Source organism: Balaenoptera borealis, assembly GCF_965194805.1.
Source record: "Balaenoptera borealis genome assembly, chromosome: 4".
Taxonomy (NCBI): Eukaryota; Metazoa; Chordata; class Mammalia; order Artiodactyla; family Balaenopteridae; genus Balaenoptera; species Balaenoptera borealis.
This window is the reverse complement of record NC_138861.1, coordinates 32,659,374-33,236,089: the sequence shown is the minus strand read 5'-3', so window position 1 is coordinate 33,236,089 and position 576,716 is coordinate 32,659,374. Positions and strand designations below refer to the sequence as shown.

The 576,716-nt window shown below is 39.4% G+C and overlaps 2 protein-coding genes, 1 long non-coding RNA gene and 2 pseudogenes across 8 annotated transcripts; 3 read left to right on the top strand and 2 right to left on the bottom strand.

Moving 5' to 3' along the window:
• The first annotated feature begins 40,241 nt into the window (after positions 1-40,241).
• LOC309628518 (3-oxo-5-alpha-steroid 4-dehydrogenase 1 pseudogene) lies at positions 40,242-44,499 on the top strand (annotated as a pseudogene). The gene is made up of 2 exons: positions 40,242-40,469; positions 43,212-44,499. The product of its transcript is annotated as a 3-oxo-5-alpha-steroid 4-dehydrogenase 1 pseudogene (transcript).
• Positions 44,500-216,704: 172,205 nt separating this feature from the next.
• On the top strand, positions 216,705-225,635 carry LOC309627761. Its single transcript, XR_014243944.1, has 2 exons — positions 216,705-219,715; positions 220,030-225,635. It is a non-coding gene; the product is annotated as an uncharacterized lncRNA (long non-coding RNA).
• A 6,134-nt stretch (positions 225,636-231,769) lies between these two features.
• Positions 231,770-247,959, bottom strand: ZNF330 (zinc finger protein 330). Of its 4 annotated transcripts, XM_082389938.1 has the most exons (11): positions 247,760-247,894; positions 246,270-246,357; positions 245,739-245,870; positions 244,243-244,262; positions 244,071-244,141; positions 241,922-242,001; positions 239,367-239,493; positions 238,806-238,910; positions 235,064-235,110; positions 233,892-234,009; positions 231,770-232,730 (listed from the first exon to the last, which is right to left on the bottom strand). In XM_082389938.1, exons 3-11 carry the CDS (start codon positions 245,856-245,858, stop codon positions 232,456-232,458), a joined length of 963 nt encoding a protein of 320 aa, XP_082246064.1. In that variant the 5' UTR covers positions 245,859-245,870; positions 246,270-246,357; positions 247,760-247,894; the 3' UTR covers positions 231,770-232,455. The 4 variants fall into 4 exon arrangements, with proteins under 4 accessions (XP_082246064.1, XP_082246065.1, XP_082246066.1 ...); XM_082389939.1 differs by lacking the exons at positions 246,270-246,357; positions 247,760-247,894 and adding an exon at positions 247,899-247,959; XM_082389940.1 differs by lacking the exon at positions 246,270-246,357 and having other exon boundaries at positions 247,751-247,947.
• A 62,792-nt stretch (positions 247,960-310,751) lies between these two features.
• RNF150 (ring finger protein 150) lies at positions 310,752-568,484 on the top strand. The gene is made up of 7 exons (XM_082390888.1): positions 310,752-314,927; positions 472,129-472,379; positions 487,287-487,358; positions 488,777-488,859; positions 511,380-511,476; positions 517,116-517,326; positions 559,775-568,484. Exons 1-7 carry the CDS (start codon positions 314,432-314,434, stop codon positions 559,891-559,893), a joined length of 1,329 nt encoding a protein of 442 aa, XP_082247014.1. The 5' UTR covers positions 310,752-314,431; the 3' UTR covers positions 559,894-568,484.
• On the bottom strand, positions 452,839-467,125 carry LOC309628180 (ATP-dependent RNA helicase DDX50-like; annotated as a pseudogene). Its single transcript has 2 exons — positions 462,707-467,125; positions 452,839-462,613 (listed from the first exon to the last, which is right to left on the bottom strand). The product of its transcript is annotated as an ATP-dependent RNA helicase DDX50-like (transcript).
• Positions 568,485-576,716: the final 8,232 nt, after the last annotated feature.

The following is a 576,716-nucleotide window of genomic DNA, read 5'->3' as shown; positions in this document are numbered from 1 at the left end:
AAAAAAATGGGGTGGAGGCAATATTTGAAGGACTAATGGAGTGGATGAAGAAAGACTGACTGGTATCCATAGGTCATCCTTTCCACATGATTATGAAAATCCTTTTCTGCTGAGCTCATGCTTTGGTGAACAATCACATGGGACATAAATATTCTCAAGTGTTTCAGCCATTCTGAGAGGTCTATCCACACATCTTTCCCCCAAATCTCTTCGTCCCCAACTTTTCAACCATTTTACTTCCAACTTCCTGACTATCCAGCCAAACCATTGGCCACAGCCCATGAATTAGTATATACTCACACTTCTGACTATTTCACCTTCCAAGCAAAATGACCAACCAGATGCATTGTTTGAAGTTCTTCTCGCCTGGGAAGATTTTCCATCAGTATCCTTCACAGATATCCTAAGAAAGGGCTATAGTACTGCAGCTATCTACTTCTGAGTGGTGCCAGAATATCACACAGAACCATTTGTAAACCAGGCTCGAGTTTTCTCTTCCTTAGTCAACTGATTGTAGGAAGCTTTCCATGAGGCTGTAGATGCAGACTGGATAAGAGAAGGTAGTGTAGCAGAAGTAAGGACCATAGGCATTTGGACCACTTCCTTAGGTAACTTACCTTGGTGCCTTTAGGGCCTGCTCGAGCATGGTCTCATAGATACCACTTCCACTTGATGAAGGAGTGCTGGTGCGCATGCCCAGCTTTATGGCTTGTTGGGTCAGACATCTCTCAGTTCATCCTGGCCAGCTCAGGTCACATGGTAACTTGGTGGACAATGGTTCAACATTCAGCTGCTAAACCCAGGACAAAACCAAAAGATTTTTCTCAAAAGAAGAGCAGTTACCTAAAGAGGATGGCAGGGCTTTGTTCCAAAATTGTACTATGGTCCACCTATAGGATCCTGCCAAAGGCTCCAAACAGCATCTCTGTCTTTCAATAACGCTTTAAGTACCATTAGATCTGCTGTATCAAGTAGCCCAAGAGACAGAGCAGCTTGCACAGCAGCCCCTTGTTCTTCTCTTCATTTGGTCAATGGGTAGAGTGCTACACCCAAATGAGGAATATATTGCATCCAAAATCCAAAGAGGCCCCTAAGCATTCTCTCTCTCTCTCACACACACACACACACACACACACACACACACACACAACTTAACCTTCATTTTCTCTTTACCAAGAAGGGTTATCTTGATACGGCCCATACTACTGGATGCATAGACATTTTACTAAGGCAGAAGGTCTCCGAATTTTGTGAAATTGTATCTCATGCTCTAATATGTAAATAAGTCAGTTACTATTTCTTGCTCACTAGGTCCAATCTGCATAACGTCATCAATATAATGGACCAATGTGACTTCTTCCTTGCAGACTTAATCATGACCTAGGGCTCTAGAGCTGATATATCCTTAAGCTACAACAGTGAAGGTATATTGCTGGCCTTGCCAAATAAAAGCATATCTCTTCTGGTTGTCTTAAAAGGAGTGGAGGAAAAAGTATTTGCTAAATCAATAGCTACACACCAGGTAGCAGTGGATGTATTAATTTGCTCAAGTGATATAATCACACCTGAAACAGCAGCTGCAATTCAAGTCACTCCCTGATTAAGTTTACAATAGTCCACTGTCATTCTCCAAAATCCATCTGTTTTGTGCAAAACCAACTGAGTTAAATGGTGACATAGTGGGAATCACGAGCCTTGTATTCTTCACATCCTAATTACCTGCAATCCCTCCAGGAATGCACTAATGCTTTATTATTTTACTCCATGGAGGTAGTTCTAGTGGCTTCTACTTGGGGTTTCCTACCATAATAGCTCTCACTCCCCACATCAGGGAACCAACGTGAAGATTTTGCCAGTTGCTGAGTATGTCTATTCCAATTATGCATTCTGGAATTGGGAAAATAACCACTTTAGCAGGATGGGCTTGGGATACATCTTATGGTGAGATGACCCTGAGCTAAAACTCCATTGATCACCTGAAATTCTTAAGTCCTACTCTGGTGGACACAGTGACATTTTGAGTCTCCCAAAATTAGTACCACTTTATAGTCAATGTCTTTATAGTCAATGTCCAGTAAATCCCCAAAAGTCTGATTATTTCCTTTGCCCCAGTGTACATTTACCCTGGCAAAAGGCCATAAATCCCTTGAGTAAGGCTGGGAGAGAGACTAACAGTATAAATTTGGGGCAGTATAGTGGGATTCTTGTTTAAAGAGATCCAGCTTCCCTTCATTCAAGGGGTTCTAAGTCCATAAACTGGCTCAAATATGGAAATTGATTGAGGGGATAGGAATCTTTGCTTTGATGATTCACATTGGACATCTGTTCAGTTGACCTGGAACTCTTCTGCTCTTACAGATCAAGTAAGAATTTAGTGGACTTGCATTTATTCCACTTGCAGGGACACCATATTCATTAACCAACACCATAGGTCTCTTTGAATCGGACTACTATTCTAATTACTGCTTTGACCCTGTTGTTCATTACAGTAACCATGCCCACCTTGTCTTTGGTGATTAAATGCCACCACTTGGCCCCTGACACTCCAGGACCCAATTATTCTCACTGCATTTAAGAATCCCAGTTCGCTGTATTAATAATTAATTAATTAATTATTTTTTAAAAAAAGAAGAATTCCAGTTCAGTGTCAGCACCTCCCATTGTAATTCCTGGCCTACAGACAAGAGTGACCACAGAGTTCTTCGAGGGTGTAGGACTCTCCTCAAAATTTATTTTGTACATTCTTGAAAGCTGTGTCCTCCTGTGGTGGATGAGCAGGTCTTACATGATAAATCTGCTCTAACATTCCAATTTCCCTAAGCTTTTGGATACCATACTGTACAGTATGCCAAGGCAGTTCTGGCATTTCAACTTATTTAGTGCATGTCACCTTTTTTCCATGTTTCAGCCAACCAACCAAACCAATTCTTAAAGCCATTTTCAACCCCTCAAGCTACAATACAGCATGTCTGCTTAGTGGACCCATATCAATAAATTTCACCTGATCTAACTCAATACTCCTTCTTCAATGAACCCATACCCTTAAGATCCATTCCCACACATATTCCCCAGATTTACACATATAAAAATGGAAAAAATCAAGTAGTTCTTTTGAAGTATAGTGCATCTGTTAGTGAGTCACATTGTGTGCCTCTTCTTTTGGGACCTGCTGGGACATGAGTTTACTTATAGGTCTAGAAGCAAAGACAGGTGTTGGGAGATGGGTCATGAGGTGAATCAATAGTATCTTACAGGGTAACTACTTCAGGAGAGGTTCCTCAGGCAAAGCATAGTCAACCTTCTCAGATGGGGATAAAGTGGCTACTTCCACTGGCAAAGAAGATCCATCAGAATTTAACAGTTCAATGTCCCCAGTTGCATCAGGATCTGCCCATATGTTCCTTTTTTTTTTTTTAATTTTTATTTATTTATTTATGGCTGTGTTGGGTCTTCGTTTCTGTGCGAGGGCTTTCTCTAGTTGCGGCAAGTGGGGGCCACTCTTCATCGCGGTGCGCGGGCCTCTCACTATCGCGGCCTCTCTTGTTGTGGAGCATAGGCTCCAGATGCGCAGGCTCAGTAGCTGTGGCTCACGGGCCCAGTTACTCCGCGGCATGTGGGATCTTCCCAGATCAGGGGTCGAACCCGTGTGCCCTGCATTGGCAGGCAGATTCTCAACCACTGCGCCACCAGGGAAGCCCCTGCCCATATGTTCTTATTCCAGTTTTTAGGATCCCATTCTTCCATTTATTCATAATCAATACCCTCACGTAACAGCAAACATCTTGTAACCTTAGGAATTCAATATATCTTGTAGTTCAGCTACTCACAGGATGAGACCGTAGGTTTCTTTTAGAACAGACTTTGACACTTTTAGGTCACTTATGAAGCACTTGAACTGGGAATTTAGGAGTCCTTGAGCTCATCTTTTTTCTTTTCCCACTTTGTTGAGTACAGTTAGGAGCAACCAGCTAATCCCACAATGATATTTTGTGCTTCTCTATTGCCACAGCATGCATAAACTATCAGTGACCTCTATACTAATGACAGTTGAGTCATTAGTGCCTTTAAATCTAATCATATTAGAGAACCAATGTCAGAAACTCCAGGGCCAGTTCAGAAAACTCACCCCTAAGATTTTGTTCCTCTAGAACTGCTGTGGGTACCCAAATCTGTATCAGTCATGGTTCTCTAGGTAAACAGAACCAATAGAAATATGTATATAGAAGAATACTTACTTTAAGAACTTGGCTCTTGTGATTGTGGGGTCTGGTAAATCTGAAATCTGTATGGCAGGCTGGAAGGCTGGAAGCTCAAGGTAAGTTGATACTGCAGTTTTGAGTCTGAAATCCATAGTCTTGAGTCTGAAATCCATAGAATAGGCTGGAAACTAAGGGAAGATTTTTATGTTACAAGCTTGAGGCAGAATTCCTTTTTCTCTGGGAAACCTCAGTTTTTTCTCTAAAGACCTTCAACTGATTGAATGAGACCTATCCACGTTATTGAGGGTAATACCCTTTACTTAAAGACAACTGACTGTAAAGGTTAATCACATCTGAAAAATACCTTCATAGCAGTATCTAGACTAGTGTTACCAAATAGCTGGGCATCAGAGCCTAGACAAGTAGACTCATAAAATTAATTATTAACAACACCATATACAAATATGAATTTGTGACGTATTAGAATTCTCAACAAAAAATTAAAATGCATGGAGAATGGTATGGGCAATAATATAGGATAATCTATATATGCACACAAGAAGCATAACCATAGAAGATATGATTGATACATTTAATTACATTAAAATTGAAGACTTACGTTCGTTAAGAATACCAATTAAGAGAATGAAAATGAAAGGCTCCAAGTAGCAAAACATTATTTATATATATATATATGTATATATATATATATATATATGTATATATATACATATATATATATATAATATATACATACATACATGCCTATATCCAGGATACAGAAAGAACTTCTACAAATCAATAAGAAAAAGTCAAATATCCAATAGAAACTTGGGCACGAGAGACCTGAACCTAAAATCCTCAAAAGAGAATATCCAAATGCTCAATAAAGATTTTAAAAGCTGCTCAATCTCATTTATATTGAGGAAAATGCAAATTAAGATCACCAGTAAAAATTCCATTACAGACCCACTAGGTTGGCAAAAGTTTTAAAGTATGAAAATAACAAATGTGAGAGTGGAAGAGGGAGGCATCACAGCGGAATGGTTAAGAATCTAATCTCTTGGGCACTTTTCTGGCCGTCCAGTGGTTAAGACTTTGCCTTCCAATGCAGGGGATGCGGGTTTGATCCCTGGTCAGGGAGCTAAGATCCCACATGCCTTGCAGCCAAAGAACCAAAACATAAAACAGATGCAATATTGTAACAAATTCAATAAAGACTTTAAAAATGGTCCACATCAAAAAATTCTTAAAAAAAAAAAAGAGAATCTAATCTCTTGGCTGAACTCTGCCACTTTCAAATGTGTGAATTGGGGCCAGTCACTTCACCTCTCTATGCCTTAGTGTCATTATCTGAAAAAGGGGAAGAGCAATACTACTTAACCTTAATCGTATTACGAAGTTTAAATCAATCTGCTTAGAATACTGCCTGGCACGTAGTTACCAAGTGTTCATTCTTTAATACAATAAAATGTGGTAAAACAGAAAACCTAATATTCTGCTGATAGGAGTGAAGATTGAAACAACCACTTTGGAAAACATTTGGTATAATCTAGTATCATTAAAGATGCATAGACCCTGTAATACATCAATTCCACTTCTAGATATATAACGTAGAGTATATACAGTAGAATACATTTATAAAAATGTTTATAGCAATATTGCTTATTATTACAGAAATAGAAACAGTTGCCTACAAAAGAATAGGTAAATAAATTGTAGAAGACACATACAATATAATACTATACAGAATGAAAAGGAATAACCTACAGCAGTAAACTTCAGATACACCCAAGAATATTGATAAATCTCACAAACATTATGTTGAGTAAAAGCAGCAGACACAAAAGAATACAAATTAGATTCTATTTTCCTAAAATTAAAAACACCAGGAAAGACTAAAGTATGTTAGTAAAATCTAGAAAACAGTAACAAGATTATTATCATGTAAGCAAGGATAGTGGATATTTATAGGGCAAGAAATGAGTTTTGCCAGGTAGGATTATAAGGGAGTATAATGGGCTTACCCATTCTGAAGATGGTTATCTCACTTCTCTAAGATTGAATAATGTTGCTATAAACTTTCTTGTACATTTGTCCTAGTTTATGTACTCTAGGTTACATATCTAGGACCAGAGTTACCGGTTCATAAGGGTATCAATATTGTTCTGTCTCTAAACCTGGGTAGAAGTTATGCGGGAACTCATTAAACTGTACATATATGATTTGTGCACTTCTTCTCTATTTATATTGTATTTCATAATAAAAAAATAGTAGATGGTATGTGAGTAAATGGGGAACCAAGCATAAAACCTCTTAATAAATCAGGAGTACAACAGTGACTAGAGGGAAATGAGAAGTAGGGAGGGGTTGGTTAGTTTGCTTTTTTACTTTTTTGTTCACCTTTATTGAGCTATAATGACATATAATGTGGTGTAAGTTTAAGGTTCATAAGATGACGATTTGATATATTTATATACTGTGCAATGTTTTTCACAATAACACATCAATTAACACATCTATCACCTCACAGGATTACCATTTTTGTTTTATTTTGTTTTGTTTTTCTGGTGAGAACATTTAAAATTTACTCTCTTACCAACTCTCAAGCATATGATACAGTATTGTTAACTATAATTACCATGCTGTAATTAGATCCCCAGAACTTACTAATTTTATAACTGGAAGTTTGTACCCTTTGACCAATATCTCCCTGTTTCCTCCATGCCCTAGTCTCTGGCAACCACCAATCTACTCTCAGTTTCTATGAGTTTGGCTTTTTCAGATTTCACATATAACTGAGATCATACAGTATATGTCTTTCTCTGCCTGATTTATTCACTTAGCATAATACCCTCAAAGTTCATTCACACTCCCACAAATGGCAGGATTTCCTTTCTTTTTGTGGCCGAATAATATTCATATATATATACATACATATATATATATACACACACACATATATGCACATATATAAATGTGATATAACACATTCATTGAATGAAAGATAAAAATCATATAATCATCTCAATAGATGTACAAAAACATTGACAAAATTCAACATTCTTTTATGATAAAAGCTCTCAACAAAATGGGTATAGAAGGAATGTATCTCAACATAATAAAGGTCATATATGACAAGTCCACAGCTGACATAATATGGTGAAAGGTTGAACATTTTCTTTCTAAGATCAGGAAAAAGATAGGAGTGCCCACTCTCACCACTTCTATTCAACATAGTACCAGAAGTCTTAGCCAGAGCAACTAAAAGAAATAAAAGGCATCCAAATCAGAAATGAAGAAGTAAAATTGCCTTTGTTTGAAGATGATATAATCTTATATATAGAACATCCTAAAGATTTCACAAAAAACTATTAGAACTAGTAAACAAATTCATTAAAGTTGCAGGATACAAAATCAATATACAAAAATCAGATTTGTGTCTATACACTAATAACAAATTATAAGAAAGAGAAATTAAGAAACCAATTTCATTTACAATTGCACATCTAAAAGAATAAAACACCTAGGTATAAATTTATCCAAGGAGGTGAAAGTCCTATACTCTGAAAACTGTAAGACATTGATGAAAGAAAATGAAGAAGACACAAATAAATAGAAAGATATTCTGTGCTCATGGATTGGAAGAATTACTATTGTTAAAATGCCTGAATTATCCAAAACAATCTACAGATTCATGGCATAATTTCAAAATTTCAATGGCATTTTTCATGGAAATAAGACAAATAATCCTAAGATTTGTATGGAGCCACAAAAACTCCTGAATAGCCAAAGCAATCTTGAGAAAGAAGAACAAAACTTCCTAAGGAGGCATCACACTTCCTAATTCCAAACTATATTACAAAGCTATATTAATCAAGATAGTATGGCACTGGCATAAAAACTGTTACATAGATCAGTGAATCAGAACCAAGAGCCCAGAAATAAACCCTTGCATATGTGGTCAACTAATATTTAACAAGGAGCCAAGAATACCCAGTAGGGAAAGGATAGTCTCTCCAATAAATGGTGCTGGGAAAATTGGATATTCACATTTCTATTTCCTTTTAAGGAAGGTAGATATTCAAGAATTTCTAAATGTTTATAGGAAATATCTAGTTAGGAGAAGAATTCAAATGTACAGGAGAGAAGAGGGACAACCAACTGAGTACAGTTTCCGAAAAGTATTGTGTGTTACTCTATGTGATACCAAAATGGCAGATACATGTCATTATACATTTGTCCAAACCCACAGAATGCATAACACCAAGAGTGAACCCTGATGTAAAATATGGACTTTGGGTGATTAAGAAATTGTCACTGTAGGTTTATCAGTTGTAATAAATGTACTACTCTAGTGGGGAATGTTGATAATGCAGAGGCTATTCATGTGTGGAAATAGGGCATATATAAGAAATCTCTGTACCTTCCTCTCAATTTTGCTGTGAACCAAAACCTGCTCTAAAAGAATAAAGTCTTAAAAGAAATTTAAAACATTGTTTTAAAGCAGGGAGTGCTGGGAGACGACTCTCCATGGACCTCTAGTTTACGTGCTCTTGGGGCAGGGGCACTGACTGCCTTTTATTCTGGACTAGCTTTTAAGAGATATTTGTATAGGAAACAGCCATGAAAGGTAGAGATAGTGTCACCCTGTCTAGCAAAGGGCAAGTTTGTTTACTGCCTAATGGAATAAAGGGAATATCTCCTTCCAGGGCAAATGTCAGGCAGGCTGACTACTCATTATAAAAGATTCTAATTCCCTAAAGTCAGTGTTCCTCTCTTGAATGTAGCCCACTGTGTGGTTCAAGAGTCTCCTGGCCCTTATAGCACCACTCTATGGAAATTGGGGCTCAGGAACTGGCACAAATGCTACTGAGGTTACTGCTGTGAGTAATTAACTATCCTCTGTCTCTGATTCAAGAGTCTTATGTCCTCTGCCAGCATCTACGAAAGGGCAACAGACTGATTTGTAAGCTTGGAAGTAGAGTAGACTCTCAGACTTCATTTTTTGACAGGGGAGGACATAGAATCCAAAGCATGGGCACTTGGATCATCTAATGCTAATTCGGTATGTTGCCATAACAATAGGTGTTGGCTTGGTGTCACTTGTAAGGCCCTGTAATTTTTTATACGGTTTATATAATTTATTCCTCACAAACTCCTTTAAAATTCCCATTTTACAGCTGAGCACCATGAAAACAACTCGACCAAGATCTGACATCAATGCATGCCTAAGACTAGATTCTGACTTGGGCCTCTTGGCTGATGACAGCTCTTGCATTTTCTGCCAGTGTTTCCCAAGTCATGTTAGTGCTGGAGGACTGTTTATAGAGTAAAATAAGACCAGTGTTCATGAAGAGAACTGAGACAACAAAAAAAGACAACAAAGTGATTTTTTTCATTCAGCTAAATATATCCAATTTTTAAAAATTAATTAATTTATTTATTTTTGGCTGTGTTGGGTCTTCGTTGCTGCGCGCGGGCTTTCTTTAGTTGCTGCGAGCAGGGGCTACTCTTCGTTGCGGTGCGCAGGCTTCTCAATGCGGTGGCTTCTCTTTGTTGCAGAGCACGGGCTCTAGGCACGTGGGCTTCAGTAGTTGCAGCACATGGGCTCAGTAGTTGTGGCTCACGGGCTTAGTTGCTCTGTGGCATGTGGGAACTTCCAGGACCAGAGATCGAACCTGTGTCCCCTACATTGGTAGGCGGATTCTTAACCACTGCACAACCAGGGAAGCCCCAGTATATCCAATTTAAATGGCTAGCTTTCTTCTGAAAACTAGTTCTTCCCTTTGGGTTTTTTTTGTTTTTGGGGGGGGGAGTCATATTCTTTTGTTAAAGAAACAAAAGTTATAGTAAATTGTATTTTTGTTTGGAGATATATTTAATATCTTTCCTTGACAACATAAATGGCTGGTAACCCTATATTAGTTCTTCCCCTTTTTCTTTCCTTCCTCATCTATGAAATCCTAAATTCTTAGAACAACTAGCTATAGTTTATCTTCTAGGCAAGTGCCATTGTGGAGTACTTATTGCTTCCTAAGAGGGCTCATCGTCTAGTTCTCATCTCTGGTGTGTAAGTGCATCAGTGTGTTGGTGTGTAAGTGTGCTTGTGTTTGTGGAGTGTGGGCTCATTTGCACTGAACTGTCCTTGAAGACTGAACATAGGACTTTCATTGTAATCACTCCTTGTTGGCCTTTATAATGTTTGAGATCTCAACAGCCAACTCAGGGCCTGAGTAACTATTTGTCAAGTGAATGAATAAGTGAATAAATATATGAATGGATGTACCATGAGGTTCTTGATGGTTTTGGAAATTCGGTAGTACATGTGTTTGGACAGCCTTTCATAGTCACAGGCTTGGTTGATCCAGGATACCATTTCACTCTTCAAAGGGGAAATAAGAAATAAGTGGCATTCATCACCTGACATGGAGCTTGATGACATTTGATTTTTTTAAACATGTGATAATCTGCTTAGAGTAACAAAGAACACGTCAATTTTCTGAAAGATTTCCAAACATTGAGAGATACCTGCACTGTGAACCAATGCTCTAGTGCCTGGATTATGCTTGCACCATTCAAGGAAGCAGTGGATGCATGTTAACCTCTAAGAAAGGACAGAGATTTTGGGGGGGTTTCGTGATTGTTGTTGTTGATGATTTACATTTTCTTCTTATATGGCTTATAACTTCTTTATGCTATCTTCCACTAAGCCACTTAAAAATAACACTGAATTTATTATCTCTCAAATTTTGCAAGTGAATTGAAAAGATGATGTTTAGTGAGATGAGAATCAACTGTTAAATTTACTGAATTTGAGCACTGACCTGTTTATTGCATCTAAAACCTTTGATAAGTTAAATGATCAGTATTTCCTTGTGTTTAAATTAGACATAGTCATTAGACTCCCTTTTACAGTATCCTTTCATTTTCCTTTAAACTATCTCAGCACTGGTGATTAACAGATTATTTTTGTGTCAACAGGAAATCCTTTGTTCTCTGTCCTTCTTCTTCCTACAGACTGATTTGGTTAGTGTTTGCAATATCTTAGTTCACTACCGTGGACTGATTAGAGGCTGATTAGAAAGGAAGACGGCTGCATCTGGATCTTAGTTTCTCAGCTTCCACTGCACCTTCCAGGGAATTCTTTCTGGAACAGATGTTGTTCACTCCTACACTGTAAAGATACTTGGGTAGCCCTTCCACTTTAGAATCACTTTCACGATTTCCTCTCTTTGTCACAGACAATTCCTCTTTCTCACATCCCATGACCTTGTTTAATTACTTTCTCTCAAGTAATTGTTTATGTAATTTATATTCAAAGCAACTATTGGGCATTCAGGAATAAAACTGGGAATACTTCATATTCTGCTGAGTCAATGAGGTAAATGGGAAAAGGGACAGATGAGAAGACAGACAACATGAATTTTAGTCTTGGCTCCACCACTTATGACTCTCAATTTCTTTATCTGTGAAAGGGGCCTAAAAATAACTGCTTTGCCTATCTTACAGGGATGCAGGAAGAACCAACTGAGATGATATATAAAAAAAGACAAACAAAACACAACAACCTTGGTAAACAAAATCTAATACAAAATGCTATAAATTAACCGTAATAGAGAACAAAAAATAATTAATCTATATTGTTCTACTTCACATAATTGGTCCTTTTTTTTTGGTACAAAGTTTCAGTTCGTGAAGACACAAAAGTTCAAAAGTTCTAGCGATGGATAATGGTGATGGTTGCAAAACCCTGTGCGTGTACTTAAGGCCACTGAACTGTACGCTTAAAAAATGGTTGAAATGGTAAATTTTATGTATGTTTTGCCACAGTAAATTATGAAAATTTATAAATACACATTTGCTATTTTCTCATTGTGGATGCATAGCCCTTGCATCAAGTTAGTTAAGTTTAATTTCTGCATTAGCTACTTCAAGTAAATTTCAGTGCCTGCACCAAGTATTGTGCTGATATGTGAAAGTAGGAGGAGAAAGGAAAGAAACATTAAAAGAAGAATCAGACCCTGCTCTTGAAGATCTTACAGTTTACTCAAAGGGACAGATACACTTTTGTATCATCCTTGTGATCTACCATAGCAACATATTTAAACTCTAGCCTGGAAGGGACAGGAAAGTGATTTTTCTTCTTTTTTTTTAATACAATTTTTAAAGGTTACACTCCCTTTACAGTTATTACAAAATATTGGCCATATTCCCTGTGTCGTACAATACATCCTTGTAGCCTGTCTTACACCCAATAGTTTGTGCCTCCCTCTCCCCCATTGGTCCTTGATGAGTTGTAATGAACTCTCCTTTAACCATATCACCATTAAGTGTATTGATAGACCTAGTATTTCAGAGATTGTATGACCTTGATGCTTTAAAACAGGAGCCACTCAAAGTCCTGGGGAAAAATGAGCTAAAATTAATTTGGCTTTGGCAGAAAGATGTACTGGATAAATGAATAGAGATTTTTGATGTCCAATTTCCAAGGCAGTGGAAACAATAGTAGCCCAGCACCCGGCTGTCATTTGCCCTGAGTGTCCTACTGAGCTCATTCACATCAGGAGTGAGCACACTGCGACCTCTTCTATGGGTTCCATATATGAACAAAAGACCAATTCTTTTTACTAGGAAACAAATGGTCAAAATGAAAAACTCCTGTAGGTTTGAAACTGCAGAAGCAATTTAATTTTAAAAGGATTCCAAAGACACATTTCTCTTCAGCGAGTGGACATAAAATGTGAGTAATTATTAAACTTACAAACGAGCAATAATTACAAAGATAGTTCCGTAGATTAGAGCTCTGTAGTCAGGCTCAGTCCTGATCTACTGTTCGAACCAGGAAGATGTGAGCCGGTCTACAAAGTGAGCATTGGCTGGCGTTGTCTTTCTCCCGGTCCCTTCTCCTCCCCTGCCCTCACCAACCCCTTTCTCTCCCTGCCCTCATTCTCTTTCTTGTCTCCCTTTTTTCCCTTCCTTATTCACGCCCCCTTTGTCTACTCCTTTTCTCTTCCTTGCCCTGCATCACCCAGATTAATCATCCAGACTCTTGCAGTCCCAGTGATGCAGACAAGCATGCTGTTTGATTTGTTCTAAATGATCAGTGTTTTCTTTTTAGCCTGACCTAAATTCATCAGGCAATTTTGCCACACCATTTCACTTTTACTTTTTAGATCTCGTTACAGGTTGAATTGCATCCCATAAAAAAATATATATACATATAGAAGGCTTAACCCCCAGTACCTCAGAATGTGACTGAATTTGGGAAACAGGGTCATTGCAGATGTAATTAGTTTTAAAAAAAAACATCACGTGGGACTTCCCAGGCGATCCAGTGGTTAAGACTTCCTGCTTCCACTGCACGGGGTGAGGGTTCAATCCCTGGTCGGGGAACTAAGGACCTGCATGCCCTGCGGCGTGGCCAAAAATAATGATAATAAAAAATAAAAAATAAAAATAAAAATTGCTTTTAAAAATAAAAGAATGCCACATGAAGAGGCATGGGCACACACAGAGGGAAGGCTACGTGGAGACACAGGGAGAGGCTGGAATTATGTTGCCACAAACCAAGGAAAGACAAAGATTGCCAGCAAATCACCAGAAGCTAGGGAAGAGGCATGAAAGAGATTCTCACAGCCCTCGAAGGAACCAACCTTATCAACACCTCGATCTTCTGACTTCTAGCCTCCAGAGCTATGAGACAATAAATTCCTGTTATTTTTGGTAACTTGTTACCCCAGTCCTAGCAAATACAGACCTGGACCAGAATTCTATTTTATGAAAAATGTATTCATATCATCACACTTCCTTTTTCAGGACATGAATATTTATAGTTCAATCCATCAGTGACTGGAACTTCCTCAGCCCATTCTGACTAAGCCACATTTCAGCAGCTTTATTATTCCAACATTTGAGCATCTAGCAACTCAAACAACTAGCTGAAAACCTAATTTTTCTTTAGAACAAGAACAACAAATTTACAGCTCACATACTCATAAGCCAAGGGTAATGAAAAGAAATTAATATTGCCATTTTAATTCTAATTCTACAATGACTTCTTAGTTCTGATTCTAGAGTATTTGAGATTGAATGATGAACTTGTATTTAGCAAAGGGAGCCACAAAAGGGAGTGATTTGGAAACTTAACTGGTAAAGAGAAATAGGCATTGGTTTGTGAATCACATGTTAATTCTTCTTAATCATTTTTTAAAATTTTATTTATTTTCTTTATCTTTGGCTGCACTGAGTTTTCGTTGCTGCACACAAGCTTTCTCTAGTTGTGGTGAGCGGGGCTACTCTTCATTGCGGTGCACGGGCTTCTCATTGCAGTGGCTTCTCTCGTTGTGGAGCGTGGGCTCTAGGCATGAGGGCTTCAGTAGTTGTGGCGTGTGGGCTTAGTAGTTGTGGCTTGCGGGCTCTAGAGCGCAGGCTCAGTAGTTGTGGCGCATGGGCTTAGTTGCTCTGCGGCATGTGGGATCTTCCCGGACTAGGGATCTATCCCGTGTCCCCTGCATCGGCAGGGGGATTCTTAATCACTGCTCCACCAGGGAAGTTCCCAATTCTTTTTAATCTTAGCCTTATACTTGGTGTAGGACTTCAGTCATATAATTTAATCCTCTGAAAGTTTTCTTTAGCAGAGTACCTGGCACACAGGTAGTGCTCCTTAAAGTTAGCCTATTATTTAATAATAAAGCTTTCCTTTTTCTGGATACTAGGGCACCTGCATCTAGCAAGGTTTTGCTGTATCCCATGTCCATCCTGCCAGCTATTTACAAGGATAAAATTTTGCTTTTAACTGATCTGAAAAATCTCTATTAATGACAAAAACTGCAACCATGGTACTTTAGAAAAACTTCTTAATTTATTTCATCTTGGTGATTCCAAGACTTTTACATAATTCACAGCCAAAGAGTGAATAACAGCACTCAGGACTTTTAACTAGACTGTGAGGAGCATGCTGTCACCTCAAGTAATTTAAACTTCGGTTCCAAACCTAAACTTAAGCTTCCCAACCTCTTGGAAATCACTGTGAGGTTGTATTTTAGAGCTTGGAATAAATAAATCCAACTCAACACAAATGGTAAAAGTATGATTTACATTGCTTGGTAAAGATCACATTCTTAAAGCTCTGGTGTTTAGAGAAACCAATAAACACAGCTAGACACTTATCTCATAAAAAATGAACCAGTGGGAAGTGAAAGAAGAGCAGAGGGGAAAATTGGCTTCTCAGTGTTATTCTACAAAAACCCTTAGAAAGAAGGGAAGTAGGGTTTCTGAATGTTCCAGGTATGGTAAGGTTCCAGGTAAGGTGATATATGCTTACTGTGTACCACCTCATTAGCTCAATCTCCAGAGTGCCCTATATAATATATCATTTATCCCCATTTCTTCATGGATGAAGAAATGAAGTAATTCTAGGTCACTTGTCAAAATCAGAAATCAAATCTGGGGTTGGCTGACCCAATAGCCCGTGAACCTTATGAACCAGAGCCAGAGGTTTGGCTCTGACTCTATGCCTGCCAAACTGGGTGACCTTGAATAATTTGCTGAATCTAGCTGGATCTTAGTATCCCTCTGTGTAAGCTGATGTTTTAGAGTAGATGATTTCACAGGCTGCTTCTAGCTAGAGAATTTCTATTTGGAAAAAAATAAAATCATAGCAAGTCAGAATAGTAAGGGCCAAATAGGAAATTGTTGACTCCACTATGATAGCCCATTATGATTCTATCATGATCATTTGAATTTGTCAGGGTATTCAGTAGAACCTGTCATACTGTTATGCCTTTAAACGTGTGTTTTAGCTACATAATTCAAAATATTATATGCATCATTTGAATTAATTTTTGTTGCTTAAACATGGTAAATGAACAAACCATATAACACACTGTGTAAAGAACATAGAAGTTCACTAGTAAAGACCACCAATTTTTTTTTTTAACTTTTTTTAACATTTTTTAACAATTTTTTTTTTAACATCTTTATTGGAGTATAATTGCTTTACAATGGTGTGTTAGTTTCTGCTTTATAACAAAGTGAATCAGTTATACATATACATATATCCCCATATCTCTTTCCTCTTGCATCTCCCTCCCTCCCACCCTCCCTATCACACCCCGCTAGGTGGTCACAAAGCACCGAGCTGATCTCCCTGTGCTATGCGGCTGCTTCCCACTAGCTATCTATTTTACATTTGGTAGTGTATATATGTCCATGCCACTCTCTCACTTAGTCCCAGCTTACCCTTCCCCTCCCCATATCCTCAAGTCCATTCTCCAGTAGGTCTGCATCTTTATTCTTGTCTTGCCCCTAGGTTCTTCATGACCTTTTTTTTTTTTTTCTTGAATTCCATATATATGTGTTAGCATACGTTATTTGTTTTTCTCTTTCTGACTTACTTCACTCTGTATGACAGATTCTAGGTCCATCCACCTCACTACAAATAACTCATATTCGCTTCTTTTATGGCTGAGTAATATTCCATTGTATATTCCAGTAATATTCCATTGTGCCACATCTTTTTTATCTATTCATCTGTTGATGGACACTTAGGTTGCTTCCATGTCCTGGCTATTGTAAAAAGAGCTGCAATGAACATTATGGTACATGACTGTTTTGAATTATGGTATTCTCAGGTTATATGCTCAGTAGGGGGATTGCTAGGTCGTATGATAGTTCTATTTTTAGTTTTTTAAGGAACCTCCATACTGTTCTCCATAGTGGCTGAATCAATTTACATTCCCACCAACAGGGCAAGAGGGTTCCCTTTTCTCCACACCCTCTCCAACGTTTATTGTTTGTAGATTTTTTGATGATGGCCATTCTGACCGGTGTGAGATGATATCGCATTGTAGTTTTGACTTCCATTTCTCTAATGATTAACGATGTTGAGCATTCTTTCATGCGTTTGTTGGCAATCTGGATATCTTCTTTGGAGAAATGTCTATTTAGGTCTTCTGCCCATTTTTGGACTGGGTTGTTTGTTTTTATGATACTGAGCTGCATGAGCTGCTTGTAAATTTTGGAGAGTAATCCTTTGTTAGTTGCTTCATTTGCACATCTTTCCTCCCATTCTGAGGGTTGTCTTTCATCTTGTTCATGGTCTCCTTGGCTGTGCAAAAGCTTTTAAGTTTCATTAGGCCCCATTTGTTTATTTTGATTCTTATTTTCATTTCTCTAGGAGGTGGGTCAAAAAGAATCTTGCTGTGATTAATCTCATGGAGTGTTCTGCCTATGTTTTCCTCTAAGAGTTTAATAATGTCTACGAATACATTTAGGTCTTTAATCCATTTTGAGTTTATTTTTGTGTATGGTTTTAGGGAGTGTTCTAATTTCATTTTTTTACATGTAGCTGTCCAGTTTTCCCAGCACCACTTATTGAAGAGGCTGTCTTTTCTTCACTGTATACTCTTGCCTCCTTTATCAAAGATAAGGTGACCATATGTGCGTGGGTTTATCTCTGGGCTTTCTATCCTGTTCCATTGATCTATATTTCTGTTTCTGTGCCAGTACCATACTGTCTTCATTACTGTACCTTTGTAATATAGTCTGAAGTCAGGGAGCCTGATTCCTCCAGCTCCGTTTTTCATTTTAAGATTGCTTTGGCTATTCGGGGTCTTTTGTGTTTCCATACAATTGTGAAATTTTTTGTTGTAGTTCTGTGAAAAATGCCAGTGGTAGTTTGATAGGGATTGCACTGAATCTGTAGATTGCTTTGGGTAGTATAATCATTTTCACAATGTGGATTCTTCCAGTTCAAGAACATGGTATATCTCTCCATCTATTTGTATCATCTTTAAATTCTTTCATCAGTGTCTTATAATTTTCTGCATACAGAAAATTATACAGAAATACAGAAATTGTCTCCCTAGGTAGGTTTATTCCTAGATATTTTATTCTTTTTGTTGCAATGGTAAATGGGAGTGTTTCCTTAATTTCTCTTTCAGATTTTTCATCATTAGTGTATAGGAATGCAAGAGATTTCTGTCCATTAATTTTGTATCCTGCTACTTTACCAAATTCATTGACTAGCTCTAGTAGTTTTCTGGTAGCATCTTTAGGATTCTCTCTATATAGTATCATGTCATCTGCAAACAGTGACAGCTTTAATTCTTCTCTTCTGATTTGGATTCCTTTTATTTCTTTTTCTTCTTTGATTCCTGAGGCTAAAACTTTCAAAACTATGTTGAATAATAGTGGTGAGAGTGGGCAACCTTGTCTTCTTCCTGATCTTAGTGGAAATGTTTCAGTTTTTCACCATTGAGGATGATGTTGGCTGTGGGTTTGTCATATATGGCCTTTATTATGTTGAGGTAAGTTCCCTCTATGCCTACTTTCTGGAGGGTTTTTATCACAAATGGGTGTTGAATTTTGTTGAAAGCTTTCTCTGCACCTATTGAGATGATCATATGGTTTTTCTCCTTCAATTTGTTAATATGGTGTATCACATTGTTTGATTTGCCTATATTGAAGAATCCTTGCATTCCTGGGATAAATCCCACTTGACCATGGTGTATGATCCTTTGAATGTGCTGTTGGATTCTGTTTGCCAGTATTTTGTTGAGGATTTTTGCATATATGTTCATCAGTGATATTGGCCTGTAGTTTTCTTTCTTTGTGACATCTTTCTCTGGTTTTGGTGTCAGAGTGATAGTGGCCTCGTAGAATGAGTTTGGGAGTGTTCCTCCCTCTGTTATATTTTGGAAGAGTTTGAGAAGGAAAGGTGTTAGCTCTTCTCTAAATGTTTGATAGAATTTGCCTGTGAAGCCATCTGGTCCTGGGCTTTTGTTTTTTGGAAGAATTTTTTTTTTTTTTTTAAAGATTTATTGATTGATTGATTGATTGCTATGTTGGGTCTTCGTTTCTGTGCTAGGGCTTTCTCTAGTTGCGGCAAGCGGGGGCCACTCTTCATCGCGGTGCGCGGGCCTCTCACTATCGTGGCCTCTCTTGTTGCGGAACACAGGCTCCAGACGCGCAGGCTCAGTAGTTGTGGCTCACGGGCCCAGTTGCTCCGCGGCATGTGGGATCTTCCCAGACCAGGGCGCGAACCCGTGTCCCCTGCATTAGCAGGCAGACTCTCAACCACTGCACCACCAGGGAAGCCCCTGGAAGATTTTTATTCACAGTTTCAATTTCAGTGCTGTGATTGGTCTGTTCATATTTTCTATTTCTTCCTGCTTCAGTCTTGGAAGGTTGTGCATTTCTAAGAATTTGTCCATTTCTTCCAGGTTGTCCATTTTATTGACATATAGTTGCTTGTAGTAATCTCTCATGATCCTTTGTATTTCTGCAGTGTCAGTTGTAACTTCTCCTTTTTCATTTCTAATTCTATTGATTTGAGTCTTCTCCCTTTTTTTCTTGATGAGTCTGGCTAATGGTTTATCAATTTTGTTTATCTTCTCAAAGAACCAGCTTTTGGTTTTATTGATCTTTTCTATAGTTTCCTTCATTTCTTTTTCATTTATTTGTGATCTGATCTTTATGATTTCTTTCCTTCTGTTAACTTTGGGGTTTTCTTGTTCTTCTTTCTCTAATTGCTTTAGGTGTAAGGCTAGGTTGTTTATTTGAGATGTTTCTTGTTTCGTAAGGTAGAATTGTATTGCTATAAACTTCCCTCTTAGAACTGTTTTTGCTGCGTCCCATAGGTTTTGGGCTGTCGTGTTTTCATTGTCATTTGTTTCTAGGTATTTTTTGATTTCCTCCTTGATTTCTGCAGTCATCTCTTGGTTATTAAGTAGTGTATTGTTTAGCCTCCATGTGTTTGTATTTTTTACAGATTTTTTCCTGTAATTGACATCTAGTCTCATAGCATTGTGGTCAGAAAAGATACTTGATACAATTTCAATTTTCTTAAATTTACCAAGGCTTGATTTGTGACCCAAGATATGATCTATCCTGGACAATGTTCCATGAGCACTTGAGAAGAAAGTGTATTCTGGTGTTTTTGGATGGAATGTCCTATAAATATCAATTAAGTCCTTCTTGTTTAATGTATCATTTAAAGCCTGTGTCTTCTTATTTATTTCTTTTTGGATGATTTGTCCATTGGTGAAAGTGGGGTGTTAAAGTCCCCTACTATGAATGTGTTACTGTTGATTTCCCCTTTTATGGCTGTTAGTATTTGCCTTATGTATTGAAGTGCTCCTATGGTGGGTGCATAAATATTTACAATTGTTATATCTTCCTTTTGGATTGATCCGTTGATCATTATGTAATGTCCATCTTTGACTCTTGTAATAGCCTTTGTTTTAAAGTCTATTTTGTCAGATATGAGAATTGCTACTCCCACTTTCTTTTGATTTCCATTTGCATGGAATATCTTTTTCCATCCCCTCACTTTCAGTTTGTATGTGTCCCTACATCTGAAGTGGGTCTCTTGTAGACAGCATATATACGGGTCTTGTTTTTGTATCCATTCAGCCAGTCTATGTCTTTTGGTTGGAGCATTTAATCCATTTACATTTAAGGTAATTGTCAATATATATGTTCCTATTATCATTTTCTTAATTGTTTTGGGTTTGTTATTGTAGGTCTTTTCCTTCTCTTGTGTTTCCTGCCTAGAGAAGTTCCTTTAGCATTTGTTGTAAAGCTGGTTTGGTGGTGCTGAATTCTCTTAGCTTTTGCTTCTCTCTAAAGGTTTTAATTTCTCCATCAAATCTGAATGAGATCCTTGCTGGGTAGAGTAATCTTGGTTGTAGATTTTTCCTCTTCATCACTTTAAATATGTCCTGCCACTCCCTTCTGGCATGCAGAATTTCTGCTGAAAGATCAGCCCTTAACCTTATGGGGATTCCCTTGTGTGTTTTTTGTTGTTTTTCCCTTGCTGCTTTTAGTATTTTTTCTTTGTATTTAATTTTTGATAGTTTGATTAATATGTCTCTTGGCATGTTTCTCCTTGGATTTATCCTGTATGGGACTCTCTGTGCTTCCTGGACTTGATTAAGTATTTCCTTTCCCATATTAGGGATGTTTTCAACTACAATCTCTTTAAATATTTTCTCAGTCCCTTTCTTTTTCTCTTCTTCTTCTGGCACCCCTATAATTCGAATGTTGGTGCATTTAATGTTGTCCCAGAGGTCTGTGAGACTGTCATCAATTCTTTTCATTTTTTTCCTTTATTCTGCTCTGCAGTAGTTATTTCCACTATTTTATCTTCCAGGTCACTTATCCATTCTTCTGACTCAGTTATTCTGCTATTGATCCATTCTAGAGAATTTTTAATTTCATTTATTGTGTTGTTCATCACTGTTTGCTCTTTAGTTCTTCTAGTTCCTTGTTAAATGTTTCTTGTATTTTCTCCATTCTATTTCCAAGATTTTGGATCATCTTTACTATCATTATTCTGAATTCTTTTTCAGGTAGAATGCATATTTCCTCTTCATTTGTTAGTTCTGGTGGGTTTTTACCTTGCTCCTTCATCTGCTGTGTGTTTCTCTGTCTTCTCATTTTGCTTAACTTAATGTGTTTGGGGTCTCCTTTTCTCAGGCTGTAGCTTCATAGTTCCCATTGTTTTTGGTGTTTGCCCCCAGTGGGTAAGGTTGGTTCAGTGGGTTGTGTAGGCTTCCTGGTGGAGGGGTCTAGTTCCTGTGTTCTGGTGGATGAAGCTGGATCTTGTCTTTCTGGTGGGCAGGTCTGGATTTGGTGTTGTGTTTTGGGGTGTCTGTGACCTTATTATGATTTTAGGCAGCCTCTCTGCTAATGGGTGGGGTTGTGTTCCTGTCTTGCTAGTTGTTTGGCATAGGGTGTCCACCACTGGAGCTTGCTGGTCATTGAGTGGAGCTGGGTCTTGGCATTGAGATGGAGATCTCTGGGAGATTTTTGCCATTTGATATTACATGGAGCTGGGAGGTCTCTTGTGGACCAATGTCCTGAACTTGGCTCTCCCACCTCAGAGGCACAGCCGTGATGCCTGGCTGGAGCACCAAGAGCGTGTCATCCACACAGCTCAGAATAAAAGGGAGAAAAAAGAAGAAAGAAAGAAAGAAGAAGATAAAGTAAAATAAAATAAAATAAAAGTTATTAAAATAAAAAATAATTATAAAAAAATTTTTTTAAAGTAATGAAAAAAAAGAGGAAAGAATGAAAGAAGAGAGCAACTAAACCAAAATAGAAATTCACCAGTGATAACAAGCACTAAAAACTATACTAGAAAACAAAAAACGGACAGAGAGAACCCTAGGACAAATGGTAAAAGCAGAGCTATACAGACAAAATCACACACAGAATCATACACATACACACTCACAAAAAAAGAAAAAGGGAAAAAATATATGTATATCATTGCTTCCAAAATCCACCTTCAATTTGGGATGATTCATTGTCTATTCAGGTACTCCACAGATGCAGGTACATCAAGTTGATTGTGGAGATTTAATCCGCTGCTTCTGAGGCTGCTGGGAGAAATTTCCCTTTCTCTTCCTTGTTTGCACAGCTCCCAGGGTTCAGCTTTGGATTTGGACCCGCCTCTGCGTGTAGGTCGCCTGAGGGCATCTGTTCTTCGCTCAGACAGGATGGGGTTAAAGGAGCAGCTGCTTCGGGGGCTCTGGCTCACTCAGGCCGGGGGGAGGGAGAGGTACGGAGGAGGTGGGGCGAGCCTGCGGCGGCAGAGGCCAGCGTGACGTTGCAGCAGCCCGAGGCGCGCCGTGCGTTCTCCCGGGGAAGTTGTCCCTGGATCACGGGAGCCTGGCCGTGGCAAGCTGCACAGGCTCCCGGGAGGGGAGGTGTGGAGAGTGACCTGTGCTCACACACAGGCTTCTTGGTGGCGGCAGCAGCAGCCTTAGCGTCTCATGCCCGTCTCTGGGGTCCGCGCTGATAGCTGCGGCTTGCGCCCGTCTCTGTAGCTCCTTTAAGCGACGCTCTGAATCCCCTCTCCTCGCGCACCAGGAAACAAAGAGGCAAGAAAAAGTCTCTTGCCTCTTCGGCAGCTGCAGACTTTTTCCCGGACTCCCTCCCGGCTAGCTGTGGTGCACTAGCCCCTTCAGGCTGTGTTCACGCCGCCAACCCCAGTCCTCTCCCTGCGATCCGACCGAAGCCCGAGCCTCAGCTCCCAGCCCCGCCCGCCCCGGCGGGGGAGCAGACAAGCCTCTCAGGCTGGTGAGTGCTGCTCGGTGCCGAGCCTCTGTGTGGGAATCTCTCCGCTTTCCCTCCGCACCCCTGTGTCTGCTCTCTCCTCCGTGGCTCCGAAGCTTCCCCCCTCCGCCACCCGCAGTCTCCACCCGCGAAGGGGCTCCTAGTGTGTGGAAACCTTTCCTCCTTCACGGCTCCCTCCCACTGGTGCAGGTCCCATCCCTATTCTTTTGTCTCTGTTTTTTCTTTTTTCTTTTGCCCTACTCAGGTACGTGGGGAGTTCCTTGCCTTTTGGAGGTCTGAGGTCTTCTGCCAGCGTTCAGTAGGTGTTCAGTAGGCATTGTTCCACATGTAGATGTATTTCTGATGTATTTGTGGGGAGGAAGGTGATCTCCATATCTTACTCCTCCACCATCTTGAATTCCTGAAGACCAACAATTTTTATTTTGCAATCATTTTTAAATCAGATATTATTTCTTCAGCAAATCCGGGAACAGTCTTTACAAACTAGACCCTAGAAGTCTATATGCTTTTATTCTAGAAAGATCTGAGACATAAGATCAGTAAATGACCTGTCCCAAAAGTCTTCTACGAACTGCATAAAATATCACTCTAAGACAATGTAGAAAGAAAACCTGTGTTGCTTTGGATATAGCAAAGCAAGCTATTGCCACAACACTTATCTGATGTAAGTATTAAAGGAAAACTTGCTCAATGACACATTCATAGAATACAATATGCCTAGGAAAACAATTTGGATGTATAGAGCATCCCTTTGGCAGACAATTATAGTGTTTATCTCTTTGGCTGCTGTTCATCTAACCAAGAAGCAAAAATACATTGCTAAGGCTACAGACAAGCAACTTGCTGTCCAGTATTGATTGATAGAAGAATTAACACAGTACTGTGAGGGTGAATCTTGATGAAATGGGCCCTACCAAGATGTACTGAAATAGTGCCATAATCACAGGCCAGGAAATCCTGGCCAGCATCTAAACACTCTGCAGATCCTGCCATCCCACTCAGTAAAAATGTTGCAAAAACCTGTCCAAGACAAACAAACATGTATGTGGCCCTTGCAGAGGATCCAAAGCAAATGTGGAAATTGAGATTCATTAATGAGAGCCAACTGTCATAAAAACTGGATGGGTTTCTCATAAACCAGTTGGACATGTTGTGGAACTGGATATCTACCATACTCTGCAATATACAAAACTGTACAGGGTGGCATGAAAATTTATTTGCATAAATTTATAATTGCTCTCTCCCTCACCCTGTGCCCTTACCATACAGCTTGACCCATGTCTATGATCTCTTAAGACATTTTGTTTCAGGTAAGAGGTAGCACCTCACAAAACCACTTCATGTTAGGTGCTCAATATTTGGGCTCTGCACTTGGTAAAGTTGTTTCTGCCTGTAGTTGTCTCAGTTTTGAACTGGCTACTGGCCCAGCCATGTTACTTATGATTCAATCTCTCATTTATAGGCCATCATTAATGCAAATAATAATGGTGATGATTAAAAATACATATGTGGTCAATATGCTAAACTGAACAAATCATTTTTTTAAACAATTGAACCAGAAGATACGAGCATTCTTCTCTGATCTCCCTTGGAAAGTTTTTGATTTATTCTGATTAGATTTGAACTTTCTTGCACTGTAATTTTGTAATCACAGTCAGAAAAAGTGCCATAAAAAACTACACACTGAGCTTGTTTGCTTAATTGACTGGAAGCTTCTCTTCCTTTTTTATAGTGTAACTGGATGCCAAAGAATGATAAATTGGTCTTAGAAAGGTATGGTACATACAACTGCATAATGGAAATAACTCATTTTAATTATCTTAATAATTTCTATGATAATTTCTGAAACATGTCATGTCTTCAGAGACTTAACTAAATGATGAGGGTATAAAATCACCCACATAAAAAGGACTGTGCTCTAAAAACACTGCTGTATCTTTGGCCTATATTAAGAAAGGAAAAATCTAGATACCTTGTGTAGGTATTCTAAATTAAACCAAGGTTGTGAAATTAGGACTAGCTCCCCTCCACCACCCTCTGCCAGGAAATGAGGATAATTTCTCTATCATGTGCATTGCCTTTCTTGGGAGATGGTGTTATGAAAACAATTCGAGGTATTTATCATCTAAGATATCTGGTAAAATACCACAGATCAGACAACCTCAAGGCCCAATGCAAGTTTTATTTGGTGAATTAACCAAAGATGAAGCTTTCAATTAAAAACATGAACCCTTCAGAAAGTAATCAAAACAAGAAGATATTTTCTTTTTCTCTGCATACTTCAGACTAACAAGTGAAAGGGCATTTGAGTTTTCCTAGTCTGAGTTCAGATTTTTGTGCTTATTTATTTGGTCATGAAGACTGACCAAAGTTTCTTTGAAATCCATGATTTATACAAGAGAATTGTACAAATCATAGGTGCAAAGCAAGGCCATCATCCTAGACATGACTGGATCTCTATCTCTGTCTGTATTTCTGTCTGTCTCTTTAGTTTTCCAAAGTAACAATATTTTTAATTGGCGCTAATAGAAATTACAGGATATAAAGGCCTTTTTACAAAAAAAAAAAAAAAAGGAATTTTTTCTTTGCTCCTGGTTTTCCTCCTTCCTAGAATCTAACAACAATTAGAAAAAACATGGGGGTATTCCCTGGTGGTCCAGTGGTTAGGACTCTGCACTTTCACTGCCGGGGCCCCGGTTCAATCCTTGGTCAGGGAACTAAGATCTATGACCCTGCAGGCCATGTGGCAAGGCCAAAAAAAAAAAAAAAAAAAAGGCCATAGCTTGCTCTTCATAGAAGATATTTAAGAATTAGGGAGAAATTTTAAAGAATAAAAATACTATATTTTTATGGAATCTAAAAAAAAAGACAGGAATAAAGACACAAACGTAGAGAATGGACTTGAGGACACAGAGAGGGGGAAGGGTAAGCTGGGACGAAGTGAGAGAGTGGCATGGACATATATACACTACCAAATGTAAAATAGATAGCTAGTGGGAAGCAGCCGCATAGCACAGGGAGATCAGCTCGGTGCTTTGTGACCACCTAGAGGGGTGGGATAGGGAGGGTGGAGGGAGATGCAGAGGGAGGAGATATGGGGATATATGTATACGTATAGCTGATTCACTTTGATATTCGGCAGAAACTAACACACCATTGTAAAGCAATTATACTCCAATAAAGTTGTTAAAAAAAATACTATATTTTTGTTTTGTAAAAAGCAAAATTGTCAAGGTTTTATTTCTCAAACTTCAGTCATGTTCTTGCCACCTTTAAAATATTGGGCACTTCCATGTATCATTTCTGTTTTATTTTTTTATGTTAAATTATTTTATTGACATTCTCAAGCACATGTGTTAAAGATGGAATTATATCATTACTATACATGAAAAACCACTGTCACTTGCCAGAAATTAAAGAACAGAATCATGAAAAGAAAAATATAATTCTTGAAAGTATCACACTTTGAGATGATGTTGCTATAGTTTGTATCTACACAATAGATGCAACTGGAAAGTTGAGTCTATTCCAAGAGAAAATCCACGTGGATAATGCATAGGTGTGCACAGACACACACACACTCGCACTCACACACACACCCCCCACTTCTGGACTGGAATTGCTGCCTACATCCAGAGACTGGGAAGCTGCAGGCCACATTTACCACCCCTCCTCCCTCCACAGCCCTCTTATCCAGCTTTACTCAATACATCAGTAGACATCAAATCTCTCCTACCAGAGAGCAAATCTACCTACCAGAGAGCAAATCTCTCTTCTAGGCATGAAAGCTTTCAAAGGCTTTACACTGCCTGACTTTTCTCCCCAGTGTCTTAAACACATGAGTCTCTTCCCACCTCTCAACAAATATGCATCATGTGTTTGCCATGGGCAAAGCACTGGGCTTTGTGTTGGGAATTCAGTGGAAACATGAAACATTCCCTCCTTTCAAGACGTTTGTGGCTGGTGAGAAATAAAGAAAAGTAAACAGAAAAGACAGATTAATAGGAGGTACAAAATACCTTACATTGCAGTATAGTAAGTTGTCTGATAAGAACACACCCGGGTCACTTGGTAGCACGTTGAAGGCATCCTCACTCTATGAGGGGGGAGGGAGGGAGCTTCCTAGATTTGGTGAAGTATAAATTGTATGTGGAGCCCAAGCTTCGGCCTTATACTTGCCGCTGTACAGAAGATAATCAAAAATCAAAAAGGGAAACTCAGACAGATATCCCAAGAGCCAGGCAAAATAGAACAAGCTAAGATGACTTTATGACAATACAGAGCTTAAAAGAAGAAGATCTGTGTGTAGGATCATTTCTGTTTATGACTAAATCCCACCTCTTTGTCTGTAGCATTACAAATAATTACAGTTTACTAATCAATTACTATGTATCAGATTCTTAGCTAAGTTCCACCTCACCACCATTTCATACTGTTCCTCAGATACACAGACAAGCATGTTTTCACCCCAGAGTTTTGTACTTTTTCTTTTCTTCCTGGCATGCTCTTTGCAGATATTTACATGGCTCCTTGCTGCACTGATTTCAGACCTCTGCTTCCCTATGAGGCTTTCACGTCACCCAATCTAAACCGGCATTTCATGACCCTCTTTATCCCCTGGCCCTGGTTCATTTTTCTGTTAGTACCTAATGCTACTCCAAATCTTTTGGTTCTGTATTTACTTATTTTTTTATTGCCTGTCTCCCTAGATAATGTCAAAGCTCCCTCAGGAGAGACATGGTTTTGTTGCTGTTGTTGTTTTAGCCCTTGTGTCCCAGGACCTGGTCACCATTTATCATGTCACATCCAAGGTTCTCAATAAATATTGTTGACTGAAAAATATATATATATCATTTAATTCTTAAAACAACTCAAAGAAGTTAAGAAAACAGGATTAGAAAGGATAAGCAATTGGTCACACGGTTCACCGATAGTAAATGGAAGAGTTGGAATTTCAACCCAAGCGAGTCTGTAGATTTAAACAGCTACACATATTTATTGCCTTTGGGATGAGTGTGGGTAATTCCAAGAGAAGTGTTCAGGTTGAAGAAAGCAAGAACATATAATGAATTTTTAAAAATCCATGTGCACATGGACTATGGCAAGAATGGGTTCACTTTCTTTGGGAGAAAATGAACAGGAAAAATAAAGGGTGACTGTGAGGTGAGTGGGTAGACACAAGTCTCTAAATGTGTCAACATTAGGGGAAAACAAAACAATGAACAACAACGACAAACACTAAAGCTATCAATCTTCTAACTTGTAAACACCAGAATTCTATGAGTATCTTCTTGTAAGCCTGGTGAATGATGGAGAGAAAGTCATTGAATCAGCTCACACATACCTTTCTGCAATGGTTACCTGCTCCCACTCGGGGTCACCACCATCCAGTCAGAACACAGACCTGCTCTGTCAATCTGAAGACAACCACTGCTCCTGGCCCCTACCCAGCCAGCATCACCCTCAACTGTCTCTGCCATGATCGCATTATGTCTTTCCTCTTCATCGTGATAAAATATACCCCTTTCTCCTGAGCTTTAAGCATATTTCAAGTTACTGGAAGCAAATTCACCAAGGATCTTTTCCAGTCAAGTTTTAAATTCCACAAATTCTCTGACTTTCATCCTTTTGTGGAAGAACTATTTCACAGTTTGGTAAGTCAACATGAGCGTCTTTTTCTCATGCTTGGAAAAAAGAGCATTTACAATCTACCTCAGAGACACAGTGAGTAAAAACCTCTTTCCTATTAAACACACAGAGCCATTCCTACAAGGCCACTGTCCCCTCACTCATGGGGGCAAGGAGTCCGCTTGCCTTTCCTCAACATCCTGACTACAGCCAGAAAAAGACTTAGGCACTGGGGAGAAATGAAGGCCATTAGGTGCCTCCAAGCACAGACCAGATACTTAATCTTGTTCAATGGAGGCCATTAAAAACAGGCAGTCAGAGAGGAATAGAGATTTTGCACTATCTTTCACAAGCACGCTACCAAGAACATGGCTATCCAAATAAATCACTGAGGTAACATTCTATTTAAAATTCTGTCTTGGCTCCCATTCCTTTTTTCAAAGCCTCATTGAATGCTGTTTTAATTTATATTTTCAAGAAGACATCACCTCACCATATAATACAAATGAGATATTATTGGTGACTGCATCTCAAGAAGTATTGGAAGCAGACTTCGAAAATGCAGGCAGGCATATTATAGAAGGATACACTATTTTTCCTGGAGGTGTTCACATATTCAATTTCTCACTCTCTCCAGGTAAAAAAAAAAGGTTTCATCCTAGACTCCTAAAGGTAGTGGTCCTAGACTTGAGTCCCAGGCCTAAGGGAGTGCTGTGAGAAGTGAGCTGCTGCCACAATGTGAAATGAAGATGGGGTTATCTGATGGGCGGGACTACAGAGCAATTTGTCCTTAATAGATTGCATTTAATTTCACTTGCACAAGTTTTTAAAAAATTTTTATCGGAGTATAGTTGCTTTACAATATTGTGTTAGTTTCTACTGTACAGCAAAGTGAATCAGCTGTTTGAGTCTGTGCCAGACACTGTGCCAGATAACTCCTCATACGTTATTTTTCAGCCCTAAAGTAGCACTGTGAAGGAGATATCATTTATTCCACTCTTATGGAAGGTCAAGGTTCAGAAATGTTAAATCATTTTCTCAAAGGGAAGAACTGAAATTTAAACTCACGACTTCTGATGTCATATATGAAAATTTCGCTGCTAGGTGGATTCCAATATCTTGTCACATGGGAAAAAAAAGACATAGACATTTTTCATGGAATTTTTGAGAGTTTCATAACTGACTCTTACTCCAAAGAAGGATTCCTTTAATTGGGAACTTGCCTTATATCCCAACACATATCTGCACCCCAAACTGGTCTTTCTCCTCTGCAATGAGTAGTTATTTCTACCTTAGCACATTTTTCTAGTCTTTAAGCATAGACACCTTGAAGCAGTCTTTGATTTAGTCTCTGTTCCATCTTTATGAATCTACTATCAAATTTTATTTTTTCTTTAAAATATTTTTCAGTTTTATCCCCTTTCTATCCATCTTACATTCCTCACCCTAGTCTAGTCTGTCCTGAATCACTGCAGTCGCCTTCTAACCTACCCTCCTTTCCATAGTTTTTCATGCTTTCCACTGACTGCGCCCTCTAGCGTCACTCCGGAGTGTGCAGAATCCTGGACAAATACTTTCTGCAGGATCCCTGTCTATATAAACCAATTGATTAAAAAATATATTATAGAATTCACAGCCCCATTTGAGGTATAATGGTTTATCAATGGTGATTTAGAGTAATGTGTAGAGAAGAGACACATACATATTTTTTTAAATTTTATGATCAATGCATGTGAAGATTCTTCAGTGTCCGGGCACCTTCTCTTCCTGTTCAAGTCCAGGAAATATCTCTTCAGGTTCTTTATTTTCCTGGCTAATTGTATATCTCCCACCATGAGAAAAAGGTAGTAACACTGTTACTGCTCATAATACCACTGTTCTTCAGGACTTGTTTATGTTGACCAATATAGACCTTCTTGCCCGTGACCTTCCCTAAAACCATTTATTTAATGCTGGTAGCAGACACTAACACACCATTGTGAAGCAATTATACTCCAATAAAGATGTTTAAAAAATAAAATAAAAAACTATGGAAACCAAAAAAAAAAAAATGCTGATTACACCATTACTCAAGATGCTTTATCATTCATTGTACCACCTACGAACACTGGCTTCCAATGACTCTCACGGGTCATTACTATGCATCATTGATGACGTTTACGAATGTAAGTCTTCTCCAGAGCATGCAGGAAAATAGAAATGCTAATTATTTCCTGGTGATGTTAATTTATCATTCAGCATTTTATAGCATTAACACAAAATAATACCTCTTCCTACCATGCGTTCTCTTGATTGGGGTGGGGGGCTATAATCACTGTATTGATAGAAGGTGATCGCTTTCAATTTTTTTCAGTTTTATTGAGGTACACTTAATATGGAAAAGACTGCATATATTTAATGTATACACTTTGATGACTTTGGACACATGCATACGGGTGCGATACCTTTACCACAATCAAGGAAATAAACATATCCATCACCTCCAAAAGATTTCTTATGTCTCCTTGCTCTGTTTGTGTGTGTATGTGTGTGTGTGTGTGTATGTTAAGAACCCTTGGCATGAGATCTACCCTGTTAAGTTTTTAAGTGCACAAGACATGTTGTTGACTATATTGTTAATTGTGGGCACCATGTGGTACAGCGGATCTCTGGAATTTATTCATCTTGTATAACTGTAACTTTATACGCACTGAACCACAGCACCTCATTTCCCACTTCCCTCATCCATTGGCAACCACCATTCTATGTTCTGCTGCTACGGGTTTGACTATTTTATACTTATACTTCCTATAAGTACCAGACTTGTGGCATCCTGTCTGGGCTCAGGGAAACCACATCGAAAGCACTGCCAACTCCAGCTGGGCCTGGTACCTGACAGGAAATAAGAAAATTTTGTGAAAGACACTCCCAAGTATGGAGATTCTCTGAAACAGAAGGCAGGGCGCCTCTTGCCTGAGTCTAAAAGTGGTAATACCTTCCTACCCAATATCATTTCCAGACAGCCTTCCTAAAACACTGCTTGTCCAAGAACTCATAATGTCTTGTTACTGCCAGCCATATCCATTATATCCTCTTATCTGCTCTTCCTGATGCAGCATAATCTAATCTCTACAGTCTCTGCAACCCAGTTTCTCTCTGTTCTCCAATTCACATCATTCCCAGTTAAAGGAGCTTTGACCATATCTTCCACGTTCATTTCAATTCAGGTGTCTTTGCTCACATTTTCCTCCCCTACTTTTCCCAGTCCAATCATATAAGTCCTATTCATTTTTAAAAGTTCAGCTCAAGTCCTAAGTCTTCTATGAATACATTAATTCACATTATTTTCTCCATTTTTGTTATTATGCTGTGTTTAAAAGTCACTACTAGTCACTTTAGGATAAAACTGGTTGCTTTTTCTTTTCTTTGTGCATGTGAGCATATTGGTTATCCCTCTTCAATTAAACTATAAATTTCTTGATAGCTGGGAGTATGTAATACCCTATCTGGGATCCCTACAGCACTTTGAACAATATACATTGATTGAGAAATTCAGTAAAGCAAAGTATCACCAACCCAAAGCTGAACTTGGTCACTTTGTTAGAATAAGGCATTTCTTGTTGTTTAGGAGTCTTGGTAAAAATAAGTGATTAGGAAAATGGCAAGGAGAAAGTGAAATTTAGAGAATGATAAAGAGAACAGGAAAAGTAAAGGAAAAGATGGGTTTTGTGCCTACCTCTTCAAAACATATTTCATCTAAGAAGTTTGCCTGGTCTTTATTTTTCTCTGGGGAGACCAGGTGATATGAGAAGTGAAGTCACTTAACCATGATTTCCTGAAGACATGTAATGCCGCAGAGAGCAATTTAAAGAAAATAAGGTCAGGTCCTTATTAAGTGTGTGAAAAAAAGAATAGTAGATCAGCAGGTTGTTGAAGGGAAAGCTGAAAGCAAACACAGAAATCCCCACAATTTCTCTGCTTATCTTTACTAATTGCATTTTAAGGCAAAGGCCAAATGATAAAATAGGACCTTTTATTTTAAAAATCATTATTAGATTTCTTCTGTATTTGTAACCTGTTGTTATGGAATATTTCAAACACATACAAAAAAAGAAAAAGGGTAATATAATAAGCCGCACGGACCCCTCACTCAGGTTGCAGTTAACTCCTGGACAGTCTTATGTCATCTCTACCTCCTAGCTGTCCACCCAGATCATTTCTAAGCCAATTCCTGACATCATATCATTTCAAATTACTATTTCAGTATATATCTCTAAAATGACAAATACTTCCTTCACAAAAAAATCATAATATTTTCATTAAACATACACACATACACAAACATGAAAACATTTCCTTAATACCATCAAATAGCCAATGTCACATTTTCCAAATTGTTTTGTGATTTTTAACATTTTGTGTATTTGAATTAAAATCAAAACAAAGCCCATATATTGGACTGGTTAATATGTCACTTGTATTAATGTTTCTTACCTCCATTTCATGTTGTTGTCATTGTTGCTTTCCTTGCAATTGTTTCCTTGCAATAACTTACATGTACCCTATGTTTTCCATAGTGTGTTTTACTGATTTCATTCCCTGTGGTATCATTTAACATGTTCTCATGGCTCTGGCTCTTCTGTTTCCTCTAACTTGACAGATTTAGGCACTTGAATGTTTCACATTTTTTGTTTGTTTGTTTGTTTTTTTGCCAAAACTTCTTCATAGGTGGTGTTGTTACTTCCTGAAGTATATGTATTTACTGACTTACTGTCTGATTCTTTTTTTGTAATCTTAGCAGCCATTGATGAACATTGTCTGGATCAATTTATTCCTTAAGGGTTGGAAAATGATGATTTGCCAATTTTATTGTTCTGTACTTGTTAGTGGGAATATTTTTAGAAATAGAAATTTCCCTTCATCAGCTACACCAAGGTAATAAGGTAATAGTTTTATTAGCAAAAGTTAGATAAATACTTGATTCCTTCCATTTATTTATCTATTTTCTAAATAAAAAATTATTTCCCTATCTCCAATGATGATCAAAGAGGTTCTTTATCATTATGAACGCATGAATTTAAATATATTTAATTTATTTCAATCTCTTCTACTTATCTCAATTTTGGTAAGTGGTAGCCTGTTCAAGTTGGCTTTTGCACCCTTTTGACAGAATTGTAGTGGTCTTTGATAGCATCCATGTTTGATATTATAAGGCATTCTAGACACATCTTGTATATTCCTACCTCAGACCTAGAAGCAGCCATTTCTCTGGGGGAGACATACATACATATATATATGTATACATATAAGACACATGTATAACAGAAAATATATATGTGTATTATATAACACATGTATATATTATTTATTATATTATAGTGAATAACATTATATATTAATAATATATGATATATGGTATTATAATTATACATATATACATTATTAATATATAATCTTACTAATTTATAGTATCATATAAGTATATACATACATCTTTTTCAAAGACAAAAATCATCATGAAATCATACAGCTATGTCTCATTCAAACTCCAGAATACACACTTTTGGCTTATCCTCATCAATTTTATATCTGTGTCTTTTTATTTCATGCCAAACACCCTGCTGAGTCTAAGTTTTACCAAGTTAGCCTTATCTTACATCACACACACGTATGAGATGTAGTAATGACAGATTGTAGTAATGTTAATGCTGCCACCAAAACTGTGATTACTGAAAACATAGTTGTGCCATCAAATTACTGTGACTTATAGTCATTTGGAATAGTTCCTATCTCTATGGCTGTTATATCACCTGGTTATACATCTATGTTTGTCTTATATTGCATTCCACTTTTTAAGACTTGTTTCCTAAATTTTAATTATAATTATTTTAAACATTATATGTTTACAAAGTCCAACCTATAAAACAAAGTATATCCAAAAAAGTATTACTTCTATACCTTATCCTTTCCAACCTAATTTCTCCCTCCTTTTACAGGAAACTTTTAATTAGTTTAATATTATGGTTTACTGTCCTATTTAATGGTAGCATACATAAAAGCATACCTTAATCCATCTTGCTCTTTTCACTTATACTAGCACCTACTCCAGAGTACTACATAGGATTGTGCTGTCCAAAACGGCAGCCATCACATATAATCATTTAAATTTAAATTAGTTAAATTTAAATAAAATTAAATTTTGTTTAATTTTCAGTTTCAGTCTTACTTGTCTCACCACATCTGATCTAACTACTGCTGCTACAGAATGTCCAACTTGCCAAAAAAGGTCTAATGCTGAAGCCTCCTGGTATGGTACCATCCCTTGAAGAAATCAAGCAATGAATCTCAGCCACTTGATGGCAAGTTGATTAGATTCAACCCCTTCCTTCCTAGAAATACAAAATTCATTCTGGCCAAGATTGACAAGGGCTCTGGGTATGGTTTTGCCTTTCTTTCCCATAGTTTCTCAGCCATTTGAAGACTTGAAGTGTTTGAGCTATCGACATGGGATCCTGCTAAATAATTCCTTGGACCAGAAGACGGCTTTCCATCCAAAGATGGGCAGCTGTGGACAATAATTATGGGTTTCACTATCGCCTGCCACGTACTGCACTGTCCAGAAGCTACTTGCCTGATAGACCAATGGAAAGGCTTTGTGAAGGCATGGCTGAGACACCAGCTTAGAGATAAATCCATGTGAGAATAGAGTACAGTCCTTCAAGATGAGTTTAAGCTTAAATTAATATCTATTTTATGCCACTATGTCTACTATAGTTAGAATAATTAAGTCCAGGAATCAAGGGGGTGGAAATAGGAATGACTGTGCTCACTATCACTCATGATGACATATTTGAGGATTTTGTGCTTCACATCCCCACAATTTTCTTGGTTCTGTGCATCTAGAGTTCCAACTGTGGATTCCTCGTGCCAGGGAACCAACTGTCAAAGTGTTTCCGTATTGGCAGGGTTAAGAGATGTGATCATCATGTGGATATTGGGTTATCACTGTATAAAAGGGTGGGGGAAGAGAGAGGAATGTGCTTGGCACTCAAGTGATATACTGGGCATCATTTTGTATATGCATGCTCAGTTTCAATTGGAAATGGATGAGTATAGTAACCGCAGGCTGATAAGGACATGATAATCAGAGGCTCAGGTGGGAGGGTCTGAGTTATCCTATCAGGCAAGCCCCCTATACCATCAGAAGTGCTAGATGAGGATGAGGAGAGTCTAGGGTAAGTGGTAGAGGAAAGAGATGATAAATGTCAACAATCTCCTTGGAAACAACGGCAGCAGTGTTGGCAGAGGTCACTGAGAGGACGTGACTTCCAGTGGACCCGTGCACTGGACCCAGGTACTTGGAGGCTCCTTACCACCTCCCCTGTCCTTGGAATGTGTGTTCCTCCCATTGTTCCAACACAGTAGCTGCTTCAAGGACACAGCCTTGCGTTGTTGACACCATATGAACTGGATACGTGACTGAGCCCCATTAAGGCTTCTGTGTAAACTCTTAAGATTCTGGCTGGCAGGTGCGGAGATCTACCCATCTTTCAGCTGCCCAAGACAAGCCTCCTATGTAAGTTTCCTTGCATATTAAAACTGCCACCTACCAACATGGAGCGGTCTGTCTCTTTGTTCAGCCTCTCCTTCTTGCCCTCTGTGAACAGGAGCCAGTTTCAAATTTCATTTGGGAAACTCCCAAGGTTTTGAACCAACAAGTGAACACTGCATTTGTCATACTAACTTTCCTCTTGTAAAGTTCCCCAGAAATTGGAGCTAACCAAAATCATAGGGAAGTTGTCAGTGAACAGAGAAAACTTACCTGGAAAAGTGAGTAGATCTGAGTGGTGTAAGGGGTGGACTCAATAGATACTGTTGGTATGCCACAGAGATAACATTTTCTAGGTACTGTAACCATCTCCCAGGTTCTGTGAGTGCTGTCTTTTAATGGCTCACACCTCCAGCTGTCTGCAGAGAGTTGCCTTAGGCTGATGGGCGCCACCTCGCCCAGAAATGCCTGGGAATTTATGCACCCACCTGCATTAGGGTTGGCCTATAGTCAATGACTATGGTATAATAGCTTAGCCTCCCTGCCCCCGTCTGGGTGAGAAAACCTCTGGGGTGCAACTCATGCTCCAAAGGATTCCATAGGCTCAGGCTAAGGCATGACTTCCCATGACACCATATCTTTGCCTGGTCTTCCCCTGCTGTTCTGTTTTCCTTATTCCTTTGCCTTTTTCCTGAATAAATCCTCAATCACTTGCAAAAAGGAAAAGTCTCCATCTCGGAAATCCAACCTAAAACTATATTCACAGTGGTCTTTGTGTTACTACTCTGAGTCAATTGTGTTTCTATGTGTCCATGTATGTGTGTGGTTGTGTAAGTAGAGGGTAAAGCCAGTGAATAATTTTGTGATATTCTGTAAAATTCTACCCTTCCCAGTATCATTGAAAATGAGATTCTTGAGGAAGGAAAAAGTAAAAACAGAGGTAAGGTACTAGATATTAAAATAAAAAATTTTGTATTTTAATTTTGATTGGAAACATCTTAATGAGATATTTTTTCTTAAAACATTTTTTTACAAAAACATATGTGCTAGCTCTGTCGATTGAAAAGACCTAGAAATTGTGACAGACTCAGTGGCAAAGTGCTCAGATTGTCTTGAAAATACTATTTCCCACTAAAAGTAACCAGCGTTCCTTAAAATTATGGCTGATTGTAAGTCTACAGTGGGAAATACGGCTGAGCCTGAAACATCCTGCAGTAACAGACAGTAAGGTGATTAATAAACACCACCAAAAGTCAACTTAAAGAGGTTTTCACTGGCCAAGAATGAGGTAATTTTGTAAGGATGACAGCTGTAATAAATTAAAATACACCAAATATGCTTAAATCCATGCATTAATAATAATACTAGAACAAAGAAGAACAACAAAGAAAACTTACTGTTCACTGGCAGACAATGCTAGAGAATTCAGTTCAATTAAAGATAGTAGAAATGGCTAAATCTCTTGAATAGATCATAGACTTTGCAAAGCTAGAAATGGCCTATCACAAATTACTGCCTCATCTACCTGTCTAAATTCTTAGCCAATTCTCAGGAATATTTTTTTTATTGTATAAGGTAGTACAATTCAATTAGGTATAAAAAAAACAATCAAAATCAAATTGCAAGCACATTGTTAATTTATAATTACAAAACATCTAATAAAAATGTATTTTATTTGGTATCCCCATTAACCATATTTCTAATATTGAAGGATACGAAGTATAATTTTTGAATAAAAGAATATCAGAGTAAACTTGGAGATCATAAACCAATAACCCATTTTACAGATCAAGTATCTGAGGCCTTTCTCCCTATTTCTAAGACATCATCCACACAGCTATGGTAGGAAGATGTATCCATCAGAGTCGAATGTTGGTTCTAAAGAACATTGCATGTGGGAACCCTTTTTCCAACATGGCAGAAGGTCTGTTTTTGTTATCACTGCTGCATACTGAGTTCTCATCCTAGCCTTGGGGTGTGTTGGAAAAACATTTTATTTTCCTTCTGCTCTATGAATTGACAGGCTTTTCTTTAGCAAATATTTTTATGGCTCATAATCCTTACAATGAGGAAGTTACCAAGGTGGGATGCAAATGTATAAACCCTTGCCCAAACCTGTTTGAGGCTGTATGGAGGAAGAAAAGGACTCTGCTAAACAAGAGAAAAGTAGTTGGGTTGGAGGTGTGGGGGGTGTGGGGAAGGGTGGGTACGAGGCTTGATTAGGAAAGAAGTCCTGCAGAGAGCTGTGGAGTATTCTGGAGACTATTGTGTCCAGGATAGGCTGGGGGTAAAGGGACTGATCGTGGGTTAAAAGTTCACAGATGATTCACCTGACACTATAAACACATGTGTTGGATGAATGAATACAGCAACATTCCAGGCAGGACAGAACAGAGATGGGAAAGTAAAACATTATAAAACTTCTCACCCTGCAAAGGCAGAAACTCTTATGGAATTAAGCTGATAAAAGGCTCTTAAGCTCATACGTGAAATTAAGTAAGCTACTGATGACAAACCCTTTATAATCTCAAATATGTTTGACAAGTCTTAAACTATTCATAATAAAAAAGAAATCAAGCCATTAGCTTTGCTTGCAAGAACACGGTGTTTTCTGTGAGAAGACACGGCCAGACCCCTTTTAGAATGAGGGGTACAATTCTTAATCTCAAGATAAATGTGGAAGCGTATTTACCAAAGAAAACAGAGTTGATTAAGTCAGATCCAACCACAGTGAGCTCCATAGGAGTGTTTAAATTCTTGGACTGCTCTGTAGCTTTCTGTTGCTCAGTTTCCTCGTATATAAAATGTATAGCATCATATAGATCTCCTAAGATTGCCATCAGAGTCAAAACAAATAATGCCCGCACGGCAGACTCCTCTGTTGTCCCAAAACACCTCCCTTTTACTAAAACAGCAGAGGTGAAGAGTTGCGACAGAGACCTATGACCCCAAAGCCTAAAATATTTACTATCTGGCCCCTTATAAAAAAAAGTTTGCTGACGCCAATCTAAAACAGTAAGAGTAGGTAAGTCCTTGAACTTTAAGGACTCACCAAGCGCCTAAAATTCTGAATTGCCTCCTATTTAATCTTACCAAGAATGTAGGGATAAATGCTGAATCAAGTTTACCTAATTAACCTAGAGCCTATATTCCCTTGGAAACCATAATTCGTATTTGAGGAGTAATCCCAAGGATGCACTAACCCTGAGACTGTCCAGGTTCCAGTACATAAGAAGTTAGAGATCAGAAAGCTACATCCCTTGATTACTTTGCTTTATTTCTTCATGGCAATCCCTTACAGAACTATAATTTGAAATGTTGACCTCAGTCCCACAAGGAATAATTTTGCATCTTAAATAGAACTCATGTTCAAGTACTTGGCCATTATATTCTGACATATTCTTTTGGGGATCGATGTTAAAAGGCCACTTTAATTGTCTCTCTACATATGACAATAAGACAATGTCAGAAATGTATGGATTGTATTTCTACTTGTAGTAAAGTTGTCTTGAATTCAATATTAGAGACAACTTAGTTCTTCCTGGTAAATTCTTATACTTTTTAGTGGGATGAGAGCTGTATAATTCTTCACACTTCCCTGTTTATTTCTGACCTATGGGAAGACAGAAGGATAAATGACTTTAAAGCAGTGAGCTAGCTGAACCTGAGGCTTCCCCTTCCCTTAGAAGCTCAAATTAAATTCCCAGAAGGTTGTCAGGTGCTAGTTACTGGCAAGCTGATTTTTCTCCACCTACAAAGCTGCTCTTATGTTCATCTCATAACAAGAGAGAACAGTAATGAGGCAGGTCCCTTGCCTGGAGCAAAAGCCCATAGGATGTCCAGCCAGACCCAGCCCAAGGCTACCACTGCACCATGATTCAGAGACCACAGGGGACCCGCTGACCCTTCTGCCCATGGGTTACAGCCAGCACCTAGTGACACTGCCTGCTCTCTTGAGCCCTTTTACTAGGAAACTCAGCACTAAATTCTGTGGCAAAATGCCCAAGGGCTTATGGGCTTATGATGTAAACATTTCAATAGGCATTATGGTTCTTATTTTTCCTTTTTTTAAATCATTACTTTAATGGTCCTATTATGTCTATTATGATAAGCTAGTTCAAATCCTTTTGGGAAGTAAATAGAGTATAAATAATAAATAAGTGAAACAAATAAATTCCTTTCCTTTGCCCAGCGTATACTGTATACTTTGGAAAACATGAAGAAACATCACTGCTCTCCAGGAGATTTCAATATCCATTGGGGGATGAGAAATACACTTGTTAAACCAACTAGAGAATATCTTAAGACTACTTATCATTTTTACTGCCAACTGTCTGATACAGACTACCTATTACAGAGATTCAGAAAAAGGTGGGTTCAGTATAGACAGAATTAGTCAAAGAAAGCTTCATATACGGGATGAGATACATTCCATGTAATGTCACATCTCTAGCTCCAAGCTCCCCACCAGCGTGCCAAATAGATACTGATCCCTTCTTGCCCCAGGGTAGCTGAGAAGGTGTGAAGCAGCAAGGGTAGCATCTGGCTGGGAGCAGCCTGTTCGGAGCTTGGAACAGCCCTCGATTTTACCCTAGTGGGTCACGTCAACATTATCATTTTCCTTGTGTGAAAAGCAGTCTCATGATAAGGTCTAGGGAAAATGGGACCATTTTACTGTATTAATTTCAGCTTCTCATATCTGATTACATTCAGTAAAAATTTCCTTTAAATGAAATTCAGCTAATCTGAATCTTTCTGGCTCAACTGGTTGGCTTTGCAAACAGTTTCCAAAAATTTACAGTCTCATAAAATCAGTCACTGTGCCTATTCGCTAGAAGCAATTTTGGCCAAATAAATAGTTCATTAGTTCATCCACTGTGGGTATTCAATAGTTGATTGTTGCTCCCATAAAAATAATCTGTTTGCTTCCCACTACTATGCAGGCAAGCTGACTTTCCACGATGGCTGACATGCACATATATGTACATATATATATATAAATTTTTTATATATATACAATCTGTATGTACATGTGTCTCCAAATAACACCTTATATCACTAAAAAAGAGGAAAATACACTTTGATTTATTATCATCAAGCTTCCACCTTCACATTGGCCAGTTCAGGCAAAAGTTCAAGTTCTTTCAGTGAATGGATTCTTAATCATTTTCCTTACACAAACAGTATGTTTACATCATAGAACTGAAAGTCAGTGAGAACCAAATAACAGAAAAATTCCAAATGTTCTTGGTTGGCCATGTTAAGAATCCACAAACACGAGAAAATAACTGACAATTTAGAAAAAGAAAATGGAGAAATAAGGGGAAAAAATGAAACAACTCTATGTTGCAACAATGTTCTGAGTACCAAAGACTTCAATGGCAAGGAAGGGACTCTAGAGGTAGCTTCCTAGAATATTATCCAGCCCTTCAGGCATGTGCCAAAGACCCTTCAAAGGAGAACTCAGTGACAGCTTTCAGCTGAAGCTGCCTGGTGAGGTGGCCTTAATGCAGCCCCCGTGAATGCTTCGAAGTTCACACCTTTCACAAATGCAGAAGTGCTTTTGTTTCCTTCCTTATTTTATATAAATTGCCCATATATTAAAAAAAAAAAAACACACATAATATTCTTCAGTTAACTCCAACTTCCTATAAGTGAATTTTCTACAGTCAATAGAAAACACCAACTCCCAAGTATTCAACTGTTACTGGGTTCTTTATGTCTACAATGAAGCCTAGATGAGGGGTTGGCAAACTTTTTCTGTAAAGGACCAGGTAGTAAATATTTAGGCTTTGTGGACAATACCCTCTGTGCTGCAACTATTCAACTTTTCTGTTACAGGGGGAAAGCAGCCGCAGACACTATATTAACAATGGCTGTGTTCCAATAAAACTTGATTTATGGACACTGATGTTTGAATTCCACATAATTTTTACATATCACAAAATACTACTCTTGATATTTTCAACCATTTTATTTGTTTATTTACTTATTTATTTATTTATTGGCTGCGTTGGGTCTTCGTTGCTACCCGCAGGCTTTCTCTAGTTGTGCCGAGCAGGGGCTACTCTTCGTTCAGTGCCTAAGCTTTTCATTACGGTGGCGTCTCTTGCTGTGGAGCACAGGCTCTAGGCGTGTGGGCTTCAGTGGTTGTGGCTCGTGGGCTCTAGAGCGCAGACACAGCAGTTGTGGTGCAGGGGCTTAGTTGCTCCGCGGCATGTGGGAGCTTCCCGGACCAGAGATCGAACCCATGTCCCCTGAATTGGCAGGCGGATTCTTAACCACTGTGCCACCAGGGAGGTCCTCAACCACTTTCAAATATAAAAATTTTCTTATCTGTGAGCTGCACAAAAACAAGCTGTTTGGAGCCTGATAGATATGGTTTGCTGACCCCTGGCTGGATCATTGGTTTTTAATGTGTGGCTCATAAACCATGTTGGTGAGTGAGAGAGGGGCGTTTGGAGCACAGAATCATTACAAGGAATCTTCAAACGAAGCAATGTCTCTAAAGAAATGACCTTCTTAGGTACATGCTATCTATTTTTCCAATGTATGTACATTCAACTGAAATTAGCAAAATAAAAATCGTAGTACCTTCAAGCAAGTTAACAAGGTAGTACAAGACAGTCAAACAGCTCCCGCCCAGTCCGCGGCGCGCCCCCTGGGCTGGTGAAACAGGCGGGGTTGGCGTATCCACTGCCTCCCGGCCGCCAGGGCGGCGTGGATCCCGGCCCCGGCGTTTGACAGCGGGCCGCGACCTCAGGTAGCCGCACCTCCCGCCGCCCCCGCCGCCGCCCCCTACATGTGGCGCGTCGCGGCTGCCTGGCCTTGGAGCACGCCTGCCGTCCCCCACAGTGGAGCTGGCCGGGCGGTTCCTGCTGGACGCGCTCGCGCCCCTGGAGGGCGCCCTGGGCTTCCTGTGCTACGTGCTGCTGAAGCTGGCGGGCTCGCCCTCCGGGCGCTACGCCGCGCCGCGCTCCGCATTTCGGCTGCGGGCACGGGCCGCCTGGGCGGGGCAGGAGCTGCCCTCGCTGGCGGTGCCGCTCCTCGCGTGCGCGGAGCGCCTCAGCCTCTGGCCCAACTGCATCCTCCTGACCATGTTCCTCATCCACTACGCGCAAAGGTTTTGTCTTGTGGTTGACAGGCATGCTGATAAACATCCATTCAGATCACGTCCTAAGGAACCTCAGGAAACCAGGGGAGACTGGATATAAAATACCAAGGGGGCGCTTGTTAATACATCACTGCAACCAACCACTTGGGAGAAGTCGAGTGGTGCGTCTACGCGCTCGCCAGCGGGTCCATCCAAGGCTGGGCTTTTGCTGTGTTCACCTTCTGTGTCCTGCTCACCAGGGCTCAGCAGCTTCACCAGTGGTACCACGAGAAATCTGAAGACTACGCAAAATTCAGAAAAATTATGACTCCGTTTTTGTTTTAAGTTCGTTGTCAATGGGGTTATCTTCAACTTGAAGCTTTTCGATCATGTTTCTCTCGGGATGATATAAATGAATTTACGTCTCGGTGATTTTTCTGCTACTTCACCTTTTGCAAGATTTGCTCTAGGAGTTTTTTCCACTAGCAAATGTGTAAGCTACCTAATAACAGTCTAATCAAACTGAAATCGCAGGTTGAAGTACGATGCTGCATACCAGGTCACGGGTCTGGAACTCTGTAATTGCAGCTTGACCCTCCTCTGATTTTGGGTTTGCCTCTGTGGACCCAAACATTCTCTACCCCTTGCACAACCCCCTACAGCAATGGGTTTAAGGTCAAAGGTGATGTTGTCCCCTCCCCCTATGGAGGCGTGTTCTGTCTTCATGTCCCTCTCATCCCCCTTAGGTCCGAGAGGCCTGGGTCCCCACAGAGTACCCACCATAGCCTCTCACTGTTGGGTGCTAGGCAGGCGGAGAAGTTGGGTGTAGGGAGAGGAGAGGCCCAGCGGAGGCCGGTGCAAACGGCCTCTGGCACCTGCTCCAGCCTGGTCCACCAGGTGACCTCACTGGCAGGACAGGGCACTGGAGGCATTCTTAAGGAGCAAGATGCTGGGTCCCCCATGAAAGGCCCTCAGCTGGGAGCACGAAGGTGCCACAGGGCAGCCCTCCCGTCTCTGGTCACTCGCCATGAGCCATTAGGAGTCTCTGGCTTGGGATGGTTTTTCTTCCTCCTTCTAGGTAGAATTAGAATTTTTTAAAGGCACTTTTTCCTTTTAAGTGCATCTCAATATTGCAAAACTATAATTTGAAGCAGAATTTCGTATTTTAGATGCACTCAAAACCTCCATGGAGATGAATGACAGTAATAAAATGTACTACTTATTGCCAGACATGTAAAAGAAATCTCCCCACTGGAAGGCTACCTACTGAGTCTCTTGCCCCCTCTGTGAAAATCCAATGAACACATGGTACAGACCCCTCCTCTCCTGGGACAGCACTACCTCTATTGCTTCCCGCATTTGCAGGGGTGGGAACCGAGCAAGGTGTAAGTGGAGAGAGTCCGTGTTCGCTTATGATGGCTAATGATGCTGGGTGGCAGAGGCCTCCAGGACACGCCTGACATTGTGTCCCGTATGTTCTCCGACCGACTGCCACCTTTGGGTAGGGAGCAGGCCCTCCTGCCCCCTGCACCCCGGGCCCCTGGGTACCCCATCGGCTCCCTCCCCCCTTCTCCTGGTTCATCTTCCCAACCAGGGGCTCGCTCCCCATGAGTTTTCATGTAGAAACTGTTCTTGGTGTTAGTGGCTTTTAGAGTCCCTGACGGTTTTAGAATTACCCGGAAAACTCTTCCTGATGTGGTTGTGCTTCATTTTTAACTAAAAATTGAATGCTTTTGTGGGGAAATTTTATGATCAAATAAACTTTGGCCCTTTTTCTGATTGAATTAATTACTTGAAACCATAAAGCAATAAATATTTAGGATCTCCTCCAGAAAACTCAAAAATGTGAGCAAGTCTTGACTGATTTGGGCCCCTGGGCTCTGGAAGGTGTACCTGGCCAGAAAGATGCTTGTCTGAGAACTAGAGATACTCATTGTGACTTTTACCTCTGTTGGTGCTTCTTTTTTATTTGAGTGACCAAAAGTTTGGGTTAAGTGGGGATTTGATGCCTGGTTACTACCTCACTAGCATGCACTGGGTAGATGATTGACATAGGAAGAGATCTTGCTCTATCTTGTCTGCCTGTCTTCCCTTTGCTAAAAACTGTAACTAGCAAATTATGACAATTTGTTATTGTGTTAGTTATAATAATTAAGGAGATTAATAAAATTACTGTTAAAAATTAAAAAAAAAAAAGATAGTCAAACAGATTTCAACCCACCTATTCCTAAGAGTGGCTGTTTTACTACTGTTCTACTACTACACTGAGAATATAGCAGTTCCAGTCTTTAAAACAAAATTAGGCACAAATGAAAGAATAAAGAAGAATGGAAGGAAAAAGGAAGAAAGGAAGGAATGAAGAGATGCGTGAGGGAGGGAATGATGGAGGGAGAAAAAAAGATCTGAACAAGGCAAGAGAAAGCAAGACATAAAGAGCGTGATCTCATTAGAAAAAGATACCGAACAATTACAAGAGAGGTAGAGAGAGACGGACATTCTGTAAAATAAAGCTCTCATATGTTTGGAGAGATGCTTCCTAATCTTTCCAGTACAGATAAAATCATAACATTAAAGAAACTAGACAATAGAGTCACAAGTACCATTAGTTTCATAAGTACACTTTTTAAACCTAAATTCCTTCAATCACATGCAAAATCTCAAAGGGTGTCAGGAACGCCAGCCTTTGTGTCAAATGCAAACTTTTATGTTTGGGAAGAAAAAAAGTAATAAACTGAAAGGGCTTGGGGTGCTAGAAAGATTATAATTATGTTAATAACATGATAATAAGTTAATAGCCGTGATAGGAGTAAGAACTAACATTGATAGAGGTCCACTTTCGGATCTCATTGAATAGATGCAGTTAATTTGGCAAGTTTAGAGAGAAAAAAGCATATCTGGATACTTGAAAAAATAAAAAACATGATATTTACAGAGAAACCTAATTACAGATGTGTTCGATTATGGCCACTGCAATTTATTATGTAATTAAATTACTAGCCAAAAGACCTGAAATCCAGCTGTGAACAAATATGCTAAAATTTAAGTATATATCAAAAACCAATAGCATAGGAATTTATAATGTCATATAATTTACTGCATGTTACCACATAATCAGATCCTAATAATTTAATCTTAATCTTTAAAATGGCTAACTATAATTTATACTAATTGTATGGTTTCTATATATTGAAAGAATACATATGTATGTGTGTGTGTATATGTCTTTATTGGTTTCCACTGTGCAAACAAAATCTAATATTATAGAAATGAAAAACCAACTTGTTAAGAACAAAAATATTGAGAGAATGAAAAAATTAGAATGAAAAAGAGAGAAAAGAGAAACAGAGAGGTGAAGAAGGCAAAAGAAAAAAAGAGTAGGACCAGCAGGAGAAGAAAGGAAAAAAGAAGACTGGATGTTTGGGGCCTGATGATGCGTGGAAGAAGTATTGCTATTTTACTCTGTCAAGCCAATACTTCTGGAGAGGAGGTGTGACAAGCATGATTATCTATGAAGAATTAAAGAGGGTTTGAACACAAATAGTGTTTTAAGACACTTCACTCCACAAACTTAGTTCTGAACCTTCTATTAAGATTCCTTTGAATACAAGCCTCTGGTACACTCCGTGGAGAGGAAGAAAAATTTATGATGGAAGCAATTTATCTTAAGACACGGTGGGGAGGTAGGAGGGATGCTGCCATACTATTTACAAATGACGCTTCCAGACCTCTGTTATCGTAACAAGGAAACGATATGGATTTCACCCTTCTCTTTAGAACGTACTGTTTTAAAATAGCATAGGTAACATGCATGTTTTCAATAAAGGTATTTATTCCTTTCCTTTCCCATCCTTGCCCCTTTTCTGTGCTATTTACTAACAGCAGCTGTCAGTAAACTGACTAGTTGTCCCCTTAATATACATTCTCCTTTCTTTTATAGCAAGAGAAGTTTCAGCAGCGGACTCTGTCACATAGCTGAAGACAGTATTTCCCAGTCTTCCTCACTGCCAGATGTGGTCATGTGACTAGGTTCTGGCCAATAGAGCATGAGTAGAAGTGACTGCAATTTCCAGGATCCACCTTTCAAAAGAATAATGTATTATCTCTCTCCTTTTTTACTCCTTCCAAGCTCTTCCCTTTTCTTGAAAGCCCTGTGATGGCAGAAGCTAGAGCAACCCTACTTCTTCCCCACGTCTATCCGCATTACTGTACTTTATATTTTTCCCATAGCATAAATTGCCTTCTATGCATGAAATTATATAACTAAAAATATATATTTGTTACTCATCAGATTCACTGTTGTCACTCTTCTATAGGAAAGAGCAGAGTTGTTTCTTTTTTCTGTTCTGTTTCCCTAGCACCTAAAACACCTTAAGATACATAGAATGTACTCAATAAATAACTGTTGAATAAATTAATATTCATACAAAGAGAATCAGGAGAGCTTGTAAAATTAGAAATCTACAGATACTCTTGAAATCTCTGGCAGCAACATGTAGTTGAGATTATTACCACTAAATAAATTGTTTTAGATCTTTGCCTAAATACTGTTTCTTGACATGCCTACTATGTAATTTCTGTTTCTGACTTTTTGCTTGCTTGTTGGTTATGTATCAATATTAAGACAGTATAAAGAAAAAAGGGAGAAAAGACATAAATTAGTTAAAGGATTTTTTTTTCTTTCAATCAAGGCCCACAGAAGAATGCAAACCGGGATTTCACACAAATAAAACACAAAGGATTTTTTTGGTGTTGTTTTTCTTTTCTTTGCTCTAGACATAAAAATATAAACTATTAGATTCTGGCTTTGGGAATTAAGTGCAGAAACTTTAAACTTTCTTTAGTAAATCTGATAAATAATATATTTGCTTCAGTGCATTGTGTCACTATTTTAGGGGTGTGAATTTGGACATAGAAGAAAAGGAAAGGAAAAATATGAAAAGAAATGAAGGAGGGACTTCCCAGGTGGCACAGTGGTTGAGAATCCGCCTGCCAATGCAGGGGACACCGGTTCAATCCCTGGTCCGGGAAGATCCCACATGCCATGGAGCAACTAAGCCCATGTGCCACAATTACTGTGCCTACACTCTAGAGCCTGCAAGCCACAACTACTGAACCCAAGTGCTGCAACTCCTGAAGCCCGCATGCCTAGAGCCTGTGCTCTGCAAAAAAGAGAAACCACCGTAATGAGAAGCCCGCACACCACAACGAAGAGTAGCTCTCCACTCACCACAGCTAGAGAAAGCCCATGCACAGCAACAAAGACCCAACGCAGCCAAAAAACAAAAAAAAAAAAACAGAAATGAAGGAAAATGAGAGTAAAGGAGAAATATATTTATATTAGGCAAGCAAACAGTGATATTAAAAGAAGACAAATTTATACATATTACTTACAGAAAACTATTTCTACTATTTCATTTATATATGTAGAAATATAAAATTAAAACATAGCAGAAAAGAAAAATATAAGTATTAGAAATATGAAAATAATATAAATATAAATGAATAATTAAAACAAATAAAATAAATGTTATATAAATAAATTTAAATAAATATATGCAAACATATACAATATATAAACAAAAATATACAAACAAAATAAATACATAATAAATATAAATAAATCTAAAATATGTAAGTAAAATAGAAAAATATTAAAATATAAAAAATAAAATAAAAAAGAAACATAAAGTAAATCCTCATTTATTTTAGACTGCCACATTGTGCTCTATAGCATAGTAATTCTATAATTTCTTCAGTCATTGCATGACAAACAATACTTTAGTGAAAATCCTTTTGCATTTCTCTGTTTTCTATAAAAGTTGTCAGGAATTGGAGATACTGAGTCATAGATTATATGCAATTTTTAAAACTTAGTAGATACTATCAAATTACCCTTTACTGTCATAACTCCTATTGGAACAATCATTTAAAAGCACTTAAAGACTAAGCATTGCATACCTCTAGAGGTTACTACCCTACTAAAAGACAGACTATACAACAGTTAGCTCCATTTCATTAGGAGAAGTTAAGTCAGGAAGAAATAACTGGTTTCATTCCACCTTCTAGGATTAGGAACAAGTAGGCTTCAACCGTTCATAGAAAAAATATTTAGGGCCTGTTTTTGACCAAGCACTGTTCTAATTATTGAGGACAATATAATGAATAAAACACAGTTCTTAAAAACAGGGTATTTACATTCTAGTTAGAAAGAGCAGTCAATAAATAAATGACTGAGTATAGACTATGAGACATGGTGACAGGCCTTATGGAGAAATATAACCCTGGGTAATGCTGCTGGAATGCAGGGCTTAGAATTGTCTACAGGGTGGTCAAGGCTTTTTTGGATAAGATGGCACATCCTGAAGGATGTGAGAGAATAAAGCATATGGGTATCTGTGGGAATGGGCCTGCAGAGAACAGAAACAGCAGCAAAGCCAGTGTGGCTGGAGGCAGGGATAGGGGGAACAGGTAGAAGACGAGGTCAGGGGTTGCAGGGGACCTTGATAAGGTCTTTGAGTTTTACTCTGAGTAACGGGGGATGTTTGGAGAAGAGGAGTGACATGACCTACCTTTAAAGGCAGCTGTATTGAGAGTAGAGTCTAAGAGAGAAGGATAGAAGGAGGGGTCCAGTATCCCAACTATTGCAATAAGCGTGACCAGGGATGGCAATGGCTGGAACTGGGACGGAGCAGTAGCATGGTGGAAGTGGTCGGGTTCTTAATTCCAATCAAATTCTCTTCCTTCTTTCTCTTCCTGAGCATCAGTTTTTATAATAAATGCACAGAATATTTTTATACACACAAGAGATGCAGATCAAAATAGGTACGATAAGCAATACTCAATGAAAACTGAACAAGTGAAACGAAGTTTCCCATACAGTATCCTTTTATTGTCTTGGAGTAGATAGATGCAAAACCGGGCAACAGGTAGACTTCAAAGATCAATCATCCCAGTTTCTTAAAATCAACTCTACGTTGTTTTCTGCCTGAAAAAGGCTAAGTAATATTCCTTTTATTTCCTTACCAGACTTACTAAAAGATGTGTTCCCTTCTCAGCATGCAGTCAAGAGCAATGTTTATGGATGGTAGCTGCTAAGGACAAAGTGAGTTTTTGGACAGTGATATATTAATTCTATAGTGCCAAAAGGCCCACAAATAATGACCATGGAACACAAATGAATGTTTAATTTTATTAGAAGGTTTGATCTGTGTAGACATCTCCCCTGAGAAGAATTTACATTTATAGTTGATGGTGGTGATGGTGTGTGTGTGTGTCTAAATAACCACCCCTAAGTATTAAAAATACTCCCCAAATGGCAGTTTCTTGTTGTGTTTTTTTTTTACTATCACAGTAAGCAGACATTACTTTGAAAAGTAATTTGTCTTCAGTTAATTATAGTACTTTCTTTTTTCAAATAAACCACTGAACTGGACATATTCTGAAGAACCAATAGGCCTAATATAGTGAGCCATCAACTATTTAGATTCCTTTGTTTTCAATCTATGCAGTGACTCTGGAGGGGAAAAAAATAAAACAGGACTATGCAATTCAACAGCTCTAGAGAAAGGCTTCTCCCTCTCTGTTAATTTCTCAGGGTATGACAAGGGCCTGTTTTTGTCCCAGACTACTTCCTCCGGATCTTAATGAAAATGGCTAATATTTATTGAGCATTTATTATATGCCTGGCATTGTCCTAAGACTTAACATAAATTAGCTCATTGGATTATCACAATAATTATGATTAATACCATGTTAGATTTGGAAATTGCAGCCAGAAAGGTTAGGCAACATTCCCCAGGTCTCCCAATGCAGTGGGCAGAGTGCAGCTCTCAGTGTGATTGCAGAGACCCTTCACCCATTATACCACACTCCCTCCCACCCACATTTAGAAAATTACTCGTCGACATTCTTGCAAACTATAGCACGTCATCATTTCTGGTTTCATATCTCCTGTTCAACTTTATCCTTCAGCTTTCAGACTCACTGACAGGGTCCTTCTACCTTGACTTTAACAGGATGTCATTCAATTTCTCTCATTTTTTTAACCATAATAATTCACTTGGTAGAGAACATATTAAAAATCAGCATGTTACTGACAAGGAGCTATAGACCTTGAAGGGGCTGTATCTTCCTGTTTGTGATTCCATCTAATCTGAACTGGCAACAAAATTGATAGAGCACAACTAATCTCATTTTTTTCTCAGTAGCCCATCCAATAAAGACAAAAATGTAAATCATTTGATATGTGTGGATATACACATAAATAGAATCTTTCAACTCCCCATTTCCACCTCAGCCACCCCTTTTACCATAATGACAGCTGCTAAGCTTTCCCCATCATGTGTGATGTTCATTTTCATCAGGTCTATTTCTCTCTGAACTTGTCTTTCATGGATGAGGACCTAATTACCCTTAGATCCTGTTATTCTCTTGTCTTGTGTATGTCAGTTGCTCTAATGACCCCATGGCAACAGGAAAAAGATAATTAAGATCACTGGAGAGAAGGGCAAATAAATAGGAAGAGATGAAAAAGCTACTGTGGCACATAGGAAGCTGAAAGTCAGATGTTTTAAGGGAATTCATTTTTGGTTATCAGGACCTGCTTTCTAGAGTACTCATAATTTTATTTCCTTGTGTGTTTCTTTTCAGTCCTCATCTACATTGTTTGGCCTGGTGAAAGGAATATGGCCTAGGGAAACAGAAAGACTTTTTTTAAGAGAGGATCTGTCACAACTTAGATGTGTGATCCCAAGCAACTTATTTAACTTACCTCAGCCCTAGTTTTTTCATCTATAAAATGGAGATAATCATACATACAAAAATGGTTGTTTTAAAGAGTAGATTAAGTTAGGTATACAAAGAATCTAGGACAGAGAATGGAACAGAGTGTGCATAAATGCAAACATATACATGCTTAGTAGACATAGATAACCACTCCCTTTCCATGTTTATGTTCGTTCACCTAATATTTAATATGGATTTATAATGATCATAACATATATATATATATATATATATATATATATATAAATTTGAACATGCTGTGTACAGAAAAGTAAATTTATTAGCAGTGAGTATATATCCATAGACAGAAAGAAATGATTTGAAGGATTAGTTAACTTCTTGCTTAATAAAGAGAGATTAAAAAAGAAAGCAAGCCTGAAAATGCCATACTTCAAAATGAGAAGTTCTAATATTATTTCAGAAGAATTTCATTAAGTTCTAATAATTAACAAATATAAATTAATACACGTGGATGTCAAGTCTAATTTTAGGCAAGTTGAAGAGATACTATAAGCTTTAATAAAGTTTTCACATCCTGAATTGATTTCCAATAAAACTAATTTTTAGCAAAATACACCTTTTATTTGGTTTCTCACTATTTATTCAGTGATATTTCCCCTTGGTAAGAAATATTTCCAGAAAGATTGCCAGTGAATGCTAAAATGAGATGAAAGTTCTTCTTTGCTTCAGTTAGAAGCCCTTTCATGCCAATACCTACTTTATTTGCTTATTAAACGTCCTATAGGAATGTGAATATTTAATAAGTGTGTCACACAACAGTGAAAGGTCTCCTTTTTGTTTCAACCAAAGCTACCACTCTCTTTCCTTTCAGAAATGAAATGCATTCTTTGCTAACGCTTCTAGGACTAACCATTAAATGGTGGGCAAGTTACTCAACGACGAACCAATTATGTTCCTCCTCTACAAAACAAGATTAGAGTTTTCTCTATGATCCTCCCAAATTTTTTTTCACACTTATTAAAGTATATTAGACAATTATTTACTCTGTACAGAGTACTGAACTAGGACTCAGAAGAGGGAGAGAGAGAAATAGATGAATATACACGGCCCTTCCCAAGAGGATTTATAACCTGTGAGGTCTATCATCAAGGAAGTTAGGCTCCATCTATGGGTCAGTCCTCTTCTTGTAAAAGAATGAAGTTGGGTCGCGGAGACTCAGGGCTCTCACTGACCACTTATGACCAGCTCATAAATTGACAGCCGGTGAGAATGTGGGTGTGACTTACTTTCTCTAATCACTATAACCAGGAAAGAAAAGCAGTGCTCTTATACCACTAATTGACATCTTTGGTTTCTTTACGAAATGGAGATTACAACACTTCTGACATATAATTATTGCTTCAGATGACTTTGATTACAGCTTGAATAACCACCTTTAGTGGTGCAGCAACCTTTAGGTTGCTCGATTCTCACATTGGACCATCTTCCCCGGATGATATCCCGCTTCTGTTTGGAACTCTCTATTTTCAGCAGTTTTGAGTAGAGGAACGTTGACTTCTGGGTGGTGATATGCCTTCTCAGTCCTATTATTCCTTTGCAGAGTTTGCCTGCAGTTTTCATTTCACCTTCCTTATTTCTGAAGTTTATGATAACCTTGCTTTTCTTTTTAATTCTCTAGGATTCATTTCTTCACACATTTTTAAATAATGAAAGGTGGAAGCTATCCTTTCATTTCCCAATCTTGAACTCCTCTAAACTTCAAACTGTGTTTTAAAATTAAAATGACTTATTTTTCTATCACATAAAGCAGAGTGAGTGCTTTTTATTCACAGCTTTACAGAAGTTACCATTATTTTACTTTTCTTACTTCTGTCTTTGAAATCTTTTAAATGTCCTTGCAATTTCATATGGAGACAAGAATAAAGTAAAAATTGAAACATAAGCAGTCTCTTTGCTGATCTTGAATATCTAGAGGGAATTTCCACTCTGTGGCACAAAAATCTTAATTCCTATCAAATTTCTATTTCTGGGAAAATACTAATTTCAATAAGAGAACACAGAAATATCATGTAAATATTTGAGAGGGGAGGCTATATCATGAACATTTCTCTAATACATTTCACTCTGTCAGTTGATTTATTTAAAACTGGAATTTATGCAATTATAACAAAAATATGGAGCTTCAAAAGCAGGAAAATCTTGATACCTATTAATTTCACAAAACCTGATTCTAACTCCTTATGTAACCAAAGAAAAAGAAATTGTTTTACAAATTTACAGGTGTCTAACATGTTCATTGCATTTCTATAATTTCCTCTTTTAAAAAGACTTTTATCATTTTCTTTGTTTCACGTATATATGTTCTTTTGACATTCACTGCCTGCTTTTCCTCATCAGTGCCTAACCAGGTCTTGGTCCTCCATATGACCCATCCAAGATCTTGGAGATAAGCTGAGCTCTAAAATGTCTTGTATCTTATAGAAAACGAACTTATGGTTACCAAAGGGGAAAGGGGAGAGGGATAAATTAGCAGTTTGGGATTAACAGATGCACACTACTATATATAAAATAGATAAACAACAAGGACCTACTGTATAGTACAGGGAACTACAGTAAGTCCCAAACATAAGAACGAGTTCTGTTCCAAGAGCGTGTTTGGTTAAGTCCAATTCGTTCGTAAGTCCAACAAAGTTAGCCTGGGTACCCAGCTAACACAATCAGCTATATAGTACTGTACTGTAATAGGTTTATAATACTTCTCACACAAATAATACATAAAAAACAAACACAAAAAATAAAGAAAACGTTTTTAATTTTACAATACAGTACCTTGAAAAATACAGTACAGTACCAGCTACATCACCACTGCTTTTACACTTGCTTCTGGACATCCTGGGCTTGAAATAAAGATCTGTACTACTGTACTCTATACGGTACTGTGCAGTAAAGTACACAAAAGCACAACGACATGTAGAGGATGCATGCATGTGACAGTGTACGCCAGACACATGAACTAACTTACATGATTGAACATGCAAACACACATTCGCATCTTTGAAAGTCCACAACTTGAAGGTTCGTATGTAGGGGACTTACTGTATATTCAATATCTTGTAATAAACTATAATGGAAAAGAATCTGAGAAAATACATATATATTTTTTGAACCACTTTGCTGTACACCTGAAACTAACACACTATTGTAAATCAACTATAGTTCAATTAAAACAAGATTTAGAAAACAAAGAAAAAGTAAAATGGCTTGTGTCTTGTCCAAGATAATCTCTTGGCAATATGCACGCATACTTGACATCAGCATTCAATGTCATATATTAACCAGTCTACAAAACATAATATTGACCTCTTTGTAAGAAAATGCATCACACAACTTTCATTATCCTAATTGTCCAACTGTCACCAAACATTCCAATACAGAGGACTTTAGGCCACAGATGACATACCCCATAAGCCAGACCTCACCACCCATGGGTGCTCTGGGTCGGAGCACAGCTGCCATTCTTCTGATCTCCACCCATTCCTGCTGGGGCCACGCCTACCCCAGGCTGCATCGTGAGGGAACTAACAGAGGTGCAGGCTGAAGAGATGGGGACTTCTCTAATGGTCAGCTTTCACTCTAGGTCTCCCCTTCAGCTTGGGCAACACTTTCTTAAAACACTGCCGCGGTCTGAGACTCTTCCCACCCAACTCTCCTTTCTTCCCCCTTCTCTTTCCAGGGTGTCAGACCCTCCATTTCAGTCTGGAGTTCCTCCCTGCCTGTGCCCTCCCCCCCTCCCCGCCCCCCACACCTTATTGGTCACAGGCATTTCTTCAATAAATCTCTTGGATGTCTAATCCTGTCTTGGGTGTTTGCTTCTCAGAGGAAAATCTGATAAAGGTGTTACTGGGAGTAGTCTGAGAAATGGGTGGAGTTTGAGGACTAGCCTGGCAAAGAAGACTCTCTCTTGAGTAATATTTTGGCTCAAGGTTTCTGATACGAAGTGGCAGCTCAATTGCTGGCTGTAACCTGGAAACATATGCCTTTAAGGGAAATGCCCTTGCAGGTATAATTTTTAATCGTTCGAAAGATATGGGCCAGCCACGTTTACAAGGGTTGTGGAGCTATTGCTGGTTATTGCTAGGTTGTACTGATGCCCTGCAGAGGGATAATGAGAAACAAGGGCTGTGCACAAACAGTTGAAGGTTAAGTGTGAGAGTCAGAGGACCTCTTTGGTAGTTTGTAGATACGTCTTTACCTCTTTTTTCTTTCTTACCATATATTTCTAATTGATTCCAATTTGTTAATTTGCTATATTTAATACCTTTTTAAAAGATACCTTAAATGATTTAAGGCAGGATATGGTAGTTAATTCATCTACTCACAGACCTAATAAAGCATCAGGATGACCTTTTTAATGAGATTTTCAGCATAAGCAGGAGCAATGCCTCCTTGACTAGAGTTCCTTGCTAGACACATAGTTTGAATTCATTGTAGACGTGTCTCAAGGAATCCTGTACAAAGAGACAACTCCCAGGGAACCCTTGATGCTTCCTTAGCCAACCATACAAAATACAAAGTAGGATCTTCCTTCCTTCCTGTCTTATTTCCTTCCAGTTTCCTTCCTTCTTTTCTTTATTTTTTTGTTTTTTATTTCTACTGACTTATTCCAAAAAGAATTAAGGAAACCTAACCTAGAACTAGTGAAGTCTGAGATGCTGTCTCTTGAAATCTCCAACTGTTCATTTTTCCAGGTTCTTAGAACTCTGATCCTAGGGTTAATTAAACCTTGAAGATAAGGCCCAGGGAGCTAGTGCTTCCTAATACTCCTGCCTTGCTAGGTATCTTAGGAAGGTTTCTAGGCAGCCACAAGGACACACCAGAGCTAAGTCTAGTTCTCTATCCCAGACTCAGGGCGAATATACTGTGCTAAGCACTATGACAAGAAATGTAAAACATACCTTCCACCTGAGTGGAAAAATCAAAACAAAAAATAACAACAAATGAATCCCAGTGTAAGATGAAATATAGTTACATCCCAAAATTGCTCAGAGAGGAAGTAAATCAAGATGGCACAGATTTGGGCAATCAACCCATGTGAAGGAAGCTGGGAGTTCTGAAATGAGTATCATAGTGTATGCAAAGGGATGGGGGGCACAAGCCTGGCTGGAGAAATAGTTTAACATTTGGGATTGTGAGAGATAAAATTGGACAGAACTGGTCAGATCAGATTTGAGTTTCTTTTGTAGGCAAAATGTAGTTACTGGGAGCTTGTCATATTGGGATTACACCTAATGGTAGGGTTTGCAGAAGGGATTGGTGAAACATGAATTTCTTGTTATGATCTCAGATTGAAGCAGTAAGCATCTGAGCTTGGATGAAAACAGTAATATTGGAGACAAAGAGACAGATGAAAGGAAAACTGCAAAATAAGAATTGGCATAATTTCTCTCTCAGTTTTGTTTTGTTTTATTTTTTGCGACTTATTTCTTCTTTATGATCTTTTACCCTATAATCCTCAGGTCATCTGTCTTCTCCTGTCAGTTTTTTTTCCTCCCTGCACAGGAATAGATAAATTAGTTTCACATTCTTTTTCTTTTAAATGCGCCTGTTGGGACTTCCCTGGTGGCACAGTGGTTAAGAATCTGCCTGCCAATGCAAAGGACATGGGTTCAAGGCCTGGTCTGGGAAGATTCCACATGCCACAGAGCAACTAAGCCCATGCGCCACAGCTACTGAGCCTGAGCTCTAGAGCCTGCAAGCCACAACTACTGAGCCCACGTGCCACAACTACTGAGCTCACGTCTCTAGAGCCCGTGCTCTGCAACAAGAGAGGCCATTACAATGAGAAGTCTGCACACCACCACAAACAGTAACCCCCATGGGCAGCAACTAGAGAAAAAGCCCGCACACAGGAACGATAACACAATGCAGCCAAAAACAAATTTAAAAATAAATAAATAAATAAATGCTCTTGTCTAAAATAAATTGAGGAGGAGCTTCAAGATGGAGGAAGAGTAAGACATTGAGATCACCTTCCTCCCCACAAATACATCAGAACTACATCTACATGTGGAACAGCTCCTACAGAACACCTACTGAACGCTGGCAGAAGACCTCAGACCTCCCAAAAGGCAAGAAACTCCCCACATACCTGGGTAGGGCAAAAGAAAAAAGAAATAACAGAGACAAAAGAATAGGGACGGGCCCTGCGCCAGTGGGAGGGAGCCATGAAGGAGGAAAGGTTTCCACACACTAGGAAGCCCCTTCGCGGGCAGAGACTGCGGGTGGCAGAAGGGGGAAGCTTCGGAGCCGCGGAGGAGAGCGCAGCCACAGGGGTGCGGAGGGCAAAGTGGAGAGACTCCCGCACGGAGGCTCGGCGCCGAGCAGCACTCACCAGCCCGAGAGGCTTGTCTGCTCACCCGCCGGGGCGGGCAGGGCTGGGAGCTGAGGCTCAGGCTTCGGTCGCAGGGAGAGGACTGGGGTTGGCGGCGTGAACACAGCCTGAAGGGGTTAGCGCACCACAGCTAGCCGGGAGGGAGTCCGGGAAAAGGTCTGCAGCTGCCGAAGAGGCAAGAGACTTTTTCTTACCTCTTTGTTTCCTGGTGCGCGAGGAGAGGGGATTCAGAGCACCGCCGAAACAAGCTCCAGAGACGGGTGCGAGCCGCGGCCATCAGCACGGACCCCAGAGACGGGCATGAAACGCTAAGGCTGCTGCTGCCGCCACCAAGAAGCCTGTGTGCGAGCACAGGTCACTCTCCACACCGCCCCTCCCGGGAGCCTGTGCAGCCCGCCACTGCCAGGGTCCCGTGATCCGGGCACAACTTCCCCAGGAGAACGCACGACGCGCCTCGGGCTGGTGCAACGTCACGACGCCTCTGACACCGCAGGCTCGCCCTGCCTCCTCCGTACCGCTCCCTCCCCCCGGCCTGAGTGAGCCAGAGCCCCCGAAGCAGCTGCTCCTTTAACCCCGTCCTGTCTGAGCGGAGAACACACGCCCTCAGGCGACCTACATGCAGAGGCAGGTCCAAATCCAAAGCTGAAACCCGGGAGCTGTGCGAACAAGGAAGAGAAAGGGAAATTTCTCCCAGCAGCCTCAGAAGCAGCGGATTAAATCTCCACAATCAACGTGATGTGCCTGCATTTGTGGAATACCTGAATAGACAACGAATCAGCCCAAATTGAGGAGTTAGATTATGGGAGCAACGATATATATTTTTTTCCCCATTTTTCTCTTTTTGTGAGTGTGTATGCGTATGCTTCTGTGTGTGACTTTGTCTGTATAGCTTTGCTTTCACCATTTGTCCTGGGTTCTGTCTGTCCATATTTTTTTTTTTAGTACACTTTAAGCACTTGTTATCATTGGTGGATTTGTTTTATGTTTTGGTTGCTCTCTTCTTTCTTTCTTTATTTTTATTTTTTCATTACTTAAAAAAAAATTTTTAATAATTATTTTTTATTTTAATAACTTTATTTTATTTTACTTTATTTTATTTTATCTTCATCTTTCTTTCTTTCCTTCTTTTCTCCCTTTTATTCTGAGCTGTGTGGATGACACACTCTTGGTGCTCTAGCCAGGCGTCAGGGCTGTGCCTCTGAGGTGGGAGAGTCAAGTTCAGGGCACTGGTCCACAAGAGACCTCCCAGCTCCATGTAATATCAAATGGTGAAAATCTCCCAGAGATCTCCATCTCAACGCCAAGATCCAGCTCCACTCAATGACCAGCAAGCTACAGTGCTGGACACCCTATGCAAAACAACTAGCAAGACAGGAACACAATCCCATCCATTAGAAGAGAGGCTACCTAAAATCATAATAAGGCCACAGACACCTCAAACCACACCACCAGACGTGAACCTGCCCACCAGAAAGACAAGATCCAGCCTCATCCACTAGAACACAGGCACAAGTCCCCTCCACCAGGAAGCCTTCACAAACCACTGAACCAACCTTAGCCACTGGGGACAGATACCAAAAACAACGGGAACTACAAACCTGCAGCCTATGAAAAGGAGACCCCAAATACAATAAGTTAACCAAAATGAGAAGACAGAGAAACACACAGAAGATGAAGGAGCAAGGCAAAAAACAACCAGACCTAACAAATGAAGAGAAAATAGGCAGTCTACCTGAAACAGAATTCAGAATAATGATAGTAAAGATGATTCAAAGTCTTGGAAATACAATGGAGAAAATACAAGAAACGTTTAACAAGGAGCTAGAAAAACTAAAGAGCAAACAAACAGTGATGAACAACACAATAAAGGAAATTAAAAATTCTCTACAAGGGATCAATAGCAGAATAACTGAGGCAGAAGAACGGATAAGTAACCTGGAAGATAAAATAGTGGAAATAACTACCGCAGAGCAGAATAAAGAAAAAAGAATGAAAAGAATTGAGGACAGCCTCAGACATCTCTGGGACAACATTAAACGCACCAACATTCAAATTATAGGGGTCCAGAAGAAGAAGAGAAAAAGAAAGGGACTGAGAAAATATTTGAAGAGATTATAGTTGAAAACTTCCCTAATATGGGAAAGGAAATAGTTAATCAAGTCCAGGAAGCACAGAGAGTCCCATACAGGATAAATCCAAGGAGAAACACGCCAAGACACATATTAATCAAACTATCAAAAATTAAATACAAAGAAAATATATTAAAAGCAGCAAGGGAAAACCAAAAAATAACACACAAGGGAATCCCCATAAAGTTAACAGCTGATCTTTCAGCAGAATTTTTGCAAGCCAGAAGGGAGTGGCAGGACATATTTAAAGTGATGAAGGAGAAAATGCTACAACCAAGATTACTCTACCCAGTGAGGATCTCATTCAGATTTGAGGGAGAAATTAAAACCTTTAGAGAGAAGCAAAAGCTAAGAGAATTCAGCACCACCAAACCAGCTTTACAACAAATGCTAAAGGAACTTCTCTAGGCAAAAACACAAGAGAAGGAAAAGAACTACAATAATAAACCCAAAACAATTAAGAAAATGGTAATAGGAACATACATATCAATAATTACCTTAAATGTAAATGGATTAAATGCTCCAACCAAAAGACATAGACTGGCTGAATGGATACAAAAACAAGACCCGTGTATATGCTGTCTACAAGAGACCCACTTCAGATCTAGGGACGCATATAGACTGAAAGTGAGGGGTTGGAAAAAGATATTCCATGCAAATGGAAATCAAAAGAAAGCTGGAGTAGCAATTCTCATATCAGACAAAATAGACTTTAAAACAAAGACTATTACAAGAGACAAAGAAGGACACTACATAATGATCAATGGGTCAATCCAAGAAGAAGATATAACAATTGTAAATATTTATTCACCCAACATAGGAGCACCTCAATACATAAGGCAAATACTAACAGCCATAAAAGGGGAAATCGACAGTAACACAATCATAGTAGGGGACTTTAACACCCCACTTCCACCAATGGACAGATCATCCAAAACGAAAATAAATAAGGAAACACAAGCTTTAAATGATACATTAAACAAGATGGACTTAATTGATATTTATAGGACATTCCATCAAAAAACAAGAGAATACACTTTCTTCTCAAGGGCTCATGGAACATTCTCCAGCATAGATCATATCTTTGGTCACAAATCAAGCCTTGGTAAATTAAAAAAAAAATTGAAATCGTATCAAGTATCTTTTCTGACCACAACACTATGAGACCAGATATCAATTACAGGAAAAAATCTGTAAAAAATACAAACACATGGAGGCTAAACAATACACTACTTAATAACCAAGAGATGACTGAAGAAATCAAAGAGGAAATCAAAAAATACCTAGAAACACATGACAATGAAAACACGATGATCCAAAACCTATGAGATGGAGCAAAAGCAATTCTAAGAGGGGAGTTTATAGCAATACAATCCTACCTTAAGAAACAAGAAACATCTCAAATAAACACCTAACCTTTCACCTAAAGCAATTAGAGAAAGAAGAACAAAGAAACCCCAAAGTTAGCAGAAGGAAAGAAATCATAAAGATCAGATCAAAAATAAATGAAAAAGAAATGAAGGAAACGATAGCAAAGATCAATAAAACTAAAAGCTGGTTCTTTGAGCAGATAAACAAAGTTTATAAACCATTAGCCAGACTTATCAAGAAAAAAAGGGAGAAGACTCAGATCAATAGAATTAGAAATGACAAAGGAGAAGTAACAACTGACACTGCAGAAATACAAAGGATCATGTGAGATTACTACAAGCAACTATATGCCAATAAAATGACAACCTGGAGGAAATGGACAAATACTTAGAAATGCACAACCTTCCAAGACTGAACCAGGAAGAAATAGAAAATATGAACAGAACAATCACAAGCACTGAAATTGAAACTGTGATGAAAAATCTTCCAACAAATGAAAGCCCAGGACCAGATGGCTTCAAGGGGAATTCTATCAAACATTTAGAGAAGAGCTAACACCTATCCTTCTCAAACTCTTCCAAAATATAGCAGAGGGAGGAACACTCCCAAACTCATTCTACGAGGCCATCATCACCCTGATACCAAAACCAGACAAAGATGTCACAAAGAAAGAAAACTACAGGCCAATATCACTGATGAACATAGATGCAAAAATCCTCAACAAAATACTAGCAAACAGAATCCAACAGCACACTAAAAGGATCATACAGCATTTTCAAGTGGGGTTTATCCCAGGAATGCAAGGATTCTTGAATATATGCAAATCAATCAATGTGACACACCATATTAACAAACTGAAGGAGAAAAACCATATGATCATCTCAATAGATGCAGAGAAAGCTTTCGACAAAATTCAACACCCATTTATGATAAAAACCCTCCAGAAAGTAGGCATAGAGGGAACTTTCCTCAACGTAATAAAGGCCATATATGACAAACCCACAGCCAACATCGTCCTCAATGGTGAAAAACTGAAACCATTTCCACTAAGATCAGGAAGAAGACAAGGTTGCCCACTCTCACCACTAATATTCAACATGTTTTGGAAGTTTTAGCCACAGCAATCAGAGAAGAAAAAGAAATAAAAGGAATCCAAACCGGAAAAGAAGTAAAGCTGTCACTGTTTGCAGATGACATGATACTATACATAGAGAATCCTAAAGACGCTACCAGATAACTACTAGAGCTAATCAATGAATTTGGTAAAGTAGCAGGATACAAAATTAATGCACAGAAATCTCTTGCATTCCTATACACTAATGATGAAAAATCTGAAAGAGAAATTAAGAAAACACCCCCATTTACCATTGCAAAAAAAAAAGAATAAAATATCTAGGAATAAACCTACCTAGGGAGAGAAAAGACCTGTATGCAGAAAATTATAAGACACTGATGAAAGAAATTAAAGATGATACAAATAGATGGAGAGATATACCATGTTCTTGGATTGGAACAATCAACATTGTGAAAATGAGTATACTACCCAAAGCGATCTACAGATTCAATGTAATCCATATCAAACTACCACTGGCATTTTCCACAGAACTAGAACAAAAAATTTCACAATTTGTATGGAAACACAGAAGACCCCGAATAGCCAAAACAATCTTGAGAACGAAAAATGGAGCTGGAGGAATCAGGCTCCCTGACTTCAGACTATACTACAAAGCTACAGTAATCAAGACAGTATGGTGCTGGTACAAAAACAGAAATATAGATAAACGGAATAGGATAGAAAGCCCAGAGATAAACCCACACACATATGGTCACCTTATCTTTGATAAAGGAGGCAAGAATATACAGTGGAGAAAAGACAGCCTCTTCAATAAGTGGTGCTGGGAAAACTGGACAGCTACATGTAAAAGAATGAAATTAGAACACTCCCTAAAACCATACACAAAAATAAACTCAGAATGGATTAGAGACCTAAATGTAAGGCCAGACACTATCAAACTCTTAGAGGAAAACATAGGCAGAACACTCTATGACATAAATCACAGCAAGATCCTTTTTGACCCACCTTCTAGAGAAATGGAAATAAAAACACAAATAAACAAATGGGACCTAATGAAACTTAAAGGCTTTTACACAGCAAAGGAAACCATAAACAAGATGAAAATACAACCCTCAGAATGGGAAAAAATATTTGCAAATGAAGCAACTGACAAAGGATTAATCTCCAAATTTTACAAGCAGCTCATGCAGCTCAATATCAAAAAAACAAACGACCCAATCCAAAAATGGGCAGAAGACCTAAATAGACATTTCTCCAAAGAAGGTATACAGATTGCCAACAAACACATGAAAGAATGCTCAACATCAGTAATCATTGGAGAAATGCAAATCTAAACTACAATGAGATATCATCTCACAGCAGTCAGAATGGCCATCATCGAAAAATCTACAAACAATAAATGCTGGAGAGGGTGTGGAGAAAAGGGAACCCTCCTGCACTGTTGGTGGGAATGTAAATTGATACAGCCACTATGGAGAACATTATGGAGGTTCCTTAAAAAACTAGAGATAGAACTACCATATGACCCAGCAATCCCACTACTGGGCATATACTCTGAGAAAACCATAATTCAAAAACAGTCATGTACCAAAATGTTCATTGCAGCTCTATTTACAATAGCCAGGACATGGAAGCAACCTAAGTGTCCATCGACAGATGAATGGATAAAGAAGATGTGGCACATATATACAATGGAATATTACTCAGCCATATAAAGAAACGAAATTGAGTTATTTGTAGTGAGGTGGATGGACCTAGAGTCTGTCATACAGAGTGAAGTAACTCAGAAAGAGAAAAACAAATACCGTATGCTAACACATATATATGGAATCTAAAAAAAAAAGATCATAAAGTACCTAGGGGCAAGACGGGAATAAAGACACAGACCTACTGGAGAATTGACTTGAGGATACGGGGAGGGGGAAGGGTAAGCTGGGACAAAGTGAGAGAGTGGCATGGACATATATACACTACCAAACGTAAAATAGATAGGTAGTGGGAAACAGCCTCAGAGCACAGAGAGACCACCTCAGTGCTTTGTGACCACCTAGAGGGTTGGGATAGGGAGGGTGGGAGGGAAGGAGACGCAAGAGGGAAGAGATATGGGGACATATGTATATGTATATCTGATTCACTTTGTTATAAAGCAGAAACTAACACACCTTTGTAAAGCAATTATACTCCAATAAAGATGTTAAAAAAAAAAAGGAATAAATAAATAAATAAATTGAAATCATTATTGGAGTTCAGATTTCTTTTAAATTATAGAACAAAAGCATTGTTTGAAATTTGATTATAAAATAACATTCCATAACACTCCAGATTTAAATTTTAACTAATTAATTAATTAATTAATTAATTAATTTTGCACTGTACAGTTGATTCTGTGCTCCACGATAATTAAATTTTGGAAGTAATGAAATAGAAAGAGGTAGGTTAAGTCAAAAAAAAAATAGTGGATCTTTTATTTTTATATGATTTAGAATGTCAAATTTCTGCCAAAACATTCTATAATGAGATTAATATTTCTGCATATATCACAAAGGGTTGAGTCATGTCTAGTAATGGTAATTAACTAAACTCTTGTACAGATTTTCATTATCAATCAACTTATGAAATACAGATGTGACACCTGTCAGAATCTCCCAGAGGCAAAGTTAAATTACACTCGAAACCATCAAAGTGCCAGAACACAGTGACTGGTGCACTTTGTCACTGATATGCCACAAAGGCAGATGGAACACATAATTCTCCTTCAAGCTTATCTAACATTATATGCCTTTCTTTGAGGCTTTAAACCTGGAGACCTCCCCTTACTCAGAAAGTTAATGCCTAGACTTAATTAATCAAAGAATGATTCTAAAGCACTTTACCTAAGCAAAGTATTAGGTCATGTAAAGTTAGTAAAAAACATATACATGAGATATACATTAGAGAACCTGTTTCCTTCTGAACATCAGTAAATCTTTATGAACAAAAACATTATTTAAATACACAATTTCTTTTGTCTTTTGTCAGTTGGAGAAAGAAAGCAAGAGCAGAGTAGGGGAACTTGAAGAAATACACAAGAGATTTTCTTTATTAAGTCTTAAAAAGAAATAGCTGGTTTTGTGAAAATTGGGGTAAAGGTATATAAGCAATAGAAGAGAGGGGTTTTTGATATCAACAATACTGGTTAGAAATTGAGAAACTAACAGAAAAATTTCAGATCTGAGCACACCACTAAAGATTCCAATTGAGATTCATCTATTAAAGCTTATTTAATGGAAAATAATTAAGTAAAGGATAAAACCAATTTTTAAAATAACGTGATCAATACGATGATCCTGCCTGTTTGGAGGGAATGCCTCTTCATCCTTTTCCACTTCGGATGTTTTCTTCCATGTGGAGAAAACCTCCATTAAATAACATCATTGACCTTTCTCTTTCTCATCACTCACTATTTCCAAGGGAGATGTAATGATTTTTCTGATTATTGATTTGGAAGCTGGAAATGGGAATATGTAGCTCCTTCCCTTTGTGCTTTTTTCCTCCTGGTTTTGAGCTGCCCATAGGGATCACATTTCTGCTCTGCTCCTCCGTGCTATAACTGTTACAGCATGTTTTTCATGGAAAAAAAAACCTGAGGTTGTCCACACTGACTCATTCCAGTGGGGAAGAATGAAGAAGTACCCCCTCCAAACAGGCAGGGTTTGTATATCTCCCAACCCTTCCCCAAAGCTACCACAATGCCTGGAATATAAATGTTTAATAATCTTAAGTGAATTAATAGATAAATGTCACACTGCATCTGTTTCTTTAAATGTTGCTCTAAATTGAAAATGATATATTTTAATGATTGTAATTACCCAGAATCATAATTATTTTATCTGGAAATTTTACAGGAAATAGCACAATTGATGCAATCTATCTCTTACAGCTAAACTATACACTCAGTTGAACAGAGCATACACTCAATGTCTCATTCATCTAGGGGCTGACTAGCCAGATTAAAAGCATAGAAGCCAAAAAGAAACATAAAGCCATTGTTTGGGGTGAAGGGATGTATCAGACTTATCTTAGAAGATTTTGAAAATAGAAACTCCAGTTCTAATAGATTGTCAAATTAAACAGGTAGAGTGATAACTAACATAAATTGCCATGCATGTAATAAGTGAGTCTTCATTCATTTATCACTGACTACCACCTTCATGCTGGGTACATTGCAAGGTTCCTGGGATACCAGTGTGAATAGGACAAAAGTGATCCTGCCCTGTGGCAGAAAGACTTTAAAGTGGCCTTCATGATCCCTGCCTCCTTGTATTTAGGGCTCTGTGTAATCCTTGTCTCTCACATGCAGGCAGGAAATGTCTTGATTCAAACCAACAGAAGATGGCAAACATTTAAGGAGTATCTCTCCAATGATTACGTTATGTTCTATGATTATGTTACATCACATAAAATTCCATCTTTCTAAACCACAGGGTCCTACTGTATAGCACAGGAAACTATATTCAATATCCTGTGATAAACCATCAAGGAAAAGAATATGAAAAAGAACATATATATGTATAACTGAGTCACTTTGCTATACAGCAGAAATTAAACACATTGTAAATCAACTGTACTTTAATAAATTTTTTTTTAATGCCATCTTTCTAGCTGACTCGTTCTCTTTCTCCCATGCTGGCTTTAGAGAAGCAAGATGCCATCTTTTGAGAGGCAGTGGGGAAAAGGTCACTTGGCAAAAAGAAGCTGCAGCTGACCTCCAGGAGTTGAAAGCAACCTCCACCTGACAGGCAGCAAAAAGTCAAGCACATTCATTTTACAGAAACAAGGAAACGAATCCTACCAGCACCCTGAATGAGTTTGGAAGCTAATCCATTGCCAGTTGACCTTCCAGATGAGAACCAAGTCTTGGCTAACACCTTGATTGCAGCCTTAGAGAGGACCCAGTTAAGTTGTGTTCAAACCCCTGATTCACAAGAATTGTGAAATAATCAATGTGATTGTTTAGCTGTTAAGTTTGTGATACATTTTTATGCAGTATAGAAAACGAAAACATGCCCTAATGGTGTGAATTTCTTAGAGGTAACTGTTTCTGTAATATAACTATCACTTTTTTTTCTTAAAGAAAAAGATGATGGCACTTTTACCATCATTATCAATGTACAGCAGAGGTCTTAGCAGAAGGCTTACTGTTAATTGACTTTCGAGTAGAATATTCCCAAGATTTATTGATCACATTTTTTATTATGTTTGTACATACAGCACAAGAGAATAAATAAATATCTTGTTCATAAACTTATGGGAGACATGTTTTCCTTTGCTAACAGTGTATAAATCACATTTAGCTTTAGTACATATTGTTGGGGGATGGTGAAAGTCTTTGTAAGTACTGCAGAAAATATAGTGTTCTATTAGAAATTTATCACAACAGAACAACATAAAAGTGTTGGAGTCCTTAAAATGTGATGTTTCAAAATAGCACTCTTTTTTTTTTTGATGAGACAATGCTGTTTATTACAAAAGGAATTGCATTCACAGAACCCTCAATTCACAGGAGTTGGCCTCTATTCAGTACCTACAAACATGTATTTCATCAAAATTTGGGGCATAATTACTGAGAGAACTCATAGAATTGATTATAATTGAAAGCTTAAATCTTCATGCATGCAAGCAAACTTGGAGATCATATAATTCAACTCTCTCACTTTGTATAGAGGGAGACAAACATTTTGAGTATTTAAGTAACTGGTTCAAGGTATCCTAGTTAGTAGGTGTAGTCAGCTGAAGTCTGGGTTTTCTTTGCTTTTTTTTTTTTTTTGGCTACTGTTGTTTTACAATGTTGTGTTAGTTTCGGCTGCACAGCAAAGTGAAGTTCCCTGTGCTATATAGCAGGTTCTCATTAGTTATCTATTTTATACATATTAGTTAGTGTATATATGTCAATCCCAATCTCCCAGTTCATCCTACACCCCCCTTTCCCACCTTGGTGTCCATACATTTGTTCTCTACATCTGTGTCTCTACGTCTGCCTTGCAAACAGGTTCATCTGTATCATTTTTTCTAGATTCCACATATATGCGTTAATATACGATATTTGTTTCTCTCTTCTGACTTACTTCACTCTGTATGACAGTCTCTAGGTCCATCCACATCTCTACAAATGACCCAATTTCATTCTTTTTTATGACTGAGTAATACTCCATTGTATACATGTACCACATCTTCTTTATCCATTCATCTGTCGATGGGCATTTAGGTTGCTTCCATGACCTGGCTATTGTAAATAGTGCTGCAATGAACACTGGGGTGCATGTGTCTTTTTGAGTTATGGTTTTCTCTGGGTATATGCTCAGTAGTGGGATTGCTGGGTCATATGGTAATTCTATTTTTAGTTTTTTAAGGAACCTCCAGACTTCTCCATAGTGGCTGTATCAATTTACATTCCCACCAACAGTGCAAGAGGGTTCCCTTTTCTCCACACCCTCTCAGCATTTATTATTTGTAGATTTTTTGATGATGGCCATTCTGACCAGTGTGAGGTGATACCTCGTTGTAGTTTTGATTTGCATTTCTTTAATAATAAGTGATGTTAAGCATCTTTTTATGTGCCTCTTGGCCATCTGTGTGTCTTCTTTGGAGAAATGTCTATTTAGGTCTTCTGCCCATTTTTTGATTGGGTTTTTTGTTTTTTGATATTGACCCACATGAGCTGTTTGTATATTTTGGAGATTAATCCTTTGTCCATTGATTCATTTGCAATTATTTTCTCCCATTCTGAGGGTTGTCTTTTTGTCTTGTTTATGGTTTCCTTTGCTGTGCAGAAGCTTTTAAGTTTCATTAGGTCCCATTTGTTTATTTTTGTTTTTATTTCATTTCTTCCTATGTTACTCTTTAAAGAACATATTTCTCTTTAGTGAAGTTTTTATAACAAGAAGCATCAGTGAGGCTTTAAGCTTCCCATTGAGCTCAGTATATCTGCTATCTGGCTCGATGGTTATTGTTCTTCACACAGTTAGAAGTGATATTGAGTTTTAAGTTTTTCAGAACTTGCCAGAATTTCAGTTCCAGGAAATCTTTCCCTATTTTAGAATCATAAGATTTAACAAATCATAAGATTTGTTACTTTGTATATTAAAGATGGAGGGGGTGGAATCTATAATCTCTCAGTGGATAAATTAATTCCAGGGGCCCCTGTGGGAGTCTTCTTCATCAAAGGGATATTCTACATGTGATACAATATAGTATATATTCAACTCTAATAGGATCACATCCTTGGAAAAAAGAACAATATTCTCATGATTGCACCAAGAATCAACCGGGCTAAAGAATTTTAGTCCAAACAGATGAATGCTAAAGTGACTCTTTTTCTATTACTTCTCTTCTCTATCACCGCTTATCTTTGTCTATTTTCCTTTTTGGAAGTCCTGGAATGGCCCTGAATCTTAGTAGTTTAAGCCACTATTTTTCAAACATTTGAACCATGGTCTGTGAGAAATACATTTTGCATCATGAACAATACACGTATTTACTTGTGAATGTAGCTATATATGTAGAATGAGATAAAAAAGAAATATAACTAAAATAACAGCTTCATAAAGCAATACTCTCACTATATGTTACAAAATATTTTCTGTCATATGCTATTCTATTTCATTCTTTTAAATGCTGTTTTTTTTTTTTAATGCACTGACAATTTCTATTCTGCAGTTTTAAAACCATTGGTTGAGACTAAGCCTATCCCAAGATGTGGAGAAGCAACGTGACTCAAAAGTCATGAGTATGGATAACTGTTTTCTACATTTACAGGTTAACCAATAGGTAAAATGTGTGAGCACCCATCAGTATAGTCTTCAGGTGGGTATAGGTAGCAAGGAAGATATAGTTTGCTAAGGACAAATGTATTGTTTCTCTTTGTTTCTCCAGTGACTAACAAATGATTCAACACAAAATTGGCATCAAGTAGATGTTTTTGAACAATAGACACAAAAGCAAGCAAGATAAGAAAGAGAGGGAAGGAAAGAAGAGGAAAAGAATGAAAGAGAGAAAGAGAAGACAGACAAAAGAGAAAGAGTGTAAGATTAAAAAAGAAAAGGCAAAAAGGAAGGAAGAAGGAAGAGAGGACTAGCATAAAGACAGGAGAAGTTGCCCTACAGTGAAAAACAGTAATAAAATTTCTCCCAGTTCAATAAGAAACTGTACTTAAAATTATTTATGACCAGAAGCCAATTTTTAAGTTTGAAATTACACTGGTCTTTCTATATTACATTGTTTTACCATTTAAGTGTTGCTACTATCAGTAATAAAGGCATTGTACAATGAGATTTAAATTTTGCTTACATAATGTGAATGCTCTGCAGACACTTGATTCAGAGATTGAGCAAAGTCTGAAAAGTTAAACAATTATAATGATGGTTATTAAATTTTCATTTCATTTTTGGCCTTACCTCGATTCTAAGTGGTAGCTTATTTTGACTTCATTAGAGAGAGAGGTAAAGAAGCAAAGACAGAGTGACTATTCTAAGTTCATGAATCTCACTATATATCCAGGGATAGGATACAGGTCTCTTAGACTGTAAATTCTCAGCTTTTTCTCGTATATAACACTGTTTATGTCCATATTATGTCTATATACAGTCTGTAAGAATACAATGTTTATGTCTATCTTATTCTTTCATCAGTAACTGAACTACATGAACTAAACGATGGAAGGTTAGATATTCTCACTTTAAAATTGACATACTTTTTAAAAATGTAGTGTTGATAAGTTGGATGTAGTGTTTTTACTTAAGGGATTAAAAGGAAGTCTTTTTGTATTGAAACAAGGTTGTTAATAAAAACAGAAGAAAAAGATTTACAAAATCAAGAATGAGAAAGGACATCATCACCAACTCTTCTCAAATTAAAAAAGATTATAAGGGAATATTATTTAAAATGTCATGTCAATAAATTAGACAAACTGGATGAAATTGGGAGGTACATTGAAAGGAAACAAATTATCAAAGCTGACTAAAGAAAAACTAGAAACTCTGAATAGACCTATAAGAAATAAAGAAACGGGATCTGTAACTTAAAAAGTCCCCACAAAAGGAAGCCCAGGCCTGAATGGATTAGTTTATAAATTCTGTCAAATTTGGAAGAAGAAATAAGACCAGTCCTCTACAGACCCTTTCACAAAATAGAGGACAAGGAACCACTTCTCAATTTGTTCTATGAATCCAATGTTACTTGATACCAAAGTTGGGCAATGACATTACAAAAAACACACACACACACACACACACACACACAAAACTACAGAGCACTATTACATATAATCAGAGATATAAACACTCTTCACAAAATATTAGCAAAACAAACTCAGAATTTACACTATGACTAAGCATTTACACTATGACTAAGTGGATTTTATTCTGTGTATGTAGGGTTGGCATCTGAAAATCCATTGATGTCATATACCATATTCATAGAATTAAAGGAAAAAAAAACACATGGTCGTCTCAATGGATGCAGAGAATGCTTGGTAAAGCTAATACTCATTCATAATAAAAATTCCAAATAATCTAGAAGTAGAAGGGGAACTTCCTCAAGCTGATAAAGGACATCTATGAAAAACTTAGAGGTAACATCATAATTATAGGTGAAAAACTGAATGTTTTCCCCTGTGATCAGGATTAAGACAAGCTTTATTCCTAACAGCCCCAAACTGGATACAACCCTAATACCCATGAAGACATGAATGGATAAACAAATAGCAGTGTATTTATACCACGTAATACTACACAACAATGTAAAGAGGCAAGCATACTGTTACGCTAAACACCATGAAAGAAACTCAAAAACTTTTAATTTCTATGTTAGCAATGGTGGAATGAGTCTACTACAATCTCTCTCTCCTAAAGAATACATTTAGAAAAATTTTAGAAAGAATACAAAAAGCAAATATGAAGGACTCTAAGAAGCAAAGAATAGCAGGTGGCTTGGAGATGGAAGTAAAATTTGAAGAAAGAAAAGTACGGTGATAAGTGTTCTGATCAGTTTCCTCTTTTACAGTGAATGGCTCGAGCCCTAAAACTGCACAATGGGCACAGACAACAAAAAACTCCTGAAGAACTCTGCTTTTGCTGGTCAGAAGATTGGGAAAGGGAACTCCTGTGGAGCCAGTGTGTAGGGAAAAGGAGATAATGCCTACTTTTCCTTTTTCTTTTCTTCTTCAAATCTGTTTTATTTCCTGGTACTTCCCTGAGGCCAACCCCAGTCATGGAGTTGCAAAGAGAAAAATCCTGTGTATTTGGCCAGAAGAATCAAGAAAAAGGAACCCTGTAGACTGGAGAATCTGGGGAGAAATCCTGGATTAGAGAGAATTCTGGTGCATGAGTCAACTCAATCCAGGGGTTACCGTCAATATGCACATGTGCAGAACAAATCCAAATGAGCATAGCAAAGACTTGGAGAACTGAGCTGTAATATAAGCCACCATCCAAGTCCTAGACTAACCCCTGAGAGATGCATGTGTAGAACAGACTGAGAACAGTGTAACAAGAACTTTGAGAACTAAACTACTCTATGAAACACTTCCCAAGTCCCAGACTAAGCTCCAAATAGCTCATGCATGGACAGACTCAAACACTATAACAAAAACTTTGAAAACTGAATGCACGTTGAGACCCTCATCCACAAAAGAAGAGATAGAACTTGAGGTCAGAACCTAAATGTTATGTTCGCCTCCTAATGCAAAAGATCGACAGTCTCCAGAGGATATTAGCCAACCAAAGTCTCATAACATAATATTCAAAATGCCCAGGGTACAATCCAAAATCACCTGCCATTCAAAGAACCATGAAAATATGACCAACTCTCAAAGAAAAAGAAAATTAACAGATGTCAACACCAAGATACCACAATATGTTGGAATTATCAGATAAGCGCTAAAACAGCTATTACAACCAAGTTCATTGTGGGAATGTTAAATACTATTGAAATGAATGGAAAAATAGAAGCTTTCTTCAGAGAAATACAAACAAAAATAGCAGATAGAAATCTGAGAACCAGAAAACACAATATATGAAATAAAATTTTACTGGATGGGCTAAATAGCCAAAGGAAGAAGAGAAAGAAAAAAGGATTGAAGATGAAAGAAATTGAAAGGACTAATGGCCAGAAGACCTGCTCTAAAAGAAATGCCAAAGAATGTTCTTCAGGCTGAAGGAAAATGATACCACAGGGAAATGCAGAACTTCAGGAATGAAAGAAAAGCAACAGAAATGGAAAATATCTGAGTAAATATAATAGGCTGTTTTTATCCTCATAAATATTTTAAATATGTATGTTAAAAACAAGATTTATAACACTGGTTGGGTTTTTAATGTTCAAATATTGTAATACATATGAATACTACATAAGTAGGAAGTGAAAAAGAATCTAAATGATTTTAAAAGTTCTACATTTTACTAGAGTTGGTAAAATGTTAATTCTTTGTAGACTGTGAAATGTTAGATATGATTAATATAAACCATAAAGCAACTCCAAAAAATGGATATTTAGCCAGAAATCCAAGAGATTAACAAAGATAGAATACATCAAATATTAAAATAATCCAAAAGAATGCAAGAGAGGGGGAACAGAGAAACATAAGACAATGCAGGAAAACAGAACACAAATAATAAAATGTTAAGCCTAAATTTTATTTTAGCAATACTTACACAACATGTAAGAGGTAGAAACATACCAGTTAAAAGACAGAGATTGTCAGATTAGATAAAAATATGAGACCCAATTATATGTTGGCTACAAAAAGCATAATAATTTTAATTATATATAGAGGCTAAAAAACAAAATAAAAGAAAAAAGAAAATAGATACCATACAAACACTAATTCATTGTATTAATATCAGACAACATTCACTTCAGAGCAAAGACATTTACCAGGAAGAAAGGAATAAAGAGAGATATTATAATGATAAAATTGTCAATTCATCTTGAAGACATGCAATTCTATACATGTATGCACCAAACAATGGAGCTTCCAAATGCATGAAGTAAAAGCTAATCAAAATGGTAAAAGAAAAAAGAAAAATCCACAATTATAGTTGGAATTGCTTTTCAGCCTTTTAGCTAAGATCAAGTGTAGTATAGTTGGAGACATCAATGCTCCTTTCTATATAATTGTTAGAACAAGTAGACAAAAGGTCAGCAAGGATATAGAAAACCTGAAAAACGCCATCAATCAACTTGACCTATTTGATATTTACAGAGCATTCTGTCCAATGACAACATAATTCACATTGGTTTCTATTGCAATTGGATATTCAACAGCTTTAACTACACACTGACACTATAAAAAAAGCAAAAAAAAACACAAAAAACAAAAAGTAAAACCTTAAATTTGTAAGAATTGAAATGATACAAAATGTTTTCTGAACAAAAAGAATTAAAGTAAATATCAAAAATAGATGTTTATAAAATGTCCCATATGTTTGGAAATTTAAAACACACTTCTAAATGACTAATGGATAAAAGCAAAAGCTTCAAAGGAATTAGAAAAATTCTTAAAGTGAATCAAAATGAAAATAAAATACATCAAAATTTGTGGGCTACAGCTAAAACAGTGCTTCGAGAAACATTTATAGTATTAAATGCTCACATGAGAAATAACAGCAGGTCTCAAAAAACAATCCTGGTTTATACCCAAACTAGAAAAATAAGAAAAAAATAAACACAATAAGCAGAATTAAGTAGTATTAGTCTCTCTGTTGCATCAAGATTCTTCCTGTATTATTACTATGTATATTAATAGTTTTTAACCTCATAGCTAGAACTTATTGGTACTATCCTGGGTTCACTATTGACACATAAACAGAAAACAGCATGAGTTCATTGTAAAGGATAACAGTTTACTTTGAAACAGTAAAACCCATTCTGCCAGGGTAAGTTTTCAAGATAATCAAGCATCCACAAAAGTGAGTGTCCCAGTGTCTTAAAATCTGAGTGACTTAATAAATCTTCAAGTATTTAGAGCAAAATTTTATAACTAATAAACTATTTTAGTTGTTTTAAAATTGGCTAAATTCAGTAATTCAAACTTAAAAAACAAATCTGAGTCATAAAACTTTATTTTATCCAGACCCAGGAAGATGGAAGAGAAATAGAGATTTCATTATGAAATGTTGCTTTTTTGGTTTTTATACTTTGAGGATTTTCCAAAACTCAGCCTCTCAGGATGACTTGCCTTGGGCCCCACGACACATATATAAGCCACTCAGAGGCATAAGAATCTATCAGATTTTAAAAAAATCTGCCTTCATTAAAAGAAACCCTGTTTAAAACAAATCCCAGTCTCCCTAAGGAATAATGATCCTGAGTTTTAATCCTCAGCTGAGAATTCTACTTCACTCTACAGCAAAAACATTCCATAACCCGGCTGTTTTTATGAAAGGATTAAAAATTGCAAAAATTGCAAAAATTGACATTATTATATGTCAGCTCAGTCTTCTATATTTCTTTTCATTATATGTTTTTCTAATTTATTTTTTATTGAAATATAGTTAATATACAATATTATGTTAGTCTCAGATGTGCTACATAGTGATTTGACATTTGCATACCTTATGAAATGATCACTGTGAAAAATCTAATAACCAACTGTCCCTATAAAAAGTTATTACAATATTATTGACAATGTTCCTTATGTTAAATATTACATCCTTGTAACTTATTTATTATATAACTAGAGGTTTGTACCTCTTAATCCCCTTCGCCTATTTCACCCACTCACCTTCCTTCTGGTTATCATCTGTTTGTTCTCTGTATCTACGAGTCTGTTTTTGTTTTGTTTTGTTTTGGTTTTTTAGATTCAACATGTAAGTGAGATCATGCCTATTTGTCTTTCTCTGTCTGACTTATTTCACTTAGCATAATATCCTCTAGATTCATGTTTTATTTTATTTATTTATCATTCATTCATGCAATGAATCTGTCTTTAAAAACTGTACACCAGGCTCTTTCTGATATTCATAATACAGTAAAGAAGATAACAGTTTAGTGAAGAAGATAGATACAGACATACAACAAGGTACCATGAGCGTTCTGCTATGTGTAGGCATGAGGGTACGTGGAAGCATGTGAAAATACCTTTTATCCAAAGTGGGTGGGTTAAGGAAGAATTCTCAATAGAGATATTTAAGTTGAGCATTTATATGGTGAAAAGGATTAGGCCAGGTAAAGAAGCTCACACAGGGCATTCTGAGATGATGGAGAAGTGTGTGCAAAAGGCACTGAGGTTTAAGAAAATTTTTGGGAGAACTACCTGGACATAGTTTAGCAAAGCTAGAACACAGTATGAATTAGGAAATAATAAGAAACTGGGCAGCACAGATTAGCAAAGACCAGATAAAGGGAGGAAATAGACTTGGATTTTATCCTGAAGGTTATGGAAGGCAATGGAAAACTATAAGTAGGTAGATGATCTAATCAGGTTTACATTATAAGGAAGATCACTCAAGTGGTAAGAGACAGAAAGGGTAAGCCTGGTAGGCTAGAGACTAATAAAAAGAATTTTGCAGTGTTTCAAGTGAGAAATGAGTAAAGCCTAAAGGAAGACAAGAGCAGGGAGAATGGAGATGAGGAGGTCATTACTAGAGTTATTTAAGTTGTGTAGCTAATAGGACTTAGAGGCCTGGTTGCATATGATTGGAAGATGAGAAAAAAGGTTGAGAAATGATTCAAGGATGATTCTAGGTTTCTGTCCTGAGTATCTGGCTGATGGTTGTCCTATTAACAGAATAAATACATTCTAGAGTGGGTTTGATGGAAAACGTAAGTTCAATTTTGTATGGATTGAGTTGTGTTGCCTGTGCAGCACCAAATGGAAATGTCTGAGAGGCATTTAGGTATTTGGATACTTGGAGGCATAAGAAAGAGATCCAGGGCTTCCCTGGTGGCGCAGTGGTTGAGAATCTGCCTGCCAATGCAGGGAACACGGGTTCGAGCCCTGGTCTGGGAAGATCCCACATGCCGCGGAGCAACTAGGCCCGTGAGCCACAACTACTGAGCCTGCGCGTCTGGAGCCTGTGCTCCGCAACAAGAGAGGCCACGACAGTGAGAGGCCCGCGCACTGCGATGAAGAGTGGCCCCCGCTCGCCGCAACTAGAGAAAGCCCTCGCACAGAAACGAAGACCCAACACAGCCAAAAATAAATAAATTAATTAATTTAAAAAAAAAAGATTTAAAAAAAAAAAAAAAAGAAAGAGATCCATATGCAATCAGCTAATTCATATTAGTTGTAGCATTTTGAGTTACTGTGATACGGTGATTTCTAATAAAAAATAACACATTTGGTCTTCATCCCCCTTTCTGGCACCTAAACCCTTGGAATTTCCTAAATGTTGAGTGATAAAGGTGTCTCTTGTTATGTTAATGAGGTGAATGCTTCTAAGGATGGGGGCTGGTTGCTAGGAGAATCAATCACATGATTAGAGGGTTGGAAAGACGGAGGAAAGGGGCTGGAGGTTGGATCAATCACCAATGAACAATGATTTAATCAATTATATCTACATATGAAGACTCCATAAAAAGCCAAAAGGAGAGGGTTCGGAGAGCTTCCAGGTTGGTGAGCACATGGAGATTCCGGGAGAATGACACACTCAGAGAGAGCCTGGAAGCTCTGAAAATGTGTCCGTTTAAGTTTAGTAACTTTGCAGTCATTCCCAAGAGCAGATTTAATGGAATATTGGAAAAAGGAGCCTTATAACAACAAATAAAGGAATGAAAGAAAGATCATGAGATAGAAATCCAGAGTTAAGAACACTCTTTTAAAAACTGGATTGTGAAAGTAAAGAAATAGATATAGTTGTAGTTAGAGTATGATGAAAAGTCAGGAGTCTATTTTTTTTTCAGAATTTTATAGCAGTTTTATTAATAATTGCCCAAAACTGGAAGCAACCAAGATGTCCCTCAAAAGATGAGTGGATAAACAAGCTGTGGTGAATCCATACAATGGATTTTTTTTTTTTAAAGTATAGTTGATTTACAATATTATATTGGTTTCAGGTTTACAACACAGTTATTCAATGTTTTTATAGAATATACTCTATTTAAAGTTATAAAATATTGACTATATTCTCTGTGCTGTATAATATATGCTTGCAGCTTATTCATTTTATACATAGTAGTTTGTACCTCTTAACTCCCACCCCTATCTTGCTCCTTTCCCCTTCCCTCTCCCCACTGGTAACCACTAGTTTGTTCTCTTTATCTCTGAGTCTGTTTCTGTTTTGTTATATTGAATCATTTGTTTCCTTTTTAGATCCCACATATAAGTGATAACATAGAGTATTTGTCTTTCTCTGTTTGACTTATTTCACTAAGCATAATACCCTCCAGGTCCATCCACCATGTTGTTGCAAATGGCATTAGTTCATTCTTTTTAATGGCTGAGTAGTATTCCATTGTATATATATATCACCTTTTCTTTATCCATTCATCTGTTGACGGACACTTAGGTTGCTTCCATATCTTGACTATTGTAAATAATGCTGCTGTGAACATTGGGGTGCTTGTATCTTTTCTATTTAGTGTTTTCATTTCCTTCTGATATATACCCAGGAGTGGAATTGTTGGATCATATAGTAGTTCTATTTTTAGTTTTTTGAGGAACCTCTACTATACTGCTTTCCATAGTGGCTGCACCAATTTACAAACCTGCCAATAGTGCACTAGGATTCCCTTTTCTCCACATCCTCACAGCATTTGTTATCTCTTGTCTTTTTGATGACAACCATTCTGACAGATGTGAGGTGATATCTCATTGTGGTTTTCATTTGTATTTCCCTGATGATTACTAATGTTGAGCACATTTTCATATGCCTGTTGGCCATCTGCATGTCTTCTGAAAAGTTGGGAATTTATTTTTATTATTATTATTTTTTTTTTATTTATTTTATTTATTTATTTATGACTGTGTTGAGTCTTCGTTTCTGTGCGAGGGCTTTCTCCAGTTGCGGCAAGTGGGGACCACTCCTCATCGCGGTGCGCGGGCCTCTCACCATCGCGGCCTCTCTTGTTGCGGAGCACAGGCTCACAGGTTCCAGACGCGCAGGCTCAGTAATTGTGGCTCACGGGCCCAGTTGCTCCGTGGCATGTGGGATCTTCCCAGACCAGGGCTCGAACCCGTGTCCCCTGCATTGGCAGGCAGACTCTCAACCACTGCGCCACCAGGGAAGCCCGGGAATTTATTTTTAAATAGGAGAGACTGAGTGTGTTTACAGGCTAAAGAGCATCAGTGACATAGAGAATGCTGAGAGAAGAGATAACTGGTGGAGTGAGACCTCTGGAAGGTTAGAGACAGGAGGTACAGGTAAGTACCAGAATAGAGGTATAGGAATGTTTTCCCATTGAGATGTAGGTTGGAGGTGGGAGAGGAGAGAAGGTCAAAACAGTAATGATGAGTTCCCTGATTACCTGTAATTTTTCTGTTACTGGGAGATGAGATGAGAATAGTTGAGGATAGAGGGTAGTCAGAGACCTTAGTCTGAATGAGAAGGAGTTGACAAAGATAACATGGCGAATGGGAATAGAAACACATGGAAAGATTGGCTGACAACTTTGAAAACCAAGCTGTGATCAGAGACAAGGAATTTGTAGCTGCATTAACTCACATGATTTCTTTTTGTTTGACTTTGCCCTAGTGGTGCTCAGAAGCCTAGAAGAAATCGCAGATAAGGTAAGGTACAAAAGCTTGGGGTGCAAACTTTTCTTCACAGGACAAGGTGACAATAATGATTAAACTATTAGTGAACTATCAGTATCAATACATTCTTTTTCCCCAAATTCCCCATAAGTAACATGTTTCTTGGAATATTAACACTGACATATTCCCTACACCCTTTCTCAGCATACCTGAAATGCCAGACAAGCTTTCTAAATACAGAACTACATTAGGAAATTTAATTGACACAAATATAAGATTTAACATGAACTCTGAGCTGGTACACACAGTGAACAAACCCCCTTCCTCACTTCCATATAAAAATGCATAGACAATTCATTCAGAGGGTTCGGGTGGTGTGTGAGTCTTGATGATAGCCATCTGTGGCCTTTGAGAGGGTTCCAAAAAAGAAGGAATTTCTTTTGGTGCCTTTGCAGAAACACTAGTCTAGGGGACTGGATTCTCAAGGCCACCCCTTATGACAGAAGAGCAGCACACTGATGGATTGGAAGTCCCAAGCCCATCTAAGGACACCAGCTCTGAGCTTAATGACCCCGGGCTCAGCTACATAAACAATAGGACTAATTGGTTCCAAAACCTCTACCCTCATTGACCACTTCTTCATGTATCCTCAATCAGAAGTGACAGATGATAACATCTGTTGACCTGAAACAAATAGATGGCCAGATATTCTTCTAGCAAAGATGAGTTTATTCAGGATCAGCAGAAAATTGCAATTCGGAGTCTGCATGAGAGAGTCTGCACAGAGAGCCACATGAAAGTTACTGCACAGCAAGTGTAGGAGCACTCTTTTATAGAGAGGAAAAGGAAGTTAGGAGGGTTATTGTAAGCAAGGAGTCCATGGCTTTTCATTGGCTGAGTCCTTGCCAGGAAAGAAGAGGAGTCTTTCTTCTTCCTGTTGGGCTCTGCTATTGTCACAGGGCATGAGAGCTCCCCCTCTGGTTTCCCAGACTCTATTTAATTGAGGTTTCTGTTTATGAATTGTTTACACATCCCACTCTAAAAAGGATCTAACCATTGAGGAACATAAATTGAATTATTTCTTTCACAACCTCTTACTCTGAACTACTTGTGACCCCAGTATTTGGTCTGTCCTTTATGGAGACATAGCAGCTTCATTGGGTCTATTCTGCCATTTCTTTTCTATCTCACAACTAGCAGTAACCTTCCTTAGGAACCTCTCACTGTTTGGATGATTAATGACTGCCATGAAGCTCCCTCTGCCATTCAATTAGAATGTTGAGCCCATCTTCCAAGCATCAGACACACCCAAGACAATGTGAGGTCTAAAGAAATCTGTATTGATGTATGTCTGTTGCCAACTGTGGGTGGGTGGAGGTTTTTTGCTATGAGATTTAGAATTCAGAGGACTTTGAGTGATACTCAAAATACAGTATCTTCTTTAATGAAAATAATAAGGGATGAATCACATTAATCTTAAGAGTCCTATGTTCATTCCACTCATTTTACTCGTTCTTACCCACTTTTTCTTTCTAAATCATTAGTTAGAACAGAAAAAAATCTACTGAGCTTGAATGAATTTTTACTCTCTCTCAAATGCTGGATGATCTGTTTTTGGCTTTGCCAACTCCTCTGTGCCAACAGACATGAATCCTAGGCTATAAAATTGCTAATCTAAATAAAATGCCACAGGATGGTACCAGTGGTGAGACCTAATGCCTCAGAAAACTCTTTTGTAGTTCAGCTTCACCTCAATGATCCAGATTGTGTAGAGGGGATGGGCAACCAGAGGTAGTGAGAGATCAGATTGTGAGAATCTTATTAAGAAATGCAATTGTTTGCTTTTGAGAGTATAGAATAATTTAGAACATATACCAAACGTTTTGAATTAGCACCCCATATTGTTTTTATGGATGTTAAAATGTTTGAAAATCACTGTTAGAAATCCTGAGATGAGACTCTATCTGTCCATATCTACACATTTAAGGTAAAGACCTTTGAAAGACCCCTTTGTCTCATTCTCTGGGAGGACTTAAGGTACAACAGTTAAGGTATATTAGCTAGCAAGTAATAGTTCTTCGATCTTTTATCACATATTAGATAAAGAAAAGAGGACAGAACAATGGCCCCAAAGCAAGGGAAGGGACTTTCATATGCAAGTAGAAAGAAGTTGAGTCAAGTTATTCCTCTTTCGTGGTTTTCCCGAGAGATGTGCTGACCCATAGCCCTCCAAAATGATGTTGGATAGGAATGGTGGTAGCACATAACCTTGACTTGCTCTTCACCTTAGGGAGAGAAAATTGTGGACGATGCCCTTTATCAGCTAGAGGTCATTTCTTCCTGTTCCTTGTTTAATGAGTTTTTTTGTTTTTGTTTTTGTTTTTTTGCCACACCGCATGCGTGTCTTGTGGGATCTTAGTTCCCCAACCAAGGGATTGAACCCGGGACCATGGCAGTGAAAGCACCGAGTCCTAACCACTGGACTGCCAGGGAATTCCCAATGAGGGTTTTTTAAGTGAATCAATGTTGAATTTTGTCAAATACTTATTTGGCATTTACTGAGATGATCATATGGGTTCTCTTCTTTAGTCTACATGGTGACTTTGTAATGTGTCAACTTGGCCAGGCTGAACTGTGTTTCCCGGAAGTACATTCTCTGTGTTTGTAGCTAGGATGAGACACAGAGAAAATATTTTTTGCATGACCTTAGGAAGGTGAAAGTAAAACAGCAGTCCTTTTGTTTCTTTGCTTGGAAGGTTAGGATGGGTGCTTGTCCTCAAGCACTTTGTTTGTCTATGGGCTCACTTCACTGGCGTGGGGAAACAGCCAGGCCTGCAACTGTGTGTATTTTCACCTGACCATCCCTGCAGCTTCCCTGACTCCTGGGTCAGGTGTGTGTTAAGCTCCATGATGAAAAATGCCAGCTGCTCCTGCAGGACACCCACATCATATGGCTGGAGACAACAAGAACTGAGATGGGTTGGGTTCCAGATCATCCACTTAATTTCCAGCTCCTGCTGTGGGTTCCAGCTTCTCCTGGCTCTTCCATGCTCTACAGACATCTCTCCTTACTGCCTCTTTCTATGGCCTGCCCTGAAGATTTCAAATTCCAGCACCCGACAAAAGAAAAATCTTATGTCTACGACTTAACTAGCTCCCACAATTGTGTAAAGTCAAATTTATATATAACATGCTTCTTTGATGTAACCCTAACTGATACAGAATTGGGTGCCAAGAGTGGTACCAGAGGAGCAGAATCTTAGGAGTGAATGATATAAATTTGCTCATTTTTCCTGGGCTTTCTGGAATTGGTTTCCTAAACTGATTCTACTTAAAAATATTAATGACCCTATTTCCAATGCTGAAGAGGACACTGGTAGTCTATGGCATGCAACAGCAAAACATTTACTCAAATTATCACCTGCTGATACCTGTATTTATGAACCTATAGAAGGCAAGACTCTGAATGACCAGTTATTTGCTGCCATACATTTTAGTAAAAATAAGGAGTTTAACGGGGATTGGTTGGTTGCCTCTGAATGAGCTAAAGAACTTAAGGAGAGAAAATGAGGAACTCAGGGCTTTAAATTCCTAGTTCACATAAGAGAACTTAAAACTTCTATGTTTGTCCTAAAAGAAACTCCTATATCCTAGCCCTAAAAGAGGTTCCTATATCCTAGAGCTTAACCCCTGTAAAAATCTTCATCTAGGGCCAAGTTTTCTAAAAATGAAACCCAATGTGTAATCTGTACATGACTAACTTACAACACAAACTGAATTGCTGATGTCATAGGGTCTCTTTTGTTAAAATTAGGGCATTCACGGGGAAGGAATGGGACGCTGAAAACTGCGATGGAAACTTATGGGCAGATTGCAGTGAAGTTGCATACCTTGAACCATGAAACCCTGAGTTTTGAGGAGCCTTCTTTGCCATTAGAAGTAGCCTTTACATTCCTGCCTAAGAGAGTCTCTCCTTGACTGAGGAAACTATGATGATCTCCTCTGCAGTAGATGTCTTGCACAGGAGTGCTTATCTTCCTCATAACCTACGCCCACTACTTCTCTTGGCTTCTAGACTCATATGTCAGGAAGTCCCAAAGAATGAGATTCCAAGTATGAGTCATGTAGAGATGCAACACATACCAAAAAATTGCATGATTTTTCCAATTTATATTGATAGAAGCTTGGGGAATATTTTTGATAATATATCTTAAGAGTGATCAGGGCAGAAGGAATGTAAAGACGAATGAGATTGGGTTGATTAATGTAAGCTCACTAAGCAAAGATTTCATATTCACTTAGTTGGCCTGTGCAGAAGACAGGTGGATCTTAGGCAATGACAGTGGATTATCATAAACATTATCAAGCAATTGCAGCTGCTGTTACTAATATGGTTTCCTTGCTGGAGCAAATCAGCACATTCCCTGGTACCTGCTATGCAGCTACTGATCTGGCAAATGTTATATATTTTTTGTATACCTGTTAGTGAAGACCATCCAAAGTAGTTTGTTTTCAGCTGGTATGGCCAGCAATATATTTTCACTCTTCTGTCTCAGGACTAAATGATCTCTTAGCACTGTCTTAATTTAGTCTGCAGGAACCTTGATTGCTTTTCCATTCCAGTGGAATCATGCTGGTCCATTACATTGATGAAATTGTGCTGGTTGGACCCACTTAGCAGGAGGTAGTGACCACTCTACACACATTAGTAAAACATTTCAGATTTGATGTTGCTTCAAGTGTTACTGTCAGATAAAGATGTTATATGGAGCCTTTGGCAGACTCTTTTAAGTAAATACGGCACAGAGCTTTAGTGATTAAAGCAAAGCCATGTCATTTTTTGCATATAACTATTCTCCTTTTGAGAGACGAATTTGGAGCTTGTGATTGGGCTTTAATAGAGACTGATCACATGACCATGGGCCGCCAAGTTACCACATGATCTGAACTTCCAATCGTGAACTGGGTGTTGTCTAAACGACCAAGACACAAAGTTGAGCATGCACTCCATCATGAAGTGGAAGTGGTACAGATGAAATTGGGCTAGAGCAGGTTCAGAAGGCATAAGTTGCATAGGGCCTATTCCTACTATTTGCCTTCTTTATCTTAACCCACACCTGTAGCTCAAATGAAGTTCCCTATGACCACCTAACTGAAGGAAAAAAACAGGCTTGGTTTATACGTAGATGATCCTGCACAATACACAGGCAATCACCTGGAAGAGGATAGCTGTGCTGCCCTACAGCCCCATTCTGGGACAGCTCTACCGGACAGTGGTTAACAGAAAACCACCCCCAGTGGGCAGAATTTTGAGTACTGACCTGGTCATTCATTTTTCCTAGAAGCAAGCCAACCATGGGCTATCTGGCTAATGGTTTGGTTGGAAGAAACACAATTGGAAAACTTGTATCAAGGAGGTCTGGGTAAGAGGGATGTGGGTAGAGCTCTATGAACGAGCACAGAATGTGAAGATAGCTGTGTCTCATATGATGCGCACCAAAGGATGACATCAACAGGGGAAGATTTCAATAATCAGGTGGCCTGGAAGACCGCTTTCAGCAGACATCAGTTAGTTTCCTTCCCCAGCCCCTCTGCTATTGTCCAAGGGGCAGGTGAACAAAGCAGCCATGGCAGCAGGAATGGAGGTTATGCATGCGCTCAGCAACATGGATTCCGCTAAATTCAAAAACTGGCCACACTGCAAATTTACCACTTAGAGAATATAATTTGGTAAATTAGCTTCTGGAAACTTGCTTTTGGCAAACTGATGTTTAGAAAATGGACCTGCAGCCAATAATATGTGATTCGCAAAAGCCACAAGAGACTGTCAAAGATTTTATTCATCATCACCCCAAGGTCAATAAACTACTAAATTTACTTAAGAGTTTTACACTTCAAAGCCAAGGTTTTCTAAAAGAACAATTCCCAAAGCTTAATCTAAACCTCTTTGCCTATTTTTTGCCACAGGAGGAAAACATGTACGTACTCAGTTGTTAAAACAGTTGGAAAAGCCAAGTTTGGAACTGTTATAATATATGTATTTAGAACTTTGTGGGGGCATATTTCTGATTTGGGGTCAAGAAAAGTTTTGGTCCACCGTCTGTAATCTCTTTTTATGGTTTCCCATAGACGTATACATAGAAACACATTCATACCTCAAAACTTCTATACATCCAGTAGGGAATTCTATTTTTATTTCATATCATAAAGTGTCTCCTATTAACAAGGATTAATTGCGAGGGAGTTCATTACCCGCAAGGGAATGATTTCTGCCCAAGAATAACAAAGCAGAGAGATGAGAGAGCTTCTGCTTCAAATTTTCTGTCTATTATATGAATGGATCCTCTCTTCTCTAGTCAAGATGAAATAGTTTAGTGCTTTCAAGAGGAAGAGAAACAGACACAATAGTAATCAAGAACACGATGGGGCTTCCCTGGTGGCGCAGTGGTTGAGAATCTGCCTCCCAATGCAGGAGACACGGGTTCGGGCCCTGGTCTGGGAGGATCCCACATGCCGCGGAGCAACTAAGCCCGTGAGCCACAACTACTGAGCCTGCGCGTCTGGAGCCTGTGCTCTGCAACAAGAGAGGCCACGACAGTGAAAGGCCCGTGCACCGCGATGAAGAGTGGCCCTGGCTCGCCCCAACTAGAGAAAGCCCTCGCACAGAAATGAAGACCCAACACAGCCAAAAATAAATAAATTAATTAATTTAAAAAAAAAAAAAAAAAGAACACGATGAAGGAAAGGGACCATTGCACTGAAAACATTTCTGCCATGTCACCAACCAACAAATGTCAGAGGTACAAAATCTTGATAGAAGTCCCTTTTTCTTCATGTGATAGAGGACATTATTCTTGTTGTTGTAATTTGTTTACCCCATGGCATTTTATGGTAACTTCTTCCTAAAGGGACATTTCCTCACTATTTCCTTTAAAAAGTTGGCTTCTCTAAGCTTTTCTAAATTACATAATCACCTGCTTTTCCGTCTTCATGGGGAAAATCCAAAGCTCAAATAAGTAGACTTCCTTGGGTTGTAAAGCAGGTTGGAACAAAGGCTACTTTGTTTTCTGGAGGCCTTTATAAGAGTCATTTGGGAAAATTCATACATGACTTATAAGCAATTTTTAGAATCCCCCTTACAATTAAAATGCCAGTTTGTAAAGAAACAAGAGTAATGATTATGGCAGTCCAGCTTTTTTCATTTGCTTAAATATGATGAGCAGTTTTCACTACTTGACCAACCAGACACAGGGCTTCATATTTGTGAGTCTATATTCAGTAATGATGAATGTTTTCTATGACATGTCCCTAATTTTTGTCTGATTTTCCTTCATGGGAAGTACCAAAAATTTGTAAAAAAAAGTGGACAGAATTAGGCAACTATGATACTTTTTTTAAAATGATCACAAATTCTTCCCATCCCTGCACTCATGACTTTGTAATGTAACACCTTTGCAGTGTGATGCCCTTACAAAAGGATGCTGCAGATGCTTCTAGATAGCAGAGTCTAGTTCTCTATTCTTTAAATTCTGGTTGGCTGTGTGACTAGCTTTGACCAATGGGACATTAGTGAAAGTGACACAAAAGAGACTTAAAAAGTGCTGACACATCCAGGCTTCTCTTCCCTTGGTGCTCTTCAAAGCCCTCTGCCACTGTGTGAACAAGTTCAGGCAAGCCTATGAAGGGATCACAAGCCCATGGAGGAAGGTCATCCTTATAATTGAAGCTGAGCTCCCAGACATGGGATAGAGTCCAGCCAAGAAGAGTTAAACTTGGCCCTGATCACATGGACTGCCCAACAAGCCCAAACAGATTGCCAACACACAGAATCATGAACTAAATCATTTTTTTAAGCCACTAGTTTTGGGGTGGCTTACTATATAGCAAAAGTTAGTTGATATAGCAAGCAACTGGCTGTTCCAGTTAGTTAGAATGTAGTGCTTATTATAAGGCTAGGGTCAGAGTCTAGAATTTCTAAAGAGCCAAATTCTTCCATAACCATGATCTGTGACCTTATAAAAAAGGTAGGGCCACAGTTGGAGGCATTGTTGAGTACTACCTCTATGAAATAAAGTATGGCCTTTGAAATCACACAGACCTGGGTCAAATCCTGGCTCTACTATGCTAATTTGAGCGAATCATTTCATTTCACCCTCTAAGATCAGATTCTTCATGTATAAAATGGGGATATGTAGGTGATAAAACCTACCTCATTAGGAACGTTAAGTGGATTAAATGAGATTATATCATCTGTTGGTATGATGCCTGATAAATAGCAATTAATTAAACTGTAGCCACACCATCACACAAATAAAACTGAACAGCCACAGAGAGAGATTACAAAGGGCGCTTTGCAGGCAACACAACAGCAAGGTGTATGCTGAGCTCCCTGGAAACTGCTCACATCCTTGGCTCTTCTAGAGAATATCAGACTTGATTTGGCATCCGTGTTAAAGTGATTTTCTCTCCACTAGGCTGTGAAGTTTTTAACTCTGTGCCCAATACAATTGCTTCCCCTGCTTTCTCCACAGATGCCCAGTCACTTTATCCTATGCAGAGTCCCCCATGCAGGCACCTGGCATAAATATCTTCACCTGAGCAGGTCACCACCCTGTGGGACTGATTTCCTACTCTCCTCCCATCTACTAACCCACTTACCCAGACCCCCCCATCACCAATTCCTAGTTCCATCCCTGAAATGAAGAAAAAGAATCTATTATAATACTGATAATAAAACATAAGTTATTATTATAGTATTGTTCCAACACCTATCCCAGGGAACATATTTTTGTATCTTTTAAGTACTTTTAGGAATCCATGTCTTCAGGCTGGGAAGCTGGAGGCCTCAGGTGGGCTTGGGAAGGGAAGGCTTGGGCCCTTCATCTTCATATATCTCACATTTTGTTTTAGGATCCCTTTGCTATGGCCTCTGTCCCTCTGAATTCTGAGATTTAAGTCAGCAAGGAAATCCTTGTGAAGACAAGTTGCACTGTGGAACAACCCACAATAAATCCTGCCAGGTAAAATGTTTTTTGGTGTGATTTCCACTTGACTATAACAAATTCATTTTACAAAGGAATTCTCCAGTGAATTTGGAGATTGCTTATAGTGATTGTTTGTGTTAAAAGCCCCAAGGTCAAAAAACTTTCACGTGGTTGTCCCTGATTTCTTGAAGCATATTGAAATATATATACTTATGTAAAGTAAAACAAAGAAAATATACATATATACTATGAATGGCAGTAAATCCTTAACTGGTAAATTTACTCACAGTTTTTGACATCCCTCTTTCTGTCTAAAAGTGTTTCTACTATATTTAACATAATCTGTATTAGAGCAAGTGACAAGGCTGATGAAGAAGAAATTCAGAAGAAACCAAAGCAGAAAATGATACTCAACTTCTTCCCACCATCTCAAGGGTATTTCACACTGGAGTCCAAATGAAATATCTAATTGGAAACAGCAGTGAGCAAAGGAGAAACTAGACTCAGATGCTTTTTAATTCAGTTGGCACGGCATATTTTATTGGCATACTTTATTTCATAGAGGTAGTACTCAACAAGGCCTCCTGGGTTCCTAAGCCTGCCCTTTTGTTCTCTTTCAGTGGCAAAAGCCAAGGCCAGCCCCACAGCCAGATGGGCTACTCAGCCCCACAGTGCAATGTGAGGCCAAGGGAGCTGTCTGCTCTGAGGCTCCCATACCTGCCAGCTGGCCACACAAGTGCACTACCTAGAACTCCAGCCAAAACTCATGTTTCCAACGTGGAGCCCCAAGAGAAGTTCTGTGAGGATAAAAATTAACATGGAAAAGTAAACACATTGTTAGAGCATTACAAGTTTTTAACTAGGTTCACGTGGATTTCTGTTCATATTAATTTGGAGGACAGAAGTTAGAACCCTGTGGGAATGAGATGGATTTCCAAGTTTGGGGCAAAAAGCCCAAGGCAGGAAGTGAATTTCAGGGAAACAATAAGAGTACTATTCTTGTCCAGAGTTCTGAACAGCTGAAGGGATAGTCACTAAGTTCCAGATCTGGGACAGGAAAACACACATCATGGGCCTGTGTCTTAGCCCCTTCAGGCTGCCGTAAAAAAATGCCTTAGGCTGGGTGGCTTAAACAGAGGAATTTTATTTCTCACAGTTCCAGAGGCTGGAAAGTCCCTTGATCTGAGTGCCAGGCAATTCGGTTTCGGATCCTGGTCAGAGCTCTCTTTCTGGCTTGCAGACAGCTATCTTTTTTGCAATGTCTTCACATGGCAGAAAGAGAGAGAGAGGGAGAGCTCTCTGGTCTTTTATCATAAAGCCACTAATCCCATCATGAGGACCCCGCCCTCATGACCTCATTTAAAATTAATTATCTCTCCAAGACCCCACCTCCAAATACCAACACAATGAGAGCCAGGACTTCAACATATGAATTCTGGGGAAACATAATTCAGTCCAAAGAAGGCTAGAACACCTTGTGCCAGAAAATAAGGAAGGGCTCAAAGAAGAACAGGGATATGTCAAAGGAATACAAAAGACAACTTGACTGGGTGCCCACTGACTAATCAGGGATGAGTTGAGCATACAAATTAATAATGATAATAATGGATTATAACCCACTGAGTAAAATAAAATTCCATTAGTCCACATATATTTAAAGGAATAAATTGAAAGTTTGACATTGAGATATCTACAGTTTCAAAGTACTTCCCCACAAAATATTTTATACCAGTGGTCCCCAACCTTTTTGGCACCAAGGGCCAGTGTCGTGGAAGACAATTTTTCCATGGACCGGGGCAGGCGGGGGGCTGGGGGTGGGGGCCGGGCGGGTGTGGGGGGTGGTTTGGGGATGTTCAAGCACATTACGTTTATTGTGCACTTTATTTCTAATATTATTACATTGTAATATATAATGAAATAATTATACAACTCACTGTAATGCAGAATCAGTGGGAGCCCTGGGCTTGTTTTCACTTGCCACTCGCTGATAGGGTTTTGATATGAGTCTGCAAGCAGTTGATTTATATGGTCTCTGTGCAGTCAGACCTCTCTGCTAATGATGATCTGTATTTGCAGCCGCTCCCCAGCGCTAGCACCACCGCCTCAGCTCCCGCTCAGATCATCAGGCATTAGATGCTCATAAGTAGCACGCAACCTAGATCCCTCGCATGCGTAGTTCATAGTAGGTTCCTATGAGAATCTAATGCTGTCACTGATCTGACAGGAGGAGGAGCTCAGGTGGTAACTCAAGTGATGGGGAGCGGCTGTAAATACAGATGAAGCTTCATTCGCTCACCCACCGCTTACCTCCTGCTGTGCGGCCTGGTTCCTAACAGGCCACGGACCAGTACCGGACTGTGGCCCTGGGGGTTGGGGACCCCTGTTTTATGGTGAGTAACTGTGAAGGCATCACCTTTATCAAGGGATCAAAGTAAACATCATCAGTGATGGGACAAATGGAAACAAGGCACTACCTGAAAAGATGGCAGGAAAGTGAATACAGCACCATTTCTATGATATTCCTGCCAAAGCTGGATGATTCTAATCTCATCATAAAGAAACATCAAACAAACCCAGACTGAGAGACCCCCTAAAAAATAAACCAGCCTGGGCTTCCCTGGTGGCGCAGTGGTTGAGAATCTGCCTGCCAATGCAGGGGACACGGGTTCGAGCCCTGGTCTGGGAAGATCCCACATGCCGCAGAGCAACTAGGCCCGTGAGCCACAACTACTGAGCCCGAGCGTCTGGAGCTTGTGCTCCGCAACAAGAGAGGCCGCGATAGTGAGAGGCCCACACACCGCGATGAAGAGAGGCCCCCGCTCGCTGCAACTAGAGAAAGCCCTCGCACAGAAACGAAGACCCAACACAGCCAAAAATAAAGAAAGAAAGAAAGAAGCTTTAAAAAAAAAAAAAAAGTCATAAAAAAAAAAATAAACCAGCCTGTAATCTTCAAAAGTGCCAAGTTATAAAACCGAGAAAAGACTGAGGGACTGCCTTAGACTGAAGGGGACTAAAGAGACATGACAATTCAATGCAATAGGTGATTCTGACCTAGATCCTTTTGCTACATAGGACAGTACTGGTCAACTGGCCACATTTGCATGGGGTCTGTGAACTAGAGTTGTAATGTATCAATGTTAATTTCCTGATCTTGATCCACATCTTGCAGTGTGGCTATATAAGAGAAAGTCCTGGTTTTTAGGAAATACCTATAAAAGTACTTGAGACTGATGGGGCATTAGGTGGGCAACATACTCTCATACGGTTCCAGCAATGTCTACGGACATCGTCAAATGTCTCTGAGGATTGGGGTCCCTGGGGGGTAAATTGTCTCCAGTTGAGAACCATTGGACTAATACAACTGGAACAGATCTTACCTGAGCTCCACTTAAATGTCTTTAGACCTCTGTTATAAAACTACCAGGAAACTACTAACTTTGCAGGAAGTCATATAATAATCAATCTAAAGACAGATGGAGCAGAAAATCCTCTAATTAATTACCCAACATGTTAATTGCTTCTCCTTAATACATATAGTATCAGACCATGGGGAATGTATTGTCCAATGTCTTCATTTTACATATGAAAAAGGATCGGTCTCTTTTCTTACTTTTTGACGGCACCTATTAGGCCAAAATGAGCTTACAGCAAAGCACCTTGGCTCAGTTAGATTTCCTCTAGGACTTTACAAAGGCCTCCTTCTGGTGCATTGGCATAGGATAGCCTACTAGTTTTAGCTTTACTTTTGATATTTTTCAATGTAACATTTTGCTATTGTTCCATTAGAGATTGCATTCCACTGTTTCCTGAATGCTTACCTATCCATTGTTATTTCATCAACTGGAAATATTAAAAATGAGATAACATACTGAAATGCATACTAGTACCACTCTTTCCCTAGCCCTGTGATTACCATAGTGAGAGAGCTATGATGGATAACACAATTTTTAAAAGTTGAATATTTCTTCCAGTGAAAAGCAACAGGAATTATATTCTCTCTGGAGCTAAATATTTCTGTATCCAAGGAGGAAGCTCTATGGGAATGCTGATCAAATACAGTGATTCATAGAGATACTATAGTCTTGTATCATCTAAGCAGTGTGAGGTGAGTTCTCTAAATCAATAGTTGACTCCTGAACAATGTAGGGGTTAGGGGCACCAAACCCCTGCACAGTCGAAAATCTCCCATTATAACTTTGCAGTCAGACCCCTGTATCTGAGGTTCCACATCTGTGGTTTCAACCACCCTCGGATCGTGTAGTACTGTAGTATGCATTGAGTGGGGGAAAAAATGTGCGTATAAATGGACCCTCACAGTTCAAATCATATTGTGCAAGGGTCTTCTGAATCTGTGTTCTCATCTGAATCAGAGCCTGAATCTCTAACTGCCAAGCAGTATGACAAGAACAGCTAGCAGGCTGATTATCTGATCAGGCTGTTTTCTCCTTCTCGATTCCAGCCAGAGTCATCTAGCTTAAGTGTCATAGGAATAGACTCTCTGTTATGGACTGAATGTTTATGTCACCCCAAAATTCATATGTTGAGGCCCTAACCTCCAACGTGATGGTATTTGGAGACAGGGCCTCTGGGAGATAATTAGGTTTAAACAAGGTCCTGAAGGTGAAGCCCCATGATGGGATTAGTATCCTTATAAGAAGAGGAAGATCTATCTCTGTCTCTATCTCTATCTCTTTGTCTCTCTGTCTCTCCATGTGCAGGCACCCAGGAAAGATCATATAAGCACCTAGCAAGAAGGCAGCTGTCTACATGTCAGGAAATGGGTCTTCACCAGGAACCAAATGTACTGGTACTTTGACCTTGGATGTTGGTCTCCACAGCTGTGAGAAAGAAATATTGTTTAAGCTACCCAGTCTATGGTATCCTGTTACAGCCGCCCGAGCTAAGACGCTTTCCTTCCACACTGTCAAAATTCCATGTATCTTCTGTCCTTGTCACTGTGACTCTTTAGCATTATGTATGTCTCCTGCATTCTTGTAGAATGAGAACAGCCATATGGCTACCTTTATTCTTATAATAACATTACTGGCTTTTAAATCAAGTGACCTTTCCTTGTATCACAATGTGGAATACACATGGTACAAGCAGCTTACAACCCCCTGTTAACAAAGTTAATGAAGTGAAGGTTGGTCTCTTAATTTTATTTGCTTTTTCATTTTCTCAACATCAAGGAAAAGGAAATTAGATCAAAATTAATGTTTAGGCTCAAGAGACATTGGACTTCACGCTTAGTCTCTTTATTACTCCAAATGTAATTAAATATGTTGACTTCAATAATTGTACCTTCTGCTACGCATGCATCGATTTCAACAGTAATGAGTTTGCATTTATTATAATTTATTTTAGCCAGATATTTAATACCACTCATTTATTTCTTTGCTCATGAAAAAGAATGAGTGTTTGCTTATTTGTTTGCACATGCTGATGAGTCAATGGTCTTTTCTATGCTGCTAAGTTGCAATAAAGAATAAGGTGCAGGCTAAATGGGAGCTTCAAATCCTCCATCATTGATCTACTGCTCAGGCCCAAGAGCACGGAAACCATTCCTTATGAAGACTCAGGTACAGCCGCTTTTAGTCTAACCAGTGTAATGGGATTCTTCAAACACTAAGTCACTAGGCAGGCATCTTAAGAGTAATCAATCATATTTTTAAATGCCTAAGATTCACCTTGAATTATGATTTTCAGTTTCATAATTTTATTTTGCTATTTGGGAATTTTGTTTTTACCAAACTCTTAATTTATTATATAGCTCTCATATCTTCCTTCCCTTGCATATTTGCACTATATGGTTCCTTCTGGGGTCTTTGCCCCTTTCACTTTTCCCTGCTTCGCAGATAAACATTTGCCTCCGTTACTGGATCAATTCCCTGCTGTATCTTCAAAGTCAAGATACAAAAGACAGAAAACCCAAGGGATAAATTTTACCTTTCAATCATTTACCAAAACCTTTTTCCCTTTCTTTCTTGGTGCATTAGTCAATGTTCTCTAGAGAAAATGTGTAAATAAATATAAATATACATTTATATATGTAATAGATCTATAATATTACCAAGCAGTACACCTATTTGCCAACACTGTGCTAGGTGCTATAAAGGGATTTATTATAAATAATTGGTTCACACAATTATGGAGGCTGAGATGTCCCAAGATCTGCAATCAGGAGACCCAAGAGAGCCACTGTGTTTTAGTCCAAATTTGAAGGCCTGAGAACTTGGAAAGCTGATAGAGTAAGTTCCAGTTATAAAGCCAAAAGGCTCAAGACCCAAAAAGAGCTGAAGTTTCAAGGATGGAAAAGATCAATGTCCCAGTTCAAGTGGTCATGCAGGAGGAGTTCCCTCTTACTCAGCCTTTTTGTTCTATTCAGACTTTTCATTGATTCAGTGGTGATGATTTTTAGATTTGACCACAAAAACAAAGGCAAAAAAACCAAAAATAAACAAGTGGGAGTACATCAGACTAAAAAGTTCTACACAGCAAAGGAAACCATCAACAAAATGAAAAGGCACCCTAAGATATGGGGGAAAATATTTGCAAAACGTATATCTGCTAAGGGGATAATATATACCCTCATCAGGGAGGGCAATCTGCTCAGTCTATGGATTCAAGTGTTAATCTCATTCAGAGACACCCTCACAGACACACCCAGACTAATGTTTGGTCAAATGTCTGGGCACCCTGTGGCCCAGTCAAGTGAACACATAAAATTAACCATCACATTTGGCTTCTTTCTCACAAAAATATATCACAACATCATATTGATAGACTTCCACTAAACTTCTTCAGAAACTCACTCAAATAATGAAAGGAGACCTTTTCTGAATATCTACATTCCAGTGACTTTTGCCAACAGTTCCCTGTTCTAAATCATCAACACTGTCCAATAGAAATTTCTTCAATGAGAAAAATATTCTATAATTGCCCTGTCTCATAGAATAGCCACTAGTCACATGTGGCTATTAAAGCCTTTGAAATGTGGCTATTGCTACTGAGAAAGTGATCTTTTATTTTGCTTAATTTTAATTAATTTAAATTTATATAGCCACTTGTGGCTAGGGGCTACTATAGCAACAATTCTATCATCAATTGTATCATTACAATTCTAGAGATACAATATTATTTTCTAAGGGGGTTAAATTCTCAAATATCCGATACTCAGATGTGTGACCACTTCCCACTGAGCTTTCTATATAGGAAGAAAAATATCGAGGGAAATGCAAATGATGGATATCTTGGTGAGTTATATCTTGAGCTTAGGTTTGGGCTTCTGAGTTCTGACTTTAAAGGGCCACCAAAATGTAAATTAAAGATACTCAATTCCTTTCCTGCTTCAGGTACCACTACTCTCAAATTGTTCAAACGCGCTGACTTGCTTCAATCAAAGGGAAGCTAGACATTTGGTCATAATTCAAAAATGCACTTTCCTAAGCCTCAATTTATAAGAATAACATTTGCAATTTAACTGTAGTATGTTAAAAGGAATGCCTATATAGTAAGTGTCTTAATGTATGAAGGAAGTACCTAGAAAGAGAATTGATTGCTACCATTGTCCTAGGGCACCCTTCACAGAAGCTCACTATTCTCTCGTGAGCTCAGGGATCTCCCTGCCATAGTACAGAGGTGTCATCTTCCACACCTGCTGCATTCCATCAGAGATGAGGGATGAGCTGCAACACAGTGCATAATCATAGCATTCATGTTTTGCAGGTGGTCAGGGAACACAAAGATTACAGAAAACAGGGTTATTACTGTGCCAAAAAGGCACAGATCCATAATCCATGGCAGGTAAGGTCAGCGAGTGTATTGAAGTCTTGAGAGTGGGTTCCTAGTACATTTTTTAAATGTTCTGAATGCCACATAGGCTATTTTTCATTCTAATGGAAGTACATAAATGTTAAATTAAGCCAACATTGCTTACTGTCAAATATACTAGTCATCTCTTGATCAGATTTTTCATCTCTAGAATAAAATATTTTCACACATAATGTCTAATTCCTGAGAGTTTCTATGAAAATGCAGAGACTTCTTGGAATGCTGATGGAGGCCTTAACGAATTTTCAACACAAAAGAAATAGACTGATTGCGATGCATGAAGGCCAAAGAAGAACAGTTCTGCTGCCAACAGACCTTTAATTCAGACCTTCTTATTTTAGTAACTTATAGACAATGGCAATTGTATTCTTTTCCCACTGCATGAAGAATATCAATGATCCTCGCCTCTGCTATAGAGTCAATAACAGCTAGAAATTTAGCCTCTCACATCCGTAAGTAATAAGCAAGTACATTTTCAGGAAACAACGACTTCATCCCGGGGCCAAAATTCTCTATTAAATCATGCAAATAATGCAGTTTTCAGTAGAATCCATTTTATTGACTATGTTTTCAAAAGTGGAAATAATTTTTCTTCTGAAAATTTTCAAAGTGATGTTAATAGTCTTCTATCTATTTAAATCATTCTCTAACTACATTTTCGTAATTTTTCACTCCCAAACATATCAGGAATGTAAAAGTTCGGCTATTAGTCCAAGCCAAAGTCAACTGCCCAAGATGTAGAGATTGAAACGCCCATTTTAGTCACATTCTGATGCTTCACAAGAACAATAAGATATTCACATAGAATAAAATGTTTCTTTTCCTGCATCAAAAGCTCACCTTTTGCCTGAAAATCAGAAGTATCACTACTACCAAAGTTTTTGCAGAAGCACTGATATGTGCTAGAACACTATGAATTAAGCTACGGAGCCAACACGTGTGCACATATGCAATATTGATAGGAACTGTCTTTTCTGTAGACTCTACATTTTCATTATGGTGATAGTTGTATCCCATTCTTGAAAACCATCCTTTATAATTGTCTATTTTATACCTATTTCTCATTAGTTTCAGTATTGAGTTAGGGTCTGGGCCAGGGTTTCTCAATCTCTATACTATTCACTTTTTGGGCTGGATAATTCTTCATTGTAAGGGGCTGCCCTGGTACACTGCAGGATATTTAGAAGAATCCCTTCTTCTACTCACTAGCTGTAACTAGCACCCTCCATCCCCAGTTTTGACATCTGAAAATGGTCCAGATATTTTTATCAAATGTCCCCTGGGGAGCAAAAGCTCTCAAGTTAAGAATCATGGTCAAGTCTTACTAGACAAACCGCAGGCACTTATACCTTCCCCAGCAAACCTAGTACAGTTGTTACCAGAGAATCTAGTTTGAGTCAGCTGAGATCTTTGTTGTATACTTAAAAGTATATACATTACAATCGTAAATTTAGATAATAGGAACTTGGACCATCACTTTAGGAAGAAGATCTATACTATTTAGGAAAGGCTTTATTTTCTTTAATAGTAAGAAGATCTATACTATTTAGGAAAGGCATTCTTCAACTTCTTTTGGCCTATTTTACACATTTCTGATAATCTCCAGCTTCATTCCAAATGCTAAAACTTATCTAATGGGTCCTGCCATTTCCTTTTCAAAGGAGTTTTGGGCAATCATTTTCTTTTCATTGACTTGAGTAAAATATCCTATCAACATGGGCTGAAAAAAACCTTTTCTTATTCACATGAGAACAAAAATCTCCATTAATTTATTTGGATTTTCCTTTCATTTGTCGCAAGTAATTTAGATGATCATGTCCATTCTCCACAAGCTTGAATCATTTTTATGAGCCAAGCTTTTCAAAGAATTTGTGGTCAGAATGCACATTTTACCTGATCTGGATGGGATGTTGAAGGAAACCAATAATTAATTAATTGTCAATGTTTATGCATCTTGAATTTCTTGATTATAACATCTAGAGATGGTAGCAGAATATAAACATCACAAAGCGTTTTGGAAAACTTGTCTCAAAAGTGCCTCAGTAGCCACTGCAGCCTCCAGTGTAAAACAAGGAGGCTGTGACCACCTCTCTGCCTCCTCTTCCTCTCTCTTCTAACGGCCACTGGGGCAGATGGGAGAGAGTCGGTAGTCAGTATTTTACCACAACATCTTCCCAATGGACCAATAATTAATTGTACTCAATGCTGAGAAAGTTTTCAGATGACTGCCACACTCTGTTAGAGGTTATGACATTTAGAAGTTTACCTATGTTGGAAAAAATGCAATAAACCTAAACAAAAGCTAGATGCATGTCAAAACACTAAAATTTAAACATCCTTCTTGTTACTTTCTTCCAATTGCATAAATGGACAATCTAAGTAGGCATTTTTCTGGTGATGTTTGTGCTTTTTAGAGATTCCCTTGAACTTCCTTTGATCTAACTGGATTCCGTTAACAGGCTCTATTTGACAGAACATAACCATAAAGCAATTGGTAGTTAGAAAAATAATTTCATTTAAAAAACCAAACCCTGGGGAGACCTTCAAAATGGCAGAGGAGTAAGACGTGGAGATCACCTTCCTCCCCACAAATACATCAGAAATACACCTACATGTGGAACAACTCCTACAGAACACCTACTGGATGCTCGCAGAAGACCTCAGACCTCCCCAAAGGCAAGAAACTCCCCACGTACCTGGGTAGGGCAAAAGGAAAAAAGAAAAAACAGAGACAAAAGACTAGGGACAGGATCTGCCCCTCTGGGAGGGAGCTGTGAAGGAGGAAAAGTTTCCACACACTAGGAAGGCCCTTCACTGGCAGAGACGGGGGGTTGACGGGGGGGAAACTTCAGAGCCACGGAGGAGAGTGCAGGCACAGGGGTGCAGAGGGCAAAGCAGAGAGATTCCCGCACAGAGGATTGGTGCCAACCAGCACTCACCAGCCCGAGAGGCTTCTCTGCTCACCCACCAGAGCAGGTGGGGGCTGGGAGCTGAGGCTCAGGCTTCGGAGGTCAGACCCCAGGGAGAGGACTGGGGTTGGCTCTGTGAACACAGCTTGAAGGGGGTTAGTGCGCCACAGCTAGCTGGGAGGGAGTCCAGGAGAAATACTGGACCTGCCTAAGAGGCAAGAGACCATTGTTTTGGGGTGCACGAGGAGAGGGGATTCAGAGCACCACCTAAACGAGCTCCAGAGATGGGCACGAGCCGTGGCTATCAGCTCGGACAAGAGAGATGGGCATGAGATGCTAAGGCTGCTGCTGCCGCCACCAAGAAGCCTGTGTGCGAGCACAGGTCACTCTCCACACCTCCCCTCCCAGGAGCCTGTGCAGCCCGCCACTGCCAGGGTCCCGTAATCCAGGGACAACTTCCCTGGGAGAACACACGGCATGCCTCAGGCTGTTGCAAAGTCATGCAGGCCTCTGTTGCCGCAGGCTCGCCCTGCATTCCATGACCTTCCCTCCCCCCGGCCTGAGTGAGCCAGAGCCCCTAATCAGCTGCTCCTTTAACCCCATCCTGTCTGAGTGGGAACAGACGCCCTCAGGCGACCTACACGCAGAGGCAGAGCCAAATCCAAAGCTGAACCCCAGGAGCTGTGCGAACAAAGAAGAGAAAGGGAAATTTCTCCCAGCAGCCTCAGGAGTAAAGGATTAAATCTTCACAATCAACTTGATGCACGCTGCATCTCTGGAAGACCTGAATAGACAACGAATCATCCAAAAATTGAGGCTGTAGACTTTGGGAGCAACTGTAGACTTGGGGTTTGCTTTCTGCATCTAATTTGTTTCTGGTTTTATGTTTATCTTAGTTTACTATTTACAGTTTATTATCATTGGTAGATTTGTTTATTGATTTGGTTGCTCTCTTCCTTATTTTTTTATATATAGATTTTGTTTTTCCTTTTTCTCTTTTTGTGAGTGTGTATGTGTATGCTTCTTTGTGTGATTTTGTCTTAGCTTGCTTTTACCATTTATTCTAAGGTTCTTTCTGTTTTTTTCTTTTTTTTTAGTATAGTTTTTAGTGCTTGTTATCATTGTTGGATTTGTTTATTGGTTTGGTTGCTCTCTTCTTTCTTGCTTTATGACTTTTTAATAATTTTTTTTATTTTAATAACTTTATTTTACTTTATTATTTTTTTCTTTCTTTCTTTTTTATTCTCTCTTTTCTTCTGAGCTGTGTGGTTGACAGGGTCTTGGTGCTCCGACCGGTGTCAGGCCTGTGCCTCTGAGGTAACAGAACTGAGTTCAGGACATTGCTCCACCAGAGACCTCGCGGCTCATAATATCAAATGGCAAAAGCTCTCCCAGAGATCTCCATCTCAATGCTAAGACCAGCTCCACTCAACGACCAGCAAGCTACAGTGCTGGACACCCTATGTCAAGCAACTAGCAAGACAGGAACACAACACCACCCATTAGCAGAGAGTCTGCCTAAAATCTTAATAAGGTCACAGACACACCAAAACACACCACCAGATGTGGTCCTGCTCAACAGAAAGACAAGATCCAGCCTCATCCATCAGAACACAGGCACCAGTCCCCTCCACCAGGAAGCCTACACAACCCACAGAACAAACCTTACCCACTGGGGGCGAACACCAAAAAAAAAACGAAAACAACGAAGCTGCAGCCTGTGAAAAGGAGACCCCAAGCACAGTAAGTTAAGCAAAATGAAAGGACAGAGAAACACACATCAGATGAAGGAGCAAGGTAAAATCCCAACAGGCCAAACAAATGAAGAGGAAATAAGCCGTCTACCTGAAAAAGAATTCAAAGTAATGAAAGTAAAGATGATCCAAGATCTTGGAAATAGAATGGAGAAAATACAAGAAACGTTTAACAAGGACCTAGAAGAAATAAAGAGCTAAAAAACAATGATGAACAACACGATAAATGAAATTAAAAATGCTCTAGAAGGAATCAATAGCAGAATAAGTGAGGCAGAAAAATGGATAAGTGACCTGGAAGATAAAATAGTGGAAATAACTACCACAGAGCAGAATAAAGAAAAAAGAATGAAAAGAATTGAGGACAGTCTGAGAGGCCTCTGGGACAACATTAAACGCACCAACATTCGAATTATAGGGGTCCCAGAAGAAGAAGAGAAAAAGAAAGGGACTGAGAAAATATTTGAAGAGATTATAGTTGAAAACTTCCCTAATATGGGAAAGGAAATAGTCAATCAAGTCCAGGAAGTGCAGAGAGTCCCATACAGGATAAATCCAAGGAGAAACACGCCAAGACACATATTAATCAAACTATCAAAAATTAAATACAAAGAAAAAATATTAAAAGCAGCAAGGGAAAAACAACAAATAACATACAAGGGAACCTCCAGAAGGTTAAGAGCTGATCTTTCAGCAGAAACTTTGCAAGCCAGAAGGGAGTGGCATGACATATTTAAAGTGATGAAAGGGAAAAGCCTACAACCAAGATTACTCTACCCAGCAAGCATCTCATTCAGATTCGACAGAGCAATTAAAACCTTTACAGACCAGCAAAAGCTAAGAGAATTCAGCACCACCAAACCAGCTTTACAACAAATGCTAAATGAACTTCTATAGGCAGTAAACACAAGAGAAGGAAAAGACCTACAATAACAAACCCAAAACAATTAAGAAAATGGTAATAGGAACATACCTATAGATAACTACCTTAAATGTAAATGGATTAAGTGCTCCAACCAAAAGACACAGACTGGCTGAATGGATACAAAAACAAGACCTGTATATATGCTGTCCACAAGAGACCCGCTTCAGACCTAGGGACACATACAGACTGAAAGTGAGGGGATGGAAAAAGATATTCCATGCAAATGGAAATCAAAAGAAAGCTGGAGTAGCAATTCTCATCTCAGACAAAATAGACTTTAAAATAAAGACTATGACAAGAGACAAAGAAGGACACTACATAATGATCAAGGGATCAATCCAAGAAGAAGATATAGCAGTTGTAAATATTTATGCACCCAACATAGGAGCACCTCAATACATAAGGCAAATGCTAACAGCCATAAAAGGGGAAATCAACAGTAACATAACCATAGTAGGGGACTTTAACACCCCACTTTCACCAATGGACAGATCATCCAAAATGAAAATAAATAAGAAAACAGAAGCTTTAAATGATGCATTAAACAAGATGGACTTAATTGATATCTATAGGACATTCCATCCAAAAACAACAGAATACACTTTCTTCTCAATCGCTCATGGAACATTCTCCAGGATACATCATATCTTGGGTCACAAATCAAGCCTTGGTAAATTTAAGAAAATGGAAATCATATCAAGTATCTTTTCTGACCACAATGCTATGAGACTACATATCAATTACAGGAAAAAATCTGTAAAAAATACAAACACATGGAGGCTAAATAATACACTACTAAATAACCAAGAGATCACTGAAGAAATCAAAAAATACCTAGAAACAAATGACAATAAAAACATGATGACCCAAAACCTATCAGATGCAGCAAAAGCAGTTCTAAGAGGGAAGTTTATAGCAATACAATCCTACTTCAAGAAACAGAAAAATCTCAAATAAACTACCAAACCTTACACCTAAAGCAATTAGAGAAAGAAGAACAAAAAAACCCCAAAGTTAGCAGAAGGAAAGAAATCATAAAGATTAAATCAGAAATAAATTAAAAAGAAATGAAGGAAACAAGAGCAAAGAACAATAAAACTAAAAGCTGGTTGTTTGAGAAAATAAACAAAATTGATAAACCACTAGCCAGACTCATAAGGAAAAAAATGGAGAAGACTCAAATCAACAGAATTAGAAAAAAAAAGGAGAAGTAGCAATTGACCCTGCAGGAATACAAAGAATCATGAGAGATTACTACAAGCAACTATATGCCAGTAAAATGGACAACCTGGAAGAAATGGACAAATCCTTAGAAAAGCACAACCTTGTAAGACTGAACCAGGAAGAAATAGAAAATATAAACAGACCAATCATAAGCACTGAAATTGAAACTGTGATTAAAAATCTTCCAAAAAACGAAAGGCTGGGACCAGATGGCTTCACAGGCGAATTCTATCAAACTCTTACAGAAGAGCTAACACCTTTCCTTCTCAAACTCTTACAAAATATAGCACAGGGAGGAACACTCCCAAAGTCATTCTATGAGGCCACCATCACTCTGATACCAAAACCAGACAAAGATATCACAAAGAAAGAAAACTACAGGCCAATATCACTGATGAACATAGATGTAAAAATCTTCAACAAAATACTAGCAAACAGAATCCAACAGCACATTAAAAGGATCATACACCATTATCAAGTGGGGTTTATCTCAGGGATGCAAGGATTCTTCAACATACACAAATCAATCAAGGTGATAAACCATATTAACAAATTGAAGGAGAAAAACCATATGATCATCTCAGTAGATGCATAGAAAGGTTTTGACAAAATTCAACACCCATTTATGATACAAACCCTCCAGAAAGTAGGCATAGAGGGAACTTACCTCAACTTAATAAAGTCCATATATAACAAACCCACAGCCAACATTGTTCTCAATGGTGAAAAACTGAAACCATTTCCACTAAGATCAGGAACAAGACAAGGTTGTGCACTCTCACCACTATTATTCCACATAGTTTTGGAGGTTTTAGCCACAGCAATCAGAGAAGAAAAAGAAATAAAAGGAATCCAAATTGGAAAAGAAGAAGTAAAGCTGTCACTGTTTGCATATGACATGATCCTATACATAGAGAATCCTAAAGATGCTACCAGAAAACTACTAGAGCAATCAATGAATTTTGTAAAGTAGCAAGATATAAAATTAATGCACAGAAATCTCTTGCATTCCTATACACTAATGATGAAAAATCTGAAAGGGAAATTAAGAAAACACTCCCATTTACCACTGCAACAAAAAGAATAAAATACCTAGGAATAAACCTACCTAGAGAGACAAAAGACCTGTATGCAAAAAACTATAAGACACTGATGAAGGAAATTACAGATGATACAAAAAGATGGAGAGATATAACATGTTCTTAGATTGGAAGACTCAACATTGTGAAAATGACTATACTACCCAAAGCAATCTACAGATTCAACGCAATCCCTATCAAACTACCAATGGCATTTTTCACAGAACTAGAACAAAACATTACACAGTTTTTATGGAAACACAAAAGACCCCAAACAGCCAAAGCCATCTTGAGAAAGAAAAACGGAGCTGGAGGAATCAGGCTCTCTGACTGCACACTATACTACAAAACTACAGTAATCAAGACAGTATGGTACTGGCACAAAAACAGAAATATAGATCAATGGAACAGGATAGATAGCCCAGAGATAAACCCATGCACATATGGTCACCTTATCTTTGATAAAGGAGGCAAGACTATACAGTGGAGAAAAGACAGCCTCTTCAATAAGTGGTGCTGGGAAAACTGCACAGCTACATGTAAAAGAATGAAATTAGAACACTCCCTAACACCATACACGAAAATAAACTCAAAATGGATTAAAGACCTAAATGTAAGACCAGCCACTATAAAACTCTTAGAGGAAAACGTAGGCAGAACACTCTATGACATAAATCACAACAAGATCCTTTTTGACCCACCTCCTAGAGAGATGGGAATAAAAACAAAAATAAACAAATGTGACCTAATGAAACTTAAAAGTTTTGCACAGCAAGGGAAACCATAAACAAGATGAAAAGACAACCCTCAGAATGGGAGAAAGTATTTGCAAATGAAGCAACTGACAAAGGGTTAATCTCCAAAATTTACAATCAGCTCATGCAGCTCAATAACAAAAAAACAAACAAACCAATCCAAAAATGGGCAGAAGACCTAAATAGACATTTCTCCAAAGAAGATATACAGATTGCCAACAAACACATGAAAGGATGCTCAACATCATTAATAATTAGAGAAATGGAAAGGAAAACTATAATGAGGTATCACCTCACATCAGTCAGAATGGCCATCATCAAAAATCTACAAACAATAAATGCTGGAGAGGGTGTGGAGAAAAGGGAACCCTCTTGCACTGTTGGTGGGAAAGTAAATTAATACAGCCACTATGGAGAACATTATGGAGGTTCCTTAAAAAACTAAAAATAGAACTATCTGACCACCCAGCAATCCCACTACTGGGCATATACCCTTAGAAAACCATAATTCAAAAAGAGTTACATACCACAATGTTCATTGCAGCTCTATTTACAATAGTGAGGATGTGGAAGCAACCTAAGTGTCCATCAACAGATGAATGGGTAAAGAAGATGTGGCACACATATACAATGGAATATTACTCAGCCATAAAAAGAAACGAAATTGAGTTATTTGTAGTGAGGTGGATGGACCTGGAGTCTGTCATACAGAGTGAAGTAAGTCAGAAAGAGAAAAACAAATATTGTATGCTAACACATATATATGGAATCTAAAAAAAAGAAAAAAAAGTTTCTGAAGAATCTAGGGGCAGGACAGGAATAAAGATGCAGACATAGATAATGGACTTGAGGACACAGGGAGTGGGAAGTGTAAGCTGGGACAAAGTGAGAGAGTGGCATGGACATATATACACTACCAAATGTAAAATAGATAGCTAGTGGGAAGCAGCCGCATAGCACAGGTAGATCAGCTCGGTGCTTTGTGACCACCTAGAGTGGTGGGATAGGGAGATTGGGAGGGAGACACAAGAGGGAGGAGATATGGGGATATATGTATATGTAGAGTTGATTCACTTTGTTATAGAGCAGAAACTAATACACCATTGTAAAGCAATTATACACAATAAAGATGTTAAAAAAATAAAAAATCAGATATGGCATTTTATTTTCTAGTGCCCTAAATTAAAAATTGTTCTAGCTGTAAGCATAAAATTTCTACTTAGCTTTCACATAAAAGAAACGCTAGTGTTAGGGTCTAATTCTCCATAGATTAAAGGTTAATCTTGGGCTTACTGAAATCTGTGGGTTTAAGGGGTATTATCCTAATGGGTGTGTTGCATTCCATTTCCTCAGGATTGTAAATTTCATAAACTCCAGTTAAACCTTGTTGGGTAAAGGACACAAAGATTCTGGCTACAAATGGAATCACTCCAAATCAAAGAGGCTTAAGCCAAATAGGAAAGTTACTGGTTCACAATGGAAATGCTCACGGGGAGGTGTGACTGGGTCCAGGTGCTCACGTAGTATCATCAGGAAGGTAACTCTACTCGACTTTTGGTCAACCTTTCCTTTATGCTGCATCTTTCTCAGGCAGGCTTTCATTCCCCTGTGAATAGACTTGCACATGTGGTATCTTTCATTTTAGTGGGCAATGATTTTTTTTTTTTTTTTTTTGGCTGTGTTGGGTCTTCGTTTCTGTGCGAGGGCTTTCTCTAATTGCGGCAAGTGGGGGCCACTCTTCATCGCGGTGCGCGGGCCTCTCATTATCGCGGCCTCTCTCATTGCGGAGCACAGGCTCCAGACGCGCAGGCTCAGTAATTGTGGCTCACGGGCCCAGTTGCTCCGCGGCACGTGGGATCTTCCCAGACCAGGGCTCGAACCCGTGTCCCCTGCATTGGCAGGCAGACTCTCAACCACTGCGCCACCAGGGAAGCCCGTGGGCAATGATTTTGGCGGGGCTTACACTGAGATTCTGATTTGGGGGCAGCGGCTCCAATCTCTCTTCAGACTTCTTCTCTGTAGTTGAGTTGCTCTGTTCAACAGAGCATGGACCAGAGATGAGTCAGCTATGTAGACAGACAGAATTTTTGAATCCCTTCTCTGGCTCTTTCCATTCTGGGATCCCCATACTCCTTTCGGCAGCCACATTTCCCTGCCTTCAGTCTTCTTGTTCCCCTGGCCCGAAAGCTGGTAGGTTTCCGCCTCCACTGCAGGAATTGTGCAAACTGTACTTAGTCCTAGGCTGAAAGATGCAAAAATGAGGAACTTGAGGAACTAACAGCCCCAGAATTCTTTCCTCTGAGTGTATACACAAGAATGCCTCTGTTCATTCTTCAGGTAATAGCTTTGTATTAAACCCAAGTTCCATAGTTGTTTTCTGCCAAGGAGTCTTCCACTAGCACCTTGGTCTAACCTTCCCAGAAGCAAAAGTCCTCCAGATCATTTGATCCTAAGAACAAAAATTCCTTCCACTGCACTGATCTTCAGAAATCAAAAGATAAATTTTTTAAAGGTAGAATTTAATAATTTTACCTGAGAAAAATTAAATATCTATAAATATTCATTCTTACATCTTAAAGAATGGATAATGGAAAGCAGAGAGAGAAGCTTCTAGTATTTTTTAAAGTATTTATTATGTGCCTGCCGACACAGTGAAAAACACTTTCTTATCTCATTTATTTTTCCCACTAACACTTTCAGATGTATTACTCCCTGTGTAACATTTGAGGAAACTGAGCTTAGAAAGTTCAATGAAATAGCAGAACTTAGCTTTGATTGAGCTTTGTCTTCTGAATCCAAGGCCACTGTTCCTTCTAATAAGCCATGGTTTCCTGAGTTGTATCATGTACACCTTTAAATAATTTTACCAGAACCTCAACAGACAAGAATGTTTAACAACAACATTAATTCCAAATTTGAACCTTAAAATTTTTCTCACTAATGGCTTCAGTTATTCAAGTATTATATTTGATGAGGACCAAATTTATTTCAGGCATTTTGTGAGTAATAAGGATGAATAATTGTTCCATGCCCTAAAAAGAATACACAAAGTAGTGAAAGATGCATATATCATCATCTCATAAGATATTTACTGTTATTAAATTCATACTCTCATAAAAAAGTTTGCTTCAGAATAGAAAAGAGAACAAAATGTATAGTAAATTGTTTATTTTACTAGTTAAATTGTTCTCAAGTGAAAGGAACAAATATTTGTTTGTAAAACAGATTACAAATGTCAATCTGAACATTATTAGCATTGAGCTCATGATTTATCTCGTCTAGGTCTTTCATGAAATGGTAAGATTAAAAAATGTATATGGAGAATCTCAACCACCAAAGACACAACAGCAGACAGACTGTCTTTCTAAATATATGGGAAGGAAACAATGCCAAACAGAGACCTATTATTACTCATATCCTTTCTACAAGAGAGAATGTAAAGGTCAGGCATACCTAGAATCTATCATTTTCCCAAATCAACTAACTTGGTACTATGAGGCAGTGACAATGACCACTAATAAATTCTTAAGAGGCTAGAGAGAAATATAGAAACTCTAAAATGACAGCACTAGTAAACAGTAGTGAAGAAAAGAGGCAGACAGGAGGAATTTTAAAAAATGAAATTTTGTTAAAATTCACACTGTGTTCGTTTAAAATGTCAGAACTGAGGCAAATTCTACTAAAAGGCACTGAGATCAGAATGAAACAATCCAGGACATCTCAATCCAGAGTTCATCAGGCTTTTAATTTATCTGAGAGAACAATAGTTTAAAAGAATCAGTCAGAAACCAGGCCGACTTCAGCAAGGATGGTGAAGAAAGCTGCGAGAAAAAAATACAAAAGAAAAGAAAAAGCATTTCAATCAAAAGCCACAGGAGGGATAAACCTAGGATTTAAACCATAAAGAATAGACATTGTCCAGAAACAAAAACTAGGCCCAAGGGACAGCCCCAGCTCAGCCTGGGGCCAGAACAGTGGAGAATGGGCGGCCTGTTCAGAGTACCACGGAGACTTCTGTGCTTTGAAGATGTCAGGGTCTAGGGAGAAATGGCAAGAGCTGAGGACGGAGTGATGCTGGAGGTATCTAGAAAGGGTTGTTTCATGGCTTAAATCTGTGCAAAGGAATCAAGAAATGTAGGGCTCAGCTCCTTTTAGCTGGTGCCAAATCCTCTGCAGCATTAAAGCATAAATGTGCACTTGAGCATTGGAACAGACTCTGGGAATAAGCAAGAAAGAAAGAGCCGATACAGAAGATCCAGACTTAACGATGATTCAACAGTGATTTTTCGACTTTATGGTGGTGTGCAGGTTTCAACTCTGATGCTAAGTTAGGTAAATGCACTTTCGGCGGATGATATTTTCAACTTACGATGGGTTTATCGGGACATAACCCCATAGTAAGTCGAGGAAGATCCGTAGTTGGTATTAGACATGAAAGAATGGAAGCTCAGTGATTAGGTGGAGAAAGCCCTCTGCATCATCATAGATGGAATAAATAGTAGAGAAACCACACTCTTGAAATGCAGAGATCTGTGCTTGCTGAGATTCTCAGAGGTGAGCCATGTCACAGCAGCCCAGGCAACATGATGCCTGGTGGCCAACTTAAAAACAAGTGTAAAAACACTACTATATATAAGATAGATAACCAACAAGGACCTACTGTATAGCTCAGGGAACTCTACTCAATATTCTGTGATAACCTATACGAGAAAAGAGTCTACAAAAGAACGAATATATGTATATGTATAACTGAATCACTTTGCTGGACACCTGAAACTAACACGACATTGTAAATCAACTATACTCCAATAAAATTAAAATTTAAAAAAAAGAAGTGTAAAAAGACTAAGAAAAACAATTTTTTTAAAGGACAGGAGAGAAGAATGAGGAAGGAAAGACAGGAAAAGAGAGAGAAGAGAATACTGGTGGAAGAGAGAGGGAGGGAAATTGCCAGAACATTTGCATCAGGCATGCAGCTTGCCACACCTTTACTTCTGCCCACTTCCTCCTCTAGCTCCTAGATCTTATACAAGATTGTAAATCGTAAATTGTTCAGTTTGTTGAAATAGTCCATGTCTGAGGGAGGTAAGGGCAGTCCAAGCAGAATTCTGGAAAAAAGTAAGATACAAAGAACTTGCCTTTATTTGAATCCTTATCACGTTCCCTCTTCCCAATAATAGTATTTTATTCTTAGAGTGAGTTAGCAAGTGACCAGCAAGAAGAACATTCATTAGAAGTTAATTTTTCCTGAACACAAAAGAAGCAGCTTTGGACAAGAGTATGCATTAAAATGAGAACCAGGAACTATTTCAGTGGGCCACACCAAAGGACATGAATATGATTTTGCTCTTCAAGCTACCATCATACATTAAATATGATTGAACAAACATGTCAAATGGCCCATATCTCATAACTGCTATTGTCTCAAAAAAGTCATCTTAGGAAACTATAAACTTAGAGGTACTAGATATGTTTTGCTACCTGCTCCACACAACTGGGCAAATCGTTCCCATAGTAGCAGGAACAATTCTACATACTCTGGACCCTCTGGCCTCCACTAGCCACTGCTGATTGTGCCAAGAATAAACTTCTGGCAGAAAGATACAGTCAACTGGCTGAGCCATCTGACTTTCTGCCACGAGAATTTTACCTCATTTCAGAATACTTAAAATTCTAACTTATTTTAGATATTAGCAGAGTCTCTAGTCCAGAGTCCAAAAATACACAGGAGTTCTGTCACCACTCTCTTTTCCAAAACCATCACAGACAGGACTAATTGTGGCAGAATTCTTTTGCCCTGACCACTGATTTAGCTTCCTGGTTTTCTTCAAAATAGTGAACCTTCTGGGCAACCGGTATCAAGCAATTGGAGCTACTGCTTGAGTCCTCATAGCCCTTCATTCTGAAAGAAGGGACTTATCCAAATAAGACTGAGAAAACTGAGGTTTGGACAGAGGACCCAAATTGTCCAAGATCACAGTCTATGGGTGACCGCACTGGAGTTCACACCCAAGTCAGATCTTTGGCTGGGTTCCACAGCCTCTGTTCTCTCCACTCCTCTCCTCTGCACTCCCCATCCTTCATGGAATCACAGAAAATTACACAGTGCTCTGAAAATCCTTCCACAAAAAGTAACTTGGTGCTTAGCTCAACTGGATTTGCTAGACAGTAATGGAATAGATAAGATAAAATAGATTTGTTGGAAAACAAGACCAGAAGAAGGAAGGACAAAGCCCAGGAATCTGTTTGGAAACTAGATGAACATTTTTTGGAGTTAACAGAATAAACTAGGTTGATAGCTACACTGAGTAAGGTTCTTACATACAAAAGTAAGTCAGAAAGAGAAAAACAAATACTGTATGCTAACACATATATATGGAATCTAAAAAAAAAAAAAAAAAAGGTACCGATGAACCTAGTGACAGGGCAGGAATAAAGATGTAGAGACATAGAGAATGGACTTGAGGACACGGGGTGGGAGGGGGAAGCTGGGGTGAAGTGAGAGTGGCATGGACATATATACGCTACCGAAAGTAAAATAGATAGCTAGTGGGAAGGAGCTGCATAGCACAGGGAGATCAGCTCGGTGCTTTGGGTTGACCTAGAGGGATGGGATAGGGAGGGTGGGAGGGAGGCTCAAGAGGGAGGGGATATGGGGACATATGTATGCATATGGCTGATTCACTTTTGTGTACAACAGAAACTAACACAGTATTGTGAAGCAATTATACTCCAATAAAGATCTATTAAAAAAAAATTGTACTAGCAAGGTGAAGAAGACAGTTACGGAGCCACGGTTCATCAGTTTACATTACAAAGCATCTCCTATCTTTAGAATTTCTCAAGTAAAGCACTGGTCCCTGCCTGAATAGCTAAGAATCTGCCAGTTCCTGTGGGAATGAAAATCCACAGGACATACACATTTGTGTATGCCTCAGACTCGAGTATGAAATAAAACAAAACACATAAAACAGAACTCTGAGAATCAACTCTTTCTCCTTATTGTTTAATCTATGAATTCATGTTGATACATATATATATCATATATATATATATATATATATATACGTCTGATATATTATGAAAATTTGTGTTTTCCCACAAAGTATGCAATTCCTTCTATAATTTGTAATCGACCTGCTTGGTTAATACAGGTAGTCTCTATTTTACACAGTTATGATGTGCACAAATTTTAATTACCATGGTTTAGTTAAATAATACCAGTCCTCCAACACCACTTTTCAAATTTTAGTCACCATGATATATTAAATGTGAATAATTGCATAAACACTTTGGTGCTAGCTCTTTAGACCACATGTCACTACATAGATGCACATCTTGATCAGTGACCAATCTCATCATTCTTTTCCAGGCCTGTCACTGATTGGCTCCTGCACATCTGTTATTCAGTCACGCAAAACCAGGAAAGCATTTGTCTGTGTCGCCTCCTTGTCTCCCATTTTACAAAAACAGACAGTCAAAAGAGGAAATTGACCAACAGATGAAAGTACAGAAAGTGATAACACTGAAAGTGAATTTGGATGTGATTAGAAGATGGGGATGTTGACACCTCCGCTGTTCCAGAGATTCCAGCCATGCAACAAAGGAACTTAGCGAAGGTGACCTTAGCGACATTAATGGGGAAAGTGATTGTGACAAAGAGATGGCCCAGAAGTGACACAGGCAGAAAAATTCCCATTAAGGGAATTCTAGGGGGTATTTTATGTCATTGAAAGTACAGAAGAGAAAATGTTGGAAGCTGACCCATACTTAGAAAGGATCATACCAAGTCACCAAAGTGGAGAAAAGATGCTCTCTCCATGTCATAAGTTATAGGAGGTTGGGATTAACATATCCACGCTATTACAAATAAAATAGATAACCAATAAAGACCTACTGTAAAGCACAGGGAACTATACTCAATATTTTATAATAACCTATAAGGAAAGAGAATCTGAAAAAGAATATGTATGTATATATATGTATGTATTTATAACTGAATCACTGTGCTGTACACCTGAAACTAACACAACATTGTAAATCAATATACTTCAATAAAAAAAAATAATACATTCTAGGACAAGAAGGAAAAAGCAAGTAGTGTTCAAAATACTTTGGATAAGACTTTGCAAATAAATGTAACACAATTCTCAATGTTGTACTGTTTTAAATTATAATGTACTAAATAAATATTAGTGTTACTGTTTTTTCCATTTCCCTATATATTTATAAGCAATGTAAGGGAGTTCTTCATGTTTTGACAAAAATGTTTAAAGATAATGGAGCAATCATAATTTTTTCCATTGATTATTAAGACCATTTGCACAATTTCAACATGCATTGTCATTTTATGGTCCCACACCTCTGAACAAAGACTACCGGTATATACAAATCTGGTATTTGTGTCACATTTACCATAAGTTGCACTCATTTCTCAGAAATAAGTGGCAAATACTTCTGTGTTTTCCTGGACTAAAGAAAAAGTTATAATAGTCTTCAATAAGTTGTCTTGACATGGAACCTCGATAAACCATTTAAGTGCATTAATTTACCTCAGTCTTCACTCTTCCACTGTTTGTAACATCTTAGTGCCCAGAAAAAAATATGCAAAAAAGTTGAGTGCACCTATATATGTCTAGGAATATGTGCTTATTATGTTTTAATTGATAATGTAAAACTTTCTGATGTCTACCAATTAGGGATGGAGAGTTGGATCTGGAATACTTTAAGATGTATAATTTTATTACTTTCTTGTATGGAAAATAATTTGAAACTACTAAGAACAGTGTGGTTAAGTAGAGTTCCTTCACAAAAGTGTTTTGATAACGTTTGATTATTAGCATATAACTGGAATATCTGTAGATACAGCTCTCTTAAGAGAGTTAAAACTTCTGCTCCAATCGGATTTAAAATGTTAATTAGCTTAATTATACTCTTGATTTTCAGTAAAGTGACAAAATCGGATTTCTATAAAAACAATAAACTTCCAAAATGTTTGAGTCTGAAGCTCTTGTACTTGATTCATATCTATCTTCTACAGAGACAAAATTCTAATTTTCCAAACAAAACAGAGGAAAGCAATGCTATTTCAAGGTTGGCATTGTTATGGATAAATTATACTGCAGCAGACTTCACCAGCTCCTGCAAAATTCTGTGAGTCATTATGTTTGCTTTCATCTTCTAAGCAAAAACAAAGGACCCTTCTTTAGTTATTAAAGACTCCTTGAAGCATCAGAAACGAACGGATTTAGACATGTCAATCTCTGAGCCATGTGCTGGCCACACACAACTATGTCAATCCAGAAAAAAGAATGGGTGATTTCTATAAACTGTTAAGTTTTCTCACTGCTGGGGAAAATTCAAATCTTCCCTAAACAAATCCCCTTACTTTAATTGTAGATAGGAATTTCCAGAGCTGTGACATAGTGGGAAAAGACACAGTACTTGATGATGGGAGATGGGAGTTCAAACTCCGTTGCTTTCACTTCCTCCTTTGTGACCTTTTCTCAGCCATGGAGTTGACTTCCTGCTCTCCCTTCCTCATCACTTATCTTAAACCCCCATCTTTTCCATCTCCTTTTCCCCTCCTCCTGCACCTCCCATATACACAAAACTATCTCACAAATGCTACATTCTGGTTTAGCTTCCTTATTTGTAAAATGGCAGAAAAGGGGAATGGGGACTATCCTAATCTCCCTTAATGTTGAAATAGTCTGTTTAGCCAAATTTTAACATATATTTCATTATATTTTGTATATTACTCATGTGTGTTTTTATATAATAAAAAATTATATTAAAAGTGGTTTTGTTGTTTTTTTTTTTTTTAAAGTGGTTTTAAGAGTAACAGTTTGGAATTATATGTCCAGGAGGAAAAGAAAGTTTAGAATAATGTGACAATATTTATATGAATTGTTGTAAGTGGAAGGTAGATAGCATGTTTTAAGTTAGGCTTTTGGGAAAATCAAACTCTGCATACATAGATAAAAAAGGACAGGATTCGAAATGAATGACAGATGGAAGAAGTGGGTAGGATGATGGCTGGAAATGAAGAGCAGTCACAAGCATGTCATGTAGTGGTTCCAAAAAAAGTATCAAAAGGGTATGAGCTAAAAACATAGCATGCTAAAAACAAAGACTTTCCTTTAGTAGAAAAAAGGATATAGAATGTAAAAGAGGAAAAGTATTTGTTGGGTCTAAGTAGGAGATTTTGAAGGGACATCCTTAGAAGCAGAGGCTGAGGGGTGAAAATGGAAGATAAGAAAGATTAAGACAGTATTGAGAGAAAACAACTCCTAACACAATAACTTTAGAGGAAGATAGAGGAAGGAGCTTTATAAGAAACATAATGATGGGCTTCCCTGGTGGCGCAGTGGTTGACAATCTGCCTGCCAATGCAGGGGACACGGGTTCGAGCCCTGGTCTGGGAAGATCCCACATGCCGCGGAGCAACTGGGCCCATGAGCCACAACTACTGAGCCTGCGCGTCTGGAGCCTGTGCTCCTCAACAAGAGAGGCCACGATGGTGAGAGGCCCGCGCACCGCGATGAAGAGTGGCCCCCGCTTGCCGCAACTGGAGAAAGCCCTCCCACAGAAACGAAGACCCAACACAGCCAAAAATTAAAATTAATTAATTAATTAATTATTAAAAAAAAAAAAAAGAAACATAATGAGGTAAATTCTGTTTTTATTTCTCTAAGTTTCCATCTTTAACATGTATTTTAAGTAGCCCTCTTTAAATGAAACCTAACCCAGAAGGAAACAGTAACAAAGTACCAAAGCTTCTGGCGGATTACTGGCAATCTTTGGCATTCCTTGGCATGTCAAAACATGACCCTGATCTCTGCCTTCATTTTCACGCGGTGTTCACCCTCTGCATGTGTCTGTGGGAAAATTTCTAAGGACACCAGTCATGTTGGATTAGGGCCCGTCCTAAAGACCCCATCTGAACTGATTACATCTGCAATGACCCTATTTCCAAATAAGGTCACATTCTGAAGTACTGGGGGTTAGAACTTCAACATGTGAGTATGGGGAAGGAGGGAACACAATTCAAGACCTAACATGGTGAGAGAATCAGTCACTCACTAAGCATTGCTAGAGCTTCTCAAAGCAGCTACTCAATTCAATTATTTTGAGGAGAAAAAGTGAGTTATCAAGTACAAATCGCCTGTGATTGTAGTTGTTTGTGCACAGTGTTTACCAACTACCTGAAGATCATCTTGGAGGCAGTGAGCTGATACCCTCAACCTAAAGCAGTGTTATTGAGAATCTGGGTCAGATAGTTCTTTTTGTGGGGCCTGTCCTGTGTACTATGGGGCACTTAACAACATCCCTGTCTTTACCTCCTAGATGCCAGGAGCACTGCTTCTCCCCCAGTGGGACAACCAAAAATGTCTCCAGACCTCTCCAGTGTCCCATGGGAGGCAAATATCAAGCTTTTGAGAACCACTGTCCAAAGGGAAAATGACAAAGTTCTCAAAAAGAAAAGGCATTGGACTGGGGTTAAAAGAGTTTTGGTTTGGGAACCAAATTAAGCATGAGGCTAAAGCTAATACAAGAGTTACATGTCCAGCTAAGGTTTATAAAGACAGAAAGATAAGGATTAGGATAAGTTGTAATGGAAAAAGTTGAGAGAGTTAATGAAGCCAGACATTACCTTTGGGTGGTTAACTTTCACATAAGTTGTGTTTGTTGCCTAAAGTTTGTCTCTTTTATGTTTGTGCATCAGTTAACATATTAGTCATAGTAGAAAACAGATTTCTCAGGGCTGACATTTGTTTTGATTGGTCAATACCTATGTTGAACCTATTCTTAAATATTTTAATACTGACTGTATATGTGTGTGTGTACGTGTGTGTATTTTTAACACTATGTCTTAGTCCAGAATTCAATGAAGAAGTCTCCTTACTGAAACTAAGTGTCCTCTTGTAATAGAAAATTAGTGAACGTATTTAGAAGGGGAAAAAGCAATCCAAATGAATCCTAGTAAAGAATAATTAAACAAATCCATACCCTCTCAGAGAGTAACAAACATTATAGCTTTGTATATATTCTATAGGTCCATGATGAGTATGATGGACAATTCAAGTAGCAAAAGAGAATATATAACAGAATCCCTTTTAAAGTAGTCCCATAGGGAAAGAAAATATATAATAACATACATAAAACTTCTCAGGGATGGAATAATGGATGACCTTCCATTTTTATATCTCATATTTCATAGTGTTTTCCACTATAAGTCTGTGTTGCTTTTGAAATCAGAAAAAAAAGAAAAAAAATGTTAATTAAAGCTTGGCAAAAAAATCTCATGGTCATACCATCCATATGCAAATAGAAGTCATCACTAGCTTTGGTAAGGTCCCAGGAGATCCAGTGTTAAGGAAAAAAGGCCAGGGGAAATGGAGGAAAATCCTCATGTAACTGGATGCTTTAATTTAGTGGTAGAATGAAATAGCAGTAGCTCTGGAAAAGAGGAAAAAGATGTATTGATAAAGCTGTCAATGTAGCATACTTGAAAACAACAGGGGAAAGAAAGTAGCTCAGATGCTTGGCTAGGAATGAAGTTAGGAAAACCTTGTCAGGAGGCAACCAAAACAAGTCAAATCAACTTTCCTCTGTGCCAGCAACCAGGGTCACACAATAAATCAAACTGAGCCTGGCTTGTCACACTAAAGTCACCCACCTTATCAACTGTCAACTGAAGTCACAGGAGTTAAGTCTGAGTTTACAACAAGCAGATTTTATCTCTGGGGCTATGTCTAAATGAGGACAGAGATTGCCCTGAATAATGTTCCAGAGTGTTCCTGTAACTCTACAACTAACACATGAAATTGAATCTAGTATCTTTTTGCTCTAGAATAGAAAAATTTCTAATTAAAGACTCTTACCCAAGCCCTCTGAGACTCTTGGCATATAGAATCCTACCACTTGCTAGAGAAAGGTTTCCAAAACATATATTTTAAATCCCCTATGCCTGCAACATGCAAAAGTATTTTTATGCCTTGAGAGCCATCTTCATCTTGGACCTGCAGGGAGAAAGCAACAAAAGAAACTGCCAAGTTCGCAGCATATTTAAACTTGCTGTGAAATTCTAAGTAACTTGGATCCTCAATATTGAGTTTAAGGTCTAACCAACAATGCATGATGAAGCCAGTCTTAGTGCTTTAATTCACTTGTTTATTTGATAGTTTGCACATGAAATAGAAGCCAACATGTTATTTTTTTCACTACTCAGCAAAAAAAAATTGGACGTAGGTTTATTTTAGTTAGTACATGTATCAAGTTATTTCTAACAAAAATCTCCCTCATTCAAGAATGCCAATAACTTTAACATAGCCAGAAAATATCACTTTCTAAATTTTGTTTTAAAAACAGTTTTAAATATAAATCTACCATTACTTCCTCCAAAGAAAAAGAAAACTTTAAATATTATTTTCTTTTAACATATGTTTGGTTTTTTTTTAAGATTCCACATATGTGAGATCAGACAGTATGTGTTTTTCTCTGTCTGACTTATTTCACTAAGCATAATGCCTTCAAGATGAATCCATGTTGCTGTACATGGTGGGATTTCCTCATTTTCTATGGCTGAAAAATATTCCAGTGTGTGTGTGTATATCTCACAACTTTTTTAACCATTCATCCATCAATGGACTCTTAGGTTATTTCCAAGTCTTGTCTATTGTAAATAATGCTGCTCTGAACAGGGAGAGTGCAGATATCCCAGAAGTGGAATTGCTGGATCTTATGGTATTTATTTCTATTTTTAATTTTTTAAAGAACCTCCATATTGTTTTCTATAGTGGCTGCACCAATTTACAAACCCTCCAACAGTACACAAGGGTTGCCTTTTATCTACAACCATGCCATCATTTATTCTCTTGTCTTTTTGATGACAGCCATTCTAACAAGTGTGAGGTGATATCTCTTTGTGGTTTTAATTTGCATTTCCCTAATGACTAGTGATGTTGAGCATCTTTTTGTGTACATATTGGCCACTTGTTTATCTTCTTTGGAGAAATGTCTATTATGGTCCTCTCTCCATTTTTTAATTGAATTATTTGGTTTTTTACTATTGAGTTGTATGAGCTCTTTATATATTTTGGATATTAACCTTTTATTAGATATATAATTTGCAAATTTTTTTCCATTTCATAGGTTGTCTTTCACTTTGTTGATGGTTTCTTTCACTGTCCAGGAACTTTTTAGTTTGATATAAACCTACTGGTTTACTTTTTATTTTGTTGCTTGTGACTTACATGTGATTTTAAAAAAATCATTACCAAGACCCATGTCTAAGTAAATCTATCTGGAGTTACTTTTTCTGATTGTTATAAGATAGGGGTCAAGTTTCATTCTTTTACATGTGAATATCCAGTTTCTCAGCACCATTTACTGCAGAGACTGTCTTTTCTCTATCGAGTATTCTTGGATCCTTTGTCAAATATTTGTTGATCATCCTATATGCTTGTGTTTATAGGCTCTCGATTCTGTTCCAGTGGTCTATTTGTAGCTTCTTTGTCAGGCAATATTCTAAATACTTTACAAATATTAACTTACTTATTCTAATAATATACCAATGAGGTAGATGCTATTAGTAACTGCATTTATCAGGCCTTTGTTTCTGCAAAGGTCCATTTATGTCTATTACTAGACATGGAAGCATCAAATGTAAATTCTGGTAGATCTCCCGATTTTTAGAAATACTTCTCTCTGCCTACTTAAGTAACAGTAACACTGTTTCCTCTTGATAATCAAGTCAATTATCCCAGCAATTACTGATCAACTGGCATGATGAACACAAAACGACTAGATGGTAAGCAAATTTTAGTTTAGTGTAACTCTTACTATATACTCTTGGTAGAAATATCTTTCTACTTGACATCAGGATCTCTAGACCAACAGAATCTGAAGTTGCTGTGATGGGAGTCTGAATCAGTCAAGTGCATTACTAGGAGTAATGGTAAATGAGGCCACTCTTACTTCTACCCTTGATTCCCACCCTTGGGATGCAGGAATTGGGATGTTCACATTGACACACTCAAGAGTCATTGGTTGAGGTCTACTCCTGGAGCTGGGAGGTAATGGTACTACTGATCTGTGATACACATGATAGAGTTGGCTTCTGAGAAAAACTCTCAGGCATATAAGTGCTGATACTGGCAGGTGGAAGTGAGCTGAGTGCACTGAAATGGTAATATCTAGGATGTGGTGGGCACTGATGGTGTATGTTTCAGTTACACACAAATATCAAAAGTAAATCGAAATGATACATGCACCCTAATGTTCATAGCATCATTATTTACAATAGCCAAGATATGAAAGCAACCTAAGAGTCCATCAAGAGAAGAATGGATAAGGAAGTTGTGATATCTGTGTGTGTGTATATATACAATGGACACAATGGAATACTACTCAGCCATAAAAAATAATGACATTTTGCCATTTACAACAACATGGGTGGACCTGAAGGGTATTACGTTAAGTAAAATAAGTCAGACTGAGAAATACAAGTACTGTATGATATCACTTATATGTGGAATCTAAAAACTAAAACAAACTAGTGACTATAACAAAAAAGAAGCAGACTCACTAATATAGAGAACAAACTAGCGGTTACCAGTGAGGAGAGGGAAGAGGGGAGGGTCAAGATAAGGGTAGAGGATTAAGAGGTACAAACTATTGTGTATGAAATAAATAATCTACAAGCATGTATTGTACAACACAGGGAATATAGCCGGTATTTTCTAGTAACTATAAATGGAATACAAGCTTTAAAAATTGTGAATTATGTTGTACACCTGAAACTTATGTAATATTGTCCATCAACTATATTTCAATAAAATAATGGAAAAAAAAGTAAATCAAACCAATTTTTATTTTTGATTTAGCTTTATTTGACTTTTTAATTGCAAATGTATTATCTTTGAAGGCATGGATAAATTAATTTATCAAATTTAAAAATAAAATTTGTAAATTACTGATTTATTCAGGAGCCTCTCATGAATACTTAAGAGGCTGATTAAAAATTAGCTTCAATTAAATAAAATTATTTTTAATGAGCTAGGCACAGCTGGGATTTTGAAATGGTTGCAAACTTAAACTAAAATATTGATAATTTGGTGATTAATGAGACTAGACGTGTTGTAGGATTTTTATTGAAGAGGGACAATTTTCCTTGAGCATTTTTTTCCCATTAGTTTAGTTTTTGTTGACCAGATGTCATTTTGGCTTTATAAAAACATTTCAAATAATATTCAATTCATCTCTGTCAAACTTCTAAAAATTGGGCATGGAGGAGGCGAGCAATTTCCATAAAGAATTCCACAGAAAATAATGACTATGGGAGTAAAAGTATACTTAAGCAGACATTTCTCTCTAGTATACCTCCCTCAAGCCATGAAATCAGAATTTACCAAAGCTAAAGTTTTAGGGCTCTTCTGTACTAATTGCCTTATTAGGAGAATAAGTACTTGACATCAACTTGCCCCTGCGATGCAAGTTACAGTACTTTCTAGTTAGTGGTTGTTGGGACAGAGCCTTGATTATAGGAACACCCGAGAGGGAGATGGCCTGGCAGATGGGGCAAGCAGGTGTCCTTCCCCTTCTCTCTGCCTCTCTGCCTAGATTCTTATGAGCCTCTGCTCTTTATCCCCTTTGCCCAACTGGGCATGTCAGGCTTCCTCACCTCTTCTACCCTCACAAATGCTAGAGTCAGGACATTTTTAGTAGGCCAGAGAAAAGGAGACTTTATTTCTATCACTTCATCAGGGAATATTTACTCTGCTACCCCTATGGCAATAAACACCCTTTATCCCTTCGACATGGAAGACTCTCTATTTGACCTATTTATCTATTTGATAGAGTGAAAAGACAACTGGGCTTCAGGTTATTTTACTTGGTTCTGATAATAACTTGTTCAATGAAATGGAGAAAATAATGTCCCAGGGTCTCAGTTCCAACCTTGAATAATAAAGGAGTAAACAAGATGATCTTTTTAAGTCTAAACATTTCTCTGATCTCTAAGAAAGGTGTATTAGTGTTAGTGCAAGGAAGATATTGTGAGAGTTTTAACTTGAAACCAGAGATCTGAAGGAGTGAAAGGGGTCTGTTGGTGAAGCCCTCCTATACTTCACAGCCTCCCTCTCTGTAATAGGCCTTAGGGACAATCAGGACAAGTCCCATCACGCACCTTTTCCAAGTTTATGGCAGTCTCCACGAGTTGCTCAAGACTTCCAGGTTATCACCACACAGCTTCTGTATATTGCCTAATAAAATCCCATCTCCTACACCTCCCCAACTCCCCAAACCCTCTCATCTTCAGAGCCCATCACCAATAATATCCTCCTAAAGCCCCACTTCATCTCTAAGCATTTCACCCATCTTCTACCATACACTCAAGAAATATATATTGAATGAATAAATGAATAAGGGAATGAACAATTTAACAGAGCGGAGTCCCAAAACTAAGAGGACCTTTGCCCTGTTGAGCATCTCAGAACCAAACAAAAGGCAGCCTGCACAACATCAAAGCCTCACTGAATTGTGGCTCTATTACACATCCTCAGCTTTAAATATCTCATTATGAGTAAGCACCATAAGCGATGCTATGAACATGCCATAGGATGATGAAAGGTAGACAGAATTTCCAGTTAATTATTATTCTATGACGTTAACCAACCCAGCTATGTTCTTTTGTTGGTTACATGGTAACCATGATGTTGGAGCATCTGATAGAGCTCAGTTTACCAAAGCCTAACTCTCCACTAAGTTATTAACAACTTGCTCTGGTAAATCAAATGAAGAATTGTCCCGCCTCTAAATGGGCCACTCGTTATTAAGGGAAAGCAGGGCAACATAGATATCTTTGAAGCAGTCAGCAGGTAGGTCAAATCTGAGACTAGTATCCAACCCCTTGACAAGTCGAAAGCTGTCATATCAACCAAATGAACTAGGTGAATTACTGCATGCCAAGTTGAGCTACAATGTTTCAGAAGCCTTTGATCAAGGCTATAGTGGGTTGCTCTGAGAAATCCTAATTCTACTCCCAACAACGGCTGTTTCTATCTTATATTTTAAGCCAGGATACCCTTGGATCCATTCTAATAAGTTATCATCAACTTTTTATTGAGAAACCATTTAAAAGGCTATGGTTGGCTAGCACCATGGAGTCTCTGATAGGCCACAGGAGGTACTGGCACTAAGACAACTTTTTAAAAACAGCCATTTCTAAAGTTCTATGCTGTGACAAGCATGTGAGTTACATGGTGCATCTATTTCTTAAAATTATATAGCTAATATTTGTGCATTTCAAGTATGAATACAAAGAAATCTATTTAAAAAATTGAGTAGAGTTAGACTGAGTTATTGATGAAACAAGAATGGCAGAAGGTTCTTTATTATGGAGACTGGACGATGACACATGGGGATTTTTTAGACTCTTCTGATTACTTGGTTTGAAATTTCCTCTGAAAATAATTTTGAAAAGAAATTCCTTTCAGTACCTTGAATATAACACAAGGGTTAGCAAACTATAGCCCACCTGCCAATCTGGCCCACCTTCCTTTTTTATCAATAAAGTTTTATTGGAACACAGACATGCCCATTTATTTATGTATTAACTGTGGCTGCTTTTGAACTACAATGACAAAGTTGAACAGTTGTGACCAAGACCATATGGCCCAGAAGCGTAAAATATTTACTGTCTGACTCTTTACTGAAAAAAGTTTGCCAATCCTGTTCTAATTAATTCCACTTTATATTCTTGCCATCCTTTTCCATTGAACAAAATGTAAGCTTATCCAGCCACTCTGGTGTTATCATTATTTTCTCCTCTTGGCTTCTGACCCTCCTCCCCAAAATGACTCCCCTCTGCTCAGGTGTGTCCACCATGCTCTCTGGCTCCTCTGCTCCATGCCTTAACTGGGTCCTCTACACATGATCTCACAAGGCTGAAATCAAGGTATAGCCTAGACTATGTTCTAAACTAGACGCTTGACTGGGGGGAAATGCTCTCAAAATCATTCAGATTGTTAGCAGAATTCATTTCCTTGTGGATGTATAACTGAAGCCTCCATTTTCTTGCTGACCTTTGGACGGGGCTTCTCTCAGCTCCTGGAGGCTGCCTATAGTTCTTGTCATGTGACCTTCTCCAGAGGCCCTCTCACAACATGAGAACTTACTTCCTCAAAGTCAGCAAGGAAAAGCCTCTTGCTTCAATCTGCCAAAGTAGAACCTTATTTAAAGTGACCTAATCCCGGGCACTTCCTTGGTGGGGCAGTGGTTAAGAATCTGTCTGCCAGTGCAGGGGACACGGGTTCGAGCTCTGGTCCGGGAAGATCCCACATGCCGCAGAACAACTAAAGCCATGTGCCACAACTACTGAGCCTGCGTTCTAGAGCCCTCGAGCCACAACTACTGAAGCCCGTGTGCCACAACTACTGAAGCCCGCACGCCTAGAGCTCGTGCTCTGCAACAAGAGAAGCCACCGCATTGAGAAGCCTGCGCACCACAACAAAGAGTAGTCCCCACTCACCTCAACTAGAGAAAGCCCGCGCGCAGCAACAAAGACCCAACGCAGCCATAAATAAATAAATTTATTTAAAAAAAAAAAGTGACCTAATCCCATCACCTTTGCCATATTCTATTGGTTGGAAACTAGTCAATAGGTTCTATCCACTCAAGAGGAGAGGATTAAACAGGACATGGACAGCAGGTGAAAGAAATTATCGAAGATCACCGAGGGTCTGCAAGCCTTAGTTACCATTAAACTTTTGGTCAGCAATGTGATATGCCTGAAGAAAATGGAGGAACATATTTAAGATACTCAACAAAAGAAGATGTGATCCAAAGATTTTTAACAAGTGAAACTTACTTTTCAGAATAAAAGGTACAAAAAGTTAGCAATATGTAAGAACCAAGAAGATCTTGACTCTATGTGCTTATTCTGAGAAAGCACTTAGAAAAAAATCTTCAGGAAACCAAAATTAGTAGATGGAATGGGGATGATTGTTAAATACATGCCTACTTTAGTCCTAAGACAAATGAATGTTAAAAGATAGGGAACAGACTTCCAGTCTCTAGTCCAGCATGTAAGGAACTTGAAAGTCATCACTTTGTCCTAACAACGAGTTAAAAAACTGAACAAACTGAAAAATCAACAATTCTTCTTAGATCCACCAGAGAAATGGTCACAGGGCAAACTGCTACCCCCAAGACTGGAGTGAAAGACAAGTGATATAGAGAGTCACAACTTACCAGAGCAGAAACCCCCAAACTTCTGTGGGAACCAGTGCCAGGAGTACGAGACCTGAACTGTAATTGATGAATTGCTGGGGGCTCAGTGTGGACAAATCTGAAAGATAAAAACTCCACAGGGGGCCTGGTCATGGGGGTGCAAGGGAGTGCTGGGATTGCTGACACCACTGTGAGTTTTACCTCCAGGAGCTTGGCTAGGTCCTTAAAGAGAGTATCAGGAAAAAAAAAAAAAAAAATCCCCTTGTGCTTCAGGCAGGAGGAGGGGAAAAGGAACCATTTTGAAATACACCAGAGCATTCTGTTTTTCTTAAAGGTGTTTTCCCTCCAGAGAAACTATTTTATAGCTTACTAGAGCCTAAACTATTGGGACTTTATCAAAGCCTAACCTAACTGAGAAAAGAGAAATACCCACACCAGCTGACATTAGCCATCCTGGCCCACCTAAAAAGGGGTGGGGGGGAGGTGGATTGAGAAGCATATGTGAAGTTCATAGTTCAGGATCACAGACTCACAAAAGACGGAGACCTAATCATGGGAATGCTTCCCCTCTCCCACATATAACCACAACATTACTGGAGGTCTATTTACAGCAGTTCCTTTTACCCAGTATACCATGTATGGCTATCAAGAAAAAATTACAAACATACTGAAAAGCAAAAAACACGGTTTGAACAGATCAGAACCAGACTCAGATATGGCAGCAATATTGGAGTTATCACTGGGAATTTAAAATAACTATAATTAATATACTAAGGGCTTTAACAAATAGAATGCAAGAAATAATGGGCAATGTAAGCAGAGAGGTGGAAAGTCTAAGAAACAATCAAAAAGAAATGCTATATGAGAAATGACGACTGCCCATAATGGGCTTATTAGTAGACTAAACATGGCTGAGAAAAGAACCTCTGAGTTTGAGGATATCTCAATAGAAACTTCCAAAACAAAAAAATGAAGAGAAAAAAGACAATGAAATGGAACAGAATATGTAAGAGCTGTGATATGCATAATTGGAATACCAGAAGGAAAGCAGAGAAAGGAACAGAAGATATGTTTGAAAAAAAAGAATTTCCCCAAAATAAAGTCAACACCAAACCAGGAAGCTCAGAGAACACCAAGCAGGATAAATGCAGGGGAAAAAAATACACCTAGGCATATCATATTCAAACTGTAGAAATTCAAAGATGAAAAAATAGTCTTGAAAGAAGCCAGAGTAAAAAAACACCTTACCTATAGAGGAACAAAGAATTACATCTGAATTCGTCTCAGAAACCATGCAAGCCAAAAAAAGAGTGGAAAGAAATATTTAAAGTGCTGAGAGAAAAAAACCCACCAACCTAGAATTCTGTACCCTGAAAAATTATCTCCAAAAAATGAAGGAGAAATAAACACTTTCTCAGAAAAATAAAAATGGAGGGAATTTTTTGCCAGTAGACCTACCTTATAAGAAATGTTAAAAGAAGTTCTTCAGGAAAAATGAAAAAAAAGGGTCTACATTAAAAAAAAAAAAAAAAAAAAAGCATCAGAGAAAGAATAAGTGAAGGTAGAATAAAAACTTTTATTTTTCTTATTCTCAATAGATCTAACAGATAACATTTTGTTCAAAATAGTAGTGACAATGCCATTATGTATCTACATACATGTTTATGTACACTTATGTATAAGTGAAATGAATGACAACAATGACACAAGAGATGGATTATTTTGTAATTATAAAATAGTTGAATTACCCATGAAGCAGTACAGTGTTATTTAAAAGTAGACTTGGATTAGCTGTAAATGTATACTGCAAAAGCTAGGGCACCATGAATAAAAGTTAAAAAAAGAAGTATAACTGATATGCTAAGCTAGGAGAAAAAAAATGGAATTATATAAAATGCTCAGTTAAAGCCACAAAAGGCAGAAAAAGAGTGGAAGACAAAACTAGGAACAAAGAACAAGGGCAATAAAGAGAAAGCAGTAGCAAATATGGTAGATATTAATCCAACTCTATCAAAAATCACTTAAAATGTCAATGGTCCAAATACACCAATTGAAAGAATAAGATTGTCAGAGTGGATCAAAAAACAAGACCTAACTATTGTTGTCTATAAGAAACCCACTTTATTTTTTTTCTCTTTTTGACTATATCTCAACTTCACCTCTCATACCTGTCTCGCTGTGGTTCCTTCTCTGTATCTTTAGTTATAGAAAATCTTTTCTGGTAGGTTCCGGTCTCTTTCATCAATGGTTGTTCTGTAAATAGTTGTAATTTTGGTGTGCCCATGAGAGGAGGTGAGCTCAGGGTCTTTCTACTCTGCCAACTTCAATAAAAATCAAGGAACACACTTTAAATATAAAGACACATATAGATTAAAAGTAAACAGATGAAGAAAGTTATACCATGCTAACAATAATCAAAAGAAAGCAGGAGTAGCTATATTAATTGCAGATAATGCAGACTTCAGAGCAAGCAAAGTTATCAGGGATAGAGAGGGGCATTACTTAATGACAAAAGGCTCAGTGTTCTAAGAAAACATAGTAATCCTTAATGTGTATGTGCTAAACAACAGAACGTCCAAATACATGAAGCAAAAGCTGATAGAACTGCAAGGAGAAATAGATGAATCTATTATTAAAGTTGGAGACTTCAACACCTCTCTTTCTGAAATGCACAGATCCAGCAGACAGAAAATCATTAAGACATAGCTGATTTCAAAAGGTAGAGAATAAAGTATGTTACAAGAATGAAGATACCATATTAAAAAAAATGTAATTGTTTTTGTAATCATGTTTGGTGGTGATACATTTACTATTTTTAATTTTATTTAATTAAATAATTATAAATTAAATTAACTTATAAAGTATAATTTATATAAATATATAATTTATGGAATTATAAGTATATCTATAATATATAGAAATAGATATATAATGTTAATAAATTATAATTAATAGTAGTTTATTAATGATAAATTATGTTTATCAAATTATTAATCATTAATTTATTTCTGCTAGGTCGTTACTATATAACATGAATTAAGTGGATGAGTAATCATGAAATATGAAAATTTAATCATTCCTGTGTTTTTGAGGTCCAGGATTCTTAATGTTTTAGAAAGAATATTTAAATATAGACGAGTTTAAGTAAAAAGTTTGTAATCCTATATTAGAATTGGTGGTACCAGTATGAATTCTGGAATATTCTGTATTTTAAAAGACTATGCAGACACATACACACATACGTACAATTGGATTATTGTCGTTTTAAAGGACAATCAATGAATTATGCCAAGGATCAGCAAACCATTCTATAAAGAGGTAGACAGTAAAGACTGTAGGATTTGCAGGGCACATAGCACAGTTAAAACTACTCAGTTCTGGTTTTGGAGCAAAAGTCACCATAGACAACATATAAACAACGTATAAACATAAACATAGCTGCGTTCTGATAAAACTATTTACAAAAACAGGAGTTGGATCTGATTTGGCTCACAAAGGTTTGCTGACAGGCAATGAGCTAACATCACAAAATAACAGTCAACCAGACAGTATTTGCCTCTTGATGGAAAAGCACCCCACCACCTGTAGTCTGATCAGGCTTTGGACCCAGCTGCCAATTTACAGGAGACACACAGGACAAAGGTGTGTGTTAAACAGAGTGTGAGAAACTCTACAGGTCAAACCACACAAGTTCTTCAACAAATATTGTAAGGAAAAGATAAGGGTGGAGGAGGGAACCTGATGAATACATTAAAATTTTGAATACATTTGATATTATATCAAAAGGGCAACTATTAAACGATCAATTAAAGCATTGATGAAAAGTTTTTACTAGAAAGGAAAAAAGTTCCTGAGGCCTTGGTGGTACTTTTAAACTTGTATTGGCTTTTTCAGCTTAGAGAATGAGAAGGCAATTGTCTATTAAAGCCGTTGAGCAATAAATGTTCTCTTGGCCCTGCACCACCTTCCAGGTGACCAGTCTTCACAGTGGAATTGGCTCTGGCACCAGTGGAAGGTGGCAGGAGTTTGCCTTTGGTGGCCTTGTGATTTCCCTTTGGAAGAATGTCTTTCATTGTCTCCCTCAAACTCATTAAATCCTGCCTTGCTAATTGCTTTCAATAGACGATAAGGTTTTTTCAGGTTTTAGATTTCTAAATAATATTTCTATAAAGTAAGTATAATGGGTTTTGGAAACTGAAAACCCTATATGACATAAAGAAATTGTGTCATCCAGTAAAAACAAACTCATGATTAGCAAAAGGAGAAAGGTGGGGTGAGGGATAAATTAGGAAGTTGTGATTAACAGATACACGCGACTATATATAAAATTGATCAACAAAAAGGATCTACTGTATAGCACAGGGAACTATAGTCAATATTTTGTAATAACCTATAATGGAAAAGAATCTGAAGAAGAATATATGCATATATATTTATAGAGTATATATATATACATACATATGTGTGTATAACTGAATCAGTTTGCTGTACACCTGAAACTAATACATCATAAATCAACTATACTTCAATTTAAAAAATAAATAGATTTTTAAAAAAAGAATAAAGCTACTGTGAAAAAAAAAAGGAAATGGTGTCATTCCCACTATGTTGGGAATGTACTGTCTAAAGAGGGACACTTTTAAAAGTGAAAGTTAATCACACCAGGATAATAGAGATAAAACGAGATTATCCCAGCAAACTGGGAAGCATGGCTACTCTAGTAATAATGGGAATATTTTGGGACTAGAAAGAGCTACTTATGGTCTTAATTATGTCATGTAGGTAGCACATGCTGTACCCCCTCCTTTCAGTTGACTCTGCCTTTATGTCATGTCTGTTTGCACTTGGCTGGTACGTAGCATTCCTTCCAACAAACTACAGTACAAGTTTCTGGATACTGCCTCCAGCGCTTCTAAGCCATCCCATGTGTAAAAGCATGTTTCTATAAATTACGCGATGAGTGCAATGAGAGTCAGGGCACCCGTCACGACTAGCTAGATCTTGTGCAAGATATTTTTCCTCCTGTTTCTGTTTTTTTTTTTTTTTTCTGTTTCTGTTTATTCACCTGTAAAATAAAGGTTTAAACCAATGGTTTTCAGAATACATTTTTAGCTTTATTTCTAAATCTGAGTGTCATGTATATGTACATGCAGTCATTCTTCAGTATCCCGGGGACATTGTTGTACAGGACACCCCACAGACACCAAAACCTGCAGATGCTCAAGTCCCTTATATAAAACAGCAAACTGTTTGAATATAACCAATGCACATCCTCTTGCATTCTGTAATCATCTCTAGATGACTTATAAAACTTAATACAATGTAAATGCTATGTAAATAGTTGCCAGTGTGCAAACTTTCAAGTTGTCAGTGTGCAAAAATTCAAGTTTTGCTTTGGGGAACCTTCTGGAATTTTTTAAATATTTTTGATCCACACTTGGTTGAATCCATGGATGCAGAACCACGGATATGGAGGACCAGCTGTATACAAATTCATGTACACTCTTTGTGAAGAAAGTAGACTCAAATCAAGATGAGTACATCAAAAGCAAAGAAGTAAGGAAAACTGATAACCTCAAAAAATGTCTTCTGGTAAATGGTATCACACAACACATCTAGTCTAGTACACATGCGTTTGTCTACCTTATTCTTAAAATTTATAAAGAAAATGCTGCTGCAATGCCATTCCAGTAACATGAGATCCTTAGAGCTAGAAAGTTCTTATCCTTTTCAATTTAAGTTATTTCTTCTGAAAATAGGATACTGTTGGGAGTTCAAAAAGGGATAAGCAGATTGCAACTCAAGAGTTTGAAGCACCTCTTTGAGGTTAGCTAGTCTCCTCAACCATGCCGTCACTTCCCTTCTCTTCTCCATTTTCAATTGCGAAGGGCTCTGGGGGAACTACAGTAGAGAAGTTCTAATTGGCTCTTTTCCTGTGACAACACCCAAAGGTACACAGCAATTGACTTTTTGAGAGGTTATTGGTATGATGCTGAAAGTTCCGAGTTGCAGGATGAGAAAGTGTGAGATTCATTGATTTCAACCCACAGCTAGCATTTACTAAGTTCTGTAAAATACAGCAGGCAGCCCTCTCTGCCTTGGGAGTTGACAGGAGTCTAAATCAGACAGACAAGTGAGATCTAGAAATCTAATAAGACCAAGTGACAAATGCAGAATGAGAAACTGAAAGGAAGCTTAGCGTCCATCACGGACTTCAAAACCAAAATGTAACCCAGAAGAGCCTTCCCTGAAGACTCAGGAAAGCATCTGAAGTTTTCAATAAGAGCTTAGTTTCCAAACGGCATCTTCTTTACCAGAGAAAGAATACACGCACTTACATCACCTTTGCAGATAGAACCTGACTTCCAAACTGCTCAGGCCCACATCTTCGGACGGCTGCCCTGGCAAGTCTTGAACACCATGGAGATCTCCACAGGAGTGTCTTTGTGTGTATTGGTAGGAAAAGGGAAGAAACGAAGAGCAAGAATTGTTTATTGGCCTCTTTCCTACATCCTTCTTCCTCTTGTTTCTTTAAAAACACTTCAATGAAGGTAGAAGAATATTGTAAATAATGTGTTTCTCCCTTACCACTATACACATACTCCTTTTTGGCCTGATTACATTATATTCTAACTTGGGGTTTGTCTGCCTGTCTCCTTGTAGTAGGTCAAATGCATGGGAGGCCCAAATGGCCTCTCTGAACCCATGTGATTTGCATGTGACTTCGCAGCTTCTCCCTTAAACAGATGCCATTGACTCCCCATCCATTCCACCCCAACCTTGAATCTGAGCTCTCCTTTTGACTCTCTTTCTGCCCAATAGAATATGACAGAAGAGACTCTGTGCCATTTCTGAGGCTACGTCTCAAGAGGTCTTGTTCATTCCCATCATACTTGTCTCCTCACCATCATGTAGTCAAGGTCAGGTTAGCCTGCTGGAGGATGAAAGACCACATGAAAGAAATCCAAGCTGTCTCACCAGTCCTAGCCAAGGCCCTCCTAGACTAGCCAGTCCCCTGTCAAACTGCCAGCTAATGACAGATAAATCAGTGAGCTCAGCTGAGATCAGTCAAGCCTGGCTCAGATAAGAAGAAACACCCCTTTTGCCCACAGAGTTATGAATGAAATAAATGTTTATATTGTTGTGTGTTACGAGGTTTTCTGGTGGGTTATAATGCAGCATTATTATGACAATAGATAACTGCTACACCTCCCTCCTAAATGTATTCACACAGACTGGATCTCAATACATGACAGATGAGTTAATGAATGAATAATTGAGCAAATGAATGAATAAATGAAAATGATACCCTAAACTGGATGATATGATGTTTAAATGGATTCTGTCTCATTAAGGACAGAAGAATGGTGAATTATCATCTTATGTTTTCCTAACTGGAAATTCTTCCCCTGCCCCAGCCCCTGTTAGAATGCTTTACACTGATTGAGTATGCAGGCTATTCTGTTGACGCAACTACTGAGGCAGCTGTGTCCACCCCAAGTCTGAGCTGAGGTTCTGTAAGCAGAGGAGCAGCACAGAGAATGAACGGTGCAAGCCTGGAGTGCGTTGGTCCATTACAGCCCCTGATATGGTAATGGGGTTAGTGGAGGTGGTTCACTGATGTTTCTGCCAAGAGTGGGGGCAGAGTAAATAAATCAGTGTACTTCGGAATGAGAAAAAGAAAAAAAGGACTAGTATGTGAGTGCACAAACACACGCACACACTCACACATAAAACAGCACAGATGTTGCCACACTACACATAAAAAAATTCCATAAAAACAAAACTCTGTGATGGATACAATGGAATCTGCAGCCATGGAGACCAGAAGACACTTGAGAAAACATCCAGTAACAGGGGAGGGCAGATACAGCTGCCTCAGGGGGCAATGTAGAAGCTACAGATTTAGAGAAGAGGTCATTCGTGTGAGCTGGAGGGCTGAGGGAAACTAGGGAAGGGTGACTTGACCCAAACTGTAGAAGCCCAGCTCAAAGTGGCTGAATCTTGAGGTTACCATTAAAAATCCAGATGAAAACCCATTAAGAAGCAAAGGCTTAGAGGTGAGACAACCATGGCCAATTTTCCGAGGAACTAAGTGGCTATAAAAGAAAACTCCCATAAAAGAGTAAGATGCTGGTGTACAAGTACCAAGGGTTGAGGCTTTACCCTGAGGGCAAGGCGTGAGGTAAACTTAAAAAGACCTTAAGCTAGTCACAAATAGGAAGTATCTGGTCAGGTTAAACTGCTCATACTGTTCCGGACTCAACAAGTACTCAATAAAAAGGGACTCATAAAAATATATTTTCCCCCTGAGATCTTGGATTTATAGTGTGTTTTGTGGGTTTTTAAACTCTCTCTAGGTTAGTGAGAACTTCAAACCAATATTTACAAGGGGTCGCACTTCATATACCATAACTTTTCAGGCCAGCAGAGGGTAGGGGGAAGAAGGCATTTTCTTCCTTTTCATCCCAACCCAAAACAACAACTGATGTAATCGTGCAGCTCTGGGGCTCACCTTTCCTTGTGTCACAGACTGGTGATTCAAGCTGCATTTCTCACTCCTGCCTCCCTGCTTGAAACCATCTCCAGGAAGCTCCCTGGTCCTGCCCACTTTCCTCTTGATTTTCCCATGGGAAGTGGGTGGCCGGCTGACAAGAAGATTCTTCTTGGTTTTACTCCATTCATGGGTTGGAAACAAAGGCTTCCTCTGATGGCGGGCAAACGTTGTCTTAGGGACCCCTTTCCCAGGAAATCCTGTGCTGCTTGAAGAGTTTGCTTTCATGCCCTCCTATTTTAGCCTCCAAAAAAGCTTCTTCATCAGATTTAAGGTACGGTATGTCCCTCAGCGAGCCAAACAAAGACAGAATACAACTCACATTGACGCTGATGGTATTTTGTAATTAATGACTCTTATACTACACTTCCTAAATTACTCGCATATAAAACTGAATTCAAAAAACCGGTTTTCTCAACTGTCACTAATACACTCATCTCATTTTGCTCTGTTGCACAATTGAGCATGACAGATTTAGCCAGTTTTGCTATGTTAAAATTTTTCCTTGACACCAGCTTTATGGGCTAATTTTTTTTTTTTTCCCCAGCTGGGAGCAAACTAAATTTTCAACTATCCCATAACAGTGTGATTTTAAAAATCCATCCTTCCAGTGTTTTTTTGTCTTTTGGACAGAGAAGCAGACTGCAGGCCTGAGAATGGTTTCAGAGACTGCAGTACAAAGCTGATCTTTGGATACATACATACTAGATCCATCTTGTGAACAGGGAAGAGCAATTTTGTTCTTTTTGCCTCCAAATGGGGATTGGATGTACTTCTGATGTCAAGCAGTGCTAAGCCAGGGCTAAAAGAAGAGCAGTGCACTTGTGTTATATAAGATTAGGGCCTTGAAAATGCTAATATTTTATCTATTTTTACTTAAGGCCAGGGACATTCTGCAATAAGTCTTATTCAGGAAGGAAACCCATGTAATAACCTTGCTTCTGTAGTCCTTTTATCTGTATGCCTCAGGTATTTTTATTAAGTCATCCAACACCAACAGCATTAACTGGACAAAGAAGATGGCACCTATAAACTAAAGTATCAGTTCTATAAAAGACTTATCCTGACTGCACTTGTTCACATGGTCTTCATTCAAGATCTGGGTTACAGAAAAGAAAAGGAAAGAAGAGAAGAGAAGAGAAAAGAAAAGGAGAAAAGAAAAAGCAAACATTATTATCTTAAAAAACAAAACTGATATTTTAGAAGTTGGTAGTAGAGAGGGGAATCCAAAAGGTCATTTTTTTTGGATTTCAACTACAGATTTGAGTCCCCCAAAAATGAGGACAAGAGTTGGCATAATGAAAGCATGAGACATAGACTACAGAGGGTGCTTATTCTTGCACATCTCATAAATTAATGCATTCATTTATTCATTTCACAAACATTAACTGAGCAACTACTACATTTTAGGCACCAGCTACAATCTTAAATGCTGAAGCTAGTGAAATAAGCAAGAAAAGATTCATACCCTCTAGGACTCACAGTCAAGAGGAGGAGACAGACACAAAAAAAATTATAATAAGATTCAAAATGTTAACAAAAGGAAATCATATTTGATTTTGCCCTAGTTTTCCTTCATTTTTTCATTCAATCACTTTTTCATTCATTCAGCGTTTATTGAGTCCTTTGTTCTAGACATGGTTCTTAGACATGGGGACACAAAAGTGAATAAGATCCTTAACCGCAAGGCATTCTCTCTTACAGTATGCAAATGCCATTTAACACACCAACAAAGCATAGGATGTGCTAGTAACAGTAGCATAATCACAGAAAATGGGGCAAATAACTCTGCCTATGTGAACTGAGAAAAGCAGTAACAACAATCCTTTATTCTGACTGATAGAAAGCCCTAACCTGCAAAATAAGTATTTCCTGCAGATGAAAAAGATGGGGAACCTTTATAGACATAGCCTTTCTCTTTTTTGTTTTTATTGGAGTATAGTTGATTTACAATGTTTTGTTAGTTTCTGGTGTACAGCAAAGAGACTCAGTTATATATATGTATGTATATATATGTGTATATATATATATATATATATATACACATTCCTTTTCGTATTCTTTTCCATTATAGGTTATTACAAGATATTGACTATAGTTCCCTATGCTCTACAGTAGGACCGTGTCGTTTATCTATTTTATATATAGTTGTTTGAATCTGCTAATCACAAACTCCTAATTTATTCCTCCCCCACTTTCCCCTTTGGTAACCATAAGTTTGTTTTCTATGTCTGTGAGTCTGTTTCTTTTTCGAAAATAAGTTCATTTGTATCATACTTTAGATTCCACATATAACTGATATCATATGATATTTGTCTTTCTCTTTCTGACTTACTTCACTTAGTATGATCATCTCTAGGTCCATCCCTGTTACAGCAAATGGCATTATTTCATTCCTTTTTAAGGCTGAGTAATATTCCATTGTATATATACCACATCTTCTTTATCCAGGCATCTGTCAGTGGACATTTAGGTTGCTTTCATGTCTTGCCTATTGTAAATAGTACTGCTATGAACATAGGAGTGTATGTATCTTTTCAAATTAGAATTTTCTCCAGAGATATGCCTAGTGGGATTGCTGAATCATATAGTAACTCTATTTTTAGTTTTTTAAGGAACCTCCATATTGTTTTCCATAGTGGCTGCACCAATTTACCTTCCCACCAATAGTGTACGAGGGTTCCCTTTTCTCCACACCCTCTCCAGCATTTATTGTTTGTAGATTTTTTGATGATGGCCATTCTGACTGGTGTGAGGTGATACCTCATGGTAGTTTTCATTTGCATTTCTCTAATAATTAACGATGTTGAGCCTTTTTTCATGTGCCTATTTGCCATTTGTATGTCTTCTTTGGAGAAATGTCTATTTAGGTCTTCTGCCCATTTTTCAATTGAGTTGTTCATTTTTTTTGTTATCGAGTTGTATGTGTTGTTTGTATATTTTGGAAATTAAGTGCTTGTCAGTCACATCACTTGCAAATATTTTCTCCCAGTCAGACGTAGCCTTTCTTACTTGTGAATGTGCTTATGTTTTTTCTCACATTTTCTTTGTGAGATATTTCAGAATGAAGGTGACAATCTGGCCACACCACTCTTAATTTCAGTGTTCTAGGATGTCAGCCATTGAACCAGCATAGAATTGACTGTACTTGGGGAATGATTAGATGTCAGGAAGAATGACCCAGAGAGAAGGACTGAAGTGGAGAGTTCTTATTTTAGAAATGGGATGGACAAAGAGCCCATTAACCACACCTAAACTTTTCTTTTAAGGAAAAGATACCAGTTACACAAAGGAATGCATTTTGTTTAGCTATTTCTCATATTTTGGAATGGGCAATCTGATATGGAAAAAGCCATCTTTTGCAACCATCACCTTCATGCTTCTATAGAGAGGAAGTTGATTTGCTAAGAATATTTAGGACTAAGATAGCCCATCCTCATTGCTTGCATTCCCTGAATGTTGAGGACTACCTTGCCGTAGTGCAGATGGGAGATGGGGTGGAGAGATAGCAGGTAGTTTCTTTTCTTATACAACTTTCTGTTTTGTGTGTAATTTAAAACTGCTTAATTTTCAACATCCCTGTTATGTAATTGTTTTTGTGTGTGTGCCTATAATTCTCTTCCTCAATCTTCCAAGAGAAGTGTAAAACTTTTTCTAATACCGTCTAACAGCATAAACTGGAAATTCCAGCTAAGTCACAGCAAAATACTATATATGAAATGCCAAAGGAAAGTGTCAAACCAAAATGCAGATTTTTAAAAGAGAGATACCAGAGAAAAATTCAGGCTGTTCTAAAACCACAGGAGAATATAAAAAGGGTCAAGAGATTGGAGATGATGATATGATTTACGAAGAGATATGCGTGTGTGTGCGTGCATGCTTCGGATGCTAGGCTGTGAATTTCACCTTCTCCAAGGCGACAGGGTGGGATGCTACCCTTTGCCAAAAGGGGTTCATTGGGATAACTTAGGGAGATCAAGCTTTGTTCCTTAGAATCTGACAGCTTTAATGAAAGACAAGAGGGGTAGTTGGTGAGCTGCCTGGGCAACGAAGTAAATTTTTGGTGGAGGAGATGCAGACCTCAGGGAGAGAGCTAGCCTAGAGCCATTTTTAGCCCTGACCAAGAGGACTTTCGGTAAGGGGTAATGAACTTCTAACAGGAAGAGGCAGTAGAAAGTGGTTCCCTGAACTCAGGGCTGAGTACACAAGCTCAAGAGGCATGCCTGCACTGTAGGCGTTGTGCCAGATGAGCCCAGCAGGTGGCACCCCTGAGGAACCGCCAAAGCAGCCTAGAGAGAAAAATCGGCTCCAGACATCTGCCCATTTTACAAGGAATCAGGGCTAGTATGAAATTCTCTGCCCCCTTTCCCCTTCCTCACACTGAACTCCATTCCCATAACCCACAGCATCAGTAATAACAGCTTGAAAATGGCAGGTAAGTGGGCAGAAAGTGTAGCAAAAACACTGGCCCCTCTCTGACCTCTGAAAGCAGCTGGTCTGCCCCAGGTGCGGGATAGAGATTGGATGTTAAACCAAATGCAGAGTCTTAGTTATAGTCTGGGAACAAATACTCCAGTTTACATACTGAGAGTATATTTGAAGTTGCAAGTCCCAAATTCAAGGGCTCAAGTTTTTGGTCTTTCTCTAATGCCTTTCATTTCTGCTTTCAAATCCCCAATTCTTTCCTGAGTTCATCTCTTTCTAGTAAGACTTTGCTGAAAGCATATGGTGATGCCCATCATTCTGACGTTTTCCAAACCCTTCCCCAAAGGTATAAGCTAGTAGAAACATGGTCTACCTTGCAAGTCTCCAGAGGACAGTTTTGCTAAATGTTTGGCTCTAGCATGACAATGGAAGTTTATTTTTTGATCACTTGAGATATCTGTTCTTGATTGGCAGGTGGCTCTGCTCCAAGTACCAAGCAAAGAGATCCAGTCTCTTTCCACTTTCTGGCTCCACCACCATCAACATGTGGCTTCCTGGGCCACCAAGTTCATTTCTGCATGAGTCTGCTAGAAGGGGAAAGAACACAAAGCTTCTTACATTGGGAATTTTTATGAACCAGTCCCTAAAGTGTCATGAATCACTTCCTCTTACATTCCTTTGGCCAGAACCCATTCAGCTGACCTCTCTGCAAGAGAGGCTGGGACATGAGATCTATCTTTGCGCAAAAAGAAAAGTGGTTCACAGGCTTGGTGAACAACAAACTTGTTACTGCCTCCAGAGCTTTTCATTTTCTTTTTTTTTTTTTTTTGAATTTTTGAATTTTATTTTATTTATTTTTTTATACAGCAGGTTCGTATTAGTTATCCATTTTATACATATTAGTGTATATACATCAATCCCAATCTCCCAATTCATCACACCACCACCACCCCACCGAGCTTTTTATTTTCTAAGAGTGAGCCAATGAGCAATGTGGACTTCTGAGAATTTACCCAGAAGAAAGGAGGGAAAACCAACCACTGAAAAAATTGTAAAGGGACAACGGAAGACAAAAATATTATTTTGATTACATCCCTGAATTGCACTTGTTGGAAGCATAATTTTCATCTGTCAAAGGCACAGCTGGTAATATATCAGTTCTGTTTTTACTTTGGAAGCCTACCTCTTGAAGGCCTCTGGGCTAATTTTTTTTCTGGACTTACTGTTCTCATGCTGGGACTTCCTTTCACCATCACCCAGCTGGGCCCTTCATCTCACTTCTGTTTTGTAGCCCTTTTACTCAGATCCATGGGTTTCCTCCTTTTCTGTTTGACCCCTCTTTTTATTTCTTTCTAATTTATTGAGATATAATTGACACACAGCACTGTACAAGTTTCAGATGCACAGCATAATGATTTGACTTACATACATCATGAAACGATGACCATAATAAGTTTAGTGAACATCCATCCTCTCATATAGATAGAAAGTAAAAGAAATAGAAAAAAATTTTTTTCCTTGTGATGAGAACACATAGGATTAACATATAACATACTGCTGATTCCCCTTTCTATTGGAGCACGCTCTCTGAGAAGTGTCCAGAGAGACAGTACACATTTTTTGAGATCCCACACACCTAAAACTATTATTCTACATTCACAGCTGATGGATAATTTGGCAGAGTATGGAATTCTAGGTTGCAATTCATTTCTCCTCAGGATTTTGAAGGGACTGCCCCATTGTCATCAGATGACTGTCTTTCAAGTGTGACCTGTAAGTTCTCTCTGGCTGCTCTTAGGTTCCTCTTTGGATGCTTAAGGCTCTGAAATGTCATGATGTAATGTGTTGATGTTCATTTTTTTACCATTCATTTCTGAAGACTCATAGGACTCTTTCGACCTAGAAATTCATAGCTTTAAATACTTAGAAATCTTCTCATATTTTTTCTTTAAGGTTTTTCCTCCCTTTCTTTGCTTTTTTGTTCTCTTTCTCAAAGGCCTAATAGTTGAATGTTTTGCCTTTGATTGTTCCACTAATTAAAAAAATTTTTTTTCCTAGTTGCTTTATCTTTCACTTGTTCTAATTTTTTGGAAGAGTCCTCACTTTATCTTTTATACTTCTATTAAACTTTTTACTTCTTCTAAAAATATTTTTACTTCTTATGACTTTCTTATTCTCTGAATTTTTTATAACTTCCTGTTATTGCTTCAAAGATAAAATATATTCCTTGAGTCCCTAAGAATATTAATGATTCTTTATCTTATTTTTTCCATCTGCTTCTACATTGACTTTATTTCTTCTGAGTTTCTTTCAAATTTTTCTCATCTCTAACTTTCATATGAGATACTTTCTTCATCTATCTAGTGGTCCTTGGTTATCTAGTCACATTGATAACTCTGTCGGAGTGGCAGACCATCCCAACTGGCGGGCTTCATTGCTTTCCTGAACCAGAAATGTCAAAAAATGTTGATTTTTTTTCTCTTCAGCCAATCAAGTTCTTCAGAAAGAAATCTGCCAATATATTACCTATTGGATCTAAACCACCACTGCCCACATTCTGCATGTTGAGGTGGGGAGAAGGCCAATGGGTTTATCATTACATAATATTTAGATGTTCACTTAAGTCCTCTTTTACTGATGTACCATCACATCTTTTATTCCACTGTTTCTGATGTCCCCAAATCCAAACTCTCTAGGTTCAGTTTTTCCAGGAAGCAAATCTCTTCTCTTTTACAGGGGCTGAGGGAAGGAGTAGTTGATAGGCTCACCTGCATTGTGTCACAAGGAATGAAATGCTGTTTATACAAAACTTTCATCAAGCCTTTTAGCTTTATCTCCACTCCTACTTTTCCTTCAGTGGTCCTTGGTTCCTTCTGGAGCTCTGTGACCTGCTTCTTGTTGCCCCCCATCTGTAGGCAGTTACCTTTTGGCTCCTTCCACTTTGCTCTTCCATATACCAATATTTTGGTGACTTTTAAAAAATCTCGTGTTCTTCTTGTCTTTTGGATCAAGCACCTTTTTACTGTTTTAATATTGTTTTAGTTGGGATTTGGTAGAAAGGGAAGGTAAAGTGTGTGTGTTTAATCCACAACATTTAACTGCAAGTCTAATAACATTTTCAGATACCTTTTTCCCTTCCCAAACACATCACTGTATCCCAGCATGTTTAAATTTCTAAGAGAAATCTATAGATCTCTTTTTTTTTGCTATTTTAGCTTCAATGGCTATCCTCTAATAAAAACATAGGTTGTACTACAAAACCAAAGATTATTAAAATCGTATTATGCAACAGAATTGCCCGCAAGCTAAGTAGAAAAGGCCATCTCCCCAATATAGATGATTTTTTTTGGCTTATAAATATTATGAAGCAGTAATGATGTATCTGCTTGCCATCACCTGTATTTTTCTTTCATTAACTTTGTTAAATTCTGTTTTCAAAGAGCCATGTTTGTCCTTAAACTTTAAGGACAAATTCAACTCCTTAAGAAGCCAGCTTCAGGCGATGTCTTTCCCAGTGGCCTGCTGTATTGATTCTGATGAGACATGAAACGGAGACATCTAAAGGAGTTTTTAAGAACTGAAACATGGATATATACTATCCATTCTGATTGAGTCCCTTGGAAATACAGTGTTTAGTTTATTATGAAGCTAGGAAACATCGCTTTGTAAAATTAAATCCAAAGCCAAGATAACATGCCTTTTGAGCAAGTCAAGAGATGGTTAAATTCATCAACAGTTTGGAATGAAGAGTTACTGTTACACAAAATATCAAAATTCACTTATTTGTCCTAAAATTATTGGAAGGAAATTGACTTAAATTAAGCTATTTCTAGTCGTATTATATTTTGCTTTCATTGTATTTGTCTATAGTGCTATGTATGATATAGATGCCTAAGAAATAAAAGTCAATAAGTAAATTATTGAGTCAGCGTTAATTTATTGAATTATATTCTGAAGAAATATAAATTCATTTATTTTTCAGATTGATTCTTCTTTGAGGAATAATTCCCAGTTCTCAACCTTTGTCTTGATTGGCGGTGGGGGGAGCTTACAGAAGGTATGACAGAATTGTTTGTTCAAATTTAAAATAAGACACACAATAATGGCATTTCTCCCATGAACTTTATTTTTCCAAATGGATGAGGAATAATAATAAAATTAAAATCTTATTTTTAAAGCCATTTAGATAGTGTCTTCTTGTTTGATAGGCTCTGAATTGTTAAAAGCCTTTCTCTAAGCCATTTAATTGCCATAAAATAGCCCTATCTGAGTTACTTTTTCCTGGAAAGCCAGCACCTAGCTCCAAGGTCACAGGAATGTCAGCTTCTTTAATGTGAAGTTTAAAAATGAATATAAGCAACAATTACAATCCATATAACAGATTTTTTAAAAGCATATGTGCTTCATCTATTTCTGTGAATATATTTTTTCCTTATTCCCTTTAAGTCAATAAGTAGATTCTCTCTTATTTTAAGAAAGAGAAAAAGAAATAAGGGAATAACAAGAACGGAAGGAAGAATGTCCAAGCTCTCTGTGTTGCCCACAATTTTGAGTGATGAAGTCTTAATTATTAGAACACAAGTCAGAGGTCAGAGGTGCTTTGAAAACCAACCAGAGTTTTACCATTCTTTTAAATTAGACTAAGTTTAATTAACTCATGAAGCCATGATATAAATCCAACTGTCACCTGGAAAAAGTAAAGGGAACAAACCCCAAATGACTGCCAACATCTGACTCAGAGCACCTTTTTTGGTCTATACATTTTCATGCACCTAACTTTTCAGTTGATTTTAAGAATAAAAATCTATTTGTCTTTATATTTTGAAGACCACTGCTGGAAATTTTTAAATGTTTCAAAATAAAGTTAGGAGGAAAAATACAGGATAGAAACCTGGCTATGCCACATGATCAAAATGTTGCCTTAAAAAATCAAAATATAGAGAGAAAGAGAGAGAATCAATCAACTTAGCTAACTTATGCAGTAATAACAAATGAACCCATAGTCTTAGGAGCTTACAACAACAAAAGTTTAATTCTTGATCATGTTACATATCCTTCACAGCTCATGATCCAATCTATTACAGGTCTTTTTGTCCTGGAACATAAACTGATGACAAAACTATTTTCTGAGATGGGGTGGAGAGGGGAGGAAGAACCATGAATAGCTTCCCGTTTCTACTCATATTTCCTTGTCCAAAGCAAGTAACATGACCAAGCCTGATGCAGAAGGAATGGGGAGGCATAGTTCTCTCCCAAAGAGGCAATGAATATTTGAGGACAATAATACAATCAGCCACAGTTCTCCCTTTTGGTCCCAAATGTGTATTTCCTTCCTTCTACATGCAAAACACTTCCATCTCCTCTCTCAAGAGAGACAAACCAATATGACATCAAGGTCAAAGTCTAAATCTCGTGAATATCTCCACATGTGTACAGATGTGGGTCCTCTTGATCTAGAAGCCTAGGAACTAAATTATATGTTACCTGACCCACACATAGTCAATGTACAGTGGGTGGAATTCAGACAGAATAATGGCCATAAATGGTCCCATGGGAAAAAGAGAATAATAGGAAGAAGGCAGCAGACACTGGTTCATAGCAACTTTGAAATCCTAGGTGTATGTTTTGAGGGCTCCATACTCTGGAGCTGGTGACTTCTCCTTGGCTGGGTGTCAGTCTAAGCCCTAAGAATAGTGCCTAAGTCCATTGTCCATTGTGTTCCATTGCTCTTGCCTTTACTCTGGGCTGTGCTTCCTTTTCTATTATCTTCTTGATCACATCTGAAGAGACCATTGGGAAAATGCCCTCCTTAGGGTAAGAGCAGATTTCTCAGTGTGCTTCCATCTTGTAAAAGATCAGGGACCCAACAATCATTTCACATCTTGACCAGTTAGTTTTGTTTATTGGTCTGCTTGTTTTGTTGTTGTTGTTGTTGTTTTTTAACATCTTTATTGGAGTATAATTGCTTTACAATGGTGTGTTAGTTTCTGCTGTATAACAAAGTGAATCAGCTCTACATATACGTATATCCCCATATCTCCTCCCTCTTGCGTCTCCCTCCCACCCTCCCTATCCCACCCCTCTAGGTGGTCACAAAGCGCCCAGCTGATCTCTCTGTGCTATGCGGCTGCTTCTCACTAGCTATCTGTTTTACATTTGGTAGTGTATATATGTCCATGCCACTCTCTCACTTCGTCCCAGCTTACCCTTCCCCCTCCCCGTGTCCTCAAGTCCATTCTCTACATCTGCGTCTTTATTCCTGTCCTGCCCTTAAGTTCTTCAGAACCATTTTTTTCTTTTTTTTTTTTAGATTCCATATATATGTGTTAGCGTACGGTATTTGTTTTTCTCTTTCTGACTTACTTCACTCTGTATGACAGACTCTAGGTCCATCCACCTCATTACAAATAACTCAATTTCATTTCATTTTATGGCTGAGTATTTTTTGTTTTTTAGTCCAGATTTCCAACTCTTTGGAGCCAGAATAGCTGTCTTATCTGTTTGTGATCTTGGAGAGTGCAGGGGACAAGGGCAGAATAATCCAACTTCCTACTAATTATCTTGTCAATTTACTTCAAACATCAAAAGATAATGTATTCTTTGGATGCGCACACACACACACACACACACACACAATATTACGAGAAGGAAATGTTAACAGTTGTTACCATTAGATGGTATCATTCATCTTTACTTCTTTTATTTTCCTATATTTTTAAATTTTCTACAATGAACATGTATTACTATTCAGAAAAATGCTATTTTATTAGACAAAAATGAATCCTTTAAGTAGCTACCCCACATGGAGGATTAAATCATTCAAGAACAGTTTTCACCCAAGAAGAGCAAAGTTTCTGGATCTGAAAGACAGTAGGTTATGATTGTTTTATATGAACACATTCAGAGCCAATTCAAGACTCATTCATTTTTTCAGGTTTCTTTTTCCCCTGCTCAGGTCATAATTTTAAAAGAATTGGTGTGATTATATGCAGTATGGAAGATTTAGAAGATTACATATAGGTGTAGGAAATCAGTAACATCTAAGCTTCACCTTATCACTTTTAGTGTAAATCTAAACTGAGATAACTGTGCTATTAGCTGAACTTGAAAATCAGGAAGTGTTGACACTTTGATAAGTAAAATAATTGCCATCAAATGTGCAAACTCTGAAGTTGGCTACATGGTTAGGGAGCCTCTTCTGCCCATGCAGAAGGACATTTTTTCTCCTTTCAAGGTGTCCTTACCCTTTTCAAGGTAAGTACCCCACACCACTTTTCTACGAATATAAAGTACCTAATATGATTCACAAACAACTTGTTGAGAGTTTACTGTTACCATCCTATACCTAATCCTACTAGCCTTGGAAAATAAGAAATTTAAAGAAATTGCCTCTCATTTTGGAATGGCAAATAGCAACACTTTTGAGTAGGAAAGAACTTTTAGAAAGCATCCTTTCCATTATCCTTAAAAATATACCTTATAGAGGATTGCCATATCTGCCCTTCTTTGAGAGACCTCAAATACTTGATTCAACTTTCAGATTCAATGCCCTGCTTTATCATAGCCCCCATAAAGCAGTTTACACCACTATATAGGAGCCAAGGGCTCAAGCTTATAATATTTTGCTTCTCCTACTATGGAAATAACTCCTTGAATTTCTCCTCCTCCAGAATCTCTGTCCAGATGGTTTGGTAGACAATTAAAGTGTTGATATCTTATTGCCACATTCTATATTATTCTCTGTATTTCTAAGTTACCTTACACTTTCATAAAGTATAATTACATATTTCTTAAGGCCCTCTTTAATTCAGATCAAGTTTATCCAAAATTGTCTTTAATGGATTGGACAAATTTAGTGTTTACAAAATTATGATTTTAAAATTTACTTAGAAAAACATTACATATGAAGATTACTATTCATTATAAAAAATTTAGCTGTTAATTAAAACAAAACCTCTTCTGTGTAACATTAACCTAGGGCACCTAGTTCTATATAAACTTGAAGGCCATAAAACTTCATTTCTTTTAAAATGTTTTGTAACTCAGGATGTCTACTATTTTAATCTGACTCTTTTCCCAATAATTATTTTTTTAATCAATGAGATTTTACAGCCTTTTTTCAGTGCATATTTATATATGATTTCCTATTTACATTAAGAACTCTTGGAGGATGTGTTTAGGTCTATTTAACTTACTCTTTATATTGACTAATTGAATTGTAGCTTAATATATATTCTGGATAACAATTAGAGTGAGTATAAGAGATTAAAATGACTAAGTTACCCACATAGATATGTAATAAATCCTCAATCTTATGAATATTTGTTTTCTTTTTTAAATAAATGTATTTTTGGCTGCGTTGGGTCTTTTTGCTGTGTGCTGGCTTTCTGTAGTTGTGGCGAGCAGGGGCTACTCTTCATTGTGGTGCATAGGCTTTTCATTGCGGGGGCTTATCTTGTTGCCTAGGCACACGGGCTTCAGAAGCTGTGGCACGTGGGCTCAGTAGCTGTGGCTAGCAGGCTCTAGAGCGCAGGCTCAGTAGTTGTGGTGCACGGGCTTAGTTGCTCCACGGCATGTGGGATCTTCCCGGACCAGGGCTTGAACCCGTGTCCCCTACATTGGCAGGTGGTTTCTTAACCACTGCACCACCAGGGAAGTCCAATATTTGTTTTCTTAATGTCTCTCACATCCATTCCTTAGCATTTCCTCTTTCATGCCCCTGATTAAGGCTCCTGTCAGTTCTGCAGACTTCGTACTAGATCCCCTTGTATAAACCTTCCTGCACACCACTCTACGATCAACCTAAATCTGTACTGTATAGTTGTCCTTCCACTAATTATTCCACTTTGTCATAATATTCAGTGGCCCCTCTAACCTACAGGATAAACTCAGGCTCCTGAGTCTGGCATCTGTGGTCTTCAATGATTGATGCCCCAATCTACCTATGTAACTTTACCCTCATACTCACAGCTAAGACTTCCCTAACTCCTTTTTTTCTGGCTGAGTCTGTATATTCCACTATCCCCCAAACAAATCACCAATGTGACTCAGCTTGTTCCTGGGTTACAATACTTTATGGATCAAATAGATCAAGAGCACTGCCTACAGAATGACCGGACATCAGCTCTTCTTCCTACTTGGGTCTTTATGAATGTCTCCGATTTTTTTTTGGTTCAAAGAGGAGGAAGAAATGTAGAATTGCCTCACCTGTAACTTGCACTGCTACCTGCATCTCTGTCATCCCCGTGTGCTTAGATGTTGCATTCATTATCTTTCTAGATTGTACTCCACAATCACTCACCTCTTCCATGGTGAAACTTTCCAAACCACCACACCATGTTGCTGGTCAAGCCCATGGCCAACTTTCTGGGCCGGCTCCCCACACCTGGGACTGAGCTGCTCTTGACCACCAATAAAGCTGTGGCATCAGGTCTCCCCTACAGCTCCCTGGAGCTTAATATCCCCTGCATTTGTGTCTCTGATAAGGAGAAAAACCCCTAACCTTCCATGTGCTCCAGCCTTTTTTTGGCAAGCAAAGAGGAAGGAACTCCCAGCAGAATTATTTGATGATACATTTTGTTTAGTTTTACATTACTATCCAGAGAACATAGATGCTCCAGGGGTCAGTGTCAGGATAGGGTCAAGTACAAACTCACGTTACACACTGAATAACTGTGCCAGGCTCCTTTCTTATGATGAACACTTTTTCTCTCATAAACCACATAGTTCCTCCCTGCTGCCCAGCTGGCTTCCCCTTAGGTTCACCAGCCCATACAACACTTCCATCATTAATTCAATAAATTGTTAACTCATGCATTTCTAATCTAAAATGGTATGACAATATGCAAAAAAAAAAAAATCAAACACATTCCTCAATCCTATTATATAATAAATTAGAACACCCAACACAGTTCTGTAGATGTTTTCTGTGTTTGCTTTCTTTTCATGTTCTTCAGTTTTATAGATGCAAGGAACAGAAATTCACCCAAACATCAATAAACCAGAACCCAAGAAAAAGTAGGATAAGATGGTTTGGGACTCAAGGTGGCCCTAAGGGCTTCAGCAACGGCTACTCACATGAATCTTCATTAATATTCAGCCCCATGAATATGACTCTGTGCTTCTGCAGGTGGTTCCTTTTTCCTGTACCGCGACCCACTGCTTCTAACCCAGTGCTTGTCAAACTCTCTGTGGTTAGGAAACGCCTCCCACCCACGACTCCCCAATCCGTCATGGACCAATACTTTGATAAAACACAAAATTGTACATTTGGATGTAGCAGTAATGTTAAATTGCTTTACATTCTAAAACTTACCTCTCTTTCTCTTTGCTTATCCCGGAGTGGTAAATAACAGCACACAGACTAGTATCGATACCACACTTTCAACAGTATGCATCTGCTTTCTCTTAGTTCCTGATCCACTCATATCATTGGGTTGCAAGAGACCCATCACAATCTCCCCACCTTTTCTTAGATTCCAACCTTCAAATTCTGCTCCTCCCCTACCTGTAAACTGCCCTCCCCCAACCTTTAGGTGATGTTCTAGAGAAAGGAAATTGTATTGGCTTGTGTCATCTTTCCTGCTGTGCCTATGGCTGCTCTGGGTTCCCTTGCCAACCCTTATCCTATAACCTCTGAGTGGTTAAGTGGTATCACATGGTATGACACATGGACGATTAAGGAGCACCCCTTCCGAGACCACAGATGTGGTGTGGATAACTCTGATTGCCACATCATTTTCAGAGTTTTCAAAATTAGTTCAGTTTTTTTTATAAGAAGACAATAAACAGTGATACAAAAGATCTGCATTACCAGATTGAGTCCTAGTTAAGTAATAAATGGGATTTTCTCTCATTCGAAAGAGCCAACAGTTAGGTGCCTTCCCTGGGCAAACCGGAGGTGCTGGGATGCTGTGGCTAGTGGCTGGCTGAGCAATTTCACATGTGATTCCTAGCGCTCACCTTAACTGGATGTGCCATTCATCTCTGTTCGCTAATACCACCTGAATTCAGGAATGAGTAAACACACTCTTCCCAGTGGGCACAATCATTTTTAATCTACTTTCTCTGTGGTAGGTCATGGTTCCAAAGAGAATGCTTGAGAATTAAGTTTCTCTTAAAAGAAAAATAAACAAAACTGGCCTCAAGACTTTTCCTTCTGATCTGTAGAGTCACAGGAAGGAAAGAGAAAGGGTAGAAAGAGAGCTCGGAAAAAGTAGTGGATAATGCCAACTATGGACAAAACACAGATACCCAGAATTTAGATACTCACTCATAGTCAACTACTGGTTTCAGAATGTACAAGACATGAGGCCCCATTGGACACAGTGCAGAAGACTTCAAGGAGATGCTAGTCAGTGTTTCACAAGCAAGTGCTCATGGGAATCACCTGGTGAGCTTCTGAAAACCCCCCACCCCAGACCAATCAAGTTACAATTTCTAGGAATGTGTAGGGAGAAAGTACATGCCAGTTTCCCTGGGGAAAGTCTCATTTGATACCTTTTATAGAACAATTGATGCCTGTTAATTATTTTTAGCTTCCCTTTTTATGCTTTAAGTATCCTACTTTGGATGGATGACAAAAGGTACAATGTATTAGAATTCAGCAGAACAGTCCATGCTAACCTTAGTAACTTAGATGAAGATGGTGCTTGGCCTATTCTTCATGATGAATGTTGAGTGGCAAAAAAACATCTAACATCACAGAAAGAACTACTGTGAAGAAAATGCGAACCTTAAATTGAGACAGATTAACAGGAGAAAATCAAACAAAAGTTTAGTGACATGCATACTTTTGGGATGACATGCATCCCATTTTTCATGGGAGAAACCCAAGAAAACTGAGTAACTTACTGAAATGGCCAAAATCCTCACCTTAAATACCACCTCCAGCTAAAGACAAAAGAGGATATTGGGGATAGTGGTTTGGGACTTCAAAGGGGAGGAAGGCAAATGTTTGGTAAGTAAACATTTGCTGGATCCTGTAGAGACAATCGGAGGCAGAGTGGGCTCTGATTGTTAGGCCCTGCTGAGTTTTCCACACCACACCTAGCACAGATTTTTTGCAGATGTGATGGCTCTATTTCGGAACAGGCCCTCTATGTCAATTATTTTAGGCAGTCAAGAGGAAGGTCAAAGTTTCTTCCTAAGTTTTTTAGGCCTTGATTGTTTTCCGCTCAAAATAATCGTCATGCCAAAGAGACATTTTAGGGTGATGAATTTTGTTCCCCTACAAAGATGTCAGTCAGGACCTAGTCCATTATTCAGGCTTCAATTATGTAAACACTTCCAATAACAGGCATTGGAGAATCTTAAATTTTTCCTCTCAGGAGACTCCTAGGTCAATGCCAACATGCCTGCTTCTTACCCTGTTACCTTCTCTGCATACCAAGGAGGTCTTGAGAAGCGTGAGTGGCCTCTGACAAGCCACCAAAAATATTCCTGTGAAACTCTGTGCCCAGGATGCTGGGTGCAGCCTCCCTTCTCTTTACATTTGATTAGCCAAAGGGGGCCAATCAAACATCACTGTGCAAATATCTAGAGAGAAACTCTGGCAACCTTTCAATGGTAGCTTCCTCCACCAAAGTTTGGACTAAAAAAGGGCTGCCAGAAAAATACAGTTAAACTTGAAAAGCAGATAAACAATACTTTTTTTTTTTTTAGTGTATGTATGTCCCATGCAATATTTGGGACATACTCATACTAAAGAGAGGATTCATTGTTTCTCTGAAATTCACATTGAATCAGATATTCTGTATTTTTGTTTGCTAAATCTGGCAATCATAAACTAGCTGATATCTCTAGCACCACATACATGTCTCTGCCCCACCCATTCATTCTGGTTCAAGTTACACCCCAAAGGAGGAATAGAACCGGAATCTGAACACACTCAAGGTCAGAAAACAAAGATGTTTTACTCTGACTTCTGGATTAGTGGATGAAAATTTTTGTTATGAATAATATGATGTTGGGCTGTATCCTGAAGGCCTACAAGGCTTGTCTGTACTTGCCCAGCTTCCAGACCAAAGAAAGAGCCTGGAGTCAGCGACAGAGACATCACTGGTTTAATGGATGGGGGAGCTTACTCATCTGAAGCAAGGTCCTGGAGCGACATCTCACTGTGTGCGGCGGACATGGCAGCAAATTCCCTCCCAGGGGGAGGGGGAGGTTACCAGTTAGTTACAGGGGGAATTGACATCAGGTTGGCTCATCAGTTACCAGGGAAACCAGCAGAGGACCATGCCCCTCACCACCCCTCTGATAAGCTCTCATGGTGGAGATGTTCTGATCTAAAGTTAGAACAGTCACTAGCTGGGGCCGGGGCAAGTATTTAGGAAGATCAGTCATGTGAATAGGGTGTAGGTAAAGCAGGCACTTGTCGAGCAGGGGATGTACAGAGAGCAAGAGAACAGCCATCTTGGGTGGCCTGACCATACATATGAAGAGGACGATGTAGGGGTAAGAAGTGGGTATCACTTAGTTTTGCCTGGGCAAGTCAGCGCTCCCCAAATTCATGCTATTTCTGACTCCTACCCTTGGCTTCCCCACATCAAGTTCCCATTGAAATCTTCCCCTCTGTGGGAAAGAATTGCTTTATACAGCAGCCTACTACCAACCTCTACATAGGCAACAGCAACAGCAAAAAAAAAAATCAGGCTCAATGAACCTGGTCTTATACTTCATAAACCTCAATTACAAATTTTTTAAGAATGTCTTTTTTAAGAGATGTAAAACCTTCTGAAGGAACATCTGAGATAAATCATTAATAGTTATGATATTTGACAATTTAAGTTAAACAGTGCAGCTTTATGTTATTCTCTGTTCTTGTATGAAGACACACGTGTGCACACCCACATAAACACGTAATTGCTGTTACCGATCTTTGTAGCCCTGAAACCAGATCTTCAGGTGTCACTTGAATGGAGAATCTCACCAAGCCTTGCTCAGTGAGTATCTTTATAAAGTGGCAAAATCAGGACTTAAATTCATTTAGAGCATATGCAGAGATAGCATACGAAGAGCATAGACTTACTGCATGCTGTTACTCAGGATTATCCTGGATCACATCCCAGACCCCAGCCTTCTCCTTGATGGATGCTCCGGTTCTCACAGCACAACATCTCCAATCTCTGATCCATTTCACAAACTCATCACATTCATGTGTTCTTAGGTACCTGTTGAATATCAGGTGACATATTCAGGCTTGTATTCCTGGAATTTGTTATAACCCAAATCCTTCTAATTAGAGATATAGGACTTGTTAATAAGCACTTCTATATTACATTTATCATTATTTACAAAGTAATAAACTCTTTTATAATCTTAGTGGAGAGGAGCTCATACACTGAGCAGAATATTGCTCACCTTTATGAACGTACCAATTCTTCTATGGCATGAGAAGCCTCTCTCTCTCTCTCCCTATATACATATATGTATATATATATACATATATGTATATATATACATATATGTATATATATTTCTATTATTATATATGTATAATATAACATTCTATTCTATAATAGAATAATGTTCTATTATTATAATATGAATATGTATATTATACATATTGTATATGTATATATATATTTCTATTATTAAATAACATGGAAGTAGCACTTACCACCTGTGCTAAGCCTTTCAGTTCACCACAGAATATCTGTCGAAAATCTGGGCAAAAATAGGTGTGCAGAAACTCCCAGGATTAGAGGGGCTGAGGACAGAGCACCAGTGGCTGGTAATCCATACCTAAAGCTACTGTCTTCTCCTCATTGCACAGGTTTGCTGTGCTGCAAGTGCCTCCCTTCCTATAGCACATACTCCTTCTATAACCTTGACATTCTCACTTCCAGGCAGAAGGAGCTGGGCGTGTAAACATCATGATTTTCATCAGCTGAGCATCGACTGCACGTTCCCAAAGCATCCAAACAATTTCCGATAATTTCCTGTTCCTGTAAATGTTTCTTAACTGTGACCCGAATGACAACTATCCTCCTTTCATCCTCTTTAAGCTCTTTCTGATCAAAGAACCTACTCAATTTCCATGAAATCAATATCCCAGGCAGAGACTCTAGAGTACCAGAGTCTGAGCGCTAGATAAGGGCAAGAACGTGTCTGTTTTGCTGCCACTGTTTCATTAGCATCTAGAATATGTGCTCCAGGCATACTCCAGAGAAAAAGAAGAAATATACGTCTGGACCCTACGCACATACATTCAAGTAAAACCAATGACCTCATTTGTTCAAACAACTGTTACTATACTCTTCATAATCTTCAGTAATTCAGCGGTCTGGGAAGGCATTCTGATATCAATAATTCTGCAAAGTTTATGGTAAGAGTTTGCTTTTTTCTTCAATCTCTCATTCTCCCTCCTTTACTTTCTATATTCTGTTATATATTTAATATTTATTGAGCGTTTACTATGTGTAAGAAAATCTGTACTAGGTGCTGTAGATGCCTAAAGTTATTAAATTTCCTGAACAATCCAGTAAACATTCTTTGTTGTTTCTGAGCAAACATATTTATCTACCCCTAAGAAGTAAGTCAATAATATTTACACAGTTTTAAACTTTTCAGCTGCCAAGTGCAAAATATTTCTAAGCTATGAAATTCTTTTACTACAGTAGAGATAATTTTTCGCAATTATAAGAAATTTAAGATATTTTAGGGGAGACACTGTAAAGATATACTTTATATCAAGGAAAGCTACGTTTTCCATTTTGGTGGATGTTCTATCTTTTGGCCATATTCTTGGGCAGAATAAAGAAGTGATATGATAATAAGGTTCTAGGACACATTCCCCAAAGAGTCTTACATAGAAGTTCATCTGGTCCTAACTACAACCCTATCAAGTAGGTAGGTGGTATTAATAGATCATTGGGGGTATAGAAACCATGATACAGACATTTTAAATAGTTTCCTCACCATCAACAGACAAGTAATGACACAGCTTTTTTGGAAGGCAGCCCAGTACAATGGAATCAGAATGGATTTGAGGGGACTTCCCTTGTGGCACAGTGGTTAAGAGTCCACCTGCCAATGCAGGGGACACAGGTTCGAGCCCTGGTCCAGGAAGATTCCACATGCCACGGAGCAACTAAGCCCGTGTGCCACAACTACTGAGCCTGCGCTGTAGAGCCTGCAAGCCACAATTACTGAGCCCACATGCCGCAACTACTGAAGCCCATAAGCCTAGAGCCCGTGCTCTGCAACAAAGAGAAGCCACCGCAATGAGAAGCCCGTGCACTGCAATGAAGAGTAGGTCCCACTCACTGCAGCTAGAGAAAGCCTGAGCATAGCAACGAAGACCCAACACAGCCAAAACTTAATTAATTAATTAATTTTAAAAAACAATGGATTTGAGAGTCATAACACCTGGGTTTAAAACTGTATGATTTGAGAAAATTACTTAATGCCTCTGCACATCAGCTGTTTTCCTCCATCAAAAGAAAATGTTAGGTTGAACCACTTGAAATTGTCAATATGCAATCATTTTTTACCTACAAAAGTAGCGATTTCATTTGGTTAAACCACATAATAATGCTAACTCGAAACTTAAAAGGGTTGTTCTAAGTATAAAATGCTCTATTCTGCTTAAAGTACCAGCATAGAGCCAGGAATAGAGAAGTGTTAGACAAGTGTTGGTTCTATTTGCCTTTGTAGTGTCAGGCCATCAGCACAATTTTTCACTCACATAACAGCCATTCACTTAATCATATGAATGGCTATGATTTTTTTTTTAACATCTTTATTGGAGTATAATTGCTTTACAATGGTGTGTTAGTTTCTGCTTTATAACAAAGTGAATCAGTTATACATATACATATGGCCCCATATCTCTTCCCTCTTACGTCTCCCTCCTTCCCACCCTCCCTATTCCACCCCCCTAGCTGGTCACAAAGCACAGAGCTGATCTCCCTGTGCTATGTGGCTGCTTCCCACGAGCTATCTATTTCACGTTGGGTAGAGTATAGATGTCCATGCCACTCTCTCACTTTGTCCCAGCTTACCCTTCCCCCTCCCCGTATCCTCAAGTCCATTCTCTAGTAGGTCTGCATCTTTATTCCCGTCTTGCCCCTAGGTTCTTCATGACCTTTTTTTTTTTTTTTTTAGATTCCATATATATGTGTTAGCAAACGGTATTTCTTTTTCTCTTTCTGACTTACTTCACTCTGTATGACAGACTCTAGGTCCATCCACCTCACTACAAGTAACTCAATTTCGTTTCTTTTTAGGGCTGAGTAATATTCCATTGTATATATGTGTCACATCTTCTTTATCCATTCATCTGTTGATGAACACTTAGGATGCTTCCATGTCCTGGCTATTGTAAATAGAGCTGCAATGAATATTTTGGTACATGACTCTTTTTGAATTATGGTTTTCTCAGGGTATATGCCCAGTAGTGGGATTGCTGGGTCGTATAGTAGCTCTATTTTTAGTGTTTTAAGGAACCTCCATAATGTTCTCCATAGTGGCTGTATCAATTTACATTCCCAGCAACAGTGCAAGAGGGTTCCCTTTTCTCCACACCCTCTCCAGCATTTATTGTTTGTAGATTTTTTGATGATGGCCATTCTGACAGGTGTGAGATGATATCTCATTGTAGTTCTGATTTGCGTTTCTCTAATGATTAAAGATGTTGAGCATACTTTCATGTGTTTGTTGGCAATCGGTATATCTTCTTTGGAGAAATGTCTATTTAGGCCTTCTGCCCATGTTTGGATTGTGTTGTTTGTTTTTTTGATATTGAGCTGCATGAGCTGCTTGTAAATTTTGGAGATTAATCCTTTGTCAGTGGCTTCATTTGCAAATATTTTCTCCCATTCTGAGGGTTGTCTTTTCATCTTGTTTATGGTTTCCTTTGCTGTGCAAAAGCCTTTAAGTTTCATTAGGTCCCATTTGTTTATTTTTGTTTTTATTTCCATTTCTCTAGAAGGTGGGTCAAAAAGGATCTTGCTGTGATTTATGTCATAGAGTGTTCTGCCTATGTTTTCCTCTAAGAGTTTGATAGTGTCTGGCCTTACATTTAAGTCTTTAATCCATTTTGAGTTTACTTTCGTGTATGGTGTTAGGAAGTGTTCTAATTTCACTATTTTACATGTCCAGTTTTAGCTGTCCAGTTTTCCCAGCACCACTTATTGAAGAGACTGTCTTTTCTCCACTGTATATTCTTGCCTCCTTTATCAAAGATAAGGTGACCATATGTGCATGGGTTTATCTCTAGGTTTTCTATCCTGTTCCATTGATCTGTATTTCTGTTTTTGTGCCAGTACCATACTGTCTTGATTACTGTAGCTTTGTAGTATAGTCTGAAGTCAGGGAGCCTGATTCCTCCAGCTCTGTTTTTCTTTCTCAACATTGCTTTGGCTATTTGGGGTCTTTTGTGTTTCTATTCAAATTGTGAAATTTTTAGTTCTAGTTCTGTGAAAAATGCCAGTGGTAGTTTGATAGGGATTGCATTGAATCTGCAGATTGCTTTGGGTAGTAGAGTCATTTTCACAATGTTGATTGTTCCAATCCAAGAACATGGTATATCTCTCCATCTATTTGTATCGTCTTTAATTTCTTTCATCAGTGTCATAATTTTCTGCATACAGGTCTTTTGTCTCCTTAGGTAGGTTTGTTCCTGGATATTTTATTCTTTTTGTTGCAATGGTAAATGGGAGTGTTTTCTTAATTTCACTTTCAGATTTTTCATCATTAGTGTATACGAATGCAAGAGATTTCAGTGCATTAATTTTGTGTCCTGCTACTTTACCAAATTCATTGATTAGCTCTAGTAGTTTTCTGGTAGCATCTTTAGGATTCTCTATGCATAGTATCATGTCACCTGCAAATAGTGACCGCTTTACTTCTTCTTTTGCGATCTGGATTCCTTTTGTTTCTTTTGCTTCTCTGATTGCTGTGGCTAAAACTTCCAAAACTATGTTGAATAATAGTGGTGAGAGTGGGCAACCTTGTCTTGTTCCTGATCTTAGTGGAAAAGGTTTCAGTTTTTCACCATTGAGGATGATGTTGGCTGTGTGTTTGTCATATATGGCATATATTATGTTGAGGAAAGTTCCCTCTGTGCCTACTTTCTGGAGGCTATTTATCATAAATGGGTGTTGAATTTTGTTGAAAGCTTTCTCTGCATCTACTGACATGATCATACAGTTTTTGTTCTTCACTTTGTTAATATGGTGTATCACATTGATTGATTTGCGTATATTGAAGAACCCTTGCATCCCTGGGATAAACCCCACTTCATCATGGTGTATGATCCTTTTAATGTGCTGTTGGATTCTGTTTGCTAGTATTTTGTTGACAATTTTTGCATCTATGTTCATCAGTAATATTGACCTGTAGTTTTCATCCCTTGTGACATCTTTATCTGGTTTTGGTATCAGGGTGATGGTCACCTCGTAGAATGAGTTTGGGAGTGTTCCTCCCTCTGCTATATTTTGCAAGAGTTTGAGAAGGATAGGTGTTAGCTCTTCTCTAAATGTTTGATAGAATTCGCCTGTGAAGCCATCTGGTCCTGGGCTTTTGTTTTTTGGAAGATTTTTAATCACAGTTTCAATTTCAGTGCTTGTGATTGGTCTGTTTATATTTTCTATTTCTTCCTGGTTCAGTCTTGGAAGGTTGTGCTTTTCTAAGAATTTGTCCTTTTCTTCTAGGTTGTCCATTTTATTGGCATATAGTTGCTTGTAGTAATCTCTCATGATCCTTTGTATTTCTGCAGTGTCAGTTGTTACTTCTCCTTTTTCACTTCTAATTCTATTGATTTGAGTCTTCTCCCTTTTTTTCTTGATGAGTCTGGCTAATAGTTTATCAATTTGTTTATCTTCTCAAAGAACCAGCTTTTAGTTTTATTGATCTTTGCTATTGTTTCCTTCATTTCTTTTTCATTTATTTTTGATCTGATCTTTATGATTTCTTTCCTTCTGCTAACTTTGGGGTTTCTTTGTTCTTCTTTCTCTAATTTCTTTAGGTGTAAGGTTAGGTTGTTTATTTGAGATGTTTCTTGTTTCTTAAGGTAGGATTGTATTGTGATAAACTTCCCTCTTTGAACTGCTTTTGCTGCATCCCATAGGTTTTGGGTTGTCGTGTTTTCATTGTCATTTGTCTCTAGGTATTTTTTGATTTCCCCTTTGATTTCTTCAGTCATCTCTTGGTTATTAAGTAGTGTATTGTTTAGCCTCCATGTGTTTGTATTTTTTACAGATTTTTTCCTGTAATTGATGTCTAGTCTCATAACATTGTGGTCGGAAAAGATACTTGATACAATTTCCATTTTCTTAAATTTACCAAGGCTTGATTGGTGACCCAAGATATGATCTATCTTGGAGAATGTTCCATGAGCACTTGAGAAGAATGTGTATTCTGTTGTTTTTGGATGGAATGTCCTATAAATATCAATTAAGTCCATCTTATTTAATGTATCATTTAAAGCTTGTGTTTCCTTCTTTATTTTCATTTTGGATGATATGTCCATTGGTGAAAGTGGGGTGTTAAAGTCCCCTACTATGATTGTGTTACTGTCGATTTCCCCTTTTATGGCTGTTAGTATTTGCCTTATGTATTGAAGTGCCCCTATGGTGGGTGCATAAATATTTACAATTGTTTTACCTTCTTCCTGGATTGATCCATTGATCATTATGTAGTGTCCTTCTTTGTCTCTTGTAATAGTCTTTGTTTTAAAGTCTATTTTGTCTGATATGAGAATTGCTACTCCAGCTTTCTTTTGATTTCCATTTGCATGGAATTTCTTTTTCCATCCCCTCACTTTCAGTGTGTATGTGTCCCTAGGTCTGAAGTGGGTCTCTTGTAGACAGCATATATACGGGTCTTGTTTTTGTATCCATTCAGCCAGTCTATGTCTTTTGGTTGGAGCATTTAATCCATTTACATTTAAGGTAATTATCGATATATATGTTCCTATTACCATTTTCTTAATTGTTTTGTGTTTGTTATTGTAGGTCTTTTCCTCCTCTTGTGTTTCCTGCCTAGAGAAGTTCCGTTAGCATTTGTTTCAAAGCTGGCTTGGTGGTGCTGAATTCTCTTAGCCTTTGCTTGTCTGTAAAGGTTTTAATTTCTCTGTCAAATCCGAATGAGATCCTCGCTGGGTAGAGTAATCTTGGTTGTAGGTTTTTCTCTTTCATCACTTTAAATATGTCCCACCACTCCCTTCTGGCTTGGAGAGTTTCTGCTGAAAGATCATCTGTTAACCTTATGGGGATTCCCTTGTGTGTTATTTGTTGTTTTCCCCTTGCTGCTTTTAATATCTTTTCTTTGTATTTAATTTTTGATAGTTTGATTAATATGTGTCTTGGCGTGTTTCTCCTTGGATTTATCCTGTATGGGACTCTCTGTGCTTCCTGGACTTGATTAACTATTTCCTTTCCCATATTAGGGAAGTTTTCAACTACAGTCTCTTCAAGTATTTTCTCAGTCCCTTTCTTTTTCTCTTCTTCTTCTGGCACCCCTATAATTCGAATGTTGGTGCGTTTAATGTTGTCCCAGAGGTCTCTCTGACTGTCCTCAAGTCTTTTCATTCTTTTTTCTTTATTCTGCTCTGCAGTAGTTATTTCCACTATTTTGTCTTCCAGGTCACTTATCCGTTCTTCTGCCTCAGTTATTCTGCTACTGATCCCTTCTAGAGAATGTTTAATTTCATTTATTGTGTTGTTCATCTCTGTTTGCTCTTTAGTTCTTCTAGGTCCTTGTTAAAAGTTTCTTGTATTTTCTCCATTCTATTTCCAAGATTTTGGATCATCTTTACTATCATTATTCTGAATTATTTTTCAGGTAGATTGCCTATTTCCTCTTCATTTGTTAGGTCTGGTGGGTGTTTGCCTTGCTCCTTCATCTGCTGTGTGTTTCTCTGTCTTCTCATTTTGCTTAACTTACTGTATTTGGGGTCTCCTTTTTGCAGCCTGCAGGTTCATAGTTCCCGTTGTTTTTGGTGTCTGTCCCTAGTGGCTATGGTTGGTTCAGTGGGTTGTGTAGGCTTCCTGGTGGAGGGGACTTGTGCCTGTGTTCTGGTGGATGAGGCTGGATCTTGTCTTTCTGGTGGGCAGGTCCACGTTTGGTGGTGTCTTTTGGGGTGTCTGTGGCCTTATTATGATTTTAGGTAGCCACTCTGCTTATGGATAGGGTTGTGTTCCTGTCTTGCTAGTTGTTTGGCATAGGGTGTCCTGCACTGTAGTTTGCTGGTCATTGAGTGGAGCTGGGCCTTGGCGTTGAGATGGAGATCACTGGGAGATTTTCATCATTTGATATTACGTGGAGCTGGGAGGTCTCTTGTGGACCAGTGTCCTGAACTTGACTCTCCCACCTCAGAGGCACAGCCCTGACACCTGGCTGGAGCACCAAGAGCCTGTCATCCACACGGCTCAGAATAAAAGGGAGAAACAAAAGAAAGAAAGAAAGAAAGAAGATAAAATAAAATAAAATAAAGTAAAATTAAAAAGCTATTAAAATAAAAAATAAGAATTATTAATAAAAAAATTTTTTTTCTGTAGAAAAAAATTTTAAGTAATAAAAAATAAAAATAAAAAAATGGACAGACAGAACCCAGGACAAATGGTAAAAGCAAAGCTATACAGACAAAGTCACACACAGAAGCATATGCATACACAGTCACAAAAAGAGAAAAAGGGAAAAAAATATATATATCGTTGCTCCCAAAGTCCACCTCCTCAATTTGGGATGATTCGTTGTCTATTCAGGTATTCCACAGATGCAAGGTACATGAAGTTGATTGTGGGGATTTAATCCGCTGTTTCTGAGGCTGCTGGGAGAAATTTCCCTTTCTCTTCTTTGTTCCCACAGTTCCGGGTATTCAGCTTTGGATTTCGCCCCCTCTCTGCATGTAGGTCGCCTGAGGGCGTCTGTTCTTCGCTCAGACAGGACGGGGTTAAAGGAGCAGCTGCTTCGGGGGCTCTGGCTCACTCAGGCCAGGGGGAGGGAGGGGTACGGAGGAGGCGGGGCGAGCCTGCGGCGGCAGAGGCCGGCGTGACGTTGCAGCAGCCCGAGGCGCGTCGTGCGTTCTCCCGGGGAAGTTGTGCCCGGATCACGGGACGCTGGCAGTGGCGGGCTGCACCGGCTCCCGGGAGGGGCGGTGTGGAGAGTGACCTGTGCTCGCACACAGGCTTCTTGGTGGCGGCAGCAGCAGCCTTAGCGTCTCATGCCCGTCTCTGGGGTCCACGCTGACAGCCACGGCTCGCATCCGTCTCTGGGGCTTCTTTAAGCGGCCCTCTCCTCGCGCACCAGGAAACAAAGAGGCAAGAAAAAGTCTCTTGCCTGTTCGGCAGCTTCAGACCTTTTCCCGGACTCCCTCCCGGCTAGCTGTGGTGCACTAACCCCTTCAGGCTGTGTTCACACCGCCAACCCCAGTCCTCTCCCTGCGACCGAAGCCCGAGCCTCAGCTCCCAGCCCCGCCCGCCCCCGCGGGGGAGCAGACAAGCCTCTCGGGCTGGTGAGTGCTGCTCGGCGCCGAGCCTCTGTGCGGGAATCTCTCCGCTTTGCCCTCCGCACCCCTGTGGCTGCGCTCTCCTCCGTGGCTCCGAAGCTTCCCCCTCCGCCACCCGCAGTCTCCGCCCGCGAAGGGGCTCCTAGTGTGTGGAAACCTTTCCTCCTTCACAGCTCCCTCCCACTGGTGCAGGGCCCATCCCTATTCTTTGTCTCTGTTTTTTCTTTTTTCTTTTGCCCTACCCAGGTACGTGGGGAGTTTCTTGCCTTTTGGGAGGTCTTCTGCCAGCGTTCAGTAGGTGTTCTGTAGGAGTTGTTCCACATGTAGATGTATTTCTGATGTATTTGTGGGGAGGAAGGTGATCTCTGCGTCTTACTCTTCCGCCATCTTGAAGCTCCTCTGAATGGCTATGATTCAATGAATGGTTATTATATGAGTTATGTTATAGATATATATAGAGAGAGATGTAGATATATATAATTTTCCAGATTATTTTCCATTATAGTTTATTACAAGATATTGAGTATAGTTCCTATACTATACAGTAGGCCTTTGTTGTTTATTTTATATATAGTAATGTGTATATGTCAATCCCAAACTCCTAATTTATCCCTCCTTCCCCCTCTTTCCCCTTTGGTAGCCATAAGTTTGTTTTCTATGTCTGTGAGTCTGTTTCTGTTTTGTAAATCCCTTTTAGATTTTAGACGATGTAAAATACATTATCTGAATGTATTTTATAATACATTAGTTAAAATGTTAACACATTTTCAAATTTCAAAAGATGAGATTAAAAACTAACAGGATTGTAATCATCACTGATTTTCCAGTTTAATTCACCAGCATAAAGGTTTCCCTTTCTGCTTCCAAGAAGATGTTTATGGTCAGACAGACCTGTCTATGCAGGGCCACAACTGTCTTGAACTTACATGTTCACTCCTGTCAACAATGACATATAAACCAGGAGATCCTAGGTTTGCCTTGGATTACAATTTAATATCATTGTAGATTGATAGCCAAACATTTGTTTGAAATATTTGATAAGAACTAGGCAATATTGACATGGTCTCTGGGTCATCTAATAAACTGACAATTTTAGTCTGGGTCATCCAATAAACTGACAATTTTAGAAAAGCAGCAAAGCAGGACAGGGAATAAGGCAATATAAAGAAGAAAGTGTAAAATCAATCTGATGCAGACATGGACAAACCCAACACTCCTACTTTCTCCCTACCTGCACCCTTAGAGTCTTAAGAGAGACACTCACTAAACGATCCAAAGAAAGAAGGACCCTAGAACACGGAATGTTCTACTCTGTCTGATAAGAACACATTTTCATCTGTGAGTTCAGCTTCCAGAGGGTATTTAGATCATTGACAAAAAAAGGGACTATCGAGGGAAATCAACCAAATCAATCCTGTTAATCATTAGGGTGACAAACACTCTAGCCATTCATATCCATAAGAGTGATTAGGAGTCCTGAGCATTCGGATATGTCCCAGTGTTTTTTAAGGAATGTACAAGAATTTCCATATTAATTCATCTAAAGCAAAGACCTCATTTTTATTTGAATTATTTTCAGTCTTCTTTTAATTTTTATCTTCTTTCTCAATGACCATTCATTTCTATGACTTTCTACAGTGTAGTAATCTCAGAGCCAATCAATCACTGAATAACTTTTTATTGAGTGTTTAACATGTACTCAGCAATATACCAGAGACCAGAAGAACATTAGAGAAAGCTTTTCTAATGCTTCCTGAAGTCTTATTTTTTTCATTATTTAAAGAAGAATCTCAACACTTTATAAGCTTGCAATGTCCTCTCACAACTCTTGCATAATCATCTGTTGCTAAATCAAAGCTTGATGAAAATACAGTCAGGCTGTGATCATCTTTCCCTCAGCAGAGGTTTCATATTGTATCATATTTGAAGAGGAAATAGACAGCAGGATTTTACAGGAAGTCCATGCTCAACTCAAGCTTTGTTCCTAATTCTTAGACTATGTGATCCTCAAGGTCTTCTTGCCTACTGCTAGAGTTCACACAGCCAAGGGATGTCTTCTTCTTACATAAGAGTAGCGAGCAGAGCTATCTTTGGAGACTGTGTGAAGCCAATTAATTAGGAAAGGCTCAACTATAGGGAGCCATAGTTTTAAGCCTGCCTCTCAACTATTAGCTGCTCAGGATCTATAAGAATAAGACTCAAAGTGTGTATTTTTGAATTGCACTAGCTGGAGCTGACTTTGTACCGGTACGTGTTCTGTACTCTGCAGCTGCTCACTTAAGCAGTGGGAAGTCGGGAGCAGAGAGCATATAGAGAGTAAAACCACCTAATTATGTAAAAGGAGATAGTGGCAAGACCACGCTTTCAAAGAAATCATCAGTGAGTAATGGATTTGTTTTCCCTGCATACAGTTCCCATCCATGCAAAGGACAGCAGGGCCCTGTTGTTTGACAAGCCATTTACTCAGGATCATTGGTATAGACTTGTAGAGAGTCAACAAGGCTGGAGAACTCACAGGCTTCCCCTTCTCTCAATAGAAAATGCTGTTTCCTTGGCAACTGAAAGTGGTTGGTTGGGCTTTCACTTTTCTTCCCACTTATAAAATACAAACATAGAGGAAGTCTTGCCACCTGGAACTTGGTTTAGAAACAGATTTCTCTACTTCATGTGGCTGAAATAACCCATTTGGTGCCTGAACATCACTCTATGCTTCATTAGATTTATATTGTATCTTTATGATCAAGTCTCAGGCAAATAATAAAGGGTAATTGAAATAGAGAATGTAGGGGGTTAAAAGTTTTTTTTAATTGAAGTATAGTTGATTTACAATGTTGTGTTAGTTTCTGGTGTACAGCAAAGTGGTTCATATATATTTATGATATATATATTATATATTATTTTTCATATACTTTTCCATTATGGTTTATTACAGGATATTGAATATAATTCCCTGTGCTATACCGTAGGACTTTGTTGTTTATCTCTTTTATATATACTAATTTGTATCTGCTAATCCCCAACTCCTAATTTGTTCCTCCCCCTCCATTTCCCCTTTAGTAACCATAAGTTTGTTTTCTATGTCTGTGAGTCTGTTCCTGTTTAATAAATAACTTCATCTGTATTATTTTTTTTAGATTCCACATATAAGTGATATCATATGATATTTGTTTTTCTTTGTCTGACTTACTTCACTTAGTTTGATAATCTCTAGGTCCATCCATGTTGCCGCAAATAGCATTACTTCAGAGAATGTAGTTTTTAATGCCAGAACTATTATTTCCTCACCAGGAGGCTTCTGAAATTCAAGTGACTAAGACGTTCTTACTCTTAGCCAGCCAACAATATACTTTATTTTTCAAATAGAATCAACTTATTTCTGTAAAGGAGACAACTGAGTTAATACTTTTTCCCTACTAGGTAGAGTGTTCTCAGCAGCTCTGGAGCTTTGAAAAGAGCTCTAAGCTCAAGCAAGGAGTTGTAGGATTCAATCTCCTTTTCTACATTGGCATGCTTGATTAGAGGAGGTCAGGATGAGAGGAAAATGACTAAGGTGCCAATCATGAATGTCTACCTTTGTTTTTAAGATTTTTTTTGATGTGGACCATTTTTAAAGTCTTTATTGAATTTGTTACAGTATTGCTTGTGTTGTTTCTATGTTTTGGTTTTTTGGCCATGAGGCCTGTGGGATCTTAACTCCCTGGGCAGGGATCGAACCAGCACCCCCTGCATTGAAAGGCAAAGTCTTAACTACTGGACCACCAGGGAAGTCCCTGAATGTCTACTTTTTGGAGATAGAATGCCAAGTGCTAGTCTCCACACTCCTCTCACCACTATGTTCTCTCTCACTCCATTACACTACCACTTCCCAATTCAGGTCCATGGAAGAGCTGAAGACGAGGCTTCCTCTCCCAGAAGAAAGACAAATACAGTTCTTGACCTGGGCTATGAATGGAGAGAAGTTGCTTCAACCAGAAGTACTTGGAAAGGCACTATTCAAACCAATATCCAACCATTTCAGTTTCCTTGTATATTTGGTACAGAGCAGCTCCTACTTTCTAAATCCTCTCCTGCATCAGGACCTAACCTTTCACTTTTATACTCTAAGGAACAAATGGGCTTGTTGTGAGACTGAATGTCCTTTCTTTTATAGTATGTCTCTTGATCCTTTCCTCATTCATCCCTAATTATAGCCCAGATCTGGAGTTATCTCAGAATAAAGCCTTGGAGTTATATTGGGTAGTTGGTTGTACAGAGAGGACAAAGCATGGTTTATAATCTTCTTTCACTGGTACACTCAAAAATACCAAAACTTATATGCTCCTTATTCCTGAGGGGTTCAATCTCTACACACTAACTGCTGCAATCCCTACTGTACTAGGTTGAATAGTGTCCCCTCAAACTCACTTTTACTCAGAATGCCAGAATATGACCTTATTTGGAAATAGGGTCTTTGAAGATGCAATTAGTTAAGTAAAGATGAGGTTATACTGGGTTAAGGTTGACTAATAAGGACCTTACAAGAGGAGAGGACACACAGAAGAAGACCATGTGAAGATAGGGTTTGAGTGATGAATGCTAAAAAACAGAAATATGTGTATATTCCAGAATAAGGCACATCCCAAGAAATTACAGAGACTTTTACACTTGGCAGTATGACAGAGAATAAAGAAAATGATCTATGAAATAAGATGTCATAGAGGAGATAAAATAATATAATAAAAAATATTAAAAGGAGGGGTAAAAAAAAAAAGCTGAAGACCATAGACAGCTAAGAACTAATAAATAAATCTGAAACAAGAAGAAATGAAATTGATAGAAAAATAACTGTGTGATGTGGGGGAGAGTTTTGAGAAGACCATACCAAATACAGGAGAAGCAGAGATAGGAAAGTAATTGGAACAAAAATGGGAACAGAAAGGCAAGTACTTTTTTTTTTTAAGGAACCTCCATACTGTTCTCCATAGTGTCTGTATCAAATTACATTCCCACAAACAGTGCAAGAGTGTTCCCTTTTCTCCACACCCTCTCCAGCATTTATTGTTTGTAGATTTTTTGATGATGGCCATTCTGACCGGTGTGAGATGATATCTCATTGTAGTTCTGATTTGCATTTCTCTAATGATTAATGATGTTGAGCATCCTTTCATGTGTTTGTTGACAATCTGTATATCTTCTTTGGAGAAATGCCTATTTAGGTCTTCTGCCCATTTTTGGATTGGGTGGGTTTTTTTTTTTTTTTTTTGATATTGAGCTGCTTGTAAATTTTGGAGATTAATCCTTTGTCAGTTGCTTCATTCGCAAATATTTTCTCCCATTCTGAGGGTTTTCTTTTCATCTTATTTATGGTTTCCTTTGTTGTGCAAAAGCTTTTAATTTTCATTAGGTCCCATTTGTTTATTTTGGTTTTATTTCCATTTCTCTAGGAGGTGGGTCAAAAAGGATCTTGCTGTGATTTATGTCATAGAGTGTTCTGCCTATGTTTTCCTCTAAGAGTTTGATAGTGTCTGGCCTTACATTTAGGTCTTTAATCCATTTTGAGTCTATTTTTGTGAATGGTGTTAGGGAATGTTCTAATTTCATTCTTTTACATGTAGCTGTCCAGTTTTCCCAGCACCACTTATTGAAGAGGCTGTCTTTTCTCCATTGTATATTCTTGCCTCCTTTATCAAAGATAAGGTGACCATAGGTGCATGGGTTTATCTCTGGGCTATCTATCCTGTTCCATTGATCTATATTTCTGTTTTTGTGCCAGTACCATACTGTCTTGATTACTGTAGCTTTGTAGTATAGTCTGAAGTCAGGGAGCCTGATTCCTCCAGCTCAGCTTTTCTTTCTTAAGATTGTTTTGGCTATTCGGTGTTTTTTGTGTTTCCATACATATTTTGAAATTTTTTGTTCTAGTTCTGTGAAAAATGTCAGTGGTAGTTTGATAGGGATTGCCTGAGAAAGCCATAATTCAAAAAGAGTCATGTACCACAATGTTCACTGCAGCTCTATTTACAATAGCCAGGACATGTAAGCAACCTAAGTGTCCATCAACAGATGAATGGATAAAGAAGATGTGGCACATATATACAATGGAATATTACTCAGCCATAAAAAGAAACGAAATTGAGTTATTGGTAGTGAGGTGGATGGACCTAGTGTCTGTCATACAGAGTGAAGTAAGTCAGAAAGAGAAAAACAAATACTGTATGCTAACACATATATATGGAATCTAAAAAAAGAAGAAAAAATGGTCATGAAGAACCTAGGGGCAGGAACCTAGGGGAATAAAGACACAGACCTACTAGAAAATGGACTTGAGGATTCAGGGAGGGGAAGGGTAAGCTGGCACAAAGTGAGAGAGTGGCATGGACATATATACACTACCAAATGTAAAATAGGTAGCTAGTGGGAAGCAGCCGCCTAGCACAGGGAGACCAGCTCGGTGCTTTGTGACCACCTAGAGGGGTGGGATAGGAAGGGTGGGAGGGAGGGAGACGCAAGAGGGAAGAGATATGGGGATATATGTATATGTATAACTGATTCACTTTGTTATAAAGCAGAAACTAACACACCATTGTAAAGCAATTATACTCCAATAAAGATGTTAAAAAAAAAAAGAAAGGCAAGTACTGGCAATTAAACCAACAGCTAAACAATGACCCTTAAATATGAAATAGGATAAATAAATGGAAAAGGCATTAAAAAATATTACAGAAGACAACTTTCACCAACTGAAGATAAAACCAAATTTGTGAGTCAAAAAGATGCAATGTTATAAGAAATATTAATATAAAGCCACATAGCTAATATGCATATCCTGAGAAAGCTTTTATATTAAAATTTAAAAGTTTTCTCTGAGTATTCAGGAGGGAAAAACAAGCAAACAACAAACAAATAAAAAGTCACCTTCGAGCAGCCAGAATATTTTTGTTAAATCATTGTCAGACCTTGTCACTCCTCTGTTCATATCCATCTAGTGTTTTTACATCTCAATCTGACGTAAGCCAAATTCTTAAAATAATCTACAAGACCCAATTTGATCTTAACCTTAGTTAGTGTTCTGACCTCATCTCTCTATTCTTTACCTCACTTTCTCTGCTCCAGTGAAACAGGCCTCTGCTATTCTTCAAGTATGCCAGACATGCTCACCTCAGGGCCTTTGCACTTGCTGTTCACCCCACCTGGAATATTCTTGACCCAAATACCTGCAATTCTTGTTCATTCATCCTCAAATATCACCTCCTCATGGGCTCTTTTCCTGACTAACCCCATTTAAAGCTAAGTCTCACTCTGGCACTCCATATCCCCCTTTTCTTGTTTTACTTATATTTACTTATTTATCTATATGATAAAGGTAATCATTTACATATTCATTTTGTTTATTGTCTATAGCCACCCTAAAATTTAAGTTCCAGGTCAACAGAAATATTTGTGTGTATGTTTTTTATTTCTATATTCTCAGGACCTGGAATAGTGCCTGTCACATGGTAGAAGCTCCATAAATATGTGTTAAATGAATGAATGAGGAAAAAATACCATCTATCTCAAAGCTCTCTATAGGAATATTCAATTCCAGACAATAGTAGATAAATAAGGGGAAATATGTGACCCAATAATTTATCTTCAGCTTACTCATGTATAAAAGCAAAAAAAAGGGATTGTTAGATGTGAATGATCTTAGAATATATAAAACTCATGATCATGTCTTGCAAACCTACCTAATAAAATTTCATCCAACTAAGACAGTTCAAAATTACATGCTTAGGAATGTGAAAGCTGCTTTATTAAAAGACTAACTGAAAACATTAATTCCCTTTTAATTATGTCTAAGGCAAAAAAGAACTACTAAGGGTGCTTTAATAAAAGTCATAAAAAAGAATATAAATGTTATAAATCTCTAAGAAAAAATTATACAGTAGAAAAAACAATAACCATAATGAACCCAGTCAGTGGTCCTAGAACATAATAGCAGAAATCAAAAGGAAGGGGAAAAGTTCATGAAAATAAAATTGTGCTGTGCTCCTAATCTTTCAATGTAGGAAACAATTTTGTTGCCAAAATCATCTTTACACCACTCGTAGTGGTGAAAATTAGTTGAATCCTGTGGAAGGACCACTTGGCAGTATCTGTAAACTTTTTTAATATGTGTGGAAAGTGATTGCAAAAATGATCCCAATTTTTCATACCTTTGCTAATGCCCTCCCACACATACTCTGGACTCAGCCATGTAGCTTGCTTTGGCCAATGGGATAGTAGCAAACTTGACACAAGAGACTCAAAGACATGTTTTCATGTTTCCACTTCTTCTCATTGACTTCTGTCTTGCCATGAAAACCAGCCTAGGCTTCTAGGAGAAGTGCTGAGATTATCAAGACTAGCCAACAGCTAATCAGCCACCAGACATGTTGGAGAACCCCACCAATATCAGCAAGACTGCTTGCCAACCCACAGCTGACTGCAGACACATGACTCAGTCTAGCCAAGAAGAACAGCTAAATCAATATGTCATCTTGTGAATAAATGCTAGTCTTAAACTGCTATTCAAAAATAGCTAACTGATACATGGAATTACCCTTTGAAAGCAATTTTTCCTTTAGGAATTTATATTAAAGACACACATATCTTCTCGAAAAAGAATCATAACAATTCTTTTCTTATTGCAAACAATGCCACAGGAATATTTATTGTAGCATTTCTGTTCACAAGAATATTGTAGCATTGTTTACAGTATGAAAGCAATTGGAAACTACATGAACGATCATCAGTTGTGGAGGGGAGTAAAAATCTTTTAGGCTAAAAAAAAGTATATGGCAATTAAAAAGCATGACTTGATTTATATGTTTTATAATACCACAACATGTATTACTAGGTGATAAAAATGAGTTGCAAAATAATATTTAGACCTTTATATCTTATAAATATACATATTTATATATGTAAAGAAAAATGTCTGCAAGTATACACAAATCAATGAGTTATTACTACCAGGGGGTCAGAAAGAGGGTGATAATGAGAGTGACTTTCATATTTTCTTTTATATACTTGTGTGTGTTTTAAATTTATGATTATATGTAGGGCTTTGATCCTTTAAAAAAATAAGAATGACTTTTTAAACATAAGGAAGGAATTGTCTATGGAACCATAAATTACTCAATATACACGCAATGTGTATGAGTCACCAAGTATAAGACAGATCCATTGACACACTAACATTTGCATACATTTGTCTACTTAGCGAGTGCTCACCCTAACGTGAACTCATTTCTCCGACTTTGCTAGGACTGAGGAAACATCATCACGATTTCTATAAAATTGGGCTTATTAAGTGCATCCATGTTGTTCATGAGTCATAGAAAACATGTTCATTTTCCTAGCTGTGTTAAAAGCTGCTTGGGGAACTGATGAAGCATTGCATAGAAAATGTTCTGGAATTCAGATGAAGATGTATTAGGATAAATCATTACTAGTTATTATATACTTATACATACTTAGAGAATAAAGACCAGAAACTGATTAAATGCACAATCTCTTATTTGATGTTTCTGTAGCAGCACCCAGCCCAAAACCTCCTGAGAGCTTGGCAGGGAAGCTAAGAGAAGATTTGCTCCTTCTCTTGCTGATGCAATCTTGTGATACAGCAGGGGCTGGCCCAGAAGGTAAGTCTGTTAGCAGCAGTGCTTACAGAGGGACTAAGAGGAACTGGGAGGTACAGACCTTTGTGTTAGGTGCTATGGGAAAGAAGAAAAGACCTGAGCCATAAGAAGTCCTTGACCTAAGGGAATGGCTGTTGGCAATTATGCTGCTCTGTTATAGCCTGTGCTGCCCCAGGTTTACTTCACGGTGCATCCTTGCTTTCTTTGCCATACCTTTCATGAGACTTCCACTTACTACAGGCTATTCCCCCCTTTTGGTAAATATAAATTCTGAACAGGGCAGCTAAGACATAGAGGGGAACTATCTACACATTGTGATTGCGCATGCATCATTTCAGAGCTCCATGCTGCTAGCTGAGCTCTGAACAAGGAAACAGAAAAAGGGAGGGGAATTAACCTGTCTGCTCTGAGGTACAAAATACTGCAAATTCTATGTCTCTCTGTGATCGACAGAGCAGTTGTAACATCTGATACGCTGCAGTTCTTGGCTTGGTATCCAGAATAAATCTGAACTTTTAATTAAAAACTGTTTCCCTTCTTGTTTCCAAATTTCTAGTTATAGCAGCAAACTTATCAGCTGAAAAGTTGTTTCCCACATTAGCATTTTCAGGTACATCAGGTATATTGTTTTTCAAGTCACTTATTTCTTGGAGCCTCAACTTCTTTGTTTGAAAAATGAATTCTAGAATCGTAGAGTTGGCATTAACCTTAAGGGACAACTTGTTCTATTGTCTTTCTAGAGGTTTTCTTCATGATCTCAAATGTTTCTCTAAACTATGGCTTTCTGGAATTCCATTATTCTTAGAAGGAACACAGAGAAGGACACAGAAAGTTGAAGTGACTGAATTCACTCCCCACCTCAACAGCTGGCACTTATCACATCCCTTAGGGACCACTTCGAGCTTCAAGCTGTCCTCAGAGTTCAGGAAGGTGCTGTCAAATCAGTGGCATGTGTCTGTCTCTCCCTCCGTGCCAAGTTCTGACACGAGAGAAGAGAAAGGTGCCAGGCAGAGGACTAGCCGACATCAGGGGTTACCATACTGCTCTACACACAAGTTGCCATTGTTAGATCTTTCTTTCTCCATCTTCCTGTAAGCTCCTCTCTACCTTCCCAAATCCTGCTGGTTTTATATCAACAGTAGAAAAAAATTGACCAGGATCATCCTTCAAACACCCTTATCAGACTGTGGATTGAATTCACCAAAGCAGGTGCCTAAGGAACTATCATTCAATTAAGAGATGAAGCCCAATTAAAAGCAGTAAAAGGGTTAAGATGATTGATGAGAGTGAACAAAAAGAAAGCAGGAAAAAAAGGAGAAAAGCACCTTTAGATAATGAAAACAAACAAAAATAAAATTAGGCTTTGTCTATGTACTACTTCATTCCATCACTTCTGTAAAATAATAAAATCAGACTAGTGTTCAAAATTCTCTCTAACTGAAAACTTCCACTGATGATTAGAATGCAAAGTAATGTGAAAGACCTTCAATCTCATAGTTAACATACAGGTATATACATTTACCAATATGTATCAAATTACATACTTAGGAAATGTACATTTTACAATATGAAAATATTTCAATAAAAAACAGTAGGCATGAAAAAATTGTCTTTAATTTTGTCTTCATCTAAAGTTTCAACTTAAAGAGCTGATTATCTAGTAAAATCTTCTCCAAGGCCAGTTAACCAATCTCCTCAAATAGACATACCTTTAGATAATGCTAATGTAAATCTCAATTTAAAATCATTTTATAAGGCTTAGTTAAGCATACCCACCGCTGCTTCAGAATAGAAGATGGTAAAACATTTCAATCATACACAACCCTGGCAATCATTTGTTGTATTACAATCCAGACTTTCTGCATCTGGGCTTCCTTTTATGAGAGGCGATATAGTGTGCACTCTGCCAACACCACTTACTTTCTCCATGGTGGTGGGCAATTTAGCTGACTTCTCTGTGCCTCAGTTTCTTCCTCTTTAAAATGGGTACTATTATGGGTTGAATAGATGCTGAAGTCTATCCAAATAGATGCTGAAGTCCTAACCTCCAGTACCTGTGAATGTGACCTTATTTAGAAATAAGGCCTCTGCAGATGATCAGTTAAGATGAGATGAGTCCTAATCCAATATGACTAGTGTCCTTATAAAAATGAGAAATTTGGACATGGAGTTAGACACATACAGAGGGAAGATAGTATGACATAGGGAGAAAGCCATCTACAAGTCAAGGAATGTCTAAGGCTACCAGAAGTTAGGGGAGAGGCCCAGAACAGATTCTCCTTCATAGCCCTCAGAAGGAACCAACCCTACTCACACCTTGATTTTGGACTGCTACCTGCCATACTGTGAGACATACTGTGAGATTTCTGTTTTTTAAGCCACCCAGCTGGCAGTACTTTTTTATGACAGCCCTAGGAAACTAATACAGGGGCCAATAACAGCGTCTTCTTCATGGAATTGTTATGAGGATCAAATGAGTTAATACATGTAAAACACTTAGAACACTGCCTAGGGTATGGTAAGTAGTCAATAAATACTAGTATCGGTTCTTCACTGGATCCTATTCACTACAACTGCAATATATATTCATGTCTAATGCCAAAGGCCGGACCTATAAAATGGAACAGTTCACTCAAAGAGCTTTTCAATGTTTTCCCAATTGGCATTCCTTGCACCTGATTCTGTAACTGGGAGTTTTCTCAACTTTTTCTTAAACCGTATCTTATTCCCAAGTCTGGAAAGTTAATAACATACACTTACTTCACATGAAAGTGTCTCCCCTATTCCCACCACCCTCTCCTCTCACTTACATACCAAGTCTAGGATCCAAACCCTTCAGATCTCTCTCTGTTCCCAAATCAAAACTTCCTCAGAAAGATCTAAAACACTTTTGCCTGAGGTCTTTTTTAATCACCAGTTTTTTAAAGCATTATTATTTTCAAGGAGAGTACAATTTGAACAAGAATCAAAGTCTTAGGCTTAAGAACGCGCTCTACTATTGGAGAATTTTAACCATGAGACCGTGGTTAATAGAATTTTCAAGGGCTGAGGGTAGGGATGGCAGGCATCAAGTTTTCCTTAGACCTCTGAAGGCACCCCTTATTTCACAGGTCTAGACCAACCCTGTCTCAATTTTGCGGCATTGTCAATCAAGGGTGGTAACAATCCAGTCAAAACACAATGATTTGCCTTTACTATAACTTTTACAGAGGAGAAGCAGAACAGTTATCTGTTGCCCAACAGAAATCCACTTGATAGAATTCAGAATCAAAGAATGCAGTTGAGTCACCCATTATTTAAATACCAACTTGAGCAAATTGAATGTAAATTTCTGGTGCCACCATTATTGACTCTGCCATCTTGTTCCTACTGCAATTCCCTCATCTATCAATGGCTTAAAAATTGCTAAGTTCTGTCAGCAATCAGAATTTTGTGAACCTTAAATAAAAATTGATTTACAAAATCTCAAAGGACGTTATAAATCAGGTAAACTGAGAATCTTTCTAGTTATATATCCTTCATGGTCCCAAGAGAAAACAGCTGGCATGCTAAAATTGGGCCATTTAAGGAGAGTTTAATTAAAGAACTATTTACAAAGATGTGGGCAGAGTATAGGGAAACCACAAGGGATGATGTAGAACCAGGGGTTAATAACTGTGAAGTGCCTCTACTACCCATAGTCGGGGAAGCAAAAAAGAGGGAATAGTTATTAGAACCCAGAGAGGGAGAACTGTGTGGAGAGGGCTCCTTGACAGTTCAAGGATGCTGCCACCTTGTAGCAAGTCCACAGGGAAGGAACAAGTAGGATAAATACCCTGACCTCACTCTCCTCCCTGCTTTCTGATCTCTGGGCAGTGTTCCCCATAGTCCAATCTCAACCGGAAGCCAGAAAACTAGAAATGTTATTGATACAATGTCCCTACAGGTCAGCATCCAAGGATACAGAGCAGAGTGAAGAATGTGGAGAGCGGATCAAAGTGGAGGTTATCTAGCATAACACTTGACCTTGGATACGTCGCTGGGTCTCCCCGAGCTTACATTTCTTTCATATTTGAATCCCAGCAGCCAGCCCAGTACTGACACGGAGTCAGTAAGTTCTTATTGATTGGAATTAAGTCTATAAAATAATATATATAAGATAGATGAGCTCCATAGCTCCTTCCAATTCTAACATTCTCTAATTACTAATTTGTTCATTGTCCTCAAATATTATTCAATAATTGTGGCCTGACCATAATGAAGAGGTCACCACTGCTAAAGATGAATTCCACATCCCAATCTGTAACTCTGTATTCTATTATCTCTTCCACATAAAAATACAAAACTGAATTGATCAGATGTTACTCAATGAGGTGTCTGAAGAGAAGAAAGACCAAAATATTTAGGTGGAGACATGAATGCATGATAATAAAGGAGGAAAATCACTTTGATTGAAAAATTAGGTCCAATGAGGATCTGAAGCTTATAAAAGAATAACCTGTGATTTACCATAATAATGGGAGACGGGGCATATTTCTGGAAATATTCCTTAAATTTTCAGTGCTTTATTTCAGTAAATATTTGGAGTACTGCTCTTGGTACTCAAATTAATACTCATAGTAGGTGCTCACAAGTGTTTACCAAATTGAAAATCACTGCCAATATTTTATCAGAAATATGTGATTTTGTGTTTAGGTATATAATTTGAAAAAGTTTGCTACTTATTTTATTTTCCACCAACATTTAACTTAAAATTTTGCAATATCTCCTTTAATAGAGATTTTATTTTTCCAGCAGTAATTTCATTTCTCAATAATTGTTACACACATAGATACAAATTGAATTGCTTAGAGTTGTTAGCAAAAATTAAGCCAAGAAGAGTCCTGTATTTCCTTCCGGATATTTATTTCAAAAATACTCTCTATTCCTAAAGCTCCTTTATTGGTAGAAAAAGCAACACAACAATATTTTGTGAGTCATCTGCCTCATTTTCCAATCAGCTCTTCCAACCCTATAACTCCTAAGTAAGGGCTTGCTAGTTTGTCCCTAAGGACTTATCCTTGGGACTTCTGTTCCTAAATTAACACACTATAATCTTGTCCTCTTTTCCTCAGTGAGTCCAATCCACCTGCTCTTTTGAGTTGTTTTACCCTTGTTGAGTGTTTTTATTTGGGGGAAAAAATCCTCCCTGAAAATCTCTCCAATTACATCTCTAATTGTGTCTACTTTTCTGCTCTCTTATACCCCTTACCTACTCCTCATTCCATTCTTTTTTTTATTCTTTATATAAACTTTCTCTCCACAGGTCTTCAGTGATGTACCTGATAATAAAGGGTCATAGAACTAACTGGTAAAGTTGTCAGAATTTAACAAAGTTCTTCCAAAATTGTCTTCCACGGAGCGCTCTTCTCTCCCTCACTGTTTAAACTCTCTTTCCCAAGGACTCTTTTCCAATAGGAAAATAATGTTCCAAGAAACCTAAAATGACTTTATCTGGCTCTCACTGCTATTTCAATGACACAGATGGGACTAGATCCCTGGAGCTCTTATTTGCAATCAGGCAATTTAACTTCAGTTCTAACCCTTGTAATAAATAGCAAACAAGACCTGTATTTCAGTTAAATACTATAATTTGAAAAGAATAACATACCTGATACGCTTTCCTTGCAACACTTGGTTTATAAAGACATGGAAAGGATGTTCTATTCTGAGTGAGTATGTCAGCTGCTCAGAGAAGAGAGCTGATAAATTATCCTCTGAAATCATTAAAAATGCTGTCTGAAAGGTATGTTTGACATCTTAATAGGAAGAGGACAAAATAAAATGTCAGCATCCCTCCTTCCCTACCTAAGGCTCTCTTAGATGCGCTCTAAATGATGGTGACTAACACCTGCTGTCAGGCATCGTCTTCACAGGCTATAAAAATAACTCCTCTAAATATCCTAAAGAAAGTTAGAAGTGTGTGTGTCAGCCATCTGTCTGTTTTAATTGGCTTTTTATTAGAATCCTACCAGTTCTTGAGCTATGTTCCAGTTTTGTCTATTTCCTTAAACTGACCTCTAGGTAAGTGGGGAGGTCCAGCCACATAAACACGTGTAGGGCACTGGTAGCATTTGAGGCAGGGCCCCTGCCAAACCCAAAGTTAGTGCCCCTTCCGTGCGCATGTGTGGAGTCCCCATGTGCAGCCTCGCACACATCGTCTATGCTTTCCCAGAGTTCTGTGGGAGACCCGGTGAGAGTGAGGCTCGACTAGCACCTGTTGGGCTCTAACCAAGCATCAGGTCCTTCCTCTGCATGGTGTTTCCCGTGGGCTGCCATCACCGGCAGCATAAATGGAAAGCGGAAGTCGAGGAGCAGAGCCCTGAGCCACTGTAGCCGGGGGACCATAGTGGCAACTCATAGGAAGCATCACGTGGCTGTGCAAATGTGACCTGGATTTTCCATTTCTATTCTTGGCTTGCCAAAAGTGCTTTCAAAACTCTCTCATCCTTAGAGTGCAAAAAAATCGAAAGATACTCTAGTTCAAAAGATCCCTGGAAAGTAAAAACAGATGCAAGAGAAAGGATACAGTGAACAATCGGAAACTTAAAACTATCCATGTTCAGTTATAAGGTCCCTAAAGTAAAACCATATCGCATGCGACAAGAACAGTCCAAAACGTCATCAGGGTTCACACCAGCTAAAAAGTAGGTCCTAAGGCACACTGTTGAAGGACGTGTTATCACCAGCTAAGACATGCGTAAGAATCAGAAACCGATATCTCAACCTACTGTGTTTCCTTTGTCATTTGTATGTATAAGTACACAAAATATGCATAGTTCTTTTGAAAAAGTGTGATTCTAACGTGCTCAGTAAATCCTTTAGTGGTCCTTGTAAAGTCCATTAAGAACTAGCCCTCTAGTATCATTATATACAGATTCTTGATATTGGTGACTCTTACTGAATATCTGATCTGAGTAGAAGACATAAGAGTCAGGTGTCAAGCCTGGACCACATCAGATGAGCAGACTACAAACTGTCTAGGCACACCCCATGTTATGGCCCTCTACTCCAGGAGAAACGGGTAGAACCAGGCTGCTCTGTCTTGACAGTGTCTCCTCTCTAGTTCCGAAGGGAGGAAACCATCATCACATCTGTAGTTGCCTGGCCACGTATTATGTACCTCCCTCCCTCTGACCAAGACCTTATGGTAAGATGGGACACTGATGAAGGGAGAGCAAGGAAAGAGAAAGCTGAAGGGGTCTAAAAGTGAGCAGTCTGGTCAATGAGCAAGAGCTGAAGATAGTGAAAATGTTCTGTTTATGAAAAGGGAGATGAGAAGCATTATAAACTTTCCAGTGGTTGAAGTTAAAGGAAAGGTATTTGAGAGACACCAGGGGTGGAGGTCCTCCAAGTACATCACAAACGTAAGAATCTGTGATGCTCTGGGAGAAATTTCAGACTGGCTAGGAAGATAGAACTCACCCCCATAAAGGAATAATTGAAATACGTTACATTTTTAAAGCACCTTATCAAAGCCTACAAACTAAGTATGAAATTGGCATGAGCAGAAAAGTAGCCGGATGAAAAGGAGATAGATTTTGATTTGAGTTTTAATGACAGTGAGGGGTCTTGAAAATGATCTATGCCAATACATCAAATATACTTTTCCTCCTGCATCATAAAAAAGCGGGTAACATTCATCTACTGAAGTGCAGTGGAGGTGTAAAGAGCTAGACAGGGCTGGAGTCAAAAAAGACTTCATCAGCTTTTAGCCATAAGATATTGGACAGGTCACTTATCACCTGTAAATAAAGATATTTACCTTCTGGAGAGGATGAAAGCAAATAATATATATGGTGGCCCATAGCACCATGCCCAGACATGGTATAGTTCAATAAATGTTTGTCCCTTCCTTTAAATCTCAGAAATTCTTGAAAAAACATTGACCAAGGAATGGGTAGTGGCTTACGTTTCTGTAAACTTCAATACTCTAAGTATTTACTGAGCTCTCGGGAGATGCCAAGCTAGAAGACTCTGGGACTGAAGAGAAATAAGTATAACAGGTATGACTGTCTTCACCATCTTGGGTTACAAATAAGGTTGGCTTGACCCTATATAACCATATTGGTAGGAAGACCAGTAACTCCCTTTGGAGAATTCTCCCCCGCCCCATCACAAGTTGTACAAAGATGCTGTAGGCTCACTGATTTCAGAAAAGGGTTAGTCCCTCTTCCAAACACCCAGCAGAGAGAGACACTGAGGTGTCTGGTCAGACCACTGCCTTCTGACCATTGACCGTACACAACCCAGCGTGGGCATCTAATGCTTTGATCATGCCATTGCCAGCAAACCCCTGCAGAGCCCGTAAGGTCGGTTACCCCACAACTAGACCCCAGGTTATGGTTCTCTCTCACACGTGAACACTGGCCAATGTTTCTCAAAGCACAACACAGCTTCCTGTGTGTGGGAATAAGTCCCTCCCCCACCAATGGAACCCTCGGACTATCTTCTATCTTGGGAATCGAGGATTAGAGCAATGGTTGACAAACTACAGCTAGGCCCATGCTGGCCCACTGTCTACATCCACATGACCCACAAGCTAAAAGTGATTTTTACATTTTTAAGTGATTAAGAAATATATATCAAAAAAAAGAATATTTTGTGGCACGAGAAGATTATATGAATTTCAAATTTCAGGTCCCTAAATAAAGTCAGATTGGAAGATAGCCTTACAAATTCACTTAAGTATTGTTTATAGCTGCTTTGGCATTACAACAGCAAGGTTGTTTCTTGAGTTACTGTGACAGAGACCATATGGCCTGCAAATCCAAAATACTATCTTGGCCCTTTACAGAAAATGTTTGTTGACCTCTAGGTTAAAGATTCAGTCCCTTCCCTTTCAAAAGGCTCCTGGGTCCCTTATCCAAATTAGTCCATCACTCCCTTCCAAAGAGTTCTCCAAACATAGAGAAGACAGAGATTTTGCTAGGCATAAACATTGCAAAGGGAATGCCACACTCTTTGCCCAAGGCAATAGTACCAACCCATCTCATGTTGTCATGACAAAGAGGGCCAGCAAGCCAGTTTGGACTATAGAGGTGCTTCAAGGAGACTTACAGTCTCTGCTTACTTAGAGAAGGAGATCAGTTGCTTTAAAAAAAACCTTTTTTTTAATTTAAAAAAAGTTTCCCTTAATATTAGCTCCTTGTCACTTCTCATACCAAAAACATAATAACACATAGATTAATGATACCAGAAAGAGCCCTGGGCCCACCCAAAGAGAAAAGTTGAGCTAGCCAGCAGAAGAGCCCTTGAAGATTGTTTCATTTAATATAATCCTAAGTAGAAAAAAAAAAAAAGGTGTATAGGAGAATATATCAGTTATAAAGTTTGTCACTAACTCCTGCTCGTGAAGCCCTGCTTAGTAAATCTCTGTTGACATTAATAGGACTCAGTCATCATTTCACTCATTTCTCCATTCTTTCATTCATTTCTTCAGCAAATATACTTGAGGAACTACTGTGTGTCAGATACTTTTCTAGATTAGATAGCTGTTAGCAGTTACCCCAACCGATTGAAAAGGAGAAAAAAAATCACTGTCCTCAGAGCCTACATTCAAGTCGAGGAACATAAACAATTTTTCTAAAAAGGTGAAATATAAAGTATGTCGAATGGTGATCAATGCTGAGAGGAACAATAGGGCAAGGAAGGGGATGAGAAGTGAGAAGAATGGATACAGCTGGAGACAAAACCAGAGCCTCACTGAGAGGGAGGGGACCTAGCAGCCTCGAGAACCGGGGACACTGATGACTTAAGGAAAGGAGCAGAGCAGCCCCAGAGCTGCTGAAAGGTGTCTTAAAATGTATTCACTACAACTCACAGGAGAGACCCCTGGGTCATCACTCAGGACTTCACTTTTATTTTAAATTCGATTATCAAACTTGGTGACCCCACTTCCAGCATATGCCTGATCAGAAGTTAGCAGGAGCCTATGAGAAGCATGTACAAGGATAACAGCTACAAGTAACTGAGAAAAATGAGTCGGATGCAGGTTAAATAGTGCTGAAGACTGAAGTCTGGACTTCCTAGTGCTTAGCCCGTTTCTCTAACCGATAGATGACCCTCCCACCTTACTGTGCAGGTAGTAAGAATGTGTCATCCCATCTGGGCTAGCCTGAACCATGGGTCTCTTAGGGTTTCTTCAAACTACTATTTTGTTCAACATGTATTTAGAAGAAGGACTGAGTACTTAGTGGGGAAGGTGCTGGCAAAATGTTCAGCCTCTCCTCAAGGATCCAAGAAGTTCCGCTCCAGCCCCAGGTTTGCACACTCCGCCCAGGACCACTGAAGTTCTGCAGTAAACTCTCTCCCTCTAGAGGTGGTTCACTGACCACTGAATGTTACTAGAACATGATCATTAAATAGGATGACAATGTGATTTAGCTTCCAGCCTGGGACACTTTGAGATTGAACTATTACATCACGCATCAACTGAGACTGTCTCAGGCAAAGAAAAGTCCATGGTCTCACTCATCCACACCCACACTTCTCCACTCCACTCCCATTCTAGGCAGCGTATGAAAGAACGTCTCCCCACCACATAGGATACTCCCTGAGATGACTCCTTGTAACCATGATTTTCCCTTAGAACATTTCCAGAAATATTTTAGCACTGCTTATAGATTTGAGATCCCATGAAACTTACTGAATCAGCCATTCTTTAATCTCTGGCTATGGTTCAGTGAGCATCTGCTGTATCCCAGGAGTCAGGGACATTGATTTATAGAAGGTCCTCAGTATTGGTTGAATGCACACTTAAATGTGTTAATTCATTCAGTCCTCACAAACCCCACATGGAGTTAACCCTCCTTGATGGATGAATTCACTGATGCTCAGAGAGGTTATGGAACTTGGCTAAACTCACACAGCGAGTAAGTGGCAGCACCAGGATTTTATTTCACAATGTCCCGGCCTCTAAGCCTATTCCTTTTTCCCTGGGCTACTTGGAGGAGGAAGATGATGAAAGATTCATGAAAGACAGGAAGGGAGTTCACACTCCATGAGATGTTGGAGCCCACTCGAGAGACAAAGATTCTTCCTCTTTCTTATTTCTCTAACTAATCATTTCAACATTCAGCCAGATGAAGAAAACTTTGTGAAAATTCTCCATGTGACCACCCCCCACCCTACCCCACTCAAAATACAGAAAGCACCCCCAAAGCCTCCTAAAATGACTTAAAATATTCACTGAGGAATCTTTCAGATGGCTCCGCAGGCAGCTAGCCCTGAGAAAACAGCCCGCAGCCACTAACACTTCTTTTTAACAGCTAGTAGTTTGTTCCCTAATTGAGGACTTCTCTCTCCCCACTGTGGGTTTTATACTTAGTCTAAGGTCTCATTATCAGCTGGCATTTGCCAGGGCTGCCCAAACTGGGCTGGGCATCAGAACTACACAGGAACACTTCTTAACATATTGCTGTCCCCAGAAAGGCTGGTTTTAGAGGTCTAGGGTTAGGCCAAGGAATCGATATTCTTAACAAGTTCCCAAAGTGATTCTGATGCAGTCCGTCCAAATGCTTGGTTTTGGGAATCAATAAACACCATAAGGGAGAAGGTTTATATGAAAAAAAAAAAAATCACAAGTGAGACTCTTCCCTTTTCTACTAAGGTGCAATTTTCTCCAAGTTTCTTCCTCTTGGTACTAAAGCAAGGCAGCCAAACACAACCAAAACTTTCTGCAGTGTTCCTGAATGCCAGTGGTATTCAAATCAACTGGATCTATATCAGTAAATTAGAGTATATCTCATCATAAATGTCATCGAGAGCTCATCACATTGTGGCATATTTATAAAAATCCTCATGCATTTTTCAACTTTCACAACTTGAGGTCCTTCTCATAACACAACTCAATGTCAGACACAATTTACATTCTTGTTTGTAATAAGCCCTTAACTACCAATTGATGGATCGACTGATTGGTCGATATAAATATTTAAAGAGTATCTTTCCTAGAGTTAGGAAACAGACTGCACAAAAGTTAAAAGTTTAAAATTTACTTTTAAATCTGTAATTTGTAAATCAGTTCTTGATGAAGTTCAAGGATGATAAAGGCCCTGAAATTAACACATAAATAGAAGCATTTCTAGTATAAAGGACGGTCTCTTGATTATGATCAAAATGCACCTTTATTTTCGTCTCTCACTGTTTGGTTGATGGTTGAAATCACATGAGGAACTTTACAGATTCTGGTGCCTGGGCCCCACCCTGAAATATTCTACTTTATTTGGTCTTAGGCAAGCCCTGAGCCTTGGGATTTTTGAAAGCTCCTCTGGTGACCCTACTGTGCCACCAAGATTGGCAGCCATGCTTTCTATACTCTGCAGTGGGAGTCCTCTGCGTCTGAATGAAGGTTCGGGTAAGTCCCTGACTTCTGGCAACTTTCAGATGGTAGAGCCTTTTGCTTACTTTTGTATAAAACACAGTCTCAGTTCGGTAATTTGACTTTCCAATCTCATAGATACCAAGCATCTGAATTTCTCTATTTATCTTACTTAATCTCCTCACTTCTCATAGCTCACGTGGCCGGGCGCAGTAGAAGGGTGGCTGGTGGGTCCAGCCCTCCTGCTCTCTACCCACTCTGCCTGATTCTGGCATTGGAATGCCTAGAAGAAGGACCTTGGTCCTTGTCTTCTTTGAAGAAAGAATTCAGCAAAGAGACTAAGATTGTAAAATAGTAAGCAGCGTTTACTAGAAGCAAAGTATGTGTGGGCAAACTTGGAGTAGTTGGGCTTAATGGGGGGGGCTTAGCTTACATACACGGGGGCGGTTTTCTGGGTTGCCTCTGGCCAGTCATCTCACTTGTGCACATATTTGGTCTGGCTCAGGGTCCTTCCTGGTGTGCACGCACATCTCTCAGCCAAGATGAACTTCAGCATGCAGTTTTCTGGGAGGTTAGCAGGACATATTATGGGCTGGTGTCTCCTTGGCAGCAGGAAACCAGTTGTAGCTGCTCAACCTGGAGCCTAGCTCTTACCTCATGCCCACCTGCACCCACACTTTATTCTGCTTGCACAGAGGCTGGGGTGGGAGATAAACAGAAGGGTGAGGTGAGGAGAGATGAGCAGCTAACACAGTTCTGATCTGACTGGGAGGCTTCTTTGGACTTTGTGGGCCTGGCAGATGGTTAAAGTGAAGTCCCTGCTGGGTCAGCAGAGGCCGAGCCATCTCTTTCCTAAATGATGTTCTTTCATGGCCTCAGAGATTTCCATGCTGGGACACCTCTCCCCCGAAGTATTCCTGGTTTTGAATTCCTTCCACAGTTACTCTGCAGTCCACCCTGGCCTCTTTCATCAGAGGTTGCCTTGCCTCAATGTAAGTACCAAAATGAAATCTCTCCCTTCCAGCCCACTTCTGGTGCAGGGCAATGCCGGCACATTCCCTGAAGTGTGTTCTCCAGGCTTGACCACAGGAGCACTTAGCAGCCCTTTTATTGTTCTTTCAAATTCCTGGCCCCAGTCAGACTCTGTGCAGTGGCTCTTAACTTTATCAGGCCACCCAAGGCAGAGAGCACATTTCAGGGCATCTACTCCTGGGTGTCTACTTGAAGCCCCCCTCAGCTTTGCGTGTTTAGGGCCAGAATGAGGCCAGTGTGAGTGGAGCAGAGAGAACCGAGAGGTAGAGTAGGAGATGAAGTCACAGGGTCAGAAGTCAGAGTATAGAAGGTCTTAATAGGCAGGGGGACCCACTGGAAAGCTTTAAGCAGAGGAGTAACATGATGAAATGTCTGGTTTAACAGAGTGGATGATAGAGGAACAAGAGTAGAAATAGGGGCTGGATCAGTTACAAAGTATCTCTGGGAAGACATGCTCTCCTGTCTTCTCCTTCTCCATGGCCCACCCGAGTGTGTAGAGTGTTTCGCACTACCCTGCCTTTTCCTACAGGTCAAGAAGACACTAAGCTCCTTCCTTTATCCTAATCCTCTGCCCAGACCTGAGAAAAAGACAACAGAGAGCTATTGCAGTGAACAAAGTCTTCATGCCAGCCTCAAGAACCTCATTTAGGAAAGAGTTTATAATGATCTAATTGGAGTGAAGCAAATGCAGCTGTGCAAATCTATCAGCCCACTCAAGTTTTGGCCTACAAAATTCTTTCAAGACTTTTTTCTGCTTAGTTCTGTCAAACAGTCTGAAGACTACACAGATCAATAGCTTTAAGTTATATTCTCCCTCTTGAAGGGTAATTTGACCACATATAATAAAATTTTAAATGCACATAAACTTTGACCCGGCAATTTTTACATCTAGCATTCATCCTACAGAAACATCTAAGTCTGTGCACAAAGTTATATACACAAGAACATTCACTCTGCATTACTTGTAAGAGTGAACACTGAAAACATCATACATGTCTCTCACTAGTATAATGGTTAATTAATTCATGATCATTCATATTACAGATTGTTATGCAGAATAAGGTAGACCTATCTGGACTCTTAGGGAACCAGTGGTAAGTCTTACAGTTAAGTGAAAAAAGTAACTAGTTTCAGAATGATATGTATGGTAAGAACGCAATTTGGGGGGAAAAAGATAGGTGGGTAATGAACCCATACATGTTCACAAAATCATCAAACTATTATCAGCGTGGTCTTTGCGGAAGGGAGTGAGTGGAATGAGGAGGCAAAAGAGAACTTTAAGGATTGCTGAGCTCTCTATGTTATGATTTAAACTTCTGCAACAGTAACGCATTTGTACATTTCCTATGTGGCTTTTCTAAAGGGGAAAAAAGAGTTGCAGAAATATGATTGGCCTGAAAATCTCGGGTAGTGCTTCCTACTTTTCACAAAAATGTCCTTACACTCCCCGTCTCCTTGCTATTTCAGCCTCTTAAATTCCTGGCTTTCCCTGCTCATCAAGCCCTAATTAAGCTCTTGGCTTCCAGGAGTCTTGGCAGTGGGGAGGGCTGGTGCATTTTGGGGGAAAACTCACACTCCATCCAGCAAAGACGCCTTCCTGGGTGCCAAGTCCTCGGTGTAGGCAATGTAAATGCCCAAATGGTCTCCATCCAGGCAGCTGGAACTCCGTAGAGTTCAGTAAATAATAGCAGATTGAATGCTTAACAGATTTCCTTAGGTATGGCTGGAGCTGCGGCCCCAACGCAGAGGTCATCAGTCCCCCACGTGACGGGTCATGGAGTTCCCTGCCTAAATGGGTCAGACAGGTTTTTCCGCCTTGGTACTAGCAAACAGCGCCCTCTTCTGCCCAGAAGCTGAACTTCTCTACAAAGCAACTGCCTCCTGAAGTAACTGAAACTTTCCTTCCGTCAGGATGTGTCTTGCAAAATGGGCCAAAAAGACTGAAAAATAACGCTGATGAGCCAGGAAGCCGTTTGTAGGAAAGCTGTCCCTCTGACTCTGCCCTAAATTCATTTTCCAGCCCTGAATTCATGTACCAATTTATAAGTACCCTATTTTAACTGCAGAAAATATGATGAAAATATTTAAATAATAGGGTAAGTCCTATCCATTAAACTGGCACACAAAAAAATTAAAGTGCTTAAATTTTATATTGCTATGATGACGAGGAAACGTTATTCTTGGCAAAGCATGGAATACCAGTTCAAGTTTTCTGAGAAATGATCTGGCAATAAGTTATAATTTTTTAAAATCTCTTATTATATGTTAGTCCAGTAATCATTACATTTGGGAACATTTACTAAGAAAATAGCCTCGAAGAAAATAAAGTACTTTATATAAAGATGTTTAGAGCAGTGTCATATTTCATTGTTATATAGCATAAAACTGGAAAAACTTACATACAAATGGCAAGCTGCAAAGAAATGGTTACATGAACCGCATAGTACAGCAAAGCTTTACTATAAAACCATTAAGAATTGTACTTTCAGGGAGTAACGATATATATACACTGTGGAAAAACACAGAATACAGAACGATGTTCATACTCTGACTGCAATGCAAGTGTGTACAATGGCAAAAGATTTCAGAGTAAATAGTGAGAGTGTAGTATTTGTTCTTATCTACAAAAATGATTAAGTATGAGCAGTAAAGAAAGGTAGGAGAGGGGGAGGAAGCAAGATGGAAAAAACTGTTAGTTATAATTTCATGCTTTATTCCTCCTTGCCTCGTTTCAAAGCATTATTTTCTGTTTTGGAAGCCAAGGAAATCTATTTTATTACATTAATAATTTGTTAATAGAGATATTCACTTACTGATATACAAAAAAACAAAATAGCCTTAGAAAGCTATGCCAGATCTCCTTTCTCATCTCTTAAACATACAGCTTCTCCCAATTCATCCCTTTGTTCTCTACATCTGTGTCTCTATTTCTGCTTTGTAAATAAGATCGTCTATACCAATTTTTTCAGATTCCATATATACGCATTAATATACGATATTTATTTTTCTTTCTGACTTACTTCACTCTGTATGACAGTCTCTCGGTTCATCCATGTCTCTACAAATGACCCAATTTCATTCCTTTTTATGGCTGAGTAATATGCCATTGTATATATGTACCACATCTTCTTTATCCATTCCTCTGGTGATGGACATTTAGGTTGCTTCCATGTCCTGGTTATTGTAAATAGTGCTGCAACGAACATTGTGGAACTTGGGATTGACCTATATACACTATTGATACTATGTATAAAATCGATAACTAATGAGAACCTACTGTATAGCACAGGGAACTCTACTCAGTGCTCTGTGGTGACCTAAATGGGAAGGAAATACAAAAAAGAGGGGATATGTGTATACATATAGCTGATTCACTTTGCTGTACAGTATAAACTAACACAATATTGTAAAGCAACTATACTCCAATTAAAAAAAAATACAGCTTCACACTTTTGGCTCATATAGACACAAGTTTAAGAAAATTCTAGGTCCATCTGTTAGTATTCATAATCTTGAATCTAAGGTTAAGAATCAAGTTTACCCAGAAGGTTCAGGAATATGAAAATCAATCTAAAAATAACAAAGTTTCCTGAAACCCCTGATAAGGCTGAAATATGACAGCTTCTGGAGGCATCCCGTATCGAGAGTTCAGGCAAAAACAGTGAGCTTTTACAATTCTTACTATTAAGCTCACAGTGTGTTCTCAGTTCTGGCCTGCAGGGATTTAAAGTGTGTGCTTGAAATGCCTAATGAGACACAAGCCTTTGCAAAGCTCAACTGTCTCTTCTTTTGTGACCAGGCCATGGCTCAAAAGCTATCCTGCATCTAAATCACATGAGGAGTTGTTAAAATCTCATATTCCTGGGTCTCCTCTGCCAGAGATTCCATGGAGGTTGGGGGCAAGGCTGGGAAATCTCTTCTGTTTAACAAAAGCCCCAGGGGTTCCGATGTAGGCTGACCCACATTGCACTTGGATGAATGCTAGAGTAGCAGAGAGTAGGGTTCCTTCAGTTAACCTCCTTGAAAATGTATAAGTCTCCTTGGAGCTGGGATTCCAGACCCCTATGTTAGAGAACACAGAATCCAACCAATTCTTAGTATCCCCCATTACCCAAACCCTACTGGAAGCTTCCACTGTCTCTCATCTGGGCTCTGGTACTGGCCTCCTCAAGGGTCACCTGCTCCTACACAGCAATCAGAGTGACTCTTTTGAAGCCCAAGTCAGATCATGTTACCCCTCTCCTCAGTGCCCTCCCAGTTCCTGACCATGACCTACAAGGCCTTACATAAACCTGTTCCTAGCTCCCTCCCTAACCTTACCACCTCTTCCCACGCCCCCCTCCCTAATATACAAAGGTGAGCCCACCCTCAGGGCCTTCGTGCTTTCCGATCCCTTTGGCTGCAATTCTCCTCCAGCAAAACCCCTCCTACCTTCACTTTAATTTCATTGTCACCTTAAAGAGAGTTTTCCTTTCTTGATATTGTGCTGAAGAACCTAGGGGCAGGAGAGGAATAAAGACGCAGACCTACTAGAGAATGGACTTGAGGACACGGAGAGGGGGAAGGGTAAGCTGGGACGAAGTGAGAGAGTGGCATGGACATATATACACTACCAAACGTAAAATAGATAGCTAGTGGGAAGCAGCCGCATAGCACAGGGAGATCAGCTCGGTGCTTTGTATCCACCTAGAGGGGTGGGATAGGGAGGGTGGGAGGGAGACGCAAGAGGGAGGAGATATGGGGATATATGTATACATGTAGCTGATTCACTTTGTTATACAGCAGAAACTAACACACCCTTGTAAAGCAATTATATTCCAATAAAGATGTTAAAAAAAAAAAAAAGAGAGAGGCTTTCCTTGATTCCCCTAGACCCTGTCATCCTTTGTTCTCTATTTTGCCTTTTGGCACTCATCACATGACAGGTAGTAGATTTGCATCTTGTGGGAGTAATGGCTTTATCCATCCGTTGTCTGCATTACTGCGTCCCAGCACCGGAGAGCAGAGTGTGGCAGATAAAGGATGCCCAATAAATACCAGATGAATGAGTAAATGCGGAGATTTCACATATGGGGCCCATGGGAAACAAGATATTTAGAACCCATGGGAGTCTATTTGGAGAGTTCAAGTTTATATGTGAAGGGGAAGGTCTACTGCCTGGTGGGCTACATTCCTGGATGCAGAGTGGGATATTCATTTTTAAAAAAGTAAGGCAGGGCTTCCCTGGTGGCGCAGTGGTTAAGAATCTGCCTGCCAATGCAGGGGACACGGGTTCGAGCCCTGGTCTGGGAAGATCCCACATGCCGCGGAGCAACTGGGCCCGTGAGCCACAACTGCTGAGCCTGCGCGTCTGGAGCCTGTGCTCCGCAACAAGAGAGGCCGCAACAGTGAGAGGCCCGCGCACCGCGATGAAGAGTGGCCCCCGCTTGCCGTAACTAGAGAAAGCCCTCGCACAGAAACGAAGACCCAACACAGCCAAAAATAAATAAATAAATAATTTAAAAAAAAAAAAGTAAGGCAGTCCAAAAAAGAGGGGAGATATGTGTGCGTATAGCTGATTCACTTCGCTGTACAGCAGAAATTAACACAACATTGTAAAGCAACTATAAAATAAAAAATTAATTAAATAAAAATTAATTTAAAAAAAAAAAAAAGGAAGGGGTGGGGAATTCCCTGGCAGTCCAGTGGTTAGGGCTCTGTGCTTCCACTGCAGGGGGCATGGATTCGATCCCTGGTCGGGGACCTAATATCCCACATGCGGCGAGGTGTGGCCAAAAAAAAAAAAAAAAAAGAAGGGGTTCTTATTCTTGGCTGCAGTAATCAACGTTCCCACACCCCCTACTCCTGCCCTGAATCTCCTGAATTGTGCTGGAGACTAGGAGACAGTGAAAGGAAGAAAAGTTGTCCAATCTCTTCAGTTTACACCCTTCAGGTTTAAGACAGACGAATGCAGAAAGAATTCCAAACGTGATGTTTTTTGAATGTTTAGCACATTCCTTGGTGCTTCTGGCGTCTTTTACAGTTTCCTTAATGGCTTTTTAAACCAGGCGGAGGCAGAGGCACCAGCAAGCCAGGGAAGGTGAGACTCCACAGAGCTTCTCATTGCGGGGGGCTCGGGGGGGTGGCCGTGGGAGCTGGGAATCCCTGGAGCTGTGGAATGTTCCAGATGAAGAGGGGAAGCCCGGCTGCACTCAGGAAGCATGTCTAAGCAAGGGATTTTGGTAAATTGTCCAGAAAGTTCTCAGAAGAAATGCACCCCCGTCTCCAAGTTTCCAGTAATTTATCACAATTTTCTTTTCTGGTTGTAAGGACTCAAAGTTTGGTTCCCAGTTCTGCATCTGTAGTTTTTTATTCATTTTCCTAAAACGCAGACCTCTGTTGTACAGAATCTTTTTGTGTATGTTGGTCTTGACTTCTCAGTTAAGTTGGGAACTCCTTTGGACCTGGGATTGTGTTTTATACTTTCTCTATTTCCCATGCACCTGGGATAGACCAGAGCTCACAGGGGAAACGGAGCTAGTGCCCTGCCCCTCAGCTTCCTGCCTGGGTCAAACTTGGCTGGGGGGTTTGTAAAGGTTTGAGGGAGCTTACTTGTTCCTTTGTGGTACTTCACTCGAGAAGCTAGGGCGTCATTCCTAAATTACAGCTTCAAAACCCAAAGAAGATTCTTTAACAGTCCATATTGACATTATGATATTTATTTTAAAAGATAATACATTTTTACTTCAATTAAAAATTTAAACATTATGGCTCTCTGGTTCCATATGCCTTTGTTTTGAGTGAAAAACATATCTATGAAGTAATTATAGAAAAACATAGGGGAAGATGATTTTTTGTTGTTAAGAAGTGAGAAAAAGTCAGAAATATTTTATGAAGATCCAGTTCAGACTTAGCTATTTATAATGGGGTCTCACTGACTTGTATTTCTTATTTCATGTAATTTTACTTATCAGTAATGGAACTCAATGAAAGAAAATTCTCCACGTGTATAGGAATTTTTGTTTCTTTGTTTTAAAAATTGAATTGCTTTTAGTTAATCAAAAAAAAAAAAGACTGCTCTCCAATTTTCATATTGGGCAGAAAGAAAAAATTAATCACTAATTACAAGGAATACTTTGACCAGGCCCAATATTAGTACAGAAATACAAGCACCTGTATTTCTTTCCGCAAATATATTCTCTAGAAAAATGAGGAAAATGTAATACAAAACACCCCAAACTAAAATTTTTAAATAAGGGAATTTTTTTTTTATATACTGCAATTTTATTTCAATCGCACAAATGAAATTAGCATGTAGGAAATTTAAATGAAACAGTACAATAAAAATAGCAGAGAACCAAAAACTCTAATAAGGAAGTACACCTAAAGCATGAAAATTAAACATTCATTAGTGTTTCATCTTCACTTTTGATTGACACTTGATGCTTGCAAATTTTGAAACAAACTTTGAGATCATGATGACTATTCTGAAGAGATTTCAGCACCAGCACTAAGATTTGTACATTCAGTTGGTTTGCAATTGACTTGTTAGCCGTTTACATAGTGTATAGTACAGATTTGTCATAGGTCAGATCACAGTGTTGAAGGAAAAAAGTACCTTCCTATAATTAGAAAGGATCCCCTAAACTGTACTCAGCTTAAGACATCCTATGTACAAGAGCACAGAAACCATCATAATATTGTGGCTCCAAGGAACATAGCTTTGATAAGGAAAATAACCTAAGCTTCTGTTTCCCACTTTAATTACTGAAATCTCTAACAATGACAAAACTGTCACATAGGACAGTAAATGTATACAGTAATTCAATCAAACTTCTTGGAAAGAATACATTTAGCAATCTGGGATAATGCAGAATGACAGGAAATAAAACGTCAGTCAACACTGGTTCTTTTTGTCGTTTTACACAGACATCATGTTAATACTAGACGAAGGCACAAAACGTTTAGTGCATAAACCAGTTTCTTTCTTAAGATCTAGCATTTTTACCGTAGTCTTTTATCTTACTTTGGACCACTTGTACCTAGTACTCTATCCTACTATAGACTGTTTAACTTAATCAACAAAATCAAAAGTGATTTCTGACCAGATTTATAGGGGACATAAACATTTGTATCATCAAAGTGTTTGCATAACCAAAAGTACAATAATAAAGATGAAAATGCCTCCTATTTCTTTTAGAAAGTAGTACTTCATAAGCTTGCTGCATCTTTAATGTCTTCACTATTGGATGACAATGAATAGAAAAAAAAGGACTGTACACTTGAATTATGATAGTTCATCCATCAAAGATCTAAAAATAAAGTTTCTACAGAAACAGGAACTATTTTAACAAGGGAAAAAATTTCCCTCATTCAAACCTCTTTGAAGTGGTAATGGCTGCAAACTTGCAGCACTTAGAATTCTAACTATGCTATCAACAAGTTCTGTCTTACGAACTTAGATTAAGAAATCTAGAAAGCAGATGAAAGTGGATTATGTCTTCAAAATTTTAGTACAACTACTGATAATCAAAGGTTTCAAAGCAAATATGGCACATAACAACTCAAGCATAAATCAAGATGGAGAGCCTGGAGAATTCTGACTTCCTAAAATTTCAAAAAATTCTATCATTGCAACATACAGGATTTCTCCCCTATTTTAATCTTAGAAGTTTCAAAGAAAAGGGAGTGGATAACATACACGTGAGTGCCCGCACAAACACGCACTCACGCACGCACACACGGCGGTAAGCAGAGTATCTAGTTCCTTCTTCCCACCACCTAAGTCTCACTTTATTTATTAAAAGAAAATTAAGCAGGACCCCCGTCATTGTTTTCCCTTTATCTAATGATTTCTGTGACCTTAATTGCTACCATCATTGTTACTTTTCTAGTATTTCAGCATAACAAGATTCAAAGGCAGCTTTGTAGTCAGGAACATGTACCTGAACACCTGTATAACTGCAGGGCGCCTAGGTAATAACAACTGCCAAATTCAGGGATGGAAACTTTGAGTTCCACAGTAAGGTGTAATTCACGTGAAGCTCAGAATCATGTTTCAGACCATGGAATTTACTCAAGTTAAAATACAAATAGCTGAAGACATGATGTAAAAGATTAAGTACTTGGTGCTGTAAACATATTTACCAATTAAAGTCACAAAAAATTTTCCTCGTTATTATTCATGCAGATAACTGAGAACGAAGATAGTGCAGAAATTAACTTTAAATAAAACATTATCCCTTCCCTTCCTCCCACTCCCCTATACTCTACAAAATGTTTTCCCTGGGATTAGGCCTTGAAAAGGCCACTACATATTAGTTTGACATGCATACTGTCTGCAATTAAAAAAGCTAATTTTGTGGTGGTTATAATTACATTATAAAAATGTCCACCTGCATAAATCTAAAAAAGGTTGAAAGCCTACAGTAAATCTACAATATATTGTTTTACATTTGACCACTGGTTTGTGTTATGTAAGAGTCACAGATTTGGTAAAGCATTGTAACAATTTAGGAAGACATCTAAATCTTTAAATTCTGGACGAATTTTATGTTTGAATCTACACAATTGCATGAAGGCTAAACTCGAGAGACTTCCGATCACTCTAAAATTCCTCACTCCGAACAAATCATTTTTAGGACACTTTCTTATAAATATCACCCTTTGAAAGCACATACAATTCCATTTGTTCCACATTTTATGATCTTCACCTACATAGGGCTGAACTCAATTATTCATGGAATATCAAATATGATAGGAAGCCAAACCTGAGAGAAACATTTACAATACAATAGCATAACTTGCTAAATTCCTCACCACCATTCTCTGAAAAAAACTTCTCAAGCCTCTCTCCTCTTTATTTTAGCACTGGATTGTGGAAAATGTGCGATTTTCTCTTGACATGAAGATACTTCAATGCACAGTGATCTTGCCTGACGGATTCAGTATTTTCTGCATAACTGATACAGGAACTCCTATACGACTCTCTTCCATCCTGTTGCAAAGGTCAGAAAAAAGCAGCCAACTGGGAGGGAAATACCTTATCGCCATAGTAATGTCTGAAGGCTTTCAAAGTATGTTGGTTTTTCCCTCCTTCTGTTTGTCTCCGTTTTCTTCTTACAGCTCACAAAATGTAAGGGTTTTGCTGTTGTTAACACAGTTGTTCTTTGTAGGTTTTTTTTTGCCTTTCTCCAGATTAAAGTCCTATCTCTCCTTAGTTTGATTCTCTATGCAGTATTTGACTTGCTCAGTTCCTGCCTGATTGCATCAATGAGCTCTTCTTTTAGTTAATTCTTTTCTCATTTCATCTAAAATGTCCTTCTTCAGCCTGTCCTAACCCAGTCCCTCCATCTGGACTCCATTGACACTGGGCTGTGAAGAGGGCTCAGTAAATAAGGGAATTTTAAATAAACTTGTTTATAGCTATTAAGGCAGAAAACTATGAATAAAATCAGTAATGATACCAACTAGCCAATAACTTAGACCAGTAGCTAATAGCAATAGCCTAATTGCACCCTAATTTTTATATGTGTTTAATAGACCATTACTAAACCAGAATTATCTTTTATCACTTAAATATAGAATTAGAGAAAAATAACCATAATAGTTTAAAATTATGATAATTCAATCCATCAGGACAAAATTTAAAATTTCAGTCAAATACTAAACCTGGTTAGTAAATTTTCTCCTGACAGAGAAAGCAATGTGATGGATGGACTTCATAAGCTGGCCAGCAATTCAGGCAATATAAAGCTGATGGATAAAAACAAAGTATATTCTGGACTATATATTCCAAAAATCATGATTCAAACTCTAAAACAGTTTATGTCAATTGCATTGTTTCCAGACTTCATAGTGCATTAGAAAGACAGGTTGAATCTTAAATCCTTTATGGTTTGGGATAAAGCAAACCATGCCATCTATATAGAAGACAATAAAGTATTTATATTTTAATTCTATATAGCAGGGGACATGAATCCAACTGAACCCAAAGCAAGTCATTTAGAATCAAATTTGGAAGAAAAGGATACTAAACCCATCTCTGATCCATCATGAAAGGTTCGGGCCTGATCTTAACTATCAGTTAAGATGCAGTTTCTGGAGAAGCAGTAGTAACTCAGGTTCAATTAGGAGTTCATGAAGCTTAGACCTTAATGTCCACTACCCACAAAGTCAGTCTCTGTAAATTATCGATAAATGTTGCAATCTTCTGTCACTCTTGCTAGTTTTCTCCCCAAAGTCATAAGGTGCAGAGCAATGGTCAATGATAGTGAAATAACTGTGACTAAAATTCTTTAGACTTATGTAAACTACCAGGCTAAAAAACACATACTTGCAATTTCTCAAGGAAGAAATTAGCATAAATTGTAAGTTGAAAACATAAAAATTAATGAATCGATAAACAGGGATATCTCTTTAAAATCTTGAGATAGATTGCACAGATTCCATCCAGATGGAACCATACATACCACGGTGCTGATGAGAGTAAACACATCTATAAGAATTAGAAAACTCCCATCATAGACATAATGGCATAAACTGGTTGTATAGTGAGTTTCAGTGCTTTAATCAGCTGTCCCATAGAAGAGCACATTACTAGGAGATAATTTGAGTAGACTTGGATCAAAAAGTTTGGGGCAGTTGCTGTTGGTTTATTGCATTTTGAAACAAGAACCTCTCTGGGGACCATTAAAATTTGGGTTCATCACTTCAGTATTACGTTCAAGTAATGGTGCTTTTGACCCACAGTTTGCCCTTGTTACTTTTTCTTTCACCAGGACCTCCCATAAGGTTTTATTTTATGGAGGGTTTGGAGAAGCAATAGCAAGCTAGAAATACCATTTGTATTTCATAAACTACCTGGTGCCCTCTGTATTTGCACCTGGCATCTACCTCTATAACCTGGCCAAGGCATTTTCGCCTAGTTGTCTTTTCAAACAAGGAATTATAAAAGCAGTGCCTGTATTTGTTTAAAACACAGATGAAAAAATTAACTTTCACTTGTCAGCTGTCCACTGATATGAGATGAGAAGTGGTGTGTGTGTGTATGTGTGTGTGTACATGCACACTTGTGTTTTAGTATGCACACATGCACACACACACACACACACACACGCTTCTCAGGAACAAAGTAACTAATGGAATTCGACCACTCCCATTCCATGTCACTCTTTCCAATTACACTAAAACATTAGCCAAGTTATAAAGACAAGAGAGCACTAGAGCAGTTATGTCAAAGATTAAAGCGAAGGCGAAAAATTATTGTTTTACCCAGTTCGAAATATTCTCCCTGAAATTGCTAGTGGGTAGCAGAGGCTAAATGACACAGTATATTATCGTAGAGGTTGCTCTGAATCAAAACTATAACCTGAGAGGCCCTATAACAAAATGAGGGAAGTTGTATTTTTGAGATGAGGAGCTTCTTCAAATTATGCGCTGGAGTGATCGGAGATTGGCACTTTCTGGAGATCTTCAGCACCATCCTATTGCTCACCACTATATGTCACTGATTATTTCCCTCCACTTTCTCTCATCTTTCTCCTTCTCTCCCCTCTCTTCTTTCCCTGACTCACTTTCCGTTCCCCTCCGTCTTAGCGCTCACACTGTCAACCATGTCTCAAACTGGCCTCTAGCGTTCTAGCTTCTGGCCTGGCTGGATAACTCATTTTCAATCTTTTTCTATCCCAAGACACATGAAGGATGGAGCAGGCACTCCCATCAGTATTCATGGTTCTTTTCAGCACTGATTTTAGGAGGTGGAGAAAGGCAAACGAGATTCTTCCTGGAAAAGGAAAACTCGACCCAATGAACATGTTTCCCCACATTCTCTCCCTACCATATTGGACATCTCTACTCTGGAGCTTGCTACCCAAAGTGGTAGTCCACAGGCCAGCAATACCGGTGTCACCTGGGAGCTTTTTGGAAATGCAGGGTCTCAAGCTTGTTGGAAATGCAGGATCCAAGACCTCCTGAATCAATCTTCATTTTAACTAGATTCTCATGCTAAAGTCTAAGAAGCACTGCTCTTTCATGATAAGAATACGGTGAAACACAACATACCTAATGGTATAGATGTCATTCAACCATCAGTAACAACTTATGTAATAGAATATTATGATCTTTGGAGGAAAACAAGCTGTTTTATTTCTAACATTTAATAACTCTAAATCTTTAGCAAATTACTTAACCTTCTGGAACCTCAATTAACTCTTGTATAAAATGGAGATAATAATACCTATCTCGCAGAGATAACACATATGTAATTCTTAGCACAGTGCCAGGCATAGATTAGGTATAAAATAAATGGGTTTTTTTTGTATTTAATTGTTAAAATTATTATTGATATCATTATTATTGTCATTATTTAATCCACCCTGGCTTAATATGTTATTAAAAATTATTTAGATCAAGTTACACAGACATGCTGTTCATCTTCCCAAAGCTTCAACAAAAAATGGGCAATAACTATATGGGTAATTGCACAAAAACAGTAATGCAATGACAAGATAACACATTCAAATCTGTTTATGCTGAGATTTTAGTGAGCATGACCTTGGGTTTATTACTCTGACCCACTGATTAAATAGCATTATCTGAGTCATAAACTATAAAAGTAGGAAACCACTAAGAAATGATGAAATTAAAACATTCACCAGATTAAAAATATATCAAAGAAGAGTGGAAAATTTAATAACAGAGAAGATTTTATTCTGTTAGATAAACTTTTTTATCATAATGTCAGCAATAATCTCTAATGGAATTTTTGATGATCTATTACAATCTGAACTGACTAAAATAAATAGAAATTCCTTATAAGCTCAAGCCAAACATTTAATTAAATATACCAAACATAAATGGGATACTTTTTAATCCATCCCCCAAGCAAAAAGGCTTCTTACTCTTTGTTAATTGAAAAATAAATAGATCTCCAGGAGAACAGAGCCACCTCTTTTCAACAGTCTACCCACCATGCAATTGTACTATTTACATCTGTTCTAGGTATGAGTGCTTGCTACTGCTGAGCCTGAAATTAGGAGCAGAAATAAATTTTAAAAAACAGTATTTTTAAGTTATTTCAAGCTCTCTCTTTAGTACTTTGAATTTAACTCCCAATCCCCAATATACCTTCATTATGTTTAAAAATATAATTTTAATAAGAGATTATTTATATTGTTTTCACACAACCAAATGTCCTTTTGTAGTTGCTTTTCCAGTAATTGAGATATAACTCAGTCTTTTCCTAAAGACTACACATTAGTTGAACTTAGATGACTAAATAATCAAAACTCATTTGCAGTGGGCTTTTACCAAGACCGCTTCTCTGCTTTTCCAAGTTATATTTAAATTACTAACATCATTTACCTCTTTATTAATGTTTGAATATTCATAAATTTTATTAATTTAGCTAAGCCAAAGAACATTCTGATTTATAAAAATTCATTTGAAATGTATATTAGAAAATAATAAATCTTTTGAGACTTAGAACAGATTTCAGCAGAAATTCAGTTGGAAATTCCCAGTACAGTAAGTCCCCTATATACAAGCCTTCAAGTTGTGAACTTTCAAAGATGCACACATGCCCCTGTATGCCAGCTGTTGTACTGTACTACTGTATTTTTCAAGGTACTGTACTGTAAGATTAAAAACGTTTTCTTCATTTTTTGTTTTGTTTGTTTTTTATGTATTATTTGCATGAAAAGTATTATAAACCTATTACAGTACAGTACTACATAGCCGATTATGTTAGCTGGGTACCTAGGCTAACTTTGTTGGACTTATGAACAAATTGGACTTACAAATGCACTCTTGGAATGGAACTCGTTCGTATGTAGGGGATTTACTTTATATAGAACAGAAAAATGTTAAGCTTTGGAGTTTTCAATACAGACATTCCTTTACCCATTATTCATTTAGGACAGGATTTCCAGACCACAAGTATCTATAGATAACTTGAAAATACAAGGATTAGCTGGAAACCCAGTCATGGGTAGAACTCCAAGTTTGATTTAATTTATAAAGTAGGACACGATCCATTTTGAGGTATCAAACAAACACCCTTTACTTAGTTTCCTCTTTGCCTGTGTTTTTGCTTTGTTTGGGTTTGTTTTTAACTCAACTTTCAGTCTAGAAATTGGAGGCATGTTCTCAGCCAGCTTAGTAGATTTCAAGAGACTAGAAGTAGAACAGACAATAGAAAGCGCTTCCATTCAGCCATCCTTTCATTCATTCATTCATCAAGGTTAATATGTGTTATTTGCTTCTAATCTCTGGAAACTGGGGGAAAAAAGTCACTGTTCAGCTGTTAAAATGGTTAAGTGAAATATCTTTTCTTTAATAAAAGGAAGAAGATGTTAACCAATGACTATTTAAAATCATGGTTTCCGGGATTTGATTAACAACTATTTATTTAGAAGCCATCATGTGCACTGGCATGTGATGAATAAGAAAGTAGAACCCCTATCCTCATAGATCGTAAAGTTTAGTGAAGCAGAAAGAAGTTAAGATGGCAAAAAGAAGGTGGCAATCCAAGTACAGAGTTCTATGAGAAGATACAAGAGGGGGCCAGAATGAAGGGGTCAGAAACTCTTTCCAGGAAAAAGAAAGATATCTAAGTTGAAATCTGCAGGGTATTGACACATATTTATTGCCATTAATGATCAAAGCAATAAAAAATAAAACAATAACATCATACAACTTGTTCGTATGTTATTACAGTTGATCTTTGAACAACATGAGTTTGAACTACACAGGTCCACTTATAAGTGGATTTTTTTTTCACTAAACAGGTACCTCAGTACCACACAATCCAAGTTTGGTTGAATTGGGGGATTCAGAACCGTGGATATGGTCGGCCAACTATAAAGTTATACTTGAACTTTCAACTATGGAGAGGGTTGGTGTCCCTAGCCCCTGCATTGTTCAAGGCCCAACTGTATTTGCAATGATTTTTTTAAAAAAATCATATCTTGTATTAGTGAAGATTTGGGAGTAGAGGAAGCAGCCTGAGAGAGTACTGATAAGAATGGAAGAATTGGTATTATCACTCTCAGTACAACGTGGCAATATAATACACCAAAAATATAAAAACATGTATACCTTTCAACCTAAAATACCAATTCTAGACACTTACTCTAAAGAAACATTAAAGATATGGGAAAAATATTTACAATACCATCTAAATGTCTAAGTATATGGTGATGATTAACTAAACAATAGTGTATTCATATAATGGAAAATGATTAAGTCATTAAAACATTGTTATACATTTCTTTGACCTAAATGTATCTTAAGTAATTGAAATTGATATTTGATAGTTCACAAATATGTGATAATACATACTTTTGATTGATGCGAGATGCTTATATTTGAAAACATAGAAACATGTTATTAATCATAATTTTATCTTTCAAGGCACCTTGCAAATTGTTTTGTACATATAGTTGTTGAATTATTACTCTAGGTATTTACTTAATGGGGTTTTATGGCGTATTCTTATTACTGCATAACGTTTAGTCTATATCTCATCAATCAAATAAAACCAATGCAGGGTAACATCACTCCCATGGATTATGTGTGGTCTGGGGCTCCACATAGAGTAATCATTTTTAAGGTTGAGATAAAAATATGGGCTACAAATTTTGATATTCCTATCCTGTTTTCACTTTGGTGTGACATTAGAAAAGTCGCATTCCCTCTCTGGTCTTCCGTTTGCCCAATAATACTTATGTGGAATAAGTTATAGAATAGGCTTTCTCCTCCAGCCTATAACTCATAATTTGTTTGCTTTAATGTTTATGTAGAAAGGACAAGTTTTTGAGAAATGCCGTTTCCCTATTCAAGTGTTAGCATGATGAAATTGATTTGAATGATTAATTTTTAACTGTATAATGCATAATGTTTCAACGTCTTGCATGTAATTGCAAATAAATTGTCACAGTATCTAAAATGATATATTTTGTTATTTAAAATGACTATTGTTTCCACTATATTTTTGAACAATTTAAGCTAAAATAAATCAAATTAAATCCTTCAAAAAATTGTTATAAAGAAATATTTATTGACATGGATTCAGTCATGATATAATATTAAGTGAAATAAGAAGATTTCAAATATAAGCTTAGGAGGGACCCAGTTTTGTTAAAAAAAAAGACACACACACACACGCACACAAAAGTTCTGGAAAGATACAAAAAGTGTGTTAAAGTTATCTCTGGGTGGGAAGATTATGAATACTTTTTTTTTTTTTTTTTTTTGCTTTTTGTGTGTCTCTATTTTTTAATGTTTTACATTGAAGATATGCTGCTTTTATAACTAGAAAAACAAAAATTATGGGGCCAGGACAAAACATATTAAATTCTAAATATTTATAATCCTTCTGCTTCCTAAGGAGAGTAGATACTGAGAAAAATGTTTCATTTTGCTGCACAAAGGTAGAGGTGAGGACAAATTGAAAAGGTGAGAGAAAGTTGGATTTCTCTATATGGACCCTACATAGTGCCACCCAGAGGAGAATAATAAAAAACATGTGATCCTGGAAGGAGACACAGGGAGAGAGAGTGGAAGACGGAGAACCAAAGGAAGAGAAATGAGGGAAAAGCAGAAATACAGAGATGAGTACTAAGCAGCTACTATAATTAGTAGAACTCTGGAGAAGGGGGAATTTTCAAGAAGTTTTGATATATGTGGCGGCTTCTCCTTTTTGAGGGTTCACAAGAAAATCTTTAGCAAAGATTTTAGAGGAGACACCAGTGGAAACGGCCACTTTCCTATTAAAATGAACACACTCTCCCAGAAGTCAAAAAATAATTAACTTTTATAATGATGTGACTGAGAACAACAACCAAAAAAGGTAGGAAAGGAGAAGATGACAGAAGATTTTGTTTCTCATGTTCTCAAAGCCATAGGCACATGTGTGGGAGTCTCAGAGATGGAGTAGCTATTCTTAGAGCTGGCGATGCCTTGTATGGCTGAAAACACTGTACCACGTGGGAAAAGAACCTAGAGCAGCCCACCCTCAGGAGCAAAGCTAGGAGTCAGACAAGTGGAGGGCCCGGGGCAGAGCAGATCACCAAAGGCTTGGCAAGCCTCGGAATAGGAGGAATCTTGAACTGAGAAGAGTCATAAATACCCCAAGTCTTTGACATCAAGGAAAGTGCTGGTTACAGAGGAACAACATAACAAAAGAGTGCAAAGAATTATATTCAATATCTTGTAATAACCTATAATGGAAAAGAATCCAAAAGAGAATACGTATTTTACATATATAACTGAATCACTTTGCTGTACACCTAAAAGTAACACAATATTGTAAATCAACTACGGTTCAATTTAAAAAGCTAAGATGATGAAGCAGAATATATTGACCATTCGTAAAAACAAGACTGTTTAGAAAAGTTCCACGTGGCAACGTTTGCATTCGTTAAGTTTGAGAGCGGAGGGGTTTCTCCTCTTTTTTTTCTCTCCTTCAGCCTCTTTTCTGAAAATAAGTGCTTTCTCTATTGCACAACATGGTAGAGTTCACAAAAGCCCAGTTCCCACCATTATTTTTTTTCTTTTACTGTTACTTTGAAGATGTTGTCTGATCTTAAGTTATGATAACTTCACACAGCTCAGCAATGGGAAGAGATACTAAATTCCCAGGTTCAACAGCTTGTAGCACCTTTTAGAATCATTTTAAATTCATTAAAATAAAGCAAAACACGGATCTATAAAGCCAGAATCGTTAGAGGAATTACTGTACAAGAAACTATGATTTTATGAGCAAACCATACATACACAAAATACTCTCTGTATTCCTAAACCAAAGTAACCCCACGTTAAAAAAAAAAAAAAACTGATAAATTTTACATATATTTCATGTTCATCTTCCTCTATCTTTGTCACTCAATCTAAGAAGATAACATTTTTTTCTTACCCTCAGAATTTGAGGAAATATTACATCGTGAAGCATGTACATTTCAGAGTTACTGCTTGATCAATGAACAATTAAATCTGTTTAATATGTCACAATGATCTTCAAGTTAATTTGCCTGGAGTAAAAACAAGAGCTCCACACAAGATTGATCAAATGACTTTTAAGCTCCCAGTTGCTACATGGTTCCAGAATACAAATGGAAGTGCGTTATACCCACATGAGCACTCAATGAATTCCTAATGAGCAGGTGCCATCATGCTGGTTGCAATATATAGTGATATCACTCTCAGATTAAAGGGTGCCCAACACTCTGCATTTGAGACCTGGCACTGCAACTACATTCTTTGCTGGATCAATTCAAGCCTCATTTAGGCTGTAAATGAATGTTCTCTGGATGAGTGTATTTTCTAAATGGATTAAATGTATTTTATAAATGGATTTTTTTTTCAGAGTTCTCAAACATCCCTGATTTTTCCATCAGAAAGTATCCTTTCTCTGGCTGGGGAATGGCAGACTAAGATTTCTAAAGACCTGATAAGAATTCAAGTTAAATGAACTAAGGTGTTCCCTCCTCCTCCATAAAATATCTTGAATTCTTCCTTGCAGAGGCCACTATTGTACAAAGATTATAATGGCATAAAAGAATTGCCAGGAGAAAGAGAATTTTTAAAAAGTCTCCACCTCAAAATGAGTACTTCTTCACTGGTTTATTCAAGAACAAGGATTTCTAAAGAAGAGAGAATGTCAAATCTTCAGTCATTTTTTTCAAAGTTAGACAAGCATGCTCTTTCCTAGTGACTTTCCATTTTTTCAGCAGTTCCAAAGTCCTTTTCTGCTATCTAGTTGGCGTCTCATTCCCTGTTTTTGTAGTGTACTGTATTCACCCATAAAATCAGACCAATGGGAAAATGTCCTCCTGTGATGCTTGAAAAAATTCTCAAGTTGGAGCCAGCAAAAATGGATTAGGAATCATTGTACCCAGACACTATGTCTAATACTTTTCATTTAAGAAGGTACAAGTAAAAAGGCAGAAAAGCTCCAAAGCTTTGCACTCCTTAGAAAAAAAGACAATTGGTTATCAAAAATCAGTCAAAGATAGGTATCAGAGAAAAATTTCAGTGACTGCCAGTTAAGATACAACCTAATTAAAAATAAAAATGGGATCCATGTACATCAGTCAGGACTGGCTAGTTTATGCCATGGTGACTGAAAACACTGAAATACCAAGGGCTTAGCACAACAGAAGTGTTTCTTACTCACCCAAAGTCCTCTGCTGTCTGTCCTGGAGGCTTAGTCTCGGCTTTGCTGGCTGTCTTGGTCTCATTGTTAAGGAGATCATCGAGAGGACTTGACCGTGGGTTGACCCATGAGCTGGACCCTGGTAAACAGAGGCTGTTCCCGCCCCGTCCTCAGGATGTGCACTTACCCACCATTCACACAGCGGGAGCCGCGTTCAAGGATGCGGCTTTCAGAGAGCAATGTGTCATTAAGACCATCTGGACAGTACACATGACTGAACCCAGCTAAGGCTTCTAACAAACTTTTAAGACTCTGGCGGGCGGCTGTGGAGATCACTCATCTCGCAGCCTATGAGACATGCCTCCTATGTAAGTTTCCTTGTTTATTAACTCTGCCGCCTACCAATCTGGAGTGGTCTGCTGCTTTTTTTTTCAGTCGCTCCTTGCCTCCATGTATGGGGGTTGGTTTGCAAAGCAACAGCCCTGGCAACCAAGATCACACAGCAGGGAAGGAGCACAGCGGGGCCATCTCCTATGGGTGTTACCGAACCACACTTGGGTCCGTTCACCCATGCACAGTAAAACCAATCTACTGACACCGGGGTGTAGTGAAGGAAAGTGCAGCATTTATTGTAAGGTGCCAGACAAGAAGTCTGGGACAGATAAATGCTCAAAAAAGCCTGAACTCCCCAATGGGTTTCAGAAAAGGATTTTTAAATGCAAGCTGAGGGAAGGGAGTCACAGGGTGTGTGATCAGCTCCTGCACAATTCTCTGATTTGTTGATGGTGAGGTAACAGGGCAGTGTCACATTATCAATCCTCAGGCTCTGGTGCTCTGGGGGTTATGTGTTCATGGTCATCAAGCAGTTAACTTCTTCCATTTGCTGGGGGTTTTAGCATCTGTAAATCAACTCAGAAATGTGCATCAGATACTGTTATGTATGTATTTCAGGGAGAAACTAAAGATTCTGTGACTGATATATGTCTGATTTACTGTTTAAATTCTTACCAGTTCTATGAGGTATCACCTCACTCCAGTTAGAATGGGCATCATCAGAAAATCTACAAACGACAAATGCTGGAGAGGGTGTGGAGAAAAGGGAACCCTCTTGCACTGCTGGTGGGAATGGAAATTGATACAGCCACTATGGAGAACAGTATGGAGGTTCCTTAGAAAACTAAAAATAGAATTACCATATGACCCAGCAATCCCACTACTGGGCATATACCCTGAGAATACCATAATTCAAAAAGACACATGCACCCCAATGTTCATTGCAGCACTATTTACCATAGCCAGGTCATGGAAACAACCTAAAGGCCCATCGACAGATGAATGGATAAAGAAGAAGTGGTACATATATACAATGGAATATTACTCAGCCATAAAAAGGAACGAAATTGGGTCATTTGTAGACACGTGGATGGATCTAGAGACTGTCATACAGAGTGAAGTAAGTCAGAAAGAGAAAAACAAATATCGTATATTAACGCATATATGTGGAACCTAGAAAAATGGTACAGATGAACCAGTTTGCAGGGCAGAAATTGAGACACAGATGTAGATAACAAACTTATGGACACCAAGGGGGGAAGGCGGCAGGGGGGGGGGGTGGTGGGATGAACTGGGCGACTTGCCAGCCAAATGAGTGAGGCATCTTTGATGTAGCTCCTTCAGTCCCAGTCAAGCCTTCAGATGACTGCTGCCTCACCTGATATCTGACTGCAAATTCGTGAGGAACACTCAGTTAAAACCACACAAGGGAGCCACTCCTGGATTCCTGACTCACAGAAACTGAGAGATACTAAATGTTTATAGTTTTAAGACACTAGTTTGGGGACAATTTGTTATGCAGCAATAGATAACTAATATAGTCATTCTCTCCATTGTAATCCTGTAGCTTCAGAGTTAACTCCTAGGGGCAAGAAAAAAGCTCAGCCAGTACTTAACTTCATACCACTACAGTTGATGATGTCATAGCTTTTTGTTTTTTGGCTGCATTGGGTCTTTGTTGCCGCGCCCAGGCTTTCTCTATTTACGGTGAGTGAGGGCTACTCTTTGTTGTGGTGCACAGGCTTCTCACTGCGGTGGCTTCTCTTGTTGACGAGCATGGGCTCTAGGCACGTGGGCTTCGGTAGTTGTGGCACATGGGCTCAGTAGTTGTGGCTCGTGGGCTCAGTAGTTGTGGCGCACGGGCTTAGTTGCTCCGCGGCATGTGGGATCTTCCCGGACCAGGGCTCGAACCCGTGTCCCCTGCATTGACAGGCGGATTCTTAACCACCAGGGAAGTCCCCGCCATAACATTTTTTTAGACTTATTTTAGATAAATTTTAGGTTTATAATAAAACTGAGAGGAAGTTACGGAGATTTCACATATGCTCCTTGCCCCCACACTTGCATAGCCTCCCCCATTATCAACAACCAGGGCACCTCTCTGAGATTTCTCTCTCTGAAAGGCTCATTCCTTCCAATGGGAGAAATGTTGCTCCTTCATTCACACTCCTATCCCAGCCTCAAATTACCTAAGACTCTTCTGTCAAGATCCTTCACAGGCCCCCCATCGTTTCCAAATAAGTACCTGAAGTATCTAACAGCAAGGAAACACCCTTATATTATTTACATACATATCTCCCTCTTCATTAGGTAATAATATTTTAAAAGAATGAGCATCATGCCTTTTTCATTTCGTATCTCCCACAATGCCCAGTAATTAGTAGATACACAGTTGTCTACCTGATTATGTTTGTTACCTGTTTTAAATTTGAAGTGATTAGCCACTTAGGGTATTAAGATCGATCCCTCTCATAATTCGTTGAAATGTTACAACTATTTTTCACACCCTTTGTCGCCGAGCACAGTGGTAAGGTCCCGTAAGAATCACGGGATTGGAAATGGACAAAACAGCCAATGTCCAATTCACGAATCACTGGTTTATTGCTCATAATCAGCACAGAGCGCTGGTTAGTCTGAGTAGGGAAAATAGGAAAAGGGGTAATGAACCACGCCAAGAAAAGTCCGGGATGGATACATCTCATCAGGAGCAGTGGTCTCCGGGCTGGCAAATGGGTCTCCCAACAGGCGTGAGTAGGAAGTCACCTACAGAGCCTGGGCCCATCATCGGGAAGGGCTCTCAGCAGCACAGAGTCGGCCCTCCACCAAAGAGCCCTTAAGTAGCTTGGAACATTGGTCTCACCTTAAGGCGACCGCCAGTAGGATGTACCAGTGGTTATCCCCCAGGAGGTCTTGTCTCCTTTTGTTCCAATGAAGTCTTTCACAGATGTTGGCAGATTCCTTATCTAAAGGAACACTCTTAGTTTATCACTCTAAGACACCTGCTGTCTATACCCCAGGTTTCAAAACAACTAACATGGAAGTTCACACTGGCTACTGTGACTCCTTTTTGAACTGCTTAACAGAGCTTAAATCCTATGAGTTTCACACAGATGAAACAGTGGGAATCACAACACAAAAGAAATCACATCATAACACATTCCCAACAATAGTACTGAGGAAGTAGAAGAGACATTAATAACAAATTATATACAAAGACCATTCATGGTCTGCTCATAAACGGAGATGCAATTTCTTTTCTGTCTGTGTAGTCCAAGCCTGGCCAGCTGTGTGCAAAAATAGATAAAAACAGGGACTCTGAAATCAGAGACCCCTAAGTGGAAGTCTCAGATTCAAAATGACTAGCTGTTTCTTCAAATATACCATCCTCCATTTTCTAATCTATAAATGGGAGAAATGACTACATACATTTCAGGGTTACTGTGAGGATAACAGAAAAACAAAACAAAAAACAAAACAAAACATGTACAAAATACCCAGCACTTAGTAGGGACCTAATAATTCACAGCTATTAGTATTCATTCAACAAACATCTAATTGAAAATCAGTATGGCTGGAGTTGATATGCAGACTATTAATAAGGAAATGATTCTCATCTCAGTATTTATATTTGCTTTAAAGACATAACAGCTGTGTAAAAAATGAGAAGTTAAATTTCTTTCACATGAGAAATTTGATTTCTTTAAACCAAATTTGTTTCGTAAAAACCATTTGAATGATGAAATAATTGTGGAAAGAATTAATTCTGTCATTTTTGTTTGTATCTACACAGTGATAAATCAAACACTTGCTCTCTTTTGCACTGTATGTGTTTGCTTAGTTCAAATTTATATCAGGTTCTTACTGAGGAAGCATTGCCCTTGAGGCTTCCAGAAAACAATTTGCTCAGGACCACAGCTCTGCAAGTTTTAAGACAGCCTCTGAAATAACACTGGGCTATGTTATTCATTAAATTCATTTTGATCTTGATAGCTTCTGACCTGCACAAGTTGATAATGACCATGAAGATAGATGTCTATGGCATGGAGTTACTAAATGCATTCATATTTTAGAAGTAGATAAAAATGAAGTAAAATTTTTCTACTGATTCTTAGTTAACTAAAAAAAATTTAGGGTAGAGGAAAATAGTTGATCCCAATTCTTCTAACCCTATCCACTTGGGCTAAAAGAGTGAGTACTTGTAGGACTCGGCTCTTCAAAAAATAGGGCTTCCCTGGTGGCGCAGTGGTTGAGAATCTGCCTGCCAATGCAGGGGACACGGGTTCGAGCCCTGGTCTGGGAAGATCCCACATGCCGCGGAGCAACTAGGCCCGTGAGCCACAATTGCTGAGCCTGCGCGTCTGGAGCCTGTGTTCCGCAACAAGAGAGGCCAATAGTGAAAGGTCCGCGCACCGCGATGAAGAGTGGCCCCCACTTGCCACAACTAGAGAAAGCCCTCGCACAGAAATGAAGACCCAACACAGCCATAAATAAATAAATAAAAATTAAAAAAAAAAAAAAAAAACCTAAAGGCTTTTAAAAAAATAAAAATAAATAAAAAAAAATAAAGAGGCCTCTTCAGCCAGAATGATCTTTCCAGTAGCACTGATCATCCCCGGCACCTAAGTTGTGGTTTTCAAATATAATTTCTCATTAGAAGAAGGTTTCTTGGAGACCTGGGTATTTTACATGCAGGGCAGGAAATGTATTCAATAAGCCTGGAACATCTTATCATTCCACATAGCAAAAAAAAAAAAACTACCAAAGAAAACTAGAATCATATCCAAAGGACTCAGGAACCAAGTTGAAGAGGTCCTCCCTGGCCAAAAATAGGTTACTTTGAGCTCCAACAAGAATAAGTAACACAGTAGGCTAAAACCTGTAACATGTTTAAATCCCCAAATTCACAATTCACATTCTAAGAAAAAATAATAATCGGTGAGTTTCAAAGGACACCAGGGAATCGACTATTTGTTTTGAAAACTAGAAAATAAAAGGAAGGAATCAAGCATTATTATGCATTTCTTACAGGAACCATACCACTAAATAGCCTATAGTAGAGGAGGGAATTGCCTCTTTATGAAAGTATCACAGTAAATAAAAGAAAAACAATTGCAGCTTCGAATGAACTCATGGATCTAGGCTATGTATACACATATCCATATGCAATGGCTGCTGACTTCTGCAAAAGAGAGACAACCAGATGGCATGTGTTACCTGGTGAGAGTACATGAAGCCACCTACAGTCTTGCCACAGAGATCAAACATGAGTCTGATCAAGCCTTTGTATCCAAGTGCCAATTTCAGGAATTATCAAGGACACAAAAATACACAGAGCCTCACCAAAAGTAGAAAATTAGAAAAATCCAGACTGTGTAAGACTCTACCTGTCACATGACCTGAATTCTTCAACAGAGAAGTTACCAGCAAATGCAAAGGATACAAGAGGAACCTATAGATTAAAAGGCATTTAAGAGATATATCTAAGTTTTTCTTAATCGTCAAAGCTAAAATATAATGCCTAGGTATACATCTTGGGATAATACAATTACTTTTTAAAACAGAAGTGATTACCTAAAAGTGATGACCTACTTTTAAGGGTGGGAGCAAGTCGTGATGAGGTTGGGATACATGGAAGTGTATTCTGGCATAACTAGAAAAATTCTACTTCTTGACAGGGTTGCTTGGTTTATAATAATTAATCTACATATTTGATTTGTGTGGCTTTCTGAATCTAGGTTTTATTTTTAAATAAAAATGTTTTGTTTTTTTTTTATAAAGAGGACTTTTGAACGGATATGAATGATAAAGAAGAAAGTAGTCTCCCAGGCTTAGTCTCTGTGTTAAATACAAGGCTTCCCTAAGGATTTTGCAGACTACATATTGATGGTTCAAATGAGAGATTCAGACTCAACCCAACACCTTGGCTGAAGATGAAGATGAACTTTTCGAACTATCAGGCTATAAAGATAATCCGTAAGAGTGGCTTGGTGACCAAACACATTCAATCTGAAAGATGGTCATCTTTCATTCACTCATTTAGTTATGTATTTATTAACTCACCTAGTAAAAATAAATTTTAGAATGCCTAATTTGTTCTATGCATTGGAGATACAGGGATAAAAACTCAACGAATTTGAAGAGATGGACAACAAAATCATGAATTACAACACTATAATTAATGCTAAAATATATAAATTCATAAGAGTGTATATAAGCATAGAAAAGTTGTAATTAATCCCAAATGAGGAGTCAGGTCACAGAAGACAGCTTAGAGAAAGCGGTGCTTGAGTTAAACTTTGAGAAATGAGTTCAAGGTAGTCCAGTGGCTGAGGAAGGAAAGGAATTCCAGACAGAAGCAAAACTAACAAGATATGAGAGTCATAGAAATTTTGAGGAATGTGCATAGATCATTTGTAGGTCATAGGTCATTTGTAGAGGGGGTGATGGAGAGAATAGGGGAGTGGAAAAACATAAAGATAAATAAGGTTTTACAGATAGAAATAGCAGAGAGATAATGGAATGCCCAGCTGTGAGTAGGAACTATCTGTTTGGTGGATAGAGGATGGAGGGAGAATGAATGGATTATGAATGAATGGATGAGAATGCCATGCTAAGAAGTTTAAACTTAATCCTGGAGGTTACCTACAACCATGAAAAGATTTTATTTTTATTTATTTTTTTAATTTTTTTACAGTAGGTCCTTGTTGGTCATCTACTTTAAATATAGCAGTGTGTACATGTCAATCCCAAACTCCCAATCTATCCCTAACCCCCACCATTCACCCCTGGTAACCATAAGTTCGTTCTCTAAGCCTGTGAGTTTGTTTCTGTTTTGTAAATAAGTTCATTTGTATTGGGTTTTTTTAGACTCCACATATAATCGATATCATATGATATTTGTCTTTCTCTGTCTGACTTACCTCATTTAGTATGATCATCTCCATGAAAAGATTTAAACCGAATGATATGAGCAGATTTGCATTTAAGAAAAATCACTTTGACAAATGTGTGCAATACCAAGAAGGTTGGATAGTTGTGAAGAAGAACAAGAGTCCAAGTGAGAAAAAAAAAAAAAAATCACAAAACTAAGGCAATGGCAGTGAGAATGAGAAGGATGGAATGAATTTGAGATTAATGATAGAATCAAGAGAGGTGACAATTTTGATATGGGGAAGGTTGATGAAAAAGGCAGATGTACTGATGTTTTCAGGTTTTAGCCTTGGGGTGATGTCATTAACATGATCTTGAAATTGTGAAAAGAGAGTGAGAAAAATATTTTAAATGATATGCAGAACCCAATCAGATGACAATTAAATACCTTAGAAGGCAAAGAAAGAAAAATCCAATTCACGCAGAGAAAAAAATGAGCTGCAAATCTTGTGAGGGTTTTGCAGATTCATCCGATGTGAGAACTAGGGACTGTGTAACTGGAATCCAGTGAACAGACTTCAAGTCCACACCATCTGCATTTACGTCACAGTTCGAAAGCTTGGGCAGACAGGTGGTGGCATAAAAACAAAAAGTTCACCTTGCATATTTGCCCTGTAAGACCTCACTTTCAGCCCAAACTGCTCATGGCTATGCAACCTCAGTCAGCTGAGAAGCCAACCCTGCAAATCGCTTGGGGTGGTAACCTCAAAATTGTATGAGATGAAATGATTACATTCTCAACACCAGGAAGAGTTACATTAAGTATCAAAATTATTAAGTAAATAAAATCTATAATAGTAATATTTTGTGGCAAGGAAAAAATCTGCACATATTAGATATTTTAGGTTTAAGAGACTATTTCTTATTGGATTAATTTTATAATTCTAATCTAAAATGTATAAATGATAGTTGACTTAGACTTGAGGTCTTAAATTGCAATTCTACTAGTTCATAAACAATATTGGAACATTTCAGAGAATGTAAGATTAGGCATAGGTATAAATTTAATTTACTAACAAATATTGTATATTAACACATATATGTGGAATCTAGAAAAATGGTATAGATGATTTTACTTGCAAAGCAGAAATAGAGACACAGATGTAGAGAACAAATGTATGGATGCCAAGGGGGAAAGGTGGGGGTGGGATTAATTTGGAGATTGAGATTGACATATATACACTATCGATATGATGTATAAAACAGATAACTAATGAGAACCTACTGTATAGCACAGGGAACTCTACTCAATGCTCTGTGGTGACCTAAATGGGAAGGAAAGCCAAACAAGAGGGGATATATGTATACGTATAGCTGATTCACTTTACTGTACAGTAGAGACTAACATAACATTATAAGGCAACTAGACTCCAATAAAATCTTTTTTAAAAAACAAGTTAAACAAATAAATTTAGTTTACTAGATTTATAAGAATTGATTATTGATTAAGCACTTGGAAAGGTTTTATTTTTATTTTTATTTTTTAGTGACTCAAATGAAGTACTTTTAAAAGAAATCTAATATCAATATTTAAATGTAGTTTAGAATGTTTAGAGAAAAGGAAGTAAATGGTTAAAACAAACATAAGTGATTAAAATTGCCTATTAATAAATATAATAATAATTAAATTTGTAGGTTAGACTAAAAATGAAATATTAAAGAAGATGTAGCTCTGATCTTTTTTGGGCCCCTAAGCCATCCATAAGGGCATCAAAAAAAGTAACATTGACAGGTGATTAAGGGGCTACAGGAGAAAGGGCAATTATGGAGTTAAATGATGTGGTGCCTATGGGATATGCATATGAGATATGGATTATATTCTGAATGTTTATTCTTTTAAAAATATAGGCTGAGTGCCTATCAAATCCCATATGCCCTGGCAATATAGTAATGAACAAAATAAACATGATCTGCATATATTATTGGAGAAGAAAAATGGTGAACATGGACCTTGAGATTATCATGCAAAGTGAAGTAAGTCAGACAGAGAAAGACAAATATATGATATCGCTTATATGTGGACTCTAAAAAAAAAAAAAAATACACATGAACTTATTTGCAAAACAGAAACAGACTCACAGACTTAGAGAATGAACTTATGATTACCAAGGGGGAAGGATGGGGGGAGGGATATACTGGGAGTTTGGGATTGACATGTACACACTGCTATATTTAAAATAGATAACTCACAAGGACCTACTGTAAAAAAATAAAAAATAAGTTAAAATGTTTTAAAGTGTAAGTCTTGATAAGTGCAGTAGACAGAATTAAAATAGTGGAAAATGACAGAGAGTGTCTAAGGGCTACTTTAGATTAGGTGGGCAGGAGGTATTTATCTATGGAAGTAAAATTTACAACAAAATTCTAATTATCCAAAAAGAGTCAATGTTCCTACAATAAGAGGAAATGGATTTCTGTTCAGAGGGGTTGGGGCAAAGGCCCTGTGGCAGAAATAAGTTCAGCAAGTTTAAGGAAAATAGAAGCTCTTTGTCTGGTGTCTAGCAGGTAAGGAAAAGGCTAGGAGATGAGGTCAAAGACTCTGCAAAGGTCCTATTTTGTAAGACAAAGTGAGGAGTTTGGATTTTATTCTAAGGGTGGTAAGAAAATTTTAGAGAATTTCAGGCAGAGGAGAAAGATCTAATTTCAATTTTAACAAAATCACTGCATTAAGAATGGATGATAGGGCTTCCCTGGTGGCGCAGTGGTTAAGAATCCGCCTGCCAGTGCAGGGGACACGGGTTCGAGCCCTGGTCCGGGAAGATCCCACATGCCGCGGAGCAACTAAGCCCGTGCGCCACAACTACTGAGACTGCGCTCTAGAGCCCGCGAGCCACAACTACTGAAGCCCGTGCACGTAGAGCCCGTGCTCGGCAACAAGAGAAGCCACAGCAACGAGAAGCCCACGCACCGCAACGAAGAGCAGCCCCTGCTCGCCACAACTAGAGAAAGCTCCTGCACAGCAACGAAGACCCAAACGCAGCCAGAAATAAATAAATTTATGTATAAAAAAAAAATAATGGATGATAGAGAGACAAGACCAGTTACCAGATATTGAGATCACCCTGTTGAGACATGATGGTGACTTGGATAAGGGTGATTTCGGATCTGTCTCATAGGTGGAGGAAACAGAACTTGATGATCGGGGTGGGGGGTGGGGGGTGGGGAGGTGGGGGGCGTGGGGTGGTGGGGGGCGGGGGGTGGGAGAAATGGAAAAGTGAAAAAGAGGAGTCAGGAATAACTCGTACATTTTAGGTCTGAGCATATGGATGAATGTTGGTGCTTTTGTACTGACATAAGAAAGACACAGAGAGGAACAGACTGAAGAGGTGAGGTGCAAAATTCAATGGTTTAATTTTGTCCGTGATCGCTTGAGATATTTATTATCATTTAAGTGGAAATGTCTAGTACCTGGTTGGAAATGCAACTCTACAATTCAGTAAAGTGATTAGGTTAGACATAGATGGGAGGTTATTTGTATGTACCACAATGTACCTAAATATAACATGGTTTGTTTTCTTCCAAAAAATGATCGCTCAGAAGAGGAGCTCCTATACTTGAATGTCTCACAGGATGGGGCATAATAACAATTATATCAGTAGACTGATCTTATGAGCTGTTATCAGAAGTCAGACAAAGCCATGAGAAATATGTAGAATTCAATTACTAGACATAGCCATAAGAGAGTTGGAGAATTCTGAGACTATCTATAAGAACAAAGGATTAAATCAAATTCAAAGATTTTTAGAATTCAAGAGAAAAGGTATTTCTATTCCTTATGACCCCCAAAAGCCAAAGAAATGAAAAATCCAGACAAGGGACCAGTCTCAGTAGGACATGCTAATTTCTATGGGTACAATAAAGAGTTAGGCAGTATATATACTAAGAATCCAAATAAGAAGTCTATGTGTCTATTTTGATTTATAGAGTCATAGCAACTATAAATAAAGTTCTATGTATTCCACCATAGTGAGTGACAGGAATCCAGTGTGTTCATGCCTAGAATCTCTGGTTGTATGTAAACTTAGTTAACTAGGATGTTAATTCTCTTCCTTAATGAGTACGCATCTTTCACCAGTGTGTTTATATTTGTAATTTATTTAAAATTGTTGAATATAACCAGTGGTAAAATTTTATGTTAGTTTGTTCCAGTCTACATCTAAGGGAGGCCAGTTTCCGAAAGCAGGAATTCACATTCCAGGTATAGCTAGCTAGCATTTGATTGGAAAGTTCACATTCTTTGCGTGGCTAATAAATGCACGTCAAGTATGTTTAGTTCTTAGCAAAGCTGGGGCTTTGATAATTTGCATGACTCATGGCTTCTCATTGACAAAAATTAGTAATGTTCAGTGTTGTTTAAGATATTGTTTAGAATATTATAGAGACATTCCCCCACATTTGGATGAACCAAAATCTAGAGTCCTGTAAACTACACATTTGGGTACAGCACCCAAGGCTGGATCCCTAAATGATCTCACGTTCAGCTGCTGGTTCTGAAGATTTTTGGTTGCCTGTCTCCAATACATGATCAGCCAAATCCTGACACAAGAGTATTGCTGAATTTGCCTTTGGTAAGTCTTTCATATAAGAGGCTGTTTATCACCAAAAAGAATAGAGAACTGTGACTTCAGTAGACTTACAGAACAGGTTACATTACTGTGACGTGACTTAGTGATTGCTCACTAAAAGGCATTGGTGTGGCAGGCAGAATCTAGGCTGACACTTTTCTGCATAATTTCCTAGTTGTGAAAAGGAGCTAACTTTCACCTATTTATTAGCTATAAGTGACAATAAACATTTACCAAAAATAACAAATTGGTTCCAGCCAGTTTACAAACCCAGGTAAGAATGTGTATTAAATAACCTCAGTAGCTGTCTTTCTAAATAAACATGATTTTTCAATCCCAGTAATATCTAAAACTAATTTTAAGAAGATTAGAAAATCAAGACCAGAATATAGCTATCAATAATTTTGTGTTAAGAAGGAATCTGTGCAAAACACTGTAAATCAACTATACTTCAATAAAAATTTTTTTAAATAAAGATAATTTTTAAAAAGAAGTAATCTGTGCATATTTGGTGATATAGGTCATTGTAATGATTAAGAGAATTTGGCCTATTTAAGTGACAACTTAAAATCCATATCTGAGTAATTTATGCTTTGGGATTTGGAGTTTACATCTTACTACATTATAGTATTGAAACATTTACAATAACTTGAGTTTCACCATATATATAAGTTTATTTTGTTAGATTTATACAATTTTTGTTAGTATTTGGGAATGTGTATCCTTTAAAGCCAGGTAATTGAAGTAGTTCAAAATGAAATCAAATAGGTTAAATTTATAAATGTAGTTTAAAATATTTGAAGATGTTTTATTAACTAAGCTTATAAACAGAAACAAATATTTTTCAAAAGCCCTTTTAAACATATTGTTAATATTTGCTATATTTTTAAATAGAATGTAGAGATTTATAACCTCTACTTTAAGGAACAAAAGGCATTATTATATGATAACTCAATATATTATTTCATTTTAAAACCAGAAATCAACTCTATTTCTGTGCAAAAGACAACAAACAAATCTCAAGGGCACCAAAAACTCAGATTAGCGGTTAACTCTATTTGAAAATCAAAGTAATATTTAGGGAAAACTCAGGCACAGAGGACTTCAATTAAGTTGTTTTTTTTTTAATTTATTTTATTGAAGTATAGTTGATTTACAATGTTGTGTTAGTTTCTGATGTACAACAAAGTAATTCATATATAATATATATATGAATATATATATATTTTTCATATTCTTTTACATTATGGTTTATTACATGATATTGACTATAGTTCCCTTTGCTATACAATAGGACCTTGTTGTTAATCCACTCTATATATAATAGTTTGCACTTAATTCTAGTTTTAGATGCTGATGGAAGCCACCTTTCATAAAATGGAGGCAACTAAATAAAACATAGATTTAACTATCATGGAAGGTATGACCCCACAATTTTAAGTGTTAGGTGTCCTTATAAGCAAATCTATTGAAATTACTTAAAGAAAGATAGTGATTACTTTGTGGAGATCACAAATGCATCTACAAGACAAATGAAAAAATGGCTGTCCTAATGTTGCACAAATAATGTTGTACAAATATCCCTAATGGGATAAAATGTCCAATGACAATATCATACAAAATTCCTAAAGGGCCAAAATACAACAAACTAGTGAATAAAACAAACAAACAAAAAAAGCAGACTTGGGCGTCCCTGGTGGCGCATTGGTTGAGAATCTGCCTGCTAATGCAGGGGACACGGGTTCGAGCCCTGGTCTGGGAAGATCCCACATGCCGTGGAGCAACTAGGCCCGTGAGCCACAACTACTGAGCCTGCACGTCTGGAGCCTGTGCTCCGCAACAAGAGAGGCCACGATAGTGAGAGGCCCCTGCACCGCGATGAAGAGTGGCCCCCGCTTGCTGCAACTAGGGAAAGCCCTAGCACAGAAACGAAGACCCAACATAACAATCAATCAATCAATCAATCAATCAATCAATCTTAAAAAAAAAAAGCAGACTCACAGATATAGACAAAAAACTGGTGGTTACCAGAGTTGGTGGGAGGGCAATATAGGGGTGAGGGAGTGGGAGGTACAACTACTGGGTGTAACATAGGCTCAAGGATTTATTGTACAACATGAGAAATATAGACAATATTTTGTAATAACTGTAAATGGAGTATATGCTTTAAAAATTATATTAAAATATTTTTTAAATTATATATTTTAAAAATTCCAAAAGGGCTAAATCTTAAACACTTAAATGGAAGTGAAGATGAACATATTCTGGAAAACTGTCTTTAATGACTTGAAAGTGGCTCCAATGATGACAGAGACTGATGCCCAAGGCCACAGTGAAGATTCTGCATGTATTTATTTCATGGAATGTAAGAATGGAAAAAGTAATATCTCTACATTAATATATTATTTTATATAATATGTGATTGTTAATATGTGCAATCAAATTAACAAGTAAGCATATATTTAGCTAGTGTCTCTATATCCCTAAAAGTGTATATATTTCAGCTGTTAAAATACAATTTTAAACACTTTTCTTTTGATCTCCTCACTGGGAAAACTGAAAAACACTTTGTGTTTGAAGTCACCTTATATTCAGAAGATAAAATTAAAGCCTTGGGACTGGATGAGATTATGTAGGTAGAATGTGTATGGTTACATGTTTAGTTACAACACTTAGATACAGCATTTAAAGCGGAGAAAGAAGGTGAGGCCAGCAAGGGAGAGAAGGAAGGGTCAGTAAGGTAAGAGGAAAACTGGAAGGGCGTGATACAGTGGAAACCAAAGGAAAAATGTTTGAAGGGAAAGATAGCAGCCATCTGTGTAAAACCCTGAGGAAAGGCTAAGTAAGATAACAGGGAGGTGACCCCTGGATGTAGGGTATGGAGATCACTGGTGCACTCCATGAAAACAGTCTCTGAAAAGTGGCTGGTGGGGTTTGGGTAGAAGCCAGATTGGCATTAAGAAGAATGGATGAGGGGGTGACATTACAGACCAAAATCCTCTTTCGATTATTTGCCCCGCTTCTACCAAAAGCTGCATGGGTAGCTGCAGCTCCATCAATCACTTCTTCACCCAGCAGCCCTGCAGCTGGACCAGGGAGCCCTGTGGGGATGCAGGTCTTCCTTTTCTTGTGGGTGGCAGGCCCTTCTCACACTCTGCCACAGTCATGTTGGTTTTTCTTATTTTCCTGTAACTGTTAAGAACAATACTCTCTTTAGTTATCCTTAAAATAGTGTCTCTATGGCATAGTCTGATAATTTAGCAGTATGCTCGATTGCTGCTATCATGTCTATTTCTAGGTTTAGCTCACGGCTGAAATATAAATGAAGGTCACGGCAGTCTTGCAGTCTGGTATTAGAAGACATCCACGTGCTGAGGAGTCAGGAATCCTCTGAAAGCCAGCCAAAAGGAGCGTCTTTTTAAAATGAAAAGTGAGTAAATGACAAATGCCAGAGGGAATAAATATCTGATTTTATCACTGAATGCCTTATTATTTGAGATAGAGTGTAAAATTATGCAAATGCATTTATTTGAACTACATATGATTATATTCTTACTTATTAATGGCTCTCTTAGCAGAAAATACATTCAGAAATACATTCTTCCTAATAGTAACAGGCTTTCTGCCACAGCAGAAGCTGATGGATGTTTGATCTAAAATCAGAATATTCTTACTTCCGTTTTATGTCAACAAAAATTAAGGCAACAGCAGAGGCCTCCTACTGAAGGCCAAACACTGAGTCAGAGAAGATCATTTAGAAAAAGGATTGGGCTACCCTTGTTATTCTATGTAGACTCATGAGACACATTTTGATAAATTATAGTTCTTTCTTGTACTGTTCTCTATTGTGATCTTTTGGTCTCTATTTTGGCTCCTCTTCACCCCCATGTACACACCTTACTTTCATGAAAGAGAGACACGGAGTGGGCATTTCAGGCTGGTAGCACTTAGGGAAGAGTTTTTCATAGAGTTCTGTTTAGGATTAAAGCAAAAGCCCCACCTGATAATAAAGTATAACTTTGCCCTTTTCTCTGCATATTTATTTCATCCAATGAAAGGTAGCTGTTATGGGGCTGGAATCTGGTATTCTTTTGTTCCTTGACCAAGTAATGTCCTTGGGCAGCAAGTTATGTTTTCTTGTCCCAGTAAGAGCATACATTTTTTTTTTGAATCCATGAATCACTTTTAAGTTTTTAAAATATCGACCACAGAACTTGGTCACACTGGCTATGTCAGTTAATCTTTCATTGAACATTAACTATTGCCATGCAGAAGGGCCTCAAGAAATACTTGTTGAGTGGAATGAAATGTTACCTTTGAGAATTTTTATTTTTTAAAGCCTCTAAGTGAAGAAGGTAAATCCAACACCTCCTACTATTATTTCCAAACTATAGGATGAATAAGATTTTAATGAGCAATATTTTTGGAATGCAAACTTGGTGGAGTAGACGCTTAGGAAACGTTCAAAGGTTAAGCAAAAAAGACTGGTACCTTACCCCCAAGAGCTTTACATTTCTAAAACACATTGACAAGCACACATACAACAAAAAGGGGATTTCAAAGAAGAAGGACATTTTGTCAAGTTGAAAGACAAAGAAGATCAAACGTTTTCTTTAGACTCAAGCTCAAAGCTGGGTGGAGAGGCCTGGGTGGCATTCCAGACTGAAATTCAGAGGAAAAATATTTTCTTTAAACTTTCCTTTTATCCACCAAAAAGAGTTTCCAGCCAAATAAAGCTTCAGTGACACTACTCCTTTTTTCCCCGTGATTGTCTGGCAGCATTAAGTATATTTCTTTTTAAAAATAGAGATACCATCAGCAAAAGAAGATAATTTGATGAGCTCATCGGGTATATTATACACTCATGGGCTTAGACAGTAGTTGGCACCAGAGACTTAAAGGTCAAAACTATGTAGACTATGGGAACCCTACTTTCATTGTTTTTTTTAAACAGTTTTTTTTTTTTTCTTTTGGAAGCTAAGAAAAACTTGGTATCTAAGATTAGATTCAAGTAAATAAAGGATGCTTTGTACTAAACCTACAAAATATGAGGAATATACAAGCTTACAGAGATGTTACACAGGTAACATGTAAATCTCAAACTTTAAAATAGTTTGTGTGTGTGTGTGTGTGTGTGTGTGTGTGTGTGTACGTGAGCCCTGCATATTTATAATTGTGGTTCTCCTATACAGTCGGTAGTCATTTCCTGGAATTAACCATGTAAAAAATTTTTTTGCTTCACAGTTGCATGAGCTATTTAGAGAGTCTACTGCTATTTGTACTCTGAACTTTATACCTGTGTTTAGCTCATAGATTTTGGACAAAAACAGCTATGCCCTTGTAACTGCTTCATCCCATGGACTCGTGGGAGTCCGCAGTTACATTCTCAGGGCTGTGCAAGGTCTCAGATATGAAATTCGGTCACAGACCATTTCTTTTCTCTCTGCACATTTTATTATATTAACTCCAGTGTGGAATTTTCAACATACATCTAGCCCAGGGAAGTTGCACTGTCATGAAACCTTGCTTCTGCAATGTTTAGAATGAGTTTGTTTTGAAATTTCATGAATGATTTAGTCCTCATTGGCCTACAAAAACCTCATAGGCAGTACTGAATAAAGAACTCCAGAGACCACACATGACAGCCATGATGACTGCCAGTATCAATAATTTAGCATCTTTGGTTTTCATTGCAGCCTGGTGACAGTATCCCAAAGAGTATAGTTTCATGAGTCAGTTTTAGATTTCTTCATTAATGTAAACACTACCAGACAATGTGCTGATATTGTGGAAGATGTTTTCTACCCTTTACTTTCTCTTTTTGGGGAATTGCATCACTATAAATTTCTGCACCTCACTTGTGGTTTACCTAATAATCTTCACAGTAAACTTCACAGTAAACTGAGAGCATTTAAATTTTGTTTGGAAATACTAATCATTCTACGTGAAAACATTTGATTCTACAGTTACAGAAACAGTAACAAAGTGTTATCAGGCCAAAGCATTAACACTTTCATTTAAGGTTTTAGAAATAACTAAGTCTGTTTGTTTCCTATGGCTAACGTAACAAATTACCACAAATTTAGTAGCTTGAAACAATGTGAATGTATTATCTTGCAGTTCTGTAGGTTAGGTGTCTGACACAGGTCTCACTGGACCAAACTGAAGGTGTTAGTGCGGCTGCATTCCTTTCTGAAGGCTCCAGGGGAGAATCCAGTTCCCTTCCTTTTCCATTTCTAGAGGCTTCCCATATTCCTTGGCTTGTGGTCTCCTTCCTCAAAGCCATCAAGGGAGACCTGAGGTTTTTTTTCCCATTATATCGCTGTGACCTTTTCTTCTGCCCCCTCCTCAAGTTTAAGAATCTTTGTGATTACATTCGGCCCATCCAAGTAATCCAAAATAATCTCCCTGTTTTAAGATCAGCAGATTAGCAAACTTAACTCCATCTGTTATTTTAATTCCTCTTTGCAATGTAACATAACATATTCACAGTTTCCTGGGATTAAGATGTGGACCTCTTCGGGAAGCCATTATTCTGCCTACTGCACAAAGATAGATTTTTAATGATGCCAAAAATCTATGCATGAGTCAGGATCCCATGATCCTATCTATTTAAGCCTCAGGTACATAAGTTAACAAACTTTATTCTGTATGATAATATTCATTTCCTGTTAAGCTATAGACGCAACTCTATGCAGTTCTTAAATTAAAAAAAAAAAAGAAAAAAGCACAGTATTGAAATAGTTAGGATAAACTTAGCAATCTTCAGAAGACTCCAGAATAGGGTTGTAGGCTGGGAAACTAAACTAGGTGACACTTAGGGTTCTTTCTAACTTTGTAAATCTGCTACCGATCTGCAGAGCACTGCTCTTCTATTTATCCCTTCCTCTCCATCACCATGGAGACATAGATGCTTAACTTTTCAGGGTATAGAAATTAATGACAAAATGTCCCCCCTAGAGATTCATCGAAACTACAGAATTCTCACCAAGTTAGCCTTAGGACTTTTTTTCTGTGAATATAAAAATGTAACTTAAAATTTTTTTTAAAATAAAAATAACAATCACTGGTTGCCGTGACAAGTAAAAACACATACTTATGTTAAACCTTCAATAAATATAATTTTTAAAACTTATATCGCCTAAATATAATGTTGGTAGTAAGAATTTTTCTTATTTTACTGATAGAAAACCACTGACAAGATTTTTTTTAAGACGAGTTTACTAATAGAACTAAGTTAACAGAGTTAGGTGTAGATACGCACAGTACGGCAAGGAGATTTTTTTCATCCCTTTGTTCTTTGATGGATTAAAAATACAAACAGAGGGGCTTCCCTGGTGGCGCAGTGGTTGAGAATCTGCCTGCCAATGCAGGGGACACGGGTTCGAGCCCTGGTCTGGGAAGATCCCACATGCCGCGGAGCGGCTGGGCCCGTGAGCCACAATTACTGAGCCTGCGCGTCTGGAGCCTGTGCTCCGCAAGAAGAGAGGCCGCGATGGTGAGAGGCCCGCGCACCGCGATGAAGAGTGGTCCCCGCTCGCCGCAACTAGAGAAAGCCCTCGCACAGAAACGAAGACTCAACACAGTCATAAATAAATAAATAAAAGAACGTGAATTTCTAAAAAAAAAAAAATACAAACAGAATCCTTATAAATGTGGATGGAAAAATATGTCAAAGAAGAGTCAGCTCTGCAGAACTAGTTTCTATGTAGTAAAATATATGTTGATTATGACTGCTCTTCAGCCATATTGGAGTAGCAGGGACCAGATTTACTCTCCCATCTGGAACAAGAAGGGACAAAATATATGAAATAACCATTTTCAAGACACAGGACATCAGGTAATGAAGGTGAAAATAATCCCTAAGAGATGAGAAACTAACAAGATGAAACTTACAGTTGCCCCAACTTACTTCCTTAAGAGATTTTGCAAGTTGCCGCACAGGCAAGGTGGAGCCCAGCAGATGCCCTGAGAGGAGGAGAAAGAGGTGAGAGTCTGGATAGGCTTGTACCTAAGCCTCTCAATGTAGTTTGGGAAATTTTAGCAAATTGCACTTAGCACATTCTTTTGCCTTACTACAAAGATTCTTTATCAGAAACCCTCTGACCTTTATATATGTTGTGTTTTAACTGATTCATTATTAAGAACGCTTCAATATGTCTGACTTATCATTGTACTATCTATGCCTGATTCCACAAAATATGATTAAGAATATATTAATCTCCATCCTTTGAATTGTTGCCATTAGTCAAATACGTTGCCGGGGTCATTCTGTAAAGCACAGGGGTGCATGCTATACGGTCTATTCACTTCCTGAAATGGATTAATACATTCTGCATGAGCAGAAGCTCGTAGGTGACTTATAAAAGTCACCCTCACACACATCAATACAATATTCCAGCAAAGAGCTTGCCAACCCATGACCAAAATGCAGACAAGGAAATTATATTTACCCCACGTTGTTAAGTGTCAGCTATTAGATTTTGTATAGGGATATTAACTTAATAGCTACTTGTCATGGTTGAGGCATGTTGAGCCAAAATAGCCAAATCAGTCGCTCAGTCACCAGATTTATGCTGTGCCCCGGGAAGGGCTTGATCCAGCTGAGGCAGCTCTGCAGCTGAGGCTGACCCAGAAACTGACTGCTACTTCCTCTGCTGGTTTCAGTGGCTTACCTGGTGGCATGACCCAGACCATCATCCTCCAGGGATCTAGTCACCATGCCCTTCACGGGCTGGGGTGCTTGGCCATGTCTATTTACCATCACAAGTGGGCCAAGGAACACCCAGAAAATTCAAGTGAATCCCCTGGATTCCACCCAAATTCCTCTATGTCCCCATCATATAAAAGCAGCCATACCTCCTCCAGATGAAGAGAGTCACTTATCTATACCAAGATGGTGATTTATCTTCTTGCCTCTTGGTCCCTGGACATAAAAAGCCAAGTTGGCAGGCATAGTTTATAGTTCAATGGAGTGTTTATATTGGGTACCCTGAGGAAAGGTGTCCCCCTTGAGGACATAGAATTGTAATCAGCACATCCCAGAGTCAGTTGCAGAGATGGGAAGCAAGATGTTCCCCAGTGAATCTGGGAGAGATGACAACTCCTGCTTCCATGTTTAGTCCCCATGGTATTTACCCAGGGTTGTCGTAACAAATTACCACAAACTTGGTGGCTTAAAACAACAGAAATGTACTCTCCCACAGTTCAGGAGGCCAGAAGCCTAAAATCAAGTGTTGGCAGCGTATGTTCCTTCTGGAGCCTCTCAGGGAGAATCTGTCCCAAGTTTCTCTCCTAGCCTCTGGTGGTTGCCAGCAATCCTCGGCATTCCTTAGCTTGCAGCTGTATCACCCCAATCTCTGCCTCCGTCTTCACATGGCCTTCTTCCTTGTGTGTCTGTGTGTGTCCTCTCCTGTCTTATAAGGACACCAGTCTTCAATTTAGGGCCTACCCTAAACCCAGCATGACCTCATCTTAAATTAACTCATTACATCTACCAATGTCCTATTTCCATAAAAGGTCATATTCTGAGGTTCTGGGTAGACATGAATTTGGGGGGCACAGTATTAATTATAGACTAAATTCTGTCCTCTCAAAATTCACATGTTGACATCCTGACCCCCAATACCTTAGAATGTGACTGTATTTGGAGATAGGGCCTCTAAAGAAGTAACTAAGGTTAAATGAGGTCATATGGATGGGCCTCAATCCAGTATGACTGGTGTCCTTATAAGAAGAGGAAGCAGCATTAGGGGTATGTGTACACAGAGAAAAGGCCATGTGAGCTCACAGTGAAAAAGTGGCCATCTGCAAACCAAAGAGAAAGGCCTTAGGAGAAACCAAACCTGCCAATACCTTGACCTTGAACTTCTAGACTCCACAACTGTGAGAAAATAATTTTCTGTTGTTTAAGCTACTCAGTCTGTAGTATTTTGTTATGGCAGCCCAAGAAGACTGTTAAATACACTGTTTAACTGCCACCCCACCTCACACACACACATGGATTCTCTATTGGGAACACAATGGAATAGAGTATCCTTGATTGAATGCGTATCTGTGACTTGAAGGATGAGGTCAAATCCTGGCAGAGTACTGCCTCTGAGCTGCTGCTTGAGTCTTCAGCAACCGTTGCAACATATCCTCGGGCAGGAAGTTTCTGGGTGGCATAGAGTGTGACACAGTGGATCTCATGGTCACAGGCCTATTCCTGCTCCTTCTTAGCTTTAAAGATGGTCCCCTGAGCTGACACAATGTTATGTGGTTTCTCCTGCCAGTGAATCAAAGCCTTCAGGTGCTGATGCTGGACGAGGCCCTACAAAAAGGAAAGGCAAACCTATTCCACTGAGAACGGACCACCGGCCTTTCTAGGCTGACTGCTCCGACCTGCCTCATAAAGCAGTGATGCCCTATCAGAGGCCCAGCATTCTTTTCTGCCGCCGATAGGTTTGACATTTTGCAGTGGTGGTAACTCTGGTAGCTTTGATAGATAAGTTGGAGTCCATGCTGGCCCAGGAGGTGTCTAAGTCTCTAAATGCAGATGGCGTGGCCCTTTCTCTAGAACCTTAGGTGGCTGCATTGTGGTTCTCTTACTGCAGCTTGCCACACACTCCACCAAACACCTTTCTCCAGCACTGTGACCTCCAGTACAATAGCACCTCTCCTATGGCCCAGAAAGCAGGGCTGCTTCTCCTGCAACCCAGACCCACTGCAGAGCCCCTGCCGGCCGCGGGTCCCATGCAGAACACGCAGCCTTAGAATCAGCTGGTATATGGCCCGGAACACTATCCTAAGGTATGAAATATGCTGCCTCCAGAACCCAGGAGGCTCAGCGGGCATCGTGCTGCCTTCCTCATGGCAGGAGGTGTATGTAGCAATTTTGCACTGTGGAGGTGATGCACCAGACTGCCCCTGACCACTGGACCCCTAAAAATTTTATGGGTGTGGCATATTGTTCATAAGGTTTATCCCCTACTCTCTGTAACACGTCTTACTAAGGCCTCATTGTTCTAGCTACTTTTCTTTTTTCTTTGAATTTTATTTTTTTATACAGCATGTTCTTATTATCTATTTTATACATAGTACTGTATATATGTCAATCCCAATCTCCCAATTCATCCCACCACCACCACCCCACCCCTCCCCCACTCCTCCACCCCCCGTTTTCCCCCCTTGGTGCACATACGTTTGTTCTCTACATCTGTGTCTCTATTTCTGCCTTGTGTTCTAGCTACTTCTTGCTCATCCATCCTCAGCATACTATCATTGATGAAGCAGGTGCCTATTCTTTAGGATAAAGTGGCAGAGTTAATAAAGCCCTGGGACAAAACTATTGAAGTATAGTGTCCATTCCATGTGAATGCAAATTGTTTCTGATCCCCTTTTTCGATGGAGAGAAATCATTTGCAAAATCCAAGACTACATTCCTTGGACTTGGGCTACATATATCTGCTCCAACAGAGAGGCCACATCCGGCATGGCATTTGCAATCCAGGTGACTACTTGACTGAACTTGAAGTTGCCTATAGGCATCTTCCAGGATCCATGCAGTTTCAGCAGGGGAAAGATTGGTGAATTAATATAGATGGGATGGGATTTTCATCTCTGCATTTTTTAGATCCCTAAGGATGCCACTAATTTCTGCCATCATTCCAGGCTATACTATTGCTTTTTGCTATCTTGGCTGGGGTAAGAAGGAGGTAGGAGGGTAGTTAAGTTTCAGAGGCTTCCACTTAGCCTTCCAAACACCCAGTGAAAACACTGTAACCTTGCACTTGGTCAAGACCCCTGTTATTATCCAACCCCTCCCTCACTTTAAGAAGGGAGCAAAAAGGACACTTTGAGTCTCTGGATAGCAGTATCAATTCAGACTCTGTCCAACAGACCTTGAAATATCTTATTTTCCTCCTTTCCCCAGAGTAGAATTATGAGTGAATGTCTCTAGGTTTTGGGGAAGCACTGGGGGACTAACTACCTTGTCCAGATGCCATGGTGCTACAGGGGGCTTCCTCCTGGGGACCTCTTTCATCGGTGGGCTATGGGTCTGAAAAGTGACTCAGGTCCAGAAACTGAGCAAGGGCTGATAATTCTTTATCAGGATAACCACCCTTCGGCCTCCATGTTATCTATCCTTGATGTTGTCCAGTGGTACAACTCATTATTACTCATTTATTTTGCCCCTAAGCTTGCTGTATTCTATTAACCTTCTCCATAACTCTCTGCAGGTCAGGTCCCCTTGACTAACCACTCCCACCTTGGTAGTCATTACCATAATTGTGACCCCACTGACTTTTGGCAAATAGGTACTGCCACTGGCCACTATTATTTCAGGGTCTTATCACCCACTGCCATCAGCAAGCTAGGTTTTACAATAGTTTGTTTCTGTTGTCAGAAGTAGCCTACAGAGTTACCACTGAACTTCTGGGGGGCCCTCGTGCTCTTTTCATCAGCACACGTCTTTAGGGCCTTGTTAAATGGTATGTCTGTTGGGCCTTCCTGTGGAACATAATCATCCAAAGATAAATCTATCCATTCTGGCATATCCACTTCCCTCAACCTTTTCATTCTTTCCTCCACCATTTGCCACTCAACTTTGTTTAGAATTGGCCATTGCTTTTTCCATGTTTCTAGAAGCCATCCTGGTAGTGAGTTCACATCTCCTGGGATCCTAGCCGGGATGTTAAATCCCATTAAGAGAGTGCTTATCCTGCAACCCAAGGACCCAGTGTGGATGTTATTAGCAAACTCTCCCCTAATTTCGTTCTGTCCCTCCTAATCAACAACTTCAGATTCCAGCCTCTATCATTCTCTTCCTGCCCCTCCCAATACATACAGGCCAATTCTTGCAGCTCCTTTGGGGTACAGTCTGTCTCCTGTCTCATCAGGCCCAGCCCTTCTCTGGCTGAGTTTTACTTAACCCTAATTACAGTTGCTCAACCCTAATTCTAGGTCTAGTGGCATGGAGATAGGGCAAGTCCTCAAGGGGGCACAGGTTGCCTGGGGAAAGAGACCTCTGCATCATCATCTAGCTTGGGAGTGGGTGAGGCGCCTTTGCCCTTAAGAGAGAGAAGTGGGCTGTGACTGCGGGCTCAGAAAGTTCAGGAGTCTGGGGAGTGAAAATCTTCAGCGGCATCCATTGCAGTGTCTCCATCTCACTCGTCAGGGTCCTGGATATTCCCAAACAGTCCCTTGACCTTTGCATAATAGACCTGCCGTGATGGGCAACTGTCTCTGAAGTTTATCCATTCAGACTACTAACTCCTGGCTTGGTCCTCAGTTTTCTCAGTTCTCCTGCTGCAAGAGATGAAAGCTTTTTCCAGTGCATCTAGAGGCCCTCTGGCTTTCTGTTGCCTGTTATTGCCCTCAGCTGTTCATTATGTTTCTACGGAATAAAAATGGCTCAGCAATAGCCATCCGACCTGTTATCCATATGGCTACAATTTTCTCCATACTTTCCAAATGCCAGCCCGTCTGATGATGCATTCCTTTCTCCCACACCATCCCAATTCACTGTCAGTGTAAGCTGTAACCGCTGGAACTTGTGCCAGCAACTGTCTGTTCTCCACCTACCACGGATGATGGGGTTCAGCTGCATCACTTTGTGTCTATCACACACTATTAATCTCTGCTACCTATCTTGCATATTAGACAAAAAGATGAAACAGTTTATACAAAAATATTGGAATGCTTTCCAAAATAGGCTTAAAATACTGAGAATAAGAAATCAAATAAAATATCAAAAGTATATAAGTGAGATACTAGATTTATTCAAAGAGAAATGAAATTTCCTGGGTAAAACATCTGTGTGATAATACTGATTCTGAAAAATGGCTATATAGTCACCTTTGTCTATACATTTAAGCATAAATAATAGGTGTTGTTCAGGACACACGCTGTGAAGAAAGAAATGAATGAGTCAATTGCTAAAACACACATATAACTACTTAAGATAACATGAATATTTAATGAAAATTTAGCGTAACATCTGACTTTTATCCTGTGGACAAACAAGAAAAAGTACAGTAATTCATTTTACCCATTACATTTTACAAAATCAGAATGATTTTCTAAGCAGTATTAATAAAAACAGCAATTTAATTTCAAACAAATATATTACCATCCTATTCCTTTATCCTGTATATGTAATTAATTGGCAAACCTACTAGATTACTGAAATCAGTAAAATCCAATCCATGATGCTTAATTGCTTGGATCGATAAACATCTTACATTTGAAATTCATTTTTCTTATGCTACAAGCCTGATTATCAGTTCCTATGAAAATGCTATGCCCTACTCCTTGCCCCAGTAAGTGTGACTAGTCTTTCACATAAGGCTAAGTGACAGTGCGTACGTCTGAATATCCACACACGATCCATCAAGCACACACATTCCAGCTCCTCAGACAAGGTCACCAATGGGCAAGCAGCTTTCCTAGTTCTCTTGTTCCTCATAGTGAGCATAGCCACTGGCATAGGTCCTTCCTAAATTCAAATTAGTAAACAAATCTGATGACTCAGCGTCTGAATCCTTTCCACCTTCATCTTCTTCCTCTTCATCATCCTCTGCTTCGTACTCATCTTCTTCCTCATCATGGTAGCTGCTATCACCGTACTTATCAGATGCAAGGTTCTTCCAATAGGCATCATACCCAGAAGCTCCATCTCCCTCTTCACCTCCAGTCTGCCTGCCAAATTTCAGGGAGCGTGCTACGAAAGACAGATATGTGTGTGGCACCTGATTAGCTCCAATTCTCTACATCCTCATTTTCCTCTACAATATATGAAGTTACATGAACTTGATTGGCTGCTGCTTACTCTCAAATGAAAAAGTCAGTCACATTTTCCTTATTTCCTCACTTAACATTTAACCGGAAAGAAAGGAGACCTTAGAAACAACAATCAGTTCCATCCTACTTAGAGTCTACATACACATCATATATAAGAAATGAGAAGGATGACAGTGTCATTTCATTAAATCTAGACAAAGTAGGAAAACGAAATAAGAATAATAGCATTCTCCATACATAAGTTAAATAAGGCATGTTAAAAACTAAAATGCCCTTTGTTTGATCAATTAAAAGTGCATTTTCAAATCACAGAACAGGTGATTTCATGTCATTACACTCTTCTCAAGAGAGCTACTGTATAATTCAGATGTCCTAGAAGACAAAGTCTGTCATTTCTTCTGCCTTAGTAGCAAAACAAAGTTAAGCGTAAAAAATTGTCTCACCTCACTGTATAACTATATCTTTGATTAAACAAAGTATTGTCAGAGTCATTTAGAATTATGGTTCCATTATACGTTTGGTAAAGAGTCAAATTCTCTTTAACAAAATCGTGAGCTTCATTACTGTAAGCATGTCTGTAGTAGTTGCATTCCTTCATAGAAAAGTTATATAAAAACTATAAAACAATTTCCTACAGTAGTGACGTATAACATAATAAGGATCACTGCTCAAATATCACACACATAAGAATAGCTTCAAAATGAATTCCAACTTCCAAGTACTGAAGATTACCACCACTTGAGTAGTGAGGATTTATTGCTACTCAATTATTTAAAATGAAGCTTCAGCAAAAACAGAAAAATCATTCTTTTTGGTCTTAAATTTCAGTATTCACTATGTCATTAACTGAAGCAAATGCCAAATATCAGAGTGAATGATGGTATATTTCTTAAGTTAAATTGAGAAATTTTACCCACAAATTTTCCAAGGCTATAAAATTCCATTTGCATAAGAGAACACATTCATCTTTTCAAATATGAAGAAAAGGCAAAAACAAAAATAGAAAGAGAAAAAAAAGAGATAAATCTTGTCTAAGCAAGAAAGCAAAATCACCCCAGTGGTATTTTAACAAGAGCCTTACTTGACATGCTGAGATCCTTAGTTTCCTGAGTTTCGTGTCCACATTTAGGGCAGGGAGGCCGTTTTCCTTTTTCGTGCTTAAACACCTTGCTCCTTGTATGATCATCACAGAAACAAGCCTATATAGGAGAAATAAAAATGAGCAAGTTAAATAAGTAATTCAAAAAATATACGAAGGCATCACTTGGTATTTCAAGGAAATGTAAAGTTACATATATACTTTTGTTAGGGCAGAGATTAAGAGTTTTGTTGGGACTGGTCATGCTCCTGATTTCAATTCCTTAAAGGAAATGGTCTCTGCCAGGACTCTTCTGAACTATGGCCTAAACACAAGACAGAAAATATATGCAGGGATGATATGCAGACACGTTTCTTCGTAAATGTGAGTATTCACAAAGCCTCTGATGACATAATGGTGACCAGCTTATCTACCTGCACAGAGCACACAGTCTAACTGGGGACACAGACAAGTGGAGAGGCAGCTACACACATTACGCATCGCAAGGGAAGGGAAGAGGAGAAGTGCCAAACCAGACCCAGGATTCAGGAAAGGCAGCCTGGGAGATGTGAAGTCTTAGCCGAGATCTGAAGGAGAATGGGGGTGCAGCAGGGTAAGCAAAGACGGAAGAGTGATCTAAGGCAGAGGAAAACAGCACAGACAGAACTGGAGAAGAGTTGGGGGAGAATTAAGAGATAGGGTTAGGAGCATTAGTAGGAACCACAGAAATGACTCTGAGAGGCAGTGAATCAGCTGCATCCGTTTAGTTATCTTTGACAAATGGAAATGCTGGAGACAAGGTCTAAGGAAACAGAACATTATGGAAATCTTCACTGTACTCAAACTCTACCAAACAAGTGCATTTTAACATAAAGTAAAATATACTCCCATCATTTTGGTCAGAATGTTCTCCATAAACATAAGGTATAAAAACACTGAGCTAAGATTCAGGAGACACACGCACTGCTGTCAACTCTGAGACAAGCCAACTGGATGACCTCTGAAATGTCTCTAAGCTGTCTCGACTTCATTCACAATCTCTAAAATAAAAGAAGTAAATTACATAATGTTTAAGGACCCCTGTAGATTTATTATAGCTATAAATAATCCAAGAGCTGGTGGATGAGTATGGGGATAGAAAACAAAATCTAAAACTAAAAAATATAAAAGTATACCTTACAACGGAGACAGGAATGCTGACCAAGCCGATTGCATGAAACACCTGTGAGGGAAAGTACATAATATCCACTTTCAAACTTGGAATGAAAACACTATTTTCCACAGATTTATACTTGATGTACTATCTTAGATCAATTATCGTTTTTTTTTTCTGTCTCATAACCTAGAGGATACAAAAAAATGAGATGGAATCCCCAGCCAGATGCAAGGAATCCAGCAATTGCACAGACACAGCATTCTTTTATCCTCCAATCTCTTTCTATTGCTCCAAAACTAGGAGATGGCAAACTTCATTAATGATATTTAGGAAACTGAAATGGTAAAACATTTTTTCAGTGACACTGGCTGGACTCTTCACTTAAGGATATAACAGTTCAGGACTTCCCTGGTGGCGCAGTGGTTAAGAATCCGCCTGCCAATGCAGGGGACACAGGTTCGAGCGCTGGTCTGGGAAGATCCCACATGCCACGGAGCAACTAAGCCCGTGAGCCACAACTACTGAGCCCGCGAGCCACAACTACTGAAGCCCGCACACCTAGAGCCCATGCTCCACAACAAAAGAAGCCACCGCAATGAGAAGCCCGTGCACCGCAACGAAGAGTAGCCCCCACTCGCCGCAACTAGAGAAAGCCCACGTGCAGCAAAGAAAACCCAACACAGCCAAAAAAAAAAGGATATAACTTCAATTTTTAAAAGAATAACTGTTTCCATTAATATATATTCTCTCCTTGTGTTGTAGGCTATTGCCATTTTTTGCAAACTTCTGATATGAGAATAGAATACTTCAGGTGGACTATGAAGAGAAAATAATACTCAAGTGGGCAGGAAAACAGATGGAAAAATCCTAAAATATTTTATCTCTATTTTAGTCAGTAAGCCACATTAATTTTGGTCATTATCTACAATTAATGCAAATATTAATGCAAATAATGCTCCTAAACTTAAGAGCAAATATTTTAGAAAAGCCAATTTGTCTGGCACATATTGAATATGCCAAAAAATGGAAGACAAAAATAATTAAGAGAGGTATAGAAACAAGAAAACAAACTAAGCCTTACCCTGATATAGTCTAAATATAAACTTAACTTTCAATTTACTTAGAGGTTTTGAAAAAGTAAAGAAAACAAAAGGAAATCTATCTTTATAATTCAAATATTGCAGATGTTTCTAAGTTGGGGATTCTTTTAAGTTTGCCTGGGTCATGGGGAGCTTTTTCAATCTGAACAGGAAAGTATTTTTTTAAAAACTCAAAGATGATTTCTCAATTATGTGTATTATTATTGCTTCTGTCCAACCATCCTGCTTCCTTCCACAGTGACACTGCTATTTCAGATGGATTTATATTACTTGTCCTACATGCTAATAATAAAAGTAAAAATCAACTGAGTACTTACTATATATATATATATTAGGAATATATAAGTATACCAAATTACTCTAATAATAACTGTATTATTTCAGTCTGTGGAGGAAAAAACCTGAAATCTCAATCATTTCTACTTGAAGATATGCCTAGAGAGTTCTTAGGTTCATTCTTCATTCAGTCAAAAGAGGATATATATCACCAAAATGCTATAAATTCCTTTCAAGTACAGAACCAGAACACAGACTGAAAGTACAAAGTGCCCAACCCAGTTTCCCTGTGCACCAGGCATTTCTGATACAGAATCTTCTCCCATCCCCACCACCTGAACCTTTGACATGCCACAACGACACAATCCCAAGAAACTCGTTGTTGTCTATCACACCCTCACCCTTACGGCAGGGAACCCAAACCGCTAGGATGGGATGCGGCCTTGCCAGGCTTCTTCCCCTAATTACACCTCAAAAACACACTGGCACTCCACTTCACTGCCCTGTTATTTTTCTCCCCAAGAGTTAAAATCTTGAACTTATATAAAAACTGCATTTCTCCCAGATTCTAAAAAATATTGTGACTTTCCTAGTTTTAGACTGGGGAATGGTTTTCTTTTTAAATCTATTTCTATGTCTTCCGAGTATTTTAAAAGAAAGCAGGTTAGAATACATCAAAGCCTGCTGACAATAAGCCATTTAAATTAGAAGTCCCCGGGCCACTTTTATTATTTTAAAAAATAAAGGCAGAGTACACACATGTGTTTTGTTTTTGTTTTTGTTTTTTCTCCTCGAAATATACTTCCCACTGGTTATACAGGCAAAGAAGTATTTTATAGAATTTCCGTATCTTCCAATTCATAGTTGTACGGTCAAATCCAAAACTGATGATATATGACCAATTAAGGGAGTAGAAACAAACTATCTTTGGGACTTATATGTATGATTAGGACAGTGTTTCAGAGAAAATATTTCAAGTAGTGAATGGCAACTGGCAAAGGAAAAATGGCAACGAAAAAATAAAACAATGAAAAAAAAGTAAAGAAAGATGATAAATTACAGTAAACCAAGGAAGCCTGTGAATCTGCAATGAGAATGACTTTAATATGAGGTATCAAAGGCATGGTAATAGATTTATCTTAAAATCCTTTCAATTATTCAGTGTCTTTATTTTTCCTTTGTCTTTTACTGAATCACTAAAACTTCTTGATGGAAATATAGCCTTATCACTTACAGTTGCCTGTCTTTGGGGTGTAAATGCTACGAAATACACAAAGTTCCCAAGTCCCAAATAAAATAATTCAATTTTTATATTATACATTCTGCAGAAGCCTAGGAACAGCTCAAAAAGGCTAACTACTCTGAGATGTTCCTTTAATCTTTTGAGATTTTCTTTATAAATATCACAAGAATTACCTATGTGTGTGTATGTGTGTCTTAGACTGATGACTTACCAACTTTAAATTTATAGATGAGTATAGGGATTAGCATTTCATAGCAGAACAAGAACCAAATTCAAGAAAGTGAATTTGGAATTTCAGTCTTTCCTACAGTGGTATCTACTATTTAATAAGGGCTTTGTAAGTGACCGGTACCATACTTATGCCTTATATGGATTCTCACTTCAATTAACTCTGAAACAATTAGCTTCTTTCTTTAATACATAACAAAATTCAGGTTTAGAAAGATTTGGTAAGTTGCCCAAAAACATATGGCCAATAAGTAGAATTCAAGTAATGTCTGAATCTAAAACTTGAGCTTTTGAGAATCAACAGAATAGAAATAAAATAAAATGCAATCTATCTCTAAAGACGATACCATGAAACACTGGTTCTCAAACTAGAATATACATGAGAGTTATGTGTGCAGGTTAAATACAGATGCCTGGCACCTGCCACCCACTTAAAGATAGAACCTCCAGGGATGAGGCCTTGACAGCTGTACTTTTAAATAACCTCCACAGGTGTTTCTGATGCACAGTCCTGCCTAAGAGTCACTGGAACCAACCAGCAGGAACAAACTAGGGGTGTACCACTTATCTGGGGACACCTGAAAACAGGGTGGGGGAGGGTATGTTAGTTGTTATAATAACTTGGAAGTGAAAATGACATTTAGTATTCAGGATCAGGAATGCTACAAGTCCTGCAATGCCTGATCAATCCCACAAAATGAAGAACTGACCCAACCAAAATGTCACTGGCACACTGCTGGACAAAAATGGACTGTATGTGTTCTGAATTTTTTCTACAAACAGAAAATAGATATTGAATTAAATTACAGTCCATAAGAGGCCGCATGAAAAACTAGATTCCTTTTTCATTAAGTTTAACACTTACACTATTAAGAATCTTGGGTATAAAGAACATCTAATATATAAAAACTTACATTTAAATGTTTCCGCTTCTAAAACCTGGCAGCTGGCTTGATGTTCAAACTGATCATCTTCACAAAGAAAGTTATGGCAAAAAGAACAACTGAAAATTCTGCCTCCTATTGGATTAAAGAACAAAACCCACAAATGTAAATATGATAAAGTTTAATTTAAAAAACTTATCTGTAAAACTGCTCAGAAAAGATGGCAAGTTATTTAAGATTTATACCAAAATAGCACGGCAGTTTTTGTTCTGGCAAAGGCTCCAAAGAAAACTGACAAATTGAACCATAAAAGAGTGAACTCCCACTGTACCCTGGCTACCCATATACACTCACAATGCTCAGAGACACTTCCTCCCCTGTAACTCCCCTCCCTACCTGCCTAGGTAAAAATCCTAGTATTGCCTGTTACTGCTGGTATAAATCCCTTTTCCAACTAAACTGCTAACCAAAACAGTGCCAGTACTTACGATGACAGAATCCTAAAAAAAGTCATAAAAAAAGAGCATCCAGAACGTGTCAAAGTCAGCCTTCACTTCCAGCAAAGCTCATCATTTGTAGGTAACCACTCACCGTGGTCCCAGACACCCCGTTCACATTCCACACACTCAGCATCGGTAAGCGGGCAGACACAGGCGTGTGTACTGAGACACTTCCTACCGTGACAAACCCAAGCTTCACAGAAGTCACATATTGCACCCTGCAACCAAAGAACATGAAAAATTAACCTTTGACACAACTGGCTGCAGCCATAGTTTAAGCAGCGGCAACCACCAAAATTATATACATTTAGCCACTTATCAACCTTCAGTGATAATGAGTGGCTTCATTAAAGAAAATGTACTGTTTAAGCCAAAATTAAAGAGTGTTTCCTGAAAATCAAACTACCTCACCAATAGCTATTTACAATATACAAATCTATAAATCAAAAGAAAAAGAAGCAAAAGGGAAACTATGCACTTACGCTAATATTAATCATTAAAATAAGTCAAAGAGCTGACAGTGTTGCCCCCAAACTGAATTTTACAAAAAATCAAATGAAGTCTAGAGCCCATAATTTAAGCGTTCCTGTCTATAGCAATTCTGGTAACGAAATTAAGTTTTTTCAAATACTAACATTCCTGACTTAAGAAAGTTCCTTCTTATCTGTGTAATTTATAAAATAAATATATAGCTTTTCTAGAATAACAGAGAGAAAATATTAAACTTCTGCCAGCATCTTTTTTAAGGCAACTTATGCATTAAATCATTATTATAACTCTTTGTTTAATAAAACTAAAATATAATATCTGGAACTAAATGACAGGGTGAGACTTTCCAATTCTCTGTCAAGGTAAGACGGTAAGACTACACACACCTTTAATAACACAATGACATCTACAGAACACTAAGAGCTAGAAAGAATCTTAAGGAAATGGAACTGGACGGTTTTTCCTTTCTGGGTGAGGAGGGACAGGGGCCTGAGACTAAGTCCAAGTTCTAGAGCTACATTAGAGCTGAGCTGTGATTCAAATCCAGGTCTTCCAACACTCAAAATTCACTGTTCTACTATTCAAGGCACTGGAACAAAAGTGGAAAAGTGCAAATAGGAAGAATGTTTTGGGACTTGCAAAAATAGATTACCAGTGTAGATAGCAAATCCTCGAATCTATCTCTTGGATTACTCAGGGTTCTAGCAAGAGAAAAATGACACATTAAACTGGGTAATCCAGGGGAGTTTAAAGAGATAATTCACAAAGAATAGGGAAGGGCTTCGAAAAAACATCTGGGATGATGCAGATACTACCCCTAGGGCTGAAGGGCCAAGGGCAGGGAAGGGAGGGAGGTTCTACAACCGCAAGAGAAAGCCAGCCGTATGCAGAGGACTACCTGGTCATATAGAGAGGAACTGGTGGCCAATCCATGTCGAAACCAGGATAAACTGGTAGGGCATAAGCTGGGAGAATAAACACCCGGATCATAATTTCCTCCTATCATCAGGTCTCTTGCCAAAGTCCTTTTTGGGCGGCTGAACCCAAAAAGAAGCCCTAAGTAAGACACTGATTCACTCCACCACACAAGTCAGGCTCCCAGGGCAAATCAGGGGGAAGAGTCGGGGAGAGGGAATCTTAATCAGCAAATAGAAGATGGCCAGAAAATCACTTTTCTAGAATTTAGAGCTAATGATGCATGATTCGACTTTAATGTATTCTTTATATAAGAGTTCATTCATACTCATACAACTCAGTGAATTAAAACAATAATAATTTGATAAATCTAGACATAAGCAAACTACCAAGGAAGATTACAACAGCTTCTGAATAAAGATAACACTGACAATGCTATACTTAAAATAAAGAATTTTCACATGATGATTATGAATAATTCCAGCTCTTCTATAAGATAGCCACTCATGAAAAATATAAAGGTCTGCCTCATGATGGAAAATTACATGTTCTTGGAAAATTATGAATATTCTACTATAAATATTACTTTCCTCATGGACTGACATTTGGACCTAAGAATAAATTCACACAATAGAATACAGTAAAACTGGTCAAAAGGATAACATTTTTTTTTAAAAAACGAGCAAAATGCCTCACACAACGCAACTGTTTCCATTATGTAAAATAATGAATTTTCTTTGAAACATCTACATGTAACAAAGACATAACGACATGTAATGAACTACATGTAACTACATGTAGTAAAGAGCGTAATTCTGTGTTAACTATGTACTCTTTTTTGAAACGTAAAGCTTTAAAAGAACGATTAATCCTAGGTTCTCTTGGAACTAGGTTGCTTATTTAACCAAAAGACTGAATTTTAGTTTAGCAGGACTTTCAGTATAGTAAATAATATTTTGTGATGTCTAATTAAGATATATTAGAAAGGTATCACTAACAAATTAATGTTGTTTAGGTCAACATTAGATGAGTTTCCCTTCCTTATACATTTCCCAATAAGAAAGAAGAAAGCAGTCAAAAACAAGTGGGTAATAAGTGAAAATCATACAAAAACATGCCACAAATAATCCAGATAACTCCAGACTGATTACATTTAGAAAAAAACAACTGCATATTGGTCAGAATGCCTTCTCCTTCTCCTTGGAAACCTACTCGTCTAAAAGATAACTACAAGAAGCTTACCACCATGGCAAGGCCAGTACTGTAGACACCAGCATGTTTTATGACACAGTCAGAAGACTTCATCATGCACTTTGTTTTCCCTAGCAAAGAAACAAAAATTTTCACTATTAGTCTTGCAAAGTAGTACATACAAATATTCACTAATTCCTCTTTTTATCTAGCCCAAGTTCCTATGGAAATAATTTGAAAATAAAGAGAGACCAGCACTATTTACTGCTTATATAACTGAAAAAAGAAAATGGATATAACTGAGACCTCATTACTTGAGTCAGATCTTTTGAGATTAGGAACTTATATGATAATTCATGTTTGTACTAAAATCAAAATTTGAAGGTTATGCTTTGTAATCTAATAATCACTAAAGCAGTTTAAAAATCTTGTGAATTTTCAGATGAATTCAGGGAGGTTTTTAAATATGCTTTAAAAGTGAATTTTACATTTTATAATTCACAATAAAGGCAGTCTGATTTGAAGTTACTGCTTCTTTCTTTCCCTAGAACATATCAAACCAAAGCAAATCAAATAATAATTATGCAAATTATCTGGTTCATTTTTTTAATGTTTAACCATAGTTAAAAATTTACAAACTTAGCCCCCGGGTAAACATTCTTCTAAAAGAATTGTCCAATAAGTGCCCAAATGAGCACAAAAATCAGGAATATAGTGATAAAGCTAAAAATCACAATACAGCCACAAGAGCTCTTATCTAGCAGCGAATCACCAACCCGAAACACTGTCAGGAAATTCACTGATCACATGCTGCGAGAGGATTAATGGTGACAAATCAATCACGCATCTCAGACTCCACAAAGCAGAACACGAAAGAAACAGAAGATGCTCAATTTTCCACTACCTTGATTACCTAAGAAACAAAGCTAGACAACAGGAAATGGGAAGAGAAACAGGAAATGAGGGGCAGCAGGCCCCCAGCTGCTCCCTGTCTAACACTAAGGACAAGAATCGGCGAGAGGGAACTGTATCCGTGCACAGCACCACAAACGCTGAAAACAGGGGAAGGGCCTAGCGACAGCTTATCTCAATCTTCTCCACAGTCTATTTCCTCACTCTACATCCATTTGTCTTTTGTAAATAAGGATATAAAAACTGGCAAATGACTGGTCTATCTAGGCCAGTGTTCTCTTTTCCATTAATTACAGACCTCAAAGCCATCTCTGAAAGCTAGAACTACACTAGAAACATTCAGGGGTGTGGCCCTAAGCCTTCCTAACTTTCTGCAATGTTATCATGCATAACATTTAAATGAGCATATCTCAAACTGTGTTCCACCTGAAACTATTATCCCATAAGCAAAGGGGATACTTGTTCAAATAAAAGTTTGGGGGGCAAATCTGGAGTCAAGACAATTAATCAGGTTTCTTTACTGGAGGTCTTCAGAACTTTTAACACATACATAGGTAAGAGAACTCTCCCAGGTGGGAATGAGGGAATGAAACACGCAGCGTGTCTCAAATGTATGCTCTGCTTTAAGAAATACCTATTAATATCTCAAGTATTCTGTGGCAGACTATTTGGGAAACATGGATCTTGTTCTATGAACTACTATTTAGTTTTACTCTGAATAATCATTTACTCTGAATAAAAGTTTCCACTGATACTTGGGAACTAGGTAAGTGGCTTAGGAACTCTATTCTACTCACTTGGGAATACATGTGAGGAAATTCAAGAATCATACGCTAAGAACCAAACAGAAAAACAACTGATCACAAAAACTGGCACCAGGTAAATGTGGAACAGAATTATTTTTAACAGCCTAACACACTGCAGGCAGTATCAGCAGAAATCAAAACTTAGGAAAGTAAACAAAGGATATCGACAAGACTAAGACAGTATAAATAAAAAGGCAGCATCACCAAATGTTATTAGTCTGAAATCTAATCTTTCCATGTTTAAAACAACACGTGGTACCTTTATCTAAACTGTATCTTAATTATTTTCCAGCATTACATCAAAGAGACAAAACCAAGACTTGACAGTTTTTTGATAGTCCAAATAACATTTTATGTAGTCTTATTAATAGTAAGGCATAACGTTACTGTAAATGATAATGATGAACCCACAGGTTCAAACTGATTAAATGCCAAACAAATGTTTGATAAAAGAAAAGCATGTGTTTTGATCATATACTTACCACACTGTGCACAAATTGGTAACTTCTGTACAGAATTACAAAAATAGCAAAATGCTCTATTCTTCTGCCGTCTTGTCATGTAAAAGAAAATTTTAAAATTTAGTCAATATCAGATAAAAGGTCAGTCTATAGTATTACACATAGATAGAAAAAGAAATAAATAAAAATTTACCTCTGACACTTGTCACATTCCTGTAAAATATAAAAACATAACATTAATTTTTCTACTGGTTGAAAACTGCAAAGTTACCCGCATTATAAAGAATACCGTTTTTCATGCTAAAATTTAAGTGACATTTGCCCAAACCCTCCAATTCCACCCATGAATACAAGCATCTATACATACTTTAACAACAAAGGTATGTTTTGGGGCATACCACACTAGAGAAAGAAGTGGCCTTTTCACAAAAGAGGCTAAATACAGTAGTGGTCTGTTTTTTGGATTTTTTTTTAAGCAATCAGAAAAATAATACAGAACGAACACAAGAAACAGTAGAGAACACAGTATGTTGAAGCTCACAGAAAATCCAGAATTCTAAACATGGTATGAAGAAGCTCTCCACAGTCTGGTCTCTAACCACTTTTCAAACCTCACTGGCCTATTCTCTTTAGATTCAAGTCACTATTTGCCAGCCATTCTCAAAATATGTCTTGTATTTCTTCTTTTCCATGCCTTACTTATTCTAATACTTTTCCCTGAAAAGTCCCTCCTCACTTCTTTACCTGCTGGAAGTCCTGGTGATGATCCCACCTCCTCTGTGAACTGTACCCCATCCCCACACTCACCTTTATCACCTCTTAGTCCTAATGAACCTTAATCCCAATTGTACCTTTTCTGCAGCACTTACCAAAGTCTAGCCCTCACTGTATATATTTAGGTATGAGTGATTTCTTTGTCTGTCCTCCTTCTCTTCTCTAGAAATCACCCTGACATGGACGAGGGAGTCCCCACCGTCCTATCTGTGCTATGTAATCTCGCTCCCCCTCACCCCCCCACCAGCCCAGTACAAATGCTGGTTAATCCTGGGATGGGTACCCACCCAAGCCCAACCCATCAGAGTCCTTTCCCTCTCTGAGGGCAACAATATGTGATGTGAGACATGGGAGCTGTGAACCCAGTGGCTATGAACCCCAAAAAATGGAATTAAACAATCTGAGAAAATGGAACTAAATAAAAGCAAAAGACAGAACTACAAGTTGTTTCAGGTTCCAGCTGTCCCAGCATCCCAGCTACATCCATGCCCTTCCCAACTACACAAGTTAGCCCATTACTTATTCAATAAACTATTTCTCCCTGAAGTTACTTAGGTTGGATTTCTGTCATTGATAAACATTAAGTAATACAGAAAACAACTGAGCTATAAGCTTGTGGAAACCAGGACTATGTCATGGTAATGATGACTTAGGATGAAAAGGCTCCAATTAATAGGACAAACTGAGGAAGGCATACTAGGTTAGAGAAGCTGGAGAATGTCACACAGTTCCTAGTGTGTATTCCTGTTCAGTACATATCTATTTGTCACCAACAGTAGCCAAGGTAATATGATAGGTTTCAGAAACAACAAAATCAAACAAAATTCACCACTACTCAGTGTTAATGAAAACAACAGACATGCCTTTAACATAGATTTATATAGTTTTTCAACCGATAACCAAAAAAGCTGTTACCATTGAAGCATTGCACGGGTGTTTAGCTAAATCGATAGTGCTTCTTGATGCTCTTAATTGCTTTTCACGTTCCCGGCGATTCTCTGCCTTCTTCCTCGCACCAGTCTTTTTTTTAGGCATCTCCCCTTCTTTCTACACAAGCAAACAGAGAAGATATAATTGCCCTGTTGCATTTGCTATTTTAAAGAAACTAAGGAATACCAGAATGAAATCTTCTAATTCTCAAACTTTAAACTCAACCCTGCTATTCTGATGGTTAAGCACATTTTAAGCCTTTATGCATCATTTAGCACACATCATCCCAAATAGATGGCTTTTAAAATAAGGCACTTATTTGTATTACCAAACAGTTCTAAAATATGTAAACATCAAAAAGATTTACCCTAACAGCCAAAATGGTTTTCTTTCCCACAGAGCAAAAAAAAAGTTCCTCTGATATTCAATATTCTTTAAAAACTACTCTGTACCAAGTGAAAAAAAATTATTAGGAATATATAATTAACAAGACTCATTTAAAAGTATATTATTTACCCAGTTTATATCACTTTTTTAAGCCATATATTCAGATGACCTGATGCTGCCAAGTCTTCAAGTATGTCTAATTTCTCCCGTGTAATACCTAAATAAAACGTCTAATAGTCAAGTCAAATGACAACATTAACTACAGAGCCAAACTACCCTCTCCGAAAAGATATTAAAGGCATCAGAGTAGCTTTGACTCCCTGAAAGCTGCCTTTCCCGCTACTTTTACCTGCAGTGAGCATGTAATTTTCACAGGGTTCAAATTTAAGAGTATGTGTTTACCACACATATCAAAATAAGGACTTTAAAACTGGCTTTTATCAGGTAGTTGAAAGAACTACCTCATTTAGAAAAACAAGGTTTTCACTAAATAACACATTTTTATTTGGCTTTTCATCCCATCTGAAGACACAAGTTCCCTGAGGATTCCAGCCCTATCTTTCTTGACAATATCTTTCTTTGCCTCCCAGCCCTGCCTGGCATAAATTAAGCCCTTAACAAATGAAGAGATACACGAATGAATGAGTCCATGTGCTTGCTTTGAAACAGAATCTCAAATTTCTTAATATTCTTCAAAATACATGTATTTTTTAAAAAGTCTTTTCTAAGAGTGGTTCTCAAAAATCAACTGTGGAATTCCCTAAAAGCACAGATTTAGACTTCTAGGCTCAATCCAAGATCTACAAATTCCAAACCTCCAAGCACGGTTTTAAGTTTCACTGGTGACTGACACACAACGTTCCTGAAGACAAAAATATTCAAAGAAACCAAAGTCGTGTCCATGATACAGGGAGAGAGTTCCATGAAAGCACATCTTGACACTTACATTTCTCATTACAATACAGCAAAATCATACACCAGCTTGTACCCGGAACAATACTAACGTCACTCATAAAGTTGTCCTACTTTCCGGGTTTCAACTCTCATGTTGGAATGCCCAATCAAAAAACCGCGCGGTGGTTAGTTGCAACTTAAAAATGAACAAACCAGGCGAGGAGGTTTAGTGGGTGGTTACCCGGAGTAACGTCCAAGTCCACTAGGTCACCCTTCCGTTATTTACAATGACAAAACTTACAGGGTGAAAAATTGTGTACTGCCCTCGCCAAAGAAGCTAAAAAAATAATCACAGGGTGATCACCGGTTGAATTTTCTGCGTCCCCCGGGGAGAACCAGCTGGGAAAGTTGAGCCTCATTTTTTTCCCCTCTAGTTTGTTTTGTAAACTTAAAGAGTGAATTCTATGTCTTAGCGTTATAGGGGTTTAAGCCCTCCTCCAGGAACGCTCCCACTTCTTCAGGACGTGGCCCGTGCCACGAAATGAGAAAACAGGCCTGGGGCCACTGCGGCTTTGGAGGCAAAGCCTGCAGCCGGAGGACCCAGCGGGGTGCAGGGGGAGCCCAGGGGAGAGTCGGCGGAGGTGCCACGCGACTCGGGGAACCGACGGCCATCCCCGCCCGCGGGGCACCCTCCCTCGCGCGCGCTCCGGGCCGACCTCGCTCACCCTCGCGGGGAGGCCGGGCTCACTCCCGGGGCCGAGGGGCAGGGAATGGCGTGAGGCCGGCCCGCGGCGGCTGTAGATCCAATTCGAGGACCACAATTCCGGGGGGAAAAATGCTAAGCCCCGAGGAAGGCGGACAGACCTGCTTCCAGGTACTAGGAGCCGGACCGGATGTCCTCTGACGTCAGCACGTCGACAGGGGAAGGCCCGCCCACTTCTCTTCGCTCCGCCCCGTCACTCCCCCTTCCGCTGGGGGCAGGTCTCCCAATCCTGGGCTGAGGACCTGACTGAGAGAAGAGGAAAAATGGGGGAACAGAAGGAGGGAAAGGGAGGCACCTCAATTTTATGTTTTCAGAAAAGGAGAAATCTAAGCGAAGAGAAAAATCCAAAAAGAAAAAGGAAATGAACTTAAGCCCTGGTGGTGGATCAGTTGACTCAAACAGAAAATTCTTGCCTAATTCTTCTGGAAACTTTCTGCTACCCGCATATTTTGTGCCCTCACATCCCACTTTTCGTGTTTGCTCCACAAGTTGTCCCTTTAGTTGTCCAGTGAAGTTCTGTACTACCCTCCTTTGTCTATTTCCACTGGCCTTCTGGAATTCCATTCTTTTGTGAACAAATTCTTCCACATTCTGAGCCTCTAGTGTGTTTGCTGCCTGTCCTTAGCTGAAATCTAACATCACCCCCACCCCCCTTGCAGAGTCCGCTTGCTTTAAACTTGAAAGTGAAGGTTGCTCATTTTCTCACACTTCCTTCATGTCTTGGTTAGGGGGGTGGGATGTGTCCCCTTGCTTCCCAGTGCCTCCCTCACATAATCCATCCTCGTTTTTATGTAGCAGTGCCACTTTTTATCCTACCTTGTTGCTGTTTTACCCTCTCCTCACCGATGGAAGACTCTAGAACCTGACTTCCAACTTGTGCCATCACCCAGAATCACATTAATATCTAAATGGAAGACCCATCCTCTTGGGTTCTGGATTTCTTCATCTCCAGTAGCCATCACCTCTGCTCCAAGACAGGCACCCACTCTCATGACTGTACCCCAGGCCTTGTCATCAGGTGGAACTACTCCACCACTAAAATCCAAACTTCAAACATCTAACCAACCAACTTCCTATACCACCAACTCTCTCAGCTGTCCCTAACGAAGACTTCGAATCTCATGATCCTTCTCTTTTCTCCCTATCAATTATCCCCCTGCTTTCTTCCCTTCATTTCTTCCCCAGTTAATAAAACACAATTCATCACTTCAGTCACAATTTTCCATGTTTTTGTCCTGAGCAAACTAACTGGAACATTCCCAATTCTGTTAATTCAACAGCTTGCCTTTTCTTTCCTACTCTGGACATCTGAGTGTTATTAAGGAGAAAAAAAGTTACACAATCATGATTCTACTCTAAATCCAAAGTCACTGACCTCCACAGGTCTTTCAAAATTGCCCTGCAAGCCTCCTATATTTTCCTAATCAAGCCCATCATTCTCATTTTTCATGAGGGTTTTATCACATCTTCTCCCCTTTCGTCAAACTTCTACCACTTCCTCCATCAATTTTAGCAGATATTATTGCCTCCTTTCTCACAGAGAAAACAGAGTAGTATCAGTAACAGCTAAACAATATCATTGTGTGCTCCTGGCATTCTAATTACATGTGTAGTGTTAACTCGTAATTTTACACATGATGAAACTTGGTCAGAGAGACTGTGCAACTTATTTCAATATTACCCAGATGGTTTCGCTTGCAATGTCATCTATTGTAGGAGTCTTAAAGCTTTTGGTCTCAAGACCCCTTAAAACCTCTTAAAAATTGAGAACCCTAGCAAGCTTTTGTTTATGTGGGTTATATTCAATTGATATTTACCACATAAAAAATTAAAACAGATAAATTTTAATGTTTATTTATTACAAATTATCCTGATAAATCTATCACATGTTAGCATAAATAGCATATTTCCATGAAAAACAACTATATTTTCCCAAACAAAAAACATAGAAGAGTGGTAATGATTTACAGTTTTGTAAATCTCTTTAATGTAAAGCTTAATAGCAGGCAGGTGAATTCCTGTATCTGCCATTCCATTGAGAAATGTTTTGATGTTTCCATTTTCCCTACAAATAGTTAGCCAAGGAAATGGTGCAGAACCCTCTGGGGAAGAACTGGGGGAATTATTGCAATGTACATCTTTTATGATATTTCAGGGCCTTCTTCCTATGGATCTGGCCTTTTCTCTATTGATGGTTTCCAGATCCAAAAACTGGCTCAGACTTTAAAATTGGGCAAAGAATTGTGACTCATTATTAGAGTATTGCTCTCAGGCTCCTAGTCGTACACTCCCTTGAGTTCTTTTGATTGTACAAACTGAGCAATATCCTCGGTTGCTGCCCATCCCATTTTGTTCCCAGAGTCACCATATTCTGTTATCCATCTCCCTAATTTTCTGAGGATCAGACCCCTCTCCCTCACTACCACTCTGTTCTTGTCACTCATTACAGTATGGGCCAGGTTGCATTGTAACTTAAGCCAAGTTATTAACCCAGTGACAGGAGGGAAGCTGGGGGCAGATCCTGAGGGGAGCGCAGGTTATACTACAAAGAGGAAGCCTCTGCATGGTTTTCAAGCCAGGGGAGCACAGGCCATTAATCGGGAAAATTGGACCATGTTCAGACTCAGAGGGTTCAGTGGAATCCAGGGATTCAAGATTTTCAGGTATCACAACCCAGCCCATTGCATCAGGGTTTCTTTCCAATCCAGCACTGTGAACGTGGCACAGCCGACCTAGCCGGGTTGTGTGGTTGTTAATCTTCTTTGGAGCTCTGCCTCACTTATGATTAAGTGCTGGGCCTGTTCCTCAGCTCTTTCTGCCCTCCCACTGCAGGAGATAAAAGCTTCTTTATCTGCTACCAAAGAGGCCTGAATTTTACTCTTAAATTTTTAATAACCTTTAATCATTCTCAGCCCTTTGCTTTTTCCAAAGAATCAATTTTGCTTAATAAAACTAGTTCCCCTGACCTTAAGATAACTATTTCCCTTGTATTTCTTTTTTCTTTTCCCTCATATTTCTTAAATGCCTGGTACATTGCACCCACTAGTGTGTTACCTTCCATTAGAATACATTCCAGTTCACTACTGATAAAAGTTTAACTATTGCACTGTTACCTTGTGCCAAGGTCCAGCTGTCCCTCATCTATCATCAGTAAGGAAGTCTGCATTGACAGTCAGTGGCCAATGATTCAAGTCAAAAGTCCCATATTAGCTCCTGCTTTCTTGGCTCAACCCTGACATCAACCATCTTGGGTTGGCTTCTCTGGAAGCATACCCTGAGTCAAAGATGAGTATAGGGAGTTTGTTAGGAAATGCTTTGGGAATACCATCTGAGGAAGGGATGCTAGTAGCCATATTGGACAGAGGGAAGAGTTGGCCTGCAATATAGTCTCACTGAAGGCCTTGACTTTGAACCTGGCATGTCCCTTCAGAGTTGAGGCAAGTGGGCCCCGCCTTTATACACCTGTGACATCAGTCATTGGATGTGGGCTGACAAGGGAAGCGGGTGTGACCTTGGACCAGATTACTCCTTAAGAGGACTGACAGCTGGATTTTGTCAGCTTGCTGCACTCCCAGCAGCTCAGGGAATAAGTCCTTCACTTCTGAAGAGGAATCTGGGTAGTACCTCCCAGTATTCACTACAAAGAGTGATGGCCAAATCAAGAAATATTCAGACAAAGACAAAGAATCTTTATCATTCACAGACCCTCACTGAAAGAATTCCAGAGACTGTGCTTCCGGAAGATGAAAACAGAATTCAGAAGGAAGGTGGGGTGGGGGGGGGGGGGCATGCAAAAAGCAATAGTGTATAATCAATTCATTTGACATATAGGGCAAATCTTAAAACATTATCCATACAAAACAACAAAACTATAATAAACAAATTGGATACAAAAACTAGGTGGAACTGAAATATTCTCTAAATTCAATGCAATTCAAATCAAATCCTGAGAGGGACTTTAAAGTGGAATTTTACTAGTTAGTCCTAAAATTCATATGGATAAGTAAAGAGCCAGGAATATCCCAGACCATTTTAAACACCAGCAGAAGAGAATACCTTTATTTATTATAAAGTTCCAGTAATTAAAACAGATGTCAACAAATAGACAAGTGTGACTGAATAGAAAGCCTAAAGACTCACATACATTTTGCGACTTGGTAAATGGACTAGTCTGCGTTAACATCAGTGAGAAGAGAGGTATTATTCAGTAAATGACGTGGAGACTATTGGTGATCCATATGGAGGAAAATAAAATTAGATCCCTCCCTATTTAACAGCATACATAAAAATAAATTCCAGATGGATTAAAGATCTAAATATACAAAGCAAAAATATAAAACTATTGTAAGAAAATATATGAGAATGCCTTTTTGATCTCAAGTGATTTCTTAAATAAGTCACAAAAAGCAAAAAATTAAAGAAAATAAATAATGCATGTAACTGATTAATAAATTTAATTTAATAAATTTAATTAAATAATGTATGTACTGAATCAAAATTTTAAACTTCAGCATGAATAAAGACACCACAAGAAAAGTGAAAAGGCAAACTAAAAATTAGGGGATTGAATTTGACATGTATATAACTAACAAAAAATTCATATAGAGACTCAATTATCAACTGATCAGAATTATCAAAAGAATCACCATTCAGTGAGAAAACCACAAACAACTGAAAAGAATTACAGGCAAAAGATATAAACAGAAAATTTTATAGAAGAAGAAATCTAAATAGCATTAAAAATATCCAAATCAATATTACAATGGAGTACAATTTTGCACCCATCAGATCGGCCAAAATTTAAAAGTCTGGCAATTCAAAAAATTGAGAAAGGGTAGAGAAACATATTTTAAGTAATTCTGGTAGGAGCATAAATTGTTAAATCTGTAACACTGTTTTGTTTTTTGTTTTTTGTTTTTAGAAATGACAGCTGTACTTTTTTTAAAGACCCGATTTTATTTTTTATTTATTTATTTTTGGCCGTGTGGCATGTGGGCTCTTAGTTCCTCAACCAGGGATCAAACCCGTGCCTCCTGCATTAGAAGTGTGGAATCTTATCCACTGGACCACAGGGAAGTCCCCTGTAGCACTGTTTTTAATAGCAAAAGTTTTTAAACAACCTATCTTAGTTAGGGAAAGGTATAAATTATAGGCAATCTATATAGTAATTAAAATTCATGAACTTAATCTATAAGCATCAACATGGGTAACCACAAAACATTATGTTAAAGAAAAAATCAAATTGAAATACTGTTTATGTAAAATTTGTAATGCAAAAGACCAATTGTATACATAATTTATGGATACATATATATGTAGTAAAAGTACCAAAACATCCATAGAAATGATATTAACTTCAGTTTTTTTATTATCTCTGGTGAGGGAAAGGAAACAGATGGACGATGTGAGAGGTATTAACTGTACTTTTGGATGTCAGAACAACACTAATTTAAAAACACATGCAATACCATGACATCTACCAGAATGACTAAAATTAAAAAGACTGACAATACCAAGTGTTGGTAAAAAAGTGGAGCAACTGGAACTCTCATTCAGTTTAGGGAGTGTAAATTGGGACTACCTTTGAAAATCATTTAGAATTATGTACTAAATACATATTTATGTTTACTAAAGTACCTGTAAAAGAATATTTATAGTAGCACTATTTGCAGTAGCCCCCAAACTAGATACAACCTAAGTGTCCCTCAACAGAAGAATGGATAAATGAGTTGTGACATATTCATATAACAAAATATTATACACCAACAAGAATGGAGAAACTACAACCTCATGTAACAGGATGGAATAATCTCACAAAAATAATGCTAAGCAAAAGAAACCAGCAATGAAAAAGAAGCCAGCAATGAAAAAAGCACATTGTAATTCCCTTTACACAAAGCAAAAATAGTCAAAACTCATGGGGTTAGAAGTTAGGACAGTGGTTCCCGTTGGGAGAAGGTAGTAATTAGAAGAGATCACAAGTGGGGTTTCTGGAATACTGGAAATATTCTACCTATGACTGTGTTCAAACTCTAAACATTCCTCAATCTGTAAATTTGTGATTAGTGTCGTTTATACATGTAATAGTTTGTTACAAGTTTTGTAGAGGAATACCAATTAAAAATAGAAGCAGAAAATCTGGATGAAAGTTTTCAAAGGAGCCATCTGCAGCAGTTCTTCCCAAACATTTCCTGGCATCAGTAGAAAATAAAATTTATAGGGCACACAGGGATAAACAGGGTAGGTCTGTTTGTTGCCAGAGGTAACTTTCTCTGTGACTTTTTCCTTTTCTTCTTTTTTGGTGGGAAGGTAAAAATCCTTATTCATTTATCTTCCTGAGAGTAGTGTTCTTTGCATTTTCATAATGGGCACCTCTCAAACTCATTTTTTCTAGAAGCAGAAGGATTTTCCATTTCTGTCCCAACTCAAGGGCCCAGATGGACGCATACTAGCAACTTATCTGCAGCACACAGATGTGCTGGGGTAGACACCTTGGGGACCTCTGAACTATGGGACTCCTTAACCTACCCATTTAAGGGCTTTTCAGTTTGGCTTCCTTTCCTTTTAATTCTGTGAACCAACATTGGTTTCCTGGCTCATATAATCACTTTCCAAATCCAGACACCTATGTGTCCATCTTTTGTGTATCCCACTATCCTCAAGAATCAGGAGGGAGGTGATTGGGGTTCACAGAATAGCTGCAGGACTGATGTCACTTCAGTTCTTTTAAGCATCACACTTTTTGGTTAGGTTAATAAGTGACCCTTAACACATGGTTAGTGTCTTCTGGAAAAGCCTTATCGTGTTCATAACCATCTAGCAACTTATTTCTCCTCTTTTCACTGCTTATCACACCCTGTTATCCACTGGCCCAATTTATTGTAAGCAAGGCTCTAAGTACCCTGACCTATTAGCTTTGAAAAGAGAGGCAAGGTTTCTAAGTAGCTAATGCATGTATAGTCCTTTATTGTTTACTAAGATTTTCACATTCATTATGATATTTAATATCCATAAAAACTCAGTTTATTGTAAAGTAGGTTTTATCTCCATTTTACAAATAGGAGAGCTGAAATTTCATTGTATCAGTCATGACAAACGATAGCTGTTCAAAATTGAATTCAGCATCTTTCCCCCCAAATTGATACCCTCTTATTGGTGTCTTAAGTCAGTGGACAAATGGTGCTGATGCAACTGTTTAAGCCAGAAACCTGGGAGTCAACCCAGACAATCTCTTAACGATCAAGATAATCATTAAGCCTTTGTAATATGACCTCGAAATGATCTGTCCAGATCATTCCCTCAATAAAGTCCAGAACATCTATTTCTGCCAAGATGTCTGAAGAAAATTTATAAGGACAGAACACACACAATTCTGAATAAAACAAAACAAAAATAAACACATGAAAAAAACTTTCTCCAGGGCATGAGTAAACTGACAGGGAAGTAATAAAAATTCGAGGAGACTGGGAAGGATGAGAAAGTGGGAATCCAGACAGTAAGCAAGCTTCAGAGCTGGCATCTGGCTGTGACCATCTGAAAACCCCCAGTGACCTAGAACTTGGATTCTAGTGAATGACATGCACCCCGGAGACAAGGGCCCTGTGGCCAAGAAGAGTAGGATGTTGGGTGGAGACTCATGCATAAAGCTGGGACCCACAAAGGACAACGCCCAGTACAAAAGCGAAGTTAAAAAAAGAATCTTGCCACCTAGAGGAAGATGGGAGAGATAATTCCCTGTGTCACCTTTGTCTCTTAGTAGAGTGGGAAGAAATAAAAAATAAAAACACCACAAGAGAATTCCTAACCACAAGCCCACCTCCAGGCACTTGTTAGTTTGTTTGATTTTAAGGCTTCCCCACCGTATTCTACAGTGAAATAAGGGTAGCAAATACAAGAAAGTATTTGGGCTCCAGAACATTCCTAAAGTTTGACATCCCTGGTCTGCCGTTACTAAGCCCCTTCCCCCCAGGCTCACTGGGAGGATTTAGTATGTGTTCCGTGTAAATTCTTAGCACAGTGGCTAGTGCACACGAGTATGGATTTCAATAAGTATGGAGTTCTTTCTTCCGTGGCCCCCTGGCTCTAGGGGAGTCGCAGTCCGGCTGTGGTCCAGTCCCTGCTTGCCCATTAGCCCGGCCCCTTCTCCTTGAGGCCTCAGGTCCCCAGTGGTCTTCAGTGGGTCCTCCAGAGTATTCAGTGAGATACTGTCTTTGCAGCACTGGGGACTCTGGGAGAGCTGGCGGGAAACATTTAAATCAGATTGGGTGGTTACAGGTTATCCCGTGAAGGCTCAACTCCAAATGAGTAAACCATCCCCTGTTTTCAAGTTTCCTCTCTGATTAATTTCTTCCCTTTGCTTTAGGAATGAACATTATTACAACTCTGCCTGAGTGTGGAGCTTCCGATGAAATGAGTTTTTAAAAATTAATTAAAATATTGAAAATAAAGATCATACAGCCAAGTCAAACCACCCTACCTACCAAACCTGAAAAGTCAATTACTCTTAATTTTGAACATAGAATGTGATTTTTATCCAATATAGCCATCTGGATGACAATAGTTACCAGATGTCCAAAAAAAATTATGTTAAAATAAATGAAAATAGTTAGAAGGATCATTGATTCTATTACTTTTCCACTTGGAGACTAGTGGGAAAACAATGCATAGATAACCTTCAGTGCCTTTAAAACAGACTCAATATGTTAACTGTCGAAGTACATTAATGTTTGTACTTGGAGGAAATAAGACATGATTATAAATGGAATCAGATACTTTTTTAAGTAGGAGTATAAAATGTGGTAATCATGATAAATATCTGATATCAGATAATAATTATTGACTTAAATTATAGTTTCATTTCTTTTTGAATAGGATCAAATTATAACTTCAATAAAAATTTCTTGAAATAACAAGCCTAGATGTATCTCATCTCCAGCTGCTTCCGTAATTAACCACGATAAAGCCAAACACTTTAAGTTACCAAATATAAAATAAATGGGATTTGTGACTGTGATTTTTTTTCCCCTAAAGCCTGCTACTTAGAGGTAAGACAACAGTTAAAAATTACATCAAAATCAGATATGAAATATATCGGTTGGGAATTGTATTCAGCACATGTAACTGAAAACCCAAATAATAGTGAATTCAGCAAGATAGCTTGTTTTTCTCTCGTGTTACAAGAAGTCCAGAACAGGTACAGAACTTTACTGCCAAAGTCTTTGGGAATCTTTTGGCCAGGCTCTCAAAGAACCTCTTAGGTAGGAAAATTGAGGAAGCGAGAAAGGGCAAAAGGACCCAGAACAGTTGAGTCAACCTCTGTCATCGGGCTTTCCTGAAACCCAAACAATGACTCTGGATTCTGATTATTGACCAGAATTGAATCACATGTGCAAGCCTAGCTGCCATTAAGACTGGCAAATGTAGTTTTTCAGCTGGACACATTGCAACCCTGAATAAAATTGAGGTTCTGTTATTAAGGGAGAAATTGATAATGGATATTAAGTAGGAAACTAGCAGTGTCAGCAACATTTTGATTTTTCCACAAGACAGGAAATTTGAAAGCTTTAAGGGTGGATTGAAAAAATAATCTGGGTCAAAATGGGAAACAGTGTTCTTTAAAGATCACTTCCAGTACAAAACTACTAGATCCTGCATGCAACTTAATTTTTAATGCATTGCTGAGCTCACAGGAAGTAAGGGAAATCTCTAACACCACCACTTCCCTTTCCCTGAAAAAAAAAAAACAAAAAAAGCTAGAACTGCACCAGGGTGTTAAACAGTAAGCTAACATGAAAGAGGCATTTATCTGATGGTCAAAACCACATCAGGAGGCACATGTGAGACTAAGCCTCTTGTCAGCAACCAGTTCAAGGAGCCCAATCAGAGGCTCAGGTTTTAACCTGGGTCTTTGAAGACAGGGAAAGTGGCTCCAGGTCAGTTTTGTCCTCAACTTCAACAAGAAGCAAATGTAGATACTTGCTGGATGAAAGAATTGCCAAGGTAGGTCTCCAGGTTATCCAAAGCATGGATTAAAATCAACCAAGCATGAGATTACAATAAAAGATGAACAAATACCCACAGAAGTGGCCTAAATACTCAAAAAAAATCTACAAAAGTGATTCATCATATAAACAGCTTAAAGACGAAAAAGTACATTGTCATCTCATTAGTTTCAGAAAAACATTTCACTCATCACTCATTTGTGATTCTAAACATAGCCATACAACTTATAAATTCTCTTAGCATTTCTAATAATTTTTTTCTGTGAATAATTTTAGCTTTTCTAAGTAGACAATATCATCTGTGATTGACGATTTTTCCTTTGTACATTTCCTGCTCCTTATATCTTTTTATTTTCTATTTTTCCCTGAATGAGATGGGTAGGACTTCTAGTACGAAGATGACTAGAAGCCATGATAGAAGACATCTCTGTCTGGTTTCTGATTTTAAAGAGAATGCTTTTATCATATTTTCATTTAAAAGATATTTGAAATTATAGGTTTTAATAGATAACATGTTTTTTTTGGCAGCAGTGGCAACGGGGAGGGGTGTGGATTAAGAATATTCTTTTCTATTACTAAAAGATTTGGTTTTAACCATGAATGAGTGATGAAACCATGAACTTTAAAAAATACATTTAAAAAGAAAAGCAACCCAGTAGAAAAATGAGTTAAGAATATGAACAGATAATTCATAGACATGAAACACAAATTGTACATGAAATATATGAAGTTATTTTAGCTTCATTAATAATCAGGTAATTTCACACCTAGTCAAATACTCTAGAGAAACTTCTGCACAGAGGTACAAGGAAATGTACATAAGAAGATTCTTGTGTATAAATTTTCTTCAGAAGATTCATAGTAGCATAATAGCAAAATACTGCAGGCTAGCCCCAATGTTCATCAACAGGAGAATTGATTAATAAACTGTTACATATTCACCCAATGCCATGCTATCTGATAGCAGAAATGAGTGAACTATAACAATATGGAGAATTGTTTAAATTTCAGAATTAGAATATATATATTATATATATTAGAATATATTAGAATATATATTAGAATATATTAGAATATATATATTATTTTGCATGTAGCGAATATTAAATGTTTTAAATTATAAGTGGTGGGAGAGGCAATTTGCCTCAGATGCACATTCTTGCAAGTGTGCCAAGAATGCAAAACCCTTTAGCAGGGCTGTTTCTCAGGGTTGTATCTGTGGTGAGCAACCCTGAAGGTTGAGGTAATGTGTCTTGTTGGACAAAGATCAGGCTTTTTTCCATTTGCTAAAAGAAAAAAAAAAAAAAAGAAGGCAGTAAATTCCTCAAGCTCAGTGTTCTTTGCCTATGATGCAAACCTACTGTGTGCGTGGCAGCCCTCTGCATCTGCTCTAGGAGATTTGAGAATCAAGGGGGACTAATATGACCATCTGACACTCTGGCCAGTGCTGTGCTAAAGGACTAAAGTCCTTTATCCTTAACCAGGAGTCTTGTGTCTTCTGCCAGCACCCATAAAGAGTAACAGGCAAACTTGTTAGCCTCTAAATTCAGTAAAATCCCAGACACTTCATAGACCTTGACAGTAAGTTGGGAGACCAGAAAGACTTCATAAGACCTTGACCCTGTTTAGTCGTTAACCAGATATCTTGCCTTGAACTATTGAGCACCCTCTACAGATTTTTCATTCCTTTTATGTAAAAGGAGAAAATTGAAGTAGATACTTTCTGATATTCCATAATTCCATATTGTGTGAGTACAGAAAGAATATCTTGAGATATAGAGTGAAGGCACTCATCCAGATAAAATGGGTCTTGCAGGGAAGCCCTTTTACAATTTCACTTTGTGTCTGAATCTTCGTCACTGAGTGCTTTGGTGGATGGTGTTCCTTTCCTCTTCCTGCCTTCATTTTTCTTTATTTTTCTACACGTGGGTATTGATGCAATGGCAACAGTGATATACAGCCATGCGCCAGCCACTCAGGGCCGTTTTCTTCCTGTGTTCGTCTCTGTATTGCAGAGACCGGAAGCCTGGGTTCTGGGTTAAATTCCACCAGTCACATGAGATTCAGAAAGCAGAAGACAGGCAGAAGCCATTATTATTCCTCCTGCAGAGCAAGGCAGGCATTCACTTTAGCAAAGAGTAGAAATGAAGCTTTGGCCACTGTATCCAATCATTCTTCTGAGAATAACTCATTTTGGTGCCACAGATAACTGAGATCACCAGTTATAGTTTCTTGTAGTATTTCCATGTTTCAGGAGAGGTGGTTTTGCTCACTTTTGTTCCCTCAACCCTTGTTTTTAAAGTGCTTAGTATCTTACGTTAAATCCTTCCTGTTCAAAACACCTGCAATCATTTCTCTTTTACTGACTGAAACCTGTCTGACAAAAAAAAAAAAAAAAAATTAAATTTTGAGGAAAAGATACTCTAAATTGATTTTATTTTCTCTCCTGTCATTGTCAAAATTTTAACAGTAAAAATAGAACTAAAGATTCTATTAGAATCTGTAGCCATATCTCTTAGTTTTCCATTGTTTCCATAACATTTCCAAAATTTAGTGACTTGAAACAACATAAAGTTGGGTTTTTGAGGGGTTTTTTATTTTGTTTTTTTAATCTTACAACTTCTGTAGGTCAGAAGTCTGGGTGGGCTTAAATAAGTATCTGCTTAGGGTTTCACAAAGCCAAAATTAGGGTGTCAGCAGGGCTGAATTCATCGGTGGAGAATGTGGCTCACAGCTCATTCAGCTTGTTGGTTCACTTCAGTTCCATATGGTTGTAGGACTGAGGTCCTCGTGCCTGTGCTGGCCATCACCCAGGGCTGGTCTCTGCTCTTAGAGGCTGCCCACATTTGTTCTCACGTTTTCCATGTGGCCTCCTCCTACAACAGACTCATATGCAGGGTTGAGTCTCTCCCACATTTGTCATCTCTCTGACTTCTTTTTTTTTTTTTTTTTTATGTCTCTGGCTTCTTTTGCTGCATCTCTCTGACTCCAGCCAGAGAAGGTTCTCTGCTGTGGCCACACAGATAATCCAGGATAAACTCCTGAGCTCGAATAAAGACGCAGACGTAGAGAATGGACTTGAGGACACGGGGAGGGGGAAGGGTAAGCTGGGACGAAGTGAGAGAGTGGCATGGACTTATATACACTACCAAATGTAAAATAGATAGCTAGTGGGAAGCAGCCGCATAGCACAGGGAGATCAGCTCGGTGCTTTGTGACCACCTAGAGGGGTGGGGTAGGGAGGGTGGGAGGGAGACGCAAGAGGGAGGGGATATGGGGATATATGTATGTGTATAGCTGATTCACTTTGTTATACAGCAGAAACTAACACACCATTGTAAAGCAATTATACTCCAATAAAGATGTTAAAAAAAAAAAAAACTCCTCAGCTCAATTTATCTTTAATTATACCTGCAAAGTCCCTTATGCCAGGTCACATAACATATTCATAGGTTCCCAGGATAACAGCATGGTCACCTCTGTGGGGGTGGGGGGAGGGGGAAGATTTTGTTTATCACACCATCTAAACATGTGAGTGCTCTTTCTTATATCTTCTTCATCTGACACCCTCACTTTAATCCTTATGATCTGCCTTGACTGTGGGAATCTTCTTTAACCTGGTATTCTGGTTTTCAGACATTCCCTTAAGTAGGAATAAGAGAGGGAGAGATGGAAAGACACTGCCAATGTTTGATTTTTGGAGAGCAATGATAACTCAAGGTGACGAGAGAGAGAACAAGTGTTCCAGGAGTGACCCTGCATGGACCTGGAAACACAGTGCGTCGTCTTATAAAGGTATCACCTTAATGATTTCATTTTTAAAAATCAAGATGCAAGACCCACTTATTCCCTTCTCTACAATTGCACATATTTATTATTTTTAATTGAGCAACTTCCCTTCCAACACACACACAAACACACACACACAAGCAACCAAAATTGGGAAACATAGTAATTTCTTAGAATCAGTTTTTGCTCAAAGCCTGATCTGAGGTGGATGGGGAATTTGGTATTGTTCCTTGGGACCTAGAAATTAAGAGGCTACTCTGTGGGATGTGAAGACATCATCAATTCTCTTGTCAAATAAACACAATATGTGTCTAGTTTTATAGTGAAATGAGATATGTTCCCAGCTATTTGGCTCCCAAGAAGAAATGTTTCTCCTTATAATGGATATCCCTTCACACACAAATCCTGAAACATATTCATGTTTTGAACTGGAACAAAAATATTCATTAGAAGAATGATAACCTTTTGTCCTGCCTCTATAAATCCGTCACCTATCTCAATAACAGAAACTATTTTTCCTCTCTAATTTTGTCCTCCCAGACCCAATTCTCATTCTTTTTGTTTCCTTTATTACCTATGAAGCATAGTCCAGAAAGGAAAAAATGAAATATGCAGAGATAAATAATAGCTTAAAAGAATCTTCTATTTTATCATCTCAGGTCCTTTGGTTTCTGAGCATTCTAGAAAAAAATGGGATATGAAGAACATTTTACAAGCATTGTATGTGAATAGCCTGTGTACATTTACCAGCTGCTTAGGGTGTGACAGGAGATACAGAAATTCAAAATGATTTCTTAATACTTAAGGTTTATACTCTAAAATAAATGCAGTGAATTTCAATGCCACTTATTGGTTTAAAAAAATGCATCAAATCTAGCCTCCTGTTAACATTTTAGTCATATCAAATGACCTTAAAAAGCATGTCAATATTTATTTGATGTAGGATAATTTTAAGAATGTTTATCCTAACTGGGTTAGCTATGTTCAGAAAAGGCCTCAAGGCATGCATTTATAGGAATGTATCAGATGGCTTTGCCAAAATTCTACACTTAAAAATACCTCTGGGTTTCGCTTATATGAAAAAAGTCCTTTAAAATAATAAATAGTCTGAGCTTGCGGTCATGCTGAGATTAGAACATTCATATCCATCACCCTAAAAACATTGATTAATATTCTACCAAAGACCGAGGACCAGCTCAGCAAATGTAAAATGTGCAAAACAGCATAATCATAATCTTTATATTTATATTACAATTTATAGGTTATTGAGAATTTTACCCTGATTATCTTATTTGGACAAGACGTGTATCAAGGTTGTCCCTGTGAGTCCCAAGAGCTCTTGCCATTTCTGCCACTGACAGTAATCTCAGTTTATCTCCTTTAAAATCTCTCTCTACCCTCAGGGGAATATCAATTTAAATGGCACATGTTCATAGAACAGGGAGAAGGAGATGAGATGAAGAATATATGTTCTTATTGTGTCTACTAGACATTCAGTCCTAGAGATGCAAAGATGACTAGATAAGGAATTTTGTCTTTGTCTGAAAACACTGGGAAGTCCAAGAAAGCACTTTAAACCAGGTGAGTGGATCATCGTAATTACTTTTTGCAATGATCTTTCTGGGTGCAGCAGGAAGTATGCCTCCCTTTCAATCCTCACATCCAGTAGATCATAAGTTATCAGTAATAGCTCCTACGTGTCTCCTGGCTTTTCCATTCTCACCACCCCTGCATAAGCTCACTTCTTTCATCTATTCTCACATGGAAAACACTGGAGAACCTGATTGTAACCACATCCGCCTGCATCCCTCTTCTAGCTGCTGAAAGACTGATGCTTCCAAACTTCAGCCTGCTCATATCGCTTCTCGATTTGAAATGGACCTCAGAGCTCATAAAGTCCAAATTCCTTTACAAACCAGGATGCTTCATGGCCTGAAGCCACTGGTCTTGGTCCACAGTGAACTGCTTCCAGTTCCTGAACGTTTTACACAGCACCACCTTGGCCTGGAGATCTTTTCTCCCTGCTCTGCTCTGCCCTCCTGCTGAGCCTTACTCATCCTTCCAAAATTCTTAACAGAAATGTTACTCCTCTGAGGAGATCTAGAGAAGATCTATTTTTTTCTTCACTGTGCTCAGGAGAGCATATTTCTGTTACTCTCATAATTAGAGGCCGAGAAGGCCTGAGCTGACTTGCGGTGGTACTGGTGCCGCTGGTGGTGGTGGATTGACCCAAAGCCACACCTTTCCTTTGCAATGACCCTTTTCTCTCTCCACCTCAGAACCCAAGCAGCCCTCTTGGAAAAATCAAAAACAAAACACAACAAAATCTCCCTTGAAGGTGCTCCCAAGCTGATTTGCAAAGATACAAGAACAAGTCCCTGAAAGTTTCAGGAAGGGTGAAAACAACCTTTTCCGACCTGGTGCCTTTAGGTCTCTAGTAAAATAAATAGAAGTGATCCTTGTCTATGCAAAGACTGTAGTGAGATGAAATGGTGACTAGGACATAATTAGTTCTCAGTCAATCACACAGCATGATCAGAGGCCACACTTTTCATTATAATCACATATTTTTGTACTATGATTGTTTATATATATATGAATATTTATATTTATATATTTATATATATCTACTGTAGATATGTATATTTACTGCTGAAGATAGATCCAACTGCATCGTCATATAATCAAAATGTATATTATGAAACAAAACTGGAAATAAATCTTTTGGCAGTTCCAAAGCGACCATGAATTTTATTTTTAAATGCATGCCAAACAGCATACTTTTGTTTTAAGGACTTATTGCCACTGTTTTCTCCACATCCAGCGTTCCATTTTATGGACTAGTCTGCAGTTGCAGAGTAAAATATTATTGTTTGTTAATTTGGCAGTGGTCTGATCCCTAAAGACTTCTGAAATTATTTCACTGTCGCTATATACTTAATAACTTTCAGTCTTCTTCTCTTAAGACAAATGCTAATGACAAAACATTTGACTACAGACATTAAGATTTAATATGTTGTTATGAAGTAGCGAGAATAATTTTCTTGTGCAATTCACAAACTGATTTTGAAAGCATTTTTATAAAAGATTTCAGAAATCTTTTAAATATTTGCAGAATGCTTTAAAGAAGAGCATAACCTCCTTCAACAAAACTAATTTGAAAAACAATTATTCTATATTAGTGTGATACTTTTAAACAAAAGTCTTACTTTAAACTTATACCTAATAAACATAGATAAAAGTATCTTTAAGAATATATTTATTAACAAAATACTAGGATTCTGACTAAGCTCTGGTTGTGTCTAAGACAAAGATGATTGACATTTTAGTGAACTCAGGGCCATTATTTTTATCTGCCCAGGAAGTTTTCCCATCTCTCTTCTTAAATAACAGAACTTGCTCCCTGATTCCATTTGATCCACAGCTTGAATTCCCTAACGGTGAGATGGCACATGACCCAAACAGGGATCATCAGTATTTTCCCTAGATTCTGGGAGTGAAACAAAGAAACAAAAAAATAATAATAATTCTTTCTATTGGGGTTTCTAAGATCAAGCTGTTGGTGACCACCTTCCAAACTATATGGAAAGAATCTATCTGCAAAATAAAGCCAGGGAAGGGGGGAGGAGAGAAAGAGAGAGACTTGGTGAGGTTGAGTTTCTGACTTAAGAAGTTCCAAGAAGGAAGAAACAGCAGGACTACACCCATTCTTTCATGTGAGCATTGGGGAAGTGGCAACTCCAGAGAAGAAATGAGGAAGGTGACCTGGTCAAATGTACTTGTAAACACTTCTGGAAAACACATCAATAATATTTACTAGGAGGAGAATCTTCACCTACGTAATGTCTTTAGAAGGATCTTCCTGGTCTATGTAGGGTCACTTAACAAATCTGGAATCTACAGATTTATGGCTCTCCAGAAAATCTCATGTAAGCTATGTAACTATTTGGGTACAAAATAGAGATGTTTCATAACCAAACAATAGTCTTTTTGTGAGTAATATAGTCTCATGCATTACTTACAGAACTCGAATATAATCCGGGCCAGAGTACATCCAAGTGTGATAAAAAAAAAAAAAAAAGCTGTGTGCAGACACATGAAAGAATGCTCAACATCATTAATCATTAGAGAAATGCAAATCAAAACTACAATGAGGTATCATCTCACACCGGTCAGAATGACCATCATCAAAAAATCTAGAAACAATAAATGCTGGAGAGGGTGTGGAGAAAAGGGAACACTCTTGCACTGTTGGTGGGAATGTAAATTGATACAGCCACTATGGAGAACAGTATGGAGGTTCCTTAAAAAACTACAAATAGAACTACCATACGACCCAGCAATCCCACTACTGGGCATATACCCTGAGAAAATCATAATTCAAAAAGAGTCATGTACCAAAATGTCCATTGCAGCTCTATTTACAATAGCCAGGACATGGAAGCAACCTAAGTGTCCATCATCGGATGAATGGATAAAGAAGATGTGGCACATATATACAATGGAATATTACTCAGCCATAAAAAGAAATGAAATGGAGGTATTTGTAATGAGGTGGATGGAGTTGGAGTCTGTCATACAGAGTGAAGTAAGTCAGAAAGAGAAAAACAAATACAGTATGCTAACACATATATATGGAATATAAGGGGGAAAAAAAGGTCATGAAGAACCTAGTGGCAAGACGGGAATAAAGACACAGACCTACTAGAGAATGGACTTGAGGACATGGGGAGGGGGAGGGGTGAGATGTGACAGGGTGAGAGAGTGGCATGGACATATATACACTACCAAATGTAAAATAGATAGCTAGTGGGAAGCAGCCGCATAGCACAGGGAGATCAGCTCAGTGCTTTGTGACCACCTAGAGGGGTGGGATAGGGAGGGTAGGAGGGAGGGAGATGCAAGAGGGAACAGATATGGGAACATATGTATATGTATAACTGATTCACTTTGTTATAAAGCAGAAACTAACACACCATTGTAAAGCAATTATACTTCAATAAAGATGTTTAAAAAAAAAAAAAAGCTGTGTGGACCTGTGTTGGTGGCCCTGATCATTTCCTTGCTTCATCTGTGCATCACAATTACTTGTATCTTTGAAATTATTGATAAAACTTGAAAGAGTAAGGTGTCAAATTAACTTAAGTTTGATGTGATAAGCTGTTTTTTTGTATTATCTCAGTTTCCTACACCTTTTTCTTTTATCTTCTGAGTTCTGTGGGTCAGTAAACTATCCTGTTTAATCCAGTTGAAGTTGGGTCTCTGTCGTTTGCAACCTGTTGAGTCCTGAGTACAGCCATTAATATACTTGATAGATCTGATTTGTTGGGAATTCCCAATACACATGGTACCTGAACTTTTAAATGCCTGCTTTTTTTCAACTTATTTCAGGAGCAGTGGTAAACCAGAACTGAAAACAAAGACAGTCCTATAAAACCAAATGCAAAGATTTGCTCTCTCACTATGCATAGATATTTCTTGATAGTGCCTTGTATCTTTGTATGGGTTACGCTTACTCTTTATTTTAACAAATTTTTGCCCTAGAGCCTTATCAGAAATTAATGTTTTTAAAATTCACTTCCTCCATTTATCCTTTTATACTTCAAACGGTTGACATAGATTTATGAATTTAGCACTTTGAGTGTCAAGATCTATGTGTACATCTATGTAACTAAATAATCTATACTCTTGCTTGCCCACTATGAATATTGAGGGCTTACACAAAAAAATGGGCTTATTTTTATCTCCTTATTTTATAATTTTGTGCAAGAGACTGGAAAGTAAAAAACCTGCTTTTTAAAAAATTTATATACAGTGAAATTCATTCTTTGTGGTGTACAGTTCTATGGTTTTTGACAAAAACGTAGTTATATTTACCACCACAATCATATTAAAATATTGATGATTAAATTGCCAAAAAGGAGGAAATGGAAACACTCAAAATCAAGAAAATATGTATCTAACAAGTATAAAATTAAATTTATTATTGAATGATTCAAAACAACACTGATATATATTCAAAGTAAATTTTTGACAAAAAAATAAATGAAGATATTCAAAATTGGGTTGCAATTGTGAATTCACTGATATTTTAAGATGAATAATTTCCAGTAAAATAAAAATTTTATCATGGCATTTGTATAGCAAACAAAAGCTACAACTCAAATAAAAGGAAATGACACCAAAGGGTAAAAGAAAAATCATTTTTAAAACACTTTGGTTTGGGGACAGAACTTAATCCAGCTCTTGATATCAGCCACTGATGGGAACAAGATTGGTTCATGCTAATGTTTTGAAAACTAGATATTAATGAAGTAAATCTCATCTTGGGACATACTGAAGATGATACTTCATCATCTTCTAACCGATCAGGAGTTTTGGGGTCAGCTGGCCACGTCTCTGGTCCTCCTCCCTATAAAGCAGATTCTGGGAGAAGGGGAGTGGAAAGAATCAATCACTTGGGCTGATGCAGGGAAAAGAAGGGTCAGTGTGTGAAACTAAAGGAAATGCCAAAATGCATATCTTGGCAAAGAGTCAAGGCCAACTACAGCTGCAATTCATCACCAGTTCCTCAATCCAAAGCCATGTACAGTGTGACGGTGTAAACACTTAGGAGAACTGTTAGTTCTAGGAGTTGGAACCCAAAATGCCAATTCTTCCTAACTTTGTATTTCTACTAAAAGCCTTTCTAAATTGAAGAGGAAGATTCTCAGAATCCACGGTAAACCTGAAGCACGAAGCTTGTGAGGGGCAGAACCCAGGGCAACCCATCTAGTTGGCTGGAACTAATGACTTCTAAAACAGATCAATCAGATCCAACAGTTCTTGGTACTTGCATCACTCCTCTCAAGAATCCAAGTCCTAAGAGGGGGGTCTAACTGGTCTAATCTGGACCTTGTGCCCTTCCTGCTTTGCTATAGGATGACTCGATCAACAATTTCATCATGTGTCTTCAAATGGAGAAGATATAATCCCTCTAAAGGGGGCCAGGGTTTTGGTAGCAGAAGAAAGGGTAAAGACACCGCAAGGTAAAAACCCCTGCCAGAGCCATCAGGCCTCTTTATTTTGCATATATCAAATTAATTTCTATTTTGAGCCCCATCCCATCAGACAGGTGGGAAACTGTAGGCCATTTCTTAGAGATTCTCCATGCACAGGCATTTTGTTGCTGTTCCAGAGCTTTCTGCATCACCAAAGCCTAGGGCAGGGGCACATGGATTCTACTCTACTGTCTACATAGATCACTTGGAGAATCCCATAATTGTCCACGTGTCTGCCCTCTGCCAGCTCTTTGCCACTTCCAACCCGAGCTTTGCGTGTGGAAATCTTTAACAAGGTACCTGTGATTCCAGCTTCCCACCATAGTCTGCAGCCAGTCCTCCTGGAATCACGTCACATGCTGGCATTTTTGTCAAGGAGCAATGTTCAGGTCTCTTTTACTGGTAAAACCTTCAGATTGCAAACCCTGTCAAAATCCAATAGAACCTTTCAAAAAACTGCAAGAAATCTTTCTCCCCTTGTGTTTCTTCTAAACCGTTTCACCCGCACACATTCACTTCACCTTTCTAGCAACTTTACAAAACCTCTAATTATCTTGCAGGCTTAGACTTTGAGCAAAGAAAGTCAAGACACTTTGCAGGTTACTAGCACTTTCCATCCGAAACACACCTCCAACCCTGCCGCCACCCCCCGCAGCCACTGAAGCAAGCAGAGCTGAGAGTCTAAGGTCAGCTTGTATGGGGCAGCGGAGGGAGAAAGAGAGAGAGAGATTGTCATGGGGCGTTGTTAAAGAAAAGATGCAGGGAGCAAGCTACAAAAATTATTATCTGAAAAGATGATGATCTAATCACACCAAGATCAAGGATTAGCACTCCTGGCAGATAGAAAATGACCTGGAACCAGTCCTTGCAAAGCCTCTTAAGTAATCCCAGCTCAGGCTCACAAGGGCAAGTTGGGTTCACTTAAAAGGGCAGACACTACATCCGGATCCCCAGGAGAGAATTAAGGCTTTTTCCTGGTATCCTGTGAAGGAAGCTCTTCTCTTTTTATATTTATGAGTGGTTTATGTATGTGCGAAGATGCGTGTGTGTGCATGTGTCTGGAAAAAGATGTGTAGGTGGAAGGGGTGGAAAAGTGTTTATTAGTCCTATATTATATTTTCTTCTTTGAGTATGTGGGCTTATCTTACATAATAGTAGCTAATATTGTTAGGGGAACCGTTAACCTACACTGCCCGCCCTGGTCAGATACAGTAGTAACCACTTGCGTGAGTTATCTTACAACAGGAGCTCCTGGTAAGGAAGGCAGAACTGACAAGCTACCATCAATGGAAGAATTCGGGAAAGATCAAAAGGAGAGAGGAGATGCCGGTCCATATGTCCTACCAACCTCCCAGAATCCTTCTCTCTGGAATCCATCTTGGCGGAGTGATGCCCGCACCACCAGGAAGGACCCTGAGTCAGAGTGATTGGCCAGAGACAACCCGGAAACTAACCCAATTATCATAAGACCCAAGACTGCGAGCCACATGGCAGAGCAGTTCTCCTGGCTTCCCTTACTCTGCTGCTCTCCGCCCGGGTGCCCCTTCCCAATAAAGTCTCTTGTTTTGTCAGCACCTGCGTCCCCTCAGACAATTCATTTCTGAGTGTTAGACAAGAGCCCACTTGTGGGCCCTGGAAGGGGTCCCCCTTCCTGCAACAATATTATTGTGTCCATCCCATGTACCAGAGACCTTTCTACGTGCTTTCCCTGTTTTAATTAACTCATTTAATCGTCGCCGCCACCACCCTGTGTGGTAGGCGTTATTATTATTGGAACCAAGCAAGGCCCTGTGGCGCTCCTGGGCACAAAGGCCTCTTTTTCTTGTCCCCCGTTTCTTGTAGGCAAGGCTCTAGCCTCCATGACCTCCCCTGAGTTCCAAAGGGCAGATTTGAACAGTTGCTAATCAAGGGAGGAGCAGCCATGAAACCACCTGAGGCCAGATTACAGGGACCAGAGAAGCCCATCAAGATTAGGAGATGGACCACCTGAGACCCTGCACACACCCTCGTCTTGTCAGCAACCCCGCCCTTGGGAAGTATTGTTATAAAACTCCTCTTCAGATTCTCCTGGGTTGGGACACATAGTTTTTCGAGGCCGGAGCCCACTGTGTCCCCCTTCGCCTGGCAAAGTAAAAAAGCTATCCTTTTCTACTTCACCCCAAACTCTGTCTCCAGGCCTCCCTGGTGGTGCAGTGGTTAAGAATCCGCCTGCCAATGCAGGGGACACGGGTTCGAGCCCTGGTCTGGGAAGATTCCCACATGCCGTGGAGCAACTAAGCCCATGCGCCACAACTACTGAGCCTGCGCTCTAGAGCCTGCGCGCCACGACTACTGAGCCTGTGTGCCACAACTACTGAAGCCCGCATGCCTAGAGCCCGTGCTCTGTGACAAGAGAAGTCACTGCAATGAGAAGCCTGCGCACCGCAACAAAGAGTAGCCCCCGCTCACCGCAACTAAAGACCACGCACAGCAAGGAAGACCCAAATGCAGCCAAAAATAAATAAATTAATTAATTTAAAAAAAAAGAAAGAAAGAAACTCTGTCTCTGCGATTCCATTAAGCGCCAGTGTACAGAGAAGCTGAGCTTTTGGCATCATTATCTGCATTTCTTAGAGCAGGGAACTGAGACTCAAAGTCAAGTAAGAAACAAACTTGGGATTTGAACCCAGGCTGTGGGGCTCCAGAGCCCACGCCCATTGCCACCTTTCATGTGAACTGTGTTTCTCTAAGCCTGCCAGTTTACGTGCAAGCTCTTTGGTTAATTCTACCCATACTGCATACCTTCTATCTGTGGGGTCTACACGGTGGTACTTTTACATTGTTTGAGCACAAATAAGATGAATAAAATTTTGTGCCTACCCTGGAAGAGCTTACACTTATAAAACTGTAATAGGCAGTGTGATGGCAGTCAATTTTGTCAAATAGACCAAAAAAAGGTCTGTGGTTCTCTATTTATAATGACTCTAAAATTTGATATTATTATTGTAAAACACCCGACATTTATTAGATAAGAGTTTTATGTGGTCCAACCTAAACTATCAAAATAATATTAGCTACTAGGATTCAGTTACGTGTTGAAACACTGTACATTCATTAAAATGTAATGGCTGAATAACTATATAATAAAGTTATACTATATAAAATACTATATAAATAAAGTTTCTAATCCTTTTTCATGAGCTATTGTTACCCAAAAACTGGGTTCACCTCTTGGTGGGTGTCAAGCCAATAGACACAACCAAGCCAAAGATTGGGAGAAAGAAGGGTTTATTATTTGCAGCAAGTAAGGAGAACACCTGGGATCTTTCCCCAAACAACGTCTCCCTGAACAGCAAAATTGGGGAAGTTTTAAGCTCAGGGTCCATGCATATTCATGAGGGGGCTTGAGCAGAGGAGAATTCAGCATAGAATCAGGGCAAAGGCCCAGAGTGTCCAACCTTTAGTTGATTAAAGTCAGGAGAGTCAACACCATCATTCCATCCTCCACCTGGTTGGGGACCTTAGTTCCTGCAAAACTCAAAGATATGTTATTATGTACATCCCTTGAGGAACCAGAACCCTGCCCCGTTGCTGCCCTATGGTTTCTTGACTGCTTCTCCCTTGTTTCTGCATTCCCTCCCTTCCCTTAAGATCATTAATTACTGAGACTTGTTCAAGGGCAAGCCTTGTGCCCAGGCTTAGATCACTAAATTCCTAAGCCATTCCTTGTTCTCTTTCTCCAGGGACCCTCTAACTTATCAGCTTACACTATAGTATGCTAATAAAAATTAATCATCCCTAGAATACTTTCAGCTATCTTTCAATATTTTGAATGTATACAATACTATATCTCCAATTTCATTCATAGGAATTATTGTGATATATAAGGACTCCCCCCGCCCCCCTGATTGAAAGGCATTGGTGCCGGCTAAGGGTACCTGTCAGATTTTTCTGTTGGCGTTTGCCACATTGGAAGTGTGTCATTTAGAGTGTACAATATGTGTGTCTCAAATGGTGTGTCCCGTGAGCAATCAAGTTTTGCAAAACCATGTGCTTATGGGAATTGGGATGGCAATGCTTCATTGCTCTTTACGGTCTACACAGATGTAGCCATTCTTCCTCAGTGGCCATCCTAATTTATCTAAGAACAAATTCAGAATAAGTTATCTTCCTGATCATGTAAAGAGGAAGTGAAACAGCAGTGGGAAATTGGATGGCCAGCTTGTGTTTATTTACAACTAGGGACTTCACCTCACCGCCCCCTCACAGCAGAGTAATTCCTTCGGGCGGAGCTGCCCAAGCATCTCTGCTTCTCTCTGCAAGATTTGCACCAGACAGGTTCATCTCTCATTTCTGGCTCCTACATCCCACTCTGTGGTACCACATTTGGTGACTTCAATAGCGAATGCCCAGCCAGGCTGACCGCTGCCCTATAGCAGGTAGAGGCAGCAGAGAATCAGGGGTGATGTGTTTGTCACAAAACAGAATCTCTGGGGAAAAGATCTGGCTTAAAGTCTAAGCTTGTGAAGACGGAGATATTGTCTTCCTCATCATCATGTCCCCAGTGCCCAGAACAGTGCCTGGTACATAGTAGGTGTGAAGCTGAATCCGGCTTCTGTACCCTGACACTGAATTAATTCTCAGAGACAGAGTTTTAGGTGAAGAAGAAAAGAATAGCTTTATTGCTTTGCCAGGCAAATGGGACCACAGTGGGATAATGCCCTCAAAACTGTGTGTCCCAACCTGGAGGGAGTAGTGAGAAGTTTTATAGTAATGGTTCAAAGAGGGCGTGAAATGCTCGTGGACATTCTTCTGACTGGTTGGTCGGGAGGTAAGTGGGAGTTTGGTGGCATCATCAACCTTCTGGTTCCAACCGGGTCTCGGGTCTACGTGCCTGTGGGCAGCATACCATTAATTTCTCCCACCTGGTGCAGGTTTCAGTATCTGCAAAACTGCTCAAAGATATTGTTATGTGTATCCCTGAGGGGGAACCAGGAATCTGCCCCAAGGCTGCACTATTGTTTCCTGACTGCTCCTCCCTTTTCTCCACATCCCCTCCCTTCCCTGATTAGCATCTGTTTGAACTGGCCCTTTGGAACTCAGGGAAGGTCATGGAGGCTGAAAGAAACCTATTTCCTATAATCAAGAAATGGAGGACACAGGAAGGCTTTTGTGCTCAGGAGGGAGCCCCACAGGGTCCTGCTCGGTATCAGGTGCCCCACAAATAATCATTAAAGGCAAGAAGGAAGGAACAGAATTTGACTCACCATGTAAAAACCCAGGAGATGTGTCAGATTGTTGGGAAATCGGAAGCAAAGAACCTGAGATGATGCAGAGTGGGTTAAGCCCATAAGAGAGCACTGGGGGACTGAATTAGAGCAAACACCATGAGGCAGGGAAGAAAACAAACCAAGTGCACCAAAAAACAGAGTGTCAACCACTCGTTTATTCATTCAACAAACGTGTATTGCATGCTTACTACATGCCAGGCAATATTCTAATTGCTAAGATACAGTAGCAAATAAAACTGACAAATATCCCTGCCTTCATAGATTATATTACACGGGGGACAGACAATAAATAAGATACATGAATAAAATATACAGTTCGTTAGGGAATTTCCTGGCAGTCCAGTGGTTAGGACTCTGCGCTTTCACTGCCAAGGGCCCGGGTTCGATCCTTGGTCGGGGAGCAAAGATCCCACAAGCCATGCAGCATGGCCAAAATAAATAAGTATATATATAGATATATAGATAGATAGATAGATATAAAATATATACAGGTTCGTTAGATGATGGTATTAAGAAGAACACTAAAAGCAGGGAAGAGTGACATAAAGTGTAGGAGGAACTGCAGTTTTAGATAAGGTGACCACGGCAGGTGTTATGGAGATGTTTGTGAGTAAAAACCAGAAGAAAGTGAGACATGATCCCTGCAGCTCCCTGGCAGTAGAACCTTCAGTCAGAGAATGGCAGGTGCAAAGGCCCTGAGGTAGAAACTTGCCTGGTGTGTTTGAGGAATGGGAGGGGACAAATGTGGCTCTTTCAGAGGGAGTAAAGAGGAAGGGAGTAAGGGGTGAGGTCAGAGAAAGAAAAGGACACCATAGCATTAGGTTGGAAAGGTCATGGGGAATTACACATGGCAGAGTGTTGTGGATGAGAGGACGACGTGGCCTCTGTCCTGAGTGAGATGGGAAGGAAGCCGCTGCTGGTCTTTTCTCACCCTCTCACCTTAGAACCATCCCACGTGTTCCCTCAGCCTGGAACACCCTTCCCCTGTGCTGTGTCTGACCAATGTCTGTTCATCCTCAGGCCTTTGTCACTTTCTCAGAGAGGCCTTTCCTGATGCTACTGTCTAACCTGCACTTCCCACCACTGTCAACCGGTCATTCTTTCTACCAGCTGCTTTCCTTCAAAGCATGAACCACAAACTAGCAGTATACGCATATTTATATAATATCTGCTTCCCTCACCAGGCTATAACCTCCGTGAAACAGAGATTGCTCCCTTTTATTCGCTACTGAATACTCTGTATACTTAAGTAATTAGCCTTAAAATTATTAATGTATTTTCCTCTCTTGTGTTTCTGTGCACAGGACTTTGTCTCTAGCTGGCCTGAGGCGTCCAACCGCCTGCTGGAAGTGGAGAGAAGACATTAAGGTTATTATGTTAGGAAAGGAGAGAGAATTAAAGAATTAATGTTCATTTTCTCGTATTCAAAATAGGGGTTTTGCAGTCAGGCAATTGGCTTGAAGGAGTTTCATGTTTTCTAAATCCTTTAGTGAACCAAGAACCAAGCATTCAGGATTCAGATCACTGATGCCCCAGGAGAGGAAGCAGTTATTATGTCACGGAAATCTTGACTGGAAATGGAAGAAACAGCCCAGCTTATGCTCTGTCTGGTTCACAGGGATCTGATGGGGAGGAGGGGCAGGCAGAGGCAGGAGAGTCTACAGAACCAGTGAGGATCAAAAGCAGGAAAGATGGTGAGGCCTGACCAAGCCGAGCAAGAAAACAAACGGGGCTGGGACATACTAGCCTCAGGCTGCAGTAGCAGACACCTGGAGGCCCCCAGAAATGGGACGGTCAGCCCTTGGTGGATGCAAGGCCAAGAAGCATCCCCTGCCAAGACATTCTTTAAGTGCTTTATAAACAACATAAAGCATTGTCTATATGGATGGATGGATGGATGGACGGACGGACGGATAAATGCATAGATCTAGATAGCTAAAGCTATTGCGTATCAATGCCTTACATTAAGTATCATGTATGTGTATTATAAGTTTTGTGCTTATTGCTACTATGTTTATTATTTGTAAAGCACCCTATGGGTCCAAGCACGCCATCTCCCCTCCCTTGTCAACCTATATCACCCCACCAGACACACAGATGCCCTCTTGGACAGGAGCTATGCGGAAATACAAGGAAACATGCATTTTTATGTTTAGTTTGTTTTAGATATGAGTACTATCTAAAAGGGCTGTTTAAATGATGGCATCACACAAAGTTTAGCCTTCCGAGGAAAAGCAGACCAACTAAATAAGCTACATTTTCTTTCCACATCTGAGTGAAAAACTCTGCAAGTTGGCTGCATGACGGCACCCATTTGGGATCCTTAAACCCCTGTGGGAATCACATATTTACACCGCTGACAGGTAACAAATACCCAGAGGAGAATTTGAGAGTTGAAGCTTCTTGATGCCAGCACAATGAAGAAAAATTTTGTATACAGGCAACGACAGACCATTAGCAGATTAAAGAAAGGAAGGGGAAGGGAAGTAAGGCCCTTTTCTCTTTGAAAGGACTGAACCTCATTTAGGAGAAGGAAGCCTTATTCTAGCAACCTGGGCCCAGGATGTATTTCAAAAATTATGCTTCAATGATTTACAATTGCCAAGATATGGAAGCAACCTAAATGTACATCAACAGATGAATGGATAAAGAAGATGTGTGTGTGTGTGTAGCTACACACACACATACACACAATGGAATACTACTGAAAAAGAATGAAATTGTGCCATTTGCAGCAACTTGGATGGACTTGGAGGGTATTATGCTAAGTGAAGTAAGTCAGACACAGAAGAACAAATACTGTATGGTATCACTTACACAGGGAATCTAAAAACTACAACAAACTGGTGAATATAATGAAAAGAAGTAAACTCTCGCAGATATAGAGAACAAACTAGTGGTTACCAGTGGGGAGAGAAAAGGAGGAGGGGCAATATAACTGTAGGAGAGTAAGAGGTATAAACTATTACATATAAAATAAGCTACAAGGATATACTGTACAACATCGGGAATATAGCCAAAATTTTATAATAATTATAAATGGAGTGTGACCCTTAAAAATCGTGAATCACTATGTTGAACATCTGTAACTTTATAATATTGTATACCAACTATAACTCAATAAAAAAACAAACAACAACGAAAATTAAAAAAAAGTTATGCTTCAGAGAAAGAGAGCAGACTCCGTACCTATATTTAAGCCACTAAGTGTTTCCAGAGCTGATAAATAGGAAGCGAAGGTTGGCTTGAGAAGTGCACAAAGAGAGAGAGTGGAGACATTCTAGTCTCAGGGAGGTTAACTCACCTATCATTTGTTTCCCTTCTGGGTCACAGAATCAAGGCCAAAGAGGCCATGGAGGTAAATTTGGGTTTGGAGATGGCATCCCATATAGCCTGCTGTCTTTGAACTGGGGATACATTGCTTCTCCAGCTAAGCAAGATCCCCTGAGACTCATCTTTGTTCAAGGGAAGCTCTACCTGCCCACATGGCCAGGATCCCTGAAGGGCCAGTATTGAGAAAGCATGGGTTTCCTTGGGTCTAAGATCTGTCCCTAGACATAGGACGTGACCAGTCCCAGATTCACCCAGCCACCCTCGGAGGCTCTGGGGGCTGGGGAAAATCAGAGAGTAGATTCAAGGCAAAGATTTAGCTCTTGTATTTTGGGAAAAGGGAGAAGTGACCCCTAAATAAGAGTAAATATCCACTGAAAAATGGGGAAGTTTTATTACAGGGGGATTCTAAGTAGGTAGACCATTTTTTTAAATACCTTCCAGCGTAGACTTATTTACTGGTCAACCCGTCTTTCTCTATCATTCCCCCATCCTCCAGTATGGCTAAGGTATGAGGGATCCCAAAAGCCCTCCTTCCTGGCCCAAGGGTATGCAGGGAGCTCCTGGGAGAATAGAAAAGACAAATAAAAATGAGCTTCTTTCAGCATTAAAGGGATTGTAGCAAAATAAGGGGCTTGAGGAAGGAGAGGCAGGGGGTGAGATGTGTGTGTGTGTGAATCTGCCTTCAGTCTTTATTCTTGGTTGGGGAAAATGTGATCGATAAACCTATGGGAACACAGAAGGTAGAGAGCTTGGCTCTTTGTCACATGTAGGATTCTAGAAGGAGAGGGCCTTGCATCTTTGCAGCAGTATTGGTGGTGGTGGTGGTGGGGTGGGCGGGTCGATCTGGCAGAGGGAAGGCTGAATTTTAGCTGTCTCGGGTAAGATGAGACCCAGAAGTTTGCACATGCCCTTTGGATATGGAGGGAGATGTGAACAAAAGCTGAGTTAAAACCAGAGGTTCTGCCATTCAATCTACAAGGGCAACGGGTTGAGATGGAACATCAAAACCAGTGTCAAATTGAAGGGGCTCAGGAGGGGAGCCGAGTAAGGCCGCGTCAGCCAGGGGGTACCTGCAGCTCAGACCACGTGAAGAGAGACAACCATGAGCTACAGCAGCTGGAGATGAGCAGCAGAATGACCAGGGATGGGACCAGTCCCCACTTAGTGGTCACCACCCAGAGAGCAGCCCAGACCAACGACTTCACAGCTGAGACCAGTGAGGGACCAAAGGTCACTGCATAGATTGAAGGACCCATCTCCCTTCCCCCATCATGAACATGCAGAAGGACAATACGTAATTAGGAGATCTACCATCATGATCACCTAGGCTTCTGAAGTGTTTTCCACACTACAGCTGGTAATACATTGCCCTTGCTAGGTAAGAGCACATACTTTCTGACTTTTCCTCACAAGAACCCAAATGGCCACTGCTTTTAGGGGTGATATGCCAGGATAATTAAAAGTGGAAAATGTTTTTTTTTTGGTTTTGTTTTGTTTTTTTCCTACTTGACCTGTTGATATTTGTTGGACACTTTACTCCTTTAATCAATTTTTCTTTTCAACATGATCAACACAGGAGACCCACATCTAACTGTTTAAGAAGCTCCAGTGTAGATTGACATGCTGGTCCCTCTAAATCCTGGGGAAATCAATATAGGAAAGACCTTGAGGTGCTAGGTATCTTTTCTTAAGGCTATGATCAGGAAGAGGCTTTCCACAAACTACCTCCCCATTCTCACTCTTTTCACTTTCAACTTCTTCTCACCACTGATTATAAAAATGCTGGGTCTGTCTCTAAATAGAGCCTCCATTGCTATGCTATGAGCAACTTACCACTTATGCCCAATCACCATGCAGCACAAAAACAATTATACGCATCTTTAAATATATACCAGATTAACTTTCTTATATATTTCAATTAACTAATTTATTTTTGGCCACGTTGGGTCTTCATTGCTGTGCACAGGCTTTCTCTAGCTGCAGCCAGTGGGGGCTACTCTTCGTTGTGGTGCATGGACTTCTCATTGCGGTGGCTTCTCTTGCACAGGCTCTAGGCGTGCGGGCTTCAGTAGTTGTGGCACACGGGCTCAGTAGTTGTGGCACACGGGCTTAATTGCTTTGTGGCATGTGGGATCTTCCCGGACCAGGGCTCGAACCTGTGTCCCCTGCATTGCCAGGCGGATTCTTAACCATTGCGCCACCAGGGAAGTCCTAACTTTGCTATCTATTTTAACACTGAACTCTCTTTGGATGAGCACCGTCTTCATGTTTGTAGATCATGACACATGGACATTTGATGACAGCAAAAAAAAAAAAAAAAAAAAAAATTAGAAAGAGCATTTGTATGCAAAAGAGAAAGCATCACTGAGTCAGTAAGAACTTCTGTGCATGAGCAATTGCCAGGGCCCAATCAAAGAAACAAACAAAAAGCAAACACACACACAAAAATACAGGGTATTTTCAAAGAGGTCAAATCAAGGCTCTCAAATAAATGAATTTCAAAAAAATTGTTCAGCTGGCAGAATTCATTTATTATTAATTATATACAGATGAAAAAATTTAAATAGTTCAGGTCAATCAATTTCAGCACCTAATCACAATTGTAGGAAGATTATGCAGATTCTATTTTCTTTCTTTCATGTGAAAGTTTAGTACATTAGGTGACTTTATAGTGTTACATACTGAACTACCAACAATTACCAAAAACATTTGTCCATTTTTCTTTTCATTCTTGGTGAAATGAAATGTGAATCCACTTGCCCTTCAAGGGCACTAGTGACTTAAAATACCACAGGTAGAAATTCAGTGACAGGTCATGCGCTAAGAGTTGATGAATAAACACAAAATGGTGTGATTGAGTGGTGAGTTACTAGTATATGATAACATCTCTAGCATGAAGAGATTTTGATTAAACTGTGTACTTTAGAAAGGCCGGGTGGGTGAGGGGCACTTCTATCTCATATTACCTTTTCAAAAAATAATAAATATAGACAAGTTCACCATAACATTCTCTTGAATGTCCCAGATCATGAGGTTACTGATCTTACTTTATTTACATAAATAACAAATTACTGCAAACTGCTATAAACTTCTACATTTACTACTCTAGAAATTATAGTACCATAGCAAAAGGAAAATAGCACCCTATTTGGGAAGGGGGAACATTTGAAAATAATAAGAAAAGTATAATCTTTTAAAAATAGTATATGCTGTGCTGATACGTTTAATCTACCATATAAATGGGTGATTTGCTGATTCTGCGCTGAATGTTTTTTAAGGAAAGTTCAGATGGCAGGTATGGCACCAAGCAGAGGAGACACATACTAAGGTATGAGAGCAGGTCACCACCAAGAATGCAGCTTTAGTCCTGTAATAAAGCAAATTATAAAGGGTTGGACAGAGTCCCTGTTTAGGACCCGTCGCGGGTTCTCCGGTACCTATTCAAAACCCATTTTCAATTCCCTTCTCCATTGTCTGTTACTTACTCTAAGGGTTGGACAACCTATTAATCTTTTTGTTTTCCAGCTGCAACAGTCACGTAACCCAATTCTGGTCAGTGAAATGTAAGGGGAGGTAACGGAAACTCCCTCCTAGCTAAGAGGGTGGGAGTGAGCTCTTATCCCCTGTCACTTGCCCCTGCACCTGTGGATTAGAGAAGAGGCTGCTGGGAGCCACAGTAGCCCTCTGACAGCCATGTGGGTAGGACCATGACAGTCACAGAGACCCCCAGCCCCAAAGTTTGACTTTGTGAGCCACTGAGAGAACGTCGGCGATAACCAACATCCAGATTTCTTGTAACGTGAGAAGACCTCTAAATACCACGTGGTATTTAGAGCCCACTGCATTTTAAATAGATACGCAATTATTTGAGATACCTGTGAATAAGAGGGAAAAGACAAATTGGATGGTCACCAGAGGTGACAGCACGGCCAAGTCAAAGTTTTTGGCTTTGTTGACTCAGCTGTGTTTTGTTTCCCAGGAGAGAGTATCAGTGCGTGCATCTGAATCAGGGAACCCCAACCTTCTGATCAGTTGAGCAAACTGGGTAGTGGATTTCATTGTATCTTGTCATACTAACAGGAGATCTTCTGGCTTAAGAGTAATTGGCACTGATGAATCTGCCTCCTCTTTCTCCCAGGGCTTCACGTGGCATAAGGGTGGAACAGTAGCTAGAGGGCTCTGGCCTGACAGCGATCTCGTGCATTTAGAGGTTACAAGGGCAGAGTTACTGCCTGTAGCCATCCACAAGCAAAAAGGAAACAAATCTCCCCAAATCCCATTCAACTGTATCGTGGAAGTGTCAGAAGGTGACAATGTCCTTTACTGAAATACGAGTGGGTTTCAGCAGTTGTGAAAGGACACGGCCCTAGCAGTGAAAAGCTCATAAACAAGGGAATATCTTGAGAAAAGAAATTTAACCTTGAAAAGAGTATGGAATGTTTATACAATCAAATGACCTTTTTCTTTGCAAGACATCTCATTATCGAACTCCTTTCAATATTAAATCCCCTGGGCAATGAAGGAAGAACTACAAAATGCTTAATCTAAACTGATGAGAAATAACGCCGATCAAAGTTTAATTAGAAATGATGACAAGGAAACTCACAAATTCCAATATGAGAAAAGGAGGCAATATTTACTGAGTTATTCTCTGAGGAAATATGGATTGGCTGTCTACCATCTGGTGCCACTCTTTCCAAATATGGTACCTGCCCTGCTACAGGATATGGTCCCATATGGGAGAGAAACTTTTAACAAGTAAGAGATCTTAATACGTAATTATACATGATATTCCTATACATATACATGGATTTCTATACATATGCTTCTCTGAAGAAAAGGAGCAGGAATTTTACTAAGAGAGGAAAATTTTTTTTAATTCTAATTTAGAGATCAAATAAGGTTTCCTGGAGAAAGTGACATTGAGTTTAGACCTGAAAAACTCCTAGGTGTTAGTCTAGGTAGGAATATTCAACTTTGCAGGAATACTTTAGACTGCAGAAATACATGATTGAACCTGAAAAAATTTAAACTTGACATTAAGAAGCAGTTGCAGAACCTAAACTCACATCCATGTGAATCCCATCTGCCCTGGTTTTTGTCAGTACAAGTTCAAAGCTTGGTCTGTCCCACCATTCTTTTGCCATCTGTACCCTCCCCCAGCCCGCTCAACCCCAAGAAGTCATCTTCTTCAAGCTAAAGACAGTAAGTGAATGATAAATGGACCTCTCCGCTGCTAATTTTGAGTGGTTGAGAACAGGCCCTGCTCTTTTGCCCTAAAATTCCTCCAGAACTTGTCCTTTCTGACACATTGCTCACAAGGAAAAAAATTAAGAAAATGTAAGAGAAAATTAACTTCTTTGAATCTGAAGCACAAAGATTGCTCTATTGTTTCTTATTTAGGAAATTATCATTTTTAACCTTGATACAGCTTTGGACCTCAAATTAGATAGAAAGCCTCCAATATGCTAGCATTGTTAATTCAGCTCTGGAGAAAATAGAATGTGCAGGAGTGCTCTTACGCTCTCTCTCTCTCTCTTTCACACACACACACACACACACACACACACACACACAGAGGTTGCAACAGACATTGAGAAAATATCCTTAGTTTCAGCCCTAATTCTCCTCAAATTAAGAAATCCCACTTCAGACACCTCCATAAAGAGAATTTCTACAACCATCTTTTTCATTTTACAAACACTCGAGAATTTGTAATAAAACCTAAAGATTTTTAGCTTACTTCCTTCTAATCAAATGACCAGATATGTCAGTTCTATAGATATTTGGGGACAAAATATTGCAGTTTAATTTGAAAGTGTAAAGTTGTCATTTCCCCCTAAAACTTTAGCTATCATATTTACTTTATGTTTATGCCACACCATAACAGTATGAGAGTCTTTATGATAAATAGAACACAAAAGTAAATAAAAACAAACAAAAAACCTTTTGCTCTGAAGGAGTTATCAGCAAACACCTCGGATCTCCCCAAGGTAACAATTCGATTTGCTGAGCAGTTAAGATGATAAAGCACCAAGCCTCTTAATTTATTCTGTTCCATTAATTTTCTTCCATTATGTCAGAGAAAACAGAACAAGAACTGAGGGTGAGAAATAATAGACCCAGGAAAGAAAATGTCAGGGCATGCATCTAGATTGTAGAAATTCTCTTAAAGAAAAATTGGCTTCCTAGGAGAGTTTGACATTCCAGGACAATGCAATGTCCTATGCCAGAGTTTCTGCCCTGATATTAACGTACATTTGAAGCTGTAACATGGATGGGGCAGGGGGCGGGTGGTGGAAATCAAGATTACATGCCCACAGCAATGTACCTGCTCTGTAAATCTGCCATGTTGCCAGACCCTACTATCCTCAGTAGAAATATGGACCAGGTTTAGGATGTATCAGAATGGAACAGCAAAGATCTAAGCCTGGATTTTCCCATCTCTAAGGTGGGTTCATTGGAGGGAATTAGAAACACATTTTAAAGAGAACATTGTAATCTTCCTTTTTATAGGATTATGTACACGTAAGTCCAGGATACTTCCTCTTTTGTGATATTCCTAGTTTCGGATGTAACTATAGATTGTTACTAAAGATAGTATAGAATTAAACTTTTGAATGTGTTGAATTTTTTACTAATCCTTGACTTCACATAAAACCAACCGACATGAGCATGTTCAGTAGAGATGCTGAAAAAACTAAGACGCTCCGAGCTAGTGACATAAAATCTTAAGAATACAAGGCACTAAGTGAGCTATTTTGCGTGTTATCAGAATAAAAGATGAGGAAAGAGTTATAAAGTAGATTCCTTGAATATACTAAAAATATAACCATAATCTTGTGTGGCGAAGGTTCTTTTTCATCAAATTTTTACTTGCTTTGTGCTCTACTGTTCAGTTGAACATTTAAATTGTAGTTTGTTTGTGGGTAAAAGTAAACAAAGCAGTACTGCCAATGATTGGATGAGAAAGTTAGTCTAATTCTGAGGCACAGTATTTTGAAGTTCATTTTTGCAATGGACCAAGCCACGTACTTGAATTTAGCTCTTCTCAGTAACATTTTGCTTCAAAGTAAAATGAATATTCTGGTTTTCATAAATCCAGATTTTGACCCCAGTATAATTAACGCCCAAGTGAGTATGGTTATCTTGGGCCTAAAAGAAGGAGGCTCCAACCCTGGAAGTTCACCTGGCTGACTTAGCATCATGGGCACATAGCTCACCGGCTGGTGGATGTACAGTTGGGTCCCATCTCATCCAGGGGATAGGTTTTAAGGTCAACCAGTGAGTCCATAATATCTTCAATACCCTTTTAACCACTCACAGAGCATAGCAATCATTGCATGGGGTTGAAGGTGACTTGGGAGATTCAGTTACTGGCCCCAATTTTTCACCTCTGTCCTCCCTCACCCACACTGTTGCCACAGTCTCAATGTGGAGAGAGTGTATTTCTCTGCCCCTTGACTTTTGTGACTTGCTTTGGCAAGTTTGCCAGTTCCAACTCTAGGTCTTAAGAGTTCTCATGAGTTTCCACTTGCTCTCTCACACCTCTGCCATCACTATGAGAAGCACTTGCTAGCCCAGCTAGCTCATGGTTCCAGGACAAAATAAGAAATACGTTGAACAGAGCTGATCAGCAAACCCATGAGAGAAGAATAAAAACCTATTGTATGCCACTGAGATTTTGTGATTCTTTGCTAGAGGAGATTATTATGGCAATAGCTAATTAAAACACTGATCTTATAAATAGGTATAAAATAGTGTATACAGTATTATACAGTATATATGGAGAGCATATGATGAAAATATAATTTAAGTGTTTTAACTCACTCTTATCAGGACTAGATGATCGCAAGAAAAGAGGCACCTGGGTAGGGTAGGCACAATACACCAGCGACAAGCTTTTCAGGGGGTATAGAGATCTGTCTGAAACCTGAAAGAAATGATTGGCTACAAAGTATTGGGGGAAAACTTAACACCATTTAATTAAATATCTACAAAATAAAACGTGATGTCAACTAGTCAACTGTACTTCACTTCAGGTTTTTTATAATTACGTGCCAGTTGTATTTAATAGGGGATGTGGATACATTTTTATAAGTTTGATTTAAGGTGGAGTAGAGCCTCAAAAGTCACCATCTACCCCTGTGTTCAGAGAAGGTCTTAAAGCAGCCTTGAGAAGTACGTGGAAACCAATTAATTGAGGGAAGAGAAGTTCTCCCATACCCTACTCACTCATGGGCAAGCAGTGAGCTTTTCTACTCCCTCCACCCCACCCCACCCTTTTCTTTCTCCAAATACATTTTATGGAATTCACCAATAAGGAGATTCCACTATAAGTGTCAATCTTCACGTAAATCACCGTAGAGAAGGAAATCTCTCCCAACAGACATCTTTGTTAGTGGAAAGGGCACTGGAAAACATGAGAAGATCTATGGTTGAGTCCTGCTTCTACTACTTAGTGGGAACACCCCTCCCCCAGGACCACCCCAGATGGGCTGGAGGGAAGGCAGAGCCTCCCTCTTATAAACCTCCCTCTCACAAACCAGTCTTTACAGGCTCACGTTGGAAGCTCTTTCTCCTTGCTTCCTACATAGACTGTGTGTGTACTTATCATAACGTTTACACAACTGTATTAAAATTACATTTTTGCTCTTTCGTTTCCTCCAGAAGACTCTTGCTTTCTTGAAGAAGGATTATGTCTTATTCTTGGTATTCTCAGCTTCTAACACAGTGGTTGGTACATAATATCCATTAATAAGTGTTATGGACAAAAAAAATGAACCTTGATGCTTCACATCTTGGACACAAACTTATCCAGCTGGGTGGAGAGAGTCAGAGTGGAGACAGTGCTATCCCTTTGACAGTCCCACATAGCAATCAGGTTTTGGCAAGAATGAATATTCGATTATTCTCTGGAACACTCTGAAGCCAGCTGACACATGATGTGATTTGCCATTTGCTTACCGTGGCCATTTCCAAAATGAGATTATTTACTGACTGTTCTAGTATGACTGCAAGAAACCCTACCTAAGACCCCCACTGTAATGAAGATATAATTTTGGAAATCGAAATAAAAGTTATGACCTTATCTTAGGAAAAAAATGAGTCATTTTTGACTGCTTTAATCATAGACTCTCCTTGGCAAAGACAGAAAAAATCTTTATAGGTTTCACTTTCCTAAGCAAAGAATAGGAGCTGTAACACAGTAATAGAAATAACAAGTTTGAATTAAGGGAGTTCCTTTTTTTTTTAATCTGTTGTGTAAAAATGGATTCTGACAGCTCTGATAATCTAGAGGCAACCTTCAGCCATTCAAGCATTATATGCTGATTTATGTCACAATAAAAAATCATCTACGGGTGCCCCAAGACGTGGGGTAAATATCATCTATAGGATAAACTTCCTCAAAATAACTGAGAAATTACAGGCTACTTGGTCCAAAGTACAGTCATCAGCACACTGCATAACATCTGACTTATAACTGCTGCAGATATTTATAATAATGGAATGTATTATTTAACATGATGAAGCCTGAAAAGGCTCATTAACTCTAAATTTGATTCAGTAACTCCACTTCTTTTCATTTGCAGACTCAAGATTCCGAAGTTCTGTAACATTAGCTTAATTATATGAGCTATGAACCATCCCTAAATCTGGACTCATGTTTAGTTTAGTGCAAAACAAGTATTGATGTTGGGATTCTTATTTCTAAAATGCTTTTCTGAACAAATTCATTCATCTCCTTTATTTTTCTTCTTGGGATTTCTAGACTACAGCACAAATTAGAAATTGTAGAATCATAGAATTTGAGGGGTTGAGGACATTTGAGGTAACAGAGGTTAGAAAAATGTGTTAAATGACTCGTGACTATGATAAGCTAAATAGTTCTTGTGAAGGTACCAGAACAATAATTACCTTTATAAATGTCAAAAAGAAATGAATGGCAAATAATGCAACAAAATGAAGGTTAGACCTAAAAGATGAAAATGGATAGAATAATCAACAATTAGAGACTTGTATTTAATAACTTAAATAAAGTAGATCCAAACCTGAATAGATCACTCGAAGGAAGATGAGAATGTTGGAATATAGGAGGACATTTACTTCAAAATGTGTCCATGCTCGCTCTAGCCCTGTCATGAATCCCAGGCAAGACATCCTCCTTCAAAATTAAGCACTAACCTTTTTATTGTGATTCTTGGACATTTTCCTGCTGCTCAACATGTGTTTTGTTTCTCCTTCTTAAATGAATTACTCTGAATCTTTACCAAATTATAACCAGCTAAAAATTACCTAAGAAACATTCATTGAGAAATTAATTTTATTCTATGTTTTCCCATGGGGAGATACATTTTTAGATTATTTGTAAAGCTTTACCATTATTATTTTTATTCTTCTTTGCAAAGATGTCTTATACAATTGTATGACACCTGGGATAAGATTCGTTAGGATACCAACCAGCATTTTTCCTGTAATGCAGATTTCTAATTCCTCCAGTCATTTCCTTCCATACCTATTCTTGTAGCAGTTGATTTTCCTTAGCCAAATAAGCCATGACAGGTTTCAGACTTTTTCTTTCTTTTTCTTATGTTACGGTGTGTTCTGGCTAGCGGGTGTAGAACAGCCGTTTTTCAAATTTTAGAAACCATTAGGGTAATCTGGAGGGTTAATGAAAACAGAGATTGCTGGACCAGCTCCATAGGTTTGGGGTGAGCCTGAAAACATGCATTTGTAACAAGGTACCAGGTGATGCCCGATGCTGCTGATCTGGAATCCAGCTTCCAGGATCATAGCTGTAGAATATTAGGAAACAAGGGAAATAAGCAACCAAGGATTGTTGCAAAGTTCTCACAATTGTTGCAAATTATAACAGATAAAAGTAGCTAGGGAGTTAAAAACCAACAACTGGTGTTAGACTATGTCTGAAATGTCAAGTAAACGAATCAGAAATAAGAAAGATAGGGTTGGAATAGTTTTCAAAGGCTGAAGACGCAAAAACTTTGAGGTCTTAGAATTTCTGAAGCTGCCATCAAAGCTACCCCCAACCAGGGTGTCTGCCAACTTGACACCCCCAAATATAGGCTATCTACTTCTTTCTACTCACTTTTTAGACTTATTTTGATCTGCTTTGAGCTGACATTTCTAGCGTGCCATTCTAGAAGGTCAAGTTCTTTTACTGGATTTGCTTCTTTTTTTAATTTCCCAGGTATAGCTCAAAAAATATTAAAATTCTATTCCTGGGATTAATGTTGTTTTCCCTAATGTGCCTCAGCTTTACTGGAATAATTTGTGGTCAAAACCCTTGTGAGTCTTTCTGCCCTCACATTCTTCTTTCCCTATTCGAAGCTTCTGGAATAATAGATAAACAAATAAAAGTGTGGATTCTGGATAATTTTGTCCTCCCTACTCTCCAGGCCAAATAACTAGATATTTAATTACTATCATTAGCAAACAGAAGATAGAATGTCATCTGTCCAGAAATAAAAGCAAAACCATAGTTTTTCTTGAATTACATATAGGTGCCTCAATTGTCCCTGTATATGTCCTGGGTTATTTATTTAAGGAAATGATACATCTAAAAAGAGATCTAAGAATACAGCCAATGAGTTACAGCATTGTTTACAATATTAAAAATTAAAAACAAGCAAAATGTCCACCAAGATGGCTTCCAGCTGAAGGTGCCACAGTCCCCTAAATCTTAATAGAATCTTAATAGAAAAATAAAGAGGAAAATAAAAAAGGTAAGGAGAGAAGGCTTGTGGTCTAAAGCAGGGGGTGGCCAAAGGTGGTCCACTGCCTGTTTGGGTGTACATCACAAGCTGTGTACAAAATGCGTATAGCTGCAAGTTTTTCAATTTTTAAATGGTTGGGGGAAAAAACAATATGTCAGTAATATTTCGTGACTTGTGACAATTTTATGAAATTCAAATTTCAGTATCCATAAACAAAGCATTATTGGAACACAGCCCCACTTGTTCATTTACATATTGTCTAGAGCCTCTTTTACACCACAATGACAGATTTGAGAAGTTCCAAACAAGAGCCAGGATGACCCAAATATTTCCTTATCTGGTCCTTTACAGAAGTTTCAACGATGTGGAAACAGCTTGTGAAACAAAGTAACACCAACTGTTTCTTTGTTGTTGAACTTCCCTCCGGCTCAATGCAGATTCCCAGCTCCAGTTGGGGGCTATTTTTTGCGGTGGTTCCCAAACTGACTTGACTGAGGAACGCTCCTTTTTATGGAATGTCTCCTACTGTACATATTTTTAAAACGCCATTTTGGGAAGTGCTGTTCTGGTGCACAGGCCCTCAAAGTGGGGATGCAAATTTAAGAAAAAAGAATAAAGAGCTAATGGTGAAATTTCAGATATCTGTGAAGGCATTGCAAGCATCGCCCAGGGAAAAAGAGAATTTGAGTTCTAAACGTCTCTCAGATTATATCCATGGGAAATACAGATGACTCTTCCTTGGGAATATAACAATGAGGGAAAAATCAACTTTGAGGAAAGAACTTTTTCTGTTGACAAAATCATCGCACCATCTTTATATTATAAAAAAGAAACGGTAATTCTAAATATGCGGAAATGTCACGGAAAAAAATGGCTATGTTGGCTCAGCAGAATGTTTGGTAAATGTTAGCTAAAAACACTAGGCATGAGCTATGTATAATTGTAATTCTTAAAACCTCGGGAAGTCAGTAAATGTTACATAATAAACACCATCATCATTTCACCAGGGATTTAAACACAGGATCAGCCTGTTCTTTCTGAAATAACAAATTCTCCTTCTGTGAAATAATAGTGACCTCCAGTGGCTGTCTTGTTATAGTGCTTTACATTTTCTCAAACTCTCCTGGAAAAAAAAAATTACAGAAATGCTATGCACTCCTTTCCAGATTTTAAATGTTAATCTTTTTATTTAACAAGTTTGTGTTGAGTGTTTGTTATGTTGTCTGCACTGTTCCGAGCATCCGCAGAGAAAAGCACTGGGCGAAGAGTCAGAAGACAGAGCCGTAGGGCAAATAAAAGCTGTTTGACTCTGGACAAGACAGCTTTTGACTTACCTAAGTCTTGGTTTTCTCACAATGCTGTTTTGAGTAACAGTGAAAGCATATGTAGAAGCCCTCTTTATACTGTAGTGCACATTACAGAGAGGAGATGGTAATATGTCATGTATGGTTCCTTCCTTAGAATTTTGTAAACGTCAAGAAAGTCAAGATGCTTGGAGTCGATACAGGAACGGGCAACCGCTCAATTCAGACCCAAGAATAGGAGAAATAGATTGCCTTCTGAAAGCTAAAATATGAAGTCAACTCCAAATAGACCAGGAAAAAGAAATATGAAGTCCTCTGAGACTATGGTGATCTCACTGAGGTGGACACCATTGGTTGTCCCTTCCCCGTTCTCCCTTATTGGGAGAGCCTTAGTTTCATTCTAGGGTTCACCTTCCATGTTCTATGAATCACTAGGGGCTAAGTCAATCATACTTCTATGCTCCTTTCCAGTGACTGGATTTGTTCATGGTTATATGTCCCAACCAGGTCGATAGGATCTGAATTCTTCCTGGGGGCAGCAGCATGCATGGCCATGGTAAGTTATTCTTGTTATTTAAAAAGTGTTTACAAGAAGTAACCTCCCTCTGCCCCCCATTTTTGAGGAGTTGTTGTCACGTCTGCATAGGACACCTGAAGCTTCTGTGGCTATCTATGACTATGAGAGGAGACACTGATGAAGTCCTGAAGGTGGCAGAGCAGAGACATAGAAAGCACCTGAGTCCTTGATAACGTTGCTCCGTGGGCTATGCCAGCCTTAGAACCATCTACCTCTGGACTTTTTGTAACGTGAGAGACAAAGTCCACTGTTTTTCAGCCATTTTTTAGTTGAGAATTCTAAACTAAACTTGCAGCTGAAGGCATCCTTACACATTCTACTAGGTGTTGCCACTCTCAAGGCCTCTAGGCTTGGAAATATCTGGACCTTGATGGGTTCCTTTATTTTAATCATCTACCGCATATGCTCAGAGAGTGATAATTAAATATAATGTATACCATAATTTTCACATTAGTGGAACAATTAGGGTTCAGACAAAAGAGGAATCTTTACAAAGGAGAAAGTATTGGTAAAATATCTGTTTGATGATGTGACTGACAAGGGATTAATTTCCAGAATATACAAACAGCTCATACAACTTAATATCAGCTTCATATCAGAACAAACAACTCAATCAAAAAATGGGTAGAAGATCTACAAAGACATTTCTCCAAAGAAAACACACAGATGGCTAACAGGCACATGAAAAGATGTTCAACATCACTAATTATTAGAGAAATGCAAATCAAAACTGCAATGAGATATCACCTCACACCAGTCAGAACGGCCATCATCAAAAAATCTACAAATAATAAATGCTGGCAAGGGTGTGGAGAAATGGGAACCCTCCTACACTTTTGGTGGGAATGTGAATTGGTACAGCCACTATGGAGAACAGTACGAAAGTTCCTTTAAAAACTAAAAATAGAGCTACCATACAATCAGAAATCCCACTCCTGGGCATATATCCAGAAAAGACAAAAACTCTAATTTGAAAAGATACATGCACCCCAATGTTCATGGCGGCACTATTTACAATAGCCAAGACATGGAAGCAACCTAAGTGTCCATCAACAGATGAATGGTAAAGAAGATGTGGTAAATATATATATATATATGGACATGGAATATTACTCAGCCACAAAAAAGACTGTAATAATGCCATCTGCAGCAACATGGATGGACCTAGAGATTATCATACTAAGTGAAGTAAGTCAGACAGAGACAAATATCATTTGACATCACTTGTATGTGGAATCTAAAGTATCATTCAAATGAAATTATTTACAAAACAGAAATAGACTCACAGATATAGAAAACAAACTAATGGTCACCGAAGGGGAAAGGAGGAGGAAAAATTAGGAGTTTGGGATTAACAGATACACACTACTATATATAAAACAGGTAAAAAACAAAGACCTACTCTATGGCACAGGGAACCATATTCAGTATCTTGTTGAATGGGAAAGAATCTGAAAAAGAATATAGATGTATAGAGATATAACTGAATCACTTTGCTGTACACCTGAAACTAACACAACATTGTAAATCAATTATACTTCAGTTATATATATATATATATATATATATATATAAGATGACATCACCCAGCATTTGCTTTTGTGAAAAAGCACACAGTTCCTATCTCCTGTCACTATGTGCCAAGCATAAAGCTAGTTACCTCTATCCACCTTCAGGCTCATTGAGAGGATTAAATGGGTAACTGAATCTGAAACTTAGGTTCTCAGTGAGTAATGGTTTCCATCTTTTCCTCATCTCTACCATTTTACGTCCTTTTACCCATCAAACCTTATGGAGAGTTCACCTTCTCACACAAGCTCTCCCCAAATTAAACTTATCTGTTAATTTAGGTCTCCCGTGCACTCAAGACAGTGGTCTGAGTTTAGGTACAACTGCTAAGTTTTCTGCTGCATCTGGGCATGTCCTTCTCTCTAATACACACCAGTATTGCAAGGAAGTTAAGCAAGGCAAAGATGTTGGTCTCCATTTATTTGTGAGTATGTGCGTTCTATCATTCTCTGACTCTTCTCAACCCTTTGCCAGTCCCCCAGTATTTAGCTTTCTGACCTAAACATAGTTGTTACCCAATAATTGATGAGAACTGCCTACCTTAGCAACCCTACTGACATAAGAGTGCCCTCGCTGTTTAATACGCAAGCTGTGAAGTTCCTTTTTAGCTTTATGAAAGCCACTTCCTCTCCCAGAGTGGGGAGGATTGGGTGACTTCTGGCTTCATCTGTTCTGTCTGACACTTATCTCAAGTCTGTCTGTAATTTCCTAATGTTCTCAGGATGTGTTCTGATAAAAACCTCCCCATAACCCCAATTAATACTAAAAATTTACAAAAGATTATTCAAATACCTGAGGTTTTTTTTAATACTTGTACAGAGGAGTAAACAGGACCACAAACGTATTAAAATGTAACCCAAAGCAGCCATGATTGACTGATACCATGTATACTGTGTCTTTTTCTGATTTAATAAAAAATACATTTACATCTAAAGAAAAGAAAGTTGGAATTTGGCCAAAGAACTGAGAACACCATCACCAGGACACAGAGTCCTGCTTTATGTCAACAATTAAAGCAGAGCTTCCCCTGTCACATACTTGCTGGACATTCTTGAAATGGCTAATTTAATAGCAAAGACTTAATAAGTACCTTTTATATGCCTGGGACCTTTCTAAGAGCTTTTACTTTGAATAATTTAATCATGATTTTTGCATTCAACAATCACAGCAAACTGAGGAGGTGGGTATAATGATGATGTCTGTTTTCCTCATAAGGAAACAGGCACGGAGAGATGGAGAAACCTGGAGATGACCAATAAAGTGGCAGATCCGGGATTCAACCTCGGGCCACCTCCCACCAGAGCCTGCTCTCTTATCCGTGCATTACACCATGTGAGTGCTCGGTGCCACCACTCCCCCCATTAGCTATCGATCTGTTCACTAGGCATGCATGAGTGCCTACTGTGTGCAAGGAGCAGAGGGGTTGAAGACACCTTAGACATCATCTCTGCTCTAAGCAGCACCACAATCCAGTTGGGAAACAAATAGAAAAATAGGTAAAGGACACCCTACATCCCTCTGGTCTGTTTTTAACCTACTATGTCATCCCCCCATCCACCATCTTCTATTTCGATAGGTCAGTGCTCAACTGAAGATTTTTTTGCCACTATTGCCTTGCTCCGTACGTGAGTCTGATAGAGTTGCCATAACAGAGCCTGGGTGCCTTTAAAGAACAGAAGTTTATTTTCTCACAGTTCTGGGAGCTAGAAGTTCAAGATTAAGGTGTCAGCAAGATTGGTTTCTTCTGAGGACTCTCTCTTTGGCTTTATAGATGGCTATCCTCGCCTGTGTCTTCACGTGGTCTTCTCTCTATTCCTAGCTATGTCTAAACGTCCTCCTGGGTTAGGGCTCATTCTAAAGACCTCATTTTAACTTAATTACCTCTTTAAAGACCCTTTCTCCAAATACAGTCACATTCTTAGGTGCTAGGGGTTAGGACTCCAATATATGAATTTGGTCGGGGCGGGGAGGACACAACTCAGTCCGTTACATGTGTTAACTCCGCCTCCCTACCAACTTCTCCAAAAAGTACTTTGACATCTTTAATGACTGTAAACCTCCAGCACTTGGAAGAATTAAACACTTTTCTCAGCTTGAGGCAGGGAAAGAAGAACATAATTATGTGTACTGCAAGAAGAGTGTATAATTAAGATGTTGTGAATGATTCCTGGGGACAAGCCTTTGGTTATTCAAAAACCCTGCCTAGAATTGTTTTCACAGGCTAATTTAACCTTCTTCTCATCACAAGACATTACATATATGTGCACCATGAAGTGAAGTTTATCCTAATAACAAAAAAATAGGTTGAACTTCCCTTTTATGTCTCCCAGAAGTGGTTAAGTATATCTCAAACATCTTCTGGGGCAGGACAAAATTAAGAGTTTGCCCTAAGAAGGAAGATAAAGTAAATAGAAGGGTTGGGAAGGTCTTGTTATTACATAATTCATAGTTAGACCCATTATCCACTTTAGTGAAATTAAGGGTAGTGCTTCCTGTGGGTGAATTTCACGTTTTTTAACACAAATAAATAATAAAATTGTAATAAACAATAACAAACATATATTATATAAAATATACTACAATATATAATATAATATAAATAATATATAATATAATTAATAAAATATATAATCTATAGATAATATATAAAATATATAATATAATAAAAAAGATAATAAAAAAGAGGTGGATGGCACTTTGTAATTTGCAGTGTGTTATACTAAAGTGACAGTGTCACGTCACAGGCTGAAATAATATTCAGATATTCCATGTTCATTTTTCAAGGGGGTACCCAGCACTAATACTTAGCTATGTTCATCTCAAAACTTAATACCTTTAGAAAGAAATTCTCATGTTTTCTTTTCATATGACTGAAGAAAATTCCATAGTGTGGGTATTTAATCCACTCTCCAGGCAATATAACCAAATTCTTAAGTGAATTTCATCCTAGCATTGTCTTACCCACTGAAGAATCCCTGTGGCATAATTCTCTAATAAAACTTCACAGCTCAGACCTTCATGTATTTCTAATGATTCATAGCAACATTTCCCAAATTGCTTGAGAGGGATTAACAGATTGCTTAAAGGCCATTGTTAGAGAAAATGCCGAATTTTATCACTGTGACTAAACTAAATATTTTCTTTGGACATAAATGAAAGGTTTGTAAAAGAATACATGGTAGACTTACATCATGAATTTTTTCCAAGAAATCAGTATTTCCCAGTAATATCCACCTGTTAAATCCATTAGAACAACTTTTCATTTCTAAATGAAATTTAAAGCTGTTATACTAAAGATATTTTCCATGAAGAATTTTATTTTATCATGGGAACACATTTCCTTCCTGGAGGAATTTCAAATTATTTGTAAATACAAGTGTTATAAAGATTAAGAACATCATTTCCTTGCCCATAAAATCCAGACAACTTGGCAAGCAAGGAGTCACAGAAGAATTTTTTTAAAAATCTCCCATAATGCCAGAATTGTTCTATTTTAAGGTAAAATGTTAGAATAGATAAAATTTAAGTTTCCTCCTAATACTAATAGTCTCGCAGTTTTCGGATTCTTTCAAAGAGTAAAGTGTAATAATTAGGTAAACTTCTTTTAAAGAAAAACACCTCTTCAGCTCCCAGTGTTGACAAATTACTTTTATAACAATTTACTTAAATAGATTCAAACATAAAACTAGGCTTATTCTTACAATTCTTATACAACTATCTAAAACAAAACTTATTAACAAGTCCAAGAATACAAAAAATTAATTTAAAATAACTTAAAATTTAAATTAAAAAATTACTTTAAAAGAATAATGATTCATTCATTAATTCCAGAATTGTTTATTGAGTGTGTACTGCATTCCAGGAAGTAATCCAGGAGCTAGACTTCCAGCAGTAAAGAGTGTAGATGAAAAGCCTTGTAAATCAGAATTTACATCCTTGTAGGGGAAAGTGAGAGCAAGAAAGACAACAGAGTGAGGAGGTGAAGGGGAGAGTCATGTGGATAGGCTGTTCTCAAAGCTTTGCCTTTTACCCTAAATGAGACGGAGTGCCGCTAGGGGCTTTTGAGCAAAGGAGTGACGCCACCTGCTGTGTTTTACTGGATCACTCAGGCAGCGGTGGAGGTAGGCCAGGCTGAAGAAAGGATCATATTTCCAAGTGGATGATTCTCCTAGAGCAGCGCTCCTGGATTCTCTCTTCCACCTTTCTCTGATTGATGAGATTGGAAGAATCATGAAGGTTCAATCAACACTTTCCTCCCCTCCCTCTGGAATCTATCTGCCCTACAGAGAGGGTACCCTCTGAGCCTCTCTCAGTTGTTCAAAAGCTTAGGGAAGCAGGTTCTACCCTGCAGGGAAGCTCTGTTGTTTTTAGGGGTAAGTCTGCTTCATTCAGGGAGGAAATTGTAGCTGGCCTGAGATTTAGTTACTTTGGCCAAGACGGCTGGGTTTTCACCAAAATCCATTTTCACTATCTTATGAACGTAGGGTACATTTCCCTGCTTTTCCAACCTTCCTTAGTGTCAGGTGAGGCCATGTGACTGAGTTCCAGGGGTGGAATGTGAGTTGAACTTTTGTCTGGTACAGGCACATACAAACCTCCTTTGTAGCCTTTCACACTCACTCTTCCCAGTCTATTGGCCAGACATAAAGACTTCAGCAGAATACTCTAAAGCCCTTGGGGATGATAGAGCCATATTATGAAAGGTCATTGAATGATCTTATTGAAGCCTGCCTGCCAAGCAGGAACATCCTTACTGGACTTTGAATGAGCAAGAAATAAACTTTTGTTGTATTAAGCCACTGAGATTTTCGAGTTGGCTTGTTAGCAAAACAGCATTACTTATAACGAATACAAGTCAAATCCTCCAAAGAGCTTTTATCAGTAATAAAAGTAATATATTGCCACCATCTGTCTGAATCCTTGTCTATATCTCAATTTGTTCTAATCTTGGAAGGGGAAAGAAGATGTTATTTATCAATTCCTTAAACCTCCAACAGATTGTATAGTTCTCTTGGTATCAATGATACGGTTGCGTTGTATGGGATATAGGACTTACAAGATGGGTGCCAGCAGGGCCATTTGGTGGGTTTCATGTCTAAGAGTTTTCCAAATTTTGGCCAACATTCAATGGCAACTTTGAGTAGGGAGCAGTGTACGGTCTCATCAAAAATGTTGACTTTTTTTTACCCTTGCATTACACCCTCAACAAGGCTTTCTGTGCACTATATTGCAGATAATTCCAGAAATTGTTGCCTACCATTCCAGGGTGCAGCCCAGTTTCATAAATGAGAAGATGGCCTAACCCACACTTTTAGGATAGTTGATTCATATTACATGGTCATGCCTACACGCTGACCCCTTTTCCTGAAGAATGAAATTAAAATTCTATGCAAGATATTGTGAACATTTCTTACATTAAGCAATTATTTTTTTGTTATAATATAATATTGGGGGTTGGGATAAAAAATGTTGAAGAGGTTTCATATAAGGAGTGTTTCACCTACAGACATTTTTCCTCCAAAAGAAAATAGGGTCCAAGTCTCTATCATTTGGATCCATAATGTGATGTGAATTTAAAAATTACTTTGACTTAGTCAACAGGACAAACCTGTTTCTGATTCATTAAATGTGCATCCATAAGTAATACAAAGTAGTCAGTCCCACTGTTGGTTAGATATCTCCTTTTCCTGAATCCTAGAAAGATTTAACCAGCAAACTTAAGTTCTCCCTTCTGATGTATCAGGAAAAGGGACCCATGCGAAGATGATTATGTTCCAATGGGCAGTATGTAGAAGGCAATGGGACACTGAAAATCTCTGAACCCCGGACACCCACTGAGGCAGCTGTGGTTGATGTTACATTCATCCTGACACAGTGATACCCTGAGACACAACTTGACTCCTCAAAAGCTCCACAAGATATGAAAGTGGGGAACCTGAACTATGGTAGAACCTGAGCATTGGATCTCCCATAAGATATAGTCATCCAAGTAGACCCTGACCCAGGAGAGACATCTATCTTGGGTGAATAGATAGTTGGGCAATTGATACAATTTCTGTCTGTTCCTTTTTGTCTAGACACCAGAAAATGAGACTTTCTCACTTTTTTTTTTTTTTTTGTCAAAACTGGTTTTAAAGATTATTCAATTTAGTGTGGCCTTGGCAAAATACAGCAAGAGTTGAAATAGGCTATAAATCATTGGCTAGCCCACAGAAGTTACTCTGTAATAAAAGGTCAACTATACTACTCACAAGAACACAGGTGTGCATGTGCATTCACACATATACATACACACACTCACTCCTGTTCATTAGAAATGATCCATGTATATTTAGCTATATAGACAATTTTAAAATTGCCTTCATAATAGCTTTATATTTCTTTGTTGCCTGCCTCATATTAAGGTAGGCTTCATAATATTCTGCATTTCGCAGATTTTTATTAGTTTAGTCTTATTATTCATGTCAAAAGAAAATATTCATAACTCAATTTGTATTTATTTCTTCATAGGCCAGTGGGGTTTTTTTGATCACTCTAATAATATTTTATAAACTATTTAAATTCTACACAGTTTTATTTGCCATTAAAAAACTTACATAGCACACTTAATTCAGGCAAAGTTCAGGAAATTATTTAGCTAGTCATAAATATTGCCTAGTGTGAGAATTGAGGTATAACTGCTAGTATTTATTAATTTTAAAAAATTCTCACCTTTTTTTTTCCATATTATTCACATTACCTATGTTTCTCAACCCAGCTAAACATTAGAAGCACTTGGGTTGCTTTTTTTTTTTTTCCCCTTTGGCTGCATTGGGTCTTCTTTGTTGTGCACGGGCTTTCTGTAGTTGTGGCAAGCAGGGGCTACTCTTTGTTGTGGTGCGCGGACTTCCCATTGTGGTGTCTTCTCTTGTTGCAGAGCATGGGCTCTGGGCGCCTGGGCTCAGTAGTTGTGGCGAGCGGGCTCTAGAGCCAGGTTCAGTAGTTGTGGCGCACGGGCTTAGTTGTTCCACGGCATGTGGGATCTTCCCGGATCAGGGCTCGAACCCATGTCCCCTGCATTGACAGGCGGATTCTTAATCACTGCGCCACCAGGGAAGTCCTGGGTTGCTTTTAAAATTACCATTGACCCACCCCAAGTCAACTGAATCCAAATCTCAGATATTACACACACAAAAAAACACAACAAAAGACTTCCTAGGTGGTTCTAATAGGAAGCCAGGGTTAAGAATGTTGATTTATTCCAAAGTTTGAGATGGGACCTCAATGAACTGATTTGACTGTCCTCTCTTGCATAACTATTGTCACCAATAAATCTGTGGATGTGAGTCAAGAATTAAGAATTAAGGGTAAAGTGACTTGAAATCTGAAGACTACACCCAGATTTTACACTCTCACTAAATATGATCGAATATCTATATCTGAGTTTGAAATTTTAAAAATCTCCAAAATGACTACTACAGCTAGTTAGAAAGCTAGATACATATACAAATACACACATATATATGTATATATGATTATGTATTTCAGTTTTCTCTCTTGTAGTGGGTCCTTGCCAACTATTTGCTTTAATAACACAGAAATAGTTTTAGTATAGATCATTACACATTTAGGGTCCTTGTTTGGTGCCTGATAACCAGTTGTGATACCAGAAGTAATAGTAGTTATAGCACTAAGAGTTAATATTTTTTTAACATTATTTATTGGAGTATAATTGCTCTATAATGGTGTGTTAGTTTCTGCTTTATAACAAAGTGAATCCGTTATACATATACATATGTCCCCATATCTCTTCCCTCTTCCATCTCCCTCCCTCCCACCCTCCCTATAAGAGTTAATATTTACTTAGTGTTACTATAAGGAAATTACTGTCCTATGTACTTGACATAAGTGAATTTTAGTCTATTTTGTATGCACCCTTATTATCTTCATTTTATATGCTCCATAGAAATGTGTCTGTTGCATTATGCTTTAATGCTTTCCTTTGAATTTTATAAGGGTAGAAATGCCCATTTGAACATGATTTTGCTTTTTGCAAAAGTATAGTCAGAGACATTATCGCACTACAATAATAATCACAATGAAAGCGAATATACTGAAATCAGTAATAAGGAAAACATATATCTCTAAAGACAAATTGTCTTCATTCTTTTATCAAACAAACAAAATTTAATTAACCCAATATGTTTCCTATTATGAAATTTTTACTAATTTCAGCACAGAAGAACAGTAATATATTCTTATATTAATATATTCTTGTGATGGTCACTTTTTTTTTTTTTTTTTTGGCCACACCATGGGGCATGTGGAACTTCTGTGACCAGGGATCGAACCTGTACCCCCTGCAGTGGAAGCGCGGAGTCTTAACCACTGGACCACAAGGGAAGTCCCACATTTTTCTTTCTACTCTTCTTAATTTAGTTTACTTTTTTACTTCTAATTGGCCTACTTTCTATTATATTTGATTTTGTAAATCGATACCAATTGTTTTTCTAGAATAGGGGCAATACAAATGTGAAATAAATGTCTTTAAATGACCAGGACTGCATTTCAATCTAGACCTTAGAGAAAATTCCATACCTAAAGTTCAGGTCAGAGGATATGTTGCTCTGTCCTATGGATAAAAATATTCTATTATCAAATTTAAATGCTTAGCTGAAGTAGCATTTCTTGTTACTAGGGTTGCACTGATTAATTAGCTTATCTGTTCCTCCTTCCTTCTTTCTTTCCTTCCATATATTTTATTGAGAATCTACTATATGCCAGCTCTTTCTACACTTTAGGAGTATAGATAGGGTCTCTGCTTTCATGACACTTATTTCTAGTAAATAAATAATCTTTTCCTACATTTCCTCTGATGAAAAAAAATGTCTATATAATTATCTCATCCTTATCTTTTGTCACTGAAGGAAGGAATCATCTCTGCCCTGTTTTCTGGTGTCTAAGCATTTTCATGCTCCTAAAAGCATCAGTGAACATCACCTAGAAAATTGAGCTTATCAGCCACAAAGTCCTATAGGGAGACAAACTTCTGCATAGAATTCATGCTCATTCTGAACAAGGGACGGGGCTCCTCCAAAGCAAAGGATCACTGAGAACCAGACTCCAAAGCAACTGTATAGCATATGACAGTTGCCAATTGTAGACTATTTCAATAAACTCAATCTTTATCACTGTGGCACAGCTGGTGGCAAGGGGATTGGAAAGGCTGGTAAGCTATGCGCTGTGAGGGTCAGAATTATGTGTTTGGAATAGTGGCTTTTGAGCAAATGCATGTCACGTTACAGATCACAAAATCTTACCTAGTCAAACAGTGTTTATAGTTCTTCACAAAAGGATAAGCCCCACATATATGCAATATGGTGAGGATTCGTGGTTTCCCTTCTACACATTTTATTTTTCCCCCAAGTGTTGAAAAAGATAATAATTGAAGGGGGATTTTTTTCCAGGAAGAGTGGTCAGGGGATATATCTCTGAAAAAATGGCGTTTAAAAATAAAGGAAGAGGGGCTTCCCTGGTGGTGCAGTGGTTGAGAATCTGCCTGCCAATGCAGGGGACACGGGTTCGAACCCTGGTCTGGGAAGATCCCACATGCCGCGGAGCAACTAGGCCCGTGAACCACAACTACTGAGCCCGCGAGTCTGGAACCTGTGCTCTGCAACAAGAGAGGCCGCGATAGTGAGAGGCCCGCGCACCGCGATGAAGAGTGGCCCCTGCTCGCCGCAACTAGAGAAAGCCCTCGTACAGAAACAAGACCCAACACAGCCAAAATAAAATGTAATTAATTAATTAATTAATTAAAAAAAAGAAAAAGTTCACTTAAAAAAAAAAAAAAAGGTAAAGGAAGAGGACTTCCCTGGTGGCGCAGTGGTTTAGAATCTGCCTGCCAATGCAGGGGAGATGGGTTCGAGCCCTGGTCTGGGAAGATCCCACATGTTGCGGAGCAACTAAGCCCGTGTGCCACAATTACTGAAGCCCACGCTTCTAGAGCCCGTGAGCCACAACTACTGAGCCCACATGCCACAACTACTGAAGCCCGCACAGCTAGAGCCTGTGCTCCGCAAAAAGACAAGCCACCGCAATGAGAAGCTCGCACACCGCAGCAAAGAGTAGCCCCCGCTCGCCACAATGAAGACCCAGCACAGCCAAAAATAAATGTAAATAAATAAATTTATTTTTTAAAAATTCATTAAAAAACAGAAGTAAAGGAAGAATAGTTTACATCTGCTAATCCCACAAGTTCTCTCCCCCACCCCCCTTCCCCTTGGCAACCACAAGTCTGTTCTCTATGTCTGTGATTCTGTTTCTCTTTTATAGATATATAGGATGTACACACAACAAGGTCCTACTGTATATCACAGGGAACTATATTCAATATCCTGTGATAAACCGTAATGGAAAAGAATATTAAAAAAAAAAAAAGAATGTCTCTATGTGTATAACAGGGTCACTTTGCTGTACAGCAGAGATTGGCACTACATTGTAAACCAACTATACTTCAATTAAAAAAAAAAGTAAAGGAAGAAGTAGTGGCTCTGTGAACAGTGAGGAAAAGAGCATTCTAGACATGTGCAAAAGCACTGGGACATTTTTTTGCCCCATTTGAGGATCTAAAAGAAAACCAGGGTAATTCCCTGGTGGTCCAGTGGTTAGGCCTCCACACTTTCACTGCCAAGAGCCTGGGTTCGATCCCTGGTCGGGGAACTAAGGTCCCGCAAGCCACATGGTACGGCCAAAAAGAAAAGAAAACTAGTGCAGCTGAGGTGATGAGAGGAGGGTACCAGCCTGAGGAAAGGGCAGGGATAGCTCCCGTAAGTCATGGAATCGTTCAATGAGGCGGGGGTGTGACCCAATCAGATTTACATTTAAAATTCACTTGAAATGCTGTGTTGAATCCCATGAAGGAGGGAAGCCTTAGTCCAGTTCAGAGACTACTATAGTCATCTTGCTGGGAGGGTCGTAGCCCGGACTAATGTGGTTACAGGGGAGATGGAGAGGAGAGAGTAGGTTTATGATTTTTTTTGAAGATTGAATTAATGGAACTGGCTGATGGATTAGATATACGGGTGGGTGAGGGGCAGTGGTGAGGAAAAGGGAGGAATCAAGAACAACTTCTGGCTTGAGTACCTGAGTGGGTGATGGTGTCATTTACTATATGATGAACATAAGAAGGGGAAGAATTAAGAGCTCAGAGTTTGACATAGTAATTATGTGATGTCCATAAATCATCAACAGGGACATGGAAATTAGGCAATGAGATAAATGAGTTTGAGGCTTCAAAAAATAGGTTTGGGAATCATCAGTTATAAGTAGGTATCAAAGACAAGATCACTAAAACTGGAAACATCACCTAAATGGAGAACAAAATGAAAAAAAAAAAAAGGGTCACAGCAACCCTTGGGATCTTTAGGAACCTTTAGGTGCAGAGCCCTAGGGAACCCAACAGTTACACATCACACTGAGGGACCAAAAGAGGAGTTCTGAGGAAATCAAGAAAGGGGAGAGCTTCTCAAGCAGAAGGCCGTGGTCGACCTTGTCGAGTGCTGCTGGGAGGTTACATAAACTGAGGACAGAAATGTCTCCATTGGATTTGGCAAAGCAGTGGTCCCTGGAGACCGGAGATGTTCCAGTGGGTAATCTGGGCAGAAGACAGAATATAGTGGGTGGAGGATGGAATGGGGTGACAGTCACTATAGCCAGTGTTTTTGAAAAGGTTTGCTATAAAAAGAGAGAGGAAAGGAGGTAGCAGCAGGAAGAAAGATCTATTTTAGGTGACACTTGAGCATGTCTGTGTGCTAATTGGATACTCTGGTTAAAAGGAAGTGATTTATTAGATAACTAATAAGAACCTGCTGCATAGCACAGGGAACTCTACTCAATACTCTGTAATGGCCTATATGGGGAAAGAATCTAAAAAAAAAAAAAAAGAGCGGATATATGTATATGTATAGCTGATCCACTTTGCTGTATACTTGAAACAACACAACATTGTATATCAACTATACTCCAATAAAAATTAAAAAAAAAAAGAAGTGATTTATGATGTGGAGAGGGAGACATTAATTCTAAAAGCCAAGTTCTTGGGAAGGCAAAAGGGAACAAGATTCCTAGCAAAAGTGGAAGTGTTGGCCTCGATAGGCGGAAGGGTGTTTTTAGGGAAGATAAAATGAAGCAACGCTGGATGGCTTTGGGATCAGGTGGTGGGAAGATGAGGAATTTGATTCTGAAGGCTTCCTTTTTTCTAAATCAAATTTGAGGTGAGATAGTAAGCTAAGAGTAAGAAACTAAAGAGTGTGTAGAAGGTGTGACAAGAGGAAAGATATGAAAATATTCAAAGGGGAGTGGAAAAGTGAACGTACTGAAGAAACATAGTAACAATGTCTGGAGATGCCAATGTGAGGTTTACATCACCATTTTTTTTTATTATTTATTTATTTATTTATTTATTTATTTATTTATTTATTTATGGCTGTGTTGGGTCTTCGTTTCTGTGCGAGGGCTTTCTCTAGTTGCGGCGAGCGGGGGCCACTCTTCATCGCGGTGCGCGGGCCTCTCACTGTCATGGCCTCTCTCGTTGCGGAGCACAGGCTCCAGACGCGCAGGCTCAGTAGTTGTGGCTCACGGGCCTAGTTGCTCCGCGGCACGTGGGATCTTCCCAGACCAGGGCTCGAACCCGTGTCCCCTGCATTGGCAGGCAGATTCTCAACCACTGCACCACCAGGGAAGCCCCTACATCACCAATTTAAAGCAAAATTGATCAGGTCAGTAGTGAGATCTTTGATGATGAGGATGACAATTATAATGGTAATGGTAATAATGATAATAATAATAATGGATATGAATGGGAATTCTCCTTGACTCTTGTCACCCCAAAGCTCACCCCACGATGAACTGGCTGGGCCATGCTTGGTGTCACTTTCCTCCATATTTCATTCTTATTATGTTCAAAGAGGGAAGCATTTCTAGAGAGAGGAAGCCTGTTCTATCAAGTATACCGAGTGACTTGTTTCCCCAACTAGAAATTCCAAGTAAATTCTACAGATCCCTTTGGAGACCCTAATAGAATCAAGCCTAACAGCAACAATAACAACAAAAGAAGCATATAATTTTAAGTGACCTGAGTAAGAGAGTTATTAAATCCACAGAACGTTCCAGTTGGAGAGGTTTGTTGAAATCATCAATTCTAACACCCTCATGTTGCAGAAGAGGAAGTAGACTCTGAAGGGACTGATCTGAGCTTTCACACTAGTCATTTGCAGCACTGTGGCAAGAACTCAGACCAGAGAGCCCCTGTGAAAACCAGCACAGCACCTGGTATATGGGGAAAAAATAAATAGATGTTATTTCCTATCTCTTGTTCCTTCTCAGTGACCTTACTGTATGGTGAATGAGTCAATAGAAAAATAGTAATGCAGTCATCTTGCAACAGGTCTGTGTGACTATAGCTCAACGGACATATAAGCATTAGTATCAAAAATAAAGTAAGTCTGTGTTCTCTATCTGCAGGTTGGTTGAATCTACAGATTCAAAACTCGCAGGTATGGAGGACCGACTGTATTCACCGTACTACACCACTTTATATAAGGGACTTGAGCATCCGCATATTTGGTATCTGGCAGGGGCTCCTGGAACCAATTCCCCGTGGATACAGAGGGACGACTGTATGCCGAAGTGAGTGATGAGTCATCCCGCAGTCTTGACCTAGATAGCAAATTAGGCACAGAGCTGGGATTAAAACCCTGACACCTGTGCCTTTCAGTCCTAAGGCTGTCTCCCTTAACTGTGGTGCTTGCTGTTTACCAGCTCTGTGGGAAGGGGCTTCATGGTAAAAAGGGAAATTATTCATAAAAACATCCTTCTAAACAGCCAGCTCTAAGAGGGCAGGAAGAGGGCCTGGATTCTCTCCCATCTGGTAATTTTGACAAAGTACAGTTTACAGCTTCTCGTGACCATAGCTGTTATCGTCAGTCAGCATGCAATTCTCTGGATGTCTTCACCTGTAGATACATCCTCTCTCATCCCAGCCTTCTGGTGAAAGAGGACAAGATGGTCTTAAAAAGGACAGAAAAAGAAAAGATGTCAGTTTTTTTAAAAATGTACCCAATGAAAAGTAATAGTTTAGAACAAAAACTGAACAATCGTGTAAAAAAAAAAAAAAAGAAAAAGAAAAAAAGAGATGTATAGTGGTGAAAAAGTTTTCTGCTGGTTTTGGCTCAAGTCCCAAGTGAGTTTTTCTAGGCTGACTTTCCATATCTAGTTGGTCAAAAAAATCCATGACATAAAGTTGTTTGGAAGGGTATGTGGTTAATAAGAAAGACAAAGAAGCCCAAATTAACTGTCAAAATCATATCAAAGACTGAAATAAGTAGAACTCACTTGATAATTCCAAGGAGCAAAAAAGAAAAAAAAAACGGTTATTTTTTAGCAAAGTATCCTGTTTTGAAATTCGGAAAGTTAGTAAAGGAATAAAGAGCAAAGAAATGAGTATCATTAGTTTCATGCACATTCTCCAAAAAAAAAAAAAAAACAGCCATAAGCTTCCATTTCCATCTGCTGTACTTGCAGCAGAAGTTACAGGAACTTTTGGACTATGAAAGTTGTTCTACTTTGCCTGGAGAGCTAGTACGTGGTCTCAGAGAAGCAATACAGCCCACCAGTGTAGCAGGGTAAATTGGCTATGAAAGCACAAACGAGGTAAAAGTGACTTCATGGGAGCTGAAGTGAACAAAGAAATTAACCAGAGGCACACAAAGTGAAGTTACAAATCAGAGTCAAGTTAACAAACAAGATGGTGAATATCTAAGACAAAGAGAATACCAAGGCAATAGGATAGCCCTTAAGACCGTAGCCTGGGGACCTCCCTGGCGGTCCAGTGATTGAGACTCCCCCTTCCAATGCAGGGGGTGCAGGTTCGATTCCTGGTCAGGGAGCTAAGATCCCACATGCCTCGCTGTCAAAAAACCAAAACATAAAACAGAAGCGATATTGTAACAAATTCTTTAAAATGACTTTAAAAATGGTCCACAAAAAAAAAAAAAAAAAAAAATCTTTAAAAAAAGGACCGTAGCCTGGTCTTCCAGTACTGGTCAGACTTCCAGTACAAAAGCCCCGCCCTCCACCCTTCTGCCCTTGCTAGTTGCATGACTTCAGGCACTTGTGCAATGGGACTAAGCTCATTCTGAGAATTCAATAAGTCAGTCTATGTAAAGTGCTTAAAACACATAGTACCTGCATATATGTTAAGTGCTCAAATCTTTGTTACTGTTTATTATTCAACACACTGGTGGATGCTCTTGTGGGCCAGACATGGCAGCAGATGCTTGGAATATGGCAGGCGCTAGAAGTCCTGGAGGAGAAGCTCTGCAAGCCTCGGCCTCTGTAGGTTACCTGCAACCCTGGCTCAGTCATCCCTATATTTTGTTATTTCTTTGTAGCATTACTTGCACTGGCTGAATTCTTCTTATGTGTGTGTTTTTAAAACTACTGCCCACGAACTTCACAATTCCCTTGGATGATTCGGTCCATCTCTAAAACTAGACTCTAAACTCCTTGAGAGGAGGGCTCCTGTCTGTTCCTCAGCATCCAGCACAAGGCTTAACACAATGCAACCATAGCTACAAAAATGAATAGACAGTCTTTCTTTAACATTTTTTTGGACGTTACATTTTCTAGACTTGTTCCCTCCTACTCCTCTTGCGCTGACCTCCCTTGGGGTCTCACTCTTCTTTGTGCCCTTTAGGATCTTCCAACAGTCCTGGAAGGAGGTGTAATCATTCCAGTTTTAAAGAGAAAATTGTGGTGCAGCACTGTGAAAACTGCCCACGTGGCAGGACTGACATCCTAGTCTGGTTCATCTGCCACCAAAGCCCCACGCCTCCACCCCGCACATTGCACCTCCACTCCAAGCAAACGTGGAAGATGGGGAAGACGAAAACGTCGTTGGGACAGCCCATAGGAAACCAAATACCACAGGATATTACTGCACAGGAAATGGATTTTTTTTTTCTGGCTGTGCCTTGTGGCTTGCAGGATCTTAGTTCCCCAACTAGGGATTGAACCTGGGCCACAACAGTGAAAGCACTGAGTCCTAACCACTGGACCGCCAGGGAACTCCGAGGAAATGGATTTTTAAAATAATAACGCCAGCCCTCACATGTAAAGTGAATCACCTATTGTATTTTGAGAATTCTTCCCCCTCTACAAACATATGGAAAATATTTTTAAAGAGTTTTCCCTCTTTTCAGTCACGGAGATAATTATTCAGGAGCTTATTGTGAAGAAAGAACTTACCCTGAAGAATGAACGGACATCAATTTTTAAAAATTGCAATCAATCAATCAAATCAATGAAAAATACAATATGAATCAAATCTTGTATATTGAAACTTTTCCCCATTAAACTTTTATTAAGCCATTAAACGTGTATACATAGGAGGAATTGTATTTTCAAATGATTTAATTCATTTTTTAAAGTCTACAGTAGAATGCCCTTTGAACATGCGGTGCACATGAATGGCAAGATGCCAAAGCAAAGCAGCGTCAAGGCTGAGAGCTTTGTAAAGTCTAATTTGCTGGCATTTGGAGAAATGGGACCCTGCTATTCTCTGCTGGAGCTGCCCTTTATTTCTGACTCGGACACATATAGGTTGCATGCATTTAAGTCAATTCTGCCTCTACCATTTATGAAAACAAGAATACCTCCACACACCAAAGACACCTGGGGAGACCTACTCAATTCTATCTGGCCTGGGCTGCTGGGCTGGTAGAGCGAGTTCCCCCTCAGGTGGGGACTCCCCATGAAGCTGTGTTCTGGTGATATTTCTTTTTTTTCTAAAGAAAGTTTAAATGCTTTTAATCATTTTTCAATTTGTCCTCTATTGAAAATGTATGAATAAGGGATTAAATTTATTCAAAAGAGGCCCCTACTATAATTCTTCAACTAACTAATTGAGAATACCTGTGGATATATATGAATTTATTACCATTGTGGACATGGTAGTGTGTGCTTAGTGTTCATGGGTGATATTGATCAGAATGTTTCCAATGATATGGCCAGGTCACACTGCCATCTGGCTGTTTGCCTTTGTGCTTACTTGCCGTGTTGCTCTTTGCTGAAGTTTCTGAGGAATGTACCTAGGAGTTGGCCCAGACCTTGTTTTTGTAGAGATCTTTCATCGGGGCTACTTTATTCTGGTGATATTTCAAAAACAAATACTTGAAGGAGCTCACTTTACTCTGGGGCATGGTGTATTAAGTGAGGCCAACCTTTGGAAAAGTAATCTGGCCATCCAAAATATGTGTTATTAACTTGAAAACCGTTCGTGTGCTTTGATCCAATAATCTTCTTTCTGGAATTCTATGCTGAGGCAAATTACATGAAATTGCCATTTGGATATCTCTAGGCACCTTGAACCTAACATATTCAAAACTCTGGATTCTTATCCCAACCAACTCCTCCTGCAATCTCCCTCATCTCAGAAAATGACCCCTCCATTCTGCCAGTTGCTTAGGCTCCAAATGGTAGAGTCCTTCTTGTATTCTCTCTTTCTTTCACACCCCATTTCAAATGCACCAGAGAATACTGTCTGCTCCATCTTCAAAATACAACAAGGCTCCAATCACTTCTCACCACGTTCATCGCCACCTTCTTGGCATGAGTTACCATCCTCTGTTTCTGAATTATGGCTATAGCTCCTATTTGTTCTTCTTGCTTCCATACTGGCTCCAATACAGTCAGAATAAACTTTTAAACATGCATAGTCTGCATGTCAGACTATGTCACTTCTTGGCTTCAAACTCTCCAAAGGTTTTTCCTGTCACTCAGAATAAAATCCAAAGAGTTGATGGGCCTCTCATCTCTCTGATCTCATCTCCTTCACTCTTTCTTTCTCACACTCCTCCATTCTCAGTAGTCTCTCTGCCATTCTCCAAGCACATCAAATACAATCTCTCTTCAGGGCCATTGTGTTTATGGTGCTCTCTTCCTAATACAACCCATCCCCCAATACATATATGGATCCCTCACTTCTTTCAGGATTCTGTTCACAATTCACCTCATCAGAGCAGTTGATCCCGATGTAAAATAGCGCCTTATATAAAATAGGTCACCCTCCCTCACTCTGCTGCCTTTTTCTTCATAGAACTGTTATTGCCTGGCATAATCTACAATTTAAAATTTGTCTGTTTCTCCCGCCCCAAAATGTAGATTCTATGAAATTTATCTGTTTGAGTCTCTACTGGATACCCAGCTCAGTGGTTCAAGTAGCACTACTGGAAGAAAGGAGCATTGTGCTAGAGGAGAATCACCAGCACAAGGCTGGAAACAAATTACTCAGCACATCACATCAGGAGGCACATGATGTGACTCGTTCCCTTCCTGATGACGCTCGTCTTGATCACCTGGTCAATTTGGTGTCTTCCAGGTTCTTTCCAATAAATTCCCCCCTTGATCAGTAAGTATTTTTCAGAAGATGCTTTAAGACTAAGCTGACATCCTGCTTCATATCAAACACCCAGCCACCAGCCTTGGCATCCACTGAGGACTCCTGCCAAGAATCAACCAACATTGCCAAATGGTGACTTACTATTTCCATCAATCTTATTAGTTGGCATTATTCCATAAGGAATAGCTCTCCCTTTTTTTCCATTTATTTATTTATTCCATCATTATTTATCTATTCATTTATATTGGCATGGATTCATGGATTCCTGTTTTATCCAATAGGTTGTAATCAGTTACTATCACAATTTATTTTGATACTCAAATTGTCCCAGATTTGGCCAGTGGGAGCTCCTTCCTGCTGGCTCATGTGTCCTTTTAGCATGTTCCCATCATGCTTGGAGCACTTCCTATAAAAGTTTCCAAGTTTACTTTGAACTTTCCCAGCCCAAGTACTAGAATCAGCCCTGGTTCCATTTAACAGAGGATGGTACTTAGAAACCAAGATCTTCTGGCCACTTGATGTGTCCATTGCTCTGACCTCTGAATGAAAATAGCTATGGTGTATAGGTGTATATATATATATAATGATTTCACACTCATTTTGAATCCAATCCAACACCTCAGGGTCCTTTATGAAGCTGAACAGGATCCTGTAGGGCCCTCCTGGGTACAAATCCTTTCTGTGTCCCCCCGTTTTTTGTTTAGTAAATAGGCTTCATTCAGCCTCCTCGACCTTCCCTGAGTTCCAAAGGGCAGATTCAAATAGTTGCTTATCAGGGAAGGAGAAAGAAACAAAGAAGGAGCAGTCAAGAAACAACAGTGCAGCAGTGGGGCAGGGTCCTGGTTCCTCCTCAAGGAATGCATATAACAATATCTTTGAGTTCTTTTGCAGGAACTAAGGCCCCTACCCAGGTGGAGGATGGCAACTTCAGGCTGAGCACAATATTGCTGGAACTCCGCTCACCAGCTCTGTTACCTCACCACCAACCAATCAGAAAAAAGTCTGCACACAGGGGAAGATAATGAAGACTCTGACCCCTTCCCTAAATGATTCTCCCTTTAAAACATGGTCAAGCAGAATCTTTGGAATTGGTTTTTGGACACGAGTCTGCCTTCTCCCCAGGTTGCTGGCCTCCTGAATAAAGAAACCTTTCCTTTCCAACCAACACCTGTCTCTCGGGTATTGGCTTTTGAGTGGCGAGCGGCAGAACCTGAGTTCAGTAACATTTATAGCTTTCTTTCCTTCCATATTCGTGAATTCCTTCTCCCACACTAAGAAACCTGGCTCCCATTATATTTAATATTTTACTTATTTGCCCAATGTCCCTGTAATTAATCAGTCCCTCAGCCAGGATGCTACCTCCTTGGTCCTGCCATCTCCTCAGCCTCTACCTTTTCCTCTAAGGGAAAAAAACGACAGGGGTAGCTGTGCATTCTTAATGACACAGATTCACTAAGTTTTGTGGCTGGAGAAAAACTGCTAAGAGACAGAGAGATATGGGGAACCACTTTGGTTTGTGAGACATCTGTACAAAACCTCGCTGGGGGTTTTTAGGCAAAGGACTCAGATCTCTGGTGGTTCAGGAACCAGCAGCCAGGCATTCTTCACTTTTGCCTTTTTGGCATTAGGCACTATAAAAAGCACTGTCCCAATTGCCTAGAAGCCTATTTTCTAAAATGAATAAGTTAGGGAAATACACAAACACAGCACATCCAATACCATAAAGACAAATGCTTCTAAGTAGTTCTTTTTGTGCCTGCTTCTAATTTGGGTATAGCTGGGATTCTTTGCTCTCCCCTAACAGCCACCAGCTGTTCGTACTGCTTCTGGAAAAACAACAGTTGTACTGGTGGACAGCCATTAACAGATTTCTGTAAACATGCCAACTAAGGTCCTGGGGAAAAGGTGGACTTTTGTTTTCATCATGAATGGGTCCTGAGTTCTCTGAAAGATTGCCAGGTGGGAAGTACAAGGTGGGTGATTAAGGACCATCACACAAATTGCTTTCGAGACGTGACAAGTATCTCAAGCCAAAGAAACTGTTGGTGTGAAAAGATAACCGCTCAAACGTTTAACTGGTAAGGAATTGTGCTGTGTCAAAGTTTTAAGAACACGACTCTAGAGGGGCTGTACTCTCCACTAACCAGTTGTAAGCTCTATGCACAACTGGAGAATATCCTATAAACAATAATAAGCCAAACAAACCTGCCTTGCCTATTCATGCTCTAAGTCCTCTGTTACCAGTCACGACAACCAGAATAAACACAGTGAAGAAATAGCTCACCCAATTTCTTTTCTTACAGAGTTGGAAAACACTCATTCTATAGGAGAACAAATGTCACATGTTTGCTGCCAGAGGGTAAGAAAGAAGCCCATTTCTATACTTACTCTAATATAGTGCAGCATCAGCATGACCTGGGAACTTCTTAGAAAAGCATATTCTGGAACCCACCTCACATGTACTGAATGAGAAACTCTGCAGCAGGGCCCATCAGTCTGAGTTTTAACACACACACACACACACACACACACACACCGGTGACGGTGACGGTGATGTACATTTAAATTTGATAGTCACTGCCCTAGATATTCGAGGCGTGGTGTTCGAAGGACCCAGCGACCAACTAACCTTATCAGTTGGCCCTAGGATGGGTAATTAGGGAAAGCTGTTTATGAGAGATACACACATTTCTCTACATTTGAGACTCAGGAAGTTGTTCCTCTCTTCATAGGTCAAGAGGTCGCTTCCCCTTTTGCCTCCACCTGGCCCAAGTCGCAGAGTAGGTTGAATTTGAGATCCGGCAGGGGTCGCTGCTGCCCATAGAGAGACCGAGGCGAGCGGGGCAAGAGAAGCCTAGAATCTTTGACATCACATTAAGCTCCTCCTTGCACGCACACATTAGACACACACACAAACATATACAGACACACACACACGGACCGCGTACTCTTCTCTGCCGGCTCTCTCCCGCTACTCCCGAGCCGGTCCCTCCCGCGGCAAGTGTGCGCCGGGCGCAGCCAGAGAGGAGCCGAGCGCCCGCAGCCCGAGGGACCTGGCGCACAGCAGGGGCGGCCGCCGCGCCCCCAGCCGGACCCGCACGCCCCAGCGCTCGGCGACGGCAGCCGGGACTCCTCGCCGGCACCCCGGGCTCGAAGCAGCCGCGCCCGTCCCCGCCGGGGCTGCAGGGCGCCGGGCCGCCACCCCGCACGCTCCCGGGCCCCCTGCCACCCCTATGAGAGAAGGAGAAGCCGGGCGAAGGAGCAGGACGCTCGGCAGCCGGACTCCGCCGCAAGCCGGAGCGCCCCTTCCGCCCGCGCCCCGCCGGCGCCCGCGAAGCAAGATGCAACCGCCGCGCTCCGGCTGAAAAGGGAAGGGGCCGGCGCCACCCGCTCGCTCGGAAGCCGGTCCCCGCGGCGGCTGCGCGTCCCGGCCGCGGCCCCTCGGGCCCGGGAGTGAGCGGGAGCAGGAGGAGGAGGAGAAGGACCAGCGGCCGGCCCGGCCTTGGCCGGGGCTGGGGAGGAGGAACGGCGCGGGGGGAGCGCGCGGGGGGCGGGGAGGGGGCCCCGGCGGATAAAGATGGCAATGTCTCTCATCCAAGCGTGCCGCAGCCTGGCTCTCTCAACATGGCTGCTTTCCTTTTGTTTCGTGCATCTGCTCTGCCTGGACTTCACCGTGGCCGAGAAGGAAGAATGGTACACCGCCTTCGTGAACATCACCTACGCCGAGCCCGCGCCGGACCCCGGGGCCGGGGCGGCGGGCGGCGGCGGCGGCGGCACCACCGCCGAGCTGCACACCGAGAAGACCGAGTGCGGGCGCTACGGGGAGCACTCGCCCAAGCAGGACGCCCGCGGGGAGGTGGTCATGGCCAGCTCGGCCCACGACCGCCTGGCCTGCGACCCTAACACCAAGTTCGCCGCCCCGGCCCACGGCAAGAACTGGATAGCCCTCATCCCCAAGGGCAACTGCACGTACAGGGATAAGATCCGGAACGCGTTCCTGCAGAACGCCTCCGCCGTGGTCATCTTCAACGTGGGCTCCAACACCAACGAGACCATCACCATGTCCCACGCAGGTAAGCGGCCCCGGCGGGCGCGGGGCGGGGGAGGGGAGCCAGAGGAGGATGCAGGCGCCCAGAAGGATCCAGCGCCTGCCTCCTAGCTCCTTCCTGCGAAGTCCGTGCTTTGCGAAAGACGCGTCTCTGTTCCTCGGACCTACTAAGTTTTGCTCTGCGTCACTTCGTGGGGTTTACAAAGAAGAGAGGACTAACAGCATTGGGGGCACCAGAGAATGCGTTCCAATTAGCATCGCGGCACTCGGACGAAGGTTGGCCGAGGGGGGCTAACTTTTCCGAGGAGGATCTGGTAGGTGGGGTGTGGGGGGCAGGGTTCGGAGGTTGTTCTCGGCTAGTGAGCGGCCCCGCACCTGTTTGGAACCGGGAGATCTGATAACTCAGCTCTGCACTTGGGTGTGTGCATCAGGTATACTCCTGAGGCCGGCGTTTGTGTATCAGGAGGCGGGTAGGGTTACTGGTGCTGGCGCTCGTCACCGCCGACTTGCTCAAGTCAGGTTTCAGCTCTTCGTGGGAGATTGAGTACCGCTCCCCCGCCCCCGCCCCGCGCCGCCCGCTGGGTTGACGCGAGTCATAAATAATACCGAAAATCCTGTGCTCTGCCAAGCTGTCATCCCGAGGAGCTGACAGGCGGGCACGATGGTAGAGAGTAACAATCCTCAAAAAGCCACCAAGAGCATGGTGGCCGTAAAGTTATGCCTGCTTTTGCAGTGTTGCATTATCCTTTGCCCGCTTGGGAGGTTAAATATGCTGAAGGTTTTCTTTATGGCGAGAAGGAGATTTCAGGGTAGAAAGAATAAGCTTTTCGTAATGATCGCAGGGTGCTGGGACGAGAAGTCCGTGACTGTCCTAAAACTCGCTCTTTCCCCGTATGCCTGACGTAACAGTGCTTCCGTGGTAGGAATAACAAAGTCCTCTCCAGGCTTGTCAGCAAAAGCAGCTCGTTTTAGCAGCCTTGCCTCCTTGAGTCCAGGGTTACTTCTTGTTTCTGTGCGTCCGGAGAACCTTGCTCTCCTTCCCCAGAGGGGTTGCTGGGTTTGAGGCTGTGGCATCCGGCAGGAGAAGAAGGGAGTGGAAGTAACAGATGCATTTTCTGACTGGAGTCACCGAATCAAAACATTACCAAAATCTGGCTTTTAAAGAAAATAAACAGTTAATGCTACTGAGATGGAGTACCGAGCTTTGGCCACATGGGGGGTGGTGCATTCTCTGGGGACAAGTTTTCATTCCCAGAGCTCATGTCACCTATTAGGGAAATGTGCAGTGGGTTTGCCTTTGGTAGTCAACACCAGCTGTTTCAGACAAGGAACTTGTCAACCCTAATGCAAACAGGTGGAGTGGGGACAGGTCAGTGCTTCTAACACAGGGGCCAAAGATAATGCAGTGCACTAATTCATGAAGAGGAGGAAGGGACAGTTAACTTCTTGGAAAAGTTAGGATAGAGCACTGAGGAACATTTGGTATACTTTCTTGAGCTCAACAGTTTTGTAAGTGAAAAGACTGTGCTCTGACCTTGAGTCATAAGAGCACTACTTAAACTTTATGACAGTCAAGGATTTGAAGGACTATGGAAAGAGCTTTTTAAGTCATGTAAAGTACCTTTAAAAGCGTATTTAATATATAAACCTCGGTGGGGGGAGTGTGAAGGAGCGTTTTTGTTGTTGTTGTTCTTTCAACTCCCAGAAGATTGTTAGCTGACTTTGCAGGATCCTTTAAATGTTTCTTTTTGCATATGCATGAAATCGAACTCTGCAGCTTCGAGCACAAAGTTAAGAGGCATCATTTGTTCCTGTCTAAAAAGAACTGCCAACACGTTGGGTCAATTAATGGCTCGCCTGTTTTTAAAGGAAGCCATAAGCTGATTTGCCACACAAATAATGCTTGATTAAGATGTAGTGAGAATAAATAAAGGGCTTGGTAATAGTTTGAAAGTCAGACTAAAACAATGTCAAGGAAATTCTCTACTATCTAACTGTTCTGTTTCCAAAAATGTGTTAACGTTGTATCTGCTAATAGCCATGAGGCTTCCATATTATCATTTGATGTATTGCCACATTAGGAGACTGGATTCACTTTAGTCAGAGATTGCATTGATTTCTGCTAAAGTCTCATTATAAGGAGATCCATGACAGTGTGGCTTGGCGAACCTTTCACTTTTAACTTTTTCTACCTGAATGTGAACCAGTGCCAGCACTGGTCTGGCTATCGGTATGTTACACTTAGCTCTAGAATGTGAAGGCTTTACTTTTTCTAGTTGAATTTAGAATTCTGACTCAAATTTATCTTAGGAAATGGTGTACATTTTAGATGCTAATCAAATATTCTTATTTTGTGAACATGGGATGCAGTATACCAGAGGATCCTTACACTTGTGAACTTTTTACTTCAGTCTCCAAAAAGTGAACATCAGCCTTTGCATTTTTTAAAAATCTCACCTCTCCTCTAGATCCTTTGTTTTCAGCACTGATAGCTTTCAGGTGAGGAGAAAGTCTGAATTTAGTGTTATGCAACCCACTGGGTAATATCTATGCATTTGCGGTGATGTGACCCCAACACACCCACTATCTTGAAATTCAGTTAAATAGAAATCATTTCCCCTTCCCCTTTCCATAGAGCCTTTCTTACTGATTTTTCCTTTCCCGCTTATGATTTTGGGTTTCTGACACTTCTGCAATTATGGTTTCTCTTTCACAAAGACACAGATTATCCTGGGATAGACTAGTAGCTTTAGTTTGTAACCAGTTCTTTTAAATCTCTTGAAAAATATGACCACATTGAGAGAGAGTTCACATAGCATACAGTTCACTCATTTAAAGTATAGTTTAATGGCTTTTCCTCTGCCAGCAGAGTTGAGGACCCTCACCACTGATTCCAGTAAGAAACCCTGTGTCCATTAATAGTTACTCTTCATTACTCTCCAATATACCAGCCCTAGTTAACCACTAATCTCCTTTCTGTCTCTGTTTGCCTATTCTGAACATTTCATATGGATGGAATCAAGTAATATGTGTTCTTCTGTGACTGGCCTCTTTCACCAGCATAATGTTTTCAAGGTCTGTCAATGCTGTAGCATGTCTCAGTACTACATTCCTTTTTGTTACCAAATAATATTTCCTTCTATGTATATACCACATTTTCAAAATTTATCCATTAATGGACACTTAGGTTCTTTCCACTTTTTGGTTATTATGCATAATGCTGCTGTGAACATTCATGTACAAGTTTGTATGTGGACATTTCTTTTGGGTACACAGCCAGGTGTGAAATTTCTGGGTCATATGGCAACTGTATGGCTTAACCTTTTGAGGAACTGCGTGATTGATTTCCAGAGAAACACACCATTTCACAGTTCCACCGGCAGTGTAGGAGCGTTCCAATTTCTCCACATCCTCATCAACACTTGTTGTTATCTATCTTTGATTTTGGCCTTCCCAGTGGTTGTGAAGCGGTGTCTTCATTGCCGTTTTTGTTTGCGTTTCCCTGATGACTAACAGTTACATTTTTAACATAATCTTAATTCTTCCTCTGCTTTTCCTTTTTCTCCCTTTTCCCTTGCTCGCCGTTATTTGTTTTTTCAGCTCAAACAGGTTTTGTCTTAAAGAAGAAAGGAGATTAATAGAGAAAAGAGATCTACCTCTTCCAATTATGAAGGAAAAATAAAGCCCATGGACCAGAGACTTTATATGTCCCCTCTAAAAGGACGTGAGGAACTGCATCTTTCGTGCTTTAGAGAGCTTCTTCCCAGGTTGGCTTTGTGAAAGAACAACAGGAGGCCTTGAGTAAAAAGCTATGTAGAAATCCAGCCTCCACCTGAGAGCCCCAGAAGTACACTTCCAGGTACAGGTAAAAGCAGCGAGATCCAAACGATCTCCTTGGAGCTGGTCAGATGCCTGTGAACCGTGAAGTATACTCTGAGGGAAGTGATATCAGCCATTTCTAGAGGCACTTTTGGGAAGTGGTAAGTTAGGAGTTAAGCCTCTCGCCACCCCCTTGAGTTAGTCCTGCTTCTGCTACTTCCTCACTGTGGATCTTTGAGCAAGTTAGCCTCTCAGGACCTCAGTTTCCTCTTTTGTGAAATGGGGGAGCCTCAGTTGGTTGGTATGAGAATTAAATGAGTTCACACATGTACGGTGCTTGCGTCTGTAGCTGGCACCTGGCCGTCAGTACACGCTAATCCTTACAGGTGTCGTGCACAGTGGCACACAGGAGCTACTGCCTGGATCACCAGACCCCGGGCGCTCACTGAGGCTCTGGCAGCCTTAGGAAAGGGCTCTGTATTAACCCTCTCCTGCTTTGGACACCAGAGCCATCGTGCCAATTTCTCTTCGTGGTGTCTGTGATTCGAGACAGGGTGTCCCAGCTCCCTCTGATGGCTGGTGAATATTTTGAGGATTCTCCCGTGGCATTTGTGCTTTCTCTTGGGTTAAATTGAAATCTCATCAGAGCAATACGAGATGTATCTATATATGGTTTACATATATTTATATGATAAACATGGTAGATCTGTAAGTATGTGGAGTTGGTTAAGTGTCTGAGTTGTGATGTTGAAGAAATGATGCATTTTCTTTTTTCCTTTTTTGAAGAGTGTGATTGCTGGCTTTTCGTCTCTCACTAGTACATAAAGGGAAAGGAGGAAACTAAACATCTAGAAAGAACTTTTGAGAGACTGGATTCCTAATAGTAACTTAGAGATGGAGCGAGGGAGGAGATGTTTGCAGTAACTATTCAGAAAATAAGCTCAGCCCTTGGCGAGGAGGAACCCAAGATGGAGTATATCTCATGTATTCTAGGACCTTCTCCAATGTTGGAGGAGAAAACATAGGAGATGTACTGAGGTTCTTTCCTGTGTAAGTGGGTGCTAAGATTTTAATTCATGGGTTCATGCTACATTTACTTTAACTGATGAAGTCCACCTTTGCCTTAACCTCTGTAAAGGAACTAGCTGCTAGAATTTTTTTTTTTCAGGACTCATATTTTTTAGAGTATTTGTGTGCAGTTTTGTTTTACATTTTCCGTTAAGTAATATATTTACCTCTCTTCAGCATATGGCTGCCCTCTGCCTGTGTGGTGCTTACTCTGTGTCAGGCATGTTGTAAGCGCTTTGTGTATTAGGTCATTTAATTCTCACAATAACACTGAGCCGTAGGTACTGTTATTGGTGCTGTCCAGGAAACTGAGGCTTAGACAGGGGAAGTGACTTGGTCCTGCCGGTAGTAAGTGATGGAACCAGGCTTGCAAACCTGAGCAATGTCTCCTGAGTCTCTGCTTGTAGCTGCTGCTTCGTGTACTTTCTCAACTTGAGAGGATACTATACAGACTAGCTGTGGACAGTGGTGACTTCATAATGGAGACAGGAAGTGATCTAAAGCTGATGCCCATTTCAGAATACTCTAGCACATCTATCAACCAAATGCACTTTGGTTGAAGGGCTTTTTTCTTCCTTCATAACTGGAAGTGGTAGAGCGCTCTTCTCTATTAATCTCCTTTCTTCTTTAAGACAAAACATGTTTAAAGCTGAAAAAACAAGCCTTGCAGACTGCATTTTTGCGACAGGAGAGATGGGACCTTATGTTTGGGGCTGCTCTCCTCCAGACTGACCTCTGATTAACCATTTGGCTTCGGTCCGTCCCTTTCTATTCTGGACCTCAGTTTCTTACTTATAAAATGAAAGGTCTGAATTAGTTGAGCTCTAAGAGCTGCTTGAACTCCACAATTTATTCCTTATATATTCAAAACCCAGGATATTTTTACTGAAATTCAAATTTCTGGCTTCTGATGAGAAAATCTGATGACAGGGGCCCATGTCCCTGCAGAGCAGTGGCTGGCAGTTTAGGTGAACAGCGTGCCCATTACCTGGCCCAAAGCCCCTTCACTACTTATGGCCTGGCTCTCGGCCAGCTCTGCTCCTATGTGCCCCTGGCCTCAACCCTGAGGCTTATGTATTTGGAACCTCAGCTTTATGGAGTCAAACTAGGGTTAGTGAGGAGAAGTTATAGAAAGCAGACTTGCTTTAGTAAAGGGAGAAAAACTCATAAAATTAGAACTGTTGAGAGATGGAAGAGGTTTTCTTGGGAGGTGAAGCTTTCTCTTGCATTCAGATGGAAACTGGTCACAGGATTTATGCCCAGAGTTCTGATGGGTGATGACGGAAGGGTCTTCCCAAGCCTGAGAGCTTGTGATTCTCTATTGTTCAGATATTTAAGAAACATTTCTTAACAACAGCCTCAGTTTCCATTCCATTTCCCTCTTAAGATACATATAGAAAACTTATTTATGCTTGGTCTTAATCTCCCAGGCCAAAACAATCTCACCGGCCTCACTTAGTATTTATTTATTTGGTGCTAAACTGTACCTCTTCACCTGGCTCTTTACTGGCAGGCAGATATCTAATAGCCAAGAACTCCAGACTCTTGTCATTAAAAGCCATAATTCAACAACAGTGTTAAATAACATTATTGGCAACGTAAGTCAGTATGGTCTGGGGACTCCCCTGGTGGTGCAGTGGTTAAGAATCCGCCTGCCAATGCAGGGGACACGGGTTCAGGCCCTGGTCCAGGAAGATCCCACATGCCGCAGAGCAACGAAGCCCGTGCGCCACAACTACTGAGTCTGCGCTCTAGAGTCCGCGAGCCACAACTACTGAAGTCCGTGCACCTAGAGCCCGTGCTCTGCAACAAGAGAAGCCACCGCAATGAGAAGCCCGCGCACCACAATGAAGAGTAGCCCCCGCTCGCTGCAACTAGAGAAAGCCTGCGCGCAGCAGTGAAGATCTAACGCAGCCAAAAAAAAAAAAAAGATACTGTATGGTTTGTTTACTCATTTCAGATCATAGAAATACGTGTCTGGGGATTTGGAAGGAATCCTACCTTTATCTTCTAATCTTTAGTAAGAATCCCATCCTCATCTCTCCTGATGCCTCTGTTCTTAAAAATCCCCTGGCTTCTCGAAAAGGAAGGAATTTTATGACCATGAAATCAGGAAGGATTCAAAAAGAACCCAGGACTCTATAACTTATTCTTTTAGTTTTTTAGAAAGGACTGATTATGTTTCCAATGCAATATTAATTTGTTTAGAAACCAGTCTCAACTTTTTAAAAGGAAGACCTTGACCATTATTGTTGCATTTTTGGACATGAAACTTGGTATATAAAGAACTTAATATTTTATTAGCCCCTGAAAGTCTTCAGTTTATCCCCAGAAGAGACACTTCATTTTGTATATACTCAAAGGAGGACCTTCACTTAATACTGAGTGACTGAAGTGATGCTGAAATTCTGTATATTTGATCATGTGAATTGAGAGGTGCTAAATTTGAGTTAACCTGAATAGGATTTGACTTTCATTTTATCTCAGCTCTGGAGGATTTTGTGGTAATATAAAACCCAGAGAAATAAGGCTGCCTTGTGCTGTGTGATTGTTCTTCTACGAAGCTGCAATTATGGTGGTTCTATTAAATTGAAACCTTGTCTATAGGTATACTATAATCTTTTATTTTAAACTTTGAGAGGTTAATCACTTGGCAGTTTAACTTGTGGTGGGTAAGTGTGCTTTATAGATTGAAGTAAAAATATTAATGACTAGTATTAGATCTAGTTCTTTTAGTTTTCTATATGAGAGGAAAATTTTCTTTTACTGCTTCAAAAGCATTGGTTATAAATTGGTTTCTACAAGTATCATGTTTTTTTAAAAAATCTCATCTATTCCATGAAATAGCGGTATTTAGAAAATTTGTTTCAGTAGAAATAAGCATCATTTGTCATAAAATTAAAGCTTATGTATCAGATTGTTAGGCTTTTCCATATTCATTGTATGGACATATATTTCATGATATAGATTTGAAAAAAGAAAGTATTTTTGCATTAAATATATGACTTATTCATGTTCTTTCCAGCCAAAGATATATAAAGAGCTCATATATTAGGCAAGATCCAGGAAATGTCTTCTTTCTTAACCAGTTCAGCCTCTTATCTCCCCATCATAAATGTTTTTTTACACACACAGTCCATGTAAGCACTACTGAAAAGGCAAACATTTGAGGTTTTTCAGAGGTATTGTCAGTGAACCTATACAAATGCCTTTTTTTACCCATAAGTATTTATTTTCCCTGGTCCCCATTTTCAACAGAAGATGTTCACCTGGCCATTCTGTAACCATGAACTGACTACACCTACAGGTAGTTCCAAATGACCCAAAGAATAGCAGAAGAGAAAAGATGTTTTCCCCTTTACTTATCAAGGTGTTTTCTCCTTTATTTTCCAAGGTGCCTGGAATGTTCTTTCTCCCAGATACGAAGGACTGTGCCTCTCTAAGGTCACTTCTCGGTGACCTCATCACTCAGGCACTCCTAGTTACTCTATTTGGATAGCAGCGTGCCTCCCCCTTCCCATCCCCAGCACACCCTGCCCCTCTCCCTGCTTCATTTTACTTATCCTTAGCATGTGTCCTCCCACCAGAACGTAAGGGCTACAAGAAGCAAGGCTTTTAGACAGTTTTTGTTCATGGTAAAGTTCCCAAAGACTAGAATGGTCCCTGGTGGAAATGGAAAGCGCTCAGTAAATCTTAAGATCTGTTAAATAAGACTGGAAAGATGGCCTACATTAACATGTCAGTCTCTAATTTCATGACAAAAATATTTTATGACACTAAAAGTTTTTTTCTTAGCTTTTGACTTATATAAATGAGGTCAGGGAGATTCTAATTTGAGTCTCCTGTTAAAATAATTGAGTCATTGTGTAGAATATGACATGAAGTGGGAGCCTGGTTCATGCCCTTCAACTCAGGAGAAAAAAGACATACCGGTAACAAGCAGAAGTTACAGGGTATCCAAAAATTTTGTAACCAAATACAATTCTGTGCATATGTTTATTGTCCTGTAGCTTTAATACCTATGTGTATATGTGAGCATATATTTTAAAATGAAAGACATATGCCTTATAGAAAATTTTGAAAATATGGGACATTTAAAAAGGGAGGAAGGTAACCTCAATAACTCAACCACTCACCCACTCAACTCTAGTGTTTTTTTCATTCTGTGGTTACATATTTACTTTTACCAAACTGGGAATATATTGCATAGGTTTTTGTAGCTTTTTAAAATTTAAGGGCGCATGTTGAAACTTCCTCGATATTTCTGTGATGTTTTTACTTTCCCCCTACATATACACAGCGCTGCTGTAAATGTCTGTATGTGCCTAAAAATCGGTGCATATCCATGATTACTTTCTTAGATCAAGTTCCTGAATATGGCACTAGTAAGTCAAAAGCTATTCATGTGTAGCTATAGAGCAGGGTTTTTTTGTTTTGTTTTGTTTTGTTTTTTAAGCCCATTTAGTGATGTCTTCAGTTATACGCTCACTCCCTAGTATGGCTGTCCTTTGAAGAAGAAAGAATATCTGTCAGCTGACAGTTTTGTTGCAGGGTCCTGGCACAGCTTTCTGCATCAGTTTGCTCCAAGCTAGATTAGTTTGGCAGCCGGGGCAGGACACAGAAGGTGGAGAATCAAAAGAGGAAAACAGCCTCAGTGATAGAATCATCAGGATTGCAATTGGTGAAACCCCCGCTGTTCCCTTCCATTCTTCTGTGTCTTGGGGATGTTCAGTGCAAATTGAACAGGGAATTAGGAAACTTGGGTTTCAGTTGTGGTTCTGCTTCAAATTGGCTTTACCGTTGGCAAGTCACTTCCCCCCTCTGGGTCTCTTTCATTTGGTTTTCTTTCCTTTCAAAATGATAAGCAGGAGGCTCCCGGAGGGGAACTTGCTTTAGATCAGTGCTTCTCCATCCTGGTCGCACATGAGGATCATCTGGGGAGTTTAAAAGTTACAGACTCCCAGGTCCCACCTGCAGAGATTCTGATTTGTCTGGTGGTGGGAGGGCACTCTGCAGACGATTCTGATGTGCTGCCGGGACTGACGGCCGCCACACTGGGTGAATCCAGAGTCTTCCTGTGGTTCTTCTATCCTGTGGTTCTTTAGTTATCTAAGAAATAGTACTTTTTCCTTTGACGATATCAAAATCCTACATGAAAAGAAAGATGTTTAAAATGTGTTAATTGTAACGATTAAAACTGATAGTATGTGCAGTTAAGTATTACCTCAAGACATGAAGTACTGACTCGCTAATAATCACCAGATTTTGGAGGCCAGCACGAAGACAAACAAATGGCAAACACAGCAAGTGGAGGAAAGCACACAAACTTCTGTGAGACAGTCAAAGAGTACAATAATGAGTCAGAAATGACTAGACATTTTAATTACATTTAATTTGTTGGGTGAAATTTGCACTGATAGGCTAAATACTCGTTATCTTGATTGTAGGCCTCTGGCAGAAGAGGTAGCAATACCATGGTATTTCTCCCAAGTAGGGAGGACCCCATTTTGCTCATCAAGGTTGTCATTACCCAGTTTGGGGGGCAGTAAAGGGTGGTGGTGAAAAAGGTGATGCTGGTACCCAATTGTCCTGAGTCAATTGCCAGGGAAACATAAAGCAACGTGGGGCTCAAGATAGAAGTTTGACATCATTGAGTTGGTAAGTGAGATTCCACCATTCTAGAATGTGAGCACAGTGGTAAAGGAGCTGCCAAAACTGGGGTCGTGCTGGGCAGAGAGGGCCCGGGAGCTCAGGAACCATGTGATTAACCTAAGCCTCCACCTGTGAAATGAGCCTCATGGGTCCCTATCAGAGCTGTCATGAGCTCTTACGCTACATGATGCAGCAAAGGGGCAGCTCTGAGCATCGAATATATGTCCACTCTAATCATTGTCAGAAGAAACATATTCAGAATCGGACTACATCTTACCAGCTTTATTTATTTATTTATTTTTTTAAATAAGCTCATTTCTTTCTTTATTTTTGGCTGTGTTGGGTCTTCGCCGCTGTGCGCGGGCTCCTCATTGTGGTGGCTTCTCTTGTTGCGGAGCACAGGCTTCAGTAGTTGTGGCACGCGAGCTCAGTTGCTCCGTGGCACGTGGGATCTTCCCGGACCAGGGCTCGAACCCACGTCCCCTGCATTGGCAGGCGAATTCCCAACCACTGCACCCCCAGGGAAGCCCTTACCAGCTTTATTATCACCCACTGAGTCCCGGCCATCATCATCTCTGCCCGGACTGCTGCTGTCACCTCACGCCTCCATAGCGCTGCTGACTCTTCTCAGTCGCCCCTTCGTCAGCGTTTTCCCTGGCCACGTTAAAAACGTCATCTGCTACTTACCCTCTCTTCCCTTACCCTCCCTTATTTTTCTTCATGCTATCACTACTTGAAATTGTTATATTACATCTTTCATTAATTTATTTGTTTACTGTCTGTCACCCCTATGAAAATGTAAGCTCCACAAGGACAAGGTTCTTGTCTTGTCAACAGCTGTATTCTGAGAGCCTGGCACTCGGTAAATATCTATTGAAAGTATGAATGGATTAGTGAATGATAGAACATGAACCCATCCGCAGTTGTCAGGTGCATCACTCACTTGAGGGATGGAGTAATGACTTTATATTCCATACTTTTTATTTGCCGTATGTTGAAGGCAAGATTTGATTCGAGGGATTACAAACTTCATTTCTTCTCCTGTGCACAGCAGAGCGATTCTTGCTGGGCCTGTGCTGAGGGATTCATCTACTTTCTAAGCCAAACTTGACCCTTGATAGTCATTATGTCCTGAGATCTTTTCCTGTTCTCCTACCGGTGTTTCTGAGACCTAGTTGCCTACTCCCCCAAGACCTACAAGCAAGTGCTTCTCTGTTCTGAGGAGTTTTGCTTTGGAGGTTCTGCAAGGGGACTTTTTACAGATAATAGAATAGAAATGTCCTTTGGAGTCAGCTGTTATCAAACACAGAAAGAAATCTGAAAGAAGTAGCTGGACATACATAGTGCTGCCTGATGTTTTTAGGGAGACGGGCATCTGGTAGACCTGATACTCCAAGGGGACCCAAGTGTTACTTTAGAAGGAAATCTTAGAGGTTGATCGTAAACCTTACCTGTATGGTTTAAGATGAACCTGTCTCTGTAAATAGCAAATGATCAGTGAGATATGCCAAATTGTGACCTTTTGGGCAATGAGGGAACTGTAAGAGAAAGCTCAAGTTTTCTGTGAAGTCAGAATAGGAGGCTTTGGTTACAACAGTTGTTTGTTAAAGCAGTTTGCTCTGGAATGAATTTAATCTCTTGTATACTTGCATGCCTTTACTTTTCAGCCCTGAAGAAGTACATGCATAGAGAGTTTGAAGCAATTCGGTGATATTATCCTTATCAGTTTGAGCTTATTTCTATGGAAAGTACATCTACTGTATCATTACTTTGTTCTTTCTTCCTTTCCTAAATGCATTTATTATATGAAATGGATTCCACTTCACTGAGATTAATTCCTTACCTGGCTGTCCCTCCTGCTAGACTGTGAGTTTCCTGAGGGAGGGCGCTGTCCGCACCCAGCGCCTTACACTGGGAACTAGCACCAGTGTCTAGAATGATTCTCCGTCTGTGGTCATGTTAGCTAATTGTTCTGCTTAATCATGACCATCTTGGCTGCCCTTCACTTGGTGGGAGATACCTGGAGTTTAGACCAAATGTTTCAAGGAACTAACGAGCATCTCTAAGGCTCACCTTGCAAACACTAGACCCGTGCAGGAGAGGTCAGTGTTCCTCTCAAACAGGGCCATGCTCAGAAAAGTCATGCAGTGATGCTTTATTACAATCCAGGGTCTGCAGATTAAAAAGTCATTAGTCTCTTCTATCTTCTTGACCTCTGGGACTATCTTGAAAAGCCATTCACCTAATTAAAACTTGATCCTTTAAAATTAGAAAGTCTTACTCTCTTTGGTAAAACTAAATGAGTCGTAATTTGGCTTACTGCTGTCTGAAGCTAATCAATGTTCTTTTCTACTGAGGTACTATATTAAGTAAATCTTAGTGTCTTACTCATAAAAAGACTTTTGTGTTTCCTTAACTTAGAGTGTGAAAAATACATTACATCGTCGGTAAGAAGAGAACAAGCCATTTTCTTTAGTGAAGCTAATTAGAACTCATTTTGAACCGGACGTAACCATGAGCTTTTTTAATTTTTATATTTAAAAATAAATAAAATATATTTATATTTTTATATTTGGTCTTTGAAAAGGCGGCACATAATTACTACAGTACAGTTTGTGTATTCCAGAATAAGTGATATTTTTGGCATTAAAATGAAATTTATGAGTAGGTTAAGATACTGGAACAGCACAGGCTGTCACTGGTGTGTTAAAATAATTGTGGTTCATTGACTCATGCAAATATATTCTTCTGTGTTTCCTGTTTGCAGTTTGTCACTTTCACCACCAGAACAATTTAAGTAAGAAAACAGAAAAACAGCTCAAACTTTGGCCCTTGATTGATTTTTGGTAACTGAGATAGGACACATTTTTTAAAGGAGCAGTAATCCCGAAATAGGCCATTACCTTGCCTGGCCTCTTTGGTAACCACCATGTTGCTAAAAAGGATGTGTTTGCCACTTAGGTTGACTGACCGGGGCGGGGGTGGGGTGGTCACTGTCACCAAGCATTCATTCCACTGTCCTATGCTTCTGGGTGACTCTCAGCCCAGATTCCTCCCATCTTTTTCAGAGGAGTGGGCATTTCTGGTGAAGCAGATGCACTGCCCTTCTGGAGCCAGCAGCCAGTTTGAATAAGATTATCTCAACACCAAGTAGCGAGCCATCTATAATAAGCGTACAGTGTTGGCCATTATTTAACACGCTGCCGGCTGAGAAAAACCCAAGGTATGAGAAAAACCTGAGATCATCCAAAACCTAAGTTGTCAAGGTCACAGGGCAGAAGGATTCAAATGCAATGAATGTGACCTGACCTTTTCCACCTGCCAGTGCCTTGGTGTCTAGCAGCTCAGTGATGGACAAAGTCAGACCATGCCTTGGTGTTCATGAGCTTAGGGCCAGACAGCGGTCCTGACACTAGTTCCCTGGGGACCGGGGCCTGTGGAGCTTTGACAAAAGAGCTCCAAGTGAGATGGCTGGACGCTAGCTGGGGAGCCTTCAGCGGCCACTGTGTGAGGGTCACGTGGCTGTTCTAAGTAGCCACTGAACTCAGTGTCCCCCACGCCCTGTCTTCTCCTTCCATAGGAGACCACTGGGGAAAATTCTCTTTTTGAGTAAGCCAGGACATCCTTTCTGCAAGTCACCTCTTCTGGTTCCAGGCCCATATGTTAAATTCATCACCTTGTTCATTAGAGGAACTCAGCAAATCTTTGCTGGATTGAATAAGTATTAGAAAGGGGAGAATCAACACTCGTTCTGAACACACAAGGCTCTGGGCACTGCATTAGGTGTCTTTCGTACTTCACTCCTTTCATACACCCTCTGAGTTGGGAACCTGCCCAGAGTCACAGATGGACAAAAGCAAAGCTGATATTTTAATCCAGATCTGTATCACTTTCAACTATATTGGGAGACGTGTAGGATTTCTTTGACTTTCTACTAATTTTTATGTTTCAATGTATTTTTTTAAGAGGGGGGAACAAAAAGAAACTCCTTTAAAGAAAATCTGTCTGAAAACATTGTTTCCCATAAATATTAGGTAACTTATCGTTTACCATTGTTATTAAATTGTATATTTGCAGCAATGCAATTCTTTCATTGCATGAGAAATATTTCTTATGGACATATAAGGTACAGACTGCTGTGGATTTAATTCACAAGTCAAACCTTGTGCTCTGTGGCTATGGTAATGTCTTTGGTTATATGAGAGTCCTTGTCTGAATATTTTGGCTTAAAGATAGTTATAGTTCTCAGACTGACTAATTCCCATTAGTTAAAAATGCTGATGTTCTTAGAGAATTGAGTCAGGTTCCCATCTGCTAATGCTATTGAAGTAAATGGGTCTATGCAAATTTCTACCACTAAATGTTACTTTGAGTTCTATAAATAAATCACTTCCTTTACATTTATCCTACTGTGATTTTTCCTAAATTTGTAATTCCTATGAATATTTGCAAACCAATATAAATCCCATTTACCTGAAAGATATTTTAAGGTCAAAATAAAAGGATAACCTTGTGACTGTCACTATGGGAATTTTAAAAATGTGTGCGTATACATGTACATATTGTATATAGTTTAGAATTTTAAGCGGGCTTGGATGATGCCTGATTCACATAATCCCAGAGCAATTTTGCTTGCTCATTAAATTGCTACCCCTTTGATTTTAAATAAGATTTTCTTTAATTGCGTTTGTGATTCTTCATGCTTGGTAATTCATCTATTTTTAGTGTGCCCTTTGGTTGCTTATTTTAACATAAATCCTAGTATTTTCACTTGTACGATTCTTATTAGTAAGTATTCCTTAAAATTCTTTTCTTAACGTACATACATTGTTTTACCATCTGCACAGATCTCCCCAGGCAAGCCGGCCCAGAAGGCCCTTGCAATGTGAACTTATGTCTACCTGTGTAGACCAATGGATTTATAATTTTTTCTCTCTGTGTTATCAAAATTACCCAGATATTATTTTTTTAATTAACCACAAAATAAAAACAGACTTTTTCTGAAAGATTTTAGAGATCATCAAGTTTAATTATTTTATTTTATTGATTAAAAAGTATGAGTTAGTTATTTTATCAGTGAAAAACACAAAACCCCAAGAGTTTATGGCCTTACTGGAGACCACACAGCAGGTGATAAGTATGGTTGGGAGGAAAGTTATCTGTGAAAGATTGAAGGACCACTCCCTCTGGATCAGAATTCTCAGTCATGGCACTATGGGCATTTTCTGCCCAATAATTCTTTGTTGTCCTGTTGCTATAAGTTTATTGAGAATCTTATGAGAATGCATGTAAAGCATATAGTATAGAACCTGGCACATGGTAAATGCTAAAGAGATCATTATTAAATATGACTATTAAATATTGATAATGCACCAGTACATAATTCAAGAACCCCTGTGTAGCTGACAGTGGAGACACATGGTATTTATTGAAATAGAAAACAATATTAAACTAGAAAAAATTTTTTAAGAAAACAATTAAAAAGCATGCTGGTACCAACAAAGATACGTATGTAAGAATTAACCCAGTTGGAGGAACTATGAAGAAGTCTGTCTATCCCAGTAGTTGTAAGCAAATGTACTTTTCAGGTCTGAAGCAGGCACCAGCCAAGAGCACTGCAGAGATGGGAGCTATATTTGGAGAGAGTGTTTCACACTGTTCCTCCCTGAATGATAGGCTAAAGAGGGAACTGAAGCAACATCCCTGTGAGAGGAGAGCTTCCAAGATTATCAGAGAGGAGCGAGAGCTGGAGCAAGTTTACACAGCGCGAACCACGCTGATTGTAACAGACAGCAGCACTGACGCGCTAGGATTTGTCAAAAGACAACCAGAGGGTCTGAAAGAACAAAACTGGAGAACTCTCTACCTTTGCCTCGGCCCTGTGTAATGACATTTTAATGATTTGACAAAAAAAAAAATAAATCTATCTGGCTCCCATTTGAATGGATGAATTAATAGCTAGCTAAAATGGTTTGATTTTTTTTTCTAGTTTTCTTGGAAATTCTACTTATATGAGAAGGAGGGTAATATACCGTACAGATAAGATCTCCATTTCACGGAGTCCATATGGCGTGGGAGTGTAGTCAGGGAATGATGGACCTCAGGACCACTTGCATGTATGATCGTCACCCAAGCATCATTAAGTACAAAAGGAAACCAGTGTTTGTCAAGAATTCACTGTGGGTCAGGCATTGTACTAGCCTGTCACATCATTATTTAGATCGGCCGCATGGGTTAGTGGTTAGAGCCAGACTAAAACCAGACCACCCAGACTCACATCCCAGCTCTGCCTCATAATAGCTTTGCTACGTGGGACAAGTTAACCAACCTCCCTGTTTCAGTTTTCTTGTATGTAAAAATGGGAATAATAGGACCTATTTCATGGGGCTCTTGAGAGAATTAATGGGATAATATATGTAAAGTATTTATACATATAATAAGTGCTATAAAAGGCATTTTATAATTAGCATTTTATAATTTTATGATGCTAATAAGAAAGCAAAGTAATACATGGTGCTAGGATTCACACCTATTTTAATCAAAAGCCTATGCTTTTTTTTTTCTGTAATATAGTGAGTGCTTCTACATGCTAATACTTAATGTGATCTGTATAGCATAATGATATTAAATTGAAGTCACCCTTGATTTCTAGGAACACTAAATGCTAAGATATGTAAAGTACCTATTTTTCATTACTTATATTCATCCCTAATTTAGGCATTGGCTATAGAATCTCTTAACCTTTGATATATCTAGGTGAAAGAATAGACATGAAAAGATTATACTCTTGGATTATACTTAATATATTTCTCTGTATTTGAAATACAGAGAAATAGTACTTCCCTCAACTTGATTTCATTTATTCTCGTAATAGTACTTCATAGATAGAAAAGATACTATTATCTCAGCCTACAGATGAAGCTCAAAGTTTGAGTCCTAGCCAAGGTAGGACTGAAATTCACATCTTCTCTTAATTCAAGAGTGTTTTTCACTGTGTTTACATATTTACTTAGCAGTTGTTAATTGAGCACCTACTATGCACAGGTGTATTAAATCCTGGCTATACAAAGAGCAAGGTACCTTTCTTTTTTTTTTTTCCTAAAACAGATTACCATCTAGCAGACAAGAAGGGCCCTTGTGTGATAGGGTCCACGTGTGATATTATTAGTGTGAACAAAGTGCTATAGGAACACCCAGGAATGAGTAAGTGGGCCTGAAGATTGGAAGAAGGCTTTTTAGAGGAGGTGGCATTTTAAAGTAATCAGAGTTGTGAGAAAAGTAGAAGATGGGAACACTGCAAGCAGAGGAAACCATTTATTTGATTGTTGAGAGAAGGTGAGTGGGCCTGAGTGACAAGCAGATGGGTTGTATGGTGAGACGAGACCAAAAAATATTACAGTTTGAGATGGGAAGGATACTAGGTTGTCGGACATTTTCCTGTAGGTGATAGGAAACCATGAGAGGTTTTTAAGCAAATATTGTCAGAGCTCTCTTTGAGAAGATCATCATCCTAACTCTGATGAGGAATGTATATAGGAGACATTGGCTTTAGAGAATGTAATTATGAAGCTGATAACAATAGTCTGGAGATTTCAGAAACAATTTTGAGAAACTGATGTCTGAATGAGGGTGGACTCAAAAATGACAGTTTTGGATGGGTGAATGATGAATGACATTATGAAAAAGAATACAAGAAAAAGAATAGGTTTGGAAGGAAAGTGTGGATTCAGTTGGGCATGTTGTGTTTGAGATCATCAAGGCTGGACACATAGATATTGGCGCTGCTAATATAGCCCTGAGGGTTGAAACTGAGGATGGATGGAACCAACACCGGAGGAGGTGTAAGGTGAGGATACAGAACAGAGGGTGACGGTGGGAGGGCAGCATTTGGGGGAACAGTAGTGGAAAGGCGCTTTTTGGTTAGAAGAAAGCCAAAATAAAAACTATGGAAACCTAAGAATGAGAGAATTTCTGTCAAGAGGTACATAATGCCACTTGTTGCCAAGAGGTCAAAAGGCTGAAGCTATGGGATTTGATGTGTGATGATGCACTTGAACTTGACGTCAGAAATCCCATCCAGTTAACATGCTGGGCCTTAATTTGGAACTTTGCTCTAGATTCACTCAAGGGCAAATAATAACTTTAGGTAAATTGGCCAATCTGAAGAAATCCTTTAATTTACAAAACCATTACCAGAAGCCTTTTCCTGCATATGGGTGTGAATTTGGTACTGCCATTTCTAATCCTGGAACTTCAATCTCCGGAAAGAAATTTGTTAATGGTTGGATTGTATAGAATATACAGAATTCAGAAGACTCTAAATTTAACTTCTAAACAGTAGGCGTACAGGGTTCGGATTATACAAATGAGGGCAGTGCATAGTCATCATATTAGGATTTGGATTCCAAATCGCGATGGGGATAAATGATGTCTGGAGTAAAGAAGCGTAGGTGTGTGTGTGTGTCTGTGTGTGTGTGTGTGTGTGAAAGAGAAAGAGAGAGAGAGAAAATAGATCACTATGATAGTGCTGGCAGTGCCTAGGTTTGTATTTTGGTCTTACTGGAATGATTTCAACTTAGATATCCTTTCCAAACTTACAGACTCATACTTTAGAATCTTCATCATTTGAATGATCATCGTTCATGCCATTGCAAATACTGGCATTTCAGCAACAATTACTTTTTTTTTTTTTTTTTTGCACAAAAAGGTTGACAATTTGGGCTCTTCTTGTGTGTGCAACCAATTTGGATTTGGGACATTGAATAGAATCATCAAATTATTGTTGTTATTGTGTGGAGTATCATTTGTTGAAGGCTTCAGAGAGGGGGAAGCAATGTTTTGCCCAAGCTTGAACATACCATTCTTAATGGATAAAGAGATCTAAAGGCAAAATCTAGTCATTGGAACCTTGCAATCTTTTAATTAACTCTTTCCCCCCCTCCCCCACCCCGCTTTAACAATGGAAACATTTCATAGCTCTCCTTTTTTTTTTTTTTTTTTTTTTAACATTTCATAGCTCTTCTGCTGCCGAGTTGCTACTCAGCTCTGGCTGCCATTAGCTTTGTTGGAGATGATTCAAAACAGATAGAAGACAAAGGTTTCTGCCCTGAGAACTTTGCCGGGTGGTGGTGTTGGTGTGAGCAGTCGGGAAGATGGCTTTTGTGGTGATGCTTGCAGCCCATGTAATAAGGATGAGCACATCCTGTTTTGCATGTTGATTGGTGACCTCTGACCTGAATTGCAGGAGTCTCTGTTCTCTCTGTGCTCCGAGCAGCAGCTGCCAACATTCTCCACTGGATTCAGAAGTGAGCCAATTAGGTGATGCGCACAGACCAAGAAAACTTGCCCTTCACTCCCTTCCTCCTGTGCCCCTCAGCCTCATCACCTCTTGCTTCCCTTAAACAATCCCTGATCAGAACAAACACACTGTCTCCATCAAGTATTTCCCTATTGCAGTGTAACCTTGTTAAATTATTACAGGTTTATTCAGAACTGAAGTAAAACACTGCTTTTTCTGCCTGCAATCTTACTGCCTTACCCTTTAATAAAAATTAACTGAATGTTCACAGACCTTTGGAATTTTCTATAAAGGGAATCATTCTAGAACCTAAGGGAAAAGAACTTGATATCTAAAACTTCCACATCAGTGTTTCTGAGCTTTCCTATAAATAGATCAATTTAATTATATTTCCACTTGTCTCATTAACCTTTTATATTCTTTTTCTAGTTCCAGCTTAAAAATAAATTTAGGAGGTTGTATAGCACTCTTAAAAGTGAAACAGAAGGGGAAACTATTACACTTCACTGCACGTAGTATGGGTAGCTATTATTTTGCAAAACTTGTGTTTTATTACGTATCCATGTGTGTGTGTGTGAAAGGGCACAGTGGATTTAAAAGCCACAGTCTCAGATAATATCCCAGCGATTCACCATGGTTTTTCCCCTACTCTATAAAAATGCCTGCCACGTCCAGCCTTATGAACCTGTGTAATGTCCCCTGTACCCGACAGTCCCAGAGCAGGCTGATACCCACTGCTGCCAGGAGGTTTGGTAACAGAAGCTCACACAGGAGGGCTTCTAGGTAAAGGAGAGTCTTCCCAACTCGGGAGGCTAGTCTTTCCTGAACTGAAACCAGGAAGCTCTCTAACACTCTCTCTCAATTGTGCAGGGGTGTTTACGGTTTTCATCAGAGGCAGAGGGCTGTGTGTTCATGCTGGAGAAGGGTCTCCAGCAATTTTATCTCTTGTGCATGAGCAAATGGGATCCAGAATCTCTAGAGCAATGGGAGTACCGTCGGTGGAGCCTGGAGTCCAGGAGAAAAGCTCTGTGCTTTCATCTCCAAACCATAAAGGGTGATGGGATGAAGATTATGTCATTGGTGTCTTCATTCTGAAAGTGTCTGAGAAAATGGAAGTGAATGAGCCTATGACAGAGAATCGGGGGACAAGAGGGAAGGGCTCGTGAACTGGAAATCAGGACCCCTGGTCTCTCTCCAGGCTGTGTTCTTAGTCATACCTTGTAAGGAGGCACTGTTGTAACACCAGAACCGCACTCTCATTACCCACAGTTTTTATTTCTACCTTTATTATTCTATTTGCTTAAGACCACTGCTTAGTAAACAGTGTACAGTTCATCACATGGTCTGAGATAAATTTCTCCACCGTGGCTTGGTAAATTCAGAAGTTAAAAGGCCCTTCCTCATGAATTATCCGCAGGTTTACCTGTTGTTGCATCCCCTGGGTTGAAGTCCAGCCGAGCCAGAGAAGCAGGCCCGCTGTAGAGCGGTTTCTGGATCATGTCTGTAAACACTACCACTTAGGTAGGAATTTCCCAACGACGGGGTCAGTGTGACATCACTTCTCCCTGACTAGGAAAACAGCAAGCCTCCAAGTGCTCCCTGCTGTTGTTTGGGAAGGTAGATGGTGGCCACGTGGCTGAGTATCTTGCTGAAAGCTGGAATGTTCATGGCCTTTAGGAACAGAAAGGATCAGGGAGCAGGTATCTGATGTATGAGTTACTGCTTTGCCTTCTGGTTTCTTACATTCTGTGTCTTTTGGCCATTCTAGGTTTTTTTGAGAAGAGTCAACTAAGCAGTGAAATCCTAACCATTATTTTTTTCTCCTTGTTAACAGTATTGTTATAGTTAACCGTATGGGTAGAGAAATGGCTTGAAGAAAAGACTAAAGTGTGGTTTTGTTTAGACACCTTCTGTGGATATACTTGAAAGCCTATCATGAATAAATCAATGTTCCTTGCATGCATACTGGTGCGGTACCCTCAATCAGATGACTCCCAGGTTACCAGCTGAGACTGAAAAATGTCAAAAATGGATCAGGGGGCTTCCCTGGTGGTGCAGTGGCTAAGAATCCACCTGCCAGTGCAGGGGACACGGGCTCGAGCCCTGGTCCGGGAAGATCCCACATGCTGCGGAGTAACTAAGCCCGTGCGCCACAACTACTGAGCCTGCGCTCTAGAGCCCACGGGCCACAACTACTGAAGCCCGTGCGCCTAGAGCCCCGTGCTCCACAAGAAGAGAAGCCACCACAATGAGGAGCCCACACAACGCAACTAGGGAAAGCCCATGTGCAGCAACGAAGACCCAACGCAGCGAAAAAAAAAAAAAAAAAAACGGATCAGGTGCAGTCAAATCATGTGCCTGTGTTGACTGTGTGTTGTATTGGATCAGTTTGCAACAGGCAGGTCGTTACTTCATAGTAGATATACACTATTTGTGATTGTCACTTTGGGTGTTGTAGAAGAAAAAAAGATTACTCCTTTTCATTAGCGGAAAGATTCCAGAATCCATTCCAGAACTTCATCTCCAATTTGAGATGAAAACCCCTCACCTTGTTCTTCCGAAAGGGAAGAAGGTGTTCATAAATGTAAAGACTAGAACATAATTAGCACACTATGGAGTGATGTGAACTGTATCTGCGTAGAGAAGTAAAATCTGGATAGCAACTGGGGGCTCCTAGTCCCTTGAGGTCTACGTGATGAAGATTTGAATCATCATTCTTGGTTCTATAAAAGATTAAATCCTTCTCTGGGATATTTTGAGCTTTCCAGGGACCTTATATTTTCATGATTGTCGTGAGATCTTTACTGATGTCTCTGTTTTCCACCAGGGTGATCCAAACCTAATCAGGTGTCCGACTTTCTCTCTCCCTCCCCCCCTCCCCCCCTCCTCCCCAAGACAAAGACCCTACTAAACATATCCCTCACCCCCACTGCACACACAATCACACTCTTGTTTTAGTGCACAGGATTTTCCTGAAAATCTGAGGAATCACATCACGTACTGTATAGTTCAATATTGCCTTTTAGCTATTTTGTTCTTGAAAGATTTTTTTTTAACTTTGGTGATGTACATGAGTGACACACCCTGCTGTTTGCCATCATGTCAGTCATTCCCTGGTACCACCCTATGTTCACACCTGCATCTTTGGTCCCTGATTTTTCCATCTGCTCCCCTGAAATAGCTATTGCCTCAGAAGTCAAAATAATCCTTACTAGCCCTCCCACTTTCTCATGTGGTTTCTCAACAGACTTTTCAGGAGCCCCGTCCCCTTATTTTTGGTGTAAGACACACGGTCGGAGTGCAGTTCCCACAGTGGCTGGGCAAGAATTTGACCACCGCTCACCGGAAGTTTCTCTGTCTTCAGTTTTCCCCTGGCTCCTCTCCACCCCTCCCCTCCTTTCTTCTAAAGCGGCTGCGCCCGAACAGTGCATTTCTCTCCTAGTTTGTTGCAGGGCGGTTTCGCCTCTTCCCTGGAGCTTTGGAAGCAGTGGATGATCTGCTCCTGAGTTCTTTCACCTCCTGCCCCAAGCAAAGACATTTCCCATCTTTAGAGTAATTCCGGTGCCAGCTCTTTGGAAAGTAGTATTTTTTCACCCTTTTACACCAGCAGTAGTAAGTGTGATCATCATACAAAATTATATTAAAACTATAAATATTAAATCTTAGGATTAATTTTCAGGATAGCTGTATAAATAGGAGGAAACCTAACGGGATGGGGATAGGAGGAAGGGGAGGAATCCCCCCAAAGGCTACATTTCAGGAAAAGAAACTCCTATGAGAGTTCGGCCATTGCAGAATAGATGTTTTTAAGGTCATGCTAAAAGAACTCCATCCTTGTGATTGTTAAAAAAAAAAAAAAACAAATAATTTGACGTGCTTCTAGGGCCAGTCTGTGTTGGCTGAGGGGAGTGGGTCAGAAGTCCAATAAAGCTTTTGGAGGTTTCTAACCTTGACTCTCAAGTCAACCCAGTCCTTTTGAAATGAGAAGGAAGACACAGATCAAACTGCCCTCTGTTAATATAAAAGTGCAACACTCCTGAATCCCTTTTCAACTTAGGGCATCAACACCCGTGTTTTTCATACCGTTATTATCTGTGCCTTCAAGAGCTCTGAGGATGCAGCATTTCATAAAAGAACTCTGCTTATTCCTCTGGAATTTTTTTTTGTAAGCCACTAAATTTCTGCTAGATTCAATGTTGGTACTTTCTTAATCTTAAAGAAGGTATCATAATGTTTTCAGACGATAGTCAGCACTTACATCCCTTCCTGGAATGGGCTCCATGTCGTTTTCTGGCTGAGATGTTGCAGCCTGGTGCAAGCAGTTAAGCAGGTCCTGACAGCCAGCTCCCTGACGGGGATCAGAAGATACCACCAATTATGAGGGACGTGATTTCAGAGATGTTAGAAGGTGAAAACAGTGCATCGATGAAATGTGGGATTTGCTACTGTAATATACATTATTGCAGTCTTTACATCTGACCGTGTGTATTCTAGAAAATCCTTTGCAGCCTGTATACTTTTAACCTGGAAAATAAACTTCTTAGGTATTTACCCTTACATAGTTATCGTGAATGGACAATTCTTAATAAAGATGTTCATTGTTTTTATCTTTTTCTAAAAATTTATTTATTTTATTTATGGCTGCGTTGGGTCTTCGCTGCTGCAGACAGGCTTTCTCTAGTTGCGGCGAGCGGGGGCTACTCTTCGTTGCGGTGCACGGGCTTCTCATTACGGTGGCTTCTCGTTGCGGAGCATGGGCTCTAGGCACGCGGGCTTCAGTAGTTGTGGCTCGCGGGCTCTAGAGCGCAGGCTCAGTAGTTGTGGCGCATGGGCTTAGTTGTTCCGCGGCATGTGGGATCTTCCCGGACCAGGGCTGGAACCGGTGTTCCCTGCATTGGCAGGCGGATTCTCGACCACTGCACCACCAGGGAAGCCCTTCATTGTTTTTAAAAGTGAACATTTTGAAATGGCCCCGATGTCCATAGATTGGGAGTTGGTTAAGCAAAGTCGGCTCCATTCCTTCTGCCTGCAGCCATTATGCCAAAGCACTGTTCCAGAATGCGATGAACTTCAGCGAGAACGACATGTGCAGACACGAGAAGATGTGTGGTGTTTGAAGAGTCAAGATCAAGCTGTAAGACACGTGTATAGTAAATTACCGGCAATGTTTATTTTTGTTTTGAGTTTTTTGTTACATTGATTATGAGAGCTAAAGAACAATGCTGTTTTCCTTTTAGTGTGCAGAGCGAAAGAACAATGCTGTTTTCCTTTTAGTGTGTCCAAGCCATCAGTAGAAATGGTTTCAGGCTTATTAACATCACATTTGGGGGGTCCCCACAGATTGTGCAGTATATGTTGTGCTGAATGAAAGGACAGATTAAGGAGCACCCAGAAGCACAGGAAGAGGCCAAATGGAGCAGTTCATGGAATAGAATGTTACATGTTTATGGGCTTAAGGACTTTTGAGAACCTAATACATCCAAAGCACTGATAGGTGGTGTGAGTTAAAGATTGTTTCACATTTTAACACGATACTTAGAGGAAAGTAAGGGAGATGCATTATAAGATGCTGTGGCAGTTCTGAGGAAGGAAGCATTCATTCAAGTTTGGGGCTCTGTGGGGACTTTCTGCAGGAGGTTAGATGGAGATTGGCAAAGTGTTGAGAATGCTGAGCTGTATGAACCGTAGAGAAATCCACTTAGACGAGCCGCACGCTTTTTTAAAGTGTTATTCTTTTGAAAAGTGAACTTAAAGTGTAACACGCATATATAAAAGTTCCCAAACCATAAATGTACTGCTTGATGGATTTTCAAAAAGTGATCACGTGACGATTAAGGGGGAAAAAATAAAACCCACTCACTGGTCCCAGTAGCCCCCTTCAGGCCTCCTTCCGGTCACTAAACTCCTCCAGGGTAACGACCATCCCAACTTCAAATTCCATAGATTAGTTTTGCCTGTTTTGACTTGATAGAAACAGAATCATACAGAATGTACTCCTTTGTGTCTAGAATCTTTCAATCAACATTGTGAGTTTTATCCATGTTGTTGCTGATAGTTACAATTCCAAACTGTACTTTGGTGTAGACTTAACCTTCTAAAGGCATAAAAGTTTGTTAATTATATTTGTCGTCTCAATATCTGCTATCATATTGGCTCAGAATTGGCGCTAAATAAAGGCCTGTGAAATACATGGATGGTTGGCTGAAAGAAGTTCGTTTTCTTAGCTGCAAAGCAAACAAATGCGCTGAGCAAACAGTTTATCAGTACCTCGGGTGCTCCCGGCACTGAACTAGGCTCTGGCAATGCAAGGATGCACACACAGGCCCCTTGTTCTATGGGACTCACGCTCTATTTGGGGAGAAGTAAGATTCCCAAACAACACAGTTCTGCAGATTGTGGTCTGCTATGGTAAATAATGCTTTTCTATTCAGGCTGCTTGTCTCTGGGAAAACCACATGAAAGAGAGTCTAATTGCATCACATTTTCTAGTGGCTGAGGACCTAGCTGCGTTTAAAAGAAGCCCAAAAGATTTTTCGACCTGGGAAAGAGCATTAGAGAGTATTAACTCCCACATAAAGACCTTCTCACTCTGGTTATTGGTCATTGTTAATCAAAGGAATTTGGAAGTCATTTAGGGAAAAAAGAAATACAACACTGATTCTTGGAGTTTCTTGGAATTTCAGCCAAGCATTCAAAGTACTTTCTCCACTTGGCTATTCAGAACTTCAAGATCTCTTGTCTGTGTAAAAGAATACGCAGTCTTATAATCACCATGTTACCTTGTCCAGAATGAAAATAAAAAGATTATTTGACCACAGTAAACTTAAATACCATCTTTTCTAAAGGGAACAAATATGGCAAAGAAGGCTTTAAAGTATCATTAAATACGGTATCTTCATTTTTTAATGATTACATGTCTTTTTGTAGCTTTGAAAAATGAAAGTTGTATAAACCTCATGTTCATCCTTTTGAGGTAATCTTACTATGTAGCAGAAAGGACTCTTCCTAAAATGAGCATAATTCATTGTTTTAGTAGCTAAAAATTACCTTTAGTGTTTAAAAAAAAGAAGTATAAATGCACACTACTCCTTGTGTTACCAAAAAAAAACCCAAACAAACCCAGAAACAGAAGCACGTTGAGCAAGAAGTAAACGTGGCTATTAACCCTCCCCTTCACCCTCCCCATCACAGGGGGGTCTACTGTTAACTGTTACGTGCACATCTGCACAGAACTTGCATTTTAATTACAGAATATATCATGCATGCCTAAGGGTGCATGTAACATATATGTAAAGTTAAAGAATAATGATAACTGCAAATAAAACATATTCCCAGCAGTCAGTCTATTAACTAGATTATTCATAAATAGCACTTTAGAAGTCCCCGGGCGCCCCTCCAGTATTGCATGGTGGATTCAGGACTGTGGCCCAGAGGCAACCACTTTCTGAAGTTCTTAAATTATCCCCTTGCTTTGCTGTTTATGCAGCCCTAAAAGTATATACACACACATTTTTAAATTTTGCTTGTTTTGCACACTATATAAAAATGTATATGTATCTATCACCTTACTATAGATAAACTTTACACACAAATTTTATACAACTTTATAAAACAGGTTAGTTTTACATACCTAGAATCATTTTGTATCTGGTTTTTCCCTTAGAATTAGGCTTCTGGGATTCATCCATTTTTTTTTCTCATTTTAAGGAGTAAAGCCTGTAGGATATTCCATTGTATGAGTATGCCATGATTTATTTATCCATTTTTATCAGTTCCTTTGTTGACAGCCATTTAGGTCTCTTCTCCTTTGTTTTTAGTTCAGTTTGCTCCATATGACAAGGGTATGGATGAGGAGTGGGTTTTGTGCCTTCCTGGGCAAAGTGGCTGCTCCCTCCCTCCATCCCTATACTAAGGGGGGGCCCTCATTGGCCCCCTTCCCTGCCCCTGGTCTCTCCCGGGAGAACTCAGCGGAGGCTCCTGAGCGTGAGTTTCCTGCTGACTGCAGACCCCTCTATGTTTGGGGCTCCCAGTTGTTCCATTATCTATATAATAAAAAACATGTTGTCTGGCTCCCACATGGCTTCCGGCAATTTCTTAAAATGGTAGCTGATGTCATCTTACCCCTGCTGTCTGGCCGCCCTGCCACATGAACCAATTTGTGCTTCCCCTCCCTCCTTGGAATTCATCATCCTTGGGTTCCCTGTGTCCTCAGCCGTCTGATAGGGTCAAGAAGAGTTACAACTCTGGTTTTTTCTGGTTGTTGCTTTTTTTCTTCATCGTCAAGTGAGAATGGCACTCTTTCCAGTATTCTAAGTCATCTGCAGAAGCTGAAGCCCATTTTCTAGTATTTAACTCTATACTCTTTTTACTGCACATGTTATCTATATAATAAAAAACATGTGTAATGTTTATTTGGGTTTTCACAGAGTTCTGCTAATACTTGGCTCATGTTTCTTCTTGCATCTCAGACTTTTTGGTGTCATTTTGCATCTTCCTAAAGTATATCATTTTAAGGCTTTCTTAATGAGAGTCGGTGGGCAATGTCTTTATTAAAAGTAATATATGAATTTATTAAAATGTCTTTATTTCCTTCCTGACAGAAAACTTTGTTAGCTCTTCTCAGGCTTGGCAAACTGAGGCCACTGGGGCCAAGTCTGACACGAGGTCTGTTTTTGTACAGCCCCGTGCTAGGTGTAGTTTTTACATTTTTAAAGTGGGAATAAAGAACAGAACAACAACAAAAAAGAATATGTGACAGACAGGCTTGCAAAACCTAATGAATTTACAATTTGGCACTTTACAGAAAGTTTGCCAACCTCTGGCCGTAGTCTCTATTGACGGTTACTTTCTCCTGGCATTTCAAGAATAATATTCTATTGTCTTTTAGCTTCCATTGTTTCTGTTGAGAAATCAGCACGTAGTTCTGAGTCACTGCTTTGTAGGATTATGTCTTTTCCCTCTGGATACTCTCAGCATCTTCCCTGCGTATCAGGTGTCCTTCAGGTTCACTGTGACGTGTGTGGGCATGGAGCTCATCATCTAGGAAATCCTTAGTTATTTACTTAGAATAGTGCCTCTCTACTCAGCTTTCTTTGTGCTTCTGACCTTCCAAGTAAGCGAATGCTGAGTATTTTTATTTTATCTTGCATGTCTCTGAACCTCTGTTTACATTTTCTCTTCTCTGCATTCTGTGTGATATTTCAGCTCTGCTTCCTCTCTCACCGTCTCTTTTAGCTGTGTCTGTAATCTGCTGAGCCTGGGCATGGATTTCCAGTTATAGTTTTCGTTTCTGCAAGTTCTCTTTCTGTTTTCGTTCAAATCTGTTTAGTCAATTTGGATAGTCTCTTGACCTTTCGTCATCTTTTCAGTCTCTTCTTTTACTCCCTTAAAAATAATAAACCCATTAATTTTATATGCTGTTAATACCTGCAGGCTTTGCATGTCTGCTTCTGTACTTTGTTTTTTTCTAAGTCCTGGAGGCTTCTGTTTTCATGTGTTAGCGAATTTGATTGTGAGTTTATGTTCCTTAAAGCTTTTTCCATGAAAGGTGGGTTTCTTTGTTTTGTTTTGTTTGAGGCATGTGTTTATAGAGTTCTGTTTCTAAAAGACTGTGGGTTTTCTTCTACTGAAAGCTCAGTGCTAAGGCCACTTTAAAACAGTTTGGAGAGTAAGGTGTTATGGGTCACCCAGGAGGGTGAATTCAGGTCCTACCTGTGTAGATGTGTGTTTGGGGTGAGAAATAACCCAAGGGAGATTTTCTTTTTCTTTATCACATTCAGCTCCAAGGCTTAAACAGAAACTCTCCTACCAGGCAGGTGTTTTTTTTTTTTTTCTTTTTCTCTTTTTCTGGTTCATCCTCTTCAGGACTGCCCTTCAGGGGTTCCAGCTTTACACAGGAGTCTTCCTTTTCATCCTCCCATTCTGCTAGCCTCCAGGCTTTGTCGTCTTTCCCCCACAGGTGTGGTTTATAAACCCTGGTTCAGGGCCACCAGGAGTGGGAGATGCACTCAGGGCAACAGCCCTTCAGCGCTAGTTCATCTCTGTGGAGTCGGGCCTTCTTACTGTGTCTGGCCTGACTTCTTTTCCAACTCATTTCTTTTACGAGAGATGTTTTTAATATTTTATCCAATATATTCAGGAGTTTGTACTAGAATTACTTTCTTTACACATGTAGGACAGGAATGGATAAACCAGACCTCTTCCATTTACCTATGCATAATATGTATGCTTACACTCTTCCCAAAGAGAAAAAAAGTTATTTGGGCCTTTAAAAATACACTATGGCACAATGGTAAGAAGATGGAATTTGGAATAGAAGACTCTGCATTGCTACTTATTCACTTTATCCCCTCCAGGGCCCAATTTTTGGGTCTGTAAAATGGAAGTCTCTGCTTGACCTGCCTCATGATGTGTTACAAGAAAAAGAGTAAGATAATGTATCTTTGAATGTGATAAATCTAGTGTCCGTAAATGTATGGCATTATTTTTAATGATGTTAAGAATAAACATTTTAGGTACCTGATATCGAGTGCTTTGAAGAAAACAATGAATACAAATTTCCTTAAGATGTCACACTTGTTTCCCTTTTCCTTGATGCCAGCCAAAATAAAATATTGGATCTGGGAGCTTTTATGATCACAATAACCTTGACTTAAGTCAGTATACCTACTGAGATTGCAGTCAGGTATGTTGGCCTTGAATACTATATGTTATGTGTGTGTTGGCACCATCAGTGGAACTCTTGGTGGCAATTCCTTTCAGGCATATTTTGCTTGTAGTTCCTTTGAATGTTTGTAGCTTCTTCCATATGAATCAGTTCTATAAAGGACGTCTGAGAAATTGAATGTATTTGCTGCAGTATAAGTACATCACAGAAGTCTTGGGGTTGGAAGGTACTTGAGGGTCATCTAGTTTATCTAATTCATACACCTGCCCTAGTTCAACATTTGAACTCCCTCCTGCTGTATCTGCCCAGCAGCTGTCTAATTTAGGTTTAATTTTCTCCAGTGAAAGGAAACTACCATGTTGTCTTTGGAGACATCAGAGTCTGCTTAACTTCTGATTGTTTCTTTGACCGGATCCAAATGCACCTTCCTTTAACATTCACCCATTATTTCTTTCCAGTCCTGCCCTTGTAACCTCATAAATAAGGTTGGCTAAGCCACCCCCATAGTCAAACAGTTGACGACAAGTACTGTGTTGCCATTTGATCTTTTTCTAATCTGAGGGAAAATCTCAAGTTCCCACAGTTCCTTATAAAACAAATGTTCATGTTTTCTCATTTCCTGTTTAGTTTAAAATGTGTGATACATGGGCTTAGCTCTTTGAAGACATTAGCTCATTTACTCCTCACATTTGTCCAATTGGGGTAGGTATTAGGATGCTCCCCCATTTTACAGATGAGAAACACTGGGCCTGCAGAGGCCAAGGAAGTTGCTTGACACTGCATTTCTAGTAAGAAGTGGAGTTGGGCTTCTAACCCTGGTCTCACTGGCTCCAGAAGCCAGACCTCCATTTCCCTCACTGGTTCACCACTCTTCCTTCTTGCTGTTTCTCCTTAAGGTTAGTGCCCAGGAAAACACACTATGCCAGCTGTGGCCTCACCTAAGTTGGATAGAGTGGGACTGTCCTCTCCTGTCATCTGAAAAGGTTGCCTGAAAACAGGCAGGCCTCCCATGGGGGTATGGCTCTTTTTGGACAAATGCAGTTTTATTTAAAATTTTTATATTAAATAACCAGTGTTTAGAAAAAATGGAGATGTCACATAGAAATCCACATTTCCAACTTCTCTGGAAAAATTGGGAACTCTGGTAACCCTGGGCCCTCATTCCTAAAAAGCAACCATTGCCAGGAGCAGAGCAGTGGCTCTGACTAAGGACAGGGTATGTGTTCCCAGTTCACTGTCTCTTCCTGACTGGCGTCCTTCACCTACACACCTGTAGCCATCTGAGTGTATGAACCCAGCATCTAGGTATTATGTTTTTATTATGTAACTGAAGGACACATTGGCTCTTTGAGCTGCAGTATTACTATGTCTTGTACGTGGGGTCTAAAATTGCTTTCTAAGTGTGCCACTAGGATATGCTTCCCTATCCTATTCTTATGTGATTAGTTTTATATGTCAATAAATGTAGAAATAATTTTTTTCCTGTATACCATTAAATTTTATTTGGTTAGATCAGCCCCTTTTTTTGCTAGCTAAAATTTGATGCCTTTTTTTTCCCAAACAGTAGCTGAGATTTCATCAACCCTAGACCTGCCTTACAAGAAATGTTGAAAGTAGCTCTTTTACCAGAAACAAAAAGGCAAAAGTACACAAAACTTTGAGTAATGTGATAGATAGAATCAGAAAATTACAATGCTGTATCAGAATAGGTTTTTAAACACTTTGTTATAGAATAAAGGTTAAAGGGGAAAAAAGCAGTAAAAATAACTATAGCTACTTCAATTGGTAACAAACTCACAGCATGAAAAAGGATAATTTGAAACAACAAAAACATAAAAGGAGAGGAGGAAAAGGATGGAACCTGTGTAGATAAGTGAAGATAAGATGCTATCAGCAGAAAAAGGGCTATTTTATTTGAGCCATTTTCTACAAATCTCATGGTAACCACAAAACATAAATCTAGGGCAGAGACACAAAACATAAAAAAGAGGAAACAGAGAAACATAATAGAAAACCACCAAACTAAAATGGCAGGCAGAAACACAAGGAAAAAGGATCAATGGAGATGTAGAGAAACCAGAAAACAAAAGGTAAAATGACAGTACTAAATCCTCATTTATCAATAATCACCCTAAATGTAAATGGACTATATTCACCAATCAAAATACAGAGTGGCTGGATGGATTAAACCACAAGACCCATCTATATGCTGTCCCCAGGAGATTCACCTCAGCTCTAAAGACAAACATAGGCTCAAAGTGAAGGGATGGAAGAAGATACTCCAAGCAAATGGCAGCCCTCCCCCCCAAAAAAGCTGGTGTAACCATACTCATATGAGACAAAATAGACTTCAAGGCAAAAAAGGTAAGAAGAGACAAATATGGACATTGTGTAATGATAAAGGTGACAATTCATCAAGAAGACATAAGTTATTAATATATATGTACCTAACATAAGAGTGCCAAAATATATAAAGCAATTATTAACAAACCTAAAGGGAGAAATTGACAGCAACACAATAATAGTAGGGGACTTAACACCCTACTTGCATTAATGGATAGAACATCCAGACAGAAAGTCAACATGGAAACAGCAGCCTTAAGTGAAACATTAGACCAGATGAACATGATAGATTTATAAAGAGCATTCCATCCAAGTTCAGAATACACATTCTTAAGTACGCATGGAACATTTTCAAGGATAGACCATATGCTGGGACATAAAACAAGTCTCAGTAAATTTAAGAAGATTGAAATCATATCAAGCATCTTTTCTGATCACAGTGGTATGAAACTAGAAACCAACTACAAGAAGAAAGCTAAAATAAATATGTGGAAACAACAACATGCTACTGAACAACTATTGGGTCAATGAAGAAGTCAGAGGAGAAACCAAAAAATACCTGAAGACAAATGAAAATGAAAATATGACACACCAAAATCTATGGGATGCAGCAAAAGGGGTACTAAGAGGGATGTTTAGAGCAATACAAGCTTACCTCAAGAAATAAGAAAAATTTCAAATAAACACTCTAATGGAACTAGAAAAAGAAGAACAAGTGAAACCCCAAATCAGTAGAGAGAAAGAAACACAGTTGACCCTTGAACAACATGGGTTTGAACTGCACAGGTCCACTCGTATGCAAAATTTTTCAATAAATACATTGGAAAAAATTTAGAGACTAATGACAATTTGAAAAAACTCACAGATGAACCATGTAGCCTAGAAATATTAAAAAATTAAACACTTAGGAATATCATGAGTACATAAAATATATATAGATACTAGTCTGTATCACTTACTACCATAAAATATGCACAGATGTATAAAAAGTTAAAATTTATCAAAACTTGGGACTTCCCTGGTGGCACAGTGGTTAAGAATCTGCCTGCCAATGCAGGTGACACGGGTTCGAGCCCTGGTCTGGGAAGATCCCATATGCCATGGAGCATCTAATCCTGTGCACCACAACTACTGAGCCTGCGCTCTAGAGCCCGTGAGCCACAACTACTGAGCCCGCATGTCACAACTACTGAAGCCCGCATGCCTAGAGCCTGTGCTCTGCAATGAGAAGCCACCGGAATGAGAAGCCTGCGCACACGAGGAAGAGTAGCCCCTACTCGCCGCAACTAGAGAAAGCCCGCGTGCAGCAACAAAGACCCAACGCAGCCAAAAATAAATAAATAAATAAATAAATTTGTTTAAAAAAAAGAAAAGAAAAACTTAAATACATACAATTACAGACATACATGGCACCATTCAGTGAAGAGAAATGTAAACAAAGATAAAGATGCAATATTAAATCATAACTACATAAAATTAAGTGTAGTACATATTATACTACTGTAATACTTTCATAGCCACCTCCTTTTGCTATTGAGATGAGCTCAAGTGTTGTGTGTATCTGCTTAAAATGCCGTGTGACACTAATCTCCAGTCAATTGTGTATCACAGTAAAAATTTCTCTCCCCTGGTTCTTGTGTATCTTTCATCATGTTTAATGCAATACCATAAACTTTAATAATACCATGGGACCCATATGAAGTGCCGGTAATGATACTGGAAGTGCTTCCAAGAAGCAGTGAGAAGTCATGACATTACAAGAAGAAGTTGAATTGCTTGATGCGTGCAGCTTGAGGTCTGCGGCTGTGGTTGCCTGCCATCTCAAGAGAAATGAATCCAGTGTAAGGACCATTGTTTAAAAAAAAAGAAGAAAGAAAAGGAAATTTGTGAAGCCATCGCTGAAGCTATGCCCAGAGGAGTGAAAACCTTGCATTTTTTGTGAAATACCTTTTTATCTCATATTGAAAATGCAGCTTTTATGTGAGTGTAGGATTGCTATAAGAAAGGCATACCTATAGACTCTAACCTGATTCAAGGAGAAGCAAAGTCATTAAATGACAACTTAAAGCAAAAGGAAGGTGGAGGATCTAAAACTGGAGAATTTAACTGTTTCTTTGCTGTACAAAAGCTTTTTAGTTTGATGTAGTCCCATTTGTATATTTTTGCTTTTGTTTCCCTTGCCTGAGGAGACATAGCCAGAAAGATATTGCTAAGACCAATGTCAAAGAGTATACTGCCTCTGTTTCCTTCTAGGAGTTTTATGATTTCAGGTCTTACATTCAAGTCTTTAATCCATTTTGAGTTGATTTTTGTATATGGTGTGAGACAGTGGTCTCGTTTCATTTTTTTGTATGTCACTGTCCGGTTCTCCTAGCACCATTTATTGAAGAGATTATCCTATCTTTATTGTATGAGTTTTGCTCCTCTGTCATAAATTGTCCATATGTGTGTGGGTTTATTTCTGGACTTTCAGTTCTCTTCCATTGATCTATAAATCTGTTTTTCTGCCACTACCATACTGTTGTGATTACTATAGCTTACTATACTACCTTAAATTTTTTTTGATGCTTTTTTTATTCTGATTCACTTATCCATCTTATTAGCTATTAGTCTTTTAAGATTAGGTACAGCTGCAAATAGCAGAAAATCCAAAATAACAGGGCTTAATCCAGGTAGAAGCTTCCCTCTCATGGTGATGAAGTGTAGATTTGTATTATCCAGGGTGATTTCAGCAGCTTCATGATCTTTAGGGACCCAGGCTTTTCTTAATATTGTAGCTTCACCATCTTTTAATACATATTCTAGGGCTGCTCAGACTGCCTTCTGGGACCATTCAGAAGTCACCTGTTAACATTGTCACTGACACTTGACTTAGGCCAGTATCAAGCTTCAAAGGAGGCTGAAATACGCTGACTTTATTCACAGTGGCCATGCGCCCAGCTAAAACAAAGAAGATGCAGTTGAATTTCCTATTTAATTGCTTTCCTTTATTTCACTTTTTTTTTTTATGCAGCTCCTCCCAAGCAAATTTCTCCTAAGGTTTTTATCAGTAATTATAAGGCACGGAAGAACATTCTTTTGGTTTGTAAGACTACCATTCTAATAAGAACTAGTCATACCGTTCAGATTCTTTCCAGTCAAGTTTCTCCTTCAGGTTGGCGTTAAGCCTCCCTAAATTGTAATCATTCTGATAACGTGATACTTTTGTCCGTTCCTCCCTTTTCCTCTCACGGAATGAGAAGCAGAAATGAAGCTTGTTCAGATGAGTTGCAGGGCACAGTGTGTATGCCAGGGCACAGATGGCAGGAACAGCTAATATGCAGTGAATGCCTACTGTGTGTCAGCTACTTTACAGACATTATTAACATATTGATCCTTACAATCCCCTGAAAAGTGGTTTTTGGTATCCCAGTTTATGTATGAGTATATGGAGGCTCCGAAAGTTTAAATAATTTGCCCACAGTTACTCAACTAGTAAGTGGCAAAGCTGATTTGCAAACCTGCTCTGATGGGCCTCCGAGCCCATCCTCCTTCTCTTAAACCACACTGTTGCCCACAGGGAAGTGTGCTACCCGCCACTGCTGATATTCATTGGGGGAAGCTTTGGATACCAGCCTGAAGAATTCAGAATTAATCCTGTAAGCATCTACGTTTTCTTGTTGATTAAAAAAAAAAGGTCTGTGAAGCAACTGTCATAAAAGATATAACTGCCATTATTACAGAAACATTCTTGTAGTCCAACTAATAAGTGTGGGATGAGGAACTTTTTCTCTAGGGAAGGTCCCTGACCCACAATAAGAAATTAAGGGATATATGGAAGAAAAAATAGTGCATGGTGCTTTTTTTTTAAAAAGAAATATATAAAAGCTTGGATGATTTTTAAATTAAGGGCAGAGACTTTAAAACATCATTTATTAGCTACTGTACAACTAAAATTCCAAAGCAGATGTGATTTCGTGGTGTTGAAAGTTAAAAGGGATGGGGGAAAAGAAAGGGAGATGGAAAGAAGAAATTAATTTTTAGGGTAGAGAGAGATTATTAGCCTCTTAGAATAAGATGAAGGAAAGAGTAGAAAAATAGGGAGAGGGAAAGGTAGAGGTAAAAAAAGAAGCAGTAGAAAAAATATGCAATAAAGAGAAAAGAGAGTAAAGTTTTCCAAAGCACAAACTCCTTAGTCATGCCCTGTTCAGTTGAGCTGTTGAATTAGTACGATTGTAACAAGGGGGTGGCAGTTTTATTTCAAATACGCAGTGGTAGTATATTTCTACACTTTAGGATAGAGAACAGTGTCAGCTGTGACCACCCACTATAGGTATCTCTCTTTAATACCTGCAGGAGTTATTCTGTGTTTCAGTGGGACATCAAAAGGAGTGCATTGCCATTAACTAAGTACTATACACTGTATACATCTGACTTAAGTAGTTCATTTAAGTATATACTTTTACTTGCTAAACTGAGAAGTATACCTTGCTAAGCTGGTAAGCATATTTGTGTAGAGTTCGTCTACAGTACTCATTAGTTTGATGCTAATATACTGCTTTTGTGTGTGTACACACACATACACACACACACACACCCCTACTAACTGAAAGCAAGCTGACCTTAACAATGATAGTAATATTGAATAAAATAGGAATTAAGGCAAAAGCGTTGATAGGGATAAAGAGAAATACTGTTTATTACTAACAGGAACAATTAACTAAGAAGACATTACAATCATGAATTTGTGCTGTACCTACACTATAGATTCTAAATAAAGAAAACCTAGTGGCCTCACTATAAAACCTTCAGAAGTCTACACTTATAGGAGATTTCAACATATCTTCATGAAAAATAAGTAGATCAAGCAAAATTAACTAGAAGGGTATCGAAAATGTGACATATTTACTAAGTTTATAGAGAGCACAGACCTACTGGAGAAAACGTATTTGGAAGAGTGGGACGGAGCTGGGGAGAAGTGATGAGACCCAGGTTGGCTGGAGTTTGGGGAAGAAAAAGAGATTTGTGGCAAATAGTTGTAATAAGTAATGGGCCTTTGAAGAGAAAGAGGTAGTATTAGTTTCCTAGGACTGTCAAACTACCATACTGGGTGGCTTAAAACAACAGAAATGTATTCTCTCTGAGTTATGGAGGCCAGAAGTCTGAAATCAAGGTGTCAGCAGGGCCATGTTCCCTTGGAAAGCTCTAGGGCAGACGCCTTCCTTTCCCTTCCAGCTTCTGGTAGTTCCAGGCATTCTTTGACCTGGTCCTAGTCTTTGCCTCTGTTTTCACATGGCCTTCTCCCCTATATGTATGAGTCCCAATGATCTCTCTGCCTTTCTCTTATAAGGATACTTGCATCTCAAGATGATCTTTAATTACATCTGCAAAGAACTTTTTCCAAATAGAGTCACATTCTCAAGTTCCAGGGGATACGACTTGGACCTATCTTCTTCGTAGGAGCCACTATTCAACCCACTAGAAGGTCAAAATAGGATTTTTAAACGTTTTGGGGATTTTATAGTTTGGTTGCCTCCCTGATACCTATCAGAGAGAATTCAGTAAAAATTCAGATTACTTCAAAATTTTTAAAAAATTTGAGTTATGGCTATCTTTGTTTTTGTTCTTTTGCCGATTTTATGCTGGTTGCATTTTATAATATCAATGTTTCCTACCATATAATGGGTTTCATGTCACTATGAACTGTGATTGATTCATCTTTTACGCAAACTACTTACAAAAACCTGGCACCTAGTGCTTCTCAGGTCTTGGTTGAATGAATGCACAAACGAACAAGTGCATGAATGAATGAAAATCTGGAGAGCCATGAGGGAAAAGGTTTCTCCCTCACCCTAACTTTAACAGGCGTGCTGTAGAATATCGTAAGAGGAGGGGAGGGTTTAAAAGGTCCTGAGAGATTCTCATCTAAACTGCTTCATCTGTAGACTGGATTATATGACTTCCAAGGCCCCTTCTAGCTCTGAGTCCCCTGGTTCTAGTTCATGTCCCTGGATGTATTGACCATGGCTAGCTGGTATTGGTCTGTTGTTTCCCTAAGGTTTACATTCTTAGTTTTGTTGCCAATGTTCATCTTGCCAAGAGGAGTCAAAAGAGCAAATACTGTTAGAAGCCAACCTTCCCTTCAGGAACCCTGGGTCATACTCCCAGGTGCCCAATGCATATCCTGTTTCTCCACTTAGCACAAGCTCAATTCCACATATCCCCATTTATACTTCAGTTTTTCTCTGTTCTTTGCGGATATGTTACTTATGTACCTCTACCCAAATAACTTCTGTAAGTACTTTTTTGTGTAAATTAAATTTACATAACTAAAATAAAATGTAAACAGACTTGAAGAATTTACCAAGTAGCATTTTAACAAAAAATAATGGATCATTTCTTACTGTAAATATTTCCATTGTTAATTTAAATTTCTTGGTGACCATCAGGGTATCCCTCCATGTTAGCCATTTTAGGACAATCTTTCATACTGGCCTAGACAAAGCCTACTTGGAGGTAGATATAAAAGGCAGATCAGGGAGTGTATCAGTCAGCTCAGGCTGCTATAACCAGACCATTATAACCATAATAACATATACTGGGTAGCTTAAACAACAGAAATTTATTTCTCACAGTTCTGGAGGCTAGAAAATCCAAGATCAAGGTGCTGGCAAGGTGGGTTTCACTCTAAGCCCTCTTCTCTTGGCTTACAGACAGCTGCCTCCTTGCTCTGTCCTCACATGGTGGAGAAAGAGCTCTGGCACCTCTGCCTCTTCTGATAAGGACACTGGTCCTATCGGATTAGGGCCCCACCCTTATGACCTCATTTAACCTGTGTCACCTCCTCATAGGCTCTAGATAGGAGATCCAAATACAGTTGGGGGTTAGAGCTTCACATATGAATTTTAGGGGGACACAGTGCAGTCCGTAGCAAGGAGGAAATTAAAAAGAGTACAAAGTATGATGGGCAAAGGATTTGCATGATGAGGGAAAGGAGGACAGTGCAGAAGGGGAGGCCTGAGATGGAGGGTGGGGTATGAATGGGAGCACTGAATTGGAGGTAGTCAAGGAATTGTGGAAAGAGGCAGATGCTGGGATTGTGAATGAAAAGTGACATAGTGTATACAGATTTTTCTTTGACTGTTGTAGTTTGTTTTTATGTCTGGCAACTTATAGATGCCCTGTGAATCTGGAACGTTTGGCTCTCTTTTGTTTCTTATCATTCTTTTCACAGAGCAATTCCATTTTGTACTTTACACTACCCCCTTTATACAGATGATGTATAGAGCTTAACCCATCTTTTCCCTTAGGTTTTAGCTCTTTTCTTTCAACCTGCTTAAAGAGACTGTCCTCCTGGGTGCTCTAGATTGCATCAGATTTTTTGAGTCTATAACACAAGCTATCTGTCTTCTCCCACCTCCTGGTAACTGGCTGTCCTTTCTGTTTGTCCTACTTGTGAATGGCCCCTGGGAGTTTCCCCTCACTCCTTTATCTTTCAAACTCCATTAGCATCAAAACTCACTTGGGAATTCCCTGGCGGTCCAGTGGTTAGGACTCTGCACTCTTATTGCTGAGGGCCCGGGTTCAATCCCTGGTCAGGAACTAAGGTCCCACAAGCCACATGGTGTGGCCAAAAAACAAAAACAAACAAACAAAAAAAACTCACTTGACTCTTCTATACTAAACGTATCTTCCCTCTTTCTCTTTCTTTCTCTTCTACTGAAATTAAACCAGGCCAATGTTAGAATTTCTTTAATGATTTTTCCTTCTTACTAACTTATCCTCTCTACTGTCTTAAACTCTTAATTACAAAATCACTCTGCTTGAAAATCTCCCATGATTTCCCATTAACACCTCTCAGTCTGGTCATGTGAGTTCTAATACTTGCCTCACAATAGGTATCTATTCCAGTTATTGATACTTTTCCTGTTTAACCAACTGTCCCAGCACTTGGGTGGCATAAAACAAGCATTTTTATGCTCACAGATTCTATGGGTCACAAATTCAGTCAGAGCACAGAGACAATGACTTAGCTCTGATCCCCAGTGTCTGGGCTGTCAGCTGAAAAGACTTAAAAGTTGGGGTGACTTGATGGCTGGGGCAGACTGGCAGCATCTTTACTCATGTGTCTGATGGTTGATGCTGGCTTGCTGTGGAGACCTTACCTGGGGTGTCAAACGGAGCACCTATAATACAAACGGCTTCTGCATGTAGTCTGTCCATGGACTAGTTTGGAATTCCATGTAGCATGGTGGCAGGCAGGCCTCAAGAGCGAATATCACGAGAGCAAGGCATTTTCATGATCTAGACTTGAAAGTTGCAGAGCTTCTATAATACTTTGTTGGTGGAGAGAGTCACAAAGGCCTGCCCAGCTAGGTTCAAGGAGAAGGGCCGTAGACGACCCCCTTCTCCATGGGAAGAGTGTCAGGGTCACATCGTGAGGAGAATCTATGGGATGGGAGATATTGCAATGGTGTATTTGTGAAATATGGTCTGCCACATTGTCCAGCCACGTTCTGCCAAAATTCATCTTTATTTCAACCAGTCAGTCTTTTCACCTCTGTGTTCTTTGGGCTTATTCCTGAGTCTACTCTAGTTCATTCTACATCTATACTAGAATTGTCCATGACCGTCTTCTCTATTGATCAGAAGCCTAAGCATCCTTTAGTACCAACTCAAACCTTCAGGCTGCCTCGAATCGACTTGGTGGGAAAAGTGAAAGTGCTTCTCTGTTATTTTTAAGGTCCATTTTGTTTCTGTAGTTGGCAAATTTAAGAGAATTATAGTTAAAATAGACACCAGGATTATTTTCAAAATGCCATATCCCTGGTATTTAGCTTTGTGTTTTCTGCAAGTTCCCTCTTTTAAAGGATGAAACTCTTTATTTGGTTTTGTTTCCTGGAGAAAAGTTGTATCTGGATACTCTTTGTCTTTCAGATGCATAGCTTGAACAGATATTTCAGCATATACAGCATTACTCCAAACTCTGAGGAATGATAATATTCTTTTCAACTCTTTAGGAGAAAGTGATAGTACTTCTGGTCATAGAAGCAATTATCTGCTAAGCTGAAATCATTAAAATGGTCAACATTAAGGAGTGCTGAGTTGTCTGTCATTGTTTGTCATGTGTTTCTGATTCAGACCTAGGAATGAATTGGGTACATTCTATTTGACTATGCGTTCTACATAAATTTAAACATAATTCAAATTTGGGGTAGTCTGACCCATACCACACTATACTACTTACTAAGAGATAGAAATTAGGTATTGTGTGCAGAGGTGGGGATGGGGGACTTACAAAATCTGTTAACTTGATTTCTCACTACACTTCCAAAGAGCATATCTTTAATCTTTGCTCAGTCTTCATTTATGCATTTTTTTAAATTAATTAATTAATTTATTTATTTTTGGCTGTGTTGGGTCTTCGTTTCTGTGCGAGGGCTTTCTCTAGTTGCGGCAAGTGGGGGCCACTCTTCATCGCTGTGCGCGGGCCTTTCACTGTCGCGGCCTCTCTTGTTGCGGAGCACAGTCTCCAGATGCGTAGGCTCAGTAGTTGTGGCTCACGGGCCTAGTTGCTCCGCGGCATGTGGGATCTTCCCAGACCAGGGCTCGCACCCGTGTCCCCTGCATTGGCAGGCAGATTCTCAACCACTGCGCCACCAGGGAAGCCCCATTTATGCATATTTTAGTAAAGCTTTAGTCAATTGCCTTTGTAGCTTTCATACGTGACTAGAAAGATATCAGTCATGTGAGGGATTCACTTTGTGCATATACATGTGAATTGTGTGCACACATTCTGTCACACAGGTGGAAGGGACTCCACAACTCTCCAAACAGAATTTGTGTCCATTCTCAGTGTCTCTATGCCTTTGGGCAAAATAGAAGAGAGGCAAATGGAAGTGTATAACAGAACCCTTTTCCCGAGACATAGCTTTCCTATGGATCAGGTCCTCACTGGGCCCTTTATACACATCTGGGCCCTTTATACTCACACATCTTTTATGGTGCTGTGTCTCAGTTTGGTTCAGCACCTCTTGTAACATCAGCTTTGTAACTTCCACACAAGGCAGGGCCAAAATTCCTCACTAAAACCAGCACTACCAACCTGTAAATCAAACCTGTTTATAGTTCTAAGCCAGAGTAGAAAAGGAAGAGGAGGAAGGCAAGAGAAAAAATTTAAGATCAAGACTGTGACCTCGAGCACAAGGCATTTTCAGCAAGTCATTTGATTAGTTTTTTTGAGTATGGTTATTGGTGATCTTTTTCCTACTTATGGTAAAAAGTCAATACCTAAGGATCTCATTTCCTAGTTATACAAATTCAAAAGAATTGATGTTTCTTTCTGCTTTTTTGGATTGTTGAGAAATCACCTTATGGCATAAGGAGGAATCGTGTAGTACCTTTACTGGATTCACCATCCTTCATGAACCATTCTGACAGTTCATTAGGAGTATGCCTTTTACTGAGTGTCTTAAAAGTCAGAAAACATAGGGTAAGCTTATTTTTAGAGCACATGATGAGTGTCGAGAGAGGGTCTAAAAGATTGTAAACACAAGAAAAATGGTGTATTGCTGTATTGTTTTTCAGACTCACTGTTGTACCCATTGCTTTAATGTAGAGATCCTTCACCTGAGTTTGAAGAAAACCATACTGAGTGTGATATTTGCAAATGTACCTAACATACTACTTAAAAAAAAATTTATCCTATTTCTTGACTTTGCACACACCCCACTTGATTAGGCTCATTTTTTTCCCTCCTGCACTGAGTTAGGAAGGCAGAGGCGAGGAAGGTAGGAAGGCAGAATCAGGAGCACAAGGAAAGCTGCCCCCAAATCATCTCAGGACATGAAGACCAGAACAATCAGAAAACGCTAGAAAAACCAGTAATGGTGCCTATGACTGTTGAACAGTAATTGAACTGAATCCCTCCATTACCCAGGGCACTGGTTTCAAGGTTATGTTGTTTCCAGAAAACGTGGCCCATAATGTATACAGCGGTGCCACAGTGATTTCGGAAGCACTGTTTAATAATCCCTCAATTATTAGGCACATTGATTTTAGGCTTAAAAAAAAAAAACCTTCAGGGAATATAGTCAATAATATGTATAACACTCTAGATTATTTTAGTCCCTTTTTTCTGAAGAGTTCAGAACAGAAGAGGAACTTGGAGGTAAAATTATCGCGCTTCAGTGGTGCCTCTGGCCCACGTGTTGAGACTGAGTACTTAACTGAAGCGGCCAAGTTGAAGTGTGCTTTTGAGAAGCAAACGGCATTCAGTTTCTTTGGTACAAACACATAATTATACATTGACAGTGAAACAGTAGTGAATGCAGAGTGACCATAAAGTTCGGAGAACCCTGGGGCGTGAGTGGAACAGTTGATGGTTTTGAAAATTAAGCAGAATTCTCCAAAATCTGAAAGAAAACAAAGTTTTTCAATTCCATTGATATACAGTGGGACCATATGCAAATACTAGTGAAGAAATCAGTTTAAGTGGTTCTTTAAAACTCACATGAAAATTGCCTGTCTCTAAAGGAATAATCAGTTTTAGAAAACACTATCAATCTATTCTCTCTCTAAATATATAAGGACATACATATTCTCTCTCTCTCTCCCTCCCTCCCTCTCTCTCATACACACACACACACACACACACACACACACACACACAGAGAAGAAGAATTCAGTTCTTACTTTGTTCTAAAAAGTCCTGAACCTCACAGACCTCTATTTTGTCTGCTTATTTTTCTACATGATGCTTTTAGGTGGTATTCGGGTAGTTCTTTCCCAATAAATTTTGGAAGATAAAAATTCAACTCCTTTAGTAGGGAAATCTCATAAATCTAAAGTTGCTAAGTATGGAACACACAAAAGCCCTCCCGTGCTAAGATTTGGTTGACAATGCTGTTTTTTCATCTCTCTCCAGTCGGAGCAAAAGGCCTTCAGGTGCTTCCATTCGGGGCAGCGTGCGTTTCCTTTGTCTCATTTATTTCCTGCTCTCTATCAATAGACGTAAGAAGCCCTCTTCTGCGATGTCTTTGCTTAGAGTGAGTTGCTTGGCAGATGAAGTTAAGAAGGGAGCTCAGAGAAGACACAGGAAGAAAGCAGAGAAAATTTACCCAGCTCAAAATAACGGCTCAGCTAACATCTACATGACACGTATTTTAATGACTGATAGAGCTGTTCATAAAATAAAGTGGAATTCCCCAAATGCTGGCATGTCCTTAGCCCGGCCTGCTTTTCCAGACTTTGAGCGTTAAAGCTGTTCCAGCAGTAATGGCTGCTTGCACTTGACAGTGTGTGTGCCCTCGGGGCTGACAGCCATGAAGGCTGTAGACAAAGCAGCAGGTGACCTGGACGGCTGTTGACTTAGGGCTGTGCTGGGAGTGCTGGGACTCGGGACGGCCCCTTACCCAAGGGTAAGATGTTAGAAATCCTGCTGCTGCTTAACGGTGACAAGCTCAAGTTCAGTGTGGTTGTGGCTGTCCCCGTGGAGGTCGCTAGATCCACAGTCAGATGAGCAGATCCCATTTGGTCATCAGACCTCTCACCCACAGCCTGGGAACTGTTCCACCCGCGGCAGCACCCCTGCCCTCTGAGAGATTCCTGGGGACTTCCTGTCCCAGCCTCCCTGTACCTTTTCCTTCCCCTGCTGGTCATGCGCAGCCCTGTATCCCTGTCTCTCCCATCCCTGTCAGCCTGTCTGGAGGACTAATTCTAAAGCCCTTCACAGAGCTAAGCTTCGATTGTACCAGCTGACATGTTGTTGTCTTGCCCTTTCTCTCACAAATATAATTTGTTTAGCGGAAGAAAAGGGGGGAAAAGATGCGATTTCAGATAAGTAGTTGATATTTCACGGAATAGAACTTTTCCTGGGAGATGTTTGTGAAAAGAGGACATGTTTGAGATGAGTAAGGAATATCAAATGAAGCTAATTAAGAAATTAAAAGACGTGTTTTAGGCAGTCATAGTGACACATTTTGACAATGAGAAAGGGAAATGTAAATTGATAATAGCAGCTAGTCCTGGATGGGGTGAAGATAGCAAAGTAGCCCACATCCAGATAGGTGATTGCAAACTTGATGATGGACTAGATGTTTTGTTTTATATTTATCTTTTGCAGCAAAAGCAAAATAGTAGTAAACTGGGGGAGAATTTAGCAGTAGAGGAAGAGGGGAGAGGACAGATTTCAGAGATTATTGAAAGAAGAGGCAGTGGGATTTCACGACAGATTTTGGAGGGATTTAATGTGCCGCTGTAGGTTAATCTTCCTGTTACAGCCGACTAATCTGGCTTCACTGGGAAGAGGTGTTTTCCAAGGGAGAAGTGCTTTTTCATTTTTTTTTTTGTTTAAAAAATTACCCAAATATATCTTTTAAAACTAGAAATATTTTTTTCCAGTTTCCTGTATAATATATGCTGGCTTTTTGACAGGAGCGACTATGACTATCTTATAATTTTAAACAATGTGTATTGAGGCCTGACTATGCTTTATGGGTCTTATTTCATACAATCATCACATCAATGCTATGAACTCAGTACTACATTTATGGCCATTTCCTTAAAAGGGAACCGAACATCAGGGAGGTTAGCAGTTTCCCCAGAGTCTCACAGGCTTTCTGGTTCCAGAGCCCACAGTTCTGATTACTACCATACAGCAGCAGGATTCTAGCTAAATGCTAGTCATTAAATCTGTGTCTAACAAACAGTCCTGGTAGGAGGCATTATTAGCCCCATTTACAGATGAGGAAACTGAGGCTCAGAGGACATGCAGGTAATACATGGTCGAATTTAAGGTCTCATGTCTGTCTCACCCCCCAAATCATTCTCTTTCCACTGCTGTATGTGGTGTTCAGCAGATGTTCACCTAATCACAACAATGACAGCTACTTATACTTTTGTGGAGCTTACTATATGCCGGGCACTGTTCTAAGCACTTTATATATTTTAACTTTTTTTTAAAAACAATGATCCTGCATGATAAGTACTCTTATTGACCATTCCTTTTTTTCAGAAGAGGAGATTGAAGCTCAGAGACGTTAAGTAACTTGCCCAAGCTCACATGACTGTTAAGTGGTGGAACTGAAATTTGGGCCGAGGGGGTCTCACTCTAGCAATTGAGCACTGTATACGCTCCTCAAAGAGTGAAAATAAGAAAGGAAAAAGATCAAAGCAGCCGTTTGGCTTTCTTAGGAGTTTTATTGGCCTAATGTTTTTCTAAAATTAAGCCTTGTTAAAAGCAAGGCTTAATTTTAAGATCATTGAAAACAGGATAGGGTGTGTTGAATATGCAAGTAGCTGGGGACTGGGGAGAACAGAAAACCAACATTTTTAGCCAAGTCGACCTCTCCAAACAGTCTCCACACTAAGAATGCATCACAGCAACTAAATACCCTTTATCATGTTTTACAATGAATTAGGCACATCCATTAACAAATTGTCTCTATTAGAACCTGACAGAACTGATAGAGATGATGAAACAAGATAACTCTTCATTAGATAGCACTGTCTAACCCTATGCCATCACTGTGAATTGTGCAGAGATATTTTGCAATTGAAATGGAAGAGAGCTTTTAGAACCGATCTTTAATCTTAAACTCCTTTTAAAACTATTTATAGACACAATCTCCTCTGCTTTTGAAAGCAAGCCTAGTAATAGTTAAATATGGGATAAAGCGAAATCATTTCCCTTGCAAAGCAGCAAAGTTTATAAAATGGAGGCCCTCCCCTCCAAATACACCTTTTCAGAATCCCACAAGGCCTTCTGAGATTTTAACTTCTGAGATTTCAGAGGGGAGAAAATAGACGCCTGTTCCCTTTATTAATTAAAGTCCATGTTGGCTGAGGACAACCCTGTCAGGCTTCACCATTTACCCGCTTGCCCCAGGGAACCGTCAAGTACAGGTATCCTACACTAGCATTGGGTTTCATTTTGGAACAGGATAAATTCTCAGAAAATCGATTTACGCCATTTGTGTGGCCTTCTCAGTTTCAGAGCATGATTGCACTTTATAAAAAAAAACGAGAGCAGACTATTGTGCTTCCCTTGGGACACTTAGGTTTCAAGGAAAAAAAAGATTCTTTTTTCCCTGACCGAAATCTCAGAGATTGACGCAGGCAACAGCTGCTGGGTTTTTGTTTGTTTTGTTTTAAAGCTGCTGCAAGAAAAATCAAAGCCTCCATCATTTAGATTAGAGAAACAGCCTAACCTCAGTGGTCAGAGAAGCAAGCAGGACAAAGCCCCAAGCGGAGCCCAGCCCTGGCCAGGTCTCTAGCCACAGAGGATGGATTGCTGGTCTGTCTGCAACAGGGCTCAAGGCCAGGGTAAGCAGCACGTCTGCAAGCACAGATCCTGACACGTGGTGAGAACACCAGGCTGGCTGCTCACGCTTCACCAGGGAGGGGAAACTTCAGGAAAAGAAGTCGAGAATCTCCCCCAAGTTGTTAATTAAACAGTGGCGGAATATAATCTTCAGGGTCTCTGTTCTTGCTTCTGCAGCCAGGAAGCTCTCCCCTCTCTTGGTTTGATTTTTAAAAGAAGTTTTTGACATTTAGTTCTTTAATTGCATGTAGTAAGTAAAATTCACTTTTTTTTTACAATCCTGTGAGTTTTGACAAGAGTCATGTACCACCACCAAAATCAAGATACAGAAGCGTTCCATCACCTCCCAAAATACTCTTGTGCTGCCACCTCGTAGTCACATCCTCCCCCCACCTCCATCACCTGACAACCACAGTGGCGTTCTCCTACCCTATAGTTTTGCCTTTTCCAGGACATAGACTGGCTGAATGGATACAAAAACAAGACCCATACATATGTTGTCTACAAGAGACCCACTTCAGACCTAGGGACACAGACTGAAAGTGAGGGGATGGAAAAAGATATTCCATGCAAATGGAAATCAAAAGAAAGCTGGAGTAGCAATTCTTATATCAGACAAAATAGACTTTAAAATAAAGACTATTACAAGAGACAAAGAAGGACACTACATAATGATCGAGGGATCAATCCAAGAAGAAGATATAACAATTGTAAATATTTAGGCACCCAACATAGGAGCACCTCAATACATAAGGCAAATGCTAACAGCCACAAAAGGGGAAATCGACAGGAACACAAGTATAGTAGGGGATTTTAACACCCCACTTTCACCAATGGACAGATCATCCAAAATGAAAATAAATAAGGAAATGCAAGCTTTAAATGATACATTAAACAAGATGGACTTAATTGATATTTATAGGGCATTCCATCCAAAAACAACAGAATACACTTTCTTCTCAAGCGCTCATGGAACATTCTCCAGGATAGATCATATCTTGGGTCACAAATCAAGCCTTGGTAAATTTAAGAAAATTGAAATTGTATCAAGTATCTTTTCCGACCACAGGATGCTGTATGAATGGGATCATACGGTCTGTGGCCTTTTGCACCTGGCTTCTTCTACTGAACATAATGCATTTGAGATTCATTTCTGTCGTTGCATGTCTCAGTAGTTGGCTCCTGGGTAGCAGTTTTGTCTGTGGATGTGCCACAGTGTGTGTGTTCATTCACCACTGAGGACATCTGGGTTGGGGTGATTGTAAATAAGGCTGCTAGAAACGTTTGTGTACAGGTTGTTGTGTGGACCTATGTTTTCATTTCTCTTGAGCCCCTCTTGTTTTGAATGGGCATAACTCATTGATTTCCATCGCCTTTTTTGCCTCCTCTGTCCCAATATAGTCAGAAGAAAGTGTAGCAGGTGCAGCTAAAGAGCACACAGCCCTCGGCCAGGCAACTTTTCCAGGGCCCCAGACTTCTACCCACACACTGTACTCCTTAGACCTACATTTTGGGATTTGGGAGGCAAAAATAGCAGTTCTGCTGACCTCAGGTGACTGGCATGGTGATAGAATTAGCTCTCCTCCTCCACATGGGATCTTTTTGACTGAGGGAAGGAAGTGACACTCACTACCATGTATTAAATATCTAAACATACGCAAAATTGTCAAGAATTTTGTGTAGTGTTTATCATATGAAATCTTTTTTGGGAATGATATTAGTGCTTTATGGGCAATGTGTTTTTCTTTTTCATCAGAGACTTGGAAGTAAAGATCTCAAGAGGGCCAGACAGACAATGCCAGTTTGACAAAAGAAAAGTTTCAAAGTTGATGTGTAAACAAGTCAGGAACAGAAAGTCAGGGTCCACCCACATAAAGGGGCTCATAAATTTTGCAAGAGGAAGAATATGTGAAGAACGGAAGGCCAGTTTGAAACCTTGACAGAAAAACACATACTGTGAAGATAAGGAGGATTAAGTCAGATCAGATTAGCTTGTGTTTTAGAATCTGTGGCCTCATCTTGTGCTCTAGGTCAAAGAAGAGACAGCAAGCATCTATCTTAAGAGAAAATGCAAAGAAAAACTGAATATCACTGGTACAATTTTTATTTTTATTTTTTTAAAAAAACATTTTTCATATAGAAGTGGGAAGTAGGCCTAACTAAAGACTGGTAGAGAGAGAAATGAATTTGGAGCAAATGGCAAACAGCAAAAGGCATTAGAGCAAAGTTTGCAAAGTCTAGAAAGGACTGGAAATAATTTAACCTATGCATGTCAGCTTATGTCATGCAATTTTAGAAAACTTCAAAGAAATCTTTAAAAAGTAGTTCCTATTTGCAATTTTATAAAAAGATATGTAATCTTTTAATGGATTAAGAATATATTCTTATACATTTTTATGAAAACAACTGTGTAGATAGTATCACCCGTTTTCAGACATACCTAGAAAAATGTTTTTTGAAAGAAAAATGTTCTTATGCTAGAGATTTTCCCACCAAACTTTACATAAGGGAAAAAAAAAGAAAGGAATGACAGCAGATTGTTTAAGTACTAGGAATGAAAATATTTTGAAAAGCACAATGGAAAATTCTTTAAAGTCCTATTTTAATTAGATGCAACTCAAATTATATAGAAAAGCAGTAAGTCAAAAGTCATATGAATATAAAAATGGTTCTGAGACAAAATAAAACTAAAGAGATTTTCTGAGTGATCTGTAATATAAAGGAGTTCAGGGGAAAATATAGTAAAAATTTGAACCTTTTACTAGATTGAGATTAAAGGGTAAATTCCAATTAGTAAATAGCAATGGATATCAGCCATACCCAAATTTTTAGCTACTTATTGCTTCATTTTGAGAGTTACTTCAAGATGGGCTTCCTTTACTTGGTTGACATTGGTCTGGACCAGGGGTCAGCAGACTGTCCCACCCTGAGAGCCAAATCCGGCCCACCACCCTTTTTTGTCAAGTTTTATTGGGACACAGTCACACACATTTGTGTAGGCATTGTTGAGAGCTGCTTTCTCCCTGTTGTGCAGAGTTGAGCAGTCTACTGAGTACGCAACAGATTATACGGCCCGTGAAGCCTAAAATATCTACCTTCTGACTCTCCAGAAAAAGTCTGTCCATCCTTACTCTAGAGTCAGCCCTGGAACCAGGGCTACCCTTAATTGGGCAACTTTGGTCTAGATTCCATTTTTAGGACCAAGATCTTGATTTCTCGTTCAGAGAGATTGAATTGCAATAACAAAACTCATGGGAGACGATGTTGAAGCCGGAAGAGTTCCAGTTTGTTAATTTACAGTCAGAAATTCAGCTGCCAAGGGAAATGGAATACTTAATTTGCTGGTCGGTGAATCGTCTCTGTTCGCTAAACAAATGGCATTTGGCAGGTTGTTGGCTGTGTGTAAGGTCAGCGCAAGGGGTTAACTAACTGGATAACCCTATGAGCTGAAGTCTTGGTCTCCGTCCTCTGCCAGTTAACGTCCCTTGCCCTTCCCTGTATCCCAGGGAGCATTCCACGTTCCTCTGCCAGCTGGTTTGTGGGAAGGTTTGGCAACGGGAAGCACTGATAGAAGCAGAGGCAGGAGAAGCCTGGATATTTCTCTCTCATTCTGCCTTGGGTGGCGTCTCCGGAGTGTTTAGCCCGTTTCGTGCCTCTGCTCCACTGGGCAGCCTTACGTTTGGTTCTAGAACCCACAGGCCAGCCCCAGCCTCTGGGCTTTAGTAACACACTCTTTCTTTTGATTCCTCTGGTCCCAGGAGTGGTAGAATTTCCTGCGGAGGCTAATCTCTAGGTTGCCTCAAACTCCCCTGTTTGCTTTTCTGCTTTCCCTGGCGAACCAGTTTCCTTTGTTTGAAATACTAAGAGTGGTTTCTGTTTTTCAAACATGACCCCGACCGATAGAGGCATGTAGCCCCGCCGTCAGGAGTAATCCTGGAGTCACCCGTTCACATCCTGACTGTCAGGATTGCCCTTTTTCTGGTCGCTGGACACACCTGCCCTCTCTTGTCAACAGTCTGCGGTCATGCCACACAGCCAGCTAGGCCCGACTTGCGTGCCAGCCATTGTGACTGTGATTCGCATGGCGCCAAAACCCAGTTCTCTTCTGGAAGGATGTTGCTTAATATCAGCCACTGCCTAACAGATTGTATTCACTGGGGATTATTTTTAAAATAATGTATTCTCCAAGTTCAAGGTCAGTAATTACACTGCATTATACCGTGGTCCCTACGTATTGGGTATGTCTTCCTTCACTGCCTTCAAACTACCAGATTGGGCTTCCCTGGTGGCGCAGTGGTTGAGAATCTGCCTGCCAATGCAGGGGCCACGGGTTCGAACCCGGATCTGGGAAGATCCCACATGCCGCGGAGCAACTGGGCCCGTGAGCCACAATTACTGAGCCTGCGCGTCTGGAGCCTGTGCTCCGCAACAAGAGAGGCCGCGATAGTGAGAGGCCCGCGCACTGCAATGAAGAGTGGCCCCCGCTTGCCGCAACTAGAGGAAGCCCTCGCACAGAAACGAAGACCCAACACAGCCATAAAAATAAATAAAAATAAATAAATTAAAAAAAAAAAAAACCTACCAGATTCTTCTAGTTGCCGCAGAACTGCAGGATGGGGAGGGTCCCAGGAGCAGTCGTCCACTTCCAGATCATCACCCCGCCCAGGTCCCCAGCCTGGTGCTGCAGCCGCCTGAGCTGAACACTCCGTCAGGCCTTACACAGCCTCCAGTTCTTTCCCAGAGCCCCTCCCTCACCCTCTCTTAGCCTGGACAACCCTATTCATCCATCGTGTCTTTGCTAAAACTACTATTCTACCTGCAACTCCGGTCTTCCGCGGAGCTCGGATTGTAGAGATGCGCACCAGGCCTGGCTGGTCAGACAAACAACAAGAATTACGTGGAATTTAAATTTAAAAACTAGACCTTGCTGCCATTTTCCCCCAGGCTTTTTCACTGAGCGCCACGCGTCAGTCGGCCCCTTGAATCCATGTAGCGGGACTTCCCTGGTGGTCCAGTGGCTAAGGCTCCTCGCTCCCAGTGCTGGGGACCCGGTTCGATCCCTGGTCGGGGAACTAGATCCCACACGCGGCAACTAAAGTTCCCGCATACCGCGAGTAAGACCCGGCACAGCCAAATAAATAAATATTTTTTAAAAAAGAATCCATGTAGCAATGCAAGTGATACATTTAAGAAACAGAAGTATTGTGAGAAATGATAATAATGATGAATAACATAGTCCTTTCTCTTTCCTGAGTCTTTTTATTCATGTTACCTCATTTTATTCTGCATCCCCCATGATCTGGGAGTGGTGGGGTGGGGAGTGGGGATTATCGCTATGTTATAAAAATTAAGAAACTGAGGCACAAGGATCTCAGAGGGCAGGTAAGGGTTGGTCTTCTGACATTTTACCTTGGGAATGAGGACTGCCTAAGATGTTTGTTTTGGATCAGAGCAGAGGTAGAGAGCACAGGTGGTGCTGCCCCATCAGGTCTCAAGAGTGCCCCCTTGTGTTCGTTCTCTGGGATGGTCACTGCCGCCTTCCGTGGCTCTTCCCAAGAAGCTGAAAGAGACAGGCTGCAGCCTTGGAGGGGCCATTTCCCTTCCTCTCCAAGGCTGTTTCCACTTCAGGTGCTTCTTCTTCCTCTTCTATTGGGTCCCATGTCCCTAGCTCTGCCACAGGCCCTGTGTATAACATCACCGCTGAGCAGGCAGCGTGACCAACACAATGTCCTGATGCCCGAGGAATCACAGATAATGGAACCATTGTGGGCTAGCCTCTGTGATGCTGGCTTACCTATCAAGCAAGATGGAAGACATTGACAAATATGAAGCATCAGGGAGAAATTTCCAGTGTAGAAGGTGGAATGATTCGAAACAATGTAAATTCATTGTTTTTTAAGTATTGAAGCTCTCTTTGCTTTGGGGCTGTGGCTCTTAGAGATGATTCAGCAAGAAGGAGGCAGACTGGTAATGCTGTCTTGCTCATGGGTCATGGTGATGCCCTGAGTAAAAATCAGATTGAGAATTGATGTTAGCTTGGGGCAGGGATGGTAAATGAGCACTTCTCATATCTGTCTGTTTTATAATTTACGGTTTTCGAATGTTTATACAAAAACTATTTTGAATGCAATTATATTTGTGATTGCCTTTTTTATACACTACTTGGTGGGATACAGACGTTATATCACTTGACGTTGCACAGAATGTTCAATGAAAGCAACTTAATAAAGATGAATCTTAAATACGTATGTGACTCTTTCCTTTTTGTCCCACTGAAAACACATGCCCGAACTACGAAACACTAGAGAAGCAGACGTTAGCATCTCCATCATTCTGTACTGTCTCTGTTAACGAATGGCAGCGTGAAATGACTCTGAAGAGACCCTCAGCCACAATCGAGGTTTGTGATACGCAGTTTCTGTTTTCCAGAAGTGGTCAGTGGGTAGCAAAAAATTTCATCCTTTCATAATATAAAGCACATTTATCTGTCCCTTTCAACATCTAAAGCACTCTACCCGTGGCAACAGTTCCTGTGACACTGTTGCATGGTTTTGGATGATAAGGGTCCTCAGTGCTAAGGCTCTAGACTCTTTTCTGCTCCCACTGTGTTCGTGCTGCAGAAGCGGCCGTGTCATGCAGAGTCTCAGGCCCCAGACCTATTGAATCAGAATCTGCATTTTAACAAGACCCCTAGGCGGTTCAGAGGCACAGTGAAATTTGAATAGCAATGCACTAGAAGTTGCTTGAAAGTATGGTAGAATCTCCCATTTGTATTGATATCTGATTTTTCTTCTCCCATAAAATATAACAACTAAGTGTTACCCAGAGAGTGTCAACCCTGACACTATAGCTTTCGGTCTTTGGGACTGTACAGACGCAGTGCTGTCAAGATTTCAGTAGTGGCGAATGGCCTTTATTCTGAAAGAACAAGGCTCCCATCCTGATGTCTTTCCATTAAAACGTCTGTACTTCCTGAAAGTGTGTAGGTGACTCTGTTACCCATAAAACTATCCCTGTGCCTCCTATCACATGTCCTTTCAAGAGGCACAGAGTGCTGTATTTTCATAGAGAATGTTATCACACTCAGAATCCGCATGTTTAGATTTGAACCATATTCTAAATTAATTAAACTATAGGCCAAATATTGCCTGCTTTTTCCAGCAAAAAATTTCCTTCTCTCCCCTCTTACTTCCTCTCTCACTGTCTTCCTTTATTTTTTTCCTTCCTTTTCCTTTTTTTCTTGTCGATAATGCAAAAGCATTCAAAGTCTTCAACTCTTCAGAATTAAACCGGAAATGCTACACAGTTTTCTTTTTTTAAACTGAAATATAGTTGACATACAGTATAATGTTAGTTTCAGGTGTACTACATCGTGAGTTGACATTTGCACACGTTATGAAATGATCACTGCGTTGTTTAGTAACCACCTATCCCTATAAAAAGTTATTACAGTATTATTGACCATATTCCACTACCCAGTTTTCTTATTCCATTTTTTAAAAGACAAAATTCACCAGTAGTAACCTGGGAAATACTTTTTTGTTTGTTAGATCTCAGTGCTAAAAGTTGTTATATAAAAAATCAAGTGATAGAAGCCAATTTTGCTCATTTAGAAGAATGTCTCTTGACTCTATCCCAGTGGTAGAAAAGTGTCTTATATATGAATTTTGCCATAGAGATCCTTAATTTTTACCTGTATCCCTAGATGATTATAAAATTCTTTTATTTGGCTTTTTCTCTGGGCTTTTTGAGATGTTTTCCATCTTAGTATAAAAAGGCTTTAAGAGAAATTATTCTCTCTGCACTTGAAAACATGAATCAGAAGTGAAAGTTTTAGAAGACCACCTTTTAGTAATTTATAGTCAAGTCGTTTGGTAAATGACCAAATAATTATGTGGTGATATTGATTGATCACGAAAACCAATCTAGATCATTAAGATCAAAGAATTTGTTTCCTCAACAGCAGGGAAATAACATGCCCTGAATTTAATCAACATGTACCCCGTCTCTGGTTTTGACCATGTCTAGACAGGCACTAAATGCTTAGTCTAGATCCTTCTGGTTCTTGCATGTTAGTCAGATTGTTTTTACCATATAAACATACCCAGCCACAGACTTTTGATGAATCCAGTAAATAACCTGTCAGCTCATTGCAAGAGCTGCAATAAAGCTGATCTATTTGGATTCTACTGGAGCTGCAATAAAGCTGATCTATTTGTGGTACTTCTGATAGGACTGACCTGTTTTCTCTCTGAAAAAAATTTGACTTAGAATGCTAATAGCTTAAGGATGACTTCAAACTTCTACAAAAAAAGATTGACAACTTCAATCACTCTATTACACATTCTTTTACAAATAATAAGCAATTGGTATTCTAACAACAGATTATTTTATGTTATTAAAGCAATTACATGCGAACACTGAATTAGGAAAGATGATCTATTTGCAAGTAATTAATCTGAAGTTATTTAAAAACATGTTGTATATAGTGGGTATTAATAATTCAACTTTACACTAATTTACATTAGTCAACAAAGTATTCTACATTATTTATGTTTTGTGGTTTTGTATGTCTTTAGTGTTTTGGGGAAAGATCTGCTTTGCAAAAATTTGTAAAAATATTCAGATAGAATTCATATTACAGAGACCATTTAGTTTCACAACCTGTCATAGCACAATGCTAACTCAGATGCTCTAACCCTTAGCTTAGAAAGCTTTAGAACATATATGCTTGATTTATTTTTTTATTTTTTTTTATTTTTTATTTTTCCTTTGAATTTGTATATAAATTTAATTTTTTGGCTTTTTTAATGACATACAGTTGACTTACAATATTATATTAGTTTCAGGTATACAACATAGTGATTAGATATTTTTGTAGACTAGACTCCAAAAAAAGGTGCTACAATATACTGACTATATACCCTGTACTGTACATTACATATTTTTTTTTCACACACACATTGTATTTTATTTTTACAAGAGATAAGTAGACTGACACCAAGCATTGTACATGGATGACCACAACAAAAGCAACAATGATTGCAATTACCAAACATGAAACACACTCATACTATGTCATAATATTGACATTCAGTCCAGTAATCCTCCACTGTAACAGCTCCTTTACTTTGCAGTGAAAATTGATTTGTATATTCTTTGCCTCTGAGTCCTTGTGGGATTTTTTTTTTTTTAATTCAGACAGAAAGTCACAAAAATTATACTCATCCTCATCAGTTCACTCAGTCCCATGTAATTAATTTTTTTTTTCATCTTGATCTTTTGTTAGCACTTTTATGAGTTCATCAGTTTTTCATTAGAGTTCTGAAAATGCTTATTCATTCAGTTCAGCAGTACAGTCAGTTACCAGAAACCTGTACTTGTCAGAGTCTTTTCCATGAATTTCTTGAAGACGAAAGCCTTTTATAGGAACATATTTGCAAAAGCATCAGAGTACACCCAGAACTGTCTGTAAATGACAAAAGACTTAAAAATGACCACTGTTAAAGATTTGATGAAAGTTCATAATAATGCAGTTGGCAAGAAAATTAGTTATTTCTGAGATATACATTTTAAAGTAATAACTAGGATTATTACTTATAACATTATACCAGAACATATAAGATTTTTAGAAATTTCATGTAATGTCTGAAACATTTATATTAACATATTTCCATACATATTTCCATACAAATACAAATATAAGATTTTTAGAAATTTCATATAATGTCTGAAACATTTATATTAACATATTTCCATACATATTTCCATACAAATACAAATATAAGATTTTTAGAAATTTCATGTAATGTCTGAAACATTTATATTAACATATTTCCATACAAATAACCCAATGAAAGTTTAGTATTAGTTGTTTTCTTTGTTTGTTGTTTTATACTGCAGGTTCTTATTAGGCATCAATTTTATACACATCAGTGTATACATGTCAATCCCAATCGCCCAATTCAGCACACCACCATCCCCACCCCACCGCAGTTTTCCCCCCTTGGTGTCCATATGTCCATTCTCTACATCTGTGTCTCAACTTCTGCCCTGCAAACTGGCTCATCTGTACCATTTTTCTAGGTTCCACATACATGCATTAATATACGATATTTGTTTTTCTCTTTCTGACTTACTTCACTCTTATGACAGTCTCTAGATCCATCCACGTCTCAACAAATGACTCAATTTCGTTCCTTTTTATGGCTGAGTAATATTCCATTGTATATATGTACCACAACTTCTTTATCCATTCGTCTGTTGATGGGCATTTAGGTTGCTTCCATGACCTGGCTATTGTAAATAGTGCTGCAATGAACATTCGGGTGCATGTGTCTTTTTCAATTACGGTTTTCTCTGGGTATATGCCCAGTAGTGGGATTGCTGGGTCATATGGTAATTCTATTTTTAGTTTTTTAAGGAACCTCCATATTGTTCTCCATAGTGGCTGTATCAATTTACATTCCCACCAACAGTGCAAGAGGGTTCCCTTTTCTCCACACCCTCTCCAGCATTTGTTGTTTGTTGATTTTCTGATGATGCCCATTCTAACAGGAGTGAGGTGATACCTCATTGTAGTTTTGTTTTGATTTGCATTTCTCTAATAATTAGTGATGTTGAGCATCTTTTCATGTGCTTCGTGGCCGTCTGTATGTCTTCTTTGGAGAAATGTCTATTTAGGTCTTCTGCCCATTTTTGGATTGCGGTGTTTGTTTCTTTAATATTGAGCTGAATGAGCTGTTTATATATTTTGGAGATTAATCCTTTGTCCGTTGATTCGTTTGCAAATATTTTCTCCCATTCTGAGGGTTGTCTTTTCGTCTTGTTTATGGTTTCCTTTGCTGTGCAAAAGCTTTTAAGTTTCATTAGGTCCCATTTGTTTATTTTTGTTTTCATTTCCATTACTCTAGGAGGTGGATCAAAAAAGATCTTGCTGTGATTTATGTCAAAGAGTGTTCTTCCTATGTTTTCCTCTAAGAGTTTTATAGTGTCCAGTCTTATATTTAGGTCTCTAATCCATTTTGAGTTTATTTTTGTGTATGGTGTTAGGGAGTATTCTAATTTCATTCTTTTACATGTAGCTATCCAGTTTTCCCAGCACCACTTATTGAAGAGACTGTCTTTTCTCCATTGTATATCTTTGCCTCCTTTGTCATAGATTAGTTGACCATAGGTGCGTGGGTTAATCTCTGGGCTTTCTATCTTGTTCCATTGATCTATGTTTCTGTTTTTGTGCCAGTAACATATTGTCTTGATTACTGTAGCTTTGTAGTAGAGTCTGAAGTCAGGGAGTCTGATTCCTCCAGCTCCATTTTTTTGCCTCAAGACTGCTTTGGCTATTCGGGGTCTTTTGTGTCTCCATACAAATTTTAAAATGATTTGTTCTAGCTCCGTAAAAAATGCCATTGGTAATTTGATAGGGATTGCATTGAATCTGTAGATTGCTTTGGGTAGTATACTCATTTTCACAATGTTGATTCTTCCAATCCAAGAACATGGTATATCTCTCCATCTGTTGGTATCATCTTTAATTTCTTTCATCAGTGTCTTATAGTTTTCTGCATACAGGTCTTTTGTCTCCCTCGGTAGGTTTATTCCTAGATATTTTATTCTTTTTGTTGCAATGGTAAATGGGAGTGTCTCCTTAATTTCTCTTTCAGATTTTTCATCATTAGTGTATAGGAATGCAAGAGATTTCTGTGCATTAATTTTGTATCCTGCAACTTTACCATATTCATTAATTAGCTCTAGCAGTTTTCTGGTGGCAGTTTTAGGATTCTCTATGTATAGTATCATGTCATCCGCAAACAGTGACAGTTTTACTTCTTCTTTTCCAATTTGTATTCCTTTTATTTCTTTTTCTTCTCTGATTGCCGTGGCTAGGACTTCCAGAACTATGTTGAATAATAGTGGTGAGAGTGGACATCCTTGTCGTGTTCCTGATCTTAGAGGAAATGCTTTCAGTTTTTCACCATTGAGAATGATGTTTGCTGTGGGTTTGTCATATATGGCCTTTATTATGTTGAGGTAGGTTCCCTCTATGCCCACTTTCTGGAGAGTTTTTATCATAAATGGGTGTTGAATTTTGTCGAAAGCTTTTTCTGCATCTATTGAGATGATCATATGGTTTTTATTCTTCAATTTGTTAATATGATGTATCACATTGATTGATTTGCGTATATTGAAGAATCCTTGCATCCCTGGGATAAATCCCACTTGATCGTGGTGTATGATCCTTTTAATGTGTTGTTGGATTCTGTTTGCTAGTATTTTGTTGAGGATTTTTGCATCTATATTCATCAGTGATATTGGTCTGTAATTTTCTTTTTTTGTAGTGTCTTTGTCTGGTTTTGGTATCAGGGTGATGGTGGCCTCATAGAATGAGTTTGGGAGTGTTCCTTCCTCTGCAATTTTTTGGAAGAGTTTGAGAAGGATAGGTGTTAGCTCTTCTTAAATGTTTGATAGAATTCACCTGTGAAGCCATCTGGTCCTGGACTTTTGTTTGTTGGAAGATTTTTAATCACAGTTTCAATTTCATTACTTGTGATTGGTCTGTTCATATTTTCTGTTTCTTCCTGGTTCAGTCTTGGAAGGTTATACCTTTCTAAGAATTTGTCCATTTCTTCCAGGTTGTCCATTTTATTGGCATAAAGTTGCTTGTAGTAGTCTCTTAGGATGCTTTGTATTTCTGTGGTGTCTGTTGTAACTTCTCCTTTTTCATTTCTGATTTTATTGATTTGAGTCCTCTCCCTCTTTTTCTTGATGAGTCTGGCTAATGGTTTATCAATTTTGTTTATCTTCTCAAAGAACCAACTTTTAGTTTTATTGATCTTTGCTATTGTTTTCTTTGTTTCTATTTCATTTATTTCTGCTCTGATCTTTATGATTTCTTTCCTTCTGCTAACTTTGGGTTTTGTTTGTTCTTCTTTCTCTAGTTTCTTTAGGTGTAAGGTTAGATTGTTTATTTGAGATTTTTCTTGTTTCTTTAGGTAGGCTTGTATAGCTATAAACTTCCCTCTTAGAACTGCTTTCGCTGCATCCCATAGGTTTTGGGTCATCGTGTTTTCATTGTCATTTGTCTCTAGGTATTTTTTTATTTCCTCTTTGATTTCTTCAGTGATCTCTTGGTTATTTAGTAACGTATTGTTTCGCCTCCATGTGTTTGTCTTTTTTACGTTTTTTTCCCTGTAATTCATTTCTAACCTCATAGCGTTGTGGTCAGAAAAGATGCTTGATATGATTTCAATTTTCTTAAATTTACTGAGGCTTGATTTGTGACCCAAGATGTGATCTATCCTGGAGAATGTTCTGTGTGCACTTGAGAAGAACGTGTAATCTGCTGTTTTTGGATGGAATGTCCTATATATATCAATTAAATCTATCTGGTCTATTGTGTCATTTAAAGCTTGTGTTTCCTTATTTATTTTCATTTTGGATGATCTGTCCATTGGTGTAAGTGAGGTGTTAAAGTCCCCCACTATGATTGTGTTACTGTCAATTTCCTTTTTATAGCTGTTAGCAGTTGCCTTATGTATTGAGGTGCTCCTATGTTGGGTGCATATATATTTATAATTGTTATATCTTCTTCTTGGATTGATCCCTTGATCATTATGTAGTGTCCTTCCTTGTCTCTTGTAACATTCTTTATTTTAAAGTCTATTTTATCTGATATGAGTATAGCTACTCTAGCTTTCTTTTGATTTCCATTTGCATGGAATATCTTTTTCCATCCCCTCACTTTCAGTCTGTATGTGTCCCTAGGTCTAAAGTGGGTCTCTTGTAGACAGCATATATATGGGTCTTGTTTTTGTATCCATTCAGCCCGTCTATGTCTTTTGGTTGGGGCATTTAATCCATTCACGTTTAAGGTAATTATCGATATGTATGTTCCTATGACCATTTTCTTAATTGTTTTGGGTTTGTTTTTGTAGGTCCTTTACTTCTCTTGTGTTTCCCACTTAGAGAAGTTCCTTTAGCATTTGTTGTAGAGCTGGTTTGGTGGTGCTGAATTCTCTTAGCTTTTGCTTGTCTGTAAAGCTTTTTATTTCTTCATCAAATATAAATGAGATCCTTGCCGGGTAGAGTAATCTTGGTTGTAGGTTCTTCCCTTTCATCACTTTAAGTATATCATGCCACTCCCTTCTGGCTTGCAGAGTTTCTGCTGAGAAATCAGCTGTTAACCTTATGGGAGTTCCCTTGTATGTTATTTGTCGTTCTTCCCCCACTGCTTTCAATAATTTTTCCTTGTCTTTAATTTTTGCCACTTTGATTACTATGTGTCTCGGCGTGTTTCTCCTTGGGTTTATCCTATATGGGACTCTCTGCGCTTCCTGGACTTCGGTGGCTATTTCCTTTCCCATGTTAGGGAAGTTTTCGACTATAATCTCTTCAAATATTTTCTCTGGTCCTTTCTCTCTCTCTTCACCTTCTGGGACCCCTATAATGCGAATGTTGTTGCGTTTAATGTTGTCCCAGAGGTCTCTTAAACTGTCTTCATTTCTTTTCATTCTTTTTTCTTTAGTCTGTTCCGCAGCAGTGAATTCCACCATTCTGTCTTCCAGGTCACTTATCCGTTCTTCTGCCTCAGTTATTCTGCTATTGATTCCTTCTAGTGTAGTTTTCATTTCAGTTATTGTATTGGTCATCTCTGTTTGTTTGTTCTTTAATTCTTCTAGGTCTTTGTTAATCATTTCTTGCATCTTCTCAATCTTTGCCTCCATTCTTATTCCGAGGTCCTGGATCATCTTCACTATCATTATTCTGAATTCTTTTTCTGGAAGGTTGCCTATCTCCACTTCATTTAGTTGTTTTTCTGGGGTTTTTTCTTGTTCCTTCATCTGGTACATAGCCCTCTGCCTTTTCATCTTGTCTATCTTTCTGTAACTGTGGTTTTTGGTCCACAGGCTGCAGGATTGTAGTTTTTCTTGCTTCTGCTGTCTGCCCTCTGGTGGTTGAGGCTATCTAAGAGGCTTGATGGGAGGCTCTGGTGGTGGGTAGAGCTGAATGTTGCTGTGGCGGTCAGAGCTCAGTAAAACTTTAATCCACTTGACTGTTGATGGGTGGGGCTGGGTTCCCTCCCTGTTGGTTGTTTGGCCTGAGGCAACCCAACACTGGAGCCTACCTGGGCTCTTTGGTGGGGTTAATGGCAGACTCTGGGAGGGCTCACGCCAAGGAGCACTTCCCAGAACCTCCGCTGCCAGAGTCCTTGTCCCCACAGTGAAACAGAGCCACCCCCCGCCTCTGCAGGAGACCCCCCAACACCAGCAGGTAGGTCTGGTTCAGTCTCCCCCAGGGTCACTGCTCCTTCCCCTGGGTCCCGATGCGCACACTATTTTGTGTGTGCCCTCCAAGAGTGGGGTCTCTGTTTCCCCCAGTCCTGTCAAAGTCCTGTAATCAATTCCCACTAGGCTTCAAAGTCTGATTCTTTAGGAATTCCTCCTCCTGTTGCCGGACCCCCAGGTTGGGAAGCCTGACGTGGGGCTCAGAACCTTCACTCCAGTGGGTGGACTTCTGTGGTATAAGTGTTCGCCAGTCTGTGAGTCACCCACCCAGCAGTTATGGGATTAGATTTTACTCTGATTGCGCCCCTCCTACCGTCTCACTGTGGCTTCTCCTCTGTCCTTGGACGTGGGGTATCCTCCTTGGTGAAGTCCAGGTTCTTCCTGTCAATGATTGTCCAGCAGACAGTTGTGATTCTGGTGCTCTTACAAGAGGGAGTTAGAGCACGTCCTTCTACTCCGCCATTATATGCTTGATTTAAAATAAAAAATTTTAATGTGAGTTCTTGACATGGATAACCGCTTTAGTATCAAGATGTTATTTGTATTTGTGTCTAAAACACTTTGGAAGTGTAAACTAAAAAGTTCCATAAAGGTGGCATCGGTATCTATTTTTAGATTAAGCTTCAGTGTCTGAATTGCTCTTGGCTCACTTGTTCACAGTTTGAGGGTCACTTTTGACACCTTCTCCATGGAAAGGAAACATTGATATTGCTGCAAAGAATCAACCGACCTTGCAGATCACGGAGATATCCGCTTCAGAAATGTAAAGTGTAATTTGTAGAGTCCTCAGATTACTGAGGAATGGATTAATATTATTACACACACACTAAACAAATGATAGCCTTTAACAGTTGCACCTTGCTCTAATATTCCTGCATCCAGAGGAGAAGGGTCATAAGGAGAAATAATTTAACAATAGGAGGAGGAAGTTCATGCTGATTCATTCCTTTGCAAATTGAACACGCTTGGATCGGACGAATCAAATAACATTGAGAAGGCTTAGAAGTTAATCACAATGAAAAGATTAGGAAGATGAAACTACCCATGCAGAGAGAATGCCTGCAAGGTGGAGCAGCTTCAGGAAATCAAGCCTTTTCTGAAGTTACTGTATAAAGATATTGGATTGCAGCCAATTTCGACATCCAGATAGAGATGAATATGCTAGCTGTACACCGTCTCTATTTGGGAGATCCTATGTATTGTTTTTTTGTTTTTTTGTTTTTTCTGAATCAGAATTTTTATTAGAATAGAAATCTTCAGTTATTTTTCCAATCTTCTTTCCAATCTTTTACTAGTGCTCTAAGAAAAAAATAGCTCTTTGGGGTATTATAGAAAGGACCATATAATCAATATAAATGCATATAAAAATAAAAATAAAATTAATATTTTTTCAGAGTCATTTCCAAATATTTATTTGGGATTCACACATGTGAATTCACGTGTGATTCACACATTCACACATGGCTATTAAAGAATACCGTGCTATCTCTCCTTCTATAGACTTTTTTTTTTTTTAAACATCTTTATTGGAGTATAATTGCTTTACAATGGTGTGTTAGTTTCTGCTGTATAACAAAGTGAATCAGTTATACGTATACATATATCCTCATATCTCTTCCCTCTTGCATCTCCCTCCCTCCCACCCTCCCTATCCCACCCCTCTAGGTGGTCACAAAGCACTGAGCTGATCTCCCTGTGCTATGCGGCTGCTTCCCACTAGCTATCTATTTTACATTTGGTAGTGTATATATGTCCATGCTAACACATATATATGGAATCTAAGGAAAAAAAAAAAAAGGTCATGAAGAACCTAGTGGTAAGATGGAAATGAAGACACAGACCTACTAGAGAATGGACTTGAGGATATGGGGAGGGGGAAGGGTAAGCTGTGGCAAAGTGAGAGAGATCCTATGTATTGAATAAGTTGCATGACTTTGTGTAGTTAGATGGAGGGCATACGTGTTGAAGGAACTGGAGTTTGATAGACAATTGGAGTGAACGTTGGCCTCATACCCCAGTTGTCTTAAGGATATCAAGGCCAGTTTTTCCAGTGTTTGACCTCTTGAGAAATATTAAATATTATTAAATTATTATTATCTAGTCTACCTTTAGAGTGAATTGTAATGAATTTCTTCTTAGAGCGTATACACGCTAATCCATTGCCCTTTAAATTTCACCTTTCATTAGGGGGCATCTCTTAATGGTTACCTAACAACCACTGGTATAGAAAACTTGAAATATATTACAAACAGCAAGGGTTTTTCCCTATACTTAATTCTAGGAACTGTTTCTGTTTCAATATTTTTAAATAGTATTTTCCTATTTTGCGAGGGGTCAGAAACATTCAGACATAAGATAGTTTCAAGGAATTCCTTTATGTCATATATTTCTCTCTGGCACTTTCCTTTCTTGCCTCTGCCTCTCACACACTGATCCCAAGCCTGTGGCTGCCACAGTAACCCGAGTGCAAGTTTTCATAGCTGAAACTAGAGAAGCAGGTTGATCAGGAAACATTGAGCCCTGTGATGTACAGAGAACTTATTTAAGACCTGTCAGGCTATTAAACCTGTGGCTTATAAAGCCACGTCGCAGTGTCAGATCCTCTGCCTGCCTTTAATTCAACAAATAATCCTTGAGTGAGACTATCTACTCCCCACTCCCACCTCCACATTATTACTTTTTGTTTTTGTCTTTTATTTTGTGTCATTGGTTTTTTTAATATGAGTATAATGGAAATGTAACTAATTAGTTTTTTAATGGAGGAAAGCCACATTCAAGATATTCTAGACATGACCCTTGACCTCACAGTATTCACAACCTGTAGGTCAAAACAGAAACATACATAGACAATGATGGTTAAGATTTTCCGAGTGCCTACTTTGTAGTAGGCAGACCTAGTGTGCATTTCTTTATCTGGTCCACAAAGATTTAAATCACACCTCTGCCACTTACTAGCTAAGTGGCCTTGGTTTTCTTGGATGTAAAATGAGGGAATTGATAGTTCTTAACTCATAAGGGTGTTGCCAGCACTAAATTAAAGTATGCTAAGTGCTTAGAATAGCATCTGACACACAGCGAACATTCGATACATGTTTTATGATTACTAAGTAGACCTTAAAAAGTAAAAAGGAAGAATAAAAAGAAATGATGAAGTTGTTTGGTTTAATCAAGGGAGTCTATTTTTTAACTTTGATTAAAATCTGCTTGTGGAGCCACCAATCAGTTGCTTTGGACTTTTTGTCATGTCTTCATTTTTAAATAGTTCTTACAGTTCAATGAGCAAGAAAGGCTAAAGCCAAAACCTTCAGCTAAAATAAAGAGTATGACTATTGGTTATTCAATTTTTGTCATTACAAACCCCCCAACCATCACAAACAGTTACATGTGCACACACACAGGGACGCGTGCACATTCTAAACTGTCATAGTCTGTAAAATCTGTGAAGGAAAGAATATTATATTTATTTTTGTGTCCCTGGAGTCTAGCGTAATAGCTTGTCTATAGCATGTTCTAAATAATCAGTTTGTTTTTACTGATAGCCCCAGTTTTGTCAGGTCCTTCTTAAAGAACTAAAAACAATGTCAGCTACAAACCATCACTTTTCACCTGTGACCGGTGGAAATGTAAGGTGGCACAATCTTTCAGAAAAGCAATTTGCATATTTTATTAAGAACTTTAAAAATAATTCATATTATTTATCTTACAAATTTAACTTTTGAGACTCTATCATAAGGAAATAACTTTGCTTTATGTACACAGATATTTGCCTGCATTTACTTATTAAAAAATAAAAACTTTGGGCTTCCCTGGTGGCGCAGTGGTTGAGAGTCTGCCTGCCGATGCAGGGGACACGGGTTCGAGCCCTGGTCTGGGAAGATCCCACATGCCACAGAGCAACTGGGCCCGTGAGCCACAATTACTGAGCCTGTGCGTCTGGAGCCTGTGCTCCGCAGCAAGAGAGGCCGCGATAGTGAGAGGCCCGCGCACCGTGATGAAGAGTGGCCTCCGCTTGCCACACTAGAGAAAGCCCTCGCACAGAAACGGAGACCCAAAACAGCCATAAATAAATAAAAATAAATTTTAAAAATTAAAATAAATAAATAAATAAAAACTATGACACACCTACATAACTGTAAGGACAGAAAGGAAGATGATTAAGTAAACCTTGTATGCATGAGTAGAATTTAAAATCCATGTCCTTTTAGGAGGCAATTTCTTCAGTTTTAAAATTTGGTTTCTATCAATTGAGGTAGGACCTATTTAATTCAGATCCTTTTGTGAGTAGGTGGAATACACTATAAACTAATTTGCTAATGACTCATTTAATGCAATGTCTATATGTTTAAATTTATGAATAATGAGTCATTAAAATTCTTTACAAATATTTTTTTAAAACAACAAATATAACATTATCTGTAAAAAATATATATATACAAAATTGCCTACACAGAGAATCTCAACTATCTAAAGAATGCATAGGCTCAAGGTCAGCTGGCTGGATGCCATGTTGTTCAAAGGTGCTGCTTCTAAGCATAATATTATGAGTGATTTTGCACCCCAAGTGCTTTATACGCATGTATACGGTGTGTGTGTGTGTATGTGTGTGTGTGTGTCTGTGTGTCTGTGTCTGTGTATTTCTTTTATAATATGAAAAAACTTAAAACAATAACAATTTTACATAAAAACTCAAAAGGAAAACTCATTATTCCATGCCTTTAAAAAATAGATTTTTACTATAGTTTTTCTTACTTCCCTTTCATATCTCACTTTACCTTGGGCATAATATATTTCATTTTCCTTTTTCACTTTTAAAAAGCTTATTTTTCTACTCTAGTATATAAATAAGTCTCCCAAATCTTCAAATTTTAAGAAACCAAAAGATAGCTACAGGTGATTTGAGAAAAGTATTTAGTGTGCTTATAACAGTTTTGCAGCTCCTAATTATCTGATTGATTCTCTTTTCTTAAATGCTTCAATAAATTAAAAGATCTATATACTTTGGGGAGGCATCGCCTTTACTTTTGAAATTTGGTTTATTTATGTCAGTTGAAGTACAGCCTGCTTAATTCAGATCCTTTCGGGAGTAGGTGGAATATTCTATAATAAGCAGATTTGCCAATGACTCATTTAAAGTATGATAAAATACTTTGTGTTATATTTTTATGAATCTTTTATTTCTTAAATTTTTTCACATGTGGTGGCCACTGTGCTCTCTAGGCAAAGTGAGCCTACATTTGCCAGAGTTCCTTTGAAGCAATGGTAAGAATTTATTGACATTTTTCTTTGATATACTGTAACAAATTTTCTCTAAGATAAGTCAGATTTCTTTTTTTTTTTTAATATAAATTTATTTATTTATTTATTTTATTTTTGGCTGTGTTGGGTCTTCGTTTCTGTGCAAGGGCTTTCTCTAAGTGCGGCAAGCGGGGGCCACTCTTCATCGCGGTGCGCAGGCCTCTCACTATCGCGGCCTCTCTTGTTGTGGAGCACAGGCTCCAGACGCACAGGCTCAGTAGTTGTGGCTCACGGGCCTAGTTGCTCCGCGGCATGTGGGATCTTCCCGGACCAGGGCTCGAACCCGTGTCCCCTGCACTGGCAGGCGGATTCTCAACCACTGCACCACCAGGGAAGCCCAAAGTCAGATATCTTTTACAGTGAGTTCAATGGCATCTTCTCACTAATGTGCACTGTGTTTATGTCTCCCATCTTTTAGAACACGCGTATTGCATTTTGTTTATTGTGGACCATACTGGGCTTAAAATAGTGCATGCATGCCCCTGGTATGATTATTGTAAAGAATCATTTCTTTTGCTACCATATAAAACTAGGAAATATTTAGTGTTAATGAGTTCCTTTTGCCAAGCATCCTTTAAGAGTGTATTTTATTTATACCCAAGGTGTGAGCAGATAGCTCACTAGCCCAAAATTTATTTTCTGAAATGGCATAGAAAGAATAATGAAGCCTCCATGCAGTCATAAAAGATGGAAATTTAGTCCAGCATATCTCTATAGGATCTTATGTGATCTTATGTGATCTTACAGCTACCCATGCTGTAGCAGCATATGAGAGGTGATATGAAGCACCATTATTTTCCTTTGGATTTCTTATATCTTGACATAACTTACATTAGTAGATAACACAAATGTAAGGCCAACGACCCCACATCCCTGTTACTTGTATTTTACTCTCGATATCTATGTTTATTTTTAGATTCATCTATCACGTATTTGACAGTTATTCATAGTAAGCATATTATGGACAGTTATCTATAGTAATCCATAGAATCTCCTAAGCTAAAATAAACTTTATATAATAGAGTTTTATGGCCAGCTTTCTCAGTCATGAAGATGAATGTGTTTTCAATAAAATGTAGAATTATTGGAATTGAAATATAAGCTATTTAGAAATAATATATGATACAGTGAAAGCTTCAATAAAATTTTATAAGTCTAGATTACTCCTTTTGTCAACTTACAGTCAAATAACTCAATTGAAGATAGAACTACTTCTTCACATAGCAAAGCATATATTCAGAGTTTTGTAATATTAAGGAAGTTTTATTGTGAATTTTAAATTTCATCAAATACTTTTCTTCTTTGAAAACTGAAAGAATCAGCTGAGAATATTAGAAACCAAAAATATGAACACAAAAGATGTTAAAGTTATGTATTTTATTCTAAGGTGTGACTATATAGATAAAAGATGAAGTTTTATTAACTTGTGAACTTTCCCAAAATAGCCAGATTCTTTAAATCTCAGTTTTCCAGGTAAATTACCTCAGCGTTTCATCTTACTTTGCTTATACAGGTAAAGCTAAAATTTCAACCTGAAATCTTAATGAAGAGTTGATGATATTCAACAGAAACTTTTACAACATTAGGAAAAAGTTACTGCGAAGTGTATGGAAACTGCAACTAGGATGAATTCTAAAGAGAAATACAGGAAATTGGGCCCTGGGATAAAACCTTTAATCTTCTGATGAAAGCACACATTTTGTTAAATTAAAAAAATATGACTCTATGGTTGAAAACAAATCAGCAAGAGAACAAAAATAAACAAATGAGACCTAATGAATCTTAAAAGCTTTTGCACAGCAAAGGAAGTCATAAACAAGATGAAAAGACAACCCTCAGAATGGGAGAAAATATTTGCAAACGAATCAACGGACAAAGGATTAATCTCCAAAATATATAAACAGCTCATGCACCTCAATATTAAAAAAACAAACAACCCAATCAAAAAATGGGCAGAAGACCTGAATAGACATTTCTCCAAAGAAGAAATACAGATGGCCAAGAGGCACATGAGAAGCTGCTCAGCATCACGAATTATTAGAGAAATGCAAATCAAAACTAGAATGAGGTATCACCTCACACCAGTTAGAATGGGCATCATCAGGAAATCTACAAACAACAAATGCTGGAGAGGGTGTAGAGAAAAGGGAACCCTCTTACACTGTTGGTGGGAATGTAAATTGATACAGCCACTATGGAGAACAGTATGGAGGTTCCTTAAAAAACTGAAAATAGAACTACCATATGACCCAGCAATCCCACTACTGGGCATATACCCAGAGAAAACCATAATTCAAAGACTCATGTACCCCAGTGTTCGTTGCAGCATGATTTACAATAGCCAGATCATGGAAGGAACCTAAATGCCCATTGACAGACGAATGGATAAAGAGGGTGTGATACATATATACCATGGAATATTACTCAGCCATAAAAAGGAACAAAATTGAGTCATTTGTTGAGACGTGGATGGATCTAGAGACTGTCCTACAGAGTGAAGTAAGTCAGAAAGAGAAAAACAAATATCGTATATTAACGCATATATGAGGAATCTAGAAAAGTGGTACAGATGAACCTGTTTGCAAGGCAGAAATAGAGACACAGATGTAGAGAACAAACGTATGGACACCAAGGGGGGAAAGCGGGGTGGGGGGGTGGTGGTGGGATGAATTGGGATTGACATGTATACACTAATATGTATAAAATAGATAATAAGAACCTGCTGTATAAAAGATAAGTAAAATTCAAAAAACAATTTAAAAAAATATAACTCTATGGTTGAAAACAAATCAGCAAGAGAACTCTCCATTTGATGATTTTTAACCTAGTATATTTAGACTTTGTGGAAATGATACAAAACCCAAATCATTGAAGTCTGTATCCAAAAAAGATCAAAGGATCATAGAATACAAGTGAGGAGGCTAAGGAATAAGTTATTTGGCCAAATGTACGGCCCCCTGGCTGGTTTGCTGGTGGCCAAGAAAGCCTCGGTGAGAAAGGGAGCTGCTGAGAAGGAACGGGGCCTGCAGAGCAGACTTTGTAGCCAGAGGAAGATGCTGGGTTTAAAGTGGGGAGAGCAGAACAAACCACTCGATCCAGGATGGGGACAAATGTTGTCTCCTGTTGCTCTCAGAGCTTTGTAAGGATTATGCACTGACCAAAATATGTTCGCAACCTATCTTGTGGGAAAAGGCAGACTAAAAATCAGAAGGTATATAATAGTCTCAATTTTAAAAAACCACCAAAATATTCACGGTATTATCCCTGGATGGTGAGATCAAGAGCTTTCCTCCTCCTCCGCTTCCCTCTACTTCTCCCCTTTCTCCCTTTCTTCCTCCTTTGTATATTTCTCAAACGATGAATATGTAGTCATTTTATAATAAGAAACCTGTTACCAAAGGTTTCCAATAGGACCACATCTTCTAGATATAGAAAAATAGATGTTCAGTCATCTTGATAGGAATGCATCTATTTGACATATCAAGATCAGAATACGAATTGTGTGTACACGATTTACTGATGCGACGTACCTTTGATTTTGTGCACAGATTTGTTTCATCTGGTAGTTCATGGGATCACTGCCATAGGGCCTTCCTACTGTGGCTTAGAGTTAAGTATTTCAGTTGTATCAAAGGATAAGTGATGTTGGGTTTAATTAGGAGCAATCAGTTGGAGTTATCACATCCTATACAGTGAAGTTGAGTCTGCACACCCACCACTTTCGGAGTAAAAGGATTTTGGTCCTGTTGGCAGGCAGGATGGCCAGAGTGGGATGCTGGACTCTTGCCAGGTCCAAGAGGAGGGCAGATACCAGGATACTTGGGCTCTGTCGAAGGAACTGCTGATGCGTGTAGTAGGGGTGAGCGGTTATCAGGACACAGGGAAGTCCCCTGGGAGAAAGTGGGATGGGTCAACAGGAAAGGGTGCATGGGAAGAGTGGGGTGGAGGGCGGCAGTAGCTCAGTGACTGTTCAGCAGGCTTGTATGGGCACTTACTGTGTTTTAAAGAACCAGAGACGTATTCATCAGCAGACTGTTTCTCTGGGTTCTTTTCCAATGTCAAAGCTCATCCAGAGAAAGCAAATAAAAGCATTGTGCTCTTAATTACCTTAGTGTGAATTATTTGCTTTATGGTTTGAAAAAAAGAAATTGAATGCTGACCAGTGTCTTTCAATTTCTCTGCACGTGACTGAACTGCTTACTCCCAGAATAATGAGAGCAAATTTGCGAAACGAATCACGACTTCACTCTAAAACCAAATCGAATGATTTTTCAGTGATCTGTTTTCAGTCATCTGTTCCCTTGTTACTCTTGATTAGCAACTATAATTAGTTGCTTCTATCACCATTGTCATGTCTGGGTGGCTAGAAACACCCAACTGGAGAATCTGAATGGTTGAGATACCTAATCCCCTATTATTTTCAAATTAAATAACCCACTTTGGCTCTGAGAGCCTCCAATTGGACAATGTAGTCCCTTCATCCCTGCTTAATTTTGACACCTACATCCGTGGTTGTGATATGTTGGTTTCTTTCCTGTATGGAATTAAGCTACAAATTTCACGTTGGCAAACAAAAAATTTTTTGGTGATGTTCTGATAAAGAGTATAACAGCAACACCATCAAATGTATTGAAACGTAAGGAATATTGTTCAGTTACATTTTCTCTAGAGCCAATAAGGATTTTGGAAAGTCTTGTATTGATATGAGCAAACACATGTTGGCTAAAGAAATTTTACTGTCTTTTTGTAAGAATAATGTTTTTCAAAAAAGTAATTTTTAAAAGAATATTTCAGAATACTGGGCTATTTATAAAAGCTAAGGTAGTTTAGTCACGTAAGGAAACATAATATTTTTCAACATCTTTATATTTGGGGAAACCAAACTAAAATGATAGCTGTTTTAATTATTCAACTAGTGGTTTTTACTGAAACTTTTTTCTTTTTATAAGTAAAAGGCAAAAGATTTATACAATCTGAAGAGAAACCAGAGTATATTCTTTTTATAAGTGTATTGGTAATTAATTGCAGACAAATAGAATCAATTCACATAAGTAAAATGGGAAAGAAGGAATCAACCCCTAACCTTCTTACTCAGAGATAATCACTATGAACCTTTTTGGTTATATCCTTCCAGACTTTATCTAAATTACTTTAAAGTTATATTTATATATAATACAAGATCATACATATAATTTTAATTATGTAAAACATGATTGAGATATAACTTATAATTATATAATTTTTTAGAAGTACAAATAAACATTTATTGAATGCCTGTCATATTCCAGGCACTGGAATATGTAAGTTCTAAGTACTTACTGTTTCAAAACGAAAGTCAGAAGCTAAATTTGGATACAGTGGACCCTAATGGTGTACTAATTTACGCTTCACAGAATCTCTATGAGATGGGTACAGTTTTTATTTCCATTTTATAGATGAGGGAACTGAGACGCAGAGAGATTAAATAATAACTTGCCCAAGAGCCCACAGCTAGTATTTGGATAGTCGAGGTTTAGCTCAGTCCTTCCTTTTGAAGCAATTTACACTGTTGTGAATCATGCATAATTTTTTAAAAAATCCAGTTATACCTTTTATGTAGGTAGATTTTCTTCTTTTGTCAAATTCTGGGCCCTGTGTTCTGTGATCTTCAAAGGGATGCAAAGATACACGAGGAGTAGGGAAAGGAAGGAAGGCCAAGAAGTCTTAATGGGCCCTGGTTTTCTACCCCCTTCCTGAGACCTGGGATCTCTGATATGAGGGGGTGGGAGCTGAGGAGAAGAAGAGCCTTTTCTTCCTCCTTCATATCTTTGGCTACTAAGGGAGGAGTTGAGTATTAGGTGCAGGGGAAGAGAGGAATGCAAAGGTTGTTTGTTCCTCCCTCTGTTGCATGTTTTTAAAATGTGCTGCAAAGGCCTCAGGCTGAGGAGAAAGGAGCTGAGGGGCGGCCTAAGACTCTTTCAAGTACAAAAAGACCTTGGGAGATTGTCAGTGCTGACTATTCAACCATGTTTCTCTCACCAGCCCACAGCCTTCTATTTTAAAGGCCTGGGCAGGTGTTTAAGTATTATTTTGAAGTTTATGTTAACAACAACTGTAAAAATAGCTGCTTTCACAGATATGTGTTTACATCTTGTTTCTAGAAAATGTAGTGTGTGGAAAATCACAATTTCATAATATTTGTTTTATAGAAAGATTCCCCTCTTTATCAAGGGCTATGTAATAGGATATTTTAAAATAGCAATATACTACATTACCTTTAAAATATGATTCAAGAAAAAAAAGTTATGCAAAATTTGGGGTCAACAATTCCATTGTGTAAAGAGAGGAACACCTTAATTATAATGAACTGCTCTGGCAAATTAGTGCCTAGAACAGTTCCTGACTCAGAGGCATTTAGTAAATGCTGACGTAAGATGCACCATGTTTTCTTTAAAATGTGCCTCTGTGCATGGGGTGTATGAGTAAAGCATTTTTTGAAGTATGAATTCTTGAGTCATTTTTTTGAAAGTGTGCTTCCTGTATCTCTGGATTTTTTAATCACTTTTGGAAAATCCTCAGACATTATACCTTCAAATATTGCCTCTTTTCTATTTAGTTTCTCATTTTGAAGCTCTCATTAGATACACGTTAGACCATCTTATTTTTTGCATATTTTCTGTCTCCACGTCTCTGTGCTGCATTCCGAGTAATTTCTTCTGATCCATTATTCTGTTTACTTATTCTGTCTTCAGCTGCGTTTAAATGGTTATTTAATTCTCAGGGCGCATTGTACCCAATTTTAACATTTGAATTTCTTTTATGAGGAGTTTGAACTATTTGTAAGTATTAATAGCTTATGACTCTCATTATTTCTTAGAGGTCTTTTGAAAAACAAAGGGAAATCTTACTAATTTTTCACAGAATAAAACTCACTCTCTCTTGGAACTATCAAATGGATTCATTGAATCCTTTTATCACTTTACTCTTCTACAGATTATTAAAATGGCTTAAAAATATAAGCAATGAAAGGATACATTGGACTCAGATGGTAAGTGGTGATGAGTATTTTTTCTGGTATATTCAAGATGAAACATCAGCAAAGTATTTTTATTTCAATACTTAATTTTCTTTCCAACAGTTCCATTTTTCAATCCCCTAATCATTTTTTATCTCCTATTGCTTGCTTATTTGGGAGATTCAGTTTTTTAGAAAAATTTTTAAGCATTCTATAGTTATTTTTAATTCAAATATATAAAGTACTTGTTGTCTAACTCTGTTATTTGTTATTTCTGCTGACTCTTACTCATGGTGGAATTCAGATTTGGTTGATGTTAACTGTGAAAAACTAGAAGGTCTAAGTCGAGGTTACTTTTCTCCGGAGACTCTGTGTTTGTCCTCAGGACTTGCTGACTTAGGGCCACTTTAGCCCCTGCCCAGCATCTCAGGCTTAATCAAGGGCTCTCTGGCTCTCCTCTGCTACCTTGGTCCTGCCTCACGTCCTAGTCTCCCACTGTAGCCCTGACAATAGCATTTGCTCTCAGGAAAATACCACTTTTTCAAGCCCTGGCGTATCTTTTATTTTCACCTGAGAAGTTTCTCTTACATCCTATGAGTTCAGAGATGCAATACAGCTTTTTCGTGCTGATTGTTTAGTATTTGAGAAGGCCCTTCAGAACATCTAAACTACCACTCTCTTGCAAGTGGAATCATATAGCATCACGTCACCTTTGACATATAATGTCCCTTGAAAGTAGTTTGAGATAAAACCAAGAAACCAGTGCCCTGAACCAGAGCTGATTGTGTTGCCAGAGGACCAGATGGAGAGAGGCTGCCACCCTGCCTATAAACTGGCAAATGCAGGGCACCATTAAGTTGACCATCCCTTGGGGATCGCTGCATATCTAAAGAGACTACTGTCTAACCAGTCCATGGAGTGGGTGGCCGAGAGAAGCAGAGCTTATCGTGCTCTCATTCTGTGATCTGCACATTGTCACTATAGAGGCGTGATCTCAGTGTGCCCAGCACCCACCAATGGCATTGGGCACCTGGCAATAAATAGTGTTGTATTACCCCAGCTGGTCAAGTGAAATTAGAAAACTTCCAGAGCTGATTCTTTCATCCTGATGAGATTAACCAAAAACCTAACCAATCTGCATCTCACCTTGCCTGCATGAAGCTAGATTTAGTCATTTTTCCCAAGGCCTTCCATCTTTATTAAAACCTACCACTGCTCCCTCCAAAGCATTTTTTATTACCAACTGCTCAGCTAAAAGCTGTGGTCAAAGTTGTTTCACTTTCATTGTGCTCTTCAATAATAATAACCTCGACGTTTCTTTTTCACGTGTATTTTAAAGTAATAGTATTTTATAAAATGTCGCAGGTTCTCTAACCTCGACTTTATTCTTCATTATCACAGTTTCTCTGGTGCTGTGTATGGTTTGTAGTTTCAATTTGATGTGTGCATTCACCTCATCCTTTTATTATATTAGTGCCTAATACAGTTCACAGCTAGGCCTCACTCATCTTTCTCAGTAGCAGCTCATTCTTCTTTATTAGATTTCAAGGCTTGCAGACACGCTATTATATCTCTCCTGAGCAATTTATCCAAAGAGAGAAGGTGGCTACTTATGTCTTTACTGGCAGCACATTAACTTTTTAGGGGGGAGTTAGGGAGGAAAAAAGGAATGTCCTGACATTCGACTGTACTCTATTAAATGGCCAATGTCTAGTGTGTTCAGACCCTTTTGAGGCCGTGGAGTATTCTGAGAACTGAAGTGTGAGCTGGTATAAATCACACTCCGGGCTAAGCGTCTTTGCTTATGCATTCCAAGTTGCCAGTTACAATCAATCCATACTCATTGTAACATAGGTGAGTTAAAGGGAAATTAAAGTGCTCATACCATTGGGCCCAGCCATCCCACTCCTTTGAACTTATCTTGAGGAAATTGTCCCACAGAATCTTTAAAAAGCACAAAACTGTGCAAAACGATGGGTATCGTAGCATTTTCTTTGACAGAAAAGAACAGACAGTATTTAAATGCCTGATATTTTAGCAAGTTAGGGGGGCATCAACTTGATGAACTCGTATGCAGATATAAGTCATCATGTAGAAACTTGGGGGACACTGGGATACATGGCAAATGAACAAAATAATGATGGAATTGAATATACACAATGATTATAACTTGACAAATCTGTAGACGTAACAGACAGAAATTAGACAGGAAAGTATAAAAATGAAAAGAATTGTGTTAGCTTTGGGAAATAAAGGTAATTTTATTCACTTGAGATAGTTCCCTTAAATGTCATTGTGTGGTTTTTACAGCAGATGTGCGATTTTTTTAAAAGGAGTGAAGGAAAAAAGTGTAGATAAATATAGGACATCTCAGTTGTCTCACAGACCAGGTGCTTGCAGAGTTTTCCCACTGCCTGGGGAGAGAGGGCTTTCGATGTGCTCTTACAGGGACCACATTTTCAGCACAGCTCCCTTTGGAGGGAGAGAGCATTTTGAAGAGGTAGCTTTAGCAGAGGAAAGGAGGCTGGGTCATGTATCTCATTTTCTTTTTCATTTTTAACACTGTTGACAGATTTAATCTTTTCTCATGCCTACCCCTCATAGCCAAATGCCAAAGACCCTTCTTCCCTTTCCAGAGCTCTGCTCCAGCCAGGGAAGCCTTTCTCATATGCACGCTGACACACTTGTATGACTTCCATGAAATCTTCCTTCACTTCCTCATCACTTTTCTTTTCCATTGTATCCAGCAATTTAAATATCATCTCTTGTCCTGTTTTGAAACCTGCCTAAACACTCATTTTCCTAAGGAAGCTACTCAGTATGGACTCAGCCCACACCCAGCCCTGCCTTATAATCCACCAACTCACATTGCTCCCTTGTCTTCAGATTCTCAGCTTAACTTATTGTTTTGCTAATATCCATTTCATGGATTTTGGTGCATGTCCTTAAGTTGACTTAATGCTCATTTACTCTGCTTCTTCATTCTAGTCTTATTGGCAAAGGCAGGTACCCTGCTTATTTTCCTTGCCTATTTGCACAGCCCTCAGAAGAGTGATCTCCACTGAGTGTGTATCAGGATATGTTCTCAATTGACCCAGAAGCTTTGGTGATTTCTAGGTGGGCAGATGCCAAGTGTTTATTTTCAGTGGAAAACTGATCATGAGAATAGTAACTTTTTTGAGGACTTACTATAGAACACGCACTAGACGAAACACTTTCCATTTATGATTTAGTTTATTCCTAACTGCAATCTTATTAGGCGGTGGTGGTATTATCCAAGTTTTACAGTTAAGGAAACTGAGGCACAGAATGGCTAGCAAGTAAGTAAATGACTGAAAGGGTATCACAGGCTCCAAAATCAGGTGGCAGAAATTGCCACAGCTAGAGTTGAATGCGATTTTGGGAAGGTTTGATTCCATTTCAATATTTCAAAACTTGGGAGATTTCACATAAGCATCTGAATTTTGGCTTTTCTTTGAAAAAGAGAGGAGTCTGGCAACAATTTGCTGGAGTTGAATAGAATCTGTTCCTTCAGAGGGGAAATAAGCTCCCTCCCAGCATGCCACAGTTGGGCTCACGTCACTTAGAATTTTATCATACTTCTTAATATTTAAAGGTTTTCCTGTTGATGTGAAATCTTGCTTTATTTAGGGGTTTCTGATTGTTTAATATTTGTAACTTTGAGTATTACGGGGAAAAGTTAATGTGAAGTCCCAAGTGGTTGAAGAATTTGAAGTTCGTCAGTTCCTGTGAAATGGACTCGGTGAACATAACCACTAAAGTATAAGGTTGTCATAGAGTAATGGATAGAAATGGAAGCTATTTGACTAAGGAAGATGTTAGTGTTGCGTGAAATCTCCAATAAAATTCTGTTGGTCTCCTTTTTATGCCAGAGTTTGATATTCCCTATGCTTCGTTTAAAAAATCAGCACTACCAAAATAATGACTTTTAAACACAACTATGATGGTATCACATCTCTGCTTAACAGCCTTTGCTGGTTCCTCACCACCTTCCAGGAAAGGTCAAAGCTTTGCTTGGCTCACCAGGGCTCTTGTGATCTGGCCTGTGCATTCTCCTCAAGCCTCATCAATCCCATTAAAATGCTTTAAACTAGGTGTACTGGAAATGGAATCAAAGTAAATATTACATAAGTGATATAGTCTAGAAAAGTTTAAATTTAGGTAGACGGGCTGGGTAAGACTTCACTAAGGAAGTGACTTTGAGTAATATGAAGAAGCCATCCAGGTGAGTATCTGGAGAATAGCATTCCAGGCAGAAGAACGAAGTACAAAGGCCCTGAGGCAGCAGCATGTCTGACTTGTCTGAGGCACAGAGGGGATCCCAGTGCGATTGGTGGAGCAGTGACAGGTGAGGTCAGAGAGAGATAACAAGGAGCCAGGACAAGATGAGCCTTTAGACTAATGACATCAAGGTGACATGGAAGCCCTGGGATGGTTTCGAGTAAAGGAATGACATGATCTGACTTCAATGTTTTAACAAAAGCATCCTGGCTCTGGTGCTGTTATAAATTGAAAAGAACAAGGAGAGAAGCAGGGAGATCATTTAAGAGGCTTTTGCAATAATACACAGAAGATATAATGCCAGCTCAGGCCAGAATGGTGGAAATGCAGGTGATGAGAAGAGATAAGATTCTGGATATCGTTTGAAGGATGAATCAACACATTTTGTTAACAGACCAGATGTGGGGCATGGGGGAAAGAGTAGTATCAAAGATGAGATTAAGGTTTTTGGTCTGACCAGAAAAATTAATATTAACTGAGCTAGGGAGGATTTAAGAAGAACATGTTTTGGGGGGTGGTAAGCAAGGAGTTCCATTTGAGACAAGTTTGCCATGCCTGTTCGACCTCCAGGGGAGATGACAAGCAAGCAGTTGGATAGATGAGTCTAGAACTCAGGCTGAAGGTAGAAATTTGGGAGTCATCCGCATATAGGTGTTATTTAAAACTGTGGTTCTTGCTAAGAACACCAAGGACTGAGCCCAGGGGTGCTCCAGCCAGTCTTAGAGGTCAGGGAGATGAGAAGGTGATTGAGAAGCAGCAGCCAGAAAAAAAAAAACCCAGCAAATTAAACATTCTTGGTGTTCTAGAGCTTAGGGGGGAAGGGGTTCAAAGAAGAAAGGATGGTCAACTGCTAATGAGAACTCAAAGATGAGAAGTAAGAATTGACCATTGGATTTAGCCAGTGGAGATCACAGGCAACCTTGAGAAGAGCAGGCAAGGTCCCTGCCCTCTTGGAACTTACGTAATAGGAGAAATACAGACAATAGAAAGTTTGACAGATAAATACATAATATACATTGGCAGGTAATGATAAATGCTATAGGGAAAAAAAAGAAGGTAGGGTCACAAGATAATGAGTGGTATGCTCCTTTAGGTAGGGCTCTCAGGGAATACCTCTCCAAGAGGTGATACTTGAGCCCAGATCTGAAAGGAGTGAGGGCACGAAGGCTGGCATCCAGTGGGGAGGCGCCTGTGTAGCCTTACAGATTTTACACCCAGCATCCTTCTGAATGGCCAGATGTTTGGACTAATTGGTTGTTTCCCAAAAGTATGCCAGTCATTTAATATTTTTCATATAACTTCTGGCTGGGCCATGTGAATATATGGGGAAAATAGTGTTCTAGATGGGAAGAACAGCAAGGTCAAAGCCCTAAGCCAGTGGCTAGGGCAAGGAGAGCCATGACATGGAGCTCTGATGCTTTCAGGAAAGCTCTCCCGCATATACACGCTATTATCTAACAATGCCCATTTACCTTAAAGGGTTGTCATTCACTGAGTGTGTGTGTGTGAATGCATAGTGCATGTGTATGTATATATGTGGATGTACGTTTGTGTGCAATTATTACACACATAAGTTTGCTCATTGCCAGTGAGAAGAATTCTCTCTCTGCAGAGACATCAAATATACCACCATCGAATAGTATACTCATCAGTTTTAGAGTCACATATTTCTAGAGAGAAAGGAAAATTGTAAGGGCTGAGTTTTGTCTTGAATATTTTCTCACTGAGAGGGATTCTTATACAAGTCAAATATCAGTGATCTTTCATAACTCCTTTTCTGTGCAGTCTAGGTCTAAAAACTCATAATTTCTTTTGGGGTTTCTTACAATCTAGAATATGTCGACTGGAAAATGCTTTTCTCTGGGTTCTCTTAAATCTACCTATATAATAAAAAAGAGGGAAAAATTGAATTGTAATTATAAAAATATTTACCTGTAATAAACATTCCAGATGCCACAACTAGTTTCATTTCTTTGTGCTCCCTTCTGTTTCAAACTTACAAAAATAAGTATATATAATTGCACTATATTATGCATGTATTTATGTGTGTATGTATGTATCTTTTGACTTTTAATATTTTTGTAAATACTTCTCCATATTTCTTTATATATACATATATGTGTGTATATATATCTTTTTAATGGCAGCATAATATTTATAAATTTAAAAGTAATTTTGGTAACTTTCTCACACTCTATACAAAAATAAACTCAAAATGGTTTAAAGACTTAAATGTAAGACCTGAAACCATAAAGCTCCTAGAAGAAAATATAGGTGGTACATTCTTTGACATCTGTCTTGGCAATATTTTTTTGCATTTGTCTCCTCGGGCAAGGTAAACAAAAACAAAAATGAACAAATGGGACTATATCAAACTAAAAAGCTTTTGCACAGCAAAGGAAACTATCAGTAAAATGAAAAGGCTGCCTACTGAATGGGAGAAGATATTTGCAAACAATCTATCTGATAAGGGGTTAACAACATCAAAAAAACAACTCGATTAAAAAATGGGCAGAAGTCCTGAATAGTCATTTTTCCAAAGCAGACATACAGATGACCAACAGACACATGAAAAGATGCTCAACATCACTAATCATAAGGGCAATGCAAATCAAAACGACAGTGAAATATCACCTCACACCTGTCGGAATAGCTGTTAACAAAAAAGACAACAAAAGACATCTGTTGGCGAGGTTGTGAAGAAAAGGGAACCCTCATGCACTGTTGGTGGAAATGTAAATTTGTGCCGCCACTATGGAAAACACTATGGAAGTTCCTCAAAAAGTTAAAACTAGAACTACCATAGGATCCAGCAATTCTACTTCTGGGTATTTATCTGAAGAAAAGGAAAACACTAATTCAGAAAGATAATCATCCTTATCTTCACTGCATCATTATTTACGATAGCCAAGATATGGAAAGAACCTAAATGACCATCAAAAGATGAAAGGATAAAGAAGATGTAGTGTGTGTGTGTGTGTGTGTGTGTGTGTGTGTGTGTATGTATATGTGTGTATATATACATATATATGTGTGTGTGTGTATATATATGTATATGTATGTATGTATATATACATATATATGTGTATATATGTATGTATGTGTATACACACACACACACAATGGAATATTACTCAGCCATAAAAAATAATGAACTCTTGCCATTTGCGACAACATGGATGGACCCAGAAGGTATTATGCTACGTGAAATAAGTTAGACAGAGAAAGACAAATACCATATGAATTAACTTATATGTGTAATCTAAAAAACAAATGAACAGACAAAACAAAACAGAAACAGAGTCATAGATACAGAGAATAAATAAGTAGTTACTAGAGGGGAGGGGGATGGGGTATAAGAGAAATGGATGAGGGAGATTCAGAGGTACAAACTTCCAGTTACAAAATAGTCACAGGTATGAAATGTACAGTGTGGGGAATATAGTCAATAATAACATAATATCTTTGTATGGTGACAGATGGTAACTAGACCTATCATGGTGATCATTTTGTAATGTATAGAAATATCAAATCACTGTGTTGTGCACCAGGAACTAACATAGTGTTGTAGGTCAATTATACTTCAAAACAAACAAACTCATAGAAAAAGAGAACAAATTTGTGGTTACCAGAGGTGGGAGGTGGGGAGAGGGGGGATTGGATGAAGGTGGTCAAAAGGGTCAAACTTCCACTTAGTTATAAGTTAAATAAGTACTAGCATTATAATGTACAACATGGTAAATATAAGCAACGTTGCTGTATGTTGTACATGAAAGTTGTTAAGAGTAAATCCTAAGAGTTCTCATCATGGGGAAAAATTTTTTTGTTTTACTTTTATTTTGTATCTAGATGAGAGGATGGATGTTCACTAAACTTATCAAGGTCACCATTTCATGATGTGTTTAAGTCAGATCATTATGCTGTACACCTGAAACTTATCCAGTGCTGTATGTTAGTTATATCTCAATAAAACTGGAAGGGAAAGAAAGTTTAAGTAATTTCTATACAACTTCAGTAGATGTATGCATACATATATGTATATTTTGCATATATATTTCTACTTTTAATGATTTTGTAAATCTCCACATTTTAAAAAATCGGATTTATCCTCTTAGTGACAGCATAATATTCAGTTATATCAATTACACTCTAATATACATGGCTTTCCCCCCATTAACAAGCTTTGAAGTTGTTTACAGTTAGTTTTCAATGTGTCATACACATTTTTAAAATTATGTCCATAGATAAATAACAACCGGGGAGCGACTGAACATATTTACTGTCTTCTCATTGGCAAATATCTCTCCAGATAAGTGCTATTTATAATGTCATCAGCAATGAATGAGTTTACTTATTTTCTACACGCCATCCCTGAAGACCCCTTAAAAAAGTTTTGCTGGAATATTCGCTGGTATAATTCCATTTATTTATATTTCTTTAGTCATTAGCAATGGTTTTGTGGGGTGTTTTTGTTTTTTTTTTACGTTCTTTATTTCCTCTTTCATTAAATTTTTGAATCTCTTACCCACTTATCCATTGGGGTTTTGATGGTGGTCTTATTTAAAAATTTTTTTAATGTCTTAATTTAAAAAAACATTTCTTAATGTTTTTTTTATTTTACTTGAAATGAACCCTTTACTTGTTAAAACCTTTGTAAAATTTTTTCTCTTCCATTAACCTTTTTTTCCCTTAATTCTGTTGTCCTGACAGCTCTTATCTTTACCATTTTCCTCTCAAATGTGCCACTTCTTTTTTTCCTCTCTAAATCTATTTCTTAAGATTTTTTTAGACTAATGTCCTTATCCTTGATTTCGTTGGCTACACTTTCAATTGTTACCTCTAGTACTTAATGATAGACTACACTTCCTCTTTCACTATTAGCAAAATATAAACCCTTGAAATACCTAGCTTCTCCTTATTCTCCCCTTTGCTTCATACTTCTAAGGTTTTTGTCATCCCTTAGTTGAAGCACAACTGTTATTGACAATATTTCATAATACCTGGCTCTCAAAATAGGTGCCGACCATGAATAGCTGGCCTGGTGCTGCCTGTGGCTGAATATCAGGCCTGACTGCTTCTTTTATTTTGGAAGTCTGTTACTTCTGCCCTGGTTCTTAGATTTTATCAGAAGAGAGAGTGAGAGATGAGAGAAGAATTATGTTGATTTTCGTCACCTTGTTATAGCTAGGTAGCTTCCACAAAGCTGTATGTATCAAAGATACTTTCTTCTTCATCTTCACAAAATTACAACAGCCAGTTCTTTGTCACTCACACACAGTTCTGACCCACCTGGGATGACTGCATTCCAAGATGGGTCTTCTTGTGGGCTCTGTTCCCCAGTGGTCCATGAATATGAAATATTATATCCGTAACATTCCATCAGAACATAGCTGATTGGAGACCTTGCATTTCATTGTATTTCCAGCAGCTTCTTTTAGCTTCCTGGGTAGCAATTGCTGTGAAATACCCTGCCACTCCTTCCCCACACATTCTCAGCCAAGTGATGGTGTATTACAGTAAGTAGATTTCACTTACTGTAATTAGGTTCCATTTAAGACTTGGTTTTCCATGGAGTACAAGATACAGCTTTATATGACATGGATTAATGAGCCCATGAAAGTGAACACAGGGTGCAGAGTAGATCTGGTTCTTTAAAGACCCTACAAAAGTGGGTCACAACTCCTTGGTTTGGGTTTTTTCCTGGTCCTCTCTGTGATACCTTGTGTATCTCAGGCATCATCCTGTTATTGTTCTATTTGCTTCTCTTCTGGTTAATTGCTGGTAGGGGGCTTCCTGGGTAATTCTGCATTACAAAAGTGACAGCTTTGACCACCTTTGAGTGACGAGAAAAAATGACATCCTGTGGAAATATAGGATACATTCAATTCATCGATGAAACAACAATATACAATTTTAACAGAAGGAACGATGGAAAGAGTCAGGGTACCTTTACCAAACAAAGATTGATGAGGCCCTTTTCAGGGTCAGTCTGTCTGTAGCCTTACTTGTCTCTGACTGTAATCCCTGGAAGACATTCTTGTGCATATGATTCAAGAACAAAGTCAATTGTATAAAGAAGTTTCTGGTGTCCATTTTAACTTAATTTGACATAATTTTTTTGTTTTGGGGGCATTTAAAAAAATCTTTATTTGGCTCCCATTTTCTCTTTTTTTCCCCAAGGTAAAATGATTTATAACCAATATCCATTGATATTTTACTTGAATTTATTTATTTACGATGAAAAGTTTATCCCATGAGTCTCCATCTTTGTGTGTGTCTGTCTTTGATCAGTTCTGGGAATGCGCTCAGAGTTACCAGCCCAGATCCTTGATCAGGACCAGCCTCTGCCTTTCTCTGCTGCAAATAAAAACCTTGTTGACAGTGGAGAGCTGTGGGAGTGCAGCAAGAGGTCAAAATTCCTTCAGCAGGAAATGTTGAAGGCATTTGACATGTTCAGAATACTGTCACAGCATTTTAACATAGCTAAAAATTAGCGACTTTAGAAAGCCAATCCCCCATTTATGTTTTTTGAATTTTTTTCAGATGTAGGCAAGCTGTGAAATATTAAAGCACACGCGCGCATGCACACACACACAAACACACACACACTGTGCTCCCATGAGCCTGAGAACCTCTGAACTGGACTTTAAAACTGAGTTTGAGTGTTTTATTGTGTGCTCTTTTAGTTGCGGGGTAAGGATGGACCATTTTTTTAAATTGGTGACTAGGGCAAAAGTTAGGATTTAAAAGGCAAAGAAAATGATAGGATCCTACAATGTACTGAAAACCAGGTGAAACAAACAAGATGTCTCCTTTTTTCCTTACATCTGTTTGTAAGGAATAACAAAAATACCTCCTCTTACCTAGGCCCAGGAATTATGAGGCCACGTGACTGTACTGTCTGGCAGTAATTCCCTTACCAGTGGAATAAATGTGGAGAAAACTGAGCATGATGAATTGCCTTTTGATTTGAATTAATCTTCAGCTGGCAAAATACAAAATAAAAGTGGTCATGGGAACAGAGCAACACAGATGTTCAGAAACTGAGGAAGCAGCAGTTTGAAAAGAATTCTTCATACGCCATGCTTCCAAAGATATGGAACCAATGACTCATCAAGTGGGAACTTCAATTTTGGCCCTGGTGGGTGTCAGTAAAGTACAGTTTTATGAAAGCAAAGTCTACTGTGCAGCTTCCTCCCAGACTTGTGGTTGTGTATTTCCTAGAATGCTTCAATAACAAGTTTATATAACTTGTCCCAAACTTTGGCAACCAAAGAATAGAGTCTAGACCAGCCATAAATATGAGTAACAGAAAAGAATGCCTTCTATTTAAAGAGGAGTGTTAGTATCTGTTTAGGTAGGAGGCAACATTTGAAACCTTTGTAGAAATATAGCTCCCCCCAGCCCCCATCCAAAGTTATAAGAAAGAGAGACAAAACTTTATCAGCTATCAATCAGAACAAGCTGATACTTGATAACTTTTGCCTGTTGTACTGAATCCCATCTTAGGATCATAATTAATGCCAGCATTTTTGTAATTTTAAAATGTTCCAATTTCTATCCATCTCCTAAATATCTCCTAACCCTTCTCTTCGGCTTTCCTATTCAGTCATTTTTCCTTTACGTTTGTAATTTATTTCAACTCAACCTTCCATGTGGAGACCTTGACCAAGAAATATGGTGTATCTGAATTTCAATTTCTTATAAAATATATTCTAAAGATATTTATACTTGAGGACTAGGAGAATCCTTTATTGGGATTATTTATCTAAAGGTGATTATAATAATTGATCAGGATAGCTGTATAAATAAAAATGGGTCTGTATACTTCATAGGTTACTACATCAGCATAATTGCTTGAAATCAGGCAAATCATTGACTTAGAAATGTTTAGAACCCAGAATCCAAAGCAGTGTGATTTGAATGGAGTCAGGCCCTAGTAAGGGTTCACTGAACTTAAGTAAGGGTTTGTTGTATTGAAGAAAATGATTTTGAAGTGCTCATCCAGTTTGTCTGGCATGCACACATTGGAGAGTGAAAGGGCTGGTGTGACCTTCCATTTGACAAGATGTTTCTGTGAAGTCTCCTATTTTGATTTAACAGTGTTGAATTCTAGTCCAGTACATCAGTGTTGGGAGTTCAAGTAAAGCTTAATGAGTCAGAAAATGGCTTGCGTTCCTGGAACCAACACTTTTTAGCCAAATGCCTTTGTACAAGTTTCTTAACCTCTCAAAGCTACTGGTTTTCTTATCCGTAAAACGGGAATTCTATTGGGATGAATTTCATAATCACTAATAAAGCATTTTGCTGGCATTTTGCTAACATTATATGTTATGTGCACTCCTTCCCCCTTCCAAAAGCCATCCTCTGTGATATGTTTCCTCTATCGCCTTAATTCATGCATCCTTCGGAAATATGTAGGGTTACTTTGCATATGTGTGTTTAATTTACATAAAGAAGAGAAGGAAATCTTGATCAATATCAATAGAATATATTGACTTCAAAGCTACTACATGCCGCACAAGGATATTATGAGGCTTAAATAAGATAATGTAAAGAACCTAAGTGCTTCTCAAATTTTGGTTGTTTTGGAGTCTCTCTGATCCTTCCAGTTACCCTTAACACTGTTGCATGTGTATTGAGGATGGGGAGTTTATTTTACGGGTCTGAAATCAAGGTTGTGGTGCATGAATCTTGAGTAGTATTTTCACTTCTGCACATACTTTCACTTGGAGGGTGACCTCTTTTGACTCTCTTTCATAGTACAGAAAGGAATGATTACCAATCAAACCACTGTGTTCCTTGGAGTCAGAGACTGGCTGGTAATTGAGCCACCCAACCAATGTTCAGCCATTCCTATCAAAGTAGCTTCCCTTCCCCTTATGCCAACCTTCAATTTTCTACCCTCCTAAAATAACTTAATTCTGCATGAACACCCATAGCTAGTCTGGTTAACAGTACAAGAGAATAGACGTCCAAACCTGGACTCAGATGCCAAGAATGTATTGATAAGAAGAAAGTGTTTACATACGTTTAGTCTCCCTGTGCAGAACTTCTGTACACAGGATGTTAAACCTCATGTATCATGTGAATTTGACAGGGAATGCCTAGAATTGGGCCTCCTCTTTCTAATATTACTGAGCATTTTGGAACAAATGTTTTTGCTTAGCTATTTCTAGGAGTGATGAATACTTGATGAATTCTTGCATAAAAAAGTGACCCATTGTCATATTAATAGTAAACTTCTAGAAACACTTCTTTGCTGTCATTTAGGTGTGGACTGGCATCTTGCCTTTGTCAGAGAGACTCAGAAGTCAGTTCTCTGTGTGGCTTGCCCCTCTCCTTCACAAACACACCAGGTTTTGTGTGTCCTAAAACCTGCACTCTCTTCTTTGCTAGTTACCTACCTAGATCTTGGGAAGATTTCTAGTTTTCCTTTCCAAATGGGTCTGTGTTATTTATTTGCAGGGTCACTGCCCATAAAGGAATTATTTATATATTTGAATGTTTTTTTACATACTGATAGTCAGATTGTATTTTCCAATAAAAAGTCAAAGCATTTCCCCCAAATGACTTGATCACTGAAACGCATTTTCGGTCTGAGATTGTCATACAACTCTACCAAAGTCTTCCCTGAAATGTTTACCCCTCCTTTCAGTTTACCTGGAAGAGTTTACTGAAGACAAGGTTCAGAGACTTCAAAAACTTTCCTGAGAGTGCTTTATGTGTGTGCCTTTGAGGTGGATGTAAAGAAAGAAGGACAGACGCCACCACCCCTACCAGCCCCCAGCACACACAGAGGAAGGGAGGGAGTGAGGGATGGAGGGAAAGAGAATGAATATATGAATATCAGAAAAGGAAGTTGAACATCTGCGTAGGAGATGAAAATCACTACCTTCAATAGAAATTACCAGTTGCCTCTGATTTTTATTTTTCAGTTTATATATTCTGGTATTGGGTTTTCTGTTTTGTAGTTACTGGTAGCAATTGCTGATATCTTTTGCCATCCTAGAGCTTTTAGGAGCTTTTTTTGCCATCCTAGAGCTTTTAGGATTTGTTTGCTTTAGGACATAGTGAAAAATCAAGAATGCAGTCATGGGGCCAAATTGCATTTTTTCAGACTCATCTCATTCTTGCATAGAAAGAGCCTCAAGGGAAGAAAACCAACTCAGCAAACTAGCTGAACTTTGAGAAAGTACCCAGTTTTTGAAATGCCTCAGAACTTTGGAATAGTTTGTTCTTTCATAATAATGTCAGGGGCATTTGATGTCGAAGTAGAGAGACCTGGAGGTGTTGAACTACCCTTTGTTTAATCTGGTTAATTTAAAGTTTTGTTTGTCTTGAACAATCTAATTCTTTAGATAAAATGAAGCTCACATTTTATGCAGTGAGACTGACAGTCTCCAAATGCACAATGTTTCCTTCAAGACGCTGTTAAGTAAATTGAATTTCTCTGATTCACTGGAGGTTGTTGGGTTTTATTGATTTTTTTTTCTCACTTTATTATAGGCAGGTGAACTGCAAATGTCAACTGCCAGAACATGTCCAATAAATACCTGTTTAATTTTTACTGATGATTTAATATTCTTGAATCATTAACTTTTCATAGAGAAAGTAGATATCTTTCTAGTATGAGACCCATTGAGACCTACAATTATATACATAATTCTTTAGTTATCAAGATATACCTTCATGAAACGTTCTTTGAAAATAAGTTAGATCTTATATTATCTGTGGGGCCTGTCATTTCCTAAGAATGAAGTGCACTCATCAGAGACTTACTTCTTAAGATATAGTTCATGGTAGCTCTGCAGATGGTCCAAGGCTTAATGTCATATATTACTTATAGTATTCATCTATATAATATACTATAATTCATCTATATAATATAATCTATACATTTGAAAGCTTTATTCAGTTCTTTTCTATTTTCTTACATTATAGTTGATTTAAAGCAAATATCATCTTATTGGCATCTCCTCAAAAGTAGTGATGTACTTTCCATTAATTCTGTGGTGGTTTTCTTTTTCTTAATTTTTCTTCCCAGGGGCAAGCAAAAGTAATCCATGGAACCTTTTTTTTAATGCTAAAACAGCCCACAAAGGAAATATGTTTGAAAAATTCTCCTGGTCAGAGGTTTCGAATTGTATTTTACAGAATCTTGGCATCTGGGGACTTTGGGCCAGGTGCAGCTCTGTATTTATGTGAGAAGTATAATTTTTTGTAACGTGGGTTTGAGTGAGGGCATTATTTTTGCGTGCAGTTCCTCTGTCATCCTTTGTTTGCACTTACTCTCCCTTTCTCCCCTGCTGAGTGAATCACCCACTAACTTTAACCAGTGAAACTGGTCTTAGGTTATCTCTTGCTCCATACCAATGTCTAGAATGTTGTGCTCCCTGTTTGGATCTCACCTGCTTTTCACTAAAGAGATTCTTGAGGGATATCTTCCTCCAATACGTGTTCGCAAACCACAAGCAGGAGAAGTGCAGGGAGTTTTTCCAAGCACCTCTATCTACTTTGTTTTCTGAAACTGTTATTCCCACATTTTGTTCCCACCCACTGCACAGATGCAACTTGGGCTTTTGCATCCTTCCTAAGGGTAGACAGTGTCTTGGGTGGGCTTGGGTACCAATTATAGGGGCTCAACTTCCTGAACTCTGAATCTGTCATCCACATAAGACCTTCAAGCCACCCCCCAGAGCCTCCTCCCTTCTCCCCAAGGGCTTGGCTATTGCCCATGTCTTGCTTCTGATCTTCTCCCTCCTCTGGTTTTGGGGGCCTCACTTGAGGCCCTCAGCCCGTAGTAGGAAAAGGTGGCCCCCATTCCTGTTCATTCTTTCTGCTTCTGTGGCCATTGTCAGTGCTTCTCCAGGTTCCTCTTGCCAATCTCGTACTGTTTTATGTCGTTTCTATGCTCTTACTGCCATCAAATGTGAACGAGATTCTTTTGAAAGCTGTTATTAGGTCCCCAAATGTCAATCCATTCGGGCTCCTATAACAAAATACCACAGAGTGGGTAATTTATAAACAACAGAAATTTAGTTCTCACAGCTCTGGAGGCTGGAAGTCCTAGATCAGGGTGCCAGCATGATAGGATGAGGGCCCTCTTCTGGGTCGCAGACTTCTTGTATCCTCAGTTGGTAGCAGGGGCTGGGGAGCTCTGTGGGGTCTCTTTTATAAGAGCACAAATCCCATTCATGAGGCTCCACCAGGCCCAGAGGCCCCACCTCCTAACACCATCACGCTGGGCGTTAGTATTCCAGTGTGTGAATTTTGGAACACAAACATTCAGACCTTAGCACCAAAAGAAGCTGCCAGCTCTGTCAATTTTTCAGCCTTCTTTCTTGATTTCTTGGACTAAGTCCTCTGGACAAGGTAGAAGATATTTAACTGGTGCCACCAAATGTCATGTTCTAAGGAATATCCCAGTGTATAGCACACACCCCAACTGTCTCCAGTGTGTTTCCCAGAGATGGAGAGAAGTCTTCATTCTCCCTCTTTGGGAATTTTATTCTGGGACCTGAAAATTAGCCAAACATTCTCTTCACCTGAAACCATGGGGACTAACGCGACATCCCAAATTTCTCAGGGTAGGGGTCCAAAATAGAGTGTCCCTTCTCTGCATGTGTTACAAATAGAATTTAAATTCTATAAACTCTAAGTACTTTAACTTAGCAAATAAACAATTATTTATATTTCAGCTTGTTAGTATATATGCTTGTTTGCGTGTTTGCGTGTTTAGGGATCCCTAAATACCTCTAGCATAGATATATCTAGGTGGGAACTTAAATTTTTTTAAGACTATGGTTAATTCTATATGTGTACAGGGGGCCCACTAGCATTTACATTGTTAATCTTCCATTGATGTGTCCTTTCTTAGACGCTACACAAATGGCATTGAATTCCGCTGATACCAGCTTTCCCAGGAAAAATGAAATCAACTTTTACAGCTGGAAGTAATTTAGTCCTTGGCATTGAGCTCCTTAACTTTCTATCTTGGGAAAAATGCTTTTTTGATCTAACAGTCTATTGCAAAAATGGTTCAGGCTTCTGTTTACATGATGAAGAAAGAAAATAAATTATATTATTTTATTGGGAAACTGGGACTAAACGCCTTCAGAGTAATTTGGAAATTCCAAACCTTGAACTATTTCATTTCCTTCAGAGGAAAATGCAGATCTGATATTCTCATCAGACTGTTTATGTTTTCTGTCTTCTTCCAAATTCTCTTAATGAAATTGATTTCTCTTGTTATTAGCTTATCCGCACATTAAACTTTTCCCTGTAAACACTCTTCTTGGTCTCTTAGTCTTTATAAATGATGAAGTATTGACGTAAAGTAGGGTAGTTTAATTTATGCTGGCTGTTTGCGTGATCTGCGCTACATTTAGGGGCGCTAGCTTTTATGCTTTCTAAAAAGCTAAGGGATGATTTAGTAGAAAGATGATGAGTAGAAGTGATCTTACTTACAAAAAAGAAAAAACCCCAAAAAACAAAAAACCTTAAGTGGAATATCACTTTAAAAAAAAAATAGGGGCTTCCCTGGTGGCGCAGCGGTTAAGAATCCGCCTGCCAATACAGGGGACACGGGTTTGAGCCCTGGTCCAGGAAGATCCCACATGCCGCAGAGCAACTGAGCCCATGCACCACAACTACTGAGCCTGCACGCCACAACTACTGAAGCCCGCGTGCCTAGAGCCTGTGCTCTGCAGCAAGAGAAGCCACCGCAATGAGAAGCCCGCGCACCACAAGGAAGAGTAGCCCTTACTCGCCACAACTAGAGAAAGCTAGCGTGCAGCAACAAAGACCCAATTCAGCCAAAATTGTAAACAATTTTTAAAAATAGAGTACTGTTAACATGGGAGTGAATAAGGACAACCGGCCAGTCTATAATTTCTTCTACAACTACCGCTATATAGCATTTCTTCTTATGTCATATTAAAAAATTGTATGCAGGAAATAAATGAGATGCTGATTCATCTGTGCTAAATACTGGGTCGAGGCCAAAAGCATGGGAGAGTGAAAGGCTGGGAGTGAGGCTGGTGGAGTGCTTGTTGGAAATACACTCAAATCAGCTGTCCATGACATGCAGCTCTTTTGCACTAAGGGCCTGTTAGGTGAGATAGATGGATAGATAGATAGATAGATAGATAGATAGATAGATAGATAGATAGATAGATAGATAGATAGATAGATAGATATAATTAAGAATATGTTTATTTTGTGCTGTGCTGTTTGATATTAGGATATTCTTTTGAATAATTTCTTTTTTAAAAAATTAAGTGTGACATGAGCAAGCATTATCAATATTTTTCAGATGAAGAATGGATATAGGTATATGTATAACTGAATCACTTTACCGTACACCTGAAACTAACACAACATTGTAAATCAACTATACTCTAATATAAAATAAAAATTAAATTTAAAAATATTTTTAAAATATTTTTCAGAAAAATGTATATATCAACAATTCTAACAAAAATGCTGCACTTGGGATTTTCCTTAACAAAACAGGAATATAAAAATGGCCAGTTCACTATAGAGATTCACTAACCACCTAATGGTTTTCCCTTCATAGAACCAGTTGATTCTCTAACACACATTTAGCCTTACTTACAGGTTACTTCCCAAAATGCAGGAGTCTTTCTCAAAAACTTTCAGAGATATAGTATTGCCAACAGAACAAAATCCAAGTACTCACTGAGGAGTTGTTGTTCAGTGGTACAGTTTCTGTTTTACACACTGGAAAACTTCTAGAGATTTTAACCCAAAAATGTGAATGTATTTAACACTACTGAATTGTACACTTAAAAATGGTTAAGATAGTAAATTTTATGTTGCATGTTTTTCACCACACACCGAAACATCAAATACTAAACCTAGCAGTCAAGGGCAGTCGTGATCTGGCCCCTCCACTGTCTTTTCTAGCTTCATCTTTGTTCATTCATTCAATAGATCTTTTCAAGCACCTATTATATGCCAGAAACTTATAAAGTACAGCAATGAACAAGACAAGCACAGCCCCACATGCAAAATTTAAAATAAAATATTGCCAGAGTGGAAAGGGCAACCGTGTTTGTTTTTGTACCTTATGCTTTTGCTATTGATCTTTAGTATTCTTCATACATACTTCACATTTATGTACTTTTACAGCTTTGTTTATGTTACTCTCTTAGTCCTAAATGCCCTCCCAGCTTTCCACCCACCTCTCAATTCTCATTTTTTCTAAACCTTTTATCTTTTAAGACATCATTACACACAACCCAGTGATGAAGCTCTTCCTTTAACTGCCCTATTGTGCTGTGTTATTTAGCTTTGCTTGTTCCCCCAGGCCTGGCCCACGGCTTAGTACAGTGTTTTGCATGTAACAGACATAGAAGAAGCCTTGTTAAATGAAGTGACACTGTTAAAATATCTTGAAAATTATTTTCTTAGTACATACCAAAATACATTGCTTTCGTTGTTTTAATATTTTTATATCTAATTTACATTTAATTTTAAATTAAATTTATATATAAATTTGTGTTTGTTTATATTTAATATTTATTTCTATTTAATATTTATTTATTTATAATATCTATTATCTTTCCTTTTTGACTCAAGGGTTCAGTTGCATACCACCGAATGCCATCCATACTTCATTATGAGTATCTGCATGTACTTGGACTTAGACCCCGATGAATCAGTGCGGGGATGTAGCCTTGAGGAGAGTAATTAATGAGGGTCACTGCCTTGTTCTGCCATGTTCTGATAACTAGTATCATCTCCTGAAGCAGCAGTGCCATTTTATGGGATTTAGATTTCTCTTACCACTTGGGGCTTAGGAATACATGCACTTTCCCGCGTTGATATTAAATGCATAATTAACTTCTGTGTGTCCTCATCTCCATTCATCTACTAAGCATTCCAGGGTATTCTTCGTAGAGTAAACTGTACTGAGGACTCGGGTATTTCTGACCTTGAAGGCTGTGAGGGTGAACAGTTAGCCGCAGCAGAAAGGACCTCTGATTTGGAGCCTTTTGTGTTCTGGCTCACACTAAGAGGACTTGTAAGATGGGCCAGGGCCAGGTCCTCCATTCCCCAGAGCCGGAGCGGACATCTAATTCGAAGTAAACATTTTCAGTTATGTCCCTTTTTTCTTTTAAACTTTCAGCTCCATTGAGGTATAATTGACATATAAAATAGTAAGATATTTAAAGTGTGCATCTTGGTGATTTGATATACATTGTGAAAGGATTCTCCCCATCTAACTAATGAGCATCCATCACCTTCCTAACTTATTCACCCATTTATTCATTCATCTGTTTCTTGGTGAGAACATTTAAGTTCCACTCTCAGCACATTTCAGTTTTGTCCCTTTATTGTTCACTCAGCTTTAGAAGGAAAAGTGCCTGACCACCTCAGAGTTATTAAAACATATTGGAGCTATGGCTTTTTGAGTTAAATGGTGGAGAGTTGTTGAAAGTAAAAGATAACTTTCATTACCTTAAAGTTGCTTTGATCAGATGAAGAGCAACTAGCCCTGCCTTTGGGAGCCATAGGGTTCTAAGGGACTTTTCATAACTGTGGTTTCCTAGACTGGCCAAAAGGACTGTGTTTCCTTTTGTTTTGTTTATAATTTTTTTTAAGTTTTTAATTGTAATAAAACACATAACATAAATTTTACCAACTGAACAATTTTTAAGTGTACAATTGAGTAACATTACGTTATATCTACATTGTTGTACAACTGATCTCTAGAACTTTTTCGTCTTGCAAAACTGTAATTCTGTACCCATTAAATCGTAACTCTTATTTTCCCCTCCCCACCCCGCTCCTACAAACCACCATTCTGCTTTCTGTTCCTATGAATTTGATTACTTTAGATACCTCATACAAGTGGAATCATACAGTATTTGTCTTTTTGTGACTGCCTTATTCAACTTAGCGTAATGTCATCAAGGTTCATCCACGTTGTAGCATGTGACAGGATTTTCTTCCTCTTTAAGACTGAATAGTATTCCATTTTACATGTGAGTGTGAATGTGTGTGTGTGTGTGTGTATACACCACATTGTATGTATTCATTCGTCCATCAATGGATACTTGGGTTTCTTCCACCTCTTGGCTATTGTGAGTAATACTGCCATTGTCATGGGTGTGCAAATATCTCATCAAGATCCTGCTTTCAATTCTTTGGAGTATATACCCAGAATTGGGATTGTTGGATCATATGATAGCTCTATTTTTAATTTTTGAGAATCTGCTGTACTGTTTTCCAAAGTGGCTGCACCATTTTCCATTCCCATCATTGGTGCACAAGAATTCCAATTTCTCCACATCCTCGCCAACACTTGTTATTTTCTGGTTTGTTTTGTTTTGTTTTGTTGATAGTAGCCATCCTAGTGGATGTGAGGTGAAAATGTGGTTTTGATTTGCATTTCTCTAATGATTAGTAAAGTTGAGCATCTTTTCATATGTTTGTTGGACGTTTCTATGTCATCCTTGGAGGAATGTCTATTCAAGTTCTTTGTCCGTTTTGCAGTTGAGTCACGTGGTTTTTTGTTATTGTAGTTCTTTATATATTCTGGCTATTAACTCATCTGATATTTGATTTGTAAATATTTTCTACCGTTCTGTAGTTTGCCTTTTCACTTCGTTGATTGATAGGACTAGCTTTAACATTTGATGCCATTTGTGAAGGAATTATTTGTGAAGGAATTATCTTTGACTGATCTGCTGATGTATGACCAGTCATTTTTCCTGCCCAAATAAGTACTAACTGTGAAGTCCAGTTCTATGTCGTGTTAAGGTTATCCAACTTCCATAAAACCAGTAACAACAGTAAGAGCAATGTTTTTAAACTTTTCTGTACACTAAAATTTTAATTTAAAAAACTTATCAAGAATGAAATATTGCCATTTGCAGCAACATGGATGGACCTAGAGATTATCATACTAAGTGAAGTAAGTCAGACAAAGACAAATATTGTATGATAGCACTTATGTGTGGAATCTAAAAAAAAATGATACAAATGAATCTATATATTGTACAAAACAGAAACAGACTCACAGACACAGAAAACAAACTTATGGTTACCAAAGGGGAAAGGGGAGGGGCAAGGATAAATTAGGAGTATGGGAGTAACAGATACAAACTACTATACATGAAAAAGAAGAACTTAACATCTTCCTTGTTGTAACTACTAATGTGAAAAGAGTTAAAGGGTACTCTGATTTAAAGCTTTTCATAAATTGAACAAGAGCTGAAGAAGGAGGTGCAGAGAGGCTGTTTTGCCATATGTCTTGTATGCCTGACCCTGAGTCTGTGAAGGAGGATGTCTGGTGTGTATTGTATAGCCTCTCCAATGGTATTTGAGAAAATATAAGCTATATCAGTAGAGACGATCTGGAAGATACTTGGAATTGCAAGGGGATAGAGCTTGTTTCTATAAATCATCAAGGAAATGACATACTAGGTAACCAGGATAGAATCCAGGGAAAATGTTTGCCTTTTGTTTTCAATGAAATATGTGCATTCTATGGTTTCTGAAGAACCTTTTATCTAAGGGAATATCAATGTGTTCACAAGTTATATATAGTCAGCTTCTCCATTAAAATGCAGCTAGCTCTTGGGTGACTGCAAGAATAGCTATGAAAATATCTAGGCCACCCATTCTTAGAATCAAATGCTTCCTAATTACTTGTGGAGAAAGCAAGTAATTGTTAATGATTATGGCATATTTTAATATCGATAAATGATATTGGTTTTGGTAAATCTTAATGTTATTTTTGATTGCTGATTTCTGAATCTTCCCTAAATTAATGTCATTGTATCAAAGAAAGTCCAATAAATAATTGGTTACCTTCTAGGGTATGCGCTCTACTGGCAAGGATTTTTTATTTGAAATGATACTTTCACTGTTAAAAAACATGAAATAAAGTGAAGTGTCAAGATTACCTTTGGGAATTTTATAGTGTTTTAAATTTAAGAAGCATTCATTTTCACAATAATTCCAGCACCAACCCTAAGGTCCAGAGGCTCAAATACTCAACAGTTCTTGCTTGAAAATAAATTGCAAAATCATAATCGATATTTAATTTTAAAGAAGGATATTAAAGAGCATGGTACTGCATTATTGCTTTCTTTTATTACTTTGTTTTTTAGTGCTCTCTCCTGACAGTAAAATTCACACTCCATTTATCTAAAGAGCCATAAAACTGGAATTTCCTAAGAGCACTGTATGTAATGATAATGGCAAAATTCCAGAAACTTCCAGTGAGGAACAGGCTTTTATTCTTTTTTAAACTGTCAGGCTGTTGGCAAAAGCAAGCGCTCTAGTTAAATGACTAAGCAAATGGTTTCTGAGACATGCCCCAGTCCTTCAGAAGGATCCATAAAAAACATCTGGCTGAGTGACCGAGCACCATTTGTGGCCATGCATATCACAGATTAATCATCAAGAATTCTAACTAATTCCAGCCACTACCTCTTAATGAATGCCAAATGTGAACCCATCAGGCTTTTTTTCACATGACATCAGTGACATTTGAATGGAGCAATTGTCTAGTGCTCTAGGCAGTAATATGATTAATTCCACAGAGGGGCTTTGGGGTTCCAGCTGGTCCCAACACTGTGTACTCAGTATGCAAAGTGAGATTTCAACAGGGTGTCTATCAGTAGCCAAGTATTCTCAGCCTTGTCACCATCATCTGTTCTATTCTAGCTTTATGTTCCTGTCAGATTGACTGCACTAGATGTACATCTTGATCAAGCAGGAGTGGACCAAAAAATATTCTAAGCTCATTAACTATCTAATGATCTTTAAGAATGCTAGTGCAGGGAAGATTAAAAAGCTGTGTCTAGTCTAGTGTCCATGAATGAGAGACTGGTTAAAGCAATGGGAATATATCCATACAATCCAAACAATGGGGGCAGGGCGGAGTGCTCTGCTCCATTCAGTCATTCAGGGACCAAGGCTGATAGAGACCTCACCTTCCTAATTACATGGCTTCCAAGGTTGCTCTAGGTGTCGACGTTCAGCCAGCAGTTGGGAAAAGAGAGGGAGGATGAATGTGGGAGTTTGTTGTGGACCAGGCAAGGAAGTGACTCATATTCTCCTGACCAGGACTTAATCACATGGCCATATCCAGTTGCAAGGGAGGCTGGGAATTGTAGTCTGTGTGCCAAGACGAAGAAGAAGCAGGTTTAGACACTAGCTACCCAGCCTCTGATGTAAAAGTGATGGGAGCTACGTAGAAGAAGACCAGAACTGAGGCATTTCCATGTATAACAGTATGTGTGCACGTGTGTGTGTGTAATTTGAACAATGTGACTATATGACCTATTCAAAAAATAAAAGACATTTTTCAGAAAAAGTAAAGTCATTGTCTGTAGAACACTTAGGGCCCTTATCCTCAATTGTACATCATGTATTCCAGAGGATTTTGTCATTTATCGTGGCTTATGAGCATGCTCTAATTCCTTTTGAACCAAACTGTTTCCAGAATCAGGGGGAAACCTCTCCATGACCTGGGTCCCTCAGTTTGGGAATTTTGTTTTCCTCTCGTCTCAGCTGGGTCGCCCACTAAGGAGGAATGATTGCATGATTAGCTGATAAGAGAGAAGTTAGCCTTGTCTGTGTTTAACTAGGGGAAAGCATCCAACCCTGACCCTAGAAAGTCACTGTGAGGACTCCCCCAAATCTGGCCTAGGGAGTGGCAGCCATAGTGCGTCATAGCTTTATAGACCACCTTTGAGACCCAGAGCCATTACATCTCATGCCCCTGCTCAGATGTCTTCAAGGCTTCATACTCCTTATTATTGCGAGACCCAAACTTCTTAGCCTAACAGATAAGATTCTGATCTGATGTTTGCCTGTGTTTCCACCTTTCCATCTTGCCAAGTCCTTCGAGTTTTCCCTATGACTGAAACCAGAGTTCCTCACACTGATATTCCACAGCAGATTTTTCTGGGAGGCATTATCAGGTGTGCGGTAGACAGAAAGTAGTACATGAGCAAATACATTTGTGAAGGATTATATACTACATCCCCTCTTGGGAGTATGTATGTACTGAAAACTTTGAGAAGCTCTGCAGCTTAGACACTTGTTTAATTTTGTTCATCCTAGGATTTACAAAACTCAACTGAATGCAGAAAATATATCACATACCCCACCTAAATGTCCCTGGGCACCGATACACAGAACATCAAGTTGGAAGCTACTGCTCTCGACCCATGTGGTCCAGTGTGTCACCGCTAATCACATGGAACTGTTGTACACTTGACATGTGTCTCGTATATTTCTGTGCTGCTCTAGGATTCCTTGTTGATTCTTCCCTGAACGTTCTATGCAGAATAAATCATTCCTTCCAACATACTCTCACTTTGTGTCTTTTCTCCATGTATCATAAATATTTGCCTATGTTTCTTATTCATCAACTATATGGTTTTTTCCTTGATGATTGGTTTGTTCATTCTAGGGATTGCAGGGTCTAGTATGTGCCTGACACATAATGTTACGATTGGGTTTACTTTGTCCACTCTTTCTTCTCTACATATTTTAAAGATAAAAAAGTATTTCAGGGACTTCCCTGGTGGCACAGTGGTTGGGAGTCCGCCTGACAATGCAGAGGGCATGGGTTCAAGCCCTGGTCCGGGAAGATCCAACATGCCATGGAACAACTAAGCCTGTGTGCCACAACTGCTGAGCCTGCGTGCCACAACTACTGAGGCCCACGCGCCTGGAGCCCGTGCTCTGCAACGAGAGAAGCCACCACAATGAGAGGCCCACGCACCACAACGAAGAGCGGCCCCCACTCGCCACAACTAGAGAAAGCCCGCACACAGCAATGAAGACCCAACGCAGCCAAAAATAAATGTAAATAAATAAATTTATTTTTAAAAAAGTATTTCAGTTTTTTTTTTTATTTTGCTCTTAAAAATTTTAATGCATATATGACTTATAAAGCTAATAAGCATCCTGTTCTCAGAAGAAACTTGGAACATTTTAACTCCAGTCATTTCCATCCCCTATTCTTGTTTCTTTAGGTCTGTTTTTTCTTATATTATCAAATAAATTGTCATAATTATTATTATACCTGTTTTAAACAGTTGATGTTTGTTTATGTATAAACCCATTTTTACCAATTTCTTTATTCATCATTCCTTCTCTTATCTCCTTTTTTTTCTTCTGGGTTCAGTTTTCTTCTTCCTAAACAGTATGTTTTCATACTATTTTTAACAGGATGTTTTAGTGGTAAACTCTAAATCTTTGCCTAAAAATGCCCTGAATTCAACATAATTTTTAAATGATAGTTTATCTAGTTATGAGATTATAGATCATTTTCTTCCAGTTTACTAACATTTTCTTCAAACTGGGTCTAAGTAATTATTTAACCCAATTATTGAGGGGTTTTTTTTTTTAATTGAATGACTACTTATCATTTCAAGTACAATTTGGTTATTTGTCTTAATCTGCCTGGTTTTTTTTCATGATCTTTGTTCTTTTCTCATGTTTTTGCTGCCTTCTTTTATGACTTTAATATGTTGGGTGTATTTATTTTACAAGCTCTCTTTTGATATTTCTTTTATGAGAATTTCTTGAGGAAGTCTAATCCTGCTATTTGTTCTGTCACCTAACTCTTGCCCCAGATGTACTGTTTTCTCATTTGGTTTATAATTTACAATTGTGAACTCATCTTGGTGTGCCTTGGGATAAGGGTGTACCCCCCCCATGAGATATTTTGTGCTTACTTCTGTACCCAGTTGCATTTCTGGGTTTTACTGGAACAAACATGTTAGTTTAAATTTGAACTGTAAGCCTAAGTGGGGAGAGACCCACAGATATGAATTTTTTTCCAAAATTATCATGATTTATTAATGTTATTTTAAATCCTTATGTGCTTCTAAATTAATTTAAATTCCATAAGTTAAGCATTTGGCTGTTTTATCTATATCCCTAGAAGTTTCTATTCAAGTTGGCCGGAAAACATTGTTTTCTATATTCTTTTTTTATTGAGATATAGTTGATTTACAATATTATATTAGTTTCAGGTGTACAACATAGTGATTCAGAGTTTTTGTAGATTATGTTCCATTTATAGTTATTATAAAATATTGGCTATATTCCCAGTACTGTACAGTATATCCTTGTAGCTTATTTATTTTATACATAGTAGTTTGTATCTCTTAATCCCCTACCTCTATCTTGCCCATCGTACCTTCCCTCTCCCCACTGGTAACCACTAGTTCGTTCTCAATAAGCATAGATATGACTTTTAAGAGACTTTTAAGATTCTTTTCCCTATTTATCCTTCTTCTCCTATGATTAAGGGAGAATTTTTTTCCAGATTCAGTGTTTTACTGTGGGAATACCATTCTCTAGTCCTATTGCTAGAGATGAATCTCAGCTCCAACTCATGTCTTGAGCATCTCTGCCAAGCCTCTTTTTTTGTTACGTAGAAGCCAAACTTTTCAGTTGCCTAGGACCAACCCATTGGCAGTTCAGGCACCACCACCTCCACCCTGTCTGCTTTTGGGTTCTGGAAATTTTCCCTGTGGTCTTACAATACTGGCTATGCGTTTCAAAGAGTAGCTGTTATGTTTTAGCAAGCGTTTCTTAGGATTTCATAAGAGATACGTTTACCAGCTAACTATTCTGCCACATTGGCATAAACTGAGGTCTGATGCATGTTAAGTCTGATGTATGGACAAAGTATGAGAACTTTCCGGCAGAAAGAACAAGCAAACGAGTAAGCAAGGCAGGAAGGCGCAGAGGTGGTTTGTTATTGTTTGGTTTGTCTAGAGAGATGCTGTCCAACTTGTTAGCCACTAGCTCTGTACAGCTGTGGAGCACTTGAAATGTGGATGGTGAACAGAGACAAGCTGAAAGTGTAAAATACAAACTAGATTTTGAGGACTCAGGATAAAAAAGAATAAATAAATAAAATGTTTACATTGATAATCTATTGAAATAATATTTTGGATATATTGGGTAAAACATATTAAACTAAATGTCACATTTTTTAATGCAGCTACATTTACATTTTATTTGACTCCCCTGTTTCTCTTGGCCAGCTCTAGAGTACATTGTAGGTACACAATAAATATGGATTGAACAAAAGAAAATACTTAGTACACTCACATTATCTCTCCTTATTCCCAAACTTGCTGCATGATGGGTCCCACAATATCTACAAACACTTCCCATACTTCATTTACTGTGGATCAGATTCCTACATCCCAGGAAAGTACAAGGTGAGAGGATAGAATTTAGTTCTCTCCAGTTGGAAAATTTAGATGGAAAGTAGTTGAGGGAAATGAGTTTAGATAAATGCTTTTAACAATCACTTGAGTAGAACAACATACCCGTCTTTGGTGATAGTCTTCCACATTTTTGTCATGCTTTGTTTTGGTGATGTAGAAGTTTGGGCATAATATATCATGAAAAGCACTTAAGGAATCTCAAGAATGCAATAAAAACTTTCTCAACTTGATACTGTTTTCTTCTCTGACATTTTAGCCAATCTGCTTCCCTGAATCAGCTCTCATTCATCAGTTGGGTGTACAGAATGAAAAAGAGGGCGCTGGGATGTAGAAAACACCATACATCCAAAGTATTTATTCCATACCAGGATGTTAAAACTTGCTTGGTCGTGGAATAGTATTTTGCCTTTAGGATGAAAGATGAGCTGTAACTGGCAATGTCAGACAACCGAACAAAAAGTTTACAAAGGCACCACCTCACTCCCATTCCCATCTACATAGCCATGTGACATTTTTAAGGGTGCTTTGCCTTATTTTGCCTTTGTCACTCTATACATTGCATAATAGCCCCTCCAACAAAATCCATATGTTCTTTTTCTAAGGGGAGGGGTAGTGAAATCATGAAAGAGGATCATAATCGAAAAGATCCGAGGTCTAGAGAGCTATTGTTCCACCAGCCTGTAAGGATAAACCCAGCTGCCAGGAGATCATGAGCCTTCGTTGCAAATTGTGTAGCAGCTGGCTGTCCCCAGAAGAGACCTTCCTTTCTTGTCGCCCCTTGTTCTCTTAAATTGGCACCAATGCCTGAGGACATTTGCTGGGCCTCCAGCTGTTGTCAGTCACTGCAGCTGCTGTCCCAGCGTTCTGCTTAGATCAGGAATGCAGCATGAGTTCCTGTGCAAACTCTCCTCTGTTCACTGGTTGCAAGAGCAGTTAGCAAGCTGTGTGGCTCAGCTAAGTCTCATGTTTTCCCTTTTGAATCCAACTGCCAGAAAAGTCTATTTCGTTCACAGTTTCTCCCGTGCATGGGGTATGGGTGTGGGGCACCAGAGACAGATGGCCTTTGGCATGGGGTGTTACTGATGGCCTGATTCCCACGTGTTGGGCCTTTACCGGTAACAGTGGGACACATCTGCTCCCCCAAGGGCCTATGTTGGGGAGACAGGCGTATGGACCAATTGATTAAAGCATTTGGAAATGGAAAGCACAGTTATCTTTGAAGTGGAATTATCTGTAACTTTTATCAGATGTCTCCCTGACTTCACCCATATGTTTAGTGTTCCAGTTTGCAGGCAAGGAATTGCCCAGTTACCTCCGTTATTAGCCGGAGGAAAAAATAGTCCCAAAAGTCAAGTAGAGAGCCAGATTTTGTGATTGTGCCTCTCTTCTTCCATTACCTCTTGACCCTTTAGATTGCTGATGCTACTCAGTAATGTTTGTGGGCAAGTTGCTTTGCTTTGCTGGAGTGTGCAGCCAAAAAAAAAAAAAAAAAAAGGATGAGAAAATGTCTTATCTGTTCAATGCAGCTTAGCCACAGTGTTTATTTTCATGGCCAGCGTGAAGGGTCCAGTCTAGCCAGGATCTACCCCTCAAACCTGCATGGATCTTATTTGATAATTTAATCAAAGGAAACAGCTTAGATCATGAAGAGCTTCTGGAAAAAAAAAAAAAAAAACCCATCATGAAATGACTCTAATTGGCCAGCTGAGCTGAGTAGTTAGGTAGGAACTATATAGTTGGCCATGGTTTATAGAGTTTGCCCTATTCTCCTGTTTAGAAAGAATAGGGTGAAGATGCCCACAAACTCTTGGTCCCCTGGGCAGTAGAAGGAGGTATTACAAACAAGACAAACAAAGGAAGGGTATTTTCTAGAGCCAGGGCACTTGGGAAGTTGCCTCTGGGAAAATTCGAAGGACTCCATGGGCACAAGGCTTGGATCACAGAGATTAGGCTGGATTCCAGCCCATTTGCTCCTCAGCCTAAAGCCCTTGCCCAACACACACTGCCTTTTACAGTGGCTTTACCTTAGAACGTGGAATTGCATCATACGTGCATATAAGTTACCCACATAAAACTCTTTCTTAAAGGAAAGTGGAGGAGTGGGGAGATGAGAAAAATCTCTCTCAATATTCTCACTGAACAGAGTCAGCCAAGGTCCCAGAGGCCACGGAACAGTCAACACAGTTAGACAAACCTACAAAATGTCTGTATGAAAGAGTTGGAGGACTTTTCTTGCCATTGACCAATAAAACAAAATAAAATGAAAACAAAGCGACATGCCAAAAAAAAAAAATCTCCAGTGGCCAAGGAACTGGGAAGACTGCTTTGTGGATGAAGCAGCTGAATGCTGGGGCGTCTAGAGAAGCAGTGACTATCAACAAGTTAAAGGAGGTGATAAAATCACCAAGCAGGTAGTGCAGTGTATACAAGCCAATGTTTGTATTGTAATTTATGGGTGATTCGAGGAGTTTGCCCGGCTAATTTTGACTTACAAGCTGAATTTAGAGTCTAACCATAAACTGCTAAACTAGTCAGTTTATGCATTTAAAGCTCTCTTCTCTATTACCTTGAGAGGGTTTATCAAAGGACCAAGGAAATAATCTTGCTGCTGGGACCTTCTGTACTTTAAATACCTGCTGTTCAGAAACCCATTGGAATTGGTTAGTATTAAAGACACATGAAAGAGGCATTGCTCTTACCAGACTTGGAAATATGGAAAGGTTTTCATATGCATTTCCAGATGGCATATACTTAAATCTCAGCTGAGTTCCTAAACATATGCTGGGGAGTTTGCCGGGGGTGGGGGGGATGGATTGGGAGAGGTGATGGTTATGATTATGAAAATTTAGCACACATTTCTAATCCCGAGCACAGCTCACTTGAGAAATCACTTTAAAACACTGTATCTCATTCTGAGAGTTATTTACAGTAAAATTCCCACTAAAATGAAAACGATCTGATTGTTGATTTTCTTCATCTAATAAGAACTAAATATAGTCTTTCAAAGACTCCTACCAAGCCTGACAGCGATACTTCAAAAAATCCTTTTCATGCCTAGAGACAAGAATTGTAAATCAATTACATAGAACTAAAGAGGCACCAGCCACAAATACCTAAAATTATTTTCTTGATGATTATAAGGTATTTTACATTTGACATGAATCTTTTCATTCTAGACCCTTGATTTTATTTACATTCTGAGATCCAAGAGTTTGAGTCTTTTGGTAAACAAGATTAACATGTTGATGTGGTCTGTACAGAACCAGAAATTACATTTCAGGAAATCCTGAACTCATTTTATTTATTGCAGTGCATTTCTTCTAACATTCTTTGGGTAAAATTCCTTTTTTTAGATATACATTTCTTTGCTGTCAGGTTGCTTTCAAAGGATTTTTTTGGTAACTCTACAGATAAATAGGAAAAAAACCCGGCAGTGTCATAGAACCGGGACAACCCCCAGGAAAAAAGCCCTGTGCCATATTTCAGTGAAGTTACTGCCCTTTCCACTTTTATTTCTTTCAGTCAAAAAATAGGCGGTCAGTAGTTTTGGTGGCAATTTTATTTTTCCTTTTAAAAAAAATTTATATGTGAATACAACTGCAGAATGCTGGGAAAGTGACTTGTTTCATTTTCACTGCCAATCCTTTTTGTGATTACACTGGCAGGCATTGACAGCTGTGAACCATTCCTGGCCACTCTTCTCTCTGTGCTGCCTGTCTCTGGAAGCCATGTGCTGAAACCAGCCAGCGAAGGTGACAGGGAGGGTGTGCAAGGCAGAGGGCTTACTTGAGTGGCAAATACTTAGAGGAAGGCACATAAGGCCAGGGATGTTGCTGTGCGTGTTAATGTACCGAAAATGCACAGGGGCCAGAGGGAGGCACGGGGCTCCAGCCTGGGTGCCTGTGAGAGTACCATGGTGAGACGTTTGGACTTTATTCAGCTGGCAGCGGAGAGACCCCAAAGTCTCACAAGCAGGGAGGAGATGGTACAGTATATTAAGACACTGGATGATGTGCTCAAGGTGGTGAAGTGGAGAGGGGTTCCGGTGGACCAGGAGAAGTGTAACCTGATAGGAGAGTATTGTGAGAGTCCCTTCAAAGGATGAAGAGGTCCTTTCTGAACCCCACCGGTGACAGCGGATATGAAAAGGAAAGGGGGGGACTCAAGATGCAGAATATTAGGACTTGGCAACTTAGAGGGACTAGACTTAACTTTAAAGGAGAAAAAGCCTGCGCTCAAGTTCATGCACTTTCACCTTCATGCTGTGTGACCTTGGATGAGTGCTTCTCATCTGCCCCCCATCTTGTGTTGGTAGTTAGGAAAGTATAATATCTGCATCAAACAAAATGGTATATTTTATGTGTTTGCAAACCCTAAGCAGTATACAATGTTTTATTCTTGGAGGTTTATTATTAAAGGTTATTTATGATTTTTTAATTGAAGTATCACTGATTTATTGTAAATGGTTGTGTTAGTTTCACGTGTACAGCAGAGTTATTCCATTATACATATATACAAATTCTTTTTCAGATTCTTTTCCATAGTAGCTTATTACAAGGTTTTGAATATAGTTCCCTGTGCTATTCAGTAGGACCTTGTTGTTTATCTATTTTATATATAATGGTATATATATGTTAATCCCAAACTCCTAGTTTATCCCTCTCCCCCGTTCCCCTTTGGTAACCATAAGTTTGTTTTCTATGTCTGTGAGTCTATTTGTTTTGTAAATAAGCTCATTCATACTATTTTTTAGATTCCACCTGTAAGTGATATCATATAATATTTGTCTTTCTCTGTCTGACTTACTTCACTTAGTATGATAATCTCTAAGGTCCATCCATGTTGCCGCAGATGACATTATTTCATTCTTTTTTATGGCTGAGTAATATTCCATTGCATATATGTGCCACATCTTCTTTATCCACTCCTCTGTCGATGGACATTTAGGTTGCTTCCATGTCTTGGCTATTGTATATTTATTATTATGTTGGATTTATTATTAGAGGTTTACAGGGGAGTAAAACAAAGAATCTAAAACCTGCACACATGTTTATAGCAGCTTTATTCATAATAAAGCTTGGAAGCAACCATGACGTCCTTCATTCAGTGAATGGACAAATCAACTGTGGTAATCCAGACAAGGCAGTATGATTCAGCACTAACAGGAAATGAACTACCAAGCCAGGAAAAGGCATGGAGGAATCTTAAATGCATATTACTAAGTGAAAGAAGTCAATCCGAAAAGGCTACAGACTATATGATTCCAACTATAGGACATTCTGGAAAAGACAACACTATGGAGACAGTAAAAAGATCAGAGGTTGCCAAGGGTTTGGGGGTGGGAGGGATGAATAGGTGAGCACAAAGGATTTTTAGTATCTGTATGATACTATAATGGTCGATGCATGTCATTATACGTGTGGCAAAACCCATAGAATGTGTAACACAAAGAGTGAATCCTGATGTAAACCGTGGACTTTGAGTTATAATGATGTTTCAGTGTAAGTTCATCGATCGATCGTAACAAACGTACCACTACGATGAGGGATGCTGGTGGTGGAGGAGGTTGGATGGGGTGGACAGAGGGATGTGGGAACTCTGTACATGCTGCTGTGATTTGCTGTGAACTTAACACTGCTCTGAAAAATAAATTCTTTAGTTGAAAAAAAAAAAAGGTCTAAGATGACCCCAAGATCTTAAGCCTGTAACAAAAATAATAGCAATAAAAATGCTCCTTACAGGAGTAAGAATGTTAGGAAAAGAAGCTGATTTCTGAGAAAGATGATAAATTCTCGGGACATTTGAAGTCCAGGGGACTTGAAAAACAATCATGTGGAGACATCCAGCAAGTAATTGGAAAGCAGGACCAGGTCATATTATACTTGACATTCTTATGGCACTTTACAAAGTGTGTCTGCATGTGTTGACTTTTTTACTTTGTATCCCGCACATGGGATAAGGGGATCAATTAGATGATTTCTGAAGATTTCTTTCACCCGTGAGATTTTGTGAGCTTCAGGAAAAAACTGGAAGTGGGGTAGAGATGCGAGAGTCACCTCAAGGCAATGTTGAGGCATTGAAGGTGGAGGAGCTCGTCAAAGGGAACAGATCTGGGCTCCAAATAGAATCTGGAGCAGGGTACTGGGTGCAGGAGGAGATTCAGGGGAGATTCAGAGGAGGTTCAGGGGAGCTGTCAGAGCTGGGGAGGAGAACCCACACAGCCTAGGGGCACCACGAAGAGAGTTTCATGTAGAAATAGATGGTCAGCCAGCCGCAGAGATATTAACAAAGCAGGATGGAAACTGAGAAGTCTCCAGAAGGTTTGGAAATTAGGTGTGTTTTTACCTTTGAGAAACCTGTTGTTTTCAGTGATGGGGACAGACAACATTGTCAAGAGCTGGGCAAATGGCAGGTGCCAGGGATATTGTCAGGGAAGCAGAAGGCAACGGGCTGAAGGGATGAGGGCATCGTCAGAAGGTGGTTTTGTAATGGCAAGACCTTGAAAGAAGGTGGAGAGGTCACGTCAACAGTGCTGGAGGTAAGAAGAGTAGAAGTAAGAATTCAGGTGTTTCTCTCTAGGCTGAGGACTGGGGAGAGGTTGCATTGGAAAAAGGAAAACTTGCTCAGAGACTAGGGTGAAGAAAGAGCAAGTGCTTGTCGATACAGAAGTTCTGATGTAAAGAGAAGGACGGCAAAGAAAGCTTAGAAGAAGAGCCGCTCTTAGGAGTGAAATTGGCATTAACTCAAGAGAACTTTGAATACCGGCTCTGTGACCTTAGGCAAGTTACTCAACCTCTCAGGGCCTCAGTTTCCTCATTTGTTAAATGAGATACCTGCATTCAAAAAACTTATGATATTACTCAGCCATGAAAGAGAATGAAATAATGCCATTTGTAGCAACAGGGATGGACCTAGAGATGATCATACTAAGTGATGTAATTCAGGCAGAGGAAGACAAATATTATATGATATCACTTACATGTGGAATCTAAAAAATAGTACAAATGCACTTATTTACAAAACGGAAGCAGACTCATAGACGTAGAAAACAAACTTACGGTTATCAAAGGGGAACACGGGGTGGGGAAGGGATAAATTGGGAGTATGGGATTAACAGATGCAGACTACCATATATAAAATAAACAACAAGGACCTACTGTATGGCACAGGGAACTGTATTCAATACCTTGTAATAATTAAAAGGTATTGAATATATATATATATATATATATATATATATATATATATCCGAATCACTTTGCTGTACACCTGAAACTAACACAATACTGCAAATCAACTGTATGTCAATTAAAAAAAAACCTCAAAAAATTTAAATGCTGGAAAAACACTTCTTATCAAAGTTTTCAAACATACTACAAATATCAAAAGAATAGTACTCCATGTTCCCATCACACAGCTTCAAAAATTATCAAAATGGTACCAATATTGAATCATCTGTCCACTGTGTACTTTTGTGGGGTGGAATATTTTATAGCCCATCCCAGCCAGCATGTCATTACTCCAGTATGGAGCTCTGGCTGCTAAGTGCATTTTAAGACTCATGCAACCACCGTGCCGTCATCGTTAACTTAAGAAAATTAAAAAACATTCCTTAGTAGCTTCTGACACTGTACTCTGGAAAATTTCTACTCTAATTCCCCTAATTGTCTCAAAGATGTCTTTTTACAGGTGATTTGTTTTCAATCAAAGTTCAGAGAAGGGCCAGTGGTTGCACTTGGGTTCCTAGGACTCTTACGGAAATCACATGAGGTGAGGAGTATGAATGTACCTAGTTCAGTTTGGGCACATGACAGGCACCCCATTAATATCACCTCCCTTCCCACTGGGAGTTTGGGATTAGCAGATACAAACTGTTACATATAGAATGGATAAACAACAAGGTCCTACTGTATAGCACAGGCAACTATATTCAATATCCTGTGATACACCGTAATGGAAAAGAATATAAAAGAGAATATATGCATATGCATAACTGAGTCACTTTGCTGTACAGCGGAAATTAACACAACATTGTAAATCAACTATACTTCAATAAAATTTTTAAAAATATCATCTCCCTTCCCATCCTTACCTCTCCAGCTTCTGGGCAGTATATTGGCAATTGAAGATGGGAGTCAGGGGCACAAGATCCCCCTGTGGTGGTGGAGATGGTAAGATATCAGGGGCTGGACCAGCCAGCAAAAGTTTAGAGGCAGAAGATGGTGGACAAAACGCCTCATATTCGAAGATCCTGTTGATGACAAGATAATAGCTAATAACTATTCAGTGTTTACTCTCTGGCTGGTGCCGTTCTAGTACTTTATATTTATTAACTCATTTATTCCTCACAACAGTCCTTTGAGTTAGGTGATGTTATTCTCCCTGTTATAATGAGGAAACTGACGCACAGAGAAGTTAAGTAACTTGCCTGATGTTACACAGCTCATGAAAATGTTGGAGCTAAGACTCAGATCCCAAAAGTCCATCATCAGAGACCAAGCACTTAAGCATTCCTCCAAATCAAATTAAAAATTTAAATCTAAGGACCTTGCATAGCCTAGAGTCAAGGGAGGTCAAGGGAGTTTAAATGATATCAAGTGTCAAAGCAGGGAGTTTGATCAAGTCCCCCAGGAAAGCAGGAGGTGCAGAAGCAGGTTTTCCAAGAGTTATAAAGTGGACTTACAAGGACTAGGAGGAGAAAAGTGGGAGCAACAGGACACTCTGAGGGGCACCAGCCGAGTGTGTCCCTGGAATGAGGGGGAAGCCAGACTCGGCAGGGAGGAACTGGGCTAAGAAAGCAAGAAGACGATGAACAAGGGGCATTCACAAGGGATGTCTTTAGGAGGAAGAAGGGCAGAGATTAAGCGAGTGTAGTAGATTCCTCTTCTTTCTACCGTATCATTCTTGCTTCTAGAAACCATTTTCACCAGGTTTGTGTTTGAAGCATCATTTTCTCCTTCTGAAATGATATCTTTTTCTTAAATTTTTTGTTGTTGTTGTTTAGCTCGCCAGAGCATTTACATCATCAGAAGCTCTCACTTCTTTTTTTTTTTTTTAATATTTTTTTTTTTTTTGGCTGCGTTGGGTCTTCGTTGCAGCGAGCGGGGTCTACTCTTCATTGCGGTGCGTGGGCTTCTCATTGGGGTGGCTTCTCTTGTTGTGGAGCACAGGCTCTAGGCACACGAGCGTCAGTAGTTGTGGCATGCGGGCTCAGTAGTTGTGGCTCACGGGCTCTAAAGTGCAGGCTCAGTAGTTGTGGTGCACAGGCTTAGTTGCTCCGTGGCATGTGGGATCTTCCCGGACCAGGGCTCGAACCCGTGTTCCCTGCATTGGCAGGTGGATTCTTAACCACTGTGCCACCAGGAAAGCCCAGAAGCTCTCACTTCTTAACATCCTTAAATTTACTGGGAAAATATAAGCTTTTCTCTCAATTGGAAGGCCCATCCGGCTCTCTCTTGTCCTGGTTGTTTGCTTCTGTATGTGTGTGATTGGCAGCTCTGTGGATCACCAGTAGCTGCTACGGCTCAGAGGTAGCTTAGACTCTTCAGGATTCACAGCGAATGAAAAAGAACCCAGAAACTCTGGTGACATTGTGATATTTTTCATACCTTCTTAGAACTGTTTTAAATGTGACTGTAGCACACTCCTAATGGCAAGAACTTCTTTATCTCTTAAAAGACAATTATTTTTCCTGAAGCTTCCATTCCGCCGCTTCACGGGGAGTAGTGCCTCAATCAGACATCGCCATGAGTTGTTTGCAGACAAAAACAGCAGACATTTACATGTCCCCACACAATTTCCTTTAAATGTAACATCAGTGTGTCTGTCACCAGTAGCTTTGAGTTGTTTTTTTATTTTTAGTGAAGAAGTTAGAGCATCTTTTACATATAAAAAGAAACAACACACACATATATGTATACATATTTCCCATTTTTCATGTGAGCATTTGCATTTTGCTGAGGTGGCACGCGCACGCACACAAACTCAAAATACCGTAATATTACAAAGCAGAAGGAGAGAGGGAAGGACAGCCAATTTGTTTATCTGTGAATAACCAACGATTACATTTCAGGTCAGGGAAAGTGAATTCCCATGGCTTCTATCAGGTTCCTGCAGCAGACCAGCCAGCTCAGCGTCAGCGACGGCACCCCGTCGTGGCCCCCCAAGACAGGTGGGCCTCTGAGCTTGTCAGCTCAGAGCTTCCCGGCACATCTCCAGGAGAAGCAGCTGCCTTGGGAGCTTTCCTAGCTCTTTGTAGGGCCACATGTTATGATTTGAATTGTGGCTTTTTGAAAGAAAAGATCCTTTATTTTGCAATAACTTTAATGTGATTGGCAGTGATTAGTGAAAAAGTAACTTCTAAAAAGTGTAGCTGCAACCTCTTTCAACAAAAGAGCGAGGTTAACTGGAGTGCAGCTACAACCTTAGAATGAGAAGTCTTGGAGCTCAGTTTAATATCGAGCACGTTCTTTGTTCTTCAGAACCACCAGGTACCTCGCTTGATAAGCTTCCAAAATTCCTTTCGCTCTAAGAAGATTTTTGTGCATGTGAATCTGACTTTGGATTTTATATGTTCTAATACAGAATTTATAATCATTGAGTGAACGAAATTCATGTATGTTCTAATTTGTCATTGTGGATCTACTTTTGTGATGATTTAAAAATTTGAGTTGAATACAGTGCAGAGAGAGAGAGAAGACAGGAGAAGATAAAGAACGTTCGTTGAATGTCTCAGCACTGTGCCAGGTAAATGATTTCATTTAATCCTCACAAATTGTGGACTTTGTGGTGTTACCCACGTTCATGTCACACGGTGATAAAACAGCAGAGCTAAAATGGGAATCAAATCTATTTGACTTCGAAGCTTATTTTTGTGTTATTCAGGCATGCTGTCTGGACGAGGAGGTGTCTAGGATAATATATGACAGCTTTTGTTTTTCTCAGAATGAGTAAGCAAGTAAATCTGAAGTTTTAACGTCTGTGTTTCTGAGAGGAGGGTAGACCCCCCTGAGAAGCAGAAACTGGAGTGGAGTTAGACCACTCAATTCAAATTACCAGGGAAGAGGGTTTCTGATGAGCCTTTACCAATAAGCCTTTACCAATTACCCATCCTCCAATTGGCTGTGATGGCCCATTATGGCACACTTTTATAGAAAACCTCATGGAGTTTTCTCTTTTTCTTTTGAATTAGTTCGAATGATGCAGAAATGGCACTAAGACCATGGCTTTCAAAATTATGGTGGGAACAAAGCTCAAGTAGAATTGCTTGCTTTCTGGTAACTACTTATATTTCAGTTTATGACAAATTTTTTAAAGTTGAAGGCTTTTCATTGTTGGGGAGAAAAGAGTGACACCGGAATTTTGTTTAGTGTTATAATTACTGGCGATTAGGAATGACAGAAGGGCCTATAAATAAAGGTCTAAGAATACCCCGAGATATGTTATCATTATGCATATTATTTAAGTAGCTTCAGTGCTGTTCTTAGACCCAAGCAACATGGCCAACAGGTTAGAAAACCTTGTCTGGGTCTTCTTCAAGCCAAACCCTCCCCACAATGCAAGAGAGTGAAACACAGAGCTTTCCTTCCCCTCAGTGTCACACTAGGGTTCCCAGACCCCAGAACTCCCTCTTCCAGGGCCCCTGCAGCCCTTTTCCCTAAGTCCATCTTCAGGAAGGCAGACGGTGCTGTCTCTGTGCACTCCCCTGGGCCCAAAGGCCGGCTCTTTGTGGCAAGTGTGGCTGGAACTTGTACATATGGGCTGGGCCGTCCACACCTGCTCAGGAAGCCCCCCAAGATCAGGGACAGCAGGGGCCGGAACAGAGGGAAGCCCTGTGCCACCATGTCCCATTGTGGAACTTTGAGGAGCACAGGAATTCTAAATTTGATCATGGCTTCCAGGTCTTATGAAGGTGGGAGGATAGAATATATTTTGGTTAGCAGTTCATTACCTTAATGTACACCTTGTACATATTTACACATGTGGTATGAGGTCCCTATGTGTACTCCTGCCCGGGGACCTGCACGGTCGGTGGCCTGAGAAATATAACCTCTTTCACTGAAGCACTTCAGAGATTTTTGTAAATAAGACTCAATGTGAAATAAATTAAAGTCTTTAGCACAGATTGACCTTTAGAGTCAACCTGAGTAAATAAAAACTCTAGGACTAAAAACCCAACGCTTTCTAGCCACAAACTCAAGACTGAACCCGGTTTATGAAAAATCCAGTTCTCTTTTAAAAATGCAAGTATCCTGGGGCTTCCCTGGGGGCGCAGTGGTTGAGAATCTGCCTGCCAATGCAGGGGACACGGGTTCGAGCCCTGGTCTGGGAAGATCCCACATGCCGCGGAGCAACTGGGCCCGTGAGCCACAACTACTGAGCCTGCACGTCTGAAGCCTGTGCTCCGCAACAAGAGAGGCCGTGATAGTGAGAGGCCCGCGCACCGCGATGAAGAGTGGCCCCCGCTTGCCACAACTAGAGAAAGCCCTCGCACAGAAACGAAGACCCAACACAGCCAAAAATAAATTAATTAATTAATTTTTTTTAAAAATGCAAGTATCCTTACAGTATCCTGTAAGGCAATTACTGCTTTTGAGATCATATTTGGAGAAATTTCCACCAACTTTACATTTTCATAATAGAGGCAGATTTTACCACAACCAGTGTTTTCATGCCATTGTTCCATTGTTCAAGCCACTTTCCTGGATCTTAGCACAAGTGCTCATTGTCAAGCTCTTAGATCACTAAGAAACTGTCTGTCCATTGAGCTCAACCATTTGTTTATGGGAAATTCCAAATGACAAACTTCTTGGAAAGCAAACACATCCAGTAACATTATTACTCAAAGGTACCTAGAAATCTCCCTTCCTTGATTCAATTCGATGCAATGTAACAAACATCTATTGGACATTTAAGTGTAAGAGCACCAGGCAGAGGTCTAGAGAGACACTCAGGTGAGCAGAGACTTCCACCTTCAGGGTGCTCTCAGTCTGGAGGGGCAAATGCCAACAGAACAATTCACAATCAAAGCCAAATGTGAGAATGAAAAAACGAAGATTTAAAGTGTAAGGAGAGAGGAAGAGGGACTAAATGTCAGAATTAATATTTCCTTCCTCTTTGTCTGAAAAAAAAAATTCATGGAGGAGGTGCAATTTGAACTAGGTAAGCATTGAAAAATAATAGTTTTACAACCGGTAGAAAATAATAATAATAGCTAACATTTATTGAACCCTTACTAGTGGCTAGGCACTGTGTCCTATGGGGATTATATCATTTAGTCCTCCATTCACAGCAGTCCTATGGGTAAGTATTATCCACTCCCTCCCCCAACTTGGAGATGAAAATAATAAACAATGTGCAAATACTCTAACCATTTTGTCAGCATGAGATACATGAAGTTAAGTAACTCACCCAGAGTCACACAGCCAGGAAGGTGGTGCTGGAATATGAAGGCAAGCAGTCTGACTCTAGAACTTGTGCTATAAACCACACACTGTAGAGAGAAAGGTATTTCACACATAATAGAAGGAAGGGTGTAGCGGACATGGAACAGCATGAAGGGTTGGAGTGAAATCACTGGGTGAAGTACAAACATATAGTTAGCTTTGGCAGGGATTGTCAAATATTTTTCCAAGTGATTGGATCAATTTGTATCACACGAGCCGCGTAAGAGAGTTCCAGTTGCTCCACATCCTTGACAGTATTTGGCATTATTGGGTTTTTTTTTTTTCTTTTATAAATTTCAGCCATTTTGCTGGATATGGAGTGGTATCCTACTGTGGTTTTCACTTCTCTCTGATTAATTATGATAATTCTCTCAAAATGGGTCTATAGATAGCGTAAAACGCAATTAAATCCCAAAGCAGGCCATGCATGTGTATATATGTGTCTGTAAATTGACAAACTGATGTTAAATTTATATGAAAATGCAAAGGAATTAGAGATACCCAAGGCAATACTGAAGAAGATGAGCAAAGTAGGAGAACTTATAGTAGCAGATATCAGATTTATAATAAAGTCACAGTAAATAAGACAGTGTGGTATTGGTGCAGGGCTAGACAAGTCAGACAGTGGCATAGCAAAGGAAGTCCAGAATCAGACCAAAATATATAGGATCACTTAATTTAAACAGTCTCCTTTGCACTGTAGAGAAGAGAGGAAGGTCTTTTAAATAAATGGTCCTAGATCAATTAGAACTATGTGAAAGAAAAGGTTCTTTGAACCCTACTTCATGCTATTTAAAAAATTAAGATAGATAGTAGATCTAAGTGTGATAGCTAAAACAATTTAAGAGTGATAGCTAAAACAATTTCCTCCTTTTAGAAGGAAGCATAAGTGAATATTTTCATAACAGTGGGATAAACAAAGATTCCCTAAATAGGAAATAAAAAGCACTAACCATAAAAAGATGGATAAACTGGACTTAATTATATTAAGAATGTGTATTCATTAAAAGACTCCATTAAGAGAGTGAAAAGATAACCACACAGTAGAAGACATTGCATTACATATATGCAAAAAAATATATATATTTAGAATTAAAAAATCCTACCAATCAGTAAGGAAAAGACAGTCAACCCAATTAAAAATTAGCAAATGACTTAGACACCATATGAAGGAGGATAACAAATTATCAAAAAAAAATTGAAATGATGCTAATAAAGTTTTCAAATATATATTGCAATTCACTTCTTTTAACTCTGTACTAATCTGAGGATCTGAATCGCCGAAGCAGATAGCTATAGAGTATATTTATCTTTTAATAGGAGTGCCTGCCCAGGGGGTAGAGTGCACCTGGAATCCAGCCACGATTGCTGAGCGCTGCTGGAATTTGTGTTGCGGGTTGGAGCTGCATGTCTCCCTATTGTTATTCACAGGCTTTCTTGCTCAAGGTTTTTTACTTCGCTTAAAGCCTTCACTCACTTCCCTTGGTCAATTGAAAATATACTTGTGCTCACAAAAACTTGAAGAATCCCTCTTGCAGGGACGCCTACTGTTTGGAGGTAGGAATGGAGCTGGTGATTATATATCTCGCTGGGATCAGCCAGATGTGTGCGTACACATGCGCGTCTGCGTGCGTGTGTGTGCACACACGCACACACCACAAAAATCCTGAAGGCTCTGCAACTGAAATACCCAGAATCAGAACGTCAAACATTCTAAATACCAAAATGTAGTCATTTTGGGCCACATATACAAAGACCTCTATTAATAAAAGAAGAGCTGTAATTGACCCAGTACACCAGTCCACAAGTTAAATGACATAAGCCCAGGACTTTTTTTTTTGAATTTTATTTTATTTTATTTTTTTATACAGCAGGTTCTTATTAGTTATCTATTTTATACATATTAGTGTATACATGTCAATCACCCAATTCATCACACCACCACCCCACCACCCTGCTCTCCCCCCTTGGTGTCCATACGTTTGTTCTCTACGCCAGGACTTTAACAATGGAAATTTTTTACCCCCCACTCTTCCCATATTAATCATTGAGCACCTACTATCAACACAAAGCAAGGCTTTGTGTTAAGAAATGGGGATATGTAGGTAATAGAATGCCTTTTTCCCTTTAATAATTCAAGGAATTTCCAGTCTTTAACTGGCTTTCCTGGAGGCAAAGTGATACAATAGAAAGAAGATGGGGTTTGGAATTAGCCAAGGCTGAGTTTGTACCAAACCTACTAAAACCTGTGAAGCCAGTCCTCTGGCAGCTAAATGGAAATGGTGTCCTCACAATCCACCTGAGTTTTAGCTCACATTATTCTTTCTAAGCCCCAGATGGAAGTAGAGGTTTGTAAACAAAAAGTCCACTTCTAGTCATCCTGTTACTCACACCAAGGAGGGGAAACCAGATCAACTTTTGAATCTGCTTTTGGTCAGATAAAACCTTTAGATCTTTATTTTGGTGAAATATTGGGGAATTCTAATTCAACATCCAGTTTCATTTTTAAAAAGAAGCAAATTTAAATACACGAAGAACAAATCAGACTGCCTTTCAAGTACCCAAGAAGATTGGGAGCACTCAGGGTGCCCAAAATCAACTGAAACATAAGAAAAATATGATTGTAGATCTAGCAGAAATTTTAAAGGCTATATGTGCCGTCCACTCACCGTATGTTAGAGAGGAAGAAGGTGCGTTTCAGAGACATCTACTCAATAGGCCAAAGTCACATGTTTAATAAGGACAGAACCAAGACATGAACCTAAGTCCCCCAAATCTCTGCTAGTGGTCTTTCACTTTCCAGGAGTATTTTCAGAGAGTCCTTACAGAAGACTGTCACTGCCACTACCCCGTTCCCACGTGTAGGTCAGCTTAATGTTCAGTACATATGTCTCTGTTATGTTGACACAAGGATGAGCCCAGGTTGCCTTCCAGCTCTTCTGTATTTTGGGTGTGTAGGTATAAATCAATGGGCTATTCAGGGGATAGACTATAGAAGCAGAGGTGGGGATTGATTAGTGCCTCAGTTTCTTTTCTAACCTTTGGAAATGATTATGTATTTTATTCTAAAAATCAAAAGGCAGTATAATGAGTAACCAGCAAAGGTTGGAAACTTCGGAATGCCTATTAGGAGCTAGCCTCATACACAGAACTCTTTGTTTCCCAATGAGAATTAACTTTCTCAGACATCTGTAGTCTTCTTACAAATGTCTATATGTTAGACCAGATGTATTCTCAGTACAGTATAAACTCAAGTATATATGCATTTTGCTTTAAAGGAAGAAATAACTAAATCCGGTTGGTTCTTCCATGTTTTATACTCTCAAGAGTTATTCTGAAACCTACATAGATAGGTTAAGAACTGCAAAAAAAAAAAAAAAGATTTATTAATCTCTAAAGTACTTCTTGATATTTAGGAATAACATGCTATTTTAAAAAGACTGTTGGGTGTGAATGAACATCACAGCTGGGAATCCAGAGCTTGTGCTTTATCAGTGTACCTCCCTGTCCCTGGGAAGCTGATAAGGATTTTAGTAGAGCCACAGCCTCAAATTTCCAAATGTCAACTAAAACGAACAAGCATCTTTTGCCTTATCAACCATGTCCAGTTCAATCATGTTTTACTGAGAGGATTAAATATAAAGGAACTTGACACTTGTCTCTGGTTTTAGCTGTGTTCCCTTCTACAGCTCCTGGTTGCCAGACTACACTTTACCAAGGATCCTCTTAGTCTGTTCTTTCTGCTGCCACACAGAAGGCAGGGTTTAATTAGTTTATAGGAAACTATAGAACTAGCGCTAAACTGATCATTCAGAGACAAAAGAGAAACGTACAAAGAATGGAGAAATGTACATATGTCTCATTTCTCATTTCATTCTAGTTCTTAAAATTAGAAATTCAAATTACAGCAACTTGCAGCAATAAAGTGCTATTTTTAAAAATTCTATTCACTTAAAATATTTAAGATATAACTAAAGTAAAATGTGTCCCTCTATCATAGTACATGATGTACTCAAGTTACAAATGGGTTGTGTTCCAACACTTAGCATGTAAGGTGGGTTGGTTAACACCCATTTTGGTGTAGCCACTTTTCTCATAGGCTTCACCTGCAATTCAGGATAAATTTTCCAGTAAAAGTATTTTGCACAGTGCTTAGAGCCTCATACATTTTTTTAAAGTAAATTTATTTATTTTATTTTATCTTTGGCTGCGTTGGGTCTTCATTGCTGCGTGCAGGCTTTCTCTAGTTGCAGCAAGCAGGGGCTACTCTTCATTGTGGTGTGCGGGCTTCTCATTGCAGTGGCTTCTCTTTGCTGCAGAGCACAGGCTCTAGGCATGCGGGCTCAGCAGTTGCGGCTCGCGGGCTTAGTTGCTCCATGGCATGTGGGATCTTCCCAGACCAGGTCTCGAAGCCATGTCCCCTGCATTGGCAGGCAGATTCTTAACCACTATGCCGCCAGGGAAGTCCCTTCATACCATTTTAAAGAAGCCTACTGATCCTAGGATTCTAGTTCCTGAAAAAATACTTCCTCTCTTACCAGGCGTGGTTGCAGCGTTGGTCATGCCTGGTTCCCCTCCTGTCTCTGGGTGCTTCTTCCCTGACTCTTTTACAGGCTCCTTCTCTTATGCTCAGCACTAAGTGTGGAATTCTCAATGCTTGATCTTGGATTTCTTCCATGTGTCCCCAACTCAAAGAATGGCTGGCTCCCCCAGCTGTCCAGGTGTGTAGATCAGAAATCTTGGGGTCATTCTTGGCACCAACCCCTCCCTCTACGCTCATGTCCCTACAAGCCCTGTAGATTATACCTCCTCACCTATCCATTTCTCTCCAATACTCTTTGAACATTCTGTGCCATTTGTTGCCACAGGGCCTTTGCTTGTGCTGTTTGTTGGAACAAAACCCCCTCACTTGAGCTTTTATTTTTTTTTGAAGAAGGAAGTCATCTGCTGTAGTCGCTGATTTATGGATTCATTCAGGCCTGGAGGGAAGAAGAGTAGAGAGTAGAATTTTGAAGCTCTTCTGTAAAATACGAGGTAGAGAGCAATTTCTTGTGACAACCAGGATTAATTGTTATATTACAAAGGCAAACACTTTTGAAGTCCATGTGTCTCAAAGACAGCTTCTTAAAAAAATAATCCAGCAAGGACAATTAAGTAGTTTCAAAATACAAAAACAGGGTGATTACAAGACATAGAATTGATGACACAAGAGCCGCTAATTAGAATCCTGTCTCCATACTCACCTAGGTCTGCAACCTCTTACTTTATGAGTATTCTCACGAACTGTCTTTTAGAAATTTTTCAGACATGATTCTACTAACCATATCTACATAAAATAATGTAGAAAATTATAGACTAGACTTTAAAGTTCACGGAGGGGGGGCTTCCCTGGTGGCACAGTGTTTATGAATCCGCCTGCCAATGCAGGGGACACGGGTTTGAGACCTGGTCTGGGAAGATCCCACATGCTACAGAGCAGCTAAGCCCGTGCACCACAACTACTGAGCCTGTGCTCTAGAGCCTGTAAGCCACAACTACTGAAGTCCGTGTGCCTAGAGCCCATGCTCCGCAACAAGAGAAGCCACAACTAGAGTAAGCCCGTGCACAGCAACAAAGACCCAACGCAGCCAAAAATAAAAAAATAAAATAAATAAATTTATTTTTTAAAAGAAGCTCAAGGAGGTTATAATTTCCTACCTCCTCATTTTTCTTCTCCCACCCCGACCTGTGCTGAGAATTTCCTACTCATTATTCAGAGTTCAACTGTAACGCCAGTCCTCCAGAAAGCCAGTGCTGACTCCTACCCCTATACAGGCTCCTTTGTAGAACATTCCCAGAGAATCTCATTCTTCTTCTTCTTGAAAGTAACCCCAGTTTGTAACTGAACATTTATGGCTAGAGATTTTTTTTTTTTTGGCTGTGTTGGGTCTTCGTTGCTGTGCGAGGGCTTTCTCTAGTTGTGGCAAGCGGGGGCCACTCTTCATCGCGGTGCGCGGGCCTCTCACTGTCGCGGCCTCTCTTGTTGCGGAGCACAGGCTCCAGACGCGCAGGCTCCGTAGTTGTGGCTCACGGGCCTAGTTGCTCCGCGGCATGTGGGATCTTCCCAGACCAGGGCTCGAACCCATGCCCCCTGCATTGGCAGGCAGATTCTCAACCACTGCGCCACCAGGGAAGCCCATGGCTAGAGATTTTTAAAAATTAATATCTGTCTCTTCCACTAAACTTTAAGCCCCACGAAAGTAGGGAATGTGTATTTTTTTGTGTTCCCCATCGTTATAGCCTCAGAGCTTAGCATGGCACATTGTAAATGCTCATAGATGTTCATTGAATGCTGTGCAAGGAATGGCCTGAAAACAGTACAGAACCACTGTAGGTATAACGAGTTGGAGAAACTGAGTTCAGAATCCTAATTGGTTTCTGGTACACAACCCCATTCTTTCCACTCCCTTTAAGAACCTCCCTACTTGCCCTGACCTTGGTGGGCCTCCCCTGTCTGCAAGCTATTCTGAGATTTAAGCAGCTACTGGTATTCTGATGGCCTAAATCAAGGGCTCACTCAAAGCTGGGCTGGGGAAGAAGAAAGGTGAGAATGAGGAAAGACCTGGAAGGGAAACAGAATAGAAATAGAGTGCTGGACAAAAGTGGGGCAAACATCCTCAGTTGTGGAGGGTGTATGATCGCACAGAGAATCTCGTAGGGCTGCTCCCCTTCTTCCCAAAGGCTCTAGTGGTTGAACTGCCCCTCTACTTCCATCCCCTGTGGTCCTCACCAGGACTCCCCTCTCTGCAGAATAGAAGAAAATGCAATCTTTGCAGTGCCTCTGTTTTGCGCATGTGGTCAGCAGATGCACCCATGACCTTCCTCCCCTTCCCTGGGATTTCAGGGGTTGTGGTGAGACCAGGCAGGGAGTGCGTGCGCACTGGGGATTGCGTGGATGTAGGGGATTGGAATGTGGCAAATGTTCCTGAAGTAGAGAAAAGCAATGGCGAAGGTGAGGGAATACGAGAGGACAAGCCTTTCTCTCACTTCCTACACCCTCAGTCCCCTCAGCAGACTTCAGCAAAGTTTGTCCCGGTGGTTTGCAAAGGTTGTATTGATAGTTCAGTCCAGTATCAATATATGTGTGTGGTGGGGTGAGGAGCACTGGCTAGCTCCCTCTGCAGAGTCTCCTGAGAGAGTTATACCGTGTGGTACGTGTCCTCTTCTATGGGATGAATTACTCTTGAAGCTAGCACCCATTGCAGTACCGTTTTGTATGGTGTGTTTACTCCCTAAAAATATTCCCATGGCCCTTTCTCTTCTCAAAATTCAGTCCTTTGCTAACTGTTTATTTTTACCTCTCATACTTGGCCCAATAAGTAATAAGTAATTTTGTGTCTGCTCAAGAGATAGAGCTCTCCCAGGGCAGAAAGAGAATCTGAGTCTCCTAAATTAATGGCAGTCACTTTAGAGTCTGGGGGGGTGGGGAGGTGGGCAGGTTAGTTCATTCTTACTGCAAAGAGCTATTAAGCACCTACTATGTGTCAGGCGGTGTTGCAGACATTAGGCATACAGTGGTGAACAATACAGGTCACATCATCTTGACCCAAGCTCTTAATCATTCAGTGTGGCGTAGTTGAAGATAGTGAGGAGAGGAAGGAGGTGGGGAGGGAGCAGGTTTAAGGGCTGACATCATAGATCCGTTCTTAGAATGAGAGGCTGTTGACAGAACTATGATAGGAGTCAGACAACCTGTCCTTAATCAAACGCAATAAAGGCTGTGTTGTGCATGTGACTTTCACAATAAAAAGTTCAAGAAACACTGCGGTGAAAAGCATTACTAATACTCAGAATTGTAACTCTTCAATTACTGCTGCTTTGACTGTATAATAATCTGTAATAAAATTATTTGCTCTTTCTAAGCAGACCTGAGGTAATCCCCAAACTAAAGTAGGAACTTACACCATGAAATGATTTCAGGTGATGTGTGGGTCAGTAGTGCAGATAGACATATACACACACATGTATCAACCACATCAGGTCCATTATTTCACAAATGTTATCCATTCGTATGAAAGCAAAAGTTCAAGTGAGTGAATTTAAATAAAAATGAAGTGAGTTTTTGTTGTAAACTGCTTAAAATTCTTTCTGACAATAAGCACGTGTAAATCATTGAACAAACTTTAAATAGATTTCAGTTATTGATACTATCTTTAGAATTTTGGACCATGCCTTTAAAACACCCCGATTTTTCAAGAAAGTCTTTTCTAATTTAAAAAAAAGAGTACTCTCATTCCTGTAACTCTCCTTCATTAAACGTATTTACTCTTTTGCTTACATTTAATACAAAAATCTATTGAGTTATTTTGGATATTGTTTTAAACCAAAATTAGGAAAATAAGTTCTGTAAAGAACAGAAAACAAATTGAAAGATTATAAAAAGGAAACTAAAAAAAAAATCCATCATTAAATTTAGTTTTATCTTTAATCCTCCTAGGAGGTTATATAAACTACTCCTTCCGTCTTCTTTTACAATTAAGAATAGAAAACAGAAATCTCTATTGAATAATCATTGAAACTGAAAAAACAGGAGAGAAAGGAGTAGAGAAGACAAACGAAGAGGAAGTATTACAAGAATGAGCAAGAATTGGGGAAATAGAAGGACAGAAGATGGTGAAAGAGAGAAGTATAAATAGAATAATATCTTTAGAGAAGAGGCAGAGGAAGATACTCCGAGGGATAGGCTTTGGTGGAATAACACAGAGTTCAATTCATTTTGAAGGATTTCTGATTAAACTTTTAAAGATAGGTTACATTTGTACAACCATAGGCATAGTGGGAATATGATCTCTTGAACGTGTTCCATAAACCTGATCAAATGGAAATTTTCTAGCCTATATCTTAAGTCTGTGCATCTCAAACATTTTCCCAACATAATTATTCAATTATAAGTAAAGTCAGACTAATTTATTTAATTCCTTTCCTGTGTGGCAGTTTTCAAAAGGCCATGGATAAATTAGTACTGAATGAGTCATTCTGGTAGTTATTATGCCATAAGACTTGAAAAACTCAACTGAAAACCTTCCATCTTGTTATACTTATTTATATTCAGTGCCATTTGTAATTGTAGCAAGTTGAAATAAGTTTTGAATAAGGATGACTATCTTGAGGGTTTAACATTTGTGAAGCCTACCAAACAAAATCCATGTTGAAATATAACATTTTAGGTAACATCTCATTTGGGTTGTGAGGCAGCAAATTTTTAAAAAATCCCATTACGTTTGTCTTGACCTACACGTGTGCCAAGAGCAAAGTCAAAAATTTTAAATCAGCGTTGGCAGTTGTATTTATCCTGAAGTTGATATACTTTGAACATCCTTTGATTTGTTCATGAAAATTTAATTGCATTTACTTTTAGTATTCTGCAAGTTATTAGTCTAATACCTGCCTGGCGATTTGATGTTGCTCAAAATTGGATATATTTGTTGATAAACCAATATATCTTGCGTACTTACAGTTTGTAATAACGATTCAAGGGGTAAACCTCTCTTGCATCCAAAGTTCTAAAGATTTTCCAGGATTAAAAACTATAACCAAGATTCTTCCTTATATATACTGACCCAAGGAATCAAGAATGTATTTATGAAATTTGTGCTTAAATAGCTTATCCTTCTAGTTTTTGAACTACTTAAGTGAATAAAATTTGGACTACTTAAGTGAATTTATTCACTTAAGTACTTAAGTGAATAAATTCAGGACTATCTACTAGGAGAGATTTGGAGACAGAATTTCTCTATACTGGTTTCCTTGAAGAGGCTTACTTGCCTTCCAAAACCAGTTTTCAGGTCCATTTCAACTCCTGATCTGATAAAGCTCTTTCTTCAGCTTTGCTAGGAATGAATATAATGGAAATGATTTCTTTCCAGAGTTCAGGATGAGTTCAGTAATCTGAAATTGTTGCCTGCAATCCTGAGTTATATTTTCTCTTGAAACCACATGCCTGAGTGTTTGTAACAAACAACATCGCCATTCCCCTAACCTCACTGTCATTAAAGCAGTTATTCCACATCCAGACCATAAGGATATCCATTCCTAGGTGTTGCTACATCATGTATACCCTTGATAATAAGAATTAAAACCTTAAACTGAGAAAAAAAAAGCTATCAGCACTTCAGTTAGACTTTCCAATATTACTGTTTCACTATGGTGTATGTTTCAACCACAAGAGTATTTTTGGGTCTTTCTCTTTCAAGTGTGGGATCAGCCCATCAACAGAGTCTATTCCTTATTTGGTATGAATGATACCCGGGCCATGTGACTTTCAGTCAATACCACCTCTCACACTTTGATAACAACAGGAATTGTCAGAGTCTTGTCTGTTTGTGAGGTGGAATGACCTCTTCGCTGCCCTTTTTTGGAGTGTCAGGGTTTCTGAAAGGTGGATTTCCAGAGTAGTGAATTCTCAGAGTAGAACATGTTCTGCCTTCCCTACCTTGAGAATGCCCGCAAAACTCAGGGCGGGGTGGGGGGTAGATTCTGGGTCTGCAGCCTCAGCAGCTACAGTCAGCTTTGAGAGGCTTTGCCATCTAGAGTAGATCTGCCCTCACTGATTGGGAACTCCTAGGTTACAGGCTGCTATTTGTCTTTCACAAATATGAAACTGCACTATTTTTGGAAGCGAACTTGGCAGCGGCATGTTTTTGCTGTGTGTCACAGAGCTTGGAACCCACGGGTTGCAAGGAACTTAGAGATTCTTGAGACGAATCCTGCAGAAGCGGATAGTTCAAGGTCACAGTGCAGGGGGAGGAGGAGGTGGCGTCCAGAAACCGGGACCCTGGGCTGCTGCACGCATTCTTTCAGTGTTACCTAGCACCGCACTATCGTGTTTCAGAGGTGCTCCTCTACAGGCCAGGCATTGCAGCGAGCACAAGAGCTCAGCTCGCCCCTGGCTGGAGGATGTGAGCGCTGGCTTAAAGGCCTGAGCGCCGTCCCCCACCCCGAGAGTCCACGATGGTCCCTGTCTTAGTCAGCTGAGGCCAGCATATCAAAATACTACAGGCTAAGTGGCTTAAACAACTGAATTTTATTTTTTTACAGTTCTGGAGGCGGGGAGTCCAAGATCAAGATGCCAGGAGGGTTGGTTTCTGGTGAGAACTCTCTCCCTGGCTGGTGGATGGCTGACTTTTTGCAGTGTCCTCACAAGGTGGAGAGAGAGAGAAAGCTCTGGCATCTCTTCCTATAAGGACAGCAGTCCTATAGGATCAGGGCCCCACCCTTATGACCTTGGGTAACCTGAATTACCTCCTTAAAAGCTCTGTTTCCAAATACAGTCACTTTGGGGGTGAGGGCCTTAACATCTGAATTGGGCCTTTTAAATAAAGTCCGCAGAGAACTGGATTGGACTCTATGTTGGATAAATTTATTTTGTCCCATTATCTACCTGGATTTCAAATAGAGGCTCTTTAGGGAGCACTGATCATCTGGGCTTCCTAAATTAAAGTCAGAGTACAAATTTATCTGGAGTCTCTGACAGCACTGGGCCACTGAACCATACTTTGACAGTAATATTTGAACAGGTGATACATAGGATGGTATGGAATTCAAAGGGTATATAGTGAAAAGTATGTCTCTCTCGCTCCTCTGCCCTAATCTGTTAATAGTGAATTCTTTACTTTTGTACAGGTGGTCTGTGCATTGACAAGCAATCTGTATGTGGTTTTTCTTTTTACACAAACGGTAGCATATTGTACTCACAGTTCTAGACTTTCCTTTTTTCACTTAACAATAAGTTATGACAATTATTCAACAGCAGTGCGTGTGGAGCTAATACATTTATATACTTTGCATTTTATAAAATCTGTGAAATACTTCATTGTGGGTATACCACAGTTTTCTAACCAATCTCCTCCTATTGATGACCTCTTAGATTATATTTCTAGATTTTAAATTATCTCTCTCAAATATATAAACTGGGCTGCAGTGAATATCTTTATAAATATTCACATATGTAAATACAAGTACATCTGTAGGATAAGTTTCTAAAAGTGGAACTGTTGTGTCAAAAGGTATGTACAGTTTATGATTTGCTGGAGATGACCATATTGCTCCCCATCATGGTTTGTAGAAGAGGGTTTTAAGTGGGTCTGAAATGTGACAGAGTTTCATGGGAGCAGAGAAACTACACAGATTTGCTTTGCACTATCTGTATTGGCTCACAAATCTCATATTCTGGAATGTTCTCCCAGGTCCTTTCTGCCTCGTGATCCCCAGCTCAAACTCTTCTCTTCCATGAAGTTCTCCTTGATGACGGTTTTCTCACTTTTATTCTTGATTCGTTCCACACGATGAACCTTCTGTACATGGAATCAGGAAATCTAATTCCCTGTAGACATGACTCTCTAACACTTTGCTAAATACAGTTTTTCTCTTTAACTATTTCTTGTGTGTATATTATTTCCCTAACTAGATTCCATAATGAAAAACCAACATTTACTTTGCTTCTATAATAGTAGTATATAATCTTTATAACACTTAATAGGATAAAAAAGAACTTTTGCATTCATATTTTATTGTTTCCTCAATGTTTTGAAGTAGCCATAGCAATAATAATGACAAAACATTCTCATATTTACATAAATTATTAATAATGTATAATATATAGTAATTATTATTGTTATTATTATTTCATCATGGAGGTGAAGAATTTGAGACACAGTAAGATTTAAGTGCCCAAGTCACACAGCTATGAAATGGTAAAGGCAGAACTTTAAACCAGTGTTAACTATTCCAAATCACGTTTCCTTTCCACTGGCTCACGCTTTCTTTTACATTTAGTAGTGCTGAGCACTCAGTAAAGAGCTGTAGATTGATTGAACATAACCTTGCACCCAGGCGATCCAGGTGATAACCAGGTGGGTGACAGCCTTGAGTGGAAATACACCCTGCGCTCTACTGCAGGGAACCTAGCAAATGGATCGTTTTGCCCTTCAGGGCTGCCAGTCTTCAGGGAATACCTTTTTTCATTTTTGCAGAGCCTGGATTTCCTCGCTGGCAGGCCTTGCTTTGGTCTTGATGCCTTTTAAATGTGGTTTTTATAGTGTGGCCAGCACCACAGTGACGTCACTCACTGTTCAATATTAGCCTCTGGCTTGGGTTTGTGAGGGCTGGTTACAGAGGCAGTGGGTTAAGTGTGTGAGCATGAGATCCACAACCAATACCGGTATTCATGATAAGTAAACCTGCGAATGAGTCTTCTTCTTGCCTCCCGCTTGCGCCCTTGGTCTCATACGCGCGCAGATCAGCTGGATTCTAGAGTAGCCTCTCCCGACAGATCCTCCGGGCCTTTGTCTTCGAGACAACTCGGTAACTCCTCTTGCGGGGGTTGGGGGGGGGGGGTGCGGGATGTTAATCTGGCTGCAGCTTTCAACACTTTGCCCTCTTTAAAATCTTTCCGGATTTGGCTGGGCTGCTTGGAAGCAGGCATGACCTTGGATTTCCACTCCAAACATGGTTAATCTGCTGGCTCTTGTTTTGATGCTTTCCACGAGCCATTCTCTTGGAGGAACTAGAGGCATGCGTGTCTCCATGTGGCTTGCGGAGGTCTGGAGGGAGCTGAGGTGGAGTGGGTAATTATTTAGAAAGCTCTTACATTCTCAGATTCTGGCAGCAGCTATATTTAGACCCTAGGAGGCAAATTACCACTGTTATGCCAACAACACTCACGCAGGCAACATTTTTTCATTTTTTCGTGCCAGGTCTGTCATTCCTCCCGGCCAGTGTTTTATGATGAGTGATTGTCACTGCCTTCCTTACAGTTCTCTCCCCAGGTTCTTGCTCATGGCTGCATGCCTGCCAGTGTGCTGGGATTTGGGTTTGGGGGGAGGAGGGTGGTAGGACCTATTAGGGAGAGAGAGGAGAGAAAGGAGACAGGGAATAATTATCCTTGTCAACTCAGAAATAATGGCTTTAACATTTATTGAAATCAGTGCCTGGTTGAAGTCAGTCTAGTCAAGCAGGATAAAGACCTTAGAGAAATCATAAACGATCTTATTTCTCCAGACCACATAAACACCTAGGAAAATCAGGGGCATTCACTATGATCAAGGAGGTTCTGGCTCCCATTGCATGGCCCTGGGAGGCCTACTCCAAAACTATGTCCTATTGCCACCTTCACTATGGTAGGCAGCATGGTGCCCCCTCCCCCCAAAGAGGTCCACATCCTAGTCTCCAGAACCTGTGAATGTGTTGTCTTATGTGGCACAAGGAACTATGCAGATGTAATTAAGGATCTCGAGATAGGGAAATTATCCTGGCTTATCCAATGTAATTATAAACCTCTTATAAAAGGGAGGCATGAGGATCAGAGAAAGAGGAAGAGATGTGATAAAGAAAACAAAGGTTGGGGTGATGTGACCACAAGCCAAGGAATTCAGGCAGCCTCTAGGAGCTGGAAAAGCCAAGGAAACAGGTTCTCCCCTAGAGCCTCCAGAAGGAGCCCAGCCCTGCGGACACCTTGACGTTAGCCCAGTGACACCCATTTCAGACTTCTGATGTCTAAAACTGTAAGTTAATGAATTAGTATTGTTTTAAGCCACCAAGTTTGTGGTAATGTGTCACAGCAGCAATAGGAAACGAATACACCCACCAAGACGGATTTTGACACCTGTAGGGATAGATGCGTCACTCCCGAGGGCGTCACCTCCCCATCCTCTCTGCCTCTCATGGATCCTGGGGAGGACAGTGGATCCCACTGTTCCTGGTCACCTGCTGCTCTGTTCCAAAGGTCATCCCTCCACTCCTGTGTGGGAGGACACAGCGCATGGAATCCCAGCTCTTTTCCCCAACAAGAAGCAGAGCCCTCTCCATGTAGCACTGACACCAACTTCCAGAGTTGCCCCTGGGGAAGTGGTGGGGGAGGATTGCTAGTCAATATGCCCAGCTCACCCTTTGAAACACCCTGGTGTTTCTGAGTGCCTCCACCCCACCAGGGAGGACCAGGGTCAGAGAGCCTTGTCGTGCCCAGGAAAGCTTCCCTCACCCAGTGAAAGGTGCAGCATACCATGGTCCTCCCTGGCTGCTCTGGAACAGACCGTGAGCCCCTCTCCTGCTACAGTGCAGGTGCAAGACCCAGGCCACCTGACCATGCTGCAGCCTCCTTTTCCTCTCTCAAGCCTGCCCCAGAGATACAGCTCTACTGCTCAACCTTCTGCTTTATCTTCCTTCTCTTCCCAGTCCCTTGTTAACTCTTTATCTCCTGATACCTAGCAAGTTTGTCTGACAATTCCTGTGCATGCAGATGGAAATTCTGAGGCTGAGAAAAAGGTACATTAAGATGCACCCAAGTATACTAGAATTTTAAATAAAGAGAACTCAAGTTGGAATCATTACCACACATTCTTTTTTTTTTTTAAGTAGAATGGATCAATTTAATTTTATTTATTTATTTTTAATCAAAGTATAGTTGAGTTACAATATTATATTCATTTCAGGTGTACAATATAGTGATTCAGTGTTTTTATAGATTATACTTCATTTAAAGTTATTACAAATCAATGGCTATATTTCTCTGTGCTGTACGATCTCCTTATTGCTTATTTATTTCATGCACATTCGTTTGTGGCAAGGAATCTAAGAACTTGAAGAATTTTTCATATTATCAGTAAAATCCCTTCCTCCTGGGGAGAAGCCAGGTTTACTATATTGTATATATTTTCAGAAGACATTTTGATTTTGATTTTTTGTTTTTTTAAATATATACGGTTTTTACTTGTTAATTATACTCCAATAAAACTGGAAAAAGTAACAACACCAGCCCCAAAAAAAGCAATATCACCTTCTATATTTTGTTTGTGAAATTCATCTTTTGTTGAAAAAAATCTGTAGTTCATATATTTTTGTTACTGTTTGTTTTTCATGATATGGATATTCCACAAATGATTTATCCATCCTTTTGTTGTTAAGCATTTCAGTTGCTTCCAGTTTTTAACCTTTATAAATTTTTCTCCAATGAACATCTTTGTCATGTCTTTTTAAATTTTTTATTGAACCATATTTGATTTTACAATATTGTATTAGTTTTAGGTGTACAGCACAGTGATTCCATGTTTTTATAGATTATGCTCCATTTAAAGTTATTACAAGATAATGGCTATATTTCCCTGTGCTGTACAATATATCTTTATTGCTTATTTATTTTGTACATAGTAGTTTGTGTCTCTTAATCCCATACACATATTTTGCCCCTTCTCCCTTCTCTCTCTCCACAGAAGACATTTTGCATTATTTTAAGAATTTTAGTTCTCGAATTGACTCCATTAAGATTTGGACTCTCTGAAGATGATTAACATGATTCCAGTCTTTCCACATTTGGTGTAATTATTCTGTCATTACACTGGGGGAAAAAAATCAAACACGCTTTTCTTTGCTCTCTAAATGTATCCTTTAGTTAATATTATTCCCTTATGACTTATCGTTCTTAAATTTCACTTAGAATATATTTATTTGTTTCAGATTTTGAAAGATGCTTTATCGGCTGCCAGCAACTCAAATATGTAACTATCTTTTGCCTTAGTTAGAATCTTATTTAAGGCTGAAGTCTTGACTTTCAGAGTGGCGTTTTCTAGTGAAGAAACGAAGTTATACGGTTGTAATGTTAGAGTGGCTCTGAGGCTCCAGAAACTAATATTTGCAAATGATTTTCCAAAGGAAAGTTGTTAGTAGAGTGAAGAAAGCTATCATTTTGTTTCACTTCAGAGTTGTCTACAAAAGAGAAGGCAAGTAGCAATTTCTAGAAAAAGCAAAGGGAAACGATTAGCTCCAGATAATGAACACTTTGCACCGTCTGTGGAGGCATCATATGGAGAGCCTGTGATGCGTGTCTGAAGAAGCCTTTGGTTCCTTGATGTTTACGGTGCAGTCTGTGGGCATGTGTCAGCCAGTGAATATAAATGCCAAAATTGCCATGCATTAGCAGGGTTGTCTAGAAGAACCTAGCTATAATTTGGAAAATTCAAATAAAAAACAGATCCAAAAGAAAGGAAAAACAATTCTTCTTCATTTTGTTCATTTGTTCTTGATTTTTTTTTTTTTTTCTTTTTTGGTTACTGGCCACTGTCTCTTTGTACAAGGAAGTCAGTGAATTTGCTCCCGTGTCTAAGGATTTTGGCAAAGCTCTCTCTGAACAAGAAGTGAAAGGCTCTTAATTTCTCTGGTTGGTAACCTGTGACTGGCTGGGTCTTTCCAGAATCAGCCTGTCAGCATTCACCTGTAACTTGCTTCAACTGTTGCCTCCAAAGCCAGATGATAAATAATTAATAAGTCCTCAAGATTTGTGTTTCATGTGGTTTAGGAAAAAAAACAACAAGAAGATAGAAAGATTGTGATTCGATGCTTCAGTTTACACAGTTAGTTGCTAATATTACAGGGTAAATGCCCAAGAGTTAGAATTATTGATATGAATATTTAAATGATTTTGCTTCTTCCAGGAAGCTTAGCTTATACAAAATGACAACATCCATCTGTAAGATCATAATTTATCTGTTACCAATCAGTTACTTTCATCTTTCTGAATGTTTTTAAAGCCTACTTAGAAGCTGCCAGCGGCTTCCTTTTTGTCTTGGGTAAGCGTCCTAGGCCTCAGTTTTCTCTTTTGCAAAATATGGAGTTTGGACTTGTCAGGTGGTCTCTGGGTGGCTCCCTGAAGTAGAGCTCTGTGGTTCCAGAAGAGTTCTCCATAGCTCTGCCCACATCAGGAATCTCCTCCGTGGACTTGCTGTGGATGAGATTAGGTAATCAGGAACCAGATGCCACCACCACCACCATGATAATAAAGCCTGTCTTGAAATTCCAACTGGATCCACATTACCTTAGCTTAAAAGCCTCTTGATGCTATTTTCCAAAAGTGATGTGATACATAGTTAATAACCCTGGAAACCTCGCTGACACCAGCACCTGTGCACTCCAGACCTTAGGGCCACTTTGGAAGCAGCCAGGGTCTGGGCAGCAATGGGGCTAAACCTCTATGGCTTGTGATAGCCTTTGCTGGAGGGGCAACCAAAATGCTTAGAATAAGGGCTCTCTTTTCCATTGTACGTATTCATGAGAACTACCAATCAGCGTTTTCAGTGTGTGGGGTGCTGGGTTGTTTGTGATGGTGGTGGTACTGTTTTGCTGTTATTTAATATATGTCTGCAAAATACAAATCAGAGACAGTTTTACAGTTGACTTTAAAAGTGAAAAGTCAAGTAAAATTTTCCCATAATTAGATTGCCGTGTAAGATAAGCCCCTGATAATTGCTGTATATTGAGCTTCAAAGAACTCAGGTCATATTGGAGCAGGAGGACAGAGGGTTCCACGAGGGAATTGTTCCCGTATAAAAGACAAGTGGACCTAATGTGTTTGAGGATTATAGAAAATGTTATTTGTAAGCACGTGCAGAGAGAGTAGCATTGGGGGTGGAGGGAACAATGGAAATATGGAAAACCAGGCAAAAGGAAGAATGATGCAATCATTAACTTCAGGAAAAATGAAGAAAAGGTGTATAATTGTAATATACTACCTGGCTCTACAATGAACAGTATTTGCATTGAGTATTATTGATTCATCCAGTGAGGGCTTAGGTGGGGATGTAGGGATGGTAGAGTGAGTGTGAGTTAAGTCATCTACGATGACAGGATGTCAGTAGAAAATGTCCAAAATTGATAATCCAGGAAATATTAGTATAAACATATTTGAAAATATGGAAGGAAATATGAGGGGAAGTATCAAGAAGAGTTGGTCCATCTGAGAACCACCAGTTTAAATGTATGAGCTTTGCAATGACGGAAAGCGTTTTACTGATAGAACATAAAATATATTTGAGAATGAATGTTTTTTGTCTCCTTTGAGAAAGAACAAAATCATTTCTTTTTTTGAATTTTTATTGGAGTATAGTTGATTTACAGCGTTGTGTTAGTTTCAGGTGTACAGCAAAGTGAATCAGTTATACATATACATATATCCACTCTTTTTTTAGATTCTTTTCCCATATAGGTCATTACAGAGTATTGAGTAGAATTCCCTGTACTATGCAGTAGGTTCTTATTAGTTATCTATTTTATATGTAGCAGTGTGTATATGTCAATCCCAATCTCCCAATTTATCCCTTCCCCCCTTATCCCCTGGTAACCACAATGAGGCATCGCCTCACACCAGTCAGAATGGCCATCATCAAAAAATCTACAAACAATAAATGCTGAGAGGGTGTGGAGAAAAGGGAACCCTCTTGCCCTGTTGGTGGGAATGTAAATTGGTACAGCCACTATGGAAAACAGCATGGAGGTTCCTTAAAAAACTAAAAATAGAGCTACCATATGACCCAGCAATCCCACTCCTAGGCATATATTCAGAGAAAACCATAATTCGAAAAGATACATGCACCCCAATGTTCATTGCAGCACTATTTACAATAACCAGGGCATGGAAGCAACCTAAATGTCCAGCAACAGAAGAATGGATAAAGATGTGGGATATATATACAATGGAATATTACTCAGCCATAAAAAAGAACAAAATAACGCCATTTGCAGCAACATGGATGGACCTAGAGATTGTCATACTGAGCGAAGTAAGTCAGAAAGACAGATGATATCACTCATATGTGGAATCTAAAAAAGGGTACAAATGAACTTAATTACAAAATCATTTCTAACCTTTAAAAAGTCACCTAACCTGGTTAGTCCATATTTCCCTCATTTGTAAAATGAAGGAGAAGATGATGTCAGGGTGGATGATGAGGCCTCTTCTAGGACCTTATTGCCTGATTATTTTATCCCATTCAAGTCTAGAAAGCTGACATCAGCAGAGCATTTACTTCACTGTTCAGGCAGAGCAAGCTTTGTAGGCTTTTAAAGAGGATAACATTGTTTCTTAAATCACTTTCTGTAATTAACTTTAATATCAGTAATCTATTCATATAAGAAAACAGCTACTTTCCATGCGAAAGTTTTATATGCCTTTACTTTTTATTTTGCTCTTAAGTTTGGCTTCAATATTACTACCAAACTTGTGACATTCCTTTTGAAATGTCAACCCCTTAAGAAAAGAGAGTGTTATTTCTTTGTCTTAATCTTTTTATATAGCCATGATTTTACCCACTAGGCTAGCAAATATAAGTTGTGGGTAAGGTGACTGAGCAGCGCTATCCAATAGAAAAATAATGTGAGCCACATATGTAATTTAAATTTCTAGTAGCCACATTTAAAAAAAAAAAAGGAAAGAGAAACAGGAGAAATTAAATTTAATATATTGAATGTAACCCAATTATCAAAAATGTTATTTCAATATCTTATCAGTGTAAAATATCTCATTATTGTCAAATATTAATAATTTCTAATGATATTTTTCATGCTAGTCTTCAAATTCCAGTGTGTACTCTACACTTCAGCACATCTCAATTTGGATGCTACATTTTCATCAGACATACTTGATCTGTATTTAGATTTTATAAAACTTACACTTGAAAAAAGTAGATTCTCCTACACAAGTTGTCTCAGACATACTTAGAAGTTTTCCAGTAATTGAGCTGAGTAATGGTTTTAAATTAAAATTTAAATTAACTAACATTAAAAATTCAGTACCTCAGCCATACTAGCTACATTTCAAGTACTCAAGGGCAGCATGTGACTAGTGGCGACCATGTTGGGCAGCAGGCCTTATAGAATGACTGATGTGTTCAGTGATTTCAGTGGATGCTCAATATCCAAAGAATATCCTTCTCCCTTAAGGGTAGAGATGGGTGAGAAGGATGGTTGACTCTCCCTTCAGATAGGTGGTTTGAATGGTAGTTTTCAGTAACTATATGTGACTACAGCTATATGAGGACAAGTGGGCATGAGAAAGTATGAAAGAGCTACTTCTGCTAAATGATTTTTTTTTTTTTAGTTAAAAAATAGGTGGGGAAGAGTTCATGTTTTTGCTTTTGATTTTTTTTCTGTGTGTAAACCTCTTGAAGAGTGATGTTTATGAAGCAGTATATGTCACTAAAGTACAAGCCAGTAGAACAAATATTTAGGATATCAGAGAACTGTAAAGAAAGAAAAGAAGAAGAGTAGTACTTTTGGCACAGTTTGGGTTTACCCAGAAGCAGACCTAAGGCAAGGATTCAAGTACAAGCCATTTATTTGAGAGGTGATTCCAGGAAACACCAGTTGGGGAATGGAGAAATGTGGCAGGGAAGGAAAGAAGCCAATAAAGTGTGTGTTATTAATCAAGTTACCACCATGAGCCACTGAAATTTAATCCCACTGGGGAGCTCTGGGAAATGGCTTGGAAATGTGCCACAAAGTTCTACCAGCACAGGGAGGAGGGAGCTGAGGTATTTATGCACCAGCTTCCTCAGTCACTAGTTCAAGACTGCTCTCCAGTGGTGGTAATTCCTCCTTACCCACACACAGTCCTGATTCTAGTGGTCAAGGAAAGCCATTTACTCAAAGAAATCCAGGTGCTGGCAATTGAAAGTCAGGACAGTGTATACTAAAATGATATGGGCTAGGGGTATGGGTGGGTAATGGACAGCATCTGCTGCAGACACTCTTTGACTTACAAAGAGTGACTTACTCTTTGTATTGAACAAAGGACAAGAGAGGTATATTTCAGATCTGTGAAGCTTTTTCAAAATGCATACTCAATTTCCCAACCTTCTCCCCTTCCTAGACCTGAGATCCTGATAAAGTGGACCCACTTCTCCCTGTCCTGAGATCTACTGATAGAGGCATAAAGACCAAGGAGCCTTATAAACTTGATTCACTTACCTGTTCATCTAAAAGCATTTCACACCAATGTCTATCACAACCAGTTGCTAGAATTTATGGGTCCCAAAAGATATGCAGTGTTTTCCATTTTGGAGTTTGGGCTCTGAGAAGCCATTTACTATCCACCAAGGTATATCATCAAGTTCTGTCATTTTTGATATGTTTTCTCAATATATTAACAGTTGGTCTTTTAACTGACCTTAATATTATTTGTTGAATTCATAATCCATGTCATCTTACCACAGGGAAAACTATGTGGGGACTCCCAGCTTCTAGAAACCAAAACAAATAATTTCTCTTAAGAAAGGGATTTTCCAATCTGAACTTTTAATAAAGGGAATTTTCACTTCTAGTTTTCAAAGACTACTGAAAACAACTTTGGAGAATACTAAAAAGAAACTAGAGACGAATCAAGTAAAGTAATGAGGCATTTAATAATTATGCAATGAATTGAGAATTCTGGGCCACTTCTACCAAACAAATAAGAAAAATTACGAAAAGATACGATTCATATATATTGCTCTATTCTGCGCAATGGTACATAAAATAAATATCTAAAAGTTCATTAGATCCAAGATAATATGATTGTTTTTAAATTGTAATTATAAGTTCTGGCCATGCAATGTTAGAAATAGTCCAGTGGGGAATAATTGATGTGATTTTTCCCAGTAGTTCAAAGCAGAACAAAACACAAATCCATGTTTGTGTTGATTATGTGACTGTTTCCAACTAAAAGTTATCCAATTTTTATTTTTCACTACCTTAAGAGAGCAGCATGAGATGGGCCATTAATTGCTGACCCAGTTATGTTCACTTTTCCTTTGAAGATTAATTTTTGATTTAAATGCTACAGAGTTTCCTTTCATTGACCAACGTGAGGTCATGTTGTAGAAACGGGAATTTGCTCAGCATGAGCCTTGTGGCCCCAAGCTGTTTCGAGCTGTCCCTGTAGTATTCAGGTGCTCTAGGTTGTCCAGAAGCTCATCCTTTGTTTCTGGGCCCCAGTGGAAGCCAAGGTTGGTGTGCTCCTTCCCACCCCTACCTACCTCCTCTGGTCTAAAAGCAAATTTTACACTGTCTGGAATGTTTTAAGTAATTATTTGATAGATGAAATACATGATATAATAACTATAAATATTTATTGACTACTTACTATGCTCTGGGTTCTTTATATACATTATCTCATTTAATCCTCACTCAACCCTTTGGATTAGGTACACTTACTATTAGAGTTTTGGAGATAATGAACCTGAAGCTTAAAGATTTAGTAAATCTTCCAGGATCACCAAGCTAGAAGTTATTGTAAATGAATCTGCTATTTAATTTCATTTATTAGATTCCTAGGAAGAGAAAATGCTGGAGAGTTTTAATCTCTTGTAATCTCCTATCCTGCAATTCCATTATTCTGCTCCTTAATGAGACCTACATGTATATTGGTTTTTGTACAAACTAAAATTAGAACTTAAAACATGTTATATGTAAGCAGAAGGTTCTCTAAGCATGATTATTTGCTCCAATAAAACCTGAATTATTGTAAAAGTCAATTTAGTGTTCTGTGATTTGTCTTATGTCAGCCTGGACTCTGTATCATTTTTAACCATTCAGAATTCTCACAAAAACTAGAAGTAAGTTATTTATGATTCTGATTTACTGAATATGTTCCAAGAAAATGCCTACAGGTCAGGCTATAAATAAAATACGTTATTTTATATTCATCACTCCCCCTACAGTTATCACAAATTCACAGAAAATTCTGCACACTTGTAAATTAGGAAAAAATATAAAACTTTTTAAAAGCCTGAGTCATTGATCATCTCAAGTGTAGCTGAGGAACCAACATCAGTGAGTTAATTAAGTTACTAGGGCTTTTCCAAGGAAAATAAAGTTAGCTATTGTGAGCATCTCCTTTAGAAAATTTTTGACCTCATGAAAGTTAGTTGTTATTGAGTGTCTGCCTCTAAGTTTAGTAACAAATCTCCACTTAAGGGATCTGGTGCATAATTAAAGTGCACTTTAGAATGAAACAAAAAATAGCAGACTCACAGATACAGAGAACAAACTAGTGGCTACCCATGGGGAGAGGGAAGGGGGGGGCAATACAGGGGTAGGGGGAAAAAAGGTTATTATAGGATTATATGGAATAGTGTGTGAAACTTTCAAAAATTGTAAGCACTGTAGAATTAAAGAATCTTTCATTCAGGGGCTTCCCTGGTGGTGCAGTGGTTAGGAATCCACCTGCCAGTGCAGGGGACGTGGGTTCGAGCCCTGGTCCAGGAAGATCCCACATGCCAAGGAGCAACTGAGCCCATGTGCCACAACTACTGAGCCTGCACTCTAGAGCCCGTGAGCCACAACTACTGAGCCTGCGTGCCACAACTACTGAAGCCCGCATGCCTAGAGCCCGTGCTCCACAACAAGAGAAGCCACCACAATGAGAAGCCCGCGCACCGCAACAAAGAGTAGCCCCTGCTCGCCACAACTAGAGAAAGCCCGCACACAGCAACGAAGACCCAACGCAGCCAAAAATAAATAAAATAAATAAATTTATTAAAAATAAATAATGATAATAAAAAGAATCTTTCGTTCAAAAAAGAAAAAGTACCTAGTCCATATGGCTGACATATATTAAGTAATAAGTTATGATTTTGGCTTCATTTAAAAAAATAAAGTGCACTTTAGTAACACCCGGAGTTTGATATATTTCAAGTGGTCAGCAAAGCATTGAGGGAGCACAGATGACCAGTTTTTACCCAACAACTCAGATGAACCTTTAATATTTTGAACTTCTTAGAGGTCTTCTGGAGAAAAAATATCAGTTGGTTTGCACTGCGGGTTATCAGTTTGGTTCCTGAATGATCAATTTCTACACTCCTGAAGTCATCCTACTGTGAATTTGTTTTTATCCCCTGAAAACTATTTTTATTGTCCAGACTAAGACTGTGTCCCAGACAACATCTTTCCCATCCCCAACAAGTATAGTAGTACATGGGTTTCAGGATACATCTGGCAGTGGTTAAGACAATAATAATACCAATAAAACTTAACATCTGTATTGTGGTTTTTATATGGCAGGCTCTGTGCTAAGTTCTTCACTGTGAATTACCTCATTTAATAATAAGACAGGATATTTCCCTCTGATGGGTATTTTTTCTCAGTGACTCCTGCAGTAAGATAGCTAATAGAGAATGTGGGTGGGAAGGGGTGTACAGGAGGTTTAAGGAGAGATATAAAGATATGAGGTCATCACTTGGACAAAGGGAAAGCAGGTCCAGAATAGAGTAGAACAGGTGTTCTACATTATGCTGAGTGAAAAAAAGCCAAAGGCCAATCTCAAAGGATTGCATACTGCATGATTCCATTTATATAACATTCTAGAAATGACAGAATTATAGAGATGGAGAACAGATAAGTGGACATCAGGGGCTAGGGAAGGGGAAGGAGAGGGCAAGGGGTTCATTCGAGGAAAGGGATCATAAATTCAAAGTGAAAACAGCTGACTTGTGAGATTTTTCTCTTAGCCATGTTCCCATGATGAAGTGGAGGCATAGGAAAAGAAAACTTTGCAGGGCACATTCTATGGAGAAATGGAAGAGCAAGGGAGCTACGAGTATTTTTAGAGGAGTTCTTATAATTTTGGACCATGTGATCTAGGCTGGGTGAGGACAGAAGTGAAGCCCGGAGGGGGTTGATGGGTGGTAAGAAAGTGACATCTTTGAGATCAGAGGTGGTGCAATTTCTAGGAGTGACAAGGGCCAGAGTAAGACAGTGGGAATGTGTGTCTAAGAAGGACAGGAGGCAAAGGAGGGTCAATGGAGAAGAGGGGAAAAAACAGCCAACAGGCCGGAGTTTTGGGTGGATTATCCTTGTGAATACTAAAATTCCAGTCCATGAACAGATATTTGTACACTCATGTTCATAGCAGCAAGATGAAAAGAATCCTGGAGATGGATGGGGATGATGGTTGCACGACAATGTGAATGTACTTAATGCCACTGAACTGTATACTTACAATGGTTAAGATGGTGAATTTTATGTTATGTGTATTTTACCACAATTTTAAAAACCCTGTACATGAAAAAAATAAAATAAAATTCCAGTCCAAGTAGGATGACTGTTAGAAGCTAGGGGAGCTGAAGAGGGTGATAAAAGAGATGAACAGGAGGTTGGCAGATGAGGTCAGGAGAGGGGAGAGAGAGTTATCCATCCAGGTGGAGAGAATCTCAAAAGATAAGTGGTTTTTGAAAGCGAATAGGATGAGGCTAGGAGTAAAGGTTGGGAAGTAGCAATGTGGAGTATGGACACCCAACCATCTTCTGGCCCTGAGGTATGTGGGTTTAATAAAAATGTAAAAAAAAGACTTGCCCCTTGATCACAGTTCAGAGAAAGTAGTGTCCTCATAGGGCAGCCAGCTCAATCAAAGCAAAAAGGTGGAGGATCAAGAGAGTGAAAGCATCATTCCCAGAAGAGATGGAAGCTACTAGAGAATTTGATTTAAACTTCCAAGACTTAAATTTCTGAGAGTCATAGAGGAAGGGTTTGAGGAGCAGGACATGGGTAGGAAGTTGGGTTGGGCTAGATGATGGACAGAGCAGTGTAGCTATAAGGATCTGGGAGATAACTCATGACTTAGGAGGCCTAAACTTCAGCAGCGCCTCAGGTTGGGGATGGGGCCAGGTGACAGTAGGTTAAGCAATCCGTGATATTGAAGGGCCTGCCTGAATGGGAGGAGTCGCTGGCTCTTCTGTGGTGCTTGGGGCCATCTGAGCTTATTCATATGTCTCCTTAATCTTCTGGAAGAACAAAACTAGGGCCCCTGCCTTGGTTATTCCCCAGAAAACATGACCAGGCAGAGTAGCTGATTCCACGAGGGACACATGAGCTCACGAGACAACTGAGGAGTATCACCATTATTAAAGAAGGTACAAAATGAGTAGATACCAGCTGAGAAAGAGTGATTGAAAAGATGGACCACAAATAGTAAGGGAAGAGTCTATGCAGCAGGAGCTAAATGTTGTTAAAAAAAATAAGAAGAACCAATGGGAAACATTTAGTATGAAAAATACAATAGTTTAAATATTAAAGAACACAATAAATGAGATAAAATACAGAATGGATACAGCTAAAGACAAATTCATGAGCTGGAAGATCAGCTTGAGAAACTTCCATATGTCCGCCAGAACGGACAAAAGACACAATGAAATATCACTATATATCTATTATGATGGCTAAAATTAAAAATAGTGAGCATTCCAAATGCTGACAAGTATGCTGAGAAACTGGATCACTCATATATTGCTGATGGGAATGTAAAATAATACAGCCACTCTGGAAAACAGTTCGGCAATTTCTTTTTAAAACCAAATATGCAGTTATCATACAACCTAACAATTGTATTACTTCTTGGCATTCATCCCAGAACAAGGAAAACTTGTATTCATACAAAAACTTGTACACTAATGTTCATAGAAGCTTTTGAATAGCCAAAAACTGGAAATAACCCTTATGTCCATCAATGGGTGAACAGTTAAACTCTGATGTACTGTATTCCATACCATAGAATACTACTCAACAATGAGAGGGAATGAATTACTGATACATTCAATCTTACAACCTAGATGGATGTTAAGGACATTATCCTGAGTGAAAAAAAGCCAATCTCAAAAGGTATGATGCCATTTATATAACATTCTAGAAAACACAAAATTAAAGAGATGGAGATACATAGGTGGACATCAGGGGTTAGAGAAGGGGAAAGAGAAGGAGAGGGAATTCCTTTATGGTGATGGAATATTTCAATATTTTAATTGTGGGTAGTAGTTATATGACTCTATATGCGTGATAAAATAGAGTTGTTTTTTTTAAGGAGACAATAAAAGGAGGTTTTTTTATTCAAAGGTATAACTGGATAAGTAGATTTGTTTACAACCATTCTTGTGAAATACTTTTTAAAAAAATACAACCAACTTCTTTGCAAATAGCAGAAACAGACCTCAACTATGATGACCTAATTTTTGGTGGATAATGTACATGATTAGCCAGAAATAGGCAAGCTCACACTGGTAGATCAACTATCTCAGTCAAAACTCCGTTTGTGGCCCCCGCTTCTTGATTGATTTCTGTTCCCACTTCATCTTCTACTATCTTGTCGACTTCCTGACCGACTCCCCTGTGGACTCTGTCTACCTGACCGGCCACCAGATCAACCACCTGACCGGCCCGACCGGCCCGACCGGCCACTTGACCAGCCACTTCTCTGTCTGGAATTAGAAGATGTGTTTCCATCATAATATTCTTCAATTTCAGGCAACTTGGCTGGCACTGAGAGTATCCAGTCTGAATCATGCCACTCTGCCTGTAACCTTTCTGACTCAGTTGTGGGAACATCAAAGGAAATGCCCATATTTCCTTTTAGGAGGCACATTCTGGTAGTTTGGGACACAGCACTACTACTCAGCTTTCTGTTAAGTTCTTTCCAAGCACAGCTAACATCCTGTATTTCTTCTGGGCTTTCCAGAGTCACGGTCACAAACCCCTTATCAGAGGTGATTAAAGAACGTGGTTCAAAACTTGATGCGCCAGAGATGTGGGCTAATGCTGCAGCCAGGACATCCACTGCCCCTTTCTCTTCTATCAGTCTCTGAGCTGATGGTCGGAAAAAATCAACAGCAGCGTAAGAAACGGAAGCCAGAGACCTGATGCCATCGATGCTTTTAGATTTAACTAACTCCATTGTAGAAGGAACACCTACATGTTTCAAAGTAATTCCTGCTTTTTGTTCCACATATCTGAATTGACCTCTTTCTCTTGGTTGATAAAAACATATGCAAATCCCTGTCCGGCCAGCTCTATCTTTGCATCCAGAGCGATGAATATAGGACTCAACATCCTGTGAAGGTGAACCCTGAATCACCAGGTCAACCTCAGGAATGTCCAAACCACGGGCAGCCACATTGGTTGCCACCGAAAGTTTAAAACTACCCTCTCTGAAGCCTTTCAGTGTAATTTCTCTTTGTGACTGTGTGATGTTGCCATGTAAACACTGGGCATTCTCTTTGATGTGTGGATTCATGGCCATTTCCGTTACATTCTTTTTGGTCTCACAGAAGATAATAGCCGTCTCCCTTCAGACCCGCTGTAGACTTGAAGGGCATCTCCAATAACTGCTGGCCTCAGAGACCAATGGCACTGGATGGCCAGATGTTCCACAGTAGTTGCAGCCTTTTGAGTCATTTTCCCAACAAGGTCAACCTGTTCATATCTGGATTTCATGTATTTTTTTGCAACTTTGTATACCCACTGTGGGCAAGTTGCAGAAAAAAGTAAAGTCTGAGGATTGTCTTCAGAATCAGTTTTGTAGGATCTGTGGATAATATCTTCAACTTGTTCAGCAAAACCTAAATCTAACGTTTGATCCACTTCATCCAGCACAGCGTGGCGCAGTTTAGAAAGATCTAATCAGCCGCTCTGCAGATGATCTTTGATATGACCAGGGGTCCCAACCAAGATGTCAATACCATTTTGAATATGATTAATTTGGCTTTGATATGATGTTCCACCATAAAAACACGCCACACTGAGTTTCCTACTTATATATTTGAAGTCTTTGGCTACTTGGTTTGCCAGTTCCCTTGTAGGAGCCAAAACAACTACCTTTGGTGAGAGGCTTTTTTTAATTGTCTCTTGATTTCTTTGGAGTCTTTCAATCAAGGGGATGGCAAAAAGAGAATGTCTTTCCTGTTCCTGTCCGCGCTTGAGCAATTAAATCTTTTCCTTCATATACAGAACCAAAAGTCTTAACTTGAATAGGAGAGAGATATGTTACCCCTCGACCTTTCAGAAGCTTTATAGTCTCTTCAGAAATAGGGAAATTGGAGAAGGCTCCTTCTTTCTGTTCACGTGTTAGGGTCTCTTCTAGTTTATTATCACTTGATTTATGAGTAGAGCTATCTAAGGATGACACTCGCTTTGATTTTTTTTCATATTCATCAATATCTCCATTTGACAGATCTTTTCTTCTCGACTTATGAGATTTAGAAAATTCATCTGAAAGTCTGTTACATCCTTCCTCGGTGTCACCATTTAGCTTCTCTTTCATTTTAGCTCTTTTGGGTTTGGCAACATCCCGGTCATCTGCAACACCATTTCCTCTTGTTTCTGATTTCTCATCTGAGTCATAATGGTGCCTTGACTTCCTTCTATCACTCCAGCATTGTGTAATATGTTTTCGGCTTATCTTGTTTACATCTTCATAACAGCCCTATAAGGGAAGTACAGGTCCATAATCCCTTATCCGAATTCCGACATCCGTAGAGCTCTTTTGCCTCTCCTTCCTCTGGCTCTCGGTCTCCTCCAAAGGTGCCTCCAGCTCCATAATGTCCCCCCAGAGGAGTTTCCCAGGCATCATTCGCCACCGCTGCCGCCACCTCCCTCTGGGCACAGTGGCCACAACCACCTACGGGCAGCCACGTGTCACAGAGTTTTATACAAAGACATTTTGGGTGTAGTTTTGCCAAAACTAATGACGTCTAAGTCCTATAATCTAGTTGATTGTATTGTGTCAATCAATTTCTTGTTTTGATAATGCACTATAATATGTAAGATGCCACCATTGGAGGGGGCTGGGAGATGGGTGCCTGGGACCTCTGTGTATTATTTTTGCCACTTACTAGTTTATAATTATTTCAAAATAAATTTTTTTTAAATGAGAGGGGGAAAGTATTAAAAAAATAAGGTGACCAGAAAAATAAGTGCCACCAACAGGATAATAGGAATCACAGGAGAGAAAAAATATAGGAGGAAATATTTCAATAAACTATGAAGATAAATGTTTTAGAATTAAAGAAAGAATGAAATAGCTTGAATTGAAAGTGTTCATGTACTACCAAACTAATGGATGAATACTCATAAGTAGACCTAGTGACATTTAAGAATATCAAAGACTCTTCTCAAATGTAACTCCAAAAGGTTACAAAGAGGAAGAGCAGATCACTTCCAAACAACAAGCATCATGATGGCATCAGACCTCTCTACAGCAACAGTAGTGTAAGTGGATATAACCGTCATGAACCCACATGCAGTTAACTACACAAACTCAAAGTACAGCAGCAACTGACAGAATTTCAGAGAGAAAACATATAGAGCAACAGTTGTATGAGACATTTTGACACTCCCCTTTGAGACAGTCAAGCAGGCGAAAATAAACAGATATGGAAGATCTAAATATAATTAATAAGCTTAATCATGAGATATGTATACACAGCAAATAATGTTTTCGAATACACTGTTTCTGAATACAAATGGAACATTTACCCCCCCCCAAAATATATTAGATGATTAACGATCAATATCAAGAGACTGTGTTCCTTTGACCATAATGCAACAATAGCAAAATAATAATGATTGCAAATGGATAACTTTAAAAATCACATATGTTTGGAAACTAAATACATAATACTGAAAAACCCTTTGGCTGAAATAAAATCTGCTTCTTCAGAAATTTTTGATGTCTTACAAAGAAACTTTATTGTATAGTTTTCTTCATATAAGGCTAGTATTTATTAGGTTTATCCTTAGATATTTTATGACTTCTGCTTCTATATGTATAGATCACTTTTTCCATTACATATTCTGGTTAGGTATTACTGGTGTATAGGAACCTCCTAATTTTTGTATGTTGATCTTGAATCTTATATTTTACTGAGCATTCTCCTAATTTTAATAGCTGAGTTATCTTGGCTTTTTTAGGTGGTCATGGGATCCGTCAAATAATGACAGTTTGTACTCTTCCTTTCCAAGATTTACCACTTTAATTCCTATGTTTCTTTGCACCAAATATTACTTCTGCTTTAAATATTGGCTCATCCTTGTCTCATTCATGATTTGAATGGAAAACTTCTAATGTTTCTTCCATTTAGTGTACTATTTCTGGAAGATACTTTATATCATATTAAGTAAGTTTCCATATATTTCTCTTAATAAGAATCAGAATGGGTACCATTCCCAACATACGGCTTAGGTCTCTAAGAAGCTGGCTGCTGTACATCTCTCCATATTAAGTCAGAGAAAAGGAGAGAGGATCTGGGGTGCACATACTCAGCCCTTTTATGGATAAGACCTTGGAGTAGCAAACGTCATCTCCACTCAACATCTCAATGGCCAAATATTCATCACATAGCCATATCTAGCTGCAAGGGAGGCTATTGATGATTAATGCTTTTCACTCAACAGCCCGTGCCCATCTGAGACACTAATACCATAGAAGTGCAAAAGAGCAGATGTTGGAGGACAGCTAGCTACACCAGATAATCATATGTTGTATCCCTTTGTTAATGTACTGAAACGCATTAACACATTTTTTTTTAATTCCCCCCAAAAAGGAATTTTAATGTTTTATTGTCTGGAACAAACCTGGAATCTTTAGTAGATACTCAATATCAGATTTTATTTGTTTTACTGATGTGATGAAGGAAAGACACAGTGTTCTAAATGTTTATCTAAATCTTTTTTCAGATGTATAATGTTCCCTGTTTACAGTAATGCCCTTATTTTCAATGTACATACCTGATTCTCTTGTCAAAAATGTATTTGACCTCTTTACTGTTACTCTTCCTGTTTTCACACTAGGTACTCAAACCACTTCTCAAATGAATATTTTACCATTTTGAAATTTATTTACTTTTGAGGCTCCCTCCCCTGTTGGTCCAGGAATAATTCCTGGAAAGCTGTGGAATGGAGAGAATTGTGGGATGTGCTCATGCATAAAATATAGCACACACAGTGATGTGTTAAGGTTTGGGGTGAGACATTCATCGGCAGTCTGAGAGTTGCTACCCTTGTTTCTCCCTGCGTGCAAACTTTCATTTACACAGAAAAACTGTATTTGAAAATATTCTAGGCCTATGGTCTTATTTCCAAAGTTCATTGAACATTAGCTCTTTACTCCATAGGGCTTCTGTCATAAAGTCTGGTCTACTTTTCCATCCGATGCTGGACTAGACAGACACCTCAAAATCCTTTTACTCTTCCCTCTTAAACTCTTGAACCTATCATGGATTGAAAACTAGTGGTCCGAAGACTAACTCCAGGTGCTTTCCAGTTAAAAAAAACAAACAAACCAACCTTTAGATGGATGTGTGTTATTTTCTTCTCAAATCATCTCATTTCCTGTTGTCTTTTCACCGGGCTTATATTTAGATTCCTGGCCTGGCACCTGTAGGATTTGAATTTATGATTCTCCGCCAGGAAGAGCCCAAGACAGCCATCTCTCTGCATTCTAAGCCCTGGACTCTTTTTTTTTTTTTTTTTAACATCTTTATTGGAGTATAATTGCTTTACAATGGTGTGTTAGTTTCTGCTTTATAACAAAGTGAATCAGTTAGACATATACATATGTCCCCATATCTCTTCCCTCTTGCATCTCCCTCCCTCCCACCCTTCCTATCCCATTTAACACACAACTCATCTCCTCTTTGGGGAAGCTTTCTCTGCCCGCCTCTCTTCCTCTGTGGTTGGTTTGCCATGTGGCTCTCCAGAGTCAAGATAACCCAAACACAAGGCACTCTCCTCCTAAATACACCTCCTCACTTGGTTGTCTCAGTTAAGAAGCATCCAGAGAGGTAGACCAAATAACCTCTAATTAGACTCTTATCCATTACCAAACAATAAGTATAAAAAAACCTATAAATAAGTTTTAAACTTTTTTGGAAATATTTTTAGACTTACAGAAAAGTTGTAAAACAAAACCTTCTTGTACATCCTTTACTGAGCTTCCCCTAATCATTAACACATTTTCTAATGTTAAATCACCCTCACCTTCCTAGGATAAATCCCCTGGGTCATGAAGAGTTTTTACTATATGATTGGAATCTATTTGTGAGTGCTTTATTTTTGCATCTGTGTTTGTTAAAAATAATTTTTAAATTAATGCAAAAAGTGATAGTACTTTACATTTCTATGGTACTTTGCAGGTTTTGTAAATCATTTCACATACATTATCTCACTTGAGAATAGATAATAATCAGGAGCTGACTCTTTTTTAAAAAAATAGATATTAAGTGTATAAATAAAAAATATCTACAAATGGAAACTGCAGGTTTCTCTTAGTATTGACTAAATTCTAAAGGGCCATCCATGGAACTAAAGTAAGGATTAGGGGAGAGAGGATGCAGAGAATTGAAAAAGGATTTTTGCTCACATGAACTTAGGAGGGATTTTATCACCCTCCAAGATGCACAGGAAGGAATGGGGCTGCCAGCTCTGTAAAATATCTAGCCTTTTGCTGGTTTTCTAAACATTCTATTAACACAGTGTTTAAACAACCTGGTTTTGAATTCATAAGTAAAGGATTTCCTGGTTATTCAACATTCTTTGGCTTTTTGAACTTTTGTTTTGATTCCTTACTTATCTGCATGTACCAAATTAGATGATGGCAATTGAGCCCTCTCCCGGGAAAAGGAAGCACTAAAACTACAGGCTGCTCCTGCTGTTTAACTGGCAACAGGGTCCTGTGTGTCCTGGCCACACGTTCTCTCGCAGGGCTGAAGAGTTTTTCCAGGATACACGATAATTACACAGCAGCGATCACACAGAAGTAGAAAGTGCCTTTGGGAGGAAAATAGATGGTAGGCTGACATCATTTTGCAAAAAGAGACACTCTATATTACAGTGACTAGGAGTCAGAGTATACACAGAATGGCCCAAATGGCAGGACCTCTTTGTAGATTTTACCCGTACAAAATATGCTTTTTTTTTAATGAATGGCTGTTATATGTTTAATCTTTTCATTTAACATATGAAGTGGACATTTTTCCAAGTATGTTTGGATAGCATGAGTTTTTTTTGTTGTTTGGGGTTTTTTTTTAACATCTTTATTAGAGTATAATTGCTTTACAATGGTGTGTTAGTTTCTGCTTTATAACAAAGTGAATCAGTTATACATATACATATATCCCCATATCTCCTTCCTCTTGCCTCTCCCTCCCACCCTCCCTATCCCACCCCTCTAGGTGGTCACAAAGCACCGAGCTGATCTCCCTGTGCTATGCGGCTGCTTCCCACTAGCTATCTATTTTACATTTGGTAGTGTATATAATCTATGACACACAGGAGGCTCTGAGGCTCGGGGAAGAGAAGTTAACAAAAAGCATATTTTGATATACACTACCAAAATATGCTTTTTGTTAACTTCTCTTCCCCGAGCCTCAGAGCCTCCTGTGTGCCATAGATTAGATGCTTAAGGCAGCACTTAACTCTGAGGAGATCTTTCAGCTGGGCTTTCAACGCTGTCTCCCCCATCACCCCCACTTCTCCCCTCGCTCCCTCCTCACGCACACCCTCAGAAGCAATTACACTACAACCTACCTGGGGAGAATCTGCTGGCTTCTCTGGGACGCTAGCTGCATCTTCAAAATGAAGCAAAGATCTGGGAATTGTCTGAAAACTCACATTGGTGCACATGTCTTATTTGAACAGATTAGATCCTATAGCAGCTTTTGGTCCTAGATTTTGTGCATTGATCAGACTGCTCAGATAATTCATCAAGTCCACTTTGTACCATTTTTGGACACCCTAAATACCTAAATTCTTTTTTTAAGTAATTTTTTTTTTTTAACTTTCGGTTTATTTACTTATTTATTTATTTATTTATTTATGGCTGTGTTGGGTCTTCGTTTCTGTGCGAGGGCTTTCTCTAGTTGTGGCAAGTGGGGGCCACTCTTCATCGCGGTGCGCGGGCCTCTCACTATCGTGGCCTCTCCTGTTGCGGAGCACAGGCTCCAGACGCGCAGGCTCAGTAATTGTGGCTCACGGGCCCAGTTGCTCCGTGGCATGTGGGATCCCCCCAGACCAGGGCTCGAACCCATGTCCCCTGCATTGGCAGGCAGACTCTCAACCACTGCGCCACCAGGGAAGCCTCCTAAATTATTAATGACTATTTCTATTGGGGTAAATGGATACCCTCAGTATCTCTTTTTATCGCGCACAGTAATAGCCTAAAGTGCATGGAGAAATATCCCAGAATCCCATCTATTTTTTACCATCATCAACCCTAGAAATTCATTATGAATAATGAAGATGAATAAGGTTGAGGTGCAGATGAAAAGAACTGCCCCATTTCCATTTTCACTGTCTTTTCAAGCGGATGTCGTATATCATGAAAGCACAACAGTGGGATGAACAACACAGGTAGTGTAACTAAGCACTTAAGTTTAAAATAAATGTGTTAAAGTAGCTAATTATACTTTATAGGAAGAGAAAATGTTTTCTCTTGTCCTGAAAAATAGGTGATGGGTAATTTAAAACTTCGTGGATATCCAAAATTTGGTTGCCTATTTTTTTTTTGAATTTTAGAATTTTATTTATTTTTTTATATAGCAGGTTCTTATTAGTTATCTATTTTATACATATTAGTGTATACATGTCAATCCCAATCTCCCAGTTCATCCCACCACCACCACCCCCTGCCACTTTCCCCCCTTGGTGTCCATACGTTTGTTCTCTACATCTGTGTCTCTATTTCTGCCCTGCAGAGCAGTTCATCTGTACCATTTTTCTAGGTTCCACATACATGCGTTAATATATGATATTTGTTTTTCTCTTTCTGACTTACTTCATTCTGTATGACAGTCTCTAGATCCATCCACATCTCTACAAATGACCCAATTTCGTTCCTTTTTATGGCTGAGTAATATTCCATTGTCTATAGGTACCACATCTTCTTTATCCATTCGTCTGTCGATGGACATTTAGGTGGCTTCCATAACCTGGCTATTGTAAATAGTGCTGCTGTGAACATTGGGGTGCATGTGTCTTTTTGAATTATGGTTTTCTCTGGGTATATGCCCAGCAGTGGGATTGCTGGGTCATATGGTAATCCTATTTTTAGTTTTTTAAGGAACCTCCATACTGTTCTCCATAGTGGCTGTATCAATTTACATTCCCACCAACAGGGCAAGAGGGTTCCCTTTTCTCCACATCCTCTCCAGCATTTGTTGTTTGTAGATTTTCTGATGATGCCCATTCTAACTGGTGTGAGGCGATACCTCATTGTAGTTTTGATTTGCATTTCTGGTTGCCTATTTTAAACATGCTGAGCTGAAGTTTGAAAAAGCTGTCCAGTTCCAGAGCCCAATTCTTCACTGTTACTCTCTATGGTCTCTTAATATAATTAAGGAGATAATAGGAACATTGTTGTGCAGGGAGGGGCGGAAACTAGTGAAGAAAGGGTTAGGCTACCAAATAGTAAATATGTTAACAGCTCCACAACCAAAAGAGCCTGGTATTGGGTCAGCGAAAGATAGACTCATCTTACAAAAAAAAAAAAAAAAAAAATCCAAAAGTAGACAACAATATATGTCTGAGAATTTAGGGGAAAAATAAATTGCATCCTATCTGTCTCCTTTCTGCCCAGCACATTATAGGAGCTCAATAAATGTGTTGTTATTGAATCACATTCAGATTGTTCAAGATTTAAATGGAAAAATAAAAATAAATTTAAGGTTTCAAAAAGCAATTTTAGATGAGTATTTCTATCATCTTTGGTGGAGAAGAGCTTCCTAAGCAGAGTATCAAAACTAGATGCCATAAAGGAATATACTGATAAGCTGACTACTAAAAAGTATAAAACTTGTCCAAGTCTGAGCATACAGAGTCTTATATAAATAACCCCAAGAGCTTATCCTCAAAAAAAAAAAAAAAAATCTCATTCTGGAGCCTTGAATAGACACGCTTAAAAAATATAAATAAAAAAATAGAATGAAAACTTAGGATTCTGTCACTGATTAAATATCTACAAAGTGCCTACAGCACTGGGATGAGCTTCAACAGGCCGGATTAGTCCAGTATGCAAAGAGGATCATATTTCTGTAGAGACAAAACCTTCCAGCAGCTTTAATTCCTCACGAAACCTCAGACCACATGCAACCATTAGCTGAAGTAAACATGATGAGAGAACAAGCATCAGAATTGTCAGTAAATTCTGCAAAGTTGAAATCTAAGCCATCAGTTTCAGTAATTCCCAGAAATAACAGCCAAATCTAAACACTGTGTAGTTTTGTGATTTTTACAGTTGAGCCAGTGCAAAGGTTTTAGGAATTTAAAAAATCATATAATTGATGTCTCATACACAGACACCATTGTATCTAGTTAGCTTTTAAAAGTATTCATGTCAGCCTAAGTGAAATACCATCAAAGAATTTAGGATGGAAAAACTGCATAGAAATCAAGGTCAAGTGAAAGACCTAAATAACTTCTAAGAGACTTGCAACACCCTGAACAAATATAATCTGGTCGTTCCGTCTCGCTGACTGACCTCAGCACGTGAATAAGGCCAGCTTTAAGCAGCTGAAGTGGTGTTTAATTTTATCCAGAATCCATACCCTAATTGTAAATTTGCACTTTAATTTGTAGTAACCCCAAGTAATAGGATATTTCCGTGTCGAAGTGGGGCCTGTAAAGAACGTTGCGGGCGTGGGTTTGAACGGGGGTGATCCCTGAGAACTATCCTAGCAAAACTGATGTTCTAATCTGTGCATCAGCCACAGGGGCATGTCGAGTCGGCTCATTTGGAGCTGATATCAAATCCTTACTAAAGACCCCTTACGGAGGCCCCTGAACTCCTCACCAAGAGGCTGTGCCTCAGAGTGTCATGAAGAACAGGGACAATGAACCAGGTAACTCAGACTGAAGAAAGGTACGACTTCTGCTTCAAAGTGTCCAGTAAGACACTTGGCGGTGAGAGTATTTGAGAGCGGAGGCAAAACCATCCTGGAACGATCCATATAGCCTCTATCCTCCCTTTGCTTGGCGTGAGAATACACAAACTGTTTATATTGAATTAGGTAAAATAAGCAGAAGATAATTCTGAGACCATTATTTTATGTTGGCGGGTCATATTAGAGCTTGTTAAGAAGACTCCTTTGGCAGAAACAGACTCACAGATATAGAAAACAAACTTGTGGTTACCAAAGGGGAGACGGAAGGCGGCGGGGACAAATTAGGGGTATGGGATTAACAGATACAAACTACTTACTATGTATACAATAGATAAGCAACAAGGACGTATAGTATAGCACAGGGAATTTTAGTCATTATCTTGTAATAACTCATAATAGAGAATAATCTATAAAAATACTGAATCACTATGCTGTACGCCTGAAAGTAATATAATGTTGTAAATCAACTATATTTTAATACACTTTGGGGTTGCTTTGGGTACTCATTGTAGGAGAAAACTGCCTTGGGAATGATTAGTAGAAATCTGTAATTGAGTACCCCTAGTGTCCATGGGAAAGAGAGAACTCACAGACAGATGACATAAAACTGGGCATTTTATCCTTTGCCATGGGGTACAAAGTGCCCTTTCCCCTCCTCGGGGGGATCTGTGAAACGCGACATAGAACTGTAACCTAGGCTGATTGGGAAGGGTCTACCCTTTACTAGACCAGGGTCAGCCCCACCTTAAGGAGCTAGAAAGTAGCACCATCATGACCTCGCTGGTACCAAAATCACGAGTTTGTTTTAGGTTATTTTCTCATATACAAGATAGCAGCATCCCAAGGTAGCTGAAGAAAGAGAAAATTCAACTCCATTTCTGGCTATTAGATCTGAGAATTAGACCTGGCTATTTGATCTGGCATAGAATCATTGAAAGAAGTGTCATTATTTGGTGCCTGTTCCTTTGTCCAGACATTTCACTGTGATTTTCTCTTTCTCTCATCCCCTTACCCTGTTGTCCCTCTCACAACAGGTGTAGAAGACATCGTGGCAATTATGATTCCTGAGCCCAAAGGGAAGGAGATAGTAAGCCTGCTGGAGAGAAACATCACCGTGACGATGTACATCACCATCGGAACCCGGAACTTGCAGAAATACGTGAGCCGCACCTCGGTTGTGTTTGTCTCCATCTCCTTCATCGTGCTGATGATCATTTCCCTCGCCTGGCTGGTCTTCTATTATATCCAGAGGTTTCGATATGCAAATGCCAGGGACAGGAACCAGGTGAGTAGCCGAAAGTTAAAAAAAGAAAAAAGTTAAAAATTATTACCAGAATAAGACATATTATTGTGTAAACTTTGGAAATCACAGAAAATACCAAGACCAAAACCAAAATTATCTATGATGCCCCGACTCAGGATAAACACTGTTAACATTTGCTGTATAGTTTTTCAGATCTTTTCCAAGTACACATATTTTGATGTTTTGCTAACATTGTTCTGTAACATGGAAGTGCTTTGTCCCACATTCCTATTGCTCATTTGGGGGACAATTATTTACTTATTTAGGCACAAAATAAATGGAGAAAGAGGAAGGGAGCTGAGATTATGCTAATTGTATCAACATAATGTGGAAAGAGCCAGGATGTCCTCCTTGTGAACAGAAGGAGACAAAAAATAAAAGGTATTTTAAAAAACAATTAATTTTGGAACAGACAGTGCCTACACAGTGTAAAATGCAAAAGGTGCAAAATGGTATACAGTGAAAAGTAATTGCTTTCCCATGTTTGTCCCTCAATTAAGCAGTTCTTCTCCTTGGAATATCTTCTCTTCCAGGGATATTTTATGTGCTTACAAACGTGTGTGTGTGTGTATATGTGTGTTTTTAAACAAATGATAGCACACTTAACTCTGTACCCGTATTTCTCACTTCATCTTGGAGATTAATTCTTATCAACACTCAACCCAAGCTGCCTTCTCATTTCTAATAACTGTACAGGCAGACCTTGGAGATATTGCGGGTTTCATTCCAGACCACTGCAATAAAGCAAATATCTCAATAAAGCAAGTTAACAGGAATTTTTTGGTTTCCCAGTGCACATAAAAGTTATGTTTACCCTATACTGTAGTCTATTAAGTGTGCGATAACATTATGTCTAAAAAAACAATGTACGTACCTTAATTTTAAAATATTGCTAAAAAATGCTAACCATCATCTGAGCTTTCAACTCATCGTAATCTTTTTGCAATAGTAACATCAGAGATCACTGATCACAGATCACCATGACAAATATAGTAATAATGAAAAAGTTTGAAGTATTGTGAGAATTACCAAAATGTGACACAGAGACACAAAGAGCAAATGCTGCCAGAAAAAATGGCGCCAATAGACTTGCTCAATGCAGGGTTGCCACAAACCTTCAATTTGTAAAATACACAGTATCTGTGAAGGGCAATAAAATGAGGTATGCTGTATAATGTTTTATTTTCTGCATATGCCGCATTTATCTAACCAGCTCCTATTAATGGACATGTTTTCTTTTACCAAAAACCAAAACACACACACACAAACATGTACACGTGACACAGCACATTTGTGAGTATATCTGTATGGTAAGTTCTGGAAGTTTTATAGCTAGGGCAATAGTATGTGTACTTTAAACTATAATAGATACTGCCAAATTGTCTGCCAGAAAGGTTGAACCAATTTATACATTAACCAACAATATAGTAATACTGTTTATACTAATATAAATGACATTCGTGCAGTAGTGTATTAATTTAATACTGCTTATACTAACATATACAACAATATACTAATAACAAACATTATTTACGCATATCCTCACCAAATGAATGTTACAGCTTTTTTGTTGTATGCAATTTAATAAGTTAAAAATGGTATCACATTTTTCTTATCACAAATAACATAAAATAGAAAAAGGTGATTTTTTTTTTTTCTATGAAGTATCTGCTTACATTATTAGACCACTTTTCAATTGAGCTGTTGGTCACATCATACTGATGTGTATAAGCTCTTTACTGGTCAGAGCAGTTAACCCTTTTTTGGGGAATCCTACAGATTCCATTTTTTTCCTCCCAAGTTGTCATTGTCTTTGATTTATCTTTGGAGCTTTTTACCATGCAGAAATTTGGGGGTATTACATAACTGAATTTATCAATTTTTTATAGCTCCTGAGTTTTATATAATAAGATCTTCTATAGCCCAAGACTATAGAAAAACTGTATCTCATGGTTTCCTCCACTGCTTTTTTTATTTCACTTTCATGCTTACAACTTTAATCTACAGAGAACTTATTTCAGTGTAAGGAATCAAGTACAGAGCCAACATTATTTTTGTTTCAGATTGCCTACCAGTTTTTGTAACTGGTATTTATTGAATAATTAATCTTTTCCTTCTCATATGCAGAACCCTCCCCCATCTAGCATATATTAAAGCCCCATATGTATTCGGTTCTATTTCTATGCTCTATAAAATGTAGCTTTAATCTGTCTATTCACATTCCAATATCATACTATTTTGAATATTTTAGCACCATAATATGCCTCATATCTGTTCATGCTAATCTTCTTTTATTGCTCTTTCACTTTTTTCATGTTTACTTTTATATGATGTTAGAATCACTTTTAGCTAGGTTTTTAATTTATAGAATAATTTAGAAGGAGTTTATAACCTACTGATGTTGAATCTTCCTATCGAAGTGTAGTATATGTTTTCCCTTTATTCAACTATTCTTTTTATTCCCTAATAGCATTCAAAATATCCTCATTTAATCTTGCACATTCTTCTTATGTTTATTCCTAGGTCATTGTGTTGCAATTATAAATGAAATCCCCTTTTTCATATGGGGAAGTCTTTTGATTTTTTTATGTTTATTTTGTACATTATTATAATTTAGTAATTTATGTATTTTATAATTTATTATCATTTTAAATTATTATTATTACCATAATAATAGTGATATTATATAGTATATATTAAATGCAGGCATGTTGTAAGAGCTCTCTATATATTTACATACTTAATCTTCTTAATAACCTTATAGCAGATAATTCTGTTTTCTTCATTTTACAGAGAAGGAAACAGAGGTTAAATGAGTTGCCCAAGGTCACACAGCTAGTTACTAATAGAGACAGCAACTGAACCAACAGCAAGGCTTCAGAGTGTATGCTTTTAAGCACTACATTGTAGTACTTGTGATTGTTTGTATTAGTTTATCAGGATTATACTAATAATATGCAATCAATGATAATTTACTTCTTTCAAATTTTAAAACTCCTTTTTTTCTCTATTATCTGACTTCACTGACTTGTACCTCCAGAATCAACTAAAGTAATAGTAGTAATAGTGAACATATTACTCTTCATTCAGTATTTAATGGGAACATTCTGAGTTTAATGGATCGTTTTTATCATTTCTCAATTTTATTATTTCCCCATGCTGTCTTCTAGGTTAAGATCTATATTTAACATGTTATATAAATGTCAACATAGTCCTGTTTTATTCAGAGTTTTAATCAAGAATGTACTTTTAATTTTAACAAATGCCTTTTCAAGAGCTGTAGTCTGGGTTTTCTCTTTTGATCTATTAATAGGAGTGGTTTAAATTAATGGATTTCCTAATATTGAGCCATCCTGAATTTCCAGTACATGCTAATCCTCTAATGTGTGCTAGATTGTTTTGATCATATCTTATGTGGTACATTATTTATTTTTTACCTTGATATTCACATGTGAAATTTGTCCATAGTTTACATTTTTATCATGTTTAGGTAATGGCTATACTGGTTTTATAGGAAGAATTTGCAAATTTTCCTCCATTTTCTGTAGTCCAGAGTTGCAGTGTCCAACGTGGTAGTCAGTAGCCATGCGTGACTATTTAAATTTAAATTAATTGTAATAAAATAAAATGTAAAATTCTGCTCCTCAGTCATACTAGCTACATTTCTAGTGGCCACTAGAATAGATACAGCATAGATAGGACACTTTCATCATCATAGAAAGCCCTATCGGACAGCCCAGTTCTAGAGCATTTTAAACAGTCCTGGAATTAGCTGATCCTTAAAGTATTATAGCACTTTTTGTAAGCCAATAAATTCTAAGTTGTTTTAGGAGGACAGCTCTTGGACTTTCTATTTATTTTATGGAAATTTGTCTGTTTAAATTTTCTACAGCTTCTGGAACAATTTTTTTAAACATTTTTATTGCTTTTTCTGACTCTCAAAATGATGCATGTTTATTCTAATAAATTTTGGCAATCATAGAAAAATACTAAAAGAGAAGACAAAATCACCCATCACCTTACTGAATTGTTAACAACTGAGTACATTACCTTTCAGACTTTTAACCCCATATATATATATATTCAGTAAAATGTCATCGTATATGTGTCTATGTATGCATGAGATACAGACACACATGTAAGACATGTAAGTTTGTGTTCTCTTTTTTTTACTAAATGGTGAGCATTTCCCCCATCATTAAATAATCTTTGAAACATGATTTTTGGTGGCTACCTAGTATTCGGGTTCCACCACTTACCACAAGTGGACAAGATACTTTATGCTTTAGTTTTCTAAACTAAATGGGAATATACCTTCTTTGTATAGTTATAGTGAGGATTAAATGGCTTAATGTATCTTATATTTTAAAGTCCCTGAACATGATCAATCACTTACAAAGCTCTCAATGAATGGTGTCGTTATTACTATCATATAGATTCCATAACGATTACATACAATTCCAACTTTGCCACTTTTACTGAATATTCTGGAATTTAAGTGGACAGTTATTACCAGTTAGACACAAGGCAGTGAAACTAGATATAGAACAAATATGTTCAGTTCCACTGATTCCTAAGGGTTACATTTGAAGAAACCATACAAATATAAATCAGTTATTGCAAAGACACTTACCAGCTGATCCAACAATGATGAATAGAAATGGTACCCCTATCTTTTTGAGTCTACAGATAATCCAAGCAATCATTGGGAAATTGAGGTAAGGATGAAATTTTAGGCTTGACTTGGTTGAGTAACTATTTCAATTGCTAGTTCACTTTGTGCGGGTAGATAGAGACTGCATTTCTGTCTTGGCCTATGCATACTCTGTGATGTATGTGAAAAGCAAATTAGAAGTGGATGGGGTTTAAGTGTTTACTCTGCTCCCTTCCTTGAATTACAGGATGTTGCCTTCAGGTTACTCAGTGAATTTGGATCATGCTGAAAGTTAACACTGTTTCTTGATCAAAATAGACACCATACTTTAGCCCTTTTATGAGTGGAATAAGAATATATAATTTCCCTTAGAAAAATATTTTTCTTTTGATGGGCAGTGCTTCGTTCCATTCAGCAGAAAGTTACAGCTGTATAAGCTATAGCTGTACTAACCATCAGGTGAACTGAAGTCATTTATTTTTACTGAAGCACTATTGGCCCTTCAGAAAGAGTAACTCTCGGGTTAGATGTAGGCTCACAGTCTGAAATGGAATATCAAAGGCATTAATATTACATTGGTGAAGTATCTAACCTTTCAGGTGTGTGATAGAGAGACTGAACTTGAATTAGCCCGAAGCGTACCTCAGTCTCTGCTTGGCTTGGTGGAGATCACACTTAGAGGAAAGTCACCATCATCTTACGCAATCATTAGCCTTTTCACATCATTTCAATGCAGTTTCTCACAGAGTAAGATTTGCTAGATGTTCTTTATGTTAGTAACCTCACAGCGAGGTAGATGATGACATGGAGACTAAGGGCCACAATTTAAAGTGGAGAAGGAGATTTGGCTGGAGTGCCATGTTTCCTAAAGCAACTATACCAAGATAGTGCCAGTGCAAGGTAATAGTTAAACACACAGCTTTGGAGTCAGGTCTGGATTCAAATCTTTACTCTGGCAGTTTCTAGTGGTATGATCTTATGTGGGTCTTCACCTTTCTGTGCCTAGATTTCCTCACATATAAAGTGGGAATGGGGACTGCCCTGGTGGTCCAGTGGTTAAGACCGTGTGCTCCCAATGCAGGGGGTATGGGTTTGATCCCTGGTCGGGGAACAAAGGTCCCACATGCTGCACAGTGCAGCCAAAAAAATAAATAAATGATAAAAAAATAAAGTGGGAATGACCACGGGTCATCCCCACAGGCCTGATGCAAGGATCCAATGAGAAGATATGTGTGATTGGTTATCCGAGAGTTGTTAACTGGATCGTTCTTATTTTATTTTATTTTATTTTTTGGAGCAGAGAAAGGTTTATTGCAGGGCCAAGCAAGGAGAATGGGTGACTCGTGCTACAAAAAACTCCAACCTGGATTGTCTTTTTAAAGATAAAGCAATTCTTAGAAAATAGTATTTCCCCCCCAAATTTAAATAGCCCCATTTTTTAATAACTCACATGTAGTTAAGTCTAGATATGGGCTTTATGTCCCAGGTGACACAGTTTGAAACAAAATGGGATTTTTTTGTTCAGAGGTATGGGAAAAGGAAGGCATATCAATAGACTACAGAGAAAGAATCTGGCATTCTTGGAGAAAAACTTCCCATGAAGCAGTGTGTTTTGATTAACAATAACAGTGTATGCACACTGTAAAAAAACAGGCAAAATAAAAGAGCATCCATTTAAAAGTAAGCATTCTCCCCCCTCAGACTCTCTTTGTCCATTTCCCTCCCTCTAGGTCTCCCAAGAGGCAACAAGTCTTAGCACTTCCCTTTCTATGCTTCCAGAAATTTCTGTGTCTATAAATAAGAAAAGTACCTTTCCACATTTATTACATGCACGAGGACTCTGCCTTCACATAGCATATATTGTAGTGGCATCAACAGGCAATACACATAAAAACAGATACGAGCCCATGTGGAGGGCTGTACGGGAGTCAAGATGACAGGTGATGGGTTTGGATTAGAGGGAGCAAGGTGGAGAAGCCAGATGGGCATCAGATTAGGGCAATATTTTAAAGTCCTGTGGATTAGATGTAGAATATAAAAATCCTAGTTTATACCTGTTGTACCAGCCTAATTATTAATAACCCCCATTTTACTCTCCCAAGTGTTCCAGTTTAGATAATAATCACATGGTTATCATGTGTGTGAGGGAAGGAGAAGAATCAAGGGTGCAGTTAGGTCAGTTCTTACAGCATTAACTGAAATAGGAAAAACAGAAGAGATCCTGAAGGGCTGGGGAATCTGGAATTTGGGTATGGAGATGTGAAATTTTAGAAGCCAACACAACAGTGTAAATCAACTATACTTCAATTTTAAAAAAAGGAAACAGGTACTAAATCAACACTGGGGGAAAAAAAGAGAAGCCTATTAGATAGAGATACCAGGTAGGTATTTCTTATACAAGCCGAGAGGTTAGGGGAGAAGAGCTGGAGGTGGAAATACAAGAGTCATCGGTATAGAGATCCCATTTAAATGGTCAGGACAGGGTGAGCGCCCCCTGGAAGTGGGCATCCAGAGAAGAGGCCTGAAGACAGCCTGATGTACACTCGCGCCCCAGTCTCTCTCCCTCCATCATATTATTTTATGCATTTGTTTTCTTTTCTTCCCAATTCGTGTCACTATTTGAAACCATTCCCTCCTCGCCTTGTACCTTCCCCTGCCTGCACGCCCTCTGAGGCAGGTGCAGCAAGGATGCTGGTTTGCAGAGACCAGGCACAGCCTCACGCTCCCTCTGGATGCACTGTCCCTTGGCTCAGGGTCACTGCTCTGCCGTGACTTTCAGTCGCGAGGCTTGTCTTTCTTGGAGGCCTGTCATCTTTTCTCCAGGGCCAGGCTGCTTTGGGGACCCTGCTGTCAGCCAGCCTGTGGATGCCTGAGTCCAGTGCCTGACTGTTTCAAGTTCCCTCTCCACAGAGTTCAAGGAGGTAGCTGGACTCCTGTCCCCCATTCCCAAACAAGGCCTGGGGCCCGGAAGAGCCCGTGGAAGCATCCTGCGTGGGTTAGGATACAGGTTGGCCCAGAGCACACATGGAACCGGTAGGGGGGCTGCTTTTCATCATGTCACATTCCGACCAACCGGGTCTCAGCTCTGACCGGGCCCAGGGTTCTCTGTTACATAATCAAACATAGACCCAAACACAAATGGGACCCTCCCAGGCAGCTAGGTAAGGATCTAGAATACTGTCAAGGCTGAAGTGTCAGGAGCTGGGACCACTTAAAGGCGAGTAGAGTGTTTGTATCTAACGCCTGTTTTGGAGCAAAGTGGAATCAGAGACTTGGGCCGGGCGGGGTCATGAGGCAGGAGGACAGTCCAGTGCAGGAAGCGCTTAGAGGTTTTGGAGTCAGGAACCGGGTCTGAATCATAGAGATAGGAACAGTGGTCCAGCCAGACAGGCAGAGCAAGGCGCGAGGAAGCGAGGAAATCGTGCTCAAGCACAAGAAGCCTTTTCTATCACACTCACACCTGTGAAGTGTGCAAGGACACACGAGTAAGAGCACGAAGGCGGTATGGGAAGAGAAGCTGCAGGTCACAGCCCACTTCTCAGAGATGGAAGGGTCCTATGATGATTAGGAAGAACATTGTGCTGGCCATTTAACACATGCCAAGGTGGCTTTTAAGTGCTAGGCCATGTCTCTCTGTCTCTCCTCACAAGTCTCATGATGGCCCTGGATCAGTACTTTAAGGAAATAGCCCACGGATGTCACCAGGGTGGACCTCTACCCCGCATCACCCAGACACCTCTCAGATCAGCCCTGAGAACCCCAGTTCTCAGAAGGGCTGCAGATGGGAAACCACAGCTGTAAGGATTTGGGAGGCAGTAGATACGTGGCCATTCTACTCATCTATTTGAGAATGCTGACTGCCTGATATGAGAATCATAGTTTTTTTTTTAATTTTTATTTTATATTGGAGTCTAGTTGATTAACAGTGTTGTGTAAGTTTCAGGTGTACAGCAAAGTGATTCAGTTATACATATACATGTATCTATTCTTTTTCAAGTTCTTTTCCCACTTAGGCTATTACAGAATATTGAGCTGAATTCCCTGTGCTATACAGTAGGTCCTTGTTGGTTATCCATTTTAAATATAGCAGTGTGTACATGTCAATACCAAACTCCCAATCATAGTTTTTAGAATTTAAAAGGACACGAGACATAATGAATTTGAGAGAGAGAAATGTTAAGTGATTTTTTTTTCAAGGGCACACAGCCAGGTTTTTGATTTCAAGGTAGAGTGATTGCCAGCGAACAAAGCTCCTTTCACAGTACTGAGGTACTGAGGAGACCTGGCCCACCAAGAGGGCCGCCAGCCCCACTTCAGTCACAGCAGAAAACGTGAGCAACTCCCTACCATTCTACCGTTTGAAGATTGGCCCTTTTTGGCTTTAGAAGTAAGGATTGATTGCTAAGCCCTTTCTAGTATCTGATTTAAGATTCTCCACCTCATGGGGCTTCAGAGAGGATGCTAAAGGTTACTCCTTATTCTACCAATGAATGACCTCTCGTCTGGGGACCTCTTCTTTTTTTTTTAGACACCAATTGTACTTGAACATTTGTTTTTTTTGGTTTTTAAATTAATTAATTTATTTTTGGCTGTGTTGGGTCTTCGTTTCTGTGTGAGGGCTTTCTCCAGCTGCGGCGAGTGGGGGCCACTCTTCATCGCGGTGCGCGGGCCTCTCACTATCGCGGCCTCTCTTGTTGCGGAGCACAGGCTCCAGACGCGCAGGCTCAGTAGTTGTGGCTCACGGGCCTGGTTGCTCCACGGCATGTGGGATCCTCCCAGACCAGGGCTCGAACCCGTGTCCCCTGCATTAGCAGGTGGATTCTCAACCACTGCGCCACCAGGGAAGCCCTGGGGACCTCTTCATGAACCTTGAGGCGGGGAGCCAGATCCGAGACTGACTCTTGATCCTAAACACCGGTGTGCACCATGGGCAGCCCTCCGCTCCCCACCAGGAGGTTAAGAATCCCTGTGTCCCCCATTTCCCAGGTGTGCCACTTTGGCTGCTGTTCACTAATTCTTATCCTGCTTATAGAAACCCTACAGGACAGGGTCTTCCTGGTGGTGCAGTGGTTAAGAATCTGCCTGCCAGTGCAGGGGACACAGGTTCGAGCCCTGGTCCGGGAAGATCCCATATGCCGCGGAGCAACTAAGCCCGTGCGCCACAACTGCTGAGCCTGTGCTCTAGTGCCCGTGAGCCACAATTGCTGAGCCCACGTGCCACAACTGCTGAAGCCCACGCACCTAAAGCCCGCGCACCGCAACGAAGAGTAGCCCCCGCTTGCCGCAACTAGAGAAAGCCCGTGCGCAGCAGCAGAGACCCAACGCAGCCAAAAATAAAAACAAATAAATAAATTTTTTAAAAAAAGAAAAAGAAAAAGAAACCCTACAGGACAAAGCCCGCCAGCAGCATTCCTGCCGTGGCCGTGCCTGTGACCTGTGAGCCTGCCTTCTGGTGATGCTCTGGGACATTGTCTCACTGTCTCCTAGGACATCCCACCTCAGACACAAGGACTGGGTCTGCATTCTGAAAACCACGGGACTCCTAGTAGATGGCAGCTCTTTCGAATATGAGCAGATCAGATAAACTGAATCAGGTCCTTTTTTGTTTTTCATGAACAATATTGCCTTTGAGGCTAACCCAAAGCAACTAGACCTGTTTTGTATTGTTTCATGTAAGGTCTGGTAATGACATTCAACAAAGCTTTCTTGAAAGAGTTACCTCTCCCTGAGAATACCTTTTCCTATTATTTGCATGTACATGGCCCGTATCCCTTTGATTTCTTTTGCACATCTTGTTGCTGAAGTGATGTTGGAACAAAAGAAGTAATGGAATTTAAAACGAACTTGAACTTCACAGGAAAAGAGAAAGGGAGGGGATAGGAGTAGGCCAAGTGTCTGCCATCCAGGGAGGGTCTGTAAGTGGAGATGCTTCTTTGGTCCCTGATTGACACTGCGCTGTCCTCAGGGGATAGAGGGCAAGTATTCAGTGAGGTCATTAGCCATTGATTTACTGTGTTTCGATAATTCAGGTCTCAAAGGATCTTTGCCTCCCAGTTCTGTTCTGCGCGGCTGACGATGATGAGCTGGTAAAGCTGGAAATGACATGGCTTTACATACCTAAGCTTACTAATAAAAGAAACTAAGGTCCAGAATATTTAAGTGACTTGCCCAAAGTCACACAGTCAGTGAGTGCCAGCAAGAGGACTGAAAGCTGGATTTTCTTACTCCCAAGCCATTGCCTTCTCCTCTACAACACCTCCCCCCAGAAATAATCCTGATGTTTTTACCTCATGCCCTGTGTGCACAAACAGCTTTAAGTCCTTACCCTGTGGAGTCACCATGGCCGCCAAAAGAGTCTAATTCTTTTATCAATATTTCTAAATGGATGGAGGGGTGATTTGCATCATAGAAATTGATTGGACTTGCTGTGCAGTGGTTTCTGTCCCATCAAGCAGGCCCAGGAGAATCATTATTATGTATTAGAGCAAGTGCAGGAAGTGGCTGAGTCACCCATGGCCACATGAGCATCCAGATGACCGGGACCAACTCTGTTTATGTCTATAATGTCCTCTCTTCACCTAGAACATAAGGACACTGAGTTATTTTTCCACTTGTTCGTGTTGGTGATGACAGTAATCATGATTAGAAAATATAGCTGTCAGAAAAAAAAAAGAGGTAAAGATGATACAGAATTATTCAACCAAATGAGATAGGAGGAACATAAACTCGATTTTGATGCTGTGTTTTGGCATCCTTATTCCTAGTTTTTTCTCACCTTGACTGCATTTCTGTTTATAACACAGAGGGGAACAAGAGGGAGATGTCTTATTTTTCTCAGTTTCTTAAGTATTTAGGAGATAACTAAATTTTATCTCCTAAATTATACATCTTGGGTTGGAGTCTGTCATTGTTTACTATCCTTGTTGGTATTTATGTCAGACTTTATTCTTCTAATAAATGGCTCTGTGTTTATTTTCCATAAGGCTGTTTATCTTCATTCTTGTCAAGGAACCAGTAACCTTGGTAAATATTTTCATATACCTGTTTCAATCAAATTGATGAGTAAATCTAATTACCAAGATGGCTCAACTCCTGACAATTTTTAGTGAAAAGTATAATATGATTTGGATCTGGTTGGGTTAGAGAAAATCTATAGGAGCATCCTGGAGAAAGGATAGGAATCCCTGCCTGAAACAACAGGTCTGTACAAACCTGAGGTGGTCCCTATCTGCCCAAGCTGGTCCCTACATCTGCCTGAGGTGGTCCCTAAGTCTTCCATTAGCATCACATCACTCTGCATTTCTAAGGAGCACAAAGGAGAGAGTCTGTTTTGTGATGATCTTCTGCTCCAGTCCCTAGATTCTCTGCTCAACTACATACAAGACTTGGTTTGAACAAGGTCTGTAGCTTTCCCTCTCATTTATACTTGGTGCAGTTAAAATCCCAAAGACAGAAGAGACCAACTACAAGAGCAACAGCTTCCTTATTTGGGCCATTTTATTAAGAATGTTTATGGGCTTCTGTCATTAGTTTGCATTTTGGAAATCCAATAATACTAGTGTGAAAATAGTTGAAAGTGGGACGGACAATCGTCTTTATTCAGAAGTCAGTATTTCTGATTTTCATGTCACTTAAGAAGAAATAGAGACATGCCTATATTGACAAAATTTGGCTACATGCACATGGTCATAGCATTTTTTTAAACTTTACAGTGCTTTCCCCTGGTCCCATAGTTATCGTCTATATCTCAGAAGCTGGTTTTTCCATATTTTCCAGGTATCTAGATCATCTGTTTTTCCCCTGGCAGGGCAGACTTTCATATCCTTCATTAGTCCCTACCAAAATGCAATCTTTTTCCTCCTCAAAAGAGGTATAGGTAAGCTTTGCTTACCTTATCACATGTATTACTTATAGTTTTCCATAAATTTTCCCATTAACTGGCTGAATTTCTCAGGTTGTATTTCATGCTTTTAAAAAATCTCTGGATTTAAGATTTTATTCACCTATCAACCGTTTATGGAGTTTCCATTAGAGAGTAAGCTGCAGAGGGCAGGGAAGTGTATATATTTTTTCACTACCATTGTTTCAAAACCCAGAGCTAGGCCTGGAACAAAATAAGTGATCCGAGATATGTGTGGAATGATCACGGGTCACTGATTGAAGGCAGCTTTATTCTAGGTGCTGGGGACACACGGGGAAGCAAAAATAAACCCAGTCGTGCACTCAGGGAGCTCACTTGAGCGAAATGGAACAGGAATTGATCGTCAAAATAAACATCAACTTGCAAATGTTGTGACAGTGCCGTGAAGCAAAGGTACAAGGAGCTGTGAAGATCTGGACTCGAGGGGTCCTCTCTCCTGGAAGAAGAGGGCGGAGCTGCCTGAGGAAGTGGCTTGAGTTAAGACCAAAGGATGGTTAGGCACCAGCTAGAGGAAGAGGAAAGGAAAGAGAGTTGCATCGTGTTTAGTTTCATCTCAGTTCTTTTCTTTTCCTCTCACTCTATGTTCCCCCTTGGTATTTATCACTACAGCCTCTTCCTATTTTTCCCACCACGTTAGTTTGCTCAATACTCATGGATTTCCTTATAGGTCTCAAGTGTATGTTGGTCTCCTTTTAGGAAACAACCAAAGCTTACTTTTCTGTTAAAAATGCCAGTAATTATTTTAGAAACTAAGGACAGAATATCAAAGAGAAAAATTAATTAACAAGGGGAGCATGTCCTCTTCTACCTATTTAATTGGAGTATGCTTAGGGACATGCTGTATGACAGGTACTTAATAGATTTTGATTGGTTGGTCAGCTGATTGGTTAGTTGCTTGGCTGGTTGACTGAACGGCTGGTTGGCTGGCTCGATGTTGGTTGGTTAGCTAGCTGATTAGTAGGTTGGCTGGCTAGCTAGCTGCTGGCTGACTGGGTAGGTGTTTGGTGATTGGCTGACTACCTGGTCGGTGGATTGGGTAATTGGTGAAAAAATGAGAGGGGTAATTTAGCTTTGGTTTTAAATTCAGACTTAATTTTACTCAGATTCTGACTGACCTGTCACTGACTCTATGATATTAGACAATTTATTAAGCTCTTTAAGTCTCAATTCATTCTATAAAATGGTATTTTTCTCATAGAGCTGTTGTAAGGATAATAGTGATATAGCTTACAAAGCTTTAGCATGGTACTTAGGCTAAATGAACTCTTCATTAGTATATGCTCACTATTTTAAAGAAAAGAAAGAAGCTAGAGTTTTATTTCCAAAAGAAACAAAATTAGTGAAAGCAGATGATTATTCTTTTTAAATGTTTGCCCTATTTATCTTAGTCCTTCAAATATGTTTCAGTGCTGCAAATACACTTCTGTTACAGACTAGAAATACACAAACCTGAGAAGATTACAGTATGTGGAAAACTCATAAGCGCACAAGCAAACCATTTTTTTCCTCGACAGATTAAAACATAATTCTCTCCCCACCCTCTTCCTCTCCCACTCTTCCTCGTGGCCCTATTATTATATTATTGTAGGGTGCATTAGGATACTAACTTCCTCTATTTAAAAAAGGAGTGCATAATATATTATTTCTTAACGTGGGTGATGATGGTTACCCAGGTGTTTTGCTTTATAACTATTTGCTAAACTGAATATGTATGATTTATGTATTTTCCTATGTGCACACTCACACTTAAACACACACAAAAGAGGTGAAATTGGCATGTAACAAGGTGATGGGATAGGATAGTAGAGACCAAATATAAACCTAAGTTGGGTCTAGACAAGCAAAGGAAATTGGTTAAAAATTCCAAATTGAAAGGAATACACAAACAATAAACCCTGTGAACAAGAGATGAAGATTATTCCAACTACTCCAAATTGGCTATCTCCATCTCACAAATTGAGTGGCTAGAGTGACAAATTAGGGAGCTGTTTGTTTGTTTGTTTGTTTTGCTAATCTGCATGGATGTGACCTGCGCTGGAGTCACTGTGGGGCGGGATCCTTCCATGTCGTATTCCACTTGCTTAACCTCAGGCATGAAGAGCTTCTCTCGATGACAGAGCTCTTTAGGAGGCCGCGATGAGTCAAGTCCCTTTGCACAGGTATCACTGCCCTGTCTCTTCCAGCCGTCTTCATTAACATTCCTTCCACTTGTGCATGATTTCAGATACAGCTGCCCTGGTTTACTGAATGCTATCAGACACAAAGTTAAGAATTACAAGTCTTTATTACTAACAAGCAGCTTTTGGTTTTTCAGCGCCGACTGGGAGATGCAGCAAAGAAAGCAATCAGCAAGCTCCAGGTCAGGACCATCAAGAAGGGTGACAAGGTAACAGCCTCTTTTCTTTTTGGCGAGGAGCTATTCAGAGAAGCTCCCGAGTTTCCTAGCAGCCAGTGTGGAAAAGAAGATGAGGAAGGGAAATACGTGCTAATAGTTCTCCTGTGAACATCTGTTATTTTACCCATCATTATTTAACATAATTTAAAGCAGGTTATACAATGCATACTATAGGACAACAGAGTAGTTGGAGGAAGAATTGAAAAGTAGGTATAGGAAAAGTAGACGCAACCAGGATGAAATCAGTATACACACGCATTACCTGAAACGTATAGCAGAAATGGGTCCCAAAATTTAAGTTGGGACTCTCCAGCAAGCCAATGCAAAGAAGGAAACAATATTCAATATTCAAACAAATCTAATTACCTTATTCCAGTGTCCCACAAGATAAAAGCAAAATGGCTGTTGCTGGTATTACAGCTTGAGAAAGTTTTTCCATGAATCCTTGCAAGGAAGATTGTTATATGCTGAGTGATCTCCTCCACTTGAGTCTGCAGCAAATGCAAGAAGCATATTTAGTCCCTCTGAAATTGAGTTTCTAGAACCCGAACGTCAAGGCAACAGTCTCCCTAGCTGTAGAATGATGACATAAAGCCAAATGCAGAAGCATATCTTAAGGAAGGACTGCAAAGTAGTCCAGTCTAGGCCCACAAGCCTCTCAAGGCCTCTGTTCTCCCCAGGAGAATTTTTCCCCCAGGAGAAATTTTAGAGCAGTGAATTGCAGTACATGGGTTTGGGGCTCCTTGGGGCATCGTAAGAGATTCACAGCTCTACTTGTATAGGAGGTGTTGTCTCTAGTATGAATAATTGATTAGTCTCTCTAATTATGTGCTACTGTTTTTCAACTATATAAAAATACCATTGAGCTTAATAGGATAAAATTCATTGAAAAGCAGCACTAAATTTAAAGTATATTTTTTCATTACTTTTTTATCCTCAAACAGGATAATAAAAGAACAAGGACTATTACATAAGTAATGTATTATGGGGTGTTGAAAGAGATTTATGTCCTTGAAAAGAAAGCTGGAACCACTATTTAAGAGTTGTATACATTAGATTCCCGAGGAATGGATAGATTAAATATCATTTTGACAATTCTCCATGAATAGTATTTCTCATCCTCGAGACTTTGCTATGTCACCTCTGATTGTAATAAGTAGCATTATTAGCAATGGTACATTAAAAAACTGTTTCCTCACAAAAGCTCTTGCAGTGGAACCCAGAAACAGAAAGTGGAGGTTGGAAGGAATAGAAACTAAACCAGTGTACAATAAATTATGGATTAAGAAAACTGGCACCGAGACAGTTGAAAGCCTTGCTCCAGGCCAGCTCTCCTTTGGCTTGTTATTTGTGTGTTTACAGGAGTTGAAGGTAGGAAAGCAGGTTCATCTGTGCTGTCTCTCTTGCAGGAAACCGAGCCTGATTTTGACAACTGTGCAGTTTGTATTGAAGGGTACAAGCCCAACGATGTGGTCCGGATCTTGCCCTGCCGGTGAGTGGCGAGGCTGCCTGCTTTTGACTGGGGCGTGTGTGGAGAGTGTCTGCTAGCCTTACTGGCTCCGACCTGCTCGGCCTGGCCCTGCAAGGTCAGTCTGCCCCAACAGTGCCCTATTCGAATAAGAAACCACCACCAAGCTCATTCTTTTTATATAACCTTTCTCCTTGAAAACATTTTGTCTTGTGACATCAGAAATATTTTTCCAATCCTCTTCGCACCAAGGGGAGGAGACTACTGCTGTGACCTAGGACCTCATGTACACAGTTTGATGATGTAGCTCCAAGTTCAAGTTTTTTTTAACAAGTCTATAATATTCAGAATCATACACGCTTTTACAAGGGCTATTTTAATTAAAATAATAAACTCTTAAAAATGTTTCCTGAATGATCATGAAAGGGTCAGCAACCAGAATATAGTCAGGAGGGAGTAGGAAGCCAAAGGCAGATTTCATTCCCCTTTATTTTTTATTGACAAGAAGAGAACGTGACAATCACCCCCAAACTTCTAGAATCTAGGGGCGGATGCCAGCATGTGTAGTTGGAAAAACTGCCAACTGGTGATTCTCATAGAACCCTAATCCCTCTCCCTCAACTGAAATTCACCGTTAAGGTATCTAGGTTCTTTTTATACAGTTAACATTAGATAAATTCAAATATTTCCATAAAAGAAAATATTTTAAAGTTGCCTAAAGCTTTTTTAGTGTTTTTGCATCTGTGCAGGTGTCCTAAAAATAAAAATTAAATACTGCCTTAAACAAAGAGTCTTCACTTAGAAATACTGGCTTTAAAAATTCTAACAGTATTTAAGGAAATAAAGTAGAACGCAGTCACCACCAAGATATAAAACAATCCATTCGGTCATAAAACAATGTGATGTTAAGAACTATTTATTAGAAACACAAAAGAAATAGGATATGCCTTAGGGGAATTAGTTTAATAATCTCAAAGTGACAAAATCTCAAAGTGACAAAAAGGATCAAGATATTCAGATAGATGCAGACACTCCAAGGGGAGTGGATTGTTCTTGAAATGCTCTCAGGCAAATTGATCAGTAGGAAAACCAGCCTGAGGAAAGCGCACTCTGGTGGCCCCAGCTGAAACCTTCAGGCGGGATTCCCTTTCCTTAGTTTATAGATGGTTGACTGTCTCTAAGAACAAATCATAAATTGGGACACGTAAAGACTCGGCAGCGTCCTTCATATGAGGGTACTATAGATAAATTCTCTCTCTAGACATTATACTTGGTATTTGCTTGGTGACTTTTAGAAATGCTGGCCAAGAATGGCAGTATGTGAACTACAGAGAGCCTCTCCCGCTAGCATCTTTCCTCTCTGCAGCATTTTATTAAGAGTTTTATAAAGCCTCATAGCTATGCACAAGGAAAGTGCTTGATTTTACTTTCCTTTGGAGCTGCCTTAGAGCCCTGTGAGGCTCCTACTAATAAAAAATATCCAAAGCTAAAATTAAAGGTAAATAGCATCTTTTCCCTGAGAATCCAAAGAACTTTACAAAAGTAATTAAGAAAAAAAAACTAAAAATAGAACTACCATATGATTCAGCAATCCCACTACTGGGCATATACCCTGAGAAAACCATAATTCAAAAGGACACATGTACCCCAATGTTCATTGCAGCACTATTTACAATAGCCAGGACATGGAAGCAACCTAAGTGTCCATCAACAGAAGAATGGATAAAGAAGATGTGGCACAGATATACAATGAAATATTACTCAGCCCTAAAAAGGAACAAAATTGGGTCATTTATAGAGATGTGGATGGACCTAGAGTCTGTCATACAGAGTGAAGTAAGCCAGAAAAAGAAAAACAAATATTGTACAATAACGCATATATGTGGAATCTAGAAAAGTGGTACAGATGAACCTATTTGTAGAGCAGGAATAGAGACGTAGATGTAGAGACCAGATATGTGGACACAGTGGGGGGAAGGGGAGGGTGGAACGAATTGGGAGATTAGGTTTGACATAAATACACTACCATGTGTAAAATATTAGCTAAGGGAACCTGCTGTATAGCACAGGGAGCTCAGCTCGGTGCTCTGTGACGACCTAGATGGGTGGGATGGGGGATGGTGGGAGGGAGGTCCAAGAGGGAGGGGATATAGGTATACATATAGCTGATTCACTTCGTTGTACAGCAGAAACTAACACAACATTGTAAATCAATTTTACTCCAGTAAAAGAAAAAAACACTATATATAGGCTTACTTTAGCTCTGTCATTCATACTGTATAAAATAGCTTGTTCAATTAGAGCTCTTTCATGAGTATATCTCATGTTACTACGTATAATTGCTGGAGGCTGCATAATATCTAAGCCACAGATGTACCACAATGTAATTTACCATGCCCCTGTTGTGGACCATTCGGCTGATTTCAGTTTTTAATTATGACAAATTACATTGCTTTAGCAGTATTTAAATTGTCATGATATATTATTCCAGATTTGCTTTTACAGTATATTTTTTAGAAATTTTAACGAAGACAAAAATAGCTAGTACTTGTCACAAAAAAAAAAAAAAAAAAACCTTTAGGAAGTTTAATCTTATTTATGCTAACACTTGCCCTAGGCCAGTTTAGTTTGGCCTCAGGCTCCTCCTTTTTACATCATCCTTTGCTTCTCAGCTCATTTCTTGATTCTTTTTGCTTCAAATTCCTCACTGTACATCTGCTTTTATTTCCTTCCTGTGGGCCCTGCTTTAAATAACAAATACATCCAGCATTACCAAACGCAGGTTGTAGTTGCTGTTTGACCTTAGACTAGCCACACAGGTCTACGTTTTGAAGAGCTCATCCAATTTTTCCATGTGGCTTTTAAAATCAAGATATTTATGCCTGTTGCTGGTTTCTGCCAGACAGTTTGCACTAATGGATGTTATCAAACAAATGCACTGGCATTTGCTTTTTTGCTAGATAATTTCCCCTGGGGTATTATTAAGCCTTTGCTCCTGTGAACTTCATAGTCTCTCTTACCAATTATTTCCAGGCTGACTCATCCACAGAATTCTTTGCATCTCCTTGGAGCAAAAACTGTTTCCAAAAATGTTCCAGCATATTGTCTTTCTTCTCTCACACTCTTTTCGGTGGGCTCCTAACTCCTGACATGCTGGGTGCCTCTCTTCTCTATGGTTGCCATTTAGGGTGTCTTTCCAAATCACCCAGTCTCGTACCATGACTTTTTCAGAATCATTCTCTTGATTGTGTCCCTTTTAAAGACACTTGCACAAATTAGGATAAATTAATAAGTGATTCTTCCTCTTTATTTGTAGTCATGGTGATAAATAAAATCAAACTGTGCACATATTCATGTGCCATTTCTCCCCCATTGTTCTTTCTTTGTCAGGGTCCTTCTCTAGCCCTTGGAGGCAAGCTTCTCCATTGGGTGAGCCTGGACACCCACATTTCATGTGAGGGAGGGACCACAACAGCACACAAAACACCTCAGGTCTAACTGTTGTGGTCTGGATTTGATCCTAATACACCACTAAGATATTTTCCAAGAAACTGTGGTTTTGCCATAGCATACCTATGCCAAAACATGCAACGCGCTGCATTTTAGGGCTGTTTTTTGTGACTAGGATCTGTACTTGCGATTATGATTTGTAGCCACAAAAGATATTTTATTGAAGTTCTGTTGTCTTCTCTTGTCCAGAGAAGAAGTTGGGCTCTCTGATTCTTCTTTGGCTTTTACCCTATGGTGTCCCCACTGTCCTTCAATGGTTATTCATCTCAAACTATTTACCCAATTTCAAACGCCGTATCTCAGAAAGAGCATGATCTCCTTGGGCAGAGCAAACGTCCTTGTTTGTCATTTTTTAAAAACAAAGCAGGGTATGCATCCTTTCTCTACATGTTTGTCATTTTTTAAAAACAAAGCAATGTATACATCCTTTCTCTACATGCCTATACAGTTCTTTCCTATCTCTAATTTATTACTAAAGCGTTATCACTAATTTGGGAAGATATTAGTTTCTACTACTGTCTTTTCCTTTGTTTGCAAACTCTCCCCACAATTTAGGAAAAAGTATGAAAGCTCCTTGGCAACAAGCAGGCCCTTGCCATAACCTTTTTAGTAACTAAATGCTTTATTCAAAACAACAAACATTTCTTTTGTAGCAACTGTATACCAGGAATAGTGTGAAGTACCAGAAATGAAAAGATAAATGGCATGTTCCCTGCTGTAAAGGAAATCAGGCTAGTGAGGGAGAGGTAGGAATTCAAATAAGTAATCACAATACAGGGTGACATATATGCAGCAATAGTAGCAAAATGAATTAAAATTTTGGAGGAACTAATACCAGGTGCAAGGAAGTTAAGAAAGGCCCCACAAAAAAAAAAAAAAAAAAAGGAATGTCTTCATATTTTCTAACCATGGTTGTTTTTCCCATTATATCCTCATTATAGAAAATTTGTAAAGAGGATAAATATTTAATCATCTGTGTAACTCCCTCATATAGGGAATAACTGCTAACATTTTTATGATTTCCTTATATTTCCTATGCCTATTTTCTGCAAGTTTGAGATACTGCTGTCAACATCAATTAATATCCTGCTCTCTTTTAATATCCTGCTCTTTTCACTTAACATTAAAAGAATTTGCTAGAAATAGGACTAAGTTATTTGTGGCTCATTATGACCTTCCTTTGGCCTCTGACTCTGTAGGCAGAAGCTGATCAAAGTCTAGGTTGAATAAATCAACCAAAGACCCTGGGATGTTGGCTCTGAGTCCTCAAGAATCAGGGTCCTGTGCTCGCTTCGGCAGCACATATACTAAAGTTGGAACGATACAGAGAAGGTTAGCATGGCCCCTGCACAAGGACGACACGCAAATTCGTGAAGCATTCCTTGTTTCATGGGGTACAGAGCTCTAGTTTGGGATGATGAAAGAATTCTGAGGATAAATAGTGGTGATGATTGTACAACAATGTGAATGTACTTAATGCCACTGATTTGTACACTTTTAAATGATTAAGATGGTAAATTTTATATTATGTATATTTTACTTTACCACAATAAAAAATTAAAGGAAAAAAAAAACCCAACGCAGCCAAAAATTAATTAATTAATTTTTTAAAAAAAGAATCGGGGTCTTTTCATGGGCCAGTCAGAATTGTCCTCTGGGGTAAAACCGGAATGTGTCCTAACTCCCCTTAGCTCATTCCATGGTAACCCATCGATGAGCTATTCAAATGGCATCATCCCCAGCCCCCTAGAGAGACAGAAAAGCAGTTTCTGGCAGACGACAGAGTTTGGCTGGGTACTCACGGCCCCACGGAGGCAGCATGTCCTGCTGGCCTGTTATTGTCACAGGTGGATTACAGATAACATCCTCTAATGCTCAAGTCATTGTCTTTGGTAGCCGTGCCTCCAACTTTTCACCAGTTCCTACACAAAATTCTCATGATTACAAATTAGCTCCTGTAGTTATGTTTTGTAAATAGTGCTTCTTGGGGGAAACTATAGGAGACAAGTGCTGTGGACACTGCCTGCACTTTTAATCAGGACTTGGTGCGTATTCCGGAGCCGGGAGTCCAGGTCAGTGAGCGGCTCTGCAGGCCCATGGCTTGTTGGGCTCCTCCCTCTTCACAACAGGATTCAGTTTTGTCCTGAGCAAGCTTACCTGGTAGAGAATTCTGGAAGGTGGGGGGGTGCGTGTGGTAAATATATATATATAGCATAAAGTTGATCATTTTTAACTGTTTTTACATTTATATTTCAGTGGCATAAAGTATCTTCAAATTATTGTGCAACCATGAGGACTATCTATTCATCTCCAAACTGAAACTCTGTAGCCATTAAACAATAACTCTCCATTCCCCCAGCCTGGAGTTTTGTGTGTGTGTGTGTTTTAATTTAGGCTTGATTTTTATTAACAGAAGAAAATGTCAGTGAAGGAACTTGGTTTTGATTCAAGAATCTAATTTAAGTTAGCTAGCTAAAAATTGATTTTTACATATTCAATTCGAAACCTGATAGTGAATGATAATTCTGTATATATCTGGTATTATTATTATTGCTATTATTACAATACTAATATGATGTTACTCTTACCATTATTATTAGAACTGTTACTATTCCTATTACTATTACTAACATCATTACCACCATCCATTCTTCCCTGGCTTTCTGAAGTAGCCTTCTCACTGATCTCCCTGTTTCTACTCCTGCCCCTTAATCATTCATTCTGATAAGTCTATGTTTAATTATCCAGCTAGATTGACTGGACTCCGGGTACTTTTTTAGCCGAGTACAAATTTAAACTCATTAAGTGTATCAGAAGTATGACTAAAAAAACTGTTTCTTTATGAAGATTAATTGAAATTTACTTCAGTCCTTCTGTTTCTCTAAAATGTGTTTCTGTAACAAGGTAGATTCACAGAAAATTAAGAACGTGCACTATTTCATATTCACTCCTTACAAGAGAATTGAGTTGGCTGGTGCAATTGCCACTGATTTTATCAGGAATTACTGTAAGAAGCAATCTTAGGAGACTTGCCATTGTGGCTCTTGTTAGGATTTCATCGTGAGAACTCACCAGAGCAGTTCACGTATGGAATACCTGCATTTCTCTTGAGCAAAGGAATGTATTTATATTGTGGGTACGAAACTGTGCTATTTTCCAGATTTTTTTTTTTTCTATGTTTGTTGATAGAAAGCCAACAGCCAAATCTGGAGCCCATCCCATAGCCAAAAGGGATTTTTTTTTTTTTTAGCTTCATCCCTGACTCTGTTTTATGTCTCTATTCTTATTTTTCTTTCTTCTTTAGCTTTTATGGCATCTTTTTGGATATCTGCATCTCTTAAGGTCACCTTAAGTCCTTTCTAGAATAAACATTTTCCATGTGTTTAAAACTTTCTCAATATCATTTTTAATTGGTATATAATATCCCCTAAGTCATAATTTATTTGACTCTTTTGGGACATTTAAGTTGTTCCCCCCTTCCATACCCACATACTTTTTTTTGCTATTATAAATAGGGCTGGGATAAATTAGCTATGTGTGTGTAGACCTTAGTTACATTTTGGATCATTTCTTTCTAAGGCTACAAATTCAAATTGCCTAGTTACTTTCCAGAAAGTGGTACTGAAGGAGTTTTCCAGTCAGTCAGAGCTAAGAAGAATATTCCAAGCAAAGATAACTAGTGGTAACCTGGAATTGTCAGAATATAACGCACGTGTCATGATAATGGTAGAGAGGTAGGATCAGATCATTTAGGACCTGAATGCCCAACTGAGGAGCTGAGGTTATAGCCAAGTCCTGGAAGACCAGCTGACAGGTTCAGCTTATGCTCTACACACAGCACACTGGCACATGTGGAATGTGGCTTAAAGTGATGTGAACGTAGTCAAGGGGACCAGTTAGGAGACTGTGGCAAAGTCAAGGCAAGAAATGCCGACAGCCTGACTTGGAGTGCTGGCATTGGGCATATAGGGAGAAGGATCTAGTCAGGAGAGAGTCAGGAGGTAAACCTAGCATGAGTCAGCCATTTGGAATACTTGAAAATAGCTGCCCCTGTCAGATGGTGACTGATAGATACATCTATATTTGTTTGCAATTAAAACATTCTCATATCTTTCCATTCGGATTCTAAACAATAGAAAAAATCCAGCGGTTAGCACACCGTTATTCAAAAACTGTAACAGAAGAAACAGATTTCAAACGCTGAAACAGATTTTCTTTCTCACTCAAAAAAGAAAAGAAAAAAACTTGAAGACCAACTTTGGCTTATCTTTTTAAAACTTTCTTCTGAGTTATTCATCCCAAAACAATCCCATAACTGGGTCATTTAGTCAGAGTTCCATTTTGGGTAGACAATTGTTGGATTCTATGTGTAAATGCTATGCTATCCTTCCTCTTTCTCATCTCTCTGTTTTAGAAATGAGGCTAAATTTCAATTGTACCTGTGTAAGAGATCTCTTTACTAATTCAGGACATAGAATATATCATACTGTTTCTTTTTTCTTTCTTCTTTGAAACTTGAGTCTACATTTTTACAAAGATCAGAACATGACTCACCACACTGGTGTTGAAAGAGATGAAATGGAGATTTAACACAATAATATGCCAGACTGAAAAGAGAAAACAGAATAAATAGTTACTGTTAAAGTACAGAACAAATGAATAGAGAAGGACAAATAAAGCTTGTATGTGCAAATCGGGGCAATACAAACCCTAATTTGCAAAGGAATTTCTAATGACATTTCAGTTAGAGAGATATTAAAAGGGATAGGCCTGGAGATTTGGAAAAGGAATTTTTTGAAGGCTGTTGAAAAGTCAAAGCCAAGATTTGGTCTTCTAATTCAATGAATTCAGCGGAGGTCTGTTACATACCACGTATCTACAGTTGACAAGAGGCTTATACGTCATCTTTGTCCATCTACCCAAATAACCAGCTACTTTCCTTTCTCAGTTGATGTGACTGATGTATGTATACTTTTAACATGGACCTACTTATTGACTCCTCAGCTCCATTAACAATGGATCCATTAACAATCCATTAACTCCTGTCCGTAAGGACAGGTGACATTTTCCTCTACAAGAGAAGCAGCTCTGGGAGAGATCTAGTAAAAAGGTACATGACAAACAGAAGAGGGATCCATTTGTAAAGCTTTCTGAACAAACACGAATCCTAAGCCTTCCAGAGTGACTTGCCTGCCAAGGACCAGCCTCCTTAAAATCAAATTAGTAAGATTTACGGAGCTAATGTAGGTGAGAGCACCGTGCCTACGTGACAAGTGCGTTACCACCGGTGGCTTGCATCCGATGGGCCTCTCTCTCTGCTTATTCACTCTGTCCCAGAGAGTTTCCTTGTTCCCATTGGATGCTTCCAACCAAACCCACCGGGGCAGTTCATAGCTTCCCCTGCTTCTCCTGAAACTTTGATGTGGGATCCAGGTCTTGGGTCCTTTAATGACAACTGAAGGCAACATCACAGTTGGACTCTGATATTCATCTGTGAACTTAGGGGCTCTCATTCACTCTCCCTACCAGACACAACATGATCATAATAAAGAACATAACATAAAGAAGAATTATAACCTGATGTAGAAATGAACGTCACTTTAATATTTGAAAACTTCAGAAATCACGAGTTTTATGGAAAGCCCAATAAAAGACACTAGCCCCTTAAGATTTCTAACCCCAGGACCCATCTAATTTTAAGATGAGTCAAATGAACTGAATGTCTGTGTGAACAGAAGATTCCAACCTCTTTACGGGTAAAAAAAAATTTACAGAACACTCTAATGTGATCAGGATTCCGACTCTGAGCCTTATAAGTTGTGAAGTGGAAAACAAAGGGATACTTTCTAGCCAAGCAGAAATGGTCTGTCCTAACTTTACCCTGTTGTGCCTGTTACATATGCTTGATTAGGAACAGATTTTTTTCCAAGTTCCTTTTTTTAAAAAAGTGGTGAATGCTGGCTGATTTTCATAAGATTTGACTTACTCTTTCATGCCCACGTTACGCAAATTAGATTATTGGTCATTCTTTTCTCTGCCGTTGTATATTTTTAAAATAACTATGAATGTTTCATTGCTAATTGTAAGAAATTTTGAAAATGGTGAAAAGTATAAAGAAGTAAGGAAGAATAATAATCTCACCACCCAGAAATAATCATTATTAATATTAGTATATTTAATTTTTATGATGTATGTATATATATAAGCATCCCATGTATTTTGTTAAACATTGTAGTGTCAGGCCATTAATATAATTTTTATTCTACTTTCTCTTCTAATATTAAAAAGTAAGCATTTTCCAGTAACTTTAGAAATTATCTTAAAATATTTTAGTGGTTGCATAATGGCCCGTTATTGAAGTTTCTTTAACTGTCCCCCCTATTGTACAGCATTTAAATTGCATCCAGTTTTCATCATTATAAAATCATGATCTCAACTGTTTATTTTTTTTTTTCTGTGTTTATCGCTTAGGATATATTCCTAGAAGTGAACTTCCTGGGTCAAAAGTGCTTTCCAAAGGATCTTGATAAGTTTTGTCTAACTGCTTTCCTGAAAGGTGGTTAACAATTTACACCCCATACTAGCACGATGTGCTTGCATTAGTGTTTTTTTGGAACCAAGAAGTAGTACCATATTTAACCATCTTTCTCATCTAGTAGCCGAATACAAAGGTAGCACTTAGCTTTAATTCCCATGTCTTTGATTTCTCTGAGATTTTATTCTTGACTAACCAAAGCTCTTCACATATCGCATCTGTCAACGAAAAATTTTCACAAAGTGAGAGTTGTGAGTTCAGTTTTATTTGGGGCTTAATGAGGACTATAGCCCGGGAGACAGCCTCAGATACCTCTAGGGCACTGTTCCGAAGAAGTGGAAGGGGGAGGTTGGAATATATGTGATTTTGGTGAAGGGGGATACGTGCAATCAAGCACACATTTTGGCAGAAGGTTGCTGCTGGTCACAAGAAGGTGTCTGCTAGCCACAAGGAGCAGATGTCTCCATTAATGATTTTAGTGCTTTTCTAGATATGAGAAGATGCAAGGAATTGGGCTCATAAAATCTTCTCCTGAAAATATCTAACTGTCTGAAGGCCTGTTCTGCCAGGTTTTCCCAGAGCACAGAGTGCCTCATTCCTGGTCTCCACCCCAAACTCCTTTCAGGGTGTGTTGAAGGTCAGCAAGTAGCTAGTGACTTCATTCTTTCAGAACCAGATGGCAAGCAACAATTTTTAGTTGGCATATCTACTGTAAATGTAAATCGTCATTGATGGTAAGATGCTTCCTGATTTCAGAGATGTTAAAATGGGGGAGGAAAATGATACGGCATAGAACTGATAAAATGTGGTATTAACTATTTTTAACATTTTGTTTTCATGTTTTGGTAAATAGTGTTTTTTCTGATTTAAATATTTTTGGTTTTTATGATGCTTTTGGATTAATAGAAAAAAGTTATAAAATTTATGAATTTTTATCTTTATTTTTATCTCCTCTTCTTTCATCTTTCTTTACCCCCCAAAAATAATAATAATAAAACAACTGAGCAATTAACTGCATTTTTCAAATTTCTCTGAAATTTATGTTGGTATAGGCATCCCACTCAATAGTCATTATTTATGAAAACTGTTATTTTTAGAACTCATTTTTTCAGGAACATAATTTTACATACTCTGCCAGATTAAAAGTTATATAGTATAGTGGGAGTTTAAAGTGGCACAACTGCTTTGGAAATTTGTCAGTTTCTACTGAAGTTAAACATACTATCCTCTAACCTAGCAATTTCACTCTTGGATATATACCCAAGAGAAATGAATGCATACATTCACAGAAAGACTTGTACAAGAATGGTCATCATAGCACATTTATTCATAATAGCCAAAAAATAACCCCAAGGTCTAACAACAGAAAAGTCTGTAAATTAGTTGGGGTACAGTCATACACTGGAATACTACTCAGCAATAAAAAGAAACCAGCGATCGATGTACATCAAAGCGCAGATGAATCTGAAAAAATTATGTTGAACCAAAGAAGCCAGGCAAAAAGAATAGATACTTTATGATTCCATTTATATGAAATTCTATCACAGGCAAAGCTAATCTTTGGTGACAGAAGTCCTACTGACGGATTCATAGCAGGGAGTGGATATTGTCGGGACAGGAGCAGGAGAGAGCTCTCTGGGGTGACAGAAACAATGTATATCTTCATCTGGGTAGTGTGTACATAAATGTATACCTACTTAGAAATCATCCAGCTTACTTAAGATACAGTATATGCATTTAAAATAATGAAAGAAAATTTTACAGTACCAAAGAAACTACATTGTGGACTTAAAAAAAAAAGTTCACTTTGTACATTAGTCAAAATTATATAAAATGTAAGTTCAGAGTTTGTTGATGGTGCATTCTAATTCTTTTTCTTTGATTACTTTGGATTTTTGTGTATGAACTGCCAAAAATTAGCTATCACTTCATCTAGGGGATTAAAGGAAGGAAACATGAAAGGAGATGTGGCAGCATTGATAAATGTCTGATGTGTTATTTTCTGTTATATTTTCAACAGAGCAAATGCCGCCTTCAAAAAGATGTCTTGAACTCTAATAACCTTGTTAAATATGACATTCTGACTTCAAATGTCCTGATCCCCATTTATATTCATCAACTAGACACTTGGGACAAATGCCAACCAGCTCTGCTACCCCAGCCAAACAATATAATTAGACCAGGGTCAAGTTTTAAGCACAGAGCTTCCCTCTGCCAGAACCCAAAGGAATGAGACACTCTATAAGAAGACAATTCTGCAATTCCCTCGGAACTTGCATTCCGAAAGGATCGATTTCTTCCAGTTGCTAAAAAAGAAACTGAGTTCCATAGCAAGAGGATCTGATGCAGCTTCTTAGTTCTTTAAGTTTTGTTGGTTTTTCTTTAATGCTACTTAAACCCAATACTTTGGACAAATGGCTGAAATAACTGGCCATTTATTACAATACTTTGAAAAGCATTCTACTGTTTACAAAGCTCTTTTACATATACTGTCTAATTTGCATCTCACAGTAGCCTATAATAGAATTGGAATTAGAATTAGAATTATTTAACTAAAAGAAAACCTTAACTCATAGGGTCATAGGGTCCAAAGCACAGCGAGGTTTCTGACTTCTAGACCAGTACTCTTTCCAAGGTCCTGGTACCACTGCTAGGCTATTGACACCTTAGCCCCACCCTTCCCCTGCCCCATGAGGGTGCTCTGCCATACACTCAACTCTCTGGGGCTCTAGTTTTGGCTAAAAGTCTGCCTCAGAAACCCCTATCTCACTCTAAGCCAATGTCTAAGAACCCCAAGGAATCCAGATCAACTCTAGCCCAGCTTTAAGGGATTTGCTTTCTCCACAGTGATTCCAATCTTGTTATCCTGGGCCTGAAAACAGACCAGCCTTTTGCACAGAAGGGCAGTGTTTGTGCTACTGAAGTGAGCCATAATTTACTTTATTGCGTTCTTTTATTTTCCCCTTCATCAGGTAAAACTGCTAGCATAGCAGATTAGCTTGCCAAAACAAAGCAATTGTATTTATAACAACAGCCATGATATGGTTACAACTGGTTCTGTGTGACAGCTCTTTTTTTCCCTTTCCGTGTCCTCTTTCTCCTTTTTTTAAAAATGATGTTTACTAACGTAAATAGGGAGCATCAGGGATAAATGCAGCTTCTCAAAATTGGTCCAAACATTTCAGACCAAACCCAATAGCAGAGTCAGCCCTACAGAGAGGCACTGGGCTGGTTGGACAGAGTTTCTGGTAGGGAGAGGCTGGTGTCTGCTTAACTGACCTCACAACGCTGCATGACCACCGCATGCCACCCCTGCAAGGACTTTCTGTAAAGGAGACATAGGAAGATGAGACACCATGGAAGGAAGTAACTTGATGGTGAGGGAAAGTCTGGCTCAGGTCCATGTGTTTTTCAAAGTTCTCATTGAATTGACCTGATTTTAGGAGCAAGGGTGGAGTGAAATCCTACTTAAAATCAATGAGGGCACTTTAGATTTCCTTCCTCTGGGTAGGAATGGAGTACATTTCTCCTAAGCAATATTCATGACACTGTCTGGGCTCCGTTGACATTCTGTAAGTGTCATCACCAATGCCATTTTGGTCCTTCTAACCGAGTAATGCCTGTGCCCAGATCCATAAATCAATATTCTTGAAATGAGATTTGCACGGAAGGAATGGCCCAGTGTGATGTCTACCAGACAGTCTGGGCAGAGCATGGGCTCACCAACCCCATAATGTCCTCATTAGGCCCCCAGAAGAAAGCAGAATTCTTTCATATTTTAGAGTCCATAAAAGTTAAGGAAAGTGCTTCCAGAGTAACCTCTACCATAGAAAACTCACTTGCAAGGAATAGGAGCTAAATTACTGTTAATTAAAGAATGACACTTTAGCTTCTTATTTGCCAGGTAATTTTTTTTGTCGTTTGTTTTCTTAACAACCTAAATTTATTCTCACTTTGAAGACATAAATCTAAAGTGAAATCTTTTTTTTTTAACTGGATCAAAAGAGTTATGCATTTCAAAGTTGATTCCACTCTGCCATATTGCCTAACCAGATCAATTTACATTCCCACCAAAAGTATATAAGACTGTTTACACCATTGCCAACATGAGCAATTATCAAATTTAAAAATAAATGCCAATTATGAACAAAGAATGATCTTCTTTAATTTCCATTTTTCCGATTTTAGTTAGGAAATATTTTTACAAGTGTTTTGACACATTTATCTGAAGTCTTAAAATGAGTTTGGGCAAAAAAATTAGCAAGAAATATTTTTTACCAACAGTGTAATTCTCTATTATTGAAAGTGTATTAGAACAGACAAAATAATTTTTAAGTTGTCTGGACATAAGATCAACAATCAATGGTTATCAATTCATTGGAATGACATTAGCTAAGCAGTAACAAACCTTTGTCCCTTTCTTTCTTTTTTTCTTTTCTCTCTTTTTCTTTTTACCTTTGTACCCCCTTCACCCATTTCTCCCACTCCTCATCCCACACCTCTGGCAACCACCAATCTGTTCTCTGTATCTATGAGCTCGTGTATGTTTGTTTCTTCGTTTTTAGATCTCACATATAAGAGAGATCATACGGTATTTGTCTTTCCCTGTCTGACTTATCCACTTAACATAATGTCCTCAAGATCCATTCATGTTGTCACAAATGGCAAGGTTTCATCCTTTTTTATGGCTGAATAATATTTCATTGTGTATATAACCACAATTTCTTTATCCATACTGTTCTAATTACTATAGCTTTGTAAGATAATTTGAAATCAGGGCATGTGTTGCCTCCAGCTTTGTTCTTCTTTCTCAAGGTTTCTTTGGCTATTTGGGAGGGGAGGGTTGGTGGTTTCATACAAATTTTAGGATTATTTGTTCCATTTCTTTGAAAAATGCCATTGGAATTTTGATAGGGATTGCATTGAATCTGTAAATTGCTCCGGGTAGTATGGACATTTGAACAATACTGATTCTTCCAATCCATGAGCATGGACTATCTCTCCATTTATTTGTGTCTTCTTCAGTTTCTTTCAGTAATGTCTTATAGTTTTCAATATGCAGTCTTTCACTTCCTTTGTTAAATTTATTCCTAGGTATTTTATTCTCTTTAATGCAGTTGTAAATGGGATCGTTTTCTGAATTTCTCTAATAGTTTGTTATTCATGTATAGAAATGCAACAGATTTTTGAGTATTGATTTTGTATCCTGCAACTTTACTGAATTCATGCATTCTAACAGTTTTTTGAAGGAGTCTTTAGGTTTTCTATATATAATATGTCATCTGCAAATAGTGACAGTTTTACTTCTTCCTTTCCAATTTGGAAGCCTTTTATTTCTTTTTCTTGTCTAAGTGCTCTGGTTAGTACTTCCAATACCATGTTGAATAAAAGTAGCTAAAGTGGACATCCTTTCAGCTTTTCACCATTGAATGTGATATTAGCTGTGAGTTTGTCATATCTGGCCTTCATTATGTTGAGATACTTTCCTGCCATACCTGCTTTGTTGAGAGTTTTTATCATAAATGTTGAATTTTGTCAAATGCTTTTTCTGCATCTATTGAGATGATTATTTGACTTTTATCCTTCATTTTGTTAATATGGTATAATTGTGGATGTTGAGCCATACTTGCATCCCTGGAGTAAATCCCACTTGATCATGATGTGTGATCTCTATAATGTATTGTTGAATTCACTTTGCTAATATTTCGTTGAGGATTTTTGCACCTATGTTTATCAGGGATACTGGCCGCTATTTCCTTTTCTTGTGAGGTCCTTGTCTAGTTTGGGTATCAGGGTAATGCTGGCCTTATAAAATGAGTTTGGAAGAGTTCCCTCCTCTTTTATCTTTTGGAAGAATTTGAGAAGAATTGGTATTAGTTCTTCTTTGAATGTTTGGTAGAATGCACCAGTGAAGGTATCTGGTCCTGAACTTTTACTTGTTGAAGATTTTTGATTACTGATTCAATCTCCTTACTAGTAATTGGTCTGTTCAGATTTTCTATTTCATCATGATTTAGTCTTCGTAGATTGTACGTTTCTAGAAATTTATCCATTTCTTCTAGGTTGTCCAACTTGTTGGCATATAATTGTTTATAATAGTCTCTTATGGTCATTTGTACTTCTGTGGTTATCAATGATAACATCTCCTCTTGCATTTCTGATTTCATTTATTTAGGTCCTCTCTCTTTTTTTCTTCATGAGTCTAGCTAAGGACTTGTAAATTTAGTTTGTCTTTTCAAAGAACCAGCTCTTAGTTTCATTGATCTTCTCTGTTGTCTTTTTAGCATCTATTTCATTTATTTCTGCTCTAATCTTGTTATTTCTCTCCTTCTACTAACTTTGGGCTCCATTTGTTCTTCTTTGTGTCTTTTGGCCTTTAACTGTGATAAAAACCCTCTGTTGGGTTATCACAGACTATTACTTCAGAGGGCTGTCAGTTGAAGGACATTGTCATAAAACATAGAAGAGAAAACTGAGCCACAGGTAACTTAAATTACTTGCCAAAGATCACAGAACTAAGGAGGGGTCTTCAAACCCTGAAAGCAGAGCACATACTCAGCTGCTGCGACATATGTGAGAAAACAAAATAGGAAGAAAAAGAAAAGAAACCGACTGTCCTTGGCAGTTTGGAGAAAAGGGGTGGGATGTTCAGGGAAGAGAAGGGACATCTGAGCTGTGACTTGAATTATGAGCAAGATTTGCCACACCAAAAAAAAATTTTTTTAATTGAGAAGGACACTCCAGAGTTATGGTGAGAATGTGAGGTAAACATGGGGGTAGAGCAGAAGATGTGACAAGGACCAGATTGGGTGAGCCTTCTTTGTGTGCTGAGACTTTGTGTTGTAGGCAGTGGGAAGCAGCTGAAGCATTTCACATGTGGGGAGTGATATCATATTTGTATTTTAGAAAGCTAAGGCAGGAAAGAGAAACCAGACCAGGTTGGGAAGAGCCTTGAAAAAAAGTGGATATTTCTTTCTGTGATACTTCATGATACAGATTTGAAAACTTGTGCAAAAGTAATGGAGCTGCCAACTAACATTTACCAGATTTATTGGGCAGTGGAGAGCGGGGGAGGACAAAGCATTTCGAGGCCAGTGTTACCGTCTTTCCAAATAAAGCAAGCAGACTGATAGCTAAGTGTAGGCCTGATGAGGCCAATATTTGACAGCTTTTCCTTCTGTAGCCAAATGAATACACTTAAGGCAGGTGACTTTTCCTCTGGTTTTGCTCAATTCCCAACCTCTGTAACTAAGGTACTGCCCCCTTGAAGCTGGAGCACAAAAATACATTGGGGTGCTTCCCTGGTGGTGCAGTGGTTGAGAATCCGCCTGCCAATGCAGGGGACACAGGTTCGAGCCCTGGTCCGGGAAGATCCCACATGCCGCGGAGCAACTAAGCCCATACGCCACAACTACTGAGCCTGCGCTCTAGAGCCCGTGAGCCACAATGAAGACCCAACACAGCCATAAATAAATAAATAAACAAACAAACAAACAAAGTTACCACAACTCCCCCTGTCTTGTTCATGACAGTTCAGTGTGGGAAGGAAGGACGTGGAGTGTAGATTTAGGTACAAACACCGAGAGTAGGACTGGGTTTGAGTCCCAGCTCTGCAGTTTACTAGCTCTTTGGATAATTTAATTTACTTTAACCAGCTTCAGCTTCCTCCTCCATAAAATGGGAACAATAATTTCTACCTCATAGGGCTGTCGTGAATGAATAATGTATGTAACGTGCTTGATACAAAGCAGGCATTTGATAACCAGTAGATATTGTTTATTAATTAAATTCTGTTTATTCATTAAACACTGACTCTTAAATCATTGACAACTTTGCAAATAAGATTCAGAAGCTCTGAAGAAACATTTTGACTCCCCATAGAAGCACTGGATAGATCTTATCTAAACATGTTGCCTAGGAGAATGGGATTCTTTGGTCCCTGAGTGACTCACGTTCTTTGAGCACTATTTCATCAAGGGGAATGAAACAGCTTGCATTAGTGTCAAAAGGAAAGCCCCAGGATCCTAACCTCCGTGGCAGGGTAGCAGGGTCTAAGAAAGCCTGCAAAAGTAAATGAGATAGAAAAGCCAGAACAGTCCCCTTCTGCCTCCTGGTGGGGAAAACCTGTCATTTAATTGAGGGGGGAATTGCACATATAGGTGAAAGGACAATAGAAAACAAGAATGATATTGCTTATATGTGGAATCTAAAAAATAGGTACCAATGAACTTATTTACAAAACAAAAGTAGAGTCACAGATGTAGAAAACAAACTTAGGTTTACCGGGGGGGAAGGAGGAAAGGGATAAATTGGGAGAGTGGGACTGACATATACACACCACTATATATAAAATAGATAACTAATAAGGACTTACTGGATAGCACAGGGAACTCTACTCAATACTCTGTAATGACCTATATGGGAAAAAGAGTCTGAAAAGAAAATGGATATATGTATATGTATAACTGATTCACTTTGCTGTACACCTGAAACTAACACAACGTTGTAAATCAACTATACTTCAATAAAAGTTTTTTTTTAATTTAAAAATAAATAAATAAATAAATAAGAATGCAAAGATGTGGAAACAAGCTTAGCAGGGGTTTGTCATTCCTGCCCCCCAAATGGGAACTTATTATATTATTCATAATCATCTCAGCATTATGATGCAGTGGTTGGCGTCATCTTTTGTCAGGGGTTTGAAGAACTCTTTGTAAAAGGTATGCTTCCCTTTGGTGAATAAGATAGGAGAAGAGTTTTGGTCAACCCTCGGTTGTATTTCCAGCTTGTCAGGATCATTAGGAGATAGACTATCTCATCCCGTTGTTCCTCTGTATGTGCTTTCTCATGCAGCCTTTGTTACAACGTGGGAAGGGACAGTGCCCTGCTGCGAGTTGTACAAATAGAATGAGTGAGATAGACTTGGCCCTAGAGATGTTTGTTGAACTGTTGGTGCATTTCACTAAACTCCAGATTCTTTCCCTGTTCCTTTATTTATTTAGTCTAGTGACTTTTATTTTTCTTTCCATATGGGAGGGAAAAAATTGTTTGCAATCCCAATTGTAAGGAAGTAGTCTTCCTATTTGGTCAACACAAGAAATATGGTATTAGGAATAAATGAATGTTAGTTAATAGCCAACACGATCACCCTGTGTATCATTTTAGCACTGTTTTTGTTGTCCTTAGTTCCCCCTTTGATTTTTTTTTAAATTTACAGTTACTTGCTTTCAGCACTAGAAAGTTTAGAGTAGAAATCAGAGTGATAACCTAATATCTAAAAACAAGATGTAATAGTGGTATTAATAAGATGAATGATAGCTTACAATTAAGGATGATCAGGACTTATAGTTTAAGCTTCATGGACATTATTTATTCCCTCTCTCTCATACACAAATACACACACACACACACACACACACACAGACTCAATCACTGGCAAACTCCATACAATATAAGACAAAATTTCCATATAAAACAAAATTTCACAGATGAGGAATGAAGTCTTGGAGAGCTAATCCTTGCCTAAGATCAAACAGCCAGAAAATGATGGATCCATAAGGGTGACTCTTCAATGACCTTTTCTGTTGGAGTTCCCAGGGAACCACTGAAGCACTGTGATACCGCCTTGAAGGAAAGGACCTTGTCTTATTCATCTTGGTGCCCAGCTCCTAGTGCAGAACAGAATGGAACAAGGGGGTGACGTAACTAGCACTTTTCTGGGCGAAGATAAATCTGGCAAGGATGAGTGGGATGAAAAGAACAGGGAAAGATTGGTGGCGTGGAGGGCGGTTTAGATGTTAGTACAACAACACAGAAAAACAGTTAATGAGATCATGAATGAGGGAGTGGCATGGCAAAAAGAAAATAGGCAATGAAGGTAGAAGAGATTTAGGAAGAATGAGTCCGTGGGACTTGATGGCCATGTGTAGGCAGTGAGGAGTTCCAGGCCTTTTGAGAAATATCCATTCATGTAGCAAATATTTCTGGAGCATCCTCTGTGTGCCAAGATCTAGTCTAGTTGCTGGGGATCTAACAGTGAATTAGATAAATGAAGATTTTGCTCTCGTAGAGCTTGTATTCTCGTTGGAGGATGTAGCAGTCAGAGTTCTCCAGACAGCCACTGTATCCCACTATATATTCTTAAGGAATTAGCTTATGTGATGGTAGGGGCTGGCAAGCCTGAAATCTGTAGGGCAGGTCTACAGGCTGGAAACGCTGAGCAGGGACTGGTGCTGCCATCTTGAGGCGGAGTTTTTTCTTCCTCAGGGAAACCAGTTTTGCTGTTAAGGCTCTTCAACTGATTGGATCAGGCCCACCCAGATTATTTAGAATAATCTCCTTTATTTAAAGTCAACAGACTGTAGATATGAGTCACATCTGCAGACTACCCTAAATCAGTGTTCGATTGAATAACTGGTACTATAGTCTAGCCAAGTTGCCACATGAAACTAACCATCAGAGAGGAGATGTAAGAATGACCAGTGCAGACAGAGAAGTCACTCAGGGTGTAAGAGTAAGTACCAGCTTCTGTGTGTGGGAGACTCAGGGAAGCCTCCTCTGCAGGAATAGATGTACCTTCATCTTACACATGAGGCAGAGGAGACGTGGGAATGTTGTGATTTATTTAGGCTAAAACAGCTAATGATTGACCCTGCTGTCTTTCTGACTTCCAGCACATGTGCAGGAAACACAACAGAGCCTGCCTCCCAGGAATGGTCAAAGGGACCAGAATGTCTGACTTTCTTTTCCCCAGAAGGAACACCAGTGGGTGAGCAAATTTAGATCAGGCACTTGTTTTCTGAACGTAGAGCCTGAACACAGAGAGGTCGATTATTGCTTTGGGGTAGGGGTGCAGGGGGACACTTCACCCCGCATCAGCCCCTCCCTCCTGCTGCTGCCCTGGCACTGGCCTTCTTCCTGTGCCCAGGTCAGGGCTTTTGTACAAGCCAGTCATTCTGCCTAGAAGACTCTTCTTCCTCTCCTCCCCTTCCTGTGGACAATGTCTGTGTAGCCCTCCGGGGTCTGAACTAAGGCACCTCGTCAGGGAAACTTTCTCTGTGTACCCAAACTAGGATACATCTCCCAGGTACAAGCCCCCTACCAACTCCGTGTTCTGCTAATGTGTACTTAGCGCTATGGTCGTGAAGTAGTTTATCTCTGTTTTATTAGTGTCTGCCTCTCCGATTATCCTCCCAAAGAGGAGGAGCCAAATCACTATCGTGCTGATTCCCAGTGATGAGCACAGTTTTTGACAGATATTACGAGTCACGTGGATGCACGGATAAAGGAATGAATGAATGGGATATATTTACTTGTGAGCAGTAAATCTGTAGGGCATTCTAAATAATGACCTGGAAACACACGACACATTCAGGTTGCTCCTCTCCTTTTCCTAATCCCCAATCCGATCGTGTCCTGTACACAGCTAATGCTATCCTTGGGACACGGGTTCTTCTCCACGTCAGTTTCAGAAGTGGCACTTCTTGAACTCTTCTCTGATTTGAGGGATCCTTGGTACGCATTGTAACCTCAAGCCTTCTAATGCAAAGACAGCTGTTACAACTGTTAGCACCATAAAAGATGAGAGTGAGGGAAGAGAGTGCAAGCGTTCCAGGAATAGTGCAGCATGGATGGCGTGTCCTAAGGATGCCCTCATACTTGACAGATGGTTCTCTCTCTTCTTGCCCCAGGCAGGAAATTCTGACTGCTTCTGCCTGGGGTCTGGAGTCGTGTGCGTGAGAAGACAAGCTTCTGATTCGAGCAGCCCCTAACGTCTCTGAGTGGGCTCTTGTGGGCCACGTTGAGAGGAAGTTTAGTCAGGACTCCCCACCCCCGCACCTACTAAATGCCCCCCTTATCCTGTCACTCAGAGGAAGGCTCCAGAGGGCTGGCGCATGAGGCTGGCGATGGAGTTGAGCGCATCAGCTGTACAAACAGGAAAGCTTACGGTACCTCTCACTCTGGCTTCTGATGTGAGAGCCACCAGCCATATCAACTTAAAACATCACTTGTGCTGTGAAATGCTTGCAGGAGCTCTTCTGCCCTTTTGTGTGAGACCCCAAATATCTACAGAAATGAGGCTTTATTTTGCAGTTTTCTTCTGACTGTAGGAAAAGAAATTTTGGATTGATTTAAAAGTAGCAACTCTCAGGTTATCCTGCAAGGTCTGTGCAAATTTCCCCACTTGCCTTCTTTCCATTCAAGATTCTTCCTGTCGAGAAAGAGAGAAATTTCTCTGTTTCTACACTCTCTGCATTTTCTGAAACTTGGAAGGCTCAGCTGCAAATCATAGCGGACCCTCCTGGGAGCCAGACAGATGTTGACTGTATCACCGCAGGGTGTAACAGGAAGCATTACTGGCCCAGGTGTTCGGAGATGGAGGTCCGAGTCTTGGCTCTGCCAGCGAGCAGTGCGTGACCTTGGACAGGTCTCTGGGCTGGAGTGGACTAGGTGCTCTCCGCAGGTACCGCCGCGCTAAGATGTATGGTTCTCATTGCAGGCATCTTTTCCACAAGTCCTGTGTTGACCCCTGGCTCCTAGACCATCGCACCTGTCCCATGTGCAAGATGAACATTCTTAAAGCCCTAGGGATCCCGGTAAGCACAGCACAGCCTCCAGCATCGTTGTGTCTGTCTTTCTGCCTTTCCCACAAAGCAGGGCGAAAACAGCATCCCTGGATTTTCTGTGTCCCCTCAATCCCATAGCAGTGGCGTCACCTGATGAGGCCCTCAGAGCACTCCCATGCCTGGATATATTTCTCCTCTCATTTTTTCTCAATCTGAGGACATCGTGACCCTCTCGGCATGTCCATTGTATTTGTCTGTGAGTTGAGATGCTGCCTGAGCAGCTCACAGGCCCCTCTTCTGGGCTGCAGCGGGTGAGAGCAGGTGGGACACCCACAGAGGCCTCTGGGGCCAGTTGTACACTGATGACACTCTTGTGTCATTTACCTGCGCTGTCATCAAGCAGACCCGCACGCCACACTTTCTGATGTTTCCCCACCATCGCCTAGCTTCCAGAGGAAACAAGCTCTTCCCAACGATGGGAGGGGAGGCCATCCACTGGGAATCTGGCTCAGGGGCCTCTGCTGAACTCAGATCTCCGTGGCGAGCTTGAGTGAGGAGGAAACCAGAGCCACAACCACTGAATTCTAGCGCTACCCTCAAGCTGGCGCCCTCAGTTATATGTTTTATCAAACTTAGTCATTCCCCCTGTGCAAAGAGAATCCCCCCGGCTGGCTGGCTTGATGCTCCAGGGAAAGACTTTTCAGGGACCATATCGAGTGAAGGCCACGGGCTGGTGAGACACCATCTGCCGTGGTGAGGGCAGGAAGCAAGCCAGGCCACCAGACCCGAGGGCTGCGCAGAGATGTGGGAACAACGTAGGCGCCGTCTGAAAGAAGCTAGACAAACAGCATACAGAGACCGGCCTCCCCCTTCCCCCTCCGCTTTGCTATCTCCTCCTCTTGTCATTCCTCACTACTAATGGCAGAGAATAAATAGAATTTTAAAAGTCCCAAGATGTCACTGAAGAAGAAAGGATCAGATCAGATATCAAAGGCTTCCTTTAATGCCAAAGGGCTAATTATCCCAGGAAGATCAGAGTGACTCTGTTTGAGAGGGCACACCTGAAGCATCACGAGGTCATGGATTGGCTGAATTTTCTACCCTGCCTCCCTGCCAGGTGTATGCTGATTTTTTTTTTTTTTTTTTAACAGTCGATACACCAAACACAAATCGATTTGTGTGACTATAGCTTTGAGCTAGGTTTTGAAAGGCAATGCATTAAATTTTCAGACCAGAGTTGTGAAGGCATAATACCTTCAAGGTGAAAATCACTGACAGTGAACATGAAACATGAGTAAAAACCCAACATCTCTCTCAGATACTAGGGACTTAGGAAATTAAACTCGCTGTTTGCATGTTCCACATTTCTGGCTCTAACTGGTTCTTACCGGTGTCTGACTTTAGTCTTTGTTTTGTTGTTGTTAACTGAGTAGCCTTGTGCCTGCCCGTGCTGTAAGGCAAGTAAATATAAGTGGAAAGCTAAGAGCTGGGGACATTTTCATTTTGTAAGTGGATTTCTCTAAAATGAACTAAAGAATGAGAGCACGGCTCACGGATGGTGAAATTCCTATTACAGTGGTATCTTCTCCCATTATATTTTGCCAAGAGAAATAAAAGACTGAACCTGACAGGGCCAGGTCCTTTATTGTCAGAGTGTTTTCAATCCCCTTATCTACATTCAAGTGCTTCATCCTATTTCTCTCCAGTCAGGTCTAGGGGGTGTCTTTGCAGGATGACAGATCACATCCGTAAGTGCTCCTGTAAGGTACCGTATAACACGGGCCTTTTTTATCCCAGCACACACCATCTCCTATCACTATTATCCTGGTATAAATAAGATGATTGTAAACGAATAGAAAATCCCGTGCAGCTGGTATATTCACTAGTCCCTAACTATTTCGCATCTGGTTTATTTGAGGAGTTCTCCCTGCTAACCTGAATTTGAAAGCCTATATAGGCTGTTCACTTACAGATGGTATTTGACATCTCTTACTAAACATTATGACTGTCATTTCTCTTAGAGGTATATAAATTGGGTTTCTATTCAAAATATTATTCTATTTGATGAACGATTTCGAGTGGATATAAACTGTGAGATTCTGTAAGGTGGGTCTGTTAAATATTGTATCTAAGCCACATTATTCGTTCGTGCTCTCATTAACAGTCTCACTGAACTAATTCGCTCTTTCTCTTTTCCTCTACTCACCTCTGTTAGAGACGTAACACTATTCCTGCTAGCCCACAAAGTAAAAGCGAACACCCTGCCTCAAAACTAATAAAATAACGCTATAAAAAGAAAAAACAGAGAAAACAGGAACTTGATCAACAAGCAGAGTCAACATTGTGAAAAATATGTCAGTTGTTCTTGCATCTGTGGTCACATTCAGATGCTTATGGCTGGAAGAACAGCCAGCACAGGGATCCTCACTTGGAACTCTTTTCCTCCCTGATACCCGCACACAATTTGGATCTGCATCTTTACATAGCATAGTGGAGGGAAAGAAGTTATTTTTTCTTCTACCCTCCTCGGTTCTCCAGCTGGGCCCTGTAAATTAGACTTGTACAAGACAGATTGAGAAGAGAAAATCAAACAGAAGTTTATGAACACATGCATCGTGTGTGCACATAGGAGCACTTGGCGATGAGTGACTCAGAGGGGTGGTTAGAACTTCGGCTTCTGTAGCATCTTCAAAAAAGAGCAATAAATTTTTAGAGAAGTGACAAGACAAAGGGAAAGGACTTTGAGTTTCTAGGACAGCAAATTGTGGGGAGGTAAATATATGGGGGAAACCAATGGCAGATAAGGGCATGTCAGTTAGGTTTGTTGTATGTTCCATTTTGGCGTCAACTCCCAGTCACTGGTGATAAGAATGTTCTTCCCTTTCTGGTACAGAGAGGGGGACCCCCTTACAAATTTATGTCTTGCTTTTAGGCAAATAGGGGGAAGGCAGAGAGCATTTCTTTACCCAGTTCTCAATTGTTTCAGCTAAAAACAATTTCTATGCCAACATAGCATATTTTGGCAGTGGCATACTCTGCTACCCTTCAAAGGCATACTTTACCTTTGCCCAGAAATTGAATTTCTTTAAGTATTTTCTCAAATCTTCCCTTCACTGATCTCGGATCTGGGCAGATACTAACATTCCCAAGTTTTCAGAGCAGTAAACTGAGACTTAGATAAAATTTCCAAATCAACATTTACTGAGCACTTAATAATTGTCAGGTACTATGTGAGGGCTTGGAACTCAAGGTCAATATAGTGTAATTGCTTCACTTTAAAAAGCTTGCGTCTCACTTGTGTGTGGAATCTACGTGGCATAGAAACAGAACAGATTTGTGGTTGCCAGGGGCAGGAAGTGGGGAGGGTGAAATGGGTGAGGGGGTCAGAAGGTACAAACTTTCGGTTACGAAATAAGTAAGTCCCGGGGATGTAATACACCGCATGGTGACTCTAATACAATACACAATACTGTATTGTATATTTGAAAGTAGCTAAGAGAGTAGATCTTAAAAGTTCTCATCACAAGAATAAAAATTTTGTAACCAGGTGAGGTGATGGATATTAACTAAACTTATTGTGGTGATCGTTTTGCAACATACACACGTATCAAATCATCATGTTGTACAACTTAAACTAATACAATATGCCATGCCAATTATATCTCAGTAAAACTGGAATTTAAAAAAAAGCTTGTGGGCTAGTAGAGTGAGACTAACACAGTAGCAAATGACTGTAACAGTGGGAGAAGTGTGAAAAGAGTTACAGTGTCAAAGATGACTACCTGGGAGGGAGCACTACTTAGCAAAGAGACATTTGGCCTGGGAGTTGAGGGATGATTAGGAGTTCACCAGGGTTAGTTTGAGACCTTGGGATGGGAGAGGGGAAGGGGACGATGATTTGGGCAACTGTCATCCCGAGTGGAAGAGCAGCATATGCTAAGGCGCTGAAATAGGGAATATATAGTTTATTCTGTGTGTTTCCAAAGGCTGAAGGTAGTAGGGCCAGAAGAGAAGGCTGGGGCCAGACTGTACAGTGCCTGTTTTGCTATACTAAGGAGCTTGTCATTCATTCTTTAGGAGGAAAAAAAGAAAAAGAATCATACCTGTGCTTTTTTTAAAAAAAAAAAAAGAGTGCTCTGGTGAAAAAGTGGAGAATGAAGTATACCGGGGAAGAAACTAGAGGGAGATTGGGAACTGGTAATGGGGTAAGAAGCGTTCAGAACATACCCGCTCATGTCCAGTAATCTCAATCAGTAAATTTGGCGGATCAGTCATTCAATGAGTTGACTTTCGACAACTCGAATTTCAAGGAGTTGGCCCACTGCCAATAGAGATGGAGACGGCAGAACACAAAGAGAATATGAAGGAAAGGGAATGAGCTGAATTTGAAGTTTTTGTGGGATAATGGAGATTTCCAGCTGACTGTTGGAACCACAGGTGTGGGGCTTGGGAGACTTGGTTTGAGAATGGAAATCCAGGACAAGAGTCCAGCAGTTTGAATTTCTTGCTTTGTGCTCCCAATGAGCCCATGAGTGGTAGATTTTCTCTTTCAATGAACTTTGCACACAATCTAGTCATTGTGGTGTTATTTCAGACAGTGTCAACCTAGAATTCTCCTCACCCAAGCCCGCCCACCCTGATCTGCATCCTTGGACGGGGTGCAAAACCGTGTCATTGTCGTCGCTCAAGGCAATGTCACTATCCAGAGTGGAGCAAAAAGTGTGATTAACAGCCGTTCTCAAGACCATATCTCTCCTCCACCACCTTTAAAAAATAATTTTTATGAGCTTGGTCAGAGGCAGAACAACTGAAAATCATTTTTTAAAAGCTGTTTGTGGAAGAGATATCAATATATTCAACACCACTTCAGCCAGCAGAACTGAGACCATAGAGTAAAACTGCCCCGCTGCCCGATAAGAGAAGCTGGCCGACAGAGGCTGCCTTGCGAGGCCCAGAGACTCCCATCTCTACATTTTTCAAGTGGAGCTGTGAGGACTATTGGGAGGGAGAGTCCTGTAGTGAGTGGGTAATTAAAGTAGATGGTCTCACCCTAGTTTTATGATTCTAAGATTTTAACTTAGAGGATTTGACAAATGTACCATCAATTGCATGTTATGTAAATAGGGCTTTGCTCTGCAGCTGGTTTTTTGGCTTGTGTTTAACAACACCTCACCCTGTGCTCTTGTGTTTGTGTGTGCGTTTGTTTATGTATATGTGTGTATCTCTGATGCACAATTCACGAGTCAGATTCTGTCTCCCCTCTCATGCCATCAGTCTGTTTGCAAACAACACATGGGTCTGTGGGGCTAATTATCAGGGTGTCAGCTACTTCCTATACGAGAAGTAAACACTAGAGATAAGGAAGAGCTATCGTTATAAATAGGTGTCATATTATTCTCCCTATGTAATTATATTAATGTATGGCTAGTGCTACTCCTGGAATTAAAACCTTGTCTGTAGATCTAAACGGAACCTTTGGAAAGAAAATTTTGGAAGATGTTTTCATGTTAATTACAGGAACTATATGTGGAATGTCTTTCAATAAAGTGGTTCAGGAAGAAAACAGTAAAGAACTTGGTTTTCCATCAGGACAAAATATTTAGGCTGTAGACATCTCATCTCTAACTTGATGATATACACTAAGATAGGTCCTTTTCTGCTCCTGTCAGCCCAATGCCGATTGCATGGACGACTTGCCCACTGACTTCGAGGGATCTCTGGGAGGTCCGTCAACCAACCAGATCACCGGCGCAAGCGACACAACCGTAAATGAAAGCTCAGTCACTTTGGACCCTGCTGTCCGGACTGTGGGAGCCTTGCAGGTGGTCCAGGACACAGATCCCACCCCGCAGGAGGGAGAAATCATCTTCACCACCAACAGTAAGTTCTGCTGCGCCACATACCAGTGCCATATTCCAAAAGGCTGTTGCCTCGTGGGAATTGGAAAAAGGCACTTTTCCTCAAGAAGAAAGAAAAATTAAATGAATAGAACGTTGCTAGGCTAAACAATCATACCTGACGGGCCTTGAGAAGCCCAGCTTGCTCCAGAGCCAGCAGGGCAGACAACAGTGCTAGCTGTGTGTGTCACCCACCTACACACGCCGACGCCACAGCACTGCACACGCCCCACGGTACCCAAACACCAGGCCAGGTGGTGGTGCTGGCCTCTGAAGGTGGAAGGCAGGTGAGAAGAGCCAATGCCGGCGATGTTCAGTGGGACTGGGGTAGGGCACAACCCACTCACTCATGTGCGTGTGTGTGCGTGTGTGTGCGTGTACACGGGCTTGAGCCCTCCCGAGTGTGCAGGTGGCTGTCTGAGCTGGTCTGGACAGCATGCAGGAGGGTTCTGCCCCGCCGTTGCTGCAGGACTCAGAGGCAAGTGGAACCCCTTTAGATGGGCATTCTTGCAGTACCACCTAAACCCCTATGCCTAGTGACATATTAAAATATCTTTAGGGTTTCTTCCACATCTCCTGCACAGACTCAAAGTAAATGCTGTTCTGGTTGAGGGTAGTTATAAAAATATTAAAATAGCTATGTTAGCATACGGTTGAAGCTCAAACCTAAAGTATTTACTCTACCGTCTAATACAGCAGAGATAAAAGGAGTTCTAAGAAAATCAGCATGCAAATTAACTTAGGTTTAAGGTTAAAAGGGTGAATGAATATTGCAGGTTTTAAAGGAGATGTGTTTTTTCCCTTGATGGAAGTAACCTGTTCACTATAGAAAATTTGGAAATGGAGCAGAGCAGATGAAAGCACGTTGGGATATTTCCTTTTAACTTGGCCTCTTTTTTACTTATTCGTGATGTTTATGCAGTTCAAAAAATCATTCACGCTGAAATTTAAAGACGCATTTTTCTGATGAAGAAACATAACAGTCCTCGTCGTTGAAAGACTGAAAAATGAAGAAGAGAATAAAAAAAGAATGCAAAAATCACTCAGTACCCCACTACCCAGAAATAATCACTCTTAACATTTTGGTGTATTTGCTGATAATCTTTTTTTTTTTTTTACATTTTTATTGGTGTATAATTGCTTTACAGTGGTGTGATAGTTTCTGCTTTATAACAAAATGAATCAGCTATATGTATACATATATCCCCATATCTCCTCCCTCTTGCATCTCCCTCCCACCCTCCCTATCCCACCCCTCTAGGTGGTCACAAAGCGCCCAGCTGATCTCTCTGTGCTATGCGGCTGCTTCTCACTAGCTATCTGTTTTACATTTGGTAGTGTATATATGTCCATGCCACTCTCTCACTTTGTCCCAGCTTACCCTTCCCCCTCCCCTTGTCCTCAAGTCCATTCTCTACGTCTGTGTCTTTATTCCTGTCCTGCCCCTGGGTTCTTCAGAACCTTTTTTTTTTTTTTTTAGATTCCATATATATGTGTTAGCATACGGTATTTGTTTTTCTCTTTCTGCCTTACTTCATTCTGTATGACGGACTCTAGGTCCATCCACCTCACTACAAATAACTCAATTTTGTTTCTTTTTATGGCTGAGTAATATTCCATCATATATATGTGCCACATCTTTTTATCCATTCATCTGTTGATGAATATTTAGGTTGCTTCCATGTCTTGGCTATTGTAAATAGAGCTGCAATGAACATTGTGGTACATGACTCTTTTTGAGTTATGGTTTTCTCAGGGTATATGCCCAGTAGTGGGATTGCTGGGTCGTATGGTAGTTCTATTTGTAGTTTTTTAAGGAACCTCCATACTGTTCTCCATAGTGGCTGTATCAATTTACATTCCCACCAACAGTGCAAGAGGGTTCCCTTTTCTCCACACCCTCTCCAGCATTTATTGTTTGTAGATTTTTTGATGATGGCCATTCTGACTGGTGTGAGGTGATACCTCATTGTAGTTTTGATTTGCATTTCTCTAATGATTAGTGATGTTGAGCATCCTTTCATGTGTTTGTTGGCAATCTGTCTATCTTCTTTGGAGAAATGTCTATTTAGGTCTTCTGCCCATTTTTGGATTGGGTTGTTTGTTTTTTGATATTGAGCTGCATGAGCTGCTTGTAAATTTTGGAGATTAATCTTTTGTCAGTTGCTTCATTTGCAAATATTTTCTCCCATTCTCAGGGTTGTCTTTTCATCTTATGTTTTCCTTTGCTGTGCAAAAGCTTTTAAGTTTCATTAGGTCCCATTTGTTTATTTTTGTTTTTATTTCCATTTCTCTAGGAGGTGGGTCAAAAAGGATCTTGCTGTGATTCATGTCATAGAGTGTTCTGCCTATGTTTTCCTCTAAGAGTTTTATAGTGTCTGGCCTTACATTTAGGTCTTTAATCCATTTTGAGTTGATTTTTGTGTATGGTATTAGGGAGTGTTCTAATTTCATTCTTTTACATGTAGCTGTCCATTTTTCCCAGCACCACTTATTGAAGAGGCTGTCTTTTCTCCATTGTATATTCTTGCCTCCTTTGCTGATAATCTTTTGATATAGTTGAGACAGTAACCATGGGGGTGAACATTCAGTATTGTAACCATAGAACTTTCACAGGACCTCGACAGAGAGTAATTTCAAGAGGAACTTGGTGGTAAACATCCACCCATGTAGGGTTTATTAGTTTTTGGTAGATATGAGTTTTAACTTGACTTTTAGAGGCATAAGGACCTCAGTATTGAAACATTGGCCATTAAACATTAAAAAGTCCTTAAAGAGAGATTTTGATCCATTTGTTTTGAAGGTCTAGAGTGGTACTGTCTAGTATTAATATAATGCAAGCCACAAAAGCAATTTTAAATCCTCAATAGCCACACTAAAATAAAAATAATAAGCTGGTCAAGTTCATTTTAATAATATTTTTATTTAACCCAACATATCCAAAATATCTTATTCTTTTTTTATGCTAACTCTTCAAAACCTGGTGTGTATTTATATGCTTAGAGCACATCTCGGTTTAGACTAGCCCCATTTCAAGTACTCAGAAGCACGTGTGGCCAGTGGCTACCATATTGGAGAACACAGATTTAGAATCCTAGTAATTTAGGGATATAAGAACCTTAAAAAAAACCTTAAAGGTCATTTAATCATTACCATGATAAACTTTTGATTTTTGCCATATGAGAATTGTGACCCAGAGGAATAAGTGGCTGACTGAGATCTGACAGTAAGTTCTCTTTTCAGAATACAAGATTGCCCCATAATTTTTCCATTTATTGGACATCTTCAGTTACCATCAGGCATATCACCATAAGTGGTCTAAGTGAAGTATATTGGAAGGCCTCATAAAATTTTCCTAGCAGTTCAGAAACATTTAAGGCATGAGCCTTTTTTGAGCCCATAAAAAGAACCAAATCAAAAATGGATCCTATTTCTTGCAATGAAATGATTGTTTGATTTTCTGTTAGATTTCTTATTTTGAAAAGTGGCTATGTACTTCATCCATCTTAGTAAAGCCCAGATGACAAATGAAAAGGCATAGTTTATGGGTTAAAACACAACCAAAAATGAAATAGGAAATTAAAGTCTGTATCCATATAATTCATAATCCCAGACAGTTTTGGCTAAAATAGACTCAGAGTGTTTAGGTTCATAGCAGGCATTCAGTAGATGTTGACTTGAGATAAAAGTGTTTGATCTAAGCTTCAACAGGGAGCTTCTGTTCACAACAGAAAGAAAAATGCCAGGTAACTTCAAAGGAAGGTCTTGGTAAAGATGAAGAGACGAGGCGTGAGACCACATCTGTAGTTTGAAGACTGATACTATATATCAATATGGCTAAAGATATCAGTCTCTTAGTACAGAAACTGAATTTTTCTCACAAAATACTTTTCCTAGACCATTTATTTAATTTTTAATGAAGTATAGTTGATTTACAACATCTCAGGTGTACGGCAAAGTGATTCAGTTTTATATATATGTATAAACATATACATATATATATACATATATACATTCTTCAGATTCTTTTCCATTATAGGTTTTTACAAGGTACTGAATATAGTTCCCTGTGCTTTACAGTAGGTCCTCGTTGTTTGTCTATTTTATATATAGTAGTGTGTATATGTTAATCCCAAATTCCCAGTTTATCCCTCCTCCCCTTCCCCTTCTGTAACCATAAGTTTGTTTTCTATGTCTGTGAGTCTATTTCTGTTTTGTAAATAGGTTCATTTGTGTCTTTTTTTCTAGATTCCACATAAAAGTGATATTATATGATATTTTATTTCTGATTAGTTTTATTTATTGGGGTTTCACAGAATATTCCAAGCACAGTCATTCTGATTAGATGTTAATGGTTTATACCACTAACTAAATGGCTGTAGATTCCTTAAGGGGAAAATTCTTTCCTCTCTACAGGTTTGTACATTGCCTAGTGCCCTAACTCAAATAAATAATTAATAAATGAACAAACAGGATTGCATGAATAAATGAGTGAAAAGATTCAAGTTCTTATCAATGTTATTGTCACCATTTCTCTAATGCTATAGAAAAAAATGCAGATGGTGAAAGAAGTATAGTTGGGATACGATATTGCTACAAATCACAAATAACCCACTGGAGGTTGGACCTGACGTTTTTCTACCTTATCCTTTCCTACCTCACATCTCTGCAGATCCAGGAAATTACTAGAAAATGAAGAAGTAACAGTAGGTAACAAATACATAACACCAACTCTGTACCAGGCACCCTTTTATGTTGTTTACATGTATTAGCTCACAACAACCCTATGAGGTAAATGTTATTTTTAACCTTATTTTCCTGATGCAGAAACAGCAGCACTGAGAGATTAAAGTAACTGACCTGAGGTCATAAGCTAGTGACAGGTGGAGCTGGAATTCGAAGGAGCAGCTAGCTGGCTCTACGACGCCATGCATAGCTATGCTCAGAAGATGAAAAAGGGGAGAAAACGCACACAGTTCTCATTTCATTTTTGTCCTCTTTTCCTCCATTTTTCTAAATCTCTGAAAGGCCAAAAATGTGTTTAGTTTCAGCTTGCATTCTCATCCCTACCTCCGTTCTTCCTTTCCTGGCAAACGGTCTTGCTGTATAGTCGATCAAATGCACGTAAAAGTCATTTCAGCACTCAAGGGGAAACAGCATAGAACAGATTGCCCTTAGAGTAAAGATGGAAAAATCTGGCATTAAAGGATCATCTTCAGCTCCCAAGAAAAGAAAAAAAGAAAAACATTTACAAAGGAAAGGAAATGCAAACTGGTAGGCAGTCTGACATTTGGGAGAAAGACGTTCTTGTATGCATATCTTTAATGTTTCTGACATTTCAGCTTTTATAACCTCACACGGCAGCCCCAAATCAGTGTTTCTCCTCCACGTTGGTGCAAGGTGTCATTTGTACGCATGCCCTGATGTCACTCACCCAACTTCATCTGCCCACCCAATTGCACCAAAACCATACTCTGCCTTCCGACTCCCCAAGCCCAGGCTGCAGCTGGTTGGATTGGCTTCAGCAGGGAAAGAAGTTTCTTAGGACCAAAGGAAAACACAGCTGAACAAACAGCCCGGTGTGTTTGGAAACTCCAGACAGGAGCTTGAGAAAGACACAAAAGGAGAAGACTCTATCACACCTTCCCCAAAACACCCCGCACCACTCCACACCGTCTCAAGAGGGTCTGAAACCTTCCCTTTGTTTTCCAAGGAAAGTCACTGACTCCACCATCCGTTTCCTTTATTGAGTCACCACACAAGTCCTCTAGTGCTGCATCTAGAATTGTTACCCCCTTGCCACTCCTTCCACCTCAAACTGGAAGGAACCAGCAGTCAGCCCGAGGGGTGGAGGGTGGAGGGAACTAGAAGCTAGAAAGGGAGGAGATGGGCAGAGTCAAGGCCTCCCAGATCTGCCCCAATACGTTCTGAGGAGCACATGGCATAATGTGTTTGGCCAGGAGACCTGGTCTTCAGACGTCACAGAAGGAAGCAGGACCCATGAACTGTTATGTAAGCTAATAGGCTCAAACTCGGCCGGTTGAATTGAAACGTGGTGTAGGTTTCCTCTGGGAAACTTCCTATCCACTCTGAACCTTTCGGGGAGTATCGTGTATTTAATGTGTTGAGCCAACATGATTTGTGATGTGTGTAAAACGCATCTTGCTTTTTGCTGCTCTGCCTGAACCGTCTGGAGTGGGTGTAGCAGCCCCCTGCCTGGGGATGACAATTCCAGCAGGAATTTTCTGCTCACTTTTAGGTAACGGACAGTTCCAAGAGTCCCTTTAGGTTCCAAACACAGACAAAAGGATTTTTTTTTTTCTCTGCAGAGCCCTTCTCTCTTGTAATCCCCATCACTCAGGACAGATGGGCCTCCCTGGCTTACTCACAAGGCCTCCTGCAGCCTTCACGCTCTCCGCTGAGGTGCTCTTACGGCTCCAGGAGGTCTTTTTGGATCGGGCCCAAGTTGAGCCCGTTCCTGCTCGCTCCCCACGTGGCCACCTCTGGGACACTCGCACATCACCTGCCCTGACACCCGTCTCCGGTACAGCAGCTGCTTTCCAGCCTCTGACCCCATGCAGGCCGTCGGCCTCCTCCCTTCAGACTCCAGGCAGGCAGGAGGCCTGAGTCCACAGCCTGCTTTAGCTTTTCTAAGGCCTGAGTCTGCTCTCTCTGAGTCCCACCTGCAGGAGACGTAGTTCAGAATCTCCTTGGTGATGGAGGGGGAAGGGTTTCCCTTGCCGGAACCCCTCCCTGCGCTTGGGTTTGGGAGATAGCCCTTCCCCACCCCTTCTTCTAGAGGAATGGGATTCAGTGTTACAATACTCTCTCCACAGACAAGCTCCTTTCCAATTTCCCCACCTTTCTCTCCCTCTCTCCCCTTGTTATTGTCATGAACTGGGTGATGGGGTCCAGAATCATAGAACAGGTACCCTTCACATCCGCTCTACCCAGCAGTGGGGTGTCGGGCACAGGGTTGGGGGGAGATGGGAGAGGCCGTCTCATACTTCTTTGCTGCCCATAGCTCTTCAGTAGAAACTGAGGCAGGAAAAGTCCCATGAATGCAAAAGAATTAGTTCATGAATATCTTCATGGGCTTCACCAGAGGACACATTCCTAGCTGATATGGCGACTAAACTACAGTCCCTTTTCAGAGACCCTAGAGACAAGTCAACCTTTTTGGAAAAAAAAATATATATATCCTCTCACTCTTCAAAATGCACTCATGAGACAAAAGTCATTGTTAAAGCACAGCTGAAACTGCAGCCCAGCAAAAAAAAAAAGGAAAAGTCATTTTCAGCAAAAAGTCATTCACTGCGATCACCAGGAGCTCTCCAGGGACACAGACCAGACACTAATTACGGGAAAAACTTCCAGTGAGTTCATTCAGAGACTTGTGTATAGCAGTTTCTGGAGTGACCCGCTTTCTCTTCTTTGAGGAACTCGATAGGAACATCTCTGGCGAGTCTTCATTCCTAAAAAAAACACAGTCTCTTAAAATTAGGCCAGAAATGACATCCGTTCTTTTCTTTTTTAAGTTCTGTGTTTATTCGTTAGGGAGCCATTGAGGAATCATTCAGCGTATCTATATTCAAAGGTTTTAAATGCCTCTAGGCTTGCTCCAGTCGCAAGCTGAATATGAACACGAGAGAGAGAGAGTGTGTGTGTGTGTATTCAGGGCTTTTCCAGGGAACCTGAGTTTGAACCTCTGGGTCAAAGCAACTGAGAGAAAAAGGGAGGGTTGGCATGAACATCCCATTTCTGTTCCAAATGTTCCTTTACATTTGCAAAGCAGCAATCTCCAGGTTTTAATGTGACTGCAAAATATACTGGTGCATCCAGAAATAAACACCTGTACAGAAAGCATTCCAGCGTGTATGAGAAAGGACAAGAGGGAGTGGCCACATCTGCTTTTTCGACTTGCATCAAAGCCTGAACTGGCAAAGTAGCTCCCCTTTGGATAAATATATGCTGGCTGGAACTAGCAACAAGAATGATCTCCCTTGGTGCCCATAAGATTCACATTAGCCCTGGAAAGATGATTGATTTGTGAGCCTTTTCCATTGTGGCAGACAACAGAATCGGCCAACCAGTTAAGATTTTAGATCCCACTGTCGTGCGTCCTTCAGGAAATATTTCAGCCACGGTGAATGACTTCTCTACAAAATGAAGCATTTGAAGATGGTGATACTGCGCCCCACAATCGTCTCCATAGCTCGTAATGTACCAGGTCCCTACAGTCACATCCCCGCCTTGTTTCTGAGCCTTCCAGCTCACCAGCTCGACGATGGCTTCAGGAGAGGAACAGCTGTTCTGAAGAGCAAAGATCTTTGTGATAAGCACTTGCCGTTATCATCAACTGTCCCAGATGGCAACCAGTCAATCCACAAGCCACTGGATTTTTTTTGCAATGACATTCCTCCTCAATTAAAAACACTCACCAATCTCAGAAAGCTCACTCGGGGCCAGACTCCCAGGGTTTTCCTGTCCTGTGTGTCTGGTGCCTTTGACAAGGGAGTGTTGAGCATCTGCAGATGCACAGACTGCCTGTGAGAGAGCTCATCAGTTTAGACCACAGATATATTGCCGCTGGGAGCACTCAGCCTGGGCATGACACCACGCCATCCACTCGGAAGAAACTTGTCCTCCTGAAATGAAGTGGCCCAGCCAAGCAGACAAAATCCATCCATCGTGGGAGATTGTCTCAGATGTCCTGAGTTACGCACTGAGAGCACCATCTCCAGTTTGATTCTTCCCAATGCTGTCTCGCTTTTGGTAAGCATTCCAAAAGCAGCCTAGGGAAAGGGCTGTTGAGCAGACCTGCATTTTACCAGATATTGACACACTGAGCATGGATCTCAGCAGGGAGGTGGCAGCTGATGGCAGGAAACATAACTGGCAGGTCAGCCCTCTTTCAGTGTTGGAACAGCATCCATTCTAAAGCACATGGGGTGAGGAGGCGGGGGAAGGTCCATCATTCGGAGATTAAGATAGCAGGGAACAGCTGAAAATGTCCTTTGGCTCACATAAGAATTGGCTCTGAAAATTCAGAGTCAGGGTTCCATAAGTCAAAATATTTCAGAAATGGGGCTTCCCTGGTGGCGCAGTGGTTGAGAATCTGCCTGCCAATGCAGGGGACACGGGTTCGAGCCCTGCTCTGGGAAGATCCCACGTGCCGCGGAGCAGCTGGGCCCGTGAGCCACAACTACTGAGCCTGCGCGTCTGGAGCCTGTGCTCCGCAACAAGAGAGGCACCGATAGCGAGAGGCCCACGCACCGCGATGAAGAGTGGCCCCCGCTTGCCGCAACTAGAGAAAGCCCTCGCACAGAACGAAGACCCAACACAGCCATAAATAAATAAATAAACAAATATTTAAAAAAAAAAATTTCAGAAATGAAATTCAGTGGTTCAGAATAAAAAAAAAGTGTAACTATCAGAACATCACTGGAGCTACATGAGGTAAGATGGTATACTGGAAACACCACTAGCCAGAAACAAAAAAGTGGCACCTTAGGTGTGATTTGGCCTCCAGTTAGCTGTGTGACCTTGGGCAAGTCACTCACCCTCTCTGTACTTCCATTTTGTCGGTTATCGAATGAGACACTTGTACCAGCAGTTGATTTCCAAGATCCTTTCCAGTTCCATAATTAGACTCCCTCTCTTGGTGTCCTTCCAAGTCTCACCAGGAAAGGCTCAATTAAGACCTTGCATCCTGGGGGCTTCCCTGGTGGTGCAGTGGTTGGGAGTCCACCTGCCAATGCAGGGGACACAGGTTCGAGCCCTGGTCCAGGAAGATCCCACATGCTGTAGAGCGGCTGAGCCCGTGCGCCACAACTGCTGATCCTGTGCTCTGGAGCCTGTGAGCCACAACTGCTGAGCCTGCATGCCGCAACTGCTGGGGCCCACGTGCCTGGAGCCTGTGCTCTGCAATGAAGGGGCATCGCAATGAGAAGCCCGCTTACCACGGCGCGGAGTGGCCCCCGCTCGCTGCAACTAGAGAAAGCCCACACACAGCGGTGAAGACCCAACGCAACCAAATAAATAATTAAATAAATATTTTAAAAAAAGACCTGCATCCTCACTTAAAGCCCTTCCTGATACCCCTCTCCTTCCAGCACCAGGAAGCCACCCTAGCAAGGAGCTGTGTCCTCGGCTCTCTCGCCACTGCCGTGTCCTCTGAGACTCTAGAGGGTCACTATGAGACTGCAGCATCTGCCCAGTCTCTTACCTTACAGATCAGATTTTATGTACATCTTCATCCAAAATGAATGGGAGACAAGACAAGAGGGTGTAGCTGGCTGGAAGGACAGCACAACCCTAGCCCGGAATCCTCCTAGGATTCCCATGTGCAGTGGACCCTGTACTCAGACCATCACAGCCTCCTGCCCGCAGAAGGCTCTTAAGCAGTACTTACCTGGGCTGCCTAGGTGCTGGCTATGCCCAGACTCAGACCTATTCATTTTCTTTGTCCTTAAAAACAGTATTAATAACAGTTACCATTCATTGAGTGCAAACTTTGTGCTCAGCACCATATATGTACTCTACATAGAGTGTCTTATTTGACCATGTTAATAACCTCATGAGATTGTCATCCGCATTTTATAGATAAGGAAATAGATTCCAAAGGTAAAATAACATGCCCTAGATCAGTTGTTTTTCAAACTGTGGGTCGTTGAATGAATCTAGCGAGTCCTGACCAGTATTTTTCAAATGACGCAAAATAAAATACATCTGAAATCCAAATACACACACACACACACACACATATATATACAGTCTTTAATGTTGATTTTAACAATAATAGTTATTGTTGATGCCGTCAAGGAAGAAATGTGTCATGTAAACCAAAATATTATGCAGGGCAACTCTCTTTTATTCTGTTTTAATATTGAACCTAGACAATTGGCAAGCAATACTTAGAAAAAAACATTGTATTTCTTCAGTAGATAGTGGTGTAGGTGCTTATGGGTCTGTGTTTATGTATTCATATGGATGTGAATACACAGTTTGACATTTAGTCCCAAGTCTACACATAGGATCTTTTTTTGCATGTTTATAATGCTTTTTTTTTTTTTACAGTAAATACCACATTTGTTGTCTCATTTTCTCTTCTCAGGAAATTAGTATTTTTTAAAAAAAGACATCATTTGGAATAGACATTATCTCCATTTTACAGATGAGGGTATTGAGGCACAAGTACCACATTCAGGGTTGTTGCTCTGATATTCAGGAAGTAAACCCCTCTCGCTGGACTCCATTTCCAGGGTAGCCTACACTGTATGTGAATCCATTCATGTATCTGTCCCATCGTTTTAAAGGAAATTAGTAATCATCTAAGAATAGCTCCAGTTCATCTAAATATTTTAGAACTTAGCTCTGTTTTACACGTCACTAAAATATTTAGGCTCCAGATGCTTTATGAAGGATTTAGTTGAACTGTTTAACAAGTTGAATACTAAAAAGTTAATTTCTCTCTTTCTTAACGACTCTGAAATTACGATGCAGAAACATGTTGTGTAAAGAACATTTAATAATTCATGTCCATCCATCATTAAAGCAGCAGGAATAAGAAATCTTAATGTCATCTTTCAAGGATTTGAGGCTTGCTCTCTTCTGGCAGAAAGAAATACCTTAAATGCATTGATTGATCATTCTTCCTAAGATCTCAAAGCGTACTTCACCCATAATATCTTGTTCTGTCTTCCTAACATTCCTGCGCAGTAGAAACGAACAGTAACCTCTATCCCGAAAGGAAAAACTGAAGCAGAGGGGCTAAATCAAGTTCTTGCCCCAGCCCAATTATCTTTCCAGTATTCCACCACATGCTTAAACTGGTTCCCTATAAAGAAATGCCAGAAAAGCTCACCTGTTCCCAGTTAATAGTACAGAGTCAGAAATTGAATCAAAGCATGCCCACATGAGAATGATTTTTAAATCGAGGGCATCAGGACTGGTCTTCTTGGTAATCATCTAGAATCAGCTCAAGATTTCTGGCTATACATGGCAGATTGAGCCCACAGGTTTATCTCTGCTACCCCCACAAAGTCCCACCAAAGGGTTCATGGAAGGTATAAACCTGCATGGATACTAAGAAGAGGGAAAAGATTACAACAGACAATATGTCAACAAATTTTGGAAGACACATGAGTGGAAGTTCATTTAGTGAAGTGGGGAAAGCTGAAATCTGAGTGCCTTCTTAGTGAGGAGCCAATGAGAAGCTAGCAGTTTTGCAGCTAGCTCATAGTATAGGGCACCAGATACGTAGGAAGGCTGTAGCATGCAGTGGTGCTCAAAAGATCAGGTACTGATAGCACACTGTATTTGTTTTCCTCTTTCTGGCTTACTTCACTCTGTATGACAGACTCTAACTCCATGCACCTCACTACAAATAACTCCATTTCGTTTCTTTTTATGGCTGAGTAATATTCCATTGTCTATATGTGCCACATCTTCTTTATCCATTCATCCGATGATGGACACTTAGGTTGCTTCCATGTCCTGGCTATTGTAAATAGTGCTGCAATGTGCTAACACATATATATGGAATCTAAGGGGAAAAAAAAAAAAAGGTCATGAAGAACCTAGTGGCAAGACGGGAATAAAGACACAGACCTACTAGAGAATGGACTTGAGGATATGGGGAGGGGGAGAAGGGTAAGATGTGACAGGGTGAGAGAGTGGCATGGACATATATACACTACCAAACGTAAAATAGATAGCTAGTGGGAAGCAACCGCATAGCACAGGGAGATCAGCTCTGTGCTTTGTGACCACCTAGAGGGGTGGGATAGGGAGGGTGGGAGGGAGGGAGATGCAAGAGGGAAGAGATATGGGAACATATGTATATGTATAACTGATTCACTTTGTTATAAAGCAGAAGCTAACACACCATTGTAAGGCAATTATACTCCAATAAAGATGTTAAAAAAAATAAAAATATAAAAAAAAAAAAAGATCAGGTGAAAGACTATGTAAAGAGCATTTAGCTCCCCCATCCTGAGCCACCTGTAGCTGCCTCAGGCCCTTACTGAGGTCCCTTCCCTCGTGCGCAAGCCAACTTAGGCATGCACGCTTAATCATAATGTCTCATTGCAAATATGAGTGGAGGGTAAGGATGGCTAGAGAACTGCAAGAAGCCACAAAATCTAAGAGAGAGAAAGAACATAACAGATAAAAATAAACTCCAAGGAAACAAGATAATTCAGATCACAGAATTCTATAAACTACCATTTGTATCCTGATGGAAATATGTGTTAATATTGCATCCATGGAAAAGAAACAGATGATAGCAGTTTTCTGAGAATGAGAAAGAGCTCTTGGAAATTAAAAAATAGAGCAGAGTGAAAATCCCCGTATTGAAAGATACAATAGCATTTGTTGTTAAACTATGTTCTTGCTGTGAAATAAAAAATGGAAAAAAATTAATTTGATTTAAAAATTAAGTTTACAAATAAGGAAAAACAAAAGGGGTCAATTTACATGCCATTGAAGAATTAATCTACTTATTTAACACACACTTTGCATGAACATCCCTCCCCCAAAATATCTCTTTACTATGGTGAAGAATTATGGCCTCTCATGGCATACTTGGCTTCAGAAAATGTTTGGTACCAAACTTGTAAGAGCATTTCCGTTTTGTATGCTACATTTGCGTTATATTTTCTATATATCAGTTCATAGGTTTATTTTATAAATTAGTGACTTCAGTCTTTATAGTGAAGTCATTCTCCAGTGTTCAAGCTAACAAACTTGGCGTTATCTCTATCCTTCTCACTCTATTGCCTTTCATAGTCAAATAATCACCAGCCCATGTTCATTCTGCCTTTTAAATCTTTCTCCGTGTGCCATTTCCCTCTGCATGGCTATAGCACAAGACCTTAGCACCTCTGACCTTGGTTTTTGCCATGCCTGCCGTTTCACTCTCCCTGTTTCTAGTCTTACCATCCTCCAGTCTGTCCTTATCCTGCTGCCTAGATAATCATCTGTAGAAGTCCTGTTGCTGTTTTGCTCAAAACGTTTTTATCCCCTATGGGTTAAAATCTCAAGCTGGCTAATCTAAACAAATCATTAAGCATTTGGCCTCTGCATATCTCTCCATGATTTTTCGCCACGCCCAGCTGGCAAGCTTTGTAGGGAAGCATTTCTAAACCACTAGTGGTTCCAGACACAGCCCCCAACTCTTCTCCCTTCTTCTGCCAAGTCTTTCACATCCTTCAAGCACATCTCATCTGTGGTATTCTCTGAGATGCCTTCTCTGCTACTCTGAGCAGAACTGGTGATCCTTCTAGAATTATCTCCTTTCAAACAATTCTTTCTCATTTATTTCTTGAGAAAGCATCTGTCGCCCCACTAAACTTGTAGGTCCTTAAAGGGTTTGGACTGTGGCTTTTCACTTTCATGTTCTGAAGCACAGCACAGGTTATGGCTACAGTTAGACTCAGTGACATTAGTAGAATAAATGAATGAATAGGCTGAATTTTAAAGGAAACCAACAATAGCAGTAGTTCGAAGTACAAGAGACTGTGTTCTAATATGTATCTGTGTTTGGTCTGCTGATGAAAAGAATAGGTATATATTCTCCCAGGGACACTCAAGCTGGACCAAGGCACCAGCAGACGGGCCTGCCTATAGCCAGTTCCTCTGGGACAACACTGTGACCCTTGCCCCTTGTGACAGGAGCACAAATGCTGAACTGGTCCCCCGTCACAAGGAAGGAGGGAGACTAATGCCTTGTAGAAATGGGTTGATGATTTATTATTTATCATTATTGATATGGGACTACACAGCCCAAATGAGGGATTAAAAGCAGCATAGAGAGACAAAGTGACAGAAATTGCAGCAAAGGGAAATATGATGGGGAAAGGTTCTACTGCCTGACTGTACATTCATTTCTGCAAATGCCCTGGGAACGTCATCAAACCAAGTGCCCAGAAGCCAGTGCAGCTCCAATGAAGCTCTTCAGTTTTTGTTTTACACCATCGGCACTCCTCTTCTTCCTTTATATTAACCCGTGATGAGTGAAGATGACCCTCCTGAAAGGAAATCTAGACTTGGGGAAACCAGTTGTCTTTGGCATCGGGCAGATCTGGGCTCAAATCCTGGCTGGCCACTGACTGAGTAGCTGTGGTCAATGAATAACATCCCTGGGCCTCAATTTCCTCAACTTTAAAATTGTCCACGGACTTCCCTGGTGGTCCAGTGGTTAAGATTCCACTTCTGCTGGTTGGGGAACTAGGATACCGCATGCTGCACGGCGTGGCCAAAAAAAAAAAATTGTCCAAATAAAATCTACCTTGCAGGTTTGTTGCAAGCATGAAATGAATCAACGTGTAGACTGACTCAGAGCCTGGCACTCAATCAATCATAAACGTTACCTCTCTCCCCACCTTGCACACCATCTCTGCATGAGAACACACGTTGGATGGACACATCACAAGTACCTATTAGCTCAATGGAAGTGTCTTGATAAAAATATCTATAAACCTTTCTCAGATAGATTCCAAGGCCCGATAGCTCTAGGTTGTATCCTTAATCATTTGCCTGTGGAGATGAAAGCCAACGTGACCTTGCTCTTCTTCAATTACCAGAATTACTTTACTTCCTGAGCCAGAACTGCATGCTCGCTTTTAGTTATTTATCTTTTCCACTAATTGATCACTTGAGGACTACTGAGTTATAAACAGCAATCTTTATTACCATGATCTCATATAAAATAATGACTGTCCTTATAATACCATTTACAGAGAAACCTCTCGAGTTATCAGCATAATCACTAGGCAGCCCATCAATCAATCAACAACCGATTACTGTCAGTTCCTAGAAAGCCATAATTAGGTCTTTCTACGCATGGTTCTGTATTGGTTATATTCAACAGACAGCAGCCCTCCCACTAATCTTAGAGAGTGCTTTGAGCATACAGACCAACAGACGAATGACCTGTGGATAAACTAGTAATTTCAGATCTGCCAAGTCTTGATGTTCTTTTTGTGTTCATAAGTCAAACCTCAGGGAACGACTCAGAGCAAAACTATTCGAAGTAAAAGGCAGAAGAGTCATTCAATCATGAAAAGAAGCACGAGTATAGATTGGGATTGACACATATACACTGATGTGTATAAAATAGATAACTAATAAGAACCTGCTGTATAAAAAAATATATAAAATAAAATTCAAAAAAAATAATATTGGAAGTATCCATTGATATAAGCCTCCAAGTTTTCAGCACATGTGTCTCACACCCACCGCCAAGAAAGTCCAGTAGGAGATCTTTTAAAATACAGAAGTAGCTAACTCATCGGCTTCAGCGGGGGTGGTCGTTACTGCGCTTCCTCCATTTGGGGGAAACATTGGCAGGGAAACTTCTGAAGAAAAGAAAATATATTGTGGTTAAGTGGTTGAGCCAAAGTCTCCTGGCCGGCTCCGTCCAGGACACAGGTGTGGTGATCAGTTAGGTCTGGATAAGTCAGAATGCCAGGATGGTGGGGAACTGTTCTCCCCCCTCACCCCAGAGGCTTTCTGTGGAGCACACACCAGGATGCCAGGGTGAGAATCAAGCCAGGTTCCCTGCGCGCTCATGTGCACACGTACATATACACACATATGTGCACGTGCGCTCACGCGGTATGCATGCATGCCCACATACACACCACCACCACCAATCCTCAGGGCCTTCTCTCATCATCTCAATCCACTAGGAAATAGATCTCCAGGGATTCCCGGAAATTCTTCTAGGCAGAGAGGGCAAAGCGATGTCACACGTGACTCCTTCTGCCTGCAGATGGGCTGGGTTTAGCCCTGAGAACTTCTGATAATGTTCAGTGAGTAGCCAGCATTTAAATATGGCAGAGTTTTCCATACAGATCTGAATTTCCAACTTGAAAATGTTGGAAGCAACAGCAATTCTGGGCCTCATTCTCTGATGGCATCAATTGGCTGGATCTGAGTTGGGGCAGCCCCAAGACAAGGCATGTGATCTGCAGTCACCACAGCTCTACAACCCCAAATTTAGGGACAGTCTCAGGGCAAAAGCACTTCCTTCATGCGCAGTGATTTCTCAGGGACAATCACTGTTTTGAACTGTCCTATTAGGTCTCATTAAAATAATACCTATTGGTAAAGTCACGCGCAGGGCAACTGTGTGTGTCTCCTAAGCAACGACGTACACAGTTAAAACTCTCACTGGTAACTAACGTTCCCAGCAGAGAGGAATGATCAGTAGATTTATAGACTCAAGTGCCATCAAATTTCCTTTTGGTCACACCAATCATTCATTTATCTAAATACTTATGCCTTAATCAGAGCTGTCAGCACAAGAAAGTATTGGCTGCCCTTAAACTCCTGCTGTGCAGCAGGAACAGTGGAATGAATTTTTTCAGAAAAAAATAATACCATAATAGTACCGCAACTGTTATTTAAATGGGGAGTTAATTAGAAAATTGGATCTGGAAGTCAAAGTTTAAGCAGGAACACAACAGATTCAAAGGCACATCTTCTCTGTTATGGAGATGAAGAAAATGTGTGCCGTGGAATAAATAAGCACTCGTATGCGCAGATGCACACGTGTCATATGTAGACACATGCGCATGTAGGCACGTATGTATGCCAAGAACACGCCTGCACCTACCTGTACACACACTCACACGCATATGCACACGTTCATACCTGCATATCAGATGTAGCGTGCAGAGTGCCTAAACAGTGGTTACACACATGTACACGTCTCTGTGTTTAGATGGCATACATGTGCACATATATCCAACTCAGTACCAGCAGCTTTGTGTCACAGCAGTTAACCACGTCTCAGCAGAGGTAATGGGCGTTTCTGGTCATGACTCAATTTATTCCTCCTGGAAATGAAACCATGCTTCCAACTTCGCTCGTCAGAAAGGAAGCAGCTCCCCAAATTTATATAGGTTTTTGTTTCTTTAATAGACCTAAAGGCTGTCTAATATCTGGGAAAAGGAAACGCACCCCTACAAATAAGCCAGTTCCTAGTTTGAGGCACAGTGATTCCCAGCACCTGTGCCCTACAATAGAACGACACATTTTACAGCTAAATCACAATTGTGGGTGCCTGTGTCCACGCTGAGCGTGTCATCTTCAGCTGGCGAGGCATCAGGAATATGGCCGGTTGGTAAAGCTGCTGGGAAGTGAAGGGTGGGTCTTCATGAGACAGCAGAGAGAGGCTTTGAAATTTCCCATCCCTAATTTATACCCCTGAAAATAACATAAGGTCTCAGCAGTAGAGCTAAGTCAAGGCTGGCCCTGCCACCTGCTGCCTGGGTAACCGTGGGCCAGTCGCTCAACCTCTCTGGTCTCTATTTCTCACCCGTAAAATGGAGTGATAAGAACACCTACCTCATGGGATTAGATGTAATGAAAATGCCTTAGAAAAGCCTCTGGTTCATTAAAAGCATTCAAAAAACATTTTTTCTCATTATCTATGGGGCAGAGGAAGAGGCAGAGGGAATTCAGACACTATTAAGCATATGCCATGTGCCAAGGATCTTGCAGAGAACTCCCTTTACATATTTTATTTAACCTTTACAATTACTATCACTGCTTTACGTATAGGAAACTGAAGTGGAGAGCAGTCCGGGAACCTCACCGAAAGTCTTACGTGGAGTAGATCGCAGGCTGGAGTGAGAGCTCTTGTCACTCTACAAAGCCCAGGCTCCTTCCCACACACTGAAGCTTCTCAGGTGTGGTCTGATCCCCTACCTGGGCTATAATAATTACAATGCAGACCCCAGGCCCCACCCCAGATCTGCTAAATGACAATTTCCAGGGGTGAGCCGAGAACTGTCATTCTCACCAGGCTTCCTACGCGATTCTTTCTAAAACCAGAGTTTGAAAACATGTGCCACTATCCCAGAATGCCCGCCCAAGCAGGACAGAACTTGGACGACTCACACATCTGAAGTGTTGTCGTACCCCTACAGTCCATTTAAATGTGGTCTGAATCTACCCTGATATTAATTTCATTCAGGGGCACTGCAGTTGGAACATTCTCTTCAACCCAACTAACTTCACGTCTTTCTTGTTGATTCAGCTTTGTGAATTTCCCAGCTGAACATAATAGTGCGGTTTTGTGTGATTGGTCCTCGGTTGGATCCTTCTTCATAGATCCCACGCTGTCTATCCCTGCCTGTGATAAAGATGATCACTGGCCCCTGTCACATTGATCCCAAGGCCAAAAGAAACTCCGTAGAAAATACAAGTACATTTTTTTTTCAGTCCTGCCTTTTTTGTGATCTTGATGGAGGTTAATCCTAGCAGCCAACATTGCTATAGGTGGCAGAGACCATTGTCTTTTTGTTGTTATAATAATTGCTCCTTGGCTCATGAAACATTGTGTACCTGATGTGTGACCTACACGCTGTGATGGGGGCATTCATTTACATTATGAGCATAAGAATCGCCTACTGGTAAAAGGAATTGTTTTCTGTAGAGAAAATACTTCAACAATTTGAGATGCTAAAGCAAGTCCTTGATCCAGTAGAGCAAAAGATGAATCTGAAAAGAATCACAATTGGTTTTCTCAGATATGTAATTTTACTGAGGAAAGAGGTCTTTAGTGTCATAAAATTACTGCTAAATGGAAAAGGATAAGGCAACAAGGTTACATTTTATAGTTCCTTTGGGTCTTGGCAGCTAAGATCTGCAAAATTGTTCTAATTAGTTGGTAGCTGCTGAGCGGCATTAACTTCTGCCAAAGATACAGTGTCGAAAATATATTTGGGGAGCTTAACACTTGGAAGGAGGTAATAATGGTAGGAACTCTATCTTTCTTTGCTTTTATTTTTCTGTCTTGATGAACAATGACAATTATGGAATGTATGGAACCGCGACTTAATCCTCATAATGTATATAGCTAATTTCTTAGAGTTTTTATCCTCCGAGACATATTGGTGGGACTTTGCCCTTACGGCGATGCATGTCTGTACTTGCGATCTGCTCATCTTCCGCCTCCAGGGTTCTCTCAGTGCCTACATATGCATCCCTCCTCCTAGAGAAACCTTGTCTCTAAAAATGCAGCTGTAAAAAGGAAAAATGTCCACCCCGATACTGGCATTACAGTCAACGATGTTTTGAGGGGAAAATGTTCAAAGAGTCTCAGAAATCCCAACCAGCTCTCACTCTGTCCACATCCCCTGGTCCCTCTCCAGGAGATTTTTTCTTAGGGGGAGTGGAAGAAACCAAAGGCAGCCTGGGACTTAGTGGGTTAAGGAACAAGATCAGCAAAGAAAAAGTTCTCAAGGACCCTCTCTGCTTTTTGCCAGGCTTGCAGATCCCAGGGGTGAGAGTCTGCTCTCCCTGGGACCTCCCTGGAGTTGAAGATGCTCCCTTGGTATCCATGGAGACTTAGCTCAGCATCAGATGAGGGAGTTATATGAGATTTGAGGATTTATGAATTTTCTAACCACTCTGTACCATGTGTTTTATGGGGAAGTAGGTGGTCAGAATGGTCAGAAACAACAACTATGTTAAAAACCTTAAATCGATTGTGGTAGTAGAACAGGTTGATGTCAAATGATGCCTGCACACAGGACTCCAATGTGCTCACGGCAGTGTTGTGTCTCTAGTTCAGCGCTGAGCTGTTTACTTACCTTATAATTGTAAAATGTCAACTTTATTGACAAAGCACCCCACATTACAGGAGACTTTAGAAATGGTCTCAGGCAGCTATTCTTCTGGCAAAGTAATATAAAATATTTGCAAGCAGGAAAAGCAGGGAAAAAAATGAACATGGTAAGATCTTTCCAGCAATAGAGCACCTCCTATTTGGGATGTGGGCTATTCTTGTGGCTGCAGAGTCTTTAAAAATACAAGTTCAAAATGTTCATTGGTCGTGTGCTACTGGGAAACATTAGCAAAATGATAAACGCAGCCTGTAGCAATCAAAGGGAATTAGGCAGGAGCTCTGTCCCAGACAAATGTGTAAACCAACCACGTAGTAAAAAAAAAAAAAAGGTGGGGGGAGATATATTATAAACATCAATAATCATTCCAAAAAGCAGCAGCATGATTCTTTTAAAAAAATTCAAAATTCAGAATCTACATGGGCCACATGTTGAAATGACTTTCTATTGTGCAAAATCACAAAACATATTAAGAACAACTAGGGGGAAGAGACATTGTAAAATACTTTTAAACTATCTAGAAGACCTCACCAGAGGTTCATCTCAAAGTCTGTTTTATTAATTAAACGAAACCATTTGCCAATGATGTTAGCAATTTAGTGTAATATTTATTAATGCCTATTTTGAGCTAGGATAAAATTGCCCCTCCTCTGAAGAAATTTAGATTCTAACAGATGTAAAACAGATGTGTACAAAGTAGAAGTTACTTTGCCAAGCGCTCTTTTATAAAAATAGGTCTCATTTGCCAGATCTGCTGAAGGCTTTGTCTGCATAAGGGATTTGTACAGCTTTCATTAGTTTACAAAAGAGAGGAAGGAAGGATCCGTGTCAGGCTGGTGTGGGGAAATACTAAGACCTTAACCGCCATGTTAAATTCCAGAAACTCCCGACAAGCTTGTTCAGGGCATTTGGCCTTTGAACACATATTTAAGAATATTAGGATGAAATACCCCTGTCTTAGTTTTTTCATCCTTCGTACTAGAACACTGCTGCGTTTTCAGTCATTTTCCTGATTCTGTGTTTATGGTAAATACGTTTACCCAGTCACAATTGTCCAACTATAAATGGTACCTTTTCAACTCTCATTTTCAAGGTTAACAAGCTGCTGGCAAAACAGCCGGCTTGGCCACACCCCTACCTATGCCAGCCATGGGGACAGAAATCTACACAGGGGGCCTTTCTTCTCAGGGAGGTGCTGAGTATAATTCAAAACCATTAAAGAGAAATAAGAAACCAGAAAATACCGACTAAGGTGGAAGAGTTGGGGAGAGCAAGAATAAGATTCCTGGCCCATGTAAACAAATGAATCACTTGGTTTACTTGCTGTGAGGTCTAGATCTTGTTTTCCTTAGCCTATTCTATGGGCTCGCCTGATGCCTTAGTGGAATGTATTCCACGCAGCATTGAAATCAGAAGAGCAGGAATCTCCCTCCCCAATGTTTTTAGCCTTTAAAAAACCAACATGAGGGAATTCCCTTATTAGGACGCTGCGCTTTCACTGCCGAGGGTGTGGGTTTGATCCCTGGTCGGGGAACTAAGATCCCACAAGCTGTGCAGCCAAAATAAATAAATAAATAAATATAAATAAAAGAAAAATGAAATTATTTTTAAGAAAACATGATTTCTTCAGATCTTCCCATTCATTTATTTGATACATTTAGGTGATAACCATTATATTTCTTTTATTTGCATAGCGTGGAGGATGGAGGTTTGGTAGTATCTATGCAAAACAAGTCCCTGCCCTCTTAGAGCTAACAATCTGCTCTAGGTAAAGAGAAAATCATCCATGGGTGGATATTTATTTAAATAATGATGTAAGGCAGTGCTGTTAATCAGGTATCAGGAATATTCTGGATTACAGGTGCTCTTCAGAGAAGGAGGGATTGTGGTGGGCAACAGTACCCACCAACCTGTGGCTGTGCCCCTCCGCGACGGGAAGGAACCCTCAGGGGCCAGGAGGAGGGTCACCCAGAGCCCCTACCCCACTTACTAGAGACCAAGTTAGGATGCAAACTGCCATCGTGGGGAGGGCCGAACTTGGCCACACCCTTCTTTTTATTTGGGATTTTAGTAGCCAGACCCTTTTGTGTGTACAATTCAATATGGGCGTACATTTCAGATGTTGTGAAGATGTACGTTTAAACTCTTTGGTTTTTTGAGCAAATAAGTGAAAAGTGCCCAGCACAGAATCTAGCGAAGTTCAGGTACTTCCCCCTCACTCGTTGGATCACCTTAAGAAGATGCATTTGGTGAAGTTAATTATAGCTACGAGATTTTTGTTTTGTTTTGTTTCGGCTGTCCGGAAAATAGAGATCAGAGGAGCAAAGGAAATGAAGATCAGATTAATGAAGTCAGTGAGAGGCTTTAACAAATGATTTCAGTAAAGATTCATTGCACTATTCATTAGTCATCTGCCTTTGAATATTGCTACACTGAATGCTAGGGGAGTGGTGGGGGGTAGACGGGTTTGGGAAGAACTGCTTCAGCTGTCCGTGTGCTAGTGACTGTCGTCAACTTCATCATCATCACCCTCGTCACCCACCGCTGCTCTGCCTCCCCGATTCCTCCCACCGCAGAGCCCTAGGGCTTCGTGAAGCACCATAAAAACCACCAGAGCAGGAACGGGAGAGCTGTGTTCAAGTCCCAGGTCGGCCACTTCCTGGCTCTTCAGGAGACCCTGAGAGAGCGACTTAGCCTTTCTGAGATTCAGGCAGCCTGCGGTAAGACACACTCAAAGGTGGGACAGACATTATAAACTAAAAGCAAACGTAATGGATGATGATGGTGGTGGTGATAAAATAATAAGAGCTGTGAAAAAGTGTGTTAAAATATTTCCGACCCAAACCTACCATTTTCGACCAGCATTGGTACCCACCCACACCTCCCACCTTTGTTGCCCCCCACCATATCAATGCCCGGCCAGCTTAATGTCCCCCCTTATTCCCTCTGCCCTTTTACGTCCCTTGTTGAACAGCTTATCTCATTTGGATCTCCTTTCTTCTCACCCTAAACTCATGCCAAGGGATTCCCATTGCGTGGCCAAATATTGATGAAAATTCTGGGTTTTGTTCTAAACACAAAGAGCTAGAAATTGCATCCTGTGAGCCAGAGGAATGGGTTAGGTTATGATTAGATAGCATGCATGACTGGCCCACGGCTTGTGCTATTATAAGCTGCAGATAGAATCCATTAGGTTTTCCAGGAAGGCATATAAACACATCCATCTAGGTGAATTACAGTAAGTTATTGTTGTGATACCTACTCATGCTCTGGGTCAAAACATCAGGCCTCTTTTCTTTAGCTAAGAGTGTGTCTGTCAGTTCTCGAGGGCTAATTAGTGCCACCACTTTGAATCCGCCCCTCCCGCCCCAAAACACCAGGTGGTGACCTGTCCTCAAAACAGCCAGAAGTGAATTATGCAGTATTTATTGGAGGAGTTGGAAGCAGTCTGGGGTTCTTCTAAACAAATGACTTGCAGTCGACGTTTTTTAAACAGGCTTCTCCATGTGTTTTATGGGGAAGTAGGTGGTCAGAATGGTCAGAAACAATAACAATGTTAAAAACCTTAAATCGATTGTGGTAGTAGAACAGGTTGATGTAAAATGATGCCTGCACACAGGACTCCAGTGTGCTCATGGCAGTGTTGTGTCTCTAGTTCAGTGCTGGGCTGTTTATTTACCTTATAATTTGCTTAAGCTCTTCTTGAGGACTTGTATTTCAGCAGTTTCACTGTTTAAAATGCTTCTTTCTTTCTAAAAAACATATGTGTGAGAAACTGTGTTCCTGCTTCTGTCCTCCCCTCCCCAGCCCCTTCCGGAGTGATGTAAAGGATCCCCTACTTTGCTAAATGTTCTGCGGCTTGACCTTTAAACTAGACCTTGGGTTTCCATCAGAGCCTGTTCTCTAGTTTCTTCTTGCTCTTATGTTGGACTATCTTGTAACAGGGCGACACTTGTACCGGCAGGAGGGATGAGGCTGTCACATGGCAAATGAGCTCTGTATGAAATGTTGATGCATCAGCCTATATCGAATCACACTGAAGAAATAGAACATTACAGAAATAGTGAGGTAGTTGCCAGGGAAAGAAAGGACACCCTTTATCCATCAGGACCTTGATAGGCAAAGAAGGAAGTCAAGAGGCTTAATGGGATAGAAATAAAGCAGTTCTCAGTAAATGTACTAAATACAATAATAGCTGCCTGTTATCTGGCACACCATGTGCCAAACGCACTGTGAAGTGAAGCACTATGTGGGTGTGTGTACATACACACACACCAGGTCTCGTTACAGCTACAAAAATATTATTATCACTATTTTACTGATAAGGAAACTGAGGTTGTTTATTTTCACCAGTTTATTTAAGCAAGTACTTTTTATGCACAAACATAATATAATCCAGGTACGTTAAGGTCATGACACTTCAGCCTGGCATTCAAATCATTCTTCAATTTTAGTACAGCCTACCTCTCCAACCCCATGCCTGACAGTGAGACCAGTCAGGAAAGTGGAAATCTCTCTACGTATTTCAAAATAGGGGAATGTAATGCAAGAAATTGATTACTAAAATATCAGGAGAAAATAAACACCAGCCTTTATCTTGCACCATACATAAAATTAACTCGAGGAACTTCCCTGGTGGCACAGTGGTTAAGAATCTGCCTGCCAATGCAGGGGACACGGGTTCAATCCCTGGTCTGGGAAGATCCCACATGCCGCGGAGCAAATAAGCCCATGCGCCACAATTACTGAGCCTGCGCTCCAGAGCCCATGAGCCACAACTACTGAGCCCAAATGGCACAACTACTGAATCCCACATGCCTAGAGCCCGTGCTCTGCAACAAGAGAAGCCACCGCAGTGAGAAGCCCGCGCACCACAAGAAAGTGTAACCCCCGCTCACCGCAACTAGAGAAAGCCCACACCCAGCAATGAAGACTCAACGCAGCCAAAAATAAATAAATAAAAAATAAATAAATTTTTAAAATAATAAGAATAATAAAAAATAAAAATAAAATTAACTCAAAACGGGTCATAGATCTCAGCATGTGATACACCACTTTAGTAGAACAAAGGATGAAAATAGCAATATCATCTCAATTGATGCAGAAAAAGCATTTGACAGAACACACAAAAACCAGCTGATTTTCCAAAGACTAACAATGAACAACCTAAAAAGGAGATTAAGAAAACAATCTCATTTACAATAACATCAAAAAGAATAAAGTATTTAGGGGTAAACTTAACTGAGGAGATGGAAGACTTGTACACTAAAAATGACAAAACATTGCTGAAAGAAATTTAAAAGACACAAATAAATAGAAAGCCATCCCCTATTTGTGGATTGGAAGACTTAATATTGTTAAATGTTCCTACTACCCAGAGCAATCTATAGATTCAATGTAATCCCTATCAAAATCCCAATGGCATTTTTTGCAGAAGTAAAAAAAAAAAAAAATCCTAAAATTCATATGGAATCTCAGAAGACCCTGAATAGCCAAAACAATCCTGAGAAAGAAGAACAAAGTTAGAGATCTCACACTTCCTGATTTCAAAATATATTACAAAGGTACCATAATCAAAACAGGGTAGAAATGGCACAAAGACACATAGACCAATGAAACAGAATAGCGAGCCCAGAAATAAACCCTCACATATATGGTCAAATGCTCTGTGACAAGGGTGCCAAGACCACACAATGGGGAAGGATAGTCTTCTCGACAAATGGTGTTGGGAAAACTGGAAATCCACGTACAAAAGAAAGAAGTTGGACCCTTATCTTGCAGGAATCATGCAGGATGGTGGTGTCCTGGGCATCTGTGACACAACAATGTGCATGTGGTCAACAACATTGTACTGTATACTTGGAAGTTGTTTTGAGAGTGAATTTAATGTGCTGTGGTTTTTTGCCACCAAAAAAAAAAAAAAAATTGACTGTTTCTTATATAGTTACATATACCCACCATATGGACCCAGCAGTGCACTTCTAGGTATTTACCCAAGAGAAATGAAAATGTATGCCCTCAAAAAGACTTGCACACAAATGTTCATAGCAGCTTTATTTACATTAGCCAATCACTGGAAATAACTCAAATGTTCATCAGTTTATGAATGGATAGGCAAAATGTGATATATACACACAGCGGATCACTGTTCAGCAATAAAAAGGAGTGAACTATTGATATAGGAAACATCATGGATAGATTTCACAATGAGTATACTGAGTGAAGGAAACCAGACACAAAAGAGTACATACTGTAAAACTGCATGTGTATAAAATTATAGAAAATTCATCTTAATCTAGAGCCATAATTCCCCACTGGGGGTGATTTTGCCCCTCCAGGGGGCATTTGGCAACGTCTGGAGACTTTCTGATTGTCATAGCTGGGGAGGGGGTACCACTATTGGCATTCAATGGATAGAGACCAAGAATACTACGAATCATCCTGCAATTCCCAGGACATCCCCCCTACGAGGAAGAATTCTCCAACCCCAAATATCAATTATACCAATGTTGAAAAACACTGATAAAGAGTTATAAAAAGAAAAGCAGATCAGGTGTTAGCTGGGGCCAGGGACAAGGGGAGGGAATGATTATAAAAGGACATGAGAAAGCTTTGGGGGGGAAATAGAAATGTTTAACATTTCAAATAAACACCATCAGGATAGTAAAGGTGGTTGCAAGAGTACATCCATGCATTACATCCCTCAAAGCTCATCAAAACTATGATTCAATAAAGTTGACTTAAAAAACCAGTTTGGAAGCCTGGAGGAGCAAGAGGGTGTTACCCAGAGCTCCTGAGCACGCTTCCACTCTTCTGATGTTGCCGGAGCTGTCTTGCTTCTCCTGGGGAGACCGCCAGCAGTGAGTAGGTAATCAGGATACTCCTCCCCTGATTCTACTGAAAGCACTGTCAACGCTTCTGGACCCCACAGGGACCTGCCTGAACGAGAGCATAAGAGCTTCCCTCTTCCTCCCACCTTCCAATCTCCTTGGCAGGACCTAGGAGAAAGCCAGCTGGCAAAGGAGTCTGGGAAATGCAGTTCCCAGCCTACTAGCTCCCTAGGAAACAAGAGAGCACAGAGGGCAGAAAGGGGGCACAGTACCTACGGACGAGATCTGGCACTTTGCTGTGGTTCTCCATATCCTCAGCTACAGCCAAATCAAACCATCCACCTGCCTTGTCATGTGCTCTGGTGATAACTAGTCAAGTTGGTTCTCCTGAAAGAAATGCCATCTCCCCTCATCTCCATACTTGCAGTGCTAATCAGATCTCACCACTGGTTTATATGCAACCTACTTCATGAACCCTCTGGGTTACCCAGTTGGAGGTGAAATTTACCTCACCTTTCTGTTTCTTTTGCATTTTATTTATGCCTGTCTTTTAGCATATATCATCCTGTATTAAACTTATGTAGACACAAGTCTGATTTCTTTTACTAGATCAAATTCAATTTAAAAGCAGAGACTGTGTTTAGTTCATCTTTTTTTTCCTCCAAAGGTCATCAGTGGTGCTGTGTACCTAATAAATGTTCAATAAATTCCTATTGAATACATAAGTGGTAAATAAGTTGATGAATGAATAAATGAAGTCTATAGATAATTTTATACAACTGCAGAAATGGATAGCTGCAGGGTATCTGCCTATCTCTGTAAATCCATCTGGTAGATGGATTTCTTTTTTGGATTTCTTTCCCTTTTTTATTCTTTTTTCATTCCAATCATATTCACATTTATCAAGAGCCTTCCATATACCAGATACTAGGCTTAATGCTTAAGGTTTTATGTGGGTAGTACTAATTAGGAATTGTAAAATAGCTATTAACAACATAAATGTTCACTAGATTTTGCCTTCTTTCCTGCAAAAACGAATGTAAAACTAATGCAAAAATCACATTATCCCTTCTTTTTGCTCTTGGTAAGGAATTACTCAATGAATGAATTGTTAATGAAATCATAAGGAGTTTGAGCAATTGGAGAAAATCTTTCTCCTGCTGGGTGAAGTGTCACAGGGAAAGAAAACCAATGATGAAGAGATAAAAGCAGAGAGTGAAATCCTAACTTATGATCTTATTTAATATCCACATTTCCAGGGAGTTCTCCTTTACCACGTCAGAATAAGAGCATGCTTTAAATGTCCCCAGGTGAAAAAGAATTTTCCTGATTTGAGCTCACCATGTCTATAATTATGGAGCAAGCATTTAAAAAGGCAAAAGTGCCAGTTATATCTGAACAATTCTAGGAGTCACTTGGCCAAGTGGATGAATTTATATTGTAAGCCTGGAATGCTTGGTTCTCTAAGGTGACCAAGCATTGTCTTTGGGAACAACCTAGCAGCCAAATAGAAATCTAGCAGCTGTGCCATTGCAGAGTAGCATAGCTGTCAACAGCACTGGCTGTTGCGTTAGAATTCCATTTCTGCCTCTTTCTATGTTTTTGACCGTGGACAAGTTGACTTCACCTGCAAAATGGGAAGCAGTCATTGGGGTAATCACCCACCTACTCCAGAACATGCTTGTAAGGATGACATACATAACATGTAATTGCTCAGAACAGTGCCCGGAACATAGGAAGCAGTCCTACACTCCAGCTACTATTATTATTAACATTACTGCACAGCCTCTGAAGAAAGTGACACAAAGGCCTACCATTCTCGCAGCAGAAGCCACTCCTAAGAGGGAAAATTGAATTGTTTTTTTTTTTTTTTTTAACTTTTGGGTTTTATTTATTTATTTATGGCTGTGTTGGGTCTTCGTTTCTGTGCGAGGGCTTTCTCTAGTTGCGGCAAGCGGGGGCCACTCTTCATCGCGGTGCGCGGGCCTCTCACTATCGCGGCCTCTCTTGTTGCGGAGCACAGGCTCCAGACGCGCGGGCTCAGTAGTTGTGGCTCACGGGCCCAGTCGCTCCGCGGCATGTGGGATCTTCCCAGACCAGGGCTCGAACCCGTGTCCCCCGCATTGGCAGGCAGATTCTCAACCACTGCGCCACCAGGGAAGCCCAAGAGGGAAAATTTAAATGAAACTGGAAGTTTATCTCCCCAGAAATTCTTGTTAAGCAAAAGAGAGAAAAGCAAGGAACACCTGTGAAAGGAATACATTTCCCTATTGGAAACACTCTGCGTTTGAAATCAAACTAACTTTCCCGCTTAGATTACGACAGGGAGTATATAAGCAGTGCTCCAACCCTAAGAAACCTTAATTCTGAAAAGAAATGAAAAGACAGCAATATTGTAAGGCAGCCAGTCTGGTTGTGTGTCTCCCCTGTGGTGCTTTTGTATAATACAGGGTGATCGGAAATGTCCTATTTTCAAAAAGATAAACATCAGTAGCAACGGACAGAAGGATGCTGTTTTTCCTTGAAAACTTATTTTTCAAGTACATGGGGAAAAATAAGCTTTTATGTGATGCAGAACAGTTCCGAGCATGTGAACATCAAGCCTACTGGAGAATCAGGACACCTGGGGGATGATATTCATCATCCCCTTATTTTCTCTCGACACAGAGAACACTTATTCTGAGGGCAATGTTTGTTAATTCCTAACAGAACAGGACTTATTCCAGCCTGCTACGGCTCTATGCCTCCTTTCATAAGTCAGGCAGTGGAGTAAATATCAAGCCTCATTCTGGGATGGATAATTTTCTGCTTTAGCTGTGAATAACCATCATATAGAAACAATTAAGTAGGAGAGCAGTGACTTCAGATAAAAAGTGTCCTGTCAGGTTAATAAAACACATGGTCAGTGAAATGTAAACCAAAAGATGCATTTTTTAATAAAAAGCCAAGCCGCTCTTGTTGCAGGCAGCAATGTGTTCTTCAACTTACCCAGGATGGAAAACCTCTTAAGTGAATGCTTCTCAGTCTTTTGTGGTTTCTGTAAGAATCTGGTAAAAGCAAACCCTCTCAGCAGAAAAATGCATAAATGCACATAACCACAGAAGTGTGTATGTAATTTTGAGTACCTGGACTCCCCCAAAAGTCCACTAATCCTCAGGCTAAGAATCTCAACTCTGAAGTATACATATGGTTAAGTTTGTGGATGCTGGTGTCAGACAGGCCTTGGTGTAAATTCTGGATCCAACTCTTACTGCCATGTACCTTTCTGAGCCTTAGTTTTATCACCTGAAAATAGAAATAATAATTATTCCTATGTCATAGGTTAATTGTGAATATTCAATCAATTTAAAGGATTTAGCTTAGTCCCTGGCATATACTAACAATAAGCACTAATATTGTTATTAGTTAATAAAATATAAAACTTGACACCCTATGTGTCCACAGAGGGACTTCAATTCAATTTCACTGCTACAAACATTGACCAAGTGCCTCCTACTTCTGAAAGAGTGCGGTGGGATTCTGAAATGGGAATGTTGACAATGGGTGGCCCTGAGCCAGCGAAGTAAGATAGGCCCGATGTGCCCAAGACAGGACAGGCCAGATCTCAGGTTGGAAGGAACTTTAAGTCATCCAGCCCCACCGTTATAGACAGTTACATCAAACCCCCAGCAGAACTACAACTGCAATGTCCATTTCACAAAGGGAAACCTGTGACTCTTTAGGTAACACTTTATGTATTAAAGAGGAAAGGAATAAACCAAAGATATTGATCACTTATGGACTAAATGGAATTAATAAAAACAAATCCCGCCACTAAGAATTTTTTGGTTAACCACAGTTAACCTACTGATGGATTTTACTTAGAATTAAATGTGGAAATATGTGAAAGCAGTAGTTATGGATCAACAAAATCGGTCACAAAGCTCCATTTAAAACAGTGTTTTCTGCTCACCGTCTAATCAGGTGCTCCTTAACACTGTGATAAAGAGATTCAAGATGGAGCCTTAGATGACTTGCGATCAGTCTTTAAATCCACCAAAACACCTTCTCTGTGCTGAAGTGAATAAAACATAAAAGAAGCAGACTCATAGAGAACAAACTAGTGCTTACCAGTGGGGATGGGGTAAGGGGCAATTTGGAGGTGGGGGCTGGAGGCACAAACTGTTGGGTATAAGATAGGCTCAAGGATGTATTGCACAACACAGGGAATATAGCCATTATTTTGTAATAACTGTAAATGGAAAGGAACCTTTAAAGTTGTATAAAAATAAAAAAGTAGTTAAAAAAATAAAATAAACTATTACTTCAACTTGTCCTCTTACCTCCATTCTTATTACAACAAGCCACCACCATATTTCATCTGTTTTGGTGCAGTGGTTTCTTCTGGATTATCTCCACCCTTGACCTACCAATCTATTCTTCACTTAACAGCAAGAGTGCTCTTTTAAAATATTAAGCAGATCATATTACTCCCTGTTTAAATTCTCTCAATGTCCTTACAATGCATGAAACCAAGAGAAGAAAAGTGTGTCAAGTAGGTATTATACTACTGTGTCAAAGGGACTAAGGCTTTTGTTTTGTTTGTGAAATAAGAATAATAATACCCACATCAAAGGGTTATTGTGAGAATTCAGTAAAGGCCAATGTTATTTTTGCATTCATTTTATATTAGCTTTTGCAGGGAAGAAGATAAAATTCGGTGAACATTTATATTGTTAATTGTTACTTTACACTCCTCAATTAGTACCACCTACAGAGAACCTTCTAAATGTTTTAGTGTCAACATTTTTATTTGTATTATTTTGGCCTCGAAGTAAGACATCTGCCTCGATTAAAAGATAAAACCCTGCTTTTCTAAATTATGGAGCAAACCAAGTTCAATTAAAAACACAGGACAGACTAAAGAATAATTTCAGATGTCGTCAGATCATTTTTTTAAGATTTGGCATGGAAAATGATTAGATATTGTGGTTGATGCAATGTCACATCATGAAAATTGCACCATTTTTGGCAAACCTCGATTTTTATTGGTTTGAATTCATCTTTGCCTAGAGCAGTGCAGGACAATTTCCAAAACAGCATCATGAATTCAACAGCCCATAGTTATAGCAGTCCCCACAGCCCTTTTCTCTTTCAATTCACACATTCCGATTTAGAAAACACCACGCTGAGAATGAATCCTTGAAATCTGCTGAGGCTGATGGCTGAAAAGATAGGAGTGTAGGTGAAAAGCTGCAGGTACAGTAAGCTATCTCTGCACAAGTCACCTCTTATCTGTGCTTCCTTTTGTACTAGCTCCATATGAAAGCTATAAGATCACTCCATGGTGAGCTCTTCGGTTGACTTATAGTTTACATGTGAGCTGTCATTTTTGGCTTCTTGTGAACTAAATTGGTTCATGGACTATTGCCCAAAAGAACAAGAAGAACAAGAAGAAGGAGAAGGAGAAGCGGGGCAGGTGAAGGGGGAAGGGAAGGGAGAGAATATACCTCTACAATACAGCCCTCATTTTTTTAATTTTTTATATAATTTTTAAAGGTTACACTCCATTTACAGGTATTACAAAATACTGGCCATATTCCCTTGTGTCGTACAATACATCCTTGTAGCCTGTCTTACACCCAGTAGTTTGTGCCTCCCACTCCCCCCCCATCATGACCCTCCCCCTCCCCCCACTGGTAACCACTAGTTTGTTCCCTCTATCTGTGAGTCTGCTTCCTTTTTTGCTGTATTCACTAGTTTGTTGCATTTTTTAGATTCCACATATAAGTGATATCATACAGTATTTGTCTTTCTCTGTCTGACTTATTTCACTTAGCATAATGCCCTCCAAGTCCACCCATGTGGCTGCAAATGGCAAGATTTCATTCTTTTTTATAGCTGAGTAGTATTCCATTGTACATATATATGTATATATATCACATCTTCTTTATCCATTCAGCTGTCAATGGACACTTAGGTTGCTTCCATATCTTTGACCCTCATTTTTTATCTCCAGGAATAAGAATGTTTCAGCTTTCTTTACACCTCAGAGTAGTGATTTCTCCCATTTAGTACATACTTGTACCAAATATACACTAGCAAACCTTCTTTTTGATTAAGAAAAAAAATTTTTTTAATAGAAAGCAACATGTTGAAGGGTTATGACAAAAGAAAGACAACTCTTTCTCCCTGGTAATTCTATTAAATAATTATTTATTGAGCACCTGCCATGTATGAGGCACTGTGCTAGACTGGCATCAGCATATACATGAATAAACTGTAACAACTGGAAAGGACTCTAAGATATCTAGTCCAAACTCTCATTTTATAGACATTTAAACTCTAGTCCTAAAGGAGAAAGTGACTTATACAAAGTAACATGTGTAGTTACTTATAGCCGAGACTAGAATACAGTCTCCTAAAGTAAGATAGGATCCCAGTTCTCATAAATATAATTTTCAGTATATCATTTTCTCATTGTAAAAGTGATGCTTACAGAGAGCCCTGAGTAAAAAGAGTGGATTGAACACATGAAATTACTTCCAGCCACTCCTAAAACCCCACAAAAACTATAGCAAAGGGTTTTTTGTAAGGCATAGACCAACATGGACAGGGAAAATGTAAAAAGAGACAAAGGCAAAATTTGGGCAACTGGGAAAAAAATAAGGGGTCATTGACCTAGTGGACCTAAAAATCAGAGCGAGGTCCTGTCTTTGGCTGTGCAGGTTGTGTCCTGCTGAAATTCAGTGCCCTGCTCACTCAGCCTCCAGAGTGAAAGCTTCCTCCAGGTGGCGCTGAGTGCAGCCTACACAACAGCAAGCCACAGCCCTGTGGAGAAAACAAGTGCGAAGCAGGAAGGGGAGGACCATCCTAGTTTGCATCAAAGAATTCCCCAAAGGTCAGGGATGGAAGGTACCAGCTGACTCTGGAGAGGAGGATAAATGGGAAGGAAGTACACACACACAAAATAAAGATGGGCTATACGTACAGGTATAGATATGGATGTGGATACAGATATAGATATAGATATTTAGCCAGCCTACAATGTATATGGTATGAGGCAGGAATCCAGTTTCACCTTTTTCTAAATGCCTAGTTTTATTGAATTTTTGTTGAATGTCACCATTTTCAAAGACTAAATACTGTACTTCTATCTTCCAAGATCTGCTTCCAAAGTTTTATTCTACCCATTGATCTGTCTACATATCTACGAACCTCATGCACTTTTGGATCTGAGAAACATTTTAGATCTCAGTCTTTAGGTATATCCCTGTGAAATACCTCATTTCTCTAAAACTGATTCTAAGACCATAACTCTTTGTTAGTTCTCTGTTTGTCTCCTTTTAAACATCTGAAGAATTCACTACCCTTCATGAAACTCATATATTTTTCTTAACTGCACTTCAACATGAAATAAATTATATCAATGATTATGAGAGCAAACGTGTATTATAACCATCCGCATTCTTTAGCACTTAGATGTTTTGTTGGTCTTTTAATTGCGTATTTCTTCTGCAGGGTAATGGAACATACAAGATCTTCCTGTTTTAAAGCTGCCTTACAGGCAGCTGAGCTCCCCAGCCTCCCCTGTTCATACTCCCTAGCTTGCCTCCACATCCCAGTCATATTTAAATACAGTCTGATGTCCGTCTGCACAAGGCTCCCTATCACCTACAGCCATCTGTGCATGCTATTGTTAGTGCTTAAAAGATTCATCCTTCTCGTTCATCTGGCTAAAATACAAGTTATCCTATAGGACTCAGTTTAGATATCGCAGCCTGTGGGAAGCCTTCTTTGATTCACTAAATGGTTATGTAGCCCCGTTACCTGCTCCTATAAAACCGGTACATCTTCCAGCAAAGTGCTTATCCTGTAGGGTGGTAATTGACAAGTAAATGGTCTGCCTGTCTACTGGACAGTAAGCTCCTTGAGGTCTGGAACTGCCTCACTCTCACCTATATCCCTACAGTTAGCATAAGCCTTAGCACATAGTAGGGACTCAATACTTATGTCTTGAGTGAATGAATGATATCTGTTCATTGAAGAATGGTCAGGGGTAAAACTAAATTTTTTTTAAAGAAAAGAAAATAATTATAAACCCTAAAACTTGAGACAACTCTTATTAACATTTTTGGTTTTCTTGCTTCTACTTAACTTTCTCTGTCGATTTCACTGCACTACAAACTGTCTGGAAACATCACTTTAGTGATTATAACCAGAAGATTGTCCTTTTGAAGAAATATAGTTTACTGAGATATTTTTTATTGTTGGACTTCTTGCAATGTTTTGCTGCTATAAATAATGCTTAAATGAATAGTTTTGCGTCTCTGATAATTTCTCTATTATGCATTCTGGAAATGAAATTACTGAGTGAAAATTTCACAGTTCTGAGTGCAGTTGATCAAAATACCTACCTCAATGTACCCTTAACTGTAATACACTCTTTTTTAAAGAGTGAAGATTTCATTAAAAAAAGGAATAGCTTCTTTTTACCTGATATTTATTGGCCATTTATATTACATTTTTTGTGAACTGTATAACAGTAACCTTTACCCATTTTTCTGTTGGACTCTTAGTTTTTCTTATTTATTTAAAAGCTCTCTGTTAAGAATACAGTCCTCAAGGATTGGTTCAAGATGGCAGAGTAGAAGGACGTGCTCTCACTCCCTCTTGCAAGAGCACTGGAATCACAACTAACTGCTGAACAATCATCAACAGGAAGACACTGGAATGCACCCAAAAAGATACCCCACATCCAAAGACAAAGGAGAAGCCACAATGAGATGGTAGGAGGGGCGCAATCACAATAAAATCAAATCCCATACCTGCTGCGTGGGTGACACACAAACTGGAGAACACTTATACCACAGAAGTCCATCCACTGGAGTGAAGGCTCTGAGCCCCACGTCAGGCTTCCCAACCTGGGGGTCTGGCAACGGGAGGTGGAATTCCTAAAGAATCAGACTTTGAAGGTTAGCGGGATTTGATTACAGGACTTCGACAGGACTGGGGGAAACAGAGACTCCACTCTTGGAGGGCACACACAAAGTAGTGTGTGCATTGAGACCCAGGGGAAGGAGCAGTGACCCCATAGGAGACTGAACCAGACCTACCTGCTGGTGTTGGAGGGTCTCCTGCAGAGGCGGGAGGTGGCTGTGTCTCACTGTGAGGACAAGGACACTGGCAGCAGAAGTTCTGGGAAGTACTCCTTGGCATGAGCCCTCCCAGAGTCCGCCATTAGCCCCAACAGAGAGCCCGGGCAGGCTCCAGTGTGGGGTCGCCTCAGGCCAAACAACCAACAGGGAGGGAACCCAGCCCCACCCATCAGCAGACAAGCAGATTAAAGTTTTACTGAGCTCTGCCCACCAGAGCAACAGTCAGCTCTACCCACCACCAGTCCCTCCCATCAAGAAACTTGCACAAGCCTCTTAGATAGCCTCATCCACCAGAGGGCAGACAGCAGAAGCAACAAGAACTACAATCCTGCAGCCTGTGGAACAAAAACCACATTCACAGAAAGATAGACAAGATGAAAAGGCGGAGGGCTATGTACCAGATGAAGGAACAAGATAAAACCCCAGAAAAACAACTAAATGAAGTGGAGATAGGCAACCTTCCAGAAACAGAATTCAGAATAATGATAGTGAAGATGATCCAGGACCTCGGAAAAAGAATGGAGGCAAAGATCGAGAAGATGCAAGAAATGTTTAATAAAGACCTAGAAGAATTAAAGAACAAACAAACAGAGATGAACAATACAATAACTGAAATGAAAAATATACTAGAAAGAATCAGTAGCAGAATAACTGAGGTAGAAGAACGGATAAGTGACCCAGAAGACAGAATGGTGGAATTCACTGCTGTGGAACAGAATAAAGAAAAAAGCATGAAAAGAAATGAAGACAGCCTAGGAGACCTCTGGGACAACATTAAACACAACAACATTCACATTATAGGGGTCCCAGAAGGAGAAGAGAGAGAGAAAGGACTCAAGAAAATATTTGAAGAGATTATAGTCAAAAACTTCCCTAACATGGGAAAGGAAATAGCCATCCAAGTCCGGGAAGTGCAGAGAGTCCCATACAGGATAAACCCAAGGAGAAACACGTGGAGACACATAGTAATCAAATTGGCAAAAATTAAAGCCAAGAAAAACTATTGAAAGCAGCAAGGGAAAAATGACAAATAACATACAAGGGAACTCCCATAAGGTTAACAGCTGATTTCTCAGCAGAAACTCTACAAGCCAGAAGGCAGTGGCATGACATATTTAAAGTGATGAAAGGGAAGAACCTACAACCAAGATTACTCTACCCAGCAAGGATCTCATTCAGATTCGATGGAGAAATCAAAAGCTTTACAGACAAGCAAAAGCTAAGAGAATTAAGCACCACCAAACCAGCTCTACAACAAATGCTAAAGGAACTTCTCTAAGTGGGAAACACAAGAGAAGAAAAGACCTACAAAAACAAACCCGAAACAATTAAGGAAATGGTCATAGGAACATACATATCAATAATTACCTTAAACGTGAATGGATTAAATGCTCCAACCAAAAGACACAGGCTTGCTGAATGGATACAAAAACAAGACCCATATATATGCTGTCTACAAGAGACCCACTTCAGACCTAGGGACACATACAGACTGAAAGTGAGGGGATGGAAAAAGATATTCCATGCAAATGGAAATCAAAAGAAAGCTGGAGTAGCAATACTCATATCAGATAGACTTTAAAATAAAGAATGTTACAAGAGACAAGGAAGGACACTACATAATGATCAAGGGCTCAATCCAAGAAGAAGGTATAATGATTATATAATGCACCCAACATAGGAGCACCTCAGTACATAAGGCAACTGCCAACAGCTATAAAATAGGAAATTGACAGTAACACAATCATAGTGGGGGACTTTAACACCTCATTTACACCGATGGAGATCATCCAAACAGAAAATTAATAAGGAAACACAAGCTTTAAATGACACAATAGAGCAGAGACATTTAATTGATATTTATAGGACATTCCATCCAAAAACAGCAGATTACACTTTCTTCTCAAGTGCTCATGGAACATTCTCCAGGATAGATCACATCTTGCGTCACAAATCAAGCCTCAGTAAATTTTTAAAAATTGAAATCCTATCAAGCATCTTTTCTCACCACAATGCTATGAGATTAGAAATCAATTACAGGGAAAAAAACATAAAAAACACAAACACATGGAGACTAAACAATACATTACTAAATAACCAAGAGATCACTGAAGAAATCAAAGAGGATATCAAAAAATACCTAGAGATAAATGACAATGAAAACACGACGATCCAAAACCTATGGGATGCAGCAAAAGCAGTTCTAAGAAGGAAGTTTATAGCAATACAGTCCTACCTCAAGAAACAACAAACATCTCAAATAAACAATCTAACCTTACACCTAAAAGAACTAGAGAAAGAAGAACAAACAAAACCCAAAGTTAGTAGAAGGAAAGAAATCATAAAGATCAGAGCAGAAATAAATGAAATAGAAACAAAGAAAACAATAGCAAAGATCAATAAAAATAAAAGCTGGTTCTTTGAGAAGATAAACGAAATTGATAAACCATTAGCCAGACTCATCAAGAAAAAGAGGGAGAGGATTCAAATCATTAAAATTAGAAATGAAAAAGGAGAAGTTACAACAGACACTGCAGAAATACAAAGCATCCTAAGAGACTACTACAAGCAACTCTATGCCAATAAAATGAACAACCTGGAAGAAATGGACAAACTCTTAGAAAGGTATAACCTTCCAAGACTGAAGCAGGAAGAAATAGAAAATAGGAACAGATCAATCACAAGTAATGAAATTGAAACTGTGATTAAAAATCTTCCAACAAACAAAAGTCCAGGACCAGATGGCTTCACAGGTGAATTCTATCAAACATTTAGAGAAGAGCTAACACCCATCTTTCTCAAACTCTTCCAAAAAATTGCAGAGGCAGGAACACTCCCAAACTCATTCTATGAGGCCACCGTCACCCTGATACCAAAACCAGACAAAGATACTACAAAAAAAGAAAATTACAGACCAATATCACTGATGAATATAGGTGCAAAAATCCTCAACAAAATAGTAGCAAACAGAATCCAGCAACACATTAAAAGGATAATACACCATGATCAAGTGGGATTTATCCCAGGGATGCAAGGATTCTTCAATATATGCAAATCAATCAATGTGATACACCATATTAACAAATTGAAGAAGAAAAACCATACGATCATCTCAATAGATGCAGAAAAAGGTTTTGACAAAATTCAACACCCATTTATGATAAAAACTCTCCAGAAAGTGGGCATAGAGGGAGCCTACCTCAGCATAATAAAGGCCATATATGACAAACCCACAGCCAACATCATTCTCAATGGTGAAAAACGGAAAACATTTCCTCTAAGATCAGGAACACGACAAGGATGTCCACTCTCACCACTATTATTCAACATAGTTCTGGAAGTCCCAGCCACGGCAATCAGAGAAGAAAAAGAAATAAAAGGAATCCAAATTGGAAAAGAAGAAGTAAAACTGTCACTGTTTGCAGATGACATGATACTATACATAGAGAATCCTAAAGGTGCCAACAGAAAACTACTAGAGCTAATCAATGAATTTGGTCAAGTTGCAGGATACAAAATTAATGCACAGAAATCTCTTGCATTCCTATAACTAATGATGAAAAATCTGAAAGAGAAATTAAGGAGACACTCCCATTTACCATTGCAACAAAAAGAATAAAATACCTAGGAATAAACCTACCGAGGGAGACAAAAGACCTGTATGCAGAAAACTATAAGACACTGATGAAAGAAATTAAAGATGATACCAACAGATGGAGAGATATACCATGTTCTTGGATTGGAAGAATCAATATTGTGAAAATGACTATACTACCCAAAGCAATCTACAGATTCAATGCAATCTGTATCAAATTACCAATGGCATTTCTTACTGAACTAGAACAAAAAATCTTAAAATTTGTACGGAGACACAAAAGACCCTGCATAGTCAAAGCAGTCTTGAGGGGAAAAAATGGAGCTGGAGGAATCAGACTCCCTGACTTCAGACTATACTACAAAGCTACAGTAATCAAGACAATATGGTACTGGCACAAAAACAGAAAAATAGATCACTGGAACAAGATAGAAAACCCAGAGTTAAACCCACACACCTATGGTCAACTCATCTATGACAAAGGAGGCAAGGATATACAATGGAGAAAAGACAGTCTCTTCAATAAGTGGTGCTGGGGAAACTGGACTGCTACGTGTAAAAGAATGAAATTAGAACACTCCCTAACACCATACACAAAAATAAACTCAAAATCGATTAGAGACCTAAATGTAAGACCAGACACTATAAAACTCTTAGAGGAAAACTTAGGAAGAACACTCTTTGACATAAATCACAGCAAGATCTTTTTTGATCCACCTCCTAGAGTAATGGAAATAAAAAGAAAAATAAACAAATGGGACCTAATGAAACTTAAAAACTTTTGCACAGCAAAGGAAACCATAAACAAGACAAAAAGACAACCCTCAAAATGGGAGAAAATATTTGCAAACGAATCAACGGACAAAGGATTAATCTCCAAAATATATAAACAGCCCATGCAGCTCAATATTAAAGAAACAAACACCGCAATCCAAAAATGGGCAGAAGACCTAAACAGACATTTCTCCAAAGAAGACATACAGATGGCCAAGAAGCACATGAAAAGGTGCTCAACATCACTAATTATTAGAGAAATGCAAATGAAAACTACAGTGAGGTATCACCTCATACCAGTTAGAATGGGCATCATCTGAAAATCTACAAACAACAAATGCTGGAGAGGGTGGGGAGAAAAGGGAACCCTCCTGCACTGTTGGTGGGAATGTAAATTGATACAGCCACTATGGAGAACAGTATGGAGGTTCCTTAAAAAACTAAAAATAGAATTACCATATGACCCAGCAATCCCACTACTGATCATATACCCAGAGAAAACCATAATTCAAAAAGACACATGCACCCCAATGTTCATTGCAGCACTATTTACAATAGCCAGGACATGGAAGCAACCTAAATGCCCATCGACAGACGAATGGATAAAGAAGATGTGGTACAGATATACAATGGAATATTACTCAGCCACAAAAAGGAACGAAATTGGGTCATTTGTAGAGACATGGACGGACCTAGAAACTACCATGCAGAGTGAAGCAAGTCAGAAAGAGAGAAACGAATATCACATATTAACGCATATATGTGGAGCTAGAAAAATGGTACAGATGAACTGGTTTGCAGGGCAGAAATTGAGACACAGATGTAGAGAACAAACGTATGGACACCAAGGGGGAAAAGTGGCGGGGGTGGGGATGGTGGTGTGATGAATTGGGAGATTGGGATTGACATATATACACTAATGTATAAAATGGACAACTAATAAGAACCTGCTGTATAAAAAATAAAATAAAGTTCAAAACAACAAAAAACAAAAACAAAAAAATGAATACAATCCTCTGTGAAATTTTTGCAGATATTCCCAGTGTTACATATACCTTTGATCTTATTTTTCATGTTTTTAATATTTTTAGAATTTTACACACATTTATCAATCTTTTCATCTGTGAATTGCTCAATTGCTTTTCCATGTAGCACTTCTTGCCTTACTTAGAGATGTTAGATATATTTTCTTCCTACTTAGATATATATTTATAAGATATATTTTCTTCTGGCTTCATTAGTTTCTTTTGTTTACATTTAACTTCTTGACCCATTTAGAATTTATTTGGGGATGTAGTGTGAGAAAAGTCTCTAACTAGACTTTTTTTCACAAAGTAGCCTAATACCTTCTCTTGGGCTTCAGTGAAATGTTATTAAAGGCAATTGTATTGAAATAATCAGCATCTGAAGACATAGCTCAGTGTTCACTGTGAACTTTGTTTCCCCCCACCAGGTGAGCAGGAGCCAGCTATAAGCAGTGATTCTGACATCTCGCTGATCATGGCAATGGAGGTTGGACTGTCTGATGTAGAACTTTCCACCGACCAAGACTACGAAGAGGTGAAATCTTGAAATGGCGAATATAGAAAAAGGGGATGATAGGACCCAAGGGGAAGGAAGGGAGGAGTGCCCCAAGACTGGACCAGGCACATGCACCTCCAGAACACCTTGGCAACTCCAGGGCACTCCACACAAGAATGGTACCGAAAAGCAATATCCAAAGTCACGTTCATCAGGATGCAGTTTCTCCGTCTCTACAACAGCTCATGGCCTTGGCACCTTGGAAGTTGAAAGCTGATTTTCTCTCCCGTGTCCTTGGAGACACACACTTCCGAAGTTCCTCAAACAGACTGAAAAGACACTTTTAGGGCTTCTTAGTTTCATTTCAGTTTCTTGTTTTCCTATTTGGGGAATGTTGTTGATTTCTTTGGCGCTTTCTTTTTAAGGACTATGTGTAGTTTATGTTCACTCTATTGTTTTTCCTTTGATTCACTCCAGCTTTTGTACAGAGTTCTGTTTAGAAGCATCAGTTCCTGCTATGACCAGTTTGTATTCCATCTCTGAGATTAATGGCCTTGACCTCTCAGCATGAAGTGTGCATGCCTTTAGGAAGTGCCTCAGCACCTTGAAACAGACTAAGGCCAGCTTTCGTTTAGAATCTAAATTCTTTTAAGTGGATCTTTGAAATGCCAGCTGCCAGAGACCCCAACACCAAGCTCTGAATCTGCTGAGGCCACGGCTCATTTTTTTCAGCTACACACGCTGGCTTCCACTTGCCAGGCTCTGTTAAGGACCCACATGACTTGAGAAGGAAGCTCTAGGGAGGCACTTCAATCCGTCTGATTCTTAACAGTCTTTGGCTGAAATTCTGAACTCACAAGTTCCCACTAGGGCGTTAGCGCCATTATCTGTGGCTGTAGGGCTTGTCCATCACTGGGACCGCAAGCCTAGTTTTCAAGCCAGATACCATATACTCTTCCTGAAAGCAAAATGTCTGTTTCCGCAAGGCTACAGCAGTCTTTTGTTACCTCCACAAATGGGTTCTGCAGGAGATGGAAGCTTTAGAAAAGATCCAGTCATCTTTGGATCCAACACAGTGAGGGCTGCAGTAGCATCTAGGTCTTACCTTAATTCCAATATTCTGTTCAACCTCGCCAGACCCCGAGGGAGGATTTAGGTTAATCCTTAAGAAATTGCTTCCCAGGGCTCCCCTGAGTGCGTCTAGATACCAAGTGAGGAGGGAGGTGTGATTTGATAAACCATTTGATCTAAAAAGTACAGCATGGGAATTGTTGACGTCAAGTTTCTCCTGACTGAGAGAGACAAAGAGGGAAAGGAAACGAGGTATCAAAGTGAATTCTAAAAACCCACCGGTGTTTTTAAACTGTTTGTTTTAATTCTTTTTTTGACAGAGGTGTGCTATTTTTTGCAGTGGGCAATTTTGTAATACATTGAGACTCTCCAGATGCAGGGATGACTAAGGCAGTGTGAATAGCTTCCCTGGACCATTAGATGGATCACCTCGACATCCGCAAAAGGCCATGCTGCTGTGTGGGTTACCTGGGAGAGAAAGCTTCTCTCACTGAGTTATTTATGTATGTGATGAGGCCCTTCTGTCTCGCTACACGCACACTCATGCAAAAACAGAGTTTGGTTCTGCTGTAAGAGCTTGCTGCCTGCTGGAACACGGTGTACGTGTCAAGGGAGACCCCTGGCTGCTCTTTTTTCACCACCTTGAACAATTTCCTATTTGACGCTTTCTAAGTAGGCAGCAAGGCAAGGAAAATGATCACCACCTTCACAAATGTCACATCTCTCTAGGAGCCCAACACTTGCAGTAATGAAATCCAGGGTCTCCAGGCAGGGAGACATGAAGGCAGTGCCAAATCAGGAGTCAGGAGGCGTAGATGAGCAGCGTGCTTGCTGGGCCTCGGCTTCTCCATCTGTAAGTGAATGAGATTAACAAGATGATGCCCAAGCCTCCTTCTGGTCTCAGGACCACTAATGAGCATTTTGCCTGGGGATCCATTTTTGACAGAGAGCTATGACATATAGCAGACTTTCTACCTTGGGGAGGCACAGTTACTTGACATGTAACGTATAACAGCTTTTGAGATTTGGCACTCCTGCGTGGCTGAGACTATCTAAACGACTGAATTTTAAGTGCAAGTAGGAGTTGGTTTGTTTTGCCTTGTTTTAGAAACCACACTTAGGGCTTCCCTGGTGGCTCAGTGGTTAAGAATCCGCCTGCCAATGCAGGGGACACGGGTTCGAGCTCTGGTCTGGGAAGATCCCACATGCCGCGGAGCAACTAAGCCCGTGCGCCATAACTACTGAGCCTGCGCTCTAGAGCCCGCGAGCCACAACTACTGAAGCCCGCGCGCCTAGAGCCCGTGCTCTGCAACAAGAGAAGCCACTGCCATGAGAAGCCCGCGCACCACAACGAAGAGTAGCCCCTGCTCACCGCAACTAGAGAGAAGCCCGTGTGCAGCAACGAAGACCCAACGCAGCCAAAAAAAAATAAAAACAAAAACCACACTTAGTCAGAGAGTTTGCAGTCTCTGGATACTTTCAAATCCTCGTTCTTGGTGTGGAATTCTTCGTCTCCCGGTACTTCTTTTTCCTGGTCAGCGAAGGCCTGCACCGCCGACCTCTCCTTCAGTCGGCTTTGCCGAAAACAAATTTTGGTATTATCAAGGGGAATTAGAAGGACAATTCAACAGCAAAGGAAATATAAATTGTATTCCATGCCCAGAGAGAAAATGCCTTTTGGATTGATGGGTGTTCTCTCTTCCTGCCAGCGACCAGGTAGATCAGGAATTGGTAGCTTATGTGCGCTGTGGCCCAGCAGCCACTATAAGATGCTGCATGGGGGATGAGGGGCCCAGCCGGCCAATCTGAGGCCTGTGGACCTGACCCCAAGGAGGTTCTGCTGCAAACTCGCTGAGCCTAGAAGTTTCTCCTTTACCAAAGGTTTGTTTCTGAAGAATTTTCCTATGGCTTCGGTAGTTTTAAACAACAAAAAAAAGGGTTAACTGGCATGGGACGTGTCCCAAAAAAAAAAAAAAATGGAAACAATCCTTCCTCCACAACCTTCTTCACCTCCTCCCCAACGAAGAAGAAACGCTGACCTGGGGCCCCGGTAGCTCAAAGAGTATCAAAGGGTGTGGGAACCTTCTAGAGGTGTATGCAGACTTGATGTATATTTTTCTTTAGTGTCTAGACCAGCACTGTTCAACAGAAATATAGTACAAGTCCCACACGTAATTTTCAATTTTCTACTGGCCACATTTTAAAAAAGCAAAAGGAAACAGGTAAAAGTAATTTTAATAATATCCTTCTTTAAGCCAATATTATTGTTTCGACACGTAATTAGTGTAAAAAGTATTCATGAAATACTTGACGTTTTTCTGTACTAAATCTTCTAAGGGCAGTGTATGTTTTACACTCACACACCTCTCCGTTCGGACTGGCCATTTCTCCAGCTGTCAGCCGCGTCACATGGCTCGTGGCCACCTTGGACAGCGCGGGGCTAGAGCTTCTCCAACATTCTCACAAGATTCCCTGACCCTCACAGAGTAAAAAGGTTAAAACCTAATTACCTCCAGAAAGAACTGGACTCCACCCAGGCCACCTAATGAGAGGCCCAGAGATCCGTTTGTTTTATAATGAGTAAATATGCGGACCATCCTTTTTGAAATTTTTGCTGGATCTTTCTAACCACACCAATGACATCCATGACCATTTCTGTTGCTTCCTTGACCAGTTGTTTTTTTAAAAGTCACATAAAGCATGTTGATTTGGTGCTGAGACAAAATTTTATCCTTCACTTCCACCCTTGGACTGATGTGTGGCACTCAGGAGCCAAAGAGAAATCCAGACTCTATTCATCCAACTTTACCTCAACCCCTGGTCTGCCTTCTTCCTGATTGGCAGAAGGTCTTTTCCTGGTCCCAGTGCCCCGTAGTCCCACCACTATAGCTAAAATGCCTGGATTTGGGAGGAAAAAGTGGGAAGGTACATATTGACTCCAAATACAAGACTTTGTGTGGCCTTCTCAATAGAGAAGAAGTCTTTGGGGCTGGTGACCGTCTGGCCCCAAGTTGGTGAATTATGACCACCTGCAACTCAGAAGCCAGCTCTCAACTTGGAAGTAAACATCCCCCTTAGACCCCAAGGCTGTGGGCAAGAAAAGGAGCATCTCCATTCCCTCAGAATAATTTAGAGTCCCCCCTAGGAATTGCTATGTCCTGTGTGGCCAGTCCCTTTGGGAAGAACTGAGCCCTGATCATGAATAGAGCATAGGAATATTGATGATTTCATCTCTAGGGTTTGGTCACCCCTAAAATGTCAACTCCATCATCTAGGCAGGGAGTGGTGGAGAGTTTGGAGAAGGTAGAAAGTTAGAAGTAGCAAAGGCACCTACCTTTTCTGACATCACTTAGTAATGATCATGACCATGGCGTCAAATCTTTGTCCAAAGAGGCTTTGTTTGTTTGTTTGTTTTGTTTTGTTTCAAGCATTTTCCTCATTCCTGATGGAAACATCCTGGATGCTCCTGGGTCTGGATTTGGTCAAATCAAACCATGGTACCCAGTGGTAGTGCAGTTACTGCTCTGACATCCCTGAAGCTGCCATCCTTTCAGAACCAAAAATGATGACAGATAGCCTATCGTGGGACTCTTTTACTCCCATCATGTTGGTCATGTTTAGATGAAAATTCTTGCAGAGCATACAAAATAAATAGCATTTAGTTGTCCATTGGATGCATCACCTTGACCAAAAACAAAGAAACCTCATTAAATCAAAACCCTTTCAGAAAACCTGAGATAGAGTCACAGCCTCTGAGGAGGGAGGACCTAGCCCCCCCCCCCCCCCGTGATTCTAGATAGAGCCCCTGAGTCCATTTCTGGTAGCGTTTTTTTAATAGACTCCCACTTAGATTTCTTGCCCTTTTTTGTCTGGGTGTGTCTGTCTCTATCTCTGGATCTCTCTGACTGCTTGTCTCTTTCTTTGTACACACACCCACACACACATCCTTTTCCCATCTTTCAGGACCAAAAAAAAACCTTAGCGGCTCTGGATCTATAGGGTTGTCACTATTGTGATTACCATTGTTCCTGTTGGCGTTTTTTTACTGTGCAGCAGTATCTATCTTTTCACTTCTGATGAGGAAAACCAGTTGACTATAAAGGCAAATTAACTTCCTCTGTAATGGGGTTTGCCTCATTTTCACTTCTCATATCACTAATTTTATCACAAATCACCTCTAGCTATTGCCTTTTTTTTTTTTTTTTTTAAAGGCTTCCTTGCCAGAAAAGTCTCTGAGGTAAATAATGGCAAGGTAACAATTCCAGAATGCTGTCTAATCTCTTATCTTCCACCTCTAGCATTTGTGCCCTTCTTAGTTCACCACAGGCCCTCCCCACCACAGGGTTAGGATTTCTTGGAAAAAGATGTGGGCTGTACCGTATCCGATGTCCACTCCTGCTTCTTAACTCTCTTGGCACGAGAGTTTGCTCTTTGTAAGTGATCTGAGAGGCCACTTCTTAAGACTGAAAAAGAGGCACAAAAAAAAAAAAAAAACCCCATTCCCCTAAAGTGACAGACATACAGATTCTTGTGCAGTGGGCTGCAGTCACAGAAGTCCCTCCTCTGTGCTATTTGCATGGCCGGGACTGAAAAGTACATTTGATGATGGCAATTAAAAGGTGGTGGGGATACTTACCCGCAGGAAGTCAGAAAAGAGGATGGCAGGGTATGAACATGGATGCTCTTCCTGAATCCACGAACATCCCCTAGCTTTAGAGATGACCTGTTTGGGGGAATGTGTACATCTTAAGGAGTTTAACGCTCATGAGTTAAACACTCCTGATTGCAAAGAAGGTTGGGATTACCTGAAAAATAAATTAATTCTGAGAAGCAGGTGTGAGTTTCTCATCACTTACCTCTTCCCTTCCCCTGCTCCTCTCCCCATCTCACAACTCCAGGCCCTTTGTAATAGGAACAATAATTTATAAAGACCCATAGATCAGTAGCCATGCTCTCTCCCCTTTGAGCCTTTCGATGGCACTAAATTAATCATCCCAAAACCCAAGCCAAAGACCTTCTCATCCTTGTGCTACTGTTAACATTTGTACTTACTACCGAGCTATTCTCTCTCTGGTCACCTGATAAATATTTGTTAAGGATAATGGTAAGGCAAGAATATACATCTCTTCAGAGGTTCTGCTGGTCTGAACAGAGTGAGGGAGAAAACTCTATGGAGAAGGTAGCTCAACCTGAGTTACCGAAAGTCATTGCTTGACAGAATGTCTGTGGTCTTGTCATCCTTACTGAAGTGAAGGGCTTGGAGAAGCAGGAAAAATGTGGGGACCATGTGTACTGTGTAAACCAAAGACCGATCACCATCCAAATGGACACATGTTTCTTCCAGTGACGAGTTTAATTTTCTCACAATGTGCTCATCAATAAAAGTGAAGGTGGTTTGCTTGGTCGAATGAAACTGTGAAACAGGGGGTTTTCTCTTGCAGGCTGGTGATTGACCTTACTAAATCCAGAAATCTAAAAAAATGTATCACGGCCTTAGTACCGCACCATCTTGAAAGTCTAGTGCTTAGTCCCCTTTTCCCTCAAAATTTCAGACAAGTCGAGCGCTTTATTGAACTCAGAATATTGTTCTCTTTGAGAATGTGAAGATTTTAAATAGCCAAAGAATTTTCATGGATAAGAGCTCATTAATTACAGCATATCCTGCTCTTTTGAAGAAAATACCAGACTATTGCCTGTAGTAATAGATAGTGGAGAAATGGAAGAAAGGCTGTTCAGGACTTTTCAGTCCGTGTTTGTGTTGGCGTCTGTGGTACTTAGTGTTAAGTGGGATGTTATTGCAAAGGGGCAGGGTGCCCTCTGCTGGAATTCTCGCCACTATTCTTTCAGCCAGCTAATTTGACTAGGGTCACCATTTCCTCAGCAACTAGTAGTGATTTGCCTTTCATCGTACAGTTTCCTCAGTAGTTGAGAATTTGGTCCACATTTGTCAAAAGAGGAAGGAATGTCACAAACTCTGAAAAGTTGGAGGAGGATCCCGTGGAAGATCTGTCAGCAGCCCCTTTCTTCTGCAGAATGTTGAAAGAGTATTGTTTGCTCTGTTTGCAGGCTGGAATGTCTGTGCAGAGTTATAAGGCAAGGGCCTAATTGTTTTGTAACGTTAGCTCAACTTTTTTCTTGTCAGATTGCAAAGGAAGATCAATAAACAGACTTCTTTCATATGAATGTAAATGGTGTGAAATACTCACGTGTTTTGTACATGTACATAATAATATATTTACTTCCTGCTTTCACATTAGTAATCTGAAATGGTTGTACCATTTTATAATTAGAAAGAGATGTAAGGTTGGGGGAGGGAAGGGAGGGTTGTTATTTTTATAGTGGGATGTCCCTTATATTTAGAAAACGAAGTAATTTTGTACTCGTGAAAAGTTACATTCCATTCATTTCCTGAAAAAATAATGGGTGTTGTTCTTTAAAATGTTCATGAGCTGGAAGTAGGATTTTTCTAGTTTCCAGGGGAACCTCCCAAGCAGTATATATGTGAGACTGATTTTGTGGACTGCAGATCATGACCAGCAATTGCCAGCTCACTCATGTGAAAAAAAAAAAAAAAAAAAAAAAAACCCAACTTATTTAAACCTCTTTGTATAGAGCACATTATTATTTCCACTGGAAAAAAAAAAAATGTGTCTCCTACAAAGAATGAATCTACCATTCAGAAATAGTCCAGACGTGGCATCATAAATCAATCTCTAGTCCCTCCCTACTAGCAAGAAAAAAATCCAGTGGATTTATTTTTCCCCTCCTGAACACAAATTATGTGCTTTCGTTGTAAAACGAATGATGTCACTGGTAGAATTTTACTTAGCGTCCCCTCGAGGTCTTTCTGGCCAGTCTGCAGCTCCCACGCATAATGATCCCTGACCCATCCTCTCCATATTCCGATAATGAGACTGAGCTTCCTTGATTTTTTTGCCACATGACTCAAAATCACCGAAGTTATTCCTCATGGCATTTGCATGAGTAACTTTTTTTTTGGACTTTGGTTAGCTCTTAATTGCTGAAAAAATGTAGTAGTGAATTATGTAGCTGTTTCACCCAAACATTTTCTATACAAAGTCACAGGCGTATTTAAATGATTAGTTAAGGCAGTGTAGTTATTAATTTTTGTTTTCTTTTCTGTATAATCTGTTCCTCTTTCCCTCTTCCCCACCTCAGGCACCTACCTTACTCCTTCTAAAGCACTTTATATATCTCTTGAAATACACGGAAGTTTTACAAAACTGTCTTTAAAGGGATTTGTCTTCTATTAGGAGACACGACTTTTATCTTGCTTTATTGTATTCTCTATGTGCTTGGAAAGCATAAGCCGTTTGTCTCATGTGGGCTAGTGATGAAATATTAAGGATAATAATTGGAAACATTCAATCATACAACATGGCTATTTTTGTTATATAGAAGACTACCGTGTAAATAAGTGCAATCGTGTTCTTATGTACTGGTTCAAAAAAAATGCAACTATGAAGATTTGAAAAGGATTGTGAATTCCAGGAAATTTCATTACAAAATTTCGTTTGGTTTTGTTTTCTAATAAATTGGAACCAGATGTATGTGTTTGTGTCACCCATATTTCCTAACTGTGTGGCCTCATCTGGAGTTCTAGAGGTGGCACTGTGGACTATAAAACATTGATATTTAGGGACTTCCCTCGTGGTCCAGGGGTTAAGACTCCGTGCTTCCACTGCAGGGGGCACGGGTTCGATCCCTGGTCAGGGAACTAAGATCCTGCATGCTGCATGGCACAGCCAAAAAAAAAAAAAAAAAATCGGTATTTATCGTCAAATCATGATTATGTTAAAAGAGCGAGAGATTTTTAATAACTTCTTTATTTCTCTCAGGTAAGTCAAATGCCAGGTACCAAGACCTCTGCTTAGGTCTGTCCCCCTAAGTGAAGTAATTAAAAGATTTTGAGCAACTCAGCAGAAGAATGGCTGCTGAATTCACTTGAAGTGCTCTTGCGTAGGAACCGAGCCCTTGATCTGAGCCGCTGTGGGCAGGTCACCCTAAGGGGGGGTTACACCGTGGAGCCCACCAGGGGGGCTGGGGCAACCAGGTCCTTCTTTGTATTTACTTGTCCACCTTTAAAGGATTTTAAATAGCAATTCCTTCACATTAGCAAGAAAATGCTACGAAAATTAAAAAGATGGGAAATGCCAACCTGGGAAGGTAGGAAAGGAAGATGAAAAAGGGGACAGGTGCCCCTATTCATTATCATCACCCACTTCAAACTGGCAGGTCCTGGTGCAGCTTGGAGCCTCTGGGTCTCGCCCATCCAAGGTGCTAGCGCATCCCCTGGAGGAGCAGGCAGGGTGGGACATGCCAAGTGCACTTTGGCCTATGACCGAAGCCTTCCCCCTGGCCGGGCACTGCTCCAGGGGCTGTGGATGGCACACTATCTGCTGGCAAAAGCCAAGCCATGTTGAGTGCCCTGGCCTCCCAGAGCTCCTTCCTGCCCAGGTGACGAATGTGGATGGCTGTGAAGTGTCACTGCCCCAGAGGCTTGGCCCCCAGGCCAGTCCATGCTTAATTCCTAGGTCAGAAGATATTCTAAGGGGATCGTTGGTAACGATAATGATTGTGCCACATTACGAGGCCTTTAAATTTTGTTTATGCTTCCATGATCTCAACTTTTATCTGCCCAGACAACTGTTGTCACCAGTGAAGCTGCCATCTGGGGTAGGAAGCTATTACCAGGATCTAGAAACCATCCCTCTTGACTCCTTCCTCCACAATCCTTCCTCCAGACCAGGGACTCCCAAATTGGGAAATGTGTTCAGTGGGACACATTCCAGGTTATGTTAGAAACTCCAGCTGCAGAGTCCCAAGGTCAACTCAGCTGAAATAAGGCTTTGTACAATACATATCAGCTATTAAAAAACTTCCAAGCAGGTCCTCACTAAGTCACCTCTTTTCCTGAAGCTGAGTGATGACAGAATCCTCTCTCTCTCATATTTTTCAACACTACACTGGACGAGACCGCTTGCATGGAACATGGAAGTTTTCAAGCTAGAATAAAGCTGCTGGACCTTGTTTCCCGCTTCAGACCATTGTCCCTGCTCCAACTTTTACAGGAAAAAGTCTGTGTGCACACCCTGCACCGCCAGCCTGGTGCCTGCTTCCCCTGGAGCGGAGATGGCCCAGGAGACAGGTCACCAGGGGCCCTCAGAGTCACATGTGCGGCAGGGAACAGGCCGACCACGTTGCTTATTTACCATTCATTCAGGAGTGGAGGCCCTGCCCTCCTAGACACTCCACTTCCTGGGCTTTTGAGAAGCCTTGCAGCATACTCGGCCTTTGGAGAATGGAAAATGTAAAACTCCCCAGCACTTTGTATGTAATAAGCCAGCTGGGCCAGCTTGAGCACCCAATTCTTAGTCTATTAATGCCCATGTTTGGGGTAATAGGAGCTAAACCACTATTCAAAAAGAACAAAAATGTTCTTCTCTAAATCTCATAATCCCTTCTAAACCAATGTCAGTATCCCCGCTCATCTCCTTGCCTTGGTGGAGTGATACATTGTACCAGATTGGGGAAACGGGGCTGATGGGGGAGGAGGTGGATTATTCTTGCTCTGTGATAATTACTATACACAGAAGAGTGAGGGTACCAACTGTTGAGAAATTCAGTGACGGAGAGAGGTTTCATTATTTCTGAGATGTTTTAGAATAATGATTCCATCATCCTCTGTGATCCAACAACAGAAATTAGTTGGCACGTTATTTCATCCCACTCATTGGTAGGGTCTCCCTCAGATCTCATGGTGACTCTTTGTTCATGGCTGTAAGAATAAAGGACAATGAGCTTTTGGCTGTGCCATTAAAGACCAAGGGAACCGACTGCTCTCCGTGCTTAGATCTCCCTTCATCGAGGCATGGCATAGGTAGGATGCCACCAAAGTCTCCACCTGGGGGGAACCTGTATTTGCTGGCACCCTAGAAGGTAACAGTCAAACTCCCCAAAGCCCTCAGACCTTTCTGTTGTGGAAGACGTTCCCACCCTGTCCCCATGGGAACATCCAGAAGCTCTGATCGTAGTCATGACGCATCCCCACCAAAGCTAGGCTCCCTCTCTGTGCCTCCTTCTAAAGTTCCTGTCTTCTTTGTTCTTAAGGATCATTTACTAAATAGTCAGGGGAGAAACCAGAGCCAGTTTTCATTGGCGGGCATAGCCCTTGGTTGCTATGAGAGCTGTATACACAACACATCTGTCGTTGGTATTGTAGATCTAATGGGAGCCAAGGGTCTCAAATCTCGAAGAAAAATAATAATAATTCAGAGCTTTGGAATAACTTCAATATCTATAAATAAATATGAGCGCAGGGAAGTTAATTACAGAATGTAAGAACACAGTAGAGTTAGACCTGGGAATAAGATTGGGTCCGGACCTGATGTAACACCAGCGAAACCCTTGTCCATCTAATAAAACACAGTGCCTCCCAAACGATAAAGTTAGAAGTGGTCCATTTGCCTCGCCTCGCATCACTTTCTTTTTCTCTCTTTTTTATTCTCTTTATTTGAAATGAGGAGGAGGAGAAAAGGGAGGACGTTATTCAGGGCCAGAGTTAGGGCTGGAACTTGGGTTTCCCGACCCCCTTGCCAGAGACCCTGGGGCTATACTGCACTGCTTCCATAAATGGGCAGGCACCTCCAGACAGCTCAGAAATCTCAGGAACGGAAAGCTAGAAAAGCTGAAAGTTGGATTTCATTAGACTGATAGGAAGATTGTTGTATAGTCAGGAAACACTCCCTGAACAGGAACAATTCTAATCTGGAAACAGAAATAGGATGGATGCGACCACGGTCTCCAAGCAGGGACACGTGCGCTCACATACACACCATCCACAAGGTGGGTCCCAGTGAACGCTGTCTAATTTTAGCCGTGCGAGAAAGCTCCTTGCCTTAAGATCCCAATGTGAGTTATTAGTCTCTGTGCTCACTCCTTCAAAATAAAATTAGTTACGATGTTGTGCTTTCCAAAACTGGCTCACTGTCAACAGCCTGCCCTTCTTCTAGCCCCTGCTATGACACTGAGACTTAGTTGACGGAAGGTATAGGGGTGGACTTCTTTTTCATATATTATGGGGAACCAGATATCCAGAGAAAACCCCCAAACTATAGAACACTTAAAAACATTGGACAAAATATTTTAAAATCTTCTTTAAGATGAGTAGCTAAATTGGTGGGAAAGTAAGAAAACTTCTTGGAAGCCAGAAGCGATAAGAAAGTACTACCTACCCGGAGGGGAAGATGAACACCAGTCATGGAGTTTTCCCTGGGTGTATATGCTGATCTCTGAAGGTCTAGGGATACACAAATTTTTTCTGTAAAGGGCCAGGTAAATATTTTACGCTTTGTGAGCCATATATGATTTCTGTCACTTTCTTTCATTGTTGTCGTTGTTTTTAACAACACTTTTAAAATGTAAAAACTGTCCTTAGCTCAAGGGCTACACAAAATCAGGCCACAGGAAGGGTTTGTGCTTCTGCAGGGGACAGGGACAAAGTCCAGGGTCAGAATCAGAGACCCCAGCCCCAAAGCAGCGCCCACAGTGGCGAATAAACTAGGAAAACCTCAGTGGATAAACTAGAAAACACACGTCTGCTGGAAGGAGTAGGGACAGATGTTTATCAGTGGTGGCCTTGGTTCTAGATAAAGAGGGAAACGCTAAAGTGCCCTTCCCCTCACCCCACTTGTCATCCTGGATGCCCTAACCACGGACAACCCTTCTCATGCACTCTGGACCAGAATCCAGCCACCTGTGTGATCTTGTGATCTGAATACCTAAGGCACAGATTTACAGTGGGTCCAGACTGTTTCTGTTTTGTATATAATTCATTTATGTTATTTTTTAGATTACAAATATAGGTGATATTTGCCTTCTGTCTGACTTCTTTAACTAAGCATAATATTCTCTAGGTCTGTCCACATTGCTGCAAATGGCAATATTTCATTATTTTTTATGGCTGAGTAATATTCCATTACATACATATATATATATATATATATATATATATATATGTATATCTCACATTTTCTTTATCCATTTATCTGTTGATAGACACTTGGGTTGTTTCCATGTCTTAGCTATTGTAAATAGTGCTGCTATGAACATTGCAATGCACGTATCTTTTCAAATGAGTGTTTTCATTTTTTCTGGATATATATATAAATAAATGTATATACCAAACAGAAACAGACTCACAAATGTAGAAAACAAACTCTTGGTTACCAAAGCGGGGAGGGAAGGCGAGGAGGGACAAATTAGGAGTATGGGATTAACAAGCAAACTACTACTACAAACTAATATACATAAAATAGATACTAGATACAAACTACTATATATAAAATAGATAAGCAACAAGGGTGTATTGTATAGCACAGGGAATTATACCCATTATCTTGTAATAACCTATAGTGGAATATAATCTGCAAAAATACGGAATCACTATGTGTACACCTGAAACTGACACAATATTGTAAATCAACTATACTTCAATTTAAAAATAATAATGATAATAAAATTAAAATAAAATAAATTGGGCCCAGACTGATAGTTGCCCTAAATGTTTGATAGAATCAAACTCATATCCTCCCTGGAGGAATACTCTTAAACCCAGGCTGCAAATAAATCCTTACAAACCAAGTTCCAAAGGAATATGAACTCATAATCAAAAATCTCAAAACACATGAGGACTCAAGCCACAGTGAGGCAGAGGGTCCAAAGTCAGACTCAGAAAGACTGACAAGATAGGAAATATCAGGAAAAGCATACAAAACGTGTGTGTAAAGGGCCCTCTGGGTGATTCTAATGTGCCCTAAAGTTTGAAAACCACCATCCTAGTTGTTTCAGGGCCCAAGAGCAGAGCCTCCAAAAATAAAGTGGGAAGAGGAAAACAGGTGAAATCATTACTCAGCTGGGCTGCTTTGATCTTAGGATGATGGATTTGGAGGAGACTGAATTTCATCCAGAAAATGTTTTATCACTTGGGACTACGTGACTTGCAGAGGGGGAGGAGTAATCAAGGCTATGCACATACTTTACCCGCAGGGCCCAGTATGATCTAACCCTGCCTGCATCTCCTCTTTCTCTGTATCAGAACAATCTTCACCTGACTAGCAAGGCCACAGCCACTCTGTATCTGTTGTTGGCTCAGCAATGTATCCTCAGGGCCCTGGGGGCGCTCAGGGAACAGTCAACTCAAGACTGGTCTGTAAGGGCGTCACCATAGGGAAAGGCCCAAAGGAGGAGTACCATGTCTCACCACCAGGGGGCGCAGTTCCCACAGAGCACAGCCTGTGAGCCCAAAGGCCGCAAGTCCAGGCCGGCGTTGCTAATGCAAAGCATTGCATGCTGAGAAATTGCTGCTACTGACAATGCAAAACAAACTCCACAGTGACTTTAAAGAAACACATAATGTTAATATGATCGCTGCTATCATATTAACATCAGTAATCACGGCGAGGACTTGAGTGTCAGAGCGAGTTGCATGTTTGTGTGCCAGGTCTTCGGTGAGTGATTTTCTTGAATCATGTCATTTGGCCCTCACCATCACCCAGCAAGTGAGGAAAGTGCTGTCATTATGCCCATTTTACAAATTCTAATAGTGAAGCTTAGGAAGTAACGTGTCCAAGATCACACAGGTAGTAAGTGGCAAACTGCTCATATACTCAAGTCTTTCTGGCTCCTAAAAGCTGTTCTCTTCTGAAGGGAAAGCTGACAAGTTTCTCTAGTTCTGTAAAATAAGAGGGAACAGTTTTAAATTTAAAACGACAACAGCAAAGTATCTTTGTTTTTCAGTGGAGAAATCTGACACTACCTCAGCCAGGAGATCAAAACCAGCCTCAACAGTGATGTCATTCATGTTGCTAGTGTGTCCCTGTGTATGTTGTAATAAAAGTGTTACTTTACCATTGTGATCTTCCTCCCAAAACCCTTCTTCCGAATCAATGACCGATACTATCAAAACTGTCAAGATCATCAAAAAGTAAATCACAAAAACTCTCAGAGATCAGAGAAGCCTAAGAAGACAAGACAATGAAATGTAATGTAGTATCCAGGATGGGATCCTGGGACAAAAAAGGGCATTAGGGAAAAACTAATGAAATCCGAAAACAGGCTGGAGTTTAGTCCATAGTAATATACTGGTGTTGACTCTTAATTGTGACAAATGTACCAGGGTGATGTCAGATCTTAACAGGGAAAACTAGGTGAGGGACAACAGGAACTCTTCATACTATCTGTATAACTTTTCTGTAAGTCTAAAACTATTCTAAAATAAGTTTATTTTAAAAGAGATATTTTTATCAAATATATGAACCCAGTGGATTGCTAGAAACACAGAAATTGGTTTTTGATGCTATTGTGGTGTGTCCTTCTCCAGAAATTTTTGGAATAGAACTGAGAACTCAGTATCTTGAAGAGGTTAGATGTTCTTGAAGCAGCAGACTGGACCAAATTATTTCTCAACAGCAATTCCAGATTTTTCCGGACTATAAATCTGTGATTTGTATTCATTGTTACAATGACTCTTCAATCCAGAGTCATTGGAAAATGCACAGAATGAGAATCTAATCATTTGTAACTATATGTCAGAGTGATTACAAGTGTAATGAGTAGTTTTCTTAGCTGGTCACAGTAATTACATTTAACATTGACTAGTAAACCACACACACAAATGCAACAAACGTTAGAGACACTTGCCCTTTGTGTTGGCATTTGTGTCGTTGAGCTGTTTCTCCCAGTAGGGGGCTCTGTTGACCATCGAATGGAAAAGGAGACCTGGCGATGGAGAATAGAGGTGTGTGGATTCCACTTGGAACAGAATTTGCAGGGTAATTTTGAGAATGAATAACTATTCAGAAATCTTCTCCAGTAACACTTCTACAGTCGGAATGGGGAACTAGATACCACCAACCAACATGGATGAGGTAGTGAGTGTTTCAGAGAAGGAAGAAAGTGTATTGGACTAAACCAGAAAACAGAACCCTTAGGCCTATGTATTACTGAAACCATATATCCCCCGATGAAAAGCAGGTTAGAAATGACAAAACTAGAAATGTCTTGGACTTCCCTGGTGGCACAGTGGTTAAGAATCCGCTTGCCAATGCAGGAGACACTGGTTCAAGCCCTGGTCCAGGAATATCCCACATGTCACGGAGAAATAAAGCCCGTGCACCACAACTACTGAGCCTGTGTGCCACAACTACTGAAGCCCACGTGCCTAGAGCCCAGGCTCCGCAACAAGAGAAGCCACCACAATGAGAAGCCCATGCACCGCAAGGAAGAGTAGCCCCTGCTCGCCACAATTAGAGAAAGCCTGCGCACAGCAATGAAGAGCAAACGCAGCCAAAAATTAATTAATTAATTAATTAATTTTAAAAAGTAAATAAAAGTATACCCTAAAAAAAAAAAAAAAAACAGAAATGCCTTCTCGCCAGCCAGACCTGTGTTCCTGAAAAGTCATATGGAAGGAATGTTCTTAGAGTAGCATCTTTTCACTGATTGGCCACAAATAATCTTATTCCATATAGCATTTCACAAGATAGCTCATGCATTTAATTCTTTACCTTAAACATAGTTGCAAGAGCAGCCCCTACACACACACACACACACACACACACACACACACACACACACACACACACTGACACACACTTAAAATCCTTTAATGCCCTCCCATTTCTATTAAGTCCAAGTACAGTACATAATCCTTAACATGACCTCCTAAGTCCTGCATGATCTGGCCACTGACACCTCCAGAATTATCTCACCTCTCTCCACTC

What these genes read in the sequence shown, in the direction of transcription:
- ZNF330 (XM_082389939.1), bottom strand. Translation starts at nt 245,858, where the DNA reads ATGCCTAAAAAAAAGACTGGTGCGAGGAAGAAGGCAGAGAATCGCCGG. An exon ending in GAATGTGACAAGTGTCAGAG is followed by an intron (nt 244,142 to 244,242) that starts GTAAATTTTTAT and finishes TTACATGACAAG; the next exon opens with ACGGCAGAAGAATAGAGCAT. An exon ending in ACCAATTTGTGCACAGTGTG is followed by an intron (nt 242,002 to 244,070) that starts GTAAGTATATGA and finishes TTTCTTTGCTAG; the next exon opens with GGAAAACAAAGTGCATGATG.
- RNF150 (XM_082390888.1), top strand. Translation starts at nt 314,432, where the DNA reads ATGGCAATGTCTCTCATCCAAGCGTGCCGCAGCCTGGCTCTCTCAACA. An exon ending in ATGCCAGGGACAGGAACCAG is followed by an intron (nt 472,380 to 487,286) that starts GTGAGTAGCCGA and finishes TTGGTTTTTCAG; the next exon opens with CGCCGACTGGGAGATGCAGC. An exon ending in AATCATCTTCACCACCAACA is followed by an intron (nt 517,327 to 559,774) that starts GTAAGTTCTGCT and finishes TCCCCCCACCAG; the next exon opens with GTGAGCAGGAGCCAGCTATA.